This window comes from Panthera leo, chromosome C1 (genome assembly GCF_018350215.1).
Source record: "Panthera leo isolate Ple1 chromosome C1, P.leo_Ple1_pat1.1, whole genome shotgun sequence".
In the NCBI taxonomy this organism is placed as follows: Eukaryota; Metazoa; Chordata; class Mammalia; order Carnivora; family Felidae; genus Panthera; species Panthera leo.
In genome coordinates, this window is record NC_056686.1 from 181,991,301 (window position 1) to 182,549,194 (window position 557,894).

The 557,894-nt window shown below is 38.8% G+C and overlaps 4 protein-coding genes, 2 non-coding genes and 1 pseudogene across 15 annotated transcripts; 2 read left to right on the forward strand and 5 right to left on the reverse strand.

Moving 5' to 3' along the window:
- Positions 1 to 709: 709 nt before the first annotated feature.
- Positions 710 to 42,197, reverse strand: GTF3C3 (general transcription factor IIIC subunit 3). Of its 2 annotated transcripts, XM_042949553.1 has the most exons (18): positions 42,024 to 42,197; positions 41,060 to 41,171; positions 38,485 to 38,675; positions 37,219 to 37,342; positions 29,020 to 29,211; positions 28,329 to 28,494; positions 25,618 to 25,765; positions 24,997 to 25,069; positions 20,058 to 20,161; positions 18,555 to 18,726; positions 16,645 to 16,847; positions 15,966 to 16,067; positions 14,756 to 14,891; positions 12,136 to 12,373; positions 11,338 to 11,528; positions 9,400 to 9,524; positions 5,827 to 5,979; positions 710 to 3,980 (listed from the first exon to the last, which is right to left on the reverse strand). In XM_042949553.1, the coding sequence occupies exons 1-18, from the start codon at positions 42,123 to 42,125 to the stop codon at positions 3,858 to 3,860; spliced, it is 2,655 nt and encodes an 884-aa protein (XP_042805487.1). In that variant the 5' UTR covers positions 42,126 to 42,197; the 3' UTR covers positions 710 to 3,857. The 2 variants fall into 2 exon arrangements, with proteins under 2 accessions (XP_042805487.1, XP_042805488.1); XM_042949554.1 differs by lacking the exon at positions 5,827 to 5,979.
- A 5,763-nt stretch (positions 42,198 to 47,960) lies between these two features.
- CC1H2orf66 (chromosome C1 C2orf66 homolog) lies at positions 47,961 to 85,721 on the reverse strand. 3 transcript variants are annotated; one of them, XM_042949557.1, is made up of 4 exons: positions 85,651 to 85,721; positions 52,229 to 52,360; positions 50,542 to 50,740; positions 47,961 to 48,361 (listed from the first exon to the last, which is right to left on the reverse strand). In XM_042949557.1, exons 2-3 carry the CDS (start codon positions 52,346 to 52,348, stop codon positions 50,561 to 50,563), a joined length of 300 nt encoding a protein of 99 aa, XP_042805491.1. In that variant the 5' UTR covers positions 52,349 to 52,360; positions 85,651 to 85,721; the 3' UTR covers positions 47,961 to 48,361; positions 50,542 to 50,560. The 3 variants fall into 3 exon arrangements, with proteins under 3 accessions (XP_042805491.1, XP_042805492.1, XP_042805490.1); XM_042949558.1 differs by lacking the exon at positions 85,651 to 85,721 and adding an exon at positions 52,907 to 53,862; XM_042949556.1 differs by lacking the exon at positions 85,651 to 85,721 and adding an exon at positions 52,907 to 53,862 and having other exon boundaries at positions 52,229 to 52,395.
- Positions 81,626 to 160,232, reverse strand: PGAP1 (post-GPI attachment to proteins inositol deacylase 1). Its single transcript, XM_042949555.1, has 27 exons — positions 160,002 to 160,232; positions 153,206 to 153,359; positions 151,618 to 151,793; positions 132,128 to 132,299; positions 128,725 to 128,882; positions 125,512 to 125,564; positions 124,639 to 124,705; positions 121,035 to 121,140; positions 120,299 to 120,354; positions 118,812 to 118,895; positions 114,691 to 114,737; positions 114,251 to 114,302; positions 109,616 to 109,693; positions 105,133 to 105,208; positions 102,253 to 102,326; positions 102,098 to 102,149; positions 101,544 to 101,610; positions 101,023 to 101,131; positions 99,255 to 99,293; positions 93,747 to 93,840; positions 91,841 to 91,931; positions 90,856 to 91,053; positions 89,650 to 89,785; positions 88,367 to 88,417; positions 87,702 to 87,889; positions 85,651 to 85,755; positions 81,626 to 84,393 (listed from the first exon to the last, which is right to left on the reverse strand). Exons 1-27 carry the CDS (start codon positions 160,146 to 160,148, stop codon positions 84,255 to 84,257), a joined length of 2,769 nt encoding a protein of 922 aa, XP_042805489.1. The 5' UTR covers positions 160,149 to 160,232; the 3' UTR covers positions 81,626 to 84,254.
- Positions 160,233 to 176,619: 16,387 nt separating this feature from the next.
- LOC122229099 lies at positions 176,620 to 176,780 on the reverse strand. Its single transcript, XR_006206955.1, has one exon. It is a non-coding gene; the product is annotated as a U1 spliceosomal RNA (small nuclear RNA).
- Positions 176,781 to 177,598: 818 nt separating this feature from the next.
- On the forward strand, positions 177,599 to 178,199 carry LOC122226057 (annotated as a pseudogene).
- A 15,781-nt stretch (positions 178,200 to 193,980) lies between these two features.
- ANKRD44 (ankyrin repeat domain 44) lies at positions 193,981 to 423,392 on the reverse strand. 7 transcript variants are annotated; one of them, XM_042949565.1, is made up of 28 exons: positions 423,088 to 423,392; positions 419,697 to 419,780; positions 377,412 to 377,490; positions 365,792 to 365,862; positions 351,965 to 352,165; positions 351,555 to 351,642; positions 349,008 to 349,150; positions 347,718 to 347,930; positions 339,370 to 339,448; positions 331,709 to 331,823; positions 322,000 to 322,082; positions 320,791 to 320,854; positions 318,719 to 318,787; positions 316,950 to 317,090; positions 315,207 to 315,290; positions 311,277 to 311,388; positions 253,919 to 253,990; positions 243,434 to 243,635; positions 238,811 to 238,898; positions 237,650 to 237,767; positions 235,770 to 235,986; positions 231,869 to 231,956; positions 222,069 to 222,152; positions 220,426 to 220,571; positions 219,890 to 219,972; positions 217,673 to 217,755; positions 216,601 to 216,692; positions 193,981 to 195,113 (listed from the first exon to the last, which is right to left on the reverse strand). In XM_042949565.1, exons 1-28 carry the CDS (start codon positions 423,178 to 423,180, stop codon positions 194,839 to 194,841), a joined length of 3,267 nt encoding a protein of 1,088 aa, XP_042805499.1. In that variant the 5' UTR covers positions 423,181 to 423,392; the 3' UTR covers positions 193,981 to 194,838. The 7 variants fall into 7 exon arrangements, with proteins under 7 accessions (XP_042805499.1, XP_042805500.1, XP_042805506.1 ...); XM_042949566.1 differs by having other exon boundaries at positions 193,985 to 195,113; positions 315,207 to 315,287; positions 423,088 to 423,390; XM_042949572.1 differs by lacking the exon at positions 193,981 to 195,113 and adding an exon at positions 198,160 to 198,450 and having other exon boundaries at positions 423,088 to 423,388.
- Positions 423,393 to 503,971: 80,579 nt separating this feature from the next.
- TRNAK-CUU lies at positions 503,972 to 504,044 on the forward strand. The gene has a single exon. It is a non-coding gene; the product is annotated as a tRNA-Lys (tRNA).
- The last annotated feature ends 53,850 nt before the right edge of the window (positions 504,045 to 557,894 follow it).

Sequence of the window (557,894 nt, forward strand, 5' to 3'; positions counted from 1 at the left end):
TTTTTTTTTTTTAACGCTGGCATGCTTTTTTGTTTTTCTTTTTTTAATGTTTATTTTGAGAGAGAGAAAGAGCAGAGGAGGGGCACGTAGGGAGAATCCCAAGCAGGCTCCACACTGTCAACACAGAACCCAACCCGGAGTTCGAACTCACCAATCTTGAGATCGTGACCTGAGCCAAAATCTGAGTCAGACGCTTCACTGCCTGAGCCACCCAGGCACCTCCTGCCTGCTTCAACAGACTTTCAACTGCTTCATCTGTTTTTAGTCCCACCTCAGCTGCCTTTGGAGATACCGAATGTATCTCTTATGCATGAGCCTCTCTGAGCTTGAATCAGCTTGCTTCTGGCTGCATACTGCCACCACCTGTGGGCACTTAGCTTTCATTCTTCCCTGGTTTATTTAGTTGCTAATTGCCCCTTTGCTTTTTAGCTTCTAAAAACTTTTTTTTTTTTTTTTAATACTTAAGTAAACCCTACACCCAACATGGAGCTCGAACTCACGAACCCAAGATCAAGAGTCACACGATCTCCTGACTGAGCCAGTCACGTGCCCCAACTTCTAAAATTGTTTTGTCATTTGCCTGTTTTTGGGTTTTGGGCAGTTTTTTGGTCTTGAAACTTCTGGGTAGCTCTGTAAACAGGGATGTGGTTAGTTGACTGCCTTCCATTAGCAGTATAGCAGTATAGCAGTATAGCAGTATAGTATTAGCAACTATAAACTATGCCTTAGCTTCTGAGCAAGTCTGGAATACAAGGGCCTGGCCATGCCTGCCATCATGGGACTCCTCCAGTAGGTAGTCTTTGGTCCATTGCAGATCAATAAGTCACATTTCTCCATTCAACCCACAAGCATAGCCCAAGAGACGTCCTCAAAAACTCTGCTGAAATCCAGATACATTCAAACTGTAGTAGTCCTCTGGGCTACCAAGTCCCCTTCCAAGGAGACAGAGTAGGTCTCCTAAGGAATAGAACTTCTATGTGCACTTGAGTCAGCTAGAATCATGTCAGGAACATCATACTTATGTGGTTCCCAGGATCCACCTTTTCCCCACTTCAAATATTGTTTATTTATCATTTCCTTCTTTAAAAGGCCTCAAAATTATAATTTTCAGTTTCATAACCTAACAGCAACTGGATTTGGGACTATGGACTTGGAAATGAAACATTTATAGGTCTCTCTTATCACAGCCTCAGATTTACCGCTTCTTTTCCATACTTTTCTACCTCATCCTGTTTGAGTATTGTGCTTTTATAGTGTTAACTACCCCAAGCACAGAAATTGAACAATTCTATGGCCTTACTGTTGACTTTACACCACCAGACCATAGACACATTCCTACTGTTCTTGCCTAAAGTTTTTAAAAGCCTCTTTATTGTGGATTAGACTTCATGACACTACTTATAACTCTGGGACATTGTCTCTGGTTGCTATATGCCCTTCCTTCTTGTGAAAATAGCTAGAACACATGAATGCTCAATGAAAACAAAGAAGGAATGATAGCTTATCAGGACTATTTTTGGTGCAAATAACAGAACTCCAGCTAGTATAAAGTGGAATTATACAACTGGATATATTTATAGAAAGAACCCAAGGGTTGGAACACAATTTCAGAAAGCATGGGAATGGAAAACTGGAAAATCTCTAGGAACACACAGCATTCTCTCCATCTCTCATCTCTGCTTCTCTTAATGCATAGGCTCTATTTTTCTTTCTCAACATAAGGGTTTAACTGCTGGTTGGCTCACAGGGAAAGCAGAAAATGTCCTCATAGCTTTCATGTTCCAACCCTACAGCAAGACTTCATCTCAATTCTAAAATTCCCAGAGAAGGAGCGAGGAAACTCGATTGGCCCAACTTGGTATAGGAGCAGACTCCCAGCTGAATCAACAGTGACCAGTAGAAAACAATCTCATTGTATTAAAGTGGCTGTCAGAATTCCAAGGCTGGAATGAGGATGGTAGATAAGAAAGTGAGTATCAGCTTTTAAAAAGACCCCCAAAGATGTTTACTACAGGGCTTTTAATAAGCTGAAGTCCTGGAGGATAGAAAATATAACTGCCATTCTCCTTTTTTTTTCTAAAATAAATTTATGCTCAATTTTTATGTTGTAAATCTGAAGTGGAATTGTGTTCCCATGAAGGAATGTCTCTGAGCAAGGAGCTTGCTAGTGATCTTCAACATGCTACTTAATTTCTCATCTATAAGATGGAGATGATAATAGTAAGACCAACCATAACACCTACCTTGCAGGTGATTCTCTGAGAGGACCAGAGATCATGTATCTAGAGTATCCAGCACTGTACTTGGCACAGAGTAGCATAGTAAACACTCAGCAATGGTAGCTATGATTTTAAATGCTAAACAAATTCATGCAATATCAACTTTTTTTTAGAAGACTGCTAGAGAGATTTATTATTTCCTCCAAGGCTGTTCAGGAGATCAACTGGAGTCACAGCCAGTTGAGTTTAATTCAAGAGAAAAACTCAGAACACAGAATACTCAATTCCCTAAGATTCCAAGATGCAAATCTAATTTATACTCTATCAGTTAACTTCATCATTACCTGCAAATGGCATGAAATAAAATATATAAGCATGTAAAACAATTATAAAAATACAATTTATTTAAATTATATACACATTTAAATACACACACACACACAGAATACATGATACATTCACTTATTATATACAAATTTTGCTTTTCAACTACTTTGTAGTGGTAAGAATTCCTAAAAAGCCCTCATACTATTTCTTTGATCCTAAGTCTCATACGTGTTTCCCTCTCACAATTAGAATACGTCATATAATCCAAACACACACTTATTACAGCATTTTTTCCCCTAAAAAGAAACTCTCAAAAACTGTTAGTAAACCAAAAGTATATCTTAAAACTATTGTTATCTTAGATTCAAGAACATAACGTATTTAAGTAAAAAATTTTCATCTATTTTTTTAACTTTATCACAGCAATACTTTACTCCATACATAGAATTCTCTAATCTTCCTACATTCCTAGTGATCTTGAAATGCAAATTAGGTCATATTATTAAATGTGGTCCTCTCTATTCTACATTTTTTTTTTTGTCAGAAAGCCACCAACAGATGTAATGCATTCTTTAATTTGTCTTGGAACAGGATGTTCTGAATTATGCCCAGCAATCTATACAACTAAGACACATGGAGGTGAAAAGTAAAAGATTAACTCAATTATGTGTCTTCCTACTATACAACCATTTCAAATAATTTTCTTAGGAGCTAAGTCAATTACATAATTGTGCTGATATGAGAAAGAGTCCCAACTTGTCTTTCCTTCAATAACATCCTTTTCTATGTACCTGATAAACTGCCCATGCAATAGTAACAGGGCACTAAGAAATGGAAAGGTCAATGATAATGTAGGTAGAAATGTAGCAAACATTTCTTTCAAATGAATATATTGCTCAAGTTCTCTATTTAGAGAACTGTATTGAGAGGTCACATCTGTCTTACTATATTCCAAGGTACACAGGTGTTTAATACATAGTAATGAATGCACAGATGAATAAATGGTATGAGTAAAAAATGAGCACTTTTAGCTCAAAGCTGGCTTAAAGGCTAACATTCTCCATTTCACCTTTGGGGACAATTTTACTAAAAATAATGCTAAAAGAAAATGATAGAACAATGTACAAACTCTTGGAATGATACTTTTGCATATCTATCAAAAGATCATTATCACATATTAAAAATTAAATACAATGATAATTCTCAAACTGTCATTTCTATTTCAGGTTAATACTAAGTTAATACTTAGCCCTTAGACAGAAAATATTGGTCCACACACAGCACCAATGCTTCTTTCTCAGCTGAGGTACTTTATATACAGCAATAGGTATACAAAAGCTTTTGAGCCATTCCAATATTCCCACTGCTCTGATAAATTAGAGACAAGTTGTAGGCAATATCTCTTCGTAAGTCTAACTGGTCAACTTCTATACCCTAGGAGGAAAAATACATGAATGAATTATATACTGTTATAAACAGTTATATATACTGTTTCATTAAGTAGAAGTATTCAAAAAGCTTAACATTCATGATACTAAAAAAAAAGTATACAACTAGGCATATATACCTTGGTTCTAAATTTTTATTAGGTAATACTGATTCAGTTAATCACTGTAACAACTATAGAATTAAATTATTTTAAATGTCTAACCAATAAGTTAAAGAAATAGTCTCATCCACAAGCCACAGCAGAATAAAATTCCAAATGAATTAAGCATTTAAGAATAAACAAATGAAACCATAAAAGAAAAAAATATATAGTGGAATAATAATATAATCTTGGGTAGGAAAGGCCCTTCTAAGTACAATGGCAAAAGTAGAAACTATAAAGGAAAAAATATGATTTCATTAAAAAATGTAAAACTTATGCATCTAAAAAAGAAATCATAACACAAATGACCAGATGGGAAATACCTGTACTACATAATAGAAAGCCATATAAAGAATAAGTCTAGGAAGGCATACAGCAAATTAATAATAATAATTACCCTAGGGGTGTTATTACCTTTTTTTCTACTTAATAGCAAAGCAATGAACTCAATGAAGTAGGTTAGATCTATACTAATCTTCCCCAATACAAAGTTTTGGAGTCAACTGTAAAAATATCTGCAACAATTAAAAATGATACCTATAAAGCTTAAGGAGCAATACTTAAAGGCATTTATGAAATAAAAAATACAAAAGTGTATGCATTTCATCAGCATAACTATAAAAGTATGTATTTATTTGTTTAATGACTAACAATGGACAAGGGTAATAGAAAACAGTTATGAGGGCATGTGAGGATTATGAATGCAACTTAAAAATGTTAGCAACTAGGGGTGCCTGGGTGGTGCAGTCAGCTAAGTGTCAGACTTCGGCTCAGGTCATGATCTCACAGTTCGTGGGCTCAGGCCCCGCGTTGGGCTCTGTGCCGACAGCTTGGAGCCTGAAGCCTGCTTCAGATTCTGTGTCTCACTCACTCTCTGCCCCTCCCCCACTCGCACTCTGTGTCTCTTTCTCTCAAAAATAAATTCTTCAGAAATTAAAATAAGAATTAGACTTTAAACACAGATTGTCATAGTATTGGCAACACTTTACCCTATACAGTATCTTAAAATTAAATTCATACTGGCCTTTCATCTTTATAAAGAAATATGTTAGTTACACTTGAACTTTGAAATGAACAATGGCTATATTACTCAATATTCAGGCTTTCTGTCTCCCAGCTCATACCGATAACCACAGAGGCTACCTTAGGGTAACTGAAATGGTCACCACAAGTCATATGTGTCCACATGGTTGCTGATCAGGTCATAAGGTAAGAATGCCAAAGATCTACTTGTTGCTAAATAAACACATTCAATATGGACAAAATGCATTCTTTTTTTTTCTTTTTTAATGTTTATTTGAGAGTGAGCATGTGCATGCATGAGCAGGGGAGGGGCAGAGAGAGAGGGAGAGAGAGAGGGAGAGGGGGGGGGGGGGGGGGGGGGGGGGAGAGAGAGAGAGAGAGAGAGAGAGAGAGAGAGAGAGAGAGAGAGAGAATACCAAGCAGTCTCCACACTGTCAATGCAAAGCCCAACACAGGGCTTGATCTCACGACCACGAGATCATGACCCGAGCCAAAATCAAGAGTCGGACGCTTAGCCAACTGAGCTACCCAGGTGCCCCTGGAAAAAATCCATTCTAGTATGTAATTTATTTCACTATCTGGACCACAACATAAGCTAACTGCACTTCTCTCTAGATGAAATGAAATGAAATGACTCCTCAGTTTTTAAAGCAAATCATACAATACCTCTACCACAAGTGGAGGGAGATCCAAGGCCTTCTGATAATAGTGGATTGCAAGATGAATCAGCCCCAGCTGGTGAAGGCCACGGCCCAAATTGTAGAATGATTCCTGGCAAGGCCCACGTATGCTGAGGTATCGATTAAGAAAGGAAAAGCCCTACCCAAAAGAAAAAGATAATTCATTATTATTCTCATTTGACTGGTATATATTTGAACAACTATATGTGCCAGGTATATTCTGTACAGAATACAAGTATTTAAAAAAGGGCGCCTGGATGGCTTAGTCAGTTAAGTGTCCAACTCTTGATTTCAGCTCAGGTCATGATCCCTGGGTCATGAGACCAAGTCCTATGTAGGGCTCTGTACTGGGCATAGAACCTGCTTGCTTCTCTCTCTCCCTCTCCCACTGCCCCTCCCGCTTGTACTCTCTCTAAAAGAGACACAATCTCATCCTGAAAGAACATATGTCTGTGGCATAGTGCTATATCACAATTTAGTCTAGAGCTCTTCCGAAGATATAAAGGAAAGATTTATTTTTTTTAAGGACAAAAATATTTACAGAAAACAAAGTCCAATGTTAAAACTGTCAAAGATCCATAATCTTTAAGAACACAGGATTGTTTTTAAGGTTCCAAGTTGGCTTTTGTGACATTAGAGGCCAATAAACTTTTTCTTTTTTTGGGGGGGGAGGGTGAGAGAGCACGCATGCATGAGTGGGGGAGGGGCACAGAGAGAGAGAGGGAGAGAGAGAGAATCCCAAGCAGGCTCTGCACCATCACTGCAAGATCATGACCTGAGCTGAAGTCAGATGTTTAACCAACTGAGCCACCCAGGTGCCCTGAGGCCAATAAACTTCTTGATTCAAGATGTCTAAAAGCTTGAGCAAAATATAAAATCTAAGCTCTTAAAATGGTAATTTTAGAAAGGTTTCTTCTCAGGGACAAACTCACTTAAGTATACCTAAACTTTCTGGGTCAATGGTACCTTTTTTGTAAGTTACCTCTCAGGACCTTAATAACCTCTTAACCCAAAAAACTTGATTATTCTTCCCCTGAAAGCTTCTGACTCAAAGACTTTATGGAAAAAACATCAGAACACAGATAGAATACTGCAGGCTCCACGTGTGTCACGGTGTCCAAAAAGCACCTGCTTCATCTCTTACTGTATTCATTTTCCCCTTTAATGCATCTTCAAGTTACCAGCTGCAGAAAGTTACCGACTGCAAAAGTGCAAGTGTCCTATGTTAAGTAATTAAATAAATATAATCTCCAGCTGTGAGTATAGACTATAAAATGCAACTATTTCCTGGGTGATCTGCTTTCTGATAAATGGTCACAAATTTTTCTCAATAAAAAACAATAAAAATTAATGAATTCTTTAGAATTAATGCATTTTAGGAATAAAAATAATTATGTTCACTAAACTCATACTTTCTGCATAATAAAATAACCCATATTTATAGGTGACTACAACTTCTACTCCACTGAAAATCATGGTTCTGTTAAGTAAAGCAGACAAACTATTAGTCTCAGAGAAATAGCAAATCTTCCTATTTTAAGATGACAAATTTAAAGATAAAAATTTGAGAAAGAATAATAAGCCCAGATGAATTACTGCAACCCAAATAAACTTGTAGGTCTTCTGATACAGTAACAGGATTTGAATTACCTGCTGCATTTTAAGAAATTTTTAACAAACTTAGGAGACCACTGAAACACTATTCAAATATTTAGTGATTTAAAAGCTAGGTAATAGAGACAGCCACTTTATCTTTTAGGGGATAAGAGTTTTGACAAAAAATTTAATGGAATAGAAGTAAAAGAGTCCTTTTTACATTAACTGTGTTACTTTCAAACATTTTTGTCACATTATTCACTAAAGTGTCCAAGTAATATACACTGTACATAAAATATTAAATACGGGCAGAATTATAAGATTTACTTTCACAGTATAAGAAGAAGGTAGGAAAGATAGTAAAACATATGAAATTAGTTTGTTTTTAACTACTCCAAAGGAAAATTAATTATGATCATGTAGCATAAGGAAATAGATTCACAAGAAATTAAAACAATTTAAGAATCACGGTATTTACAATGAAACTTGTTTTTAGAAACTTTTTTTAATGGAAAATGTTTAACATACACAAAAGTAGACAGATTAGGACAACAAACCCCCATATACCCATCACTTCTTGTTTTATCTCAATCTCCAACCAATTAAACACTGCTGTTTAAATATACCAGTGATTTGAAAGTTAGCTTCTAAATTACTGTGCAGTACATAAATTTTTTCCCTATCAGGCAAAAACTACATACTTTATTTTTTTTATTTACTTATTTAGAGACAGAAAGAGAGCATAAGTGGGAGAGAAGGGCAGAGTAAGAGAAACAATCTTAAACAGGCTCCATACTCAGCATGGAGCCTGATGTGGGGCTCGATCTCACAACCCTGGGATCATGACCTGAGCTGAAATAAGAGTCAGACACTCAACCAACTGAGCCCAGGCACCCCTATTTTAACTATTTAGTAATGAGTCAATCCATAAAAATTTCCTATTAATGTTTACCAGAATATAAGCGTCATGAGGGTAAGGAATTCTGCCTGTATACTCATTCACTACTATATCCCCACTCCTAGCACAGTGGGTGCTCATTATATATTTAATTTATAAACAATCCTACATTACCTAAAACAGCAAAAGTATCCATTAAGAGAGAAAAAAACTTAGAGCAAGAGGTGGATAAATATCACAATTGTTTTTTGGTTTTGGTTTTACTTTTTATTATGAAAAATTTCAAACATACAAAAGTAAAGAGAACATTATAATGAATCCCAACACCTAGCTTTAACAATTATCATCATTTGAATTTAGGCTTTCTTTTAACCATTTTACTTTAAAAACCAAACCCACATGAAAAATTCCTTTACTAAATCCTGCTATTCCATTCAAGTCAACATTTTTTTCCTTCCATAACTACTTAAAAAACATGTCTTTACATGAGTCAAACATATAAAAACAACACAAAAGTACTAAAGATACAGTGGTAAACAAGACAGACAGAATCCCTGATCTCTTGGAGTTTACATTCTTATTAGAGAAGACAAACTATATAAAAAAGTAAACAAGAAAATAAAAAGACTACAACCATGAAAACTTTAAAAGAGCAATTTGTTGGTGGTGATGTAAAGAAACAGTCAACACAGTCACATATTCATACATTACTAGATATATATATTATGTATTTTTAAAACTGATTTACAATAAATCAGTCATCAGGACCTAGAAGACTGGAGGTCTTAGGGGCTCCAAAGTCTTAAGGAAGCCTCCAGACTCTTCTGTGTCCTCTTTGTGATCTGGCTGTGTACCCTTTCTACATGGCTACCTAAGTCTTAGCCAGGAGCACCACCACTAGATGTTGAGTCCATGCTGAGTGCTAAACAGAGGGATAGGTGTTGGAACTCCCAACATGTATGTATACTAAGCAGGTATTCCTTCTAAAGCAGGACAACAAAAGCATTAAGTATATTCATTTTTAAAGAACATAAAACCAAGTAATGAGAAATCTAAATGAATTACCTGCACAGTAAGAGCATGTCTCCTTAATACATACTTCTGAGAGGCCATGTGAATAAACGTTAGGCCTATACAGAGGCTATAGAGAGGTTCATGGGGATGGGTGCGAAAGGCTTGCACATATTGTCCTGAAAAAAGAACAGTGGTATCAGATGGGTGTGACAAGAGCATAGTTCCCTATTTCTTCACTTATTCAAATATACTTTATTGCTAAATAGTACTGATTTTTAACATATGCAAGGTGTACATTTTAAAATATCAATCAGATGCACATTAATTTGAATTTTAAAACAATGTACAAAATATAACAAAATTAGGAGGATTTACCTATAAATATATCCTGATCACCCAGATTAAATATGAGCAACTAAAACCTTCTTTTAGGCACAGCTAGACATTTCCATGTAGAGTAATACTTCCAAAATAATTTATCAATTGTGATCGTAACTCTATTTTAAGATCTTAAATCTATTTTAAAAGAAACAAGGGAATGTGTCTTTGGTGAATTCTTTTGGTATAAATGCAAATGTGATAGATCATGGAGATGAAAAAAAGAAAAATAGCTCTGTTTTGTTTTTTAGGATTATGGATGTTGTTTCCCAAATGGAGCACTACTTCGTTTTTCCTGAGAAAAACATGTTTTCCTTGTTTCCATGTATTTACATATGTAACTGCTTCATGTCAAAAGTTTATCCATATGAGACAGGGGAATTTAAGCAAAATTTTTATTTTTTTGATAAGCAAATTTTTTTATAAAGGGATGATCAATAATTTATCATACATAGGTAAAAACTTCTGTTCTTTCCAGCTCTGTGCCAGAAGACATGGCACCACAGAATCTCTTTAGCAGCACAGATGGTAGACTGCCATTTGCACTTTCTATTTTTACCTTCTGCAAAAGGTCCTAAATATAGGAAAATAATATAAATCTGTTTTATATTTTCTTACCATTAAGCAAACAATTCCAAAACACACACACCAGAGCTAAGTTTCAACATCTGATGTTCAAGGTTACTGGCAAGTGAGTTGGGCAACACTAGCTCTTAGGCAGCAAGAGATACATGCCTCATTTTAAATTTAAACATTTGGCCAGGTATTTTTCTAATTTGCTTCTGATTCCCTATTATAGAAAATTTCAAGTGATTAATTTTCCCTGAGTTTAATTAGAATTAGCAAGCACAATGTAAATAAATCTTGGTATAAAGACTTGTCTCCTTAAGGAACAAACTATCAGCAAATCTTAAATCCATTTTTGTACTATAGCAAATTAAAATCAGGTAGCAATCCACACACACACACACACACACACACACACACACACACACACACACACACATATATTTTTTTTTTTTTAGACAGAGACTGCATGAACCGGGGAGAGGGGCAGAGGGAGAGAGAGAGAAAGTCTCAAGCAGGCTTCACGCTCCACACAAAGCCTGACACAGAGTTCAATCCCATGACCTTGGGATAATGACCTGAGCAGAAATCAAGAGTCAGATGCTCAATCGACTGAGGCACCCAGGCACCCTGCAAAGTATCCATAATTAATGAAAATTATTTAGAAAACAAACAAGTCTACGCAGGAGGATTATTGACCTTTAGAATGAATTATAAAACTTCAGCCTTTTGAACCAAAGCTTTGTAAAAAAAATAAATACTAATATTCATTATTATCATTACTGCCAACACTTACAGCTACTTACTGTATGTGCCAGGCATTTTTTTTAATGCTTTACATTAACTCATTTAATTTTCACAATAATTTGTAAGGCAGGTCCAATTATTCCCTCCATTTCAGAGATAAACAAACTGAAGCACTGGGAGGTAGAATAACTTGCCATGAGGGAGCTGCTATTTAAACACAGGTAGTTTTCTGCTCCAGGCCCGGCTGTTAACCATCATACCATCCACACTTGACAAAGTCACATACAGGACACTTACCAAGCGCGTGCTTAAAACTACCAGATACAAATGCATTGTGTCCATTTAAGACACACAGGGCATGATTATCTGGGTTTTTCAGCATTAGGCGAAGACAGAAGCGATGATGTCGTACCTCTTGGGAGTGCATGGTAACCTGATTGAAAATGTTCCAGAGCTGAGGTTTATTGACATTTTCCATTACCATCACCCTAAAATTGCAGACAGAGAGGGAGGGTAAAAAATAATGTAAAAAGAAAAACCTCTGATTCTAAGAATGAAATACTTCATTCAGCGCAGCAACATTTTCCTACAATGAAAAGCAGACTATGTCAACATATTTAAGCATAAACACTCACACAGTGATTTTTCCCAGAAGATGCTACTTAAGTTAGTATTTCTACATCTTGTTTGTTCTTTTTAACAAAACTTTTAAACCAAAAAAAAAGAATCAAGTAGTTTAAGTTTCACCCATTCTCCCCCAGCCCACTACAGCTCCAGTACAATGAACAGTGAGTAACAGCTAATAAGTGTGTGCCAGACATTGTTAAAAGGCCATATCTATAATAATTCACTTAACTCTCACAATAATCCTACAAGGAGGTAATATTATAATATCCATTTTATATATGGGGAGACTGATGTACAAGAGGTTAAATATATGAGAGGGCATGCCTCTGAGAATCATCAATGATTTGAATTTACCTGTAAGCCACAAGAGAGTTAAAACAATTTATTAATTCTTGAGTATGAGAGACTAAATCAAAGTAAATACACATCCTCTTTCAAAGAATCTAAAATAAGTTATTGGAAAATTACCTGATATAGTTGTATGCCTTTCTGAAATTTTTGTCCAGTATTGCAGCAGACAGACCAAAGTATTCTAATTCTTTGCGTTTTTGCCTGTCATCATAAAATGAATAATATTCCAGTGAAGAATCCACAAGTAACTCAGCCTCTTGAAATCGGGATAGGTCGCATAAGGAGTATATGGCCTTCAACAGAAGGTTCCACCAGTCATCTTTTGTCAAGACACTTGTGAGTACAGCAAATATTGCTAAAATGATACCAGTGAAAATCAGTTAGGACACTGTATTTTCAGAAATAACAATATTAGAAAAATCCCTATGATCAATTTTAAGGCTAAATTTAATACCCACATTCCTATGGGCCTGAATTCTTGCCAACACTCTTTAGACAATGATGAAGTGGATAGTTTTCTGTTTACACTACTTCAACACCAGCCCTCTGCTCTGCCTAACAATCCACAACCCCAGGTAATTCTTACTTCTGGTTTGTCCTCTACAAAGTCCAGCTATGTCATCTGTATCTGTCAGTGCTAGCTAGGATATATGGTCCTCCAGAGCAGAACAAGTAAGTGAGTATTCCATGACTGAAGTCAGATACAGGATTCTGCACATACAAGGAATTCAAAAGTTTGCTTAGCAAAGGACTTCAAGATTTAGATTGTTCTTGATCTTTTTATAATCTTAATATTTTCTCTGCCTCAAAATTTCTTTTCCTTCAAAATCTTGTCTTGTCTGTTAGAACGTCCTTTTTTATAAATTTATAACTCGAGAAATATCAAAAGCCATAAAAATTTTTTAGTCTTTGACCCAGTAATTCTCCTGAGAATATATCCTATACAAATAGTCAAAAATATGGATAAATGCATAGTATTATTTATAAAAGAAAATTATCAGAAACAACCATATATCAAAAAATAAGGGAATAATTAAATTATGGGATTGCTATCCAATGGAGTATTAAATATTCCTTAATGATAATAGCTATAAAGAGACCAGCATGAGAAAACATATGTGAGAAAATGTTGAGTGAAAAAATCAGAGTACAGGCATGCCTGGGTAGCTCCGTCAGTTAAGCATCTGACTCTTGATTTCAGCTCACAGTTTGAGTTCAAACCCGCACTGGGCTCCGTGCTGACAGCGCAGAGACTGCTTGGAATTCTCTCTTTCCCTCTCTCTCTGCCTCTCCCTCACTTGTGCTCTCTCCCTCACTCAAGCTTTCTCCAAAAAAATAAATAAACTTAAAAAAAAAAAAAAGTACAAAGATGCATGTAACATAAAGAGACCTTGTTCATCCTATCCTGGTACACAAATGTAACATGATCCCTACCATGATGAAATTAACAAAAAAACCCCTTTATGAACCTAAGAAAAACCCACAATGGACCTGAAATGAGAAAATACTGAAAGAGAAAACTTGACAGAATCACATATAGAGAAAAATATAAGAAAATATAGTCTTAAACACATGAAGCAGAGTCTGCCTTTGAGATGGGCCCAGAACCATGAGCTGTAGAGATAGGCTTCTGAGGCATTTATATCTAGATTATGAGCAGCTGATCCTCATTCCTTTCCTGACTCTCCTCCCCTGCAAAACCTACTTATGTTAGGTCCTCATAATGTGCTTACAGAGATTCAGCTCTTCTGGATTTTAAAACCCTTTTCCATTGCACACTGCACACATTGACAGACTGATACCTCCAGTTTAGACTCTTTTCAAGTTTCTCTTTTCAACCTCACCCAAACATACTTGAGGCATACTTGAGGCATTACTAAATATAAGACGCCTTTTAAAATCAAATTACTCGAGACTACGTCAAAGCAATTTATTTTAGAGTTTCTACGACTATTGCTACATTTATCAAAAATGAATTTAACAGAGAATGAAATACATGTAATTGAAGTGACTAGACAAATATAGTAATTTATATTGCCATCTAATCTTCACAAATTTCTTAAAATAACATATTTTCTTCTTAAAAGGTCAAAAGTTCTGTTTAGTTTTTTCATAGGGAGATCCAAGCAGATGATTTCCTTCTAATTTTTAAAAAGTAAAGTATTTACATGTAGCCTTCCTTTTCTTCTTTTAACATCAAATGAGTTTATTATACTTGAAGGATCTGGATTAGAAATTTCATTTTATTTAAAAACGGTGTATTTTCTTTTTTTTCTATGAGAGAGAGAGAGAGCAGAGGAGAGGGGCAGAGGGAGAGAGGGAGAGGGGGAGGGAGGGAGACGGAGAGAGAGAGAGAGAGAGGGAGAGAGAGAGAGAGAGGGAGAGAGAGAGAGAGATTGAGAGAGAGAGAGAGAGATTGAGAGAGAGAGAGAGAGATTGAGAGAGAGAGAGAGAGATTGAGAGAGAGAGAGAGAGATTGAGAGAGAGAGAGAGAGAGAGAGAGAGAGAGAATCTTAAGTAGGATCTATGCTGAGCGGGGAGCCGGACGTGGGGCTCCATCCCACAATGCTAAATCATGACGTGAGCCAAAATTAAGAGTCAGATACTCAACTGACTGAGCCACCCAGGTGCCCCAGAAAAGGGTATATTTTCAATTAAGTTACTATCAGGTATTATTTCATGAATATTTTTTGAATTCAGTCACATTTTATGCAATAAAGCAAATGAAAGTAATTACCTTTTGCATCACAATTTGCGGTCTCTTGGTCACTGTTGTCTGATATTTTGTCTCTTGACACTTTTATAAGGTAGAGATGCCTCTCTCCAGATTTGGAGCTAGATATCAAACAAACTTGAGCTCTATTCATTGCTACCTGAATTTAAAATAACAATTTGAGATTTTTTTAGTCATATACCTTTTTTTAATATTTTATTTTTAAGTAATCTCCATACCCAACATGGGGCTCAAACTCACAACCACAAGATAAAGAGTCTTGTGCCCCTCCAAATGAGCCCGTCAGGCACTCCAGTCATATAATTTTTTAAAGAAAATCTATGGGTCACAAGTACCACAGGTATACCTGAAATCTTCTTTAGTAGGGAAAAAAAAAGGCCAAATTACTGTGTATTTAAACACCTAAAAGAGAACAGACTTATTTTTTTTCTTCCCAAGGGAATTTAGATCACACTGCTTACCTTAGCAGGGAAAAAGAAGGCAATTCACATTAACTCATAACATATGTACATGCACACATAACCACTTCCCTGAAAAAAAGCTAGACTTGGAAATGATGTCACACATGGAAAACATTTTTGCAAAGTGAACAATTTTGGCACGTGGTACTGTCTACAAAGCCAGTAACTGATCACACTATGGTTCTCACTTTTCTGAGTTTGTACTAGCAAAGACTTTATTTCACTTACTCTACCTACAGTCAAGTTTACACTTTCATGTAGAACTTTCAGTTACAGTCAACCCTTGAACAATACAGGTTTGAACTGCACAGGTTCACTTATACATGGGTTTTTATAGTACAGTACTATAAATGTATTTTCTCTTCCTTATAATTTTCTTAACAACATTTTCTTTTCTCTAGCTTCCTTTAAGAATACAGTATACAATACCTTTAACACACAAAATATGTGTTAATCACCTGTTCATGTTATCAGTAAGGCTTCCAGTCAACAGTCGGCTAGTAGTAGTTATGTTTTGGGGAAGTTAAAAGTTATATGCGAATTTCAACTGTGTTAGGGTTGATGGTCCTAACTCCCATGTTGTTGAAAGGTCATACATACCAGTAACCTCTAAGTCTTTTGTCTATATCTGACTTTCATTTTCAAAAGTTTGAGAGTAGAACAGTTATAAAATAGCTGTAATCTATGTTTCAATCAAATTCTAAACATTTAAACAGTCAACAGCACTAACATAAGGAAAGACCATTACCCACCTTTAAAAGCATGGCTAACATGGTAAGTAAGGTATCCACATAACCATACGTTTTGCCTTGGGAAAACAATAGAGTAGAACGATGAAGCAATAACTTCAGTTCCTAAATAAATAAGCACATGATAATGAATGTGACAAGATTCCTTTGCTGTAAGTTGTTTTGTCTGCATGGAAGAGTTTTTTTTTTTTTTATTTTTTTTTTTTTTTATTTTTACATTTATTTATTTTTGAGAGACAGAGACAGAACACAAGTGGGGGGAGGGACAGAGAGAGAGAAGGAGACACAGAATCTGAAGCAGGCTCCAGGCTCCGAGCTGTCAGCACAGACCCTGACATGGGGCTCAAACTCACAAACTGTGAGATCATGACCTGAGCCGAAGTCAGACACTTAACCAACTGAACCACCCAGGCGCCCCAGAAGAGTTTTGTTTTAGAAACCAAACCTTAACAACATTTGCTTTATGATCTTTCACAACTTAAGATCCAACATTTTAGACACATAACTTACAGAGTTTAACAAGAGGCTGAAACTTAAATTCAAAATTACTTTTCAAAAACGGTGAGTTTAATACACTAAAATAAATCTTTTGGATACAAACCGTATACACATCCTTAACGGAGGAAAAAGTTCAAAAACACAATCCACCAAGGAAAACTTCCTTTCACATGACATGGCCTACCTGCTGTGCAGCATTTGCATCCTGTGCTAAAGTATCTGGGTCATACATTGGTTCCAGAGCTTCCAGAGCTTTCTCAGGACGGCCCAGCTGCTGCTGAAGGGTGGAAAGTGAAATTCTTGCATCCAAATGAAGGGGGGCCAGATCAACCACTTTGCCATAGCTTTCCGCAGCGCGTTCCATATAGCCTAAGGCCTTTAAACATTCTAAGATGATGTTAAAATAAAGCATAATAAATATGATCTACAGATTTGTAAGCTTGCCAAAATTATTTTTCCACTTTAAAGAAATATTAAATATTTCTTATATTAAATATAAAATTAATATAAAATATAATATTAAATATAAAATATTCCACTTTAAAGAATTATAACAAAAATGAAATGTCTGCAGATTTCTAATACTTTAAAACAGCCATTCCTTCTAATCTCCATCTACTGATTGATCCATCTATTGATTTCTCTAACTAAATCCAAACTGCTACAAGGATGTAATCAGCACATACATACACTTTGAGGTTCTGCTTTATTTACTTATTAGCATTATACTTTCAACATTTCCCACATCTTCCTTAGCATTTTGAATGGTTATAACATTCAACTATTTATTTAACCATATTATCTGATATTTAGGTTATTTCTGAATTTATACTCTAATACATAGCAATGCAGTAAACATTTTCATGTATATAAGCCATGTCTAAAAATTGGCAAACCTATTTAACCCACAGAGGTGTTTTGTTAGGCCACAGTGCTGTTAAAAACAATACATGGCCTCCATTTTTTAAATTTCGGATTTTTATGAACTCTAAGTTACCGGATTCTTTTGACAAATCTGAATTGGCAACACTCTCCTGTTCCCACATGGCACATCAGCCTATGCTGAGAAACAGCAGCATCCTCTGGAGAGGGCTCTCCAGTTCTCCCCCAAGCCCTGCGCCTCTTCACTTGCCCACTTCACTCATTTTCGTTATTTGCCAGGCTCCTGAGTTTTGTGATACCCAATATAAACTACCTCCCCTCATCTCACTCAATTATTTCCTCGGGGTAAGTTCTCAGAAGGGAAGTTACTGGGCTCTATTCCTCAAACTTTATGCCAATCAGTCATTAAATCCTACCAGTTGAACTCTCCAGCGACAACACTAATCTAGGCCTTTTCCATCTCATTCCCTTTTCATTACAATTACCTCCTAAAATGGTTCTTTCGCTTTCAATTGCTTTCTCAAATCTAAAATTTCTCAACTCTCTCCCGAGTATCATCTTTAGGTTAAACTTTGATAGTAAGCAATAAAAACTCCATCTCCCTGCTCATGTCTTTTAAATTCAAATATCACAAATAATGTTTTTATGATGGTTATTACATTTGTATTCATGTTCACTCATCCAAACAGTAAAGAGTTATCTTTAAGTGCTCTTAGCAATTTCATATTGTGATAGGTCTCAAAATAACCCAAATTGTCAATCAATGCTTCTCTAGTTATAGAAAACTTCTATACTTCTATTACTAGAAGTCAGAGCCTATGGTTAAGACAGGTAAATGACTTGTATAAAGTATTTTTACCAGGGACATGGTTAGTCTTACTTCATTCCAGTAGCATTAAGTAAATCTTTCTTCCAAAGCATTAATGTGGGGGAAATCATATAGTGGCATACCATGACAATTTAAAATACTAACATTCATAGGGTTGCAGAATCACTATGTTGTACACCTAAAACTAATGTAACACTGTGTGTCAACTATACGCAAAAAACAAGCAAACAAAAGAAACTGATATTCAAAAAACTGCCCTGAAACTAGAAATACTTTCACTTTTACCAAGACATTAATATTTTAAATAATTATTACCATTTTGGAAAGTAAGTTCTTGCCTGTTTATATGATTAAAACTTCTCCCTCCCACAAAGAAGTATTACCTGCATGCCGAAGCCAAACTACTGCGAGGTTGTATCTTTCAGAGCAGACTAATGCACTAAGGAGGGGAAGTGCAGAATTATATTCACCAACATCCAGAAAAGCTTCAGCAACATCTAGATAGAGGTCTCCCATATCTTCAGGATTCTGTTCCACTAGTGTTGTCAAGAGAGGCTAGACCCCAAAATAAAAGTCTGAAGTCAAACAATCATTACAAATATGGACATGTAGGTATATTTCTCTTTTCACATGTCTATCAGTTATTTGAAGCAAGCCGAAAAGGAGCAAGGTTTAATGAAAACAGCTTTAAATAACCATTTTTCTATTCATTTCTGAATCTCTATTTCTCTATTAGAAAGAACTCATACTACCATCACTCATTCAACATACTACTTTTAAAGTATTTTTTTTTAATGTTTATTTATTTTTGAGAGAGATCAAGCATAAGTGGGAAAGGGGCAGAGAGAGAGGGGGACAGAGGATCCGAAGCAGGCTCTGCATTGACAGCGGAGAGCCCAACGTGGGGTTTGAATTCACAAACTGTGAGATCATGACTTGAGCTGAAGTCAGATGCTCAACCGACTGAGCCACACATTACTTTTGAAGGGCTGGTGTAAGCAGACATGGCAGGAGCTAAGATAACACTGACTTGCTGTGCTCTTTCTGTGCTAAGACAAACATACCCAAGCTTCAGGGCCTCTGTGTTTGCTGATATTTCTGTCATTATTCAAAGGTCACCTTTTCAGAGAGGGCTTTCCTGACCACCCTCCTACTCCCAATATTCTCTGTTCTTCACTGTTTGATTTTTTCCAGAGTATGTACCACCAACTAACATCCTATATTTTGCATATTTATTTTGTTATCCATTTACTCCCATTAGAATAAAAGATCCATGAGGGCAGGGTTTGTGTATTATATTCAATACCTTATCCTAAGGTCTGCAAAGCAGATGCCCAATAAATTTTTTTATTCAACGAAATACTCCAAAGCTGGCAAAAGGGAAGAACTTTCAGAATTTACCAACTGTCTAAAAAGCCCAATCTCAAATTCTGATCTCTGGATTGTTCTCATTTAAAAAGGAAAACAAGGGGCACCTGGGTGGCTCAGTTGGCTAAGCATCCAACTCTTGGTTTTGGCTCAGGTCATGATTTCACAGTTCGTGGGTCCGAGCCCCCCACTGGGCTCTACAATGACGTTGCAGAGACTGCTTAGGATTGTCTCTCTCCCTTATCTCTTTCTGCCCCTCCTGAGCTCACATGCGCACTCTCTCCTTCTCTCTCAAAATAAATAAATAAACTTAAAAAAAGAAAAGAAAAGAGAAACAAATCATTACAAGCCCAGTTCAGCTTTTGTAAGATATTCACACACAAATAATTTGATGCTTATGGTGACTTCCTGGGTTACTGAAAAATGTGAAATCTAGGGTAAACTTAAAATTACTTGTCATCTAAAGAAAATGTGATTTTATCTGAAGTATCTCAAGTGCAGATCTTAATGTTACTTACATTAAGTGGTTCAAGAATGTTGAGATGTACAAGGCAGACCATCAACTTCACTGTGATATCTATTGGCACACCATCAGGTATAGTGCAGGTAACATTTTCACCAGCTATGGATTAGAAAGACAGGCAAAAAGCAGTTCCTATATGCAAGCTTAGAATGTAGGGCAAATGAAGCAAGCTCTGTATCTTCTACATAAGATCTCATTTACTTCATTCAGAGCAAATGATTCTGTAGTCAATTCTAAGTTGGACCAACTCTTATTACTAGGTTTTTATATTCTCTTCAGTCTGTCCTTTGGTAGCAATTATCCTTCCAATTCTTTTCCTAATACTTTATCCACTTATCTGAAACCTACAGAAACTCCCACACCTATCAAATCTACAGAGAAAAAAAAAGAGAAAGACAAAAATGACCAACAAGAATATATACACTCTTTCTTTTTTGAATTCAAAAGTCTCTTTTCAGTCTTTATGATAAAGAGGCTAAGAAAGGAATAAATTAAATGTTGTGTTATTTTCTAAAACTTCATTAAGGTAAAACAGTTAAAAAAATTTTAACGTTTATTCATTTTTGAGCAGGGGAAGGGCAGAAAGAGGGGGAGACAGAGACTCTGAAGCAGGCTCCAGGCTCTGAGCTGTCAGCACAGACAGAGCCTGATGTGGGGCTCAAACCTACAAACTGCGAGATCATGACCTGAGCCAAAGTCGGACACTCAACCAACTGAGCCACCCAGGTGCCCCAAGGTAAAACAATTTTTAAAGCCCTGAGAAATCAGTCAAAGGAATTTTTATCCACATTTAAAATATTTTGTATTTTGTAAAGTCTAGTAAGTTCCAAGTAAGTTTCCATTTCAGAAAAAAAAAAACAACACTGAAGCATAGAGAAACATCAGAGATTGATCTTAAGTGATAGAATAAAACCTACAATTATATTAAAATGAAATAACTCATGTTTTATAGAATTTGCCATATAAATTATAGAATTCCCTAAAATTATGAAGTCATGGAAGGATTTAGACAAGTTTAATTGATAGATTATTTTTATCTCTAAGCTCCAATATAATAACTGTTACAGGAAACCAACTTAAGACATTTATTTTCCTCAAACAGAGTCCTAAAATTTAAATTTACCTAGACCATAAGCTCCATGAGGATAAGGACTAATCTGACTCACAACTATATCCACAGCCTATTTCTTCTGTAGACAGTGGCTATGGCATACCTATTAAAGATATAGTGTGTACAGATGTGTAAATCAAAAATTTGATTTCAAGAATAATCACAAAGTAAAACTCAATGTTATGTTGAAAATAAGACACATGCCTGAAATCATATAACTCAGGAAGGTTGAAAACAAAATGGCAAACCAAAGATACAATAGGCAAATGAAAACAAAAAGAAAGCAGGGGTTACAATCTCATCAGACAAAGTAGAATTTGGATGAACTATATTTTAATAGAAATAAGAGGGTCACTTTATAATGCTATAGGACAGGGGTGCCTGGGTGGCTCAGTCAGTTGAGCATCTGACTTCAGCTCTGGTCATGATCTCATGGTTCATGAGTTCGAGCCCCGCGTTGGGCTGTGTGTTGACAGCTTGGAGCCTGGAGCCTGTTTCAGATTCTGTGTCTGTCTCTCTCTCTCTCTGCCCATCCCCACTTGCGTGCGCTCTCTCTCTCTCTCAAAATAAACAAATATTATAATGCTATAGGACAGTGCCACTCAAAGGGAAGTCTGAAGCCTGTAGTGGTCCACAAGCGGTTACCAGTTCTATCAGGTAAGTACAGAGATTGAGAATAATTATTTAGACACTTTAGTGGCAATTTGACAATGCTAAAGAAGGCAGTAGATATTATTTACAGCCCCTACGGTTTAAATAATAGTTTATCAACTAACATATAGCAGCGGTATCTTTTTATTTATTTATTTATTTTGAGGGAGAGAGAGAGAGAGAGAGAGAGTGTGTGCATGAGTAGGGGAGGAGCAGAGAGAGAGGGAGAAAGAAAATCCCAAGCAGGCTCCGTGCTAAGAGCAGTATCTTTTAAACCTCATTTTATTGTGAACCTCAATGGAAATGCTTATTAATCCACCAATAAATGTTCTCATTTTCAAAAATGCATATGAAAAACAAATTTTGCTTACATTGAAAGTGTTTTAATGTCCTAGTTGTCTGGATTATCTCTTTCTTTAAAGTTATTTTATCAACTCTAAGATGCCCGATTTCAGATACACCATTATTTTATATACTAAGAGAGACAAACACCACTACTTTAACTGTGACATGTTGTTGATTTATGTTAAGATGTTTCCTGAATTCAGATATGTTAAATCATTAAGAAAGGAAGGGAGGGAGGGAGGGAGGGAGGGAGGGAGGGAGGAAGGAAGGAAGGAAGGAGGAATGGCCAATGAAACTCAGCAAAATATATTAAACAAAATGACTAACAAACATATCTACAATTAAAAGTTGAACATAATTCTATTTTTCCTTAACATTTTTTTTTAAATTTTTTTTAATGTTTATTTATTTTTGAGACAGAGAGAGACAGAGCATGAATGGGGGAGGGGCAGAGAGAGAGGGAGACACAGAATCGGAAGCAGGCTCCAGGCTCTGAGCCATCAGCCCAGAGCCTGACGTGGGGCTCGAACTCACGAACCGTGAGATCGTGACCTGAGCTGAAGTCGGACGCTCAACCGACTGAGCCACCCAGGCGCCCCTTTCCTTAATATTTTCAAAACAATAGCAGTATATTTCAACATGAATTAATTTTTTAGAAGAAAGATCTCAAACAGCAAGTACAGAGGCACCTGGGTGGCTCAGTCAGTTGAGCATCTGACTCTTGATTTTGGCTCAGGTTATGATCTCTCGGTTCATGGGCTCGAGCCCCGTGTTGAGCTCTGTACAGATAGCACGGAGCCTTGGAATTCTTTCTCCCTCTCTCTTTCTGCCCCTCCGCCACTCATGCCTTCTCTCAAAATAAATAAACTTAAAAAAAAAGAAAAATTATGGCTGCAAAACAACTTAACTGAGACTCAACTCTAGTTTAGGCCAGGTCCAAGAAAACTATCAAAATTGACAGAGTCCTTCAGAGACCCTAATGCATGCTCTCATGGTATTATAATTCCTACTCTTTACTACTCATTCACTACTCATTCATTATCCAGGATCCTCAACCAAAGCACCTTATCTAATCCTGTCCATACCAAGTAGTGCTCCCACACCCTGGGACCTCAGTCTGATATGTACCTCCTCTTGGGTGTTCGCTTAAATTATACTTCTAGAAACATCCTCTGATCTTAGTATATTGCTTTTCTCTATTTTCCCATAATGTCAGGTTTACTAAAGAGATGATCACACTGTTCCTATTAAAATTAAATTGTATAGGGGCGCCTGGGTGGCGCAGTCGGTTAAGCGTCCGACTTCAGCCAGGTCACGATCTCACGGTCCGTGAGTTCGAGCCCCGCGTCAGGCTCTGGGCTGATGGCTCGGAGCCTGGAGCCTGTTTCCGATTCTGTGTCTCCCTCTCTCTCTGCCCCTCCCCCGTTCATGCTCTGTCTCTCTCTGTCCCAAAAATAAATTAAAAAAAAAAAAAAAAACAAAACGTTGAAAAAAAAAAATAAAATTAAATTGTATACATTTCATTTGAATCCCACTCCCCCATGTCCTTAAGGGCAGGAAATATACTCATCCTCTGTATATTCCCCACACACCCAGCATAGAATCTTTTTTTTTTTTTTTTTAATTTTTTTTTCCCAACGTTTTTTATTTATTTTTGGGACAGAGAGAGACAGAGCATGAACGGGGGAGGGGCAGAGAGAGAGGGAGACACAGAATCGGAAACAGGCTCCAGGCTCCGAGCCGTCAGCCCAGAGCCTGACGCGGGGCTCGAACTCACGGACCGCGAGATCGTGACCTGGCTGAAGTCGGACGCTTAACCGACTGCGCCACCCAGGCGCCCCCCAGCATAGAATCTTATAAGAAACTCTTATTGAACTGGGCTCTTCATTCCCCAAAAACTTTTCACTTCAATATTTATCTTTCCCATGTCTTATTGGTGCCTTGTTCTCTATGAATTAGCACACAAATTGACTGTAAAAATGAATTACTACTTTACATTAGGATAGATCCTTTAAAAAAAAAAAGGCTTTTGTTTTTGAATAATTATGCCTTAACCCAAAGGATTATATAATGATGGAATTTTTAGGCTTCATGACTGCCAGGGAGAGAAGTATTTTGAAGCAGGCAGTACTCAGGTAACAAGTGTCTTCCCACTTCCCCACCACCACCAAAAGCCTCATGGGGTAGAGGTGGAAGGTACTACATAGGAATTTCCTCACAAGAAAAGGGACATCTATTTTGCCCAGAGTTCAATTTTATTACAACCTCAGACAGGGTCTTGCATGCTAATATTTGCACAGAACAGGTTAATGGGTGTGATACAAAGGAAAAAGCTGAAAGGGATACTGCAAGCCATACTTCAGGTATGACTTTCTAGCCAGATCCCTAACTACATATTTTAAGCTTTCAAAGATAGTAATCATATCAGTTTCTACTTTTTATGTGAATGCTTAAGTTTGAAGTAGATTTTTTTCAAGGAGAGTATTTTAAGTCCTTCCTAAAAATTAAACTGCTTTATATCCAAATGTTTTTGATAGCTGTTCAGTAATCCATTCTTTGTTCACGTATCACTAAAAAGACCTGGATCAATGAGAAATGCCATGTTCAAATGGATGTACTGAGAAGTAAAAAGGGACCGAAAACAATTTTTTAAAAAGATGTCTTGTGAGTAAATATCCATAAGAAAAAGATATGAAATCTCTATAAAGAAAAAAATGCTTCTGGGACAACTTGTTACGAGAACATTTAACTATCAATTTCTAAATGCCACATTATAAAAAAGAGAGGATTATGTATACTATCCACTCTATGCAGAAGGAACTACAACCTTTATTCTCTTCTGAAGTGCCTTCTTCTGTAGTTTTTTTTTCCAGCACAATTCCAGAAAAATCTGTTATTACCTAAAAGAATGGAAGAAAAAAAGGAAATGATATAATAGATACATATGAAAAACCTTTTCACAATGCAAAGATTTGTACAGTTAATTCAAATAATATATAGTTCATCCTAAATGAACTATAAAAAGCATCAACAAATCTCTTTAAAATAAGGAACCACTGTGATATATTAACGTTTTTATATCATATTAACTAAATGTTTAACAGAAGATACATAATTCCCCTATATCAAACCAAACTACTGTTCCCAACAGCTTAGGAACGGAATCACAGCAATTGGTCTGGCTGCTCAGTCCTGCTACCCTGAAGTACAGACTATCTGGCACCTGTGATAATGGCGAGAGCTTTTATCATATAACTATACTTTACCTTTCATATGGAATTACTATAGAATCTAGAAATCTGTTTCCATATAGACTTTAAAAATATAACTTAGTATATAAATAATTTAATTTTTTATAACTCAAGTGAGGAATTGTCAATTTGTAAGAATTTCTAAAATGCAGAAATGTGTCCTAAATCTAAGAGAGAAACACATTACATGTTCCTACCTCCAAAGCTCTGTCATACTGTTTGTTAGAAATATATAGTTCAGCTGCTACATTAACATCTTCCATGGAAACAAGACCCTGATGTTTTGAAAAAGCTTCTTCAATTATGTTAATAGCTGAAGTAACATCATTGGCTTCATAGTAACTCCTGAAAAAATAAATGACAAAATGGATGAATACTTATTTAATTCAGATTATAAAACTCACATCCTTGCTCAGACCATCCATTACCTATGATTTCCATTTTATTAAAATCAGAGAGGAGAAAAAACTTTTCCTTAAAATCATAATCATAGCTGATCCAGAGAAAAATGGGCAATGCCCATTTGACAATGCCATCATGTCAAGCCCCTCACTCTACAAAAGCTACCTCATACCATTCCAGCTCATCCTCCCTATCACCCAATTCCAACAACTGTTCCACCTCAGTGGGGTCTACAAAGCATCGATCTACCTGTTTCACTGTCCTGCAGCCTCTTGTCTTCACTTTCCTCCTTCTCCATAGACCAACATTGTAATTACTCCCTTGTGCATCTCCTTACTTCTCCTGTCCTTCTGTCCCTTCTGATAAAGTCATGTGATAAAATCCCAACCCTTGTTAATCCAAATATGCCTACACTTCACAACCACCTGTCAAGCTGACCATGCTGACTGGACTCACTCTAAATTAATGATCACTAGCCTCAAGTGGGCCCATGGTGCTGTCAGCAGTCTTTCTACAGTTACCTTGTCCAGTACTTTTCAAACCTGAATGTGCATACAAAGCAACTGGGCATCTTGTAAAAAGGCATATTCTGATTCAGTAGAGCTGGGGCAGGACTGAGATTCTAATTTATGACAGGCTCCTAGGTGATACAAATGCTGCAGCAAGGCCCCAAAGACCTAGACAACCGCTTCTCATCTCTCCCTTCAAACCTCCAAAACTCTCTGATCCTGTCAGCTGATGACCTTGCTTCTTAGTTTGCAGAGAACCAGATCATGACATCCCACACACTCCCAATACATCTTCCTACTTACACACACCCATGGCCATATATTCCACATTCTCCACCTATAAGGCAAACCCCCAACTAGATCCCATTCTCTCCAACCTACTCAAGGATATCACTCAAGCAACTGTCCCTTCTCTCATGAATCTTCAGTGTGTTCCTCAATTGTGGATTACACCAGCTGAATACAAATCCATTGTAATTTTTCCCAACTTAAAAATTATCTCTTACCCCTACAACCCATTCTAATTATCTTCTCATTCCTCTGCTCCCCTTATAAATTTCTCCAGAGCTGCCAATACTCCAGGAACCCTCACCCCATCTCCAATGTCAATACTCAGTCCTCATTTTACATGCTCTATCTGGACTATTCCATCCCTCCTCCTTGCAGTGCTTTCTTCAATACATTTCTAGTATATCATGTTCTCTTAGTTTCTTCCTACTTCACTGCCCATTTCCTTTCAGTCTCCCTGCTGCTTCCTCCTGATTTTCCTGATTTCTAAACACTGGAGTGCCTCAGGGTTTAGTCCTAAGAACCCTTCCCTTGTCTGTCTGTGTGTGTGTGTGTCTCCCTCTCTCTTTCATACACACACACCCACCCATCTCCTATTAGAACATCGTTGAGTTCAGCCTTAAAATACACCCAGAATCTGATTACTTCTCACCACCTGCACTTTTATCCTGGTCCAGACTACTATTATCCCTTCCACAGATTACTGCACTAACCAGATCAAGATGGTTGATCCCAGATTGAAATACCATTTACAGATACCTCTAGAAAAGAGAGCTTACAAGACATTATTTAGCCAAAATGTTTCCTGCTTTGCTTTGATGTACAGCATGTCAGAGAAGTATAGTAGCATATAATATTTTATTTTTTATTTTTATTTTCAATTTTTTATTTAAACCTAATTAGTTAACATATAGTGTAATATTGGTTTCAGGAGAATTTAGTGATTCTTCACTTATATATAACACCCAGTGCTCAACACAAGTGCCTCCTTAATACCCATCACCCATCTAATCCATCCCCCACTCACCTCCCTCCATCAACCCTCAGTTTGTTCTATAACGTTAAGTCTCTTGTGGTTTGCTTCCCTCTCTTTTTATTCCCTTCTCTTTTGTTAAGCTGTTTTGTTTCTTACATTCCACATGAATGAAATCATGGTATTTGCCTTTCCCTGACTGACTTATTTCACGTACCATAATACACTCTAGTTCCATCCATGTCATTGAAAATGGGATATTTTAAAATAAAATATATACCACAGTCAGTGCTGTGTCAACCATAAAGAAAAATTTTTGTCTTAAGATGTTATTCTAGTACTAACTAAAGATACAATTATAGAAAACCCCAGACCACAAACATTTCAATAGCATATTTACAACAACTAATCTAATATTATTGCAAATGTACATCAACTAAGTTATGGAAACCTAGGAACCTAATCATCCTTTTAGAACATGCCCCATTTTTAAACTTCAGAACACTTGAAGGTAATTGTATATATAAATTTTTCTAAGTAATCACACAGTTGACTTGGAAACAGAAAATTACTGGAAAAAAAACCCACCTCTATATTTAAGCACAATATAAAATATAGGAAATAAAACACTTCTTTGAACCTCAATAAAAAATATATTCTACTTCAAATATGTGCTTTGACGTGTAAAATAAGATGATTATTAGGAGCATCTATATATACTTCACTCCAAACTTACTTTGCCATATCTCTAGTCAACTGCATAAAACGTTCTCCATCAGATGGAGATAAAAGGTTTAAAATACGCCTATAACCATCCATTGCCATTTTATGATCCCCCATTTGTTCATAAAGGCTTGATCGCTCCCACAGGTAACGGACATTAGTAGGTTCGTATTTAAGAGCTAAAAAGAAAAAAGAGAATACAAATTATGGATTTATCACAAAAAGGTGTTCATGATACTTGGGTATGACCAATTCTCTTTTCAGAAAATTAAATGAACACTCTAAACTAATTGTCTAATAGAATTAAGTGGGTTACTCTAGAACAAATCTATCTTCACAGGAACCCTCAGTTAGGTTTACTCTAAGACCAGACAGAACCTGAATCTCTACATTAATCTTCATTTGGTAACTTAGTGTGATGTTAACCCTCAAGGAACAGCTTAGAACCAACAATGATCTCAGTAGGAAATTGAAGGTAGTGTTCTACCAACTTTTGTGCCATATATTAGCTCACACTATAAAGTTGCTGATAAACATGAAAGCAGACTGGCTCCAAATACTTAACCCTGGGATGACAGAATATAGGGACAGAATATAAGGAATAAATACATTTCAGCTAACATCACCCCAGAGTAGCAAGTACAATTATCAAAAAATATATTATGTAACATTTTTATCAAACAAAATAAAAACATTTTAATTACCTTTTGTGTAGCAAAAAATAGCCTGCTTAATATTATCTTGTTCCAGAGACATTTCTGCCAATCTAACCCATTCTTCAGTGTCACTGGGATTTAAATGCGCAGCAATCAACTCAAACTGCAGAGACTTCTCCATATCACCTTGGTCCTCATATATCATGGCCAGAGTAGAGAATGGCTCATAAGCCAGAGGAGCTATAATGAATTAAAAAAAAAACAAATTCCACTGACTGAGGAAAGAAGCATGAGATGATACAATCCTATGGCTCAAATTATGATCTTGTAATAATTAAACTCTTTTAAACACCCTAGCAGAATTATACGAACTACTTGATGGAATTTAGAAGGTATCATTTCATGAAAAACTCTATTCTCCACCATGTGCTCCTTATGAAAATCCCCCTTTGCTAAGGCTCAACATGGCTTAATAACTGAGTGAATTCATCCCAATGAGCATCAGCACATCAGTGTTGAATCTTCATGATCCAACAACCACAGGCATATGGAATGAATGGACTGAGGATATCTAAACTGCACCTAAATCCAGGATATCAAAATGAATAGTTAATCTGCATTTCTGAAATGAAGTTCTAAAATCACAAGGGATTAAAGTCAAAGTTATTGTCAAAAATAAACAACTATAAACTAATATAAAGGAAAAGATAATATTGCAATGTAGGAACCAAACAAAATATTCTCAAGAAAAAAGTGTGGTTAATCTTGTTTCTCAGATAGAAAAGAAAAAGCAGTGACCTCAAGTTATCCTAATAAGCAATGCAGGAAATTTTTAAAGTAAACTGTACATCCAATGTGGGGCTTAAACTCACAACTCCAAGATCAAGAGTTACATGCTCTACCAACTGAACCAGCCAGGTGCTCCAATCCAGGAAATGTTTAACAAGACTTCAGGAGGGTTGGCTGGGAAGACGGTAGAGTAGGCGGACCCTAACCCCACTTCATCCCATGGATGCAACTAGATAACACTGATATCAGCATAAATAATCCAGAAAACGATCTGAAGACCGGCAGAACAAAAACCACAATAAAAGGTATAGAAGAGGTCACAATGAAGAAGGTATGAAGTGTGAAGACACAGTCTGGGAGACAAAGAGGGCCGTCTGCAACAGGAAGGAAGCCAGTGGTGCAAAGAAGGAAACTTCACACTGGAGAGTCCACAAATGGTGAGGTGAATCCCCATAATATTTGCCTTTGAAAGCGAGAGTAGCCGAGTTTCGTTGAGTTCTTATAACCAATGGGACTTAAAGTCTGCAATTTAAAAAATCCACCAGCATGGCTCTAGGAGACCCAAGAGGATATTAGCAAGCAAAGTCCCTACCCTTAGATAGCACAAAAAACAGGCCATGCAGATACCATGCAGAACCAGCAGCCTGAAAGACACCAGGGGCAGATGGGAGGGAGAGTGATTTGTTCATCTCAGAGCACGTCCCAGAGAGACAGGGATCACGGGGAGACCCCTCCAGGAACAAAGGAGCTAGCAGGCGTCATCTCCCTACCCATCTACCCCCAGCATAAACAACAACCACCTGCAGGAACCAACACTCGCTACCTAACTTGTTTAAAGCAAGCCCTGCCCCCTTGCACTTTGGCAGATCCACCCTTCCTAGCCAAGCTGGCCTTAGTCCCCGTTACAGGCCCTTCCCCCAGAAGATCAGTGCAAACCACAGACACCACATCTCCCAACCTGCAAGTTGTGTGGGACTTCAAACGCGGCAGCTGCAAGTGGTGGCAGGTCTCATTTTGCAAGCAGACCACTGCACACCTTGTTAAAATGCAATCCACTTCTGCTGGGGACCAAACAATGCCCACAATAGGCAAAGAGAGCCTCTGCAGACAACTGAACTGAAAGAAAAAGAGGCCAAGACTCAACAGCAGAGCACACAAGACACATATAGGAGACACTCCCTGAAGCACGAGGCCCTGGGGAACAGGGGACACTGGACTACAGTGCACTACAGGACCTCTTCTTCATAAGGATATTATCGTTAACAGCAAGAGAAGTAGCTGATTTTCCTAACATAAAGAAACAGACACAGAAAGTCAGACAAAATGAAGAGACAGAGAAGTATCTCCCAAATGAAAGTATAGAACCAAACCACAGCAAGAGACCAAAGCAAAATGGATACAAATATGCTTGATACAGAATTTAAAGTAATGATCATAAAGATACTCACTGGACTTGAGAAAAGAATGGAAGACATCAGTGAGACCCTTAACACAGAGCTAAAAAAGAATCAATCACAGATGAAGAACACAATAAATGAAATTAAAATACACTTAATGGAATATCAGGCTGGATAAAGCAGGAGAACAAATTAATGACTTAGAAGACACAGTAATGGTAAGTAACCCAGCTGAGCAAAGGAGAGGAAAGAAAATTATGCAAATTGGGAAGTATTAGGAAACTCAATGACTCCATCAACCATAACATAGTAACATAATAACATGTGTATTATAAGGATCTCAGAAGAAGAGAGAGAAGGGGGCAGAAATTTTATTTGAAGATATAACAGCTGAAGACTTCCCCAATCTGGGGAAGGAAACAGATCCAGCTCCTGGAGGCACAGAGATACCTCCAAAAATTCAATAAGGAGGTTCACACCAAGACACATAGTAATTAAAATAGCAAAGTGCACTAATAAGGAAAAAATATAAAAACAGCAAGAGAAAAGAAGACAGTTACACACAAGGGAAACCCTATGAGGCTATCAGCAGATTTTTTAGCAGAAATTTTACAGGCTGTAAGAGAGTGGCATGATATATTCAAAGTGCTAAAAGGGGAAAATCTGTAGACAAGAATACTCTATCCAACAAGGCTATCATTCAGAATAGAAGAAGAGATAAAAAGTTTCTCAGACAAAAAATAAAGGAGTTCATCACCACTAAGACCAGCCCTACAAGAAAATTAAAGGGGACTCTTTGAATGCAAATGAAAGACCCTACGTGAAAGTATGAAAAGTAAAAAACACAAAAGTAAAAGTATTTCTGCAAAAATAAGTCAAAGCATTCATAAAATAAAAGGATGTGAAATATGACACTATGTATCTAAAACATGGAGGGGAGATAAGAATGGGCTTAAGCGACCATCAACTTAATATAGACTGCTATTTGCAAAAGATTTTATATGTGAACCTAATGCCAAACACATAAAAAACCAGTAATACATATGCAAAAAAATAAAGAGACAGGAATCAAAGTATATCATTAAAAAAAGCCAACAAACCATGAAAGAGCAAGAGAAGAAAGGATCAGAGAAAATATGCAGAAACAACCACAAAACAAGTAACAAAATAGTAATACATATCTATCAATAATTACTTTGATGTAAATGGACTAAATGCCACTATCAAAAGACAGTGTGACAGAATGGATAAAAAATTAACACCCATGTATATGCTGCCTACAAAAGACTCATTTCAGATTGAAAGACACCTGCAGATTCAAAGTGAAAGTACAGAGAAACATTTATCGTGCAAATGGATGTTAAAAGAAAGCCAGGGTAGCAAGACAACAGACTTTAAAACAAAGAGTTTGGGGTACCTGTCTGGTTCAGTCACTAGAGCATGCAACTCTTGACCTCGGGGTTGTATGAGCCCTACGTTTGGTGTAAAGATTACTTAAAAAAAATAAAATCTACAAAAAATATATATAATTAAATTAAATTAAATTTAATTTAATTTAATTAAAAAAAAAGACTGTAACAAGAGACAAAAGCTTGAGTGGCTCAGTTGGTTAAGGATTCAACTCTTGAATTTCAACTTATGTCATGATCTCATGGTTTGTAGGTTTGCGTCCCACATTGGGCTCTGCACTGACAGTGCAGAGCCTGCTTGAGATTTGGTCTCCCTCTCTCTCTGCCCTTTCCCTACTCACTCTCTATCTCTGTCTCAGAATAAATAAAAACATTTTAAAAAATTTTAAAAAGAGACAAAGAAGGATATTATATAATAATAAGGGGGCCAATCCAACAAGAGGATATAACAATTGTAAATATTTATGCACTCACCATGGAAGCACCCAAATACATAAAAAGTTAATAACAAATATAAAGGAAATAACCAGTAATAATACAATAGTAGTAGAGGATGTAAGTGATGTCCACTTATAACAATGGACAGATAATCCAAACAGAAAATCAACAAACAGTGGTTCTGAATGACACACTGGACCAGATGGATTTAACACACACATTCATAATAAAACAGCAGAATACACATTCTTTTCAAGTGCACATGGAACATTCTCTAGAACAGATCACATTTTAGGCCACAGAAAAAGTCTCAACAAATTAAAAAAAAATTGAAGTCATACCACGCATCTTTACTGACCACAAAACTATGAAACTAGAAATCAACTGTAAGAAAAAATCTGGAAAGAGCACAAATACATGGAAGCTAAATAAGATGCTACTACACAATAAGTGGGTCAACCAAGAAATCAAAGAAGAAATCAAAAACTACACAGGAACAAATGAAAACACAATGATCCAAAATCTTTCGGACACAGCAAAACTGGTTCTAAGAGTGAGTTTATAGCAATACAGGACATCAAGAAGCAAGACAATTTTCAAATAAACAACCTAACCTTATATCTAAAGAAGCTAGAAAAAGAAGAATAAAACCCAAACCCGGCAAAAGGAAGGAAATAATAAAGATCAGAGTGGAGGGGCACCTGGCTGGCTCAGTGGGTATACAATACTCTAGATCTCAGATTGTGATTTCACGCCCCACACTGGGTACAGAGACTACTTAAAAATAAAACCTTAAAAAAAAAATTAGAGCAGAAACAAATGATAAACTAAAAAAAAAAATAGAACAGAACAATGAAACCAGGAGCTAAGTTCTTTGAAAAGATCAACAAAATTGATAAACCTCTAGTAAAATTATCAAAAAAAGGAAAAGGAAAAAAAAAAAAGTGAGAGGACCCAAATAAACAAAGTCACAGATGAAAGGAGAGAAATAACAACCAACACCACAAAAATACAAAAACTGTAACAGAAGATTATGCAAACCTTTATGTCAAAAAATTAGACAACTTAGAAGAAATGGATAAATTCCTAGAAACATACAACCTACCAAGACTGAAGCAGGAAGAAATAGAAATTTTGAACAGACCAATAGCAGTAATGAGACTGAAGCAGTAATCAAAAAACCAAAAGTCCAGGATTAGACAGCTTCAGAGGTAAATTCTACCAAACATTTATTTTTTTTATGTTTATTTATTTTGAGAGCAAGTGTGCATGCACACACATCAGCAGGGGAGGGGCAGAGAGAGAGGGAGATAAAGAATCCCAAGCAGGTTCCATGCTGTCAGCACAGAGCCTGATGCAGGGCTGGATCTCACAAACTGTGAGATCATGACCTAAGTCGAAACCAAGAGTTGGACACTTAACCGACTGAGCCACCCATGTGCCCCCTAGCAAACATTTAAAGAAGAGTTAATACCTATTCTCCTCAAACCATTCCAAAAACATAAGAGGAAGGAAAACTTCCAAATTCACTCTATGTGGCCAATATTACCCTGATACCAAAACAAGATAAAGACACTACAAAAAGAACTACAGGCTTGTATCTCTCATGAATACAGATGCAAAAATCCTCAACATATTAGCAAACCAAATCCAACAATACATTAAAAAATCATACAATACAATCAAATGGGATATTCCCAGGATGTAAGGGTGGCTCAGTTTTCACAAAAAATCAACACTATACATCACATCAATAAGAGAAAGGATGAAAACTACATGGTCATTTCAACAGATGCAGAAAAAGCATTTGAAAAAGTACAACATCCACTCATGATAAAAATCCTCTGCAAAGCAGATCTAGAGGGAACATACCTCAACATAATAAGGGCCTTATATGAAAAACCCACAACCAATATCACACTCAATGGTAAAAAACTGAGAGCTTTTACCCTAAGATCACAAACAAGACAAGGATGTCCACTCTCATCACTTTTATTCGACATAGTACTGGAAGTCCAAGCCACAGTAATTATACAATATAAAGAAATAAAAAGCATCCAAACTGGTAAGGAAGAAATAAAACTCTATTTGTAGATGACTTGATACTATATACAGAAAGCCCTGAAGACTCCACCAAAAAACTATTACAACTGATAAATGAATTCAGTAAAGTCACAGGATACAAATCAATGTACATCAATCTGTTGCATTCCGGGGCACCTGGGTGGCTCAGTCGGTTAAGCGGCCGACTTCGGTTCAGGTCATGATCTCGGGGTCTGCGAGTTCAAGCCCCGCGTCGGGCTCTGTGCTGACAGCTCAGAGCCTGGAGCCTGTTTCCGATTCTGTGTCTCCCTCTCTCTGACCCTCCCCCGTTCATGCTCTGTCTCTCTCTGTCTCAAAAAAAATTAAAAAAAAAATCTGTTGCATTCCTATATACTAATAATGAAGCAGCAGAAAGTGAAATCAAGAAAACAATCCCAAGGGCACCTGGCTGGCTCAGCTGGTAAAGCATGTGGCTCCAGATCTCGGAGTCATGAGTCCAATGTAGGGTGTAGAGCTTATTAAAAAAAAAGGGGGAGGGGGGCAGACACCTGGGTGGCTCAGTGAGGTGGGCAACCAACTCTTTGATATTGGCTGAGGTCATGATCTTGCAGTTGTAGGATCAAACCCCACATCAGGCTCTGCACTAGGCATGGAGCCTGCTTGCAATTCTCTCTCCCTCTCTCTCTGCCCCTCCCCCACTCACTTGCTCTCTCAAAATAAATAAATAAACTTTAAAAATAAAATAAAAACAGAACTACCCTATGACTCAGTAATTGTATTACTATTAACCCAAAAAATACAAAAACACTAATTTGAAGGGATACATACACCTCAATGTTTATAGCAGCATTATTTATAACGGCCAAACCATGGAAACAGCCCAAATGTCCATCAATAGATGAATGGATAAAGAAGATGGTGTGTGTGTGTGTGTGTGTGTGTGTGTGCGCGCGCGTGTGTGTGTGTGAGTATTATTTGGCCATAAAAAAAAATGAAATCTTGCCATTTGCAATACGGATAGAGCTAGGGAGTATAAAGCTAAGTGAAATAAGTCAGTCAGAGAAAGACAAATACCATATGATTTCACTCATATGTGGAATTTAAGAAACAAAACAAATGAGCAAAGAAAAAAAGAGGGAGAGAGAGAAACCAAAAAACAGATTCTTAATAGAGAACAAACTGATGGTTACCAGAAAGGAGGTGGGTCAGGGGATAGGGGTGAGTAAGAGGGTATAGGGATTAAAGAGTACATTTATCATGATGAAAAAAATAAAATTAACAAAGAAAAAACCAAAGACCTCTAAAAGGACCCTTGCCCAGATAAAATGAAATGCCAAAATACTGAAAAGATAAATGAACAGTTTACTGTATTACAATAACCCAAGCCACTACGCAGGTCACCATTTGGCAACACATCAGGAAAACAAAATGACAAATATAAGTGATTAATCAAAGAGTCACTTCTGAAGATATCCTCCAATGAGCCCAAGATTTGCAGTTTAATGAAAAATGATATATGTAAATTGTGTCTTTTACCAAAAAGTAGATTAAAATAATCTAGCTCTGCCTAATCTGGAAAATGAAAGAAAAAAAAGAACACTTTTTAAGTGGTTTCAACACGTGTCATATTTAAAAAACACTAATGCGGGGCGCCTGGGTGGCTCAGTCGGTTAAGCGGCCGACTTCAGCTCAGGTCACCATCTCGCGGTCCGTGAGTTCGAGCCCCGCGTCGGGCTCTGGGCTGATGGCTCAGAGCCTGGAGCCTGCTTCCGATTCTGTGTCTCCCTCTCTCTCTGCCCCTCCCCCGTTCATGCTCTGTCTCTCTCTGTCTCAAAAATAAATAAACGTTAAAAAAAAAAAAAAAATTTAATAAAAAACACTAATGCTCCAAAAGTCTAAAAACCCCAAAATGAAACATTAAAAAACAAACAAAAATAAAAAAAGGCTATAAGAGTTCAATAAATATTAATATTTCATTAAGTCATACTCTATGATTTTCATTTTCTTGGTAATGATTTCTACTGAATATGAAAAATGGCAAATCACTATTATCATAATCATTTCCAAGCTTCTGAATATTTTTTCCAAATAGTACAGTGAAGTGCTCCTCCACTTGTTTTAAGACACACTATTAAACTGCTATTGTCAATAATCCCCCCTACAGAAAACACCTTGTCTTATGATTTCCATGCACATCAATATCGCCTCCTCCCGTTCTCCTCGAGCAAAGCGAATGTTGGCTTCACCCATGAGACCCCTCAGAGCTCTGGGAAGTTTACTTCGAGGTCTTTTCTCCTGTATAGAAAAAAAATGACATTTAGACTAAAATACAGTAGTGTCTTAGATTTCAATTCCAACCAAATTAATAAATGCAGAACATAATGAAACTGAAATTTCCCTTTAAAATTTCTCAATATTCTAAATTGAGAAATAAGGACTAAATGACTATAATTCTAACCCATTAATATTAAAGTCTATATTTCAGGAAAAAGTCTAAAACTAATCTCAACAAGAAAAAGAAATATTCTATAACATTCTCCAAAAAGGAACACCTCAGAAAACTAAAACAAACTTCCTAAGTAGAAAGTTCAAACCACAGTGAAGTATATAAAGAAAGTAAAAATCAAAGTGGTCAAGAATTATTAATTACTAACTAGAATAATAACAAATGTAGAACCTGATGTTGCAAAATGGATTTATGTGCCACTAATAACCTACTGAAGATCCTCCTTCCTTCTAATTTATCTACTCAGAAGAAAGTTGGTTAAAAAGTTATAATATGGAACTTTTAATAGCAAAACTATAGCATATTTTGACACACGCAATAATTAAGGTTTTACATTTTAAAAAATCTCTAAGGTGAAACATAAGAAAGTAGGTGGCTCAGGGGCGCCTGGGTGGCGCAGTCGGTTAAGCGTCCGACTTCAGCCAGGTCACGATCTCGCGGTCCATGAGTTCGAGCCCCGCGTCAGGCTCTGGGCTGATGGCTCGGAGCCTGGAGCCTGTTTCTGATTCTGTGTCTCCCTCTCTCTCTGCCCCTCCCCCGTTCATGCTCTGTCTCTCTCTGTCCCAAAAATAAATAAAAAACGTTGAAAAAAAAAATTTTTTTTAAATAAAAAATAAAAAAAAAAAGAAAGTAGGTGGCTCAGTCAGTTAAGCGTCTGACTCTTGGTTTCAGCTCAGGTCATGATCTCTCTGGCCTGTTTCGGATCCTCTGTTTCTGTCCCTTCCCTGCTCATGTTTACAGGCTCTCTCTCTCTCTCTCAAAATAAATAAAAAGAAAAAAAAAAAAAAAGAAACGTAACAGTTGTCTCATGATATTTCCTTTTTTACAGTTTGAATTCTTTCCAGATATACGTATAATTTAAAGATTTCTTTTTCGATTACTATGTCACATTTTTACATTATGTTTATAAAGACTAAAATAAATTATTTACTTTCATCATCTTCTTGGTTTCACGATTGAGAACCATCTCCAATACAAACACATCTCCTGCAGTGGGTTGCTCAGGTGTTTCTTCTTCCTCTTCTTCTTCTTCTTCCTCTTCCTCCTCATCATCTTCATTCTCTCCAAGCATGGAAGCAAAGACCTTGTGAACTGATTTACTGACTCCATCTGATGTTTCTCCTGAAGAAAGACACATGGAGATTGCCAAGAAACAAACAAAAACCCATTAGAACACTCGGTAGTCAAAAGGGAAAAAAAAGAATCCAGTATTTTCTGAAAGTAAAAGTAGAGAACAAACATTCCAAAACACAACCCAAAGAAGAAATCTGTTGCAAAGTCATATATTTTACTCTGTAGGAACTGCTGACTCAACCTTTAGGCCTCATTAAGATGTACAGGAGAATTAAGTGGGAAATCAGAAGGGTACATAGTTACCACTTAAAAGCAGAGAGGAAAAAAAAATAAAAGAACTGTAAGACACAGACCTGAAAACTAAACAAGTCTGATGGTACACACCAGGTGGCATAGCATAGTGATTAAAAATAAGGCCTCCAGAGTCAAGCTGTCTGATTTCAAACTTCATCTCCAATTATCACTAACTGTATAACCTTGGGTAAATTACTGAAGCTCTCTGAACCTCAGTTTCCTCATTTGTAAAAGAGGTTAATAATAATGTCTGACAGGGGCATTTGGGTGGCTCAGTCAGTTAAGCGTCTGACTTTGGCTCAGGTCATGATCTCATGGTTCGTGAGTTCGAGCCTCACATCGGACTCTGTGCTGACACCTCAGAGCCCGGAGCCTACTTCAGATTCTGTGTCTCCCTAATCTGTTCCTCCCCCACTTGTACTCTCTCTCTCTCTCAAAAATAAATAAAAATTTAAAAAAAATTTTTTTTTAAATAATAATGTCAGAAAGACCAAAGAACTCTTGATCTTGGGGTTGGGAGTTCAAGCCCCATGCTGAGCACAGAGCTTATATACATACATACATACACACAAACATACATAAATAGTGGTTGTACCATTTAAATAAATAGGTAGATAAATAAATACAGTACCATAATAATAATGTCTGCTTTAGGCTCACTCTAAGGATGAGGTGAGTTTTTATATATATGCACTTAGAATAATGCCCAGGATACAGTAAAAGCTTAATAGATGCTATTATTAAAACAGTATTATCATTTCAGGAACAAAATAATATGACATAATTCATTTGTATCTGAGGATGCCACTATAGTACAATAATTTTTGCAAGTTCATAATGATAACCTTAAATGATCATGTAATGCTTAAGTTTGAGGCCAATTTTCTGTTAAAGCAGAGGCATGTAACATATTTTAGAAAAACTCCAATGAAACAGTTAAAATTTTACATACATTTTATATAATTTTACATAATTGTATTAAAAAACTTGCAAGCTTATTCACTTACATGAAATACGTCAAATCCCAAAGATGCTGGATAGACAAGATAGTTAATATGTTTGAGGAAGGACAAAAATTTTTAAAAACCCACATATTCTGAACAACAAATAAGTAATCATTCTTAAAAAGTCATAATGACCAGCTTCAAGAATTGTGAACATCCTAAATAAATGTAAGAATATGTACACAGAAGATCCAAAAGAATATACATACATACTGCCAGAATACATGAATTAAGCAAGGTTCCTGGATACAAGGTTAATATACAAAAATTACTTGTAGTTTTCGATCAGCAATAGAAACCTCCACTTGGTCCAAGGAGGCAGGAATAAAGCTGGTTTTCTGCATGTAAACTCTGTGTAAAAAGAGTTATTCACAGGGAAAAGAACCAGCTTCTACTTCTACCCCCTAGAACTAGAAAGTTTAATTTAGTTCTCATTCAGATACTCTACACAAAGCTACATTCTAATTGACATTTCAGTATTCCACATAACTTGTCACGGGTAAATGGATACTATGAACTATTATCAGTATTCTGTTCACGAGGAAGGTATGTCAATCACTGGAAATTAATGAATTTACAAACTAGTTCATCAATTAGACTCTGATGGCTGTAATTAGATGGGACTAACCAAATCTGGTATCTGCACTTGCAGAGCTGAGGACTGGATTCTCGAAAGAGGCAGCATACCAAGAAATCTATACTGTGTGTAAAGACCCATCTGGGGCAGCCAACTGGACTTCCACACTGGCATTTTTTATCTTATCTCCTATGACTAATGCAGTGGTTTGGAAGCTACTTTGTTTAGAAGCATAAATCATTACCATTGGGGGAGTATAGTCTGGAAATATTAGTAACCAAAAGGGCCAGTTTAAAAAACAGTGACTCTACAAAGGCTCCCAAATACTGATGTCAATTTGAAATACTTTTCCACAAAAATAACCCATAAAACTAACCATCACCATATTCAAAACCTCATCAAATATTTATTGAGCACCTATTATATGCCACGCACTATAATTATGCTACTGACAAACTAGATAATCCAGAATACCACTGCAATGAAAAAACAATGTTTTCATTAAATTATTAGGTAGTCGTAACATTTAATGCAAGTAGCAAATGATTTTAACATACCTTCATTGACCTCATTGTCCTGCGATTTGCTGGAGTCAATTCCTGATGATGATGGAACTTCAGAGTCATGTGGATTTTCTTCAACTGATAACTTTCCTTTTTCCTGAACACTCTGTGATTGAAAATTAATGATTCCAAAAAATAATGCAGATTTAGTTCTCTCCAGATGGGAATAGGGCATTTGCCTCATTTTCTATTTCTATAAAACTTGAGCTTTACATAAGTCTGAATACTGTCAAAGCATTTCATAGTCTCATCCCTCACGACTGTCTGAATCAGTCACTTGTAAAAAATAATTTACTACATCTGGATTATTTCATGAATCTACACATTATATCCTAGCTTTTTAAATGAAAAGAGATGGGTCTTTATTAGGTGCATGAATTAGGAACGAATCCACCAATTAATTTCAAAGAGTGCAATATTTGTTTTCCCTCGGACTTCTTATAAGTGAGAGGATATGTAAAGTTCAGATATTCTAAGTATCAAAAAATATGAATGAAGATTTTATCGGAAAAGAAAACTCGCTTTCTTGTGGAAGATTACATCACACCACTGGGAGACTCCTCAGAAATGGGAGCTCGAACCCCTCGGTTTAAAAATAAACTGAGGCCTAAAGAAGAGAGGTGAGTTGCTCACCCGAACACAAAAAGAATCGGTGGCAAAACTACTACTAGAATCAGAAACACTGACGGGGTGGGGGAGGAGGGGGGTGGGGGAGGAGGGAAGAGAGACAGAGAAGAGGTTACCACAAAGACAAGCTTTTTGGTGGGAGATATTTCTTAAGAGGAGATTAACACATGGATGAGAGGTGAGAACCCGCATTTGGGTAAGAAGGGGAAGAAGCTGCTAGGAAGTCCCGGCCCGCTCCATCACAGCGAATGGGGTCATCTGGGTCCCCCACATCTAGCTGCATTAGGGCGACACGACAGTGAGGGGCATCCTGGCCTGGCCATCGCCTCACTTTCTTCTCGCGGGTTTTTCTCTCTTCTCTCCGCCTTTCGAACTCCTCAAAGGAGATCTTCCCTTCCAGGTAGTCGATGAGCTCTGGGCTGAAACCCGACATTCCTGCTTCGGGGTGCGAATACGCAGCAACAAGAACCAGGACAGAGAACCGGAAAAAGCGAGACTTCCTAGATTTTACCTAACCCCCCGGCGCGAGAAAAGCGACGCGGCGTCCTCCTGAGAAACGGGCCCGGCCTGCGCCGCAGCCGCTGCGCTCAGGTTCCGCAGGCGCATATGGTCCGGCAGCCTTCGAGGCGAGAGAGGGGCGGAGCCGGCCGCTCGGGTCTTGGCCTGCTGCCCTGGCTCAAATTTATTGTTTAAGAGGATTAGGGAGTTAAAAAAAAAAAAAAAAAGTGCTTTAAAGACATTTTCCTTAATCTAGATCGTTTCCCTCAATTCTTCATTCTCCTAATCCACTTCATTTTCTGAATGTTTGTTCTTTAAATTAATTTGATCTTTTCTTTGGTGCATTATTTTCTTGATTTAACCAACTGCACTGCCACGTGCATGTTTCATTTTCCATTTTTCTCCTGCCACAGAAAGCTAAAGTCCTCTCCCAATTTGTGCTCTAAGTCTCATCTCCTCCACCATTAGTTTTCCCGTCTTCCACAAATTCTCAAACTCTCCCTTTCCTCAGGGCTCCTCAGTCCTTAAGTAAGTTTATCGGAACTTCACGTTCCACCTATCACTCCCACCCAAGTTTTCTTTTCTTAACAGTCAAACTTTTAGAATCAAATGCTTGATGTGGTTACCATACACTCTTGCCCATTTACTATAGGTCATGTACTGGCTTATGCATATTACATACATAGCTCAAAATAACCCTTAAAAATGGATGTTGCTTTCATTTTATTTTTATCTATCTATCTATCTATCTATCTATTTTGAGAGAGAGCGAGCAAACTCGTGCTTGTGCCGGGGTGGGGATGAGGGAGTGGCAGAGAGAAAGGAAGAGAGAATTCCAAGCAGACTCCCCCTGCTGCCGGTGGGGGCGGTGGGGGGGGGGGGTTGATCCCACAAACTGTGAGATCATTACCTGAGCTGAGATCAAGAGCTGGGCTTAATAGCTGACCACCCAGGCACCAGAGGATGTTGCTATTATTAATGCCAAAGTCCTATATCTAATAAGTAGCAGAGCCAGGATGTGAACCCTGATCTATCTGACCCCAAATCCCATGCATTGGAATTAATATGACATATGGCCTCCCCTCAATGGAACTATTCTTCACTTGCTGAACACTCCCGTGGTTTATATTTTACCTTGTGTTATAAATATTTCTCTGCTGTCCTATTCTAGACACACTGTCTGTCAACATCTTGAGAATAGTACTACCTAATGCATCTTTGTGAATTCTAGTAATCTGTGCTTAAAACACGTTTATGAATTAAACTGGGTGGAATTGAGAGTACCTTAGAAATGAGCAATAGTGTTTAGGTACAGAGAATGAAGCTCCATATAAAGCTAAGGTTAGATATAGGTTACATGGAGCCTATCACTTAGCCATTGGTACCTCTTTGTTACAATCTAGATGAGGATAAGAACAGAAGAATGTCAGAATGACAGCTGTGACCCCAAGACTTCTAGATAAGAGGGGAAAAAATCTCACAGCTAGAAATCATCACTTTCTCATAATGAAGGATCCTCGGGACTCTACCTGGGTGTAAAATATGGGGGCTAGTAGGAAAGGTTGGATTAAGGAACTCAACAAAAATCACTTGTAGGGAAATTCTCCCTGCCTTCTCCAGGCAAGCAGGGAACTGCATCTAAGAAGTCAAAACTCTGGTCCTAACTCTCCTAGGGGAAAAGAAGGGAGTCAAAGGCAAGAAAGATGGTACCTCATAAGGAGAATTCTCTACTAAGACCCAGATGGCTTAGACTAGGTTGTTTCACTATCACCTGACTGGAATATGGAATAACAGTTGTGCAGCTATCCATTCATGTTGGGGGAGAATAGGGAACAAGGAGAAAGAGATAAAAGGATAGTTTTTATGCCATTATTAAAGAGACAACAGACCCAAAATCACTTGTGCTAAAAACCACATCAGGAACCAAGACTTAATATATAATTTAGTTGCAGTTTCAACCTCTCTTAGGAGTGGTCAATCTGGAATTACATGGTCAGCGCTAGTGAGGTAATAGACCTCACTGCATGATAGACCTCTGCTGTCCCCTAAAGGGAAGTGACCTTGCCACAAACAATCCACTCTCTGCTTGGTGACTTCCTTGTCCCACCTTCTTCTAGCTACAAAGTCTTTCATTTTGTACAGCTCTTTGGGGCTCCTTTCTATTTGTTAGATGATGCCCAATTCATGGTTCATTGAATAAATCCAATAAAATCTTTAAAATCTACTTTAAAATTTGAATTTGGTTTTTAACACTGCTATGGAACACCTTGTTGACATGAAAGTTGTTTTACAGGTCACATTGTAGCAATATATCTTAAAATTGTAATCTTTCTGTTTTTCTTTTATCCACTTCCTTGAAAGTGATTTGTACCCTGGTGAGTCAGAGGCATCTGCATTACTTTGAGAAGAAGTGAAATTGTTACAGCGGTAATAAAAATAGCAAGAAGAAACTTTTCAGACTTTCTGACTGATTTTTGAGGAATCAAAATGGAATGTCTAAAGGAAGCAGAACATTGAATGGGTGCCATGACAGTAGAATTAAGAGTACACAGGGAGGATATGACTCCATCCTTTCTCCTTTTCAAGGGGTCGAACCACAATGGGATGTGACCCTTTTGGGGAGACAATTTTTCCATAGTTCTCTCACTTTTCTGCAAAAGTTTTTGGCAACTTTCAATCTGGGCTATATTTCCAAAGATGTCTGTAGAACAAACAACCTTGAAAGACAGACCTACTGTCTTTCTCTGTGATAGAGGACAGATTTGTTTTCTGGCCAGTACAATAGATATAATGCTTCCATCTGGGGCAAAGATTGGGCATGTTTGCTAGTAGCCCCATATAAAAGTGGGGATATCCTAAGTTTGGGGTTCCTCAGCACAAACCCACTCATGTGCAGCAGGTGCTTGGATTCACCTCCATGTGGCTCCCATGATACTTCGGGTATAAGGAGAACCAATGTGGATGTACAACTCATGCTGCCTGCAGTGCCATGAGTAATAAAATATGCTGCCTCAGACCCAGGGGTCTCATGTGTCTATTAGAATCTGTGAAACTGTAGTAGGATAGTGTGCGGCTTACAAGTCACACTTGTAAGTGTGACTTAGAAGTCACACTCTTAACAGTCCTTTTTTTTTTTTTTTTTAATTTTTTTAATGTTTATTTTTGAGACAGAGAGACAGAGCATGAACAGGGGAGGGTCAGAGAGAGAGGGAGACACAGAATCTGAAGCAGGCTCCAGGCTCTGAGCTGTCAGCACAGAGCCCGATGCGGGGCTCGAAGTCACAGACCGTGAGGTCATGACCTGAGCCGAAGTCGGACGCTTAACCGACTGAGCCACCCAGGCACCCCTCTTAACAGTTCTTGACTACCCTAGTTCTGGGATAGGGGACAATAGGTCATGGCCTGGGAATGTGGGCCTCATCAAAGAGGAGCAGAGTCAGTGTTGAAAGGCTGTCAGAGGACTATGTAGAGAATTACCATGGGCCCCGGGGAGCCTGGATCACTTGCAAAGCATTGAATTTCACTGGAAGAAACATGACATTTCTGCTGTTTACCTAGCAATGGTTCTCAGCCAAGAAAAAAATCACTTCCCAAGTGGGCTTTTTAGAAATGTGTGTAGGGAAGTTTTGGTTGTCAAAATAATAGGGTAGGGGTGGGGAAATGACTGACATACAATGTCTGAGGACCAGGTGTGCTAAATGGTCATACAAGTGGAGACTTGTCCTTCCCCAATGGCATCACCACCAAGAAACTCCAGTCAGTATGGAGTGTAGGCCATCCATCAACAGCTATCTCCCAATGTGAGTTTTCCAGCAGAAGGATGCATGCTCCTGCCTTGAGACTTTGCAGGCTCATAGTTAAAAGTCCGTGTGGATGCTCTTCCTTTTCAAGGCCCTGAAATTAATAAGAATTCCCTTTGTGGCAGTACTGACACCCAGAACAGGGCTGGTAAAAGGAAAGGAAAACCAGTCAATGCTACTTGAGTGGAACTAGAGGGTGGTACAACACTCCTAACTACTCTACCCTTTATTTGAATATTTTTTATGAGGAATAGCTCATTGTCAGTAATTACTTATATCTTTTATTTTTACTTATTTTTTTTAGTGAGTGAGACAAAGAGTGAATGTGAATGGGGGGGGGGGGGCAGTGGGAGAGGTATAGGGAGAGAGAGAGAACCTTCAGCAGGCTCCAAACCTAGCGCGCAGCCCAACACAGGGCTTGTTCTCACCACCCTGAGATCATGACCTGAGTCTAAATCAAGAGTTAGATGCTTAACTGACTGAGCCACCCAGGTGCCCCTAGTTCTATCTTTTAAATGGTTAAACACAGGGGCAGCTGGCTGGCTCAGTCAGTTAAGCACCCAACTCTTGCTTTGGGCTCAGGTCATAATCTCATGGTTCGTGAGATCAAGCCCCGCATTGGGTTCTGCTCTGACAGCACAGAACTTGCTTGGGATTCTCTCTCACACTCTCTCTCTGCCCCTCCTCTGCTCACATTCTCTCTCTCTCAAAATAAAGAAATAAACTTTAAAAAGTTTAAATGCTAAAAAAAAACCCATAATCTTGATATAAACTAGAAGCAGCTTCTATTACCATATAATAGCACAATAGCACACCTTCAGTTCGACACATATTAAACACTCGCTACATGTAGAGCATTGTGCTAGGTGCTGGAGAAATAAAAATCACTTAGATATGATCTCTGCTCCCAAAGACCTCACAACCCTCCAGAGAAAAGACACACACACACACACACACACACACACACACACACACACACATTACTAGTTAAAACAGGACAAATTAAACCAGATGAAGAAATCTATTTTTCCATAAGTATTTTATTATTGATATTCAGTATCAATCATCCACAAGAAAGCCACAGAAGACTATCATGAAAGGTACAGGCTAATGTTCCTAGGATGCCAATGTTTTTGCATTCTAGTATAATGTTCGTTTTTCAAGAATCCCAGAGAAAATGATGTGGCTCTCCATAATGATACAGGAAAAGCAGCTATCCCAAATGAAAATATGAGAGTCAGAATATTTCAACCTGAGCTGGTGGAGAGAGGAGAAGGTCAGTTGGTTGTAAAAAAAGGACCTGTTTCTACTCCACCTGTTTCCACTCGCCCTTCTTAAGAAGCTGTGTGTGCAGAAGAACCAGAGCCGAGTGCAGCTGGGATATTTGGTGTAACACAGTGTCCACCTCTGAACGATGGCAGGGAACATCTCCTAAAGACTCTAGCAACTCCTAGAATCCCCAGTGCCTTTGCTTTCCATTTCAACTTAACTGTGGATATTTATCACTTCCTCTCCCTTGGTGTGAAACAAACATTGTGAGGTCTTTCAGTGGCATATGCTGAATGTGGGAATGCAGCTTCTTTTCAGGAAAAAGAGCAATTTTAAGCCCAAATCTCTATTATATATAATGAACGATACTAAAAATGAGCAGAGTCCCTTTCCAGTAAAAAATGTTTATTGATAGGGGCACCTGGGTGGCTCAGTCGGTTAAAGGTCTGACTTTGGTTCAGGTCATAGTCTCATGGTCTGTGGGGTCCGTGAGTTCGAGCCCCGAGTCGCGCTCCATACTGACAGCTCAGAGCCTGGAGCCTGGAGTAGAAACAGGTCCCTTTTTTTACAACCAACTGACATTCTCCTCTCTCCACCAGCTTAGGCTGAAATATTCTGACTCTCATATTTTCATTTGGAATAGCTGCTTTTCCTGTATCATTGTTCTGTGTCTCTCTCTCTCCTCCCCTCCCTCGCTCATACTCTGTATCTCTCTCCTTCAAAAATAAATAAACATTAAAAAAATTTTTTTTTTAATGTTTATTGATAAAAGGTAATAAGCACACAAGCTTGAAAGACAAGCTTAAAGGAAAGGTAATTTGAATCATCATCTCTTTGGACTCTACAGTATTTTTGTAACTCTTAGAAATATGTCCAGTGCTCTACATTGATGTTTATGGTTTATAGAATGGAAAAAAGACTCCTAAAATATGCACATAAGTCACATATGTCCCAAAGCTCGACCCATTTATATGTAAATCTGGAAATGTAGAATAAAACCATGATAAATTGACAAAAGTGGAGGGGGAAAAGGTTTAGCCATGACCATGATTGAATTTTTCTGATGAGAAGCTTGATCTGTAGTTTTAAAATAGCCAGACACCTGAAAGAACAAGAAAATGTTATCATGAAATAGAAAGTGAAGACTCTTCAAGCAACACAATGACCCAAAGAGCAACATATTTCAACAAAGACTCTTTTTGTTTTTCTTTTCTAATCAGAGATGTTAGGAAAGGAGCGCATGTAATTATGAAATATTCTCCTGGGGCGCCTGGCTGGCTCAGTCAGTTGAGAGGCCGACTTCGGCTCAGGTCGCTCAGGTCATGATCTCACGGTCCGTGGGTTCAAGCCCCGCGTCGGGCTCTGTGCTGACAGCTCAGAGCCTGGAGCCTGTTTCAGATTCTGTGTCTCCCTCTCTCTGACCCTCACCCGTTCATGCTCTGTCTCTCTCTGTCTCAAAAATAAATAAACGTTAAAAAAAAATGGAAATATTCTCCTAATAGAAGCTTAACTTCTCTCACAAAGTTGAAAAACTCCCATCACATTACAATACTACCAACTTGGTGTTTTCTCCGTTTCCTGCCCTTAAACATTACCTCAGTCCATGCTCACATGACACTATTTATTTGATATTTTCTCTATAGTATCTGTGAGTTAGAGATCAGTGTCTGCAATTTATAAATGAAGAAACTAAGGCTCACAACCAGATTGCATGCAATTCTGTCTCATACTAAAGCAGATACTGTGATATTAATAACTATTCTTTACTTTAGTGTTTAATAGCCTAGGGCCCAAGAGTGAATATTAGTCAAGGTAACCCTTCCATAATGTCTTCCCGTTCATTCTATTTCATTTTCTCATTGTAAGAGCTTTCAAGCACATATGCCACATAGTAAATTGCATCTTCCATTTAGAATAACAATCATTATTTTAAAAAATCATCACATTTAAAGGAACTAATAATCAAAATGCTTTCCCATACACAATAAAGTACAGCAATAGTATGTATGTTCCTCACAATTTCATCCCTACCCATTGGAAGAATGGGAGTGGATTTTAATCATGATTCAGTTCCCTTTATTATTTAGCCAAACAAAAAGTTAATAGACTAGAATCACATTGTGTTTTCTTGGAGTACACCATACCTGTTTGTTGTTTCTTTTTCCTAAATGGTAAATATTTATTTGATAGGAATGCTCAAGTAATAAGAATAGGGGCACCTGGGGGGCTCAGTTGGTTAAGTGACCAACTCTTGATTTCGGCTCAGCTCATGATCTCACTGTCATGCTCCACACTGGGCGTGAGCCTGCTTGAGGTCCTCTCTCTCTCACTCTCTCTCTCTCTCTTCTCCTTTCCTGCTTGCTTGCGCATGTGTGCTCTCTCTCTCACTCTCTCTCTCTCAAAAAAAAAAAAAAAAAAGGAATAATAAAACACAAATTTTAAACATAAATAAATTTCTAATTTTTTTCCATGAGGAAAGTGCCATCTTTACAATATTTTACTTTTTTTTTTCTTTAGGTGAGGAAGTTCAAACTCAAATATATGTTTATTACTTTTTTCCAAGAAGACAATTTTTTTAAACTTTTCTATTAAATCCAACTGCACAATTTGACATTTTTAAAGTTTATTTATTTATTTTGAGAGGGTAGGGGAGGGGCAGAGAGAGAGAGGGAGAGAGAGAAAATCTAAGCAGACAGCTCAGAGCTTGAATCCAGGCTCGATCTCATGAACTGTGAGATCAAGACCTGAGCCGAAATCAAGAGTTAGATGTTTTTAACCAACTGAGACACCCAGATGCCCCACCTTATTTCTTTGTATATGATTTCCACATAACTAGCTATATGACCTGGTATTCAAAAAACATAGGTAAAAGTGTGTGATATTCCACTATATTTACTAATCCTATTAAGAGTGATAATTCTAGGGGCACCTGGAAGGTTCAGTTCATACAGCAGGTGACTTTTAACCTCGGAGTTGTGAGTTAAACCCCATGTTGGGCATACAGACTACTTTAAATTAAAAAAAAAAGAGTGATCATTCTATTTTAATATATCTCTTCCCAGAAAACTATGCTTATAAAATTATAAACTTTCATTTCTTTTTAAAACCAGACAGCAAAATACATGAACCAAATCCAAATATTAACGGTGATGAGTATCATCAGAACTGAGCACATATTTCTATGAGGAAATAAAATCATTTTTTCAAATAAATACTTTCAAAATCTCTTCATGACTGAGTTGTTATAATTGGACAGATCCTGGGAATAAAGGGATAACTTACCTGTGTTCAGAGGAAACATTCAGCCTTTGACGTAATTAGGAAAGGAGTTTTTCTGCTCTTCATAATCTGCAAATGCAGAAGCAAGAAGTTCTGATTGGAAAGAGAGGGGTCTGGGATTCTCATTCATGGAGAAAGTGTTCGGAAATCTCCCAAGATCAAGACCTCTTCCCTTAAGATATGCCTGAAGGGTTCTGAAAAACTGAAGAGAGAAAGAAAGTGTTCAATGCGGTATGTAAATTAAATATAAAAAATACTCAGAGATGGATATTTTCCCCCTCTTTTTTCCTCCGTGAATTGACTTTAGGGCTAATCTAGGAGGCAGGAGGTAGAAAATCCAGAAATACAAGTACAAACTTTGGCTACTTCTCCTACTTCCCCTCCACTGTCCTTTACCCTGCCTTGTTTTTGTTTTTGTTTTTTTTTTAATTTTTTTAAATGTTTCTATGTATTTTTGAGACAGAGACAGAGCATGAGCAGGGGAGGGGCAGAGAGAGAGGGAGACACAGAATCCGAAGCAGGCTCCAGTCCCTGAGCTGTCAGCACAGAGCGCGACGCGGGGCTCGAACTCACGGAGTGTGAGATCATGACCTGAGCTGAAGTTGGACGCTCAACTGACTGAGCCACCCAGGTGCCCCTACCCTGCCTTGTTTTTGACATTTCAACCCTAAACAAGATAATTCAACATTCTTGGTGGAGATTGAGAGAGGAACATCAATTATTTAATAGCATCACGGTCAGAGGGTCCTTTGTAAACCATCTCTGAACCACTTAGGTCGGAGATTAAATGGAACTTTACAGTGGTCAAGCTCTGGGCCTCCTCTCTGAAGGTGAGATCCTGGCCATTGTCTTCTGCACCAATTCTTTCAGGCATGCGTTTTTCAAAAAGCTTTCCTTTATAAAATGGATACATAGAAGCTTGCAAAGGGCTGCTTGGTTGTTTTAACCCTATACTGTCATATTTCACATCATTTTCTTTAGGGAAACTAGTTTTTGAAATAGTAATGCCAGCATGTTTATTGTTTTGGCATATTTTCAAAAGAGAATTTTCACTGATGTTTTGAATTATATTTCCTAGATAGATTTATCTTGAAAATAATGCTTGGGGAGCACCTGGCTGACTCAGTTGGTAGAGCGTGCAACTCTTGGTCTCAGGGATGTGGTATTGAGCCCCACAATGGGTGTAGAGATTACTTAAAAATAAATCTTAAAAAAAAAATAAAGAAAAGAATGCTTGGTAAATTGAAAAGAATGCAGGTCAACTTTCAGTTTTTGTAATTGAGCTTTGCATTGTTGGTCATATGAGAATTGATTTTATTATCAGTTCAGTCTGAGCTATGCAAAAATCAATTCCCCACGATACTCTTGATTTTGTATATGTGTGAGAAATACAGGCTATAAAGTCAATGTGTATGTACGATCATTTACAAATGTAAGGTGTCGTGTGTACATAAAATCATTTCTATATATAAATTTGCTTCTCCTTACAGGACAGATATAAATTGGGCAGAAGAACAATAGGATACCAGCTACTAGGCTAGCAAAGCCCTTGACCAGATTTCTCGGCAGGAATTGCCTTGGCACTTGGTAGCCTCCTCACCACCGTGCTCCAACAGAGTGCAGTGTGCATAAATCCAGAGAGGTGCCAATTTCACCCTGCAGCCCAGCATGCCCCAGGGTATGCTCTTACCAGCTCTCTGTTCCGGGGATTGTTGAGCGGCTTCCATTTCTCTCCGTTTCTCACTGTGTCTCCAGGCACAAGCCCAAGTAGCACCAGGACAACACACAGCAGCAGGAGTGCTTTGGGCATGGTGGAACGAAGCTGAGTGGAAGGCAGGATCGGGAGATATCAATGGTCTGAGAGAAAAGAGGGAAAGAAAAGAAGAAGGAGGAGTTGGAGGGGTAGGAGGAAGGTGAAGGAAGAGGGAGGAGGAGAGAAGGGAGGGCAAAAGTAAAAAGAGAAAGAGGAAACATTTTTAAAGAGAGACAGGGAGGAAAAAATAGTATATTGGTGCACCTGAATTTTGCAGCCCTCTTTTTCCCCATGTTTATTTGCAAATGAAGACCCCCAAATCCAGTTTATTAGCTTAAAGGAGTCTATGATGATAACATTATACAGTGATGAGCAAACCAATTATGAATACAACCCAGAAAGTCTGAGTATGCTTTTTCATCTTCGAAAAAAATGCACTTTGTTGTCTCCAAAGAAAGTGCAAGTCTTAAAAAAAAAAAAAGCATACATATGTATTAAGATAGCAGTCTCAATAAACAAAGGAGGAGGAGGAGGAGGAGGAGGAGGAGGAGGAGGAGGAGGAGGAGGAGGAGGAGGAGAAAAAAGAAAAGATATACCAAAAACTGAGAAATGCACCTTATATACACATCTGAGACAGACTCACACCACATCAGCATAAGTATGGATTGTCTCTGACTCCAAAATGTGAAATGGAAATGAAATACACAGAAAGGGCTAATAAAGCTTACCAGGAGTTTGGCTTTGCTGGTCCTGGTTGGCTACCCTGCTTACAATCTGCAAGGCCATTTATGGCTACTTATAACCAATGGACCGGCTGCAGGTGGGAGTCAATGACGTGAGCAGGGGAAGTTGAAAAATAATGATTCCATTTTCATCCAAGGCACCAAACTCCCCTGAGAATCATATCTTCAAGTTTCTTCAGGGGTGACAGTGAACTTATTTGTCTTATAAATACAGGAGCCTCTCCTCCAACCACTGACCATTTTATGTGGATTTTATAAAACACGCAAGGCACTTGTACACAACAAAGTGGATTTTTACTTTTTCATTCTTAAGAGAAGGGTATACACAGCAGCTGGCAATATGATGATGATTACCCACCTAATAGAATGCTCTTTTGGAGGTATCAGCTTTTCAAATTAACATCATTTTTTGAACAGGAAATCCTATTGCAAGAGATAAAACTGTTCTTTGTGATCTATGCCTTATATTTCTTCTGAGAATCTCAAAAAGCTTTACACGTTTTAAATAGCGGCATGGTTTATCATAAAAAAAAAACCCTTCGAAACAGAGCAAAAAGATAGCATGTATTTCTTGGAAAAAAATTGCTATACATATCGCATCTCCTTGCTGCATAAATTCCATCCTTAGAAAATGGTAGGGTCGAGAAATTGGACATGAGTTGTGAAGTTGCTTTGGTTGCAATAATTCAGAAAAATTGAGGACAAGGTCTTTGTGAGAAGGCTAGTAACATGGACTGAAATTTAGAATACCTGGCCATGGTCTGTCTTGCTATATCGATCCTGGGCAAGTCACTAATGACCTTCATTTATTCATTCCTTTGTTAATTAATTCAACAAACTTAAAAAAAAATTTTAATGTTTATTTATTTTGAGAGAGAGAGAAAGAGACACAGCACAAGCAGGGGAGGGGCAGAGAGAGAGGGAGACACAGAATCTGAAACAGGCTCCAGGCTCTAAGCTGTCAGCACAGAGCCCGACACGGGCCTCAAACCCATGAACTGTGAGATCACGACCTGAGCCAAAGTTGGATGCTTAACTGGCTGAGCCTCTCAGGTGCCCCAATTCAACAAACTTATTGAGTGCCTACTATGTGCCAGGCACTCTAATAGGCCTTTTTTTTAATGTAATGACCTTATGTATTTAAAAAATTTTTAATTAAGGTATAGTTGACATACATTATATTAGTTGCAGGTGTATCACATAGTGATTTGACAATTACATTATGAAAAGCTTACCACGATGAGTGTGGTCACCATCTGTTCAAATAGGCTTTGAGGATCAAATGGTAAGAATAATAAATATTGGCTCTGCCTTTATTAAACTAATACATTAGAGGGCAAGACAGATTAATCAAATCATTAAACAATAAAATGCATAAATACGAATGATGATAATACCTATGAAGAGAAACTGGGTGCTGTGAGACTGTAGCAGAGGGGGATATGATTCAGTTTCAGGGGTCAGGGAAGGCCTCTGTGAAGAAGTGACCTTACATCTAGTAGGTGAGTAGGAGTTACCTAGGCAACCTAGCAAGGACAGAAGGACTAGAGCTTCAAACAAGACTCTGGCTGAAAGCAACATGGCACATCGGAGCAACTGAAGATAAATTACAATGCCAGAAGGAGAGGGGGGACTGTGCTGTGAGATGGGGTTGGAGAGGTAGTCAGATCACGATCTTTCTGCCACAAGCAATGCTGATTGAAGGGTTTTAAGTATCCAAACAGCTTGCTCAGATTTGCAGTTTTAAAAGATTTTTCTGCTTGCAGTGAGGGCAGATAGAGCTAGAAAAGAGGGATGTGAGAGAACAGTTGGGTGCCTATTGCAGTAATCCAGGCAGGAAGATGTTAAATTGGATTAGGATGGCATCACAGATATAGAGATGTGGCTGGATCTGAGAGATATTTTAGAAGGTACTGGCAATGTCCTGAATACTATGGAAGGCAGAACTCAGGGGAAGAGAATTTCAAGAACAATCAGGATTGTATAGCTGAATGGATGACAGGGCCATTCACTGAGATGTCGAACATTGGCATAGAGGGACAAAGATCATGAGTTCCATTTGGGACATGTTGTGTTTGAGGAGACTTTAAGATCTCCAAGGGGTGGAGGGACACCTTGGGTGGCTCAGTCAGTTAAGCATCTGGCTCTTTTTTGTTTGTGTGTGAGAGAGAAAGAGAGTATGTGTGCACATGCAGACAAGTGCGAGCTAGGGAGGGGAGAGGTAGAGGGAGAGAGAGAATCTCGGGCAGGCGGCACACCCAGCTCAGAGTCCATGGAGGTGCTCGATCTCATGACCATGACATCATGACCCGAACCAAAATCAAGAGTCACTGGCTTAATTAACAGCTTTAGCCATCTAGGAGCCCCAAGTGTCCAACTCCTGATCTCAGCTCAGGTCTTTTTTTTTTTCTTTTTTCTTTCTTTAAATTTTATTTGAAAGTATATTTTGCACTATTTTGTTTTAAATTTTATTTTTTATTTTTTTAAATTTACATCCAAATTAGTTAGCATATAGTGCAACGATGATTTCAGGAGTAGATTCCTTAGTGACCCTTACCCATTTAGCCCATCTTTCCTTCCACAACCCTTCCAGTAACCCTCTGTTTGTTCTCCATATTTATGAGTCTCTATGTTTTGTCCCCCTCCCTGTTTTTATATTATTTTTTATTTCCCTTCCCTTATGTTCATCTGTTTTGTCTCCTAAAGTCCTCATATGAGTGAAGTCATATGACATTTGTCTTTCTCTGCCTAATTTCACTTAGCATAATACCCTCCAGTTCCATCCACGTAGTTGCAAATGGCAAGATTTCATTCTTTTTGGTTGCTGAGTAATACCCCATTGTATATATATACCACATCTTCTTTATCCATTCATCCATCGATGGACGTTTGGGCTCTTTCCATACTTTGGCTATTGTTGATAGTGCTGCTATAAACATGGGGGTGCATGTGTCCCTTCGAAACAGCACACCTGTATCCCTTGGATAAATGCCTACTAGTGCAATTGCTGGGTCCTAGGGGAGTTCTATTTTTAGTTCTTTGAGGAAACTCCATACTGTTTTCCAGAGTGGCTGCACCAGCTTGCATTCCCACCAACAACGCAAAAGAGATCCTCTTTCTCCGCATCCTTGCCAACATCTGTTGTTGCCTGAGTTGTTAATGTTAGCCATTCTGACAGGCATAAGGTGGTATCTCATTGTGGTTTTGATTTGTATTTCCCTGATGATGAGTGAAGTTGAGCATGTTTTCATGTGTCAGTTGGCTATCTGGATGTCTTCCTTGGAGAAGTGTCTATTCATGTCTTTCACCCATTTCTTCACTGGATTATTTGCTTTTGGGTGTTGAGTTTGATAAGTTCTTTATAGATTTTGGATACTAACCCTTTATCTGATATGTCGTTTGCAAATATCTTCTCCCATTCTGTCGGTTGCCTTTTAGTTTTGCTGATTGTTTCCTTCGCTGTGCAGAAGATTTTTATTTTGATGAGGTCCCAGTAGTTCATTTTTGCTTTTGTTTCCCTTGCCTCCAGAGATGCATTGAGTAAGAAGTTGCTGCGGCCAAGATCAAAGAGGTTTTTGCCTGCTTTCTCCTCGAGGATTTTGATGGTTTCCTGTCTTACATTGAGGTCTTTCATCCATTTTGAGTTTATTTTTGTGTATGGTGTAAGAAAGTGGTCCAAGTTCATTCTTCTGCATGTCGCTGTCCAGTTTTCCCAGCACCACTTGCTGAAGAGACTGTCTTTATTCCATTGGATATTCTTTCCTGCTTTGTCCAAGATTAGTTGGCCATACGTTTGTGGGTCCATTTCTGGGTTCTCTATTCTGTTCCATTGATCTGAGTGTCTGTCCTTGTGCCAGTGCCATACTGTCTTGATGATTACAGCTTTGTAGTATAGCTTGAAGTCTGGGATTGTGAGGTCTCCTGCTTTGGTTTTCTTTTTCAAGATTGCTTTGGCTAGCCGGGGTCTTTTGGTTCCATACAAATTTTAGGATTATTTGTTCTAGCTCTGTGAAGAATGCTGGTGTTACTTTGATAGGGATTGCATTGAATATGTAGATTGTTTTGGATAGTATCAACATTTTAACAATATTTGTTCTTCCTACCCAGGAGCATGGAATCTTTTTCCATTTTTTTGTGTCTTCGATTTCTTTCAAGGATGCGGAGAAAGAGGATCTCTTTTGCGTTGTTGGTGGGAATGCAAGCTGGTGCAGCCACTCTGGAAAACAGTATGGAGTTTCCTCAAAGAACTAAAAATAGAACTCCCCTAGGACCCAGCAATTGCACTAGTAGGCATTTATCCAAGGGATACAGGTGTGCTGTTTCGAAGGGACACATGCACCCCCATGTTTATAGCAGCACTATCAACAATAGCCAAAGTATGGAAAGAGCCCAAACGTCCATCGATGGATGAATGGATAAAGAAGATGTGGTATATATATACAATGGGGTATTACTCAGCAACCAAAAAGAATGAAATCTTGCCATTTGCAACTACGTGGATGGAACTGGAGGGTATTATGCTAAGTGAAATTAGGCAGAGAAAGACAAATGTCATATGACTTCACTCATATGAGGACTTTAGGAGACAAAACAGATGAACATAAGGGAAGGGAAATAAAAATAATATAAAAACAGGGAGGGGGACAAAACATAGAGACTCATAAATATGGAGAACAAATTGAGGGTTGCTGGAGGGGTTGTGGGAGGGGGGATGGGCTAAATGGGTAAGGGTCACTAAGGAATCTACTCCTGAAATCATTGTTGCACTATATGTTAACTAATTTGGATGTAAATTAAAAAAAAAAAATTAAAAGAAAAGAAAAAAAAGAGCCCATCAAAAAAACCCTAGTGTTTTAAATTCTTTTAATTGTTTATTAATTTTAAATTTGTTCTATTTTTATAGCTATTGAAAGTTTATTTACTTTGAGAGAGAGCATGGGCAGGGAAGGGGCAGAGAGAGAGGGAGAGAGAGAATCCCAAGGAGACTCGGGGCTGTTGGCGCCGAGCCTGATGGGGGGCTCAATCTCATGAAGCATGTCATCATGACCTGAGCTGAAATCAAGAGTTGGATGCTTAACCGACTGAGCCACTCAGGTGCCCCTAAATCTCTGCTTTAAGAGCAGAATGTATTATTGATTAAGCTAATGATGACATTTTCTCCAGAATGTATTAGCATAGCACTAAGTAGATATTTTGCAAGTATTTGTTCAATGAATTCAGTTGGGAGAGGAGAAAAAACCCTGGGTAGTTTAAAGAAGAAAAAAGACCTTCCTCTGTTTGTAACATGTTACTGCTGTTTTTACTTCTTCTTCCTTTTTTTTTTTTTTTTCCAATAAGCTATTTATTTATTTTGAGAGAGAAAGAGAGAGTTAGAGAGAGGGACGTTAGGTTCCCAAACTATTAGTTTCAGGTCTAAATGATCCCATTTGGACTCGTCAATAAACAGGGCATTTATTAAAGTTGGCAGTTGGAATATTCTAGGCAAAAGACTCTTCCACACCCAGAGGCATCTGAATGCAGGCCTTTACTGGCATTTCTCTATCAGAAATTGAGGAGAAAATAGCGTACTCAGCACAGGGCTACACACATAAAAGAAACCCAATAAACATGTGCTGAATAAATTGTAAACTTAGATTATAAATTCAACGTGACAGGAAGGGTAAGGAAAGGATGCTAAACAAAGAGGATATTGCAGGAGGCACGGGAGGTTTTAAGATGATCTCTGTTGGACTATACAACCCTTTCAAGTCCTTCTGGTCTCTAATAGGTAGAAAAAGACAGAGCTGACATAGCTCTTTAGCTGTATAATGAACAGGGACAAGAATTTAATCTCCTTTTTCTTTTCCCCACTCTGAATCAGGAAAAGGGAAAATTATTGTCTATTGACTGCTTCCTCACTAATGATGAGAACTTCAAAGATAGTGAAAAGGTTGCTCATGTGATTAATAGAGTAAACCAGGCAGCTTCTGCTCATAGCAATCATGACTATTTTTTCTGGCAGTGGGCAGATTTCAGTTTGAAGGAAGACCAAAGAGAAGAGGGGAGAAGAAGCACAGGCCTCTTGCCAGACACAGAACAGAAGCGAAGAAGCATGCTCAGGTGAGCCACGGTGCCCATGCTGTATGGGACAAGAAAGCCTCACCTCTCATCCTAGAGGCCTGTGAGATCGTTTCCAGATCCTGTGAGACCTTGGAGAGGTGTAGGAAGGCCCAGAAACCAATAAAATTGGACTCCTTCCCTCCTCCATTCAGATAGGGGTGACAAAATTAGTTTTTTAAAATCCGTGACATTCTCCACACTCCAACACCTCCACAATACGATTAACCCTTTCTCTCGTTCTGGCATTGGTGACATTGTATAAAATATCTCTGATTCTATCAAGTTGACCTTCAGAATTCTCTAGTCATTCACCATGCAGAAATCTCTTTAATTCTTTGCTATCCTCTGCTTTGTTTTTAAATGCTTTTAGAATGTCAAAGGGGTGGGGTGTCTGGGTGTCTCAGTCAGTTAAGCATCTGACTTCAGCTCAGGTCACGATCTCGCAGTTGGTGAGTTCGAGCCCTGTGTCAGGCTCTCTGCTGACAGCTCAGAGCCTGGAGCCTGCTTCAGATTCTGTGTCTCCCTCTCTCTCTGCCCCTCCCCTGCTTGCACTCTGCTTGTCTCTCTCTTTCTCAAAGATTAAAAAAAATGTTAAATGCATATGTTTAAGAAGACAAAAAATCTTCCTCTGTTTGAAATAAGTTACAGTTGTTTTTACTTCCTTTTTTTTTAAGTTTATTTATTTTGAGAGAGCACAAGAGCACAAGTATGTCAGCGCAGAGCCCAGCTTGGGGCTCAAACTTGCAAACAATGAGATATGACCTGAGCTGAAATCAAGAGCCAGACGCTTAACGAACAGCCACCTAAGCACCCCTGCTTTTATCTCTGAAAGACCAGAGTATGAGCCAATTCTAGGAGCTTGGATCAATAAAGGAAGGGGACAAAGGCCAAGTGGGGTGGCAATCCTTCCTTAAGAGCATTGCTCTTGCTGCCTGGCCTCAGGAACTCTGCTTTCATCAGGTGTTTCTTGTCACCTGCTGGGGCTTCAGCAGCAGCCTTCCCTTCTGCCATGGTCCCTCCTCTGGCCATCTTCCTCCCTGGCACCAGCCTTCCTGAGAAACAAATGCTAGTCACAAAGGGCCAGCCAGCACATACTTTTCAATCCTACCCTAAGTTCAAGCTAGTTCTCCTTTAAGATGAAGGAATGGAGGCAACAAAAGGTAAAAATCATGATAATGATGCTTGATCTGAAGCCAACTTGGAGAAACAGCAGGAAAGCAGATATCTAGATTCACACAGTGCCTGTGATATAAACCAAATTCTCTCAATCTGGATTTCCCTGTCATTCCAGGCCAGTATCTCCAAGGTCATAATAAAGGAGTAAAGGAATTTTCCTAAAATATAGAAAGCTAAACAATTCCTTAGGACTTTGCAAATAGCTTTTCTGTAGTCAGTCTGCTTTTGCAGCAGAGAGTCTGAAGTTGCTGGCAGTATCTTTGGCTTTGCAACTGACCCTGGAGCAGAGGCAACAGAAAAACAAGGTCACACTGATAAGTAAAAGCTTACAAGATCACAGCCGCCTTTAGTGGCTTCTTGATGCTCATAAGATAAACTCTAAGCTTTTGACCATTATGCAAAGGCCCTCAACATATCCCAATCCTACCATTCCAGCCATGTGATCTTTCCAGGGAACATCATCCATGCTTCTATTTCAGTGCCTTTGAACTTGGCTTTTGGTTCTGCTTGGAATGCCTTCTCTAAACCCTTGCATACCTATCCCTGACCTTCAAGATTCACCTCAAATGTTACTTCTTCTCAGAAAAAGAAACCACTTAGTCACTTCAACAGCTCTTACTTTGTTGAATTAGAATGAATAGATTTGCTTCCACATGTTTTACTGTTCCCAAGGCTAAGCTCCTTGAAGGAGGCACCAAGTCTTTTTTATCATAGCTTCTTCAGTCTTTATCACTGGCATAATGCCTGATATACAGTAGGCAAACATATCACAGATATTTATGGAATTAATAATTCTTTAGGTAAAACTGAAGCTTAGCTTATTATAATGTTCTTTTGAAATTTAAGCTTTGTTACATTTCTATTTGTATTGTTAATCTAAAGTGTATAACTTGTCATATTTTAATGAAAAGAGAAGAGATAACTATAGCTGACCAATAGATATTTATTGATTTGACTTGAATATTCAAAGGACCAGTAAAGAAAGTATAACTTAATATTCAACCTACCTGTTGCAAAAAAAAAAAAGGAAATATTGTTCTGGAGTTGAGACCACAATCCAAGGATGCATGCAACCACCAGAAGCTCAAAGAAGAAAGTAACTGATTCTTCCCTACAGTCTCCAGAGGAAGACTCCTCTGGAGGTGGAGGGCCTCCTCCAGGGCCTCCAGAGGTGTGGCCCTGTCCACACCTTGATTTTGGTTCACTGATACTGATTTCAGACTTCTTGCCTCCAGAACTGTGACAGCATAAATTTTTGTTGTTTTAGGCTACCTACGTCTAGCAGTCTGTGGCAGTAGCCACGGGAAAACTAATACAAGAGGTGTTAGGATGTCGGGCCAATCATGAAGGAGGAAGACCCAATAACTCACTATAACTGTGTTAGCTTCTCCTGAATACATTGAACATGGACAGACATAGAAGTTGGATCTAAATTCTTTATTCCCTTTTGAGAAAGGTGGAGCTTCTTGTCATCCAATTCACAATACAAAATAGATTTGGATTGAAAGGTCTATCAGGAACCTGAGTTTTATGTGAATAAAACTAGATGTTGTGGGTTGTTTTTTTTTTTTTTTTTTTTTTTTGATACAGAAGGAATGAAAATAAGGATCCATCTTAGACCATTAAATTAGATAAGACCCTATCCATGAGTCACATGATTTTGTAATGGACCACATATTTTAACCCATTAATAAAATTAGGTAAGTATTTGGAAGAAAAGCCATTCTTAAAATATTACCTAAATTTCCAGGCATATATTTCACATGATAAAGAGAGTAGTTTCAGAGAAGGGAAAAATAGAGGACAATTTAGATGAGCATATCTTTGGATGTTTTGGGGCATAATGGGCAAATGATTCTCTTCTTGGTGCTATTCATCAATTGTGAGCTCTGAAATAGAACCAGTGAACTGTTGTTCTATTTTTTAAAAATCAACAAACTCTCTTCCCTCCAAAAAAAACCCCCAAACAGCTCCCCACCCCCCAAATGTTTAGTTCCTAGTATTCTGGGAGCTTTTTATTAGTACTCTAGATGCATAAGATATCATCCAGTTATTTTAAGCAAAATTGAATAGCAAAACTTTTCCTCCTCCCTTCAAACGTGCATTCATTGGGTAAGTCTGGCCCTGAGATAATCTACCCGAAATCTTGGCATCAGAGATGATTTCACCTTAATCCTCCCACAGTAATGTGTTCCCAAGTGGCAGTGAGGACATTCTAAGTTTCTGCTAAAATATTTCCTGATGACTTTAAAAAAAATTCCACTTGTAAAAATTGGGTTATTTGAGGTTCTATGAAAGAGTTACATAAGTATTTTACATATTCTGAGAACAATCCCATTATCAGAAGTATGTTTCTCTGTCTGTGGTTTGCCTGTATATTTTCTTTCTTTTTCTGCTTCTTTTTTAAAGTTTATTTTTATTTATTTTGAGAGAGAGATAGAGAGCGAGCAGGGAGGGGAGGGACAGAGAGAGAGGGAGACACAGTCCTAAGCAGGCTCCACACTGTCAGCACAGAGCCTGATACGGGGTTCGAACTCACCAACTGTGAGACCATGACCCAAGCCGAAATCAAGAGTCAGACACTTAACTGACTGAATCATCCAGGTGGTTCAGTATATTTTCTTAATGATATCTTTTGATGAGAAGACTTTAATTGTGATGAAGTATAATTTGCCAAATTTTAAATCATGTTGCTTTCTTTACTGTCTAAGCACCTTTGCTTTCTATCATGTCACGAACTATTCTTATATTTTCTTCTAGAAGCTTTTAAGTTTAGTTTTTACATTTATATTTATGATTCACCTCAGATTACTTTTGTGTGTGATGTGAGGAAGGATCCACATTTATTTTTTCCTCCCAGGTAACTGTCCATTTATTCTAGCACTATATGTTGAAAAGACTCTTTCCCCCCATTAGTGTTTTGGCACCTTCGCCAAAATCAATTGACAATAAAAATGTTCTGTTCCACTGTTGTATTCATCCTCTCCCCGACACCAAACTGCCTTGATTTGTGTAGATTTACAGTAAGTCTTGAAATCAAGTAGTGTGATTCTTTTTTAAAATTGTGGTGACTATTCAAAATTGTTTTTCCTTATAAATTTTAGAATCAGCTTGTAGATTAAAAAAAAAAAAGCCTGCTGGTATTTTGATTGAGAATGCATTTAATCTACATATCATTTTGGAGGAAAATGACATCTTAAAAATAGCAAGTCTTCCAATCATTGAATACTATATTTCTCTTTATATTAGTGTTTTAAATTTTTCTCTAAGCAATATTTTGTAGCTGTTGGTGTAGAGGTCTCATACATATTTTAATTTATTCCTCTGTATCTTATTTTTGTGATATATAAATGGCATTTTATTAAAATTATTTTATAATTGCTTGATCCTTTTTTTTTTTTAAGATTTTATTTTTTTTAAGTAATCTCTACACCCAACATGGGGCTTGAACTCACAACTCTGAGATCAAGAGTCACATGCTCTATTGACTGAGCCAGCCAGGTATCCCCAATGCTTTTAATGTATACAAATTTTTTTTTTTTTTTGTATATTGATTGACCTTGTATTCTGTGGTCTTGCTATATTAAGTTATTAGTCTTAGTAGTCCATTTGTACATTCCTGAGAACTTTTTATATATTGCTGGATTTGATTTGCTAGCATTTTGTTGAGGATGCTCACATCCATGTTAAAAAGGAATGCTGGTCGGTAATTTCTGTGTCATGCTTTGCTTTTAGGCTACAGTTGCCTCATAAAATGATTTGGAAAGTGGCATCTTCTCTTTCACTATCTGCAAGAGCTGTACAACATTGGTGTTACTCAAAGTTCAATAGAATTGAAAGTTCAATATAATTTACCACTGAAATAATCTAGTCCTGGAGTATTCTTTGTGGGAAGTTTTAATTTCTTTAGTCAGGCTTATTAATATGCAACTTACATATTATTCTTAATAAACAGTTCCCTGAATTTTAACAAATGCTTATAGTTATGTAACCATCATCACAATCAAGATTTAGAACATCTCCCTCACTTCCTCAAATCCCCTCAAGCCCTTTTGGAGTCCCTGTAAGTTTTAATTTCTTTAGTCAGGCTTATTAATATGCAACTTACATATTATTCTTAATGAACAGTTCCCTGAATTTTAACAAATGCTTATAGTTTTGTAACCATCATCACAATCAAGATTTAGAACATCTCCCTCACTTCCTCAAATTCCCTCAAGCCCTTTTGGAGTCCCTGTAACCACTCATCTGCTTTGTTTGTAGTTTTCCTTTTTACTGACTGTCATAAAAGTAGAATCATCCAGTATGGGATCTTTCACTTACCATAATGTGTTTGACATTCGTCAATATTATTTCATGTATCAGCTGTTCACTTTCCCGTTTTTTGTGGGGGTGAAGTAATGGTCCATTTTAATGGGTGTGCCACAATTTTTCTACCCATGTCCCAGGTGACAGATAACCTTGCTTGCTTCCCATCTGGGGAAATTATTAACAAAGCTGGTATAAATATCTACTTACAGGTCTTCATATGGACATAGGTTTTCATTTCTTTTGAGCAAATATAGGAATGGTATTTCTGGTTCATATGGTAAATGCATGTTTAACTTTATCAGAAATTGCCAAACTTTGTACAAAATGACATAACATTTTGCATTCCCACCAGCAGTGCGTAAGAATTCTAGCTATTTCAAATCCTCACTAGCACTTGGTATTGCCAGTTTTTGAAACTTTCTATTTTAGGTATTGTAGTTATCATTTGCATTTACTCCATGACTATGTTGAGCATCTTTTCTTTCTTTAATTTTTATTTTTTATTTTATGTATTTTTTTTAGAGAGGGGGGACAGGCAGAGGGAGAGAGAGAGACTCTTAGGCAAGCTCCACACCCAGTGCAAAGCCTGACATGGAGCTAGATCCCACAAATCTTGAGATTATGACCTGAGCCAAAATCAAGAGTTGGACAATTAACCGAATGAGCCACCCAGGTGCCCCATCTTTTCATGTGCTTACTTTGCCATCCATATATCTTCTCTGTGAGATCTACTTACGTATTTTGCTAATTTTACAAGACCAATGCTCTGACCCCTGAGCGATGCAGTCTTGTATTTTGTTAATTATAAATTGGTTTATTTTCTTATTGCTATACTTTGAGAGTTCCTTATACATTTTGGATGCGAGTTGTTTATCAGGTATGTGTTTGTTTTCTTCGCACTTGTGAATTATCTTCTCATTTTCTTAACATGATATTTTGAAGAACAGAAGTTGTTATTTTTGGTGAAGTCCAATTTATCAAGTTTTTCTTTATGCTTTGGGCTTTTAAAATATTTTTAAATTTCTATTTTAACTTCTCCACTAGCATCTTAGCTGTACCTATTTGGATTATTATTTCAGTGGTTGCTTTTGGGATTAAAATGTATAATCTTACACATATGGATAGCCACAGATAATAATCCATTAGAATTAGCTAGGGTAATTGATAAAAGAAAAACTGTTTTCAATTATTTCTATTTTTTTAAAACTAAATTTATTTTTTTAAGTTTTTATTTAAATCCCACTTAATAAACAGTGTTGTATGTTTCAGGTGTACAATATAGTGATTCATCACTTCTATACAACACTCAGTGATCATCACAAGGCCACTCCTTAATCCCCATCACCTATTTCACCCATCTCCCCACCCAATTCTCCTCTGGTAACTGTCAGTTTTTTTCCAGTTAAGAGTCTGTTTTGTGGTTTGCCTCTCGCGCTCTCTTTTTCCCTTTTGCTCGTTTGTTTTGTTTCTTAAATTCCACATAAGCAAAAAGACAGTATTTGCCTTTCTCTGGCTGACTTACTTCACATAGCATAATGCACCCTAGCTCCAAACACGTTGCAAATGGCAAGATTTCATTTTTTCATGGCTGAGTAATATTCCATTGTGTATATATACCTAAATAAATTACTCAGAAATAAATTTAAAAAATAACTTCTGAGTTTTTCTAAATATATTAATCTACTAGTGAATATAATATTTAGACCATAATTATTTTTTATTATATTAAACGCCAACATATACAAAGGTAAAGAGAATAGAATAATGCAAACCCATGTTACTTATCACTCAGCTTCAACACTTATCAACACATAGGCAATTTGTTATGAACATAATTGTTTTTTATTAAATTAGGTTTTTGAGGTATCTTGGGTCATTGTTACTATTGTTTATTAAAAAACATTGAGCAGGGGTGCCTGGGTGGCTCAGCTGGTTAAGCGACCGACTTTGGCTCAGGTCATGATCTCACAGTCCGTAAATTCAAGCCCCACATCAGGCTCTGTGCTGACAGCGCAGAGCCTGGAGCCTGCTTCAGATTCTGTGTCTCCCTCTCTCTCTGCCCCTCCCCCACTCATGCTCTGTCTCTCTCTCAGAAATAAACATTAAAAAAAAACTTAAAAAAATATTCAGCAAATTTCCACGATGTGAAATATGCATTGCTAAGTGTGGGAATACAAAGAGGTGGCATATGGAACGAGATAAAATTCCTGCCTTCTAGGATCAGACAATCTACTTGGAGAAATACTATGGTGTGGTAGAAAGGGTTTCAGAACCAAATTTAACATGCTCAAAACTGAGCTCTGCCATTCCCTGGCAAATTATCTCATCACTCTGCACCTCAATTTCCTCATTTTTTTAGTAATCTTACTTTGCAGCTGTCATAAAAATTAGAAATGATACATATAAAGTTGGGAGCACAGCACCTGACATGTAGACATGTCAAATAAATGTCACTATCAAGAGCTGCACAGAAAAAGCACACAACACCTAATGTGATGACTCTCACAGGGTATGGAACTATGACAATAAGAGCTGGAAGTAGGGACAAGTAGATTATTTCTGACTGTAGCAGTTGATGATTTTTGTGAAGAAAAATTTGACAACAGAGTTGTGGGAAGGTATAAAATTTTTTTAGTGTTTATTTTTGAGAGAGAGAGAGCACGAGCAGGGGAGGGGCAGAGAGAGGGAGACACAGAATCCGAAGCAGGCTCCAGGCTCTGTAGCACAGAGCCTGACATGGGGCTTGAACTCATGAATTGCAAAATCATGACCTGAGCCAAAGTCTGGCACTTAACTGACTGAGCCACCCAGGGTCCCCGTGGGAAGGAAGTTCTTAAGCAAAGGCAGAAAAGTAGCAAAAGGCAGCAGATACTTAAAGAAGATACAGTAGCCCACTTTGCTTGTGTGGCAGATCCTACTTGTTGCTTCCTTTTATCCCTTTTGCTACGGACTGAATTGTGTTCCCCCGAAATTCATATGTTGAATCCCTAATCTCCAATACGCCAGCACATTGATTTTGGACTTTCCAGCCTCCATAACTTGTTTTAGGCACCCAGTCTGTGGTATTCAGTCATCGTAGCCAAACAGACTAACACATCTTTCTTCTTAGACGTATTTGTTTGGGGAGGCAACATAGCCAACTTAAAACTTGTTTCCAGTCTCCCTTGTATTCCTTGGTGGCCATGTGATATCATTCTGGCCAGTGAGCTGTAGACAGAAGTCTCTGAGGTGGAAAAGGGATGAGAGAGAGAGAATCTTTTATAAATAAAAGCAGAGCTCCTTTTGTTCTTTTCCCCTCCTTCCTCTTCAAATGGAAATATCATGTAGCCACCATTTTGTCAAGAAAGCCACACATTAAGGATGGAGAACTGATGGGCTACAAGGAGCTTTAGCTCTTGATGACTTCAGGGAGACTTATCCTCAACTTTCTACTTGAAGCAACTGTTTGTCAGATTTTCTGTTTCTTGCAAACTAATCCTAACTCAAACAGTTTGTGTGGGGAGGAGATGGGTGTCTGGAAAATGGTAGAAGGACTGGAAATGTAGATTGGTCAAGCGGTCAAAAGAAGGAGTTTGTACTGTATCTTAAAGAACATAGCGGGAAGAATAAAAGGTTTTACACAAGAGTGATAATACTAATTTGCTGTTTAATAAAAGATGAATGGCAAAATAACATGCAGGTTAGAAGTAAAGTGTATGAGACAAGGAGAGAGATCATTTATGAACCTGCTGTAAAATGTGGAATGCTGGTAATGACAGTCGGAACGACAGTGGGAGCCACAAAGGAGTGTACCAATATAAGAGTGACCCTAAAGTGGTGGATTGATTAGGGCTTAGTAACTGATTGCACGTGGTAAGCAATGGAGAAATTATTGCACATAGTAAACAAGAAATCAAAATAAGTGGGTTTTCAATTTGTGTAAATTGGGAAGATTTAACAGAAATTTGGAAACTAAAGAGTTGCTAATTAGGGAGGGAAAGAAGTTGTAAGGCTAAATTTCAACAGTGAGTTGAAACGCATTTGTTTAGTTTAGAGAAGCTAGAGATTGGAGAACTAGGAAGAAATCACTGATCATTTCTCTAGCACCCACTAGGTGTCAGGTACATTTGCCTATTATCTCACTTAGTCCTCACGCCAGGTTTGTAAAATATTACTAGCCATAATTTAGGGATGAATATTTAGTCTCAGGTAGGCTAAATATACTGCCATTGACTCAGAGTTACTTAGATATGGAGTTGAGGGGGAAAGTGTCTGACTTGGTGAATCATCCATCAAAAAAATAATGTCAGACTCACAGAGTTAGAGGAAATCTCTAAGGAAAAGTATAGGAAGAGTAACAAAGAAGGCTGGGGAAGGCACTTGGGTGGCTCAAACAGTTCAGTGTCCGATTCTTGGTTTTGGCTTAGGTCATGATCTTAACAGGTGTGAGATTGAGCCCAGAATCAGGTTCCACATTGGGCACGAAGCCTGCTTGGGATTCTCTCTCTCCCTCTCTCTCTGACCCCTCCCCTTCACTTGCGCTCTCTTTCTCTCAAAATAAATCGGTAAACTTAAAAAAAGAAAAAAAGGCTGGGGTAAGATCAATGGAAACTTTTGTCTCCAAGGCAAGAGGAATCACTAGTAAGGTCAGGAAAGATTCTGAGAGTAGGAAGTGAGGATTAATACGCATTGCACGTCTTCAGTGGAAAGAACTCTATTTCTTAGATAGACAATCTGCTTTGAATTCTATGATGGGTAAATGGTTTCCTCTGATACTAGATCCTTCCCTGTAATGTGGGGATAATCATCTTCCCTCTAAGGGAATGAAATGAGAAGCTAAATGTGAATGTGTCTGGCATGGATTCTGGTACAACAGGTACTCAATGAGTATCTGCTAAAAGGATAAATTATAGGTGACAAAGCAGTCTGTAACAAACCCCACAATACAGTGTGGAATGTTTTTAGTAAAAAAAAAATCACTTATTTCCTTTAATTTTCCTATAATTTCTTCTCTTTTAAAGTTCAATTACATCATATATTTCTGATTAAGGATTCCAGTTAGTTGTATTCTGGCACCTGAAGAACTTACTGCCTTATAGTCTCACTGGGACAATGGGCTTCTTTCTTTAAAAAGTTAATTTAAAACTGTATGGTACTGGAACAAGATGAAGAAAGAACAAAATGGCAATTCAAAAAATCCACTCTCCACTCCCTCCCTTGTAGTTATGGTACCTAAGATCTTGTAGATAATGAAAATTAAGATAGGCCGCTGGCTGGCAGCATCTTACATTTTAATTGTTAGTGGTTCTTCGCATCATGGGAGTCTGGCAAGGTCCCAGGTTAAACGTAACACAAAGAGAAGCTTGCCTACCACATCTAATTCGTTGCTAACCCCTAAAAAGTCCACCACTTTATGATCATCCTACACTGGTGCACTCTCCTTTCTGGCTACTACCCCAGTTTAGACCACTATTAGTAGCATTCCAGAAGTTTTTAACTTTAATATTTTTTATTATGTAATTTCTACGTCCAACGTGGGGCTTCAGCTCACGACCCCAATATCAAGAGCCGTATGCTCTACCCACTGAGCCAGCCGGGTGCCCCGCTAGCATTCCAAATTTTATAGTGGCCTCATAAACGATCTCCCTCTCCTTGCCTCATCCATTTCCCTTCTATCCTGCATACTATATTTACCATGAATCTTTTTTTTAAAATAAAGATTCTTATAAGCTTCAGTATTAGAAGACCTCCTCAATGCTGGCTCCACCAGTTTCCTTCCTGCCTACTGTACCCAACAGAGCACCACTGGAGGATTATATGTCATGACACTTAAGTTGTCCTGCTCAATTCATCTGGACATTAAGTGTGCCTAAAAGTAATGCCAGGAGTGAGTGAGGCATTATTTCCATACCCCGCTAAGACTATTAAGGCAACAATGCTTCATGAATATTTCCATGTCTCAACATAATTTGGCTTCCTGAGCAAAAGAAACAGACACGCTATAAAGATAATGTCTCCTTTCCCCAGAAATATCTACTCTTCAGTGCTCCATTTCTCCTTGCCTCCTGTTTGGTATAGCCACATGTTTACATTTTATGGGGGGATAAAACCTGAAGCAATTTGTTTACATTCCAGAATTGTAAAACATTTGGAAGCAAAGACTTTTCTTCTCTCAGGAGGGGAAAGGAGGCAGTGTGTAGCTTATATAAACTTCCAGATTCCTAATTTCAGGGTTCATCTCCCTGGTTCAAAACAAAACAAAACAAAAAACAAAACAAAAAAACCCTTTTGCACGTACAGCGTTAACCTGGCTCTCCTCACATTGCCCTGAAGGAGAAAGAATGGGGCAAGGGGAACCAATGTGTATACTGCTTTAAGTAAGAATAGTCTGTTCCTGATCCAGAAATCTCATTTTTGCTTTCATGAGAACATAAGACAACCTCAAAGGGTTACGAAATATATTCTAAACTAAGTTTCTCTAAAGGGGGTTGTGTGCATTAAGTGGTGTGCAAGACAACCCAGTGGAATGTGAGAGGAAAACCAAATTCATTTTCAGGTTTTTAATCTAACAGATTAATATAGGGACACTTTATACAAGGATTGCTAACAATGGCTTCACAAACTTTATCAGAGCAAATTATAGAAAGTGTGTGGGATATGTGCTGGGAGAAGACGAGGAATTCTACAGCACGGATGAAGGTGACAGGGCACATTACTAGTTGTTTAATTTCTTCATTCACTTCAAACATTTTATAACATTGCAGTATATGTGAGCCAGTTAAAGGATTCATGGATTATGTTATTAAATACTTATCATGGTATCTGCTTTTAACTATCACAAATAAGGAGCTTAAAAACACTCCTTATAAGAGATTACTACTTACAACAAAAAGTTGAAGATGATACTAGAGTGTGAACACAAACCAACAAAAGAAAATATCAGTGCTAACATTTCTACCCTCTTTTCAGGCTTATTAGGAATTAAAAACAATAATAAGACTTGACAAAAAGTTACTCCTTTCTACAAAAGACACCGTACAGTCAATCTTGAGAAAGAACAAAGCTGGAGTTATCACATGCCTGGATTTCAAACTCTACTATAAAGCTATAGTAATCAAAACAGTATGGTACTGGCACAAAAACAGACATGATAGATTAATGAACAGAATACAAAGCCCCCAAATAAACCCATGCTTATATGGTTAATCTATGACAAAGAGGGCAAGAACATACGATAGGGAAAACCAGACAGCTCCACGCAAAAGAATGAAATCTGACCACTTTCTTATACCACATACAATAATAAGCTCAAATGAATTGAAGACTTAAATGTGAGATCTGAAACCATGAAATTCCTTGAAGAAAATAGAGTAGTAAACTCTCTGACATCAGTCTTAAAAATATTTTCTTGGATTTGTCTCCTCAGGCAAGGACCACAAAGACAAAAACAAACAAATGGAACTACCTTTTGCACAGTGAAGTAAACTATCAACAAAATGAAAAGGCAACCTACTGAATGGGAGGAGATGCTTGCAAATGACATATTCAATAAGGAGTTAACATCCAAAATATTTAAAGACCTCATACAACTCAGTATCAAAAAACAATCCAACTAAAAAGTGGGAAGTGGACCTGAATAGACATTTTTTCCAAAGAAGACATACAGATTGCCAACAGGTACATAAAGATGGTCAATACCACTAACCATCAGGAAAATGTAAATTAAAACCACAATGAGATATCACCTCATACCTGTCAGACTGGTTATTATCAAAAGACAAGAAGTATTGGTAAGGATATGGAGTAAATGGAACCTTTCTGCATTTTTGGTGGGAATGCAAATTGGTTCATTCATTATATAAGATAGTATGGAGATTCCTAAAAAAAAATTAAAAATAGAACTGCCATATGATCCAGCAATTCCACTTCTAGATATTAAAAAAAAAAAAACCCACTAATTTGAAAAAAAGTATGCACCCCTATGTTCATTACTTACAATAGCCAGGATATGGAAGCAGCCTAAATGTACATTGATAGATGAATGCATAAAGGAGATGTGATATATACACATATGCATATATGAGAATATTAGCCATAAAAAAGAATGGTATCTTGCTATTTGTGACAATATGGATGGAACTGAAGGATATCATGTTAAATAAGTCAGAAAAAGACAAACGCACATACACACAAGGGAATATTACTCAGCCATAAAAAGAATGAAGTCTTGCCATTTGTGACAACATGGAAGGACCTAGAGGGCATTATGTTGAATAAAGTAAGTCAGAGAAAGCCAAATACCCTATGATTTCATTTACATATGGAATCTAAAAACAAACAAACAAACACACACAAAAAAACCCCAAAAACCCAAATGAACAAAACAGAAAGAGATTCATATACAGAGAACAAACTGATGGTTGCCAGTGGGGAGAGGGGTGGGAGGATGGCCGAAATAGGTGAAGATTAAGAGATATAACCTTACTGTTGTAAAATAAGATATAAGGATGTAATATACAACACAGTGGATATAGTCAATAATATTGTAAAAAATTTGTATGGTGACAGATGGTAATTAGACTTACTGTGGTGACCATTTCATAATGCACAGAAGTATTAAATCATGACTTTGTACATCTGATACTAATATCATGTACAACAAAAAATTACTCTTTTCATTTAAAATTATCAAGGTTTAGGAGCACTTGGGTGGCTCAGCTGGTTAAACGTCCGGCTTAGACTCAGGTCATGGTCTTGTAGTTCATGGGTTCGAGCCCTGCATCGGGCTCTTTGTTGAAGTGTGGGGCTTAGAGCCTGCTTCGGATTCTGTCTCCTTCTCTCTCTGCCCCTCCTCCTGCTCGCCCTCTGTCTCTCTCTCTCAAAAATAAATTAAAAAATTAAAAAATTACTTTAATCAAGGTTTGAAAAAATCAACTTATATTGACTGTTGCCATGAATATATTTTCTGCCTTGAGATATTAGCTATTGATATTATAAAGCTTTAAGTAGCAATACATTAAAAAATGTCATTCTAAATTTTCTATTTACATATTAGTATAGTAGTATTTTGGCGGGGGAAGTTCAAAAATTTTTAATATCAGTGTTTAATCAAAGTTTGGAGATCACCGTCTAAAACAACCACATTTCCTTTTACAGTACTCTGTGGATCTGTGATTTATAACTAATTTTTTTTATTAATTCCACTTAAATATTTGTTAGAACAAAGATTTTTTTAAAGTGTTTATTTTGAGAGCGAGCATGTGTGCAGGAGGGAGGGGCAAAGAGAGGGGGAGAGAGAATTCTGAGCAGGCTCTGCACAGCCCAATGTGGGTCTCAATCTCACCAACTGTGAGATCACGACCTGAGCCAAAATCAAGAGTCCAATGCCCAGCCAGCTGAGCCACTCAGGTGCCCCAGTTACAACAAAGATTTTTAAATGCAGTGAATGCTACACATTCCTATTTTAAAATTCAATTAGATTGTATAGTTTTTTTTTCTAAAAGGCGTAAACCAAGTTTCTTTCTTTTCAAACGTATGTTTGTTTATTTATTTTGAAAGAGAGAGAGAAAGAGAGTGAGCATGTGAGCACAGGAGGGGCTGAAAGAGGAGAGAGAGCTTGGAGCCTGCTTTGGATTCTGTCTCCCTCTCTCTGCCCCTCCCCCACGCACTCTCTCAAGAATGAATAAACAAACAAAAAGAACTATGGGGCATCTGGGTGGCTCAGTCTGTTGAATGTCTGACTTCGGCTCAGGTCATGGTCTCCTGGTTCATGAGTTCGAGCCCTGCCTCAGGCTCTGTGCAGACAGCTTGGAGCCTGGAGCCTTTTTTGGATTCTGTGTCTCCCTCTCTTCTCTGCCCCTCCCCTGCTCATACACTGTCTATCTCTCAAAAATGAACATTGAACTTATTTATTTACATTTATTTATTGTTGAGAGACAGAGCATGAGCAAGGGAGGAGCAGAGAGAGAAGGAGACAGAATCTGAAGCAGGCTTCAGGCTCTGAGCTGTCAGCAGAGCCAGACGCAGGGCTCGAATCCATGAATCACGAGATCATGACCTGACCCAAACTCAGACACTTAACCGACTGAGCCACCCAGGTGCCCCTGAACTTTTCTTTTTAAATAAAAAAAAGAACTATGGAATCAAATATTACTTAAGTATAGCAATTATGAAAAAGACTTTTGTTCCTTGATATGCATGCTAGGCAGACTTCTAAAATGGCCCCAAGATTCTCATCTATTAGTGCACCCGTCTTCTATCATCCATGCCCCTTGAGTGTGGATGGAACTTGTTGAGTATGATGGGAATAGGAGTATGTTATCTTATGTGGCAAATGGGATTCTGCAGATGTAAGGTTGGCCTCTAGTGAATCAAAAGGGAAATTACCGCAATGGATCTGAGCTACTCACATGAGCCCTCTCCATCTGGGTCTAAAGGTCAGAGAGAAAGTTGAAGACACTCAAAATGTTAAAGTAATTCTACTCATCTTGAAGGTGCAAATTGCCATTTTGTGAAGGGCCACATAGCAGGCAGACTGGGGAGCTCAGAAAACAGCACTCTGTCAACAGCCAGCAAAAAAAGAGGAACCTTAGCCCTAACAACCTGAATATACCAGATAGGATAACTTGGATAGTCCCAGCTGATACCATGGTTTCAGAAGTTTGATTCTGAGCAGAAAACCCAGGTAGTCTGTACTCAGACTTCTGACCTAGATAATTGTGTGCAAACAGGTGTTGTTGAAAGCCATTAAATTTTTCACTGCTATGCAGCAGTGAAAGGGAGTGACGATGAAGTGGTTATTCAAAAAAGGGAGAAAAACTAGTGGGAATGATTTATGAAGCTTTCATTTTGTATACTCCAGTGGCCTCTACATTTGGTGGTTTAAAGATAATCCTTTAAAGGCCCAAGGGAAACTATTAAAACTTCTAGCTGTATATTTCTCATTTTTAAAAATTTACTTTTCAGGGTTTATTTAGTAATAACATATACAACGTTAATACATGCAGATGATTTGTAAATGTTGATATATGCAGAGATGCTGATTATAAGAGTTTAGAAAACACTCTTCTCATCAGAGGGAGAGTGTACCACTTGTCCCTCAAAAGATGTCCTGCCTCATTTTTAACTCCTCTCATCCATTCTTAGTGAAGTTTAAATCTATACTAAACTCTCAAATTATGTAGTGTCTCTTTTGGCATCTTATAATCCTAAGGACAGTCTTTCTAGATGCTTCTAGGAGCCCTAGCAAGTTAATTTTATTGACTAGAGCAAAGTTTAAGAATTACTATTTGGGACACAAAACAGAACCCCAGGTTTCTTCCCTACAGATCAAATTTAGTAGTGTTAGGGTGACCTGGGAATCTGTTTACAAACTGTTTAGATCATTCTCATTTTCATGTAATTTGAGAAAATGGTCACTTAAGAACATATATCAAGTTAGCATTAAGAAAAGCTGAAAGCATGATCTTTGTGAGAAACCTGTATTTGGGAGAGATTGTAACTGTTCAATTCCTTAAAAATGGAACATGAACCATGAGATGTCCATACAAATGCTACAAAATACCAACATGGGAAATCTTAGAATTTATCTGGCTTCCAATATTTACCTGTAATGTGTCATTATGTGCCATGCATAGGCCTTCAAATTTCTGAAATCAAGATGTGCTGTAAAGAAGTAATCTTGAAGGATTTTCTCCTGAAATGGTATTGTGGAGTATGTGAACTGGCAAACAATCTCTGCACCACATGCCCTTGTTCACCAAATTTATTGTTGAACATTCAGAACACCAGATTATGACAGATTTAAAAAGAAAGCACCAAAAATTGCTACACATTAATACCTGAGGAAAGACTGAAGGCAAATATTCATTAAACTCCACACCATAATGCCAAAACACACATGAAAACATACACAACACTCTACAGAGTATAATAAATAGCACTTTTTGTGAATTACAACCAGTTAAATGTAATAATGTTACTTATTATCATTTAAAAAATACACACAAAATCACATTTGTGTATTTCATACACCATATATTATACAAAGCACTGGAGAAGATCAGGCATGCTTAAAAGGAAAAATCTGCAAGGTAACAATCATTTTCCAGTAAATGCCATGGGACAAATTCCTTTGCACTAAGTATTGTTACTATACACTGCATTTTCTGGACAAAAGTATCAATTTGCAAATAAAATATTACTGAGTCTATCTCAGTATAATACATAGTTTGTCCTTTATAAATTTTTAACTATACTATAAACACAGATGCAGGTTGACAGCCATGTATTTTATTACATTTCCTTGGCAAACTACTTTCACCTCAATTTTACCATGTTCTAAGGAAAGACATGTTTTCTTTCTACCTATTTTTAGAGAATCCTAGATTTTTGTCTCTGGGTGCAGGTAGTGAAGGCGAAATGGGAAGAAGAAATGTGTTGAGTTTACATTCAAAATTGAAACTGAAAAATACACAACAAATTCTGAGTACACAGAGATGGGGGTATCTTTTAGCAGAGACCATGATATCCTCTGAATGGAATAATTTGTCTTAATAGAAATTATTTTAAATTATTTTAAATAAGCACAGTAAAAATCCAAGTTTTTACATTAAAAAATAAAAACAAAAACAACTAGAGCCAGTTCTTTCTTGAGATCTTAAAAATAATTATTAGGAAGGAAAAAGAAAAAGAGAAAAGGGGGAAAATAATATTTAAAAATATACTGCATGAATCTGAGTTTAAGTACTAAAAAATTGTTATTGGGTAAACTAACTCTAATATTCAAGTATGAGCCTCAATAATCTGAGGAAAAATAAGTACAGGTCTTCATGTCTTTGATAGATTATTCATTAAAAAGACAAAGAAATATACTTGAAGATTAATTTTTCCATGTGTAAATAAATACAAAACAGAAGTGCCACCACATTTTCCTAAAATAAATTTATTTTCAGAAACTTTAGCCAAGCTTACTTTCTACACCTATGAAATGTAAGTCAATTTTAATTCAAAATGAGAACTCTGGAAATTAAAGGTTTCTAGAGCAAAACAGGAAATGCTAGTCAACTTTAACAATTTTACTTAACCAACTTCAAAGAAAAAAATTTGGTGCCAGGTTGAGAAGATGACCCATAATAAAATATAGTTATAAAACTGCAGGGCATCCTTTCATCATTTTAAGGCACAGTCTGTTTTATCCCAAACAACTAAAAGTTCAAGGTCACAGTGATAATACGCATCCAGTTTTGGTCTATTTTCTCGTGGGTACGTTGCTACATTTATGTAAGCATGTATGTAAGCAAGTTAGTCACGTAAGTTTAAGAAACTGTAATACAACTACTTCAAAATAATACGTTTAAAGTCATTTATATATTTTTAAAAATATAAATACACAATACAATTTCATAAATTATATACACTAAAAATTGAAAGTTTTTTCCCCCTCTATAGTGGAGGAAGAGTTTATTTCTACCAATATTCCAACAAACACATATTTAATTCTGTAGACAGCATAGTTATATTAAAATACAGGTATTTCCTACTTAGGATAAAATTATTTAACACAGAGGAAAAATTCATTCCAAAAAACAACGTTAACTGAAATTTTAGGTCTTGTACATCATCTTTTTACTAATATCCAGTCACTACCAGATAATTGGATAAACTGTCAGCACAGTCAAACATTTTAATATTTGGTTTTCTCTTGCCTCTTTACTTCCAAGGCTACTTTTGCAAACTGCATCAGCATTACTGGGCAGAGAAACAATAAATGATTAAATCAATTACATGATTCAATGGGAAAAACTATAATATGAAGGAATGAAATTCCTTTTGAGAATTTCCAGAGGGAAGAAATTAAAGATTTCGAATCAGATAAAAATGTTTTTGAGTCTATCATTTTTCTACTTTTCTCTCATGAATATAACACCCATCAATGTTAACACTTCAGCATTAACACCATTGATTGTTTATATTTTCTGTTAAAATGTGTGATTTGAAATGTTTATCTCATTGGACTAAGTTAGGATCTAGTAGATAATTTTCCCCTTTGAAACATGTGATTTAAAAAGGGAATGGAAATACACAGAAGACAAAACAAATTTCACAGTAAACAGTTACATAAATAAGAGACACCTGTACCAAAAAATGATCTGTACAACAAAACTTGAAGTTTTACAACACAGAATGAATCTGTGATAAATAAAGCAAGATTACTTCAAATGCTTACTTCAATTAATTAATAAAAGATCATTACTGGGTAAAATAACTTTTAAACCCACTAAAACCAGAGAACATTATCCCAGAAATCAGATAAAATAGAATACACTATGGCACATTACATGTTTTCAAAGAAATATTAGAGTATGGAATATAAGTTTTGAAGATTTACATATTTAATATAAGTCCTAGATGTAAAATACTGAAAATAATATTTCTGCTTTAACCCCAATATGTTAAGAAAAATTCATTGGCACAAATATCTGGAGGTATTTTACAGTTTCATTTAGCCTTTGGTGGCAAAGCATGTTTTGCTAACCATACGAATATAGTTATATTTTTCAATGTAGTGTTTTACGCTCAAAAAAATTCAAATGTGTTTTTTCCTGTAAAAGGGATGTAAAAAGTCCAATATGAAACAAGTACAACATGAAATACAAAATATGCCTATAATTTAGGCTTTTGAATAGTTGATAGTTCTATGCTTTGTCTATAAATCTTTTACTAGTGCTAGTAATATTACTACTATACAAATACTAAAAGCAAAAATAACATTAAAAAATAGCACACGAACTTTACAAAAATGGCTAATTTTTAGACTTCCTAAATTAAGATTAAATTCAAATATGCAAACAAATTTACACTAACTGTTTTTTACGAGTGTTCAAAGTTACAAGGTACAGAATCATTACAGAATAATTCTGACTCATACATATCAAGTTCTATACAAAATCGTCAGAAATTGGTTACTTGGCATTTCAAACCATACTCATTTTTGACAGCATAACATGCCAAAACAAACACTTTTAGGAAGTCCTGTACTTGACTCAGAATCTTCAACTACAGACAATGTAATCAAGATGTACGTTAGAATATCATCTAACTTTTGAAAGACATTATTGATTCAGGTATACTGTTACGTTTATACTATTAATATAACAAGTTAGTCTATTCTCACTATTTCCAAACTTCATTCTGTTCTAAAACTGTTATTAATATACAAAATCCATTCTTCTATATTCATAATATAACTTATCACAAAATTGTGAATTCTTGAGCATTTACAGTACACATATTCAGATTTGGATTACTGGCCTGACTTTTCTTTCCTATCATCATTATTAAACGTAAAGGACACAAATAGCCTCCCAGACTTCCTATTTCCTCAGGCTGTTGAAACTTACTGTGAAAAAATGCATGAGTAATATGTAAAAAAAGAAGTCCATTACAGACTTGGTAATGTTGTCCCCTCTGTTCAACAAGAGTGAGATGAAATTTCAGCTCCCAATCATCTGTTTTATAAAAGTACCTTCTACATTTACATTGGGAGGCAAGGAAGCTTTCTGTCAGGGTCTAATTTAGTAATATAAAGATATCCTTTTTTTTTTTTTTAAAGATTTTATTTTTAAGTAATCTCCACACCCAATGTGGGGCTCAAACTCACAACCCTGAGATCAAGAGTTGCACGCTCCACTATCTGAGACCGCGAGGTGCCCTGCATAACACAAAGATACTTTTATTACTTCCTGGAAGTGTGTCATGCTCTCCAAATACTTCCCCCTGAAAAACTGCACAAGGTATCTAGTTTCCTATGATAGTAACACTGAAAAAAAAATGATGAAAAATAATCAACAGATGCCTCATCATAAAAAGTTGCAACACACTAAAAATTTTTTTCCCAACTGATTTTAATAATAGGTTACTAAAATTGCAAATGCAGCAATGTAAAGTTTTGCACTAAACCTCCTAATAAGCAAGCTGTTACACTCAGACCTAATGCCCAAGATGAAAATACAGGTGAAATTAATCATCCTGGGATTCAGGAATCAATTCCTCCCATTTTCCCTACAGCTTTCTAGAACTAAACTGAAAATCAGTTTTATCTCCTTTTATTTCCCCTGGCCACTAGTGTAAGAGGTGCTAATGAGCAGTGAGGTGATATAAATATACTGTGTTATGAATGACAAGTCTGAAGCATTAAGAAAAGTGTAGAACTAGAGAATGAACAAATTAGATAATCTGTCTTTATTGTGTGTGTGTGTGTGTGTGTGTGTGTGTGTGTGTGTGTGTGTGGTGGAAACGTGTACCATCTGTACGAGTGATAGGAAAATCAACAACAAACAAATTTACTAGGCCTAGTATATAGCTCTTTATCTTTCTCTACTGTATAATCATGTAGATTGTAGTGTAGTTCAATCAAGAAAAGGTATTCATTATATACATGTGAATTTATCTGACCGAAATATGAAAAAAAAATTAACGACTAATCAATACATGATCTATATATACTGAAGAGACTCAAAATCAATGTGAACGAGGCACACATGGTTTTTGAGGACCACTGTTCTAAATATTTTCATTCTGGTGACAACCAAGAAGAGTTAGCAGAACCTGTTTAATTTCTGGCAAAAGATCCAGAAAAAAGAGGTTAATGTTTTCTATTGTATTATCAGTTCCAAGTTATAATAGTAGTAACTCCAACTGAGGCTTTAGAAACACTGAAATTACTCAGTATTTTTACTGTTCGGTCTATATGTTTGATGCAGTTATCAATGATAGGGTCCAAGAGTAATTTTTATAAGCACAAAACTTACTCAAAACTCAAATTCTAAATAAAAATGTTATAGGGGCGCCTGGGTGGCTCAGTCGGTTGAGCGTCCGACTTCAGCTCAGGTCACGATCTCACGGACCGTGAGTTCGAGCCCCGCGTCAGGCTCTGGGCTGATGGCTCAGAGCCTGGAGCCTGCTTCCAGTTCTGTGTCTCCCTCTCTCTCTGCCCCTCCCTCGTTCATGCTCTGTCTCTCTCTGTCTCAAAAATAAATAAACGTTAAAAAAAAAAAAATTAAAAAATAAAAATAAAAATAAAAATGTTATAGTACTAGAGCTGAGAAGTTTGCTAAATTGGACACACTGTAACTGCCAATAAACAATTTCATTTTTAGTAAAAGTGCTAATAAAGCTGTGCTGTTTTACTAGCTAATAAAATAAGCTGCAAGCATGATAGAAGCAATGTATAATTGAGAGGCAAAAGGACCTTCATTTTCTCAAGTGACAGAAACATCAATTTCCCTAATCTTCAGACAGAGCCTACCTTCTCATCTCTGGTAGTTATTTGAGTTTAAAGTGCATCAGGATTTGATAAAGACTCTGTCAAAATGTGTGTGTGTGTGTGTGTGTGTGTGTGTGTGTGTGTGCGCGCGCACGTGCGCGCGCATGCATGTGTGTATCTGTATATATATGTACCCATAATGGCTAAAGACCCAACCTGTTGTTTATAAAATGTTTAATTAGAATCCTTTTTATAGCCCTAAAATGAAATATTCTGTTGGAATAAACAAGACTTTAGGACTTGATAACTACACTTACGTGGAAATCGTCTAGTGAGATATAATATGCCTAGTCTGCTGCTTTAAAAAGCTAATCTCCTACTCACAAATGAGAAATTTAAGCTTGTTATATTTTAGTCATGAATGGTCCTGACTGAACAAGAAGACTTTATATCATATAAACACCATGGTTATGGCTGTCAATAGAAGATCCAAATTAATGAATTTTCTAAAGTTCTTTCTGTATATAAACATGTTTAAATTCAGAAATAAATGACACAATTAACCTATAACTTGAAATACATCAGTGAAAAAAACAAAGATACAATGTACATAAACTTATGGGTATATGAACAGAAAAACATAGGCAGATGTGTCCTTATTTAAATATACATGTGGTATGCCATGGGACATCTTTCCTTTCAGGTACTGAACAAACAAGCATTTTGCATTTTATCCCTTTGCTACCTCTCTCAAATCAACAAGAACCTGAAATATTTGCCATGTCTTACTATGAGATTATCACTTCCCTTCAATGATCTTCGTAAGTGAAAATATAAATACTGAACAACAGGCATGAGGCTGGGAGAAACAACGGAATCAAACAAATTTACAAACCCTCACAGACAACACTGAAACCCTCAAATGATGCCAAAACAGCAAGGACCTGAGGAATAACTGAGAAGAGAAGTGAGGTAACCCTCCACAGGCAGTAACAGCTAAGAGACTGTAATGGAATCCAGATGCAATAGCCGATAAAAAGAATCTGGTACTCTAGGACATTCCTGGGTACTAACAAAGACACAAGTTCACAGGTACTGCTGGGAGTTAAGGGCTTTACTTAAAAAGGTTTTGGGTTATGTAGAGCATATGCATCTAAAGGAAAGGCTCCATGAGCCAAGTACACCTCAGCCTGAGTTTATTCTATCTTAAGGCAAAATACTTAGCTCTATTACCTACTCTTTTGTAGTTAAAAGTGAGCTGAAGTCTGAAATGAAAGAAATATTACTTTCTTTTCTGTGAAACAGTAATCATCTTGGCAAATTAAGATTCCATTGTTAAAACTAGTGGCTAAAACCTCCAATCTATTTAAGTATATTGTTTATACATTACGCTATTAATGGAGTAGTGGTTATTCCATTAATAGTATAATTTTATTTATCAAATGTGGTACAGCACTTAATCGTGCTTTTTCTCTACAGTAGACAAAACTTGTGCAAACCTGGAGTTTTTTCTGACCACTGGAATTTAGTTATGTTAACAATCCACCATGATCTGAGGCACTTTTGGCAACCATGGGGTCGATGAATTAAATAAAATGGTATATGCTGGACAACTGTACTGCTCCAATGCTAGTAAGTAAATATTTGGGAGGATTCTCTTTAAATTTAACAACAGATTTCTTTAATAGTCTCCTGATGTTTACCAAGAGTACAAAATAAGATCTGCATTTGAAAAGCAGCAAGAAAATTTCATTGAATTTTGAGTTTAAATTATGTTAATTAATCTTGCATTGGTTACCAAGAAAACATGTCTCCTTAAAAGTTGTATTTTCATAGATGTAAGAAAACAAAAGATATGCCTTGATCACTGTGGCTGCCAAAAACTGACCAAAGACTTTTGTGGTTATTTCATTTTTGGGAAACCAAACAGTTGTGAATTTCATCAATCTTTTAAGACTGATTTCTCAATATGCATACTGTAGCAAATACAAAGCAATCTACTTTTCAGAAGAAAGTTTGATGAAATGAGCAGAATGCTTGAGTTGAGATTACAAGCAATGCTACATTTACTCAATGTTTAGAAGATCCCCAGTATGGCCAATCAACCAGAATAGCTGTTATGCAGAGAAGTCCTCAAAAACAGTGGCCACCATATCCTTTTACTAATTTTTCAAAAAATGACTAGTACTTAGATGCCATACCACAAAACTAAACCATGCTTCAACGATTTTCCTCAAGCATTATAAAACTAATTTCCTATTTTCAATATTGTAAAAATAGACCTATCTTCTCCAAAGGATCTTGTCATCCACATTCATGGATGTGTGCATTCCCTCTTAACACTGACTCTAATGATATAAATTATTTTTATCATTCCTTAAATCCAGTCTTACATAAAGTTACATAACGCATGGAGTAAAAGAGGAATGAAAACAAAGCATGGAACCCTGTATAAGTGTGCTGACCCAAAAGCAATTACACCAACAGCCAGAGGAAGTGGAAATTGTGAAGTAGTCTTCAACAATTTACTGTAAAGAGACAGAGAAATATATATTATGCAAACTACATTGTAGGCAAAACCAGAATATGCTGATATTTTATACAGTTCTGAGAAAGTATTCTAAATGGTGTTAGATGGAGTAATTTTTCATATAATGAATTTAACCATACATAATTTTTAAAAAGATCAATACAAGCTATATTTTAGCCAGAGAAAAATACTAGCCGAACTTTTATTCACCAATTCTACCTCTAAAAATTTACCCTTACAAAAATAATATTTACTAAGACATACCTATAGAAATATTTATTTTAACCCTACTTGTAATAGCAAACAAAACAAAAAGCCTCAACCAAATAAAAAGGGAATGATCCTTAATTACTAACAGGAACAGTATTAAAATGACACCAAATCTTATTAAAAGAAAAATACAGAAAAGACTATTAATTTTATTCTGAAAACAAAAAACTGGGATAGGAGGGGTTAAAGAAATTTGTCTAAGGACATAGGGCTATTAAATGGCAGGCCAAGATTTAAACCCCAGGTCTGCCTTATTCTACAATGTCTACAAACATCTGCCAGGATCAACTGAAAACAGGCTCGTAGAGCAAACAACCAGGCAATGAAAACTCAAATTTTATTATGGAGAACTTTAAACATATGTATTAGTGAACTACTAATAGTATAATGAACCTCATGTACCCATCACCCAACTTCAAAAAGTATCAAGTGATGGCCAATCTTACTTCACCTATAATCCTATCCACTTCACTCCTTCTGTACTTTTTTTAAGTTTGTTTGTTTGTTTGTTTATTTATTTATTTTAAGAGAGAGAGTGAGCATAGGAGGAGTAAAGAGAGAAGGAACAAGGGAGAATCCCAAGCCGTCTCCATGCTGTCAGTGCGGAGCCTGACGTGGGGCTTGAACCCGTGAGATCATGATTGTGCCAAAATCAAGACTAAGTCACTCAACTGACTGAGCCACCCAGGTGGCCCTCCTTCCGTACTTTTTGGAAACAAATCTTATTAGACATCATATATTTTAAGGGCTAAATTAAAAAAAAAAATCATTATATCCTAACAAGTAAACCTGATAATTAAGAAAACAAATATAGTACTTGCATATAAACTACATCTGCATACAAACCATAATTACTCTACAGTTATAGCTTTAACTTTAGGAACAGTCAAAATAATTAGAAATAAAGAACATGTGTCAGGCATCAAAGAAAGAGTGATAAAGACTAGGAAGAGATGTAAGAAAAAGGAAGATTGAACTACTATACCTGGATTTTATTGAAACGGTGTGAGTATTTCCAAGAATTGCCATAGTTGGAATAAGGATAAATGCCAAAGGTTTACACGGATCAGGACTAAGTTTAAAGTAATACCTACATCAAAGAGAAAAAACAAAAACAAATCAACAAAGTATACTCAATCATTTTATTTTTTTAATTTTTTTTTTTTTAACGTTTATTTATTTTTGAGAGAGAGACAGACCATGAACGGGGGAGGGGCAGAGAGAGAGGGAGACACAGAATCGGAAGCAGGCTCCAGGCTCTGAGCCATCAGCCCAGAGCCCGACGCGAGGCTCAAACTCACAGACCGCGAGATCGTGACCTGAGCTGTAGTTGGGACGCTTAACCGACTGAGCCACCCAGGCACCCCACGACCTGAGCCGAAGTCGGCCGCTTAACCGACTGAGCCAATCATTTTAAATTATCAGAATCAAACAAATTAATTAAATTTCAGAATACTGCATTGATATGAGAGCTCTAAACAGCTCATGAAATTTTTGATAATTTTTGCTATAGATCATCTTTATACCTAAGGTTTTATATTGAGAATTATGTTCAGAAACTACTAAGGGAAATGAAAATATCCAATATGGGAGCACTGCCTTTTATTTTTATAAAGTTTATTTATTTTGAGAGTGTGTACATGTGAGGGGGAGGGGCAGAGAGACAGAGAGAGAGAGAGAGAGAGAGAGAGAGAGAGAGAGACAGAGCCCGTCCCAAGCAGGCTCTACACTGGCAGCATGGAGCCCAATACAGGGCTTGATCCCACGAGCAGTGAGATCATGACCTGAGCTGAAATCAACCGACTGAGCCACCCACGCACCTCAGCACTTTTTTAATAATAGGTATAGGGGCACCTGGGTGATTCAGTAGGTTGAGCGTTGACTTGGTTTCAGTCAGATCATGATCTTGCAGTTCCTAAGTTTGAGCCCCACTCTGGGCTCTGCACTGACAGTGTGAAGCCTGCTTGGGATCTCTCTCTCCCTCTCTCTCTGCCCCTCCCCTGCTCACTCACTCCGTCTCTCTCAAAATAAATGAACTTAAAAAAATTTAATAATAGGTACATGTATATCTGAAAGGTCATACAGAAATAATGTTTTTATAAAACAAGTTATTCAAAATATATTAAGGCTGCTCTAGTTTATAAAAAAGATGAAAAAAATGAAGATTTATATAAATTGTCTCTTATTTTCTTTTAAATCTAAATTCTCATTTCTGGCATTTACTGACAGTGAGACATCTATAGCCTTTTAGAATCATAAATTTATGCTCCTCAAATAATTTTCTCCCCAAACCTTTGAACAAAAAACTCTGGATCTTGACTAAAATTAGGGACAAAGGAAGAATATTAACATCTGGTAACCTGTTGATTTATCAAACTTTGACTTTTCAAAAAATATACTTTCAGTATTTAGATAATTTGAAATGTTTATATTGTTTCTAAAAACTATATTGAGTAGAAGTTCAATTATTGGATGATGTGGCCTATTTTTCAAAAACAAATTATAACTAAATATTCTAGAAACAATCTTAGAAGGCATCTCAGACTCTGATTTAACCTAGAATAGTTACCATGTGGCAAGGCAAACAATGGTCATTTATTTTAGTTTAATGTTTGGTGCTCATTAGAAAAGTACACTTTTTTTCATTATTTCCAATATTTTTAAATGTAAGCATTTTCTTCTTCCCCAATTTAAGGAAACATAAAACTGATCATGAATTGAAAAATACTTAAAGCACTAGCATTATGAATACCTTGGGTCAGCAAAGCAAAGCACATTTTCACATATGTCTAGACTCACAGAAGGTTAAAGGTAAAATAAATAAAACACAATTCCCTCTTTTGGGCAGATTTTGAGGAAGTTTATATTCTCACAGTAAGGGAAAAAAACGTGATTGTATTGAAAATAAATTTCAGGTGATATATAGCTTCCTGTTCTTGAGGACGTTTGATGGATCGTTAGGAATCTGGCAAGTCTCTACTTACAGACATTTATTGTTTTAACCACATAAATTATAATTATATAAATAAAACGCACCTGAGATTCTTTAACCAGTAAATTAAAGATGGCATGCTGAGTAATACAATCCATGTTAATAAGTTAATCACAGTATTGTGCATACGAAGACTATCTTCAGCATCATTGGCAGATAAATGAAGATAGTGTACTGTAGAGTCTTTATGGTGATTTGATTTTTTTTCATTTCTTCTAGAGTGTTTGAGATTCTACAAAGCAATAAAGTAAAAATACTAAGGTATTACATAAAATTTAAGTTTATTATTTTACTTAGAATCACTCCATTATTTAACAGCTAAATAAACACATCTATTACCAAACTGATATAAAATACTTTGCTCAAAGTATAAATTACCTTGCTCAAAAGTAATCTAAAGTGGTTATCATTATAAAACTTTTGTTCCTTTGACTTGCTATTTCCACTGCTGAGAATGTATCTTCTAAGTAATTACTTAAAATTTAAAAGATAATTTGTAACAATAAAAATGACATTTACTGACAAAGATCAATTTAAAATTAGACAATCTAATTTCTAGGTTCACTTATCTTAAAATTATTTAAATTCATGACATCTTTTTTTAAACACTGTAAAATCCTAACTTAAAAAAAAAAGCACAAAACAATTTTTTTATTCCCTCATGTTCTTTTATATTAAAGTGATGTAGAGCTTTGAAAATAAAACTTACCACAGTCTGGCTATTTTTAAAAGTTGCTAGGCTGGCTTGCAGATGAACAATCTAAGAAAAAGAAAAAACTGTTTAATTTCACTTTTATTTTGAAACAAAAAACAACCATTTTTATTACAATTGAGAAGTATTATAGTCTGAAATTTAAAGAAATCTAGAAAACTAAAAACACACTTAAACATTTACAAACAGTCTTTCAGAAAAGGTAAATAATAACTACACATACTTGCTATCATGGATTAAAAAAGAGAAAAAAAAATAAGAACAAACTTTCAGAGTATGATAGGGCCAGGATATATTGTTATACCTCCTATATTCTGTGAGACTATATTTGAATAATGCTTTGCTCTAGAAGCTTCATGTCCTGTGAGTAAAATATTTGATTATCTTCATTATAGCATAAGGAATTTAACATGTTTCACACATTCCACATCACTGAAAATCTGAACTTGGTGAAATGTTTATAAGAACCTGAGAAAATCTTTTAATTTGCTATGTTTGCTTAAGCTAAGTATTTGAGAAAATTTTGCTTACTGGATCAATTATTTGCAACATCCAATTTGAAAAGCTAAAAATATCATATTTATAAATCAAAGCAGTAAACAGATTTTTCTGATAGACAAAATTCCTTTGGAAAACTGAAAATAAATTGTATTAGTGTTAAAAACAGACATAAGTCAACATTGTTTAAAAAAGGAAAAAAAAGATGATCCATTCTGTTATCAACCGTCTCTACATAAGCCTCATGTGGAGAGTATGCAGTTGTATAACCTAGATTTTCCTGCAAAGCTGTCAGCCTTCTTGGAAGTGTTTTTTGGTTTCCCAGTAAAATTATCAGACTATTTTATCCTTGCCTTCTGATTCTCCAGCAACATCTGTTAACATTCTACATTATCTCAGTACATTTGAAAGCTTGATCCCACTGACATAATTTTTTGTTTACTACCCGTGTTTAAAGAGGTGTGAATAAAAACTGCTCTAGTAAAATATTTTTTAAAAAGCTAACATTACTTGTAAGAGCAAGAAGCAATGTGAAACAGGTTACATCTTCTTCCCCTTTTTTTTAAATACACTAACCAAACTCAGATTAATAATTTCAGCTTTACAGTGAACTACGTATTTTAAATAACTAAGATATTTAAAAAAGCCTTTTACACTTAAGCCTGTTAGAGAATAGAAGGTTACTACAGCTGTAATTAAAATTTTTGTTAACAACACCAAAGGAAACTCTATGCCTGCCTGACCCAAAGCCCAGCCATTGTGACTTCAGTGATGTGACATACCTTAAACACATAATAAAGATAAGTAAGAAGTATGGCAAATGCTCCACAAGTTGTCCAACTAACTATGATCAAAACAATGGTCAAAAAGGGCAAGTCTAGTGATATCATCTTGATATCTTTAGGAAGTTCAGGGGGCCTGGAAAAAAATAAGAATAAAGCTTTTACAAGTATATTAACAGTTACCTACATGGTCACATATAAGAAAACAATTCAGTACTCTGCCAGGCTCTCCTGCTTATTAATATGCAAGTACCATAAGGTAAGCAGTAAAATGTTTTTTCATAAAGGCAAGGGATGACACATATTTGATTGTAAATTCTGTAATACACTGTGATAGCTCCTCTTTCACTTAGATACACTATGGCTGATACTAAGAAAAAAACGTTGCTACAAATAATCATTAATAATAGGCTCTCTGCCATGTATTTCTGATCTTGATTAAGAGGAAAAACAGTTTTCTATTTCTTAAAGTCTTGAGATCACTCAGACAATGTGATGCTAGTAGTGTCTGAAGCATCTCAGAAGGGTGAAGGAAGAAGGCAGACCATAATCCCCTCTGTGACAGTAAATCATATAATATGTCTGGTGAGGAGCAGTGGCAATGGAAACTAGGTCAGTGGTTTATCAGAAAAGCCTACCAGTAACTTCAAACTTTGTCTATGGGCCTGTAATAAAACTCTAGGCAATGTTTTTGGAATTTTTATGCATTTCACCTAATCTGATCTTAAGTATCTTGACTGGAATCTATTGCCCCCAGGTTTGACTGAAAGTTAGCATATAAAAGCACTGCCAGAGAAACACTTCTTCCTTGGAAAGATTTACAGCCATAAACATTAAAACTACTTCTGTAATCTGTCAATATTTTTTTTAAGTAATGTCAACCCACAATATGTGGCTCTAACTCGTGACCCCAAGCTGAAGAGTTACACACTCTACCAATTGAGCCAGCACAACATCCCTCTGTCAAACTTTTTTGATTAACTCTTGGCATTAAGGTCTAACTCAAATATAGCATTTATCTTGCGATAATATATTTTTAACAAAAGTTTTATTTAGATATAGCTTTGAACATTAATCCATGTCTTTCTAGTCATACATCTTTCCTTAGAAATTACAGTTTAGTGAAAGCAAATTAATATTGAAGATCCTTATCAAAATATAATTTTTTCCTTAAGAGCAATGAGAAAGCTTTTGGTCATTCTTTACCTTTTCAAAGCTAGCCACAATGAAGAAAGGAGTCTCACAGATGTAGAAGAAAGTAGACCACCCCAGTAGGCAGTACATGTTCCAAACAGAAAGAGAACCAAGGATACAAGGGGGAAACACATACTCTGACTAGTTAAAACGATGGCATCTAATTCTGGCAACAATAACACATCCCATAATTCCTTAAACCATTTATATCTGTGGATAGAAGAAAACATACAATAAAAGCAAAAAAAAAAAAAAAAAAAAACAACAACTTTCAAATATTTAATATCTGAGGTGTTTGACCATTTACTACAGTCCCCAAAGTTCAATGATACTCAATTCATAATTATACTGAAAAACACATTTCAATTCCTTGTAGAGAAAAAGTCATTTATCTTCCAAGTAAGTCTACTGATCTTCAAGGATCTGAATCCTGAGTCTCAATATAACTCCACTGCTCTCTATTGATCATTGTAATGAAGTAACAAGTGATCTTTTTTTTAGGTTAGAAAACCAACAATTGTCATGACAGAAGAAAAGAGATCTAAGTATATTGGTTCTTAACCAAAAACCCACAAAATGTGAATAAATTAAAAAAGGAATGTTATGTGTGGTAGAGAGATCCAAAATATACTTGTATGGGAAGAAAAAGTGATCCGAGACATCATTTCATCAATACTCTATAATGGTTTGTGTTCATGAATCTGGGATACTCAGAGATCATGGACCATGTACATCCATTTGCAAATGTTAAAAGTCTGGTATATTTACAGACTAAGTTTCTACAATTGATTATATATATATATATATATAATTTTAAAACCTTTGAATTGGTTATAGTATTAAAGTAAATGTTGATATACCAATTAGGCCTCTGCCTAAGAGAAAAACCTCATTTAATAAAACATATTTTTATGAAAATTTATATTATGTTATGGGGCCAAACATGTTTTATATATATAAAACAATTAAAATCATTTTCACAGATAATAAAACTTACCCCAACAGAAACTTAATCATAAGTACAAAAGGATCAACTTTATATGGCTTGGCTTGTTTATCCAACATAGTAGCATATTCTAAGCAATGACCTGGTGATTAAAAAAAAAAATTATATGTAGTAAAGAATTCATAGTGATTAAGTATAGACTTATCATACACTGACTGCATTACCTGTAAGAGCAATATATTTCTTGTTACAAAGCAAGGGTCATTACTATCAAAGACACTATCTTCAAAAGATTAAAAATCACTGTAATTCAACAGATCTCATACAAGAGGACACAATCACTTGTTAAACAGCTTCAGGAAGCCAAAGCTGGGGTTTCACCATTTGTATTTTCACAAAGCTCCAAAGGTGATTTAAAAAAAACAACAACTCTATAGAGATATGATTCTTATACTACACAATTCATTCAAAATATATGCAATTCAGTGGTTTTAAGCATTCACAGATATGCCTTCCTCACCACAATCAGTCTTAGAATATTTTCATTACTCCCAAAACAAACTTTGTTCCCTTAACTGTCACCTCCAATGTCTCCTTATTCCCAGGCAACAACTAATATCTTTTCTGTCTTTATAGACTGGCCTATTCTGAACATTTCATATAAATGAAACCATGTAATATGTGGTCCTTTATGATGGGATTTCACTTGGCATGTTTCCAAGATTCATCCATGTTGTAGCATCTATCAGCACATTTTATTTATCCATTTATCAGCTGATAGATATTTGGGTTGTTTCCACTTTTTGGATATTATTAACAGTGCTCCTGTGAACATGTATGTACAAGTTTAGTATGGGTGTATGTTTATATTTTTCGTGTAACTAGGAGTACAGTTCCTGAGTCATACTGTAACTGCCAGACTACTCTCCAAAGCACCTATACCATTTTACATTCCCAACAACAGTGTATGAAGGTTAAAATGAATACTAAAGGTAGACTTGAAATTGTAAGTTGCTGAAAGGGAATGAGTAGCTGGAGAAGGATTTGGCAAGATGGAAATGGTAACGGTTATTTCTGGACAGCTTTTACGTATTTTGGTCCTACTCTCTTCCTATCTCTTACTATCCAAGCCCAACAAGTGTGTGAGGGCCTTACAAAGTAGGCTCCTGGGAAACTATTCTAATTGCAATAGACTAGGGAAGGTTTTGTGCAATGTAGTGTCTATTCTGTATTTGCCTCTCCAGATCCATTCCATCGCCACCCTTTACTTTGCTCTGAATTCTGGGAGGCTGACTTCGGTTCAGTGAATGATAGGCACAGGAAGATAAGAGGAAATAAGGTTAGTGTATTTACTTCCCCATCTTTCTCCCTGCTGACAGTGGCTGGAGCTGCAGTAATGCTGCCCTCTCGTATAGCTCTCTCTAGGCTTGCTCCCTCTTTTGCCCTAGTCCTGAGGAGTATCAGATGGATCTGCTGCTAATCGGGCATTTTATCATTTCTTGTTGGTTTCCCCTAACCCATCACATACCTTTCAAATAGTCCCTTTATTAAGATTAACTCTCAATTATTCCATTCAGTGTGCCAGAACCTAACTGATACAGCTGATAACAGCCCAAATAATATGCTGAATGCCTACTATGTGCTTGACACTATGTTAGGCACCAGGAATGGAATGAAGAACAAAATCCCCATCAGTGAGACTCCACCTGTTAAGACCTCCTCAGAAGAGAGGAAAAAACTTCAGACACAAAAGTATCTTTTCCTTACTGGAAAAGCCCAGTAAGGAATCTTCTTGGGTATTTCCTAAAACTAGAGGATCTCAAACCCTTGTAAACTTAAGAGATAGGTCATAAATTTTCAAGAAATTGAGGTATTCCTTAACCACATGACAGATAAATTAAGTAGAAATGAAGCACTAAAGAAGAAAGGGAGAGAGGAGGAATAGAAACATTCTTACCTGTTGAGAAAAGAGAGTATAACTGTCCTCCATAAGCAAGAAGGATACTAGATGTAACATAAGCAGGAAGAGCTCCACCATGAAATCTAACTACCTAGAAAACAGGCAAATCAAAAGGCAACTTTTGAATATTCGTGTTAATGAAATAAATGTACTTTCACATGAAATAAAAATGTCTTTCTTCACTTTTTATCTTTCCTGACATTGCCACAGAGGTATACTTCCAGTAATGGATACCAAAACTCTTAAGTAAAATAAATGTTAAGAATATACAGCATGCTAGAAACATGTTATCAGATTTTTTCATAAAGGTGTAACAAAAAATATATATAATTAAGCAGCATATGTATGTTACAAAGTTTTCTTACAAGGTACATTTGGTGAGCATGTATTTAATGTTTCAGGTTTGATACTAAACATTTTATATGCATTATCTCATGTTCTCCTCCCAAAAATCCTTTGAGGTAATTCTTATCCCTGTTTTACAAATGAAGAAATTCAGGCACAGGGAGCCCAAGTAACTTGCACAATTAAAAACATAAAAGACAAGCAAATTACTTGTTAACTCAATGTTCTCATCAGTAAAATGGAGGCAACAGCAGTACTTACCTTATAGGTGTTTTCAGGTTTAAAGATGTTCATTTGTGTAAAGCATTTAGAATATTAACTTAAACATGAAAAGCTATCAAAAAATATTAGCTATTATAGGCATACCTCATTTTATTGTTTTGCTTCATTGTACTTTGCAGATAATTGTGTTTGTGTTTTGTTTTTTTTCTTACAAATTGGAGGTTTGTGGCAACTGACACTGAGGAAGTTTACTGGTACCATTTTTCCAACAGAATTTGCTCACTTGGTGTCTGTCACTTTTGATAATTCTCACAATATCTCAAACTTTTTCATTATTATGCTTGTTATAATGATCTATGATGATTAATGACGACTCATGGAAAGCTCAAATAATGGTTAGCACTTTTTAGCAGCAATAAAGATTTAAAAATTAAGGTATGCATAGTTTTTTTAGACATAATACCATTACACACTTAATGGGCTGCAGTATAGTGTAACCATAACTTTTATATGTACCTTTATGTCATTTGACTTGCTTTATTATAATATTTGCATTATTGTGGTGGAACTTAACTCACAACTCCAAGTATAAGCCTATTAATATTTCTTAAATAGGGAGCTGTTTAAGGGGGGAAGGGAGGGATGAGCTGTTTTTATGTAAATGGAACTAAAGTCAAAAATTATTCATAGATAAATGACTATGAAAATCTAATGTATTTGGTCTTTCCCAATTTAGAAAGTGTTCCATCAATGTACGGCGCTCAATGTGCTTGGCACTGGGAATATAAGGGTGAGCACTAAGGAGTTTACAATGTAGTGACTTTGCTGTAATCTCATTAACAATTTAACACTTCAGTATCATTAGGTGCTTTAACTTCAAAGTCCTGGAGTTTTAAGGACAGATGAGGCAAGGGAATTCCAGGGTATTCATTTACTCACTTAGCCACTGACATTTAAACAAATTCAAATCTCACCCTCAGAACAGTGACAACACCTTGCCTTCACTCTACTCCCCTTCTCTCTCTAGTTACTGCCTTTTTCTTCCCTCTCGTTGCTAAACTTCTCAAGCAACTTCTCGTTGCTTTAACTTCAAAGTCCTGGAGTTTTAAGGACAGATGAGGCAAGGGAATTCCAGGGTATTCATTTACTCACTTAGCCACTGACATTTAAACAAATTCAAATCTCACCCTCAGAACAGTGACAACACCTTGCCTTCACTCTACTCCCCTTCTCTCTCTAGTTACTGCCTTTTTCTTCCCTCTCGTTGCTAAACTTCTCAAGAGCTTGATGTGCTATCTCTCCTCTTTATCTGCTCAGTCCTAATCTTTTGCTTGCATATACCAAAATAACACTAATGCTCCATGGACCCTTTTTCTGAGGTATGCCTGTATAAGGCTTTTAGGTCCTTTAGTGTCTTTGGAAATTGTGTGGAATGGGATTTAACTCAGAGACTAAATTCATAACCATTATGTTAGTGCCTCAAGACATTCTATCAGCTAATCTAATTTCTATAAAAATATATAAATACAACAAAAAGAAAGTGTTAAATTCTTTTAATGTTAAAGTTTTATTTTTTCAGCATAAAAAAGATTTATTATTCTCTGTAAGCACCTTTTAATGTTGAAGTTTTAAAAGAAATTTACCTTAAAGCATGTTCTCCAACCACCGTATTAAAAAAAAAAAATGTACAGACTCTCCTGGCAATCTGATGAAAGCCATGGAAATGCATGTTTACACAAAATGGCATGTAAAATTTCAAGAAGCTCAAGGTCTCCCTGAATCTCCTTCATGGATTTCCAGGTTAAGATTAGAAAGACTCAAAAATAAAACCCCACTTACTGCCTATACTCATAATTTACAATTATAGCTTTGAGTGGAAGGAGAGGAGTTGAGCAAAGGGGAAAAGGTCATTTTTCTATTACTAAGTGATACTCAATGCCTGCTAATGACATGCTAGGAAATATATAGCATTCTTTAATTATCAATAGCATAGAAGGAAAGTTAAGCAGCATTCAGCCTTAGAGTCAGACTCCTGGGTTTAGACTATAGCTCTGCCTCTCACTAGCGCTGTGTCCTTGGGCAAGTTACTTTACCCCTCTTTTTCTCTGTCTTTATTAGTAAAATGGAGATAAACAGCACTTATCTCACAGGGCGTTTGAGGCTTAAATGTGTTCATCTGTATGAAGTATTTGGAATAGTAACTGGCACACATAGGTGGATCAGAAAATATTAGCTGTTATTATTAACCTTTAATGCTCTTCACTATCTTTGGAAATCTTCTAAGACTTCTTATATAGTATTCTGAATATAACAGTTCTTTGTAGTGACTGTCATTGTTGAGTATTAAGTATTATACTGGGCCACAGATATAGCTCATATAAAATATAATCCAACAATCCTAAATTGGCTTTCATGGATCATATTTAAATTGTAGACATGGTTCATTTGGTTTAGTATTTGGCACAGTATTTCTTTACATTTCAAATTAGAGGCCAACATTAAAAAAATTTTTAAAAAGGGGCACCCTGGGTGGCTCAGTCAGTTAAGCATCTGACTTCCGCTAGGTCATGATTTCTCTGTGAGTTCAAGCCCCATGTTGGGCTCTGTGCTGACAGCTCAGAGTTTGAAGTCTCCTTTGGATTCTGTGTCTCCCTCTCTTTCTCTGTTCCTCCCCCACTTGCACTCTGTCTCTCTCTCTCTCTCAAAAATAAATAAAGATTATGGGGCACCTGGGTGGCTCAGTCAGTTAAGAGTCCGACTTCAACCTGGGTCATGATCTCACGGTCCGTGAGCTCAAGCCCCACGTCAGATTCTGTGTTGACTCAGATTCTATGTCTCCCACTCTCTCTGCCCCTCCCCTGCTCATGCTCTGTCTCTTTCAGTCTCAAAAATGAATAAATGTTAAAAAATAAATAAAGATTAAAAAATTAAAAATTTTTTTAATCTAAAAATCCAGACTTCCAGCTTCTCTTAAAACCTAAAGATTTGGCAACATTAGACTTTATTCCTACACCAAAATGATTTACTAATTTATATAATTCTGTTGAGAAAGTAACTTCTGGTTTATTTTTTGTCCTCTCTTTCATTAGAGTAGACTAAAGAGTATGTAAATAATTTTCCTTTTTCTGGAAAAAAAATTAATTTTATGGAAAACTGTCTAATCAGAAGCTAAAGATTCTCTCAAGCAAGCTTTCTCTTTATTCTTCTTCTCAGTCTTCTTTGAATCAGCAACACTGAAAATATGTATGAATGACATATACAACTTCAATTCATTCTCCTGTTCTCAAGCTAAATTTTTAAACAAACATGAAGAAAGAGCATCTGGTATCTTTCCAGTAATCTGAGGACTTAATTACCACAAATTCTTTGACATTTAAAAAAAGTATCCACCATTGATTCTGTAACACCTACATATCTTGTTTTTTTAGATAAATTTCCATGCCTAAGCAAGAATACTAGCATATTCTTCTTTGGTGGACAGATAATTATGCTTTGCTATCAAGTATCAAGCTAACTTGACTTTTTTGGTCACTAATGTGAATTATGAGCCATGGGGATGATATGGGTAAGAGAGTATGTTGTATCCTCAGCCTATATCACTGTATACACTAACATGCCTTCTGGACATACTAAATATACAACAGCATCAATTCTTCCCCTATATTCCTTAATTTTTCTTAATAAAGGTCCCTTAACAATCTAGAGTATTTCTTAGAACTATCATCCATGATGCTATTTTCCAATTTATACCAACATTTAATCTTCTCTTCCTAATGTAGCACATTTTACACATTAACTTACAATTTTCTAATGATCACAAATTTAAAAATAATTACAATCTAGCTCTCACCAGGTTGCTGTGAGAATCAGATGAGATAATGCATGTAAAAAATTTTTGAATTTAATTTTGGTTTGTAAATTTTATAAATATAGAATGAGTTAAGTCTTAAAAATTCTGCTCTGCCCGAATTACAAAACACAAGAGACCAAAAAATAAAGTAAAATTAATAGAGGGCACAAAAAAATTTTAGTCAATTTTAAAACCACTATATAATTTTTCTGACTAATCAATACTATTATTTATGTTATACATAAATATAACAGGTTATACAATTCTGCAAATTATAATGATGCTGAATAATTTAGTAGCTCTGTTACTTGATAAGTTATTTCTGTAACACTATTTGCTTATGAATTATACTCACCAAAAGAATTTAAAATATTTCAACATGTTTCTATTTATTTATTTATTAAAGATTATTTATTTTGAGAGAGTGAGCACATGTGTGAGTCGGGGAGGAGCAGAGAATGAGGGAGAGAATCCCAAGCAGGCTGTGCACTGTCAGTGCAGAGCCTGACATGAAGTTCACTCTCACGAACCAGGAGATCAAGACCTGAGCTGAAATCAAGAGCTGGGCACAACCCGACTGAGCCACCCAGGCACTCCAACATATTTATTTTTAATATAATTTACTTTTTATTTTTTACAAACTAAGCACACACAACATAAAAAGTCATTTGAAAATGTTTGTTTATATGAGAGCCTAAAATTTTATTGGATTATGACTTATAGCACAGTATGAGCAACATAAAATCTTTATAAGACATTCATTTAGCCAAAAATATTAGTTTGTTTGCAAATCAAGAATCAGCTCTCAATTCTTAGGAATGAAACCATCACCTTAAAGCCAGGGGTGGCCAACTATGACCTATCTGTGAAGAATGGTTTTTGGATTTTATTAAAGCAGGAGAAAGAAGGAAAAGGAAAAAGACTGGGGGTGGGGGGAGGAAGAAGCAACTGTAGCAGTAGCAGCAGCAAAAGACCATATTTGGTATGTTAAAATATTTCATTATCTGGCCCTTTTATAGAAAAAGTTTGTAACCTATGCCTCATAGTATCTATTTACAAGGCAATCAATAATCAACAAGGAATCTTACCTGTCCAAGAATTTGTGAAAAGGAAGTCTTAACTGTGACCTAGTTTAAAATAATCATAAAAAAAAGAGGTTATTTCTCCTAAACTCTTCTAGTTCACATTTTATTAAATTGAACACTTCTGCACATCTCTAAACACAATTGTTAATTTTTTTATAATAACCAACCTAAAGGCACTTACAGTCTTAAAAGGATCCTCTGAACCAGAAATTTTAATTTGCAATAAGTATAGTTTTATTATTCAATATATTTTCCTTCTAATTCTTTGATAATTGGATGAATGCTATGGTACATGTGATAGGTAACCCTTTACTAACTAGAATTTTTGATTAACCAGAATCTTAGTATTGGGTCATATAATCTAAAGGAATTTACTGATTGAGTCCAGAAGCTATACATATGTCTGAACAATTAAACACAAATTAACCTACTACATAACTGATATTTTAAAAACCTCAAACCTACAACTGTACAGCACTAAGTATAGTTAAGCTAAGCCAATTCTGAGTAAATTTCATAAAAACAAGTTTCACATGATATAAGACCAGGAACAAATGGAGTGTATTTGGTAAAATTTAAGCCAAAACAATGTATTAAAAAGAAATTCATCATTAATTACCTCTATTATAAATATACCCTTTTTGATATTAGCAAGTCTGGGAAAAGGAAACCAGTAATAGCAAGGTAAATAGCAAGGTAAATAGCAAGGTAAAATTTAAGCCAAAACAATGTATTAAAAAGAAATTCATCATTAATTACCTCTATTATAAATATACCCTTTTTGATATTAGCAAGTCTGGGAAAAGGAAACCAGTAATAGCAAGGTAAATAGCAAGGTAAATAGCAAGGTAAATAGCAAGGTAAAATTTAAGCCAAAACAATGTATTAAAAAGAAATTCATCATTAATTACCTCTATTATAAATATACCCTTTTTGATATTAGCAAGTCTGGGAAAACAAACCAGTAATAAATTCCATGAAATCTAAAATAACTCATAATTTAGGTTCAACTGAAACTTGTTGCTACGAACAGATTCTATTCATGTAACCTACCAATTCTAGTTTACCCCAAGAAAGTCAATTCCAATGAAGAATCCAAATAAGGTTGATTGAAAGGAATTGCATGGAAAGAAGTTATTTCACATAAACTGGAAACCACCATTAAATGTATATATACTTCAATCCCTTAAACCTGGAATCCTTAGAACCTGGCATATTTGGATACATAGGGACTCTTGTAGTTCATGAATCCATAAGGGTAAATGTTGCTCAAGTCTATTTCCCTTCTCTTATAGCAGAGATCTGTTGGTTGTTAAAACAAACACAATAGGCACTACATTGCACATTAATGACTAACAGATTTAAAAAGCTAATGAAAAGGAAAGAAGATTCTTAACCTTATCCAATAGAGCTGGAAACCAATACACATCATGTCAATTATTGCAGAAAAGCCGTGTCAGCTGATTTCATGATATTCTTCAATTTACAGAGGATTCTGGACTTTGGGTTTCTAAATTTAGAAGGTTAGTCTACAGTCTCAATTTTTTGCTTATTTTCTACTATTTATTAAGATGTATACTTTTAATAGTCCACCTAGGAAAATACTAGGGTGGTGCTAACAGGCAAAATGCAGAATATTTAAAGCATCATAAATGTCTATTTTGTATATTTACTGGTTTCCACATTGCCATATATCTGAGACTAATATAAAAATATATTTCCTATTTATTCTATAAATAAATCTTAAAAATTAAGTAAACATACAACTTACTTCATACTGACAGTCTGAAGATGTGTACATTTTTAATAATGCTACCTGGCTCTCATTTTCTGGTTGAGCAATATGGAGTTTCAGAGAAATTTCTGTGGAAGATGGTACCCTGAAAAGATAATTCAAGTATCATTTCTCAAATACAAAATACTGTTAAATAACCATGGCTAAGTCAATCCTTGCACAACACAATGACAGAATGGAGAGGAAGACACATGTCAGACATGTTATTAAAAATGGGACACTTTTCCAATCCTATCACAGTCGTTAGCTCATTCAACTAGAAGAGAAGTTGGAGGATGGTCTAGGAAGGGGTTGATGTTCCAAGCAAGTAAGGTTTAAATTCTAGATCATTTAGGTAAGAATACTATGTTATCTTATGAGCGCAATGCTACATAAAGGATAGTTACATTTTATTAAGAGGCACTTAGTTTCACTAAAATTTCACTATGATTTAAATAAACAGAATATGTATTATTCAAAAACACCAAAGTTTAAGATAAATTCTTTAATATACTTACTGTGCAATAGTTAGTGAATCCTCATAAGACCAAGGAATATGAAGTTTATAGATACTAGTTATTTCTTCTGTGAAAACGTAAAGGAAATACATGTTACTAACCTTATGTTACATTAAATGTTACATAAACTACTATAGTACCTAACTAACTACAGTTACCCATTTCATAAAAAATAACCAGTAAGAATTATATCACATAAGAAATTATGGAGAATTATTAACTAATAATGTTTAATTAGACTTACAAAAGATATTAAAGCATATGGGAAATACTAAGAAACTGAAAAAAAGCTAAACCTGAATTACTATAGTGAGACAGAAAGATATACAGTATTTTTAAAAAATGTGGATATTTAAACTGATACAGTTGAAGATGCTTAGTGTTAACAAAGGCTCTGTGTTAAATCTGTTGGAAACATAAACAGTTTTTCTACTATCATTTATTTAATTTTAATTCACATAAATACACAAAATAATAAGCACTACAGAAAATTCAAGTAAAGACCTACTGATTCTTCAAATGACAATACTATTCTTCTCAGAAAATACACTTACCTTTTACTCCTGAGCACTTGCTCACTACGTTGATTTTAAAAGCTTGGTATATCTAATAAGCGTATGACCACAAAAACAAAAAAGTAAAAGTTTATTTGTTTGCTTAATTACATACTAAAGTAAAATCAAATCCTTGTTATAATCAGGATAATTACCTGTCCAAAGTTTAGAAGTTCTATATTATAAAACAGGCCACTTGTATTTAATAACACTTTCCTTGAAGAGAGTCCTGTTGAATTGAAAGCATTGTGTTACTTAGAACACCAAAGAATTTTTTTAAAAAGTACTGATTGCTTAATAATGCTAGCACATTTTTAATCTTAAAAAAGAGTTTAAAGATTTTCATTTCTGGTATGGAGGAGTGAACTAAAAATCCTATCCTCCTTCAATAAACTCTAGATAACATTTATAATGTATGTATTTTAAAAAGTCAAGTATAAATTTCCAATTTCAAAAAGGTATGCTTTCTTGGTAGATCTCTTAGAAGTTTGTTATCTTTAATGAGATGAGTGATTCAGAGTTTCCTTTTTACCAAAAATAAACAAACAAATAAATAAGGTGGGTGAGGGATAAAAATCTAAAGGAAAAGAAGTTTCCTCTCTCAGGTAACAGATTCTTTAAACAAATGGAATACTAAAAAAATATATTTTAAGAATGGGTCATGCCAAAAGGGTAAGGAGCCAATCTAAAATGAGCTCTTAATATCCAATACTGGAACAACTTAAAAAAAAAAAATGTAATGACAGTATTAAATTATAATTCAATGAGCCTGGGTGGCTCAGTCGGTTAAGCAGCCGACTTCAGGTCATGACCTTGTGGTTCACGATTTCTAGTGCCATGTCTGAGGCCTGCTTTGGATTCTGTGTCTCCCTCTCTCTCTCTCTGCCCCTCCCCCACTTGTGCTCTTTCTCTCTCTCAAAAATAAATAAAAACATTTAAATATAATAGAATGAATAAAGTAAATATCCATGAGTCATACTGACATAAATAAAAACTGAGTAAGTAAATAAATAGAGAAGGGACAACTTTACTTTCACAAAAATTATAATACAGAATACCAGTAATAATTGCCTCAGACTAGAAGAACCAGGGGTGCCTGATGGCTCAGTCGGTTAAGCATCTGACTTCGGCTCAGGTCATGATCTCGTGGTTCCTGAGTTTGAGCCACACATGGGACTCTCTGCTGACAATGCGGAGCCTGCTTGGGATTCTCCCTCTCCCTCTGTTTCTGCCCTTCTCTCTCTCTCTCTCTCTCTCTCAAAATAAATAAACTTAAAAAAAAAAAAAGGATGCTAAAATTAGTGGGTTATTTTGAAGATAAACAGGGTACTTAAATATTCTCAAAGTAGTCCCCCCAAGATATTTATTAAGTACAAAAAGGAAACGAGTAAATTTACAGTGGAGAAACCTGGCAGACACTACCTTAACCAAGTAATCAAGGTTAACGTTGCTAGTTATGTGTGCAATGATATGATACACTGAGATGTACACATCACTTTGGTGATATGCTTGTTAAAAAAGCACAGTCTTAATCTAATCATAAGAAAGCATCAGACAAATACAAATATTTGATATTCGATATTCTATAAAACAACTGACAAGTACTCTTCAAAAGGTGTCAAAGTTATGAAAGACAAGGAAAACCTGAGGCACTATCAAGACTAGAAGAGATGATGGGGTGCCTGGGTGGCTCAGTCGGTTGAGCATCTGACTTTGGCTCAGGTCATTATGTCATGATTTGTGAGTTTAAGCCCCACATTGGGCTCTCCGCTTTGGACCCTCTGTCTCCCTCTCTGTCTCTGTACCTCTCCCATTCATGCTCTCCCTCTTAAAAATAAATAAACATTAAAAAAAAACAACAAAGACTAGGGGTGCCTGGGTGGCTCAGTCAGTTAAGCGTCTGACTCTTGGTTTCAGTTCAGGTCATGATCTCATGGTTCATCATTTAGAGCCCTGTGTCAGGCTCTGTGCTGACAGCTCAGAGCCTGGAGCCTGCTTCAGATCCTGTGTCTCCCTCTCTCTCTCTGCCCGTCTCCCTTTCACACTCTCTTTCTCTCTCTCAAAAATGGATAAACATTTAAAAAAAAAAAAAGACTAGAGAAGATGAATAGGACATGACAACTGAATGCAGTGTGGGAACCTAGAGAACAGTGGTGGAAAAACTGATGAAAACCAAATAAAGCCTGTAATTGGTCAATACTATTGTACTAATTTCTTAGTTTTGAAAATTGTATTATTTATGTTAAGGTGAATGAAGGATATATAAAAATTTTATGCTCTTTCTATAACTGTCCTGAGTGTTCAAAATTATTTCAAAATAAAATTAAAAAAAATATTTAGTTATGTGTATTTTACCACAGTAAAAAAAAAAAACAGAAAAGAAAAGAAAAGAAAAGAAAAGAAAAGAAAAGAAAAGAAAAGAAAGGAAAAGAAAAGAAAAAGAAACCATAAAAGAATTAGAGAAATCTTAAAACTTCCATACGGCAGGCAGTTATTTATACCTTACAATAAACATTAAAAATTTTTTTAAATTTATTTTGAGAGAGAAAGAGCATGCGCACAAGGGAGAGGCAGAGAGAATCCCAAGCAGGTCCATGCTGTCAGGGGCAGAGCCCACCATGGCGCTTGAACCCATGAACCATGAAGTAATGACCTGAGCTAAAACCAAGAGTTGGGGGCTTAACCGACTGAGCCACCCAGATGCCCTAACTTATAAATAAACATTTTATTAAAAAGGCCAATATGTAGTATAAATTCATGGAAGAACACACATACACACACACACACGATTACCAACAAATGTACATGATTAGGGAGAAAATTAAAGTTTCCATTTTCAAAAGATGCCTGCTGGCCCAGTATTAAATAAGAATCAGAACACTGAACCACATCATATATTTATTCTAAGAACTATACTTCAAACGCACAACATTTAATGTTACAGTCTCTCCATTACTGCAACTGACTGGCATAAAATAAATCACTCTGTTAAAAATAAAAGCAATTCTTAAGATTTCCAAAATCAAAGTACTTACCAAAGGAAAAAAGATGAGTTACAGGAAGCTGAATGGTTCTTGTCTCTTTTTTAAAGAATTCACAATCCACAACAAACTAAAATACAAAATATTGATTTATTAGAAAAAAATAGAATTAAATTTATAGTAAAATATCTTCACTTGATGTTTGAGTGGAAAATAAAAGTCTATAAACTAGCTTTGCAGAAGTTATTACCTATCACATTCTAACTCTGGCTATACTTAGATGGCCAACAATTACTCAAGGAGGGATACTAAACTAACAAAATCTGATGCACTATCTTAATTTCATAGACAAATTATTGGAGGATCATTTGTGTAACAGCTGATGTATAGCAGTTTTCTTCAGGTTACTTTTAGGTGTTCGTAGAAGGACTTTAAAGGATGGATCAAAGCATTAAGAACCAAGGTTAACTCAAGATTAATTAGAGATTTAAATAAAAATCTCTGAATACTTTCAAAGTCAAAAAGAAATGATTTTGTTACATTTACTTTTGTAAAAATCCCATATTTATTATGTATCTACAACACTTTAATTAGACTACAAAAGACTTGGAGACAGACATACTACCATTCATCTACCAATCATTAACGCTATTTGTATGATTATTTCAGGTTAAACAGTGATTGGAATAAATGGAAAAAAAGGTTTAGTATGTATAAAGCAAGAAAAAGAAATGCTATCTTGGGGCACCTGGGTGGTTCAGTTGGTTCAAAGTGTCTGGCTCTTGATTTCAGCTCTGGTATGATCTCATGGTTCAGTTCATGGGATGGAGCCCCGTGTAGGGCTGTGCACTGACAGCATGGTGCCTGCTTGGGATTCTCTCTCTCCCTCTCTCTGCCCCTCCCCTGCTTGTACACTCTCTCTGTCTCAAAATAAATAAACTTTTTTTTTTTAAGTTTAAAAACTTGAGAGAATCCCAAGTAGGCTCTGTGTGCTATTAGCAAAAAGCCCAATGTGGGGTTTGAGCCCATGAACCATGCATGAGATCATGATCCAAGTCAAAATCAAGAGTCAGACACTCAACCAACTGAGCCAGAGGTGCCCCTAAATATACCAAAAAAGATGCCATCTCAAAAAAAGTAAAATTAAAATGTTACATTGGCATGATTACAAATTTTTGTAATGGCATTTCTTTTGTAATAACATTTCTACAACAGCATAAAGGAACTTTGCCCTAAGCTGTCTGCAATTAGAATGTTATCATTAAAATAATTTCCAAAAGGAAACCAAATTTCTTTGGTCTATAGGAGCCAAAGAAAAAAATTAATCTGATGCTTAATTGTAGTGAGCAAGTAGTTTGCTGTTGATAGGAAGTAGAAAGCCAGTGAGGTTTATCCTAGGGTTTTCCAGTAAGTGTACCTTGGATTGTGCTTGAAGCTCAATAGATTGTTATTTTGTTTGCCTCTTAGGTGGATTTTTTGCTTCTGAAAGTGAAAAGCAGATGTGGGAAAATGCTATTTGACTACAGTGCACACAAGGGAATAAAAGGAAATACTTGTCAAGGGGCTTTGCTTTATTCCCTGCTTCTATACTTACATGGCCAAGAATACCATCAGACACTTTCCTTATAGAAAACCACCATTACAAGGTTAGGGCAATCATTTACTGAATAGGATTATTCATCTTATTTTTAACAAAGCATTTTTAGTGAGACATTGCCTCAGAGAACCATTTTAACTTTATTATTTTTTTAAGTTCATTTATTTTGAGCAAGAGCGCATGCGAGAGAGGGAGGGGCAGAGACAAATGGAGAGGGAGAGAATCCCAAACAGGCTCTGAGCTGACAGTCCAGAGCCTGATGTGGGGCTTGATCTCACTAACTGTGAGATTATGACCGGAGTCAAAATCAAGAATCTGACATTCAACCAACTGAGCCACCCAGGGACTCCAACAGAGAATTTTAAATCACTTTGTACGGGTATTTAAAATAATATAATTTTTATTGTTGCTTTAAAAATTTGGCTATGCCCTTTAAAATGGAATAAACCCATACCCAAGAAAAGAATTCAAGGTTCTCTTTCTAATGAACTTAATTATTTGTTTTCTGTCATCAAAAAAATGTAATTCCATATTTGTATATTGAAAATTGTATTATCAGTTGATTGAAAAATAAATTCAAACTATTTAAATATTTTTTTTTTGTTTGTTTGTTTGTTTGTTTTGGTTTTTTTTCAACGTTTTTTATTTATTTTTGGGACAGAGAGAGACAGAGCATGAACGGGGGAGGGGCAGAGAGAGAGGAAGACACAGAATCGGAAACAGGCTCCAGGCTCCGAGCCATCAGCCCAGAGCCTGACGCGGGGCTCGAACTCACGGACTGCGAGATCGTGACCTGGCTGAAGTCGGACGCTTAACCGACTGCGCCACCCAGGCGCCCCTCAAACTATTTAAATATATGTATCCTTCTGATGATGGGTTAGAACAGATATAGAGAAATTACGAAAGGCCTAAATTAACATTTTATAAGACTGGGTGTGTAACAGTACAGTCAGCAAGTGGTACTTTCCAAAGAGCATTAAGACATATTAAATATTCATTAGGCTGCTAAGGCTGCCTATTTGTGAAAGGCTCATTCATTTCTTGGAATAACCAGAGACGGCCTTTCCAAGTTTGGGAAAGATGTTTAATTCATTCAAAACCAACTTACCTGACAGAAAACCCCCTAAAGAGAGCTTTTAGAATTGAAGATGTTGAATTATCTCTCACTTGAGCTAAGCAAAACAAAACAATCAATCTATTATAAGGTACTTCTAGATTCAGTCTTTGAGTTAATCTCTGACTACATCCCCTTTTTCCTTTATCTTTAAAATTTTCCTAATGATTTTGGCCTCAAATCTTACAATTTTCTCATTCAAAAAACATTTTTTGAGCATTTATATGGTAGTGAGTTGCTAAAGGTTGAGGATGCTGAGTAGAATAAAATCTATCTGGTCTTAGTCTCAAAGAATTCACAATATGGTGGTGGGAATAGAGACATAAATTATAATTCAGTGTAATAAATCCCTCAAAGTTAAAGTGGCATGGAAGCAAGAGGTTGCCTAAAGGAGTCATGAAATGGAAAACAGGGGACACTTAAGCTAGATTTTGAAGGATAAATTTGTTGGGTGAAATATGGAAAGGGGAATAGAGGGTCTTTTACCTCCATTTTCTTGCTTCTCCCTCCCCCAACTTCCCTTAAAAATCACCATCTCTACCAAGTGGGAGTATTTCTATTCCCACTTCCATATTTCAAGTCCTCATAACCCCTTATGAAGTATCTTGTCTGTTTCTAATCCATGCACACTATAGATTCATCTTCCAAAACAGCTGATTCCATTTCTGAAAATCTTTCAGCTGTCTACTAACTCGTGAATTCTATAAAGTCCCGAATCTTCCAATCAAAGTCCTCCACAATATGGCCATGGACTACTTTCCCAGACTTTTCTTCCACCACTATTCTACCCATGGTGGCCATCTTTTTAAAATTACTGTTTACTTATCCATTGTTTTCCAAACATATCCTACACTTTCACACTTGCATACTTGGATCTATTTCTTTGACCCAGCAGTGCTGTTCATTATAACTTTCTGCAATGATGTTACTATTGAGCACCTGGAATGTGGCTAGTACAACCAAGGAAATTAATTTTTTATTTTATTTAGTTTTGTTTTTGAATTAAATAGCCACATGTGCTCATAACACCCATATTGGATAGCACAGGTCTACAATGTTCATTCTACCCATAAAAATCTTAACTATCCTTTAAGGCATTTTACTTTATTATCTAAAAATCTTTTTTTCATTTTTATTTATTTGAGGGGGAGAGAGAGAGAGAGAGAGAGAGAGCGAGCGCACACAAGCAGGGGAGAGGTGCAGAGGAAGAGAGAGAAAGAAAATCCCAAGCAGGCTCCATATTCAGCCCAGAGCCTGAGGCAGTGCTCGATCCCACGATCTGAGACAAAATCAAGAGTCGGATGGTCAACTGACCGAGACACCCAGGCACCCCAAGGCAATTTTAAATATCACTTCATAATAAAGCGTTTCTTCATTCCATCATTCAGAGATAGCTCCCCTTCTTATACTTATTTACTTACTATATTCTGATTTGTATTATATTTTTGGGTATCTCACTGTTCCCTCTGCTTCCAAATGTTTCTCTCCCCTACCCAACAGTACGTAGCTTTTTGAGAATAAGATTGATTTGTGGGCCTCCTATAATTCCTGGCAGAGTCTTAACATAAAAGGGTACTCAATAATGAAGAGATTTTGAAAGAATAATATATAAATTAAGTTCCCACTTTGAACACAGAGACTCAGGTTTATTCTACTTAGTTCATGTTAGAATAGATGATCCTATGATTTAACAGTCTTAGGTGGATCACTGAACTAGCCACTGTTTTAGATAAGCATTATACTAATGAAGTCATCAAAAAATAACTTAAATATTTAGCATGAGTATCCATAAAACATTCTGATAATAACCTTAATCCATTTGTTACCTTACTTCCATGAACAGATGGTACATAAACCACAAGATGAGACAAAGAAGGATAGTCTTGAAGTCTTAATGTCAGAGACTGAAAAAAAAAAACAAAAAAACCCCACAATATAAACAGCTGATTTCTGATGGTACACAGAGCTTAAAGCATGTTAAAAGATAAATTACAAACACTAATTTCTTATTATTTTGTTATTAAAGAAACTGATTTCAAACTTCACATTTAGGACTTTGTAAAATTCCCATATTTACATTTTCAGGTTAATAATCCTGCTGAAGTCAAATTCCTGATAATTTTGTAAGTACAGACTACCAAAAATATTCCTTGAACTATATCCCTTCTTGTAAAACAAATGACACTTAATACTAAATTTAGTGGTTTTACATAATTATTTCCAGATATGGTATCTTTTATAACTTATCCATTTGTTTTTTTTATAACACATGATTTCTACATTTATTTTGGTGGTATATGACAAAGAGCATTCAATGAATGAATAAATGAATACTAAAAATAATGGAAGAGTTGCAACTTAACCTCAAATGATTGATCTAGCCCAAGCAGTAAAGACTTGCCATCTCATGATGTATATAAACATCACCTCCTGGAAATTATTCAGCAAATGACATGAAGACACAATACGACTAATAATGTACGTTATCAAATGAACATCTCTATTTTCAAAATTAAGACCAGATCCTTTAGTCCATATTTTGAGGAATGATTAGATAGGAGACTGGTCGATTTAATGAAAAACGAAGCCACCATATACAGGGATTTTTTTTTTTTAAGTTTATTTATTTTGAGAGAGACCACGAGCAGGAGAGGAGCAGAGAGAAAAGAAAAGAGAATCCCAAGCAGGCTCCACGCTGTCAGTGCAGAGATCACTGGGGAGCTCAATCCTATGAACCATGAGATCATGAGCAAAAATCAAGAGTTGGACGCTTGATCGACTGAGCCACCCAGGTGCCCCCAAATATAGTTTTTAAATCCAGTTTTTTTTTCCTGGAAGTAGGAGTGGGGATAGAAGTAGTTATATGTGGTAACAATTTGTATGCATTAAGAAATTTCTGCAGTTAACTTTCTCCCGTGTTTTTCAGAAGCACATATGTGGGCAAGTAGAACAAAGGTGCTGAAGCTACAGAACTGTTAACAAGTGGCCCTCTAACAACCTGACCAGATTCACCTGTGAGTGTTTTTAAACTCCTAGGCTTCACCTCTACTTGGCAGTCTCAACAAGACTTAATACATTCTACTGTAAATGAAAAGGCCTTAAAGAGGTCTCAAAAATCACAGTGACAGGCAATTGAGACTACCCAGACAAATGGTAGATTAATTATAAAAGAATAATTAGAAAGAACCATGGTTACTTTGTGTAGTTATCCAATAGCTTTTGTTATTTATTTGCAAGAATAATTTTTTCTCAAGAATTATTTTTAGGATCAGAATACTCTGAAAAGGTAACAGTGCCAAAAAATTTCCTTATAAAATTCTCATATAGTTATAATGTTAGTAGGTATGAACAATATAATAATTCATGCAATTGTTATATTGACAAATAAGATTAACATGAAGTTTGGAAATTTTTCAGTGTTTTAAGGGATTTTAAAATGCCCTTAATGCTGGGACAATACACACTGGAAATCAAACACCAAGTTTTGGGGAGCCTGGGCAGCTTAGTCAGTGAAGTGTCCAATTCCTGATCTCAGCTCAGGTCTTGATCTCAGGGTCATGAGTTCAAGTCCCACGTTGGGCTCCAGGTTTCGATGTCAGAAACCCTCTAAGTTCTGCTGCTGTTTGCAGAGCAAGGCTATGATGCTAAAGTATGATTAAGGCAAAATGGTGACAAGATAGTTTTCTCATATAAGGTAGGTATCTTTAGAAAGTTAATTTTTGTGTTTGTTTTCAACAATAAATCCATTTTGGCTTACCAAATTCTTGGCCTGCTGTGTTGTGTTTTGAAGAAACTTCTTCATTGTACCCACGGAAGAAAAATTCCATGGGATTGGCATTTAAAAACTGAATTTACAAGTGCTATGCTGGACTCTTCTATTTATTACAGTTCAGTCAGCAGCAATGCTAAAAGTGGTATGATTCTATGAACCTAACATTGCTTTCATTGAGATGATATAAATAAAATCCACAAAATCTTATTAATCTTTTCCCTTCAACTTGATGACAAAATAATTGTGTTCTTTTTACAAATGGCTAACACATACATAATTTTGATTTTCATGAAAATGGAAAAATTTATGTTTAATAATTATAATCTTCTTCAGATGAGGACACCAAAGATTGAAGAATATTATAATCCTTGTTTTCTAAACTTCCTTCTTCCATTTTCCCCCTTCTAAATTTCAGTAGGCTTTTAACATTGTCTGACAACCTCTTTCAGCATTCACTATAAAAAGCAGCTGGAATAGCTTGTTCTCCTGCTGTTCAGCCAGCTATTTCTTACATTTAGAAGAAACACATAGGGGTCCAGAACTAGATGAATACATTGTTTAATCTTTGAGATCAAACATATATTATAAGGATTTTATTATTTAAAAACTAACTTTTTAAAAATAGGAGCAAAGTAATATCCTATCAGGGTTTTCTTTTTTTTTTAAGTTTACTTAGAGAGAGAGCCATGAGTGGGGCAGGCGTGGAGAGAGAGAATCCCAAGCAGGCTCTGCAGTGACAGTGGGCTTGAAGTCATGAACTGTGAAATCATGACCTGAGCCAAAAATCAAGAGTCAGACGCTTAACTGAGTTACCCAGGTGCTCCTCTATCAGATTTTAATCATTTATTTCCTCCGAACTCTTAAATAACAGATTGGTTAGGATATCCAAATTGGAAATTCAAGGAAAGATTTATGAATGATTATGAGTTATACCCTAATACTTTTGTTTGTTTTGCTCCTGCCTACATTAAAGTAGAATCCGTGAGAGACATTAAATGTTCATGTGAATGTAATCACTTTCCTATAATACTTGTCTCTTAAATACAAAGCCACATGACTGAATATGCACAAAGTAAGGATGACCAAGGTGACAGAAAAAATTGCAACCATTTCAAAGTCAAGTGTGAAGTAACTAGCAATTATTCATTCTGTCATTCCTCTCTGTTAGTAAAGTTGACTATACATAAAAATATAAACATTCATGAACACAAATTAACTAAACGAGTGGGAGATGACTGGGACCAACCAGATGGCTTCACTTTCTTTTTTAAAATTTATTTATTATTTTTCAAAATTTATTGATTTATTTTGAGAGAGAGAGAGAGAGCAGAGGAGGGGCAGAGAGGGAAGAAGAGAAATTCCAAGCAGCCTCCACACCATCACCCCAGAGCCTGTTGTCAGGCTTGAACTCAAGAACCATGAGACCATGATGTGAGCTGAAATCAAGAATCAGAAGCCTAACCAAATGAGCCACCCAGGTGCCCCAGATGGCTTCACTTTCAAGTTTATGAGGCTAGGATTCATTATGAAAATACATTAAAAAAAAATTTTTTTTGGTGTTCATTTTTGACAGAAAGCTCAAGGAGGGGAGGGACAGAGAGAGAGGGAAACACAGAATCCAAAGCAGGCTCTAGGTTCTGAGCTATCAGCACAGGGCCTGATGTGGGGTTGGGACCCAAGAACTGTGAGATCATGACCTGAGCCAAAGTCAGAAGCTTAACAGACTGAGCCACCCAGGCGCCCCTGAAAATACATTTTTAAAGTATAAATTTACTTGAAGACTAAAAATTACCAATCCTGATATAATATTATGGGTTATAATAAATACAATTTGGAAATTACAATGGATATTTTCATCAAATTTTAGAACTGTTTTATTTTCCCAACAATATTAACCTTTTGTAAAAAGACTTGCTGACCTGTCAGAGTTAAGGAAATCACTAACAATTAAATAAATCCCATGGAGTACTAGATAAAGTAGAGTTATCCAAGTGCTTGACCACAAAGTGATGTTGAAGTTGATGTGGAAAATTACTTTGCACCTCTTTAAGATGCTCACTTCCCTACTGTAAGTCCTCTCCAAAACTCAAACTACTACTCAGCTTCTATTTTAAGATAGACCATTCCAAACATACTCTCAAATTCAATTTTAAAAATTTATCTAGCTCTTGGTATGATGCTATAATATACAAATTTAATTTTATTAATTTTTATTATTTATTTTTGAGGGGGAGAGACAGAGAGAGAGAGAGAGAGACAGAGTGCAAGTGGGGGAGGGGCAGACACAGAATCTGAAGCAGGCTCCAGGCTCTGAGCTGTCAGCACAGAGCCAGGCGAGGGGCTAAAACCCACAAACCGTGAGATCATGACCTAAGCCGAAGTCAGATGCTTAACCCAGACGCTTAACTGACTGAGCAACCCAGGCATCCCTAAATTTTATTTAGAAAAGTGTTAACTTACAGTTTTTACCTCTGAAAGTAAAAAAAAAAAAAAAAAAAAAAAAAATTCATGTTATTCTCCATTAAATATATTACCAGAGAAAATATTTCTAAAATTTATGTTAGCAAATCTCAAGTTTACTTAATACTTAGATGAATTCATAGAAGACCATACTCTAAAATGCCTATAGATGCAAGTCTTTTTAGTATTTTTTTCCACTGGATATTAAAATTCTAAAGCCATAATTTACCTTAATTGTTGGCAGCAGTTCAGCTTTCCATGATAAATCAATCCCTTGTCGGCTTTGAAATGAATATGAAAATATAATTAAAGAACAAATATATTAAAATACTATAATTTATAAATAAGCTTCAGAGGAAAAAGAAACCAGCTACAGACCTATCAGTGAAAGTTCTAACGAAGTTAAGTCCAGTAAATCTAATCCAATATACTCTTATCTATAAAGACTTTAGTATACAAAAAAAAATGTTTTTCCTAGCAACTAACTATTTCAATGTTTGCAAATATTATTGGTGTTAATTTCCTTTCTTTTTCATTTTAAAATCAATACTACAATTTAGTATAGCAGCAAAATGAGTTTAATAATGTATGAAGCTATTCTAAAAAGTGCGGTATGATTTGTATTATTTATATTGAGAAAAATGAACAATCAAAGTTCAAAAGACTTACCACATAGAAGTGCTGTTTATGCAGCCAAATATCCAACTATTTGTATCCTGTTGATTAATAACACAAAGCACATAAAATATTATAGAAAATAATTATATAAAATAGTCAGCTTTAACATTTTACTGTTATGTTATAGGGTTAGTAGGCACAATGGAAACATAAAATAGCAACTTGTTATTGAGAAACATTTCTAAGCAGTTGTCAAAAGTCATATAGGTCAAGGGTAGGCAAAGACGTCTGATGTCAACATAGATAGGTAAGCAAATAACCTAGAACAGCAGTAAGAGAAAGAGTGACCTCTGAACAGCATATTGCCTAAGTAATTCTAATTTTTGAACCAACACTTCCAGAGTTCAGAAACGTCCATACTTTAATTAGGTAGTTACATAGTAAGTAACCTACATTTTAAGTAAAAACAGAAGAATGATCACCTAGAGGTGGACTTTTTTTTTTTTTAATTTTTTTTAATGTTTATTTTTGAGAGAGACAGTGACAGAATGCAAGTGGGATAGGGACAGAGAGAGAGGGAGACAGAATCCGAAGCAGGCTCCAGGCTCTGAGCTGTCAGCACAGAGCCCAACACGGGGCTTGAACTCACGAGCTGTGAGATCATGATCTGAGCCGAAGTCGGACGCTCAACCGACTGAGCCACCCAGGCGCCCCCAAGGTGGACTTTTATAAAAATAGAAAAAAAAAAAAAAAAAATCCAGAGCCAAGTAATTAAAAATAGCAATTATTCTAAGTATAGCTTGTTAGTTTATTGTTGGGTACTTATTTGATTATCATGCAAAACTTCTATGTAATTGAGAATGTGTTTGGGTTGAAGCACAACTGCAAGGGCTCAAAACAAAAGCTAGTTATTACTTTATCCGGGTAGCAGGGGAATGCTGCAGAGATGGTAGTGATAGTTTAACAATATTACGTTATTTATCTTCAGTAGTTTAAAAGCAGTAGGACTAAAAGACCAAAGGAAGTAGTAAGAGCAATGTTCCAAGATGTGATGATCCAACTACTGAAATCCTACACCAAGGTGTAAGAGGATAAAAAACACTGCTCAGATAGCTACATAAAATTTGCTTTAGTAAAAACAGAGAGGACAATGAAAAAGAAATTAATCCCTTCATTCAACCAGTATTTACAAAGTCCATTCTAGAACCATGGAATCATGCTAAGCCTCTAAGGAAAATGATAAATGAGACAGACACCATCTCTGCTCTCATGGGGCTTAAATACAATTTCAAGACATTTTCCAAGAATACAGAAAAGAAAGCTGAAAGGAAACAAAAAACAATGTGGTATTTGTCTGCTCTCCACTGCAGGCAAAATACTTACCAAACTTCTGTATCAGGTGCCTGTGTTTCCCAGAATAACGTAATATTAAAAAGGCAAAAAAAAAAAAAAAAAAAAAAAAAAATCTGCATAGCTTAGACAAGAAAAGTCCAGCAAGCTCTAAAGATCCAACCCACTTTTGTAATGGGTTTTTGCAGGGAGCCTATCCTAAGATAACCCTTAATATGAAAGTTGCTAATATTCCACACTATTTACACTTCAGTGTATAGTGAATTCTGACTTATTTATTAACAAATTGAAAAAGTATTATTCAAGCGCATCCTAAAACACCATGTTGATATAATCTATAAGGTGTCAAAAGAACAATTTCAGGTCATCTAGTAAGCATCCCTAACTCAACTAATTATAAAAATTATATTAAAAATCTTAGAAAAAGTCACTCAAAAAATGCCAACTAATTCCTAAGGTATACAGAAAATGCTACTTGATCATAAAATTTATAGATCTAAAAAGAAATACATCTACAGTAAAAAACAATGCTCTCAATGGCTGCTAAAACTGTTAGGTAAAAAATTGATTAGGAACTTTATAAAAGATATATCATGCTGATACCACCCTAGTCCACTGATAAGTCTTTAGGTCACTAAAGTGGGACAACCAGATATTATAGATCTTCTAATAAGTACACAGTTCTACTTATAAAACATTCTTGCCACAAAAAATGATAATTAATCAAAAATCAAAGCTCTCACACAGAGCCTGCTTTGGATCCTCTGTCTCCCTCTCTCTACCATGCTCACGCTCTCTCTCTCTCTCAAAAATAAATACACATTGAAAAAAAAATGATACCATAAGAATACAGTCAGCTAGGGGTACCTGGGTGGCTTAGTTGGTTGAGTATCAGACTCCTGATTTCAGCTCATGATCTCATGGTTCTGGAGACTGAGCCCTTGTGTTGGGGGGGGGGGGTGGTGGAGTCTCTCTCTTTCCCTCTCTCTCTGCCCCACCCCCACTTGGCTCTCTCAAAATAAATAAATAAACTTAAAAAAAAAGAATACAATCAGCTAAACCCAGAATATGGGAATTCTGTAGAACATATAACCCACTTTCTTAAATAAATGGTGGGGGGGGGGGGTAGTAAAGAGGAGCTGTTATAAAAGAGACTTAGGATCCATGAATCAAATGCAACATGTGTACTTTTTAGATTCTGATTCAAATAAACCGATGTAGAATTAATTGAATGAGAAGAAAATTCAACATGGACTGGGTATCACATGATATTAAGGCATTAATAATTAATTTTATTGGATGAAAATGGTATTATAGTAACATGCACAATTCTTATCTGTTAGAAAAACATATTGAAGTATTTAACGATGAAATGATAAAATGCCTAGAATTTGCTTTAAACATGGTTCAGTCAAAAAAAAAGTGAGGAAAGTATAAACAAGAATGGCAGTGTTGTTAAAGCTATGTGATGATTATGTGAGATTTCATTATCATATTCTACTTTTATATGATTGAAAGAAAACTTCTATAATACAAATTGAAAATATTTTAAAAATTCACTACTATCCTAATTAATACCCATGGACCTTAATTACAGAAAAGAAATCCTCCAATATGTCAAATGGATAATTTGAACTTTGGCAAGGATTTTTCTCAATGTAATACTAACACTGTAATTTGGAATTTAAGTATTAAGTGAGTTTGGATATTTTAAGACAGCAGTCTAAGGGCTAGATTCTCCTAAGATAAACTGCCCATACAGATTTTAGGCTAAGAGATGCTAGTCTCTGTGAGAGACACAAAACTCTGGTCATCCCACTAAAATTAGTTTTCATTAGCATCTACCCCATAATGCTTGCCTATAATCTTTTCTAAAGATTTTACAAAATATCAAATGGCAGTATTTACCAAGAAAGTGACACGTGAGATTCTAGTTCCAAATAATACAAACAATCCAACAAAAGGGTGAAGAGGAAATAAATTATGAAAAATGCATAGACAAAGTGAAGAATCCTGGGAAATGAAAAAAAAAAAAAACTTTTTTCAAAAAAAGAGGGAAAAGAACCCAAATTGGGAAACAAGTTCCCGAAAGTATGCTGATAATTACTTAAATATTCCTAATATAACAAAGGCATGCTATAGCATTTAACATATTTTTTATAATGTCTAACATAGTAGGTACTCATTAAAAATAAGAAAAATAATCATTTTGTTAACTCTTTGTCTAGGTAACACTGTAACAAAGTTATTATTTTAGAAAATGTTTGGTATAAAAAACCCTGCAATTTTAGTGTGGTAGCCAATGGAAAAACAGTATTTACTTCATACAGAACAGCTTTGCTTAAATATATCTGTGAATTTTAAAATTAAAGGAGATTGGGGGGGTGGGAGGGAGGGGAGGGTGGGTGATGGGTATTGAGGAGGGCACCTTTTGGGATGAGCACTGGGTGTTGTATGGAAACCATTTTGACAATAAATTTCATATATTAAAAAAATAAAATAAAATAAAATATTTTATTCAATTCAAAAAAAAAAAATTAAAGGAGATTGAACTGAATTCCTTCATCCTAAATACAGTGAAAGTAAGGCAGAAAAACAATGTGAAAGACTTAAACTAGAACCAAGAGTATAATTTCGTAGTAAATTATCAGTCAAAGGAACAATGATTAATATTTTTTAATCAAAACTCCGTTCCAGACAAATATTTTTCAACTTATTAGATTTGATTAATAGCTCATAGCTAGAGGATATCTATTAGATATTAGTCAAATCTTTAAAAACCTAACTTTTTAAATTTACATAAGATGTGCCAATCATCTTACCAGCATGGTGCTCTGACAATATACATGAGTGTAGATTTTTCTATGATTTGCAAGAGGAAATGTAAAATATATCTTATCAGATTCCTAAAAAACAAAAAAGGGAAAACATAATAAAACTATTAAGAGAGTAGATAAATTCATCATTCAAATATCCAGATAAAGCAATGAGTAATTATTCTAGTTTTATCATTCTTGGTATTGTTAAGAACCAATATTCTAGGAGTGGGAAGATGTAAGACAGATATAAGACAGGGGTATCAAGTACCCTGTAGTCCCGAATTTTTCCTGGAAATATTGTTTGGGTTGAGGTTTTGGCCTTATGATCAAGATAAAATACATTTCTTAACTCTGTCCACTGAAAAGGCCTAGAAATGCTAACCCACTAGCCATAAACATCTCTAGTGCCCAAATTATGGTTTTTAGACACCAAATAATATTAAGAGCTCCTTAGAGAAAAAGCTGATTCAAAGTACGCGGCAGGAAATGTGCAAAATGAGCTCAAATATCTTCTCATACTAGATAGGGAATAAACTATCAAAGACAACTAAAGAAAAGCTTTACCAAAAAGATTCAGAAGCCTAACTTGAAATGCCTTCCACTGGTCAAAGACAGAACTACTTTAATAGTTTAGATGGAAGTGCAAACATGTTTGAAGTATGAGTTCATAATAATACTAGAAGAAAAAGTCCCCCAAACCATTTACGATTACTGATGGAGGAGGCTTGTGAGCCAACTAGCTATTCTGAAAACCAGTAAATATAAGACCCAAAGATACCGGCAATTTTAATTTTTTCCTTTTGTGATTATGTTCCACTTCTGATAAATTTAGATGAGAAATTTCCCAATACAGTGCTCCACTTAATAAAGAAAAAATAATCAAATTAGAGTGCCACCATTTTTGCATCCCCCTAAATGAATTAATGACTCTAGGCATTCTTCATCAATAGCTGCTAACATCACAAAATAAGAGTAGCCAAAACAAAAGCTGACTCTGATCAAGCAATTGAATCTGATCCACAAACTAAGTCACCAGAAGAGTAGACAAAGGAATATATAAATGGCATGCAATGAGGAATATAAGGGAATGCATATAAGGGAATGCAATCAGCAAAATCAAGACTGTGAAACTCCAGAGGACGAATGACTTGTTTTTTCAACAAATAAGCTGCAAGGAAAGAATGGGGTAGAGGAAGTATGAGAGATTAAAAGAGGAATAAGAGACATATCAACAAATGACAATATGTGGATACTTGTACTCTAATTTAAACAAACTGAGAAACAAAAAATTTGACAATTAGATAAAAGTGGATAACTGTGGATATGGATAGTGGATAACACTAACTAGATATTAAGGAATTTTCATTAAATTGTTTTAATGTGGGAAAATGATATATAGTTATCTTTTTAAAAGAGTCTTTAACTTTTAAAGATAAATAGTAAAATGTTTTTGAGAAAAAGTAAAAAAAATCCATTGATGGTATACTTACATTATAAGCCACATAGGTCCATTTGGACACTTTTACTGGAACCCACATAGATGTCCCTAAGGTAAAGGAAATTAATTTTGAAACATTAAACAATTTCTTTTACTGAATGCTCATGAAATATACTTCTTTTTTTGAACTACTTCTCAATTACAGCAGGATTTGAAAAACAGGGTTTCCTGAACAATGGCTATTTTAAAATAAAAAATCCAGTAAGATGTTATCTATATGCTCATTAGCAACTAGCATTCACATCAAGGAAAGCATCTTAAATTTATCTGGTGTCTTTAACTCTAAGAAAGTATCAATAAAAAGGAAATAAATTATTTCATTTTCCAAACTGAGTATGACAGGTAATATGTTAACAGCAAAAGATACGCTGTTACACTAAAAGAAGACTGAAAAATGACTGATACTGAAAACCTAAGTAAAGATTAATTATTTTATGGGACTGTCAGGAGAATAGAGACATTTAACTCTATCTTTAAGTTTTTTCTACTTGTCATGTTATTTTGAGGACAAAATTTTTATCAGCCACATCTTATAAATTGTTTTTCTACTCTTCCCTTCCTTAACCAAGAACCTCATCAGAAACTATCACAGAAAAATTAATAAGATATAACAGAATTACAGTACCTGAAATACCAAAGTTTCAAAGACTTTGTCTGCTAATAATAAATTTACCTAAAAATAATAATCAAAACTTGATTTAAAATAAAAACATGTTATTACCACCAACCTGTTAAGTCAGAAATTATTGCTGGATTTTCCTCAAAGTGTTTTGCTGGATGTCTTATAAAGTGGTGATTCAAAACTGACAATTTCTTCTTGGGATTTTGAGTTATCTAGAAAGAAGGATACATTCTGCATCTTTTTGTATCCATTGTGATAGTTCAATAAAACTTTGCTTCAAATAATAACAATAAGAACCAAGAGTTATTTACTCTGGGTCAGGCACTGTTCTAAGTACTTAATATGTTATTAACTCATTTAAGCGTCGCAAGAGCTCTAGGAGATAATAACCTTTACATTTTCATTTTTACAAAGAAACCAAAAGCAGGCAGAAATTAAGGAACTTGCCCAAGGTCACATTCCTATTCAGAGTCTGGGTCAGGATTCAAACCCAGGCAGTCTGGCTCCAGAACCCATGACATTAATCATTACGCAACAGTACCTCTTAAGTAACAGTTAAGAATAAAATATACAAAGGTGTATAGGGTCAGATGAGAACTTAAGAGATCCACCCTACTAGTGATTCCAACACACTGATTCCAAACTCAGGCCAGTGCCAATCCCACAACAAATAATTCACTGGTCATTAGAGAAAATATGAATTGCCAACTGCACTTCCTTAGAAACTACTTTCCTCTACTTTGTCCTACTTACTTTCATTGTGTCTAAATGTCCTTTCTTTCATGAAATGAAAATGAGAGAAAATAGGATTTTTTTTTATTGCCTGTTTTAAAATACCATAGCACAGTAAATACCTACAACTTTATACCAGTTTCTCCCTTAAAGAAAAAAAAAGTACTGGGTATAAAATCCATTTAGAATCTACCACTATTTAATTCTCTAATTTAAGCGCTGAGGCTCTGACAGGTAAGCGATTTTCTCAGTAACATAGTGAGAGGATGAAAAAGAAACGACAGTGAGGACCCATGTCTAGTAAATCTTTTCAATCCCTTAGGAAGTCACCTTTTGCTTGAACATTTATTTCTAACTTGCTCTTGTGGAAGCTAGTACAACCCGATTTCAACAATTCTTATGGAGAATGGTCTGCCAAATCTGACTCCTTGTTACTTTGCTATATGAAGTTAGAGGCCAGCCCTTCAAGAAACTGAAGACCAATAAAACATTTTACAGATTAAACAATTTCAAAAAAAAAAAAAAACAAACAAAAACACATCAACTATTTTTCACAGAATTATTTCAAACCCTCACCACCCTGACTGCCTTCCCTGGATAAACTCAAGTTTGTTAATGTCCTCCTTATGATACAATATATAAAATAGAATATAGTTCTTCAGATATCATATAACTACAATAGAGGACACTGAAATTTTATCTTCATTAATGCAAACTCAAGACTTTAATCAACTCAATCTAATATAAAACTAATTCTGACTTTTTTTTTTTAAGCAGCCACATCTGTTTGCAAACATTAAAAGTAATAGGTCTTTCTGCCAAAAATTTTAGTTAAGACAGGACTCTCCCATCCTTACTCACTCTGGGGAATCCATCCATTCATAAGTTTTTAGCTATGTCTTTTATTTTTTTAAATTTTTTTAATGTTTATTTCTTTTTGAGAGAGAGACAGAGAGAGACAGGGCGTGAGTCGAGGAGGGGCAGAGACAGAGGGAGACACAGAATACAAAGCAAGCTCCAGGCTCTGAGCTGTCAGCACAGAGCCCAACATGGGGCTCGAACTCCCAGACTGTGAGATCATGGCTTGAGCTGAATTAGGATGCTTAACCGACTGAGCCATCCAAGCGCACCTGAGCTAGGTCTTTTATGATAACCATCAGAAATTATTCTCTAATTCTGATTTCTTCGTACTACATGTTTGGAACTAAAGAAAGGTAGCAATCATATCCTAACTTTTTAATTGTCTAATATTTAGTCCAGTCTATTATATATAGTGAGTTTGTGAAATAGAACTCAGTTTCAAATTTTGATTCTTAGCAATATTAGTTATCAAAAATTTCTCATTTGTCTCTTAAAAATGTGTCTGTAAAATACTTATCTATCCAGAATTATAACATATTACATACTAGTATTAAAATTTTCTCATCTCAGGACTTAATGGAAAACAAGATTTATTAAATTTAGTTTTATGCAGTGTGTCAACTATACTTCAATTAAAAAATAGATCTATGCACAATTTTTAAGAATTAAACCTGTCTATTATTGTCCTTCATGGGCTGAAATGGTTTTTTTTCCCTAAGACTACCAAATGTCATTCCAAATACAACCTGGTCTTGCAATTTCAAGGGATTCTATTATTATATCTAGTTGCACTCTCTCAAACAAACTAAAAGACACTGACCATAGTTAAGACTCACAATTAAAACAAGGTTGAAAACTAAAAAATGTTTACATTCCATGACCAATTCAGTGTTAATACTATAAAGCTGATTTACTTTAATAAATATACTAACTTGAATATGGTATTTTGTGGCTTAAAATGTAGTAAAACACAACAATCTGGGTCTCCCTTTTTGGGGGGGTCCCTCTTTTATTGCATTCTTCAGGAGAGAGGTAAGCATCTAATCTACTAGTAGTTCTGCAGCTTTCTGAAGGGTTAAGGAAAAAACACAAACGCTACCCCCCCACTTCCAACAGAGAAAGCAAAAGAGCAAAGTTCTAAACACAATAAGGAAAGCATTACCTAGAGATCTACTGATAAAGAGCCACACATACTAGTCTCTCAAAGAATTGGAGCCTTCAAGAGAAAGAATCCAAAAATATCTGAGCTGAATACTTTGTCATAATTAAGAAAACTACCTAATACACAAGGAACTTCTTCTCCAAAAGGAGAAGCCACAACCATAGTTCTCAAAACATGTTTCTATAAAACAGTGAAAGACTCCAAGATGACCTGAGGTTAAAAAAAGAGCTGCTTAAGATGAAAAACAGCAGTATGTTCCCAATTCACAGAAAAATATGTAAGTTCATTCCCTGAATTTTGCTGGAATCCTTGGTGCCCACTACTATATATCTGCTGGCAGACAAGAAAGAGATGAAAGAGCAATACTATAAAGGGCACTAGGACTTCCAGGTGTCCTGCTAATTGAACAACTTGGCAAATCACTAGCCTAGAGAGTTTATAAGTGAAATCTCATTACAGAAAAGATTCAACTTCTAGAAGTACATAATTTAAGTTTTGGCCAGAGTGGGTTATTCAATGAATTCAATGATAGGAATAACTTCTCTTATCAGAAAGGTAAAGATGCTTTTTAAAAAAAATTTAAACAAAAATGTCTAGTAAGATAGATCATGAAGTCTACAACATATTACTAAGAAAAAAAAAGATAACCTTGTAGTAAGTATTTTCCTTAAAGTTAAAAGGATATATATCAAATTTTAAATGAGTAAAGGTGAAGAATTAGGGGGAAGATTTAAAGTATCCTTTCACTTTTTCATTTTCACTGCATTCAATTAATTATTCATAGTGATCAAAGTATTATCAGATACAAATAAAGATATTTCTATTTTGAAACTAATTAGTTATATAACATAAGGCATCTACTTTTATGAAAGTAAAAAAAATGTATTAAATCCTTCCCTGCTGTTACAAAAGCTTTTACTTTACTGAAGTAATATTTAATTTTAAAAATACATACTTGTTTAGTATCAGCATCAATAAGATCAAAGAATGCTCGAACTGTAGTCAATTGCAATTGCTTACACCTAAAGAATAAAGTTACAAATGAAATGTTCTTTAAAAGTATACTTTTGATACAAACATGCACAATTCTATTATTTAATGAAATATCTGGGTTTCCTTTACTGCTCTAAACTCTAAAAGTATTTAACAAATCATTATTATTAAGTATATATCTTAAAGTTGAAACATAAAAATAAAGCAAATTAAATCTTCCTGGATGTTTGACAGTGGAACTATCAGGGTCCTTCTGTTTTCCCCGAGTCTCCTTGTCTACCCCAGCTATAGACAATATCTGCCCCATCTTTCTATGCCTAAACTGTTGTGCTTCTTTCAGACACCATAGACTACACAGCCAGAGGAAAGTGAAAAAAGAATCTTTAAGCCAAATCATATAGAGAGAAGATAACTAGGGTCTACATATTTCTTACTCATAATCTATTTATATAAAGGATAAATCTAACTCCTACTTGGCTTTCCATGTACTATTCTAGAATAGTCAATCCTACATTAATCAAGTTCCTGAGTTTGGTGACTGGCCAAGAGCTCAGTGGTCTTATCGCAAATACCTTTAATTTTGCTGAACTATGACAAACTCGAAAATTTTGATATTTGAGTCTAGCTTGAGACTGATGCTATTGGTTCTTCAAGAAATGATTTTACAGGCTGCCAAAGGAACCTTGGTCATACTGAGACAAAAACCAAGGTTAGAGTTCTAGGTACTTTAGTCAATCTTTCTCCCATATCATTATTTGTGAATAAAGTTCTAATCAATGCACTGAAGAGAAAAAAGGAGCACCACAAATCACCAAAATAAGTTATATTAACTTACCACACAATGGAGAGGTGGTCTGTTGAGACCCAGGTCTTAGGCACTGCTGAACTCTAAAAGGACAGGAAAAAAAAATCCAACTTAAGAAAAGCACATTTGTTATTCTCCAAAAGGTTTGAAATTCCCAGAAGCTAATATTTAGAAACACGTAACATTAGTTTCACTACTTTATGATGCATAGACATATTTAAATGATGCATTATTATAAAAGGTGATCCAAAAATATTAAGGTAGTCCCTGCATAAAATCATTGTCATTACTCCTTAGTCAAGCTTAAATTACCCTTTAAAAATTATTTAAGTATCCACAGATTCCTTACTGAAGTTTAATGTCTAACTCTATTACTCTATTAAGAGGCTGTTTATGATTCTTTAATAAATCACAATTATTTTAGTAGTTGTAGTTCTGACTATCCTTTGATAAAATCTAAGATGTTACTTTTTAATCAGGTGTGCTTAAGAAATACCCAGACCTGGGGAGATTTTTCAAAATTAACATGCCTGACCACAATTCCAAAACTATTAAATCAGACTCTTACAAGTAGGGCCCAAGGTTACTTATTTTGAAAAAAATCCCTAGATTAGGATATGTATTACTAGTTAGAGACAGAATAGCAAAAGGCTCCTAAAAAATATAACTATTTGAAGAAAACTTCCTGACAATGGCACAGTACCCCCTTCAAGAACTAGACTCCTTTTCATACCAGGTAATGACTTCCTTCCCTGTGAATAGCATCTTACATACAATGGGGAAACATTAAGTAAATCTGATTATTATTTTTCACAGTGTCTCTCTGCATTCAAGAAAGGGTTGTTTACTGTTAGCCTGGGTCCCTTAATGGGACTCCTTCAAAAACCATCCACCAACTTAAATACATATTTAGGGCAGTTATAGGAGTAAAATGTAAACTTGTATAGTGTTTAAGTGCTAGTTCTGTGTGAGTGTATATCACAGCATTTCAGCCTACTTTACTAATACAATCGAGGTCTCTAACTTAATTTTTCTAGTTCCAATGGATGTAAATGTCAATTAACTATTCTTGAGATAATCATTAAAAAATTGTTACTTCTTAAGAATTGTTTTTTAAAGTAAACATACATGCAGATATATAAAAGACTATAAACTATTTAGGGGCTAAAATACTAAATAAAATTCTGACAATAACCAGCTTTGAGAAAATTCCATTTAGAGACAAAATATTTTCATCAGAGATACAGAATTACAAGCTCCTCAAACAACAAATTATCAATGCATCAGAAAAGAGGGACACGGACACACACACACACACTTAAAGAAACCAAATTTCTTTAAAAGATAAGCTGGAGGAAAGGACACCAATAGAGCATCATGCCCCAACCAAGTCTAGGAAATAAGACATCCAAATATATATATATTTGTGTTTTACTAAAGAGTTGATATTTCATGTTTTGAGGACTTCAAGCAAATATCTGCCCAAAATATTCAACACCAAATAACAAGGTTCATACTAATAATGAGGTCTGAGAGATTTTCCAATTTAGTTGCAAAGCTATTACATGGTTATATCACAACTCCTCCAGTAATAAGAAAATGGTGGGTAATTGCAGAATGGCTTAATAATTTTTGTTTTATGTGTGGCAAGTATTCAGTAATACTTGTTCAATAAATGAACAGTAACCTAAGGTGGGGCAATAGATGAACTGAGCAAGGGAGTTATGTATGAAGAGAACAACCATGAAACAAAGCACCATCTCTTAAAAAGCAAAAAGAACTCTATGGATTTTTTTTAGAAATTAAGTTATATGGGGCACCTAGGTGGCTCAGTCGATTAGGTGTCTGACTCTTGATTTTAGCTCAGATCATGAATTCAAGGTTCATGAGTTTGAGCCCTGCATTGGGCTCTACACTAACAGCACTGAGGCTACTTGGGATTCTCTCTCCCTCTCTCTGCCCCAACCCCGAGTGCACTCTCTCACTCTCTCAAAATAAATAAACTTAAAAAAATTATTTAAAAAAAAAAATTTTTTTTTAATGTTTATTTATTTTTGAGACAGAGAGAGACAGAGCATGAATGGGGGAGGGTCAGAGAGAGGGAGACACAGAATCCGAAACAGGCTCCAGGCTCCGAGCTGTCAGCACAGAGCCTGACGCGGGGCTTGAACTCACGGACCGTGAGATCATGACCTGAGCCGAAGTCGGCTGCTCAACCGACTGAGCCACCCAGGCGCCCCAAAAAAATTATTTAAAAAAAGAAATTAAGTTATATTTGGAAATGATGTGTAGTATACACATGTATACATACTACATACAATATCTACACACTGTGTAGAGTTAAAAAGTTAAGATGATAACTGAAGACTTCAAGGTAAAAAAAATAAGAAATAATATAAATCCTAAAAGAAAACTTGAACTCACTTTACAGAGGCTATGTATCCCAGTTAAAGACCAAATACTTGATGTCCTAGCAGGGGAGAATAATTAGCAAATTAATCAATCAGGGTTCTGTTATACTATCAAAGCTACTTTTTTAATTTTAAAATTGGTAAACCTTAGAGCGCCTGAGTGGCTCAGTCAGTTATGCATCTGACTTCAGCTCAGGTCATGATCTCACAGTTCATGGGTTCAGGCCCCGCATAAGGCTCTGTGCTGACAGCTCAGAGCCTGGATCCTGTTTCAGATTCTGTGTTTCCCTCTCTCTTTGCCCCTCCCCTACTCACACTGTCTCTCTCTCTCAAAAATAAACGTTAAAAAAAAATAATAAAAATAATAAAATTGGTAAACCTTTATTCAAGTTCAACACTCGTAAGTATGTGATATGCTTGATATTCGACTTCCATTATAAATAGCACACCACTCAGATGTAACAAGGGGCCCTTGGACTTCAGTCCATAAATTCTTATGGTTAAAACTCATCAATGAGTAGATACTTATTTTGAACAAGAAACAATTATTCTTACAAGTCACCTTCATAAATAAGTCATTTTCACAAGCTTTCTAAGGTCCTTTTCACTTTCTGTGGACATAAGCACTATGCCTCTGCCTTCCCAACATATTCATTTTTTCATATTCTGTCTCTCACACACAAACGTGCACACACACACACACACACACACACACACACACACAGAACTACACCAACTCAGTAGTCATTTTCAAGCAAGTACATATTTTTCCTTTCATACCCCATTGTATCCATCCTGTTACTATTTCAGTAGAATCTTAAAAAAAGATTACCACAACAGATAAGGCACTGGTATGATGGCTTAATTTTGGAAGAAAAGTCAGTCCTGAACGAACTTGGTAATCCCGGAATCCTCCAGCTACAGAAAGTGTGGTTAAATTTATGTGTCTAGCATTTAGAATCCAATAGTTGTTTACAGTCATATAAAAATCTGGTAGGAAATAAAGACACATATTAAAAATTAGTAGTCATTCCCTGCAACAATAAAGTATCTATGATACTAATACTAAACTGAATTTCTGTTTAAGCCATACTGAATTGCCTACAAACAATGTTATTCACATTTCTCATTTTTGAGTAGTCAGTATCTTTATACATGGTCTATTTTCCCATTAAATCAGAGTACAAATACTAAGAGTTACTAAAGGTCTCAGTAAAGAAAAAAGATACTCAAACTTCATTAGTTTTGTCAAGTCCATACACAAACAGGTCTCTACATCCCACAAAGATGCTGCTAGACCATAAGCCACACAGTGTAATAAGGAGAAACCCCTAAAATTCTACCAAAGATAAAGTTCACTCTGCTAAAAAAATTGTAGATCTTCCTAATCATGGCAGTATGAGAGCTTAGCAGCTCTCTACTGTGGCCAGTTACCACTATACAAAGTACTATTTAAGTGATTAAAATACAATCAGGAAAACAACAATCATTTTAGTCTTGAGACTTGATGCTGCTATGGAAAACTCTAAGGGTTAAGAAGGTTCTACTCAGGGTGCTCCTGGGTGGCTCAGTTGGTTGAGTGTGTGACTCTTAATTTTGGCTCAGGTCATGATCTCACGGTTTGTGAGACTGAAGCTCACATCGGGGTCCGTGCTGGCAAGGTGGAGCCTGCTTGGGATTCTCTCTCCCTCTCTCTCTCTCTCTCTCTCTGCCCCTCCCCTACTCCCTACTTGTGTGTCCTCTTTCCCTCTCCTCTCTCTCAAAATAAATAAATAAACTTAAAACAAAAAAAAAGTAAGTAACTCATTTAGTGTAAGTAACAAGTAGCTCAAAGGGAAGAATCTGCAATTTTTCCACTTTATCTATGGAAGATGAAAACAATACAGTGTCAAAGATTTGAGGCCAGGGCAGGGGAGTTCTCCTTTCCTTTCTGATTATCAGAACTTAATGTGTTTTTACCCTGGCATTTGATCCTATTGAGGGCTTCAAACATTTTGGAACAGCAAACTTCTCCCATTAAAGATCTCAGCAATATTTAATTAGAATATGACTAAGCAGACCCATTCCTAACATCTGCAGGTCCTAGGACAAGAGGACCAAGGAACACATGCTATATGTTTATATATGTCTAAATATTTAACAGTAAAAATTCCAGCTAACAAACTGTTAAATCAATTATCTCTGCCTATCTTGACAAATATACATCTTCCAAATAACCTGGAAGACCAAGTTCAAATAACAAGTTCTAGGACATCTCAGAGATGGACACTAGATGATGACAGCATAGGAAGAGCAGATCTCTAACCCATCACTGTACTATCCTGTCTTCCCATCTCAATTTCATCCTGCATTACAAGGATGAAGGATACCCAAGCTCTATTTGTACCTCATGCAGAGCCATCCCTTAGCCACAACTCAAGTTTATATACCTGCCCTCAGAACAGATCCAGGTAAGAGGCCCACACAGGCCATGGAAAAGCCTGGAGGCGGGGTTACCTGGATCATGGTCCAAAAGTAAAGGCACAGCTGCAAACAGGGAAGCTGCTTGGCCTATATACTCCTCGCCTTGTGGTGAATGGCAGTGCCAGGGCAGGGACCCCTAAAGTGCAGAGCCCAGTGCACAGCTTCCATTCCCCTATTGAAGGGCAGTATTTCCATCAAGTATAAACAGGGAATGCACTTCTGGAGGTCATATGGGTCTCCTAAAAACCTCCTAAAAAATCCGCCACCCCTAGAACTTCTGTTTTTTCATTCTAATTTTGGCTTAATGAAATATGAAATAAATACAGAATAAATAAGAAAGAGGGTTGCTAATTACTGGAAAGGCACCTAACATTAAGAATTACTTTCAGCCTGAACCTTTCAGAGACAGATCATCAGTAGCCTTCCAAAACAGTAAAATTGGACTCTTTTGAAAGCTCTTTCCTCAAAGAGTTTTTTAAGATGTATTCTAATTCTAACTTAACATACATGGCTCATCAACATAAAATGTAATAAAAAAGTTCTCAATTGTGATGACAAGTATTATGACTAGTCTATGCCTTTGAATCTTTTTCTAAACCTATAGGTCATTTGTCATTATTAGAATTAATAAAGCAAATTTAAGCAACTTCATTAAAACTAAAAATTTATACTGAAAGATTTCTATAAGCAAAGTTTTAAATGTAATAAGGGAAAAAATTAAACTTCACTGTAGGTACTGTTGCACCAGATATTCCAGCAAATAAATTACCCCTTGGCAATATTATGTTAAAATGGGTACTTTGGTTTGGGGTCACTAAGGTATATTTCTCATTTTTATCACAATTAAGATAATGCAAATTTCGATAAGGTAAGAAGTGGTATAAATTTACTGCTCAGGAAAAAGAATTCTTTTTCAAAGACTTTCTTCTGTCATATAACATTTAAATAAACAGTGAAGATAACACTTTTTTAAAAAAAATTTATTTATTTACCTTGAGAGAGAAAGCATGAGTGGGGGAGAGGTAGAGAAAGAGAGAGAATCCTAAGCAGGCCCCATGCCCAGCACAGAGCTGGACACAGGGCTCGATCTCCTGACTGTGAGATCATAACCTTAGCCGAAATCAAGAGTCAGATTCTCAACCAACTGAGCCACCCAGGCACCCCAATACTAGACTATTCTTTGAACATGCAGATAATAATGGTACCTATCTCACAGGACTGCTCTAAGTCTCAAGTGAAATAATAATACATCATGTAAAGTCCTTAATACAACACCCAAAATATAGCAAAGTATAGTAATAAGTATTAGGAATTCTATCGCAAATTCTAAATTTGTTTAAAAATTTATTTAAAATTTACATGGTGACCTATTTATTTTAAAACAAGGCATTTCTACTGTTTTACTTAAAATATAAGCTTATTTTGAATAGAATACTTTAAGAGTTAACAAAACACAGGAAGTTTAACAAACATACTTTAAGAGACAGAGTCATCTCCAAGAGTAACTAAACTGAAGCCCAAGTGTCTAGGGATTATAAGATACGTGTTCTCCACAGTAAGATGCTACTGACAGAGAAAACAAAAATTCCAATTATTAGCCTAAGCTGAAAGTCACAAAGAAAGATGCTCAGAAATGGAGGTGTTAATTTGAAACTGAGCTGCTTCACACATGGATAAATCTACAGCACACTCTAAAGAAAGTAAGAGCAAGGATTTGTTTAATCCTAAACAATAATGAGGAGGTCAGTTAGTGTTTATCTAATAGTACTTACCTGTTATGAAACGATCCAATGGCAACACAGGAGCAACATGAGGTGTAGCTTGTGTAATAAGAAGATTTATCAGATCTTGTTTAAAATTTTTCAATGTAAGCAATGCTCTTGCAACAAGGCCACCCATAGAGTGACCAATTATTGCCACACTTTTTGGAGCAAATTCTTGACCCTATTAAAAAAAAAAAAAAAAATCACCAAGGCATAATGAAGGCTTATCATAACAAAAATTCCAAATACTTACCTCTCTATATGAGCAATTTTATAGAAAAAAAGAAAATTAAACTACTTACACTTGCATAAGATACAGAAATATATTTTCATTTACTTATAACTGGTATATGCTACCATTTTGTATCCTGCCTAATATTTTTAACGGCTATGCTTTGGTTTTCTGAACCAAAATCAGAACTCTTCGTCTACCATATCATGTCTTACCATTTGTTACATTGGATGTAAAAGGTGTAATTATATTTGGTTTATTCCAAAATATTAGATTTTATAGCATAGAAGTCAGATCATTTATTTGAAACTGAAAACATCACAAAAATTCAGAACAATTATGGTTGCCATAACAATATGATACCTCATCATATTGATATATCTTATCAAGTTACTTCTCTATTGTGCACCTGGGTTGAAAAAGAAACCAGCATTCCAAAATATTTATTCACTGACAATTACATATTTTATTTTTAAAATAAGCATTGCTTTTACAAAAATCTTTTGTCTCCATATAGTATCCTTAGTTTCACTGCCAAACTTTTGCTTATCACTCTCCACACTAATCCTTCATCTATGCCTTCTCTCATAACTATGAATAAATTGGGCTTTTTACAGAAAAGAATTAACACAGTAAGCCTGAGACTGTTATCTTTATAATGGACTGCATATAAGTTGATTCTGGGATACGGTCTGGAACCTTAGATTCCTGGATTTTCCCATAATTTCCTAAATGGAAGAATGGCTCACTATGCTGAAACTGTTTTGCAAATAATACAGTTTATACTGCACACCTGCTGTCCTTCTGGTTGCGATTTTAGTACACGCTAGACACAGGGTCTTTACATGACCAGCCCCCAGTAAATACTATGGGCACTGAACTTCTCATGAGCTTCTCTCACAGACAACACTTCACACATCACAATTCATTGCTGTATGAATTAAATGGATCCAGTGTTACTCCCCTTTAAGGACATTTGGAGGCTTGTACCTGGCTTCCTCTGGACTTCACCCCATGCACCTTTTCTTTATTGATTTTGCTTTGTATCCTTTCATTGTAATAAATCATAACCATGAGTACAAGTACATGCTGAATCCTATGAATCCTTCTGGACAATTATCAAGCCTGGGGATGGTCTTGGTGATGCCCAACACAGAGCTGATCTTAAAAAAAAGCCAAACTCTCCATTTGTGCTCTGAAACCCATCCCCTTCTGCCTTCTCAAGTACATCACTCCAGCAATTCTACTCACTTTTTTCTTGCATTGTTGTTTCTCGCTACCAGATCATTCTTGCTAGTATAAAAATATATTATTCTCCCTTAAAAAATAAAAACTACTCTTTTGACACCAACTTTACCCTTAGTGAGCACATCTTTCTCCACATCTCTATAGTGTAACTCACTAAAATCAACTGCCTATACAGTACTTGCTGTCTCCAATTTCTCAACTTCCATACACTCTTACACCCACTCCAATCACACTTTCACTTCAACACTCCTCCAAAATTATCAAGTCACCAAGGAATCTAATGGCCAATTCTCAATCCTCACCTTATATGAACTATCAACAGGATTTGACATAGATCACTTCTTCCTCTTTGAAATGATTTGTTCGGATTCCTTGACAACATATTATCTTGGTTCTCCTCTTACCTCACTGGCTACTTCTTTTTAGTCTCCTGCTGTTTCCTTCTCATCTCCCTCATGTTTGTTTTTTTTTTTTAATGTTTACTTATTTTTGACAGAGAGACAGAGACAGAGTGTGAGCAGGAAAGGGGCAGAGAGAGGGAGACACAGAATCCAAAGCAGGCTCCAGGCTCCTAGCTGTCAGCACAGAGCCCAGAACAGGACTTGAACTCATGAACAGATCATTACCTGAGCTAAAGTCAGATGCTTAACCAACCCAGGCACCCCACCCCCCATCTCAATAAGGTAGTGACTCAGGCCTCAGTCCTTAGGTCTCTTCTTTCATATCTTGACTCCATAGTGATCTCATCCAATCTCATGGCTTTAAATACATCCATATACTGGCAAGCTTCAAGTTATTATCTCCAGACTGGACCTCTTTCTCTTGAACTCTAAACTTAAAATCCAATCGCATCCTAACTATACTTGGGATATCTAACATGCATCTTAAATCAAACCTGTCTGAAACTAAATTATTAATCTCCTCCAAATATATTCTTCTTACATTTTCCCCCATCTTAGATAACAGCATTTCAATCCTTCTAGTTGTTCAGCCAAAAACTCTGGGTCATTCTCAACTCTTTTTGTTTCACACTGCCCCTCCATATCTGATCTGCCAGCAAATCTTGTTTCCTTCAAGATTTACACCAATCTATTTCTTATCACCTCCAATGTTACCAACTTGATTTAAGCCACCATTATTCATGCCTGAATTACTGCAATGAGCCCCTAACTGGTCTCTTTACTTCTCTCACATCCCTTCATTTATCCTTGAAACCATCCACAGAATAATATCATTAAAACCTAAATCAGGACATGTCACTCCTTTGCTCAAAAATCTCAGCAGTGTCTTTCCCTATCATTTCAAATAAAAGGTAATATTCTTAAAATTGCCTACAAGGCTCTATCATTTGTCTCCCCCTGCCAAATTTTCCTTTATTAACTTATTCTATCTACTCCAGCCATACCAGTCTCCCTGTTTTTCTTCTAATACAGCTCACATGTGATGGCCTCATATATTTTACTTGTTTCCTCTATCTGAAATACTTTCCTCCTAAATACCCTCATGCCCTCTAATTTATAATAAACTGTCTGCTTCTCAATAGAGATCTTTGCTGGGGACCCTTATTTGTAATTGTAGTCCTCTACCCTTTGCTCCTTATGTCCCTTTCCTGTTTTATTTTACTTTTTGGCATTTATCACTCTGTAAGATAGTGTATATTTTTATTATTTATGTTTATTATCTGCCTCTCCTGACTAGAACATAAGGTCCATGAGGGCTTGGATTTCTGTTTTATTCACTGCTATAACTGCATGTAGATTCAGGTGCTGAATAAATGAGGTGTCCTCCATGTGTAATGTCCTCTCACTTTCTCACACTCAAATCCTGTCCATTCAACAAAATTCAGTTGTCTCGAACTCCTACAGTACCTGGTTGTAAAACGAATCTTATGTTCTAAAAGCCTCAATTTAAAAGCGAGTTTATTAGCTCTATTATAAATTTAATGTGTAGTCATTAGGGAAAATATGAAAACAAAAATACAGAAGGGAAAAACTACCTAGCATAGCACATTAAAGATACACTTATTTATTGTGAATGACATTTATGGAGATAAATCTCATTCTGTAAAAACATATTTATCTTACCCAATATATATCAAATACTTAAAAGGTCCTGCACCTAATTTCGCTTGTCTCCTCCTACATTATCCAGTACAGATTTAAGTTTAAAAAAACACTTGCTATTGAAGTAACTTTAAAATGCTGGCTAATGCAAAGAACCATGAAGTCTAAATTTCATTCTCAAGATGCATAAGAATATCATACTGCTTGAATTTTACTATAGCTATATAGTTAAGTCTTCAAATTAGGCAGTGCAAGTTCTCCAACATTGTTCTTTTTCAAGACAGTTTGGCTTTTTTGGGTACTTTGCATTTCCACATAAGTTTGTAAATTTTTACAAAAACACCTCCTGGTATTTTCATTTGTATTGCATTAACTCTACTGCTTAATTTGGAGAGAATTTATCTCTTAATTTTAAGTCTTCTAATCCTTAAAGTTGGTTCATTTATTTGGATTCCTTTCCCTCAGCAAGTTTTACAGTTTGCAGTGTACAGATATTGTATATCTCTCATTAAATTTATCCATAAGAATTGTAATTTTATATTATTGAAAATGCACTTCAAAATTTCCCCTTCCATTTGTTGTGATTTTTGAATACTGACCATTTGCCCTGAGAAATTGTTAAATTCACTCATGAATTATAATTCTCTGTAAATTCCTTTAAATGTTTCTGTATATTTGTATCATCTTTAAATGTTTCTGTATATTTGTATCATCTTGTGATCACATCTTATTTATCTCATCCAATAAACACCTTTATCAGATACAGAAATAATTCTTAACCTAATAGCTTGTTTCCTCCTGTAATGCATAATACTTAATTTCCTTGGGTTGAGAAAGTTTGCATCTGTTCCTAATGCACTGAATTTTGTGGGTTTTCCTTAAATCATGAATGGGTACTGAATGTAACCAAATGATTTTCTTCATCTATTAAGATGATCCTATGGTGAATTACACTGATTGATACTTAAATATTAAACCAACTTTGCATTCTTGGGATAAATCCTATCTAGTCATATTATAGTTTAAAATATTGCTGGATTTGATAGCCTAATTTTTTGTTGAGAATCTTACATCTATGTTAATGAGGAATACTCTCTATTTTTTTTCCAAACAATATTAATGTCTGATTTTGATAAGGTTTGCATGTTTCTTAAAATGAACTATAAGTATTATCTCTTCCTCTATTTTCTCAGCTTGTATGAGATGGGATTATTTCTTTCTTAAATGTGTCATGGATTTTACCACTGAAGTCATTTAACTCTAGGGTTTTCTTGGCAGTAAGATTGTTAGTTACAAATATAAAAAATGTTAAACATATAGGGCTAGTCAGAGATTCTTTCTCTTGTGTCTGTTTTGTAATTTGTTTCAAGAGATTTGAGAATTTCAACCAAGTTGTCAAATTTATTGGTGTAATGTTGTTCATAATAATCCTTTAATAGCTTCTTACTATCTGTAGGCTATGTAGAGATGTCCCTTCTTTCATTCCCAGTATTGTTAATTTGTACTCTTTTTTTTCATCAGTCTAGATAAGGGTTTACCAATTCTTAGATCTCTTAGAAGAATGAGCCATTGGTATAATTTTTCCCCCTTTGTCTATTTTCTGTTTCCTTGATTTCTACTCCCTATTGTTTCCTTCCTTTTACTTTGAGTTTTACTTTGTTCTTTCTATAGTTTAAGTTGAAAGGTTGGATCACTGTTTTTAAACCTTGTTCTTTTCTAACATAAGCATTTAAGACTACAGTATTTCTTCTAACCACTACTTTAATTTTATAAATTCTGATGTGTTTTCATTTTAATTAGGTTCAAAACATCTTCAAATTTCACCTGTTAGTTTCTTTTTGACCTGAGTTGTCTAGAAGTAATCTCTAAATATTTGCTGACTTTCCAGATATGTTTTTGTTAATTTTAAATTTAATTCTGCTATGTTCAGAAAATATACCCTGTATGATTTGAATCCTTTGAAATTTACGTTGACTTATTTCATGGCCTAGCATATGAAATTTTTTGTAAATGTTCCTTTTGCATTTAAAGAGAACATAGCTAGTGGGGGAGCTAAGATGACAGCATAGTAGGAGGACCTTAAGCTTGTCTCGTCCCTCGAATACAACTAGATAACTATCAAATCATTCCGAATACCCAAGAAATCGACCTGAGGACTGACAGAACAAACTGCACAATAGAGGGAGAAATGAAGCCACATTGAGGAAGGAAGAAAGATGGGAAGTACAGAAACATGGTTTGGGGGAGAAAGCAATTGCTGGTGCTACAGAGAGAAGGGAGCCCTGGTCCTAGAGCAAGGCAAGAGAGGGTGGAGCATACAGGGATACACACAAGGAGAACACTGGAGCCACTGGCTGAGAAAACGAGAGGGGCTGATTTTCATGAGTTTTGCAAGTTAGCAGGGCTCAAAGACCAGAGTTTTAAAGGTCTGCAGGCTTGGCTGGGAGAGACCCCTGAAAGCACTGCCATAAACCTGGAAAGAAGGTAAACAACCCCAGGGTAGAAGACACGATCTACAGATCACTTAAGGCACAGGGGGAGAAACTATTCGTTCTTCTAGGAGTGCATCTGTGGGAGGGGGCATTCAGAGAGATGCCTCTCTGGGGACAAAACAGCTGGCAGGTGCCATTTCCTTCCCCTGCCCCTCATATAGGCACAGAGACACCTGCTAAGGGCAGCTAAATCAGACACTGGCTGTTTAGCCTACTTTGCTCCTAATCCCATATCCCTGTGCTCTGTGCACAACTGCCCTTCTAAGTCAAACCTGTACCTATCCCAGCACAGTGAAACTCTACCTCAAAAGACCAGCACAGGCCCCTGCCACAGCACATCCCTGAAGTCTGATGTTTCAAAAGTCAGCAGGCTTGGCTGGGATAGATCCCAAAGTGCACTGCACTTGTCTAGGCAGGCAAGCAACCCGAGACAGACAGCATGAAAAACATCTGGGAAAAACAAGGGGAAATTGTTTGTCCTTGAGAGTGCTTCCCTGAGAGCACAGCAAGTGCAGGAGAGGGGTCTCCAGGGACAAAGGAGCTGGCTGGTACCATTTCCCTTTCCCTCCCCCCACTTAGCATAAGCACAGAACAACCTATAGTAAACAGCACAGCACCAACTCTGGCTGCCTAACCTGCTTACACCAACACCCGCCCGGTACCAGCAGAGTGGGCCCATTCCCCAAAGATCAGCACAAACCCGACACATATGAGGTCTACCAACCAGAGAGTTCTGCAAGGCTTCAGTACTTGTGGAAGTAGTATCAGGTCTGATTCAATAAACAGATCAGAACACACCTAGTTAAAACTTACCACACTCTGGCCAAGGTCCAAAAACTGCTCACTGCAAGCAAGGAGAGCCTCTGTAGACCACTGGCCTGAAGGATAGAGCAGCCAAAACACAGCAGCAGTATGCAGGCAGCATACACCAGAAACATTCCCTGAAGCGCCAGGCCCTGCACACTAAATGACCTCTCCCCCATAAAGCCATTACTCTCACAAGCAGGAAAAACAACAGGCTTTTCCAACACAGAGAAGACCGAGACTTAGACAAAATGCCAAGATGGAGGAAATCATACCAAAGGAAAGAACAAGAAAAGATCGCATGGTCAGAGATCTAATCAAAACAGACATAAGTAGTATGCCTAATGGAGACCTTAAAGTAATGATCATAAGGACATTCACTGGCTTAAGAAAAGCATAGAAGACATCAGAGTGACCCTGGCTGCTAAGATAAAAGAATTAAAAAAACAATCAGAAGTGAAAACGGCAATAACTGAAATTTGAAACAGACTGGATAATACTAATCCACAAGAATAGAAGCAGAGGAATGAATAAGTGATATAGAAGACAGAATAACAGAAAATAATGAAGCTGAACAAAAGAGAGAAAGAATTATGGATCACAAGAATAGACTTCGGGAACTCCATTACTCCATTAAATGTAGTAACATTTGTATCATAGGAGTTCCAGAAGGAGAGGGAGAGAGGGAGAGAGAGAGAGAGAGAGAGAGAGAGAGGAAGAGAGAGAGAGAGAGAGAAAGGAGAAGATTTATTTAAGGAAATATAGCTGAAAACTTCCCTAATCTGGGGAAGGAAACACACATCCAAATCCAGGAGGCACAGGGAACTCCCATTAAAATCAGGCAAACATCAAGACATACTGTAGTTAAATTTGCAAAAATAGTGATAAAGAAAAAGTCCTAAAAGCAGCAAGACAGAAGTCCCTAACTTTACACGGGAAAAGCCATAAAGCTAGCTGCAGACCTCTCCACAGAAACTTGGCAGGCCAGATGGGAGTGGTATAATTTATTCAATGTGCTGAATGGGAAAAATCCGTAGCCAAGAATACTCTACCCAGCGAGGCTATCATTCACAACAGAAGGAGAGACAAAGGATTGCCCAAATAAAAACTAAAGGAGTCCATGACCACTAACTCAGCGCTGCAAGAAATTTAATTAAAAGGGATTCTTTGAGTGGGAAGGAAAGAACAAGAGTGACAAAGGAAGAGAAAATCTCCAGAAATCACAACAAAACAAGTAATAAAATGGCACTAAATACGTATCTATCAATAGTTACTCTGAATGTAAGTGGATTGAACACTTCAATCAAAAGATAGAGGGTGTCAGAATGGATAAAAACCTAAGACCCAGCTATATGCTGCCTACAAGAGACTCATTTTAGACCAAAAGACACCCACAGATTGAAAGTGAGGGGATGCAGAAATATTTATCATGCAAAGGAAGTCAAAAGAAAGACACTGTAGCAATACTTACATCAGACAAGCTAGATTTTATTATATTTTTAATTTAAATTTTAGTTAACATACAGTACAATATTGGATTCAGGAGCAGAATTCAGTGATTCATTACTTATATACAACACTTAGTCCTCATCAAAACAAGTGACCTTCTTAGTACCCATCACTCATCTAGCCCATCTCCCACCGACCTCCCTCCACCAACCCAGTTTGTTCTCTATCATTAAGAGTCTCTTGTAGTTTGTTACCCTTTCTTCTCTTTTTCCACCCCCCTACCCATATGTTCATCTGTTTTGTTTCTTAAATTCCACATATGAATGAAATCATATGGAATTTGTCTTTCTCTGACTGACTTATTTCCCTCAGCATAATACATTCTAACTCCACCCACGTCACTGCAAATGGCAAGATTTCATTCCTGTTGATGGCTTAGTAATATTCCAGGGTGTGTGTATGTGTGTCTGTGTGTATACACCATATCTTCTTTATCCATTTATCAGTTGATGGACATTTAGGCTCTCTCCATAGTTTGGCCATTGCTGATAATGCTTCTATAAACATTGGGGTGAACGTACCCCTTCAAATCTGTATTTTTGTAACCTTTGGGTAAATACCTAACAGTGCAATTGCTGGATCATACGGTAGTTCTATTTTTACTTGTTTTGAGGAACTTCCATACTGTTCCCGAGAGTGGCTGCACAGTTTCACACAAGCCAGATTTTAAACCAAAGACTGTAATAAGAGATGAAGAAGGATACTATATCATAATAAAGGAGATTATCCAACAAAAAGATCTAATAACTATAAATATTTATGCCTTCAATACTGGAGTACCCAAATATATAAAACAATCAATAACAAACATAAAAGAACTCAAGATAATAATACAATAATACCAGGGGACTTTAACACCCCACTTACATCAACGGACAGATCATCTAGGCAGAAAAGCAACAAGGAAACAATGATTTTGAATGACACACGGATATAAAGAACTCACCAAACTTCACATCCGAAAAACAAATAATCCAATGAAGAAATGGGCAGAAGACATGAATAGACACTTTTCTAAAGAAGACATCCAGATGGCCAACAGACACATGAAAAGATGCTCAACATCACTCATCATCCAGGAAATACAAATCAAAGCCACACTGAGATACCACCTCACACTGGTCAGAGTGGCTAAAATGAACAAATCAGGAGACTATAGATGCTGGAGAGGATGTGGAGAGATGGGAACCCTCTTGCACCATTGGTGGGAATGCAAACTGGTGCAGCAACTCTGGAAAACAGTGTGGAGGTTCCTCAAAAAATTAAAAATAGATCTGCCCTATGACCCAGCAATAGCACTGCTAAGAATTTACCCAAGGGATACAGGAGTGCTGATGCATAGGGGCACTTGCACCCCAATGTTTATAGCAGCACTTTCAACAATAGCCAAATTGTGGAAAGAGCCTAAATGTCCATCAACTGATGAATGAATAAAGAAGATGTGGTTTATATATACAATGGAATACTACCTGGCAATGAGAAAGAATGAAATCTGGCCATTTGTAGCAATGTGCATGGAAATGGAGAGTATGATGCTAAGTGAAATAAGTCAGGCAGAAAAAGACAGATATCATATGTTTTCACTCATATGTGGATCCTGAGAAACTTAACAGAAGTCCATGGGGGAGAGGAAGGGGGGGGAAATGTTAAAGAGAGGGAAGGGGGCAAGCCATAAGAGACTCTTAAATACTGAGAACAAACAGGGTTGATGGGGGGTGGGGAGAGGGGAAAGTGGGTGATGGGCATTGAGGAGGGCATCTGTTGGGATGAGCCCTGGGTGTTGTATGGAAACCAATTTGACAATAAATTATATTTAATATAAAAAAAGGCAAAAAATAAAATATTTACTGAGTCAAAAAAATAAATAAAATAAAATTAGGTTTAGTAAACATAAAAAAAAATGAATGACACACTGAACCAGATGAACTTAACAGATATATTCAGAATATTTCATCCTAACACAGCAGAATAAACATTCTTTTCAAGTGCACATGGGACACTCTCCAGAATAGATCATATATTAGGTCACTAATCAGGCCTCAACAAGCACAAAAAGACAAATCATACCATGCATATTTTCTGACCACAATGCTATGAAACTGGAAGTAAACCACAACAAAAAATTTGGAAAGACCACAAATACATGGAGGTTAAACAACATGCTACTAAAGAATGAATGGGTCAAACAGGAAATCAAAGAAGAAATTTTAAAAATAGAAACAAATGAAAATGAGAACATAACGGTCTGAAACCTTTGTGATGAAGCAAAAGCATCACAAAGAGGAAAGTATATATCAACACAGGCCTACCTCAAGTTGCAAGAAAAATCTCAAATAAACAACCTAACTTTATACCTAAAGGAGGTTGAAAGAGATAAACAAACGAAGGCTAAAGAGAGAAGGGAAATAGTAAAGATGAGAGCAGAAATAAATGACACAGGAACTAAAAAATGGTAGAACAGATTAATGAAACTGGGAGCTGGTTCTGTGAAAAAATTAGTAAAATTGATAAATCTCTAGCAGACTTATCAAAAAGAAAAGAAAAAGGACCCCAATAAATAAAATCACGACTGAGAGAGATCACAAACAACACTACAAAAATACAACAATTATAAGAGAATATTATGGAAAAGTATATCCTAACAAATTGGACAACCTAGAAAAAATGGATAAACTCCTAGAAAATATAAATTACCAAAACTGAAAAAGTAATAAAAAACTTGAACAGTCTGATAACCAGTAAAGAAAGTGAATCAGTAATCAAAAAACTCCCAACAAACAAAAGTTCAGGAATAGATGGCTTCACAGGCAAATTCTATCAAACATTTAAAGAAGAGGTAATACCCATTTTTCTCAAACAGTTCCAAAAAAAAAAAGAAATGGAAGGAAATCTTCCAAACTCATTCCAAAACCAGAAAGACTCCACTAAAAAAGAGAAAACTACAGGCCAATATCCCTGATGAACATGGATGCAAAAATTCTCAACAAAATACTAGGAAATTGAATCCAACAGTACATTAAAAGAATCATTCACCATGATCAAGTAGGATTTATTCCTGGGCTGCAAGGGTGGTTCAATAGTCACAAATCAGTAAATATGAAACACCACATAATAAAATGAGACAAACCATATGATCCTTTCACTAGATTCAGAAAAAGCATTTGACAAAGTACAACATCCATTCATGTAAAACCCCTCAACATAATAAAAGCCATATACAAAAAACCCACAACTAGTATCATCCTCAATGGGGGAAAACTGAGAGCTTTTTCTCTTCAGTCAGAAACAAGACAGGGATGTCCACACTCACCACTGTTATTTAACATAGTACTGAAAGTCCTAGCCTCAGCATTCAGACAACAAAAAGAAATAAAAGGCATCCAAATCAGCAAGAAAGAAGTCAAATTTTCACTATTTGCAGACAACATGATACTTTATGTAGAAAACCCAAAGATTCCAGCAAAAAACTGCTAGAGCTGATACACAAACTCAGTAAAGTTGCAGGATACAAAAACAACATACAGAAATCTGTTGCATTTCTATACATCAATAATGAAGCAGCAGAAAGAAAAATCAAGGAATCAGTCCCATTTACAACTGCACCAAAAACCGTAAGATAACCAGGAATAAACCTAACTAAAGGATAATATACTCTGAAAACTATAAAACACTGATGAAAAGAATTGAAGATGAACAAAAAAACATAAAATATTCCATGCTCATGGATTGGAAGAACAAATATTGTTAAAATGTCTATACTACCCAAAGCAATCTACACATTTAATACAATCCCTATCAACATACCCCCAGCATTTTTGACAGCTAGAACAATCCTAAAATTTGTATGGAACCACAAAACACTCGAACAGCCAAAGCCAACTTCAAAAAGAAAAGAAAAACTGGAGGCATCATAATTCCAGACTTCAAGCTATATCACAAACTGTAGTCATTAAGACAGTACTGGCACAAAAACAGACATATAGATCAAAGCAACAGAATAGATAACCCAGAAATGGACCTACAACTATATGGCCAACTAATCTTCAAGAAGGCAGAAAAAGGGGCGCCTGGGTGGCTCAGTTGGTTAAGCGTCTGACTTCAGCTCAGGTCATGATGTCACAGTTCGTGAGTTCGAGCCCCGTGTCGGGTTCTGACAGCTTGTGCTCTGTCTCTCTCTCTCTCTCTCTCTCTCTCTCTCAAAAATAAATAAACATTAAAAAAAATTTTTTTTAAGGCAGAAAAAGTATCTAATGTAAAAAAGATAGTCTCTTCAACAAATAGTGTTCGGAAACCTGGATAGCAACACGCAAAAGAGTGATACTGGACCTCTTTCTTTCTTTCTAAATTTTTTCAATGTTTATTTACTTCTGAGAGAGAGACAGACAGACAGAATGTGAGCAGGGGAGGTACAGAGAGAGAGGGAGACACAGAATCTGAAGCAGGCTCCAGGCTCTGAGCTGTCAGCACAGAGCCTGATGCAGGGCTTGAACTCACAGACTGCGAGTCATGACCTGAGCCAAAGTCAGACACTTAACTAACTGAGCCACCCAGGTGCCCCTGGACCACTGTTTTATACCATACACAAAAATAAATTCAAAATGGATAAAAGACCTAACATAAGACAGGAAGCCATCAAAATCCTAGAGGAAAACATAGATAGTAACCTCTTGGACATCAGCCATAACAACTTCATACTAGATACATCTCCTGAGGCAAGGGAACAAAAGCAAAAATAAACTAGGTATCACTTCACAGCAATCAGAATGGCTAAAATTAACAACACAGGAAACAGTGTTAGCCAGGATGTGGAGAAAGGGGAATCCATTTCCACTGTTGCTGGGAATGCAAACTGGTGCAAGCCACTCTGGAAAACAGTATGGAGACTCCTCGAAAAGTTAAAAATATGGCCGCAGCAACTTCTTACTCAACACATCTCCAGAGGCAAGGGAAACAAAAGCAAAAATGAACTATTGGGACCTCATCAAAATAAAAAGCTTCTGCACGGCGAAGGAAACAATCAGCAAAACTAAAAGGCAACTGACGGAATGGGAGAAGATATTTGCAAACGACATATCAGATTAAGGGTTAGTATCCAAAATCTATAAAGAACTTATCAAACTCAACACCCAAAAAACAAATAATCCAGTGAAGAAATGGGCAAAAGACATGAATAGACACTTGTCCAAAGAAGACATCCAGATGGCCAACCGACACATGAAAACATGGTCAACATCACTCATCATCAGGGAAATACAAATCAAAACCACAATGAGATACCACCTTACACCTGTCAGAATGGCTAACAACTCAGGCAACAACAGATGTTGGCAAGGATGCGGAGAAAGAAGATCTCTTTTGCATTGTTGGTGGGAATGCAAGCTGGTTCAGCCACTCTGGGAAACAGTATGGAGGTTCCTTAAAAAATTAAAAATAGAACTACCCTATGACCCAGCAATTGCACTACTAGGTATTTATCCAAGGGATACAGGTGTGCTGTTTCGAAGGGACACGTGCACCCCAACGTTTATAGCAGCACTATCAACAATAGCCAAAGTATGGAAAGAGCCCAAATGTCCATCGATGGATGAATGGATAAAGAAGATGTGGTATATATATACACAATGGAGTATTACTCGACAATCAAAAAGAATGAAATCTTGCTATTTGCAACTATGTGGATAGAACTAGAGGGTATTATGCTAAGCAAAATTAGTCAGAGAAAGGCAAATATCATATGACTTCCTTCACTCATGTGCAGATTTTAAGACACAGAACAGATGAACACAAGGGAAGGGAAGCAAAAATAATATAAAAACAGGGAGGGGGACAAAACATAAGAGACCCTTAAATAAGGAGAACAAACACAGGGTTACTGGAGGGGTTGTGGGAGGGGGATGGGCTAAATGAGTAAAAAAGGTGTCAAGGAATCTATCCCTGAAATCACTGTTGCACTATATGCTAACTAACTTGGATGTAAATTAAAAAAATAAAATTAAAAAAAAATTTTTTTAAATAGACATATTATGGTGGATATCCAGGTAGTTGAAGACTGTGTAGTAATCAACTCCAAATTCCACCTCCCTCAAATGATATAAAATAAATTCACAACTACAGTGGACTGTTTAAATGGAAAAAAAAAAGTTAAAAATAGAACTACCCTACAATATAACAATTGCACTACTAGGTATTTACCCAAGGGATAAAAAATACTGACTCTAAGGGGCACATGCACCCCAATGTTTATAGCAGCATTATAAATAACAAAATTATAGAAAGAGCCCAAATGTCCACTGACTGATAAGCGAATAGAGAACATGTGGTATATATATGTGTATGTACACACACACACACACACACACACCACAGTGGAGTATTATTTAGCCATTAAAAAAGAACAAAATCTTTCCATTTTGGGGCACCTGGTGGCTCAGTCAGTCGGGCATCCAACTTCAGCTCAGGTCATGATCTCACGGTCCATGGGTTCAAGCTCCATGTCGGGCTCTGTGCTGACAGCTCGGAGCCTGGAGCCTGCTTTGGATTCTGTGTCTCCCTCTCTCTCTGCCTCTCCCCTGCTTGCACTGTCTCTTTCTCTCAAAAATAAATAAATGTTAAAAAAAAAATTTTTTTTTAAATCTTTCCATTTGAAACAACATGGACGGAGCTAGAAAGTTATTATGCTAAGTGAAGTAAGTCAGAGAAAGACTAATGCCATATGATTTCACTCATACATGGAATTTAAGAAACAAAACAAATGGGGGTGCCTGTGTGGCTCAGTTGGTTAAACATCGGCTCGATTTTTGGCCATAGTCATGATCTCGCAGTTCTGTGAGACTGAACCTCAAGTCGGGCTCCGCACCGTCATCTTGGGATTCTCTCTCTCCCTCCCACTGCTCACATGAACATGAGCTTTCTTTCTCAAAATAAATAAACATTAAAAAAAAAAAAAAAAGAAAAAACAAATAAACATAAGGGAGGTGAATAGGTCGAATAGGTGATGGATACTAAGGAGGGCACTTGCTGTGGATGAGAACTCGTGTTGTATGTAAGTGATGAATTGTCAAATTCTACACCTGAAATTACTATTACACTGTATGTTAGCTAACTTGAATTTAAATACAAATGCGAGGAAGAAAATTTTAAAAGCAAAAAAACAAATTAAAAAAATAAAGGTAACAAGTTTCTATAGTCGTTGGATGTAGTATACTATAAATTTCAACAGGTTAAGCTGGTTAATACTGTTCAAATCTTCCATACCTTACTGATTTTGTCTATTTTATGAATTATGGAGATAAAATTGCTGAAATTACCAAATCTAATAATGGATTTACCTATTTCTTTCTCTGTGTTGTTAGTTTCTGCTTCATCAATTTAGAAACTTTGTTATTAGGTACATACTCACTTGAGATTGTTTTGCCTTCTTGATGAACTCTATCATTGTAAAATGTCCTTTAACTCTAATATCTTTTGTCCTAGAATCTATTTAATTGATATTAAGACAGGCATGCCAGCTTTCCAATGATCTGTGTACGTATATTTTTTCCCATTCTTTTAAAAGTAATCTATCAGGATCTTTCCATTTAAAGTGGCTTTTACTTTCTGGTAGATAGATTAGCATATAATTGGGTTGGTCTTGCCTTTCTTATACAGTCTGACAATGTCTTCCTTTTAACTGGAGTGATTAATCCATCTGTAATTAATGTAATTATTGATATAGTTGGGTTTAACTCTATCATTTTGTCATTCGTTTCTTGTCTCCTATTTGTCCCAGCTTATTTCTTTCTTCTTTCCTTCTATTTCTTCTCCATTTACTCTTTTTCTTCTGCATTTACTCTTTACTCTTTTGCTGTATCTCCCTTTTGTTGCTGGTATTCTAGAAATTACAATATGCAACCATATTGGTCTACTCTGAATTAATATTATACCACTTACTTAATGCAAAGGAATAATTCTATACATTCCTCTCCCCATCCTTTTCACCATTATTATATATTTTTCTTCTAAATAAGTTATAAACCTCATACTATGGGTTTTTTTTTTTTTTTGCTATAAACAAATTGTTAACCTTTTTATTTTGAACAAATTAAAGAAATGTTGCAAAAATAGCACAAGAGAGTTTTCCTATGCCTCTCATCCAACTTCATTTATTATTAACATTTACATAGCCATAGGACAATTATCAAAACAAAGAAATTAACGTTGGTGGGATGCCTGGATGGCTCAGTCAGGTAAGCGTCCTACTATTGGTTTCAGCTCAGGTTTTGATGTCACAGTTAATGAGTTCTATCCTCACATCAGGCTCTGCACTGATGGTGTAGAACCTGCTTGAAATTGTCTCTCTTGTCTCTGACCCTCCCCTGCCATGCATGCTTTCTCTCTCTCACAATAAATAAAACTTAAAAAAAATTAACATTTTAACTTCAGCTCAACTGTTATTAGCTAAATTGTAGACCTAATATAAATTTCATCCATTTTCTCACAAATGTACTTTTTTCTATTTCAGGATTTCATCCAACATCCTACCTCGCATTGTTATTTCTCCTTAGTTTCCTCTAACCTGTGATAGTTCTTCAGTGTTCACTTTTTTATGATCGTGATACTTTTAAACAGTACTGATTATTTTGTAGTATGACTCTCAATTTGGGTTTTCCTGACGTTTTCTCATGATTAACGTGAGGTTGACAATGCCACAGAAATTATGCTGCAGCCTTCTCAATGCATCATGTCAAGGAGATTTATATCAATATGTCTTATTACACATGTCAAGGAGGTTTCTATCAATATGTGTTATTACTGGTGATGTTAATCTTGGTTAAGATGGTATCTGCCAGGTTTCTCCACTGTGAAGTTATTCTTCCCCTTTGTAGTTAATGAATATTTCAGAAAAGATTCTTTGAGATCATGTAAATATCCTTTTTCTCCTCAAACTTTCACCCATTAATTAGCATTCATCTTGTCTACAGCAAGTATTACTGTACTGTTCACCTAATGCTAATCTTTTATTTCCCTTTGTCTACTAATGACAAACTGCCAGTTTTTATAACTCTGAAGATATCTTTATTTTGCCCTCACTTTTGAATGATATTTTTGCTGGGTTTGCAATTTTAGGTTGAAGAGTACCCTTCCTAACCTCATCTCCAAGATCTTTAAGATGTTATCCTGTTGTTTTTTGGCTTTCACTATTTCTTATGTAAAAGCACTGGTAATTTTTACTCTGTATGTTTACTCTGTATGTTAGGTAAAGGATCTTTTTCTTTTGGCTGCTTTTAAGATTTTTTTCTTTACTTTAGTTTTCAACAATTTGACTATGATACATATAAGTGTGATTTTGTATTTCTCCTGCTTAACACTCACTGATCTTCTTGGACCTGTGGGTTGAAATTTTTTAATCAAAATTGACCAACTGGGGACCATTAGTTCTTTAAATATTTTTTCCTTTCCAATTTCTTTCTCTTCTAGAGTTCCAATTATATCAATCTTAGATTACTTAGTATTGCCCCACAGGTTCCTGAGGCTCTTTCTTTTTCATTCTTTTGTCCAGTGTTTCATTTTGGGATAGTTTCTATTGTTGTACCTTCAAATTCAATGATCTCTTATTCTGTAGTATTCAATCAGCTTAAAGCCTATGTACTGAATTTTTCATTTCTGGTATGTATTGCTTCAGTTCTATATTTTCCTTTTTGTTCTTCTTTTTTAATAGTTTCCATGTCTTTGCTGAGACTCCTCATCTGTTCTCTTGTTATACATACTTACCTTACCTTACTTAACCCCTTACCCTTGAGTATTTTTGAGGCTTCTATTTAAGCATTAAGGTGGATCCTAGAATAGCTCTTATTTTAGACCTAGAATATAGAATAGTCTTATGCCTAAATAGCATCCTTTCTGGGATCTCAACAATGCCCAGAGTGTTCAAATAGGTCTTCCTGCTCCAGCTGATCAGAACTCCTATTTCCTAGCACCATGTGACCTCTGGAATCTCAATTCAGGTCATAATTCCTCCAGTAGCTTTTTTTTTTTTTTTTGCCAGGAGTTTCAATGTGGCATACTATGGGAGGCAGTGGCTCCACCTCAGTAGGCAGTAGTATTTTATCCCTAACATTGTTTAGAAGTGTTGGCACAGAATGATTTTTAGACTGTTTTACCACTCTTTCAAATTTCTCTAAAAATACCTATTGCTCCTTATTCCTTGAACTTGAGGTAGATACATCCCATCACTTCCTCCTCGGTATGCCATTGCCCTGTAGCTTCTTGCCCTGTGCATATTCAGCACTGCATTCAAAGTTGAAAAATGCAAATTTCTAGAGCTTCTATTTCTGCCTGACTCTCTTCTTTCTAATACCATGCCCACAGATTTCACCACTCCAGTAGCCCCAAATTCCAATCTCTGCCTTCTTCAGTTCAATTATATAAATGTGCTCTGCTTGATCTTTACCCACTTGTCACATGGTCTGGGAAATGCTTTCAGGCAGAAAATCAGGGCAATCATGAAGCTCACCTCACATGTTTTTCCTTCTTTCAGGGATCAAGGTCCTTGGCCAACACTTAAAAACATGTATTTCAATATTTTGGCTAGCTTTATAAGTTGCTTACATACGGAAGTGGTCTACCCTAGTACAAGTTATTCATAACTAGAAGCAGAAATCCATACTAATGATCTTTAGGAAACTCAATGCACTTCTGATTTATAAAGTTAAAAAAAATTTTTTTTCCCTTAAATTCACAAGAGACATTTCTTATAAATTCAATTTATTTTTTTCTCTTATTTTTTTTTTTAAGTTTATTTATTTATTTTGAGAGAGACAGAGAGCCCAAGCGGGGAAGGGACAGAGAGAGAGAGGGGGACAGAGGATCCGAAGCTGGCTCTGTGCTAACAGCAGAGAACCTGATGTGGGGCTCGAACTCAAAGACCGTGAGATCATGACCTGAGCCAAAGTCGGACGCTCAACTGACTGAGCCACCCAGGCGCCCCTTATAAATCCAATTCAAGTTTCAAAACCGCGGAGTTCAAAATAAGACTCCCACCAAAGCAAAAAACAAACCTTTGTGCCATCTGTAACTTCCATATAAACAAATACATGATTTAAAATATGCTGAATGTCTTAAAAAAAAGATGTTAATAGGTGATCACTATTGATTTGCATGCTTATCTCCTACCTTATAGAGTTTGAGAATTGTTTTAATGCATTCATGTACAAACTTGGTCTGTTTCTGAAGACTTCCACCATACAGTGCCACCAGTTCTTCATTGAAATTCACACTAAAGAAGTCAAAGTGGTATTTGAAGTCAATGTCTTCTGCTTTTCTAAGTGCAATAGAGCCAACAGAGCGGACTGCAGAGGAAAATACAATGCGCACATTAAACAAAATTTTTAACGTTTTATTTATTTCTGAGAGAGACAGCACGAGTGGGGGAAGGACAGAGAGAGAGGGAGACACAGAATCTGAAGCAGGCTCCAGGCTCTGAGTTGTCAGCACAGAGCCCAACGTGAAGCTTGAACCAATGAACCATGAGATCATGACCTGAGCCAAAGTTGGACACTTAGCTGACTGAGCCACCCAGGTGCCCCAAACAAAATTTTCAAAAGTTGCTTCAAAGGCTCTTAACAAATAACTTTATCCCACACTCCCAAGTATAAACAACCTACTTCAGGGTGACATCCTTCAACAGTATCAATTCAGAGGAACAAACCATTGTTTGTGCCCTGTATGTCTTGTGCCCTAAATGTTTTTTAAATTTAAGTTAAATAGAAAGTAAACAGGTCATTCATTCTGTACCTGCTTCCACTTCAATAGGGACAACGGCTAAAAGGGAGGGGAAGAATTCTTTGAAGAGTAAGAAATGTTAGTCATCTGTATGAGTCATGCTTGAGGATTTTAAGAATGAGAAAATCCCTACAAGAAATAATATGCTCCTCACTTGGTTCAGATACCTATGCTTGATTTGTCTTTTTCTTACACATGACATCCAATCCATCAGTAAATCTTATCATACTCTACTTTCCAAACATATCCCCCAATCAACAATTCTCATCATTTCCACTACTGTCTTCCTAATGTAAGCACCATCATCTCTTGCCTTTACTACTCTAATAGTTTCCTCATTGGTCTACCTGCTTCCATCACTGTTTCAGGTTTTGTTCTGTTAACTCCACAGAATTTGTGAACTGACTGCCTTAACTGGCATTAAAAATTGCAGTGTATGGTTTAGCAAACAAAATACCTATGTGCCATTCCATTTTTTTAACATACGTAATTCACATACTATTCAACTCATTATGTAAAGTGTACAATTCAATGACTTTTAGTATATTCATTGAGTTCTAAAATCATTTCTCTAATCTAACATTAGACATTTTTAATTACCCCAAAAAGAAAACCCTGTACTCATTAGTAGTCACTTCTCTTTCCTCTTCTCCTTTCAATTTCTGGAAACTACTAATTTACTTTCTGTCCCATGGACTTGCTTATTCTGGACATTTCTATAAGTGGGATCACATACGTGTTTTTTTTATGACTGGCTTCTTTCACTTATGTTTTTAAGATTTATCCACATTGCACCATGTAATTCATGTTATCAGTTAATTCATTCCTTTTTTATTATATAAGCTTCAGGTGTACAGTTTTATAATTCAACATCGGTATATACTACAAAGTGATCATCACCACAAACTTATTTACTATCCATCAACATACAGGTGGCTCCCTTCACTCATTTGACGCACTCCCAAACCCCAAGACTTACCTTGCTTATAACTTCCAGCATTACCAGGAAGAAAGAGAACTGGAATACCCGTCAAAGGGAGAATTTTGTGTTCTTCAGCATAGGATCCTTCTCCATAAAGATATAATTCATATGCAGGATAGCGTTTTGCCAGTTTCTTTGGAAGTTGTATTTTCTACAGCATAAAGAAAAAAAAAGCAATTTCACTTTAATTAGTTGTATTAATACAATTCAGCCTATTGTGTACATTTCTGTATTACACACATTTGAAACAACATAGCATAAAAATACTACTAATGATAAAACTGCACTTAATGTTCCAAACAAATTTCACTTTTAGCTTATTCATACGTAGAATGCAGAATTAGTCTTGAATTATGTGAGTTTTGAACCATGCAGTTTTCAAGAACGCATAAAATGGAACCACCTGAAATTCTAATGAATGCAAATTACTCAAAGTAGCCACTGACTAAAGAAAAACACTGAGGTATGTCAGCAAGTTACATGTTAATATAATTGGAAATGCTCTTAATATAGTATCAGTATCAATTATACTTAGAAATGATAAAGGCTTTCCATTATCAAATCAATTCTTTTTTGCTATTTTAAACTATTTTGTCATGTCTCTCCTTTTTTTCAGGCCCAACTATATATTCCAGCTATTATATCATTCAAAACAAAGTAAGCTTGTTTTGTAATACAGCTTTCTGACCTCTCAACTTAATATGCTTTGATCTGCAATGTGCTTAACACATTAATCTGAACCTTACAGCCATGTCTTGGTCAAGACATGTACACTTTTCTCACCATAAACATGCCAATGAATTAGCATCTGTTTCAGTTTTCATGGACCAGGTGTATGGTTTGTCAGCAAGCCTTAAACTACTCTGCAATTCATACTTTGTATAACAAATGAGCCAGTAATTCACGTAATTTTTTTTTTCCAACAAAACAGAAGTTAGGTCTTAATGTCATCCCCAAAACATAAGCATCTATAAATGTGATGGTAAAGTATAAGCTCTTCTTCTCTTCTTCTGCCCCTTTTTTGAGTATAGAACCATTAAAAATGAAATCAGTTACACTGAATAGATTTTAAGTAGACATCAATAGATTTAATGATCTAGCAGTGCTGTACATGTGCTTGATAAAAATTTTAACTACTGAATGAATTTTAAAGCCTATAAATGGTAATGACACTGAAAAACCTCACTGTTCTAAGAAGCAGAATTGTGATTATTCATGCACATTCAAGATTCTTTTAAAAATATTACCATAAACAATCTGTGTTAATAACACCTGAAAACATCTTTAGAGACTGTGCATTTATTGCTTAAAATATTAGCAATTTTATCTCTTCCAATACCCAAAATGCAGAAATACTAATCCCGCAATTCACTTTATATATATATGGGCTTCAACTCAAATTAGCCCCAATACTGACTATGCACAATGTATAATAAACTAAAATGATGCAATATTTTGATTAAGTATACATTAAGCAAAAAGGCAACATGAGAGAACAAGAAAACGTTAATCTAAACTTCTCCCAATTTAGTACATCTTTTGATATGACAGTACATGAATATTAGATCATTCTTTTTATTTTCTTTTTTCTTTTTTAATTTTTTTTTTTTTTTTAACATTTATTTTTGAGACAGAGAGAGACAGAGCATGAACGGGGGAGGGTCAGAGAGAGAGAGAGAGAGACACACAGAATCTGAAACAGGCTCCAGGCTCTGAGCTGTCAGCACAGAGACCGACGTGGGGCTTGAAATCACGGACCGCGAGATCATGACCTGAGCCGAAGTTGGACGCTTAACCCACGGAGCCACCCAGGTGCCCCTAGATCATTCTTTTTAGTACATTAAGTTTTGAACTAGCTGAAACTTAACTCAGAAGAATAGGAAACTATCAATATATTGAAAAAGAAATATTTAATTCTCTAGAGATAGAAAAACAAGCAAAAGAATATATTTGATATATTTTATAATATGCTATTATGAAAGCAATTCTGTAATGAGAAAGCATACATTTAAAAAAATATGAATGCATACCAGATGAAGTAGAATAATTTATAAAGATGGAAAAAACAGGTAGAACAACAAAAAAAAAAGTGGTAGTTGTAGGCAAATGGCAAAATTCCATTTCCAGAGTTCAAGTTGGGAGTGGCAGGAAGAGAAAGAAAGGGTTCTGACCAGATTGAAGACAGAAAATTATAGGCCTATGAAAAGGATGCTGATGAAGAAAAAGATGAGGGTCAAGGGATTTAAAAGAAAACTTCTATAGTAACAAGAGTCCCATATATTTTGAATTATTTTGCATATATTATTTTAAATGAGCACCCCTTCCCAAAAACAGACCTTCAATCAAAATAAATTACACTTATACTTAAATAACATGTCCACAATCCTGCCCCTGCTGTCCATCCCTTCTTGACTCTGCCTTAGTACAGGTCCTTCTAATCTCTAACCCCAAACTCTTTCAAAAGACAAAAATTCTAATAAGTTCGCAAGTACTAGAAAAATACCAATTCAAGAAACAAGTGTCTTTTTTTATGACACATATCTCTTACTTGTAAATCAAAACTGGAAAATTCAAATTTGAGCTCCATAATTAAGAAAAAAAGGAGAAAAAAGAGATTTTGATCAAAATGCAGTTTAAAAGATCTTACAAAGAGTTCTTGGCTCTTTGTTCATCCCACCCCTAAAAACTCCAGTTTAATAAAAACACCTAGGGACAACTGAATCTTTTAGACTGGTTGGTCTTTCTCCCTGTCATAACCTCCCTGCTACAATCCAGAGTCCATAGTGGTGTCAAGAAATACCTTGTTAAAACATACAACTTGTGTTTCCTGACTGCATTTATAAAGGCTTAAGACAGTGGTCCTCTAATATTTGGCTCCAATTATTCTTACCTTTCTTACAATTTACATATGCCATGTTTTAAAATTTATTTTTAATATGCTTCAAAATTCAAGATTCAATAGAATGTACATTGAAAAGGCTCTCTTCCACCACTAGTCCTTTAGCCAGCTAGTAGTTTGCACCCAGAAGGCAATCAGTGTTAGCAGTTTATATACATACATACTGCTTATAGAATGTGTCCTGGTGCCTTCCCACTTTCACAAATGCTATTCTTTATTCCTGCAATTTTCTTTAAAAAAAATTTTTTTTAACATTTATTCATTTTTTGAGAGACAGAGTATAAGCGGAGGAAGGACAGAGAGAGAGGGAGACACAGAATACAAGAGCCCAACATGGGGCTCAAACTCACGAACAGTTAGATCATGACCTAAGCCAAAGTTGGATGCTTAACCGACTGAGCTACCCAGGCACCCCTATTCCTGCAATGTGAACTATATATGTATATATATATATATATATACATATATATATATATATCCTCTAATTCACTACAACTTGGCTACAGCCTTTGACTACTGAAGATGAACTTGGACACTGTCTTCTGTGAAGAACCTCATATGCGCTCTTACAGTGAAACTATAACATTTAGCACATTTTAACTATCCATTACATTCCTGTCTCCCCCACTGTACTATAAACACATAAAGGCAAAGTCTGATTCATCTCTAATTCCTTCTTACCCATACCTTGTATCTAGAATATACTGGACACAGAGTAGTTATTCAATAAATTATTTGCCAAACGAACATCACACTTAATAACAAAATGCTATCATTCGTATTTTCCAATATCAACATTTTCTTCAGATAGCAACTGCTAGGTCACTTATCTGAAGACGGTCAAATAAATTACTATATGGGAGAAAAACAACACAGATGTTTCTTCTTGAATTCTACAATTTGCCTAAAACTGTTTGCTACCAAATAAAAGCTGTGCCTTGCTATCATAATAAAGCAAGAAGCTTTAAGGGATAATGTGTATTTTGCCTGGTAGGTCTGTGAGATGTCCACTTAACTCTGAGTAAGTGAATCTATGAAAACCAAAGGTAGAAAATGAATGCTCAATTTTAAATTCAAAACTTCATTCTTACAAATAGGCTCAAATTCCTGTCCCACCTTTTATTTTTTAAATGAAGAATAAAATAGAGTGTGTTTCAACTATCTTTCATTTTTTCTAAAATTCAGCTAACAAATATGCAAACTAACAGTAAAAAAGAAGAAAAGTGTCAAGAAGCTGAAAAGCCAATGAATATGTCAACTTATATGCAGGTATCAACCTGTGAACAATTAGAAAGCTTACTATGAGATATAACTAGAAGTAAACAATACATATGATGGACGTATTTAGAATACTTTTATTCATTAAAAACCACTGGTTGTTTTTTTTTTTTTAATATGTGATGTATAATGTCTTCTTTTTTTTCTTTCTTTTTTTTTTTAATTTTTTTAACATTTATTTATCATTGAGAGAGAGACACAGAGCATGAGCGGGGGGGCAGAGAGACAGACGGGGAGACGGGGAGACACAGAATCTGAAGCAGGCTCCAGGCTCCGAGCTGTCAGCGCAGAGCCTGATGTGGGGCTCGAACTCACAAACCATGAGATCATGACCTGAGCCAAAGTCAGTCGCCTAACCAACTGAGCCACCCAGGCGCCCCAAAAACCACTGGTTCTTAATAGAACGATCTCAGTTATCCAGAAATCTCACTATATTCAAGATGACTCAATTCTATAGACAGGCTTTAACTACATTTCTAAAATAACATGACCTGGTGTACACAATGTAAGGTACAAGAATCGAATATAATACTGTAGTGAATTGACACAGCCTCTTTTTACATCATAAAAATAAATATCTACTGAAAATGTGAATCAGAAACTCCTGCCACTGTAATTATTACTGTACTGACAAATAATATTAACAGTAACGGAATAGTAAAACCACAAAAAAGTAATTTGAATCAAAATAGCTAAATAGACTACTCAACAACAAAAAAACCCAAACAGCTCTTTTGCATTAGCTAATTTGCTGTCTTTCCAGTTAATTTTATGAGGCAAGAAATGCATCTGTGAGGTCCATATGCTTTGTTCCCAACACTAAGCAATTTCCACTACTGCAGATATTAAAGTAGCTTCAATAATTGTGGGCAATCTCAGAATAAATGGGAATTAGTTCTGTATTGTTACAGATAATTTTGTTTTAATCAAACTCTTCAGTGAAGTAGAAAACTAAAGTGACTATTGAGTTTCTCAATTATTACACCATAGAAAAATGAAAGATTATAAGGGCTCTATTTTCGGTTTTAAAAAAAAACCTTAAAAGCCCACGTATTTAACTATGTATAGACTCTGATAAACATAAATCGGCATATGTGCTTAGAAACTGAGACAACAGTAACACATTAATATCTTCTCCTTCAATAGCATCTGATATCAAGTTCTTCCACTCCTTTATAAGCACTGATGCAAAACCAAGATAAGGATCTCAAAGCAAATGAAATCTAAATTAGAATTTTGCCCACGGGAAAAGATGTTCTTCAACAATTTAAACCTTAGGTATTTTTACGATCTAAATAATAGCAGCATTAATCAAATAATATGCTAATCCACAATGCCCTGGGCAGAGGCAATCACGATCTGCATTCTACACCTTAAAAAGAAAAAAACTGCTATGGTTTTAAAAAATATACGAAGAATGCGTTTTATCAGTAATGTATTATAGTACACATACTTTCTATGATGGGTTACCATTATAACATGTATTGCATAATTAGGAGATGCGTTTAGAAATAAAACAATCATTCGAGAGAAATTTTTTTGGACAGTTGTGTAATTTGTCACCACAGCTGGTCATGAATGAAATTCCAAATTCTCCTAAGCTGAACTGATGAAGCAGTTGTGATAGAAAAATCTCAAAATGGAACGGAAGAGGTAGGGGACGGCGCGCGCGCTCTCGAGACATAAGGGCCGGGTCTCTCCTAAATTGCAAACACAGCGAGAAAACAAAAACAACACTATGAAATAGATTTTGTATACAACTGCTAAGAGGCGACAAGCATAAACACAGGCTTGCATGCACACGCACGGGCCGGTAACCTACAAAACCGGAAGTTGCGCAAAACTTTACAGGACGGAACCTCAACAGTTTTCCATTTAATTCCTCCCCAGGTTAGCCTTTCACACAGAGGTAAGACCCTGGAGTCTCAAAGGCAGTCTTGGGATCTAGCCAACACAAACTCTGCAGAAGCTCAGTCCCTTTCCAGAAAAGCGAAAGCTGACGTGCAAATCACTGCGCGGGATGGTTAAGAATTAGGTGCGTGGAAAGCCAAGGAGGGTCCAGGGGCACCTGTTAAGGCAGGAACGCAGGGAAAATGGGGTTTAGGTTTAGGGAGAGGCGCTGAGTTTGCGTCTCTGGGAATGAGGCGGGGTGAGTCCGGGCAGTCAAAACAACCAGTGCCTGGGATTTGGGACCGGGATGGGGGCGGAAGACAGGGGAGCAACTATGGGGGGGGCGGGGAGGATGCTCAAGGAACCGTCTACCTAACACCCCACTTTAAGGGAGGACACAAAGGCGGGGTGCCCGGCTGGCTCGTGGGAGGAGCATAGACTCTTGATGTTGGGGTTATAAGTTCCAGACCCATATCGTGTGTAGAGATCCCCCAAAAGTAAAAATCTTAAAAAAAAGAAAAAGAAAAAAAGACGACACAAAGGGTAGGTGAGGTGAGCAGGAAGGGCGGGTGGTCGGCAGAGTCTTCTGGGAGGAAAAAAACAAAAACAAAAACAGACGAGGTTGGCATACGGGTGCCACAGAGGCGCGGGGAGCCAAAGCAGGAGAAACCCACAGGAGGGGCCCGAGTCTCAGAGCGCCCAGGTGAGGAGAGAGCCGAACCTCACCTGATACTCCGGGTACTCAAACATATAGCTCATACTGCACTTGTTCTCCTCGAAGCCGAAGAAGACGTCCCACAGCCCCAGGGTCGCCATGAAGACCATAAGGGCATAAAACGCCACGTTCCAGAGATTGAGTGAATGAAGAAACATGGTGCCGCCGCCGGCGCGCGGCCCCAAACCCCGACCAAGAGACGCGAAGAACGCCTAGCAGCCAGCGCCTGAGCGAAGCCCGGACAGCGAGCGCCTGCGCGGACGCCCAGCCTGCCCGCGCGCCCGCCCCACAGTGCGCCTGCGCGAAGTCGGCCTGCTGCGTCTCCCGCCGGGCTGCTTCTGGTAGAGAGAGGAGGCGGCGTTTGCGGCGCGAGCGCGAATCCAAGGGAAAAAAAGAAGGGATGAAAGCGGGGTGGGCAGGGCGAGAGACCGAAGGGAAAAAAGGGAGGGAACAATGAGAGGGAAAAGGAGGAAGGGGGAGCGAAAGGCTATGAGAGGCTGGCTGAGGGAATGAAGAGGAGGGCGCGGGAACCTAGGAGGCGAGGAGGGGGAAGGGCTGGCGGGGGCGGGGGGCGGGGGGTGGGAGGGCGTGGGTGTGTGGTGAGTTAACCTGGAGAGGGAGAGACGCTTACTGGTAGGGAGCTGACCCCGCGAGGGGAAGGGGACCGTCAGCTGTCACGTCGCAAACCTCTCTAGCCCTGCGCAATTTAAAAACCACATTCGCTTTTGAAATGCCTCAGGCCTCCGCAATTTCGGTTCTCCCAGTGGTGGTGGGGCACGTTCACAGCTCCCAGGACCAGTTAGCTAGAGAAGGGAACAAATGGTTTTTTCCCGCTCTTTGACCAGAGACCTTGGCCCAGTAGGGAACAGCACTTAAAAGCACCAGCACATAAATAACAGCCAGCAGGTCGACAAGATTCAGTTCTTGGTGTAAGATGAAAGCCTGAATCACAAAAAGCATTGCGAGTCTTTAGAAAACGGTATTAAAATTTCCATGAACACTGACGCTTCCAACAGTTGTCAGCGTGACCAGTTGGACGCTGTCTTGCCTTGCTCCCCAGGATCTTCACCTCTTCGGAATTCGGTTCCAAATTAATGTGAAGAGACAATTTCGCTCGAGCTTCCACTCAGACTCTCAAGTGACTTACTTCAAATTTAGAAGAATTTCAGTTTGGTTTTGCACAAAGAAGGGGGTGAAAAGCAGTTCAAAAACCATTCGTAATCATGAATAGTGACTTCATTACACTGGAATGTTATGCGAAGACACAGTATCACTCTTTAAAGTAGACCGAAGAACAGATGCGTGCGTGTGTGTGTGTGTGTGTGTGGCTAACTGCAAATTTTTCCCTAGAATTAATTTTGACACTAAATTTCATTTCACTTCATTTCAGTTTTGTGGGATGGAATTAGGGAGGAGTTAGTGTACAGGATGACAAATCATTTGGAAAACGATTTAAGTTATACATAAAATAGGTAATACGTACAAAATACAATATAAATAATAAATACAAAATAGGTAATAAAGTCTGGGAGCTCAAGAGCATCACAGAATGTCCGCCCCTTGTTTCTTCTAGCATATCATGACCAGTACATACAAACCGAGGGTGAATCTGCACTCTCTTTCTACCCCAGTGCCTCTTAAATTTAATGTGGTATGAATCACTTGGAGATTCTGTTAAGCAGATTCTGCTTCAGTATTTCTGGAGTGGGGCTTAAGATTCTGCATTTCTTTCCTTTTTTTTTTTTAATGTTTATTTTTGAAAGGGAGAGTGAGTGGGGGAAGGGGCAGAGACAGGGAGACAGAGGACCCTGTGCTGACAGTGCAGAACCCAATGCGGGGCTCAAACTCACTGACTGTGACATGATGACCTGAGCTGAAGTCAGACACTTAACCAACTGAGCCCCCCAGGTGCCCCAAGATTCTGCATTTCTAACAAGCTCCTTGGTTGAGCTCCACGCTGGTCAGTGGACTATAATGCTACATGGAGAAAACCCTGAACTTGAAGATGACGTAGCATACTCTTCTGGTGGCCTTCATGGCTTGTGGCAACCTGATGCCTCAGAAAGGAGTCGTCGGATAGAGAGTTAATGGACTTTTTACGTTTGTAATCTTTCTGTTTCAACTCTTTTACTTTCTTTTTTCCTATCCATTATTACCCCCCTCCTGGCCTCACCTCCTTTCCTATCTAACTTAACCCCAGTGAGCCTCAATTAACCACCCTCTGCCAGTGCTGTCAACTTCCTGAACTCTGTCTCGCCATCCTAGGCTGCTTACAGACTTCCAGCCATGGGTCATCACAGTCTGTGTCTGAGCTCTGACACTAGTATATCTGAGCACTATAGGAGAAAATGACACAATCATTTGCATTACTATTCTGAAATACTTTTATGTTTCTGGTCAACTTCCTCTCCTGTTCATCAAACCACCACTTTTTAAGCTCCCTTCACTAATTCTTCTTCCTTCTCTTTTAGAAATTATTAGTACACAGTTTTATCTTCGTATTTCTAAAGATCATTTTGATTTTCGGGGCGCCTGGGTGGCTCAGTCGGTTAAGTGTCCGACTTCGGCTCAGGTCATGATCTTGCAGTTCGTGAGTTCAAGCCCTGCGTCAGGCTCTGTGCTGATGGCTTAGAGCCTGGAGCCTGTTTCAGATTCTGTGTGTCCCTCTCTCTCTGACCCTCCCCCGTTCATGCTCTGTCTCTCTCTGTCTCAAAAATAAATAAACGTTAAAAAAATAATTTAAAAAAATTTAAAAAAAAGATCATTTGGATTTTCAGATAAACATTCATTTTTCACTCTCAAGTTCATCATTTCCATCCAGTTCAGTTAAGATATCTAAAATGCTTGGAACAATACCTGGCATGAAGTAAGCATTATTATGGTACTTTGCTGTTCCTCAGAGGACATCAAAAGCAAATCCCTTTACTTGTGTTTTAGTTTCATCCCCTCCTCCTTTCTCTTTGGGAAATTAGTTCTATCAAGTTAAAGTCTCTGTCAATCACTTGCCATCTATCTTCCCTCCCCCAAAGCATATTAATATGCTTAAATCTTATTCATTTCAAAAGAGAATAATCCTCCCTGCAATTATCACCTGTAGCTCTTGCCTTCTTATTTCAGTCAAGGTTCCTAAAGGTGTGCCAATACTTACCTCCAATTCCTCACCTCCCATCCATCACTCAACACACCATAATTTTTGTCTCCCCCACTATCACTCCAAGGAAACTGTTCTGGTAAAGGTACCCACTGACCAAATTACCAAATCCAAATGACACTTTTCAGTCAAACTTGATCTTTCTGCCACTTCCTTAAAACATTGTCCTCTGTTGTCTTAATACCATTTTCCACTGAGTTTTCTCCTACTCCTTTGGGTTCTCAGTCTTTATCCCATGTGATCTAGTTCACCCAATTCATGGTCTTAAATGTTTATTATTTATCCTATATGCTGAGAAGTTGTCCTATTTCAATGACTATTTTTTTATGTCTAAAATTTCTCTTTTTTTATTCAAATTCATCTGTCCTTGGTCTCTCATAAGATTCTATTCTTACCTTATGGAGTTCATTGGTATTTTAAAAATCTCTTTGGGGCCCTTGTGTGGCTCAGTCGGTTAAATGCCCCACTCTTGATTTCAGCTCAGGTCATGATCTCACAGTTTGTGGTTTCAAGACCCGCATCAGGCTCTGTATTGATGGTGTGGAGCCTGCTTGGGATTCTGTCTCCTTCTCTCTCTGCCTCTCCCCTGCTTGCTCTCTATCTCTTTCTCTCAAAATAAATAAAAAACAACCATTAAAAATTTCTTTTTAAATCTCTTTAAAAATATTTTAAATACCTTCATTCTAAAGATCATTTATGTGTTATCTAGAATTCCTCATTGTTATTTCTCCCATACGTATCTCTCATGATGCTATCCATGCTATCTCTCATGATGTCAGATTTCCTCAACTGCTTTGTAATTTTGGTTTGTAAACTCATCTTCAAGATGAATTACATACATCAGGGTCCTGCACCTCTCTTAGGTTGTAGAGATTTTCTTTGGCTGGGCCCACTTATATTAATTTCTTGGCTTTTTTTTTTTTTTTTTAGTTTCTGCATAATGAAAGCAGTATGAATAATTGGGATCACCTCCACAAATTATGTGGTCTGGGATGCTGTTTTTTTATTTTCAATCCTAGTCAATGATCACTATGAGCAACAGAGATTCCATACTGTTATGGAATTCTCTCTATGGAACTTAAAGATTTTTATTTCTTTCTATAGCATTCAGTAATGAAGTAAAAAAAAAAGTCTAGAAGTTCTGTGTGTTTAGAATGAGAACAGATAAAGGATGTATGTGAAAAGTTTCTTTTAAGTTAGTTTTTTGAGGGGAGGGGCTGGGTGGCTCAGTCAGTTGAGCATCTGACTCTTGATTTCAGCTCAGGTTGTGATCTCACAGTTTGTGCCTTCAAGCCCCACATCGGAGGGGCTTGAGGTTCTGCCCCTCTCTGCCCATCCCCCCCCCTCAAAAATTAATAAATAACATTTTAAAAATAAATTAGTTTTTTTGGTAGTATCTAGCACTTCTTGCACAAATTTTAAATCATAAAGGAAAAGTCACTTCAAGGATGTTATTTCAGGGGCACCTGTGTGGCTCCGTTGGTTGAGCCTCTGACTTTTGATTTTGGCTCAGGTAATGATCCCAGCATCATAGGACTGAGCCCTGTGTTGGGCTCTGCTCTGAGCGGGGAGCCTGCTTAAGATTCTCTTTCTCTCTCCCTAATAGGTACCTCTCCCCCTTTGGCCACACTCTCTCTAAAATAATAATGATAATAATAATAATAATAATAAAGAATGTTATTTCATTTGAGCAGTGAGGAGAAAATGCAGATTAAAGTGTTTTAAGAAACAAATAAGAATAAGAAAATGGAAGCTGTAAATATAGGCAGTTCTACCCTCCTTTTCATGAATATATGAAAGCAGTTTAAGTAGTAGGTTCACTAAACTTTTTCTAGTTAAAAGTTCACCAAAATACATTTTTAAGGGGCGCCTGGGTGGCGCAGTCGGTTAAGCGTCCGACTTCAGCCAGGTCACGATCTCGCGGTCCGTGAGTTCGAGCCCCGCGTCAGGCTCTGGGCTGATGGCTCGGAGCCTGGAGCCTGTTTACGATTCTGTGTCTCCCTCTCTCTCTGCCCCTCCCCCGTTCATGCTCTGTCTCTCTCTGTCCCAAAAATAAAAAAAAAAAAAAAAAAAAAAACGTTGAAAAAAAAAATACATTTTTAAGCAGATAAATAGGAGCTAGTAAAGAACGATCTTAAATGAAAAGGAGAAGGAGGAGAAATACATCTTTTTCAGAAACCTGAGAAGAAAGAAAATATTGAGATGGAGAAGATTAAGATGAGGAAAATTTCACTGGATAAACTTAATATTTATGTAGGAATAAAACCCATTGGGTGGAAATAAGGGATTGAAGGAAGGGTTAATGCTCAAAGAGAGTGGAAATACTTGGGAATTACCATTTTAAGAAATGAACTTGGCAGTCAGCCAGAGGTGATCAATAGTGAGGACCTAGTCAACAGTGTTCCATACTCTTGCTCTGCAATTTTCCTGGTCTTCTCAGCTAACATAGATCTCTTGCTTTCCTGTAGCTCTCTCATCAAGGGAAAACCAAAAATAGGTATTATGTAGTGATGAGACATTTAATTGACTATTATGTGCCAAGCTCCATAACAGAGATTAGGAAAAAGAGAAATGAGACCACTGAGTCTGATTTATAAGAGATAAATGAGTCATTGATGTCAAGGAATCTAAGGTAAGTACATAACATAACTGCACTATAGTATGGTAAGTGTTAGAATAGAGATATGAACAAGGGGTATTGGAGCACAAGAGAGGAAGTATTTAACTGGTTAGGGGGAAAGGGATCCCAGAGAAAAATGATTTATATACAAAATGTAACAGGGGTTCAAAGAGTGCTCCTTGAATTACTGAGTGATTGAGTTGATAGATAGATGCTACTATTGGAAGAATTAAGAAGGTGAGCTTCCCACAATTCACAGTAATGAGAGGCTTTTTGATCATTCTGATGTTTACTTCTGACACTTTCTGAAAAGCATACAGCTTCATAGTTCACTCAGAACTTAAATGTGCCTATTAAAGCTACATTTGTTGGTTCTTTCATTTGGATACATGTTCATAAAGTATTTTTATTTCTTATTGTATCTTGTTTTTAAACAATAGAAGAGTTGCCAAGAATTGTGTAAAATTAAAATATTTGCAAAATGAAACCTCAATGAACTTTATTACTAATAGAGCACTAAAGAACACTGGTAATCAAGAAATCTCAGTTCTTGCACTTCTAGTTCTGCCACCCAGGTATGATTTAGGGAGAGCGTCTCCATCTCCTTAGGCCTCAGTTTTTTCGTAGGTAAAATGAAGATATTTGACAAATGATTTCTGAAAGTTTATGATATTTTAATTGAATTAAGTCTCTTAAAACAAATGAATGCAAGTTTTCATAAAGGAAAAGATTATATTATAATCATTTGACAGTAACCTCTCAACTGAAATATTTAGCAAATTCATTAATATATCAGTTTCTCAGAAAACATTTTAGGTTTAAACTATTTAAGCTCGCTTTAGTTTTTGTTTTATTTCTTGGAAGCAAAAACTGTTTCCTCAACACATAGTAACGACCCACATATTCCCCAGTTTTTGCATACAGGAAGATGGAATCATGCTGTCTTGTGTAGGAATCTAGTTGTTTTCTAAAATTAATTTCACTAAGTCATACAGAGAAAGACAGATACCATATGTTTTCACTCTTATGTGGATCCTGAGAAACTTAACAGAAGACCATGGGGGAGGGGAAGGAAAAAAAAAAGAGGTTAGAGAGGGAGAGAGCCAAAGCATAAGAGACTCTTAAAAACTGAGAACAGAGGGTTGATGGGGGGTGGGAGGGAGGGGGGGGTGATGGGTATTGAGGAGGACACCTGTTGGGATGAGCACTGGTGTTGTATGCAAACCAATTTGACCATAAATTTCATATTTAAAAATAAATAAATTAATTAAATTAAATTAATTTCACTAAACTACACTAGTTTCAATGTACTATGCTCACACTATAGGTTTTTTTTTTTTTTAGATAAAGCCTATTTCCTCTCTCCTTTTCTTAACAAAACAAAATAAAACCCAAAAATATAATAGATTGGCACTTAGAAACTAAAATTTATTCCACTTAGTTGGTTTAAAGCCCTCTCTCATACTTGTTAATTTTACCTCATAGTACCTTATATGTAATAGGTATTCAATAAATACTTGTTTTTAATTTGTTTGAAAATAAGTCAGAGTCTACAGATTATAGCCATAAAACCTTGCCTTCACTTGGGTGCTTTAAAGCTTAAAAAGAAAAGAAAACATAATGCCAGCAATTCTGTGGCTGTCAGTTCTGTTTCCAAGGAAACTGAGAGTAGATCATCAAAAACAAAAATATGGATTTTCAGCCTGATTATCCTTTTTTCACCACTTCATTCTCCGTTACTGCAAAATGAAAGACAACAGAACCTCAGCCTTGCAATCCATATTTTTAATTACATTTGTGCTCTCACCATTAAAATCAGACAAAAAATTTTAACATTTTGGGTTATATTGGTTTTCTTATAGAGAAAATTTAAAAAGTTCATTCAGAAGAATAAAGAAAATGTTTTGAATATAAAGCACTATGTACATTTGCTGAATATTCTAGTATGTTATTGACCTACTAGGTCAAGTGTTTAAATTACTGAATCTCAGATTTAACATTTCTTGGGAATAATATAATAATGGGATATTATAATAAAAAGACTTCTAGAATGAAATGTTTTAGGGGCACCTGGGTGTCTCAGTCGGTTAAGCATCCAACTTTGGCTCCACTCATGATCTCACAGTTGATGAGTTTGAGCCCTGTGTCAGGCTCTGTGCTGACAGCTCAGAGTCTGGATCCTGCTTCAGATCCTGTGTTTCCCTCTCTCTCTGCTCCTCCCCCACTCATGCTCTGTCTCTCTCAAAAATAAATAAACATTTTTTTTTTAATTTTTAAAAATTTTAGAAGGAAATGTTTTATTTAAAGAAATAAGGAGAGAGGGGACAGGATGAAAAAATAGAAGTCAAGGAGAAAATAATTGGATTTCTTTCTATTCAATAGAGAAAAATGCCATTTTTAATATAGTTGTTTTTTCCTACAGATTGTTGTCTAAAATAAATAAAATCATGATCCTGATAATAACTACAGATAACAAAAGCTTGCTTTAGCATTATTATATTACTTAGTGATACTATGTGTTTTATAAAAGCAGTATTTCTCTCAAATCAACACACTATATACCATAAACTTACAAAATGTTATGGGTCAATTATATTTCAATAAAGCTGGAAAAAAAACCCAGTATTCCTGTATTTTAAAAATGTAGTTAAAGCCAGAGGATCCTCTTCAGGGTGAAGTGTGCAATAGAAATTTGCTTTAATGGAAGTACAGTTTAAGAAGCTTTAGATGGCATATTAATATGTTCAGTTAATGAATACCGAAACTCGGGTAACACTAATGGGAAGAATGATCAAGGTAATCATTATTTGGGATATTCCTTATATCAGTTTTTCTGCTTGTATGTCTATTTTCCTCCAAAGGACTTTAGCTTTTCAAAGGCATGACCTGTAAGAGGGTCTTGGTCATTTTTAATACCTGGGCTCAGTACAGGACCTTGTAATTAGAGGTATTTGAAAAGTGTTTTTGAATAATGTTTTTTATTTATTTAATACTGGCATACATGTTTTATTATGCTTCACTTTATCTCACTTCACATACACTCTGTTTACAAATTCAAGGTTTGTGGCAACCCTGGATCACGCATGACTATTACTACCATTTTTCCAAATATTTGCTAACTTCATGTCTCTGGGTCACATTTTGGTAATTCTCGTAATATTTCAAACTTTTCCATTATTATATTTGTTACAGTGATCTGTGATTAGTGATCTTTGATGTTACTATTCTAATTGTTTTGGGGCACCACAAACCACACCCATATAAGATGGCAAACCTAACTGATAAATGTGCATGTTCTGACTGCTTTACAAATCAGCCATTCCTGTCCATTTCCCCCTCAGGCCTTCCTATTCCCTGAGACACAACAATATTTAAATTAGGCCTGTTAATAACCCTAAAATGGCCTCTAAGTGTTTAACTGAAAGGAAGAGTCACATGTCTTTTGTCTTTCACTTTAGGTCAAAAGTTAGAAATGATTAAGCTTCCTAAAGAAGGCCTGTCAAAAGTGAGGTAGGCTAAAAGTTAAACCTCTTGCACTGGTTAACCAAATTGTGAACCCAAAGGAAAAGTTCTTGAAGGAAATTAAAAGTACTACTCCAGTGAACACACAAATGATAAGAAAGAAAAATAGACCTACTGCTGATATAGACAAAGTTTTAGTGGTCTGGGCAGAAGATCAAACCAGCTACAAACTAATCTAGAACATGGTTTAAGCCAAAGCCTAATCTAGAACAAAGCCCTAACTCTCTTCAATGCTAAGAAGTCTGAGAGAGGTAAGGAAGCTGAACAAGAAGTTTGAAGCTAGCAGAGTTTACTTCACGAGGTTTTAGGGAAAAAGCCATCTATAGTACATAAAAATGCAAGGTGAAGCAGCAGGAGCTAATGTAGAAACTGTGCAAATTTTCCAGATCTAGCTAAGATAATTGATCAAGGTGGCTACACTAAATAACAGATTTTCCATGTAGACCAAACAGCATGCTATAGAAAGAAGATACCATCTGGGACTTTCATAGCTATATAGTAGAAGTCAATGCCTGGCTTTAAATCTTTGGAGGACAGGCTAACTCTCTTGTTAGAGGCTAATGCAACTGGTGACTTTAAGTTGAAGTCAAAGCTCATTGAACATTTTGAAAATCTGAGGATCTTTAAGAATTAATCAGATATACTCTGCCTGTGCTCTATAAAAGGAACAAAAAGGCCTGGATGACAGTACATCTGTTCACAACATGGCTTACTGAATATTTTAAGCCCACTGTTGAAATCTACTGCTCAGAAAAAAATACTCCTTTCAAAATACTACTGCTCATTGACAATGCACCTCGTCACCCAAGAGCTCTGGTAGAGACGTACAATAAGATTAATGTTGTTTTCATGCCTGCTAACACATCCATTCTGCAGCCCACAGGTCAAGGAAATACATTTCATAAGGCTATAGCTGCCATAGATAGTGATTTCTCTGATGGAGCTGGGCAAAGTAAATTGAAAACCTCTGGAAAGGATGCACCATTCGAGATGCCATTAAGAATATTTGTGATTCATGAGAACAGGTCAAAATATCATCATTCACAGGAAGTTGGAAGAAGTTGATTCCATCCCTCATGGATGACATTGAGGAGTTCAAGACTTCAGTAGAGGAAGTTACTGCCAATATGGTAGATATAGCAAGAGAACTAGAATTAGAAGTGGAGTCTGAAGATGTGACTGAGTTGCTGCAATCTCATGATAAAACTTGAGAAGTGGGTAAAATGCTATCAAATAGCATCACATGCTGTAGAGAAATCGTTCATGAATAGAAGAGTCAATTGATGTGATAAAGTTCATTTTTGTCTTATTTTAAGAAACTGCCACAGCCACCCAACCTGCAGCAACTACCACCCTGATCGGTCAGCAGCCATCAACATCAGGGCAAGGCCTTCCACCAGCAAAGACATTATGACTTGCTGAAAGCTCAGATGATGCCTAGCATTTTTTAGCAATATTTTAAAATTAGGGTATGCATATATTTAGATGTAATGCTATTGCACACTTAATATACCACAGTATGGTGTAAACATAACTTTTATATGCACCAGGAAGCCAAAAAATTCATGTGACTTGCTTAACTGCAATATTTGCTTTATTGTGGTGGTCTGGAACCGTTAAAAAAGAATACAATATGTGAGACAAATATGTACTTGTCTTGAGAATGGTAAGACATGTGGGAAAAGATAGTGAGTTTTGGCTAAAGAACATGTTCATATATTTAGGCAGAGCATGATGTTTATTGAGATCTATGAAAATATTATCAAAGGATCTAGATATATGTCCTTATCTACATATTGGGAAGATTGAACTAAATGAGGAGTTAGCAAACTTTCTGTAAAGGACCAGATAATAAATATTTCAGCTTTGTGGGGCATACGGTCTCTATTACAACTACTCACCTCTGCTGTTGTAATGTGAAAGGCACTATAGACAATGGGTAAACAAGGTAAACAATAAAACATTATTTATGAAAATAGACAACAGGCCAGATTCGACCTGTTATCTATTGTTTGCTTACCCCTGGAATAGGAGATCCCTTATTCAATATTCCACATTCAAATTCTGTACCTATGAATGTTAACATTAGCCAACATGGATTCTCTGATTTTCCAAACTTATTAGACATTGGTCAATAAGTGTGATTAATGGTGAGATAGCAGAAAACTTGGGCTTTTAGTGTAATGTAAACTTTAGCTAAATGTGTGTCACTTTAACTAGAATTCTGTCACTGTACATACATATGAAATATTGTGACATCGTCTGATGTAGTATTATGGCTAATTTTATTAACAGATCCATTTTAAATAACTAATATATTTTATTAAGCATATTCAAACATATAGAGATATAGAAAATATCTCTAAGAACTTTAAGGCAAAATAAATTTCATTAATTTTTGTTTGATGTTTGTTTGGGGGAATTTTGTTAAGTTTTAAGAATCTTTAGTTTCCTCTTAAAGGGCTACAGGACCAAAGTAATAGTTACTCATATGTTAGGACATTTATAGAGTGGTACCAGAAAGCCAAGTCTGCACAACATTCCACAGTTGCCTTTATTATCATATGAGTGTCTCATCTACAAACTTATTAATGTATATCTTCCCTAATCCTGGTGCTAGGCCACTAAAGAAAAACACATTAGGTTTAAACTTTTTTAATGCTAAAAACAGGGTTAGCAGAAGGTTTCTATCATAATTGAGGGACAAATGTCTATTTGAGACACAATCTCAGTAAAAGAGGGATGATGGTAGAAGCAAATTGACATATCTAGAAAGAATTGTAGACATCTTATTTCCATTGATTAATTAACCTTTTAATGTTGAATTACTTATGACTTGGTGAAAAGCAGAGTTTCCAAGGAGTTCCAACTCCAAACCGAACTTTTCTCAACTAATAGTATAATATAAGAAGACCTGTTTCAGTTTTACCTTTATTTTTATGATTTGGGGAATTACTTAATTTCTTTGAGTCTCTGTTTCCTTAACTTCAAAGTAGGAAGAATAATTCTACCCTGGCGATTGCTGGGAAGATTACAGATATCTGTGTAAAGTGCCTAGTATGTAATAGGCACTCAAGAAAAAAAAAAAAAGCTATTATTACTATGAGCTTGGCTATTTAGAAAAACAGTACTTGCCCCCAGTTAAGTTAAAGGGGATTTTCCGGTACCAGAAGGAAAAGAAAAATGAAAGACTAACAGTTTATTGAACGAAAAGATCATCATCTTTCTGTCAGAGGGTAACATGATTTATGACACAAAGTTGACATTCAGAAAAACTGACTTAATGAAAGAAGGTGGGAAGTTCTTAAAAGGAGAAATTAGTGCACTCATAGCCAGCAGAACGATGGTGGAATTTTTTTGTTTGTTTTTGTTTTTAGGGGCTAGGAATTCCTCCAAGGAAAGCCCATTTCAGTGAAGGCAGAGAGTTTCTGTGGACAGCTGATTTTGAACCCCTGTCACACCTATGGTCTGATGCAGCTGTTCAGCATGTTCAGTGGCTCTTCCTAAAGCTGTGTGACCCTTTTTTCCCTCTGCTGCTACAGGGGCTACTGCAAACTTACACTTGCTGTCAGGTGTCTCCAGGCCTCTCTTCTGGACAATCACCTGCTGCCAAAGTCCTGCTCCAAAGCCCCTAAGAAATGAAACACATGGGAAGGTTTCACGCTCCTTTACTGGATGTTTCAGGCTGCTTTACTGGACTGCAGAGGCCAATGCCGAGAGGGGTACACTGAAAAGTCCCCGGCTCTGTCTCAAAACCCTCAATCCGATGAGTCACATTATAAAGGCTCTAGAGACTCTCCAGTGAGAGTATCCGCATGACAATACTCATTTGTTCTTTGAGAAGAAGTTCTTTGAGAGAAACAGAGCCAGCAGAGTCTGTCGGGAGGTGTTAGCCTGATTTTCAAGCTGTTATTTTTTTTCCAGTGTTTTGTGGGTGGGTCACATGTCATGGGTATATGCTGGTGCCAGGTCCATTTAGTCTAACCCAATAGCTCCCACTCCAGTGCACCTGACTTACTCTGATGCCTAGCGGGATGGAGGATGCTGGATCTTCCTTCTTTCTGATAACTGGTGCTGAGATGGGTCTCCTCAAACAATCAGTGAAAAGAATCCAAAATGTAGTTGCTAGATTGAGGTCAGAAACTGAGGAGATGACAAATTGCCAAAGGTTAGTCAATAAAAGCAGAGTGAGGAGAATAAAAGTAGGAACTAAGACAACAACCAGAGACTCTAAGTCTAGACAGAAGAAAAAGAGAACAAAAGTCCAAGGAACAGAATGAAAATGATTGTTGGTGGGTGCTGGCAGAGAGATAAGAACAAGGAAACTGAAATATGCTTGTAGTTAAATCTGCTATAGAGCATTCCACTTTGTTAGATGCCAGCATGTCTCAGAGGCCCTAGATACGCTCCTACACGCCCACCTGTTACTCTTCCTCCTCCACATATACCTCTCTATCCTAAACATAGGAAGCACTTATGGGTTAATAGTGCTGCTACGTGTAAAAGTGGGTGATGGTCCTCAGATATGTGTACACCCGTGTTCATAGCGGCATTATTCACTACAGCCAAAAGGCAGAAACAACCCATGTGTTGAATATCATTTAGACTTCAAAAGGAAGGAAATTCCGACACATGCTATAGCACAGGTAAAACTTAGGGACATTGAGTGAAATAACCCAGCCACAAAAAGATAAATGCTGTATGATTCCATGTATATGAGGTACCTAGAGTAGTCAAATTCACAGAGACAGAAAGTAGAATGGTGGTTGCCTGGGGCTGAGTACTGAGTTTCAGTTTTGCAAGGTAAAGAATTCTGGAGATGGACGGTCATGATGATTGCACAACAATATGAATGTACTGAGTACCACTGAACTCTACACCAAAATAAATGGTTAAAATGGTAAATTTTATATTACGTATCTTACCACAATTTTTTTTCTATTACGTATTTTTACCAAAATTGTAGGGGCACCTGGGTGGCTCAGTCAGTTGAGTGTCCGACTTCAGCTCAGGTCATGATCTCACGGTTCGTGGGTTCAAGCCCTGCCTTGGGCTCTGTGCTGACAGCTCAGAGCCTGGAGCCTGCTTTGGATTCTGTGTCTCCCTCTCTCTCTGCCCCTCCCCCACTCACAGTTTGTCTCTCTTTCTCTCTCAAATAAACATTAAAAAAAAAAAGGAGGTGATTACCTTGGAGGACTGTTCTTTTTCATGGCACAAGTCCTGTCCTCAAAACATTTTCAGCTTAGTGAGAAATCAAATGATTCTTCTCAGGAAAGAGAAAGTATACAAAGATATTTTTTAGGGAATTGCCTACAAATAGAAGTGTTTTCCTTTTGGCACCACCAAGAAGCCAGTACTCTTGTGCCCAAATCACAGTTTCCTGAAGCGTAATTAATAGTCCATCCTGCTATGAGAGAAAAAGGAGGTAGGTTAGGACAATGTGTCACACACAGCACAGTATACTCAGGAAAAATATGGAGAGAAAAATAGACAAAAGGAGGACATGGAGATAACAGAAGTGAAAAGTAGAAAGCAACATAAAACCAGAGGAAAAAGAAGAAAATGTAGCAACAGTTCTCTGCAAAGATCTGCGATCCCCCAGCAGTAAGCATAGCAGTGAGGACTCTGAGACTTTTAAGACACAATAATCTGTCAGCTAAAGAGCTCAGTGAAGACATAGTGGAACAATGCAGGACAAGAGAGAAAAACTGAGCACGGATCTCAGTCACCCCTGACCTATGAGCTTAGGCAACCCTCTGTAGGAGGAAGGAAGCCTAACCAACATGTATCCGTTCTTCCTAGAACAGTACTCCTTTAGCTTGGGTATGCATCAGAATCTGGAAAGGTTGTTAGAGAGTATGTGCCCACACACCAGAGATTCTTCCTCAGCAGATCTCCACTGAGGACTGAACATTTGCATTTCTTTTCTTTTTTTCTTTAATGCTATTAATGTTTATTTTTGAGAGAGAGAGTGAGACAGAGACAGAGTGCGAGCCAGGAAGGGTCAGAGATAGACAGAATCTGAAACAAGCTCCAGGCTCTGAGCTGTCAGCACAGAGCCCGACACAGGGCTCGAACTCACGGACCGCGAGATCATGACCTGAGCCGAAGTCATTCGCTTAACCGACTGAGCCGCCCAGGCGTCCCTGAACGTTTGCATTTCTAACAAGTTCACAGGTGATGCCAGATGCTATTGGTTTGGGGACCACACTATGAGAATCAGAGCTCTAGAATTAAAAAGGTACAGGATATTAGTGATTGGTTGCATTTTTTTTTTTTTTATTAATTGCTTAAAAAGGAAGGCCTAAGTCAAGTACTGTGGTAAGGGACTGTATTGAAAATATTTAAATCCAGGTAGACCTGTCTACCATTTGGTCCCTCAGTGCAGTGGTTAACAGCATGAACTCTTGACTCCGACAGACATGACTACACTTTCTAGTAGTATGCCTTTGGGTAAGTTACTTGACCTTTCCATACCCTATTTTCTTCATCTGTAAAACTAGGATAATATAGCACCAACCTAATGGGGTTGTGAGAAGATTAAATGATTGATGCATGTACAACGACTTAGCACAATACCACGACACACACTAAATGTAGCAGCAACATTCTTCTCTGCTACTTTTGTACCAGTCCCAATTATCTTTCCACCGATGTTAATAGCCCTTTGAAACCTGAATCTTAGGAACAAAGCCAAGATAATAATCTGCTGAACTGATCCTCTCAATTTACCATGGAAACCACTTCATCCTGTGGCAGGTAATTTACAGGCAAAAGAATAAAAATATATATTGCCTTTACAGAAATGTTTAATCCTGGAATATTCCCTTCCGTGGTTGCTAGAGAGGGAGATAGTTCCAGAGGTTTCCTAGGTAAATTAATTAGTTTGCAACTGTAATGTTATTCAGCATCTTGTATTCATAGGCCTGTGCAAAAAAATGTTGCAAGGGAAACAAAGGGTTTGTGTCCTTAAATTTGTGATGAAAATCTGGAGGTAGCTGCTAGGATGAAATGCAATTTTTTGTTATCTGTAAACTCAATAAAATTTATTATTTGGGAAGAGAATTTTAATTTTAATAAAACAAATAAATGACCAATTTCACTTCTCTTCTGTTAGAAGATGTACTTACAGTAGTTGAGGAATGATTGGATTAATCATTTCTCTTAAATCTATCACAAAGGAACATTCTGGGCCATAGCTTCAAGACTAGTTTCTATGCTATAACCTCTTAGGGGGATACAACCCCTTGCCCCCTGCATCTGCCCCTTAATCCAAGAAGATAAGCTCTTATATGGCACACCTTAATCTAAGAAGATAAGCTCTTATATGTTTATAGGGGAGAGTGAGAATGCAGACTTCCACTACTGCAAATTATCAGTGGAGTTTCCCACATTTGGGGAAATCACAGGGGTCAGCGTATCTGGAGTGCAATGGATAAGCCTCTCTCTGAGAAAACCACCTTCATGATCATGGTATCTTCCCTGCCAGGTAAGTATGGAATTTGTTGTTTTTTAAATGGCTTTTTTTTATTGTGTCTTTTGGATAGTTTCATAGAGCGAGCACCTTTAACTGATATCTGTAATCCTTTCCTTTTTTCTTGTGAACTGTCCTTTCTTTTGCACATAGCCATATGTGTCAGGGAGGCCAGTCCAGTTCTAGTTCTGTGAAGCAAGGGGCAGGGGCAGTATTTATCCTAGACTGGCATATAACAAGAGCTTATGACAAAATTCTTGCTATGATGAAGTGAGGGGGAAGTCTACTGGGGACATACAGGAAGCCCTTCCTCACATACAAGAGGGGTGCCTAGGTGGCTCAGTTGGTTAAGCCTCCAACTCTTGGTTTTGGCTCGGGTCACAATCTCATGGCTATGTGGGTTGGGCCTTGCATGGGGCTCTGCTCCCACAGTGCTGGGCCTGCTTGGGATTCTCTTTCTCCCTCTCTCTTCCCCCATCTCTGTCTCTCTCAAAATAAATAAACTTAAAAAAAATGGCACACAAGAATGAGGTGAGCTCATTTATGTCTGCATCTTGTTTATGTCTGCATCTGATCTGGGATAAGGGGCAACCATCTTGTAACTAGGAAGGGAGCTATCCTAAAAGATGGCAGGATAGAAGGTGGAAGGGTAAAAATCCTGAGAGCTTGGTGATATCACTGAGCTGCTGAATTCAGTAACCCTAGAGGCACCCTTCCTCTAGGATAGTAAATAAGATAGTAAAATTTTTTAAATAAGAGAGTAAAATTTTCCTATTGTTTTACATATTTTAAGTTAGATTTTCTGTTACTTGCCAACAACATTATCCTAGCAGTCATTTATATGAAACCAGTCCTTGACCTGGTACTCAAAGAGACTGGTGTTCTCAGACCCAGCGGTTGGGCATCTTTGCTCCAGTCAGTGCTACAACTGAAGTAAAGTCTGTTGAAATGCACCATAAAGCTTTGAGTGAAGCTCTTCCGGGGGACAACAGTGGACTTCAATGTCAAGAATGTGTCTGTCAAAGATGTTTGTGGCTGCAATGCAGCTGACAGCAAAAATGACCCACCAAAGGAAGCAGCTGGCTTCATGGCTCAGGTGGTTATCCCGGCCAGGCCAAATCAGTGTGAGATATGCACCTGTTGTGGACTGTCACACAGCTCATATTGCGTGCAAGTTTGCCGAGTTGAAGGAGAAAATTAATTGTCATTCTGGGAACCAGCTGGAAGATGGCCCCCAAATTCTTGAAATCTGGTGATTCTGCCATCATTAATATGACTCCTGGCAAGCCATGTGTGTTAGAAGCCTTTCTGATAATTCTCTTCTGGGTCATTTTGCTGCTTGTGACATGAGACAAAGGGTTGTTGTGGGTGTCATCCAGAAGGTGGACAAGAAGTCTGCTGAAGCTGGCAAGGTCGTCAAGTCTACCCAGAAGGCTAAATGAATAGTATTTGCCACTCCAGTCTTAATCAGTGGTGGAAGAATGGTCTCAGAACTGTTTGTCTCCATTGGGCATTTAAGTTTACTGGTAAAAGACTGGTTTGATGATACAATGCACTGTAAAACCTTCAGAAGGAAAGGAGGACATTTTGTGGACCATTTGTTTTTGTGTATGTGTGGCAATTTAAAAAATATCAGTACTTTTTAATGGAAACATTTTTTATTTTTATTTTTAGCTATCTCTACACCCAATGTGAGGCTCAAATGCACAACCCCAAGATCAAGAATGGCACACTCTTCTGACTGAGCCAGCCAGGCACCCCTTTAATGGAAACAACTTGACTAAAAATCTTTTACAGAATTTTGCAATTCATTAAAACAAAGTTTAATAAGAAAAAAATTCTGTTATTCAGCCTGATCTATTTGAAGCCTGCTCAAAGAGACTATGAATGAACATCAGGAATCTTCTAGTGATGGATAAATTAATTATCTTGATTGTGGTAATGGTGTCATGGGTACTTACATATGCTACAACTTGCCAAATTATACACTTTATTTTTTAATAAAGTTTATTTATTTATTTTGAGAAAGAGAAAGCACACACACACGTGAGGAGGGGAAGGGCAGAGAGAGAGGGAGAGAGAGAGAAGAGAATACCAGTGCAGAACCTGATGTGGGGCTTGAACCCACAAACAGATCTGCATCACACAAGCGCCCCTTAAATTATGCACTTTACATATGTACAGCATATTGCCTAACAACTATATCTCACAGATAAATTTCTCTGACTACAATGCAATTAAGTTAGAAATTAATAAAAAAGGAAAAATCCATTAAAACACTTTTAAAAATTCATCAAAGAATAAAATGATAGATTTATAAAATTCTTTAGAATTGAACAATGAAAACAGCGTAGAACAAACTTTGAGATGCAGCTAAAGTGTTACCAAGTTGTAGATTTGTCTTCAGTGCTTACAAAAAAGCCCAAGGATTTGATATTATAATCTAAGTTAGACAAAACAGAATGAAGAAGTGGAAGAAAATGTAAATAAGAATTGAATGAAATTGAAAATAAATATATGAAAGGAACAATCAGGAAGCAAGAGTTGTTTCCTTAAAATGACTAATTAGACAAACCTCTGGCAAATTTAATCCAGGAGAAAAAGAAGAGAAATAAAAGAACTGAAAGAGGAAACAAGATACTGTAGATACTAAAAACATAAAGGATATTATGATCCACTTTTGGCCAAGATGGAGTAACAGAGACCAGATTTATCATCCTTCCTAAAACAAGCGAAAAAACACACAAAACGTAAGAAAAGATAGTTTTCAAGAGACTGGACATCAGAGAACAAAGAGCAATAGTTCCCAAGAGGAGGAAAACAGGAGAGAGGCAAAACAGACGACAAACGACAGAAATGAGAGTCCTGTGATAGCCCCAACTTACCATGTTTCCAGGTTTCCAGGCTAGAGTTTCCAGGCTGGGGTTCAGAGAAGGGGAGTCAAGGTGGAGTCCAGCAGATTCCCCAAGGTGCTGAGGAGTTGATTGTTCAAGAATACGGAGCTGAGAGTCCAGGGAGCTCAAAGAAGCTAGGGTTTGCAGGACAGAGTGTCTGCGTTGAGACAGAGCTTCACACGAAGAGAACCTAGGATATCTGCACATGCGTGGGAGGAAACCACCTGAGGTCAGAGAAAGGAACACCTGAAGGCATTTAAGGAAAGAATGCCTGGAACTCACAAAGGAGTGGTGTCTACTACCACTAGCCAGTTGGGAAATAATCTTATAAATCACAGGCATTGGGGGGAGTACTCTGAAAGGATTACAAAGGGCAGGAGAAAACTTTTTGGGGATAAGGGATAATGTTCACTATTTTGATTGTGCTGATGGTCTCTGGGATGTTTGCAAATGTTAAAACTTATCAAATTGAAAACAAAAAAAAGCTTATCAAATCATATACTTTTATATGTACAGTTTATTGTCTATAATTATGTCTCAAAAAGGCTATTAAAAAACTTTAAAAAATAGACTCTAGAACACAAAAGTACAGTACGTATAATAGTGCATAAGACATCCTCAATAGATACTTATTAGTTTTCTCATATAAATAACTTTATCCAATAGAGTTGAAACTTACATGAGGTAGATGAATTCCTAGAGAAATGTAAATTACAAAATTGAAAAGAAAAAGGAAAAGGAAAAAAGGAGGAAAACTGAATTATCTATATCCTTTAAAGAAATTAAAACAATTTAAGAACTACTTCAAAAAAAAAAAAAAAAAGCACTGTGCCGCCCAAATTTTTACAGGCATATTTTAGCAAATAGTAAAGTGGAATAAATAAAAACACAATATAACAAGCTAAGAGTAGAGACACATGTTCAATACTCACTGTATATATAAAGCACATTCAACTCAACAATTGAGAAAAAAATCCAATCTTAGTGAAAGAGTATCATAATTACCTCAACGAGTGATAGATAAAGCAGAAAAAAATCAAGAAGGATAATGCTGACTTAGAATAATTTCAATCCTTAGATAACTATTTCCAGAGAACAGAAATAAAACTTCTTAGCTTATTTTATGATGTTAAAATACCTTGATATGAAATCCAGCACAATCTTAATCTTGAACAATAATCACAAACCTATCAATGTATAAAAAGATAAGTTATTAGGTTTTTTTTCAGAAATAAAATATTGATTTAACATCATGTTATATGTATAATAATATATTGTTTAGAGATACGTACATATGCTATAATTAATGCCAAAATGTTGAACACATTCCCTGTAAGATCAGGAACAAGGATATCCAGTATCACAACTTTTATTATATTTTTCCATTTTATGAAAAATATATTTACTATCATGACTATTCAATATTGAACCAGAGATCTTAGCCAGTGTGGTAAGATTAAAAAAAAAAAAAAAAGATATTTGCAACAACATGGTTGGAGCTAGGGAGTATCATGCAAAGCAAAATAAGTCAGTCAGAGAAAGACAGATACCATAGGATTTCACTCACATGTGGAATTTAAGAAATAAAACAAATGAACATAGTGGGGGGATAAAGAGAGGAAAACCGAGAGACTCTTAACTATAGAGAACAAACCGGTGATTACTAGAGAGGAGGTGGGTGGGACAGATTGGCTAAATAGGTGATGGGGATTAAGGAGGGCACTTGCGTGTATATAAGTGTTGATTCACTCAATTCTACACCTGAAACTAGCGTTACACCGTATGTTAATAACTGGAATTTAAATAAAAACTTGGGGGCACCTGGGTGGTTCAGTTAGTTAAGTGTCCAACTTAAGTTTCTGCTCAGGTCACGATCTTGAGGTTCATGGGATGGAGCCCGCATTGGGCTCTGCCCTGACAGTGCAGAGACTGGTTGGGATTCTCTGTCTCCCTTTCTTGCTATCTGCTCCTCCCCTGCTTGTGCACGCATGCTCTCTCAAAATAAATAAATAAACATTTAATAAATAAATAAAGACTTGGAGGAAAACACACACACACACACACACACACACACACACACACCTGAAAAAGAAGCAAATGGAAAAAAGAAAGAAATGGCACAAGAGTCAAAAGGAAAAAAACAAAATTCTCATTTGTAGATAATAAAATTTCCTGTATGGAAGAACTTAAAAGATTTCTAGATAAACAATTGGACTTAATTAATTTAATAAGTTTTCTGGATTAAAAAATCAACAAATGAGAGTGAATTGCAATTCTAAATAACAGAAACAAATTAGAAAAAAAATTACTTTTAAAGTACTATTTACAATAGCAACAAGACAAAATGCCTAAATACCTAGGAGTAAGTCTTGACAACAGATGTGCAAGTCCTTTATGGGAAAATTAAGAAATTTTATCGAAAGACCTTAAATAACATCTAAATAAAATGGAATGATATATATGATGCTCATGGATTAAAAAATAAAAAACCTCAATATGAAAAGTGAGCACACAAATAGAATGCAAATATATCTAAAAATACTCAACTTTTTAGTAATCTAGGAAATGTAAAATAAAATCACAATGAAATACCATTAAACCTCTACCACATTGACAAACATATGGCTTACTTATGTCTGCGAGCAATATTGAACTCCAGAATTAGGCTGACACACCCACTTGGGCATGGACCACCACTGGTGGCCTATGTGACAATTAGTTATGCCCTGTGGCTTGGAGATATGGGTGCTTCCTGTGGCCCTCTGGCCCTTAAGAGGAAGAAAGGAGGAAGGTGGGGCTCTGACTGCCCAGTTTCTGCTCCTAAAATCATGCTCAGGTCCTTCCTAGGGTAGAGTAGGGGGATAGAGAGGAGTTAGGAGGATTATGTTAATTGACCTCCCTTCAACTAGAAGGAAACTCCAGGAGAGGGAATCAATGTTCCTACTAAAGATAGTTATTTTGTAGTTAAGGCAAAACAAGTTACTCCCACAATGGTATAGTTATTTTTACAGGGATGGGTAGCCAGCATGTAGAGTAATTTTACAGCAATTGTAGCTTACTTGAGGTCTTACTTGAGGTTTATCAGCACCATAACCAACCACCACCAAGTTTAATAGAACAAAAGCACCAGACTTTAAAGAATATTCACTTTGCACTTTATATTCACTTGCACTTTAGAGAAATGTTCTAAATATATAATTTGGCAGTTACTTTTAACAATTTTTAAGTTAAAAAAAATCTTACTGGGGGGAATAATTATCACAATACATGTGGTATAAAATTCAGAGGGAATAAAGTATGTAAGGTGAAGTCTTTCCTCTGCCTTGGCAATTATTTTTTGAGTTGTTTTTCTAATTACATATCATCAGAAATGTGTTTTGTTTCAATTGCTCTTCCTCTTGATTTGATGAACACAATTTATTTTTGTAGCACAATTAGCAACAAATTTTTGAGCATAATTTGCTTTTAAGCCTTTTGGAATTCAGACTACATAGTAAATTTCTGTTTCTAGTGTCTTTAAGGAGGCTCACCAACTTATAATTACACCTCAAAAATACACATGAAATAGTCTAACACCTAATGCATTCAATCACATAGTTTCTATACTAAATTGTATTCCAAGTTCTAACTGAGAGTATCAGAAATATATCTAATTATCTGCCATTTTACTTCAAAATCCCAGCAGAAACCATCCCTCTTCTCCTCCAATATCTATACTGGAACTTTCAAGCTAATTCTCAGGGAAGAGGGAAGTAAAACATGTGTCTATGGTGGTAGACAGGGTAGTAATGGAACTTCTGGGAGAGTAACAACATTTACTATGGGAACCCCCTGCCAGTTGGGGATTGAGTAATTGGACCACAGGTCACTGAGAGCACCCCAAGCACTGGAAGACACAGCACTCATGAATCCCACAAGCTGTAATTTTGCTCTGGAGTATATAGTCAGAAGTGGCAATGACTGATACACATATAAGTATCTTTAACTTGTAGAGACCATAGAAGATATTGACAACCAGTTAATCATATACAAATGGTTTATTTCCTACCTCTTAATTTTAATGGACACAACTCGAAAAGGAAGTATTTTTCATAGTCACTTTTTTTACTTTACTTCAAAGAAATATGAACATTTCTTTTAGACATTTGCTCTTTGAAATAGTGTTGCTCTTCCATTATTTCTTCTATCTGCTTATTATTTGTTTACATGAAGCTATTGACTTACTTATATTCATTTTATATGCTACTTCTTTACTAAATTCTCTTATAATTTCTATTAATTTTTCCATTCATTTTTTTTGTCTACCAGATATATAATCAAGTTACCTATAAAGAGAGGTAGATTTTTGGTCTTCTTTCTAACTCTTGTATGAGTAAATCCTTTCTCTTGTCTAACTGTATCGGCTAATATCTCTGTTTCCAATGATAAGTAGTAATGGATGTGATGGTCATCTATGTCTTCGTTCTACTTTCAGTAATGTTTTCCCATTAAGTAAGAAGCTGGCTTATGGGCTGAAGTATCCCTCAATTCCTATTTAATTAAATATCTTCAACATGAATGAATGTTAAATTTTATTAAATGCCTTTTTTGGCATTTATGAAGGCAATGAGCTGATTTTTCTCCCTAGCTGTATTAACACGACGAGTCATATTAACCGATGACCTACTATGGAAAAACTCCTATATCCTTGGAAATAGACTTTGTAAACATACATTATTTTTTATATTTTAAATATAATTAAATACATTATTATATTTTAAATATGTTGTTGGTTCTCTTTGTGAACATTTAAGATTTTTTTTATCTTTCACAAGTGGGATTGGTTTTCTTTCTTTTCCTGTAATCTGGATTGGATTAAATAGCATTGGGATGATCTTATCTTCTATGGTTTGATAGAATTCAAACCATCTTTTTTTTTTTTTTTAATCAGATTCTTCAGCTCTACCCTAGTTCCACAGCATGTGGGACCCAGAAAAAAAATTTCAAGCCCTCCTCTCCTATACCTACTGCCAGTGATACTCACCCATGGATTTTGCATTTTGGAACCACCATAGGATATGGGGATGCTAAATCTTCTAAGAAAGGAGTATAATATTAATACCAAACCTGACAAAGATCACACACACAAAAAATTATAGACCAATCTCACTTATTCTGTGAATATACTAAAAAAAAAAACCACCACGTTGCACACTTTAAATAGATGAATTTTATGTTATGTGAATTATATCTCAATAAAGCTTTCTTTCTTTGTTTGTTTTTAAGAAAAAAGATTACTATAGCATGATTCCTAGATATCTGACTTAGGGGACTGAGTGGTTAGAGGTGCCAGATACTAATACTAGGAGTAGAGAAAGACAAGTAGGCTTGGAAGGAAAGCTACTGAATTCAGCTTCAGACAGGCTGTAAATTGTAAATGAAGCTATAGAAAGGGATAGAGATGGAGACAAGCCCATAAAATTGTAGAATCAAGGACATATTCACTCTCTTGCATATAATACTGAAATTCTATATGAAAATAAATTGAGTTTCCAAGTTGTTTAAAACTAGCTGAAATTCCCCTTTGCTTTCCATTTTATTGTTAAAAAGATACATGGTTTATCACAAGCCATATTTGATGGAATGTTAATTTGAACTCAGTATAATAGTCATTACCAGATACTAAGAGAATGACAAAGTTTAACTATTTCTAACCTTTACCTGGAAATTAATATTAAAAGAGTCACCTTCTGACATCAGTGAGAGAAAAAAACATCTCTATGAACGGCTTCCCTCTGAAGGCTTATGAAGGTTTGACCTATTTGTAGAAGAATGGTTGTGATTGAATAAGGTGTACATTAATTAAGATGAATGAATTTAAAATTAAGTCAGTTTAAAATTTCAACTCACAATGAGTCTGGCAAACAATGGAGTATAACTTGTTTCATGGAGATGAAGGTTTTGTTGTTTTTGTTGGCTAAGACTTTAAATTGACTTCTCACAAGGAGGCTGCAAACAGATTCTCTAGCAAATTGGCATCCTGGGGAGAGCAGGTACTTTGAATGTTTCCAATTAGGAGAAGTTAAAGGTTATATAAGCCCAGCTGCCAAATTGACTGCCTAACCTTAACAGCCAGACAGATTTACCTTTGTTTCCTTCCTTCTCCTTATTTGAAACCTGGTCTGGAAATAAAACTCAAAATGCAAACACAAAGTTCTGTGATAGATCAGGTCTGAAAACTAGAAGGGAGCTTGTTATAGTTTAACAGAGGCTGTGGCTCATCCGAGACTTTATATCTAAGCACTCATAATCACAGGTAGTCCCGCATTTGGCTTTGGTGTGAACTAATCCAGAGAGAGGGCAAAACCACATAGTATGCTATACTGTGTCCACAGAACTTTTGTCCGTTATGCTTATTTACATTTCTGAAAGCAGGATTATTTCAGTCTGGAGTTACAGACCCTATTGCCTGTGTAAAATCTAATCAGAACCACTGCCATAGATACTGACCAATTTTAGAAATGATGTTATTCCTGGGGGGGAAAAAGCCTATAATCATCTATTTAATAAGAGTTATTTCTGGGGCACTTGGGTGGGTCAGTCGGTTAAGCGTCCCACCGGCTCAGGTCGTGATCACACGGTATGTGGGTTTGAGCCGCGCGTCAGGCTCTGTGCTGACAGCTCAGAGCCTGGAGCCTGCTTCAGATTCTGTATCTCACTCTCTCCCGCCCCTCCCCCACTCAGGCTCACACGCTTGCGCTCTCTCTCTCTCTCTCTCTCTCAAACACAAATAAACATTAAGAAAAAAAAGAGTTATTTCAGCATTTGGGTTCAGAAAAGATTCCTAATTCAATTTTCACCTATCTTTACCAGCCTGTTGATCATACTACAGCTATTCATAAATTACAATAGATCCAAATTGTATCCTTTTTAAACAGGAGCTATTTTTTCCAAAAATGATCCTGGTTATTTCTAGGAGTCCCCAAACAAGTTTCTTCCCCATATTTATGAACCAATATTTCAGCTTTCATCACTATATGGCACTCTCCATTCATTCATTCACTCATTCATTGGTTAATCTGTACTGAGTGCTTACTTACTGTGTGAGGGGATAGTGCATAGTCTTACAGACATCTCCATCCTGGCCCTCTTGGGCATCCAAAGTATTTTTCCTGGAAAGCTCCAGTTATCATTTGTCAACATTCATTGCTGGCAAGCAGCTGGATGAAATTTTTATCGCTGTCTCTGCTGAGGAAGTCCACTGTGTAACACTTGAATCAGAATATACCAAGAATGCTGTCTCTCAGTGTTCCCAAAGCCTCCAATCTTATATGCCAGAACAATGCTGGATTCCATGAGGAGATGGAGAAAATGGCCCTTCTCAATTCTGTGATACTCTTTGACACCTGGACTCTAAATCAGAGCTGCTTCTTGAAAAAAAATTTCCATAAGTCTTGGGGCTCAAAACCAGTCCTAGAGGCTGGAGGTCATGTTTTCATCTTCATGGTTTTCATCATCCCTCTTGCCCACCCCAAACCTAGTTATTGAACTGACACGCACCCACGCATGTCAAATGACAGCGAATACTTCCTAGGTGTTGGTGGTTGTGTTTATATTAGAAGTGCCTGGATCCCAGCTGAAATGGCTTGTTACATTATGTAGCATAATTCAAACGCTTGGCCAGCAATCTAGCAACCACTTAAAGATTTTGCCCAGAGCTACAGCAAAAAAAGAACATGGCAGTTTAGTGAGCTTAGTCCATTCTTCAGCATGCCCAAAGTGCAGGAAGATATGGCCAGATGCTGGTATGGATTGCTTTAATTATTTGGAGGTATATATGAATAGTAGGGACCTACTAGTCTAAAGCTGGGTGTCTAGAGCTAGATGTGTCACTAGGTTGAGAGTGGCAACCAATTCTTGTGGGAATTGATAAAAGTTTGGTACTGTTACTGCTAGAAGATCCCAAGCAAAGTGGGAAATGTGGTCAGAAAAAGAATTCAGTCCTGAAATATCGAGAAATCATGTTGTCAGGGAGAATGCATGCATGGCAACCTATAAGGACAACAAAAGCAAAATAAATAAAACCAACCAACCAAAAAACAGACACCAGTCAGAACTGTTACTGAGGGATTTGTTCTGGGAACCTAAGAATAAATCAAATAAAATTCAATCCACACCAAGTCTGACTTGTTTCATGGGCCAGTATCCACTGTCACCTTGCATATTTTATGAATGGTCTTATTCACAAGTTTCTAAACTGAAAAAGAATCCAACACAGGGCTATGATGTAGCATGTATAACACCTGACACCAGATATTATTTATTACTCGAGTGTGGATCAGGTAGCTCAGATTTTGAAATTTCTAGTATTTTTCGGTGTTGTTCCTTCCACCATTTAATTACCACAGAGGGAAATATTTAAAATTATTAAAGTTTTCTACAACTCAAGAACAGGTAAATTTTCAGCCTAGGACTTGAGAAAGCAGCAATCAATAATTGTTTTTACTTTGGGGCACCTGGGAGGCTCAGTCAGTTGAGCATCCAGCTTTGGTCAGGTCATAATCTCATGGTTCGTGGATTTGAGCCCTACATCGGGCTCTCTGCTGTCTCTCAAAAATGAATCAATGTTTAAAAAAAACTTCCACTTACCAGAGGTAGGTAATTTCCACTTACCAGAGGTAGGCATTGATAAATTTGCCCTGTATCCTTCTTGTCTTTCCCCTATGCATGTACATCTTCTTTCTAGACTATGGAATCATACTACATAAACTGCTCCACAGTTTGTCTTTCATCACTAAATAATTTAAATTGGATATCTCTGCATGTCAGTAAATAAAGGGCTGTATCCATTTTTAAAGGATAAAAATATATCATATTCCACTATTTTGATGTAACATTATTTATCCAATCCCCATTGATGGACATTTGGATTATTTCCAATCTTTGATTATTACAAATAGTGCTACAGTTAACATCCTTATACATTCTATGTACTTATACAAGCTTTTTAGGAGATAAATTCCTAGAAATGGAATTGCTTGGTCAGATGGTATATGCATTTACATTTTTTATAAATATCTCCCAAATTACCTCTAAAATGTTTACATCAATTTACACTCCCACCAATGATGACTAAGAGTGCCTGTTTCCCTGCCTGCTCTCCAAACTGTGTATTCAGGCATTGCCTGGTGAAACTAGAGAATGTGTCTCTTGCTTCCAAGATACATGGTGATAAAGGCCTTTCCTTGTGCTCTTATTTTCTTTTCTCTTTACTTTTCATAACTGAGGTTTAGTCCTAAGATAGGAAAAAAAGAACATGCCTCTTTGGTTTTCAGGATGTTCCTCAAAGATCCATGAATTCTCCAAGTTGTGAACACCTAGCTTATAAGCATTTACATCTTACAGATAAACCACTCATCTGGATACAAAAGGTAACCACCCTGAGGCAGGAAGATGCTCCTTTTCAGATTCTAGAGATGGAAAAACACTTTCTGCATGTCTCCTTAGAACTTCTCATTCATGCAGGCATGCAAGAATCTATGCATTAGTTCCTATTTGTATGCATGCATTCACCCAATATTTACTCTAAGTCTGCTCTGTTCTGGGTACTGTGCTAATGACTGTAGCTATGGGAATGAAATACAGTCTGTGCCTTGGAGAAGACCACAATCTAGCTTCATGACAAGACAAAAGGAAACTATCAGTTGTAATTGAGAGGGGAAATACTGCTTTCATGTTAGTGCAGGGCGCAGCAGGAGCGATGAGTGGGGTGACTCCACAACTGAAGGTGGGGGCTGCGGAGAAGACCAGGAATATGGTTCTGGGAGGGCCCAGGCAACTATCACATCTAACCCGGTCAGGGAGGAAGTGAGGGAGAGGCTGGGGACTGGGCACCCTGATGGGTAATCTTTGACTAGCAGTTTCATTAACAGCAGAAAGTTACATTTTGTAAATATGGTTTTGCTCTACTCTTAGTTTTTTTAATGAATATTCTTGAATGAAAAAAAATTTCCACCTTGTCATTGCTGAACAGAGGGAAGCTGGAAAAGATAAGGAGATTATGATCTCATCTATCAAAACGTGCAAGCGACTCAGTGCCTCTATCCCTGTGGGTTGGCAGCTGCACTGTTTCACCTTGTTGACCTACATGAACCCTGTGGAGATGGGGGGGGTGGTATAGGAAGCCAGGAGGGTGAGAGTCAGTCAGCTCTAGAATGAACAGTAATCCCATTTTATGGTATTTATCCTAATTAGGTATGACCTTTATCATAGGTCAGAGGTGTGGACAAATACACTTATTGATAATTTACAAGAACGAAACTTGGAAACAACCTAAATGTCCACACACAGGAGATACATGATGGTAAGTCCATGAAATGGAATGAGACAGGGCCATTACTGTATTAAATCATAATGTATCATCTTGCATTAAAATCTTAGTTCCAAAAACTATCTGGTAAGGTGGGAAAATATTTATAATAATGTATTAAGTCAAAAAAGGAACATACAAAATAGAGTAACATACAAAATACAGAGTAAACCCACCTTCATAGTGACAATGAATTTTTTATATTGTGTATGTTTTTCTCTTTGTGCACACACACACATACATACAGTTGTATTTACATAATACACACAGATATGTGTTTATCTTTTCTATCAGTCAGGGTAAGCTAATTTATGTTTCATTAACAACATGAAAATCTCCAGAGCTTACAATAACAAAGTTTATTTCTTCTGATGCTGCCTGTCCATCTCAGGTCACCAAGAAACCCATAAAGATGACAGAGGCTCCATCTTGAGACAAGCTTCTATGATTGCAAAAGCATGAGTGGACTTTTAAAACTTCTGCCCAGAAGTGACTCACATCATTTCTATTCCTGTTTCATTGGCTGAAGGAATATGGCCTCATTGGACTTCAACTAGACAGGGAAGGGCACCAAGTATTTTTGAATAATATTATAGCATACCACATCCATATATCTAAGCATTAAGAGGATGGGGTAGGGATGGGGAAAGAAATTCACTTAAACAAATGGTTATCACAGTGTGATGAGAATATAATTTAAAATAGTCTCCATATGCTTTTCAGTATTTCCTAATTTTGTAAACGAACATATATTACTTCTACTTTTTGTTTTCTTTATTTACCTAGGTATACATTACCATATTTTGTAAATAATTGAAACACTATGGAAGTATAGAGTCAGTGAAACTCCACCATCATATCACCTCACTCTAATCCCCAGCCTTTCCAGATGTAATTATTCCCAGAAGTAATCACTGTTTATGGTTTGGTATATATGCTCCAGACTGTCTTTGTATATGCATTCACAAACATGAATATAAATACACATGATTTGATTTTATGAGAGAAAAAAATTAAAACAGCATGTAAACTGAGCAATATGCATACTATTGTAATAAACCACTTTCTTAAAGAAAATGCATAATTCAACCATACCAGTTCAGGGTCCTTAATAGCTCCATCCCAACTCATGAGTTCATCTATAGGCAATCCATGCTCTGCACTTCTCTGTATTTCTTACCTTCTGGTGGTTTTTTCAGTTGCCTCTGTCTTCCACTGCTGACTTCACTTTGGAACTTCTGTGCTTTCCACATTTTACTTCCTTACTTCCTAACCCTGACTAAGGGCACAGTTCTCATTGTGCCTATTTTCTTGTGATCCTACTGCTGCTAACTAGCACTGCCTGCTCACAGCCCAGGCTCCAGCATCACCAGCCCAGCTGCTCCCCTACTGGGAGAAGTATGTGGGGGGATGTGGGACTTAATTGCTAAGATCATGAATCTCAGCGAGCTATGCTCAAGAAAATGTGGAATAATGACTCTCATGGTGGGGTGTTGGAGTTTGGTGGTTTGGAAAAGCCACCATCATGATTTTAATTTGGAAAATAATATGGAAACCTATTGTTTTTACACTAGAAACTTTAAAACTAAAGCTTGCAGTTGAGAGTACTATAGTAATGTCAACAATAAGGAACAATAGTCAACAATAGTCAACAACAGGGAAAATTGGGTATATGGTATATAGGAACACTCTGTAACTCTTGGAATTTCCTGTCAATTTAAATTTAAATTAAATTCTGTGAATTTAAAACTATTCTAAAACCAAAAGTTTTTTAAAACAAAAAACTAAAGCTTACAAAAATCTTATTGACTGGTGGAGAGACTCAGAAGTCACAGAGACTCCCAATCAGGGATAGTCTCTGAAATTCTGTAGGAAATCCAGATGTATAACCTCAATGCAAATATTACATAGACTAAAAATTCAGAAATAATCAGAAAAGTAATCTATCCTGAAATACACCCCCAAAGACAGAAATTCCAGTTGTGAACTAGCAAAGGAGTGGAATTTAGATTTAGATGATAGGTTTTATAATTTATTATTTATATCCACTTACTTCCAAAAGATGTATAAAAATTGCTTGCAACGAAACCTCATATCAGCGGAACGGTTAAAATAAAAATATCGGAGAAAGGCAGAACAGCATTTTTCAAAGTGTGTTTTATAGAATGGGAATAGGTATCACGTGAAAAATAAAGTTCATGTTCAAATAAGCTTGAGACATGTTTTAACAAAATGAAACAATAGTTCCTCTTTTCAGAACTTTGCAGAGCCTTTTATGCTAACGAACATGGTGAATGAACAAAAGGAGTAAGGTATATGCAAGGCTCCCTGATTAGAGCATGCTTTCTGTGATGATGAAAATGTTCTATAATCTGCTAGCCACATTTAACTGTTGAGTACTTAAAAGGTAGCTAGTACAGCTGAGGAACTGAATTTTTTATTTTATTTAATGTAAATTTAAGTAAGCACAAGTGTCTACTAGCTACCATATTGGCCAGCACAGAGTTAGAGCATCCCAAAGTCAACCTTCCAAATAATGCACTCTGGGAAGCATATATAAAGAGCAACCATTTTCAAACTTCTTTTGGTCTCAGGATCTCTTGACACTCTTTTTTTTTTTTTTTTTTTTTTTTTTTAAGATTTAATTTTAAGTAATCTCTACACTCAACGTGGGGCTCGAATTTACAACCCCGAGATCAAGAATCACAGTCCCCACTGGCTGAGCCAACCAGGTGCTCCAGGATGTCTTTTAACACTCTTAAAAATCAATGAGGACCCCCAGGAGCTTTTGTTCATGGAAATTAACACTGAAAGATTTAAAAAATATATATGCACTAATTCACTGAAAAATAGCATCCGTCGTTTTCCTTGAAGTGACATTCATCTTCAGGAAAATCACTGCCAAATACCCAAGTCTGAGTAATCACAGTCATCTCATCAGCTGTATATTTGAGTAAAAATGGTTTTCGGTGAAAAAGTCGCTGATTCAGATAGCAGCTCAATGCAACAGTGCTCTGGCCATACTTGAACATGCAGCACAAGTGCTCCAAGCCTATTTTCATACCTTTAAGGACTGAAGTTCAATAAAATTGATAACTTTTACTTCATCATTTTTTTTTTTTTAGTGCCAGTATATGTATAGCGACAGCCAGTATAGTTCCATCACACTGACATTGGTGCTAAGACAATGGCAGTTTTACCTGCTATAAAACTTGTTTTGCACCATTAGTGAAATAGGCAGGTAATCTTAGAATTATTATGAAAAACTTTTTAACTCAGGAAGTCCTTCAAAGGGTCACTGGGATGTCAAGGGTCTGCAAGTCATGTTTTGAGAAAAGCTGGTATAGAAAGAGAATAAGGTGGGGAAGGATGGGCAGGAGAGGATATAATCCAGGAAACTGGGTCTTTCGTTGAGATTGATGATGATATGGAAATGTTGCAGTTCAGAGCAAACAGTCAAGAAAGGATTCTTGAGATACCTTAGATGCAAAAAAAGTGGTTTTAGGGACAGGACCCGTGGGCAGAAAGAGTTGCACTGAGGTTGTGATGGGTGACTGATAATGTACTTTAAGTTGGGAGGGGGCTAGGCCTAGTGTAAGTCTCTAGGAATTTGGAAGCAAGGTTTCCAGGACCTTGAGAGGCTAGCTGTTGTTAGGAAAAGGTCATTTATTACTGTTTAATAAACTTTAATCATGAGACCCTTCAGATGTATATCAGGGGGCCCTATGCTTGGAGGCTGATTGTTAACATATATCTTCGGGGTTAGAAATAAAGGAAGTTTCTAAAGGAATTTTTATATGTTAAAAGAGACTTAAAGATTCAGGAGGTCAGGATCATGTTAAGCTAAGATTGCCTTTTGCCCTTAGCAAAGTATTAACATGGAGGCAGTTGAGTTCCTAGAGTTGCTCTGCCTGTCTCAAGGACTTGTCAGTGGGATGTACGTTGTAAGGAAGTTTAATTTAATTTTTTCTTTTGTCTTTGTTCTCCACATCAATGAGAAAATTGGTGAGTGTCCAAACTGTTTGTTATGCATGCTTAGGTTAGAGGTACATGGAGACATCCAAATAGAATCCATCTTTGGAAGCAGGTAGTTGTAGCAAATAAAAGGAGGTACCAATCATTATATCCCCACAACTGGATTGTCATTAGCTATTCATTTAAGAATAACTAAATAGTATAAATTAGTCAACATAGGGTTCCTAGAGCTAATTCTTCACAGATGACATAAACTGGATAATGAAACAAGTTAGAACACTATTTCCTTAGTGTTGGTCTGCAAAGCAGGGTACTTTAATTTTGTACAGCCCAGAGCTCATTTCAAAATATGACCAAATTCTTTTCACATTCATTCCCGAGTTTCCACTTCTTTACTTCCTCTTTGTCTTATAACTCAGAACAGGATTTATTTTTCCTTCCCACATTAGTAGACTTCCCTTCCATCAGGAATGTCTCTTTGTCTCCACACCACACATGGTTTCTCCCTTCCCTTTCAATGAGAACTTTGGGGCTTACATTTTGAATTATTTCTCCTACTTTTACATCCACCCTCTCCCCTCTCACTTTTGTCCAACAGGCAGACCATAACATGTGATGGGAAATGGGGGACAGAGGTAATTTATTCAGAGGCTGATTTTGCATGCTTTTGACTCTTCCTTCTTTGCACAGCAAAGTTCTCTTGTTAGTGATTCACAGCATTGTTACTTCCAATTAAAAAAAAAATAAGCTCCCCTTGGAGAGTTATTGATGATAGGAACTTAATTTAACAATAAAAGAAATAATTTGTGTTCTTACAACATTTTTCCTGAAAATTCCAAAGAGCTCTGGAAATACTACCTAGTTCTAATTCCCACAGAAAACACCCTTGTTTTCTGTTTTTAGGTGGAAGGGGAGTTTCCAATACCTTGCTCCCAGTAAGAAGACAGAGTGTAATTCCCAAGGGGGGAGGGCGAAGAAAACCTCTCCCATCCCCCACCACAGGCCTTGCAGCTTCCAGCCGAGTAAACCCCTTTGCATTGGGTGGCTGGTGTAAGGCACCTTCCGATTCCTAACTGCTCCTTCAGGGCTTCTGTTATGCAGCTGACCCATGGATCTTGAAGGGTTAACAGCCTGGGTTGCTGTTTAAAAAAAGAGAAAGAAAAGACAAAGAAAATGTGCAATTCTGTTAATTTTTTCAAAGTGGGGATTGGAGAGTGTTCAAGAATAAAAAATATTTGCTGAAACAAGATACTAGTGCCTGCTTTAAATCATCAAAAATTAGATCTTTAAAAAACTACGCAAATAATTATATGCAATAAACAACATAGGACTCAATTTTATACAATGGCAATAAAAGCTGATCCTACAAACAGAATTATCTATATTAAAAAAATTAATAGATAAAAAGTGTTGAGATTAAGAATCTGTTAAATAATTCTCACAGTCTTATGTTGTTTCCTAGATTAAGTCAATGGCAACTTAAAAGACTTATCCCAAGAGGAAAAGTAACTATGAAAGGATAGAAAAGACCAAATGTGGAAATGGAGCTCATTGATTGAGAACACTGAATTTTCTTCAAGGTTCCTACTGAAATTGTCCCAGGAATTGGTTCCACAGAAGGCCATTGGTTGTGTCATAAATATGCCATGAAGATGCACAAATGAATTGTGTCTTTTCACAACGTCAGCTTTATCCAGTCATAAAGCAAAGTTGACCACCATTATAAAGCAGGTTCAGGATTCCAAACTCCATGACATTTCACCATGTGATTAAACTTGGCTTCTTACACAGCACACAGAACAGACCATAAGACAAACCACATAACAAACAAGATAACACAAGGGTGTGGGAAGTAATGAACCAAAAGCAAAATCAGTCTGTGGGTGTGCAGTAGAGATAAGGCCTCAGTCTGGTCCAGGTCAGCTCTTGGCACCTACTGCTTATTAAATGCAAGCAGTGGAGGATCTCAATCCTATTCGGGAATCCATTGGGCAGAGCCTTTGGTCGTGTCTGAAGAGTCTGACAGATTGCTGCAAAAATCCTCCCCTTTTTAAAGGGATTTCATTGGTCTTGGGCCCCTGCAGACCTCCACTGCTTCTGCTTGTTATCAGTTCTGGGTGCCAGCTGATGCTGGTCCTGGTGATATCTCTCACCTTTACTTGTGTCATTGCTTGACACAGGCTCCTGCTTGACATGAGAGACTCCATTTTGCTCCCTACGGGCTGGAAAAGTGGGAAACCAGGGAGATTGTGTCTTACTTCAGAGATAACTTTTACTGCATCATTATTTTTCCCTGCAAGTATGTGACAGTGTAGAGTACTGTGACTACCAGTACAGCACCAGGATATAAACATGATTTATGGTAGGGCACCAGCAGTTTTTGCCACTATAAAGCTTGCCTTGGATACTCTGGACTGGCCTGTTCAGTGGGAGAGGAGTATGAAAGAGGGGATACGCAGGGTGTTCCAGTGTCTTTCAATAGCTGCACCTGCCTCATTCAAAGACACATTCTGAAGAATATCCCTTTCTCAGATCTCTGAACATATTTCCTTCATTTGGCACCTTGAACTGGGACATCATCCTTGGATGTCTCCTGGCCACTGATCTCACAGCTTGTGTTCATCTTAAGCCTTTGGCTTGCCTTTCTCTTGGCATCGCGTTAATAACTATTCTCTCATTGCCACACTTGTCTCACTTCGATTTGGCCTTCCATCCAGAGCACAGGCCCCTCTGCTTATGTTCCAGCCTGTGGGCACTCCTCTCAGCTGTTGGCCTGGCCTTGAGGACCTCTAGTGTTTGAGCATAAGCAAAGTGACACCATCTGGAAATGTTCATTAATGCTGATTTGGAAAACTGGGACATTTTGTTGGAAGGAGCCAAATACGACATACTCATGCACATTCATACATTCACTTATTAAGTAATTCAGGCACTGTCTTAGGTACTGGAGAAATAGACATGACCTAGAAAAGGAAGCAACAGATACATGCATGACATAAATAATCCCAGGGCTCAATGTGGCTTATCTCTGTGTGAGAGGCACAATATTCCGATATTTATTTATGTTTCTCAAAGAATATTAAAGGAGTCCCGATTCAATTCCCCATATTTAGAGATTTTGATTATTACCCAGAGGCTTTCATATGCTAATCCTCCCAAGCCCTTTCCATGCCTGTTTTTAAAGCACCAGAAAACACCTAGAATTAGGCCAACCCAAACTGTTCTTTGGCACGTGGCAGGGAGGAGATGGGGAGTGAGGAGCATTGACACAAGAATATTTCATCTTCATCATACGTATAATCACATCATTACAATGGTAAGTGATATGATCAACCACTGCTACTGGCGTATGCGCAGTGCCTCAGAAACAGGGAAAGAAACAATTATTTCTGCCTTTTGTCTTTCAGGTAAAACTTTAGGAGACATTTGAGAAGTGACATTTGACTGAGGTTTGGAAAGTTGAATCCAACAGGCATAAAAGGGGAGGTAAGAGGACTAACACATATGAAGGCAGCAATATATGCAAAGGGGAGGACTTCAGTTCTTTCCAAAATGCCTATAGTGTAGGGTGGCTGAGCTGTACGAGTGATGGAAAAGGAAGATGAAGAGATGGGCAGGTGGTTCAGGCTAAAGAGCTTGACTTTTAAAAAGTATAGATTTTGGCAGCAATTTTGAAAAAAGATTGAAGAAGGGAAAGACTGCAGGCAAGGAGCTTATTAGGATGTTATTTCAGTAATCTAAGTGTCCTTTGATGAGGTTCTGAAACAGGAGTACTGGATAAGGAAATGAGGTAATTGGTCCAAAAGACATTTAAAAGGCACAGAAGTATTAAAAAAATTAAAAAAAAAATTTTTAGAAGGCACAGAAGGAACAGAACTTCATAACCCATTGTATAATTATAGCAAAGGAGAGGGAAGAGTCAAGGATGTCTGTCTGGTTTTCAGCCTGGGGACGCAGGATGAATTTTGATGCTATTGAATATCATAGCTACAATAGATTGTTCAAGGGTGAGAGGAAATAAATGTGTTTGAGCACCCATGAAACAACAAGCTGGTGGAGATGGCTGTATATGTAGTGCTTGAAAGACTTCTGGGCTATGGAGCGTATTGGCCAACTGACATCTCTCTAACACTATCCTGTCGTGATGAGTGACAGCCTTAATTCTGAAAGTCTCCAGTAAAGGGACTTTACAATCGGTCTTGTATCCACCACTTCTTTATTAGCTCTATATTTTCCCCAGTCATTCTTCATGACCCTAAATTTGTCATGCAGCAGTTAAAACCCACGTATTTTCTTGCTCAGAAGAAGAAGAGCACATCTTAATCTCTTCTGTCTGGAAGAAATTCTTTTGGTGGAACGACTAATGGTGCAGTCAGCCTCCAATCATGTTTATTTCCCAGCGTATGCAAATTCCTAGTTTTCTGCTTCAGATGTTACAGGCAGTTGGCAGTTACTCTGTTGACCAACAGATCTAGTCTAAAAACAAAAAATTGTTAGAACTGAAAGGATATGAGAAATTACTGACTCAAATCTCCATAGTTTACAGTTCAAGGTAACCTTAATCTATTTAGGTTGTCTTTTACTCTTACAAAAAGGATGTGTTTCTCAATTCTTAACGTATCTGTGGTTTTACTGGAACATCTCCAAGTTTTCTTCATTCCTCTCTAACTTTGAAACTTGGAGCTTGTGCTAATGAGCGGTATTAACCTACCACAAAATAGAATGACTAAAATTTACCTCCTAGTTCCTGTTGTGCATTCAAGCATCTTTTCTTTTTAAAAACTTTATCGCAAAAACAATAAACATAAATGTAAACATAAATTCAGAACAGAAGTCGCCCACAATTCTGGCACATAGTTAAATCAATGTTTTAATTTGTCTATATTATATTTCAGTCCTTTTTCATATATACGTTAAATTTTTATCTATTTTTGTGATATAAAACAATTTTATATTCTACATTTTATATTTTCACTTAACATTATGCCATGCACATCTTCCCATTTAACTGCAATTTCACCACTATCTTATACCCTCCTCCTCTAACATTATAGGGTAAGTCCTGCCATCATGCAGCAGATAGATGCCAATAAACATATATATGGATTTTTTGTTGATGTCGGGATTATAGCTATAAACATTTCACTGAAACTTGCTTGTTTTAAACCACACTTAGTACTGCTTAACCACACTTATTATTTTTAATAGCTTAATATCATTCCATAGTAGGGATATAGCAGAATGAATTCAAATTGTCTCCCATTTTTTCTTTCCCACTAACAATAAATGCAACAGACAGGGGTGCCTGGCTGGCTCAGTTGGTAGAGCATGGGACTCTTGATCTCTGGATTGTAAGTTTGAGTCCCACATTGGATGTAGTGATTACTTAAAAATAAAAGCTTTAAAAAATGCAATAAATATTTTGGCATATATTTCACTGCTTTTCTGAGGGACTAATAGTCAACTTGTAGTTGCTAGAAAAGTATACTGGCCAGCAGTATTGGCTTTAGACTGGTGTCCCATACTAGACGGCAATGCTCTGGTCCTTCTCCAGTTGTGTTCCTCCCTGTGTGGCAAGGAGTCTGTGGCTGAAAGATGTGCCCGATTGTAATCTGTGACCTTCTATTAGACTATTTTGATATCTAAGATGCTGCAATTCCCTACCCAAAAGTATTGACTCTAATAACAGAGCTACATGGCTCATTTTCCTATGTCCATCCACTTGAGGGTAACTTATGCCACCATTGCATGCCACCCCATAGGCCTGAGGGGTAACCAAGGGGCTGAAGGTATAAACAGAGCTTGGTTGTGCCAGCAAGGTATCCATATACATATGTAAGACTCCTCTTGGTGAAGGATCAGGCTGTAGGTAGGAAGAAAATGGAGTCACGAGCCACAGGTTGAAGGTGGGAGGCTACCTTCCCTATGCTACAATGGTCTGACTTAGAACTCCAACGAAGGCAACATTTTTATATCTAAACTGGTTCTTCTAGGTTGTCATGAAGGCATATTTGTCAAAGTATGGTGAGAGAACATATTTTATTTAATGATTTTTTTTAGCTTGTTTTTTTTTTTCACTTTTAAGTATTTCAACATCTGGTATAAAAGCTTCCACTTATACTGTTGCTCAGGACCTGAGAATGTTAGAGGCAGGCCTATTGGTTTCTGTTTTGATTGTTGTCTTGTTCTGATTGGTAGGAATTTGTACCATATTGGCTGTTAAATATTTTAAATATCACCCTTGCTTAGCTGCAATTTTATTTCTGCAGCATAGATTCCACAGGGTAGGACTGATTGGTAAAAGGGTTTGTTTAATTCTAATTTTAATTAGTATTATCATATGCCATATTTTATCATTCACATTTAATGTCTTTAAGATCAGGATGCATCTAATAATCAAAGAGAAGAAAGTATTGTATCATTGTTCAATTGGCAGTATTCTCTTCCTTTGATAAAATAATGGTACATCTTTGCTATAGACTGAGTGTTTGTGTCCATTCAAAATTCATATGTTGAAATATAATTTCCATCATGATAGTATTAGGAAGTGGTGCCTTCGGGAGGTTATTAGGTCATGAGGCTGGAGCCTTCATGAATGGGACTTGTGCCCTTGTAAAGAGACCCCAGAGAGTTTTCCTATCCCTCCTATCATGTGAGGGTACAGAAACAGGGAACAGGCTCTTACCAGACACCTCATCTACAGCACCTAGTCTTGGAATTCCCAGTTCCCAAGCAGAGAAATGAATGTTGTTCAAGCCACCCAGTCTTTGGGATTTTTGTTATAGCAGCCTAAATTGACTAGACAGTCTTACAATTGCTATCTTAGATTTGATGAAATACAGTATTGTCCTACTGTAGCAGTTCCCATACCCACTATCACTGTAGGAGAGTTCCTGTCTTTTGGCCTGCAGCAGGTGGTATCACTCTTTTTAAAACTTTTTGTCAATCTTTTGACTAAAAAATAATATAACTCTTGCTTTAACTTGGATTTCCCTACTTACTAGTGATGTTGAGATTTTTAAAAACATACTTATTAAATATTTATCTTTTTGTAAATTAGTTATATACTTTTTCAATTTTTAAATTGTGTTTTCTGTGTTTGTTACCAATTTATAGATATTATATTATAGACATTAAACTTTGATCTGTCATTCTATTGTAAACAGAAATTATATAGGGGAGAAATGCGATGCAAGGGAATGGTTGGTGAGTCACCCCACAGTGCTGGGAGCCTTGATGTTCAAACCAGTCATTCTTTGACATCTTCCCTCCTGGCTTCCCATGACAAATCAGGAATTCTACATGAACTGTGCGAGATGTGATCCAGTGACTAATGAAATCAGAGGCCTTGGTTCCCCGACCCCTGCTAAGGTTAGATGGGGAGAAACAGAATCCAACAATGTATAAAACATTATACACCCTTACTAGATGGGATTTATCCCATATATCCAAGTTGATTCAATATAAAAAATTAATGTAATACTCACATTAATAAAGGACGAAGGATGAAACCACATGATCAATCATCTCAAAAGCTTCAGTGAAGCATTTGGCAAAATCCAACCCCCTTTAATAATTTAAAAAACTCAACAAACTAGAAATAGAAGGAAACTTCCACAAACTGATAAGGGGCATCTGTAAAAACCCACAACTAACCTCATATGTAATAGTGAAAGGCAGGATTCTTTCCCCCCAAGATCAAGAACAAAATAATGATGTCCATTCTCACCGGTTCTATTCAACATCATACCTGAGCTTCTCATTAGGGCAATTAGGCAAGAAAAAGTAATAAAAAGTATCCAGATTGAAAATGAGGAAGTGAAACTATCTCCATTTTCAGATGACATGATGTTATATATAGAAAATCCTAAGGAAACACTAAAAAACTATTAGAAATAATAAACAAGTTTAGCAAGTTTGCAAGATACAAGATAAATTTTTATAAATCAATTGTATTTCTATACATTAGCAATGAAAAATCTGAAAGTGAAATTAAGAAAACCATTCCTTTAACAGTTGCATCAAAAGGAATAAAATACTTAGGAATAAATTGAACAAAAGAAGTGTAAAACTTGCACAGTAAAAACTACCAAACACTGTCAAAAGAAAGACCTAAATAAATACAAAGACATTCCATGTTCATGGACCAGAAAACTTAATATAGTAAATAGGGCAATACTCCTCAAATTGACTTACAGATTCTAAATGTAAGAGCTATACCTATAAAACCCTTAAAACAAAACATAAGAGTAAATCTTTATAACTTTGAATTAGGAAGTGGTTTTTTTTACATATGATACTAAAAGTACAATTTTTGTGCCTCAAAGGACACAATCAAGAAAAAAAAATAGAATGGGAGAAAAAATGTGCAAATCCTATATTGATAAGGGACTTGTACCTAGGATATATAACAAGTTTTTACAACTCAACAATATAAAAGTAAATAACTCTACTTTAAAATGGGCAAAGGATTGAGGGGGGCCTGGGTGACTCAGCCAGTTAAGCCTTAGACTCTTGATTTTGGCTCAGGTCGTGATCTCACAATTCGTGAGATCAAGCTCTGCATTGGGCTCTGTGCTAACAGTGAAGAGTCTGCTCGGGATTCTTTCTCTCCCTCTCTCTTTCTCTGCCCCTCCCCCACTCGTGCTTGCGAGCTCTCTTTCTCTCAAAATAAATAAACTCTAAAAGAGAACATTAAAAAAATAAATAAAATGGGCAAAGGACTGAATACACATTTCTTCAAAGAAGATTTAAGAATAACCAATAAGCACACAAAGCAATGCTCAACGTCATTAGTCATGAACCAGAAATGCAAATCAAAACCACAATAAGATATCACTTCACACCCACTAGGGTGGCTGTAATAAAAATAAATGGGAAGTAAGATAAGGATGTGGAGAAATTGAAACTCATATATTGCTGATGGAATGTTTGGCAGTTCCTCAAAAAATAAATCTAGAGTTACCCAGAAATTTCAGCAATTCCACTTGTACGTATAAACATAAGAAAACTGAAACACAAGTCCATACAAATATCTGTACACAGTGTTCATAGCAGCATTATTCATAACAGCTCAAAAGTAGAAACAACTCAAATGTCATCAACTGATGAATGGATAAATAAAATGTGGTATATCCATACAATCAAGTTGTTATTTGGCTATAAAAAGGAATGAAGTAATGACACATGAAAAAACATGGAAAAACCTTGAACAATTTATGCTGAGAAGCCTGTCACAAAGGACATACATTGAATTATTTCATTTATACGGAATGTCCAAAATAGACAAACTCATAATGATAGGAAGTAGGTAAGTGGTTGCCAGGGAAGGCGAGAAGGAGCGGATGGAGAATGACTGTTAATGTATATGGGGTTTCTTGTTCGGGTGATGCAAATTTACCAGAATTAGATAGTGGTGCTTGTTACAGAACTTTTTGAAATCACTAACAATGATTGAATTTTATACCTTAAAAGAGTGAATTTTATGGTATATCAATTATATTTCAATAGATCTGTTATTGAAAAAAAAGTGGCTGCTGGTTTTGGACCACAGACCATAGTTTACCAACCCCCTGTTGCATACAAATATTTACTGTCATAGAAGACATTACCATGCTATGGTAATTAAGATTATGAACTCTAGAGTCACCTAAATTTGAATCCCAGATCTGCCACTAGTTATTGTGTATTGCTGGGGGGTTATAATAACCTCTGTCTTCTAGGTAGGGTGAAATGGGTTGATACATGGGAAGCACTCACAGCAGTGCCTGGCACAGAAGAAGTATTCAGTGGGTATGGACTATTTTTATTATTCACTCTGATTGAAAAAGTAGCTCGACTAATTCGATAAGATGATTTTTATTTGGTGCTCTGGTCAGAACCAGCAGCTTAATAAGAATGTCCTCTGTTCCCCATCCAAGTCACTATCAGATCATGAGGCTGGCAGCCGGAAAAATGAGGATGGATCATTAATATACACTAGAAAATATGTTCTTATCTCTAGGAAATATTGTTAGCACCCTGAAGGGCTTTTCTTTTTCCACATCTAAAATATATTGTGGGAAATTAATTAGTTTTCTCAATCTAATTTCTAGTGTCAGCTGTGACATCACAAAGCAAACTCCCAGATGGTACCAGCTGAACCCTTTATCAGCTTTGTTAGCACTGATGCCAAAATGAAACTGGCCCAGCAGCCCCATCAAAATTTACATGCTAATGGGTAGACCCTTGTGAATGAAGTTAAGCAGAAAATGAATCATTAGGTAACATTCCTCTAGCAAAATCATCCTAGATTTTAAGTAATAATGAAACAGCAAGGAGTAAACTCAAGACTGAAAAAGAATGTAAAATAGAAACATGGCACGCACTTAGAAATGGAGAAATCATTTCTAAAAAAACAAGAAGTTCAAAGGGAAATTATAAACACAAATTAGCTTTCTCTCCTTTTAGTTGAAAATTGAGATTTTCAGGAACAGTTAACATTTTAAGGCAAATTTCGTTTTCACTTAAAGAGCAAGACAGAATTCCAGTGGTTTTAGTCTTTTGTCTTCTGTGGAAAGCCTACTGCTAAGTACTCAGTTTGTCATTGCTATTACTAAGATGTTTGATCCATACACTCCTTTTGTTCATTCTGTGGCTCTTAACCATCTGTCATGTTTTCTGGAGAGCATCATAAACACATTTAGGTTAAACCATATGGTCATGAAACCTGTCATCCTATTATAATGAAAGTCTGGTTGGTTCTTTTTCTTGTGTTTGTTTTTAACAGAAATGCACTTGACCATTCTTCTTTAAAAGCATCATCCTAATCCTGGAACCAAACTTCAGCCTGATAATAAATCAACTCTGAGTCTACAGCAACTTAAAGTAAACAACCTGAATAACAGATGTTTTGAAATGGCCAAATTTTCTCATCAATTTTACTCAAATACTATGTGAAATGGCTTTGGGGCCTTCATTATATTGGCCTCCTCAGTTTTTACTTCTGCACCTCCAATGCTTTTTCCTTCAATCATCCTAAACTACCCACTCTTTAGGTTTGTCATCATCAAAACTGTGCCACCTCTGAAAGCCTTACCTCAGGCATCCCATGTTTAGCTCATCACCTCTGATGCTACAACTCAGCAATTCTTCCATCTTGCCAAGACCTTCAGTTCAGTGACTCTACCCCTTGTTCATTCTCCATAACCTCCCTCATGACTTCACTTCCTTCCTTACCCAGTTTAGAATCCATGATCCATATAACCATATCTATTGAAATCACCATAGTTCCATAGCTCCCTTGACTCGCCTCGCAAAGCTCTATCCCTTTTTAAATCCTACTATGTACTTATTCTATGCCTGTACCCAGACATCTGATGAAAAACCCATCAGGATGACTGGTATCATTTAAATTAATGGTCATAAATCTCAAATGTACTAAGCCCTAATCAGCAATCTTCCTTTGCTGCTCCAAAATGTTCCTTCCAAAATTACTTTCCATCGCTTCCCAGACCTTCTTCCTGCTCTCTTCCAGACACTCCCTCAGCATCAGTATGATAAAACATGTCCTATCTTAAAAAAACAATACCCTCTCCAGTCTCCAGAGCTTCCTTCAACTACTGCCTTGCTTTTCTTTTTCCCTTCAGCTTCTCTGCTTTCTTTATCTCCTCATCCTATCCTCTGGATTGTTGCCCCCACCACTCTGATGCATCTGTTCTTACAAAGATCACTAATAAATTTTATGTTGCCAAACCCAACGCCACTCTGTCATGTCTTATTTGAGTTCCCAGAAGTGATTGACACCATAGATACAACTGAAGCTCCTTTTTCCATGACATTCTTTTCCAGGTTTTAGAGATACCTTGTTCTCTTGCATTTCCTCCTTCCTCACTGGCCATTCCTTTTTGATGTTCTCTGCTAGGTTCTCTCCTCTTTCTGACCTCTAAATGTTGGTGTGCCCATGGTTCAGTGTCCTTCTCTCTCCCTATTACTCCCAAGGCAATCTCCCATGGTCATCTATAATTTCACATGACCCAAGCCCCAGCCTCTCTGCCAAACTCTAGACTATTTACTTGACATCAAACCATCAGTAAGGTCAGCCAACTCTACTTTCAAGAATACTCCAAAATTTCCTCATTCTCTCCATTTCCCTTGTTGCCACACCATTCCAAGCCACCATGTTTACTTGTCTATTCTATTGCAGTGGCCACTGAACTGATCACTAGGGTTCCTCTCTTTCTTCCTTATAGCAGCTAGAATGATCTTTTAAAAACAAAATAGGACCATAGCCATTTTTCTCCTTAAATTTCTTCAGTGGATTTTTATCACATTCAGAATAAAATAGAAACTACTTCTTCTGGCTCATAAAATTTAATAAGATCTGGCTCCAGATTGCTGTTGAGCTCATCTCCTACCCTACAAGTCTGTAGCCACACTGGCCCCATTTCTGTTCCTGGAACATACCACATTCACTCCTGCCTTTGGGTGTTGGCACTGACTGTTCTCTTTCCTCTGGTCTTTATATGGTTGGCAACTTGTCATTAAGATCTGAGCTTAGATGTTTGTAAATCTTAGGAATCCCGACTATAAGAAAATGAGTTATTCAAGTTCTCAAACTTGCTGGGTGCTTTCAACTGAATATAAACATGGGTAAGTTTTTTTTACTCCAAGTACCACTTCACTTCACTATTTTTTCCTTGAAAATTATAAAATCCTTCTAGAATTTAAGTTTGCTTCATTAAATCGTCATTTATCTTTGTGGTGGTAGCCACAAAGATTAAAAAAAAAAAAAAGTATCCTAGAAATTGTGTCTACCAACGCCTAGAGAACATGAGAGAACATGAGACAATAGTGCTTTGTTGCCAAATCTTGCTATGTGACTGTGGGCCAAGTGCCCCATCGTTGTGAACAGGATTCCCCCACCTGGACGTAGATACGATCATACCCTGCTGAAGACAAGGAAAGTATATCTGCATACATGCATTCGTGTATTTAATAACAAAAGAATTAAGTGTCTCAATTCTGCACAGTAGTTTCTCCTCTCCACTCACTTGCATGTGCTCTTTTCTGGAAAAACACACAATCAGGGACCATGTTGTCAACATTGCTTCTGAAATTCTTTTTCTTTTTTTTACAATTTATTTTAATAGTTTATTTTTGAGAGAGAGAGAGAAAGGGCATGAGAGAGGACAGGGGAGAGGCAGAGAGAGAGGGAGACACAGAATCCGAAGCAGGCTCCAGGCTCTGAGCTGTCAGCACAGAGCCTGACGCGGGGCTGGAACTCATGGACCGTGAGATCATGACCTGAGCCGAAGTCGGACACTTAACCGACTGAGCCACCCAGGCACCCCTGAAATTCTTTTTCTTAAACTTGTAAGTGCTCTTTAACAGGTATACATATTTGAGCCTGTTTATGCAATTCCTGTGAAAAAAGAGTTAAAAATATGGCTGGCTTCACAAATAACAAATCGATGAAGAAATGATTCAGCAAAAATGGTGAGGAGGCGGATGAGTTGTGAGGTGGCAGAGCACCAGCACTGAGGACAGGGTGGTCGCACGCTGGGCTTGGTGGGACGTTTGGTGGTACCCCTGGCCTAGTAAATGCTAATACGGTAAATGCTAGTAGCAGTTTACTCACACCCACAGTTACTGTGCCAGCCCCAGAGCTCATGTTTCCAATCACCCCCTGGAGTGCTTGAAAATTAATGAATGGCACAGCCATTACCTTTGCTGCTTTATATTTTACAGCAAATGTATCTTCAGTATGAAATTTGCCAGAGACAATGCATAGAGCACTTTGACCCACAACATTTTTTATGTTATGTTAATAGCTTTTTAGTTGAATGCCTTTGTGCCTTGCAAGCTAATTCTGGAACACATGAAATGTGTTCAGTGAGGGGCGGATGTACCAGGATCTAAACCTGCTGAATGGAATTAGAAGGATCCTTTGACAAGCGGTTTGGAGACAAAGTGCACCAGCAACGTTCAACAATACAGCTACTGTAGCAGAAGCCATCGGCTCCTTTCTGCTTGCTTATGACAGCACAGGTGAAATTAGGGGATCCCTATGTTTTTCTTGAATTTAGGAAGTCAAGTAAACAATTTCCTTAGCAAGACTGGGAAGAAGTTATTCTAGGAGGATGCTATGCTCTGGAAGGACATTGTGATAGATCCAGTGAGATAAATAGCTTCCCAAATAGTTCCCAGTGATTACTGCCTCTTGGTAGTCAGACCCTTTGGTCCCTTGAACATGGAACAAACTTAGTGATTTGCTTCTTATGAATAAAATATTATGGAAAAAATAACGAAATTTCACTTCAATATTCAGTTTAAAAGCTGTCACTTCTGGGGCACCTGGGTGGCTCAGTCGTTAAGCGTCTGACTGTTGATTTAGGCTCAGGTCATGATCCCGCGGTTCGTGAGTGCCAACAGTGCAGAGCCTGCTTGGGATTCTCTCTCTCTCTCCTTCTCTCCCTGTCCCTCCCCATCTTGTTCTCTCTCCCTCTCAAAAAAGAAAAAAATAAATAAAACTTAAAAAAGCCATCACTTCTGTCTTACACTTTCTCCTTCTGGCTTTTTTTCAGCTTGCTAGCTCTAGTGAGGTAAGCTACCAGGTTGGGACCTGGCCCTGTTGGGAATGGAAAAATTTGGCATGGAATTGAAGGCAGTGAAGAGCCATCAAGAAACAAAAGCCCTCAGTCCAACAACCCATGAAGAATCTACCAACAACCATATGAGTGAGTTAGAAATGAATCTTTCCCCGGCTAACGCCAAGATTACAACCCATGAGGGGCCTTGCGACAGAAGACCCAACTAAACCGTGCCTGGACTCCTGACTCTCAGACACTGTGAGATAATACACATTTGTTGTTTTAAGTCACTAAGTTTTGGGGTAATTTGTTTCACGGCATTAGGTAACTAATATAGACACTCAGCTCTCAACTACATGAAGTACCTACCTGTGGTATGACTCACGCTTCACAGTCGTCCAGAATGAAAAGCACCAACATTTGTATATTTGAATAAGGAGTGAGACATTGCAAAGTACAAAACCTCCCTAAACATCTCTAAGCAGGAACAACCCCAACAATCACAAAGCATTATTGCCAGGATGGCATAAAAGAAAGAACATCTATAGGCACAGGTTGTACATTCAGATCATCAATTATACAAATTTGAGCAAATTATGTAATTTCTCTGGAATCCAGTTTCTTCATGATGGGATTGGGCTAGACCGTGCTAGCACTCCAGAACACTGTGCTTTGAGGAACTCCAGAGGGCCCCACCCCAGAGTCTCTTTCTCTTCAGCTGGAAATGGCGTCCCTGGGAATTTGTTCCTTAATGCTTCTAAGGACTGTCCCTGAAATTATTACTTAATGGGAGGAATTCTGAATGAGAAAGAGAGAAAATTCTATTGAAACCTCTGAGATAGTGCAGCGAGGTGGGGCCTTGTATTGCAATGAAGCAGTTGAAGGGTAATGGTGGCAGCCACAAAGATAAGTGTGGTTGATTTCACAATTTTGAGGACCTAGTAGACTTCCCCCTTTCTGAGATATGTGATTTACACAGTCACATTGCCCCTCTCACCGTGAGTGCCTTAGGAATCTAGAGCAAGCTCCCATTCAGTCAGAGCCACTGTATTAAATCTTATGGTTCCCATATTTGTACTCTTTTTCTGTCCTAATTTTTCTACTTCCAGTTTATCACGTATCCTTTGTTGCAGGCCAGCTCAGATCCTTTGCCAAAAAAATTGGAAGCACAAATAAATATAATAAACACGATTATACATATTTAACTTTTCCCCCTCTAACTGAGTTGGTATAAACAGACATAGCAAGTCTGGAAATACACTTCTATCTTGATTGTTAATTTTCAAAATTCAAGGACAATTTGGCTTCGGTGGCGACCAAGATTTAAGTTAGCGGAATAATTGGTAAAATGAGCATAAACTGGAAAAATTAAAGACCAACACAAATTGTAACAATATTTGTACCGTTTTTATTTGTAAAAATAACCATCTGAATGCATTTCCATAGTATATTACAGTTAAGTACTTCATTACATTATTAGCATTCAGTAGTTGAAAAAGTATTAAACTGTGCTTGAAAAGATTCAGATTGGTTCAAAGTCATTCACTGAACTAAAAGTCATTGTCTTCATTTTTACAGTCATGACATTTACCAGAGTCATTCAACTCCAATTTACATAAGAAAACATTACAGACAAAATCCCACTGAAATCATCAAACAGTATTTTATGCGATTACAAATATGTTATGCAAAATATAACACTGGCACCAGATTTGTATCATCGTGCTTTGCAAAGATATATTGCACATGCTAAAGCATAAAATATGTAGACGAAACTACCAAACAAAAGATATTTGCATTGAATTTTTAGATCACTGCATAAGAAACGCATAAAATTACATTTTTACACACACTCAGATTGTCACTATCTTAAAACGCTTTTCCCCTAGAACATTGACCTATGGTTTACAGTTTTGTAAGAAGAAAGCATTTTAGCACTGCAAAATTCAACATAATTCCCATAGAAAACTTCGGCATTTTCATTTCAAAGCAGGTAAAGGGGAAATAGGAAAAAAAGACACTTTATACATTCAAAGAAAGGCTGAAATGAAAACTCACTGGTATTATATTGCTCCGATAACACTCAAACGAAAAAAATACAAAACATTTCACAGAACATTTTCAGAATATACAAATATAAAAAGGCACTCTAACTTCATATTACAAGACAAAAAAGGGGGTGAGTTCTTCAACCAATGCAACAGATACGCAAACCAAGTTGCTCAACAGTACAAAGAATAACGAGTGCAGCAAATCCATTTGATGTTCTTATTCTAATCTTATAATAAAATAAAAAATCAAGCAGCTGTTTACTGCCTAAAGTACCAAAACATACTATGGTGCCCTTTTAGTAGTGATAAATAGAAATCCCCTGAGCTTTTTACTGTAGAATCATAGCAGATTTTAGGCAATTTGGAGATAGTAATGTATTTACCAAGGATAGGCAGACACGGCGAATAGGTTAAGTGCAATGAAACACGATCCCTGTGGCTGTGGTTAAAATACAGTCCCAAAACAACACATTTAGGTAAAAGCGCTAAACAGCTAAGACTCAGTTAAAAGCATAATTTTTTTTTTCTTAGAAAGCTATGCTGCAAATCTAGTTTTATTTCTACGAGATGTACTTGAAACACACAGAACTCAGAGTTTTAAAAGTCATTTCCTAAAGAAAAAAATTTGGGCTTGGGGAATGGAGAAACAGAGAGAGTGTGGGAGAGAGATCTGATTCAATGAACAATTCAGAGCGAGCATGATTTCATTTTGTTCCTTTGTCCTCCCTCTAGCAGTGAGAGAGGGGAAAAGTCAAAATGCAGCTACATGGAGAGAAATGTCCATGGCCGCCACCGCTTTGCTGCAATCTTCCTTGTATCTCTAGGCTACTCTGCAGGAAAAATGTGAACGCTGCTTCACCCACTAAAAGCAGGCATTTCCTTTCCTGCTTTAAATGCCAATGGAGCAAGATTTCCATTCACTTCTAGAAAAGACACCACAGTATATCGTGCTTTTTTTTTTTAGCATTGGATCTCCCTTACTTTCAGTGTTTTGGTAAAGACAAGGTCATTATTGCTCATTAGCAATTTATCTACTTTTTAAAAATTCATCTTCCCTAAACAAACAAAAAGGACAGAGGAAGGAGGGGAGCACAACACCAAGAATTTAAAAAACAATGTTGGTGGTGTCAAAAATTGTCAGTGGAATTAATATCAATTCTAGAAGTCCTTTGAACAAGTTCTCATCTGTGAAGAACCCAACGTGAGTTTTTAATTAAATCCAGAATATTAAAAGAGTAAGAGTAAAGTCTTTTACAGTTAGATGAAAAATATAATACGGTATGTGTATTTGATCCAGATATGATAGAACACTGTTTTAAAAATATCTCACACACGCTATAAAAGAGAAATTTCCAGGGTGAAAATGGAACTGATTATAAAACGTCAGAGTCCCACCCGAATGCAACACGTTTCTCTCCTGTTTCTTCCTCAAGCGGAAAATAGCACTTGAGCTGGTGATTTGTATTTCTTCTCTTGGTACATGGACTCACACACTGATATCATTTCCCATTCCGTTTGGGGGACCACGTGAGATTTTCAGCGTGTTCAGAATAGTTCCTGCATCTTTCTTTGGGCCACCTTTGTGCATATGATCCACCACCCACCTGAGTTTTCATCTCGCAGAAGAGCTTTAAGGACGGCAGTGTCTCCTAGGCTCTCAAGGCTGGCTACAGACTGGGGCTGAGCACTGGATGTCGCACCCCTCTCCAACCGACGCGGAAGAGCCTGAGGGTCGGCTGGCAACCTTAGCAGGGGAAAGGCTGGGCTTGGCCCACGACTGCTGGCTAGCCCAGCGAGGGTCCGGAGGGTGTTTCTGCTTTTTTGTTACTCCCAAGTCACGCACACAGCAATTAACACAGAGAACAAACAACGGATGTTCCTCGACATTTGTTTCATTTCAAATAAATACAAACACATTTACATCAAAAGTATATGAACATTTTCTCTAGTTTGGCAAAAAAAAAAAAAAAAAAAAAAGCCTTGGTCAACACATCCTCAGTTACAAATGTTAAGCCATCAACTAGAAATCTGTGTCTTAAGAAATATAAAATACAACAAAGACTGTTACACAAAAAGATTACAGTTGAACTCCATAGAAAAGCTACTTCAGTTCTCATTTCCATTTTGAAGGAAAACAATTAAATTCTTCCATTTTAGACTGAAGCATTTTGGTCCTCACGTATAGCTGGTTGATGAACTACAGACATATATATATATATATGTATATATATATATATATATACACATATACATATATGTGTGCATGTGTAGGTGCATAATGTTTAAAGAGTTTCATTCTTCTTTTTGTACTGCTATTCCAGGTGCAGAACGGGGTCCATTTGACCTAGAAGCTTTGGCAGAGGGAGCAGACGCAGTATTCACTATGTTGATTTGATCATCAAGTAACTATCAGTTGGCTTTAATTTCCACATCACCCATTTCTACTTTCTGCTTTCACCTCCTTTGCTTCCTTCTGTAGTCACACTTCCACTCACTTGGCATGACCTTGACTGAGAAGCTCATTTAACGTTTTACTACTGATAAACAAGGTCGATGGTTCTGATGTTTTTTAAAAAGTTAGCATTCTGGTTTAAGGATGAATTAACAAATAAATAAAGGGTAGTTTCATATTAAATTTGCATATGTCTCAAAGTTTTGGTGCAATACAACTTTTCACCTGAACTTTTATTACATAGATTTGGATTCAATCAGTCGGGTGAAAACTACTCACAGACATGTTACAGGGAGTATTCGGTGCCATATTTGTGTTAAGTGAAAAAAGCAACTTCAATTTTCAGTGAATTTTTCCATTCATCTGGCAACTTTGACAAAATCCTTGGAAAGAAGTTCTGGATATTTAAGTGCGTATTATAGAGAAGATATATGAATAATTGGACTCCCTCAAAAAGATTATTACAGGCATCATTTCTGAAGATGAACACCTTTACCTTTGGCTTCTAGTAAGGAAGTAAACATCAAAGTGAGAAGAGATTTGAGGCAATTCCTATCCATACCTTCCATCCCCTTCCAGGGGACATGAATGTCATACTGATATGCTTCTTAGAACTCACAACTGGGTGAGTATATGAAAAAAAAATTCTTTATAGAGAACCGCTCCCTCTCAATTGCATTATGCCAAAAGAAAAAGAATTAAATGCATTTTTTACTTCTTACTTAAAATGAGAGGTAGACTTTCACAGAAGTATCTTAGATCTAAGGAAAACATAAAGACAAATAAAAATTGGCGCCCATCTGTGTGAGTGCTTTGTCCTACAGCCTAGCTGCCCTCTCTGGGTTTGATTAATTCCTTCTCTACAGGCTTCTGGAAGCCCAGGCCCATGATAACACTTGAACACAACATAAACCTGGAAGTCAAATTTCTTTCCCTTCTTCCATTATGGGTGATGAGGGAAAAGCTTCTACAGTCCAAAGTCAAAACGTTTCTGAATCAGAATCATTTTCATTGTACCCGTCCTCTGAGCCTACGTTGTTACTGCACAGGCTAACCATGCTACCCAGATTGGAGAGGGTCGTCCTGCTCAAATTGTCTTTTTTAAAACAAACGAAGTTGACAGCCGTCATTGTACTGGGAGGAGAAAAAGGCATCATGGTAGCCAAAATGAGGGCCAGGCAGTCAGCCACGTCTTTGTTAGGAGCGCAAGCCAGGGCCGGGGTATGACCTGGGCGTAAATGCAGACAAGGCAGTGGTTAGTCCAGGAAATCCAAAGGCGCCGTGAGCATTCCACAGTACATCTCAAACGACCTCACACGTGGAGATGTATGTTGAGTTAGAAATCATGCCAGGCAAAAAGAGGAGTTACTTCCCATGAGTCATGCTAGGGGTGAGGCTAGAGGGAACTGGGAGGGGGAGACACTTCATGAAGGGTTTTGGGGTTTGTTTTTGTTTTTTCAGTTTACATGACAACAAGCACTATGTTATCCGAAGTTAGGCAGAATTCTAGTCTTCATCTAGTGAACAGAAACACAAGGGGGCAGGGATGGGACACAATTCCACACAAAAAAACCAGCAACAGGACAACCACAAAGGTGTTTCCACTTGAGAGCACACGCACACCATGCGCCTCAGGCCTGGGCCAGAGCACTCTCATTCTGAGAACAATGACTTTCCATCGTAGGTAATCGTGTGTCAGGTTAGGAGAGATACTGAAAATCAGATGTCCGTAAAAGTGACTAATGCAGATTTGTTGCTCTGTATATATTTATATAAAGTCTATACCAGTTAACTAGTTCTAGGAAAATGGAATCATTTGAGCAGATCAGACACAGGAAAGCACTGGTTGTTTGTGATTTGAAATTTACTATCAATTAGCGGAAATTTAATAGAATTAAAAAAAATACCAATACCACCAATCAAAGTCCCAAATCCCAACTGTGGGAAAATGACTGTCGAGTCATGTCATTCTCTACCATTTAGACTTGATGTGTCCTATCCAGAAGAGAAAACTATCTCAATACGTGCAACAGGTGCACGGGGAGGTAGATAAATTCTTTGATTTAATTACTATCCCTACCCAGCCTTTATTCTATTGACCTGAAAGGGCTAGCCTATCTTCTCTGTTGGCAAAGTTCCTACCACCTCTCCCTCATTCATTCAGAGGAACTGGCTTAATAAAACCCAACCTTTTGTTGTTTTATCAACGCTTGACCTAATTTCTGCTCCTGCCCTCCTTCCCCCAACAGATTATTCCTCTCTCTAGTAAGAAAACCAATAAAAATAGACAGGTATGATTTATGATTGTGCTGCTGTACAAAACTGCCCCAAATTGTTCCCAGGCCTTTGGGATACAGCTAAGCTCTAAGAAAGGCCTCAGTTCCACTAACCCAGGCCTCCCATTCCCGAGGTTACTATTGGCAGGACAAGCCTCAAATGCAGCAGGCTTACCCTGGAGAAAGACAAAACTAATTTATTTTGATCTCTTTTGGTCACTTTGGAGAAAAACTGCATGCCAACCCTAAGATACATAATAGGGATAAGAAGGTGAGGGGGAAGGGGGGGGGTGGGACAACCAAGGACATGGAGAAATAGAGAACTTTCTGCGCCTCCTAGATGAGTCAGGTTGGGGAAAGAGCGGGGGGTACATGCTAGGATAAATGGGGCTGCAAAACAAAAACTAATAGGAATTAGCTAATGTCATATGGCTAATGCTTACTTCTGAGAAATAGGCATGGGCTGCTAGTTCCAATACCTGTAATAAGCAGTTAATTGAGTTATATTAATTATAATACTTTATAAATAATAATGCCACAATTAATGCCACATTAAAAATTACATCGTTCATAAATATCCAGAAGTTCGTCTTTTGTTCCCCGCGGTTTATAGGCCTTGTGCTTAAAATGGTAGTTTAACACAATTCTGGTATTCATAAGCTTTCCAAATTTCTTAGGAAGCAGAGTAGAAAGCTTCTGCTAAGAGTTAAGAGTTAGTTCATTTAGAAAAGGAATGTTACATAGATCAGGAGAAGCTTTCAAGCCTAGAAATTAATTAAACAATATACTCATGTTCCCCAAATAGCCATACTGAGAATATGAGTTTTGATCTGTTCTTTAAAAAAAAAAAAAAAAAAAAAAAAAGTTTGATCTCAGAATGAACTGAAATACAAAGACCTGGGTTTTTCTTTGAGCCCCTGAGCATGCACTAATGACATGGATAGTCTCTAACTCTTCAGCGTATGCAGTTAGAAGTTTGAATGCCTATTTGAAAGCTTTTCAGTGTGTCTAAAACAGTTTAACCACCACGCTGAGGAGTCAGAGACCAGCTGCTGGCATTACATGCAAAATGGAAGGCACTGGTGGGCTACAGGTAGACTACGTATTTTACAAAGACAGACAGGACAAATTATCCTTGTTTGATTTCTCACACACAGAAACTTCCAAGGGTAGAGAATTCTCACTGCCCTTTTAATGAGCTTCTATCTTTCTCATCTTCCTCTAGCTTCACAGCATAGGTAAGGTACCTGTGGTGATTGCTTACTTTTTCCACTTACCATTTTCATCTATAGCGAGTACACAGGCCCCTTTGGCCAACAACTCCTCAACTACCACCTTCAAGCCATTTCGTGCAGCCACGTGGAGGGGTCTGAAACAAGACAACACCTAACGTCACCTGTGATGCATATTTGTATGAGAATGTGTCGTTTTGGGTAGCTGAATTGCTAAAAGGAAAAAAAAATACTTAAGAATCTATAAATAGTACACGAATATTTTTATTTTTTAAAATAAAAATATTTGCCAACTAAATCTTTTCCAGGTGCTAATGATCCAACTGTTCTTCCATGTTGGTCCAGATTTCTCTGCAGATACTACAAATACTCTGCATCTTAAACAACCCTAATAACAGTACATAGGGAGTCAGAAAAAGAACGCAAGCTCTGGCATGTTTTCTAGAAGGTTCTTTACCCCTTGCTTTCTACTCTAGCATTTGAATGACTGTTTCACACTGTCCATCAACATGATTGGTATTAATATCACTCATATATATTTATCTCAAACCTCCTTATTATTACTAGATGCACTAAACAATATTTGGTTGAATTTCGAATACCTTAAAGAATAATGTCAAACCCAGTATACTCATCTCTGCTATATACATCTTAAGAAACTTAATGGAAAAAAAATCCTAATACTCCTTTGCCCTAAAATGCATAAGGAATTTGGAAAACAAATCAGCCTTTAGGTCTTCCATGCTGAGGAGTACACTGAATTGTATTAAATGTAATTAGGCCAAATTGCTTAGAAACCCTTCAAATGTATTCGAGGAACCTGATTTATAAAACTGTCACTTTCCAGTAAGAATACATAATGGTAGTGTATTATACTATATAATTCTCTGAAGGCATATCAAAATAAAGATTCTAACTAAAAATGTCTAGCTTGGTCAGCATTTGTCAGTATGTGACTGTCAACTTCCTGAAGGAGAAGCCAGGACTATGTCTTTCACCGCTGTGTTCCTCAGTGCTAGACTGGCACACAGCACACTCTTAGTATCTGTTGAATAAACGACTATGAAATGAGTATGAATAAACTATGTCCAAATCCAACTGTAGTAGTCACACTTACGTCTGCAGTGCGTTATTTCTTGCATTAATAAGGCTCTCGTCCTGTATCTTGTCAAGTATTAACAAGGCACATTTTTCATGACCCTAATCAAGAAAAAAAAAAAAATAAGAAACACAAGACAGAAACACAGAAAAGTTCCTGCAAAATTACTTGATTTTGCTTTAAATTTAAAACAAACATTCTTTGCTTCAAAACATTTTATTAAGGCTATTTTCTGAGTAATTCCTTTTTTTTTCTAAAAAGCAAATGGTTAAAGGATGCTAGATTCTCAAAGATTCTGGATAAGGTCTATTAGGACTTGATTAATGGAACTCTAATCTAAAATATTAATATTTCTAAGGTAACAGCAGAATTAATGTTCAGAGAACTGAAGGAGATGCTAGTTCAGCAAGGTCAGCTGGTAAACATATAAGTCTGTCAACGTTACTTTTGAAACATATGTCAAGTCCCATCTCCTTCCTCAAGCCCTCAGTGACACTCAGTGACCCATCTACTCCTGAAATTTCCATCACATCTATTACCAGTATCACTTATCATTATGTTGTGAAGGAACTCTTTCAGGAAAGTTCATTCTTTTCTTCCTCAACCAGGGGAAGATATCTTTATATCTTATAAGAGATGGTTGATAATTTAAAAAAATTAATTTTTAAGTCAGAGACACTTTCATGACTTCAGGCCTATGCCCTGTTAAGGGGTCATAGTTTCTTAAACGCTTGCTATTCAAAGTGCGTCCCACAGACAAGCAACATCAGCTTAACTTGGGAGTTAGAAATGTTGAATCTCAGGCCTCACTTCAGACCTGCATTGTTTTAAACACTTATTTATTTATTTACTTTTTTTTGGGGGGGGGGGAGGGAGAAAGAATGAGTTGGGGAGGGGTAGAGAAAGAGAGGGAGCCCAATGCAGGGCTTGATCTCATGAACTGTGACCTGCATTTTAACAAGATCCTCTAGTGATTCATTTGCACAACAAAGGTTGAAGATCATTGTACTTCTATTCATGAAAACATTACACTTTGAAACAAACTTTATGAAACTGAGTGTTTTTTTGTGGTTTCCATGGGCTTCCCAGAGCATGAAGTGAGAAAATGCAACCACTGAAATGAAAAACCAAGACTTCTGGTACCAATGGGTATAAACAACACCTTTAACTGTCACTATATTCAAATAAACCACCATCACCGGTGTCCATTGGCATCACATTATAATGCCTTATAAGGGAGCCCCTGAAATGTAATTTCAGAAGTGTCCCTGGAGTTTTCATTCTAATGCACTCTGATAGAGTGTAAATAGTTGTGATCTTATTAGAGGCCCATCTGGGCTTAAAAATATTCATAGCCGTAAGCTTAGTAAGTTCACATTTGGAATTTATCTTAAAGGAATGAGTAAGAATTCTTTAAAAAAATATTTCTCTACAATGACAACATCTATAGTAGCACATATTTTAAAACATGCAAACGTCTAACAGTTGGGGACGGGTTGAATAAAGGATGACACATTTCTAAGGTAGAATACCATGCATCTTCTAAAACACTATAAAAATTTGATATCTAAAAGAAAGATATTCATAAGAGATGATTCAGTAACAAAAGCAGGGTTTAAAATAGTATGATCTCCCTTTTGTAAAATTATATATGTATTTATATGTCATTTATCTTTTACAGAATCAGGAATCTTGGGCTACATGCGAACATCATACTATTAAAAAAAAAACAAAAAAACTCAAACACATTCCTTGTGGTGAACTACGTATGCATCAGAAAAAAGGACAGAAGGTAGAAATGCACATGAATGCACTAATTTGCCTCCTAGGAGAGTAATTTTTGGCTGTGTTATTACAATGTTTTCAAATGGAACAAAATGAAAACAAGTGGACCTTTTTATACTTTAGAAGCCATGTAACTACAGCCCCAGCCTGTGTTTCAAACCAAAATGATATAGTCATGCAACCATGGAGACAGACACAGTGGCAGCATGAAGATAGACCACACAAGAATGCAAGTGTCACATGCCATGAAAGTCATATCCTCATCAACCCCTGCGTGGGTCTGCCTTTTTGCCTCTTCCCCTTCCATTATGCTTAGAGTTGACAACACCTTGGGGAAATGTACATCTTAATTAAGAGACATGATACACGCTTCTGAGATAGCATTCAAGTGGTATTATTTTTCCTATTATTACAACACTAAGTAACACTGTTTCAAATTCATTTACATACTTTGCTACTAGCCAAATGTAAGGATGTGTTCAAGTCTTTATCCTTTACAGTCAGATCAGCCTGGGCACTGTTCACCAAGATATCTATAGAAAAAGCCAAGAGAGAATTACTCAGACTACATGCCAATTATAATCACACATTCAAATCAGTATGGTCACGTAATCATATTTAATGCTTTTAAAGAAAAAAAAGAGGAATACTTTATTGCCACATTTGTTCCATCCAAATCCAAGGTCTACAGGCATCAAGTTTAATTCTCTGTACACAGTTCTGTTATTTCCAGGTCAAATAAATCTGTTGCTATATTTGGTCTCTAAATGTTGAGATGTTTCACTGCAGAGATGAGTTCACTTTGAAAAGGTCCACCAATAATCAAATAACAGGGGACTGAGGATGATTAGCAAGTAGAGTCAAGTGGCTTAAATAAAATGCTGGCCTTTTTTACATGCATATACCAAGAGAATAACTGATTCTCGGTTTTATGCTACTCTGGTTTTGGTTGGGCGTGGATGTGAAGCCCACTAGTCAGCACATACCCACAGCGCCTGCCTGCCCATTCTCAGCAGCCATCATCAGTGCTGTTTTCCCTGAATTATCTGCTGCGTTCACTTCGGCACTGTGTCTCAGAAGAAGCTGCAAGCACTCCACGTGATCAGCAAATGCTGCCGCATGAAGCGGTGTCCTAATGATTTAAAACAAACAGGATGTTAGTTTCCTTTATTATTTATTTTTTACTTTTATCACTTTTGAGAGAAAGAGAGAGAGAGAGAGAGAGAGAGAGAAAGAGAACAGGCAGGGGAGGGGAGAGAGAGAGGTAGACACAGAATCCGAAGCAGACTCCAGGCTCTGAGCTGTCAGCACAGAGCCCGATGTGGGGCTCGAACCCATGAACCACGAGATCATGACCCGAGCCAAACTTGGATGCTCAACCGACTGAGCCACCCAGGTGCCCCAATTTTAGTTTCCTTTAAACTCAACACACTCTTTCTGTATATGCCTGAGAAACATGTGCACAGTGTCATCTTAGGGATTTAAACCTTCTCAGTTTACAGAGATGACAATCAGGCCCTCTCCAAGGTCCATTCAGTCACCTAGGTGAATGGCACCCCCTAGATTTGGAGGGTGTAAGTGGTGGCCTTGATAATAAAATGAGCATCTGCACTGACCCTTTGATGTTGAGTTCCAGTGACTTCTTTCTTATCTTTGATAAAGATACTTTCAAAATTAGGCCTTAATTTTATAGATAATTGGCTATTTAAATAATAAAAAAGCCCACATTATCTACTGTGGACAGATTTCTCTAGGAGTACAATTTGGTATTATTTATCAAAAATAAAAACCACTGACCTTCTAACCAAGTAAATCCATGTTTAAAATTTTATTTCCTAGATGTACTTGGTCATGTGAACACACACATATACTAGACTGCTCACTGCACCACTCTGCGAAACAGCAAAATACTGGAAACAAATTAAATGTTCTTCACTAGAAGGCAGGCTGATTAAATGAGTATAGCGATTCAGTGAAGTAATATGCAGCTTCAAAAATAATCTGGTAAATCTACATATTCTGGTATGAAAAGATTTCCAAGATACCCTAAAAGCAGAGCATTGCAACAGAATTCTCCCATTTGCATAAGAGCATAAGCATATATTTTTTTACATATGTTTGTGGTTATTGTGTAGAAATTACTTGGTAGAATATAAAAATGTGAAAAGATCAATTTAAGGTGATGGAAGAGGCTGGGGCTTCTGGGATAAGAGAGTAATTTCTCCTAATTACATATTCATTATATTTAATTTTTAAAAGCCATGCTTTTACATTACTTTTTGTGACTTTTATTGTTTGTTCTTTTTTTTTTTTTTGAGAGAGAGAGAGAGAGAGAAAGAGTATGAGTGGGGAAGAGGGGTAGAGGAAGAGAGAAAGAGAGACAGAGAGAGAGAATCCCAGGCAGGTTCCACACTCAGCACAGAGTCTGATGTGGGGCTCAATCCCAAGACCCTGGGATCATGACCTAAGCCAAAATCGAGAATCATATGCTCAACTGACTGAGCCACCAAGGTGCCCCTATATTACTTTTTAAACTAAACAAAAAAATAAATGTTTGGCTACTTTACAACCACAAAGCAGAGACTAAGATTGATCAAGACAAGAGGCATGCCATCTCAGTATCACTTACCTGCCTTTGTCATCTCTGCAATTGACAATGCTGGAATCTATGGCCCCAAGTAGCAATGACGCACAATTCTCATGATCGTTTATTCTAAAATGAAAATAAGGTTTACATTTTAAGGTATCACTCTTTAAAAAATTACATGTTTCCTCCTACTCCATCTTCCTATGCACTATATATTTTAACAATCTGACACATTAAAAAAAATCTGATTCAAATATCTGGGGTTTATGATCTGTTCACATGATTGCAGAAGACAATTTAGATCACACCAACAAACTTCATTTAATGCTTCATGAAGCAGGCAGTCTCCATTCTCAAGAGTTTGGAGAACTGCTTGCTTCAGGAAGCGTTAAATAAGATGTATATCACCTAAATTGTCTTCTTTAATCAGTTTAACAGGTGACGAGGGTGGGATTCTAAGCTGACTACTAACAGCCTGCAAGAGGAAAAGACAAACAAGGCACCTGCCTAACCCTGAGTTCACTCTCCTCTGGTTACCAAGGGCCGGGGGTGAGTCACTCTTGGATTTGAGGTCCGCTCCCTTGTCTGAAACGGTCCAGGCCAAACGCACTTTATCCAAAACTTTTTAAGGGAAAAGTGTTCATTAAAGTTCCCAGAGAGGTTCTATGATTCAGAAAAGGCTCAGGGACAGTTAGGTGACAGCAGTTGTGGGACTAACAGGGACCATGACGTAAGTCTACAGCATAAACCACTGGGAGACTTGGGGAAATAAATTAAAAGTCTGCAAAAATGCAGACTGTTTTGACCAACGGCACATCAAAATCTAAGTAGGCACAAGTTGGACTATTAGAAGCCCTTAGGGCATCCACCATTGTAAAGAATGCTTGTGATGAGTAGTAGATCTTTTGTTAATGAGAATCTCAGAAATCAAAGCCACAAAATTGATGGGCATAGGTTGGGCACTTAAAAGCTGTTACAGTGCTCACCACATACTTCTGTGATAAGTTGGTCATGGAACAGATTAGATTCATACTAGGTCACCCAACAACTTCACGAAAATTTCATGCAACAAGGTACACTGTAAAACACCACACAAATCCCAAACTCAATGGTACATCTCTCTCAGGTATTAATTTGGTTCCAAGAGACTCTAGGCTTAGCTAAAGAAATGAGATCCTCAAGTTTCAAAGAATTGAGCACTCTGCCTTCGAGCACAGTTGCTTATTTTATGTCTAAGAACTGTGGTCCCAGATGCGACGGATACCTACAAAAATGGCAAACTCTTACTAAGACAACCCAGAATTAAAATGGCCATCATGGGGAATGTTCCAATTAGGTAAGATTGTTCCTTTGAGAAGAAGACTTGAGAGCAAGGGTTCCCAAATCAACAAAGAGAATGGGATGCCTATTTTTATTGGTCTGCAGAAGCTTCCAAAAGGTTTCAAGATTCCAAGGTAGCTTCATTGAAAGATCCATTGCAAAAGGTTAATGAAAAATTAAAGACACAAGAGGTACCTAAAATAAAGACTGTAAGACTGATATGACTCCTACTACTGCCCTCTATCCTCCCTTACCTGAGTACTTACAGTCTACTAATTCACTTCTGAATTGCCTTTCCACTGTTAAGAGGCTACAAGAGCGTAAACAAGTCTTTTCAGAGTTACTGGCCCTATAGTACAACTGCTCCAAGGCCAGAAACTTAAAACAACACCTCAGTGCACCATCATCAAAACACTGGCTCAGAAATTGGTGTCTCATTTGCAATCCACCAGGACACTGGAGAAAAGATTGTCCTAGAAGGTTTTGTGCAAATCCTCTGATACCAACTCAAATGTCCCCATATATACCCTCAAAGGAGGGCCCCTATTATATGGGCCCCCTCCAGTGTTGATAAGATGCCAAGGAATTCTCTGGTAAACTGCTATAAGTTATTCCTTTTAACAGCCAAGTTGAAATAAAATTAAAATTAATGGAAAAATCTTGCCAAATTCCGGTAGACACATACCAGAGCAATATTCTCTACTTTAAACTCCACTCACTCTGGAGCCTGCAGATGGGATCCTGGGAAAACTGGCAAGAGCGGGCAAAGAGTGAGAATTCTTACCAGATTCAGCTTTTCTGGTCTCTGTGGTGCCTGGTCAAGAGGGGAAGGTATAATTTTGTGTTTTCCCTTCCTTTCCAAATTCACTCTTATGAATTTGGTTTATTGATCTTTTTCTCTTCCAGGGACTGCTATTGCCTTCTTGCTTGTCCTAAATCCTTCTTTCTTTTGGCAATCTTTAGGAGGTAGCTGTGGATCTTGGGAGAGTAGTATCTTTTGCACCATCTTTGGGGGCACCTCTTGCATTCCATGGGTTGTTCAGTATTGTCAGGGATATTTACTGTTTGCCCAGGCTGAAACTTGACAAGATATTGGAAATGCCTTTTTCTTTCTTTCTTTTCTTTTCTTTCTTTCTTTCTTTCTTTCTTTCTTTCTTTCTTTCTCTCTTTCTTTCTCTTTCCTTCCTTCCTTCCTTCCTTCCTTCCTTCCTTCCTTCCTTCTTTTTTTAAAAGTTGCTTCATGGTCAGAAGTTGGCCAAATAGGAAGTTGGTATTCAGAGCCTGATAGTAACTTTTTTTTTAGGCCTTTCCACTAAGTTAAATGAAACTATGTACCTGGTGTTGGGAGTGGGGGACCAGGGGCATTCCAAAGACAAACAGCTCTAAATCTAGAACAAAGGAAGCCTTTGATTTCTATCTTAGTTGAAGGAAGATTTTCTCCTTGATGTAAAAAAGCAAATTAAAGATAATGTAGTTGGATGAGTAGGTCAGCCCCCTTTTTGGGGGGAATTAAAACCAACCTTCCTTGCCTTACAAATTCGGTTTTTAAAGAACAGAAAAAGCTCACCTATCCTTTTTATCAATCCCCAAATATCCTCTATTCATCTCAAAAGGCTTGTAGGTATTGTAAAATCCTAGATTTAGGAAACAGAAGTCCTTCTTGGAAGAAAGAATTACTGCATTCTTTCCCTGTGCCTTTGAGATGTAAATGTTATAAAGGTCTTCTCTAGGAACTTGTTTGTAGGCCATCTGTTGGAAATGCACATTTCAGGGAAATAATTCTTGTCAGAAAAAAGAAGAAAAAAAGAAAGGCTATTTGGAAACTAGGAAATAAAAAATCCTAAGTGTTGATGAGCACTGGGTGATGTACGGAATCTCTAAATCTCTATATTGTACACCTGAAACTAATATAACACTGTATATTAACTATACTGGAATTAAAAAAAATGTTTAGGGGTGCCTAGGTGGCTGAGTCAGTTAAGTCTCAGACTCTTGATTTCAGCTCAGTTCATGATCTCATGGTTGGTGAGTTTGAGCCCTACATTGGGCTCTGCACTGACAGCACAGAGCCTACTTGGGATTCTCTCTTCCTCTCTCTCTGCTCCTACCCCACTTGTGCTCTTTCTCTCTCAAGATAAATAAATAACTTAAATTTTTTTTTTTTAATCTTAAGTTTTCTCCTCAAATATTAGTAAAGAGGTTTAAGCCATCTGAGCAGATAACCTTAACTAATTCCATTTGTCAAAAACAAAATTTAGATCTATGTATTTGTTTTGTTAAAAATTTTTTTTCAGGGGCGCCTGGGTGGCTCAGTCGGTTAGGCAGCCGACTTCGGCTCAGGTCATGATCTCACGGTCCGTGGGTTCGAGCCCCGCGTCGGGCTCTGTGCTGACAGCTCAGAGCCTGGAGCCTGTTTCCGATTCTGTGTCTCCCTCTCTCTGTGACCCTCCCCCGTTCATGCTCTGTCTCTCTCTGTCTCAAAAATAAATAAACGTTAAAAAAAAAAATTTTTAAAAAAAAAAAATTTTTTTTTCAAATGTTTATTTCTTTTTGAGAGAGAGAGTATGAGTGGAAGAGTAAGTATGATGTTTCATCTCCAATTTTTGAAGAATTTTGTTATTGATTTGTAAATTGATTTCCTTGTTGTTTCAATTTCTTTTTTAAAATTTTTTTGTGTTTATTAATTTTGAGAGAGAGACAGAGACAGAGAGCACCAGTGAGGGAGGGACAGAGAGAGAGGGAGACACAGAATGTGAAGCAGGCTCCAGGCTCTGAGGTGTTGGCACAGAACCCCATGTGGGGCTCAACCTCAAAAACTATGAGATCATGACCTGAGCCAGATGCTTAACCAGTTGAACCACCCACACACTCTGTTGTTTTTTTTTTTAAATAAACTAGCGAGCTTTGCATTATCATACCTGTTTAAAGGCTAAAATTCGAAAACAAAAGCTGTAAGATTTCTGTTTGTATCCATCTATATGTGTATGTATGTCTATGTATGTATGTTATGTTTTTTTCTACTTCCTGATAATATTACCAAAATTAATTTGTAAAGAGCTCTATTTAATTGGCTTAAAGAATATTAAGCACGTACAGAAGTCAAGTATATTCTCTGAAATATAGAAACTAACCTAAATGTTTTTCAGGTTCACACGATCTAGGTTATCTTTGGTAAACAAAGAATAATTTTAGGATGGTTGGTTTAATTTAAAGCAGGCATGTCTTCAGAATTATCAGGATGTATAATGTAGACATAAAACTTTCATTCTACTTATGTGTACTAAAAATCAAATAAGCTCATGTCATCACTGTTACAGAATTTGTCAGCAAGAAAGGTAATTTAAGATGATTGTTAGCTGTTTACTATCTCATGAAACTTTCATGAGTGATCTAAACAATTGTTAAGCACAAGTAAATTAAATAGATGTAAGAAAAAATATAGATGTAAGTAAGATAAAAGTTTGTAAATAAACTTTTCAACAATAATTATGCTTTATGGTGTGTATACTTAAGAAAAGTTTCCAAAATGTTTTTGGTAACCTGAAGCTTTAAAGTTATACGAGATAAATTAAATGATGGATATTCATTGACTATATAGATCATTTCCAATTAACATAAAATTCTGAAACATTAATTACTGAACATAGATTTATCTACTTTTGGCTTCCTTTGACCAAGGTGCTAGAGATGTTTTGCTCTGTTTGTAAACATGTTTTATACCACATTGAAAAATGTACTATGTGGGAGAAATATACTTCTCAAAATTATGAAATTTATTTATAAATTTGCCAATCCACCGAATGCTAATGTAATAGACAATCCACTATTGCTTACTTCTTAGTTTTCACTAGGAGTTAGGGCTCTAGAGGTTAAGAAGTTTAATCAATTAAAATTATTGAGACATAATAAGGGTGAAAGAAAACAACTGTGTAAGAAAGGTAGGTAATAAAAGTAGAATGTATTTTTTTGGATAAGGAAAGGTATGAAAGATACGGGTTTTTTTTTTTGTTTATTCGATTATTTTGATAAGAAAAAAGAGAAAGTAATTTTTTACTAAAGTAAAATGACTTTTTTTCTGGAACAAGAGAGAGAGAGGAAAATTAGTATAAAATCTGAATGGATATAAAAGTTGTAAAAGACCTGCAGAAAAGGAATCTTGGAAAAGGAATTCTATGTGTGGTCAAGCTGGCTAAGATTGGAATGGATGTATTTAAGTTTAAAAAAATGAGTTTTAGCATCAAAAGTACACTAGTGCAAAATCAGAATTTGGTTTTCTCTCTGTTAAATAAAAGAACAACGGGTTTTTTTTGTTTTTGTTTTTTTGTTTTTTTAGATTATTGGTCTGCACTCAATAAGAAATTACAAGCAAAGGTGTTTTTTTTTTAACCTTTTAAGAAATCCTCCTGAAAAGCAAAAGATTTATTTCTTACCAAAATAGTTTAATGTGTTTTATGCTATCTTTATCATGTCTTTGTTTTATCTTACTTTTTTTAAAAGTTTATTTATTTGAGAGAGATAGAGAGTGTGTGTGCATGCCTGCACACAAGCCCAGGGGAGGGGCAGAGAGAGAGAGGAGAGAGAATCCTAAGCAGGCTCTGTGCTGTCAGCACAGAGCCTGATGTGAGGCTTGAACTCATGAACCACGAGATCATGACCTTAGCCAAAATCAAGAGTCAGACACCCAGGTGTCCCCAATGGGTCTTTAATTACTTAAGAAAAAGAGCTAAGGTGTTTTTTGTTTGTTTGTTTTTTTAGCCAGTATGAAGTTTTCTGTATTTGAAAGTAAAGACTTAAAGTCTTTAACTATCACTTTGGTTAAATGGATAACTAAATATTGTTGCACAGTGACCTATGATCCTATTTGACCGAGTGTTTTAAAATCTTTTGATATTTTTGATAAACTTCTTCCATAACAAATTCTTTTTTTTAATGTTTATTGTGCTGTCAGTGCATAGCCTGATGTGGGGCTAGAACTCATGAACCATGAGATCATGATCTGAGCCAAAGTTGGATGGTCAACCAACTGAGCCATCCAGGCACCCCACCCGCAAATAAAATTCTAAATGAAGTCTTTTTGACCTTGAACGAAGTTGGGTATTTTTCAAAGGTACCTGAAACATCTCAAAAGATTCTTTCTCTTTCCTTATGAAAGGATAAATATTAAACTAATCAGGCTTATTTGGTATGTTAAATTATATAGGAAGCATTGTCAGATAAGAAATGATGTTTTCAGGTTATATGGTGAGCATACATACGTTATCATAAGTGTTCCAGAAATTGTATAAAATTCCTAAAATTCTGATGCATTCTGGTATAATTTTATCTGTCCATAATTCCACTTATCATGTTAAATGTTATGTGTAACAAAAATTACCAAATTTCCTTGTCAATTCCTTGCAATTGTTATCGGATCTTCCACAATAGACCTATTTAAGTCCTTTGTCATATACAGGCAGTTATTGTTTTACTCTGATGCTTTTGCAAAATGAAATTCCTGGAAAGGACCCTAAGAAGTACCCTTGATCACTGACACTGCTGCCAAATTACAAGGTGTACAAATCTCATGACTGTAGAAGGCTCATCTGACATCTGGTCCTGGGCCAATGCCAGAGACTTCAAAATCAAATTGACTGTGAAGATTAGTAGCTGACACTGAAGTACACTGTTTCCTCCGAAGATGTTGGATCAAGAACATTTCTCTCCATTCCTCTTTCCCTCTCTGGCCATTTTTTCCCTAATTATTATACCATGAAGGTCTTTATGATTCGTGTGTCCACCTCTCACCTTGAGCTGGCCTAGAAAGAGAATGTCATCACTCACATATGTCAGGCCACTGCAAAGGAGGGTAATCAAACTCTCAACTTACTGTTGGATTTGCTATAATACTGGTGACCCTGTGGTTCTGTCCATCAAAAACTTTCTCCTGATTTCTAATGTCTCGGTTTCTCTAGAACAAGCTTGCTGGATAACACTTCTAGGGAAGTGGAAACACGGTTATACAAGACACACTAACAGGCCAACTGGCTTAAAGAAGTATCCCCTCTTTGGGACCATTTCTTGGTTTGATTCTAGTTGGTTTGGTTCATGGGGACCCTGTTTCAGGAATGTCCTGCAAATCTTAGGAATACTTTTTTCTTATTTTTATTTTTAATTTAATTTTTTATTTTTTAAAATTTACATCCAAATTAGTTAGCATATAGTGCAACAATGATTTCAGGAGTAGACTCCTTAGTGCCCCTTACCCATTTAGCCCATCCCCCCCCCCACAACCCTCCAGTAACCCTCAGTTTACTCTTCATATTTATGAGTCTCTTATGCTTTGTCCCCCTCCCTGTTTTTATATTATTTTTGTTTCCCTTCCCTTATGTTCATTTGTTTTGTCTCTTAAAGTCCTCATATGAGTGAAGTCATATGATATTTGTCTTTCTCTGACTAATTTCACTTAGCATAATACCCTCCAGTTCCATCCACATAGTTGCAAATGGCCAGACTTCATTCTTTTAGATTGCCGAGTAATACTCCGTTGTATATATATATATATCACATCTTCTTTATCCATTCATCCATCAATGGCCATTTGGGCTCTTTCCATACTTTGGCTATTGTTGATAGTGCTGCTATAAACATGGGGGTGCATGTGTCCCTTCAAAACAGCACACCTGTGTCTCTTGGATAAATGCCTAGTAGTGCAATTGCTGGGTCGTAGGGTAGTTCTATTTTTAGTTTTTTGAGGAACCTCCATACTGTGTTCCAGAGTGGCTGCACCAGCTTGCATTCCCAAGGAATACTTTTACTATTAATAATTATCTTCCTGGTCTATTGCTCCTGGTATGTTGTTCTCTCAAGGTTTTTAGATGCGTGTGTGCAACCATAAGCTAACAAATAGTCTCCCTCCAACTAGACTGTAAGCCTGACATCAGTTCCTCCTGTGAAATATATACTGACACCCAAAGAGACAATGGTAACTGAGAATAGCTTTCAACATCACCTTTGCTCAGACCTCTTGGTTGGCCAGAGGTTGATCAAAGGGAGGAGGAAGAACTGTCAAATTGATCTCACATTAACCTTTCCTTAGTAGACGAGGCACCACTGGTCCTGGGAAACAACATCAGCAAAACAAAACTTTTACATTTCATGTTCTTATAAATGTTCCATCTTCCCAGAGAAAAGACCATCTAGTTAACCAATTAATAATCACCAAGGTATATGGGTGATTGCTCCATTCCTATGATACCTCAGATTTGTAACCCTAGGTAATCAGGTTTTTTTTTTTAATGTTAATTTATTTTTGAGAGCGGGGGAGCATGAATGGGGGAGGGGCAGAGAGACAGAGGATCACTGTGCTGATAGCAGTGAGCCCTATGTGGAGCTCGAACCCACAAACCGTGAGATCACAACCTGAGCCAAAGTTGGACGCTCAACTGACTGAGCCACCCAGGTGCCCCACTAATCAGGCATTTTTATTCCTTCTCTTCCTTGTTCCCGATTTTTTATTCTGTAAAAGCTTCCTGTTTTCCGCCCCATTTTGCAGTTCTCTGAACTGCAGTTCTCTGAACTTCAAAGTGCAGACAGTCTGCTTCATGAAGTGCAAAATAAAGATTGTTTGTATCACTTCAAATGTCTTCTTTAATCATTTTAATCATTTGAATGGCACACGTTCTGTATTCCCAGCATGTCTTCAGAACCCCTACATCCAGGAAGGTGTTTACTGCATACCACTTATACAAGGCATCATGTTAGGTTTTGGGGGGATACCAAAGTGACAAAGAAATGCTTCCTTCAAATTTAAAATCACCCCTACTCTTTATTCCTTGCCCTTTCTTTATGGAGTCATTTTATGCCTCCAATATCTTTCAATCAAATGACCCAGCTGCATGTGAAGCACACAGAAATGCATAGACAAAGCACTCCCAAGTCTTGGGTCCCTAGGCTGACCATCATTTCCCAGGTGAATACGAACCCCTGGGTAAACACAGGCCCCAGGTGACCATGATCCTCCAGGCTGACTGTGGAAGTTGGACTTACAGTCACTGTATTCTCTAAACATTCATACTATGACATGGCAGAAAAAATTACATTCATCAAAAAAGAATTTACAACCTATGAAGAATGGAGAATTACAATATATAAAAAGTCTTCCTGCTATAAAATGTCTTTCCATTCATCCATAGGTACATTGTTTCTAACCCCAACTTATTTTTAGAGTTTGGTACATCTAAAGAACTCTTCACCTGGTGTGTGTGTAACGTGCCTGTTAGCAGTCACCCATTACCTTTCAGGTAGTTTCCCTCTGGTGATATGTGAGCCCCCTGGAAACCTGGGCACTCTACAAAAAGCTCCTGGAAAATCATTAACACTAGGGACCACACTTTGCTATCAGACCTATTTGCCATGAGCAGCAAAATGGAATATATTGGTCTTATCTCTAGTCTAAAAGCCCATCTCTTCCCTAAAAGGCAATTTCTTTGCATGTAGTTAAAAGGATTAAAGGAACACCATTAACTTCCAGCATTTCTACTTACATTGCACAGTGCAGTGGAGTAAAGGGATTACCGATAAATGTTCGAAAACATTTTTGCTCCAAAAGTACCTCTATACAGTTTTCATTACCTGCAAGGAATCAAAAGAATTTAGGGAGTTTCCCAGAAAGAAATTTTGTTCAACGCAATCTATTTTTTTTTTTCATTAAGTATTGAATTCGACTGAATTCTCCTGAATTGGCTGCATGTTCATTCTCCATGGAATAAAATTCACAAAATGCCAAAATGTTATGAACTATGCTCACAGGTGTTCTGAGACATAATGAAACAGTGAAGGCCATATGTTCTGGTGGAGAGAAAGAGATAAAGAAGAGACCTCATTTGCAAGCGGAATGGATTCTATATCATCCTCAGCTCTTGTCAGATGTCTGACATAGCTGTTGACCATATTTACCATAGGAAATTATCCTTTCACCCTCACGAATAGGTTCACTTACAATTATGCAACCTAATTCAGGAAAGAAGATGTGATTGATAGAATTTAGTATTTGAGATAATGCAGGTGAAAAAGGGCTTTGACTATAAAATACTACACATGTGCTTAATACAGCACCAAGATCAGTTCCCAGCAAATAGTATGTACCCAATAAGTATTTTTTTTAATAAGTAGAGGAATGAATATGAGGAATTATTTTCAGCAAAATGACAAGTAGTTTCTTTTTTTTAAAAATTTTTTTAACGTTTTTATTTATTTTTGAGACAGAGAGAGACAAAGCATGAACGGGGGACGGTCAGAGAGAGGGAGACACAGAATCTGAAACAGGCTCCAGGCTCTGAGCTGTCAGCACAGAGCCTGATGCGGGGCTTGAACTCACAGACTGCGAGATCATGACCTGAGCCGAAGTCAGCCGCTTGGAACCGACTGAGCCACCCAGGCACCCCAACAAGTAGTTTCTAAATCAACTGAATTTGAGTTGAGTAAGGCCCTAGTTCTGTCAGCTTACTTGTTACCTGACTTAGGCAACTCACTTGGGATTTGTAAGCCTCAGTTTCCCATATATAAAATATCAGACTAGTAATGCCTGTCCTACCTAGGTCACAGGATGATGGAGTTTTCAGCTGATAAAGGACCTATATGTGTTTTGTGAGACCAGGTACAATTGTTGAAGGCAAAGTTATTTGGCTTTGGAATATAGATTGTTCTCCTGAACCTCTTCTTGGTTAAACTTAGTGCTAAATTAGAGTTCTTTTATGGTCCACCTCAGAATTATATAGATGTGTCTAATTTTAAGTGTTAAAATGCAAGCCAAACCTTTCTTGCACCTCTAGAGAGAAAAGGTGAAACAGTTTTTAGGATGAAGAAGCATATGAAGTGATGAATATAAAATCGCCTAACTTTATTCAAGTTATACTGTTTAGCTTTCCAACTATATCCAACCCTCACTCAAACCACCCTAGATACTGTTGAAGTGCTGGGAAGAGGGGCTTCCCTCTGTTAGTATGACTCCCCCCAGAGGACCTAGCTTCATGCAGCACCTACATCTACCATTCCTTGAAGACTATGTGAATCCCAATTTCAGATCTGTGTGGGGAGGACTGAGGACCCCTGTACAACTTTCAATATTCTAAGTGCTCAGTGGAGGGGATTCTAGGAAAATGAGAGCTTGAATCTCAGATTTGAAAGGCTGCACTGGCAAGGTGATTGCTCAGGAGAGGGTCTCCCCCTTCCCTCCTTGCACCTGGATGGGCCCAAGAACAGAGGCACCTGCCATTCCCACACTATCCCACTCCAGTCTAAATTATGCGGTCTATAATCAGCACTCTTATGTCTTCCCCCTTCCTGTAGGTTTTCCAGTGCCAGAGAGATCTCACAGCTTGATTCAGATGGGGGTTAGGGAGCTCTCATCCATTAGTAGAGAGAAAAAAATCACAATCCACCAATGGCAGGGAAGGAGCAAAATCAAGTCGAACAAGCAGCAAAATGTGGCTCTCACCAAAGTCGGAACCACTGAAAAAAGGAGGACTCTAATGAAACCATAATGAAAGGTCTTACGTTGATATATCAGGGCACCCAAAAACCTTTCTGGACCTAATAATCATAGTTTTTGAGTGAAAAATTTAATAGAAGAATTAAAAATGGAAAAATAAAATTATAGGAGTTGAGTAAGAAACACATGGGGAAATATCCACATACACTTAGGGGTGAAAGACCTGCTTAAGCAAGACTGGAAACTTAGATGCAATAAAAGAAAAAAATTTGATAGATTCAACCATTTAAAGTTCAAAATCTCTGCATCAAAAAGATATCATAAACAAGGAACAAAGACAAATGCAACACACATAACAAATGGAGAATTCATATTTCTAACACAAGGTACTTCCGCAAACACTATGAGAAATGATAAACAACTCAGTAGGGAAAAATGAGCAACAGATGAAAAAGGTAATGTCCAGAAGAGGACACTTTCTTCGTCTGGAAAAGGAAATACAAATACATAAATAAATTCACTATCAGAGAAACACAAATTGAAAAATATCTGTTTCTTGCCCTTCAAACTGACAAAAATTAAAAAAAAGACATACTATCTTGGACTGGCAGAGGCTTAAGAAGATAGTAAGTTTTATATACACGTTTGATGGAGTAATAAATCTTTATACTCTTGTTGCCAAGTAATATGGTATAATTTACTAAAATTAAAAAATTTTAGGGCATGTATGCCCTCTTATCAACAATTTCACTTTTGGGGACATCTGACAGAACTCGAGTTACCATAATATGAACATACACACTGCAGCATTGTTTGTAATAGGAAAAAACCTGAAAACAATTTGAATGTTCGTCAACAAGGATATGGTATGAATAAATAATAGATTCTGGTATACACACTCACACATGCCTGTATCTATCCAGCTATGTGGTACAAAATATACAACTATTAAAAAGATCAATGTATAGTGATACATATTGACTCGTCAGAGTATCTGCAATGGAAAGTTAAGTAAATAGTGACAAAAAAGTTACATAATATTTGCTCTATGATTCTAGTTTTTAAAAATAGGTGCATATATAATTGTATTTATTTATTATTCTCAAGGGAAAATTATGAAATATATATACACCAAATTACATCAGAAAGTAAATTTGGAAATGGAGACAATTTTACTTAGGCACTTCAGTATTTTTGATATGTTACAGTTAGTATGCATTTTCCTTTTTTACTCAAATAAGTGAAATAAAATTTTAAAAATCTCCCAAATAACAAGTGCTACTAAATAAATAGGGGATATAAGACATAAAAAGAAATGCCAAAAAAATAAATCACGCATCTACTAGTGGTCAATTGTGACAGATTATTACAATCATATTTTTTTGTTTGCTTTTTTAGCTTTATTATTTTAATTCCTTGTAGGATCTCTGGTTATCTCATGTAAACCAGAAACCCTGATTAAAACTAGTTCTTTCAGTTCATCCAAAGCTCTGAATAGGAGTTACATGTTACAGGTTAACAAAAAGGAGGAAAGTGGATGTGCCTGGGTGGCTCAGTTGGTTAAATATCTGACTTTGGCTCAGGGCACGATCTCACAGTTGGTGAGTTCAAGTCCTGCATTGGTCTCTGGGCTGACAGCTTGGAGCCTGGAGCCTGCTTCAGATTCTGTGTCTCCCTCTCTCTCTAACCCTCACCACTTGTGCTCTCTCTCTCTTTCTCAAAAATAAATAATATACATCAAGAAAAATTTTTTAATTAAAAAAAAAGAGGAAAGTGAATTTTTACTGCATTAGGGCATCATGGTAGTCATGAAGGGGGAAGAGGGTATCTTAGATATAGAAAGATTGGAAACCATGGTTTACAATGTTACACTATGTTCTCACTTCCACTGAGACCACAGTGGTACCGGGCAGGCAGGAAGTCTACTGGAAACAGTCCAAGGACAATCAACTCACCATTGTAACAAGCCCAGTGCAGTGGCGTGTAGCCTTGGTTATCTTTGAAAGAACAGTCCTCCTCGGAAAGTGCCATCTGGAGCAGCTCGCTCAGCCATGTGGCATGGCCACGAGCTGCCGCGTAGTGCAGGGGTGTCCTCCCTCTGGAATCTTTACAGAGAATCGAAACTTCTTGTTCCAGCAGCATTTGCACACATTCCTCGTGGCCTGTCATAATCTGAGGCATTGCAATTAAAAACACAAAACACATCTCAGAAGGGCAGAGATGCAGGAAGCAAAGCAGGCAGAGATGCAGGAAGCAAAGCAAAGTGAGGCTAGGCTCAGAGTAAGTGGACATACACTTGGGCCTTAAGGCAAGCAGACTCTGCCCTACTGCGGAGGGAAGAGGCAGCACAACCCCAGCAAGATTCCTAACGGAGAAGTCTGTGAGCACCAGTGCTTCAGAAACATCTCTTGACTCTCCAGACATAAACTTGAAAGGTAGCGTGATATAGTGGAAAATACCAGCTTCAGATTCAGGAAGGTGCAAGTTAAATCCTGGCTCCCACTTACGACACTTGGACAAATCAATCTGCCTTTCTGTGCCTCACTTTATCCACCTATAAGCAGGAATAGTCATAATGACTCGGAGGTTGTTGTGAGGCCTCGTGAGGTATGTAAAGGCTCCCAGCCTGTGACACGGACCACAGGAAGTATTCAAAAAATAAGAACTACGATTATGATATTAACCACTTAGAGTTCTTATTCTTTTCATTTATCATAGTGTTTAGCACCATCCCCAAATAGCAATTTCATAATTTGTTTTTGTTTCATTTAGTTTATTTGACACGCATTAAAAAAATTTTAGCAGATATGTATGAAGAATCATCCAAGGATACATATTTCAGCAGGATACGTATTTCAGGTGGGAAATTGTCACAGAATACATGTTTTAGGTGGAGAATGGGCCCACATTTGTAAAAAAGAACAATTAGAAATAGCATGGCTACTGAAAACTAGGTAATCACTACAATAAATTATACCTCCTAAGCAAAATGGAGGATTAAAATAATGCGGCAGAAAAATACTTAGTGACATGGAGGGGTGCCTGGATGGCTTAGTCAGTTAAGCGTCTGACTCTTGATTTCAGCTCAAGTCATGATCTCATGGTACGTGAGTTCAAGCCCCGTGTCTCTCAGCATGAAGCCTGCTTAGGAGTCTGTCTCTCCCTCTCTGTCCCCCTCCCTAAATAAAAACATTTAAACAAAGAAAAAGAAAAAAATATTTAGTGACATGGAAAAAAAGTCCTTGATCTACTTAGAAAAAAAAAGCAGGTTCCAAATAACATCATCAGTATTCTCTCTTTTTAAAATTCAAAACAAATGCACATTACAGCAAAAAAGAATGGGGATATATTTACTAAAAAGTGGTTATCTCCAGGAGGTAGAATTGCTGGTGATTGTGATTTTCTTCCTTAAGGTTTACTTTTTTCTTTTTTTGCAAATTTTGTATGATTTGCATATAATCATAAAACAGAATCAATTCTATCAACAGCAGGTGTTCATGTATCTATTATCATAATCTAACATGAAATCTGAAGAGCAGGATCTAAGAGTACCTGCCATTATTTTACCTTTGCAAAAGATTTTGTAATTTCTTCTCTCTTTTTTTTTTTTTGTAATCTCTACACTCGACGTGGGGCTCCAATTCATGACCCTGCGATCAAGAGTCGCATGGTGTACTGACTGAGCCAGCCAGGCACCCCTGTAATTTCCTTTTCACTGACTTTTATTAGTTATCTTCGAAAATAATGTTTTTACTAAAAATTCATATGGGGGCAAAGAAGAGGAAACAAGCTCACTACAAAATTGCTTTACTAAAGCTGAGGAAGATGTGCATACCCCTCTGTGTAAAGCTGTGCAGCCCATGATGTCAACAGCATCTACATTTGCTTCCTTTTCAAGCAACAATGAAACAGCATCAATGTGGCCATATGCTACTGCAAGCATCAGTGGGGTTCTAGGGAGAGAAATAAATTAGGCTTTTGAAAAGAAGATTGGGGGAAAAAAAACCCAAACCACATCATTTCCTGAGGGAAAACACCTCTCTCTTCCTTCTCTCTCCCCCCCTCCCCTCTCCCCTTAACAACTGCTTAATATTTTCTGAGGGTCCCCAGTTTGCCGTAGGTCCATGGAACAAGCTATATGCTCTACCTCTGGTCTCTAAAGGCCATGTGGAATGGTGTCAGTGGAATGATCAATAGAGGGCGGACAGGGTTGCTTCTCACAAGGTTCATGTTAATCCCATCATTTTCAAACCCATGTAGCATTCGCCAAATACTGAGGAGGGAGTGTGTCTATGGAGGAGACCCTCTTACTTCTAGCATTGCAGTTCCACTTTCATAGTTTCCTATGTTGGATGTCTGCTCAAGATTTTATTTGATCAAAACTTCACTGCCTTAAAGAAAATTCTGACAAATCTAGAGTTAAAAACAAAGTGTTGGGGCCCAGGAAGTGAGGTTCTGGTTTGAACTCTGACACTAATTCATTGGTCTGGAGTGAGTCACTAGTGCTTTGTTTTTGGCTTTGCATTTCCTACCTGTAAGAGAAGATTAGGTGGGGGAATAGGCTAACAGACGGAAAATATTTTGGGAAAACAAACTCCGAAAGGACAAAATTATGAAGGATTTTTTTTAATGATAGCGATAACCTCTTGAGGTCTGTCCTGTTCTCATTATTAATTAAAAAAATGGGAATGCAGCAGCTTCAGACGAGGGTAAAAATGGATACAAAGAAGAAACAAATTAAAGAAAGCCCAGGACACATGGCCACAAAAGTTGGCTCTTTTTCATCAAGGTACACAGCCCCCACCCCATACTTTTCTTGGATATATACTTTAGCACAAAGGCCCTTCATTATTCTTGGGCTTTCAACTATTAATTTCACCCAAATATATACCTCAAACTAGAACTCGGCAGGCAGCCCTCCTAACTGTTTAAAGAATTAACCAGTTACCTATTGTGATTGAAATGTCAACCCCAGGCCAGATTTAAAAAGACTTACTGTCCTTTGGCATCTTTCACGTCAATTGCTTCTGGGTTGTCTGCAATTTCTAGTAATAGCCGCAAACACAGTGTATGACCATTAATTACTGAAAAGGAAAATAAGGGACATTTTTTTAGCAGACCAGCACTACACGTATCCTTCCAAAGTGAAATTTATTTAGACTTCAAATCAATGGTTTTCAACTGCTGCTGACAGATACCCCAGGTTTCCAGCTGGTGCTAGCTGCTGGGCACATCATGCTCCAATGTTTGTTACTAGTCGATTCAGCTTCCCTTTCTTTCCATTAGGGTACTTTGGTCCTCACCTACCATTTTCCTGGTCTTGCATTGAGAGTGTGTTCCTTAAAAATGATGTCCTTTCTTCCCTCCTTGTATGGGACTGATATCCTCTCCTCAATTTTCAGCTAACTATCTTTTGTGTTCCTTGAAGAGAGTTACCCAATTCTATATAATCCCATGTCCAGCCTGCCTCTAGCGCTTTTTAAAAAGAAGGAAGAAGGGAGAGGACGGAAAACAGGAGAGTAGAACAGGATGGGAGGGGAGGAGGGCAAAGGGGAGCAGAGGAAGGGAGGAAAGGAGATGCAAACAGGTCCTGCCTGTTTTCTCCTAGACTTCACATTTATAGGTAGACAAGAACAATCATTCAGTTGATTTGTGGTGACTTAAAGCCTCAAACTGGAAAGGTACCCAGCCCTGGGGTCACTGCTCCTTGATTGACTAGAGGCTCCCAGGGGATTCAGGGATGCGCCTTCTGTGGCCGGAAGACAGCTCTGTCCCAGAGTTCCTCAAACTTCTGCCCTAGGTTTATAAGTCTTCCAAGGTCTCTTACACTGGCTTCCATGGCTGCCACCTGCCTGTCCCCTTGGCCCCTCAGTTCCTTCCCTGGCTGAGCTGTGACTCTAGCAACCGCCTTGCCCCTTCTTCTTCTCTCCCAGCTGACCAAAGGTGGGCTGTCCACTGGGCCTTGACCCGCTGGGCCCAAATAACCAGATCTCACCCCTGTGTGCACCAGGCAAGATTCTACTCTGGGGAGTGGTGGTGCCCCCCTGGGGCTGGGAAGCAAGCCTCCTGGAAGGATAATCTACTGGGCTAAGGTACTTTCCTCCAGGTTGTTGAGTGGAACCCACAGCCTTACAAAAGACATGGGTTTCCACTGAAGGGAGTATGATGAGAACAAATATGTTTAAAATTCTAAACGTGACCTCCTCTCTTCTCTGAACAATGAGAACACTATAAGACACATTGCATTTACCGCATTATGGCTGTGGAGAGAGAAGGGAATAGATGCAGCTATGTTAGGTTGATAAAGGCTCTTCTAAGAGCTGCATTTCACAGTTCTTTTTATTGCATGCCAGTCGTGAGAGAATGCTAACTTAACGACATATTTTTCAGGGACAATGCATATTAGAATTAGCTTCCATTCGTTGACACAACACAAATTAACTACAGGAATAATGCCCACATTTTGTAGACCACTGCATTCAGCTCATTCAGCAATGTTCCATTTATGTATCTCAGGAGGAAATTTTGGGGATTGGATGTACAGGCAATCTACTGCTGTTGCTGTTGTTTTGTTTTTTGTTTTAAAAATTACATTAAACCTATTACCACTGGTAAAATAGGCAAGAATTTAATGTATGCTTAAAAGGAAATGATCAGCAGAGAAATGATTGCTACACACTATAGACAATGGGTTCATGAAGGTACAGGTATATTTTGATGGATTCCTCTTTCTATATCAATTTGCTATTCATTAAATACTCATAATCATAATAGTTCCAAAGACATCTGATTTTTGGCCAAAGAGAAAAAGACAATAAAATTATCTAAGTTCACATCACTCGCCCAGTATGCTGGAGAACAAACCAATTTCTACAGTGGTGTGCTTTTTTTGGCAGAGGGTAGGGTGGTATACTTTTGAACTTAGCTAATAGCCCTCAGGTAATTATAATTCCCCTCTAGTGTAAAAGTGTCGCCAAACCAGAATTCTTATTGGCTTCCCATACACTATGTTTTCCCCAGTTGCCTTCTAGCAAAAAGATGCTAACATCTCCTTCAGTTGTGCCTGCCAACTCCAGCTTTGTCCCAGACTAGCTCAGCCTCTCCCTAGCTGTGAGTGACAGCCATTTTTCATACTGCTCAAAGGCCACAACTGTCAATGCAACGATCTGTGCCAAAACCTCTAATATCCATCCTGGCTCCCGCCTCTCACAGTACTCCCAGGATTTGAAACAAAAAACAATTGGCCTCTCAAATGAGTTGGAAAAGATTCTGGAAGCACAAGCGAAAGCTTCTGCACAGCAGACATTTTGTGGAGAATAGAGTCAAATGACGGCCTGTATCTTTTTAATGAATGACCTGAGGGAAATCCAAAAGGATTGAGTGGTCTCGACCACAAGGGGGCTCCATTGGACCACAACCTATGTCACAGTGGCAAATGAGTGACAATGATTATCCTTCACTGTTTACCTGTTAACAAGGACAATTTTCCACAATAAAAATAGGCCTTTTGTAATTGTCAGGAAGTACTGTACATGGTAACTAAAGCATGATGTTTGCCGTGAATAATAGACAACTAATCTTTAAAAAGGAGAGCTACCATTTGCAACTATGTGGATAGAACTAGAGGGTATTCTGCTAAGCTAAATTAGTCAGAGAAACACAAATATCATATGACTTCACTCATATGAGGACTTTAAGATACAAAACAGATGAGCATAGGGGAAAAGAAGCAAAAATAATATAAAAGCAGGGAGGGGGACAAAACAGAAGAGACTCTTAAATATGGAGAACAAACAGAGAGTTACTGGAGGGGTTGTAGGAGGGAGGATGGGCTAAATGGGTAAGGGGCATTAAGGAATCTACTCCTGAAATCATTGTTGCACTATATGCTAACTTGGATATAAATTTAAAAATATAAAATTAAACTAAAAAAAAAGAGATCTAAATATGAACTTTGTAATAATACCAAGAATGCCTAGAATACCAAACTTTGTAATGATACTTTACAATATTACCAAAAATACCAAAAAGACTAAATGTGATGGGAAATTAGAATGTATAATTTATAACCGTACCATCCATTACTGATCTCATGGCTAAAAATTCTTCCAGGAGCAATCATTTCCAGATAATTAGGTAACACCATAATTTTTCAATCTCCATATTGATTTTCTTCAGTGGTTTGGAAATTCAGGGATATATATAGAAATAGTGCCACAAGATCTAACATTTTTCCAAATAACAAGAATTATAAAGTCTTTTGAAAAACTGTCTTTACTCTTTTATTTTTCAATCAACCCATTATTTCATGGTCTGAGTACGATAGTTATTTCTCTTCATAAGACAATATCGGGGTGCCTGGTGGCTCAGTTGGTTAAGCATCCGACTCTTGATTTTGGTTCAGGTCATGATCTCATGGTTTGTGAAGTCAAGCCCCGCATCAGTCTCTGTGCTGACAGTGCAAAGCCTGCTTGGGATTCTCTCTCTCCCTTTCTCTCTCTCTCTGTCCCCCCACTGCTTGCTCATGTGTGCATGCATGTGGACATGTGTAGACTCTCTCTCTCTTTCTCAAAATAAATGAATTAAAAAAAAAAGACAATATCTACTATTCTGATCAAAGGCTGATATCCTTGAATTCCTGACTTCAAAGGAATTTATGTCTTAGCGGAGCTAGAGATTCTTCCACATTACCTTTCTATCTGTGTATGTAGCCAGAAATGTCTTGGCAGAGTTTTATTTTATGTATATTGGAGAAAAATCTCCAATAGAAAGGCAAATTACTTACTTTTTTATATATATGCATATACTTTTTAAGAGTCTTTATTGTTACCTGATGTAAAGTCTTTATTTATTTTACCTGATGCATCAAGAATTAGAGCAGAAGCTAAGAAGCATCGTTTAGACTGGCAGACTGATGCTGTCTGATGACACCTTTTATGAAACAGCCCAGAAATATCATTAATTTTATGCTTTAAAATGCTGTGTGATTTTGTCTATGTAACTCATTTGAAGATCACATTACACCTTGCCTCCCGTTTAGAAATTTTTGTGATAGCCATTGGCCAAGGTTCTGAACTCCCTTCTGAGTTAAGAAGGCCAAAAAGAGTGCAGAGGGTTTTTAGGGCAGTATTTACAATATCATACTTTATATGATACTATAATGCTGGATGCATGCCATCATACATTTGTCCAAATTCATAGAATGTATAACGCGTGGACCCTAATGTAAACTATGGACTCTGGATGATTATGATGGGTCAATGTAGGTTTATCAACTGTAATAAGTGTATGACTCTGGTAAGGGATACTGATAATGGGGAAGGCTATGTGGGGGGAGACAGGAAGTACATAGACAATCTCTGTAGCTTCCTCTCAATTTTGCTGTGAACCTAAAACTGTTCTCTAAAAGAAGAAGGCCAGAGCCTACCTGGCCATAAAACACTAATCATCTCCAAGTGGGTAGTAGACCAAAAGCGTTTTGGAAGACTGGAGGCATATTTGATGTAGAAAGAAAACTGATACTTTTAAAGTTGGGATGCAAGAAGATGCTGCCATCCTTTTACTTGGACTTATAAGTGGGCCGTAAAACTACAGTAACCAGACTCATGGCAAGACCCACCTGAGGCATGAAGTGGGGTTCTTTTGGTTACATTGTCTTTCACAAAGATGGATGCGCCCTGATTGATAAGTGCTTCCACGCATTCTGTGTGTCCCTTAAAGGCAGCCAGGTCCAGAGCGGTGCGGCCTTTCTCATCCCTGATGTCCAGGTCCACCAGCGACTGCAGAAGGACTTCCAAGGCTTGGTGGTGCCCGTTGTAGGCCTGCAAAGAAGAGACCAATGACACAAATGCTCACTCACTTCCAATCCCACAACAACCCACATGAGGGGCTAAGCCTCCAAGGTCACAGTTGAAGACCCCTGCAAAGAGCACATATGAAAGATGCTTGGGATAATTATTGAAACAGGCAAACCAGAGAGACTGAAAAATGATAATGCACAAGCCTCACTGGTACATATGAATTTCTTCATGTTCTTTCTTGTTTGTCAAATAATTTGTTCCAAACGTACTAAATGTATTAATGTATTCTTATATTCATATCTATCAATCTAATAATATAATATAGACAAGCAGCTGAATGAATTAATACATTAATTCTATCAGTTCAGTCCTAAACATAATAACACAATTAGAATATTTTTTCAGGATACTTTTCTGTTAAACCTGGGGGAAAAAAAATCACTGAAAACAATGCAGACTTGGTAATTCAACAGAAGCATACTGACCTGTTGCAGTCCAACATTTTAATTTCTGTTTTGTTAAGTTTATTTTTGAGAGAGAGAGAGAGAGAGAGAGAGAGTGCAAGATGGGGGGAGGGGAAGAAAGAGAGGGAGATACAGAATCTGAAGCAAGCTCCAGGCTCTGAGTTGTCAGCAGAGTCTGATGAGGGGCTCAAACTCCTGAGCTGTGAGATCATGACCTGAGCTGAAGGTGGACGCTTAACCGACTCAGTCACCCAGGCACCCCACTGGCATTTTAATTTCTAAGCAGGGGACCCTTGGCAAGTTTCTGAATTTCACTTAGGGTTTGTTTTCTCATTTATAAAAATGAGAGCAATAAAAGTCACCTCCCATGGAAGATAGAAAGAATAAAATCACACAGGCTTCCCCATCCTATCTTGTACCCAGTCGATGCTTCCTCCTATCTCCTTTACTTCTCCCATTGATTATAATGAAAACACAGACACAATTATGGAAATGTATTTCATGTACCAGCACCAAGTTCAGACCTATTATGAGGTCCTATGCCATGTTAGGTTAAGAAGCTTCACATTACTAAAACACAAAATTAAAAGACTGAGGGATAATTTTCATTAAGTCTACAAGGTAAAAAATTGTATATGCACACACAAGGCTGAGGACATTGGAAGTAAAAGAGAGAAGAGGGATAAGGATAGGAAGGGGAAAGACGGGGGACAAGGAAGTAAAGAAGGAGATACAGGAATAATCTGCCTCCAGGGGTTTTCAGCAGCCAGAGTCCCCTCTTATGTCAGCAGCACTTTTTGTTTTCCCACTACAGCAATTGCTCAAGGCACAATGAATTTGAAAAAGGGCTTAGCACAGACAAAAGATCAATATCTCTAATACATAAAAAGCTCTTACAAACCATTAAAAAATTTTTTTTTGCATTTATTTATTTTTGAGAGACAGAGATGAGCAGTGGAGGGGCAGAGATAGAATGAGACAAAATCCGAAGCAGGCTCCAGGCTGTGAGCTGTCAACACAGAGCCTGACGTGGGGCTCGAACCCACAAACTGGGAAATCATGACCTGAGCCGACGTCACACACTCAACCAACTGAGCCACCCAGGCGCCCCTCTTACAAACCATTTTAAAACTTAGGAAAATGTACAAAGGGCATGAAAAGACAGCTCCCAGAAAAAGAAATATGAAAGGCCAGTGAATATATGGAGAAAATATATAATTTTTTTCAGGTATTATTTTTCAACTACCAGCTTGACAATGATTAAGTTTGGTCATGTCCAGGGGCACCTGGGTGGCTCAGTCAGTTAAGCATCAGACTCTTGATTTTGGCTTAGGTTGTAATCTCACAAACCGTGAGATCAAGCCCCACGCTAGTTCTGTGCTGACAGTGCGGCATCTTGGAATTCGCTCTCTCTCCCTCTCTCTCTCTGCTCCTCCCTTGCTTTCTCTCTCTCTCTCAAAATAAATAAACTTGAAAAAAAAAAAAAAAGGTTGGTTATGTCCAGTATTTGTTAAGACCTGGTGAAAAAAGCAATCTATGCTCTGTTGCTGGGAGTATATATAGTACGACATTTGAGGAGACTTGACAAAATCTATCAAAAACTTTTTTAAAAACTGTAAGCTGCAGATAGCACATATAACATGACCTCATTCATATAAAAAGCAAACATATCCAAATATACACATATCTATATCTATGTATATTTCTATATTCATAGAAAATCTTAGAAAAACACAAAAGTAACTGTTAATGCTGGCTACCTCTAGAAAAGGGAGGTAAAGCAAGGAGAATATGGATTTACTTCATCTTACCTTTTTAAGAGTCACTTGAGTTGTTTTCCTAAGTATATGTTCATAACAATACCAAAAACTGAACATAAAAGGACCCACAGAATTTAAGAGTACTTAATTTCTAAGTTTTAATACTTTTTCTTTATATTACTTTTGTGAATGATTGTGGCTATTATGTTATGTATTAGACATATCTTACCTATAATATGCAGTATAATAATTCATATGCTAATGAATTTCAAATTTATATCCACTTCTAACTTCTTTTACTTCCAAACTTGTGTTTTTTTAAGTTTATGTATGCATTTTTGTGAGAGAGAGAGAGAGAGAGCATGAGTAGGAGAAAAGTAGAGAGGGAGAAAGAGAGAATCCCAAGCAGGCTCTGCACAATGGACACAGAGCCCCACGCGGGGTTTGAACTTATGACCCGTGAGATCATGACCTGAGCCTAAATCAAGATCAGAGGCCAAATGAGCCACTCAGGCACCCCTCACTTCTAAACTTATATATTCAACTGCCTATTGATCTTTCCACTTGAATATATGCCTCTCATGCTCCTCCATTGCAGCAAATGGCAACTCTATACTTCTAATTGCTCAGGCCCAAAACTTTGGGGTCATCTTTGTCTTCCCTCTTAAGACCAGGGTTGTAGCCCTATACAAGGGCCCTGGGACGCTGGCGCCAGTGTGTGTTGAAGGATAGCCTCTTCCTCCTGATCCCAGCTTTGCCATGCCCGGGAACGGGGATGCATCTGCTGAGAGGAAGGGACACCTTTTGCTCAACAAACAGAGTTGTCCTCAGGTTCTCAGGCACCTGGCAGGAAAACATCTATCCCCAACCCCCTACACCTCTGTTCTAATTCACAAACAGGTGTCATGTGGCAACCCTCAATCCATGATCATCTCTAAAATTATATCCAGAATTAACCCAGTTCTCACCATAGGGCCATTCTCTTTGGCCAGGATGATGGCAAACACTTTCTTTCCATCTTTGCCCCACTGCAATCTATTCTTGACATGGTCTCCAGATGAAATCTCTTAAAACCCAAGTTGGACATATCACTCCTTGATGAAAACTAGTCAATGGCTTCTTCCCTCCTTGATCATAAAATCCAAAACTTTCCATGACCATTCAGGCCCCTTAGGATTAGTCCACCTTCTTCTTCTTCTTCTTTGTTTTTAAGTAACAACCAGTCTTTTTTGTTTTTAAATATTTACTTTTGAGAGAGAGAGCACATGTGCATGTGAACGCACACAGGTGGGGCAGGGGCAGAGACAGAGAGGGAAACATAGAATCCGAAGCAGGCTCCAGGCTCTGAGCTGTCAGCACAGAGCCCGATGTGGGGCTCAAACCCACTAATGGTGAGATCATGAGCTGAAGCTGAAGTCTGACACTTAATCGACTGAGCTACCCAGGCACCCCAGGATTAGGGCTCCTTCTACCCTGATTATCAGCATGCCCCCTCACTCACTCTGTTCAACCACACTAACCCCACCTCCTACCCCATGGTTAAATACATGCATTTCCTCCTCTGGGCTATTGCATTTGTACTCTTAAAATTTTTTTAAATTCATGTATTTATTATTTTTTAAGTTTATTTATCTATTTTGAGAGACAGAGAGAGAACATGTCCATAAATGGGGGACAGGTAGAGAGAGGGAGAGAGAGGATCCCATGCAGGCTTTGGGCTGACAGCAGTGGGGCCTGATGCAGGGCTTGAACCCACAAAATGTGAGATCATGACTTGAGCTGAAACCGAGAGTCAGACGCTCAACCCACTGAGAGACCCAGGTGCCCGTGTACTTTTTTTTTTTAAGTTTTTTTTTTTTCTCTAGTAATCTCTCCACACAACGTGGGGCTTGAACTCACAACCTGGAGATCAAGAGTTGCATGCTCCTCTGACTGAGCCAGCCAGGCACCCTTGCATCTGTACTTTCTATTTCCTCTATCTGGAAAGCTCTTCCTCCAGAGGGCCACATGGTTCTCCTGGTACTTCTCCTTCAAATATCACCTTACCTGGATGCTTTCCAGAGCCAAAGCACAGCCCTCCACCCTCCACCTCAGCATACTACCGGACATTCTCCATCCCACTTATCCTGCTTTATTTTATCTTTATAGCACTTATTACCATTTGATATCTATTACTTATCCATTGGTTTATTACCTGTGATTGAAGGCACTTCATGCGTATTGCTCACTGTTCTATCCTAAATCATGCCTAGTGCATAGTACACACTCCACAATTATTTGATGAATAAATGAATTAATTTAATGGATGTTATTTTCATTTATTGGTATTAGTGGTAGGAATATATTTTTAAAATAGCAGCTATTTGCCTATGCAAACGTTCTTTTCATTGATGAAAAAACAAAACAAGCAACGTAAATTAATTCATCCAAGGTCACTTAGCTATTAAGTGACAAAGCTAGAATTTGAAACCCAGAGCTGTGACCACTAAAATCTATGCTGTTCAGCAATGTCTTATAATTTTTCCCAGTAATTCCACTGAATTGGCTTTTAAACAAAATACTTTTGTCTCTACGTGTAACGGCACAAAGAGGTGAAGAACAAATATTGGATCAGAAACCTTGACCCCCTCTCTAGAAGGCTTAACACAGAGGTAAAGTGACTTGCACAGAACTATGAGGCAAGAAAGCACACCCTGGGGCTAACTTCTAGACTATTGTTCTTTTACTACACATACTGCCTTTCTTGAGACAGGGAAATAATTTCCTATATGTCCATGTTTGTAATCTGTGCTTGCTGTGCAAACCATAACTGCATAGGATTGTAAACCGTTTAGTCTAATCTGAATTGTGAAGCAATAGCTAACTTCTACTGAGCTCTTGTTGTGTGTCAGGCCGTGCTGGACATGTAGCACCTCATTTAATTGTCAAAACAACTGCTGATTTGGATACTACCGTTATCCCCATTTTACTGACAGGGGCACAGAAGGGCAGAAGGTAACAATCCAGCCTTTCCATGGTCACTCAGCCTTACATGGGACAGCTGAGATTCAAAGACAGGCCAATTGGACCCCAGAGCCTGAGCTGTGGGCTTTTCATGAGCTCCTATGGAAAGGGTGCAACAAGGCCAAAAGGTGTATGTTTCCTTACTTCTTTATTATAGGAAGTTTGAAACTTAGACAAAGAGAGGATAGTTTATGAATTCTTATATACCCACAACCCAGTTTCAACTCAGCCATTATCGACTCAGGCCACGGGTGATTTTAAGCCAACTTGGGAAGACCTATCCTGTAAAATCTGTGGTACTAGCAACATCTACATCAGGGTATAAATCAGTCTATCTCATTTTACTCTAGACTTACCTGTGACTTATTTGAAAACAAATTTTGCATAACACTTCTTATTTTAAACTGTAATAGTAGCAACTGATTCAGCTTATGTGGAAATCCTGACTTCACACCAAAGGGAAATGAATCCCTATAGATCACAGCAGGGCCTAGATGTCATTTGCAAATGCTGGTCCCTTCAGTGCCAATTATTATTATGACAAAGACAGTAAACATTTTAATTTCCATCAACATGACTTAGCCTAGGAAATAGAATCGGCAACTTATAAATTGCAGGCGTATCTGCAAAACATGATGGCTAACGTATTTCGATTTAATAGAGAGAAGACATAGGGGAAAGAGAAAAGTAGTAGGAAGGAAGCCAGTGTGAAGGAATCGATGCTGTTCAGTACAGTAGAGTCACCCTGCAAGGCGCTTGGGTTAGGTGCTAAACTTATCCCCACGCTTTCTTCTTTAATCCTCACAACAAAAAATAAATCCATCAGTCTGTGTTAAATTTAGAGGCTTAATATTTTTAAAAAAAGATGAAGTGGCCCTGTTGGTAATTAGGAAAGCTTCAGAATCCCAACCCATACTTTGTTCTGTATCAGGCATTTCAAATTCTCTTACGGAATGGTTGAAAGGCCAGATTTACCTATAAAATTCCTTTCATTTCTTCACCTAGTCTAGCTGGCAGCTTTTGAATTTTAGCATGCAAAAACATTACCCCACAGAACTGAAGACATAAAACTACGTATACTAAACTTAAATGGCAATTTAAAAGGAATAATAAAGTGACTTTGATTATACAAGAACTTTCACTTACTTCCACACTCTAGAGTTTAACCCTAGAAACAAACTACCATGTAACATGGAATTCTGTTTTATGGTTAAATGCATGATTATGTCTTTGGGCAGGTATATGGTTCTTGGAGTACACACACACAAAAGTATATAATAAAGCTTTAAACTGTTTTAAGGAGGCTCAAGTAGGCAGGAAAGGAAACCTTTCTCATGTCAGCAGTACATGATGAAAATTGCCCTCTTTCTTTCTATTTCCATCCTAATCCAGGTATTTAGTAGGCAGTTTCACCAATAATTTCTGAAATAAATGAGGAAGGAATCACATAAAAGAACAAATATGTCGGTTCAAAAAGCATGTAATATTTTGGCTTTCAATAGATAACTCAGTTAAAGTCTTCACTAGAGGTAGCAATCAAACATTTTAAGTTTGTTTTATGAAATGTCTTTATTAAAAAATGCATTAGGTAACTTTAAATATGTCTTAAATATGATTAATTTCTTTGAACTTTTTAGATAGGAACTGAGGGCAATGAGGAGAAAGAATCTGGCATCTCAACAGAATCCACGAAACAATGGGTCCATCTGGAAATCTTGACAGCTGGAGGCTTTCATTTGCATAGCCTTGTTTCTTGATTTAATTTTTTCAAGTGGATGAAATGTTTATGAAATTCACTGGGTTGGTAACCCTGGAGACTTGAGTCATTCAGCCAGGAAATAGTAACTCAACGCAGGTCAGGTTTCTTGTGACAGTCAAGGTTTGGGGGCATCTGGTGTGATTTCACTGCTAGAATGCATCCCCAGAAGAAATAATGTGCCTTGGATTTTTATCAAGTTAATTGCCACCGAGGCCCCTGGAGAGGGTGATGGGCATACTTATAGGATTCTTGAAGCATATAATAATTTTTAAAAAGGTGTTAGCAGGCAAGAATAACAGAGTTTTAGAATTAATCCACTGCTATCACCCTGGTCAAAGACATCATCACCCTCATTACATCCTGGTTGTCTAGCTTCTGTTTTTCTTCCCTTACAATGTATACCCCACACAGAAGCTGAAATAATCCTTTTCAAACAAAAGTCGTATCATATCATCTATCTCTTCAAATCCCTCCAAATGGTTTTCTAACTTGCTCAGAGTAACAGTTGAAGTTCTTACCAGGGAGTACAAGGCCCTCCCCTGATTCCTCACCTCCTCCACGACATGTCGGACACCATCGCCTACACCACTCCCTTTCTACTCTGCTCCAGCCATGTCGCCTCCCTGCTGTTCTGGGACCATGCCGAGCATGCTCTTAACCCAAGGACTCTGTACTTCTGCCCAGAACACTCTTCTGTCACATGATATCAACATGGGTAGCTCTTAAGGTCTCTTGTCCAAATGTGAGATTCTATGCTATGCAAAGTAGAGCTTCGCCTGTCGCCTCAGTGTTGTCTCACTGATCCCATTGGTAGCACTTCACACCATGTGTCATGTTAAATATTTACTTGCCTATTTCTCTCCTAGACTAGAAACTCTACAGAGGCTGGGCTTTGTTTATTGCAACCTCCCCAGCTCCCAGAACAGGTGCTTAGCATACACACAGTGAGTGTATGTCAAATGAAATAATGATATGTTAGCGTTAATGAGGATGAAGCTTAGCTGAAAGCACATATGTGCCAGGCACTGTTCTAACCGCTTTAACGCATTAACACACGTCATCCCCACAATGGCCTTACGACAGAGGTACTGCTATTGTCCGCTTATTTAATTTTTTATTTTTTTTAATGTTTATTTTTGAGAGAGAGAGAGAGAGAGAGAGCAGGAGAGAGGCAGAGAGAGAGCGCAACACAGAATCTGAAACAGGCTCCAGGCTCCGAGCTGTCAGCACAGAGCCCGACCCAGGGCTCAAACTCACGGACCATGAGATCATGAACTGAGCCAAAGTTGGACGCTTAACCGAATGAGCCAGTCAGGCGCCCCTGTTATTGTCGCATATTATGGGTGAGGAAATTGAGACACAGGAAGTTCAGTTCTTGGCCAAGATCATACAACAAACAATTAAATAAATCTACAAATTAGAAAGGGTGTGGGGGTCCTTAACTTACTCCTTTGAATTTACAGGTGGGAAAACCATGACCAGGCGAATTGCTAAAGGGAAGACTGGTGGCTGGGACCTCCTCTCTGGGTGTACTTCCGAGGCCCCTCCAAGTACAGAGCTGCCAGATGCCCCGTTCTCTCCAGGGATAACACAGCACCCTGACTTTACAGGACCCAGAAACTCACAGACCTTAGCAGAGCAACTGGCACACTGTAAGCACTCAACAATAATTCTTTGGGGGGAGAAAAAGAGAATGACAGCTGGCAGAATTTGGGAGAGCTAAGAAAGTCTCTTCTCAGATTACCGGCAGGTGTGGCAATGCAACCAGCCCCACTTACAAAGGGCATGAGAATTCTATCTGAGATAACCTCAGATAGTCCTCTCTAGGGTCAGCTAATTCAGCTGTGAACCCTCAGCTTTGGGGTAACTTCTCCAGGTGCACCAGGTGGTTGGGCAGAGATTCTAGGGAGCAGCCTTTAGGGCAACGTATACTAAGAGCCACATGGCATAAAGTTTTATACATACAAATATCCCACTGTCCATCTAACTTTTCTGCTCTAAGTCCACCTCCAGAACAAAGATTGATGCATATTTTAGCCTGATTTCAGGACTCAAAACGTGTGTGTGTGTGTGTATGCAGTGGATGCGTTGGTGGGTGTGGCAGAGGGTGGTGAGTGGGATCAATAGATGTGCTGGTGGATATGTGGGGAGACTAGCAAGGAAGCGGGGGCTCCATGCAGTGTGATCAGTTCATCCCAATCCTTATGGGATGGTCTCATCCCCTCACCTTGCCTGATTACTTATGCATGCCCATCAACAAAGCCACTCCCCTTTGCTCTCCAAAACCTCCCTCTCAATTTTTCATCAGAATGACATCGAGAAAGTGCTTGTACATGGATGGTACTAAGTGAATGTCATAACAGTTAAACTCAGAGACCCAACTCCTTCCCAACCTTCTCAGCATTCAGCCTCCAGGTGCCTCCAACCATCATCATTGTGGCCATGGACTGAGGGCTCACAATGTGGTGACACCTTCTGTAGCTGAGCCTCTATTGCTGGGTGTGGCTGCCGGTTGGAGAGAGGCTCCTAAGGGAATAGCTGTTGATTACCAACTGCTGGCAGGAGACCATGGTAGGGTGGTGGGTGAGTTTCCTGGCTCGGTCATCCCTATGGAGAATCTGGGGATCCTCACTCTGGGATGCTGCATTTCCCTTCAATTGTTGGGATGTGGAGAGGAAGGTTTATGGGTGACAGAATAACTCTTCCTCCCTGCTCACAGATCTTAGCCAGTACAAGAATCAGAGCTCATACCTCCTCTGAGACCCTGACTTCAAGCCCAGGCAGAAAGAGCAGAACTGCAATAATGCACGTGCTTACCTTGCTCTCATGTTTGTGTTTAAATATCTCACACGTTTTTAATTGGGGTTTTTGGTTTATTTTTTGGTAGGCTGTATACTCATGCATTGTCGGCTACAATCAAATCTTTAAGCCACAATGTTTTCAAATTTCCTCAATGTTTTAAAATTTAACTACTAGATAGCAATGATTTTAAAGATTTAAAAAACGTATAACAATCATTTATTAAGTATACTGTGGTAGAGGCTTTATGAATATTATCTCTTTTCCTTTGTCTTCATTTTACAGATGGGGAAACTGAGGCCCAGACAGGGTAAGTAATGTGTCTGAAGTCACCAGTGAGTGAAGCTGGGACTGGAATTTGAGGCAGTCTTTCTCTCTGCAGCCTGTGCCTTTACCCATGTACTGTTTTCAATATTTGTTATTATTGCGTTATTATGCTCTCATTTTAAGAGAAGCCTAGTTCTAGGACACTTAGGTTCTTTTTGTAACAGTGGAAGCCACTCACAGCATCTCACTTACAGCTAAGTGGAGCGGACTCTTGGTAGCACCGGAATCTGATTCTTCAAAACCATTGTTGGTTCTTTCCAAAAGCTGTGGAGACAAAAAGAAAACAATAGTACATGAGTGAACTTTGCAGGAGGAATCCTCCTTTATGGATACCAACGTTGACATAAATGCAAAAGAGGTTTCAGAAATGTAAAAAAATCACACAACTTAGCAATATAAGAAACCTGGTGCAGCATATCTGAAACAAATAAGAAATCAGATGCAGCATATCTAACACAGATACTCTAAATATTTCAACTTCTAGATCATCTTAGCATTTGCTAATGAAAAAAGGCTTTCATACTTGAAAGATGCTCAGCCTCATGAATCCAGGAAAATAATTCATGTTTAATCCTCTTTTCACCCAGCAGATGGTAATAATGAAAAATTATAATAGCCGGTGTTCAACTATCAAACACACGTTTACCAGAGATAAGTGTTAGAAAACACGTATAAAGTTCCCGTTCTCATGAAGCTTACATTCTAGAGAGGGGAAACATAGACAAACAAATAAATATAGAAATAAATATCTGGTAATGACATATGCTATAATGAAAATAAAATAGGGTGATGTGATACGGAATGACTGGGAAGTTACTTGACAGCTGATGATCAGGGAAGTCCTCTCTAAGGAGGTGACAATTAAAGTAAGGCCTGAATAATAAGGAGAATTAAACCAAGTAAAGGTGTGGCAGGAGAGTATTCTGGAGGAGGAAGTCATGGAGGAGGGAATGTAAATGTGTCAAGGGGAGATGGACATGGTGAGTTGAAGGAACAGAAAGGATAGTGTGACCAGGGAATCAGGAAAAAGACATTCTCAGGGATTCATGGTGGGAACAAATTGTTAAAACCTTTCTGGGCAATTTGTGCATACTTTTAACCCAAGGAATTAATTCCCAATAAATAATTAGACAAGTGCATAATGATGCATTTATAAAGAAAATTATTCAACAAATATTTGATGAATGATTACCAATGTGCCTAGACACTGAAGATTCAAAAATAAAATTAATAATGTATTAAAATATTCACTTCCCCAGGGCAGGGGGTAGGGTGGATAACAATAGAAAAAAGTTACACAGTTAATTAGAAAATGGTATGTGCCAAGGAGATAAATCAAACAGAGAGGGAGGGTTCAGAGAGCTGGAGGGGAGATCAGTTTGCAACTTAAATAGGGTGATCAGGGAGCGTCGTACTGGCTGAGCAAAGTCTTAAGGGTGATGAGACAGCCTTGTGGATATCTAGGGGAGGAGAGTTCCACTCAGAGGGGCCAGCAACTGCCAAGTCCCTCAGGGTTAAGTGTGCTTAAGAATATCCAGGATGCTGGAGCAGAGTGACCAAGGGTGAAAATGACAGGAAAGGAAATCAGAGAGATAGTGGCAGTGGGGGTGGGAGTGTCATCAAGAACCTTCCGGGTTGTTGTAAGAATTTTGACTTTTCATCCTGAGATGGAATTTCACTGGAGTGTTTTGAGCAGAGTGATGACATGTTCTAACTTTTAGACTCTAGGGAGGGCACAGAGAGAGAGTGGGGCAATAGTTCAAGAGAGAAATAACAGTGGCTTAAACTAGTGGAGAGCAGTGGTGATGGAGAGAAATAGCTGGATTGTGGATATTTTTGGAGGTAGAATCAACAGGATTTCCTGATGGGATGACTGAATGGGAATGTAAAAGAAAAAGAGAAGTTAAAGATGACCCCCAGGATTTTGTCCTATTAAAATGGAAGGATGGCAGTTCCATGAACTAAGATGGAAAAGACATTGGTGGAATATATGTAGTGGGAAAGAACAGAAGTTTGGTTTCATAACAGAAATGTTATGTTTGAGATGTTTTTAAAGCATCCAAAAGTTCATGCTAACAAAGCAGCTGTTGGGTACATGGGTGTGGAGTTCAGGTATTTAAAGACATTAGACTGGATGAGATGTGAAAGACAGTAAAGTAAACAGAGATGACAGATAAGGAGAGAGTTGGAGAGATGGGGGGGAGCCAGCAGGGTGACAGACTGAGCAGGTGAACTAGAAGGAACACGAGGAAGTGTGAGGTCTGGAAACTGAGTGAAGAAAAAGTTTCAACAAGAGAGTGAGTAACCGTGCCAGAAGTCCTGATAGGTCAAATAAAATGAGTTGTGAGAATTGACCACTGGGTTTGGCAACACAAGGCTATTAGTGACTCTGTGAAGAGCAGTTTAGCAAAACACTGTTTATATGAAAAAACTAGAAAAACAGATAGCAATAGAGATGGGTTAAATAAATTGAAGTGTTACAGGGACTTCTGGGGAAAATGGCAGAATAGGAAATTTCAAAGCTCACCTCATTCCATGAATACAACTAGAGAATATGCACATCGATGTAAAAAACCCAGAAAACGACCCTAAGATTGGCAGAACAGACTCTCCCCAGCTAAAGGTAGACAAGAGGCCACGTCAAAGAGGGTAGGAAGGGCAGAGATGTGGTTGGGAGCTAAGCAGACCCATGCGACTTTCTAAGGAGGGACACCTAGGGCACAGAGAGGGGAGGGAAACGGACCCTCAGACCAAGCACCCCAGGCATGGGGAACTCACACAGGTTAGACAAATTCCCATAACATTTGGCTTTGAAAATTGGAGGGGCTTAATTTTGTGAGTTCTTACAATCAGTAGGGCTTAATAACTGGAACTTTATTATTGTTTTTAATGTTTTTTTATTTTGAGAGAGCGAGCGAGCATGTGCATGTGAGCAGGGAGGGGGCAGAGAGAGAGAGAGAATCCCAAGCAGGCTCTGTGTTGTCAGCACAGAGACTGAAGTGGGGCTTGATCTCACAAATTGCGGGATCATGACCTGAGTCAAAATCAGGAGTCAGATGCTCAAACGACCAAGCCACCCCAGTGCCCTCCAATGCCTGGAACTTTAAAAATCAGTGTGCTCAGTTCTGGGAAAGCCAGAAGAATGATAGAAACTGAGTCTCTGCCCTTAAAGAGACAGTACAAGAAACAGCCCAGCAGAGATACAGCATAGAAACAGCAGTTTGAAAAATGCCTGGGGTATATAGGAAGAAGATCAAAGTGTGCACTGGAGGGGCAGGGAGTCTTAGGAGACTTTTCCAAGAACAAAAGAGTTGGCAGGTACCGTTTTCCCTCCCCTGTCCCCTAGTTTAGACACATTGACCAACACCCCACCAACAGTTTCCACCTAACTTCCTAACAGTGCCCCTGCCCCCGCATTCTTCTGTGGACTTGCCCCCTTGAATACATCCTTGGCCAGAGTCCATCCAAAGTGGTGCCACAAGGCTGGCAGTGTGCAAGGATTCCTAATAGGAGGCAGCACCACCCCAAAGTGACTCCTGTCTTGGAGAAAGAGGAAGATAACCACCCACACCAGTCTGACTATGGCTCCAGCAATGGGACAGGAGCAGATAACGGGTTTGGCTGCCCTTCTCACCAACAAAAGGTAGCTTCTCAGGGCACCAAAAAGAGAAAGTACCCTGCAGTTTGGTGCTATTGTACCTCTGACAAATGCCTGTTCTGACTCAACTCAAGCCCAAGGCAGCCCCAGACTGACCCACTAACAACACAAAGACCAAACCCTGCCCCAAACAGGCAAATAGAGCCATTGGAGATGACTGGACAGAAGGCAAAAGTGGCCCAACCACAACAGTTGGGTGCATATAACATACCCAGGAGATACCCCAAGGCACTAGGTTCTGGTGAAGAGGGGACATTGCACTGCAGGGCACTATAGGACCTGTTCTTCATCTACATCTTCTGCAGCTGACTTTTTTTAACACATAGAAACATACACAGAGAGCTAGACAAAATGAGGAGATAGAAGAGTATGTCCTAAATGAAGGAACAGGACCAAATCAGAGCAAGAGAGCTAAATGAAATGGAGATAAGTAATATGCCTGATAGAGAATTTAAAATAATAGTTATAAAAATTCTCACTGGACTTGAGAAAAGAGTGGAGGACCTCAGTAAGGCCCTCAACAAAGAGAAATAAAACATAAAAAAAAGAATGAATCAGAGATAAACTTAATAACTGAAATAAAAAATACATTAGATGAAATAAAAACTAGACAAGAGGAAGCAGAAGAATGAATCAGTGACCTGGAGGACAGAGTAATGGTAAGCCAGCAAGATGAATAGGAGAGAGAAAAAATAATAAAAAATGAAAACAGACTTAGGGAATTCAGTGACACCATGAATGAAGCATAACAGCATTTACATCATATGGCTCCCAGAAGAAAAGACAGGAAAGGGGGAAGAAAATTTATCTGAAGAAAGAGTAGCTGAAAACTTCCCTATTCCCTATTCCCTATTCCCTATTCTGGAAGAAACAAAAATCTAGATGCAGGAGGCACAGGGATTCCCCCAACAAAATATACCCAAGAAGGCCCATGGCAAAACACATAAAACCGTAAAGGGGCACCTGGGTGGCTCAGTCAGTTAAGCGTCTGATTTCATCAGGTTATGATTTCACAGTTTGTGAGTTCGAGCCCCATGTTGGGCTCTGTTCTGACAGCTCAGAGCCTGAAGCTTGCTTCTGATTCTGTGTCTTTCTCTCTCTCTGCGCTTCCCCTGCTCTCACTCTGTCTCTCTGTCTCTCAAAAATAAAAAACATTAAAAACTTAAAAAAAAAAAAAACAGTAAAAAGCAGTGACAAAGAGAGAATTTTAAAAGCAACAAGAGAAACGAAAACAGTTACATAAAAGGGAAGTCCCATTAGGCTATCAGCAGATTTTTCAGTCGAAACTTTGTAGGCCAGAAGGGAATGGCATGATATATTCAAAGTGCTGAAAAAAACCTACAACCAAGAAACTGTCCAGCAAGGCTATCATTCAGAATAGAAGGACAAATAAAGAATTTCCCAGACAAACAAAGTTAAAGAAATTCATCACCACTAAACTGGCCCTGCAAGAAATGTTAAAGGGGACTTTTTCAATGGAAAGGAAAGACCATAAATAGAAGTAAGAAAAGTAGGAAAGCACAAAAGCAGTAAAATTAGCTATATTTATAAAAATAAGTCCAGGGATTCACAAAATAAAAGGATGTAAAGTATGATGCCATATACCTAAAACATGGGGTTGGGAAGAGGAATAAAGAATGCGTCCAAACTTAAGCAACCATCAACCTAATACAGAATGCTATATGCAGAAGGTTTTATATATAAAAACCACAAATCAAAAACCAGTAATAGATATGCAAAAAAATAAAGAGAAAGGAATCCGAGTATATCACTAAAGAAATCCAGTAAACCGTGAGAGAAAAAAGCAAGAGAATAAAGGCACAGAGAAGAATTACAAAAACAACCATAAAACAAGTAACAAAATGGCAATAAGTGCATACCTATCAATAACCACTTTGAATGTAGATGGACTAAATGCTCCAATCAAACAACACAGGGTGACATAGTGGATAAAGAAGCAAGACCCACCTATATGCTGCTTAAAATACTCATTTCAGATCTAAAGACAGATGCAGATTGAAAGTGAAGGGATAGAAAGCCATTTATCATGCAAATGGAAGTGGAAAGAAAACCAGGGTAGCAATACTTATATCAAACAAAATAGACTTTAAAACAAAGACTGTAACAAAAGACAAAGAAAGAAACTACATAATCAATCATATAGGGAATGATCCAACAGGAAGATATAACAACTATAAATAATTATGCACCCAACATGGAAGAACCCAAATACATAAAGCAGCTAATAACAAACATAAAGGAAGCAATAGATAGTAACACAATAACAGTAGGGGACTTTAACACCCCACTTACATTAATGCATAGAATATCCAACAGAAAATCAACAAGGAAACAGCGGCTTTGACACATTGGAGCAGATGGATCTAACAGACATATTCAGAACATTCCATCCTAAAACAAAAGGATATATATTCTTTTCAAGTGCATATAGAATATTCTCCAGAACAGATCACATATTAGGCCACAAAACAAGTCTCAACAAATTAAAAAAGATTGAAGTCACATTATGCATCTTTTCTGACCACGAAGTCATGAAATGAGAAAACCATAAGAAAAAATTTCTGGAAAGGACACAAATACATGGAAGTTAAATAACATGCTACTAAACAATGAATGGGTCAACCATGAAATCAAAGAGGAAATAAAAAAATACATGGAGGCAAACGAAAATGAAAATGGTCCAAAACCTTTGGGATGCAGCAAAAGCTGTCCTAAGAGGGAAGGTTACAGCAATATAGGTCTACTTCAAGATGCAAGAAAAATCTCAAATAAACAACCTAACTTTACACCTAAAGGAGTAAGGAAAAGAAGAATAAACTAAGCCCAAAACCAGTAGAAAGAAGGAAATTATAAAGATTAGAGCAGAAATAAATGAAATAGAAACAAAACAAAACAAAAACACTATAGAACAGATTAATGAAACCTGGAGCTGATTCTTTGAAAAGGTCAACAAAAAAACCTTTAACAAGAACCGCCCCCTCCCCCCAAAAAAAGGGAGACAGAGAGAGAGAGAGAGAATCAGAAATGAAGGAGTAGAAATAATAACTGGCACCACAGATACAATGAATTCTAAGAGAATATTATGAAAAATTATATGCTAACAAACTAGACAACCTAGAAAAAATGGATAAATTTCTAGAAACATATAACCTTCTAAAAACTGAATCAGGAAGAAATAGAAAATTTGAACAGACCAATTATCAGCAATGAAAATGAAGTGGTAATCAAAAAACTCCCAACAAACAAAAGTCCAGGACCAGATGGTTTAACAAGTGAATTCTAACAAACATTTTAAGAAGAGTTAATACCTATTCTTCTCAAACTATCCTAAAAAACAAAAGAGGAAGAAAAGCTTCCAAATTCATTCTATGGGGCCAGCATTACCCTGATACAAAAACTAGACAAATACAATACAAAAAAAAAAAAAAAAAAAAAAAAAAAAGAACTACAAGCCAATATCTCTGATGAACATAGATGCAAAACTCCTCAACAAAACATTAGTAACTGAATTCAACAATGCATTTAAAAAAAAATCATTCAGTGCAATCAAGTGGGATTTATTCCTGGGGTGTAAATGTGCTTCAATATTCACAAATCAATCAATGAGATACATCACATCAACAAGAGAAAGGATAAACCAATATGATCGTTTCAATGGATGCAAAAAAAGCACTTGAAAAGTACAGCATCTCTTCATGATAAAACCCTCAAAAAAGTAGGTTCAGAGGGAATATACCTCAATATAATAAAGACCACAAATGAAAAACCTATAGTTAATATCATACTCAATGGTGAAAAACTGATAGATTTTCCCCTAAGATCGGGAACAAGGCAAGGATGTCCACACTCAACCACTTTTATTCAACATAGTACTGGAAGTCCTAGCCACAGCAATCAGGAAAGAAAAAGAAATAAAAGACATCCAAACTGGTAAGGAAGAAATAAAACTTTTAAGCATTTGCAGATGACATGACACTATATGTAGAAAACCTTAAAGACTCCACCAAAAAACTGCTAGAACTGATAAATGAATTCAGTAAGGTTGAAGGATAAAAATCAATACACAGAAATCCACTGCATTTCTTTACACTAATAATAAGGTAGCAGAAACAGAAATTAAGATAAGAATCCCATTTACAATTGTACCAAAAAGGATATAATACCTGGGAATAAACTTAGCCAAGGAGGTAAAAGACCTATACTATGAAAACTACAAAACACTGATGAAAGAAATTGATGACAACACAGGGGTGTTTTGGTGACTCGGTTGAGCATTTGACTCTTGATTTTGGCTGAGGTCATGATCCCAGGTGTGGGATTGAGCCCTGTGTCAGGCTCTGCACTGAACATTGAGTCTACTTAAGATTCTTTCTCTCTCCCTCTGCTCCTCTCCCCTGCTTTCTCGCTCTCTCTCCAAAACAAAAATTAAAAAAGAAATTGAAGATGACACAAACAAATGGAAAGATATTCCGTGCTCATGGACTGGAAAAACAAATATTGTTAAAATGTCCATACCACTTAAAGCAATCTACACATTTATGCAATCTCTATCATTAAACCAATAGCATTTTTCACATAACTAGAACAAATAATCCTAAACTTTGTGTGGAACCATGAAAGACTCCAAATAACCAAAGCGATCTTGAAAAAGAACAAAACTGGAAGTATCACAATCCCAGATTTCAAGATATACTATGAAGTTGTAGTTATCAAAATGGTACGATGCTGACACAAAAACACATAGATCAATGGAACAGAATGGACATCCAAGAAGGAAACCCATGATTCTATGGTCAATTAATCTCCAAAAAAGGAGGCAAGAATACGCAATGGGAAAAAGACAGTCTCTTCAACAAATGGTATTGGTAAAACTGGACAGCTACATGAGAAAGAATGAAACTGGACCACTTTCTTACACCATACACAAAATATAAACTCAAAATGGATTAAGGACCTACATGAGAGACCTGAAACCATAAAAATCCTAGAAGACAGCACAGGCAGGAATTGTTCTGACACTAGTCGTAGAAACAATTTCCTAGATATGTCTCCCGAGATAAGAGAAACAAAAGCAAAAAATACACTGTTGGGACAGTATCAAAATAAACGGTTTCTGGGGCACCTGGGTGGCTTAGTTGGTTAAGTGTCTGATTCTAGATTTCAGCTCAGGTCATGATCTCATGGTTTGTGAGTTCAAGCCCCGTATCTGGCTCCCCATTGCCAGTGTGGGATTTTCTCTCTCTCTCCCTTTCTGCCCCCCGCCGGCCAGGTAAATAATCTTTAAAAAGCCTCTGCACAGCAAAGGAAACAACCAATAAAACAAAAAGACAACCTACCGAATGGGAGAAAATATTTGCAAATGACATATCTTATAAAGGGTTAGTTTCCAAAATACGTAAAGAACTTATATAACTCAACACCAAAAAAACAAATAATCCAACTGAGAAATAGGCAGAAGACATGAACAGGCATTTCATCAAAGAGGACATTCAGATGGCCAACACATGAAACAATGCTCAACATCACTCATCATCAGTGAAATGCAAATCAAAGCCCCAATAAGATACCACTTCACACTTGTTAGAATGGCTAAAATTGAAAACACAAGAAAAAAGAAGTGTTTTTCTGGACAACAATATGGAGGCTCCTCAAAGAATTAAAAACAGAATTACCATATGATCCAGTAATTCCACTACTGGATATTTACTCAAAGGATAGGAAAAACACTATTTTAAAAGGTTTGTGCATCACAGTGTTCACTGTAACATTATTTACAATAGATAAGATATGGAAACAGCCCAAGTGTCCATCGATAGATGAAGGGATAAAGAAGATGTGGTGTATATATACAATAGAATATTACTCAGTCATAAACAAGAATGAAATCTTGGGATTTGCAAAAACATGGATCTAGAGAGTATTATGCGAAGTGAAATAACTTAGAGAAAGACAAATACCATATGATTTCACTCATATGTGGAATTTAAAAAACAAAACAAATGAGCAAAAGGGAAAAAAAAGAGGGAGGCAAACCAAGAAACAGACTCTTAACTATAGGCAACAAACTGATGGTAACCAGAGGGGAGGTGGGAGCAGGGGAATGAATGAAACTGGTGAAGAGAATTAAGAGTACACCTATCTTGATGAATACTGAGTAATGTATAGAATTATTGTACACCTGAAACTAATATAACACTATATGTTAACTATGCTGGAATTAAATTTTTAAAAGTTTAAATAAATAAATAAACAAATCACGTAAGCAAGTAAATAGAGTGGTATAATCATCCCTCAAGACAAATTATTCCTCTTTATGTTGCCTTTAAGTTCTTCTTTGTATAGTGATGCATCCAAAAGGAAAAAAATCCAACACCCAAAGCAGTGATGTGTGGTGAATATGGTGGTACAGAACATCCACTCCAGCCTCCTAACTGATGGGCTTGGGCTGTGTAAGCTAGACACTTAAAAACTATGTCCCTAGACTCCCTTGAACTAGGATTCCAGATATGATGTAAGTTCTGCCAATTAGATGCACTAACCTGAAATACTGAAGACAGAAATGAGCTGAGAACATTTCTGATGACGGGCACAGTTGTAGAGACTTTGTCTTTCAGCTTCCTGTGTACGGGCTCCTAGCTTAGTGAGGGTGGAGTAGCCAGACAGGGATACAGGACATCCACTTTTTAGCAGTGTGGATCAAGGGGGTGCTGTGGGGGCTCTAGGGCCAACAGTGGTACCACTAACAAGTGTGTCCCTGTATGTCGCCTAGGGTGACGTGTCTGGGAGCAGCCATTCTGGTGGCTACTTTCCAATTCCCTGTCACCCTGATCATGGGGAAGAAGCAGCCACCGCAGTCCAAGTTCATAGTTCAGGCTTATTTTTCCTCTTCTAGACAGCCCCACAGTCTTGTAAATACCTATTTTTAAAAGTCAAATCCTTCTCTGTTTAAAATAGCTAGCATTGTTTCTATTTCTTTCAAATGAACCCTGATCGATTCAAAGACTAATAGAGTTTATGACAGAAGTTGTCTTAATGATAGAAATTATAGCACTCAATATACCAGAAAGCACAGCTTCCTAAAATCCACTATATCCATTTTTCTCCCTAACAGTCACAAACTTGTTAAGTGGAAAATCACATTTTAAAGCCATGTATGTGGAATAGTACTATTTCATTTACAAAAAATCTGTATTGACATGATGATATATGCAGGCAAAAAGCCTAGAAATACATACTCTATTTATACAATAAGCTAAAAGTGGGATTTTGGATGATTTTTATTTTCTTCTTTCTCTTTCCAGATTTTTTGGGCAATAACTATGTATTGTTTTTGTAATCATCAAAACACAGAAGCTATTTCCTAGTTGGGAAAAAAGCTATTAACCTTCTTTTTCATTCAATGGAATGATGTCCACAGACTCCCCCCCCAGATAGGTCCTAAATTCCTTTCTGGCCAATGCACATGGAACAAAATGTTTGCATTCACTGGTAGATCAAATAGCAGCATAAAATTTATCATCTAAGAGCACACAGTTTTAAGTTTGTGAAGACTACAATATAAATAATGATATAAGAAGTAAGGTATTTTATGTTTGTTTTTATTAGTATAAGAATAGAATTTGGAACTTAATCTAGGATACATTAGACTAATGAGACTAAATTTAATTTGAACTTCAAAGCAAATCACTTTAAAACCAATCTGCCTTGCATAGTTGAAATACAAGTAGCCTTAACTGCTTGCAAGGGCTAGAAAACAGCTGTTCTTTGCTTTGTTTTGCAACATTATCACCTGCAAGACTTCCTGGAATTGACAGTGTGTACCAATGCCAAATCCTGTCCTAGAATGAACTTTTAATCAAAGGAACACAGAATCATTTCCACCATTACCACAAACATGATGAACAGAGACAAGAAGACAATATACTGTTTATAGCCACAAAGTAGGCATGTTCCCAGAAGATTTATCACGGAGTAAGATTTTTCCACACACATTCTTTGATCATTCAAGTAGCATGTGCTATTTTACTTCTATCATTTACCAAATATTAGTGGAGTGTTATCTCTGTACCGGACCCAGGGTAAGGCACCAGGATTCAACTTTGCAGCGAGCAGATGTTGCTGGTGACCTGGGTGAGCATGGACGCTAGTGGGGAACCCACAGAAATTAACGGTATTGAAAACAATGAGAGCTAGGCTGCAAGATGCCATGGGAACATGAAGAGGTACCTGACATAGCCTGGGGGGGGGGCGGTCAGAGAAGACTTCTCTATAAAGGAAGGTCTAGCCTGACACCTGGATGGTAGGAGTCAGCCAGGCACAGAGAGAGGAATTTCCAGGCAGAAGGAAGAGCCTGAGAGAGCAGTGAGTACAACAAATTTGAAAAACTTTCAGTTCAATAAGGCTAGAGTAGTAGGTAAGGGTGAGGAAAGGATTAGGAGCAGAATGGGAGGCTGGAAACACAAGCAGGAAACAGATTAGATGCATAGTGATTATATCATTATTGTCCAATCCAGGGCACTTTTGAGAATGAAAATAGTGCCAGGACAATAACTGTAAACCAGGACATTTAATCAGGGTGATTATTCTGGGTCACTGAAGTGCCAAGCAGAGAAGAGGCACAATCATGGTTAAGATTCTTGGGGATCACTCTGGCTGCAGTGTGGAGAATGAGCTGCTGTGGTGTTGGGGTGGGGATTACAATCCTAGAAGCAGGGACATCAGTTAGAATAGTTCACCTCTGAGATTTCTAAATTGTGAATTATTAAGCTGGTGAGACCTAATGGTGGCCTGAACCGCAGAAATGGAAGGAAGCAGGTGCATTCAGGAGTTTCATTCACTACTGTATTCATTCATTCCACAATTATTTTTCTGGTGCTGTCCCTACCCACATGAAACTGATAGTTTAGAAGGTGTAGTGGACACCATTCATTGATTGAGCAGTAGAGGAAGGGGAAAGGGTGGAGTCAAGGGTGATCCCCAGTTTTCTAGCTTTGGTGATCCTTTCTTTAAGAAATACAGAGAATATGCAAGATCTGGGGAGAGAAAGGTATGTTGAGTTTTGGTTTGAAGAGCTGCTGGGACATTCAAGGGGAGATATCTGGAGGACAGGTGGATATCATGTCTGAAGCTTAGAAGAAAGATCTGGGCCAGATCAATGGATCTGTGAATCATAAGCAAAGGCTAAGACATGAAGCCCCCTGTGGATGAAATTGCCCAGGGAGAGCATGTAATGAGAGAAGGGAAAAGAGCATAGGGCATAAGCCTCAGGAACCCCAGGCTTTAAAGGTTTGGAAGAGGAACAGAGTCTGCAATGGAAGCTAAGGAATGGACAGAGGTAGAAAAAAAAAAAACCCAGGAGTGTGAGATGATGATGTTGATGGTGGTGGTGGTAGTGATGGCAATGATTACCAGGACATGAAAGTGGTCGTGGTGATAAATGATGATGAAGATTCTCATGGACAACAGCCAAAAGTTGTAAAGCATTTACTAGGAGCCAAGTATTCTACTAAGGGCCTTACATGGATCATCTCAATCTATCCTCAAGTAATCCCTTATGGCCTTCTCAAGTTCACACAGCCTGTAAAGGATAGATCACAGGACTAAATCTTGGTCTAACTCAAAACCCATGTTATTTACCCTACACAACAATGCCTTCACCATCAACTTAAAAGCTGAAACTCTCCCCTGATATTTCACAAAGGAAAAAAAAAAGCAGCAGGGATGAGTGTAGGAGACAAGGAAAGGTTGTTTTGTGTGGTTTTTTTTCAAGTATGTGAGTCTTCTGAGGTGTCTAACTTCATATATGTACTTAACCTTCTTTTAATTTAGAATTTCGTCCTAAGTATATCAAGTCCAAGGGATGAGGCAGGTACACAGCTCTGCTCATACTGTCTCCTGAGCATAAATGTCTCAGGGGAGGGACACGGCAGCCAGAGAGAGACAGAGAGCTCATACCATGACTCATTATACAAACTTATAAGTCAGTCCCTGGTCTGCAATATTCTTGGAAGAAAACATTGCTCTGCAGAGATCAACCTCTACATACTCTGTCAAAATCAGAAATGGAATAGCTCTTTTGAAACATAGTTATAGCTAAGAATGCATACCAAAGAAGCGGCATCATAAAAAGCAATGAGTTCTGCACATAAAGCTTGTAGTTATAAATCAATCTTAGAATACAATCTTACATGTATAATATAAAAGCAAACTAGTTATAACTTTCTCTCTTTTAAGGCCATTTCCAATTAATATATCCTCATGCTTGTCATCAACATTTACACAACCTATGCATTTATGTGCTAGTTTTCCCACTGAATCACCTCCATAAATTCAGCATACACACTTCATATATTGCCATAGGCTTCTGTTGGAAAAATAAACATTTTGCACACATTCCAAGGATCCACTTGGTTCTCTGTTTAAATAATATTAAAATGGCTGCTTTAATAAAGCCTTATCTGGGCTACTTAATTTTATTTTTGTCATCTCCAAAATCCCAGAAATACTTCTTTTCTCAATTAATTAGTCATTTATGAAGCCTGTAGGTACAGTCTCACACTATTTGATCTCACTTCTTCCCCCAGTCTCCTCCAGTCACCTTGCATTTGCTAAGACTCTCTTGGCTAAAAACAAAACAAAACAAAAAACCAAACAAACAAAAAACAGAAGGTTTGAGATTAAAGCTACTTCTAATTCCCACTGACAAGTAAAGACAGGTGTCTAAAGTGGGAATTGAGAGAAAGAACCTAGGAGGAGAGCAAGCAAACTTTTCAACTGTCTAATCTGTAAAGAAAAACTCCCTGTTTCAAGTGGAAAGCAAGTAGGATGCTCTATGATTTTGTGGGCCCCAAGAAGATTACTGTATTTGACATTATAGCAACTTATAGGACATTTTTTGAATCTGGATGGTGTTTGCACAGGATTGGAAGGCTCACATAAAAAGCAGCTTCATGTCTTGGATTTAAAAGCAGCAAAGGTAATAGAAGGCCAAGTTTAAGCCTCTTTCTCTACAAAGTGAATCTATGATAACAAAATCAAGAATAAATATGAACTTAATGGTAAGCCAACTGGCCGCTGGGTTAACAAAACAGTAATCTTATCATTCAAAATTGTGAGGACACACATAAATATTACACTTGAGCTGGAAACCCATGCTTTATAAATAGTTTAGGTTATCACTGGCTATTTGAAAGCATGGCAGGGAAAACTTCAGGGATCCCAAGAGACCTCAAGCTGATCTAAACCAGTTTTTAAATGTGCTTTTTAAGCAGAAATATGCGAGGCAAATATGGCTCAGACTGTAAAAACAGAAATGTGTGGCCAGGGGGTCCGTGGGGTAACCCTTTCTCTTGTTGGTTCTGGTTAGATTCTGACTACACAACTAGTTTCCAAAAGTTAGGAGGGATAGGAGGAGCTAGAAAACCAATCAGAAAATATCCGTGGAGGGTGGCGCCTGGGTGGCTCACTTGGTTAAGTGTCAATTCTTGATTTTGGCTCAGGTCATGGTCTCATGGTTCATGGGTTTGAGCTCCACACTGGATTCTTCCGCACACACAGCACAGAGCCTGCTTGAGATTCTCCCTCTTTCTTCTCTCTCTGCCCCTCTCCTGCTCGCTCTCTCTCACTCAAAATAAACAAACAAACAAACAAACAAACTTAAAAAAAAAAAAAAAGGAAATATCCATGGGGACCATGTAAAGGAGGTGCTCTGAGGAAAAGCTTAAAAATGGATCTATTTATCTTTCAGCAGTGAGGGCTGAGAGGACATTATGAGTCTTCGAGTCTGTGAAGGGTTGGAAGCAGGCCAAGAGCCCAGGAAAGTTGGCACCTCTGTCAGAAATTCTATTTCACATTCCACTCGTCTGTGCTTGAGAATGAAGTGCTTTTTGGGCAACCTCAGGGCTACTCCTGAGTTAACTGTGGTGGGACTGGCTCTGGCTCAGTCCAGAATGGGGGTTGGGTCTGCAGAAGTTCCAGACCACCCAGCCTGTGTCAATACACTCTATTCAGAGGATCCCAGGGGCCCAGGACAGAGCTCAGGGATACCATAGGTCTTTAGGCCTCAGAATAAATATGATATTTCAGGCCACAATGGACCTCAGGGAACCCCAGGTCTTTGGGCCTAGCCCCAAATAAACTAGCTCCCCATGATGGCACATCAGTAACGGCTGTGACTATCTATTTCTCATGATTCTGCTCACATCCCTTCACAGCTATTAGAAAGAGCTGTGTTGCTTGAAATTATTATTTGCAACAATTATCAGAAAGTCAGTGGTTTCTAGAAATGTATGAATCTAATCTAATTTCTGCCTCCCCCAATTCCACAAGTGAGGAACCATTAACCTTCTACACTTGTGTAAGCCAAGGTCTATGCAACTTTAAAAGGAGATAACACGAATTAAGGAGGGTGCTACTGTAAGCTTAGCTAGATTAAGTTTCCATTTTTTCTTTGGAGCCGATTTTGATTACTCTGCTTATCTCCTCCCTCCAGTGTGTATTCAGTTCCTGGTGATTTCCTTGCCAATTAAAAGGCAGAAGAGTCTGGAGTATGTGTAAGGAAGGCTAATGAAACCCACTGTGAAGATAAAGTCAAATGCAAGATGTAAAAGGTATGGTGTTCAAAGTCATCTTGCAAGAGCCTTAAAAATGTTCACATATGTTGACCCATAAATCTACTTCAGAGATTTTATTCTGAGAAAGTTTCAAGCCCAAAGCCATTCAATAGTGAATAGTGTAAGCAACCTAAATAGTTGAAGAATGTCAAAGTTATGGTTTATCCAATAATTGAATATTATTTAGATTAAAACATGTTTACTGAATTTTTAATAGTATTGAGAAAGGCTTATATCAGTTATTTTACAAAAAAGAAATCAATGTACAAAGTTGTATATTTAATATTATCTCATATGTAAAAATAAAATGTGAAGAGACTAAAATGAAATACAAGTGATCCTTGAACAACATGGGTTTGAACCACATGGGTCCACTTATGAGCGGATCTTTTACAATATTGTAAATATGTTTTCCTTATGACTCTCTTCATAACCTTTTCTTTTCTCACACTTTATTGTAAGAATACAGTATCTATTTCATATAACACACAAAATATGTATTGATTGACTATGTTACTGGTAAGTCTTCTGATCAACAGTGGTAGTCAAGTTTTGGAGGAGTCCAAAGTTATACTCAGATTTTCACAAAACAACGAGCAAAGGGAAAGAAAAAGAGAGAATGACACAAATCAAGAAACAGACTCTCAGCTATAGAGAACAAACTGATGGTTACCAGAGGGGAGGTGGGTGGGGGGATGGGTGAAATAGGTGATGGGGATTAAGCAATGTACTTGTGATGAGCATCAGGTAATATATGTTGAATTACTATATTGTACACTTGAAACTAATATAACACTCTATGTTAACTAACTGGAGTTAAAATTAAAACTTAAAAAAAAAAGTTATACTCAGATTTTCAACTGTGCAGAGGGTTGGTGTCCCTAATCCTCACATAGTTCAAGGGTCAACTATGTACCAAAAGGTTACTAATGATTGTTATGGGGTGACGGAACTTTGGGTATTTGATTTCTTGTTTCCACTTTTCTACATATTCTAAAATTTCTACAACAAACATATATTACTCTAATAAATAAAAAGATAATTTTTTATTCACAAGTAAGATGGTTGAGTGTGATGATTTCCAAAGTCCCTTCAGCTATCCTCTGCATGGTATCTGGTCAAAATTTAAGGAGTTAATGTTTTCATGACCATAACAATATATCTTCATGTTAAAGAAATAGTACCATTCTGGCCAGTATCAATGTTGGTTGAGTGCATTCCTTTGTGGCCATTAAATTGCAAATTCCTTAGGGGCAGGGGCCATCAATACCATGTTAGGCATTAAACAAATGTTTGCTGAATTTAATTTAAATCGGATAAGTGAGTGAAAGCATTTGTGGAATTAATTACAGGGTGATAACACATTTCCTTGCCTGTTTGGAAACTGCAGAAGCATCAAAAATGATACTGGTATCTTAAATTTTGGATGGATTTTTGCCTTTATAGAAACAAGTTAAATAACATTCATTGCTACATTTATAAAACCAATGAACTGATCAGCAAAACAAAGAAACAAATTTGACCTTTCACAGAATATGGTTTTGTAAATGAAAAATGCTCCAGGATAAGTGTATCTTTCTATACCATAGTCACAGTTTACTGTTACCAGGTGGTGGTATAATTCATCATGAGGTGACCCTCTGTTCTTCTGTCATAAGGAACTAAAGAAAATTAGTAGCAAATGAAATTTTGATATGATGGATGGACCAATAGTATGAAGAAGATGAGATACCAGAGAAAGAATTCCAAACACATTTTCTGGTTGTTAATATCTAAATCAGTCCAGAAAAAGCCAATTAGTATGTTTTCGAAGTAGCAAAACAGTATGACTCTTTTAATCTTGCCATAGGCATTCCAGATGAAGAAGAATATTGAGATTAACTCATAAAAAAAAAGTCAGTATCTTTAGGGATAAGGCACCCTGGTTACTGAAATAACAAGGACTGATCCAAGCCTAGAAGGAGCCAAAACTGATAACGGATGGGACAAGGGTTTAACTAACTGAAGGAGTTGCAAAGAATCACTGCGGAAGCCATCCCAAAGGTAAAAAAAATCATCAAAAGTGCTCCAGTATTATTTTGAAGTTCCATGGCAGCTTTGTTTTTAAATTGTTTAACTAAATCTCAGAACTCTTAAATTCAATTTTTCCCCAGCAGAATAAAAAATATATAATTACTATATCTGGGTTAAACAGAATCAGAAGACCTATCAGCTTAATAAGGAAATCATTCTCTTTGGCGCCATAGTTTCCTATAACTGAATTTGGTTTGATTTTTTGTGTGTGTGTGAGCAAAAGAAGGAAGGAATGTTTATGTCTTGGAGACAGAAAAGAGAACTGAAAATGGTCTCTATGAAAACCTCTGAGGGAACACAAAGAAGCTGCAGGCACCAGCCAATTTCAGAAGCACCAACCTCAGATACAAATTCAATGCCTTGGTTGTGGCTGCCTTGGGAGCACCCTTAATATATCTACAAGGGCTGTGGTTGTAAGTCCTGAAAGTCCTCTTGGATCTAGCAATAGTTGTTGCAAGGAAACTTCTGTACAACAATAATTTTGGCTCTTCCCTTGGTATTCATGATAAAGGAAAATCTAGACCACACCTGTTCACCTCCTGAGTTTTGTAAAGTAATTCAAAAGTTAAGTTCACCCTTCTATATTAGCAATGTGTTCAACACACTGGTATATTCTATCAGTGGAAGAAATCAACTGAATCTCTTTTGTTCTCTTTTCCTTTTTGGATCCCTGTATCACACGTGTGTGCTGTAGTGATGGTGGTGTGTTTGGGGGGGGGGGGTAAGAGAGAGGAAGACAAAAGCAAAAGGTCTGTGTTAATCAAACATGGATGTTGTCATATGTTAGTAACAGGAGTTTAGGCAAAAGAGTAAGATGGGTAAATATCAAGAGGTACTTGATAGATCCCCTATTGTTAAGAAAAATGATCCAAAACTTATAAACAAGGCAAAGAGGCTAATTCCATGTCCTTTTAAAATCATACTGAGGCACTGTTTTAACAAGCCAACACAACGATTAATTTTTTAGTATAATGTTAGTTAAGAGCCCAGTCTTTATGAAGTCACATGTTAACTCATAGATCAGTTTCCAGCAGAAATATACATTATCTCTGTGTGGTAGAAAAGAACTCCAGAGGTTATAACTTATTGCCCTTTATGACATTAACCAGTTTTGTATCTAACCTAGTAATCTTATTCTAATATTATTTTATTAAACTGCCTATAAATGCTCTGTTCTTCAAATGATCCTTGAATAAACTTTAGCATCTTTACTTAATGAGATTTAAAAAATCTTTAACACATATTCCTCCTCCTTTTTTATGAGAGTCTTGTTTTAAGTTTATTAAGAAGCAGACTTTGACACCACTCATCAGCTCCAATCTTAATGCAAGACCTCAAAAGTATTAATACCCTTTGGAAATGCCTGTAACATTCTCCTCCCCTCAATGCTGTTCCACAACAGACTATTCAGGCGAACCCTGAGAGAATATGAGAAGGTGCCTTCCTCTCTTTCTAAAGGAACCTGTGGGCAGACAGAGCTATGTTGTTCCAGGATCAGAAAATCAATTCTAGTGGATTTCCAATGAACTCTTTTCAGGCTCTGAGACTGAGGAATCACGTGCTCCTTTCCCTGCTTCAAGTGTCTACTGTATCCAGAGAATCATGGTAATGGCCAAGCACTTTTCACATGGGCTGAAGGCCTTATGGCCTACACTTGCCCATTTTCCTCCTAGGAACCAACAAGAGTTGCCAGAGGTCTCTTGCACAGCCCTTCTTCTTGCTCCCATTCTAAGAGAGGAGGTCTACCTTAGTGTACTAAGCTCATTTGGCACACTTCGGGGGAGTGGTAGGGGGACTCACAGTGCACCACCTTTTCTCTTCCTGGCCTCCTTCCCTGCTTAGACTCCTCAGCAGAACTGCACAGAACCTCACCATGGTCAGATGCCTGTGGGACTTAAATCTCAGAACACCCACTGCCCAAGAGGCAGACCTCTCTTCCCTCCTTCACCTCACCTCTCTTCAGAAATAAATCTCACTGCAGAAGAAAATTAAATGCAAAAGAATGCATAGAGCATCTATGACTAAAAGCAAGAGCACGCTCATTTCACATTAAGCTAAATAAGATAATTCAAAGAATTGTTTCTCTCAAAGCTCAGTTTCATTTCATAAAACCGTCTTTTCATTTATGTAAAATGAATTTATGCCATAGTTATCTTGGTGGTATAAAAATTAAGAAAATATGGCTGTAGATTTATATAAGATAAAACATACATAAAAATCATAACAGAGTTCTTTTCTCTTTAGTATAATGAAACTATGATGCTCCAAAGCTTGATTTATTTGTGTCAGTTTAAAAAATGGTTTCTTCTATGGGTTTTTCTACTGTGGACCCACCTTAGTCTCACACCCTATCCTGGATACTTAGCCTCTCCTACCTGCTCCTATTACTACCTCGTCCGTACTAAATGAAGAAAACTATCATGGATACTTAGCCTCTCCTTAAGTGAAGGGCTTGTTGGGAGCCAGCTTGCAGGATGTCATTTTGGCAAATATAACCCTCTTAGACTCTCCTTCTGTGGGATGTTAGGCCATCCACCCACCCGAGTCTGACTCCTGCTATATTGTCCTTTGGCAATTAGTGACCACAAAATATGGCCCCCATTCCCCCCAGGGCCACCAGTATTCTGGGGAGAGAAGGAAGGTCACTGTCTGTAGGATCTAATTAACTCCTGTTCCTTCCAGCCTCATCCTCCCACTCCAAGGCTTCCTGCTCCATCACCAAATTCAAACTGAAACCCAAAACCCTTGCCAGCCCCCAGGACATATATGTAAATAACTACCAGTCTCTTGGGGAAAATGTGCACCTTGTTTCACTCACCACCGCAATATAAAATATAATCTGCTGTCACAAACCCAGACAGTCCATGGATAATTCATGAATTTTAATGAGTTCTGAATTCAGCTCCTAAACTATTTTATCTCCCATTAAGGCTCACAAAACGAACAATTCTAAAAGTTAGTTATGTTCAACCAATGGCAAGAATGAAGCATCTTCAGCAAATGGTGTCCATCATTTAATGGGGTGCCTGGGTGGTTAAGTTGGTTGAGCATCCAACTTTGGCTCAGGTCATGATCTCACAGCTTGTGAGTCTGAGTCCTGAATCGGGCTCTGTGCTGACAGCTCAGAGCCTGGAGCCTGTCTTGGAGTCTGTGTCTCCCTCTCTCTCTGCCCCTCCCCCGTTCTCTCTCTCTTTCTCTCTCTCTCTCTCTCTCAAAAATAAACATTAAAAAAAATTTAAGACACATTAAAGGGGCACCTGGGTGGCTCAGTTGGTTGAGTGTCCAGCTCTTGATTTCAGCTTAGGTCATGATCTCATGTTTCGTGAGGTCAAGCCCTACATCAGGCTCTGCACTCACAATGCAGAGCCTGCTTGGGATTCTCCCTCTCTCTCTCTGATCCTCCCTCCCTCTCTCTCTCAAAATAAATAAATAAACTTAAAAAACCCTACATTATAATGTACGAATTTGGGCCACCAAATAGGATGCAAATGGAGCGATTTCACTCATGGAATTCAGAGACTCTTTTACCAAGTTGGGAGTGTCCATGCTTCCTTTCCCATCTGTTATCTTTTCTTTTTAGCTGTTAATTAGCTCTTTGAACAGAAGGTGTGAGAGTATTTAATGTGGTAAAGTAGATCACAAAGGTTCCCCCAATTCTCAGAGTGACCACTCTCACTGCTTGCTAATGCCTTCAATAAAAAATTTAAGAAGACATATGAAATTATTGACCAAAATTGGGCTTTTGCATTACCCATGCACCTCCCCTACTACCTCGTCCCTACTAAATGAAGAAAACCTTAAAAAGGTATGTAACTTTATGTCACTCATAACAGCAATTTAAAAGAAATCTATACTCTTGTAAAGTTCTTTTCCTTGTTGCTCTTGACTATTGATCAGAATGACTTTACTCTGATTTTAACAAGGCTTTATTCAAAAAGAGTCACATTTATTTTTTCTATATATTTTTAATGTTTATTTTATTTTGAGAGAGAGAGAGAGAGCAGGGGAGGGGCAGAAAGAGGGAGACAGAGGATCCAAAGTGGGCTCTGTGCGCTGACTGCTGAGTGCCTGATGTGGGGCTCGAACTCATGAACCATGAGATCATGACCTGAGCTGAAGTTGGATGTTTAACCGAGCCACCCAGGAGACCCCAAAAGAGTCACATTTAAAAGGTACTTTATATGCATTCTCTAAAAAGTATGGAAAACTGTAATTTGGATGCAGCCCTGTTTTAATATTGTAATTACTTTGTATGGTGACAGATGGTAACTAGACTTATCATGGCGATCATTTTGTAATGTATATAAATGTTGAATTACTATGTTGTGTACTTGAAACTAATACAATATTGTACATTAACTATATACTTCAATTTAAAAAATTGGAAAATAAGATAAAATGGTGAACATCACATATGTCAGTATGCAGCTGAAAGGGACCTGAAAAAATTCAGAGCTCCATTTAAAAAATGGGTACGAACTGATGCTTTTAGCTCGACACATTTGAAACTAAGCCACCTTCATTTGTTGTACAAGAATGCAGTTGTCAAATTTGGATCCTGTATTTTTCCCCTTGAGGACACACATGATATCATGAATTCTTTAACTTAGAGTGTGGATTAATTAGGAACACATTTGAAACTAAAAGCACTAACTTCACTTCTAGTTAGAAGTTCACAAATTCATAAATTTCAGTTCCAATTTCAGTTTCCAAGTTCAGGTCCAAGCTCATAAATTAGATTGCTGAAATTTAGATAACAATGATCCATTTATAAAATCTAGTGCCAAAAATAAAAGAAATTGTAATATTAATGTGATTTCAGTGTTTAACAGTAGAGATAGGTGATCAAAAGATAAAAATCATGAAAACATCTTAAACAAATCACAACTTATAGCATATTTTTCTTTTTTGTTCACTCACTGTATCTCTTGGAATTTTACTTATCAACTAATAAAAATGGCAATGAACATAATTGCATAAAAACTCTTGGGAGACTTCTCTGTATGTTATCACAGTAGAAAGATGTTTTTTTCCCCCCAAATTTCTCTTAACTACCAAGTTATTCTGAAATTGCCTGAATGGTTAATAAACACTGGAAGTGATAATTGCATACTAACTCCTGCAGCTTCCAATTGCATATTCCAGTTTTAAAGTCAGGCCCATTATGAATGTTTTCCTCAGGAGGGTGTTTTGCGTTTATTTATGATCAATTTTTAAGTATATGCCTGAAAAGTGACATGATCTTGAGAAATGCCCAAACATACCAAAGCACAGTCTGTGATTTCACCTGGTTCTAAAATATTAAATCAAGACATCAATCCATAAATAGTTTATACAAATTCCTAGCTATGCCATAAAGGAGGTAAAAAGGAAGTTTTACGTCTAAGTAAAAAAAAAAAAATTAAATATAGCTTAATTTCAGCATTTATTTGCTGAAACAGATTTTTTTTTATTTTTTTATTTTTTTTTTATTTTTTTTTATTTTTTAATATATGAAATTTACTGTCAAATTGGTTTCCATACAACACCCAGTGCTCATCCCAAAAGGTGCCCTCCTCAATACCCATCACCCACCCTGCCCTCCCTCCCACCCCCCATCAACCCTCAGTTTGTTCTCAGTTTTTAACAGTCTCTTATGCTTTGGCTCTCTCCCACTCTAACCTCTTTTTTTTTTTTTTTTTTTTTTCCTTCCCCTCCCCCATGAGTTTCTGTTATGTTTCTCAGGATCCACATAAGAGTGAAACCATATGGTATCTGTCTTTCTCTGTATGGCTTATTTCACTTAGCATCACACTCTCCAGTTCCATCCATGTTGCTACAAAAGGCCATATTTCATTTTTTCTCATTGCCACGTAGTATTCCATTGTATATATAAACCACAATTTCTTTATCCATTCATCAGTTGATGGACATTTAGGCTCTTTCCATAATTTGGCTATTGTTGAGAGTGCCGCTATAAACATTGGGGTACAGGTGCCCCTATGCATCAGTACTCCTGTATCCCTTGGATAAATTCCTAGCAGTGCTATTGCTGGGTCATAGGGTAGGTCTATTTTGAATTTTCTGAGGAACCTCCACACTGCTTTCCAGAGCGGCTGCACCAATTTGCATTCCCACCAACAGTGCAAGAGGGTTCCTGTTTCTCCACATCCTCTCCAGCATCTATAGTCTCCTGATTTCTTCATTTTGGCCACTCTGACTGGCGTGAGGTGGTATCTGAGTGTGGTTTTGATTTGTATTTCCCTGATAAGGAGCGACGTTGAACATCTTTTCATGTGCCTGTTGGCCATCCGGATGTCTTCTTTAGAGAAGTGTCTATTCATGTTTTCTGCCCATTTCTTCACTGGGTTATTTGTTTTTCGGGTGTGGAGTTTGGTGAGCTCTTTATAGATTTTGGATACTAGCCCTTTGTCCGATGTGTCATTTGCAAATATCTTTTCCCATTCCGTTGGTTGCCTTTTAGTTTTGTTGGTTGTTTCCTTTGCTGTGCAGAAGCTTTTTATCTTCATAAGGTCCCAGTAATTCACTTTTGCTTTTAATTCCCTTGCCTTTGGGGATGTGCCGAGTAAGAGATTGCTACGGCTGAGGTCAGAGAGGTCTTTTCCTGCTTTCTCCTCTAAGGTTTTGATGGTTTCCTGTCTCACATTCAGGTCCTTTATCCATTTTGAGTTTATTTTTGTGAATGGTGTGAGAAAGTGGTCTAGTTTCAACCTTCTGCATGTTGCTGTCCAGTTCTCCCAGCACCATTTGTTAAAGAGACTCTCTTTTTTCCATTGGATGTTCTTTCCTGCTTTGTCAAAGATGAGTTGGCCATACGTTTGTGGGTCTAGTTCTGGGGTTTCTATTCTATTCCATTGGTCTATGTGTCTGTTTTTATGCCAATACCATGCTGTCTTGATGATGACAGCTTTGTAGTAGAGGCTAAAGTCTGGGATTGTGATGCCTCCTGCTTTGGTCTTCTTCTTCAAAATTACTTTGGCTATTCGGGGCCTTTTGTGGTTCCATATGAATTTTAGGATTGCTTGTTCTAGTTTCGAGAAGAATGCTGGTGCAATTTTGATTGGGATTGCATTGAATGTGTAGATAGCTTTGGGTAGTATTGACATTTTGACAATATTTATTCTTCCAATCCATGAGCAGGGAATGTCTTTCCATTTCTTTATATCTTCTTCAATTACCTGCATAAGCTTTCTATAGTTTTCAGCATACAGATCTTTTACATCTTTGGTTAGATTTATTCCTAGGTATTTTATGCTTCTTGGTGCAATTGTGAATGGGATCAGTTTCTTCATTTGTCTTTCTGTTGCTTCATTGTTAGTGTATAAGAATGCAACTGATTTCTGCACATTGATTTTGTATCCTGCAACTTTGCTGAATTCATGTATCAGTTCTAGCAGACTTTTGGTGGAGTCTATCGGGTTTTCCATGTATAATATCATGTCATCTGCAAAAAGCGAAAGCTTGACTTCATCTTTGCCAATTTTGATGCCTTTGATTTCCTTTTGTTGTCTGATTGCTGATGCTAGAACTTCCAGCACTATATTAAACAACAGTGGTGACAGTGGGCATCCCTGTCGTGTTCCTGATCTCAGGGAAAAAGCTCTCAGTTCTTCCCCGTTGAGGATGATGTTAGCTGTGGGCTTTTCATAAATGGCCTTTATGATCTTTAAGTATGTTCCTTCTATCCCGACTTTCTCAAGGGTTTTTATTAAGAAAGGGTGCTGGATTTTGTCAAAGGCCTTTTCTGCATCGATTGACAGGATCATATGGTTCTTCTCTTTTTTTTTGTTAATGTGATGTATCACGTTGATCGATTTGCGAATGTTGAACCAGCCCTGCATCCCAGGAATGAATCCCACTTGATCATGGTGAATAATTCTTTTTATATGCTGTTGAATTCGATTTGCTAGTATCTTATTAAGAATTTTTGCATCCATATTCATCAGGGATATTGGCCTGTAGTTCTCTTTTTTTACTGGCTCTCTGTCTGGTTTAGGAATCAAAGTAATACTGGCTTCATAGAATGAGTCTGGAAGTTTTCCTTCCCTTTCTATTTCTTGGAATAGCTTGAGAAGGATAGGTATTATCTCTGCTTTAAATGTCTGGTAGAACTCCCCTGGGAAGCCATCTGGTCCTGGACTCTTATTTGTTGGGAGATTTTTGATAACCGATTCAATTTCTTCGCTGGTTATGGGTCTGTTCAAGCTTTCTATGCTGAAACAGCTTTTGAAAAAAGTTTCCAAGTTTGTGCTCAGGGAGAATGCTGGATTAGAAAGACTACCTCAAAGTTATTAAAATTAAATATTAATGGTGAATCTTATTAAAATGCCAAAAGAATTGTCAAAGGTTCTGATAATTTCATAAATAGTCACACAGCTTGAACCATAACTTGGGTTTTTCTTTTTCTTTCCTGCTTTGCCATGTAGGCAGTAGGAAGGCTGAGCCACCTTGTCAGTGGGCTGTACAAATTTGTCTTATGTTGCTTGAATACTAATCTTCTCTTAGCGGAATAGACAGGAGCTCTTCTTTTTTTTTCCTTTCTAAAGGCTGATAATTCTGTCTTCATTTTACTTTCCTTCCTCAGTTTCAGTAAAGAAGTTGTTTGTTCTTTTTCTGCTATCATAATGAGGTCAGGTTACTGCAATCTAAACTACTTTGAAGGCATTTTATTTTTAACAGGATGGAACCACTAACAGAGACTTTAAGGTCCTCCTCCATCACTCTGAGCTACCACCTGCCTGCAGCGCTGTGTTGATCCCCACCCCTGAGTCAGTTTTCCCTGGCAAGCAGTCTAAAAGCATCATCAGTAGGAGGAAGCAGAACTGGAACTTCAGGTCCTTGTCTTCCTCCTCTAACAACAGGCTTGGAAAGTCACTCTTCTTTTTTTTTTTTCTTTTTAGTGTTTATTTATTTTTGAGACAGAGAGAGACAGAGCATGAGCAGAGAAGGGGCAGAGAGAGAGGGAGACACAGAATGTGAAGCAGGCTCCAGGCTCTGAGCTGTCAGCACAGAGCCCGATGCGGGGCTTGAACTCACGAACTGTGAGATCATGACCTGAGCTGAAGTCAGACGCTTAACCGACTGAGCCACCCAGGTGCCCCAGAAACTCACTCTTCTAAACACTGCTGGTCACTGAGAAGCTTAATTTTCCTTTAAAACAAACTTTGATGACTTTTCTTCCCATTGACTTTTAAAATTATGTTTTTAAATTTTTATTTATTTTAATATAGTTTATTGTCAAATTGGCTTACATACAACACCCAGTGCTCCAGTACTCGTCCCAACAAGTGCCCTCCTCAATGTCCATCACCTATTTTCCCCTCTCCCCCACCCCCCATCCACCCTCAGTTTGTTCTCTGTATTGAAGAGTCTCTTGTGGTATGCTTCCCTCCCTCTCTGTCTGTAACTATTTTCCCCCTTTTCTTCCCCCGTGGACTTCTGTTAAGTTTCTCAAGATCCACATATGGGTGAAAACATATGATATCTGTCTTTCTCTGACTGACTTATTTCACTCAGCATAATACCTTCCAGTTCCATCCACGTTGCTGTAAATGGCATGATTTCATTCTTTCTCATTGCTGAATAGTATCCCATTGTATACATAAATCACATCTTCTTTATCCATTCACTAGTTGATGGACATTTAGGCTCTTTCCATAATTTGACTATTGTTGAAAGCACTGCTATAAACATTTGGGTACATGTGCCCCTTTGCATCAGCATTCCTATATCCCTTAGGTTAATTTCTAGTAGTGCTGTTGCTGGGTCATTGGGTAGTTCTATTTTTAATTTTTTGAGGAACCTCCACACTGTTTTCCAGAGCGGCTATAATAGTTCGCATTTCCAATAACAGCGCAAGAGGGTTCCCATTTCTCCACATACTCACCAACATCTGTTGTTTCCTGAGTTGTTCATTTTAGGCACTCTGACCAGCATAAGTTGGTATCTCAGTGTGGTTTTGATTTGTATTTCCCTGATGAGGAGTGTTGTTGAGCATCTTTTCATGTGTCTGTTGGCCATTTGGATGTCTTCTTTGGAAAAGTGTCTATTCATGTCTTCTGCCCATTTCTTCACTGGATTATTTGTTTTTCAGGTGTTGAGTTTGGTGAGTTCTTTATAGATTTTGGATACTAGCCCTTTATCTGATATGTCATTTGCAAATATCTTTTCCCATTCTGTCAGTTGCCTTTTAGTTTTGTTGATTGTTTCCTTTGCAGTGCAGAAGTTTATCTTGATGAGGCCCCAATAGTTGCTTTTAATTCCCTTGCCTTGGGAGATGTGTTGAGTCAAAGAGGTTGTTGCCTGCTTTCTCCTCTTGGGTTTTGATGGTTTCCTGTCTCACATTTAGGTCTTTCATCCATTTTGAGTTCATCTTTTGTGTATGGTGTAAAATTATATTTCTTTTAAAAATCGAAGGATATTTGACATCCACTGACTTTAAAGTATGATTTTTAAATAAGATACACCTAGGCAAGCACACATTATCTACCATGGTGCCTGACTCTAGGGCAGTATCTAGCCCAGAGAAGATATTCAATATATTTGCTTTAATCCATGAGTTAGAAAAAAAAGAAAGAAAATGAAAGAACTGTAAACTAATCTTTAAACCAGGCCAAAAAAAAAAAAAAAAAAAAAAAAAAAGAAAAGAAAAGAAAAAAGAAAAAAGAAAAGAAAAAGGAAAAAATTAAAGAAAAAAAGAAAGAACATAATAATGTGGTCCCTAATCCATAATGGCAATGACCAGAGGTAACCAGTGAACATTTTACTATGTGCCCTCCCAGTCATATAACAGCCCGTAGCACACATAAATCATGATGCATGCATTATTTCTTAACTTTTCTTTTTGTGCTATTTAGTATGTAGTGAATATTTTCACATACATTAAATATTCTTCTACAATGTCATTTTAATGGCTATACTGCATTCCAATAATCAGTGTAATAATGTCTCAATAATTTAACTTTCTCCCCTATTGTTAAACTTTTAGGTTGTTCCCTTCTTGGCTTTATTATTATTGATATTAACAGCTATGGACACTTGTGTGGCTAAATCTTTATGAATATTCATGAGGATTCCTTGATGATAAATTGTAAAAAGCATAATACTAATATTGTGATTCGCAATTGGAAAAATATTTTTGGTAATTTATTATTTAAAAAAAATTTTTAATGTTTATTTTTGAAAGAGAGAGACAGAGCACAAGTGAGGGAGGGGCAGAGAGAGAGGGAGACACAGAATCCGAAGCAGGTTCCAGGCTCTGAGCTGTCAGCACAGAGCACGACATGGGGCTTGAACTCATGAACTGCAAGATCATGACCTGAGGTGAAGTCGGATACTTAACTAACTGAGCCACCCAGGTGCCCCTTTGGTATTTTAAATCCATTTCGGGGGTAGCTTGAGGAATATACCTGCAGATATAGTGTCTGGATCTTTTTTTTTTTTAACAAACTCTTTAAAAAAAATTTTTTTTTAAGTTTATTTATTTTTGAGAGAAAGAGAGAGAGAGACAGAGAGAGCACTAGCGGGGAGGGCCAGAGAGAGCCGGAGGAGACACAGAATTTGAAGCAGGCTCCAGGTTCTGAGCTGTCAGCACAGAGCCCAACGCAGGGTTAGAACTCACAGATGACAAGATCATGACGTGACCTGAAGTTGAATGCCTAACCACTGAGCCACCTAGGCACCCCAGTGCCTGAATCTTAGTTCATCATTTCCAACTCTATTCACCCTTATCTCTGACTTTTTATTTTCAAGGCTCAACAAAGCAGTTATTCTCCAAGGAGCTGGTGACTGAACCCTCAAAGAGAGCAGGAAACTTGTTTCTCCTTTATTAAAAATAGCTCCATGGGTATTGCCAGCTGTTCTTTCATGCCCAGCTGGAGCAGTCTACATATCTTTTGATTCTTTTTCTAGTAGCAAGCACATTTTCTAAAATGAATCTTGTACTCTTACAACTTCTCAAATCTTTATGTGTTCATTCTTAAGTGAAGTGAAATATGAATTGATTCGTATTTAAACTAAAAGAAACAAAACCTAATCTTTTCCACTAGTTAAAAAAAAGGAATTTCAAGTTGCAAGAAAGAAATGAATAAAAAGATAGTCTTTATTTATGATTTTAAAAAGGGCTTATAGCTATCTATGAATAACTATCTCTAGAAGACTTAAAATTTTCTTCAAATATTTATCTCCAGTTGGTAAATAAAATATCTAGAATTGCTATTTTAAGATGATAACCAAAATGCAATCCTTTACAAATGTGAGTGGACACAAAATAATATAGCATTTATCTACTTGGATTTTAAAATTTATCTTTAGAAAACATACACATTGAACTCTGAGTGGTGACTTGAGTAATTAAATGGTTTGTTCATTTTACTTATAACCACCACTACAAATTAATGAAGAAAAAATTTCTCTTCTTATAGGACTAGGGCCACAGTGTTTCTAGTAATGACAGAGATACTCAGCATGTTTTATAGGAATTTAGCAGAGAAGGATTTACAACCTTTTCCAAAAGGGTCCCTGAGGATGGGGTAAGAGGATAAGAGGTAAAAATCCGAGCATGACTTCAGTGAATTTTTTGAATGCTTATAACAAATGCCCTCTGGAACTAAAAAATACCCAATTCTAAGAGAAAACACACACACACACACACACACACACACACAATTTCTTTGTTAAAATGCTTTTTGCTATTCCTTTAAAAACTCAAATCTTAAATCTTACTTGTCGCTGTATGAATAAATATTTTATATGGATTTACTGCAAATTATGAAATAATTTATTTTGTATATTGTACTTTTCTAAACACACCTATTCTCGTGTATCCAATCATTAAAGATTTTTCATCTTCTAAAAATTTATGTGCAAAGGATTTTTCCATAACCTTCACAAGTTCACAGGATACCACTATGGAGGGTAACTGAGGACTTCTAAATATGTGCATGATTACAAGAAACCCTTGTTTTACCCCCCTTTAATAGCCACACAACCACATGCTAATATTTAAGTTCTATGCTATTAAGGGAACATTCTCATTGTTTATTTAACTTTTTAATTTTTTTTCAAATATGCCTTAAATTTTCATGCTTTATATACACCTTAGGATAACCAGATGCTTTTCTGAATTCTCACCTTAATATTTCACCTTAACAGTGATTTTAATCAAAGAAAGAAAGAAGATTCTTGGGGTGCTTTTTCTATTACAACATAAACTACTCTTCCTCCTAATCTAATCCAGAAGCCTCTCTCTGTATCTTGGCCAGGACACTCCTTGACCACCAATAATAAAGCATTATACTTCTCCCTCATTCCAAATTCACAATATTATTTATTGAAATTAAAAACTTTCTCCCCAGAAATTTAGGCTAATTAAATTTGAGCCTTTTTCTGCTGGTAAGCCACCAGGTTAGTTTTTGAAATTTCTTGCCTACTGAAAGTCGTACAAATAAGCTTTGGTTATTCCTAGCTGTGTTTGGGCTCTGTGAGAACACAGCACTCTCAGAGGCAGAGCTGAGCCTGGGGATGAGCCCCTCCATGTGTGAAATTATTCAAATGCCTCCCTTTCTTATCTTTGAAGTATTGATAACTCATAAACAGTAGGACTCAACCTTTTCAAAACCATGCGCTTCTACCAAATCAAGCTACTAGGAGGTACCAGTTTGGTTAAATCAGATTATCTGGTCAAATTATTATGCACCATATGTGCCTTCTGAATTATTTACTAGTAACTTTGTTGAAGAGAAGAATTAACAGTACGAGCTTGGACTCCCAGCTAAATCTCACCAATAAATAATTATCTACTTTATCTTACTGTCACCACTGAGATGTGAATACTATTCTGTAGGCCAGAGGTTCTTGACAAGGATGACTGTAAGACACTTGGAAAGGATTGGAGATATATTTGATTGTCAAAACTTAGAGGGGATGTTGGTTGCTATTGGCACCTAATGAGTAGAGGCCCAAGGATGCTACTAAACACCCTACAATGCACAGGACAGCCCCCCACAACAAAAAATTATCTTGTTCAAAATGGAGGTTGAGGAATCCTGCTTTAAGAAAATGAAATACGGGAATGCAAGCGGGTGCAGCCACTCTGGAACACAGTATGGAGGTTCCTCCAAAAACTAAAAATCGAACTACCCTACGACCTAGCAGTTGCACTACTAGGCATTTATCCAAGGGATACAGGTGTGCTGTTTCGAAGGGACATATGCACCCCCATGTTTATAGCAGCACTATCAACAATAGCCAAAGTATGGAAAGAGCCCAAATGTCCCTCGATGGATGAATGGATAAAGAAGATGTGGTATATATATACAATGGGGTATTACTCGGCAATCAAAAAGAATGAAATCTTGCCATTTGCAACTATGTGGATGGAACTGGAGGGTATTATGCTAAGTGAAATTAGTCAGAGAAAGTAAAAAATCATACGACTTGGCTCATATGAGGACTTTAAGAGACAAAACAGATGAACATAAGGGAAGGGAAATAAAAGTAATATAAAAACAGGGAGGGGGACAAAACAGAAGAGACATAAATATGGAGAACAAACTGAGGGTTATGGGAGGGGTTGTGGGAGGGGGCATGGGCTAAATGGGTAGGGGGCATTAAGGAATCTACTCCTGAAATCATTGTTGCACTATATGCTAACTAATTTGGATGTAAATTTAAAAAAAATTAAAAAGAAAATTAAAAAAAATAATAAAATGAAATAAAAGTAGATAAAAGAAAAGTATTCCCTTTGAACCTTTGGAAAGGGTTACCACCCAGGTAGTATAGAGCTCCTGGAGCTTTATGATAGGAAGACAAATTGCCAAACAGAAGCCCCAGGATGGCAGCACCCCAGTATATTCTTAAAAAGGAGTTTAGTAAATGTGAATCCATGGTACAAAGACCAAATTCCAGAAAAAATATAATCATCAACTTGATAGTGTTCATAGCTAGTGAGAAACCCATCCTTCACATTTAATTTGACTGCATAGAAAATTTATGGAGTGAATGAAGAATAAAATAGAAAATAGATGTTAACCAAGCCATCCTAATTAGGTATAGCCTTTTTGATCCATTTAAAATCTTCTCTTGTTTGGAGAAGCGTGGCGCTTGGGGGATGGGGTACAAATAAGTATCTGTAGTGTTCTGTCAGTGTTGTGACACATGAGCAAACCTCCAGCCATTTTCAGATTTTAATCATCTTACCCACATTACAGATGCAGGCTATTTGGCAGATGCTCAGAGGAAAAGAGCCTTATCAGTCCTCAGCATCTAATTACTTATCTTAGAGAAAATTAGGCAAGATTCCAAGTCTACAGAAGACTCATGTTCTGTTGGGAGTTATTAATTACAAGCAGACTTAAGAAGCATTAATTTGTTTTAGTAATCATGCCAGGGTGTGTACAACTCTGCCAAAAAGCACAGGAAGTAGAGATTGGGGAGAAGGTGAGCTACTCGGCTCAGCTGGTAAAGGGGGATTAAAACCAGACGGCCCCAATTTGTCTTTTAGCCAAGTTCCAAATAAAATATTCCTTGTGAAGTTTAAATTAAATTGATGCCTGATTGTCTCACTCCTGAGTAAGAATCTAAATTAATTCCTTCTTTGTGATTTCCAGTTTCATTGTTATGGTTGAAGACCTTAAGATAGTTAAAACTTAGTCTGACATACAAACACACATCCACATACATTTGCATACATGTGGGAAGAAAGACTGGAAGAAAACAGACCAAAATTTAAACAATTATTATATTTGGATGGTGGAATTATACAAGATTTCAATTTTCTTTCCTTTTTAAAAAAATTTTATTTTAGAGAGAGCGTGTGAGCAGGGGAGTGGGGCAGAGGGAGAGAGAATCCCAAGCAGGTTCCACGCTCAGTGCAGAGCCCAGTGTGGGGCTGGATCCCATGGCCCTGGGATCATGACCTGAGGTGAAATCAAGAGTCAGCCACTCAGGGGTGCCGGGGTGGTTCAGTGGGGTAAGCGTCCAACTTCAACTCAGGTCATGATCTCGTGGTTCATGAGTTCGAGCCCCGCATCAGGCTCTGTGCTGACAGCCCAGAGCCTGTAGCCTGCTTCAGATTCTGTGTCTCCCTCTCCCTCTACCCCTCTCCTGATCACGCTCTGTCTCTGTCTCTCAAAAATAAATAAACATTAAAAAAATTTTTTAAAAAGTCAGCTGCTCATCCAACTGAACCACCCAGGTGCCCCTCGATTTTCTTTTTATATTTCTATGATGTTTCCAAAATTTTTACGATGAAGCACATATTATTTTTATAATCGGGAAATCTATAATAGGTTTGTTAATTATACTCCTCTCAGCTTTCTATTCCATTCCCTAATTATGATCTAGTTCTACTGATAGTGTCATACTTTAAAGGTTGACATGAGTACTTATGCTGAAAAGGGGTGAATAACCAGTCATAGATGCTAATCAGATCAAAATCTCACCCAGTATTACCTACTTACATAGCTGTCTGTATAACATATTGCTAACGGGTAACATGTTACTCAAGAAATAATTTAGCAAGGACTTCTCAAATTCTATCTTTCACTATTTACATATCTTTATATTCCAGCAATGTATAGAGGGAAAGAAAAAAAGGTGGAGAATGGATATATCAGGTCACAACCAGGCCAGTTGTGGGACATATTGAAGAGATAAGGCTCAAACCTTGAAACGAATTTGAAATGAATTATGTTTAAGCTCAATGTCTAAAGTTACATGCAATCTATACATTTAGTGAAATCCCTTGACAATCTGGTAATATAAGGTACCTGATGTTGGCCTAAGTGAAACACAAAAAAATTCCTACAATACATGAAGTAACACAGGTTTACCTCAATTTCATGGTCAACAAAGAATTAAGACAAAGTGTTTGTCCTGCTGTGATGCTAAGAAAACTCAAATGATGGGGGCGCCTGGGTGGCTCAGTCGATTAAGCATCTGACTTCGGCTCATGTCACGATCTCACGGTTCGTGGGTTCGAGCCCCGCATCAGGCTCTGTGCTGACAGCTCAGAGCCTGGAGCCTGTTTCGGATTCTGTGTCTCCCTCTCTCTCTGCCCCTCCCCCACTCGTGCTCTGTCTCCCTCTGTCTCAAAAATAAATAAACATTAAAAAAAAATAAAAAAAAAAGAAAACTCAAATGATGAACTTAGGTATATCAAAGCAAGTGCTGACAACTCTACCTCAAAAAAAAACCTCATCAACATCAAACATTAATAGCTATTATCATTGAAAAGAAACATATCCTTTCTTTGTGAGAGAGAGAGAGAGAGAGACAGCAAGTGAGTGAGGGGAAGAGAGAGAGAGAATCCCAGGAAGGGCAGAGGGAGAGAGAGAGAGAGAAGCAGGGCTCACCCAATGTGGGGCTCGTGTTTTACCCAAAGTGGGGCTTGTGCTCACCCAAAGTGAAGGTTCAAGCTCACCCAAAGTGGGGCTCAAGCTCACCCAATGTGGGACTCGAACTCATGAACCGTGAGATTATGACCTGAGCTAAAGTCAGATGCCTAACAACTGAGTGACTCAGGTACCTGAAACACATCCTTTAAAATTAAAGTCTAGATAGTTAGGCAAAAAAAATAATGAAAGTCTTATATAAGTACAAAATGAAGAAAATCCTTGTACCTACCACTCAGGTAATGAGACTGTCTTGATAGAAGTCAATAAGCAAGAAATAAATTATGCCTATAGTGATCCTGGAAGCAGGTAAGTGATCTCTCGTCCACTAGCTATTTTCAGTTCCTCATTGTTAAGCACTGGGGAATTTCTCTTTGACTCATGACAGTTTCCTGATGCGTACAGGACCATATAGATATTCTCACGGCTCTTTTAAAATAATACTTCTAGTAACTCTATGGTTAAAGCCACACATACAGAATACCTTCTGTATGGATGATATAGTGATAGATGTTTTGAGGCCACAGAATATGGAAAAGATACAGTCCCAGGAGGCATCAGCCTGGGGTAGACCTGGGAAAACAGAAAGTTATTTGGACCAAGAATCCTTCATCCACTCAATAGTCTTATGATGGCCCTAGGCAGCTCAAGTCTCTCTCACAAAGAATTTATCAGTCCTATTTCTCATTCTTTCAAGTTTTTGCTCTTTCTGAGCTAAGATGCCAGCAGACGTGTTTCCTTCTAGGAAAGGAATTTTCAGTTTAACAGAAACATGATACCTTGACTCGGAGGAATCACCTAGCAGAAAGAATTTTATGTGACCAGCACACAAGTCAGGAAATACAACATTAGGGGCGCCTGGGTGGCTCAGTTAAGCGTCTGATTTCAGTTCAGGTCATGATCTCGCAGTCTGTGAGTTCGAGCCCCACATCGGGTTCTGTGCCTACAGCTAAGAGCCTACATCCTGCTTTGGATTCTGTGTCTCCCTCTCTCTCTGCCCCTCCCCCTACTCTCTCTCTCTCTCAAAAAAAGTTAAAATTAAAAAAAAAAAAGATGAAATACAACATTACTAGGAATTAAAAAGTCCTTCTCATGCCCCCTAAACATTAACCCCTTCCAAGATTAACCACTATTCCGACTTCTAACACCAGAGGTTAATTTTGCTCACTTTTGAGCTCTTTTGAAGTGGTATCATAAAGAATGTATTCTTTTGTATCTGGTTCTTCTGATCAACATTATGTATGTGAGATTAACCCATGTTCGTATGTGTAGTGTAAACTATGTGTTCGTATGTGTAGTTGTATGGGCTACTCATTTCCAGTTATAAATATTATTTACTTCAGTCTTCACTGTTTTTCCACACATAACTTCAATTATTCATTCCAAAATTATGAGAGACATAAAAAAAGCAAGAAAAAAACCCACAACCTACTTTTAAGAGATAAAGCAATATAGTATAGGATTCTAAGATGAATGATCCAGATAGTGGAACTAGAGTCATAAACTATAAAATACCTAAGAAAAACATGTGAAATGATTCAGTAAAGAAAGTACAAAAATAAGCATGAACAAATGGGGAAAGCAGCAGAGAGATAAAAACTATACAAAGAGTTAAATGGAAATATGAGGGAAAAATCATATCAGAGATGAAGAATTCCTTTGAAGGATTCACCCTCAGACTAAAAACCATGGAAGCAAAAACCAGTGGACTTGAAAACAGGTCAACAGAAGTGATCCAAATGGAAACACAGAGGATAAAACAAGTAGTGAAAGAAAAAATAATAAAGTATCAAGAACTACAGGACTATATCAAACAGTATAATATATATGTATTTGGAGTCCCAGAAAATGAAGAAAGAGCTAGCAAAAATCTGAATTTTCCAAAATTAAAAAGATATCAAATCACACGTCCAAGAAATCCAGGGAACTTCAAGCAGGATAAATGCCAAAGGGGAGGAAATACACCTACATACATGTTAGCCAAACAGCTGAAGCCCATAGATAAAGAGAAAATCTTTAAGATAGCCAGAGAAAAAACTGAAATATTACATTCAGAGAAACAAAGAATTACAGCAGATTTCTCATGAGAAATTATATAAATCAGAAGACCATGGAATGACATTAAAGTACTGAAATAAAAAAGTTGTCAATACAACATCATATAACCAGTGAAACATCTTTCAAAATGAAGGCCAAAATAATAGTAATAATAATAATAATAATAATAATAATAATAATAATAATAAGCAGGAAGAGAAGAAGAAGAAGAGGAAGAAGACAATGACGAAGGCAACAATGACAAAGTGGTTCTACTTTCAGCAGCAGTGTAGGGGAGTTATACTTGTTCCACATCCTTATCAATACTTGGTTTTTTTTTTCACTGGCAATTTTGGTGGCTGTGAAGTTGAGGCATAATGTGGTAGACAGAATAGCTCCCCAAAACATCTATGTTTTAATTCCTAGAACCTATGAATATATTACCTTATATGGCAAAAGAGAATTTACTGATGTGACCTTAAGATGGAGGAATTAAAAAAAAGGGGGGGGGGGGCGCCTGAGTGGCTCAGTGGATTGAGCGTCTGACTTCAGTTCAGAGCATGATCTCATAATCCATGAGTTCAAGCCCCGCATCTGGCTCTATGCTGACAGCTTGTAGCCTGGAGCCTGCTTCAGATTCTGTGTCTCCCTCTCTCTCTGCCCCTCCCCTGCTTGCACTCTGTCTCTCTCACTGTCAAAAATAAATAAACATGAAAAAAAAAGATGGGTGAATTACTGTGGATTATCTGGGTAGAAGTAATCTAATCACACAAGTCATAAAAGTGGAGAATCTTTCCCAGTGGTGGTCCCAGATGTACACAGTGGAAGAAGTGTCAGAGAGATGCAACATTGCTGGCTTTGAAAACAGAGAAGAGGAGAAAATCAGAGAGTGAGGGTGGTGCATAGAAGCTAAAAAGAAAGGGAAATAGATTCTTTCCTAGAGCGTCCAGAAAGTAATGAATGCTATCAACATCTTCATTTCAGGGCAATGAGACCTTTGTTAGACTTCTAACCTATAGAACTGTAAAATAATAAATTTGCATTGCTGTAAACCACCAAATTTGTGGTAATTTGTTATAGCAGCAATAGAACATGAATACATACATTGTGGTTCTAATCTGCATTTCCTTGATGGCTAATAGGGTTGAACTACTTTTCATGTTTATTGGATATCCTTTTTTATGAAGTGCCTGTTCAGATTTTTTATCGATTTTTCTATTGATTGCTTATCTTTTTCTTATTGGTTTTTAAAGTTTCTTTATATATTCTTTAAGAGTTATTTATATATTCTGTTTTTTCATATGAATATATTGCATGCTGAAGCTTGCCTTTACACTCTTTTTTAAACATTTATTTTATTTTATTTTGTATTTTAGAAAAAGAAAGAGCATGAGTGGGGGAGAGGGGCAGAGGGAAATAGAGAGAGAATCCCAAGCAGGCTCCACACTCAGCACAGAGCCCAATGCAGGGCTCGATCCCACAACCCTGCGATCATGACCTGAGCTGAAATCAAGGGTCAGCCGCTCAATCGACAGAGCCACTCAGGTGTACCTCATGCCCATACATTCTCTTAATGGTGTCTTTTAATGAAGAAAACTTTTAAAGTTAATATATTCCAGTATATCCAATTTTTTTTTGGTTTATTATTTTTACATCTTATTTAAGAAATCTTTTCCTCTAAGTCATGAAGATGTTCTCCAATGCTTTTTCTAAAAGCTTTATTGTTGTAACTTTCACGTATATATCTACATGTATAGATTTAATCCATCTTGAATTATAGATTTAATCCATCTTGAATTAAATCTTGTATATAAAGAAAAGGTTTATTTTTACCATGTGCACATTCAATTAACTGTTAGTGAAAAGACTCTCCCTCCCCCCACTGAACTGCTCTGCCACCTTTACCATGAGCCAGGATACCATACATGTGTGGATATTTTTTCCAACTCCCCATTCTGTTACATTGGCTAGTTCATCTGCCTTTGCTCTAATATCATATTGTTTTCGTTACTAAGATTTTGATATGTGGAAGTGTAAGACCCCACGTTGTTCTTTTTCAAGATTGCCTTGTATACTCTTTGCCCTTTGTATTTCCATATGAAACTGTAAATCAGCTTTCCAGTTTACACACATATACAAAGCCCCACAGGGATTTGGATGAGTTGAAGAGAGTTATTATTTTTACAGTATTGAGTCTTTTTAACTAGTGGAAATAATATGTTTTTCTGTGTATTGAATCAGAGTTAATTGTTCTCCATAATATATTGTAGCTTTAAGGTAAGGGCACTTAATATTTTTTATGTTATTGAAAATTAGAATTTTTTAAGTGGTATCTCTTTAAAATTTCATTTCCTAGTTGTGGTTAATGAGATATAGAAAAACAACGGATTTTTAACATATTAACCTTGTATATGGTAAAAATAAGGGCGTTTACTAGGTCATCTCTAATTTTTCTCAATACTCTTGTAGTTTTTATGGAAAGAACATTTTATATAATATTTTAGATGCTAATAGAAATATCTATCTTTTATAAATGGTATGTTTAAAAATTTTTATTTCTTACTTGTTTTTGTTAGTGATATATAGAAATATAATTGCCTTTTGTATGTTGACCTTATACTCTTACCAATCCATCTTGAATTGAACTTTGTATATGGTATGAGGTAGAAAAAAATTCATTTCTCTCTATATGCATATTCAATTAACCCATCACTGATCTTATTGTCTGTAGCTTATTAGCACCTGCAAAGTGTCATTTGCCATATAAAGAAACATATTCACAGGTTCCAGGAATTAGGGTGTGAACATCTTTGGAGGGCCATTTGTCTACTACACTTTTATTTCCTTTTTTCCCCTTATTTTACCAACTAGAACTCCCCATCCAATGTTGTACAAAAGGGGAGATAGCAAGTATATTTGTCTTGTTCTTACTGTAAGGAAAAAAGCTGTCAATATTTCACTATTAAGTATGATGTTTGCCATGGATATTTTGCAGATAATCTTTATCAGATTAATGGAGTTGTTGTCTTTTCCTATGCTGCTAGGATTTTTTTTGTTTTTACAAATGAGCATTGAGTTTTACCACATACTTTTACTATATCGATGGAGACGTTCATCTGATGTTTTTCTGCTTTTTCTGTTAATGTGGTAAATTACCCTCATTAATTTTCTAGTGTTAAACTATTTTGTATTTCTGGAATACTCCCATTCATTTGTGATATATTATCTTTTTTAGCATATTGTTACACTTAATATGCCAATATTTTGTTTAGAATTATCACATTTTGGATGGACACTTTCAGTCTAAAAACTATTTTTTTTTGTTCTACCTTGAGCAAAAGAAAAACTGTAGATAATATTGAAGTAAGATTAAATCCTTATTCTCAAGCATTTTATAATCTTCTGTAACTTGTCCACATTGGTCCGACCACATAACAGTTCTTTTTGCTCCTGTCAAAATTTTTTTGTGATTTCTCTAAATGAAATGAAACATGTCTGGGAATTGGGATCAGAAAAAGAATCTTATAGGAACCACATATTTCCAACAGAGCAGTCCATTCATTTATTTTCAGCACTTTTGCCAGTTGGCAATATATGCCGAATCCATCAAGATGAAGCCGGGTCCACTTTATAGAGTGGACACCTGGCACATTATATGTTCTTAATAAATATGCAGCGACATTAACAGTGAAACCACCAGATGGTGCCACTGTAGGTAACAGCCTGCTTTTTCATTCCAACAGTAAAGAATTCTTTCTCTCTAAGTACTATCTGGAAAAATCTCTTGGGACTGCAGTTACTGCACATACTAGTAATTATCTACTCCGTCATCCCACCCCTGACATTGCAGGTCCCCAAAGTCACCAAATATTTAAATCGGTTTGGGCTCAAAGTTATCGGGAAAAAAGCACTAGAGTTGAATTGGGGGATTCAGAGGGTGTTCTCTCTACATTTAGCCTGTGAATCTTTATAGCATTTTTCAGCATTGAATGGTTATTGCGCTGTCTTGTGCAAATTAAAGCCTTGTAAACAGAGAAAGGATGCCATAGAAGATGAGAAGAAATCATGATTAATTTTAATGAAGGTCAGAAGCCTAGATTTGATGTCAGTTGTTTAATTTTTCACTTCCTGGGGTAATATTAATTCATTGATAAAATGTGAATGATATCAACAAAGACTTTCATTATAAGAGAGTATTCGTAAGTATGAGGCCTAATCACCACTCTAAGTGGATATCTAAGACAAAAAGGCAGCAGGTGTCCTGGATCTCATACTATGTAAAATGCATTCAAGCCCCCTGTCCATTATCCACATATCTATCAACAAAAGTACTCAACTGAGAGCTAATTCAGTTGAAGTTCTGCACTGCAAAACACTTGATTGCATTAAGTGACAGACATATTGAAATGGTGACAAGTAGTCAACCCTGTAAAATATTCAGGGTCATGGGTATTATATTTGCTCAATTCCACTTGCTAAGCATATACAGTTCTTTGTGTATTACCAGGAAAAACAATAATACTAGCCTCATGTTTCCATGGTGACTTCTGAGAGCAATTCTTAAATTTAAAAGTTACCTCTTTTAATCAATGATAATTTTCATCTAGATGATATTCCCATGTTACCCTGACTTATATTACCGTGTTAATTTACTTTCTGCCTCAGCGCAAGGTGAAATTTATTTGCCTAGGGCAAGAGAGGTTTTATTTAGGGGGTAGGTAGTTTGGAGAGGGATGTGGAAGCTGAGGGACATGGTAATCATATGGTAATATGATTAAAAATTGCAGAAAAAGAGAACAAAGAACATAATAGATTTGAATACAAAAATTATTAATTTTTTAATATTTAAAAATTGTGCAATGGAAAAGGTATTCTGTTTCAGACTTTGCTTACCTCAAGGCTGTACAAACCAATGTAATGTCCCTTTGTACACCATATTTATGTTAAGTTACAGTATAAATTTCCCACTCTAAGCATTGATGAAGATTTTAGTGATTCTAGCCCAGTCAATAAAATATACAGCTTTACAGAAAATTTCTAATGATTCAATTAAAGCTCATCTTGGTAGGATTCTGAAACACTAGCTAACCACCACAGACTACTTCTACCTAATGAACATTAAAAGAATTAGCAGAGTCAAGTAAGTGGGTAAAGAAAGCTGTTATTATTTTAAGCAAAATTAAAACAGATGGGAGAGACTGACACACATGTATTCAGATATGTGCCTGCCTCGCATTTAATCTTTTATGAATGGCTGATCCCAGATGGTGGTGGGATTCAGGAGCACAATTTGAGACCCAGCATCCACTTTCCTACTCCAAGGTATGTGTCATTTATGTCTTTTCTATCTAGTGGATGATGCAAATACCATCAAAAGCAAAGAAACTTTTTGAAAGCAGGTTCTCTGGTATTTTGAAAATGAGGTATTGGTCAATTTATCAACCAAGTCCGAACATCTGCCCGCATTCTCCATCACTCAATTCATTTCAGGTTTGGTCTGCTATTCCATATTGACACAAACGGTGGGGTGATGAAACAAGAAATCTAGAGACAAGCTCAGCAAACACATTATGCTGACAAGTGTCAGTGGATCTCTCATTAACCACTGAACCCAGAAAGAGATGTGCCCTCCTCTGAACTCTCACAGCATGTCACCAGTACTTCTTGGACATCATATTTTATCTTGGATGATGGTAAGAATATCAGAAACACAGAATTCTAAAAGAGCAATTATAGTACTTTACCACATTGATTTACATGCTGATTCCCATTACTGGACAATAAACTCCCAGGTACAGTGGCTTCTTCATCTTTCAGACCTGGCAACACAGCCCAGTGCCTAGCAGACGGGGGAATTAGGATACACTAAACAAAGATACAATGATAGCTGCTACTGATACCCATCACATGGCAGGCACAGTGCTAGGCACTTTGCTTACATTATTCCATTAAATCCTCAGAGCAACCTAACCCCTATTTGACAGATTAGGCAAGATACAGAGACTCACAGAAGTGAAGTAAAATGCTTAAAGACCTTGCAGGTAGGTAAGGACACAGCTGGCATTCCAACTCAGGCCTGTGTGATGCAGACGTCCTTAAACTTGCAACGATACCAACGCCCCCGCCTCTGGCACAGCTCCCATAGGCGCAGGCACAAGTCGTAGAGTGGGAGGTCTAAGGAAATGATCAGTGGCACCACAGGAAGTGGTTGAGTGAAGACCCCACACGTTGGGCACAGCACTGGCAGCCTCTGCATTGACACCGGTGGACAGCAATGGGAGCAGTGTCTTTCCTGCACATCGGCGACCAAATGGCTTTTTGGATGTTAATGGCAGATACCACCTTAGCAGGCATGGACAGGAGAGAAGGAAAATAGTGGGTGTTCTGTAGTAGCCAAGAGAAATGCATAGAGCACATGGGAAACATGCCAAAAGCTTTTCAGAATGAATTGGAGCCAAAGCTTAGGCAGAATGAGAGGGGACAGGGCCAGAGAAATAATTTGGGGATAGTTATGTTAGTCCTATTATTACCATACGGGGAGCTAGGAAATGTGAGTGACATTTTGAGCCAATATCTATATAGTATATATCTTACCTCCCATATTCCATACTTGCATAGATTACAATCTCCTTGAAAGTAATATTCATGCCTAATATATATCAGCCATGGTTCCTAGCATATTGCCCTGTAATTTACTCTATACCTCCAGAAAGCAACCATCCTAAAGGTAGCTAATGTAAAAGAAGCCACCCCTTGGAAGTTGTCCCAGGGGACTGCTAGATCCGTTTTCCTGGAATCTGGGAAAAGTAGTACCAGTAGTAAGGGCTTCTTTAACTCCTGGATAGGTTACCAAGGATATTCTGATTGACAAGGCACCGGGTCTCAAGTACAGGAGAATACATGAGGTTACCAGAGTTTGAGCTCATTGACTTGTACTCAACTCCTTGATTTTAATTTTATAGACAGGAAGAAGACTTCTGATCTTTATTCAGTTTATAAAACTGGATCCCCTCTTTGGAAGGGAGCGTAGCTATAGCAAATGACATGAATACTTCGGTCCTCTTAGCAGTTGGACTTTTCACTGTAAGTTAATAAAGAATGGTCTTGCTTATCAGTCTCATATGACTAATAAGGAGGACTAATAACATTTATGAACTTGTAAAAGCTGATATGTTGACCCTGATCTCCAACCTCACCAACTGCTGGTAGTAATAGAGCCTTAAAAAGACCAGTACACAGGAAATCCTAATTATGTACCATATTTATTGTAATATTCCTTACACTTTAAACAATATTTTTAGAGACAGAATGACACTGAAAATATGCTGCTTGTCTGAAAGGATTGCTTCGGATTATTTCTTTTTTATATGCTGCTGAAGCAAGCACTGGATTATTTTTTACACAGTTTGTCTCACATCATTGTGGGGATTTGAGATGCAAAGAAGATTGCTATTAACTGAAAAATCTTTATGGAATAAGAGGAATTTTTGTGTGAAATAAATCATGTGTTTGGAAAACTACAAATTTTTCCTAGAAAAAAATTCTATGAAGTCCCGACTGTATTAAATTGCCTTCCCAGTGACCCAGTGAATTTTATCATTTAATGTTAACAAAACTACTTTCCAAGTCTGAATGGCACAGAATTTAAATCCCATGATGTTACCACTTAGCTTATAGGTATCTGCTCATATGAGAAAATAAATCTGTTATTACTCAGTGATTTGGTTTTTCCAAATATCCTTTTCAGCTGTTACAGATGGCTGAGCCTCTACCCTCCTTTGGAATCTTAGAAAGGCTCTTTGTTCTTTGTGACTATCATAACCCCATGACCTGAAGGCACAGGTGTCTATGTCAGCTCTTATTCTGATAATGCTCAAGCTTCTATATCTTCTGTTACTGAATGAGGATCAAGGGAAGATGTGATTATTATAGGGACCTGATCTAGGCTTCAAAAATGTCAAGTCCTTGGCAGCTGTTAAGGATAAGGCATCTTTGGAGAAACAATCTTGCTGGGAAGTCATTCTTCCTCTGGCCCTTCCCTACCCACCCCCCACCCCCCCAGGCTGGAAGGGGTCATCCCTGGCAGCTGTTCTTATAAGGAGAGTGAGGCCAGGCTGACAGCAGCTGTTTCAAAGATACTGAACAGAGATTCCAGGACAAGGGCTAGGTCCAAGTAAGAGTACTTTTATGAAAATATGTGCCACAGTCCAGGGCTCAGGGCTGCAGTGGGATGTACTTGGGAGCTGTATCGGGGGTCATTTTACTTCTCACTCGGTGGATAACGCTGTAAGGTAGTTCTGCTCTCCTGACTGAAAAAAGAAAATGCAGACCTCTAGACAAGGTGTCCAAAGATGACACAGACATAACCGTTATTGATATTATCCATCAATAATTTCCGTTATTGATATTTCCTTTGACAATGCCTAATGACTGCACATCTCGGCACTATCTTGGTTGGATGTCATTGTCTTGGTTGATGTGGAATTTAGATGCTCTGAGACAGCTTTATCTTTCAGAGTGTGGAATTTGCCAGTCTTCCAGGCAGTACCACATAATGGTTAAAAGCCTGAAATACCAAATCCGATAAACATGGGTTTGAGTCCTGGTTCTACATCACACCAGCTGTATGACCCAGAACAAATTAATTTTTCTTTGTACGTTAGGGTACTCACATGTGAAACACAGATAAAAATAGGAGCTCCTTCAGTGTTGTTGTGAGAATTAAATGAGACGATGCAGGCACAGAGCCCAGCCCAACATGCCTGTAATAAATGCTCATTATTGCGACTTTACTAAAAATAGGCAGAGCTGTTAAACTTCTCTACCAGAACAGACTTTCAAAGAGAAGTAGGGTTTTGTTTTGTTTGAGGGATTGATTCTTTCAGGAAATGAAGGTCTGATGACTTTTTATCATTGATCAAAGTTCCGTGAACTCTGGTGCCATAAAGTTCAAAATGTCTCCCCGTTTTTAGATCTTCCTTGATTTCTTTCATCAGCATTTAGTACTTTTCAGCATACAAGTCCCATATTTCATTTTTTGTGGCAGTCATAAATGACACTGTATTTTTGATATCTACATGTTCATTCTTAGTATGTAACAGTGCAACTAATTTTTGCATGTTTATTTTGTATCCTGTAACCCTGCTACATTTGCCTACAAGTTTCTTTTGTTGTTGTTGGTTCCCTGGGATTCCCTCTGTAGACAATCATGTTATTCACAAACAGGGGGTTTTACTTTTCCCTTTCTGTTCTTTATACCTTTTATTTCCTTTTCTGACTTTTTTGCTCTGGCTGGAGCTTCCAGCACAATGTTAGAGAAGAGCTGTGAAAGCAGACATCTTTGCCTCGTTCCACATTTTAGGCGGAAGTGTTCAGCCCTTCGCATAATGTTACTTGTTCTTTATGAAGTCGTTAGGTGCTTTTTTATCAAATTGAGAAACTTCCTCTCTATTCCTATCTTTTCCGAGAGTTTTTAAAAAATCTATTCAAGGTGTTGAGTTCTGTCACAATTTTTTCTGCATTGTTTGACGTAATCATGTGATGTTTCTTCTTTAGCCTATTCATATGGTGAATTGCATTGATTTTCAATTATTAAAATAGGCTTTCCCTATACTAATCTCACTTGGTTATGATATATAATTTCTTGTATATGTTACTGAATTCTATTTTTTAATATTCTAAGGATGTTTGCTTCTATATTCTTGAGATATATTGGTCTATATTTCTCTGTTTTTGCTTGGTTTTGGTGTCAGGGTATTAGCTTCATAAATGAATCAGATGGTGTTCCTTCCTATTCCATTTTTTCAGAAGATATTGTACAGAATTGTTAACTCTTTAAATATTTGGCATAATTCTCCAGTGAAATCATCTCGATCTGGATATTTCTTTGGGGAGAATTTTAAAATCCAATTTTCTAAATAGTTACAGGGCTATTCAAATGATCCACTTTACATTGGGTAAGTTGCAGTAATTTGTGTTTTTTAATTTTTTAAAAATTTTAAAAATTTAAACTTTAAAAATTTTTTAATTTTTTTAATGTTTATTTATTTTTGAGACAGAGGGAGACAGAGCACGAGTGGGGGAGGGGCAGAGAAAGAGGGAGACACTCTCTCTGAGAATCTGAAACAGGCTCCAGGCTCTGAGCTGTCAGCACAGAGCCCTATGCGGGGCTCGAACCCATGAACCGTGAAATCGTGACCTGAGCCGAAGTTGGACGCTTAACTGACTGAGCCACCCAGGCGCCCCCCCTTTTTTTTTTTTTAATTTTTTCCTAATGTTTACGTCATTTGTGTTTTATGATTAATTGATCCATTTCACCTAAATTGTCAAATGTATGTATGTACAGCTATTCACAATATTATCCTTCCGATGTCTGAAAGGTTTGTAGTAATATTTCATTTCATTCCTGATACTGGGAATTTCTATCTTCTCTCTCTCTCTCTCTCTCTCTCTCTCTCTCTCTCCCCTCTCTTTGGGTCACAGTCTCAGTAGAGGTTTGCCAACTTATTAATCTTTTCAAAGAATCCAATTTTTAAAAATTAATTTTCTCCATTATTTTTCTGTTTTCAATTTTATTTATTTTTGCTCCCATTTCTATTATTTCCTTTTTATGCTTATTTGGGGCTTACTCTGCTCTTTCTTTTTTTTATTCTTGAGGTAGAAACTTAGATTATTGACTTGAGACTTTTTCTCTTTTCTAATGTAAGCATTCAATGCCATAATTTTTTTCTGCATTAATTTAACTATGTCCCCCAAATTCTGATTTTTTATATTTTCCCTTTCATTCAATCCAATGTATTTTTTTGGTATTCCCTTGAGGTGACTTTCTTTGACCCATGGATTATTTAGATGTCTGTTATTTGATTACCAAGCCCTGGAATTCTTCCTGGTAACTTTCTGTTACTGATTTCCAGTTTCATTCCATTGTAGTAGGAGAATATCCTCTATGATTTCAATTCTTTTACATTTGTTGAGGTTTGTTCTATGGTTCAGGATATCCTGGTGAATGTTTCATGGGCACTTAAAAAATACGCATTGTTTTTGTTGGGTGGAGTGTTGTATAAACGTCAATTAGATCCTCTTGTTGATGGTATTATTGAAGCTTTTCTATATGCGTGATGATTTTCTGTCTAGTCGTTCTATCCATTATCGAGAGAGAAGTGTTAAAGTCAGTAACCGTTAATTGTGGATTTCTTGATCTTTTCAGTTCAATTGGTTTTGGTTTTGTATACATTGCAGTTCTACTGATTGATGCATACACATTAAAAAAAAAAATAGGACACTCTCCTTCAGTGGGTTCTAATCTTTTCTGGGCTGCCTTCTGGCATCTCCTCCTTGGGCTCCAGCCCAAACTGGACTACTCTCCTGCCCTACAGGTTTTTAAATGAGTAGGAAGGAAGGAAAAGGGAGGAAAGAAGGAAGGAAAAAAAGAGGGAGGGAAGAAAGGCCAGATTATTATTATTTTTGCTTTTAAACTATATTCTCTTGGGGCACCTGGGTGGCTCAGTCAGGTAAGTGTCTGACTTCAGCTCAGGTCATGATCTCACGGTTTGTGAGTTTGAGCCCCGCGTTGGACTCTGTGCTGACAGCTCAGAGCCTGGAGCCTGCTTTGGATTCTGTGCCTCCCCCTCTCTCTCTGCTCCTCCCAACTGTGCTCTGTCTCTACTCTCTCAAAAATAAATAAACACTTAAAAAAACAAGCTATATTCTCTTTGAGAAATCTTCCTTTCTCCTACATCACTGAGTCCTTAGAAGCTCCCATACCAGGAGCAATAATCCCCCTTCTTTGAGTCCCTTAGTGCTCATGATCTATCTGGAAGAAACGACAGAAAATGTGTATGTGGGCATGTATGCATGTGAGTGTGGGTGTGTGTAATTTTAACTTGGTGGATGTCTTCCTATTGGTTTGATACATTAGTATAGGTTTTCAGATCTTGAGGAGGAAAAAAGTGGAGGGGATATTGCAATAAAATGAGTTGGTGCTAGGAAATAATCAAATCTAAAGAAAAGGCCAAACCACAGAAAAGTAAATTTTCATTTCTTCTCTCACCTGTGTCTCTTCTATGAAATACCTTCCTAACAGGACAGTTATCACAATAGTTATAAAATAGCATTTAAGTTTTATCACTAAGTCAAGCTTAATCATTCATAAGTGTTTTTAATTTGTTCCACAATTTTGGGCACCTGATAAGTGTGTGGGATTACTAAAACCTCTGTCTTACCCAGTTGGTATTTAGATCCACATACATTTAAAGGATAATTGTTTATTCTACCTTACAGCTGGGCATTCATCTTTCCTAAAACAATGATTCTAAGTGTGTGACTTTGTACTGAACCAGTAAGCCATGGGGTATAATCAAACACGAACTTAATTCTCCTTCTCCCCACACCAGGTCTAATCTCCTTTATGGAGCTACTTCTTTTCCTGCTTCCTTTTCCTGCTACCAGATAAAATCTCTAGCCAATAACAAAAAGTTCCTCAGGCACTTTAGTTACAAGTATAAGTTCATATCAGTAAGTAGTACACCTACTCTAGTGTAGTAATCACAAACTGAATGCTGTTTAATGTTGAAGCTTCTCTATGCCTCCTGCATAGGCTGCAGGGGGGAAGGAAGGAGACAAGACTGACTTTTCTGTTCCCCAGCCTCAGGCTCCTCCTCCTCCTTTACCCTCATTGTCTGCCTCTGCCTCCTCCAGGACTAGAAGAGTTGGGGAAAGGAGGACACAGAAGGGGACACGGACCATGGTCTGACTGACTGGCACCCTTCTGGCAGTGACATTCTCTGTCCAGGTCAGATGTTTAAAACTGTCTCTCTGGGATGCTTATGTAGGTTCTCCAGCAACACCCCCATCCCTGGGACCTCTCACCTGCAGTTTCCTCTCCCCGTATGAATGCACCTCTCTGCTGATAGCTCACGTTCCTCTCCAGGCAGCCTGGGTCTCCTCACTCTTGAATAGGATCTAGGAGAATGCCAACCCGGCTCTGGCCCTTGGCTCACATTTGGACACTAGGAAATGTACGCTTCTGACCCATCATTGGTGGGGATGGAGTATTTCTCAAACACAGACCTCTGGTTTGTTGGCAAGCAACCTCTGGTCAGAGCTATTTAGTCTTCAGATTTATCATATGCCAGTCTACCGGCCCCTAAATTTCATGGAACACATATCAGGGATCCAAGAAATCTCCTTGAAGCTTCTGTCACTGGGCTTGGGGTCAGGTGAAATCATCCTTAGCCTCTGCTATGGTGGGAGGGGAGCAGCAGTGGGATTCATAGCAGACCTGTCTCCAAAGAAATCTGCTCTTGGATCTCCAACTTCTTAAATGGGGAAGGAGGCCATGGGTTGGAACACTTGTATTTCACTTTGAAATGTGAAATGTCATGTGCCCCATGAAATGAAATGAAATGCCCCACTTTCCTGGGGCATACACCTGGTTGAATGATTCCTTCATCGATTGCCAAATTCATTCACAGTAAAGACACACACAAAAATTCTGCTGTATTACAAAAAAATAAATGAAACATTGTGTCATAAAATATTGTCTATTCCAGTCTTCTGAATACAGATTCATGTCACATTCTGATTCAAATTTTGTGAGTTTTTACATTTATATTGCGAGCCCAGTAGGCTGCCAGTGGCATCAAAAGATCTGTGCCCACCCCTCCATTCCCTCCCTGAGAGTTCCTCATAAGATTTTATGTTTCTCTTCAACTAAATTAGGAGAAAAAAACAAGACCAGCATTGTTGAGGTCTCCTCTGCCCATTGGAAGTCTTCTTGCTGGGAGGTCATATACACCTCCAGGTACATCTCTGACATGCACCTCTGGGGACAGAAAAACATCATCGGGGACTTGTTTGGGGCTGGGGTTCATGTTTGCTGGTTTTTCATCTTCTCATATTTAGATGACTGCTTGTAACCCTCCTCTTTTTCACTGCTTTCTCAGCCTTCAGAAGCTTAATTAGACATTGCCAATGTAAGAACATCTTATACAGAGCCATGTAGTAATGGTTTCCTAAGGTCCTGTGATAAACGCAAGAACCAACCAAAACATTAAGTAGTTTATCTCAAAGCAGCATAATTTCAGAGTTCAGTTGCCCAAGTTATACTTATCTTCAGAGAATCCCAGAAACTCCTTGGAGAGACATGTAGGGGCGTCTGTCATCCCCACAGACTCTCACAGTTGAAGTTCAAGTTAGCTTGTAACAGTGAAAGGAGGCGAAGGTCCCAGGGAAGGAGCCAAATTCCAAGTAATTTGGCATGGTATAATCTCGGACTGAATTTAATCACAGGCCTGGAGTTTTCAAACAATCTTTCTAAATTTCTGCAGGCAATTTACGTAATTATATTGGCACATACATTTTTCCATTTCAATAACAAAGCCACAAAGATCTTTATGTTCACAGACAAATCTTTAATACTATAAAAGAAAAGCAGCACACCAATATAAACTCACAAATTCCAAATAGGGGCATGATTCTGTAATTTTTCCCTTCAGAGCTAGTAAGATGCATTCCAAGAAAGGGGAGGCACAGGGCTCTCCTTTGCCAACTCCATTCCTCCGCTCAGACATAAGTTGTATTCAGACATGAGATGCTTTATTAGCCAAGTCTCTTTCATTCTGCTTTGATATTTTGAGCTCAATTGATTATGACTTATCACAGCTCTCAGTATGTATTTGTGGGGAGATTTTTGCTTGTACCCATAGTACATACATTTTTGATCACAACCAGCTGAGAACACTGGCCTAAGTAGGCAAACTTGGCAGAATCCCGAGCCTTGGCTATTCTACCAAGGCTAAGGAGTTCATACTACTTTCTAGAAGTTGTTTGCTCAAGGAATGAATTCCATATAACTTTATATAAGGGAAGTAGAATGAAAATGACTAAAATAATTTCTGTTCCCTTTTGATTACAGCAAAATAGGCTGAACACAAAGTATGGTTTATAAATTCTAAGCTTATGATCACAGACAGGAGCCATGAAGCATGAATGCCAAGTAAGCCCATACCAAGTTAAATGTCAGAGTCAAGTAAAATCTGCATCAAAATTAATGATACATATTTAATGATATGCATAATCACAATAATTGCTCAACTAGATGAGAAGAGAAGTGAAAGACAAATGTTACCAACCTTACTAATCAGCTGGCTCCGAAGGCCACCCACCCTCTTCAATGCTACACAGGCTCCCAAAGGACTAAGGCCCTGGTCTCACAGGAGAGGTTCAGGGGCTATGAATACTGATTTGCTCCACTCCCTCCACAGGCCAGAAACATAGGCTAGGCAATGAGACATAAAGAAATGATTCCCTGCATACTTCCTGCTGTGAGGCTCAAGTAAGCCATTCAGGGCTACTAGAAACATGTCTTTCACTGGCGTAATTCTAGCACCTGGCACAGAGTCAGGATCGATTTGTTAAAAGGATCCCCCACCCCCCTGAAGGACAGGGGTGTTTGTGTGGTGAGATGAGGGAGCAGACTGGCATGGCAGTGGTGAGTATGAGGAATGAACTACCTAGCATACTGGTGAGGTGGTTTACTTTCTAGCACCCAAAGTGCTAGAAACCACCCAAAGTGAGGTGGTTTAATATCTAGCACCCAAAGAAATGGGGCTTTTAAGGAATTTGAGGGTATTGTGGTCCTAGAGAAAGAGACAGGGAGTATAAATTAGAAAAGCCGCCCTTCAAAAACCCTACTTCTTGTATCAAGAACAAACCTGGGGTGCCTGGGTGGCTCAGTTGGTTGAGCATCCGACTTTGGGTCAGGTCATGATCTCACAGTTTGTGAGTTTGAGCCCTGTATCAGGCTTACTGCTGTCAGTGCAGAGCCTGCTTTGGATCTTCTGTGCCCCCTTTCTCTGACCCTCCCCCACCCTCTCTCTCTTTCAAAAATAAATAAACATTAAAAAAAATTTTTTTAAAAGAACAAGCCTTATTCTCATCACAAGGGAAAAAAACACTTCCTTTTCTTTTTCTTTTCTTTTGTGTGTGTGTGTGTGTGTGTGTGTGTGTGTGTGTGTGTGTGTGTGTGTCTATATGAGGTAATAGATGTTAACTAAACTTATTGTGGTAATTATTTCACGATACATGTAAGTCAAGTCATTATGCTGTATACCTTAACCTAATATGTTGTTGTCAAATATATCTCAATAAAACTGAAAGAAAAAATAATTAAATGGCATCCCTGGCATGTGACGAACATGTAGTAAATGCCATTAGTGGTGGTCTCAGCCACTCCCAAATCTGTTCACAGTGCTGCGAGCCAGCAGTATGGCTAAGATGCCTGCAGTGGTCTGGCTCTATGATGCTGGTCCTAGGGGAGAGCTCAGAACTGTGTGTTGAGTGGGAGGGAGCAGGTACAAGAATGTTGATAGCTTGCTTAGGATCTCTGCTTAGTTGAACCACACCCCAAGAGGAATTGGAGGATGCATTCCAAAATGGAAATATACAGAACGTTCCATACAACCACAATCATTCAGGGTTATGAGGAGAATTTTCATCCTGTCTGTGTTATAAATAACCCACTGAGGTCCTTTCCTGAAAGCAAACAATGATGACCTTTCTACCAATTTATATTGATAGTCTGGCTTTCTCAGCTGACAGTACAAATTAAGACCACTGAATACTTTCCCTACCCACTTTTGAATGTCTTAAAATTGCCAAGAATAATCATTTCTTTGTAAATCACATAGGGCAAGTTTTGATATAATCAAGGGGTAATTTCATTATTAGACAGAACTTCCAAAACCTTCTTAGGGACAGAAAATGTTTTCGTTGGATAACAGAAATAGTGGCCCTGAAATGGCTTTCCTGAAAAATGAAAATAATATGCAATATATTATTTACATAGAAAGAAAATGTTACAGAACAATCATTCTCAGAGTTACTCATGCTATGGGATTAAAGATAACTCCTCAAAGTACTTTAAAACAGCAAAGTTATTAAGACTATAATAACTTTGTAATAAAAGTTTGTATGTCCAGTTATGACATGTGGTTTTCATAGAGAAGACCAATTAAAGACAGCTGTGTCTTAAGTACATTTTGGAATGCAGGCTTATGACGGGTAGTAACAATAGTAAGCCTTCACTCTCTGCCACTGATTACTAAACACACAGACACACACACGTACAAACTTTGGGAGGAGCCTTTCTTATATGGGACCTAAACATAGAGTCCTATATGGTGATAGGTCTAGATCAACTTCCACAGCAATGCTGGTGTTGGGAGGCAGAAGTGACCCTGTCTTACATCTTAACCAGTTCCTTCCAAGCTTTTGCTCTATGCTGAAAAGGCTTGGGTGGTGGTAGAGCTTTGCCCTGCAATGGAAAGCAGCATGGTATAGAAAATATTTTTTGTTTTTTAAATCAGGAATCCTGATTCATGAGACTGCTTCTTCCACTGACCAGGGCTATGTCTTTGGCACAAACCAGTTAATGCCCTGTGGTTTGGTTTGCCCATCTATAAGATAAAGGATTGCCCCTTGGCCACTTGTGGTTCTCCATTAAAGTCCATCTTACAGAAGGCTATGAAATCATTGGCTTTCTACATCTTCCTAGGAAACTGGATGGTTTTAAAATATGTCTATAAATCCTTTGACACTCTTCCCTTTGAAAGGTGGAGTCTACTTCTCCTCTCTAGGGTAACCCTGTGTGACCTTCAAGGCTAGATCATTAAGACTGATACTGTCTTTCTCTCATTCATTCTCACACTGGCTGTCTCCCACTCTCTTCTGGATCCCTGAAGTGATCTTCCGGATCACTCCTTTTGATCCCTGAGCCACCACGTAAGATATCCAGCTATTCTGAAACCACCATGCTAGAGAAAACCACAGACAGAAGCCCCACAGAAGCTATTTAAATCTTACAAGCCAGGTAACTGACATGAGTGAAGAAGTGTTTGAGATTATCCCAGCCTCAGACATTGTCTGTAATCTCACAGGATATCTTTAACAATAACTACTCAGCTCAGCCACTCCTGAATTCCTGATCAATAAGAGATATTAAATAATTGCTGTTGTTTTAAGCCACTAATTTTGGGGTAATTCGTTTGCAGCCTCTGTAACTGGAAGGGGAACTATAACAGAATCAGGAGTAGGGGGAAAATGACACCTTCAAGGTCAAACAAGGAAGTCTTCAGCAACCACGAGAACCTCAGGAAAGGAGACTTAGAAGTCTTCAAGAATGATGATGGTAGATATAATTCACCAATAAATGCCACACCTAGCAACACCAGAATAATCACCTCTCTATTTTCAAATGTTTATGAACATTTCCCCACATTCACGGTTAAGAGAAATATAGTAAGAATGACCCTAAGTGGAACCACTTAAATCTGGCAGCAAGGTCAAAGGTAAAGGAACCAGCTAGAACATCATTCAGTCATTTCTATGGAGGCACTGACACAACTGCTTGCTGGCTTTCCGCCTCAGGCCTTCCTTAATAGATTGTGCAGTTGATAAAGTGCAAGTGTTTTCTCAAACATATCTCCTCAATAACTCTGAAAAGTAGGACTACTCCATTTATTTATGTATTTCTTAAATTAAAAAAATGTTTATTTGTTTTTGAAGGAGAGAGAGAGACAGAACATGAGCAGGGAGGGGCAGAGAGAGGGAGGAAGACACAGAATCCAAAGCAGGCTCCAGGTTCCAAGCTGTCAGCCCAGAGCCCGATGTAGGGCTCGAACTCACAAACTGGGAGATCATGACCTGAGCTGAAGTTGGTTGCTTAACCGACTGAGCCACCCAGTCTCCCCAGGACTACTCCTTTTAAAAAGACAAGGAAAAGAGTTGGAGTCCACTGAGGAAGGTGGCACCTACCAATGGACCAAAGATAGTGAGTTTGGGATGCCCCATGCGTCCTAGTGAAGCTGACCCATGGGCGATGCTCAGGAGATGACAAATGGGGGCCAGCAGCCAGGATTTAACCACAAATCTGTAGTTTTTCTTCCTGGTCCACCCAGTGTTTTTGAAATAGGAAATTTCACATAAAAAGTCTACATTTCTAGCTTTCCTTGAAACACTGGAGTTCATCCCTGAGTATGAATTACCACCTGATCTCACTCACTGGAGCTGACTGGCTGTTTCTCCCTTTAGACATAACATGTCCTACTGGCCACAGTCCCCACTGCTCCCTATTGCTCTACACCTGGGCTCACTTCACTGGCTTACTTTCCATTTCTGTCCCTGTGGTCATTTAAGTTTGTGTCTGATGACCTATACCAGTAGAAGAATTTCTGACTCCAAAACCCCAGGTGTTTTTCGATAGCTGCAGGTTTGAAATTTGGGGCAGTTTGGAAATTCCAATAAATTTTGCTGTTGAGCCCTTGTCAATTTCTCTCTCTAGACTACAAATGTGGGACCATGACAAACCCATATGCCTAGCAGCTATGTAAGTCATCTTACAACACATAGGGTGATAAGTGTGACTGGAAATATATACTGAACCTATTTGATACATCCAAATTATCTTTAAAATACAAACTGTCCATACAGAGGTCTAACATTCCTAGTCCAAGTTAATATGAAAAGCAGTAGCTGTGAGATTAGGATGCACAGAAATGAAACATTGAGATCTACCTGTTGTAAAGTAAACATATAATCATTTACCACAGAATATCTTCAAGGTGATTTCTAGTGGGGACTTAATCAGGCAGTGAGGGCATCTGTGAGAGATTAAGACCGGCATTTTCAGGGTTGGGTCTGTGTGTGGTGTGGTGTGTGTGTGTGTGTTAGAGGAAACAAAACAAGACAGTACAGCTTACCAATTCCAGACATTGTCTGTGGCCATAGGCAGCAGCATAATGTATGCTATTGTAACCTTCCTTGTCCCGGATAGATGGGTTTGCATCATTTTGAAGCAGAAACTCTAGACATCTGCAAGTATAAAAATGGGGTGTTATTTTAGAAAACATCTCTAGAGTAAAAGTTATAATTAATGTAAATATTCTCCTATTATAAATGTTCCACAAAGCACTTTGTGAATTTAAGTGTTTCTTTAAAAGTCCTACAGCAATGGGGTGCCTGGGTGGCTCAGTCGGTTATGCTTCTAACTCTTGATCTTGACTCAGGCCATGATCTCACAGTTCATGAGTTTGAGCCCTGTACTGTCAGTGCAGAGCCTGCTTGGGATTCCGTCTCTCCCCCTCTCTGTTCCCCCCTCTCTCTCTCTCAAAATAAATAAACTTTAAAAAATATCCTACAGCAATGAAGGTTTATGTATTAAAAGTTTTACATGTTTGTGTTTTCTGTATCCATCTTTACTTCAGCTTAAAATAGCCATTCTAGAATTCAGGAAAAGCTTTAGGAACAAGAGGGTAGTTAAGTACCGTCCCCCACCTCAATTTATTGAAAGTACTATCCCCTTTTCACTGAGTTGTTTTAATGTCATTATCAATTATTGCATGTTTATCCATACATGGGCTCATTTCTGGACTCTGTTCTGTTACAATAATCCATTTGTCTCTTCCTGCATTGATTGGTTTTGTTTTTATAGTTTGCATACAATTGTATATTAGTTTCAGGTGTACAACATTGTGATTCAGCAATTCTATACATTATGCTGTGCTCACCACAGCAAGTGTAGCTGCCGTCTGTCACCAATGTTACTACAATATTATTGATTCCCTGTGCTGTGCTTTTCATCTCCATGACTTATTTATTTTACAACTGGAAATTTGTATCTCTAATCCCCTTTACCTATTTTGCCCATTCTTCCGCCCCTATCCTCTGGCAACCACCAGTTTGTTCTCTGTACTTATGAGTCTGTGTCTGGTTATGTTTGTTTGTTCACCTGTTTTGTTGTTTCGATTCCACACATAAGTGAGATTATATGATATCTGTCTTTCTCTGACTTACTTCACTTAGCATAATAAAGAATAATTCTCTTTTTCCTTTTCACCTTAAAGTACAGAAACTGTCTGTCGTCAGGATTACTGAGTAATGAGATTTTGAGTTCCACGTTCAAAAGATGAGCTCTCAAATGTAACAAAGAAGTGGTCAGGCCATTACAGCAAGAGAGAGGGATCTACTTTTAACCTTGCTATTGGAGACTACCATCAATCCAAAGGTTAGAAAATGAAAATTAGGAAGAATAAGAAAATAACAACAGCAAAAGAACTTAAGAATAGCCCAAATAATAAAAAGATTAAAGGAACGGGCGAACACTTAAAAAATATAAAAGATTAACTCAGTAACCACATCTGAAGACAGACGCTTAAATTGCATCATTATGTATAGACTAGAACAAAATAATTAATAATAAACTTAGAAAGCCTTTTCAGAAAGAATTATAATTTTTCTAAAAGAGCCACAATCTTTACAATGGGTTGGAGGTAGGGGTGTGATGTGGCTCCAACTTGGCTGAAATGCCCCAAAGCCCAGGACACAAGTGCCGGGGGATGTAGGAATTCTGTTCAAGGTCTTCTGGTCAAAGAGAGAATAAGTAGTCAGGAAGCACCACTCCATAATTTCAGTTTTATATCCATGGCAGTGGGACAAATGTGTCCTCTACAAGGTCAAGCTGATTCAATTTCATACTCAAATCAAAATTCTCAAATGCTCGAATTATACTTACATCAAAATATGCAATGGAAGCATGTACATTAAATAAGACCATCCAAGGGAAAATGCCTATTGTTTCCTCAAACACTTTATTTTTGGTTCTATTTTTTTAAAAGTTTTTACTTTAATTCCAGTTAGTTCACATACCGTGTTATATTAATTTCAGGTGTACAATACAATAATTCAACACTTCCATACATCATCCTGTGACTCAAACACTTACCTATCTTTTGGCATAAGGCAAAAGGAGTAAATAAGTCACACATAGAGACGATTAACACAGATATTTTAATTTCTAGAAAAACTGATAAAAGACACAAATTTTTTACACTAAATATCTACAAGTTACCTGATTTATCCATCAAATGCTCCATAATAAATCAAACTATTATTGGAGTTCTGATATCATTCTGTCTTTGGTGATTTGTACCTTAAAAGGAAGTCTTTTTTTATTTTGGCAATTAAATGTCCATGGACGGGATCCCAGGTATGACTCATTTTAAATAGAATTTGGCTCTTGAAATAAAATCATTCAATAGGAAAAGGGTTCTAGTGGATTCACAACCCCCAGCTCCTGAAAGAGTCACATTGTAAAAAGCCAGTTGGCGGATTTAATACGTAATTCGGAAAAAACTTGGAATTGCTCCCAAAGTGTCATTTACCCCAGGATATAGCTGAACTATACTACCAGCAGTGTGATTTGAAAAAACAACAGCACTGTAGAATTTGAATATTCTCCATATCGTTTCCAAGGGAAAATACATTCCAGTTTTAACTGGGGATGCTTATCTCTTCTCCTCCCAGGGCTGTGGCTACCACTTTGGGCACCTGCGCTGCAAAATCAAGACCTGCACGTTAAGTCAGAGATGTATCTGGATGAGAGATGTAGCCTCTCTGCTTGGAAGAGCTCTCAGGAAGCCTGGTTCCCTGCCTCCCTTGCCTGTCCTGCTTTTTCCCTCTCCATCAGCCGTAAGAGGGTAAGAGGGCTGTTCTTGGCACGATTTCACTGGAGAAGGGGGTGCTGGCTGATGTGGCTTAAAATTCTACAGTCTTTGAATATCATTAAGTTTGGAATATTAGGGCAAAACCTTGGTCATTCTGCTTTACTCATGGCCATGTTTCCTGTCCCCACCCCAGTAACAGCCCAAGTTACGTCCCACAAACTGTATCAGGGCCACACTTTCTAACTTCTCTTCCACAATGGTCTGGACCTGGGAGGACAGCCCAGTGGACAGTGGGAAGACCCTAGAGGGGACACAAGCCTTCAGGTCACAAAGAAATTGGTTCTTCTGACAACTGGAGAAGAGAATAAACAAGTTAGGAACTGTGTGGGTGCAGACTCTTAAGAGAACTGTATCCACTAGTTTCAAGGAGGCAGGACACAAAGTGTGGGCAGTAATCATTCCTTTGTTCATTTGTTTAACAGTCACTGAACACCAGCGACACGCTGGCTACTGCACTGAGCAGAGCACAACCTTCACACTCTGCTTTGTTGCACAAGGACTCTCAGAGGATGAGGCATTACAGCTTCCTGTGCATCAACCCCCCTGGGTGATGGCAGGGACTCTGGCCCTTGTCACAGTACTAGCTAAGTCTCTGCCAGAAGCCAGAGAGAGAGGTGGGATGAGGTGGGGCAGGAGAAGTTGTGGGAAAGAGTGAAGGACTGTTTGTGAGCTGATGTTTGTGGGTTGGGGAGGGGAGGGAGAACACAACCACAGTATTGCACGCTGAAATTTCAAAACATTTATTTATAGGACCTGGTAAATAGTTACCCCCAGGTCATTAAAGGAGAGCTGATGGCCTGAGAGGAGGCTTAATGTGTCCCCTGAGGCATATGATGCATGGCAGTCAAAAATGATATTTAAGACACCTGTTCCTAAAAACTGCTGACCAATCACAGTGATGGTCTTGGCAAAGGGTTCAATTTTAGGAAGAGTTCCTTGTGTAAAAATAGCATAATTAAGGGATATATTAAAAGAACCATTTCCTCTTCACTAAAGGCAAGCCCATATCGCTTCCTCAATATCCCAAATCAAACCCTAGAATAGCAAGGGCTGCCCTACGTGACAACCCAGAAAAGCAGACAAGCATCAGTAATTACAACTTGTGCTTTAAGCTGAGAAGAAACTTACAATGTGGCTTCCTTTTCCTTCAGCTCTCTGGCTCTTTCAAGTTCTTCTGAATTTTCATGGGCATTTCCTAAGATAGTCTTACTTCTCAACATAAGGGAAAGAAAAAAAATTACAATTATTTGTTTTAATGGCAAAGCTGCTAGTGATTTTGGTACAACTTCTATCTCAACAACTTTTCCCCCAACCCAAAAGAAATAAGCACTCCTGATTTTCATTGAGGATCTACGTGGTTCTCTTAAAGGCCATCCAGTAAATCTATTCTCTCCCAAGAAACCCAACTGAGAACATGACTTTCCTAGAATTTCCACCCTGGTTTCAGTAAGGAAGACAACAATTAAGTCGTCCTCCCCTCTATAAATATCCTAAACTCCCCAAGTAAATAGGAGGCAATTTAGCTTAGACCTCCCTGACTCCTACCACATTCCTTGTTGCCTCCTTGTCAGTTCAGCATCTCACTTATCCAGGAATGGGGTTCTAGTCACTCTTCAACTGACAGAGAAATTCTTCATCACATAGGATTCCTTTCTCAGCTTTAACATTGAAGTGTACTTGCTCCCACATTCTTTTCTAAGTGAGCAGCATAGAGCCTGCTATGTAGTAAGGTCTCAATAAATGTTTGTCGAATTAATAACCTATGGGTCTACGGGATCCAGAGTGTAGGAACATCAGATTTGCCAATATTATGTAAACATAAAAAGAAAAATAGTGTTTCCCAAACTGGAAATATGGATTATAATCCATTATGGAATTATGAAATTAATTTAGTAGACTGCAGTAATTAGGGTTTTTTTTTAACAAGATAAAAGAGAAAATATCAGAATGATCACACATAGTAAAAGTAAATATGGTTTTATGAAATTCTGCCTCCTTTTTACACACACACACACATCTATATAGACATATAGGTATTTAAAACCTATATATTTGAGTACATATACTGGGTCATGACATCAAATGTATTTCTTACCGTGGGTCACTGTGTAAAATATTTAAAAGCCACTGCTGTATACGAATAGAATTTAGCACTGACCCAGAATCAATTCCGTAACACAGAGTGGCAAGTAAGTCAATAGTTCTCCAAACAGGGTCACCAAAAGCATTCCTCTGAAGGAGGCCCTGGTCCTCAAGTCTTTGAGAACAATCTCATAAGCTGTGGGCACCTCTCACACCATTTCCACCTGACCTGGTTCACTTCTGCTTTTCATCCCTGGACACCTAGAATCCAAACATGTCCAGGACATCCAGCTTCCTCTCTCCAGCTCCTGATAGAGCATTCTTGCCCAGGTTTGGAAAGAGTGCCAATTTTACACATACCAACGCTGGATTTGAAGGCTATTGGGATTATACATGGATGGATATTTTCGACATGTGACGTATTTATTAGCGAATGTAAGTTTGAGAGCCAATGAAGCATTTAAGTGGTGATGATGGCAACTGCAGTATATGACAAAATAAATCACAGCTGATCTCGAATGAACTGAAAACATGGGCTTGACAGCTCCACTTGGCATTCAACCCAAAGACGAGAGAAGAGAAATAATTGGGCAGTGACACGTAATAATCAAACATAAAGAGAGCAGAATGGGAAAACTGGGGTTAGGGATGAGGCAATTCTAACTCCTCTGGCCCTGGATGAGGGAGATTCTTCACTCACAGTTTCCATGAGGCAGTATGAAGAAAACTGAGTAAACCCTCCCCCTGTAGCCATACCCCCAAAGTAAACTTGAGCAAGGCTGTTTTTACTTTCTATCCATGTCTGATGCAGCAGCATAGTGCAAAGCTGTCCGTCCCCAGTCATCTGTTTCATTAACGTTGGCCCCTGTGGTCACTAATGTCTCAATACAATGGAAATGACAATTTGCAGCTGCATAGTGCAAAGGCGTCCTGAAAAACAAAGAGCAATTTCTTACTTCATTCAGTCTGAAAAACAGACCTCCCCCCACCCATCATCAGCATTAGCACTGACAGCCTTATTCCTGGGAGTGGGGAAAGCTCTTCAGCTCTCAGAGTGTGGATGCCAAGGGACATGCCTTCATTTGAATTTATACATTGGAGCTGAGGATACAAAGACAGTGGCTTCAGACACGGCCACCTACCTGAGGATCTACCCTTTCTTTCCATTCCTAGTGCCTATCCTGGTTCCGATCTACATTACTGCTCTTTCAGACTATTGCAATACCATCCCTATTGGCCTCCTTAGCTCTAATCAAATTTCTATCTATTTCTAATTGGTATGAATGAAGAACTGGATTTTCTAAGGTCCAATACCCACATACGACATCCTGTTCTAAAGCCATCGGTCCTCTCCACTGAGCAAAGCCTTGATTCCTTAGTCTGGAATGGAAGACCTCCCCAAGCTGGGCCCAAACTACCTTTATAAAGTATCTGTCTCTCCCCTGGATGCACCCATTACTACAAGCCCTGTGGGGGTAGGGATGTAGGTTAATGGGAAGAACAATGCCCATGAGCTATACCAAACCACATCCCCTCTCTGGGCCTGGGCTTGCTCACCCTTGCTTCAATAAGGACCTGTGAGCAGCTGTCCCCTAACATCTATTCTAGGTCTAAAATTCCTAGAATTTTACATGCACATGTAAATTTATTACATGTATAACTCATTTAGTTTCTCCAAGCCACTTTTATTCATCTATTAGAAAAGGATAATAAGCATCCCCATATATCTCATAGAGAGACCATGAAAAACCAAATGGGTAATATATAAGAAACACATGCACCTTATAAAGAGTAAGGCATTGCAGAAACATGAAGCAATTTATTTTATATTACTTACTTTTAGTCCCCAATTATTTAACAGTTTATCTGGTGTGCCTAGCCAATATTTAGGGTATAATAATCAAATGAATTACTTTATATCAAAGTGAATAACTTTACTTCAAGAACTATTGATTAATTTTCAAGTACCACTCTTTTATATTTTAAAGTCAATGTATGGGCTCTTTTACTAGTTGACTTTCTCCTCTTTCATCCCCCCAAAAGTAAATTATAAGTATTTTACAAGATCCAGTCCTGTTCCTCAGGAGAGCCATGGACAGGTAAGAGGAGAGACAAAACAGAGAGTCCACTAGAACAGTGTGATATGTGCTTCAGTTGTGAAGTATGGAGGGTGCCAGGGGAAGGGGAGGGAGGTGTTACTTAACCTAAGTCTGGAAGGGTGGTAGGAGTACCATAGGTAGGTTGGTAAGAGAAGACATCTGTAGCATCTCCAAGAGCCAGGGTGCATGTGGAGAGGAGGGGTAGAGAGATGCATGGAAAAAAAAAAAAACTGGAAGAAGACACACTGACATTTCTAAACAGAGCTGTGAGAGGAGATGCCTTCCTTGGGGCTTGTGCCTGCTTTGTTGTGTTTCACTACAAAAAGGGATTTCCTTCTGAGGACAGAATCTCCCCAGCTAGCTTCCCTGTTTACCATTTCAGTATAACATGATTTCCAGATGGATTGCTCCCCACTCCTTTTACTTAGGCACTTGAAGCAGAGTTCCCTGTTTACATACCTCCCACACTTGTCCTTTTTATGGAAATCTGCTCCGCTGCTCTGCAAGAGTTTTATACATTCCACGTTACTAGAAAGACAGGGAAAACATTATTAAGATGGCAGACGTCAATTGCTGGGCTACCTTCAGAAAGAGCTGTTTTTGGTGAAGTGTGGGCCAAGATGGAATGATAGTTCCAGCTTTAAATTCTGCTAACACAAAAACAACGTGAACATATGAGGAAGGTAATATTGCAAGGATCTAAAGTTCCTGGAATTCCTTTTTCCATAAATCAATGCATTAAAGAGCCTGATGGAACATTTTCAATTCCATGACCAAGGTATTTAATTATTTTTACATGGTTATTATTACATGATTAAACCTTTAAGTGATGGTTTCATCATTTATCCTGAAATTCTCTTTCAAAAGCATCAAGGGTTTGGGAAATAACCCCTTAAACATATGATGATTTTGCATCACCTTTAAACAATGAGCCAGAATGGAGAAGCATTACCTTTTATCACAGCAGAATGAATTCACTGTGATAACCGTTTTCAACCCAGACTCTCCATAATGGAAAATAAAACAGCTGCATTTCCCTGCCTTTGTAATATAGGTAAATAAATGTGCAAAAAATAAAAGGCCAAAAGTGATGTAATGGAGCATAGTGATCTTCCAAAGCTTCTTTGTCATTTGCAGAAGCAATAAATCATATTTAGTAAAGAAAAAAGGACCCACTGAAGTGAATTTTCCTATTGAAGGGCATGTAGCTAAATATTAATTCTACTAGGAATTTCAGATATGTATCCAGAATGGTGTGTTTCCACTTTCCGTGTAGGTCTGATATTTTTTTCAAATGTCGGCATAAAAAGAGACAATCATCCATTATTGTTTTAAACTTGGAATGCTGAGAAGTAGTCTCAGATTTACTATTTTATTATCATTTAAATATGAAAAATGATCTCATTAATGATGAACCTGAGCAGGGTCCCCCCCCATCCACCCTTTATAGTCACCTCTCTCAGAGAACTAGCTGTTTCTGTCATAAAATATAAGAACTTTCTGAGACCATTATGTGTCTGTGTAGCGTGCCCATTGATAGGCACCTGTCTCTTACTGAATGAACCCAAAGGATCAAGGGCAGAGGCAGATCTAGTTGTGTGGCTCATGAGACTCATTTGGGGAGAGGGGTTGGGTAGAGGGAGATTCATTTAAAAAATAATACATAACTATGAATATAAAACTAAATACAAGATTTTGGAAGGGACCCATGCAAATAAAGGCCCTGAGGTTTCACAGTCAACCCACCTCTGATAAAGAGGTAATGCCTTTGATAATGTACAGATGACAAATGGAGAGGTATTGCTTCTCCTTAAGGACTAGAAACTTGATTAAGAACTAACACCTTACCCAAACAAGGTCATCTGAGAGAGGCCATGTTTGGTCAATATATGGTCATATATCAATAACATATTGATCAGAGGCTTAATTTCACCACTGATATGAAGAAGAGTACCTGATTAAAACATGCTTTCTACAACTTAAAAAAAAAAAAAAGGCAAGGATTAAATCATTTCTTGCCTATCCTTTGGGTTTTCTTGACCTTTGTTCACATTTAACCATTTAAGTACTTAAAAATCAGCTTTGAAATAAGGACAAAAATATCTGCAAATAAACATGAACTAATTCAATCTTGGATTCCCTTGCGCATCATCCATCTACTAGCAACAACAAAAGAAGAAAAACTTAGGAACAAATCTCAAATTATTTTCTTTTGGTAGCGTATCAGCTAGATACACATTCTATAAGGCTTGAAGACCTACAATTTAAAAAAAATAAGGAAAAGGAAGAGAAGAGAAAACACAAGAAAAATGATTTTCTATATGAGATGGGCCAACAATTTTTCTTTGGAAGAACAAACGTACAATTAATCTGCAAGTGGAATAGTGATAGTGATATTTGGTGTTGGTAGAAATGATTCTTTACCCATCTTACTACAGAAATTGACTTTGATTCACAGACAACTTGAGTCAATGAAGATAAATTAGAGGAGTTAAGTCATGAAATAACAACTGAAATTGCTAACTACTCACCCTCCTGCAGCGGCAGCATGAAGGCACGTTCTTCCAAATTTATCTGGGGTGTCTATTTCAAAGCCTGCAGACAGCACGTGCTCATTACTAAACAAGGATACTATGCTATACTTTTGTCCTAGTTAAACCACAAGAAACATTGCAGAGACAGAAAAATCAGTTAGTAGAAAAACCAGAATGCAAGCAATTGTAGTCAGAAAGAGGTTGTCATGGAAACGAATGGTAACTGCTCAAGCTTGGCAATTTTATAGGAAGAACCGTGAAGTCTAGAAGAATTTATTTTCACATTCAGCCCTGGGTGAACCACAGCCCCATATTTCAATCCCAGGGTAGAAATTTATGAAACCAATTTGAGATAAGTAGGGCAATAGACAGGCAGACAGAACACATGGAGAAAACATGGACAGCAAAGGAGTAATCTTAACATGCTGGAGTAGATATTTTCTTATGTGTATTATTAGCTTCCAGTTGGTTTAAGATCTGGGAAACATGCTTTCATGCAGGGATTATTTTTAAACATGCCAAAAGCAGTGAAAGCAGAATCAACCATAGGTAAAGCACTTAAAAGGAAAAAAATGCCTCTGGGATGTCTGTTGAATTAATTCATAAACAATCTTTGCCTTGCAGACCTCTATCACCTTTGAAAGCCAGGAACTTCTTAATACATGGAGGTTGGCAGAAGCAGTGATAAGAAAGATTAGCAAAGCTCCAAACCAGAAGGAATTTCTTGGTTCTAAACAGTCCCATATTTAAAAAAATAAAAATTAAACATAGGTGGAGGGGGATCGAACTGTAGTGATTTTTCAGAGGCCACAGAATGGGGAGGTAACATGACATTTCTACTGTCAAAATGTGGGGAATTGCCCTTTTTCCTTTGTTGAAAAGATTAACTGTTAAATCCGCCATTTTCAGCCTCGAAGGTGTTTTTTCTGATTACAACAAACTTCCGGTAAGCTACGGCCATCCCTTCCTGCCTCTCACTCTGGATCACCCAAGCTTTAACGTGAAAAACAGACAAGGCTCTCATTCTGGGGCAGGAATACGGACACTCAAACAGTAACAACACCAAGTACTGCTGGGAGCTGTCCCCAGACCAGGTCAGGAATATCATGAAGTGCAGGCAGCCACTTACTCTAATCGGACACCTAGAGCCGTCTGGCTCATTTACAGGACACATTAAGCCTCATCTGTGGTAATGGGGTTACTTACCCGATGATAGCAGCTTTCTGCAGCAGTCAGAGTGAGCATTTAGGGCAGCTAAATGTAAGGGGAACATGCTATGGATTCCACACCTGAGGAGGAAAAGAACGGAGCAGCTCAATGGTAACAGATCTCAAGATACATGCAGAAGAACAACAACCTTTCTAGAAGTTCTCTGATGAAAATGAAATCCACAACACCTCGCTTAGGGACTCTTGCCTGAAATAATTTTATAATTCTTTCACTCAGACAGGAATTGTGGAATCATTTTCTTAAAAAAATAAAATCCTAAACCCAGAACAGAATTAAAAACCCCTAACAACACGGAATGTATAACTTCTTTTCTTTTTAACTAAAAAAATTTTTTTAATGTTTATTTATTTTTGAGAGCAAGAGAGACAGAGCATGAGGGGTGGAGGGGCAGAGACGGAGAGAGGGAGACACAGAATCTGAAGCAGCTCCAGGCTCTGAGCTGTCAGCACAGAGCCCAAAGCAGAGCTTGAACCGTGAGTAGATCTCACGAACTGTGAGATCATGATCTACTGAGCCACGCAGGTGCCCCGAGGAATGTATATCTTCAAGAGAATATTCCCTATAAATGGTGACTCTACACTGAGAATTAATTTACCTTTTTTTTTCAGCTTAGCAATTTTATGTCAGCAACCTGTTTTACTCAGCAACCTGTTTTATTCCTTGAATTGATGAATAAATACTATTGACTCATTATGTGCTAAGCACTTTGCTAAGAATTAATAATGACTGTATTATTGAAAATAAAACTTTGGATGAGAATAAAAACTAGTGTTTACCTTTTGCAGGTGCAATGTCATCTTCCTAATAAACTTTTATATTGCACATTAACCCACATCAGGACACGAGTCATGAAAATGTGCTGAAGCAGTAAACATTATCTTGCATACATTTCATCAATCTAGCATATTTTCCCTAACAGTATTACAGAAAGAATCTAGAAAAGGACTTTTTGGACTGATACCCCACCATAAAACAGTCCCCAGGATGATCCCTTAAGGGATCGGCAGCCTTCTGATGGCAGTGCTTTTTGCTTTCAGAATCAAATCCTCCTCTTGCCCATCACCTCTCCTCGAACAAGGACCCAAAGCCGTGTGCGGAACTGTAGTTCCTAACAAACAGCATCATCAGGAGTTTCCTGTGTACTTATAAGCATTTATAATGTTAGTGTTCATTTCTCAGAGCATCTTGTTATATTCAAACACTGTATTTCAGATTTTGTAAATCCTCTGCATAACACTAGTATATATACTTACACCTGCAGTATTAATGACCTAAGTTTCTTCTCTGCCATAAAGTTGCCGTTTTCAGATTCTACACTGCATTAAAAACCACATACAGTTTGAATTTGTTAGGTTTCAGATACATGAATTTTATTTGCTCTCCTAAAAGCTATTATGATGTGTGTGAATGTGTGAAAGTATCTACATATTCACAGATATTTCATGGTATGCAGTGTTTTGCCAAATCTGAGTCTGCCAGCAATTAACCACCTCTCTCTTTCCGTCAAAACTTCTCTCTGCATATCGGTGTTTTTGTTCAGTCTTCCCTCTGTTCGTTTCTCTTTCCCTATATGGAGATTTCCAACCCAGTGTATATAATAGCTGGCATCCATCAAGAGATGCAATTTGCTTGTCTTCTGGGCAGTGTCATGTGGAGGAGAACTGCTTGTAATTGCCTCTCTCATCATTTACAAAAAAAATTCTGAAAAGCAATTGCACCAGTGACAACCTTGATGCTCATGGAAGGAAGAGTGAGTTGGGGGATGGGAGAGAAGCCTTTCTATCTATGCTGCTGTTTAAATTGTTCCCTCTTGATTCCAGTGAAACATAGTAATTTTGTAAAATGTCTAACATGCTTTAAAAACACCTTACTAAATGGAATTTTAAGCCAACGAGACTTTACCTAACCATTTTTGTTTGTTTAGCGCAAGTAAGGCAAAAATATATGATTATATGAATATCTCTGGATATTTTCAAGAGAACAACAATATTTTCTAGGATGGTTTCAAGTTCCTGAAAGAATGTGCCTGAAATTAGATTGGATCTCTCAAGATTTCTTTGATCCTTTCCTCATTCGTTAAAAATAATTTTAAGAGGCACCTGGGTGGCTCAGTTGGTTAAGCACCTGACTTCTGCTCAGGTCATGATCTCACAGTTCGTGAGTTCAAGCCCCATGTCGGGCTCTATGCTGACAGCTCAGAGCCTGGAGCCTGCTTCAGATTCTGTGCCTCCCTCTCTCTCTGTCCCTCCCCTGCTCACAATCTGTCTCTCTCTCTCTCAAAAATAAATAAAAAGTAAAAAATAATTTTAATAAAAATATATAAACGTGTGTACAAATATATGTAAAATATAAATATATGAAAATTTTATATATTAAACACATATATATACATACATATGCACACACATATGTATATATGCAATAAAATATATATTTTTAAGGATACAAAAAGTATATATCTTTATATACAATAATACAAGCAAATGAACTGGAGAAAATAGCATCAATATCTATAAGAAACCAATTAGGAAAAACATAAAAAGTGTAAATGATAGTATAACAGCAATAGTATTGTAACATATTCCATACACTTCATCATTGTTTTCAGATAATTCATCATACTCTACATTAGCTAATTCTTTTTTTCCTGCTACTTGTAAACTTGAGAAGATAAAGGAGGTAGAACCATTCTAAAAGATCTAGCAAAAATTCTATTTGGTATATGTTTTTTATTCCATAGTTAATAAAAAATCACTACCTCAATTAAGTTTTGAAAACATATTAATTTAGACTCAAGTATTATTGGCAAATATTAGGCCAAGATTGGAAAGAGAATAAAAATTAAATTCAGAATTTTTGAATCACTTTAGAAATGATTCATGCATTTCAAAATAAAATTATTCCTTTACTGTTATAAAGTAAGACTACTTATAAGGAAAGGCCATAAAACCTTTGGCAGGAAAATTAGGGTTTGGCTGCCTTAGTCAAATAAGAAGCATCATCTTACTTCATCAGGTATACATCGAAGAAGATCAAGAAATAAAGATGTCAGGTAACCGTAAACTTAACAATGCATAAATTGCAGGAGAGAGGAGACCAATTCTACCTAAAATGCTACATTTATTTGACCAGTCATAAAATTAATGAGATACATTTGTATTAGCTATTTCTTTTCTTTTTTTTCATGTTTTTATTTATTTTTGAGAGAGAGAGAGAGCAGGGGAGGGACAGAGAGAGAGCAGGGGTAGGGACAGAGAGAGAGGAGACAAAGAACCCAAAGCAACCAGCAGGCTCTGAGCTGTCAGCACAAAGCCCAATGCGGGGCTCGAACTTGTGAACTGTTGAGATCGTGCTTTGAGCTGAAATCGGATACTTAACCAACTGAGCCACCCAGGTACCCCTGTATTAGCTATTTCTAATTTAGCTGTTACCTGTGTCTCCTACCCAGTTACTTTAGAACAAATAAGGTCAGCATAAACTGTAGGGACCTATCAGAAGTAAGGAGAGGGTTTGTGCAGGATTAGAATAAAAGTTCTTTTAAGCTTTTCCCTTGGCATCAGAGAGCTACGGCGGTCACTTCCCACCTCCAGTGCTTTCTAGAACTTTCCCTTTGGCTGTATGCTAAAAAAACCACTGCGGTTAAGGTGATGGGATCAGAAACCTTGGGTTTGAGTCCTAGTTTTGACACTTGCTAGCTATTGGATCTTTGGGAAGTACACAATGGTTTCCTCATCCAGAAAATAAATAAGATTCCTTCATCCAGAAAATAAATATAACAATAGTGTCAATCTCACAGAACAATTGTAAGGGCTAATTAATAATGTACACCAAGTGCTAAATAAGGGGTCTGGCCATGATAAGCCTTTACCATACAAGTATTGTATTATTGCCCTTGAAATTATTATTAGCTTAGTTGGAAAATTGGCAGTCTATGAGTTTTAAAGTTGTAATCAGGCAATGATTCCTTAAAATCAGGTTTGTGATTCTTTCTTTCTTAAAATCAGGTTTGTGATTCTTTCTCCCTTCCTTCCCTCCTTCCTTCCTTCCTTCCTTCCTTCCTTCCTTCCTTCCTTCCTTCCTTCCTTTCTTTCTGTTTGTAATTCTTTAAAAGCCGAGAATAGGGGCGCCTGGGTGGCTTGGTCGGTTGAGCGTCCGACTTCGGCTCAGGTCATGATCTCACGGTCCGTGAGTTCAAGCCCTGCATCAGGCTCTGTGCTGACAGCTCAGAGCCTGGAGCCTGTTTCAGATTCTGTGTCTCCCTCTCTCTCTGCCCCTCGCCTGTTCATGCTCTGTCTCTGTCTCAAAAATTAATAAATGTTAAAAAAAAATTAAAAAAAAAATAAATAAAAGCCAAGAATAACTTGTGATCTGCTAGCATTTCTGCTATCTTCCTACATTTCAAAATTCTTTATGATAATTATCTCACAAGTCCCCTAGGGAAGGTGGATTGATTTAGTTTTGCCCACTGAGCAGGTGAGATAAAAACATGTGATGGTTTTTGATCCTCAAATGATTTTATGATTCTTACTCAGCTGATCAACCCAAATCAAAAAATCAGTTTCCTATTAATTTTATCTATGTCATTCCAAGTATTATCACGCACCCCTAAGCTATAGGCATTTGGGTATAACTCGCAACAGTGAGGCCTGGTTCTTGCTGTTTGCAACCTACTGACACTTTTAGCGGTTTCTTTTGAATTAAGACCAAACACTCTAATGTGGCTTACAAGGTCCCTTCGGGGTCAAGGTGTTGCTTAACCAGCCAGTATTCTAGAATCTCAGTGGACTTCTATCCCTTTGTCCTGGAGGAACCAAGGCTCATTCCTGCCCAGGCTTTGTTTGGTACATGCAGGTCCCCTCTTGAAATTCATCCTTCTGCCTTGGCTCCTTGTAGCCTTTCTCAAACCAGTTAGTGCATCTCTGGAGGCCACTGGAAATACCTTTGGGCTTTCAAGAGTTCTCCGTGGGAATTGTTAAACTCTCTTTTCCTTTTGATGATAACCTAAAGCAAGTGGTATAAAAGCATATTTTGGCTTCCCTCAACAACCACCTTCTTACCACAGACCTCCGCCAGATGTCAGCGCCCGAGTCTGTATTCAGGGTCACAGTGCTGCCATGTGGAACTACTGTGATTGGCAGGGGCCAATAAGAACAGAAGAAAGGTGGACTTAATAGACAAATGATGTCTGGACCTGGGAAGGGCCAGTGATAATGCAGTATGCTGAGCCTTCTATATGTACCGAATTTGGCAGTAGTTGGCCTTTGTGTTGTGTGACGAGCCCACGGTCCCTCTATTGCGTTTGAAGCCACTGCAAAACCTCTACTCCCACAGCATGTACTGACCTCTAAAGAGTCAGCACCTTGGCCACCAGGGCAACTCCATGGAAATGGTGATTGAATTTTGGCAAATTGTGCACTATCACATCGTCCACTACATAGAGAGGGAGCAAGCTTCTTGCTGAGGAGCCTCACCTCCAGATCCAGATGCACAGTCTCATTTCCAGCCCCTCACAAGCTCTGTGACCGTGGGCAAGTAACTGAACCTCTCTGTGCCTCATTCACTTCACCTATAAGATGGCAATAATATATCACTTACTCCATGGAGTTGTTGTGGTAATTGAAGGTAATTCCTCCTCAGAGTGGCTCTTAGCATGAGTAAGCACTCATGAATGTTTGCTACTACTGTAAGCCTGTTAAAGTTGAGTGCTGTTTGCATGTGTTTTGTAATTTTTTTTTGGATTTATTGATAAAATAGAGTCAAAAGCTTAAGGAGTTTCTATCTAGTCTTACGTTTATACATATTCAAGTAACACTATAATAAAAACAATTTGTCTACACTTAAGATCTGCAGACTCCCATGACCTAACTCATCACTATACACCTTGCAATCTTCAGTAACCATTGCTCCTTCCGGAAACCCCACCCCCAGCCCTGCCATGTCCCACATATGTTCTGTATCCAGCAGCACCCAGCGATTATTCTGGCATCACACTTTGCATGCATGATTGTAACTGCTTGTTTATTTCTTGCCCCCAGTGGAATTATAAATTCCTTGAGGGCAGGGAATTCTGTAACCCCAGAAACGGACACAGGGGGTTATACTTCACAGACCTTCAACAAACATTTAGTGAATGAACAGATGTTGGAACCAGTTACCTGTGTAACTGTAATACCCCTAATTTTGCTGCGGTTGAGGCAGAAAAACACGTGAGAGCATAATCAGTAAGGTGGAAGACAAATTAAAATCCCAGAGAAAAGTGCCCCAAACCTAAAAAACTTAAAGAAGAAAAACCAAAGGGCTTTGACACCACATAAAGTTGCGTGAGCACTGAGTCAAGTTGCAGAAGTGCTCTGACTTGACGTTCAGACAAGGAAAAAGAATACCAAAAACATTCATTTGGCCCTAGAATGAGGTTCCAATAAATTCATAAGAAAGTAAGGACCATAGCATTTGTCATATGGAGATCTTTTAAAATACATTTGGTCATATTGTTTGTGAGTGAGGATAGGTTAATTTTCATAAATACGATTTGTTTGTTTTCTTATTTATAGAAGCAAAGTCCTACTTTCCTCCTCTTTAATAAGCTACTCTACATAGATCTACAAGGAGCCCAGAGATCATGCAATGATTTTCCGGAGGCCTTTAGCAAAGTTAATCTTCTCCAACACTACCCCCACCTCACACCTCATTTTGATATTCCCCCTCAAGTGATTTCTCTCCCCATGCACTACACACACACACACACACACACACACACACACACACACACAAACACACACACCACAACACACATGATTGCAGCCTAATGAACCACAGTGCTGCAGGAGGCCTTCTGGTTTTGTTTTGTTGTTTTTTTAAGTTTATTTCTTTTGAGAGAGGCAGAGACAGCCCAAGTGGGGCTGGGGCAGACAGAGAGGGAGAGAGAGAGAATCTCAAGCAGGCTCTGCACTGTTAGCACAGAGCCCGATGCAGCGCTTGAACTTAGGAACCGTGAGATCATGACCTGAGCTGAAGCCAAGAGTCAGATGCTTAACCAACTGAGCCACCCAGGCCCCCCCACTGCAGGGAGCATTCTTATCCCCAGATATTCTGTGACAAAAGCAGATGTGGCTCTTTGAAGCTGGGACAATGTTTGCCTCAGTGGCATCCCCAGGACACAGCACAGTCAATGGAAGGAAAGGCTACTTGAACAACAATGCCATCTCTAAGGCACTTTAGCCACATGGTGTGTGTTTGCATAAAGTGAAGTCAAAATCATTACCCAGAAATGAACTTTGTGCTTATTGAGTAAATGTATTTTGGGAAATTTTAAATAAGTAGTGGGCCCCGTTTATCCCTCATGTGGATCCAAATCTGAAAGAAAATCAGAAAATCATGGTTGTTTGGTTAAAACTCCCCAAGTAACCCTAAGTTGAAATAAAAGTACCACTGAAAATATTAACATATCACAGGTGAAGTGCATGTGTCTAGATAGTCTACTTCTGCTTAATGAACACTGAGCATTTACAGTCTCTGGCTTTGGGGAGCCATGATCTGGTTCAGGACTCAGAATCTGGTAAGAGCACTCTTTCCACAAGACTGAACTGTTTCTTTCAGCTTGCAATATCCCAGTCAAAAAGGTCCTTTATTCTGAAAGGAGACAGCCCACTGCTCTTACTATTTGTCAGCATGCCCCTCTCTTTCCACCCCCCGCAGCCTCGTCCTGAGCCCAAGCCCTCGTCTTTTCCTCCCTGGACATTTGCAAGAGACTGCCACATGTTTCCGGTCTGGACCACCTCTTGCACGTCCGGGCTATTGTCAGAGTGATCTTCCTCACATACAAATGGGATCATTAGACACAAACGTCCCTACATCTACTTAGACTTCTTTAACAGTTTCCGAATGCCTCAGAACAGAATCCAACTCCTTAGTGGGACATGCAAGGTCCTTCAAGATGTGGCTCTTCCTGCCTTTGCACCTAATTTCTTTCCATTCCTCCACACACCTCAGATAAGCCAAGCATGGAATCTGCTTTCAACACATGCACATGCTTGTGCTTTTGTAAATACTGTTCCCTCTCCCTGGAATGGCCTTTCTTGCTTTCCCTCTATCTTTTAACCTCACACAGTTTTGTTCTCCTGGCAAACACCTATCCATCCTTCCTTTTGCTGAAATGCCCCCTCTTTTGTGAAACCCACAGAGTCAGCGTCTCCCTGCCTATTCCCATAGCATGGTGCAAACCTCACAATACCGTAGTCATCTGCTCTGGACCTTATTCCCACCACTGGACTGGGGTCCCAGAAGGTCTCTGGAACCCACTGATGCCTTCCATGGACTATTTAAATTTCAGCTCATCCTCAAGCAAGATTTTCAATTCTGTTGCACAACACTTGGCAGATAAAATGGAATTCCTTACGTTACACTGTCCTTATATCGTTTTCCTGAACATCTAGTTTTTCTTTCCCACAGTCTCTGTGATCAAAGCTATACTCTTCATTCAGTCATTTAAAACTCTCTTTAATTTGGTTCTACTACATATCATTAAGTAATAAAACAAAAAACAGTTACTGATAGCTTCCTATGTGCTAGGCACTCTTCAAAGAGCTTTTAACATGGATTATCTTGTTTGATAATGTTAGCAGATATATTTATGTAACTCATACAGATATTAACCTATAGCAGAGAGATTTACTAATAATTATGTCCTTTAATCCTCATAACAAGCCCATGGGCAAGTACTATTATTACTTCTATTTTTGAAACGAGGAAACCAAAGCACAGAGACTTAAGACATTGCCTTAAGCAATGGCTCAAGGTCACACAGTTCATACGCAAGGTAGCTTGGATTGGAGCTAGGTAGTGCCCGTGAAAACCTGGGCTCCCTTGCAACATGATACAACTTCAGGTCAGAGAATCGTGGAACTGTACTCTTGTGACTCTCGTTCCTGCTTTCCTCCCTGCTCAGGATGTCTGCTGCCTTCTGCTCTACCCAAATCATTGTCATCCTTCAAAGCCTACCTAAAACTCACCTTCTGCTTAAAGGCTTTTCTGAAAACTTGGGCCACCTTTGAACTCTCTCCTTCATGGCTACATTCTATGGTATATATTGTCTGCACCAAACATTTTGCCACTTACGTCCTGCTTCATATAACTTTATTATATACTATCTTGCATGGTTCTTTGTCTTAAGAGGCCCTTGGGCCTCCAACAAAATTATGAGCTCCTTGAAGGTACCAACCAGGTGACTTATTTCTGAAATTTCCCATCACACCCCACATTGTGACAGACTTATACAGCTGCTTTGTATATTCTTGTTGAATTGAAATGTAAAATGAAGTCAGGTCCCCCTTCCCAATGTAGCAGATTGACTCAACTGTACCCCATAATTATATCATTAAAACCAAGCAATCAGCCTGAATAAAATTTGAATTTGTCCAATTATGTTTTAGCTTTCTGCTTAACTAACAATAAACATTGGAAAGAACAGAATATTAGAAAGTAGAGTTAGGAATAGAGTTCAAGTCCTCTTGGTTAAAACCACTGATGTAGCTGAAAATAAAATTGGCTCTTCCTTGCATCCATCATTTAAAGTCCCTTAATTCAGTTTAAATTTAATTTGTATTTAGCACAATGGTACAGATCCGTCTTAACCTAGATAAATGGAAATGATCTACTGCATGGCAGAATCCCTTTTGCAGTAACCTACTTGGCTGTGTCAGCTCCGCTGGTTATTAAGGTGTTAATCAAAAGCTCGTGACCGTATCTTGCAGCCACATGGAGAGGAGTGTTGCCATCCTTATCCACACAGTCAATTTCACCTCCTGAAAGAGATGTTTTAAAACAGGATAACATAAGGATTCAGGTTGATTCAGACACTACATTCTGTGCTAGTCACTCCTGTTGTCCAAATGTTGATTTCTTTTCCCCTCTGTATACATCTCTATTCTGAAGTATAAGAATGTCTTTACAGGGATCAGGTCACCATCTAAAGTAGTAGTGTTATTAAATCTACGTAGAGGGAAGTCTATTAGAAATGCTCTGGAAGAGTCTTTCCATATTGTCTTATTTAAAGATCTAAAATCCAGGGGCACCTGGGTGGCTCAGTCAGTTGAGCGTCCGACTTCGGCTCAGGTCATGATCTCACAGTTCATGGGTTCAAGCCCTGTGTCGGGCTCTGTGCTGACAGCTTGGAGCCTGGAGCCTGCTTTAGATTCTGTGTCTCCCTCTTTCTCTGTCCCTCCCCCACTTATGCTCTGTCTCTCTGACTTTCAAAAATAAACAAAAAAAAATTTAAAGATCTAAAAACTTAACAACTGAATTCCTGCTTTGAAGGAACAGTGTAATCAAATTCCATAAAATGTAATTCTGAAGATACATTCCATTTTACTTTTACCTGCTGGATTAAAAACTTTACATTAAAACTTTATAAAACTTTTATAAAAACTTTATATTAAAGCATATGAACCAAAGAGAATAGAAAGTTCAGGAAAATATTTTATGTAGTTTGAGTATTCGGTTTAAAACATGATGAGTAAAATGAATAAATGCATAAACTATGGAATGAAAATGTCTACATTTATAAAAACTATCACATTAATCACCAATAGTCCCTTTAATAATACAGTATTTTCATTTATTTTATTTTGTCTTCTTTTCCCCCAGCTTTTTGTTTTACTACATTTCTTTCTTTCTCTCCCCTTTTCATAAATATATATGTAAATACAGTCAGTCTATCTATTCATTTATTTGAGGAACCATTTTAAAATAAGTTAGACATCGTAACATTTCACTCCTGAGAACAAAGACATTCTCCTACACAACTACAATTCTGTTAGTACACTTAAGAAATTTAATGTTGATATCACAATCTTATGTAACATACAACATATTCCAATTTCTCCAGTTATCCTCAAAATGTATATTATAGCTGTTATTTTTTTTAAGTCCAGGATCCAATAAAAGATTCTGCTACCATTTTGTCATCCTGTCCCTCTAGTTTCCTTTAATCTAAAACAATCCTCCTGCCATTCATTCATTCACTCATCTCCTATGTCATTGATATCTTTGGAGGCCAAGCCAGGAATTGTGTGGAATATCCTGCATTCTGGAGTTGTCTGATTATTTCCTCGATTAGATTCAGGCTGAATTTTTGGCAAGAACACCCCAGAGTTGATGTGCACTTCCCATTGCATCTCCACAGCACACATATAAGGTCAGGATATTCAACTAGATGATGCAAATTTTGATTATGCGATGCGCACAGTTTCAGTTTGGAAAGATGAAAAAGTTCTAGAAATGGACAGTGGTGTTGGTTACACAAAATGTGAATGTAGTTAGCACCACTGAACTGTACAGTTAACAATAGTTAAAATGGTAGATTTTTATGTTATATATATTTTAACACAATAAAAAAAGGGGGGCTTGGTTACTTGGTTAAGGTGACACCCACCAGAACTCTCCACCGCAAAATGTCTTTTCCCCTTTGTAATTAACAAGCAATTTGTGGGTGGTACTTCAAGACTGTGCAAATATCCTATTTCCCAACAAAGTTTCCTGCGAGGATTTTAACATAAACAGGGAGTACTTTGTTCAAAAGTTACCTGAATTCTTTATTGTGGATGCTTATATTATCAACTTGATACATAGTTCATTGGATTCTGTCTGTTTTTAAAAATTTTACCAGCTTTTGATTTAATTTTACCAACATGTAAAACATTCAAAGGTCAAAATTATATTCTTTAAAAGCCTCACTCTGATTTCCATCCCTTCCACTTCATTCTCAACCACATCCTGCACTAATCATTTCCATTAGTTTTGGTTTATGCTTTCTTTATTTCTCTTGGCAAAAATAAACACACAGATTCTTTATACCTTGCTTTTTTAAAACTTAACAATATGCCCTGAAAACCTCCTAAATATACTTTTACAAATCACTTCTTGGAGGTCTTCCTCATTTTTATACAGCCTTATTGTTTTCTTATCCTGGTAGGGTGGGCATTTAGGTAGTAAATATCATTTTGCTATTATCAGGAATGCTGCAGTGAATAAACTCATGCATATGTTGTTTCCTATTTGTGGGGTGAATCTTCAGGGTAAATTCCTAGAAAGGGAGTTTCTCGGTCAAAGAAAGAACTGTGTAGTTTTGTTCAATTTTGCCATATTTCTTCCTTCAGGTGCTGTGCCATTTTACTGTTCACATGAACCATGTATGAGAGTGCCTTTTCCCCACAGCCTAATCAAGCCTTTGAATACCTGCCATGTGATGGAGGGAAGTACTATCTCAGTGTAGTCTTCATTTGCATTTCTCATAATAAGAAAGTTGAGCATCTTTTCCTATACTGAAGACTATTTATCTTTTTCCATGAACTATTTATTCATGGCTTTTGACCATTTTTCTAAGTGTGTGTGTGTACGTGTATAGTTTTTTTTATTCCTTGATTTTCAAGGACTCTTAAAATATGTAGGAGATTCACCATTTACCAGTAATACGTATTACAAATATTTTCACCCTAGATTTTCATTTTTCTTTGTTTTTTAGTCTGAATTTTTGGAATTCATGACTTTTCTATTATACTATTTAGATTTTGCATTGAGGTTAGAAAGGTTTTCCCCATATCCTGACAATAAACTGACACACGTGAAACTATTTGCAATACTGTCTCCACAGATACCTCAGAGCAATCCAGGGCCCATGTATCTAAGAACTGCCTGCAGTGGTTGCCTGAAAGACCCCCCCCCCCCACCAGCCCCCAGAGCTGATCCAGGGAGATGAGAGAGGCAGATTCCCAGACTCCAGAGAAACCTTTGCTCTGGACAAATACTGCATCACTCCATGTCCTTCCCAGCCAAGAGGCACCAAACCTTTCTTAAGAAGTGTTACAGCCTCCGTGTTTATTAGCCCCAAATATGTCCAATATTGGGTAGGGAAAGAAAAGAGTGAAAAATATTGGAAAAGGTAAGGGGCTGAGTTGATAAATTTCTTCCTGTTGTTACTACCATTTTATAAGTCAATTTAAAACTATAAACATATATTTAATTACTTTCCACATATGCATTTGTTGTCATTTAAAATATATTTCAGAAAAACATCTTAACTAGTGGAAAAATAAAGATTGTATTTGTTATTCAGAAATATGTTTTATATTAAAGTAGGACCTCTAGATGAATGAATTTCTATTTTTTTTTTAATTTTTTTTTAACGTTTATTTATTTTTGAGACAGAGAGAGACAGAGCATGAACGGGGGAGGGTCAGAGAGAGGGAGACACAGAATCCGAAACAGGCTCCAGGCTCCGAGCTGTCAGCACAGAGCCCGACGCGGGGCTTGAACTCACGGACCGCGAGATCGTGACCTGAGCCGAAGTCGGCCGCTCAACCGACTGAGCCACCCAGGTGCCCCGTGAATTTCTATTTTATAGTTATTCCCCAAACCTTTCCATTTTCACCTGAAAATCTTTAAGATTTTCCTGGATTGTAAATTAAATACCTTTATAATTCATTTGATGGTTGCAAGTTAAATGCTGGTAATTGATTACTGATAATTAGTGAGGAAAATAAACATCCGTGAATTTAGAAGTATGCCAAGCATGTCAGAAAGGATAATTTATGCAGCATTATCTAAACTTTCCTCTGAAGTTAGTTTTTCCTGCATAAATAAAAAGAATGGTCATCTTATTAAATTGCCTCAAAAGTATTGTGAGCCAAAAGGTCAAAAATCTCACAATGAATCATCCTAACCTATCACTTGACTCTTCCTTTTTAAACTCTATTTTTAAAGCTTCCATGAAGCAAACATCACATTTGAACTCTTATAACCTGCTGCACAGCGTCTGAGGCAGCTGCCTAGTGCAAATGGCTGGATCACATGCGTCCCGGTATCACACAGTGTCACACAGTGGCTGGGGCAACATACCTTCAGACAACAAACAACGTGATTGAACCTCAGAGGTAGTCCGCTACCACCTATAAAAATAAAAGAGGGGTGTGTGTGTGTGTGCGTGTGCATGTGTGTGTGTGTGTGTTTTCTGTTTGTTTCTCTTTTTGTTCTTTTTTCACAACTGTCTCACCAATGCTGAATGATCCTGGAAAAACAAAGTTATGAAGAACTAATAACTCTTGACTAGAGAATAGTCAGGGAAGTAGAGAAATGCCGTACAAAGTCCAAACACCAGGGTGATGTAACAAAACAAATAAATAAACACAAAGAATGTTCCTCAGGAGTATGCTCAGTTGGTTTAGGGAGCCAACTGATGTCCCCACGTGGGACCAGCATTCCGAGTCCGGTTGTGCAGTGACCCATTCTGGAGGACAGACACCAGGTCCGGGGGTGTGAGCCTCTGGATTCTTCCCAGAAGGAAGCCAGCAAACAGAAGGAAAGAAAAGAGCGTCCTATTCTTCTCCCTAAGGGCATTTTTGAAAATGTCAGATGGAAGAACTCACAGTTCTCAGATGTGTAATGAATGCAAAGAATTGTCAGCTGACAGAAGAGAATGGCAAATCATCCTTCCACAGGGACGACTCTACTCCAGATATGTGACTCTTAGAATAAATAATTCAAGTTAAAAAAAATTTTTTTAAATATGCCACTGTGCGGGGCACCTGGGTGGCTCAGTCGGTTAAGCGACCAACTTCAGCTCAGGTCATGACCTCATGGTTTGTGAGTTCGAGCCCTGCGTCGGGCTCTGCCGCTGACAGCTCAAAGCCTGGAGCCCATTTCAGATTCTGTGTCTCCCTCTCTCTCTGCCCCTCCCCCACTCATGCTCTGTCTCTCTTTCCTTCAAAAATAAATAAACATTAAAAAATTTGGGGCACCTGGGTGGCTCAGTCGGTTGGGCGTCCGACTTCGGCTCAGGTCACGATCTCGCGGTCCATGAGTTAGAGCCCCGCGTCGGGCTCTGGGCTGATGGCTCAGAGCCTGGAGCCTGCTTCTGATTCTGTGTCTCCCTCTCTCTCTGCCCCTCCCCCATTCATGCTCTGTCTCTCTCTGTCTCAAAAATAAATAAAACGTTAAAAAAAATTAAAAAAAAAATTAAAAAAATATATGCCACCGTGCATCCAGAGATGCATTTGTAAGTGTAGTGCTTGAGAGTTCGGTCTCTGATGTTAGACTGGCTGTGTTCCAATCCCTGTTCCTCAACAAACCTGCCATGTATCCGGACAGAAGTGACAACCTCCATGCCTCAGTTTCCCCATCTTTGAAATGTGGATGACAACAGCACCTCTTTCTCATGGGGTGGTTGAAAGGATTTATGTGGAGTGCTTACTCAAGCACCTGGCAGTGTGAACACTTAATGAACATTAGCTGTATCATTATATATAATGGGCTATGTATTATTGCCACCATATCTTCATCATTTCAGGCCCCTGGACCCCACCCAACTCACAAGTAAGATTCCAGGCCAGCCAAGAATGAGGCTCTGAACAAGCTCCTTGATCATAGAGGACAAGAGATGGGTTCTCTTTCAGGTCTCATCGCAACTCAAAAATCTAGCAACAATGTCTGGAGAGGGCATGGAAGTCTTTCAAGTCCACTGGAATGGCTTTTGGAGAGGTCAAAACAGCCAGAAACACCCCCAGACTGCTGTCAGCACACTAACGTTACACGGGGAGATGCGTCATGGGCTTGATATAAAGGAGATGGTCAGTATGGTCTGGCCACAGGGAAGGACCTGTAGGAAGGCAGTACGCACAAAGAGAAAACTTACTCTCTCTTTGTGCTTTACTCTTTCAAGAATATTCATATTCTTGAATATGCTTTAACAGGAAGCAAAGCTTTTTATACCAAAGAAGTAAGGCCTATTGATTAAATTCAGACTACATTTTATTTTTTAAGTTTATTTATTTATTTTGAGAGGTGGGATCAGAAACAGAGAGAGGGAGAAAGAGAATCCCAAGCAGTCTCTGTACTGTCAGCACAGAGCTCAATGTGGGCTCAATCTCATGAACTGCAGGATCATGACCTGAGCCAAAATCATGAGTTGGACGCTTAACCGATTGAGCCACCCAGGCACCCCAAATTCACACTAAATTTTAAAAAATGGATTCAAAAATCACCCTAGTCTCATTTATTTTTAAGGCAGTGGACACTATTTCTGAAAAAACAGTTGAGAAACATGTGTGATGAGGAAAGTGTGAGAAAGAGAGTTTCGAGGGTCACTCCCCACCTCCCCTTGTTTACTTCAAGCAAAACAAAACAACTAATGTGGCCCTTTCAATCAACTGAATGTCAAAGACATACCTCATATTTCAAATTAGAATTAATGGGTGTTATGCAACTAATTTTCATTTTATCTTCCTTTGTTCACTGGAAACCTGTCAGGGTTTATTTTTCCCTATAGTTACACTGAAATGCTTATAAATTTCCTTCGCTCTGCTGCAGATATTTTGCTTCCTAAGCGTAATTTTCCTGGCTGATCTTCCATCCAAATGTCAAATGACTTTTTGGTTTTATGACTTCGGTATCTAAGATATAACATAGTACCACTAACAATTCATCCAAAGTTCATAAAGATGAGAAAAAGACGGGTCCAAGAAGTTGACTAATGCCAAAACTTTAAAAAGTACAAACGTGGGTCAACTAAAGATAGTTTAGGAACTGCTGAACTTACCTGGAATGTCAGCACAAATTTTGCACTAAACCTGTTTTTTTTTTTTATTGTGTCTAAGATTTGCTAAGAAAGCAGTAGTTCTACTGTGGTCAAGGTCAATCCACTCACAGATGCTGGCCACAACCCATAATAGTATTATAAACCATAATGTGAAGTGATACTCCCTAGTACTTTGGCTACAGAGACAACCCCGTGGTTCAAGTACACCTTTCCAAGTGAGCCTGGAAAATTACTAGGTTACGTGACTTTCCAAGGTTTCTATCAAGCCTGTGACTTTATCATCCTTTATATCAGGCACTTAATTGCTTTTCCTCTGAATCATCTCATTTTTCCTACCTTTGTCTAAATAACTTAAAGAGGTTTAACTTAGCAAACTATGGTGAATTCTAAAACTTAAAAATAATACGATTTGCTGCTAGAAAATGTATGATAGTTATTTGTATTAGTTTCTGAGTGAAGAATGCAGGACCTTGAGCCCATACAAGGACATCATTTCCAGTTTCGAAACTCATATGTTCTTTGACTGACTGGGAATTAACTGAGAAATAGTGGCTTTATGTTCTTGCTCCTAAGCTGGATGGTGATGATATGTCTGATAAAGAGCTTTTAGCAAAGTGCATCAAAGGACGGTGTAAATCTAAGCTTCATAAAATAGACCATTATCTAAAACAGAGCATCATCTTTCATGTCCAGATAACTGACAGACAAGCTCAGATCAGGACACTGTTCAAAAAACAACACTGCGGAAGAATCTCTCTTACCATTCTGAATGAGAGTTTGTGACCGTGTGAACCTTCCATGGACAGCTGTCATGTGCAGTGGACTTTTGCCATCTTTACTCTAAAAAATGAGGGAGAGAGAAACAGTTGATCAGTGACACCAATCTGAAACATTCCTATGAATACTACTGCCAATGCCTTGAAAAAACCAATTTAATTTTTTAAAAATATGATAAAAAATTATAAGCCAATGATAATTTTGAAAGCAAAAGGTAAAATATATATGAAGCCTCAAGTGACTGCATAACATTGCATTTTATTTATTTTCTTAAAGTTTTATTTATTTTTTGAGAGAGAGAGAGAGAGAGAGAGAGCGTAAGCACATGCCTACAAGTGGGGGAGGGACCTAGAGGGAGGGAGGGGACAGAGGATCTGAAGTAGGCTCTGCACGTACAGCCCAATGTGGGGCTTGCACTCACAAACTGTGAGATCGTGACCTGAGCTGAAGGCAGATGCTTAATGGACTGAGCCACCCAGGCGCCCCAAGAAGTGAAAATTATTTTAGAGAGGAAATGTGAAATGTCTAGTTACACTGATAATTTTTAAACTATCCTGTTTCAAACTGAAACAGTCATCCAAAATGTTTTTTTCCTCTCCTGTGATTTACTGATGAAGACAGTTTCCTCAAAGGTGGTTTTTTTTTTTTTCAACTTTTGTCAAAAGTACATGAGAAAAGACAAATGATGTGTTAACTGGCTTGGCCCTGTTTGACCTAACATTGACTATGCTGCTATAAATGACTGTAACTCTCAAAACAGACTTGGAACCCTCCACCATTTCCTATACTCGAATTCCATAGCACAACTTTTTATTGTTCCAAAACAGAAATGCATGCTTCATTTAACTCATTAGAAATCACAGGATTACAACATGCAATGGTTAAACAAATTGCCATTTTAATGATCACCTGGAAAGGTGCTGAATTTACATGTCTTTATTATTCAAGATATAAATGATAGAACTCCTGGACGGAGATTAAGCAAAAACATGAAAAATGTACAAAATCTATATAGTGATCATTATTATGCCAAATACTAACGTCCTACATATTCATTAAGAAATAGCCATTTATAGGAATTCATCTGAAAATAATAATACCAAAAAGAAAATATTAAGTATCCCCAAAGGACAGAATGTATCCTTTCATTCAGGTATTGTTAACAAAAAAAAGAAGAAGAGAAAGAAATACATGCACTTTATTTTTCTAAGTCTCAGGAGGAACATTTTCCAAAGTCTGAGGTTAAATATGAGATGTCAAAAATGCAAATTCATTTTTGAAATGAAACCCATATACCTGTGCTTTAAAATGCACTGTTGGTAGGAATGCAAATTGGTGCAGTCACTGTGGAAAACAGTATGGAGGTTCCTCAAAAACTTAAAAACAGAAATACCACATGATCTAGTAATTCCACTATGGGGTATCTACCTAAAGAAAATGAAAACACTAATTTAAAAAGATATATGCACCCCTACTTTTACTACAGCATTATTTACAATAGCCAAGATATGGAGACAACATAATTGTCCATCAACAGATGAATGGATAAAGAAAATGTGGTACATAAACACACACACACACACACACACACACACACACACACACACACACACATAGGAATATTATGCAGCCATAAAAAGGCTTTAGACTGTGGGCTGGAATAGCTTATAAAAACCACAAGGGTTTAACAGAAGAATTTTTATTATATCCTAAAAGTCCATCCCTTAGGAAGTAAGAAAGGAGTTATGCACGCTCTGTGCCAAGGAAAGAGTTAATCAGAGCAGTAAGTGCATCAGTTGAAAAATAATCTTTATAGTGAAAAGTCAACAGGAAGATGGGAGAAAATAGGATCCTTATATGATTATAAGCTGAGTCAGAAAAGATTAAGAAAGGAAGATGGAAGTAAGCTTGAGGCTTTACTGAAATGATATTTTTAGAGGAAAAGGATCAGCAACCAAGAGAATAAGGATACAATTGCAGAAATGGCAGAGTTGACATTAACTTGTCTCTAGGTGGTGCTATTTCTTTAAATTTTGCTCCAATATTTTCTCTTAAATTTAATTGAAACATAACTAACTAGCATTTAGTTAAATATATATAAAACCATAAATATTTCAGTGTTTAGATAATATCTTTATAAATATTTAGCTAAGAACTTTTCTGTGTCTAGAAAATAGCTTAAAGGCTGTTAACTACCTAAACTGCAGCCAGAGAACCAAAGCAGAAATAACTGGTTTCTGTATCTTGCCATTGACAATGCTGGTTCCATTTCAGGGACAGAAAACACTGCACCCTTTTCTCCCATGGAGTGGTTGTGCATTTGGTAAGGGGACAAATAAATAGGACAACCAAATTTTCATAAAATACAAACGACAGCTATATCAGATCAATCTTTGCCTGGGTTCATCAACCACTGAGTCCAGTCCTTAGCTGATTTTTCCCCCTTAGGGATATGGTGGCCGGAGGTGGGGCCAGGAAGCATTGAGAGAATCATGGCAGCCATTGGGGAACAATTATGTTTATATGGCATGGATGTAAAGGGAACTTGCTATTTCAAAAGCCATTGGAAACTAATGAAGGTCCAATCGATGGTACTTTTTATTTAGTCTTTACAAGTTAGAACTCAGGATACTCAGGTTGAGACTAGGGATCCTACTGAGTTTCATTATCTGCCTGAGAAATCTGTCACACTGGGTGTTTGTTGTTACTGCTGCTGTTTTAAGAACTTCAGAGAAGGATAAAACATTCTTTGCATTCTCAAAAGAGAGGATATGTTCAGTTCTTCCATTTATTCAAATCTCTGCTTTTATAAGATTTTTTTCTTAATTCCTAGTCTCTTTCCTATTTCTAGACTCATTTCCCCATTGTAGTTAGTGCTTGGAAAATTCTGTTATTTTGAGAATTTTTTAAAATTAAGCCAGAAGCCCTTCTATTGATGTAGGCATGGTTCAGCCACGCTCATGAAGAAAAACTAATAAAGATAAAGAATATTTTATAAACATTAGTACTCTTCCAGGACAGAATGAAATACCCTTCACTAAATGGGGTATCTCAATTTCCTTGACCACCATTCTCCTGAGAAATCCTTTCATTTCTTCCACTTTGAATGCCTTCTTTCCTCATCCTCCAACATCCCCCAAATCCTCCCTAAACCCAGACATATCTTACTACCCAGGAACTTGAAGGCATTGTGTTGTCTGTGGCACATGTCTCCTGGAGTCACACAGCTCAATGGTCCTACTGGAAGGCAATAGAGCATCTAGAAGATAACATTAAGGTCAGCCTGCAAGGGTTAGGGGGAATGTGTCAGAAGTGCAAAAGGGCTTCCTAATTCAATGGAAGAGCAATATAAAACCCTAATTTGCAAAAAGCCGTACGTAGTCCAATTTTTTAAATGGTTCTAAAAGCCAGAGATGGTACATGGTTAGTCCTCATCCATTTCTCTCTTTTTTCCTCACATCCTCTCCAAAGTCGTCATGTCCTTATCACTGCTTTCTTTCTCTCGCCTGTCCCATTTCACCTTTAACCTCTGCTGTGCAACTCATTCTATAATTCAGACCTGGTACATATACAGAAGGGAGCTGGTTCACTTCAATAGATGTGTGATGGGCTTCAGCTCCAGTGTCTGAGGGCTAAAAAGACTAAGGGCCCACGGATGGAAAAGAATTCAGACCATGGGCAGGCTGAATACTAGTGACCTGGAGGCAGGAAACCTGGCAATGGTAATTTCTGAATCTATCTAAGTAGTATTTGGAATAGCTATGTATTTAGTGCCTTCTTTAACATTTTGAATGCTTCCAAAAAGAGCTTTGAGATGTTACAGAATTACAATGTAATGTGCAATGGAGAAGAAAAATTATTTTGTATCTTCTTGGGCTCTTCCTATTTGCAAAATACAAGTGAACCTTCAATGGATTATTGTATAAAGTATTGTGTCTTTATTATTTTATCATAATTAAACCAACACTACAAAGTCAGAGGTAGGGCCATGGTCAATTGAAGCAAAACGAGGGATTGTAAAATGTGTGCAGGACACACGTCCTCCTTCCCCTCTCCATCATCTTGTACTTGCTCATGAAGACGTCACTCTTAGTACTTTGTAATGATAGAGGAAAACAACGTGAACATGTGCATGGGTATTGGCCGCATTTCAATATGCTATTTCTGTCAAACTCTGGAAGATCTAAACAAATACAAATTGTCTTGGAATCTACAAACACTTTCAAAATCCAAGGAGCACTGTGGTACACAGAGATAACAACTTCCATTAGAAAGCTACCTCCAGAGTCAGACAGAATGGCTCTACGGAAATGGGCGACAGATTATGGCTCCAGGGTGAATCCGGAATCATGAAGGAGGATTCAAGAGAAGGAAATCCGATGTAAACAGAGTAGATTGAAGGAGACCGAAGGAGAAGGCTAGATTTGAACCAAAGTCCCACTTACATAGATCAGCTATTACATAAACCTAAGTCTCAGATTTAAAAAAAAAAAAAAAGGTATTTCCATATTGTATTGATGATTAGCAGTGTACAGGAAAAATTAATTCTTTAAATTAAGTGGTCATGCTTTCCAGGCACATTTTATGGGAGAGAAGGCTGCCATAAACTGAGACAGCATAGTTAACTGGGAGAAGTAGGGAGGTGTCCCAGAAAGTGGCCCTCTAGCCTTGTTCTCAGGCACACTGAGAGCACCAGTTGGCATGGTTTGAAGAGGGAATAGAGAACATCAGACAGCTCTTTGAATTAATTAACTGAAGGTTGGTGAAGCGAGCTATTTTATTTAACTTCAATAATTTTCCTTTCTTTGGAGAATTCAAGGATTTCCTTCAGATACCAGTATGGCAATACAAGTGTCACAAGTTTTGGGGACAAGAAGTTTGGCCACCTGTAAACCTCCTGCCTTCTCACCACTGTCCTCTGTGACTTCAACGCCATATGATGACTCTTCCCACCTTCGGTTACAGGTCCTCAGTCTCTTTGATGCCCCTTTGTCTCTTACCCCCACCTAGCACCCTGGATTGACTCCACTCAACACTCTCTTCTTCATTTCTGCCTGTTTTCCACCTTCATGAAGACATTATACTCCCCTCCACTTCCTTTCTATCTTATCCAACTCTTCTTTTTTCATCCCTTTCTCTGGCTCTTCCTCCTCTTCCTGATCCTAAGACCAAAGGGTTACTGGCATCCTTCCTTCATCCTTCCTCTCCTCATGCACTCTCTCCTTGGGTGACCTCAACCTTTTCTCTGAGCCTCCACTATCGATCACCTCTGTGTGAATGAGGCAGCCTAATTTTTTTTCTTCTATTTTCTACTGCTCTCCCATGCTGGAGGATCACATTTTCCATTGTTGGTTTTCTCAGACTGTACCAAAGGCTCAAAATTACCTTCTCAAAAACTAAACTTCCCAGTTTTACCTCCTAAGCCTACTCTTTCTCCTAACATCCCCCTTAATAATGATAATTGTTTACTGAGTGCTTGACATGTGGAAGACAATGTTCTAAGTAATTTATGTGAGGTAACTTGTTTGGTCCTCACAGCAGTTCCATGAAGAAGATGCTACTGTTTCCCCAACTTTACAGATAAACGGACACACAGAGAGGTTGTTTATGATTACATAATTACTGAAAGTCAAGGCTAGGATTGGAATATAGGCAGTCCAGCCTCAGAACTGAACACTTAACTACTATTCTGTATTATCTCTTAACCAGATTTCATTTCTTACATTTGTCTTCAATTCCTCTATCTCCTATCCATCCAAATTTCATTGATTTTCTTTCTGCGAAGCCTCTCTCTTCTGTTGGTTGTCCCAACTCTCCTGGGCTCATTGCTTCTTATCTAGACCAGTTTTATTGACTTTCATTTATTCTCTAATTGTCCTCTCTCTAGGTCCACTACACCTGAATTTTCTTTTTATAAAAATGAAAATAGTTTTTTCTCACCTGGATATAAAAATAACACATGCTCATGTATTACAATCAGAAGATTAAAACAAGTATATAAAAAAGAAACTAAAAACCCAAATCATAATTTTGCCTCTCTGCAGTGATATTATATTGGTATATATTCCAAATATTTTTCTCTTTTTATTCATATACCCAGACACATACTTTTTTAAATTAAAAAATTAGATATTTAGTTACTGCATATTAATTTTTTCACTGATAACACTAGGTATTACAAGTCTTGTTCACATTTGCCAATCTTTTTTTCTTTTCCTTTTTTCCTTTTTTTTCATATTTGCCAATCTTAAAGGCAGATATACCTGTGTGTTAGTTTGCATTTTTCTAGTTACTAATGATACTGAATATTTTTCATAGGTTTAATGGATATTGTATTATCAGTCTTGTGATTGGCCTTTGCCCAGATTTTATAGAAGATTTTCAGACTTTTTTTTTTTTTTAATGTTTATTTTTGAGGGAGAGACAGAGCGCAAGCAGGTAAGGGGCAGAGAGAGAGGGAGACACAGAATCTGAAGCAGGCTCCAATCTCTGAGCTGTCAGCACAGAGCCTGATGTGGGGCTCGAAACCACAAACTGTGTGATCGTGACCTGAGCCAAAGTCAGATGCTTAACCGACTGAGCCACCCAGGCACCCCATCAGACTTTTTCTTATTGATTTTTATGAGCTCCTTATATATTAAATGTATTAACATTTTGTTTATCATGTGTATTGCAGAAAAAATTCTTCTGAGTTGTTCCTCTTTCAATTTAGTTTATGTCCGCGTTTTTTTGTTGTGTTTTGTTTTGTTTTTGGGGGTTTGTTTTGTTTTGCCATATAAACATTAAAAAAATTTATGTAGTCATATATACAATTTTTTCTCTGGTGTTGTGTGGCCAGATTACTATTTCTAATTGTCAGTTTAGATCACATGACCTCTATAATGAGTATTGGTCCCCACAACTTATAGAAGCCCAAACTCCTCAGCTAGTTGATAAGCCCTTTCATTGGTCAGGTCACATCTCAGCTTGCTCCTGGGTACTTTCTTTCATACATTTCATTCAGGCACAATAAATCACCATTCTGAAAATTCGTCTCATATTTCCTCACTATTAAAAATTGTAACAAAAAAAGTAAAAAGATTTTAATAGTGAATGGGAAAGGTCATTAAAATAGATTGATCCACGGGCACCTGGCCGGCTCAGTTGGTAGAGCGTATGACACTTGATCTTGGGGTTGTGAGTTTGAACTGCAAGTTGGGTAGAGAGATTACTTCAGTAAGTAAATAAATCTTAAAAAAATAAAACAGATTGATCCAATATTCTTAAAATTGAATTTCAGGAATGGTAATTTTTCAAAAGCAGAGGCAGAACACATTGGGACCTTGCTTTAAGATTCCTGTGTGCTTGGGATAAGGGAAGCTGAGGATGAGTACAAGGTCACTTGGTACAGGTCAGGATATTCTGCTACAACCTAAATGCATTCAAATGGTGTAACCTGGATGGCGAGGGCTGCACGCATAAGTTCCTCTTGGTTACCTGTTATAGTGAGCTAACTACTAACCTAGAGTCTACCCAGAGCTTTTCCTATCCAGAATTCCCAAACCCTTTCATGTGGTTCTCTTTACCTGGAGTGCTCTCTCTCAGATTCTCTCTATCCCTCCTCACATCAACTGATATCAATCTTCTGAGTCTCAGCTCAAAAGCAGGCTCCATTTTTGATCCTCGAGAAATAAGCACTGCTTCTTACAGTTTGCAGCACTCTATTATTGTCTCGTGCCACTCAGCACATTCCTCTCTTGCCTCATGAACACTTGAGCACACTATCTCCTTACCGTACTGTAAATTCCTTGAAGGCAGAGCTCACATCTCATCTTGGAGTACTCCTTCCGAACTAAACAGAGGGCACGAGATGATCTTCAGTAAGTGTGCTGAATAAAGACTATCAGGTCCAGGTCAATGTTACATTACTAAAGCCACTACCTAGGGTTTACTATTGGACAGTGCCTGAGAAACTTTTTGGAGGGCCATGCCAGGGTTAGGAACAGACCTGAGATCATTGGCTTAGGCTTTCCTTTTGATTCTCAAGCAGTTCTGCCATGTTAGCTCAACATTCACCTCAGTGTTAGAAACCAAGCCAAGCCAACATCCCTGAGACCAGTATTTGCTCTAGAACATTCACTAAGCTACCAAAAGCATGTGGCTAGACCCTCAGTGTCTTCCAGCTGGTCCTACCATTTCTGTGGTAACAACACAGCTAAGTTTCTGTAACACATCCACACAGGGCAAGGCTGTCGTTTACTAAAACAGGGCATAATTTACAACAGTTGATTTTGCTCACACAGAGGCTCAACGCAAAGGTATTTAGCCCAGAGAGAGACTGAGAATGTCGTACCTGGATGTTAACATCCGCCCCGTTGTTTACCAATAGTTCAAGACACAAAGCACCGTGTGTGGAGGCAGCAGCGAAATGCAAAGGGGTGAACCCGCTGTTGTTGGGCTGGTTCACGTTAGCACCGTAGTCAGTCAGCTCATTAACTACAGCATCCTGCCCGTTGTAGCAGGCGAGGTGAAGGGCCGTGTTTCCATAGATGTTGATTTCATCAATCTGCAAATGAGACCAACACAGGATGGGTAAAATCACCAGAGCCACTTTATTGCATTTTCCACAAAAAAGCTTAATGGCTACACTAAGGGAAGTAAACTTCCATCTGCCAACATAATTATTCAGAGCTTTCTCTTGTCCCGGTGTGGTCATCCTGGGAATGCCTGTCATCCCAAGATAAAGACAGCAAAAAGTGAATGTGACAAAAAGTGAACTGGGAGGAAGAGTTGGGAGTTTCAAGTCGTGGGGAGAGATTTTTCAGCAAGGGAAGGGATAAAGAGTGAAAGGCAAAACTGCCTCAGAATGGCAGAGGAGAACTGAATCAGGGAAGAAAAGAGCCAAAACTCAACAGAGAATGGGAAGCAAAGGGTTGGGAGATATGCAGGGAGGTGCTGCAGATTCTAAACTAGGAGTTGGGCTCAGAAGCCACTTGGTTTGGCTCTGCCGTCTGACACCTCCCACGGCCACGTCCCAGCTGCAGAGCCAAGAGCTGTCTTAGGGGTTTAGCTCAGGGCTCTCTCCTGCTGTCCCAGAACTGCTGCACTGCTGGGTTTCACTATCTCAGTCTCAGCATTGCAACTTGGTTTTCCTTTCCTCCAGGGACAGGGATGTTCCAAAGCCCCACACTGCCCCTGTTCTGCTAGTTGAGGGAGGCTGGGATGGGGCTGACTTCTCCAGCTCAGCATTGGACATTTCTGCTGTTTGTCCCTGCCACTCACTCCTTGATTTCTGCATGTACACCACAACTTAGAAGGCTGAATTCTGAAGGTGGGATGAAGAACCGTAGCCTATTTAAAAAACAACAGGTTAATAATATGTACTGCAGGCAACATATATGTTTATAATTCTCTATGTTGATACAGAAAGTTAGCCTGTTTCTGGTTTTTCATTACTTGCTATATGCCCCCATTGCCCTTCATTGATTGCCCCTGTAAACTCAAAAAGACAGGACGCTAGAAAAGAAGGTGGGGTTTTTGTTTTTTTTTTACCCTCTGGAATTAAAAATCAAACAGGATTCAATTTCAGAACAACAGAAAACCCACAAATACACCATGGGTTGATGCATTAAACATAGCTCACCTCCACCCCTAGATTCAGGAGATGTTTGACAACGTTGATCTGTCCGTTGGAGGCTGCAGCGTGCAGGGGGGTATAACCCTTCTTATCCTTACAAGTCACTTCTGCGCCGTGGTTAATGAGCAATGCCACGACATCCAGGTGGCCTTTACAAACAAAACAACATAAGACATGGTGAACCTTTTAGGATAATTTGATAATTTATTCTGCCTAAATCACCACTATTAGCTTCTACTGTCACCAATATTGCAAATCCTGCTAAATATGTTAGTACCACAACCTAAAATATGTTAAAATAAAACCGGTGCTTTTGAAAGCAATTGCCATTCCTCACTGAAAAGTCCAACAATGACAATTTGGTTTGGAAAAACTAATGGAAGAAAAAAAATCAATCGGAATAACTCCAGATTATTGTTAAATTATATTGCTGCTGCTTGACCATAGTTGTGGATCACAGAAGTGGCAATTCATATGGTTCAACTTAAAAGTATTCTTGTGAATTACTGGCTAAATAGAAACCCTTCTAGTTTCAACTCCTGTTGACATATTTTCTAGAATAGTTTCCTTTATACCCTATCTCACTATATAAATAGTATGATAAATGTGTTTGGCCTTTATATTGTGACTGAAGATTATTTGATGCTTTGGGTCATTGCTGTAAACATGGTTCATAATTGAAGGGTAGAAGGTAAGTACTAACTCCAAGGGTCTAAGATGCATGTGGGATTGTGTGTGCATATGTGTGAGAAAGAGAGAGATGGAGGGAGGGGTGTATTGGGGGGGGGAGGGAGAGAAGTGTGTGTGTGTGTGTGTGTGTGTGTGTGTGTGTATGTGTGTGAGACACAGAGAGAGCATTTGGCCATGGCTTGTTGTATTAAAATTTGACTCTTTTCCCCCAAGACTTGTATATGGAAAAATTACTTTCAGTTACTAGTGGTACTATCTTAAGCTTAAGTGGTGTTATCTTTTGTCCTGGTTTTGTCCTTTATTCCCTAAAGATAGTCATCTATATATTTTTTTCCTATTTGTATACTGATGACACACAAAAAGCAATTCCATACAAATGCTGAAAGCAATTCTACACAAATGTTTTAACTACATGTTAGCAAAGAACAAACTTGAAACCCCAGGTTCTTTGAGTCCCATCTCACTAGCCTAGTGTGTGCTCTACACAAACACCAGTCTGGCAAATGGCCTCCTGACTCCAGTCCTGCAGGTACCATGCAGACATCCAATCTGCTTCAGTCGGCACAAAAGTCCCTGCTGTCTTTAAAAAAAAAAATGATAATGCTTGCAAGATCTTAAGATTCTGATGTTTTAAGCACAAATGTCCATGCAGACTCATCTACAGCCACATAATTTATTTCATCCCTACCCAATCCACTCTTTTTTCTCCCCACAATTAATGTTATTATTTTTATGATAATAAAAGGCCTGTATGCCTACTAAAAAGAATTCGGAAAAGGCAAAATGGTGTTAAAAGGAAACCAAAATCATCCATAATCACCAATCCCTTCAGATGGTCAGCCAACATTTCAGTGTGTAATACTGAAAAGACATTTCAGTGTATACTGAATAGACAGCCGAATAGATAGTTTAGATTGCATGGATTTTTTTTTTTTTTTTTACAAAAATGAGGATCATAATATCCATACTGTGTATTGATCTGTTTTTACTTAACACATCACAGAATCTTTGTATGTTAATAAATACTAATGACATCATCACTATAGTTACAGGATAGTGTCCCATTGTGCTTATCTTTATAATTCACCAACACAATCTCCTGTGGATGGGCATTCAGGTTGTTTATAACTTGGGGCTGACAGAATCCTATCAGCTTTTCAAATTGCAAGACATTCTCCAGTTAGAAACACAAAGGAAGGATCTTAGCTCTTCATTTCCCACAAGTCTACACTGAGAATAAATTCCATGAGGTCTGTCATTTGTGAGTGGTATTCGTGCCAACAGAAGTGAAAAGGAAAAACACGGAAATGTCACGGCTCCCTTCATCTCTCCCCAGCAAGCTGGCAGAAGCGGGAGTGGCAAGCCCCAGCCTCGCGGTGGTACAGAAGCAGGATACTCCATGGTTACTCTCGTCACTTCAACCTCCATAACAGCCAGGGGGCTGCCCTTCCTTCCTTTTTATTTCAAAAATATTTATAAATAAAAGGACAAATGGAATTTATGTCCTTGCTTTGCTAGCCAGCCCTCTTTCTTTTTGAACACTTCATTTTGCTGCCATGACAAGCTCAAAAGCAGCTCAATTCACGCCACTCTCCAGTCCCGACTGAAACCCATTCAATGAGGTCTGGGCCATGATTCATCCCTCTTCCTCTCTGTGGGGTGAATGAATCTCTGAGAAAGCAACTGTGTAACTAGAGTGCTCTATGTATGCCAGTAAAATGGACCAAATCTTAACTCAGGTGAATTCCAACCTTGGAAAGAAGTCAGGCCTGCCCAAGAGAAGGCCTACATGGTTAATGGCAGGGCTGTGGCTTCTTTAGGTACAGGTATCTGCACTTTCCCTTCCATTCATGGAATCCTTACCCATATATGCTGCCCAGTGCAGAGCACGCCGGTCCTTTTTGTCAAATGCGTTGATGTTTGCTCCTTTGGCCAAGAGTAAGTTGACCATCTGGAAGAAAACCAACATGCAGATACTCTGAGTCAAATTAACATCAAATCTCAAGGCGGGTCAGAAACCTGGAGTTCACACAAAGTATGAAGATGATGTCACAGACAACCGTGAGGCATGTGTATCAGAGGAAAAGACTGAGGTGATGGCTACTTTTTTAACCCACTGGCTGTGAATTTAAAAATTGCTATGGTTGCCTAAGGTTTGGTGTACAGATGTAAGCATCACACTCTCTAAAACCCTCAGCACTAAGATTAGGTCCCACCTGGGGCTAAGGGAGTCTGTAGTAAGAATTCTTGCTCCCAGTGATGAGGGCACTCACCTCCACATGGCCATTCAGGGCAGCATGGTGCAAGGCTGTGCGCCCCCCTCGATCGGAGACGTTGACGCTGCTCAGCAGGGGAATGATCACTTCTGCACACTTGACAGCCTTATTGGCAGCTGCTACGTGGAGGGGGGTCTGCCAGTTCTTGTCCCTCGCATTGACGTCAGCCGAGTGCTTAATCAATACTTGTACTGCTTCCTGCAACCAAAGCGGAGTTTGCAGGGGTCACTGACAAATGCTCAGTCAATACTTATTGAATAGAAGACGCTTTACCAGACCCCAGAACTACAGGAAGGGAAGGCTCCATGCCCTCAGAGGCTGGCTCATGATGTATATTCTTCTGAGAAAAGCTAGGTAATATACGATAAAGATCAAAAGAGTGGCACAGATGAAAACAGATCCACTTTATTTGCTAGACCAGGAGTCTTGGCACATCTTCAAAACCAAATAAACCTTCTAAATGTAAGGTTTCTTAATGAGGTATAAGCAGCCTTAGGTTAAATGTGAGCAGTCATGCGTAGGTATGCATGCCAGGGTAAAAATATCCATAGGTCAAAAAGCCCCCAAAGATAATGTAAAGTTGGAAGTGTTTGTCCGCAAGCCTCCATCATCCAAAGCCAAAGACCTCAAAGTCCTTCAGACATTCTTGGATCAATTCATAAATCTTTGGTTTTCTCTGCCAACATCTTAACTACTTCACTGTGTGATCCATAGCAATCAAGGGAAGATGTCTATTACTACCTCAACTTGAAGCTACAAAATTGTTCCATCTTTTCCCAACTTTTTTCCATGTTATGGTGAGGTAACTTTTTTTCTACTGTTGAGTTCCTTCACCTTTATTGAGACTTACACTTTTAATTTTCCTTCTATTGATCTAATCAGCTTATTAGCCTCTTGAAACCTCAACCTTGGCTGTGCAATGGAATCACCTGGGGAACTCTTAAAAATACGGATGGCTGGTCCCACACCGGAGATTCTAACTGGCCTCAGAATTTCTGTAAAGCCATCTGGGGATTTTGTTATACAGCTAAGATTTAGGACACTCTTCTGTTACAGCAAGAAAATGATATAGCTTCTCTCAAGGTGGGAATGACTGTTGACTGCTTCTCTTTACTTCTAGAGACAACCCTAGAGCCAATGAGTGGGATGCCTTTATGAACATCTTGTCAATGTGGCATTAATAAACCAATTAAACACAATGAAAGGTACCACGCTCCTGCCACCCTTCATAGACCAAGAACTTACCCTGTCCACCTTATTCCTCACAGGCCTGGACTGTCTGATCTACTTTATTGTGCAGGTACATAAAAGTGCCCAGAGAGTAAATTATTTGAACTCTTGAAATTAACATTTTTATCAGGGACATAAATAATGAAGAAGAATGTTCTAGGAATCAGTAGCAGCAACACATTAAGATGAATGGCTAACCTGGACAGTAGAATGAGAGCAAAAACATTTAATTTTGCAAATTAGAGAATACAGTTTAAATATGCGGTGTGACTCCATTTAGATGCTATAAACAATAAACTGAGAGGGCCCAAGCAAGTAATTTGTTAAAATTACCAAAAAGGAAAAAAAAAAAGGATATATGCCACACCTCCTCAGCAAGGCAATAATATATTACCCTTGTATATGTGTATTCTTAATGCTCAACCATGACATGTGAAACACTGCAGAAGATTGAAAGAAACATTAGTCATTCTTTTTTTTTAGAAAGAGAGCGAGACAGACAGACTGTATGTGCAAGAAACATTCCTGGAGCTCATGTTAGAGTGAAACATGTCTACGTGTATTCTTCTCTCTCTCTCTTTTTTTAAGTTTACTTATTTTAAAGAGAGAGAGAGAGAGAGAGAGAGAGAGAGAGAGAGAGAGAGAGAAAGTGGGGGGAGGGGCAGAGAGAGAGGGAGAAAGAGAAAGAATCCTAAGCAGACCCCACACTGTCAGTGCAGAGCTTGATGTGGGGCTTGAACTCAAACCATGAGATCATGACCTGAGCTGAAGTCGTCCACTTAACCGACTGAGCCACCCAGGGGCCCTTGTATATGTGTATTCTTAATGCTCAACCATGACATGTGAAACACTGCAGAAGATTGAAAGAAACATTAATCACATTCTTTTTTTTTAGAAAGAGAGCGAGACAGACAGACTGCATGTGCAAGAGGAGGGGGAGGGTGCCCAAGGAGACAGAGAGAGAGAGAGGGAGAGAGAGAAAGATTTCCCAAGCAGGCTCCACACTGTCAGCGCAGAGCTCCACATGGGGCTTGATCCCACCAACCTGAGATTATGCCCTGAGCTGAAATCAAGAGTCAAATGCTCAACCAAGTGAGCCACCCAGATGCCTCCAGACTCTGTTTTAAAAGCTAGCTGGGTGAAAAAAAAACAAACAAAGGAAGAGCTAAGCCACAATATAAGGATTAAGATTTACATAAGAAAAAGATGGTATTTTTTATCAACTTTGGTCTCAAAAGTTGTGAGATTTATGCAGATGCACATACAATTTATTGTGATGTGGGAAGAAAATATTGGAACCTCCACTCATGTTTGTTTTCTTTAAAAAGGAAAGCATTTTAGCCAGTATTTAACTTCTGGGTTGGCATTGTGCCCTCAGCTCCACAGAAGATCTTGCCTCGCAGGAAATGAGATGCCCTCCAGGAACAGAGGGGCCTCCAGGCACAGAGGGGGTGAGCCTTGCCCTCTCCATTCATTTGCTCCGAATGCACTGAAATGCACAGTGATGGGCCTGCCAAATCAATCTACAGATTGTAATATGTACCCTTAAACTAAAAAGATGTATGCAAGGAACCTGCAGATTAAAGATGATAATACAAATGCAAGTGTAAATAATGTGCAGTCACAGCTGACAGTTCTACTCTGAGTAAAAGGTTTCTATCATCCACATTACAGGGTAAAAATAATGACAAATTTAATCAGATCTGACAAGAGCTTGGCCAAAACAGAAGAAAATCATCAGAAGTCTATTAGCTACATGGTTATGTAAGACTATGATAAATGAAAAGCCTCACCCTAAGTATATTGTGATATACTTGAAATATTAGCTAATAATAGTCATTCCTATATATAATTTATAAGTAAATAAGATGCATATCTTGAAGATGCATGCTGAAAAAGTTTTGCAGAGATACAGCCAAAAAGGTTGGAGATAACCATCATAAAGCAATAATATAAAAGTGGTATTGTACATATTCACAGCAAATAAGAATATACACTATATTTTTAATTCCTTTGTCTTGCGTGTTATTTTACTGTATTTATACAGATTATTGCTTTGCACTAAATATTATTTAAATTCAGAATAGACTAACAAAATAGAAACTATACATGAACATTTCACAAATTTATACTGTTCGGACATAAGACCAATGAATTCATGAAAAAATTTTATTTTAATTACTTAATATATTTATTTATTTATTTTATTTTGAGAGAGAGGGGTGGGGCGGAGCAAGAGAGAGAGAATCCCAAGAAGACTCCACGCTTGGTGCAGAGGTCAACACAGGGCTCAACTCCATGACCTTGTGATCATGACCTTAGCTGAAATCAAGAGTCAGACGTTAAACCAACTGAGCCACCTTGGTGCCCCAAAAACCTTTTTTTTAAGATAACAAAATATGATTACTTTGAGAGTAACTCAGACTAGGTGAATAAGATGTTACCTAGGAGAGGCCCTACTTTTAAATGATTAAGAATGATTTACATTTCATTCAAAGTAACAGGTTAAGCCAAGAAAATATATATTTACATACCAGTTACAGTTTATATATAAATAAGTAGTATTAGAGTTTGTCGGGAAGAAAATCTGTATTGTTAAATAGGCAATACTTCTAAAAATAGTTTAAACACAGAAAAATTTTGGTCTGCTTTTGTAAATAAAGCTTTCTTAAAACACAGTGTCATTCGTTTCTTTACATATTATCTATGGCTTGTTTGAATTGTAATAGAGTATGCAGCCATCAAAACTCAACATATTTACTATCTGGCTTTTGCTGGAAAAAGTTTGCAGATGCCCTGGTCCATCTTGCTCCTTGTTTGAATTACCACAAATTGCAAATGATCAAATCCGGTTAAAATAAAATTTTGTTATTTACCAACATGAAAAAATACTGTTTTGAGTCCAAACAGTCTTCTAAGGAGGGCAGAAGCCTCTGTGTTCAGTCCTTGCTATGCAGTGGTGGGTCTATAGTGAATTTGGGAGGGGGATGTACCAAGATGCATTTTGGGGCATAATACAACAAGCAGCATTTGGAGCTTGGTAGGAAGGAAGGGGTGAGGACAGAGAGAAAGGAGAGAGGACTTGGGCCCTGTACCCCAGGGCAGAGGTGTACATCTGGGCAGGAACAGAGTCAGCAGGCTATGAAGAAGAGAAAGCTGATACATAAACCAAACAAACATCAGGAGCAGGTTGGTGGAGCCAGGCAACCAAACGCTCAGATCTCCAGGAATTCTTTGGGATCACTGGAAGAATGCTAGACTTTGCACAAGATATGGCACATCGTTTCCAGCCAGTTATATCCATTTAGAAGGCAAGGTGCCCTAACCAGCATCAGAGTTGCACCCCCAAAATTAGACAAGTTAAAGGTTCAAGTTCATTGACTGGATGGGGAAAAAAATAGAAGCAGGTAGGCTTTCTAATAAGTCTCCTTTCACTTGAACTTTAAGCAAGTACCATGTGAGTGCCAACTTCGTCACATTTGTCTCTCATACCAACACTCAACTGTCATAGCTCAAGGATGCCTAGAATAACCATTACTTTTATTTATCTACTTTTATAAAATGTTTTAGCTTTGCCATTCTTCATTTTTATTTCTCTATCTGCTTATGCAATGGATTGCATTGTTTTCATCTTACTTGACAAGAAAGGACTCTATCTAGAAATACTTAGCATACAAAGGAGAGTATCTTACTTATTTTCCAAAAATTAACACTTGTTTTAATGTTTATTTACTTATTTTGAGAGAGAGTGAGCAGGGGAGGAGCAGAGACAGAGGGAGAGAGAATCCCAAACAGGCTCCATGCTGTCAGTGCAGAGCCTGTCACGGGGCTTGATCCTACAACCCATGAGATCGTGGCCTAAGCCGAAATCAAGAGTCAGGTGCTTAACTGATTGAGCCACCCAGGGGCCCCCCAAAGTTAACTATTTTTTCTTAATGAAAATACAAGTATTCTAAAATTATTATGGAATTAACTTCATAGACATGGGATATTAGAAGTAGAGAAGGCTGGAGCCCCTCGGTGGCTCAGTCCGTTGAGCATCTGACTTCGGCTCAGGTCCTCATCTCACCGTTCGTGATTTCGAGCCCTGCATGGGGCTCTGTGTTGACAGCTCAGAGCCTGGAGCCTGCTTCAGAATCTGTGTCTCTCTCTTTCTCGCAGTCCCTCCCTTGCTCACACTCTCTTTCTCTCTCAAAAATAAATAAACATAAAAAAAAAAAAGAAGTAGTAGAAGGCTTCAGGGGTCATCTGGCCTGACCTCTTCATTTGATAGGCAGCTTCATGTGATAGGCAGGGTGACTGACTCAAGGGGAGTGATCTGTCAGCCTGGCTGATTAAGAGCCTGGCTTATGCATTTTCTACCAGGCCAGAGCTTACTCACTGGACAGTTTCAGCCAAACATGCTGACATAAGTACTTTTAAATGTTAATTCTCCTTAGTTATTTAAAATTTTTAACTCTGTTTTAGCCGGCCAAACCTGCTTAAACATTAATAGAAATTTAATATAATACTTCAGTAAAAAACAAAGCTTTGATTTAGAAAGACAGTAATTTCCTTCTTTAAAATTACATTTCTCTTTCAAAAATTTTAATCTTGGAAGCACTTTAATTTGGTTTTAAGAGAGAGTAATTTTATGGCTATTTAGGAAGTTAATAATTTTTGTAATCAAAAGAAGCCTTTCTCTCCTAGTATCACCCACTAGCTAAAATCTAGGAGTCCACCCTGACAGAAATTTACAAGATAAAAGAAAACTAGGGGCAGCCGGGTAGCTCAGTCAGTTCAGTGGCCAACTTCGCTCAGATCAAGATTTCATGGTTCGTGAGTTTGAGCACCACGGTCGAACTCTCTGCTGTCAGCACAGAGCCCACTTCGGATCCTCTGTCCCCCCTCTCTCTCTGCCCCTCCCCTGCTCACGTGTGTGTGCTCTCTCTCTCTCAAAAAAAAAAATAAATCAGCATTAAGAAAAGAAGAAAACTAATGTGGGGCAAGGGACACTGAACACTTTCTGAATCAAGAAAAGATACTTAGGGGCGCCTGGGCGCCTCAGTCAGTTAAGCCTCCAACTTCAGCTAAGGTCATGATCTCACAATTTGTGGGTTTGAGCCTAGCGTTGGGCTCTGTGCTGACAGCTCAGAACCTGGAGCCTGCTTCGAATTCTGTGTCTCCCTCTCTGCCCCTCCCCCGCTCATGCTCTGTCTCTCTCTGTCTCTCAAAAATAAGCATTAAAAAAAAAAAATACCTAAACAGTGTTTCTCAAACTATCTGTGGTGAAGGACCAGTTTTTAAAAAAATATTATTTCAAATCAATCATGAGTCAATGCTTTTGTGAAATACAATAAAAAGTATTTAGTAGGATAATAAAATTTAAAAAGACAAAGACAAATTTTGAACTTGATTCTTTCATTATTAAATTTAGCAGGTGTGAAATGAAAAATTGCTCTAAAAAAAATTGCTCCATTAAATTGCTCTAAAAGTTTCTGAATGCTTACTCTTATCATTTTGTCTTAAGACAAAAGCTCACGGGCTTAGATGGGTATACAACCCACACTGTGAGTAGGGCTCCCGTAAAGACTGTTTCTTTACAATGAACAAGCACATGTGAGGAGTCCGGCATTTTTCCTGAATGGAGGCATCAGCCCAGTTAGCATTCAGTGTTAGGACTGTAGACCTAGTTGGATTACACTCCACAGTAGGCTGCTCTGTATCAATCATGGAAATAATAGAGTGAGCAACTGTCATGGGATGCCACGCAGAAGGGAATTGGAGACGGCATTTGCAGTCACTTTATTGCTACTTTTTATGACTTTCTCTCTTTACAAAAGGCCACCCGAACCCTGTAATAAGAAGTAGAAACATACACAGCAGCACATGGAAAAGATGAAAAGAAATAGGAAGCATGTGTCTTAAAAACTGTCACCCTTAATGTTTGTTTTTTCACTTCCAAATGTGCATTGCATTTAAGTGGTCATAAATTACTCATGGAAAAGTAATTGTTTGTGACTATAGAGAGTCCATGCAGGCATAAGCAATGTCAAATGTTATAAACTGTAAGTTGGTTTAGACCGGGGTCTGAGTCTCACCCAGTTTTCTGTAGAAACTCTCCCCAAAGCCTGGCAGATGCCTTGTGCATACTGTATACACTCAGTATATTTGGGTAGAATAAATGCATTGGTATAATCATTAGAAACTCTCTAAGTAAAAATATGCCAGTATTAACAAGACATTTCCCGCAGTCCTGATGGCATTTACTCTATTACTGAAATCATTTGGGGCTTTCACCCTCTATTGATTACAGCAATTTCATATTCTGAAAGAATTGCATAAATCGGTACCCAACTAATTTGTTCAATTAATTGAATATTTCTCCAAAAGCCCTCCTTATTAAATTAAACTTGACCTTTATTATTATAATTATTATTGGAGTTCAATTATTCCAAGAACTAGCAGTACAAAGGGGGCTCCCTGGAGACTCTGGGGTATGGAGGAACTCAAAGGCAACTGTTGAAGAAGTGCTGCCTTTCGACACAGGGAAGGCCAGATACTAAAGTATTCCCGGTGTTAGACCTCAGCTCTCAGAGTGTGGTGTGGAGACCACATGCGTCACAATCTTCTTTTTAAAATGCAGATTTCTGGGCGCGACCACAGGCTATATCAGAATCTCTGGAGATGAGGTTCTAGAACAGGTACTTGTGACAAGCACCCCAGATAATATGAATGCGCAGTAAATCTGAGTATCACTCACCTACATTCTAAGTAATAGGTCATAGAGTGCTTACTTTCTTTCATTCCCGGTACTACGTCCTCTACGTGATCATCTTTTTATAATCATGGAATAACTTAAGGAAAGCAATAACATTCCCGTCTCCCATATAATTCTTGCAATCCTCCTGTCTACTAGCATTTAGCTCACAATAATGACAATGCTTTTTAGAGAAAGGGGGAAAGCATGAGTATTAAAATTTGAGCTATATGATAAAATGCTTATCCTGCTCGGCTCTGGGAAACATTTTTATACTTGTCAGGACTTCTGTCTGCACAGACACAAAAGCACACCCATTTTATGGGTAGGAGCAGTATGCATCAGGGGGCTCGGCTGATCTGAGGGAAGCAGCAGATCATGGTGGTTAAGAGAGCAGATTCGCGAGTTATACGCTCCTCCACTTACTGGCTGTGGCATGTTAGGCTCGTTACCTAACTTCACTGAGATTACCTTTCCTACATTAGGATTAATAGCATTATCAGTCTCAAAGAGTGGCCCGGAGGTTAAAACGGGATCGTGCACAGAAAGTGCCTAGCATTCTGCCTAGCACACACTAAGGTTTCAATAAACGTTCACTGTAACAATATATATTTGGACTCAACATCCTCACTTCTACAGCCTAAAGACAGGACACAATCATTTTTAACGCTGTTAACCAAAAGACAGCCGCTAGAACAGGAAAGTGAAAGTTCAGCCATTCTCCTTTGGTGCTACCTTCAGTTCATTCTAGAAGAAAAGGCATGTGTGAAAAGCCGGCTGCATTTGGATGCAGGCCACAGTAGGCTGGGTGCCTGGGTGTCTGCCCTAAATACCATGTCCTGGAAGACACACTCTGTGACCCTTCAAGGCCTCTGTAGCACACTTAACAGTGTCCTCACTAGGTGGCCTCTAATAAACAAGGTATTAAACTGTCCAGGTTCATATGCATTTAATTCCTGTCCCCTATGGCCGCTCTTTTCTAAGAAAAACAAAAAAGCATTAAGAATAAGTTAAACAGGAGGAACAATCAGAAATAATTCACACCTCAGAAAACTCTTCCTGGAAGCCCCAAATCTTGCTCATCTGTGTTATATAGAATCTCAAAATATGTTTCCCTAACACTTTGGCAAGAGATATCTTCATTTCTTCTCAGCAGTGGGAGTAGTCAGAGAAAGGGGAGGTGGTGGTGAAGGAAGCCTTTGGGGAGTCACGCAGAAGACAGTGCTATGGCTCCAATTATTGGTTTGGCTGTCTCCTCCCTGGGAATCCCAGGTGTGAGGAGGTGGGGAGGAAGGAGGGGGATGCGGGGAAGCATCAGAAGGAAGCACACAACACAGCCTGGTCAGTAGCAAGAAAGTCTTGAAGGTTTATCTCCAGATCCCAGTCTATGCTGGACAGTCTTCGGAGGGTATGACCACGTTCTGATCTACTCTCCTGTGTGTGTAGGAGCTTTTCTGTCAGGCATGGGTTGATGTTTAAGCAATATTATAATCTATACTCCTATTGCTATTACAGGCTCAGGAAATACATTTAGCAACGAATATGATTTTTCCAGGCATAGAAACCTGAACATAAAACTTGCCTGGATGGAAAGAAAGCTCAGAAAATTTGGCTGATATCGATATCTTTGACTTCTACTGATATCTGTGCTGCATACAATTTTGAAACTCATCCTGATCTCGCGGGTTCCAGTGGCTTAAACAGCTTCCTGTGCCATACTTCCATAAACAAGCTTCAAGTCAGTTTACCTTGCATGCACGAAGGATGATTACCATCGGCATTCTCTGTGGTGCACACTAGTTCTATGTTAGCAGTTGTACAGAGAATCACATTAACATAGCTTAAGTTAGAAATCTAGTCTTTAGGGCGCCTGGGTGGCGCAGTCAGTTAAGCGTCCGACTTCAGCCAGGTCACAATCTCGCGGTCCGTGAGTTCGAGGCTCTGGGCTGATGGCTCGGAGCCTGGAGCCTGTTTCCAATTCTGTGTCTCCCTCTCTCTCTGGCCCTCCCCCGTTCATGCTCTGTCTCTCTCTGTCCCAAAAATCAATAAAAAACGTTGAAAAAAAAATTATAAAAAAAAAAAAAAAAGAAATCTAGTCTTTAATGAATCACTCAAAAAACAGTTGTTTACTGAGCAGGCTAGATGCTGGAAACACAATGACAAGCAACAGGCATGACACTCATTTCAAGGAACTTACTATCCAGAATGTCATTTAAAAAGTTTTTTTTAAAATATTTATTTACTTTTGAGAGAGAGACAGAGAGACAGAGGCATGAGTGGGGGAGGGGCAGAGAAAGAGAGAGACACAGAATCTGAAGCAGGCTCCAGGCTCTGAGTTGTCAGCACAGAGCCTGACGCGGGGCTCGAACTCATGGACTGCAAGATCATGACCTGAGCTGCAGTCGGGCACTTAACCAACTGAGACACCCAGGTGCCCTGAGAATGTCTTTTTAATTAGAACAGAATAATAATTTCAGTGATAGTTTTATGTTGTGTCAACATAGCCAAGCTGAACCATATTTCCCAGAATCCCCTCCCCAGCCCTGTTTGCCACAAGGGAAATCTGCCTGGATTTTGGGAGGCATAGATGAAACCACAGCCTGATTGGTGTGTTGGGTGCCAGGTGCCGCTGCAGCTTGCACACACTGTCACTAACCAGCTGGACCCTGTGTTGGCACAGGACATGGTTGGTGCTTCTTCAGAACTTACAGTATCTCCCTCGGGTTCTCCTATTCTTGGGTCAGGTGCCCACAAGCTCTAAGGTGAAGCACACAGCTCCTTCTGCAAGTCTCCCAAGTCTGCAATGTTGAGGCAGTGAGAGTCAGGGGTTCCAGTTTGTTCTTGTTCTCCCCCATTTCACGTCCAGCTTTTCTTTGCAACTGCAGACCCTGCCCGCCAGCAGTGACTTCAGAACCACACAGAAACCAAGGTGATGGCCTTACACAAACTTCTCCAGTAGCTCACACAATTGTGTGAGGCTTAATTACTACAATAAATATCTTATTCTGTATCTCTCATGGTGGTTCTGGGTCCCTGATTGAACCCTGAGCCCGGAGACATCAATTGCCTACATTTTAGAGGCAAAGGGCTTTGAGGACAGAAGAGAGTTCATAAGCCTTTCAATGCAGAAACGGTTTTTAATTCACATTCGCGTAAGTCATACACCAGTGTTTGCCAATCTAAGCAACAGACAGATGTGCCAACTCTCAAGCTGAGCACACACATCTCCTTTGGCAAATGCTAACAGACAAGTTCCAAAACACAATCCAAACCTTCTCTGTTGTTTTCTCCTCAAGCCTGCTTCTCTTTTCTCAGCTATTATTTAGGGGAGATATAATGGAATGTAATAATCACATAATAAGATCAAATTCAGAGGAAGAAGAAAATCTGAATTTAGGACTTCCACAGCCAAGTGCTGTGTTGGAGTTCAGATGTCCACAGTCTGTTCCAACGACAGTCACAGAGACTTCAATTTTCATAAGAATCTTTTTGACTTGTTGTGACAGATATTAATATGAAGATATGACCCTGACTACAACTCAGGGTCGGCTTGCATTTAATTCCTTCCTAACAAGAGACACCTGCATGGGATATTTTTCCCTCGGCAAACCTGTAGAGGGAGCTGGTTCCTTAGGGAAGCAACAAACGCCTGTCTCAGACATAAAGGTTGAATCATCATCATTGGGTTGACTGAACTCAATCAAATACACTAAAGACATGTAAGGAAGGCAAGCTGATGGTTGCTGGCAAATGGGTGTTTTGAAGATTTAAAGCAAGTAGCTGAGCTCACAAAGGGGGAGATCACTTGGGAAAGATCACATAATACTGAAATCATCTGGTTTTACATCTTTCTGTGCCACTAGACTACAAGCCTCCTAAGCACAGTTCCTGGCATGTTGGAAGTGCTTGGTGAATTTTTTTTTTAACTAAAAAGACCTGGTTCATGTTAAAAGAGGAATAAAACTCATAATTTTCGAAGAATACTTAAAAAAAGAAATTTACTGAAGATCATACAGTCTTCAAAGACCAAGGAATACTCTGTGAAGGAGCTAGTCTCATGACACATGACACTGGTCATACAAACTCAAGCAGCCCACTGTACCTGCTTTCCCAGGTAAAACAGAAATGAAACGTGAGACCATAAGGAGATTCTGGATTCCCCAGGATCTGAGTCAGGCAACTTAGGATCATTTGTTTCCCTCATTCCATGGGCTATTGGGAAAGAGAACAGACCGCATCTTATAAAAACTACTCAAATCACACAGCACAGCAAGGAAGATTATGAGCACTAACTTAACTGTCATCTACGAAGCATATTGTGAAATGTCCAGATAGTTTGCCAAAGAGGAAAAGCTGACGCTGATGATAGCCATCAACACGTCAGCAACACCACTTGCTCCTAGCTGTACCTGGAGAACAGCACCTTCTCCAGCAGCAGAGAAGCCTCATTTCGTAAAAAATCAGCTACAAAAACTAGTCATCCAATGACAAGTGCCCCCTAGGTGACAGCCTCTTGTATCCCTGGATGGTGGGCATCCCCTCTGACTAGGTTGCAAGGTTCATATTCACCAGCATTCCTGGCCACCCCTCCCCCACACTGGTTCTCTCTTTGCATCTGTTATACTTTCCCTGAACCAGCTGAGCCATTTGCTGTAGTTTCTTTTTAAAATTTTTTTTAATGTTTATTTATTTTGAGAAAGAGACAGAGAGTGAGCAGTGGAGGGACAGAGAGAAAGGGAGACACAGAATCCAAAGCAGGCTGCAGGCTCTGAGCTGTTAGCACAGAGCTCAACGTGGGGCTCGAACCCATGAACTGTGAGATCATGACCTGAGCGGAAGTCGGACGCTTAACTGACTGAGACACCCAGGCGCCCCTCCCCCCCCCTTTTTTTTTTAAGATTTGCTATAGCTTCAATGACCATCCTCTCAGTTCCTCAGTGCTAGACGTGTATAAAAAATGATCATCTATTAACCATCTTCACCTGCATTTTTGGAATTTAAAATAAATTCTTTCTTGAGCACCTACAATGTCCCAGGCTTGGGACACATCAAGGAACAAAACAACAACAACAACAACAACAACAACAACAACAACAAACAGGTCTGTGCCCTTATGGAGCTTACATTCTGGTAATATGTTTGCCAAATGTGACATGTTCATACAGAACTGATTAACTTCCCTTCCCTGCTCCTCTGCCTCTGCCTTCTCAATCGATGGCATCACCATTCACCCAGTGACCTCTCTTCTACCTCACCCTCACAAGGTCCCAAGTCCTGTCAGGTTCATTCTTATCTTGCCGTGACTGTACCCTACTGCTCAGAGGACCCCCGGCCTCTGCCATCAGACTTATCTTCCACCACATCCCTTGTTCCACCTATAGCCATCTGAACCTGCCGTTCATTCATGTCCATGGCCCTTGTCCTCTAGCACTTCTACTGTCCTGCCTCCACCCTCCCCCCTCCTTCTGGCCTGGTAAGTCCCTACTCATCCTCTAAGCACCAGCTCAACCAACCTCTCTTCTTGGAAGACTTCTCTACTCAGGCAGTTATCTTCTTCCTCCTCCAATTAAGTTATGATATTGTACTGATCTGCTTACATGTTTAGCACCCCCTTCAGACTGAGAACTCACTGAAGTCAAGTATCACACTGTCTACCTGGGACTACTCCAGTCACCACCCCCAGCACCATGCCTGGCATGAAGGAGGTGCTCAAAAGAACAAACTGTTTCTTGGTAACCCTCTTGTATTAGAAGTAAAAGCCTTCTGTTCACAAGCAACAATACCGAATTCAACAGAAAGCATTTTTTCTCTTTCTGTGGCCTGGAGGTGCTAGATTATATAAGATAATCACTCACTTCACTTCTGGAGGCGACAGCCCGGTGCAGTGGGGTCAGCCACATGTTGTCCTTGGCATTTACACGAGCTCCTGGAACCAAAAGCACAAGTTAGAGGCATAATGCAGTCAGGGAAATTCTATTGATGTTAAATCAATAATAATAATTGTGATATCTTGTGCTCTCATTTGCCTGGTACAACCACCATATTTTCTTTTGTTTTCTCTTTGTACCGGTCATGCATTTGCTAGCCACCAGACAGGAAGAGAGACCTAGTATAGTAGAAAAAGTGAAACCAGGAGCTGAAAATGTCACCAGAATTGCATAAAGACTGTGTGAGAAGTGCAGTGCCTCATTGGATAGGACACACAAATATAAGAAGGTGGAGATTCTCCAGGAGCAGGGATATGTCGATTCTGAAGAATGAAGAACTTCGCAGGTATGTGTGTATGTATATAAACATATATGTATATAAAATGTATAAATATAAAATGTTTTATAGACAATATACAATATATAATCACATATATTAGTTTTAGTCTTCAAGTATACTTACCACACAGGACACACAATACCCTTCTTGGCAAACTGCTTAGGATGAGCAGCCTTCCAATAAAAGTATACTAGAGGCCAGTGGGATTTCAAACAAGTCTTGTAAAGTTGAGTTCTCATGAGACTTGATCTGGGCTGAGGGGATTAGCAGAAATCTGTTCTATCCAGGAATCCCAATTATTTCTCTGAGACTAGCCAGGTATCTTGATAGGAAGAAGCCAGCTTCCAAAGCATTTGGACAGATACAACATGAAGTCTATACAGGTTGATCATGGCCCTCCCTCCCCTGCCACTATGGGGTGTGGGCAGACAGGCTCACACATGGGCCAGAACAAGTGCACACTCAGGGATGTGCCCCCCATGCTCAACTTTCTGGGAGCCACGTCGCCATCACGGAACAGAAGCTCTATGTGAATGGATTTCCAGAGAGTAGAGCATGCCCTCCTTCCACGATACCCTCACCATATCTATGAGTGCAAGTTCACTGAGTCTACAACTGAACTGTGGAAACACCCAATATGAGCTTCCCTTTTTTGGGTCCCGGGTTTTGATCAGTGTTTTGCCCAGATGGAAAATTTCTTTAAAGGGCTATAAAAGAGGAGGATAAGATAAATATGTGTGATATCTTTGTAGCTGCAACCTGAGGAGCCTATGTTAGCCTCAGGACAACAAGGAAGGAAGCTCGTGAGGACGAAGAGTGGAGACATGAATCAAAGAAACTAGAAAGTAAGGCAGAGGAGGGGAAGTGTGGAGGGGGTGCCTCTGGGACAAGGGCCGAGAAAGTGAGTCAAGTGGAATCAGGGAGTGACTAATCTCAGTGAGGCCAAGGCCAGCTGAGAGCTGAAAAATAGAAACCTTGTTTTAAAAAGAAAAGAAAAAAAAGGCGACAGGAGACTTTCATGGGTAAAAGTGAGCTAGCCATTTAGTTTAAGCCACCAGCTAAAAGGAAATAACAAATCATAGAAATTACCCTATTTTTTCTCCTTAACTGAAGAACAAATACCATCAACAATATTAATTACAGAGAGCAAGAACATAATAATCCCTAAAACAAGAGAGAGAGGTCTCTCCTCCCCTCCCCTCCTTCTGACTTCATTGGCTTGAGATAGAGCCAAGTGCAGGTATTTTTTAAAAGCTCCCCAAGACCCAAGGTTATTTTAATATGCTGTCAAGGTTGAAAGCCACTGATAAATTGTTGCTTAGTTCATCAAGCTTAAAATTACTTGAATCCTAATTCTACTAACTCTGTCCAGGCAGTTTACCTGAAAAGGCTGAAGCCCCTTACATCAATAAGGATGAAATAAAATCAGTTTGGGCATGCTAAGAATCAACAGCAGCAGGTCATCTCCTTGTCCTGCAGCAAGAAGTCCTGAGCTAAACGCTCTGGAGTGAACGTCCTATAGGGGTGGATGCCTGGTGGGGATGCCTGCATCAGGGTATCCCTTTCGCTTGCCCTGTCCAGTTTTAACTTCATGTCACAAAGTCAAACCAGTCGTCTGAGAGGGACAACACCTGGTCGCATCACACCCTGTGTCTGAGTCTGAGGTGTCACTGAACTGTCTGCACGCTGTCCCATTAACCACTGTAGTCACCCCCTCCTTTAGTACGTTCGTAGGAAGAAACACTATGTGTGTCAGATGTGGTACCTGCTGTGGGTACCGCATCCCTTCAGACTCGGAGCCTCAGGGTCAGTGCAGTCCAGTGGAAATGTCATGGGAGCCAAGGATGCAATTTTAAATTTTCTGGTAGCCACATTTAAAAGGGGGATAAAAAAAGAAGCAAAATTAATTTTAGTAATATATTTTATTTAACTCAATATACCCAAACTATTATCATGTAATTGAGTTTAAAAATTATTCAGGTAATTTATTCTTTTTCTCATGCAAAAGCCTCAAAATCCAGAGTGTATTTTACCCTTACAGCACATCCACACTGGAACTGGCCACACTTCAAGGGCTCAGTAGCCACCGCAGGTTTGTGACTACCGTGTTGGACAGTGCAGTTCTAAATGCTAAGTGGTAAAGCCCAACTTGTCTACTCATTTGCTTAAAAGCTCCCTTTAGTTCAGAAGAGCTAAAATTGTATTATTACAGCTGTGCAATTGCTAACAGCCTTGTTAGAAACTGCTAATATAATCTGAGCTCTTGCTTGGTATACTAACAAATGTGTAGTCCATTTAATAGGGAGATGCTATTAAGATGCTAATTTTGTAGATGAAGGAACTAAGGCCACGAGAAGTAATAAGCTCCAGGTACCCAGCTAGGAAATGGTAGATTTGAACCCAGGCAGTCTGACTTCAAAGCCCAAGCTCTTAGGCAGTGTGCCTCACTTCACAACTAACCTTTCCACTAAACATTGATTAAATTTCCCTTCTACTTTCTCCAATCTTTCTCTGCCTTCCTTAGATTCATTCCTCTCTCCCTCTATCTTTCCATCTTTCTCTATCTTTTTCCATTTTCATACATATATATATATATATATATATATGTATATATATATATATATATTGCAAGTATTTATACATGTACATTCCCCCTTGATTTCATTTCCTTTTCCCCTACATTTCTCCTTTTAGCTCCAAACACTGGTTATAATAATATGAAACAAAAATACATACTTCATTATTCATAGTCTTTGACAGAGCAAATTTTGCACTGCCTGTGTGTAAGCTTAAAAAGCTAATGCAAGAAGAATCCCAAATGGCAAGATACATATGAAAATATACTTCTCAAAATTTATCAGGGAGAAGCAAATGAAAGCAACATTAACCTACCATTTCACACCCATCAAATTGGTGAAAATTCTAAAGTATGACAATCCCAAGAGTTAGTAAGGGTAGGGAGTAATATTAACACTTATATTGGGGCGCCTGGGTGGCTCCGTCGGTTAAGCGTCTGAATTCGGCTCAGGTCATGATCTCGCGGTTTGTGAGTTCGAGCCCTGCGTCGGGCTCTGGGCTGACAGCTCAGAGCCTGGAGCCTGCTCCAGATTCTGTGTCCCCCTCTCTCTCCGCCCCACCCCTTCTCGTGCTCTGTCTCTCTCTGTCTCTCAATAATAAATGTTAAAAAAAAAAAAAAGATTTACATACAGCTGGTGGGAGTATGAACTGGTACAACCACCTCTGGGAAGCAATTTGCTGCTACCCAGTAAAACTGACATTGCATGTGCCCTCCTACCCAGCGACCCATCCCAAACATATACCCTGGACAAACTTTCACACATGTGGAAAAATGTTTACCGCAGCATGTTTGTAACAGCAAGAAACTGAAATCCTAAATGCTGGTCAAAAGGAAAATGGATAAATACATTGTGGTATATGTGTACAATGGAATGTCATACTGTCATGGAAATGAACAGACTGAAGTTTTTGATGTATATATATATATATATATATATACAGATGCACTTCAGACACATAGCGTGAATGAACAAATGAAGTTACCAATAATACCTATTACATAATGTCAGTTATATAAAGTTTTTAAATTTACAAAAACAATTCTACATGATGTTTGTGGATGCATGCATAGGTGTGAAACAAAAGTAACAAATATGGCTAAAGAAAACAAACAGCAATTCTAGATAGTGGTTGCTTCTAGGAAGGGATGGTAGAGAAAAAAGGATGAAGTATGCCAAATGGGCTGGAAATGTGTCTTCAATATTTTCTTTAGAAAACAGATATGATACAAACATGGAAAACGTCAGGATATCTTAAAGCTTGGTGTACATGGGTATTACTTATATTTTTCTCCATATTTTCTGTATGTTTGAAATATTTACTATTAAACATTTCTAAGAAAGCAGTGCATTTGGAGTTTTATGTTTCTTAATAAAAATAGGGAAGTTTGGGACACTTGGGTGGTTCAGACTCTTGATTTTGGCTCAGGTCATGATCTTGCGGTTTGTGAGCTTACGCCCCAAGTCAGGCTCCATGCTGATTGTGCAGAGCCTGCTTGGGTCTCTCTCTCTCTCTCTCTCTCTCTCTCTCTCTCTCTCTCTCTCTCTGCCCCTCCCCAGCTCGTGCTCTCTCTCGCTCTCTTTTTAAAAAAATAAGTAAGCTTAAAAAAATGGGGAGGATTATGATGCTTTTTCTTACGCTATTTTTTCTTGGTCAGTGGCCCTTCTCACGGATAAAAAAAAAAAATGACATTTTCATATAAAGTGGCCCGGGCACAGTCTCTTCCAGGATTTTCCGAAGGCTCACTCCAGGTATATAATTGATTATAATTGATTAGGAACCACAACTGCTGTTGGATTTGTAGATAACCTCAGTGGCACAGTCCAATTTGAAAAGACATTTTCAAGTTAACAATGTGTTCTCATGCTCTCTTCCCTCCTCAATCACTGTAGCTGATCCCACAGATAGATCCCCAGCTGTAGAACAGAAGCAAGGTCAGCACACCCAGAAAAAGTGGGACCATAGAAGTTCATGACTACCCAGAGGTGAGAGAGCTCGAGAATCTCAGGGAATCTTTTGCTGTCTTCCCAAATTTTATCACCACATTTTGAATCTAAAAATCTCACCCCAGTAGCTCCTCACCAGGCAGATCACCAGGATACCAACGAGGGGCAGAGGGCACGTGCACGGTACCTGTGTTCACCAGCTTTTGCCATGGCATGTCCAAATCTTACCTTCAGTCTCCCTCTGTGTTCTGCCTCCCCCTTTTTCCTCCCTCTCTCTCCCCTTCTCTCTTCTCCCTTTCTCTCTCTCTCTTACCCACAACCTATTTCTGTCTTTGTGTAAGTGTATTAGGATGCTCTATAACATGTTTCTAAAGGAAATAACTATGGGCTAATGTTAAGACTAATCTTCAAGAATGTGTTAAAAAAAGGTTAGCCAAAAAAGTAATATACAGGAAACAATCTTGGTGTTAGACAGAGAAGAGTTGGTTAAATAAATTAGTATATAGCCATACGCGGTGGCTGTGGTGCTTTATAAGAATTCTTAATAATGTGGAGAGATGTTCACAAACCATTGTCATGTGGAAAAAGTACCAAAATATTATATGAGCCTGCTTTTGTAAAAATATTGAACAGTCTAGAAGGATAAACCACAAAAGACCTGAGATCACTTTCTGACACATGGTAAGCACTACATAATTGCTTGTTAACTATTATCAGAGCAGAATCAGGGACTAAGGAATAGAAACTGGGGGCATCTGTCTTTGGCACGATGTGCCAATTTAGGTCCAAGCCCAGGGCAGTCCTAAATTAACAGTTGCTAATTGAAGGAAGCTTTCTGGTTAAAAGAGAGATTCCTTAATGTCTCCTTCACTGAGCTAGTTTATACAGCAGCTATGAAAATCTGCCTAACATAATGAAAATCAGCAGACCTATTTTACTTCATGGTTTCATCATACAAATAATGCATTCTTCTTTAAAAGATGAATTGGTTTTTTTTAATGTTTTTATTTATTTTTGAGACAGAGAGAGACAGAGCATGAGCAGCAGAGGGGCAGAGAGAGGGGGAGACACAGAATCAGAAGCAGGCTCCAGGTTCTGGGCTGTCAGCACAGAGCCCAATGCGGGGCTCAAACTCACGGACTGTGAGATCATGACCTGAGCTGAAGTCGGACATTGAACCGACTGAGCCACCCAGGTGTCCCTAAAACATGAATTATTAAAGATTTGAGTAAAGGCCTCTGGAGAATCATTCTCAATGCTGGACTCTCCCCACTTACTGAAGGAAAAAAAAAAAATCACTGCCCTGAGCCTGGTATATAAGCCTCCAGTTTCTTTTACCCCTACGCAGGCCAATATGTGTACCAAGGAAAACTGAGAGAATTAAGCTGAGTGGTCAGTACAATATTCTTTTTTGCATATTTAAAACATTACACAGTAATTTTTAAAAATCTATAGTGTTTTATAAGTATGCTTTTACATAGATTATATCATATTGTAATAACCCTCTGAATATTGTATCCTACTATAATACTCTGAGTTTCTGAATTGTTTCTGAATTGACATTCTGCATTGTTTCACACGATATATTTTTCATACCTATCTCTGTTGATACTTATGATGCCACTTTTTAATTACCACATGTATTCCAACATATAAACAGTACATTTTTTAGACATTCTGTCCATTGATGGGTATTTCAGTTGTTTCCAGCATTTCATTATTCAAAAAATGCTGCTGTGAACACCCATAAAATGATTCCTCCTACAAACGTGCAAGTATTTGTCTAGGATAGATAATTAGAAATGGACTTTCTGTGTCATGGGTCACACACACTTTCGGTTTTAATCCTTAGTCTCAATCCTCCAAAGAGTGCTAACGTGTGAGATTGCCTAGTTCCCCACATCCTCATCAATACTTGATATTATCAGCCAATAAAATATTGCAAATCTGATTGGAAGGAAGCAGTATCACATTTTTCTGTTTTCCTGTTTAATAGTGAGGTTGGGCATCTTCTAATATGTTTGTTTACTGGACATTTGCAATTTATTCTCTGAGAACTGTGTGTTCATATTTTTTGCCTGTTTCCTCTATTTTTCTATGACTGTTTTTTCTTGTTATTTATATTTATACATTTACATTATATTGTTATTACTATTATTATTTATATAGTCTGCAAACTTTCAGTTTTATGTAGTGCTCAATGTGGCTTTTAATATTAACATTCTTTCAAGGAGAAAGATGACCCCGAGCTTGCTGATATCAGAAAACAACCCACACCCGGCGTGTAACAACCAACAAATGCCAACATTGTTTCCTTGCAGCTTTAGCGTCACTTGAGGAATTGAAAAATAATTAGAAATCTAGGAAGTAGCTTCCTTCAGTTTCTATCCCTCCACTTCTCCTCCTCCAGAAGGTTAAACGGGCAGCTGCCAGGAAAATCTCCTCTCCCTGAACAACAAAATTATTATGACAAAAGCAGAGTTATCTGAATGGGGACCAAGCAGTATTTCATCAGTGTCATCCCCTGCCACTGGTTTCCTCATCCTCTTCCGCTGAACACGTCCAAGAGTCTTGTTTACATGTCAGAGGGAGACGTCAGATGGTTTTGAGTTGAATATTTATAACTGATTTTTCTAAAGGAAGCTTCATGTTATTTACCTGCCTGTCAGGCGCCATTGTGCACTGAAGGACACAGAGTCTGCATGTCTAATGATTTAAAGGCAAATGCTTTTTACCCAAGGACATTTTCAACCTTAAACATAAAAAAAAAAAAAAAAAAAAAAAAAACAAAAGGTGCTAGGCTATACTGATTCTTCAGAAACAAAGACCCAACTAAAAGTTGTCAGGCATAAACTCTGATTATAAATTAAGTATGTTTTCATCTTATCCCTATTACTGCTTGATTTTTTTTTTTTTTTATGGAGATCAAGAGTAAAGGAAACTAAGTATCTTTCCCAGAGGCAATATTCCTGTTCTCTCAGCCTTGTCATCTAGGAAGAAGTAAAACAAAGGAAAAAGGTAGACTAAGTGACTGAAAAACCTTACAGGCCCAGAAAGGATAATTGATTCTTAAGTCTGGTTTATCCAAAGTTTGACTTTTAATTGTAGAAATAAATACATACGAAAGATCATATGAAATATGACTTCAATGTAATGAGATCAGCTTGCTATTGATTTTGCTTTTAAGCAAACAGACCAAATGTTATTACAGCCCAGGAGCACTGTCCTTCAAAGCAATAACCTTGGAAGAGTGTATGATAATTCAGTGTATGTGACAATTGCTTAAAACATTTTTCAGACTCCCTTTGGACCTGCCTTTAGAACCAGTTTGCACACCCACCAGAAAATGGCTCATTACTTTGTAATCACACCACACTGAGGGTGCCTGGTTTAATCACCCCTCTTTCACCAGAACAAACAAACAAACACCAATCAAATCCAACCTCAAAGGATGAATAATGAATATTTGTTATGCATAAAAGAATCAAAAGAATGACCTGCCCCTGGCACTGGTGGCAATTTGCATTGACCGTGGTAATCACATTTTGACAAATCACAGGAAATGATTTTACAAGAATACACTTGTTTGGTGGCCTATGTCTAATAAACATATCATTTTTAGTTAGCAGTTGCACCTCACTAACACTCCCACGTTAGCAGGTGGGTACCTCCAGTTTTCTTCCTTCAGCCCAGGACCTGAACCTCGAGCATCCCAGTTTCTCTACAGGGAATTGTGACAGTGCTCGGTTTCCTGTGTGCTCTGCTTCCTCTAGCTCAACCCCAATCTCTTACCTCTTAGCCACGGATCCACTGATTGGTTCACGCTGATCTCATTCATGCATCTCCAGCAAATGATTTAGCATGCTCTTCACCTTCTCTTTGCCTTAAATCCTGACTCGGCTAGTTCCCAAACAGAAGCCAGAGGCCAGACTGGGGGTGGGGTGGGGAGAATAAAGCCAGAATCTGAACTGGCAGTTATAAGAAGAGGAAAGTTTCAAGGCCTGAATTCCTCCCTTTCTACTCAGAGGCATTCAGGGTTCCATCCGCCTGGCTAATAGGAGATAATGTCAGTGGGAATTTAGTGGGCTTGGGTTACACTACACTCTGTAAGTTAATACAACAATGGAGTACACAGCTGTAATGGGCTATTCTGGCAAGGCCAAATCATTTGTCCAACATGGGAATCATTAGCACCTCATCCATTATTAAACTGGAAAGCAGTTTGGTTGGATTCCCTAAAGGGTCAGCTGCCAGATGTAAACTCAGAAATAAAATCATCGTGCTCTTACAAGGATATTTCTTTAGGAATTTAATATACAAATTGAATAAAGGACCTTTCAAGGAAATTAAAGCCATGTGAATTCCAAGAGTTTGTCTAAGCTTCCACAGTTGAGTAAAATTTCGAAAGAACTTTCCCAGTGCTCTCCTGTACCCTACGTCTTCCTAATTGGATATGAGGAGGAGGAAAAATTCCATTGCATGTGCCATCCAAAATTATACCAGAGACTAAACAGGTGTGCAGATCAGGATCTATGGAAAAATTTCTCCAGGCTCTACTAGATGAGCCCCATGTAAGTGAGGTTGATGGACCCCATCCCACGTGAAGGTGATACGAAACCAAGTTTCTCAAACAGTCACCAGCCCACAGATGCCCGAGGAACATAGAGGGGTCAACTTCATGCTGCAGAATTAAAATCTTCCTTCAGATGTAGAAAAACAAACAAACAAAAAACCAAAGTTGGGGGTCTAAGACAAAGTTTTGAATTTGCACCTTCATGAACTAAACATTCCTCTGAGACACTGAGATGTCTCTTAATACAACACTTGGTTGGTTGGGACCCCTTAGCTGTCGTGCCACAAAATTCTTATTTTACACCCCCACTGGTTTTCCTACAATTTTCCATGGCCCAAGTTTCTACAGCTATAGGGCAACCAGCCAGGTATGTACTGGCTCTCAGCCATAGTGTGTGTCACACCAAACAATACATGTTTGTTTGGAACACAGCCCTGGAACATCTTTAAAACTGTCAGAAGGAAGGCCTGTTCTTTATTTTTTTTTTTTTTTCAGTAAATATAACCTTTAATCCAGCAGAAAAAAAAAATCAGTCTATCAAACGGAAAGTGAAAAAAAGGAGGAAACAATGTACATTAAACATAAAATAAGAAATGACTTGCAAAAATAAATCTCAATATATTAGCAGTTAGGCCTGTTCTTTAAAGCACAAGGAATGTCACACAGAATCTAACCTAAGCTCCGTGCAATTGTCAGGAGCACAGAGCACACACACGTCGTAAGGCACTGAATACTTGCTTCCTGGGAAAATCCACCTCAAGAACACGAACACAACAAAAGTAAGGGCAATGTGAACCTTCCTGGTGTATCACAGCACAATTCTTGTTAGTTTCTTCTACAGTGTTCCCCATGTCTGTTTGAATACATGCATTAGCTCCTACCTTTGCATAGCGTACTTTGGATTTCTACAGTTTCCCTTTACTATTGCAAACAAAGGCAAAATCTTAATATAGGCCTTTTGCATAGTCTGCGGGCAGAGGTATTTCTTCCAGATTTTAATCTTCCCAAACAAAAAGGAGGAGGGGAAAAAGCCAGCCGATCTGCAATCCACACCAAGACACGTGCATGTACTCAGATTCATTCTAGGGATTTGTCTAGCAAATACTCAAGGGAGAAAGCACATATTGGTTTTGGAAACCAGTTTGGTGAGATGTACCAAGCATACAGGTTTTCAAAAATGAAAACATTGGTATTTCTAGATCCAATGAGATCTTTAAAATACATAAAATATAAAATATAAAGAGAATAATAGCCCCCAAACCAGGTTTCCCATGTTTGCTTCCGTTTTTTTTTTTTTTAATTTTTTTCCTAACGTTTTTATTTATTTTTGAGACAGAGAGAGACAGAGCATGAATGGGGGAGGGGCAGAGAGAGAGGGAGACACAGAATCGGAAGCAGGCTCCAGGCTCTGAGCCATCAGCCCAGAGCCCGACGCAGGGCTCGAACTCACAGACTGTGAGATCATGACCTGAGCCGAAGTCGGATGCTTAACCGACTGACCCACCCAAGCGCCCCTCCAATTTTTTTTAAACAAAATATTTTACAGAGTTGTAGTCTCTTCTTTACCCTTCCCTGAAAATATCTCTCACTCAACCAGCCTCTTCAGAGGTAACCACCATCTGGAAATTGGTATATTTCCTTTCCTTCCATTTTTTATTACATAGTCAGTCATGTATCCATAAACAAAACATAGTATTATTTTGCCACACAATTTAAATGTATGTAAATACACAGATACATTTGTGCTTTTCATGCAGGCTTTAAGGAGTCAGTTTTGTTTGTTCATTTTTTTAATGACAAAAAAATGAAAAGATATCCAAATCTACTGAATTCATCTATAATACTGGGCCTGATTAGTCAAATCAGACTTTCAAAGTAATAAAATGTTTTAATGGCTACGCCATTTTTCATATAAGAATAACTTCTTGCATTGTTGTTTGTTTTGTTTTGTTTTGTTTTTTTGTTTTTGTCTACTGATAAAATCACTGATCAAATAAACTTCCATGAGCACAATAAAGAAATTTCGTTTGGGTTCACTGTCATAGTCAATCTAGTGAGTTGGTCATTTAAATTTTTATCTGCAATTGACTTTTAAGTAGATCTGGTATTTACCTGACAGAATCAGGAGTTCAATGATCTCTGCATCTCCCAGAAACGCAGCCACATGAAGCGGGGTTCGCTTCTCAGAATCCTGAAACAGCGGCAAAGATAAACAAGTCAGTGGAGGCCGGAGGTGCCTTTTGTAGACACAGTCAGACATGTCACTTACTCTGAGGTTAATGTTTGTGGGGAGAATGAAGGCCAAAACCTACTCAGGTGAGCTCTGGTTCCACATTTCTCTCAGCGTCTCCCGCAGTCACACATACAAAAGATCCCGTTCTGGGTCTGTGTGTTGCATTTGTGTCCCTGCTCCTTTTATTGGAGCCCAGCTCAGGTCAGGGATGGACTATCGTGCAATGGATGATGACATTCAATTTATTTTCAGACCTTCGTTATGGCAAAAGAGAAAAAATTCAAACCCTTCTACCTACTGTAATAGCAGTGTTCAAAGCATACAACGATTTCTTTCCAAGTGAACATAGAATTGTTCACAAGGACATTAAATATAAGTACAGTCACTTTCTCCTTTCCATCTCTATTAACTGTTGCCTGGTTCACTGCCCATTCATGTAACACATAATGAGTGCCTACTGTGTGGCAGGAACCAGATTTTGGGTTCAGTCCCTGTCCTTGTGAAATTTACATTCAAATGGGGAGGCTGCCAATAGTCCTGGAAACCAGTTACAAGACAACACTTCAGATGGTGATAAAGGCTGTAACAAAACTAAAACAGGGTAATGGGATCCCGTGACTGGCGTGATGGGAACAAGATTCCTCAGAATGATGGAATAAGGCCTTTCTGAAAATATTGACATTGAAGCCGAGAGCTGAGGTAGATACCATTATCTCTACTTTACGGATGAGAAAACTGTGGCTCAAATAAATTAAGAAATTTCCTCCAGACCCCACAGGTATATAGCAGAGCCAAGACTGGACTTTTGCCTGTCAGACTCCATTCTAAGTCCATGGCAAAGCATTTAACATATTGTGTTGTTAAGATGATAAAATGCAGCGGAAAAAAATATTGCTTCTCCATCTGTAAACTGGAGGATGTGATGAGAGAATTCAAGACAATGTAAGTAAATAGAGCCCTAGGCAGGCACGAAGCTTGGCCTGTGCATGCCATGAGTTCCAGGCAAAGCTGACTTCGTCATGAGCATAGATGGTTGTGTGATATCTCCCCTCCAAGACCAAGAATTCCACAAGGTAAAGAACTTGCTCCCTTTATCCCCACAGTAGCGGCCAACTAGACGCTCAGCGTAAATTGGCCAAATTGAGCCAGTCTACGAGCGTTGCATCTTCTACAAACTTCCGTTGATTGCTCCATGACAGTAATCAAAGTTTGTATGCTGTGTATTAGAGGTTTCCCCTAAAACCAGCATGCATTTTAGTTTCAAGATTTGTGAAGTTGCTGTTGGTTTTAATCATCGTTCCTATTATCACTTGATGATACAACCTACCCAACCACCCTTGGATTTGCCCAAGGACACGATTCTGTTTTCTGACAATTCAGGCCCTCTGCTCCTTCTCAGTCTCTTTCAGACTACTGCTTTTAGGCATTTTGTGACTCACTAATATCTAAAACAGATGGCAGGCAGGGGACATGACAAGAACTGATGTTCAAACCAGTCTATATGTTAGGAGGTTTGGGAAATAGGTTTTATGAAGGGTTGGACTAACTCTTAAGTGGGTAAAAAGAGGGGTCTGAATTACCTGGGAATTTATGTTTCCTATGTATGTTGCAGGCAATTATTACTGATAAGTGGAAATAGGACAGTCATGAAACTATTCCATATAAAGTAAAGGTATGCTGTAGAAAATTCAGAAAGCTATATAACCATGGTTAACCCTCTCATAGTTATACCATCCTTTCCATGAAAATAGAGATTCAGTATTTGAAACCTGAAAAATATCTCAAGTGTATTAATTTGTGCAAAGAGCTACACTAAGAACTGAGACTAGACTTTCACAAATGCTTTCCATTTCTTTTTCTTCTACTGTTATCTCTACAAGCATTTTCCATCTTAGCCTCACCTCTTTGAATCCCTGCTGTGACTATAAAACATTTTTCTTGAGTCTTGTGACAAAAGTTACATAATTATATGTTCTTCTGTGAACTGAACGGGTTCCAGGGTTTGGTTCAACAAATTAAACCTTACCTAAGTGACTTAAACAAGGACTAACCCGGTCTAAACTATGACTTCATTTGACCTGAAGCAAAGTCAATGCTCTGTGTGAAAGCTTGGCCTCAAATAAAAAATCAAGAAAACCCCAATATCTAAAACTGTTTGGCCTGTCATTATAAGACTGGCTTTGCTGATTCTGTGGCCCCTTTTATGACATGGCTTGTTCAAACTGAAGTTTTTAGAATATAAAATGGATGTGTTACATGAGATCATATTGTAAAAATGCTGGATTGCAAATACCAGTGTTCCTGTTGAAATGTATTTAAAGGTTTCCTGTAGCTTCCAGAACAATTATACCAATTGATACTCTCCTTCAGTGACATGCCACAGACAGGTAACTGCAGAGAAGACCTGTATTCTGGCAGCAGGTCTTTGGTTCTCTAAAGCATCAGAACTAGATAAACAATTTCATGTGCTATTAAGATCTTAACTAAAATAACAAATCATGTCCACTATTGACCAAGGGTCACCAACACCAGCTCTCTGGCAGGAACCTGAATGATATACAGGGTCCTGAGCTGAGAGGTAAATAAGAGAGCCACAGTACTCACCAAACTCAATCAGGTAAAATCAGCTCAGAGGCTGCAGCTCATCCTCTGCCTAAGTATAAGGCCGCTCTACTTTGCCACAAGCTAGACAAATGGACAAGAAGATGTGATGGTAGGAGAAGGAAGGAAAAGGGTCTGGGGAAAACAGCAGACTAGCAATAATACTAAAAAAACATGTTCTAGGCCAATGACACTCCTAGAGTATCTAGAAACAAAACCTAATTACAGAGTGCTTTAATTTTTTTTTTTTTTTTTTTCAAAATGCCTTTTAATCTATTCTACTACTTGAATCTCATAACATCCCTATCGGGGAGACATGCCTTTCAGAATCATGTTGTTAAGTCTTATTATTGTCATTTGAAAGCTATGATGTTTTAGATTGAAAAGCTAGGGACTCTGAGCATTCTGTATGACTTGCCCAACACTTGGGGATGGGAGATGAGGTGAAGAATTAGAACTGACCCTCACAGAGAGAGACACCCTTGCAGTGGTCTTGAAGAAAGATTCTTGAAATAAATTGATGTTGAAAAAAGGCCAAACATTCTCACAGGTAGATGGAAGAGCAATGCCTTGGCCTAGACTCTTGGTGGGGGAATAAAAGTATCTCCACTGAGCATTCCCACAATTTACCCTGATGTGGTTTGGAGTTTTGAATTCACAATACTTGCGTATTCCAGGAAATTTCAAGCTGAAAAACAGGCATAAAATTGGTTCTAGGCTTAGGACATCCTTAGGGTGACAAGAAGAAGAAACAAGACCTCTCTGGAGGGATGTGTCCTCAATAAAAGCAACAACGGACACCCACAGTTAAGCCACCACCGAAGATGAGCTCACAAGCCTAAGCCACAAGACCCATGTGGAAGCAATTACATATAACCAAGAATCAGCAGGCACAACAACCAGAGAGAACTTGAGATAACAGAAGAATCAGATAAACATATGAATAGTGTTTAAAATCATTTAAAATGTAAAAGGCAAGGCCCAAGAAGAAAAAAAAAACATTTTTTTTTTTTTTTAATGAACAAAATTTGGGGGAGAAGTGTGCAGGAAGAGTTTCAGGAAGTAGTATAAACACATGATGCTGCCAATCATCTAAAGCTCTGGATTAAGACCGATGAAAACAAGAAGAGTAAACAAGAAGGAAAGGAGAAGAAAAAATAAGGACAGTGACTTTGGGGTATGTTTTACAATCATTTTTCAGCCATATTTTCTAGACATAGACCTTTAGTTGAGAAGTTATTATACCCCAGATATTGTGGTGGATATTAAGAATGCAAATGAAAAACATCCAGGCCTTGCCCTAAAGAAACTTACAACCCAGTTACCAGTTTCCGAATCTAGGACATTAGAATAAAAATAAGAAGCAAGTGGCAATTAGTGACACTTGTGATGTTCAATGATTTGTGAAAATTACCATAAGTGATGAGAGTAATGTCTTAGTGAATACTGCCCTGAAACCCACCCCATTCTGAACTGCCCTGGGCAGCAAATCTAAACCGACAAGAGAAAAATCACTTCTGAATTGGGAAATAAGCACATTTTGCCTGGGGCTCTCTAGAAACCGTACTGGCTCCAGTTTACCTAGGAACTTCAGAAACCCAGGGAGAGACTTTCACTTTAGCCACAGAGCCCAGCCTATATCTTACAGGGCTGACTTAGGGATCTTTTCTGGATCAAAGTTAGAATCGAGGACCAGGTCAGGACCAGAGAGGAACGTTCAGATATAGTGGCTGAGCTAAGTGTTCTGCTTCATTTGCATTCACTGACACCTGGTCCTCAAGTGGATGTTCCACAATGACCAAGAGTTGATGGATGATCATGGTGGTCTTTCCAACACTAATCATACAAAAGGAGAAAATAATGCAAAAGCAACCACAGTAAATTCAACACACATTGGAAATGACTCATCGGTGACTTATCCACACTGACAGCACAGAGCCCGATATGGGGCTCAAACTCACGAACAGTGAGCTTGCAACCTGAGCCAAAGTTGGACACTTAACTGACTGAGCCACCCAGGTGCCCCACATCAGTGTATTTTTTAAAAGATTGTTCAAGTATCACACAAAAAAGACCTTTTCCCATTAACCAGTAGCTCCGATTCCAAATAGCCCTTTGAAAACAGATTCGTAGCCATGAAAAGACGGTTTCTCCAGAAGGAAGGAAGGTAAACCCTTCCTTTCTATGAATAGCCAGAGACACACACAGCCAGCTGGCGTCTGAGCTAAATTTGCAGTATGTCATAGAGAGATCAGGCAGAGGAAGTTTCTGTCGTCTGTTTACCAAAGAGGCAGATGAAAGAAAATAGGGAACTTGAAGTATATACACATAAAGTGAGTTTGACATGGGCAGAGAAGCCATTGTGGCAGCCAAAAATACGGTGTAGGCAGGCAGACTGAGGGGGCACCCCAAGCCTCTGCTCTGAAGATTAAGAATTGTTTATTATATGCTTTAGAAATTCTAGGCTAGAAGTGCATGATCTAATCTTCATTATAAGTATCTATCATACACTAAAACAAATATCCCTCCCTACATATAAATATCTTACGTACCAAGACAGGCGGATGGACCAGTATTAAGAAAAGAAGCCCTGCAAAGCCTTGCTGTCATGAAACACAGCAGTTGAGTTTCGATTGTCAATCCAAACTCCCATGAATAGCAAAGAAGCAAGGAAATAACGGACAACTTAGGCCCAATAAGTTTAATGCAATATTGAACAGAGATCGCTAGAAGGAAGGAGATGTCTAAAAAAAACCTCTGAACACAAAACAGTTACCTTGGAGATACTTCAAATCATGTGAAGAAAAGAGCTCAAGACATGTTATGTTATAGGTTGACATCAAACAAGACGCAAAATGGGAAAGATGGGTCTTAAGGTGAGGAATTAAAAGAAATTTGCAAAGAATTAAAGCAGAGAAACAAACGTCATGTTTCTTTTTAAAATTTTCATGTTTACTTTCAAGTTTTAACATCTCACAAATACGAGAGGTACAGAAAATAACAGATTTGTATGTTGCCACCAGCAAAATCAAACATGTTGACATTTTTCTATATCTGCCTCAGAACTCTGTTTTAAAAAATAGCTTTAGGGGTAAAGTGCCAGGAGTATTGTGACTTGCAATGGTTTTGAAAATAACTTGAAGTGTGTGGCAGGGAGGAAAGAGAGAAAGAGAGAAAGAGGAGGTCGGGGGAAGAGACTGTTTTGAATTCTTCGCTATCACAAATGGCGTTGCAATGCACATCTTTGTGCGTGTCCCTCTGCACATACGGGTGAAAATTTCCCTACAGCAGATACCAAGAAAAAGAAGTGCTGGATCTCAGTGTTTATACATTCTCAACTTTATTAGGTATTTTCCATAGCTTTCAAAAGTAGTTTTACAATTTATACTCTCTAGCCATCAATTTGCTCCTTTCTCCAACATCCTTGCCAATATTTGATGCTACTGACCATATTACTTTTTGCCAATATGATGTGCCTGACACGATATTTCATTGTTGCTTTGATTTACATTTCACTACATACAAGTGAAATTAAGATTTTTTCATATGTTGTTTTCTTTTTAAGTTTTGGCTTCTTCAACTGCATATCGCCTGTACATATCCTTTACTCACTTCTAAGTTCAGTTGTCAGTCTTCTTCTTATGATATGTAGAGTTTTTATGTAGTTCAACTTTCAATGGAAACTCAACTTATGCCTTCAGCTAGACACAGCAGAGATGAATTGATGTCTACCCCAAGTTATCATAGGAGAAAAATTTAGATTGATAGTCAGTATTCATCTATCCTATGGAGCTGGATTTTCCTCAGCTGGAATTTTCTACATCTCAAATGTGACAGCAAATCTCTGCCCCTACATACCTCCAGCATCAAACAACTTTATTTAGTCATCATTCTGTTGGTATTTTAACCCATCCATTTGAATTTAAATGAGTGTATGAGAAACACCAGTACATTTTGTGATATCTAAACATGTTCAAATGACAAGTCCAAACCTGAAAATGATACCCAATTCTTAAAATGAAACAAGAATCATTCAAAAATCACATGAAACGAAGGTAAAATAAGGGAAATAAGAATGCCAAAAGTGTTCTGATTGTATCTGCCTTAGGTAACTAAATATTGGATATTTTTACATTATGCTAATTTTTAAAACTAAGATGCATACTAAATAAAAATTGTATCAGAGATTATATATTTCCTAATTTGATCCTTGAAACACTGTGGTAAGGTACATATTGTCATTCCCATTTTGCAGTAGAAGAGCATGAGATTTTGAGATGATGAGTAATGTGGCCAGAGTCACACAGCTAGTCATGGCAGAACCAGGACTCCGAACCAGATCCGATTCCATTGTTCATGCTCTTGCTGACTCTCTGAATAGTTACCAAGCCTGGGTAAACAAAATGCAAGTTATTTTTCATTACAATTAACACTCTTGACCTAGTACTCTAGACTTGAGGACAAAATTCTCATAAGTAAAAAGTGCAAGCAGGCAAGTAGAATAGAGTTGGAGAATTAACATTACCTGACTTTTAATGCTTATCATAAAGCTACAGTACTCAAGACAATTGAGTACTGGTGCAAAGACGCATATATGCACAACGTACCGGATTTTCAAAAAAGGGAAAATGGCAATTCACTGGTGAAAGGATAGCATTGTCAACAAACAGCATTGACACAATTAGATATTCATATGCAAATAAAATGAACTTTGATCTGTACCTTGCACCCTAGACAAAAATTAAATCAAGATCACAGAACTAAATGTAAAATGTAAAACTATAAAATATCTGAAAGAAACACAAGAGAAATCCCTTGCGACCTTGGGTTGGACACAAATTTCTTAGATGTAACACCAAAGCATAACCCAGAAAAGAACAAACTGATAAACTGTATTCCACCAACATTAGTAACGTCTGCTCTTTGAAATACACCATTAGGTGAATGCAAAGATGAGCCACAGACTAGAAGAAAATATTTTTAAAGCATATCTATTGAATAGAAGATTTCTATCCAGACTATACAAAAACTCAAAATTCACTAACATGAAAGCAAACAATCCATTTAAAAACTAGAGAAAATATCTGAACAGATATTTCACCAAGGAAAGTATACAGATAGCAAATAAGCATATGAAATGAAGCTCAATATCATTAACCATTAGGGAAATGTAAATCAAAATTATATACTCATTAAATTGGCTAACATTAAAAGGACTGGTGATATCAGGTGTTGAGGATGTGGAGAAACCGGAACATGCGGACATGCTGGTAGGAACATAAACTGGTACAACCACTTGAGAAAACAGTTTGACAATTTTTTAAAAAGTCAAACACAGATGTGCTTTACGATCCGGAATCCTAGGAATTTGCCCTAGAGAAGTGAAAGTATATGTCCATACAAGGATTTGCACATAAACGTTCACAAGTTTTATGTGTAATAGCCAAAAACTGGAAACAATCCAAAATCTCCATCAGCAGATGAACGGTGTTATTTCCACACAATGGAACACTATTCAGTAATTAAAAGGAATAACTATTGCTGTATGTCACAACATGGATGAATCAAAATAATTACGTTGAGTGAAAGAAGCTAGCATAAAAAAGAGTACACACTGTATGAATTCATTTACATAAAATGCTAGGAAATGCAAACTAATGTACAACAATGGAAAGCAGATCAGTGGTTCCCTGAGGTGGCTGGAGCAGAGATTGGAAGGGGCGGGGGTTAAGGATTACCAAGGGGCACAAGGAAGCTTTTGGGAATGATAGATAGGTTCATTATCTCGATTGTGGTAATGGTTTCATGGATATAAATATGTCAAAACTTTGCAAATTGTACACTTTAGGCATGTCTGGTATATCATATGCCAATTATATCTCAATTAAGCTGTTGTGAAAATACACAAGTGGGCAAATAAAACTTTCTGTCGCTTGTGTAACATAAAGAAGGGGATATTTATGAGTTAAAAAAATACACCTAGGCAATAATATAAATTCAGTTCATAGGAGAAAAGAAATAGAATCTGATCAACCAATAATGTATTAATTTTAGAGGCAACTCATGTTATGTCCCACTCATGTAGAGACATAAAAGTGAAGCCCTTGCAAAAGAATAGGGTGTTGGATTTACGTCTATGTGCTTTAAACAGAGGCACAAGAAAGAGTTCTCTTCAAAATCCCTTGGAACATTTACATTTCCTAAAAGAAACCCGTGACAAGTGTGTATTGAGTAAGGATGTAGAAAATAAATCCAGAAAATCAAGTACGAGTGGGAAGATGGATGTTCTATGCCTAACCTGTGGGTACATTGCAGCATGTCAGCGGATTACCAAGGGACTTATGGGAGCTTGCCACAGTACCCCGAGATTCCCAAATGACAGAAGCCCTTTTACATCGATTTCTGCCTAGGAAAGTTGATGGAGTGCCAACTATTTGTTCTGTCGCTCTGATATCATTTGGCCAGCAAAATTTCTTGACAGTGCAAACAGGATATAGAAAAGGATTCTAGTCCTCAACTGCTACAGAATGGAAAACTGGCCAAGATGCTTGTGCTTTGTTGCCAGTGAAACAGTAATATACATCCAGCCACTGCAAAGACATCATCAGGAGTGTCTGATGAAAACCAAAGCAGGTCTTCAAAGCACTACCTCCCCTCGCATCCTACAAACTAATAAAGTTCACAGCTGTTCTGTGCAGTATCTCAAGCATATTAAGGAGCAGTACCTTTTAATGCATTTGTTAAATAGTTTTTATGAGGAAACCCTAATTCTTGTACAAGTGGGAATGTTTTACTACTAAGGGTATTTAAGGAAACTCATAGATTGGAACTGCTCTTGGTTCCAATGAACTAACCAATGAAGTGAGAAGTCTAGTTTCAGTTGGGGCCCCACCCCCCGGCTCACTGTCTCTTTTAATTACGTCATTAACCAGCTTATTCAAGAAAACATTGGTGCCTAATAGGAAAGGCACATAACTAAGAAAATAAATTAATTGGAAAATTATCTTCTATTGATGAAAGAGTAAAAAGAAAGCAGTTGCTAGCTTTTCACACCTATCAGGGGCTAGCAAGGGAAAATTTGACATCAGGTAAATGGCCACACAGTGTCAGAATCAAAATCTCAGAAGAAGAAACCTAAATTTATAAAATATTAGAACTGGAAAGCATTAGAGACATCCAGAGAGTTTAACTGATTGGCCCAAGGTCACATGGCTATTAATGGCAGTGGTAGAACCCTTCACTAATGCAAATGACAAAATATTTACTAGGGTCTTTTATGTGCCAGACAGCATGCTCAGTTCTAGAATGCAGCTGCGTTCAAGATACAAGTCTCTCCCCTCACAGGAGCCTCAAAGGATCTTGCTCTCTTGACTATGGTGATGGGCTCTTTACTACAGTAGACTAATATTAGATTAATCACACCAGTCAGCAAAGAGCAAACACACATAACACAGTGTAGAAAATGCCAAAGAGAGAAAGAAAGAGTGTGGTATAAAAGGAGACAATGCTCAAAGGCGTCCACTCTGGATACAAGAATAACTTAGTTCTTGGGTCTGTTTTTGTCTCTCACGTGTGCATTTGGTTGGGGGAGGGGAATTAAAACTAAATCTTAGAAAAACTGTTTCTGCAGTCATAGAAAATCCTCCTAACTGAAAAGATTTAGTAGCTCGTCACAAGTTTTTTTTCCAGCCTCCAGGTGGATATTTTAGAAACAGTGTGTATGTAATACTAATAATAAAAACCACCAGTGCAGTTGTGGACATATCAGATGGGCTCAATGTACTAAGATGGTTACAGTGATTACCTCTGGGTGAACAATTTTATGAGTGTTCTTTACTTTCTTCTTTCTTTGCCTGTCTTTCAAGACTTTGTACATAATGCAGTTTAGAAACAAGAAAACACAATTCCTTTTGTAAATAAGAAAAGACTTTCCTACAAAAAAATACTCTAACAAGAGTCAGTTTTAACTAACTGCATATAAATGTAATGCACTGGACATTATTTATTGTCCAAAGCCTTAATCATCTTGTAGTAGGTTATAATATGCAAATGTGTTTCTGTGCAAATGACAAAACATTATGTTTATGACTAAACATGGGAAGATTCTAATGCTCCATAGCCTTGCTACTGTCCTACACAGTGCATCATCGAATTCTTGAGAAAACTCAAGGGAACTAATCAAGTTGTATTGTTATCCCCATTTTGCAAGACAGGAATCAAGGCTGATTGGGAGAGTTAAATGACTTGTCCAGAGTCCTCTGTGTTCTCTCTCAATACCATATAAAGTCTTACTAATCAGTAACATTCCTCTCCAAAGAAAAACCTGTTTCCACCCTTTTCACGGCCTTTGGTCCTAATGGGACCTTTTCTGTCAAGTGTCCTTCAGGATAGGGACACACACACACACACGCACACACACCTTCATTAGAGGCATCTTCTTATGGCTAAAAGAGCATAGACTCTGGAGTAAGAGTGACATAACTTTGAACCCCCCTCCTCTGCCACTTACGAGCTGTGTGACCTTGAGCAAATAAATCAACCTCTGAGACTCATTTTCCTTTTCTGTAAAATGAAAATGGATTATCTCTCTTACAGGTACAAAGTGGATGTTAGATAAATATTAGCCATCCTATTATCATTATTACTATAGACATCTTTGCAGCTTATCCTGATTTTTTTCAGTTCCTCTTGGCTTAGAGAAAATAAGAAGGAGATTCAGAGCAACAACTTTACTGGAGAAACAATTTTACTGTCAAGTAATGATATTTGTTGGGGCACCTAGGTGGCTCAGTGAGTAGAGCATGTGACTCTTGATCTTGGGGTTGTAAGCTGGGCCCCTCATTGGGTGTAGAGATTACTTAAAAAAATAAAATCTTAAAAAGAAGTAAAGACATGATATTTGTTTACCAGTAGAAGGGCTGAGGCTGCCTACTCAAAGCTGGCCAATAGCAGTGTTTTGCCTGTCTCCTTTCCTGCCTAAAGCAGTCACCCCCCAAAAGGTTTGGCCATTGTATCCTGTCCAACCTCAACCAAAGGTAACCAAAGCCTTTCCCAGACTCTAGAGTTGGCCTTGCATAATTCATCCTTTATCTCATGTAACTCACAGTGGAGTCTTTTCCTCTCACAGAATGACCTAAAAGACCCACACCTCAGCAGTTCTAAATCCTTGTTCAGAAAATATCCCTGCTGTACTGAAGGCCTTTTTTGTCACTTATTCTTGGTAGCTCAGCAGAGTCAGATCTGGTTGCAACCTGGACAGATGGGAGTTGCCCCAAGGGTTTGGATGCTGTGCTTTCTTTCCTTCCCCAAAGCTGAAAACCTTTGAACCAGGCATCCCCAAGCTAGAACACCCTTGCCAAACCTTTCTAACACTTAATAAGACGGTTTTGACACTCACGACACCTATGCTATCAATGATAGTTCCCCTCATTAACTTATTAGAAATCCACCACAGAATTGTTAAAGGTCCTCAGGAAGATAACCTGGGGGTCACCTTCCAAATCAACAAGGAAGGAAATATTCATTTATGCCCTTACCAAATTCAAACAATTGGATAGAAAGCTAACCACACTGTAAAGATTCCATATAGAAGAGTCAGCTTAGAGAAGGTAGATTGCAAAATGGCAGGCTTAGCAAGCCCCTCAATTACAGACTGATAGTAGCAGTCCCAGAACCTGAAGAAGGTTACATAACATGCTTCTTGGAGACAAGGGATATGGGAGATGTACCTCTCCACCTCCAGGCAACCTCTAATAAACCTATAGCACTTGAGAACAACCATCAGAGAAAATGGTCACTGAGATGCACTTGGCCTTCATAAACTTGGGCTGTAAGGGAAATTTTTTTCCCCGTATCAACTTTAAATTACTGTATTTCCCAACTAACTAGACTTTTTCATGTGGGTTAAGACCCCCTTAAGATCCTCATTCAACAATCTGGCTTCTGGCAGCATAGAGAAAACAAGAATGGGTCTTCTTTTAGAAGACATCAAATACCCATGTACTCAACACCAGAGAAGACACAGGGATATGGCATTTCATTGATGGATAAAATGCTAATGCATATTTGGATGCTTTGCTTGCTTGTAATTATCATCCTTTCTCTATTGAACTTACGTATTCATGGGAGGGAATGATCTTCAATTTAAATGTATCTTGTTCTGCATACCATATGTATTTATGAAAGTGGTTTAAACATTAAGTTGTGAAGAATTGATTAGTTTACCTGCTGAATTATAAAATAATGACTAGAATATAAAAGAAGACATGACATTCAATCAGACGAGTGTCCTGGGGTATTACTTTTGGCTGCTCTAGACTTGAAGTCTTTGTGCCCTCTCTGGGCAATTTGACCTCAAGATGGAGTAGAGCCAGACATATCTTATTAGCACATCAGCCTTCTATTTCCTATAGACATGGAAACTTTTACCAGCTCACACATTGCCATGATCTTACAACTTGGAGGGACTACTCCTCCATTACCCACCTCCTATCTATTAGTTCCATACTCATAGATGTGCTTCATGCTCAGCCTTGAAATCCCCCATAAGACCCCATCATCATTAGTGATCCACCTGGCCAAATGGCTTAGCCCACAGTATGTTCTGGTATGTGATACTTTCCTCCTTATCATCTCTAGATCAATGCTAATCTTAGATCACTCCCCAACTTCAACCTTAAGGAGATATGCTTGGGTTTTCAGTATAACTATCCTGATATGTTCTCTTCCCATCCTAAATGCGACAAGATGTTTAGGTTTCCACTCTCTGAACACCACTGGAGAAAGCACAGAGCTCTATGACCACTGGCCTACTTGTTACACACCATTTTATGTCTAAGAATCTGTATTTCCTGCTTCTATGAGCCTGATGAGTTTCTTCTACCTTTTCCTCACCAAAGCAAAGACTACCAACTGGGGTAACCTGATGGAAAGCCAAGTTTCAGGGAGATGTAAATGTCAAAGTGTGATGCTCTGAGACCCTCAACAGAAAACAGTTCCCTCTTGAAAAGAAGCAGGAACATTTGACAAAAGGATGTTTTTAATTAATTTTTTTGAATTCAAGTATAATTAAGGACATTTTATTTTAAAGTCACAAAACAGGGGACACCTGAGTAGCTCAGTCAGTTAAGTGTCCAACTCTTGATTTCAGCTCAGGTCATGATCTCACTATTGGTCATGGGATTGGGACCTGTGTCAGGCTCCACACTGGGCATGGGGCCTGTTTATGATTCTGTCTCTCTCTCCCTCTGCCCCTCCCCTGCTTGTGCACTGGTGCTCTCTCTCAAAAAAATGTAAATAAATAAATAAATAAAGTCATAAAACAGGGAGCCACTGATTTAGGGTTTTGGAGTTACCTGGAAGAGTGTCACCTCACTCAAGTGTCTGCCCAAATGTCCATTCCTCTGAAACCTTGTCTGATCCTCTATCCCATTCCCCTTCCTCTACTCTACAGTCTCTATTATAGCACCATCACATCCAATTGTCTACTCTTCTTTTCTCCATGCCTCCCACTAACCAGGTTGAGGGCTCAGAGGGCAGAAATAGTCTTATTCATCTCTGTATCAACCCAGCACTACATCTGGCATACAGTAGGTGCTCAACATATGTGTCTTGAAGGAATAAAAAGGAGTAATGTCTTGATTTATCTTAGATTCTTTATCAAAACATACACCCCCCAATAAGAACAGGGTCTATATAAAGATGGCCTGAAGGTTTCTGTGGTGAGACAGAGAAGTGGTTGTCTACAAGGGGTTAGGGATGCCATAGAGTCTGGGTGGGTGGGTGTCATGGTTGTGTGTGGTTCTCATCCACCTCTAACCTTGACTGAAGATAGCAACCCCCTCAGTCCATTACAGGTAGGCTTGGCCTTGTTTCAAAGCTGTTTGTGATGAAAAGTACAGCCCCCAAGTAGTCAATGATATTTTAATAATGTTGTATGGTGACAGATGACAACTACACTTACCGTGGTGAGCACTGTGTAATGTACAGAATTGTTGAACCACTATGTTGTGCACCTGAAGCTAATATAACATGTATGCCAATCTTACTTCAATAATAAAAACAAAATTTTTAAGCTGTTTGACCATCCTAGAACCTTCAGCCCTTCAGACTTCCTATCGATTCTATTGCTCTCAACTGGGGCCTTGGTCTTGCACCTTACTTACCCAGTATGTAGGAAGGCTTGCTAAGAAGCTTGTAACAAGCAACTATGAGGCTCAGCTAACATCCCTTCTCAGTTGAGCTCACTCACCTGTGCTCTCTCTTAACGAGGGCTGCCTGCTGCAGGGATATGGTTTGTGAGACCTCGCCTACAAGAAGATATTAATGTCCGTGGCCAGGCCACAAATACCAGTTCCCAGAAACCTAGTGACTTGTGGAACTAGGGAAAAAACACTGAATTTTTTTTTTAATTGTGGCACATTTATTTCCTTGTCTCTGCTAGCCCAAACCTGTGTATGAAATGATCAGAGGCTCCTATTAAAATCAAACTGCTGGTATGGAATAGTTCCAGGCAGAGGAAATCTGGATGTTGGAACAGAGTCATGGAAAGTAGAAGGCGTGGGTTTGTAACTTTATTAACAGGCTGGTGCAGGCCCAGTGCTGAGGAAGGGTGCTGGGGATAAAAGGAGAGGGTTGATGAGATTACAGGGGAGTGGTTCCACCAATGTGCTTTATAAAGCACAAGAAATAGGGGCACCTGGGTGGCTCAGTCGGTTAAGCAAGCGTCCGACTTCAGCTCAGGTCATGATCTCACAGTCTGTGAGTTCGGGCCCGCATCGGGCTCTGTGCTGACAGCTCAGAGCCTGGAGCCTATTTCAGATTCTGTGTCTCCCTCTCTTCCCCTCCCCCACTCATACTCTGTCTCTGTCTCTCTCAAAAATAAATTAAAAAACATATAAAGGACAAGAAATAGAAGCAGGGTCACAGGTGGTGTCTAACTTTTTTATTTAAAAAAAATTTTTTTTAATGTTTGTTTTTGAGAGAGACAGAGCCTGAGTTGGGGAGGGACAGAGAGAGAAAGAGAGAGAGAGAGAGAGAGAGAGAGAGAGAGAAATCTGAAGCAGGCTCCAGGCTCTGAGCTGTCAGCACAGAGCCTGATGTGGGGCTTGAACTCACAAACTATGAGATCATGACCTGAGCCAAAGTCCAATGCTTAACCAACTGAGCCACCTAGGTGCCCCACCTAACTCTTTTAAATTTTTAAGAATTTCCCAGAAGGATGAATTTCCCAGAGGCTGAGGTGCGCTGGGAGACCCACAAGCCAGACTAGCCATGTCATTTGGCTAGGACCAGAGTTACTGGAGAAATTTTATTCAGAGGGTGAGAAAGAACTTTATTTCCAACCTGCTTGAGTGAGGGCTTTGTACATTCCTCAGGTCCCCGGAGGTCTGGCCTCAGACACTACCAGCTGTGCCTGGGTAGCAGGACCCTCTCTCGCAGCACAAGGTCGAGAGTGTGGGGAAGACGGGGCTGAAGTAGGAGGGAGGGAAGTGCAGCTGCGTGTTCCTGGAGTTCCCAGAAGGGGCTGACACAGGAAGCCTTTTTCCTCTGTTCTCCAGGGCCACACTGTGGGGTCAGGCAGGTCATGCACTGCCCCCAGCTGAAGAGCAGCTCTCAGGAGAGCCCTTTCCCACAGCACTGTCTGTGGAAGAAGGGCGGGCTTTGCCTCCACACTGAGTATGTGCAATGTTGAGCCCATCCTCCTACACACACACACACACACACACGCACACGCACACACACACACAGTCTATTTTCTATGGGAGGAGAGGGTTATCCTGCAACGGGATTCTCACACCTCCCATGGCTCCCCTCCCTGCAGCTGCCCCCACCCCATTGTCTCTCATCCCCACCACTGCCAAAGGCCCCCTTGGAGCCACAGAGCACTGGCTTTCCTGGCCCCAGACCTCTGCTCAATAGACCTGCCTCTTCCTCATTTTCTCCACCCCTAAGATTTCTTACTTTTTCAGGTGGCCCAGCCCTCAGCCTCCCCCAGGGCCTCCTAGCAATGCTTTCCAAGCAGTATCTCTCAGAAGTAGTAGTCCCTCCCTCTGTGGTCCCCAGGCTTTGTTTACACTTAGTTGATTCTGCCTTGGATTTTAGCAACCTCTGAGGATGGCAGTACAACCTAGTGGGTTCTGGAGGCAGAATGACCATGTTCAAGGACTGAACCTGCTTTGTAGACCTATATGACCTCAGGTAACATACTGGACCCTCCTCTGAGCCTCCACTTCTTTGTCTGTAAAGTGGGAATAAGATTAGACCTGCGTCCTGGGGATTTGTGAGATGGAACAAAATGATGCTAATGAAGCCCTTGTCACAGTTCCTAGTATATAGTTAGCAATGCACAAATGTTGCCCAGTGTTATTTAATCCGTGTGTTCACTCTTTCCCCAGCATGCCTTTCTGGCTGGCTGATGGAAGGAGGGAGAGAAGGCAGGGTAGGGACGGAGGTGGGGAGGTCAAGGTGTCCAACCCATTCTCAACTGAATTCCAGAGTAATCAAGATGGCATTATCCCAAAGGAGGAGGGAAAATATGTCCAAGGGCCAGATAAACATCCTCTCTAGCAGGTCTCGTGGCTAGAGATGCATAAGATTAGATGAACAAAATCAAAACATGCTCAGTATCGTGGGAGGAACACCTGACAGAAGAGCTGACCAGACAAGCCTTTCATCTTCATCTTTGGTGAACAAATTCTAATTGCTGTCACAGTCATTTATAATTATTGTGGTGACAGAAAGGTGGAGTGAGCACCAACCATAGTGAGTGGTTCACGCGATATGTCTCATTTCCTGTGGGCAAGCCCCTGTGAGCAGCCAGGACTAGAGATTGTACGAAGAGTCTCTGAACACCAGAGAAGCTCAGAAAATGCAGTTCTGTGTCTAAAAGACAATGGACAAATTAGCCAAATGCTTGCGTTTTCCCAGGAGTAAGCCACCATTAAATACAATTTGTGGAAGCATTACTGATGAGAAAAGGTGCTGGCATCAGGAAACATCCACCCTAAAACTTACCCAATGAAGGAAATGCTTAGTAGTAACTATGAGCACTTATTTATATGTAATGGCATTTAAACTTGGACTTATTTTAGATAATGCACTTGATATGACATATTGACTATATAAATGATCTGACTCATTTTAGGAAATGAGAAGGATTTTCTAATAATTTTTACACTGGGCCAGGAGAGAGGGGTTTCAAACAAAGAGAAATGGCACTGTGCTAGCCCTTAAATTCATACTTTAGTAGAGGCAACAAAACATATGTTTGTAAGGTTTTATCTATACCTATTTTAATCTATACCAGAGCTCAAAACCCAGACCCTAAATCTACCTGCATATCTTGTCTGGCCAGCACAGAGGTTTTTAAAATCTAAATTTGAATGTCTTTATTGGGGTACAAATGTTTCTAGTTCAGCACAGTTCTCCCCCGACCACCACCGCCTTCCTCACACACTGGACCTGCAACTAGACTCTGAAAGCTTTTAAGGTGGCAACCGGGTTCTATACCTTTCTTTCTAAGTATGCCCATGCCTTTGGCTTAAAGCAATACAATTTGGACCCAATGAACTGCAATCCAAAGACACGCTCTGAGGCACATGTAATGCCATAAACTGTTAAGGGCAGTTTTTCAGAGCTAGGCACTGGGATAGGTTCTGGGGATACCCAAAGATTCCCTGTACCATAAGGGATTAAGATACTGAAATAACCAAGGCACCAAATGAAATTGAAGAATACTGAAAAGAGGATGTTATGTGATAAGAACATGCCTAGAGAGGTGGGAGTTGCTGATTCCAGACAAAAATTAAATTCTTTAGAAAGAAACATGCTTAGAATAGAGAAGAAGCACTAACGTTGATTGGGTTCTTAACATATGTCAGGCCCTGATCTAAGTATTTTCCATGGATGTAGCTCAGAGTGAGTAGGAACTACAGGTATCCCCATTTTACAGATGGAGAAGCAGGCACAGAGAGGTTAATTACTTAGCCAAGGTCACATTGCAGCTGGTAGGCAGCAGATTCACAGTTGGAACACAGGCAGTCTGGCCACTAGAGCACTCACTCTTAGCCACCATTCTATGCTGCATCCCAAGAATAACCCACCGTTATGCTGCATCGGTTTCTTGCAAATATCCTTTAGGAATCCAAAGTTTCTCTCTAGTTTAAGGTTCATCAAGCCTCTTGTCTGATATTTTGGAGTTTTTTAATTATTATTTTGAGAGAGACAGAGAGAGCATGAGCGGGGGAAGGGCAGAAAGGGGGAGACCTCCAGCAGGCTGTGTGCTGTCCGTGCAGAGCCCGATGTGGGGCTTGAACTCATGAAACTGTGAGATCATGACCTGAGCCAAAATCAAGAGTTGGATGCTCAACAGACCGAGCCACCCAGGAGGCCCTGATATTTCGTATTCTGAGAGAAATTACTCTGTCAAAGAAAAATAGTATAACACGTATAAATGATAAGCCTAGTTTTCAAGCTATCAGAAAATGATAAATTTGGCATTTTGGTTTATAAGTCAGTCTCTTGTAGCTTAGATAGTGTGAATCAATTCATCAAATTCTAATCACTCTTGCACTGAGCTGAGAAAAATCAAGCTTCTCCAGGTGATTTGTATGCATAAAATTTCAAAACCATTAGCTATAAGGTGTAAATGCTCCATCAATGAAAAAAGCAACTTTTTAAGCAGAAACAAAGTTAGTTATTTACTTAACTAGTCATTTATAAATTTCATAAACTCATTACTATATTATCATATTTAATATTCTAAGATGCACACAAAAATATATGTTAAAATAATTTCCAAGGAATAGAAGTAGGTACTCCACTGCCCGCAGTGAATCATCTTGCATGCTTCTTGGCATATTTATACTTCCCTTTTTGGAATCTGATGCCTTAGATCAAGGATCTTATAGCTAGAGCATCAAACTTAGACTAGTGTTAAAAATCCTTGAAGGCTACTCAAAACCCAAATTAAGAATAATTTCTAAACTTGAAGCATTGTGCATTGCTACCTGAGGTGAAACCCACCAGAATGGATCTTAGAGGTCTTGGCAAATCTGTGTCTCTGTAATGTTTAAATAATTCCAACCTGTTCTTAGATATCCTAGTTTATAAACATCCTTTTATTATCCGGTAAAATAGCCTTGGTTGCTTCACCTCTCAGGGTTAGGCAAGTGGAAGAGAATGGAAAAATACTTGTTTACCACATGACTGGCTCACAGCCAACGTAAGAATATCCTTGTCATCTGGTTTAATGCAAAACATCCAGTTCCTCCCTTTTACCAGACTCTTCTTCCCCGAGTCAGGTTATCCCCAAGACAGCACACTGAGCATGTTGCAATCCCTTTCTTATCTAGCATTCTATTGGGCAGAACATGAATTCAGCTACCTGTCCTGTAGAATTTAGAGATTCAAGATCTTTGCAGTGATGACCCGCCCTTGGAGCCCAGAGCTGCCATGTCAGAAGTTCAAGTGCCCTGTAGGCACCCTGCTGTGAGGAAGCCTGGGCCCCGCAGAGAGGCCATGTGTAGGTGTTCAGGCTGACAGCCAGCATCACCTGCCAGGCATGTAAGTGAAGACATCTCCAGATGACTCCAGCCCCCATCTGTCAAGTCCCCCAGCTGACAAGTCTCTCCAGCTGAGCCCAGACATCATGGAACACAGAAGAGCTATCCTGTTATGCCCTCTCTTAGTTCCTAACCCACAAAATCCATGAGCACAATAAAATGGCTGTTTTCGCCACTAAATCGTGATGTGGTTTGTTACACAGTAACAGTAAAGGTCTCTGTGAGATTCTGAAGTGCTCTCTGAATTATTACAGAAAGACAACATTATGTTCAGTGTTAAATGGCCTTATTTGTTTTCTAATTCAGGGCAACCGGGCAGCCATTGATTTGTGATATATAGGGCAACTCTCTAATAAGAATGTTTATTAAACCCCAACATCATTTCTTTTGTGTACCAGCATAAAGCCAATTACTACATTTGCAGAATAACTGTGGCTATGGTCACTTCACTGTCCCCTGAAAAGCAGCTCTTTTGTTCTGTCCCCTCTCTCAGAAATGAACTGGCACCCCCTCCTTCTCCTCCAGCTCTTCCTCTTTTCTTCTCTCCCCTGTTGCTCAAGCCAGGACCCCAGGAGTCGTTCTTGGCACCTCTCTCTTTTGTTGAGCCCCACATTTAATCCATCGTCAAATCCTGTTATGATCCACTTCCATAATATGCCTGGAAGCAATCCAGGTCTCTCCACCTCCAGTAGATACAAACAATCCATGTGAGTGGCGCCCCCTAGAGCTCATGGGTACACAGCAACCCTGACCAGAGCTGCAGCCCCACTGCAGGTTTATCCTTTCTACCCTGACTCTAGCCTCCCGGTCTTCCTGCTGTTCTCTCACAGTGTCTGCTCTTCTCCTCACACTCCTTCCTTCACACAACACAACTTTAAACCACCACGAGAGCCTTTTGCACTTAGAATGAAACCCACACTCCTTCACTGAGCTCTGATGACCCGGCCCTTCCTTGGCTCCTCTCCAACCTCCTTTTCTTCCATTTTCTCTCTTGCTGACTGGCTTCCAGCCACACTGGCCTTCTTCCTGTTCCCAGAATTTGCCACTCTCCCTCACCCCATCAGGGCCTTCACACATATCTTTATCCCAACTAAAACATTAAGCTTGGGGCACCTGAGTGGCTCAGTTGGTCAAGTGTCCGACTTGGGCTCAGGTCATGATGTCGCAGTTGGAGCCCCACATCAGGCTCTACAACGACAGTGCAGAGTCTGCTTGGGATTCTCTCTCTCTCTCTCTCTCTCTCTCTCTCTCTCACTCTCTCTCTCTCCCCCCCCCCCCCCGTCCCTGCCCCACTGGCATGTGTGCATGCTCTCTCTCTTTCTCTCAAAATAAATAAATAAACTTAAAAAAAAAAAACCATTAACCTCATATTCTCAGGGCCTCCAGTTTTTCATGGCCTATCTCAGCTTGAATGTCACTGCCACCTCCCAGAGATCTTTCCAGACCACCTTTTGTTCAGGATCATAGCACACTGTGGGCTTCCTTCACCGGGGCCTTCCCAATTTGTATGGACCAATTGACTCATTTCTTGTGCCTGTTTACTGCCTGCCTTTCCATGACACTGTAAGCTCCTGAAGGCAAAGACCAGGCCTGCTTTCACCACCCACGTATGCAACCCCAGCGCCCAGCACAGTGCCTGGAATACAGCAGGCTCAATCTGTATACTCGAAGTGAGTACATTAACTTGCACACTGTAGAGAGGCACACCTGTGGTACCACCACTACCCCCTGGAACTTTTGTTTTCCTTCCAGTTTGACCACAGACTAGTGGTTCTCAAAGTATGGTCCCAACCAGCAATCAGCATCACCTGGGAACTTATGAGAAATGTAGATTCCCAGCCCACCCTGGACCTCCCAAATCAGAAACTCTGGGGGTCGGGCCCAGCAACCTATATTTTAACAAACCTCCTGGGATTCTGATGCATACTCAAGTTCAAGAACCACTGCCCTAGACGATTCCAGAGACTCTCATTCTCCAACAAAGTAAAGCATGTTCTACTGGCTCTGAGGGTCAGTTCTAGGTGATAGGTTAAAATTAAGAGAAAAAACAAAAGAAGTCGGAATTTGAAGCCAAATGACTTTGGAAAATACTGTGTTCAAGAAAGTTAAACACATTTCCTCATGGCAGAAATTCTCATAGCCTTTAATATGGCAATATGCACTGTAAATCAATAACACAAGGAATTTTGCAGGAGTGCTTCCCAATTTTATTTAGCCACAAAACCTCTTTCTTCCCCTTCTAAACACATATCAGATTTGTTTGAGACTCTGAGAAACACACTCTGGAAAATGGTATCCAATGTATTCTTCCCCCCTGCCCAAATCTTTCCACCATCATTCCAATTCACCGTGCCTACAACAATATTAATAATGTCTGAGTCATTGGCAACAACTGTTTTCAGCTTTGTGCAGCTTTATCTCTTTTGCTCTCACTCAGGTTTGAAAATAAATGCTTAATATTAAGTACATATTCATACACATATGTTTAATGCCAATAAGAAGAAATCCGATCTTTGTTAAAGCCAAAAATGTCTATAAAGACAAGTGTGGAAGAATGGAAAATGGTGGCAATTTCAAGTTGAATTAGAAAAAGAGGCAGAGTTTAGGCTCTTGCTCTGTATTGGAGCAGGCAGTAATGAGATTCACTTTTTAGACTGTGAGAGAAGAGTCCTCTGAAGAGCATTAGAGGACCAACTTCATGTCTGGGGCTCTGGGAAAGCCTTGGTTTTCTTCCTCAGTTGAATGGGGATGGGGAGGGCATTCCCCAATGACAGAGTCGGGGAGGGGGGTGGTAAACTGCACAGGTGAATGAAGAATTATTGGTCCCAGCTGACAATCAGTAACCTAGAGAAGGCCGAGCCAGCTTGGAAATAGGAAGTTAAAATATTCATGCCAAACATCCAGTGTTTACTTAATCAGGGCTAATGATTAGCTTCTTAATGAAATTTTACAAGCTCAGTTGAACACAGAAAACATTGGCTTCTCTAAAAGCAAATAGGTCTGTTTGTATTGTAATCAAACATCTGGAGCACAGAAACCCCCTAACCCTCAGTAGTACAGAGGTGGCTCCATCTGGGGGCTTCCAACCTTTCTGGAAAGATGAATGCGGTCAACCTGTGAGGACGGAGGGAGAATGGTGACCAACAAGTCAGCTATGAGCACATCCACCACATTCCTTGGTTTTAAAACTGCAGGATTTAGCGCCACAGATCCTGACATAAACTTTGGGCCTTTGTGCAGCTGTTAGGTAGAGGCCTGGATGGCCAAAGGAGCTAACACAGTCAGCGCTAATTCCAGAATGTGTTCGGAGGGCTTTGCAGAAGCAATCTGACTGGAGTTGTTTCTGTACTTCCGGCAAACTCTTCCTGCTTAAATTATAGGTAAAATTCAGTAAAACAGGGGAGGGAGGGATGAACAGGCAGAACACAGTGGTGAAACTATTCTGTGTGATACCATAATGGTGGTTACATGTCCTTGTACATTTGCCAAAACCCATACAGGGTACAACACCAAGAGTAAATCCTAATGTAAACTATGGACTTCGGGTGGAAATAATGTGTAGATGTGAAAATGTAGGTTTATGGAGTGTAACAAATGTACCCTTCTGTTGGGATATGTTGACAATGGGGGAGGCTAGGCATGTGCGGCGACAGGGGATATAAGGGTACCTTCCTTCCTCTCAATTTTGCTGTGAACCTAAAACTGCTCTAAAAAATAAAGTCTATTTTTTAATTCAATAAAATTAAAAGTTTCTAGGGGTGCGTGGGTGGCTCCATTGGTTGAGTGTCTGACTTTGGCTCAGGTCATGATCTCACAGGTTGTGGGTTCGAGCCCCGCGTCAGGCTCTGTGCAGACAGCTCAGAGGCTGGACCCTGCTTTGGATTCTGAGTCTCCTTCTCTCTCTGCCCCTCCTCCACTTGCATTCTATCTCTCTCTGTCTCTCTCTCTTTCTCAAAATAAATAAACATTAAAAATTTTTTGGAAAAAAAATTAAATTTCTAAACATCTTTTTATTCATACTTTATGTAAGATTGAGAGAACATCATTCACCCAAATAATAAATCACCATCATTACTTGGAGAAGGAAGTTAATAAAGATGGTGGGTGGGCTTAAAAGTTCTCCCACCACCCCCACTCTAACACCTACCCAGGCCCTTCCTGACACTGTTGCTGAGGGAGGAGACTGCTGCACTAAGAGTCCTGGCCACACGGGGAGTGTGCAGGGGCAGAGCATTTCTACTTCTACTGCGGAACTGACCATCTCCTTTGACAACTTGATTAAATATCTGTCTCAACCACCTGATTATATAACCCAGGAGGACAAGAACCCTGCCCTGTTCATCTTAAATTCCCAGCCCCTGGCACAATGCCAGGAATGTGGTAGGTGATGCTCGATGTCTGCTGATTGAATAGAAGTGAAAACACCACACTCAAATAGTTCTTTAACTGTCACTTGTGTGTTAAATATTTTCTTTAAATATTCAAGTTTAATAGGGCCCAAGGAAATTACCAATCAAATTTAGGAAATACATAACAAGACCCATTTTGAAATTGCTAAATAGCTAACTAAAGTTTGACTACATCTCTAGAAACAAGATATCCATTCATAGCCCCTATGGATTTTTATGAGCAAAATGCAAAACAGGGTCAATCATGTGATCTTTCTAGAACAATTTCACATTGACCCAAGGACTACTGAGTCATTATTCAAAATTAAAGATGGTAAAATCTTCCTTAACTTTTCAATTATACCTACAAAATCTACAAAATGCTTTTAAAATAAAACCTTGTTCCCTAACAAGTATTCTTTCAATAGGAAGCTCAGAAGAAGGATATTTAAATGTGTACTAAAGAAAACCCAGGCACTGGAGTTATTCTGTACCTATGTCTGAAGTCAAATTGTCATATTATAGCAAAAACAGACTTCTCTGACATTTACAATCTTATCAAAAACCAAGAATTCTAAATATTACTATAAAGCACCTCAACATATTTGTCCCTAGTTTTTCCCTTCTTGAAGGAAAAGCCATTAAAGCTTTACTAATATGGGGGAACTATATATTGAAATATGTGATTTACCTCTGGAGGAATTCTATTTTCTTTTCTCCTCCAGCTTTATTGAGGTATAATTGACAAATTGTTAAGATATTTAGAGTGTATAACATGATGATTTGATAGATACATACATTATAAAAAGATTCCCCGCATGGACTTAACACATCTCTCACCTCGCATACTTAACCTTCATTCATTCATTCATTCATTCATTCATTCAGTTTTAGATTCCAAACACAAGTGACACCATGCAGAGTTTGTCTATTTTTTTTTTTTCATTTAGAATATAATATCCTGCAGGCTCATCCATGTTGTTGCAAATAACAGGGCTTTCCTCTTTTTTAACTTAATATTTAGCTGAACAATACTCCAGTGTGTGTGTGTGTGTGTGTGTGTGTGTGTGTGTGTGTGTGTGTGAGACGTTTTCTTTATCCATTCATCCATCCACAGATACCTAGTTTGTTTCCACACGTTGGCTACTGTTAATAATGCATATGCTATGAACACAGGAATGAAGATATTTCTTTTTTTTTTTTTAATTTTTTTAATGTTTATTCTTGAGAGAGAGACAGAGAGCAGAAGGCAGGGGAGGGACAGAGAGAGGGAGACACAGAATCATAAGCAGGCTCCAGGCTCTGAGCTGTCAGCGCAGAGCCCAATACGGAGCTCAAATTCACGAGCCATGAGATGGTGACCTGAGCTGAAGTCGGACACTTAACCAACTGAGCCACCCAGGCGCCCCTGAATGCAGATATTTCTTCAAGATAATGATTTCATTTCTTTTAGAAATATACCCAAAAGTGGAATTGATGGATTGTAGTTCTATATTTAACTTTTTGAGGAGTCTCCATACTGTTTCCAGAGTGGCTGCACCAGTTTGCATTCCCACCAATAGTGCATGAGGGTTCCTTTTCTCCACATCCTCACTAACATTTGTTGTTCCTTGTGTAAAAATTTTAACCATTCTGACAGGTGCGAGGTAGTTAGTGTCTCATTGTGGTTTTGATTTGCATTTTCCTGATGATTAGTGATGTTGAGCACTTTTTCATGTACCTGTTGGCTATCTGTGTCTTCTTTGAGGGAAATCTATTCTTGCAGTACCAAGAACAAAATCACAATTCCTTGAAAAAGAGAATTTTATAAATAAATGTTTTCAGTGGTGTTGCGTAAAAATCGCTGTCTAAAAATACCATTTATAATGATTTTATTTTTACAAAGAGGATAATTGTTATTGAACAAACTTACATGGTTCCCCTTCTAACTTATTTTTTTCCAAGTATACAATTGGTAAGTTTTTAAATATTTTAATTGTGGTAAAATACACATAACAAAATTTGCCGCATTAACTTTTTTTTTTTTTTTTTTTTTTGGAGAGAGAGAGAGAGAATGAGCAGGGGAGGGGCAGGAAGAGAATCTTTTTTTTTTTTAAGTTTACTTATTTATTTTGAGAGACAGTGAGCATGAACAGGGGAGGCGCAGAGAGAGATAGAGACAGAATCCCAAACAGGCCCTGTGCTGCCAGCCCAGAGCCCAACGCCAGGCTTGAACCCAAGAACCCTGAGATCATGATCTGAGTTGAGGTCAAGAGTCAGACGCTCAACCCACTGAGCCACGCAGGTGCCCCAAAAGAGAGAGAATCTTAAGCAGGCTTTACACCCAGCATGGAGCCCAACAAGGGGCTTGATCCCACAAGCCTGGGATCATGACCTGAGCTGAAATCAAGAGTTGGATGCTCAACCGACTGAGCCACCAACAGTTTCACAAATGTGAAACCCCATTAACTGTTTTCTAACCCATTTCTAGAATTGGTACAATCGTTACCACAGGTTAAACTCAGAGAGTCCCTCACAAAAGAAAGGTAACATATAGCTGCTATTAAAAAGCTATGGCCAAAAATAGATCCACTGGGATAAAATTTTAGAAGGAATATTGTAGGAATATGAAATATATGAAGTAAATGTTTCTGTATTCACATAGATAAATCTCAAGCACATAATGTTTGAAGAAGTAAGTTACAGAGAATATATATATAGTTTGCATATGTAATTTTTTTTTAGAGAGAGAGTGAGTGCACATGTGCGTGTGGAGAAGGGAGAGGCAGAGGGAGAGGAAGAGAGAGAGACTCTTAAGCAGGCTCCACACTCAGCTCAGAGCCTGATGTGGGGCTCCATCTCACAACCGGGAAATCAAGACCTGAGCAGAAATCAAGAGTCAGATGCTTAAGTGGCTGAACCACCCAAGCACCCCTCTAATATTTTTTGCCCCCCCACTGTCATATTTCTAAAGGTACACACGACCATCTATTGTTCTAGAGTATGTGTACACAATGCTCACACAGAGATACAAAGGTATAAATAAAATTGGATTGCATAAAGACAAGGATGGGGAAGATATATAAAACTTCAGGACAGTAGTTCCCCCTGAGAAGAGAAGCAGGGAGAGAGGTGATGCGTGAGGAAGCCTAAAAGAGGCTTCAGCTCTGTTCACCGGTTCCTAGCTGGTGCCAGCCCCACTGAAGGAGAAAGGGATTCATCAGGAACAAAGCCACATCCAGCTCTCACAGAGCTGACATGCTAGTGGAAGGAGATGGACAGAAGACAAGCAAATAAATACACTATATATGTCAGGTAGTGAAAACTGCTAGCAAGAAAAGGTTAGAGGGGAGGTTTTACATGGAAGATTGGGGACGGTGTCCCAGATGCGGTAGTATTTATGCAAAGACATGAATGACCCAAGAACCACGTATTTATATGGGAGAAAACCTCGACATCTATAAAATTTCATTTTGTGTTTTTTCTTAAATATGGCAAAGAGTTAACATTTTTTTCCATCTCAGTCATGAGCTTGTGGTTGTTTTCTGTTTGAACGTTTTCATAATAAAACGAGATTAAAAAAAAAGAAAGCGCACTACCATCAATTCCTGAAAGATTAGGATGAAGGACATTAGACATCTCTGAATTCCTTCCAAATGGAGTATCTTAAGCCTGTGACTGTAGATCCTATTTCCTACAGGGTCCTGCAAGTATTCAGGCCCCCCCTGAGAAACAGCCAGTAATTGACAATGCTGCCTGATGACTAGGTTATGCTTGCTTGCTTATGTATACTTATCCATCCATCCATCCATCCATCCATCCATCCATCCAACCACCCACCCACCTACCCACTGATTGATCGATCGATCTATTTTTCTATCTATCTATCTATCTATCTATCTATCTATCTATCTATCTAATCTATCTTTGCTTCCCAAGTAAATTGCATGTCTATTCAAACACAGTGTTCCCTATTTCAAAGGAAGAGGGAAGAAGATGAAAAGTCAATCCTGCGCATATGCCTTAAATAGGGAAAAGGGCATATATCCAAGTAAGTGAGGATGCAAGACGTAAATCAACATGAGGAACTGATGACAAAAGACAGGACCTCTGTGAGCAGGAGGGAAAAACATGCACAGTCTGTACTGATGAGCTAGAGAGCTGTCATTTATTACATGCTCCAATGTCACCCTTCCCCTTCCCTCCTTCCAAAGAAAGGGATTAGTATCTTAGTGATGTTCTATGCCCACATGCACAGCAAAGTAGGGGAGACTCACAGCTATGTGAATCCCTCAACCCTTTTTCTTGGAGATAACGTAAATTGACTAAGAAATATATGAGGAAGTATATGGGCACAAGTTCTAGTGCTACACCCCCAGTAAGTACCTAACAAACACTTGGTGAATGGATGAATGTACATCAGGTTGCTCCTGGCAATATTACATAAATACTTTTCGTACTAGAAGCATTTCCTAGGTCACAAAAGTCTTTCATGAACTGTGGCAAAGACTGCCGGTTTGCCCCCACATCTTTCTTTCATCATAAATGTAATAAACATAATAAATAATAAGCTGCCTTTTAACTGAGTACACAGCCACCTGATGTGGTTCTGTACAATATGTGAGCAATCCTTAGTGGAAGCATCCTTAAAGAGAACGGGTACACCCTTTTTCACCTTCCTCCTTTCTCTTAGCTGGAATTTGGATATAATGATTGGAACTCAAGTGCTCATTCTGGGCTATGAGATTGAAGCCACCTGCTAAGAACAGCAGTGCAAAAGGAAACAAAGACTGGGTCCCACACCACAAAGTATCATGCTAGTCCTGGGCAGCCTGGCTCTAGACTCATATACAGGAAACAAAACTTCTATTTCCTACGAAAATAAAGTTCTATTTTATTAAAAGCTACTATTTTACTATTATCGCTGTGTTTTTTTTTGTTTTTTTTTTTTTTTTTTTTGGTCAAAAGCAGTCAAATCTAACGCTAACAGATACACATTTCATCTCCCTAGCCATAACCTTATAAAAAGTTTGTTATAGTGGCCATTTTATAGACAGGGAAGTGAGGCCAGAGTATATCAAGAGGCTTCTGCCTCTGAGGTTAGCCCAGTACTCTTCTCCCTCCATCATAGTTGCATTTTGGTGGGACTGATATAGATTATGTAGCCAACCAATAAAATATATCAAGCATGGATATACCAGGTTTGTTGTGAAGGGGCTATACCAGAAAGTGAATGTGTGCATGTGTGGGTAGGGAAAGCCAGGGAGGAGCTCAGGAAGGGAGACTAGAGGAGAAGGAGAAGGTAGCCTGTATTACTTCAGGATGACTTTAGAAAGTACACAGCAAGTACCCATAACTGTCCTGTACTAACTGCCAGGAACGGCCTGTTAAGCAGAAAGTTGGCAAGTGATGTGACTATAACCAGCTATGCAACCTCCCGGAGAAAAATCCCACCCCTCCCCCAGGCTTCTACCCTAATTGAATAACATATCCACTTAGCCCTTTGTATTCCTTTCTTTTCTTTCAAAGTCAGTGGCAATAATAATATGTCTATAAAACTACAATTGGAAAGTCCTCTGGCTGTCATAATACAGTTATTTAACATTTGAAACAGAAAGTAATATATCCTTGGTAAAAATCAGGGCCAGCACAACTAATCAAACTAAAATATACCTTATATCCTTTTAATTTAAGCATGTCTTTTAAGAATAATCTGAATGTGATCATATCTGCCTAATCCATTTTTAAAATATGAGTTATCTCTTTTCCACAAAGATTTAAATTTTTTTTCTGATTACAAGTATATTCTCAGTGTAAAAGAAATTGCAAAATGAAGGAAACCATGAAGTGTCTGGAAACTTGTACTAAATTTATCCTAATTGAAACTAACGACCAAAACCTGAATAGCCAAAGCAATCTTGAGAAAGAAGACCAAAGCTGGAAGTTTCACACGCCCTGATTTCAAACTACAGAGCTATAGTATTTAAAACAGGACAATATTGGTATAAAACAGGCAGAAAGATCAATGGAACAGAACAGAGAGCCCAGAAATAAACCTACGTGTATATGGTCAATTAATTTACAACAAAGAAGCCAAGCACATACAACGGGGAAAGGACAGTATCTTCAATAAATGTGTTGGGAAACCTGGACAGGCACATGTGAAAGAATGAAACTAGACCACTGCTTGCATCATACCCAAAAATTAACTCAAAACAGTTAAATGTTAGACCTGAGTCACACAGATCCTAGAAGGAAAAATAAGAAGTGGTAAGCTCCTTGACGTTGGTCCTTGGCAATGATGTTTTGAACCTGACACCAAAGGCAAAGGCAACAAAAGCAAAAATAAACAAGTGGGTCTACATCAAAGTAAAGAGCTTCTACACGACAAAAGAAATTATCATCAAAAAGCAAACAAACGAAGAATCTAACTCAAAAAAGAGGTATTTTTCCAAAAGACTACATATGGCCAACAGGCACTTGAAGAGATGTTCAAAATCACTAATCAGGGAAATGCAAATCAAAACCACATTGAGATATCACCTCACACCTGTCAGAATGGCTATTATTGAAAAGATAAGAAATAACAAGAGTTGTGGAGGATGCCGAGAAAGGAAACCCTTGTGATTGCTGGTGAGAATGTAAACTGGTGCAGCCACTATGGAAAACAATTCGTAGGTTCCTCAAAAAAACAAAAAACAAAAATAGAACTACCATATGATTCAGCAATTTTACTTCTGGTATTTATCCAAAAAAAAAAAAAAAAAAAAAAAAACAAACCAAAAACTTGAACTCAAAGAGATATATGCACCCCATGTTCACTGCAGTATTACTTACAATAGCCAAGATATGGAAACAACCTAAGTGTCCACTGATGTATGAGTGAATATAGAAAATGTGGTGTGTGTGTGTGTGTGTGTGTGTGTGTGTGTGTGTGTGTGACACACACAATGGGAAATTATTCATCCATAAAAAAATGAAAACCTGCCATTTGCAACAACATGGGTGGCCCTTAAAAGCATGATGCTAAGTGAAATAAGTCAGAGAAAGACAAATACTGTTTGATCTCACTTATGTGTGGAATCAAAAACAAAACAAAACCAAGCTCATAGATAAAGAGAACACATTGGTGGTTGCGAGGTAGAAGATGGGGAGGGGGTAGGCAAAATATGTGAAGGGGGTCATAGGATACAAACTTCCAGTTATAAAATAAATAAATCATGGAGATATACAGCATGGTGACTATAACTAATCATACTGTATTGCATACTTGAAAGTTGCTAAGAGAGTAGATCTTAAAAGTTCTCCTTAGGGGGAAAAATATTTTGTTATTATGTATGGTAACAGATCTTTACCAGACTTATTGTGGCAATCATTTTGCAATGTATACAAATATTGAATCATTATGTTGTACACTTTAAACTATACAATGTTACATGTCAATTATATTTAAATTTTTAAAATTATCTTTCCATAATTTATGATATGAAATGTTCATATAGCTAAGTAAAAAGAAATGCAATTTTATGATATTGCCATCTAGAATCTTATACATTTTCAGTCTTCAATATCAAAAAAAGGGAGTCCTCTCTGAAATTCCTGTAAAAGGGGAAACATGATGGTAGAAAAAAAGAACTCTACTGAGGTGTCAACAGCTCCCACCACCATTCCTCAGACTCCTGCTAATACCGTAGAAAAGACCCTAGTGACATAATACAAAATGGGAATACCTCCCTGCCTGTCATTGTAGGTAATAAGCACCATGTCACTGAAGTATGCTCTACACTTATTCAAACAGACAAATACAACAAGTGTATTTTAAAAGTCATGGGGCGCCTGGGTGGCTCAGTCAGTTAAGCATCTGACTTCGGCTCCGGTCATGATCTCAAGGTTCATGAGTTCTCCCTGCATCCAGCTCTGTGCTGACAGCTTGGATTCTGTGTCTCCCTCTCTCTCTGCTCCTCCCCAGCTCGCACTGTTTGTCTCTCTCTCTCTCTCTCTCTCAAAAATCAATAGAACATTAAAAACAATTTTAAAAAATAAACAAATAAATAATAAAAGTCATATCCTGGGGTGCCAGGGTGGCTTAGTTGGTTAAGCATCCAACTCTTGATTTCAGCTCAAGTCATGATCTCACAGTTTGATTCGTGAGATTGAGCCCTGTGTCGGGCTCCCCACTGTGGAGCCTGCTTGGGATTCTCTCTCTCCCCCTCTCTCTGTCTCTCTGTCTCTCTCTCCCTCCCTCCCTCAAAAATAAAAAAAATTTAAAGTCATATCCTTATACTAAATATGAACAACTCTGGAAGCTAGTTTGTTGGCTTGTGTGTGTGTGTGTTATAGAAATGCATTTGTTTTTACCTCTTACCAACATAATACATGGTGAGTGCAAAAAATACTAATAATATATAAAGGAACAAACAAAAAAGCAAAATTCCACTAACCAATTTCAACTATAATTAAACTTTTGAAGAATATTCTCTTAGACCTCTTCTTCTATTTGTATATATACATGATATACTTTAACAACTGATTGTTTCTTTCATAAACATATCTTGAAGAACCTATCTATCAATAAATATATGATATAAATAAAAACTGACATAAGCTATCCTTTTTAAAGCTAGTATGATGGGGCACCTGGGTGGCTCAGTCAGGTGAGCAACCAACTCTTGATTTTAGCTCAGATCATGATCTCACAGTTCAAAGGTTCAAGCCCCACATCAGTGTGCAGCCTGCTTGGGATTCATATTCTCTCTCTCTCTCTCTCTCTCTCTCTCTCTCTCTCTCTCTCTTCTCTCAAAATAAATAAATAAGCCACATATGATAGTATGATATTACCACATATATATGTACTGTAATATATTTAAGAAATAAAGTACCGGTAATTCCCAGTTTCTTGTTATTATAAACCACCCAGAAACAGATACATTTATACAAATTGCTGTCTGGTGATTTCCTTTAGGGGATTTTCCCAGGAGTTGTGTTGCTGTGTCAATGGGTGTACACAATTGAATGCTGATACAGACTGCCAAACCCTTCAAAGGTGAGCACAAATTAAACTTTCCCCAAAAAGGCATCAGAGTGTCCCTTCAACTACACCATCCCTGAGATCTTATTTTCACCTCTGCTGATCCAACTGGCAAAGCGTGGCTGCTTTATATGAACTCTTCGATTTCAGGTGAAGTTGAGCCTGGGCACCCTTTCGTATGTTTTGGTTATCTGCATTTTTTCTTTGGTGAGTGCCCTCTGTATGTCCTGGGCCCATTTCTCTATTTGGAGGTTTTTCTTTTTCTAAATAATCTACAAGAGTTTTTTATGTATTAGGAATCTCAATGCTTTTTCACATATAGCATACATATCTTTGATTTATCTTTTAATCTTGCTTTTGGTAATGATTTAATATACAGAAGTGCATAGTTTTTATATATTCAAAAGTATCCACATTTTCCGTCTTGGTTTTTATCTTTGTTATTATGCTTAGGAAGTTCTTTCCCACACCAAGACTGAAAAAAATATTTCCCCCTTCTTATATTTCACTACTTTATCTTTTTATTTTCTACCTCTAGATTTATCTTCATATAGGAACTTGGGAGGGGGAAGAAAAAAGGAAATTAGGGAAGAGTTCAGCTTTTTACTAGCCAGTTGTCTCAACATTCTTTATTGATTAACCCATCTCATCCCAGTGGTTTGAAACACGTTCTTTATTTTATACCAAATGTCCATATACACCTGGGTCTAATTCTGGATTCCTTGTTCCACTAATTTGGTTGCCTATTCCTGTGCCAATAACACACTGTTTTATTTTTTTTGTCATTTGTTTTAATAGATTTTATGAAACTCCCCCTTTGTTGATTTTCTTTTAAGTTTTATTTATTTTGGAAGAGAGAAACGGGGGGGGGGGGGGAGAGTGGGAGGGAGAGAGAGAATCCCAAGCAGGCTCCAGGCTCAGCACAGAGCCTGATGCAGGGTTCAATCCCACAACTGACTCCAAGATCACTACCTGAGCCAATATCAAAAGTCAGACAGACGCTCAATCGACTGGGCCGCCCAAGCAGCCCTGATATTCTTTTTTAAGAGTCTTCTCACATGTTTATTCCTCTAAATACTAAAGTTTAGAATGATCTTGACAAGTTTCCCCAACCGAAGTCCTGTCCCCAAATTCAACTGTGTGTATATATATACATATATATACACACATATATGTATAACTGAATTTATACATTCAGTTCAAACAATTGAGGTTTATTAATATAAGAAAAATATAGCTCACTTATTCATATTTGCATCCTCCCCTCAAACGTAATATCTAATGTGAGAAAAAGAGCCATAACCTTTTATCTAGAGATGTCCATATTCTCATGCTATTTACAATATACATCTTTTAATTGAAAGATTTTTCTTTGTGCTATAAAAATGCCTAGCAATTGCAAAGTAATACTAATGCCATTACATTTGGAGTGTTTCTATAGTTCCAAACAACGATCTCTATTATTTGGAGGGTGCACAGTGTATATACCCTTGTAAGATTTCTCACTCACAGCGGACGGCTCTTCTACCTCCAAGGTCAGTGCTGGAGAAATGGGGCCACGAGCTGCTGGGCATCCCCTAGAGGATCGTTAGGAATGATGCTAATCAGACCTGCCTTCACACATTTTAAATGGCCAAGAAGCCACATCACTGCAGCCTGCCCAGTGCCGTCTGGAGGTCATGAATCATTCTCTACAAGACACAGGTCGCGGCTTCCAAACCACAGCCCCACATCCTGGGCACTGGTCCAACAAGGAGCAGGAGATGGGACAGTATTGCCAGGCACATGCTGAGAGACAGGCACCCACCCTCAGCACAAAAAGCACCCCTCCCAGAGCTATGAAGGGATCACCAGCCTCCCTACAGGCTAATGAGCCAGAAGTGCTGTCAATGTTTGAAGAACACAGGCCACCGCTCTCTCCAGAACACTGAGCCACTGGCTTCACACTTTAGATTTCCAGATACAGGTGGCCAGAGAAACCTTTACTGCTGAATATTTGCTGATCTCATCCACGGTTAGTAAAACGGTGGCCTGCAGGCCAGATTTGGCCCACAGACATGTTTTCTTTGGCTTCAACAATGTTGGATCACTTTTTGGAACCAATATTTAACAATTTAGAGATTTCCTGTATTTTCTCTTAAAAACGTAGGAAGTCTGGGCCACACTGGGCCCACGTTCCTGCATACCAACACTCAGAGCTGAGTGGGTCAGCGTGCTTCTATTAGTTATGAGACTGGAGTTTGCCATCCCAGCCTCCTTGTTCCCAGCAGTTTCTGATTTAGGTCTAATTTAGGAAGTGCTCAGATCTCTAAGCCAACAAAACATCTCAGGTTTTTATCCCCATATCAATTCTTCATTTAAAAAAAAAAAAAGAAAAAAGTCAAGCAACATATATGTAAGTGACGGAAAACACAAAAATCTAGAAGCTTAAAAGGCTGGGCTATATAGTCTGTATTCCTTTTTTTTTTTTTTTTTTCAACATTTTTTATTTATTTTTGGGACAGAGAGAGACAGAGCATGAACGGGGGAGGGGCAGAGAGAGAGGGAGACACAGAATCGGAAACAGGCTCCAGGCTCCGAGCCATCAGCCCAGAGCCTGACGCGGGGCTCGAACTCACGGACCGCGAGATCGTGACCTGGCTGAAGTCGGACGCTTAACCGACTGCGCCACCCAGGCGCCCCTATAGTCTGTATTCCTAATGTTCTAGGGAATCTGACATGATAGAATCAAGCTGAGAAAAACTTAACGTATTAAATTTATCACTCAAGGCTGTTTACACTTTTTTTAATGTTTATTTTTTGAGAGACAGAGACAGAGCATGACTGGGAGAGTAGCAGAGAGGGAGGGAGACACAGAATCGGAAGCAGGCTGCAGGCTCTGAGCTGTCAGCACAGAGCGTGACACGGGGCTCAAACTTACAGACCGTGAAATCACGACCTGAGCCGAAGTCGGATACTTAACCAACTGAGCCACCCAGGTACCCCTGACTCAAGGCTCTTTAGGTAGAGCCATATTGCACCCTTCCAGGTGGATTCAAAACATATGTTCTATTTTTAAAAGAAATAGTGCAAACTTCCAGTTATAAAACAAATAAGTCATGGGGATGTAACTATAGTTAATAATACCGTATTGCAGATTTGAAAGTTGCTAAGACAACAGATCTTAAAAATTCTTATGACAAGAAAAAAAACTTTGTAACTATGTGAGGTGATGGATGTTAACTAGACTTGCAGTGATCATTTTAACAGAAAGAAACATTGCAGGGAGCCTGGGTGTCTCAGTGGGTTGAGCGTCTGACTCTGTCATGATCCCAGGGTCGTGGGATGGAGCCCGGCTTAAGATTCTCTCTCTCTCTCCCTCTGCACCCCCACCCCAGCTTGCACTCACTTGTGTACTCTCTCTCTTAAAAAATAAATAGTGCAACACCCCTACACAAATGGACACTGAGTGCATATTACAAGCTTACTATTGGTAATTCGTCTTATTTCTTTTTAGAAAATTCATCATACGTTGTTGGTACAACAACCAACTTAACGCTTATAGTTAAAAACAAAAGCTTTAATGCTTGTCTCCCCTTTTTTCACTGTAAGTCCCCTACCAACGTAAGCTTAACGTTTACCTCGCGATTTATTCTATTATATTCACATATCATCCCTTCCTATGTTGGAATTGGAGAGGACAAGCAAAACATGCCAATATTCTTGGGCTAAATCCTATTAGAGAAAATAATAAACATTAATAGCTTGACAAAACCATTTTGTTGTAGAAAATAGATGGATTAAAATAATCAACTTGGGAACAACCCAACTATAAAAAAAAACACTTTTGAAACTACTGGAACAAAATAAAATTGAAAATGCACTGGGTATTAGAAGATAAGGAATTATTGTTGATTTTGTTTGGTATGATCATGGTTGTGGGTGCATGAGTGCACATGTGTGTATTCATAACTGTTACCGATACTTTAAAAAAGAAATAAACACCATGGGTTTGCTATCAGGTGGGACTTAAAAATCTTGGAATTATAGTCCTTCACAGTTGTAAGAGACTTTAAACATCACCTAGTCCAGGCATGGGAAGGAGGTTTCAATGCTGTCCTGAGAAGAAATTTTGGTCTTTAAGACTCAAAGAAAAAGAAATGCCACAAACTATGAGCAAGGTCAGCTCAGGGCACATGAGAGGAGACTGGGGCCATGTGCTACAATTAGTCTCCTTTAGAACCACTTAGAACCACCAGTCTAGTGGTCTTTCAGGGAGCTTACTACTTATTATTAAGTCAGCTCATTATTTCTTTAGACAGCTCTGTTCATTAAGTTATTTCTTCTATTTCGAGCTGTATATCCATTCGGTAGCTTACAACCACCAACATAATGGTAAGTCTAGTTCCATTTTAACTTGACAGCATTTGAACTATTTGAGGCCTCAAATTCTCCTGTTCTTCCCAGGTCTAAAACATCACCAGCTTCTTCGGCCCCTCCTCGCATGGCATGGTTCCCTCCTGGTCTTTACCACTCACCAATGACAGGCACTAATTATCTCTGTACCCATTCCAGCATGGCACAGTGGCACTGTTGGTGTCACATTGTCATAGCATAATCCTAAAAATGACTGTATTACGTTCAAATTTGGTTTTCAGGCTCTATGCATTCATTTTGAATTCAGATGCTCCACTTTGAATTCTAGCTCAATTTGTTAGTCTGATAAAGCCTTCTAAAATCTTTCTAGTTATCGACTACATGTGGGTCAATTTAAATGAATTTCTCAGAGTGTACAACTTGCCTTCCCACATTTCCTGACCCTGGCATGCCACCAGCCAGAGAATCCACAAAAAGGACTTCCTGGTCCTTCAGTGGCTCCTCAAATCCATCTACAGATTTGCAATCTTACAAAGAAAACTTTTAATCTTACAACTGAGACCTGAGGGACACTAACCAAGCCAGACACTATTTGACAATGTATCCCCTCATTGGCAGATAGGAAAAACAGGCCACCACAAATTGGCTTAACATAACTAATAAAGCAAGGTTTAGTCATTCACTCAACATGTGCTCCAAGGACTGAAGTAGGAAATTGAGGAAAAGAGAATGAATGACATAGCAACCATGTCATCAAGCTCATAGTCTCTCAAAACTAAATAGCTCAAGTAAAGTGATCAGTGAGGGACAAGGAGCTATGGGAGGTGAGAGAAGAGGTAGGTTTCTTTGACTGGGTTGGGAGGTGGCAGAAAAGGCAGCAAAAAGGAAACGAGAATTAGGACAACTCAATGGAAGAAGCAATAGGTCTGGAAAGGCAGATGGGATGGGAACAGTGGAGAAATGAGAAAATAAATACCAATGGGTTGAATAACTTTGTTCAGTTCACACATAGGGTCCATGAATACTGCCAGTGGGAAATCAAGATAGGAAAAACACAGAGAGGCAAAGCTGAATGAGACTGCTTCCCATATCAGGAGCCCCTAATCAAGGGATATTCATACCAAAGAACAGGTGACCAATCAAAAGACACAGGAAGGTGGGAAAGAAAAAAGAAGGCAAAAAAAAAAAAAAAATCAGAACCTAGGACAAAAAAGAAAATTTAAGTGAATAAATACGGTAAAGAGAGAAAAGCAAAGGGTGAGAAGACAAGAAGACAAATATTGTCCTCCCACTAACAGGAGGCTCCTCCGTTATTTATTTCCCTTCCTTGCCATTTAAATGTACTGGTTAGTGGCCTCTTTTCCCTCCTGAAGTAAAGCTGCAGACTTAGATCCCTAATCCTTATTTGTCTTCCATCTCCATATGCCCTTCATTAACAATCACTCTCCCTAAACTGCCTAATCCACCCCTAGCAAAACAGTCAACACGACTGATCCCCAAGCAGTGTTGGCCAAAGAAAAGCATGGCATTAAGAGAACAACTCACTGTCTTCAACGTACCTGAAAAGAGAGCAGGGAATCAAGTGAGGTTCTTTACACTCACCCGAGGGAAGGGAAAGGGGGATATGAAGAGAGGGTCTACAGAAGTGAGAATGGAGGAAAGGGACCAGGACCCAAGGAGCCACACCATCACTGGAAGGAGGTCAGGCATTCATTCATTTATTGCTCTTCCTCCCTCTACCCTACCCTTCCCTGCTGCAGGGCATCCAAAAGCCCACACACACAACCTCTGCAACAGCATCCCTTAGGTGTCAATTTGCCACATCACTTCATCAGTCCCTCATGATTAACCCAGACCCCTAACAGTGTCCTGCATTTTCCCTTTCAAAATATATGTCAATAAGATTCCACATTTGTTGGCTTCTCTGCCATGTCACAAGCCCATGAGGGAGAGAGCAATCTCACTGCTATATCCCTAGCACTCAGCACTGGGTCCGAACTCAGTCAGTTACTGTTGAATGAGTAAGGCACCGCAAAGACAAGTAAGTGTTATCCCTTGAGTTCCCTAAAATTCTGTAGTACCAAAAATTGATGTGGCCAAGATTGCTAACTATTCATGTTCTCCAACCTTTTGGGACACAGCTATACTAATTTCCCAACCTCCCTTGTGGTTCAGTGTGGCATGGGACTGAGTTCTGGTCAATGGGCTGTGTGCTCAAGTGATTATGCCACTTCCAAGATCACCCATAAGAATCGTCCTGTGCTTTGCCTCCATGCTCTTTTTTCCCTTCTGACTGGCTGGACTGAAGATGGATCCCTTGGGTGACCTTGGAAGCTACGTGTTGATACCTAGGACCCTCTGTGGAAAAGAGCCACCTCTCTGATCTGTTCATAAGAGAACTAAACTTCTCTTATATCTGAGCAATTATATATTTAGAAGTCTATGTGTTACAGCAGTTAACCTATCTAATTCAATAACACAATTGGGTTACAACTGAAGTTAAGCCTTCTTAACCTTTAACAGCCAGCAAGTGTTTGCCACTTTCCGAAGGAGAAATAAAGGCCATTCAGAGGGCAGTGCAATCTTTCTTGATATGAACAGAAGCTTGGTTTGCTCATAATCATCAGGAAAAGATAGTAACTAACCTTGCCTTGGGCTTGCCTGGGCTTGGGCCAGAGCCACAAAATAAGCTAGGCAAATTCCGGTGATGTCAGAACACTGGACAGTCAGCTTGCTGGCCTCGGCTCCTCTCAGAAGGATGGGTCACGCCCCATAGGCTCTGGACAAATGCCTGACTGCCTTCTCAAGTAGTTCGGCCCTGGCCTCATCGGTGCTTACCTTGCAAAATGTCATAAAACATTGCCCTGTTGTTTTCAGTGCCAGCTGGGGAGAAGCTGCCAGAAGCTTTTTCAGAAAGCCACACCAATCTGCACTGCCACAGAACAAGGGCTGTACCAAATGACTCTCCCAAATGAAGCATTCAGCCGGCCGGACAGAGATTCGACCTCAGACATAATTCATTTCCCTGTGGCAAAGCTCTTCTGCAGATGTGTTTGACTCTTTCTGTCATTTCCACCTAACGCTAGAGACTTCAAAGAGAGCCCCTCTCCCTGATAGACTACAGCACTGAGGTAATTGACTTACATTAAGAGAATTAGTGGCATGGACTGCATGTAATTGCTTGTTCAATCTAGGTCTAGGAAACTATTACAAGGGTAAATCATTGACTAACTCTTTTCACTTTTCTTCATTGAAGCTTTGTTTATTTCAGGAACTTCCAGATCCAATCGTTCTGAACCTTCTGGGGGCCACAGACCCCTTTACAAATACTATGAAATGTCTTCACTCTTTCACAGAAAAAAATACACGTCCATAAGCACACACATGTATTACATGTGATTTCAGAGTACCCGATTTACGCACTGGTCCCAGGTTCATGGACCCTTTAGTGCAGAGGTCAGCATACTTCCCCTCTAAAGAGCCAGATAGTAAATATCTTTGACCTTCTGGGCCATGTACAGTCTCTGTCATCAATTACTACCCAACTCTGCTGCTACAGGGTGAAAGCCGTCATGGCTGTGCCCCAAGAGAACTTTATTTATAGACATGGAAATCTGATTATCATATAATCTTCATGTGTCACAAATAATTGTTCTTCTTTTCATTTCTTCCCCCAGCCATTTAAAAAATGAAAACCATTCTTAGCTGGTAGCCTGTACAAAAATAGGTGATGAACCATAGTTTGTCAATCCTTGTGGCAGAGCATGGGTTCTGGATGTAAAAATATGTCTTTATTTTCACTAACTTCCGATGGAAATTTCACATTTCCTTCCATTGTGAATGTAGGAAGCAATTCTCAGTAGTGTCAACAGTAACTGTGACTTGGTCACCAGCAGAAACCACAGGTATGTTCCTACCACATTAGAGTGGTCACAGACAACACAAAATATTGATCACGCTCCTCACTATTCTTCAGTTATGCTCATTATTAGATCTTCCATTGTATCTTGCTATTTAAATGTACTGACAGAGAAGCACATATATTATTCTATCACAGATTTGATATTGAATATTTTGATAACTGTATTTGCATATGACTGACTTCCATTCTAACCATATATATTTTATTTTGTGGATTTAAAAAGAGAATTCTGAGCAGCAGCCCAGAGCTCTCACCAGATACCAAAGAGGTCCATAGTACAGAAAGGTTAAGAGGGCCTGAGCAGGCAAAACCATAGCATCTCCTACCAGAGCATTCACGTCTTCGGTTTTGTGGATGAGCATCCGTATCTCCTCTGGATCACCACTGAAGATTGCTTGGACCAGGGGTGGCTGTAAACACAGGAGAATTTGAATTAGAACTATACTTAAACATATTTAACTGCATTCAGATGCAGATGGCTATAAGAGGCGTTCCCCGAAAGTTTATTCAACAATAATCAATTGGCAGACAAAGATGAATATGGCTCGGACTCACCCACACTAGAAGTCTGGTGGGGGAGATAGCTGCATAGAGAAATAACTATAATGCAATTTGAAAGCCGTAACAGATAGTCACATCCAACCTGGGGCTATGAGTATGACATGAAAATCACCCATAATTGAAGACATCCTTGAAACACACTTAAATTTCCCAGCAAGGAAATTACCAAATCTGCAGTTTTGAGCATACAGTCCCCTATAGTTCCCGACCTCTCATTAGACAATGTACCCTGGTTACCCTCAGACAATTCCATTTCTAGAGGATGTTAATGGCCATGTTTCTGGCCTCGTGAACACTTCTTTTCAATGTTTGGAAAGCCTTTGAAATCATTCTCAAACGCTTCCCAGAGCTTAGCCAACACTAAAGGCACTGAGTGTTTCAGATGTGATTATATCCCTACTACCTGTTCAAAGTAAGTGGTATAATGGTGGGGTGGGGATCATGAAGGGGGATATTACTGAGCACTTATTATTGAACTCACCCACATTAAACAAGACCTGACACAGAGAAAAAGGATTCATAAAGAGTGATGGAAACAGAACTGAAAGAGAAACTTGCTCTGCTTGGAGGGCAAGTAGGGTGAAGAGAAGAGTATATCTAGAAAAGCTTCATGGAAGGCACTATAATGAATGAGGATGAGTTTGCAAACCAGGAAGGAAAGACATTCCAGGCACAGGGACCAGGGTGTGCAAAGGTGTGCACATGCAAAGAACCTGATATCTTAGAAATGCTGCCATCAATCTGGTGACCAGAGAGTGGGTAAAAGAAGAAAAGTGGTGTGCTCTGGGGTTGATGTTGGGCTCGCCCCACGTGAAAAAGAATCCTGTTCAAAGCCAGCTCCACCACTTGCCAGCCATGTGCTGAGCCCACATCCCGTGTGTAACCTGGGGGTGAGCATGATCTTTGCTGTCCAAGCCCTCATAGGATTGCTATTAGGAACAAATGAGATAATACATGGAAAACCCTCTGTAACCATACTACCCTACACGAATAACAGATGTTCTTACTAATAAATGCTTGGGGCACCTGGGTAGCTCAGTTGGTTAAGCATGTGACTCTTGATTTAGGCTCAGTGATGATCTCACAGTTCGTGAGATCAAGCCTCTCATTGGATCCTGCGATGACAGCATGAAGCCTGCTTGGGATTCTCTCTCTCTCTCTCTCTCTCTCTCTCTCTCTCTGCTTCTCCCTTTCTCTCTCTCAAAATAAATAAATATTTTTAAACAAGAAATGCTTAACAACGCTACTGTAGAATATCTGACCATTATTTTTAAACTTTAAAAACTTTGGCAATTACATATTCTCTCTCTCTCTCTCTCTCTCTCTCTCTCTCTCTCTCTCTCTCACACACACACACACACACACACACACACACACACACACCTTTTGGAAATACTTTACAGTAGTTCATGTCAGCAATAAGATGACAGCAGTTCCCCAGATGTGTCTGGCCATAAGAGTTATCTGAGATGCTTGTTAAAACAATATTCCAAGATCCCTTCCTTGGAGATTCTGACTTAGTCTATCTGGGGTGGAAACATGTGAATCTACTTTTAATAAAATGCTCACTTAACTCTTAGAACACTGGCCTAAGGTAAAATCATAAGCATCATCTGCCTCAACGTCTCCCTGTGCTATCTAAATGAGAATCCCAGTCCTCATTACCCCTATAAATTTTCTTTTCTCTTTTGCTACCCTCCTGTTGCCTTTCTTACAGGTTCTGGTGGTGTTTTGTGTTATTGGGGGGAGGCAATAATATAAGTATTATCAGTAGAATATAGTAAGACTCCTTGAGGAAACACTATATTTAAAAAAAATTTTTTAACGTTTATTTTTTGAGAGAGAGACAGAGACAGAGTGTGAGCGGGGGAGGAGCAGACAGAGAGGGAGACACAGAATCTGAAGCAGGCTCCAAGCGCTGAGCTGTCAGCACAAAGCCCGATGTGGGACTCTAACCCACGAACCTTAAAGTCATGACCTGAGCCAAAGTCTGATGCTTAACTAACTGAGCCACCCAGGCTCCCCAAAAGAAACACTATATTTAAAATGTCAAGTTACAGATAAGTATTTCAGTATGCCAGGAATTTTTCCACAGTTTTCCCCTGCTATAAAAGTTTCCAGCAAGTGGACAGATAGATGTATCCTTCTTTTGTCTCAAATACCCTCAATTCCACCTTCTTGCTAAGGTAAATGATTCAAAGATAGTTTCTTAAATTGCCGACAAGTAACTGGAAAGAAGTCTTGAAAAGAAAGCAAGTTTTCTATCAGTTTGGTGTTAGCTGGTTGATCTGCCCAAAGACGAGGAGATCCATCCACTTGCTGACCACTGCTAACCAAGTCTCCAGCTCAGTTGCCCCACGGCAAGGACCCTATTTCATATAAAACAGTCAGACACAAACTCAGGATTTCAACAACAATGCTAAATCTTGTTTATCTGTTCTATAATTCTCTGCTGTGCTCATAGTCAAATGCTTGTGTGCACTTTTCTATCTTTTTGAACCTGAAGAGAAAACAAATAAGAAACCTAACAGCCATATGACTTAGATGACAAGCAGGGGCAGAGTCTGACAAGACTTTAGTGTTAAATCAACAGTGATCAATTAACAGGTTAGAACAAACCCATCCCCATAAACTATGTATCACTGGTCACTTCAAGGAAACAGCTAGTTAAGCAAAGCCTCAGGTCACTCATGAGAGTCAGGAATGCACATAGGTTTTGTGTTGTTTCAGTGCTCACACTTCTCAAGAAAGACAAGAGCTCCAAGCTATGGCGGGAATCCCAAGGAAAGCCTCCCTGACAAAGCTGCCAGACAAGGATGCCAGCACAGTCCTTCAGCAGGGAGCTCCCCAAACACCTCCAGGACCAGTCACTGAGGCTGTTTTGAAGGGAGTCATCAATGCACAGAATTCCCAGCGGAGAATGGCATGTACACCTGCCCTACACCTCTGGGCCTGGCTCTGCTAAAAGCTGCTTTACAGAGTATTGTCAATGCACAGAATTTCTAGCATCCATTCGAAAGAAGCAACTCTTCCAGTGCTGCAGTCACATGTATACATACATACACACACATGTACATGCATACATTCGCACATATCCATACATAACATATCTACACTGATGCATGTATATACAGAGATACGTGCTGATTCACATACAAATCCCTCACACTCCCTGTGGAAGGGAAAAGTTCCTGTTCCCCAAAGCCCAGAGTCTTGCTGGATGGACATCTCTAGCCCCAGTGAGGCCATATCCACTGTGACATCACTGTCTTCACAACTGGGAATCTGAGCATCATGTGATTCCAAATCAGAACTTCATAGGTACATGCTGTGTTAGTCAGAAGCTGTGTGTTTGCTTAGATGTAATTCTTGAACTAAATTACTGTGGTTCTTGAGCAAATAGCATTGAAAAAAACCCAAAAACATTATGAGCGTGTGTGTGTGTGTGTGTGTGTGTGTGTGTGTGTGTGTGTTTCTCCAGCCTCTCAAATAAGGTATGCCCGGAGAGCACTCTGGCATTCCTTTTTGTTGGGATTTTTAATCCAATCCTGCTGTTTTATTTTTCCCTAGGTAAACACTTACCCTGAGAATATTTGAAAAAAAAATACACATCTAAATACTATCTCCATTACATGATCTTAAGAAAGGGGGAATATCCTAAATATTTTTGCTCATAAGTATCAAGTATTTATACTCTATTGACCAGTAATTTGGCAATCACTATATCTATTGTAGTGTTACCCTTGACCTGGATAAGACTTAAGCAAAGTCTCACCTGCAAAAGGACAGAGTCCTAAGCCTTGGTATGTATTAGCATTTCTTTCGGACAATTCATACACTTCAACACTAGCATATACAAAATATTAGTGCTCTGTGTGCATTAGGGTGTGAAGTTGAATAAATATAAACTCATAACAAGGGTCAAACTTGTTCAGTGTCAATTACTAAAATTTCCTTAGCATGTGTAGCAAGTGTATACTGAAGGTGATTTGTCATATGCTGTGGATACTGGCACAGTACCATACATAGATTCAGAAGGCAGAAGCATACTTCCTGGGCCTACTTTACCCATGGCGCCAGTGGGATTCAATATTCAGATGGGACCTGTCCTTGTCTTCTAACATCCCCAACTATCAGCACCCTACCACTACGACCAGAAGTGTAGACAGCTGCCATCTAGAAATGACCATCTGCCAGGCTGATGACATTGGACCCCTCTAAGACAGAAGTCAGAGCAGAAAGATCCCTTGGATTTAGCAGCCATTTAAAATCATGCAGCTTGCCTTGCCAACATTCATCATAAAAAGCTACTTTCTCTACCCACATCCCCTATCAGCCCATCCAATGCAATATTTTTTATTTTATTGTCAGCCTTCAAAAATAAATTGGGAAAATATTTGATTTCCAAAAATAAGACGCTACATCAAAAGTGTATTGATAACAGTATTTCCAAACTTTGAAGTAGAGTTACAATTCCACTAGGGGGAGCAAGATGGTAATTTGTTACCTGGGAGATAACAGTAACTGTTCAGGTTGTGCAATTAAGACAAGGTAGCTGGAAGATCCACTTTGTCAAGACCTAAGAGAACTCAAGCTTCCGAGAGAGAGAGAGAGAGAGAGAGAGAGAGAGAGAGAGAGAGAGAGAGCGCTCAGTAAAGAGTAAACACATATGCTACGCACATACCAAAACAAAAAACAAAAAAAGCTTTCCTATTGATCCCTGAGGGTCCAGGTTTAGGAAATCATAATGCAATCTAAAACTCAGGAGTTAAAGTATCATTTTCATCACTTAAAAACTCAATTCAACTATTCTTCAATTCCACTTTTAAAAAGTACTACTAGAAGTATCAGACAAGCAATTAGTTTGAGAGTAAAGCCCATCGTGGGTTTTATGAAGAGAGTGTAGCTGCTTTTGAGTACCTGCTCCATCTTGCAACGAGATTGTAGGCACCCCCTCCCAAATCCCTAATGAAACCACCAATTGGAGTTTTGCTAAAACCCTGTATAGTGTACTTCACATTCCCTTTGTTGGAGCCGCATGTTCTTTACTAATGAATTGGCTTTGGAAGATATGCAGGGTGATAGAAGCCATCACGTAGCATCTGTGTAACTACTGTCAATGGTAAGAAGTCTAAGAAGATGCTCCAGCACTTTGATTCAAATTCCTGGCATACTGCTTGTCTTTTTTTGGTTAGACTGGGTAATGAACGATTCCACATCTGAAAGAAAACATCTTGCATTCTAATCAGGAGTGGATGTGGGGAATTAATCAATAGCCAAGAAGAAAAACAATGATATTCTTAAACATCTGTCCATACTTGAGTATTCTGAGTACAGTATGTCATTAAAGCAAGATAGGAGCATGTTATTAGTGGCTATTAGCTGATGCAGCAATAATCTAGCCATATGAAACCATCAACTTATATGAACATGCTGAAACACTTCATTAGGTAACAACTGGTTTTTCTATGAGGCAGTGCTTGCATTTTTACAAAAGGATAATAAAAATTTGTTCGAGTCACTAGATTTAATGGACAAAACTTGTTAGCTCTATTCATGTGGGTCCTGCTGTGTGATCTGCTGAAAGGATGCCATTAAGTGCTTCCTGAATATAGATCACTCCTTATTTGGGAAGAAGTTCACTCTATCACAGAAAAATAATGATGATCATAAAGTCAAAATCTGTTTCCCTTAAGAACTGTACAAAACATACTGAGTCTCCATAAACATTTTTTTAAAAGCAGGACTTCATATCTGAAAACGTCTCCTACAGGCTATGCTACAGAGTAAATGCCTATAATATTTCCAATTACCTATAATTATTATTAAAAACAAAAAGGTCAAAATTCTAAGTATCAGTAATACCCTCTATGTAGCTATTTATTTACTCTATACTTACCAGAGAAGAACAATTACATTTAGTCAGAAAATGAAGAAATTATCTAATCTCTTCCAAAGTGAAAACAGTAATAGGTATGGACTATGGGGTAGCTATTCAAGGGCCAATTACTCAGTCTTTAAAACATTCATCCTTTGTTGTACCTTCCTTTCCTGACATCCTCCATGGCTATTTCTCTACCCTTTAATACTGCTGATTAGCACCTTCACCAGAGGATAGTTCACCCAAGGAAAAAAGAAACCCAGGCATGTGAACTTTGCTACTAGTTAGTCGCAAAAGATTAAGTAAAAGGAAGTGATGAAACAACGTACCAGTTAAATTGAAATCTGGAGGCGATGTTGATTTTACAGACCTGAGATCTCACTCTCTTTTTCTTCCACAGTAGGGAGATTAACATATGATATCATATTGACTTGGAATTAAATCCTAGCCATAATTTCCTCATTTATAAAATGGGGATACCGTAGCCATTTCATAAGACGTGTTTGAGAAATGGCCTGATATATGTAGACACGTAGTGTGCAGTCAGTTAAAATAGTGATTAGTGTTGCCATTGAATTGACAAGCTCAAAAACATTCATAGACAAGTATATTTATGTTCATCCTACGAAAGGAAAAATAAGGGATCTAAAGAGATTTCCCAAAAAATACAGAGCAAGTAAATCAAGTTAGGATCATAAGCCATTCATACTACCTCTAGAGTAGATAGGCCCATCATACTGGGAGAGAAGCTTTTACAAGCCGGAGAGCAAAAATCAAGTTGAGCCTGACTTGGTCTTTGTTACACTGGGCAACCTCAAAAAATGTTGCACAACTTCTCTGTACTCCAAGGTCTGACCTGTTGTGCCAAAATAATAGCAACTCACCTTAAAAAAACATCATCCCCCTTTGACTAATCAAAGGGTGCCAAATAATCAATGTTCATACCCATTGGATGGGACATGAAATCATAATTTCACTATTTAAGGTTACCATTAATGTGTACAGTTATACTTTTCCTTTACGATCTCCTGATGATCATAAAGAGACTGATCCCCTGGTTGGAGCTCTCAGCGGGGGGCGGGGGGTGGAATGATTTACCTGGTAGTCGCAAAGTTGAGACTAGAATTTAGTTTTCCTGATTCTCCAGGATCATCACTTTCTCTCACATGTCATTTTAATAGAATACAATAGAATACAATATAGTATAATGAATATATAATAAATATATGTAATTCAGGATTCAAAATTCAGCCTTAGTTTCAGGGTACTTCCCATGGAGAATTATTATATACTTCATGGCTCACTAAGGAAAGATGTCACTATATATATATATATATATATATATATATATATATATATATGTATATATATACATATATACACACACACACATATATCGTTTCTATATATGTGTGTATATCTATACTCTGTATGCATGTACATAGTGACTATATATGTGTATATATTTCTAGATATAGTTACTCTCAACAAACTAACAATAAAACAATCTTGCCAAAAGATGCAAAACAAAGAGGTACAATATATTTTAAAGCAGGGGCTCAGTGCAAGTTTGAGTTAGGAACACAGAAAAGGTAGGTGTTAACCTAGATTTTGAAGAATTAACAAAGGAGTAATCCCTCTTCGTGTTGAGGAATAGCCAATGAAGAGGTTAGAAAAGTAAATAACTGGGGTGCCTGGGTGGCTCAGTCGGTTGGGTGTCCGACTTCAGCTCAGGTCATAATCTCACAGCTAGTGAGTTCGAGCCCCACCTCGGGCTCTGTGCTGACAGCTCAGATCCCGGAGCCTGCTTCAGATTCTGTGTCTCCCTCTCTCTCTCTCTAACCTCCTCCACTCATGCTCTGTCTCTCTCTGTCTCAAAAATAAATAAACATTTAAAAAAATGTTTAAAAAGTTAAGTAAATAACTGGGTGGGGGGAGCGTCGTGCTAGCAGAAGGAGTTTTAACCCAACCTTGAGGGGAAACAGGAACTAGGGTCTTGAGCAAGAGAACAGCAGAGAGTTTTTGCAAACATTTAATCTATCCATTACATGCGCCAGGCATGGCAGAAAAGAAGGGAGCCAGAGAACCCAGTCAGACTATTGCCACAATCTAAGGCATCACAGGAAAGAACTTTCCAATCTTCCTATGTCTCCCTCTCTGCTACTTACAGGGCCGTAGTGGAAACAACAGATACTGTTGTCAGTTCTTTGATGCCGCTCTATTCCTGGATGCAGGTTTGGCTCAGCATCTTGGCCACTTTCCTTCACTCTTTATATATAGCCCAAATCTGCTGCCCCTGAGACACTAATGTTTCCAGGTGAAATTGAGGTTACTTCCTTCAGTTCCTGGAACACTTCCATTTTTCCCCACAGAACCTCTGCTGAAGTCAGTTCTGTTTTGTCAGACTTGTCACTTGATCCCTGAATTTAAATCACAGCATTTCAAAAATAGGCCACTTCCATAAAGAGAAAAGCAAAACAAAACAAGGCAGGCATATTTTGCCAAATGCCATATTTTTATTGGGATTTGCTGCCAACCACCCACATCTTTTTTCAGTCTGTCTAACTTTCAAACAACTTGAGATCAAATCAAAACTTTAGCTAAGTTAATTTAATTAGTGTTCGGGAGTTAACTTTTAAAGAAAGTTAATTTAAACAAGAGCACAATGGATCCGAGAGGTTAGTTAATAGAAAATACTTAGATGAGTGTAATTTTAGTAAAATAAAAAGAACAGCAATATCTTTCTACAACAGTTTCCTGTTTTGAAAAATTGTTACAGAGGTTTTGTTTCCTATCTTAGTTTTGGTTACATTCTTTGTATAACTCTATTTTCTAGCATATTGAATTCAGACGGTTTCAAAAATGAAGGGTGATTTGATAACGTTAATCAGTATAAGCTGTTTTAGTGATCTCTGTGGAAAAAAAATGATACAGCCAGATGATTTTCAGGGTAATAAGTGTATTGAGTATAATTTCTTTGTTCAGATACAGAAAGTGGTTCTCTGTTTAGAATGGATCATACAACATTACTTTTTATTAATATCTGGTATGCATCTCCCTTATCATAATTAGGGCAATGATAAAATAGGATTCCCAAAGAAAAAATATGATAGAAGATGACTTATAACTACAGTAATATTTTCTCATGATCTAGAGTAATAATTTTTGAGGAGTATTAGAAATTGGGAAGCTAAGCAAAGCAACTTAAAAGTAACAACAACAAGCAGTGCCTGGGTGGCTCCGCTGGTTACGTGTCAGCCTCTTGAACTCTGCTCAGGTTGTGATCTCGTGGTTCGTGAGATCAAGCCCCGTGTCAGGCTCTGCACTGAGTGTGGAGCCTGCTTGGGATTCTCTCTCTCTGCCCCTTCCCCCGCTCATGCTCTCTCTCTCTCAAAATAAATAAATAAAAGCTTAAAAAAAATAACAGCAAAATCAATGCAGAGAAATAAAAGGCACTCACCAGGAAGGTGGCAATTTCTTGAGAAATTAAGAGGGATAGAATGACCATATATGAGATATAGAGATTAACTCAATCACATGAAGTCATTCATGATTCAGGCAAACTCCAAATTGGGTTTGTCTAAAATTTGTTAGAACCGGGATTCTTTCAAAGGCCACTTTTTGCCCAGTTAAGTCATTCTAAAGTTCATAAGAACTTCCCCTTAAGGATTCCCCTTAAACTTTCTCCTTCCTCTCCTTAGTTTTTTGTCTTTGAATTCCTTATGCGTTCCTTAGAAAGGGAGAAAACTCTCATACTCCACTGCCTCTCCCCAGGGAGCCAGGTGAGAAATTAGGGAAATGTGTGAAACTGGGTCACCTTCCTGGCCCTGCCTATTCAAACCACTTGCAAATCTAAGGCACAGTGTTGACCAGCACCTCTATTAGTCTCTGCCTGAGATGACTGGAGGGTTCCCTTCTGCCCAGGAAAGTCTCACAAGGAATGCAAATCTATTAGGTATTCTGCCCATTTCCCCATCCAATGTCCTGGCAAGGGAAGGGCATTCAGTAACAGATATCAAAGGGAAATGATAAGGCAGCAGGAAGAGAGGAGTCCAAAAGGCTGAAAAACATTAGATAATATAAAATGGGAAATTTTGCAAAAAAAAAAAAAAAGGACAGTCACATCACACTTCCTTACAGAAACACCAACCCAGTTCATTTTCCCTTTATTTCTCTACACAGCACCCTGCCATCAAGACATAAAAGTTATGGGGTTTTTTTTAATTAATCTGGTATATTTCAGGCAACAACCACATTCAACTCAATCCAATAAATATAGATTAAACCAAGGGCCTGCATGGCTCAGTCAGTTAAGTGTCTGACTCTTGGTTTTGGCTCAGGTCATGATCTCATGATCTGTGGGATCAAGTCCCATATGGGGCTCTGCATAGCTTGCTTGGGATTCTCTCCCTCCCTCCCTCTCTGTCTCCCACCCCCACTTATGCTATCTCTGTCTCTCTCAGAATAAACTTTTTAAATTTGTTTTAATGTTTTGATTTATTTTTGAGACAGAGAGAGACAGAGCATGAGCAGGGGAGGGGCAGAGACAGAGGGATACACAGAATCCGAAGCAAGCTCCAGGCTCTGAGCTGTCAGCACAGAGCCCAACGTGGGGCTTGAACTCATGGACTGTGAGATCATGACCTAAGCCGAAGTCAGATGCTTAACTGACTGAACCACCCAGGAGCCCCATAAATAAACTTTTTTAAAAAAGATTGATTAAACCTCAGAAATCTACTGAGCTTAAGAAATTTAGACACTGAGATGTTGTAGTCAGTCTTCCCTTGAAAGAGTTACCGAGGTGTAGAATGAAATATATGAGTATATAACTTGGATGTAAGGGAAACAGCATAGAAGTACATGAAGAAGGGAGAGTGATCACATCTGGTGTCCTGAAAGATGCAGCCTTTGAAATGAATATTGAACCTTATAAAGGATTTAAATAGGAAGAAATAGAACAGGAAGTGAGTGCTCCTACCTCAGAAGAATGTGAGCAGATGCGGGAAGACCAAACATGCACAGGGACAGTTTCATTTGGCTGCAGCATGAGAGAAGGGAGGTGAGCTGAGCAGTAGACAATGATCATATTACAGAAGGCTTTGAATGCCAGGCTAAGAAATTGAGACTCCCTTCTCTAGCACTGGGGAGCCATGCATGGTTTTTGAGCAGGAGAGTGACCTAAATGGTACGCTTCAGAACAATCTGTGGAAATAATGGCCTGCATGATGAACTGGAATTAAAAACTAGAGTGATACAATAAGTTAGGTGACTTTAACAACAGTCTAGATGGGAGGTCCTGGGGATGGAGTGCCCCTCCATTGTGAGAGAAGCATTCTGCTGGTGGCCAAGATGCGGATCTAGAAAGTCAATGAACTATGCCCACCCTGAATGCAGCAAGAGCTACCCCACTCAGGCATGGCTGTCTATATTCAGAAAGACTCTCACCAGCTTCCTCTGTGGGAGGCAGGGAGCCGCCCCAACCACCAGCCAAGGAGCACCGGAAGTTCTGCAGCATTTACTTTTTTTTTACTTTTCCACTTGTGCAAGGCCCTCCCATTGCTTACTCGGTTCAGTTCTGCCCTGGGACAGGAAGCTCCCAGGGAGCAAACATCAGTTAGCATCCTGCATCTGAACAACCTGCTACTTCTCTCCCCACCCCACCACAGAAACTAGAACATCAGGGCTTTCGGTTTGGGTGCTACCTTTATAGTCTAGGTTTTGGTAAAAAGAAAACTTATCTTCATGTCATGAGCTGAAAACAGACAAAACTTAATCCACGTTATCTTTATTTCCCAATTCTAAAATTTAGTCAAGAAGATAAAACTCTTTTCTTTTTTCAATCATACAAAGTTTGAAAAACAGGAAGAAGTATTAGGGAAAGGGACTTTCTAATGCACGAAAACCTCTACCCATTTTCTCTTTCTCTTATGTTTGCAGGGTTTTAATCTTAGAAGTTGTCCTATTGCAACAAGACAAAAACAAGGTAAAGAAAAAACTTAATAACCTCTCCTAATGTTAGCAGCCTAATGTGTATCCTTCCACATCTTATGTTCCTGCTGATATATAAAAATACAAGTATAGATGTAGGAGGTTACAATGTTATCACAAAAGTACGATTTACTCTTTCTTGCTATTTGTAAAATAATAATATATTGAGGCCATCCCCCAGGTCAGTAGTTACAGGATTAACACATTTCTTTCAATAGCTATATCATATTCCATATCATGGATATGTCACAATGTATTTTATTATTCCCCTTTGGATGAACATTCAGGTTGTTTCTAGTTTGTGCTGCAACAAACCAGCTTCTGTCAGCGTCTATCCTTGCCAGGGCATTTCACAGAAAAGTGCTACCAGAGCTAAGGTGTTTTCTGAATACCTACTATATGCTGTTTTTATAAAATATACAATAGAAATGTGTGACATAGTCCCTTCCTCAGAGCATGCCAAATATAGCTGGGGACATAAGCCTAACCCACACAAAACAATTAAACTGTGCAAGACAGGACTGAACCGTGTTCCATACACTTTACGCAAATGGATGCCAAGTTTTCCTTCCACACGGTGACAGACTGGAGAGATAGCTCGGAGGACCTTTTAGCCTTAACATTTTAGGGGCTTTCTTGGATTCAGGAAAGGGGGAAACAAGAAGAGCTAAGAAGTCAGTGGTCTGTGTGTGTTCAAGTCTGGCAGGACTTGAACAAGGCCAGAAAATGGTTTAGATCCATGGAGAAAAAAAAAATTGTATTTTGGAGTGACAAATGAGCCATCTTTACAACTTTAGACACATATATGCTTGGAGAATGACAATAAGCAGTTCCTTCTCCAAGTCATTGCAATTCCAAACAGCCTCTCTTATATTCTTCCCACCCCCACCCAGCCTCCACTTAAAGACATAGAAGAATCCAAAGCTTAACTGCCACAAAGCATTATACTAATGCAGATTTAAAATGCATTACTTCAAAAAAAAATAAAATAAAATAAAATAAAATGCATTACTTCCAGCCAGCAAAAACTTAAAAATACTCCCCAAATTTCTTCCACGCACCCCCCGTCCTTCCCATGCCCAACCTACCCCTGCTAACACACACACACACACACACACACACACACACACACACACACACACACCCCATACTTTTTCTGTGCCCTTTAAACAACAGCAGTCATTTATAGTGTTCCTGTCCATCTGGAAAATAACACGAATAACATGGAATAAAGTAATAATAAAGTCTGAGTGATTTAATTCAACCAAAACCTGAGTTTTTCTGAGAATCAAAAACTCTGTTAAAAAGGTTGGTATTGATAAACTAGCCACTACAGCATTGGTCTTTCACTCTACCTTGCAATGCTATGTTTGCAACTTACCAAGTCCATTTAAATATAAACCATGTTTAATGACATGTTTTACATTTCATCATACTGGAAATAGGATTTGAGAGCTCACTGTTTATGCCAGATATGTGTTATGCCTCAATAATGTATATAAGTAGCTCTATGAGAAAGTTCTGAAAATGAATTACGCATAAGAAATTAGGCATGTGTTTTTTATCTCAAAGATTTGAGATTTAAAAGTTGTATGTAATTTTTAGGGGTGCCTGGGTGACTCAGTTGGTTGAGCATTGGGCTCTTGATTTCGGCTCAGGTCATGATTTCACAGTCCAGGCTGGAGCTTGCTTGAGATTCTGTCTCTTTGTCTCTGTCTCTGTCTCCTTCTTCCTCTGCTCCTCCCTGCTCATGCTCACTCGCACGCTGCCTCAAAAGAAAAAATTATTTTAAAAAAAAGTTGTAGGTAATTTTCAATCAAAGTTGGCACCACAAGGAAGTCTATGATTCTCTTTTTTTTCCCACCAAACTTTATTCAGAAAAAAGCCACTGATGGGTCCAGGTGATGGTAAGCTCACTCGGAGAGAAAAGCAAGGCCATCAAGCATGGTCATGTCTAAAATTAGCTTTCAGTGTATTTTCTAAACTTTAGGAAAACAAGATTTATTCCCAGGATGTTAACTTGAATGCCAAGTTCAAAGACATAATCTTGACAGTCATATTGCAGAAAATAAGGGCTTTTAAGAAGGAGAAGGAATTACTGACTTTCAGTAAAACCTAATTTACTATGTGTTTTTATTTAGCAGTAGGAAAAAAAACAAAAGATAAAAGCCCTTGACCTCTGCTGTACCATTCCAACCACAAAGGTGACTGAGGTCTGAGATTGGGTCCAGAGTCGTGAGGCCTCCTTGTGACCTGACTGAGCATAATTGATGTGCCTCCTTTCTCGATGTCTCCATGCTCCATTCTCCGCACCAGCCTCCTCACGACATCAGCTCTAAATGGTATGGAGACTCCACTAGTGTCTTTGCAGGTCAAGGTCTAGATTTGGGAACTGGCAACACGCACCTAACATCAAAGCACTTAGCAACTGTTACCCAGTCAACACACAACATTCCAGCAGTTTAAAATGCACAATAAGATCATGGTTCCTTTGAGATCATAGTCCCATTGTCCTAAATAAGGGGGATTTTTGGCTGCCTTTCCTCCTCCCAGGGCTAGAATTGGGGGCTCAGCCAAAGGCAGTAAAACCAGGGTCTCGTGGGACAGAAGCAGCCTGCCTGGACGTGTTGAGACCTGTTCTCTCTTCTAGAGTGCTCTAAGTACAGTTGGCATGTGCAACCACATTTCTCCTCTTGAATCATGAACAATCAAAAATGTCAAAAGGAGGCCAATGGGGGAAGTGGAGAGATATTATCTGAGGAGTCAAGAGACCTGGGTTTACACTAGCCTTGGCGAGTTGGTATTAGATAGCTATGGCAAATAACAAAGTTAGCAGAAACCCGTTGCCTCACCAGAAAAGATGAGTTCAAAACTACCAACTCCCTGAGGACAAGAAGGGGAAGACCAGATTTTTTGAGGAAAAAAGCCCACCGATGATTCTGACGCAATAAGTTAGAGATGGCAATCCCAGCACAAGCACATGTATGCTCCTCAAACATGCCATACTGAATGTGGTCCTGCATATCAACACTAGAAATATTACACTTTGACCCTATAATCCCACTTCAAGGAAGCTATCCTACAGAAATAACTAGGTATACGGACAACTCTTATAGAGAGGTATTCATAGCAACAATATTTATGATAGTACAAATCAGAAAGGAACCAATGTCAAAGTTAAGTACATTATTAAATAAGTTATAATACACGAATCCACAAAAGCTATGAAAGGGCTGACAGGTACATGAAAGATGCTTAATATCATTAGTCATTAGAGAAATGCAAATCAAAACCATGAAGATATTTCATGTTCATGGATTAGAAGAAGTCATACTGTCAAAATGTCCACATTACAAAGCAGTCTATAGTTTCGATGCAACCCCTATCAAAATACCAAAACCACAATGAGATGCCGCTTCAGACACACTAGGATGGCTAACATGAAACAAAACAAAGACTAGGTGTTGGCGAGAACACGGAGAAATTAGAACATTACTGATGACAGCGTCAAGTGGTGTAGCCACTGCGGAAACGGTTTGGCATTTCCTCCCTTAGTCAAACATGGAATGACCCAAGATTCCAGTCCTAGGTAAACACTCAGAAGAATCGAAAATGAGTGTTCAAACGTAGTACACAAATCTTCATAGCAGCATTATTCCAGCAGCCAAAAGGTACAAGTAACCCAAATGTCCATCAGCTGATGGATAAATAAATGTGGCATAAACATGCAAGGAACACTATTCAGCCAAGAAAAGGACTGACGTCTGGTGGCACACGTGACAACACAGATGAAACTTAAAAACATTATGCTACATGAAAGGAGCCACCGAAGTCACAAAGAGGCCATGCATCATATGGCTCCATTTATGTGCAATATTCAGGTTAAGCAAATTCATCAAGACAGTAAAAAGATTAGTGGTTACCGGGGATTGAAAGGGGGGGAGGGAATGGGGAGTGAGTGGGGTTTCCCTTTGGGGTGATGAAAATGTTCTGGAAGTTAGGTTGTGGTGACGGCTGTACAACCTCAGAAATGTACTAAACGCCACCAAACTATGCACTTTACAATGGTTAAAATGGTAAATTTCATGTTGATTTTACCAAAATTTTTTAAAGTTACAATCATAAAGTGGAATATTTTAGTTATTAAAATTGATCTTTTGAGGGAGTTTAATAAGATGTAGAAAATGTGGGAAAAGCAGTGTGTGAAACTACTTATAGTGTGACCCCAGCTTTACAGTATATAAATACACACAGAAAAACAAGGAGTGAAAAGGAAATTTCTAAAAATGCTGAATTGGGTTATCAATAGATACATTTTTCGTCTTATATTTTTCTGAATTTTCCCAAATTTTCTATATTATTTTTATTGTTAAAATATTAAATTATAATTCAATATTGTTTTATAATTATAAAAATAAACCATTTTTTTTTTAAAGGTGAGACCAGGGCGGGTGGGGGGGGGGGGCGCGGACCTTGGTGGCTCAGTCGGTTAAGCATCCGACTCTTGGTTTCAGCTCAGGTCATGATCTCACGGTTTTGTGGGTTCAAGCCCAGCGTCCAGTTCTTTGCTGGCAGCTCAGAGCCTGCTTGGGATTCTCTCTCTTCCTCTCTCTCTCCCTGCCCCTCCTCCACTCACGCTCTCTCTCTCTCTCTCTCTCTCTCTCTCTCAAAATAAATAAATAAACTTAAAAAAAATAATAATACAAAAATAAAAGAGGAGATCAGATGACACTTTGGGACACAGATGGGAAAAAGATAACAAGAATAATGGAAGGTCTAAAAAACATATGATGTCATGATGTAAACAGCAGGAGCTAGACAGCATTATGGAATGGTTAAGACTGCAACACTGGGGAGAATTTATGTCCCATCCAAAGCTGGAATTGTGGCTCCAGATTCTTTGGAGTTTTCAAGAAATGCCGCAGCTCCGGACGGTTCAGTGAAATGCCCTGGGTTTTAAACCTTGGCAACTTATTCAATACTTTTCAAACCACAGGCCAAACAAAACACATCTGTGGACTGGATGTAGCCCACAGGCGCCAGTTAGCAAACTCAAGTTTATAGGAACAGGAATGTTTAGCCTGGAAAAGAAAAACCTTTGAACAGAGATAGTAACTTCAAATATCTACGGAAAGGCTATGTGCAAGATGGTGTGGACTTAATCCATTTGTCTCTAGAAGGCAGAACCAACCTAAAGGCTAGGTGTGGGCGAGAAGCAGAATAATGCCTAGTAAACAAGGGAGTGGTTTCTATTAGAGCAGCCGTCAAATAAACAGGGACTTCAAAAATGCATGGAGGTGCCCATCCTTGAGGTGTTCCAGCGAAGACTACAGAGACTTCTGCTTAAGTCAGAAGTTGGACTAGGTCAAAGGCTCCCCATCATGGGGGAGTATCAGAAACTTGAAAAAAAAAACCACAGATTTTTGGACCCTATTCCAGAACCATGGGGTGAGGCCTAGGAGTATGTATTTTTCAGAAGAGTCTCAGCTGCCTGGCAGGTGGCTCAGAAACACTGCATTGAACCTCTGAATCTGTACTGGAATTCTATTATTCTAATCCACAGTTCTACCTAGCTGGCAGACTAGGGAAGGAAAGACTGAAGAAAGAAAGAACAATTTACTGGAACTCATTATGGCTCTGTGCTAAATGTCTTCTTTATGTCATCTCCCTGAATTTTCACAACAACCACATGAGGTCAGAAGCAATGTCCTCCATCCCACTTCCCAGAAAGAGAAACTGAGGCTTGTAGATTTGAGTATGGCCCAAGGTCATTGCCACCACTGAGAAGATCTTTCTGGCTCCAAATCACACGCTAGTTCAACTATTCTGCATCGCCCTCCTCTGACCCATATGACAAATATCTCAAGTGGCCCTGATGACCCTGATGAGATACACTAGGTGGAGGGGATTCAACAATGATTAAGATACAGTCCCTGGCCTCGAGAGGCTTTGGAATCTAGTGAGGAGAGCAGAAAAGTAAGCAATTACATCACAGTGAAAACTAGGGGGTCACACAGGAGGAGCATCCAATCTAGCCTTGCGTTATCAGGGAAGGTTTCTGGGAGGAAAGAATGTCAAAGCCAGGACTCTAAGGTGACAAGGGAAAAGAACTTCAGGCTGAGGGTGCAACATCTACAGGCCCGGAGGCCAGAGGGAGCCTAATGTGTAAGGAAATGTGAGAAATTCAGGGTGGCTGGAGAATGGGAAGCAAGACATGGGCCTGGCAAGGTAGGCAGGACAGAGCCCCAAGCACTCATGTGCCACACTAAGACTGCCATTTATCCTAAGAGAAACAGGAAGGGTTGAGGCTTAACACAAAGGAGTACCTCTTCAGAATCACATTTTATGAGGATCAGACTGGCTATAGTGTGGAAATGGATTGGCAAGGCAGGGTCCACGTGGAAGGTTGGGGCAGAGAATTTCAGTGAAAAGGTGATGGTCACCCACACAAAAATGGTGGCAGGGAAGATGTTGTGAAGCAAAGATGATGTGTCTTCCATCCTCCCTTCCTTCGTTTCTCCCTCCCTCCCTCCCTTCCTTACTTCTCACGGTAAATAATACTACAGAGCCCTGGCTATCTACTGGCCATTCTGCTTGGGCAAAAAGAAACCTAGTCCTTGCCATCATGGAGTCTGTCCTCTGCTAGGCAATAGATGTTTGTGGAAAGTACTTTCAAAAGTATTAAATAATAGACAAAAAGCACACTGGTTGGTTAGATTGCCAAGAATAACACAGATGGTAAAGGATGTTAGAGGGCTGGCTTCTCCCTCCTCCAGCATCAATTCTCAAAGAATCATTAAGTATAAGAGCCCCATAAAATAAATCTGAAAAGTTACATCCTAACAAAGCAAGTACTCCTCAGAGTTGTATTCTTAAAATTCATATATGAGAAGGTAAACCAGACTGTCTGCTTTTGGTGTATTTCATTCATGGAAAGTAAGAAGAATTTACCTACATTTTAATTCCTCATTCCTCAAACAGAAATGACTGCCTGACTAAAAAAGAAATGGGGATGGAGTACTAAATTAATAAACAGAAGAATTATTAAAACCTTACTAAATGTGGCCTCACACTAAATTAAATGAAAACCCTTCTTGCTGTACTCGGGATGTTTGCTAGGTGCATTGGCAACGAGTTTGGATTCACCCAAAAACTGACCACAGAACAAGCAACAAGAGCATCATGACTTGGAGGGAAGGCAGCAGGTGTCTGAAGGGGCTTTCTGCTCAGAGCCTTACCAGACGTCAGGAGGGGGCTTCCGGTGCTCTGACCTTCCCCAAGTCTGCACTATTCCATTTCCTGAATTACTCCAACCAGTCCCTGGTCACCAGTGAGGCCAGGACATTCTTACCAGAGGCCTACTTGTTTAAGTCCTGGTTACAACATTCTTCTCACTCCTCGGTCCCAGCATAAGAATCACCCTCAGTTAAACAGCTGTGTCTGTGGATGGCACATTAAGATGCTTTTCTTCTACAGGTGATTTTCATGATTTTTTTAAATTTGTTTTAATGTTTTATTTATTCTTGAGAAAGAGAGAGACAGAGCACAGGCAGGGGAGGGGCAGAGTGAGAGAGGGACACAGGATTGGAAGCAGGCTCCAGCCACTGAGCTGTCAGCACAGAACCCAATGTGGGGCTCGAACTCACAAACTGTGAGATCACGACCTGAGCCGAAGTTGGACACTTTACCCACTTAGCCACCCAGGTGCCCGAGGTGGTTTTTATTTTTTGTGACCTCTCAGATGACTTCTGATCTTTGTCATTCCAGCATCTCAATGGCCAGCAAGGAGAAAAAGTACATTAGAAAACGAACTTGTTGGGGTGCGTGGGTGGCTCAGTCAGTTAAGCATCCAACTTTGGGTCAGGTCATGATCTCGTAGTTTGTGAGTTCAAGCCCCACGTCGAGCTCTGTGCTGACAGCTCAGAGCCTGGAGCCTGCTCCCGATTCTGTGCCTCCCTTTCTCTCTGCCCCTCCCCTGCTCATGCTCTGTCTCTGTGTCAAAAATAAGTAAACGTTAAAAAAAATTTTTTTTAATGAACTTGCTCCTGCTCCTTTCCATTTTTCACTCGGCTCTTACAACACTAGCTCAGGTAATCACACCGCTGATCACTGATTGTGATCTTTCATGGGTGTGTTATATAGCTTTCCCTGGTCTACCAGCAAAGGGGAGCATACCCCATGGGTTGGTAGTATGGAGTCAAAATCTGCTTCCCCAGAAATGTTCTAGATGGAAAGAAATTGGATCCCACACAGTCAAATAATCCTAACCTTGGTAGATTAGAGAAGAACAAATGACTTAGAGGCATACATGCCCTGGCTCCTTTGAGCCAGCTTCCAAACACGATCAACTTACAAAAAAATGTATTAGATTCCTAAAAGTAAAGTTTGAAGACACCCCTTCCCACCTTTATAAATTGTACCACAAGGAAAGAAGAGAAGATGCCAAATGGTGATGGGCGCTTTTGTTGCCATTATTAGCTTACGGTTTTATGGTATTCTTGGGACAGTATTGAAAAACTCTAAAAAACTGATTTCCTCAGACTTTCTAAATAATCTGTTTTCCTCTGGATACTCAAAGAGATGCTTAAGATCTGTTAAGCATTTTAGATATTTTCTCTCCAGCTCCAAACCAAAGTGTGATCTAAAGCTGTCTACAGGGGCCCTCGTGGAGAACGCTCAGTGCTGATAACCACCCCCATACATGCCAACAGTGCCAGGACCAAAGGGAGGTCAGAGAGAGCGCTTGCGGTCTTTCTTTGGCTCTAGGCAAAACTCATCTGATTATCGACTCCACTTCCCCTTCCCTGGCTCCCCAGGGGAAGAGTGCAGGGAAGCAAATCTTCAGGAAAAGAGCTATCAGTTCTTTCAACTTTCCCATGGAGAGGCCCAAAGGCCAAGCCACGTCATGCCACACCCCGGTTGATTGTGTCAACAATCGCTTTCATTTTAATGCTTTCAGATGGGTTCTAATGTAACCTTGGAGAAGAATAACCCCAAACTCTGTATAAACGACCCATTTTCTCCAGGCTGTTTGTGCCCCTCTCTCAGAATATAGTATGATTCATCCATTAGGCTATCTGAAAAACAAGCATGGACCATAAAGGCAAAGCGGATACAGCAGCCAGTACTATCGGAGGCAGCTCTTTGCTTTGTGTTGCTCAAGTGATTCATGAACGTAATTCATTGCCTTGCCTACGGTTCACATGATCACAGCTCTTCAGAGATGAAAAGGCAAGACATTCTGAGCAGTTTCTCCAAATGAACCAAATCTTGATGCTGTTTATTGGACCTCAGGATCCCAAACCCTGACTTCATAACCATGTGAATGGACACCAATAACAGGATAAATATGAAATCTATAGAAAACTGAAGAAAACAACTTTTAGTTGGCATCATGCTTTCAACCTGTTAAATCATTTACCAGAGTAAACCTGAAACCACATTCTTTGATCCCCAACTGCTCTCAAGTGGGAAAGCAAACGAAGAGAGAAATGATGGAATGGGTAGTGGCTGGGTAGTTGGAGAAAGGCATGACAAAGACACAGAGGGGCCCTGGGTGGCTCCGTCGGTTAAGTATCCAACTTCGGCTCAGGTCAGGATCTCACGGTTTGTGGGTTCGAGCCCCGCGTTGGGCTTTGTGCTGACAGCTCAGAGCCTGGAGCCTGCTTCGGATTCTGTATCTCCCTCTCTCTGTGCCCCTCCCCCGCTCGTGCTCTGTCTGTATCAAAAAATGAATAAACGTTAAAAAAAAATACGCAGTCAGAGCTGCTACTTCCATTCCCGTGTCTCTAGCAGACATCACTAATCAAGCATGACACTCTTTTTGGTCTCACAGATACAACCTCAGAAGCTTTCTCAACACATCTCAATCCATCGGTTGCATACAAATGATAAAATGTTGACCGGTCTTTTATTTAACAATTTTATTTTATTTTCCTCTAAGAACAGGAATCACTTATGTAAATCACGATGAAAAGCTCGAAAGGGTGAAGTGCTAAAACAACAGCTTCTGATTTCTGTAAGATGGACAGATAAGGGTGCTGCCTCAGCACACGGCACAAGGTTGCCTTATGAGCCAGGAGAACAAAGAATCAGAGCACGGGTCTGGTCTCAGAGGCAGTAAGAACAGGACTGCAGCTAGGTGAGGGCTGCCAGGGAGAGAGGGTACTTTGGGGCCTCTCTTGAAGGCACAGGGACAAAGCACAAGCTGCTCAGAAACCACGGGAACTGACTCCCACCACCTAAAAGACTTAGTAACAAAAACTCCTTTGAGTTAAAGTTCCCCTTTTAAGGCTTTAGTCACATGAGTGAGTTAGAAGATTATCATTCAGTCACATCACACCGAGAAGTCGTTTATTTAATAAATGAGGTTTTTTGGGTTTTGTTGGTTTTTTTTTTTTTATTGACTCCTAAATAGAGATAAGCAGGAAGGGGGAGGATAGTGTTTTCACCTGGGCTCAGGGATGCAGAACAGCCATGAGAAGCATTTATTGAGTTGTTACTACATGCCAAGCACTTCTCTTACATTATTTTGCATCCTCTTCACTACTAACAGTGAGTTCTTAACATCATCCTCTTACAGATGAGGAAAATGAGGCTTGGTAATGTAAGTAACCCAACCAACGTTATAATGCTAGTGAAGGACCAGGGTTGGATCCAAATTAAGACCCATCTGATTTGGGACGCCTGGGTGGCTCATTTAGTTAAGCGTCCTGACTCTTGATCTCAGTTCAGGTCATAATCTCACAGTTTGTGATATCGAACCCTGAGTCGGGCTCCGCACTGATAGCATGGAGCCTGCTTGGGATTCTCTCTCCCACTCTCTCTCTGCTGCTACCCCTGCCCATGCATGCTTGCATGTGCACACACACACACTCTCTCTCAAAATAATTAAAGAAATACGAAAAAAAAAAAAAAGATCTGTCTGGTCCTAAAGCTTGTGCCTCTCCCATTCCACTGAGCTGGCTCTGCTGGGAAGGCATCAAACACACACTTGGCATACTCAGAAATTTTCCATAAGGCAGATGCCTCTCTTATTCTGTAGCTTTCTTCCAGAGATTAGGAAGGAAGCAAATTCTCCTCTTACAAGGGAGGCCTTAAAAGAGAAGGATCACCCCACCTGTTGGAACTTCTTGCCTTGGACAGATTAGGGGGTCAGGGGCTATGAACTGGAATGACAAGCGTCAGCTTCCTTGGACTCAGATACCATTCCTCCTTTATGGAGAGATGCAACTTCAAAGGAGGTCAGAAACAGAAGCTGAGCATGGCCTCAGCTCCACACAGAGGAAAGTGAAAGTTTAGAGGGACAAATGTCCTTACAGCCTTTGATGGAGTTTGATGGAGCAGAAAGTGTCCAGGGCAAACTCTGTTCTGGTCAGTGTTACAGCCGATAAGCTAATCCTGTCCTGCTTCCTCAGTAGGGTTTACCTAGGGACTACAGACACCCTCTCATGTTATGTAGCCTCCATTGTGCACCTGTGTGCCAAGGGAGGGTAATGGGCCAGGTGGCCCCTGTGTCCATTCTCTAAGTACACATCTCTCACTCTGATGTCCTGAAGCCAGGCTGCTGCCATTCCACTCACTGCTTGATCCTGCGCTATTTACCTTCAATACTGAGGAACCACAGGGCCTATCCTTTCAGCAGGTTCAGGGAAACCCAGGAGCAATGTCAGCAGCATTTGTGGAACAGGCAGGCATACAGAAGGGTGATGCGCAGAGCTGAGCACATTCAGTGTGAGCGATAACACAGGGGATAACTTAGGGAAGTGGGAAGCAGGGAGGGAAAGCAACCAGTATACCTTGATTGCTTCCTACATATCTCAGATAAATGAACCAAGGAGCCATGACCCAACCAGGCCTGTTCAAACTCTTCCTCCAAAGCACTTGTGACAGGAGACAAGAGGGAATGTACTCCTTGGATGTCTGACTCAAAAATAATCTTTTAACTTAAAATTCATGTAAATTTTACAGTTTATGCCTTAAGATAACCACGTTTGTTTCAGTGTAAGAATAATGTTTTTTAGTTGACAAATGAAAAAAAACCCTAACCATCTGGGAAGATAAACTGTGTTAATCCTGTGAATTTGGCAGACCCTGCCATACCTCCAATGCACCATCTTGAAGGGCACAAGATTCTTGGACCAAGTCAGGGTCATTCAGTCCTGCTGCCCCATCCCACCAGGAGGTTCTCCTTCTTTTACCACTTGGGAGGTTCTAAGTGTTCATTAAGAAAGGCAGATTATAAACCATAGCTCAGATAAGGGGTAGAAGCACAAGGAGACCCCATGAAAGGTCAATAGATCAAGACCAAAATAGCCAAAGGAACATATGCAACTGGGGACCCAATCACCTTGGCCTCTTCTCTAGTTTTGTGACCAGCGCTCTAGTGATGAAGGATTAGTAATCAAAAGAAAACTCTCCTGCACAGGAATTTACTCTGTTGAAACTCTATCTCTCTCATACACACACACACCCTGCCACCACTACTTCAGGGGAAGGAGGGGAGCAAGGGCAGGCATACAGACCCCAAGAACGAGGAACTAGAGCGAGGAGGTGCTGATGATGGTGGAAACAGAAGATGCCAGACATGAGGCAGTACTAGGGCCAAGAGTTTGGAAACAGGTAGAGAGTGATACGGTGAGAGTATGCTGACATGAGATAGGAAGGTCATCTGGCCTCTGAGGCTGGGTTTTACATGCTGGTAGGTATGTGAGTTTAGATAATGGGTAGTTCTCAAAGAAACTATTTTCACCATACAGTTCCAAGTCACAAACCCAAAACAAGCATTTTCTGCACCAAACATTTGAATGTCTATAGATTTAATGACTATCCGGTCAGTCCATTGTTGCCTAGGCAACAGCACGTTCCCAGGAACCTACCAAGACCATAATTTCCAGAAGGGCAGGTATTGAGTCTACAGAGTCACCACTGTGTCCCTAACTCCTAGCACATAGTAGGTCCTCAACAATTCTATGCTCACTGAATGTAGAGAAGGGAACACTATAATATTATTACAGGATAATTTCAAAATAACACATTCATTCACCCTGCCTCATCCACTCTGTTTTTATAATGTGTGTTAACCAATGAGGTCACCGTAGGGTCTCACAGAGGAACTTCAACATGGGTAAAAATCCTGCATCACAGCAACTGCTGTGGTGTCACATAACAACACCTGCTTTCACTCAAAAGAATCCAATAACAGCCACTACAGGGGAGGGAGGCAGGGAAATACATATACGCATGCATACCAGCAATCCCACTAGGTGACCTCATGCCCTAGAATGAAAGAGAGAGAAGAGAAAGAAACTATTCCAGAGCTCCCTTGGACTCCTTCCAGAGAGCTTCTCACAGTGTGAACACCTCACAGAGGTGAGCGGGACTCTGGTGTTTAAAGAGACATATTTTTCATACACGTTGGCCCCTAAACACAAGCCAACTGCTTATCTGCTGCTCAGAGAAACAGCAATCCGTTACAGCTTTGTAGGCAAAACTGGCTGTCGGACTCCATCCAGGACATCGTGTTGGACTCTAAGGTGGAGCTTTCCAAAGGTATCCTAAAGGATCATTTTGACTCTACAGACCTTTACTTCAAATACAGACTTAAAACTAGTCACTCAGAAAGCTGTACCCCCTGGAACATAGTCTGTACATCACCCCAAACAAGATGAGGTTGAATAAGGAGTATCTTCCAAAGGAGAACACTCTATGTCTACTTCCACGAGTGGTCTATAAAAGAAGTATATATAACATAGATATTATTTTTGGCAGTGTATCTTCCAGCCAGCTTTCTGGTTTTTCTAAGATGAACCCAAACAATATCTGCATGGTGATTATTCCACAGAAAGCCTGCTTGAAATTTTTCTGCATTTTGTCTCATTGATTTCAACACATCTTATTTCAAGACCTCTATGAAATATATTAAACACATTTAACCTCAGCTAGAATAAATCCAGCTAATTAAATGATATAAAGAACAGCTCATTAGCAGAGCACGGGTAAATATTTCTCTATTCCAGCTAATAAGCAAGGTTTATTATACCCTTGAGCACTGTGCAGTCTCATCATGCCTCAATTATCAGCCTTATAAGCTAAGCCTAAGCAGAAAGTTGTTATTGAGCAAATAATGGCATTGGACATGTGCATTGCCAAGCTCTTGGCAACTGATTCATACGATCTTTAAACAGCCAATTTAAACCAACGGCAAGTTTTCATAAACAAGATGATTCTAACACTTTTAATGATCTGGTTTATCAGACTTCTTGAGTAAACAAACTTAGAACTCTTCTGTTCATTGTTAGAAAGATAATATCTCAACCACAGTTACCTTAAGCGATCAAACGTTGGTATCTTTAGGAGTATAGAATCTTTTCTAAAATATAATTTGGGTTTCTTTATTGCTATGTAAATTTTAGGATCATTTTAAGCCGATCGAGTCACTTTAAAGGATAAAGAATCAAAGAATAAGATGGAGTCTGCAGCTAAAGGTACATTCAGATGAGCTACACCTATATTCACATTCCTTTTGTTTGTTTGTTTTTTTGAGAAAGTGCACAAGCACACTTGAGCACAAGCAGGGGAGAGACAGAGACAGAAAGAATCTCAAGCAGGCTCCACGCACAGCACAAAGCCTGACTCAGGGCTCAGTCTCACCTCCCTGAGATCATGACCTGAGCCGAAATCAAGAGTCGGATGCTTAACCAACTAAGCCACCCAGGCACCCCTATATTACCATTCTTTACCTCTATAAGTGTTGTGGGAAGTTACCCTAAGGAAACAATCAGGGATGAGCACAAAGATTCATGTTTAAGATGTTTATTAGGATGTTATTTATAGAAAATATTGCAAACTTCCTAATTATCTAATCTTAGGGATATAATGAAATAAAATATAGCACATCCATATGGTAGAATATTATGCAGCTGTTAAGAAATGATATTTCAAAGAAGTTTTAAGGACTTGGAGAAATACTTGTTTGTAACATAGTAGGAAAACAAGTAAACAAAAGCATATCCAAGATCGCCAAGGCTGGCATACAAACAGACATGCAAACGTGCAAAAAGAATTCGGTTGCATAAAGACAAATATACAACAAGCTAGCAAGTCTATATTTTGAAGCACATATACACATACATTAAATAAGGAAGCGTTGAGAGAAAAATGGGAGGAAAAATATCAACAAGTCAGTAGTATTTATCTTAGTGATTACATCACAGGTGAGTTGCTTTCTCATTTTTTTATTTTTTTCATGCACGTATTCCAAATTTTGGATCTCTGATATCATTGGGAAAGAAAAAGAAACATTATAAAAACGAAATGCGAAAACAGGTGTCTAAATGAAATAAAAACTAGAACACAGAAGGCAGATGGTATCAATGGCTATAGCAGAAGCAAAGCCTCAGAGACCAGAAGGTCACGAATGTTCCTTCCCAGACGGATGCTCAAAGTTAGGCCAAACCAGAGCTCAGGCACTAGAACAACCAATAGCTGCATGCATGCGACTGCATCTATTTATTGGTTATTTTTAATAGCTGCATTTAAAAAGCAAGTATGTAGTTCATCTAAAGTTCCCCATCAGAATTTTCCATGTTGGGTTGATACAGTAAATCTAAGCAAAATGTGCTAGTACATTTTACTCTGTTTGCTGAAAAACACTAAGAAGTAACTAGCCAGCCCCAATTTTTCACCTGAAGCTCTTTCTTGTTTCTGGTTTAAAAAAAAAAAAAAAAGGCTATTTTGTGAGGTACTGACTGGGATACAGAAACCCAAGAGTTTGGCAGCATGAGTTTCTCTTAGTGTAGGGGGTCAGCCGGTATAGCGAGTCAGTGTAACACTCAAAACGCGAAAGTGTGAAGCAGTAAATCCATAGCCTCCAACTTACTCCATCCCTAAAATCATGAATGAGAGAACAATCTCCAATTTTTAATAGCTTCAATTAACTGAAATAAACATCTCTATGTATTGTTAGTAAGGAAGATACGCATTCTTGGTTGACCAAGTATCTGGTACTTTAAAAGATCTATGTTAAGCCTGTCACTAAGTAGCCATTTAATTAAAGTAAATGTCTCCACATAAATCCTACTGGCACAGGGACATGCAGTTTTGGAAATCAACCTGCAATTAAGACTCTGGGCCTAATTGTGTGGCACCAACTGAGAGATCCTAAGAGCCATGACATATTGAAGGCCTTTAAGAGACTTAAACTTTTGTGTCAGGATTTATGATGCTGTTTCCTCCTCATTTCCTTCTCAATTTGTATTCAACGTCACAACCTCGGTCAACAGCACATCCGCCAGTTGTCTCCTAAGCAGCTGGGGCATCGAAGAAAGAACACAAAAATCACACAGACCTGGGTTCGAGGATTTGCTCTGCCTTTCACTGGCTCTGAAACTTTGCCCCATGGTTTCTGTCCTCTCATCTGTAAAATGGAAAGGAAATTGCCTACCTCTTCTGGCTGCTGGGAAGATTTAAGAGAGCAACTCATGTGAAGGTTCAGAGTACAAAACTGTCATTTAAAATACAGCATATGCAGTATGGTTTTCAAAAATTTTTGTCCCAATCTGTAAGTAATATACAAGAATGGTACTTTTATTCAAACGAGGAAATGAATGGATATTTCACCCTAAAAATCTCTCACTTAGGAAGAATATTTCCTCCAGGGCTTCTCCTATCAGTGATCCAGCAAATCTCTTTGGAGCACCTACTGTGAACTAACCCATGTACTCCAAAGGATCAATGTTGCTGGAGGAAAAATCTTAGCTTTTTAGTTGGTCCTACCTCCCTCCATTTTAGGAACTCACTCTCTTAAATCCCGTGATTCAGAAGAAACTATTAATTAGAAAACTTTCTGCAGCTTTGCTCACCACCAAGGCAGGCACATGACCCAGGCTGACCAGTCAGAGTTCTCTTGTAGGAACTGATTTGGCTCTTGGGAGGGGAGCAAGGGTGACCTCTCTCCAAGACCCTGAGTAAAGTTGCATTCACCATCTTCCTCTTCGTGGCCTATGACTGGAAAAGACTAGACTTTCCATTCTGCACTAACATCATACCATACATAACTACCTTTTCTGCAGCAGAAAAACATTTTTGTCCTCACAAGCATCAACTTCCGGGAAATACTATCTTACCGCCCTGAAATAGCATGAAACCTAAGGCAGCCAGTGGCTGGCTTCTAAGCAAGCACACAAATAGAAAAACAAACAACCAAAATCACTCCTTTGGAAAAAAAAAAAAAAAAGGCTCAACCACCATCACAAATAAGAAGGCAGAGCCAGCTGGTCTATAAAATCACCAGCCCATAAAAGGAGCGGGAAGATGAAGAAGGAGATTTAACTATTCTTCTCATCACTGTTTGCCAAGTGAGCTTGGTGTTGCTGATGAGCAGAAATCATTTCATTTACTTTTCACTTTTTTCATGACCCAATTATCTTCCATGTTACTAGGTTATCTAAATAGCCACAATTACCTCCTGTTTCCTGACTGATTCATGTGTTTTTCAGTCAGAACCCATAAAGAAACAAAGAAAGATCCAGGGTGTCAGGTATGATGTAAACACCATGAGGGTTTTTATCAAAGGCTCTAAAACCATCCAGAGAATCAGACTCTCAGTAAGGCTGGAATGCTCCCAAAATGGATTTCAATGGGGGAACATATTAGTGCTCTTCAACAGAGAAAATGTTGGTGTCATCATAGCCCACCAAAACCCAAGTGACTCAACCAGAGTAAGACTAGTATGTGCTTGAAAGATATAATAGACTCTCTTGGAGGGAGACAGCAAAAATAGCATACTCTACTCTGTATCTGAAAGACACTTAAAATTGTTGTGTAAAACAATTGAGAAATTAAGCAACAGGAAAATGGCTGGGTAACAAATCCAGAAGAGGCTATTTTCCACTTCTGAGCAAAGAGATAATGGTTCTGAATCACTCGTTTGCTCTTCCTCAAGGTGCACCCTTGAGATGTTTATCCTTCGAGGTAATAAAGTATGATAGGGTTATATTGCAACTGTGGGATCTAGTTTTCTCATCTGTTAAATGAGTGGGTTGAATGGCATGTTTTTTGTTGGTTTTTATTTATTTATTTTTTTAGGTCCTTTCCAGATCTAAAAAGTCTGCAGTTCCGCTCAGAATACACAACTCCCACAGAATTTCCAGAAAAACATTTGTGTAATTGGCCCCAGAGGAAAAGATATTTAGCAACAAAGCCTTTCACTCCTGGATGAAAACATTCCCTCTGCTTCCTATTGACAGAATAAGTTTGGCAATAGCATGAGGGCTTAGGTTATAAATAAGAAAATTCATAGGCAGCATTAAAACACTAGAATGAGATAGAAGAAAAGAATAATTCTTGAGATCAAGACACCAGAACAGAATGGATTCTTATTTGCTTGGGATACTTTAGAAGAGGACCTGTAACATGACAGAAAGGATAAAAGGAGTGGAAAATGTTTACTGAGATGATCCTTCTCCAACACTCCTTCTACATTGGACTCCCCAGAGCAGGAGCCTCTGCCTTCTTTATGAGGTGCCACTGTCCTCACGTACCCACTTCAGTCTCCAGGGATGTATAAAACGCCCGTGGAACTCCCACTGTTCCCAACCACCTTTGTTGAACTTAGCTATGCCATTCTGCTTGCTGTGCACACATCATACAGGGCATTCGAGAGCCAAAGTCAACTATTTACCCAGGTTTTCCCATCTTCACACCTTTGCTCAAGCCGATCACTTTATTTTGACGGCTCTTTTTGCAACAGCTCCCAAGCCAATAACCATAGTTCAAGGGCCAGCTTCTCCATGAAGCCACCTGTGACCCATGCCACAGTCCACTCCCTGCCTCCCACATTTCTCTGTTACATACTGAAGGCAAGGGATGATGAGTCAAATATTGGATCTCTAAGAGACAGTGAAGAAAACAGAGTTTCCTGAAGCCCTTTTATACTTCTCAGAATTGGGGGTAGGGGGTGGGGCTCATAAAGTCACTTTTTTTAAGTGTACATTTCTGTCGCATGAAGGCCATCCACATTGTTGTGTGACCAGCACTACCATCCATCTCCAGAATATAATGTCACTTTTGCTTAAACTAGTTTGAGTGGGATTTCCAGCACTTGGATCCAATAACATCCTGACTGATAAATAAATGTATAGTTAGGTAATTACAAAAAATTCAAGAAGGATCTGAGGGCTGTTTTAAAAACAGTGAATAAAGTAAATTTTTATGATACTATGAAAACAAATGAGACCTTGATTTGAGGATCTTGAGAATAATCAATGTCTGAGAAACCCAGACGAGAATTAACCAAATGGACTGTATAGTGCAAATCACTGGAAAAGGATTCTTTGCTTTTATATTTGTAATAGGAGAAAGCTCTAATACACAAGAGAAGCTTGCGTCTCATCTCCCAAGGGAAGAAGACATCCTACAGAGGAAATTAAAATCAGGCTAAACAGACAAATCTCCTAAGGCTGGGAGAGGCCTCAGAGAATACAGAAGGAAGTAATGAAAGAGAGTAAAAGCCTTAGCAGAAAAGATGCCCTTTGTTTTATCAAGATTCAGAAAGCTGCTCTTCATATTTTCCTTACATATGCAAATAATTTATTAAAGTGTAGTAGAGGAATATTCTAGGATCACCTCTTTTTTGGGTCAGAAAAGTCTGTGTAATATAAATTACTTTGAAATCAATCTAGAAAAGTTACATAAGAATGAAAGTATACAATACTAAATGTAGAAAAAAATAAAGAAACAAAACAGTCACAACGTAATCCTTTTTTATAGCAGGCCTTCATTACGCGACAGCTTTTGTTTCTTCTTTACCATATATTTATATTTAAATTTGAAGAACATTTATTCCCATTTTCTCCAGAAACAAAATTTGCCGTCATTAATATGCCTGAAGATTTTATTATAAGTCCTACAGGGTTATGATCCAACAAGGAATTAGATGAGGCACTACGATATTCTTGGTATCATGTTTGTTAGCCTAGAAAATGGGTTGTCTGTATAATGGGTTTTTCTTATTTCTCTGCCTTTTTCTCCACTCGTTAAGTACCGTCAGCAAGTATTTTGAGACAAGGAATATGCCCTAGAGAAAGAAATGTGATGAAGAATTATTATGGGTGGACACTGGCAATTTGCTTGGTGGCCAGACTCAATCACAAATACCCTTCACTTGGCGCAGAGGCTCCGCAGCTGGAAGATGGATGCTGCTTCAATTCACTGCTGTGTGAAGCTGATATTTCTGGGGGGACAAGTAAAAAAGGATCACAAGTACAGCTCCCAGCTGAAGCAGTTAGTTTGCCCCCAGCAACCAGTCTCAGAGAATCTTGCCTTAGAAATTTACCTGTTAATATAAATCAGTGTTAAAACCTCTGAGACATTTAAAAGCCCTCATTAAATGGACATTCAGGAGCCTACTTCATTTAGATTCACAGGTAGGCTTACAATTGATCGTTTGCTTTTGAGATATATTATGTGATGTGAAAGTTACTTTTACAGAAAACAGCTGGGAGAACGTATCCATCTCCTAAATTTGTATACTTTGAATTATTTTAAAACATAACTGCTAGATAAGGAAGGAAACCTTTTTAATGTCATAGTTTGGTTGTTCTTTGACTAGCAGCCCTGACCTCAAACTCCTGCTTTAACCTTGACTACAAAGGAAAGTCATTCCTAAGGAGGAAAGCATAGCTCAGAGTGGCTCAACCTCTCATCTCTTTCAGGGGGGGGGAAAAATTCCCTAAGGATCTGAAGCGCAGTGTGAGGGGCTCAGGATTAATGCATTTATCTTCACCTCCCTCGGTGTCCTCTTTCACTCCTTTTGAAAGTCGTTGGCAAAAGGACAACATAATATGTCTCTTTTCACTGGAGATAACCCGGAAAGGTCTTGGAATTAGAGATGGAACACAGGGGAAACGTTCAGATAGTTCAGCCAAAGGTAAGAACTGGAAACAAGATGGGCTCTGAAGAGATGGCCGGCGGAGCAGGAAGCCCCTCACGTGAGGGCAGGAATGGCAGCTCCAATCTGGCTCTCCCACCTCCTGGGTCAGGCTACTTACATATACTGGAATCTTACTCTTGCTATCTGTAAAATGAGAACACTGTACTGCATGTCGAGGATCCCTTCCTATACTACAATCCCAATATTAAAACAACTTCCCGGACTCAAATCTTTTATTTTATGGTTCTGCTCTAGCTATGAATGGCACACAGAGGAAGACAGAATAAAGGTTTCTAGAATATGAGATCGTCTTCTAAGGTGGACAATGTTAGGCTGGCAATCCTAATACCGTGTGCTGCAACTGCCTACTAGAATCTGCTTGGTACTTTCCTTTCTCTTTATTCCCGGAAAGCACCGGCCACTGCCCTGAGAGCAGACACAGGAAGAAGAGGAAGATGGTAGGAAATCAGCCTCCTGAACTTCTGCCATAGCTGAAAGCTCTAAAACGGGAGACAAAACACCCTACCAAGAATGGTGAGGAACAAGAACTAAATATTTGCATTAGGATCAGAAACTTTCATGAAGATGAAGTTTTATTTAAGCCTTGAGATGCCCATCACCTGTGGGTTGTGTGTGTCTCTTCAAAAGGCACTTCATGCTCCTATTCTGAAAGACTTAGACCCCTCTTCTGGACCAAGGACACATCCTCTTCCCTTCACTTTCTCCTCCTTGGTCTTTCACTGGGCTAGGGACATCTTGAAATAAGGGGTCAGGAGAAGTTTGAGGAAAGGTCATCATCCCTCCGATCTAGTGTTCCTAGTGCTGTGCTCATTTTGTCTGTGCTTTCAACAGGTTTCCTTAAGCAAAGCAGTCATTTCATGTTACTTCATCAGATTTCCTTCCCTTCTTCCTGATTCTATTTGGTGTTGTTATTTTGATAAAATTACAACGGGGTTTCAAGACAGTTGCATTCTTTTCTAGTACTGAACTATGAAATACTGGAAACATATACACAGCAGCTCAGACAAGAGTAGAGACATGCATATACCTACCATCCAGTTTAAGAAATGAAACATTACAGATGTAAGGAAAGCCCCAGATCTATTGTTCATCCTTCTGCTCCACAGTAAACCACCATCCTGAGACCAGTAGTTATCAATTCCACGCATGTTTTTAGATATTTCCTAAGTATGTTTATAACCATAAACAATGTAGTGTTTTAAAGGCTTGTATAAATGGAATCATGGTGTATAAAGCTCCTTCTGGAACTTGCCTTTCTCATTCAACATTATGTTTTGGGGATTTCTTTATGTTGGTGCATGTAACTGTAGTTCATTCATTTTCATATCTATATAATATTCCATCACATGAAAAAGACCGCTCTGTATTTCTCTGTTTCAGTTAGATTTGCTTCCAGTTTGTCTGTTTTTTCATTATTGACATGTTGCAATGAACCCTCTTGTACTTGTTTTCTTACACTCTGACACAAGAGCTTCCCAAGGGTGCAAACCCACTGGGTTGTGGGGGGTGCACAGCTTCAACCTCACTCTCTCCAAATTACCCTCCAGATAGCTGTAATAATTTACGCTCCCAGGAGCCGTGTGGGAGAGTTCCTGGGTACCTACATTTTCTCCACCATTTGTTACTTACAGATTTGAATTCCTATAAATCCGATGGTTATATCTACTTGTGTACTTTCACTTATTACTTGTGCAACAAATAAATTCTTAAATGGCAAAAAGAAAAAAGAAAAAATTAAAGAAAAAGGTTTGACGAATGAATAAAATACAAGATTCCACCAAGGTGTGAGCCAGCATGTACAACAGAATGCATTTAGGAAAATAATTTTCTATCTGCATATATGAAATGTTGGCTTCTAAGGTGTTAATTACAACCAGAGAAGGATCTTGGTCCCTTAAACTGTTCCCTGAAGTCATCCTCCATTCTAGAAGGCAAATCAAGTCCTAGGCCTCATCTGACAGGGTACAAGATGCATTACCACCATTATCATTGCTCTGATGAAAGCAGCACTCCATGGTTTAGATCTTGACCATATTTTGAAGATCCTCAGAAAGAAAAAAAATTAAATAATTGAAAAATAAAGAAGAGCAAGCAGGGAAATCAATTTCAAACTGTAGCCACAATTGGCACTTTCCACCCTGTAAACATAATGTTAATCTAATACAGCATGTGAAACTGCATAATCTTTCAGGTATTGTTAAACCAAATTCTGCTTTTCTGAGCTGATCTCAAAGGGTAGGTCTGAATAAGGAGATGGTCTTCAGAAGTGTTCTTCAACAACCTAAGATGATAGTTTTTGGTTTCCACAGCAAACTAATTTACTTAGCAAGAGTAGTTATAACTTTCTATAGTTTAACTCCCAAGAATTCTGTAATAAGTGGCGTAAGAAATGGTTTATGAGCTGGGCTTTGGAAGCCAGGCTGTCTGAGTTCAAATCCCAGCTGTCCTGCATATTAACCATGACCGTAGGCAAATAAATCACTTAGCATCTTTTCTCATCTGCAAAGTGAGGACAATAATAATCTACTTTATAATAGTTGTTGGAGGATTAAAAGTTAGAACAGGAATTGTCACATAATAAGGGGCCAAAATATTAGTTATTATATTCTAGTCTCATTTTATTTTTTTCAATATTTTTTAATGTTTATTTTATTTTTGAGAGAGAGAGAGAGAGAGAGAGAGAGAGAGAGAGAAAGTGGGGGAGGGGCAGAGAGAGAGGGAGACACAGCCTGCCAAAGCAGGCTCCAGGATCCAATGTGAGCATAGAGCCTGACGCAGAGCTTGAACTCACAAAACATGAGATCATGACCTGAGCCGAAGTTGGACGCTTAACCGACTGAGCCACCCAGGCACCCCACCTCATTTTAGAAATTAAAACAAAAAAAAGTTCTGTATTAAAAACAGATATTTAGGGAGTAGTTCTTCTGTGTCCTTTTTTGCACATGTGAGTTTCGGAGGCTTACTGGATTACCTAGGTGATGAATTTGGGTCATTTTTGTTTTCTTCACCATACTTTTCTGTACTTAAAAACTAACACCCAGTATTTTTTTAAAGCCTCATAGAATTTTTGAATACAAACTCCATTTTCTTTCCCTTTTCAGGAAAAAGAGTCAGTAGAAACATTGTTTCAAAAACACCTCTTATCTAATTATACACGCTCCTACCGGCTGCAGCGTGAGCTGCAGTCCACTCTCCTGGTGCATAATTGTTATAGAGCATAGGATCTCAATTCAAAATAAATGTGAAGTTTATCATAGAAATGGATGGTGGCTTCCTGTATGGAAGAAACAGCAGTTCAGCATCTTGGAGAGATTCTTCAGACACAAAAGGAGATTACATAGTCAAAGCTTTTTATGTTTGTGGTAGGGAGGGAGGGAGGGATGGGGGATGACCTTGGGCTTTGGATTTACTCTGACCTGCTTATGTGTTGGATGATAACCATCTCTGGGGATCCAATGAACCTCAGACATGAACAGGAAGTACTTGTGAGGAAAGCTTTGCTATCAAATTTTATGTCACACATCTCAATTTTTCTTCTGATACCCAAGTAAAAACTATTAAAAAAATTCAGCCCAATTCTTATATGGTTAATAATTTGAAACTAAATAAATGAAAAGACATTTGATTAATCTTATGTTTTCTAGTGTATTACATTTAAAGACAAATCTGGTTTGGAGAAATCTGATTCTCAAGGAAGGGTAATTTGCTTTAATGAGGACTGGTTTGACTCAAAAACAGACCTAATAATTTGGCCTTTAAAAAATATTGTTTTATCCCTTTGGACTTAAATATTAGTATGAGCTAAAAAGGGGGTACCTGGGTGGGTTAGTTGGTTGAGTGTCTGACTCTTGATTTCGGCTTAGGTCATGATCCCAGTGTTGTGGGACTGAGTCCTGCGTCGGGCTCCATGCTGAGCATGGAGACTGCTTGAGATTCTCTCTCTCTCTCCCCCTTTCTGTCTCTCTTTCTCTGCCCCTCCCCCCACTTGCACACACTCTCGCTCTCTCTAAAATAAGAATTAAAAAAAAAAAAAAAGCTGTGTGGTCTAAAAATTACTGTGCTTACCTTTAAAATAGTTTGCAACCCAAACATTCTCTTCTAGGACTATGAACATATTTTTCTAGCATAAACTTCTGAGGAAAAAAAGCTTTCTGTAACCCAAAAATGAACAATTCTTCCTTCCTGGCTGTATTAAACTCTGTGACTCTCTCCTATGTTCAATGTCTCATAGAAGAAATCTACAGATTCCTCTAGAGAATTATCTTACAAATCAATAACATAGCTTCTATAACTCTTCGATAACTTTTCTGTATTTTCCAAGACAAAAATAATCCAGTGTTCATTACAGTAAGCACATTTCTAAGCTGTTTTGTGGTTCAGAAATCCTTTGGTAAGAGACCAACCAGATAATAGACTCTTAGAGCTAGAGGGGATTATTTTTTTAATGTTTGTTTGTTTGTTTGTTTGTTTGTTTGTTTGTTTGTTTTGGGAAAGAGTGTGAACAGGAGAGGGGCAGAGAGAGGGGGAGACAGAGACAGAATCTCAAGACGGCTCAGTGCTGTCAGCACAGAGCCCGATATGGGGCTCAAACCCACGAACCATGAGATCATGACCTGAAACAAAATCAAGAGATGCTCAATTGACTGAGCCACACAGGCACCCCTAGAGCCTAGGGGATCTTAGAGTCTATTTAACCAGGCTACACATTTGAATCCCCTAGAGAGCCTTTAAAAATACTGATGTCGGGTACACCCCACACCAATTAAATCAGAATCTCTATGGATGGGGCCCAGGCACCTGTATTTTTAGAAGTTCCCCTTGGTGATTCTGATACACAGTGAGGGTCAGATCCCACAGATCTGGCCCAACCACTTCTTTCTACGGTAAGGAAGCCAAGGCCCAGAGCTGTTAAGGGACATTCCTAAAGTCACATAGGCAATTATGTCACATGGCCAGGCCTAGAACCCATGCCTTCCAGATTCTTTCTTCTCTATAATATTACCTTCTCTCACAACTCCATTTCTCATAACAAAATTAGATCTCAGAATCTGAGTCCAAAAGGGACCACAATTTGGACCTTCCAGGGACCAGCCACACAATAAACAGCCTTTCTGTTGTCTTTCCACCCAGCAGTTTGCTGCTGTTATGACAACCATGTCACCCTGTAACATGGAAAACACCCCTCCTTGCCATCTCCACCAGAAAGCAGCATCTAATTCTCAATCTGTATTAATGGTTTCCTTTATTGCTTCCACTAACTCCTGTCTTCTGATATTTCTCTTTAAAAGGAAAAAGTAACTTCTTCTAAAAAAAGAAAAAGCCTCATTTGGTGACAAAAATTGAGTATCTAGCATAGGGACGAACTAAAAGCTTTCACATAAAGAAATGGCTTCGGGACAACTTTTTTAAAAAGGAATCATTTGTAGACGGGTGGTCTTTGCTTTCAGGGAGAGCTAAACACGGGACTGAAGAAACAGTGCACGGGCTGGCAAGGGGCCAAGCTCCTCAAGTACTGGGTGTCCCACTGCATCAGTGGCCCTTTTCCAAGACTCTGCAGGGGTGAGCACAATTACCCCACCCAGGGGTTAGCGAACACCTCCTGATGCACAGGACTCAAGGTATGAAAACTCCTGGTGGACCATGTTCTCTGCTTGTCCCGCCTGATCCCATATGCACGTCCTAATCCTGCTAACCTATTAAAACTAACCAAGAAATTGTTTTTGTTCTAACAAAAAGCAGTCCTCTTGGGGCAGGAAGAAGAAGATGGCTAACCTGTGAGAAAGAGGTGTCAGAACCAAGCAGAGATGAACAAGAACTGGACCAGCAGCCAGAAGATCTCAGGGTCAGCCCCACTCCTGCCACTTACTGGGTGCATACATTGAAGTAAGTCCATTTTTCGGGGTTCCATTTTCCTCATAGGCAAAGCTGAGATAACACCTGTCCTGACTGCCCCATGGGTTGATTATGAAGAGCAAAAAAAAGATAATTAATAGACATAAATCTAGATTAAAACATCTGTATAAAAATATACATAAATGTGGGGTACCTGGGTGGCTCAGTCGGTTAAGTGTCCGACTTCGGCTCAGGTCATGATCTCACGGTTCGTGAGTTCCAGCCCCGCGTCAGGCTCTGTGCTGACAGCTCAGAGCCTGGAGCCTGCTTCGGATTCTGTGTCTCCCTCTCTCTCTGCCCCTCCCCCGTTCATGCTCTGTCTCTCTCTGTCTCAAAAATAAATAAACATTAAAAATAAATAAAGTTTACTTAAAAAAACACGTAAGTGTAGGTATTATTAGGAAGAAAAAGGAGATGAAAAGAAATTTATTATCACCAGATTAAACACTTAAGACATTCGGAAGTGCTAAAATCCTGAAAAAAGATTTGACCATTTAGCAATATAATGTCATGGTGAACTGTGCCTGTGGAGTCACACAGACTTAGAGTCAAACTTAGCCTTGTCAAGTAACCTCTCCGAGCCTCACTGTTCTCATCTATGCAGTGGGGATCACAGAGACAAGTCCCCTTGGAGGTTTGACGATGTTGACTGATAATCATGTAAAGAGCTTAGCTTGGTGGCGGGCACATGGCAAGTGCTTCACAAACGTTAGCTCTTGGTTACTATTGTCAAGGAACTATTGTTATTGTCACCGTCTCCCCTACCTCTCAGGATTGTGGCGATTAGTAGGGATCATATGTGTCAAGTAGGAAGCTGTCAATAGATGGTCACCATCATTCTACTTGAATCATCAGCTCCCCCTCTCAACAGAACAAGGGGTATTGCTAAGGACCACATTTTCCCTTTCTCACCAAGAGATTTCTTTTTTTCCCCAGTCCAATTCTTTATGGGCTTTGTGTAAGAGCAGGTGGACTGTGAGGCATCTGGTCAACCCCCTTCCCATGTCAGACACTGGTATGATCCCATTCATCTCTAGGGGTTGAATCGTAAGTACATTTTTTCAAGGTCAAAGCAGAAGCAGTCCCCTTAGTATGAGCTCCATGTCCTATAGCTATTTGACCCCGTACCTGAATCAGGGTGGCTGGCAGGAACCCAGCTAATTACCAGGACTATCAGACATGAGGCGCAAAAGAAACAAAGGAAGAAAAGCTACTTATAGAGAAGTTACATAGAATGTGCAACTATGTTTTAGAAGTCTTTGTGAGTGGCAATTTGTGTCACTGATCTTACCAATGCTTTTATTCGAATGGAGAAAACAGGGGGAAATCACAAAAAGTTAAGGCAAAAAATATTCACTTCATGTGAAATTTCATATAAATCACATGTAAATACAGTACAAATAACATTCTCTTTGGAAATGTCAAAAATATGAAGTTCTTTGGTCTGCTAAAACAAAATTCTATAAGCAATATAGGCAAATATGGAAAGACATGGAAAACGGAAATGAGAAAGTTTTAAATGAGTTAAGATCATCCATATTCAAACCTCCCAAAGATGATGCTATTAACACTTTGATATATATTATTTCATACTTTTTTCTATTTTTGTACATATAAAAATAGAAAATTTCCCCCAAAACAAGTTTTAAAACTCTAGCTAATTAAGTCCTTAAAAAGCACAGAGGGGACTTAAAGATCTAATGAATTAAATAATGATAGCTACTTTCTCCTTTTGATCCCCATGTAATTAAAGCCTATGAAAACACAGAGATTGGCATTCAGTGAATACTGATGGGTAATATTTATGAAGTACTTACATCATGCCAAGCATGCACCTAATGTCCATAGGCAAATTAACCCCTCTGGCTCACAATGGTTCTATGAAGTGGGAAAAATCATTGTTCCTGAAAACAAGGCACAGTGAAGTGAAGTAACTTGCCCCAAGTCACACAACAGGCAAAATGCTAACCTGGTGTTAGAACTCAGGCAGTAGGGTTCCAGAGGCCAAGATCTTGACTACCTTGCTATGCTGCCTCCCAAACAGAGATGCAAGATTATCACTAGAAAAGGAAAAGAGAAAATCCCTTCTGCTTACCCATAACTTGGCAGCAAAAGTTATATAGTACAGTGATTGCTGAGTTAACCATAAAACTGCCTAATATGCTGAAAAATCACAACACACCCAAAAAATCTAGGAAACAGATACTGATTAAAATAAACAGAACTTGCATTTCACAAACAAAGTTGGAAGGAACAGTCTTGGAAGGTGGGATATCGGTGTCAAATGTAGCCAGCCAACAACCTTTTTTGAGGATGTGCTGTCTGTGTTTAGGTTTATGACTTAAAGGTTAGACTGCCAAGAATTTTTTAAAAGGTTGATACATCTGTGGCTGCATTTCCCCAGAGCACCATAACCCGCAGTCTTGCCAAAATTAAATAAAAGGATTGACTGTCCTCTTTCTTCCTCTGCCTTAAGAAATGTCACCATTTGAACTCTGTGGGGAATAAAGCTACTATGAACTCAGCATTCAGGAGGAATTTTCTGCTTGGATTGCAATCAAAACTCCTTATGCCATGACTGGTTCCTAGTAGTCTCAAAGGATAGTTAGAGGAGGATCTACACACTCATCCCTTCCAAAGAAGATTTTGAAAAGGAAAACCGTGTGAGCTAGAAAAGTATATAATTAATTGTAACATTGGTACTGCAAAGAGAGGGGTACATCCTAGGTTATGACATGTGCAAGTCACTGGAGTAACCAAAGAGAAGAGGTAACATTAAGTAAAGACAGGTGAGAGGTTTCCAATAGAGGAGGGAGTATATTAACCAGGGAAGGGAACTACTATACCAAACATTCCCTACATCTTGGTGGACTTACACAGGGAGAGTATTTCTTGCTCATGTTACAGTCCAGAACAGATCAGGAGAGGGCTGGACTCCACGCAGCTATTCAGGGTCTTGGGCCTCTTCCTCCAGTGGCTTCATTATCTTCCAGGGCCTCAGGGCCCTCTTCCAAATCCCGTGCTTATAGTCAACAAACCAGGAGAGAGGACAGGCTACTTTCTGGTCTCATCCCTATAAAACCCCACACATAATCCTTTACTTTGTGTCTCCTCATTTGTTAACTATAAGCACAGGATCCAGAAGAGGATGCCAGGGCCCCAGAAGATGTCTCCAGCCAACTGAAAGAAAGGCTGGAAAATGGGCCCAAAAGAAAAAGAATACATAGTTTGATAACATATAGCATTCTGTCTGCCATGAGGAGGAAGGAAATCAATCCAGATTTTGACAAAAAATTGATGTGCCTTTACCTAAGTCATTGGCAGCATTCTTCTTGGGAATGAATTTGTCTGAGCCTGAATTATCAATTTGGTTCTCAAGTCTTCCCATTATGAAAACTGAACGAAACAACAAGAAGTAATGATAATCCAGTCTGTCCTTAAGAAACCCAATGCTTGGGGCGCCTGGGTGGCTCAGTCGGTTGAGCGTCCGACTTCAGCTCAGGTCACGATCTCGTGGTCCGCGAGTTCGAGCCCCGCGTCGGGCTCTGGGCTGATGGCTCAGAGCCTGGAGCTTGCTTCCGATTCTGTGTCTCCCTCTCTCTCTGCCCCTCCCCCGTTCATGCTGTGTCTCTCTCTGTCTCAAAAATAAATAAACGTTTAAAAAAAAAAAAAAAAAGAAACCCAATGCTCAAAGGGGCACATGACCTTACAGGCCGGTAATGAAGCATAAAGCCTTGCCTTTATAACCTCATCCGGATCCAAAGATATAGGATGGGGTACCCTTGTGGCAGCCGCACGGTGAATTCCATTTGATCTGAGCCCCCAAAAGCACCTACGGTCCCAGCTCCAATGATATGGTGCAGGGGCTGAGCACAATCCTAAAAAATGTCATTCAAAATCTGTCCACACAGGAGAACAGGAGCCCCTTGGCGTCTGCAGTAGGCCCACCTCCTCTTAGAAAGAAGCTTCTCTTAATGGCAACAAGTCCATTTGATCCCAATGGAGGTCAGTTCATGAGATTCCTTTCCTGGCTCTGTTCCCTTCTCACCTCTCCCCTTCCTCCGCATCAGCTTTCCCATCTAAATGAGAGCAGAGTGCCCAGGCACTTCTCAAAGCATACCAAGGAGAGATGCAATGTGTTGTTACACCAGTGACAACCAAAACACTACATCACATTTGTAAAATGTTTTTCAAGAAAGTCCTTTCGTATTTGGTATTTTATTTGACCCTCATCTTTTCCCTTCAAGCCAAATACTCTTTCACAACACTTTGCAATGGTTTGAGGCTTTACTGACACAAAACACGGTCCCAGTACATTCTACCCTGAGCAACTCTGCTACAGTGCACACCCTCCTGCTGGGAAGAAAGAGAACAAAATCTGAAATTGAACAGCCTGGCTCCATCCAAGTCTGGACCCTGTCACTTACTACACCATGACTCGATTTATGTCACTCATTTTCTCTGAGACTGTTTCCTCCTGTGTTAAGCAGATCCAGTGCTGCCTGACTTTAGCCATTGCTCTTAACAGGATCCAACAGGAAAAAATATGCAAGAGCATTTTGTAAATGTGGCGTCATAGCTTCCTTCTGGAAATTAGCACTATGCCTCTCACGCACGGAATGCCTCTAACCGAGATAGAATTGCTAGAAAATATAAGTTTGATTACATAAATGATATTATTAAACTAATTGTTGCACTTTATTGTTCAACCAATATCTGATGACTTCTAAATTGACTCAACAAAGGGAATAAAAAGAAACTGCTTATATTCTATTTCATATCACAGTTTCTCATTGTTTAGCAATACTCAAGTTTAACCACACTCGCCTTTGGCCAAAAATAATAATAATAATGCAATGAATTCAAAACTACACACTGTTCAATTGTTCTTCCAGTTTTCTCTCATAGGACGCCACAAAGGGGAAACCACAGGGGAATATCTATGGACCACTGGCTGTATGTTTTTCTTTCTATGTTTTCATAACCAAATAAGATATAAATATGTTCTCAATTTAAAAGTTTCAAACAATACAAAAATATACAGAGTAAACTAGAAAATCCCACCTGTCTTTACTTCCCAGAGGTAATCACCCATTAATCTGTCTGCTGTCAATCCTGCCAGACTTCTTTCTGCAAATTGACTTTATGTGCCTATATGCAAAAATCTCTTGTTATGTTTTGTTATGTAATTGGGATCATACTTTACAAATTGCTCTATAACTTGCTTTCTTGACTTTTCGTAGATTATTCCCATATTGTGCATGCCTATCAACTTCATTCTTTTTAATAGCATCTGGTTTCTGTTAGGTAAATACCCCAAACTTTACTTGACCCTATTGATAGAAATTTGGTGGTTCCCAATTTTCAAAATTACAAAGCTTTGCTAAACTTTTAAGGTTAAATTGCTCATGGACTCCGTTTTATTGCCTCTCTCCAAATTTCACTTGAAACCCGTGTGCAGTAAAGTTCCTCTTAACACCCTCTTCCTCCCAGGGATAAGTAGAAGGCTCTTTATGGAAAGTAGAGTGAACTCTACTCTGAGCCCTTTAAAGAAAAGACTAATGAGAGTGTTAGCACTTCAGACTTGAGACTCTATCTTTCACACTGCATTCCTTATTCATTGTGAAGAGCGTTTGGTTCAATCCGTCCTGTGTTTTACCTGCAGAGAGAATGGACTTCTACCTATGGGCTTTCTGTGTGAAGCATTACAAACTTCAACCTCAGCACACACACATGTGCACACACACTCTCACTAACAATGCTAAGACCAAAGAAAGAGGCATGTGTGTAAATATCTTAGCACACTCTAAGGAATTATCTACCCAGGTAAACATGGTCTTGGGTTCTATAAAAGAACTAAATAAAATGATATTGCCAGAATCTTCTACAAGAGCAAAACTATCTTCACTTGAAATTTCCAGATTTTAATATTTGTTGGTTGCCTACTGTGTGCTGAGAGGGGATCAAAAGTAGTATAAGATCCAGAAGCTAGAAACCAGTTGGGGGAATGAGGATTGTACACAGAAAACAATTAGCTAACAATGTAAAGTGGACGGGCAATGCAAAATGATGGCTGAGCAAATGAATGGTACAGGCAGTAAGTGCTCTAGGAGGGGCTCTCAGGGGCCAGAAAAGCAAACAAGTCGTTCTGAACAGGGGCCTCAGCACTGCAGTGTAGGCTCAAAACACAGAGTCAACTGATGGGGCTATTTATCCTATGACCATAAAATGATAAATTCTGTCTGTAAGAGAAATCTGAGTGTAATGGCACACTTGATGTGCAGAGGATATAATGCTCCAGGAGGTAAACACCTGACAGATGCCACAAAGAGGCTCAATGCAGACCCTAAATGATGTCCAGAATCCCCCAACCTTTGTCCCTTCTGCAGGCTCTCTTGGAAGGATTAGAATTTAAGTTTTAGGCACTTTTCCCTCTCCTGATGACTGACTGTGTCAATACATTAAAAAGCCATCAGTGGGGCACCTGGGTGGCTCAGTGGGTTAAGCATCTGACTTTGGCTCAGGTCATGATCTCATGGTTAGTGAGTTCGAGCCCTGCATCGAGCTCTGCACTGACAGTGTGGAACCTGCTTGGGATTCTCTCTCTCTCTCTCTCTCTCTCTCTCTCTCTCTCTCTCTCTCAAAAAAAAAAAAAAAAAAAAAAAGCCATCACTAAGCATCTACTGTGTGCCCATTGCCTAAATTAAGACAAGATTAAGAAGATGTGTGATCTTATCTGGAAAGCATTCACAAGTGTCTGAACTATCTACTCTACCTCAACAGTGTCCTGAACCCACCTCCCTGGCTAGTCAATGGTAGAGCCTGAACTCATAAAAAAAGAAGCAACAGGAGACCACATGAAAGGTATGTTTCTTTGGGCCAATAAAACAGAGGATATCATAGAACATTTCTCGTTTTAACTTCTTCCTAAAATGTCGAGGCTTGGTTGGGTCTACAGAGCCTAGTAGTTTCTCTTACCTCCACGGTTAGAGGTGTTACCCATGTATTCCTTTTATGGAGCTTCTAAAAAAGTTTCCCTTTTCTTTCTCCATTTATCCCAAAGAGACTCTCAATCCAAGCCCCAAACTGCCAATCTCTCCCCTCAACAAACTACTGAAAAAAGAAAGGAGGGAAGGAAGGAGGGTTGGAAGGGGAAGACAGAAAGAAAATTTACAGTAGCTACTGAGAAAAAGCGAGTCACTGTACCACACCAGGCCCAAGTTGGTACAGAGTACACAGTGAAGGGGAAGACCTGAATACTATGCTGCCTTTGACTCTCCCAGAAGTAGCAAAGGCACATCAGCATTCAGAAATATTAGAGGGGAAATGGGGAGAAGCAAGACATTGCTGTCTGTCTCTCACCAGAAGGCAAGAAAATGGATGGAACAAAGCGTTCTTTGAAGCCGGGGCAGCAGCAGGGATGGCAATAGTGTAAGAGGCAGCATAGACTCGTCTTTAGAGCAAACGTGACTCCTTAAAGTCGCTTGCCATCGATTGTGGGTCTTGAATAATAGCTGACTGTATTATTTTTTTTCCCCAAGAATAGACCTTTGTTCTCCTACAGTACTGCACTCTTGAATGTTTCAGTACTAGTTACTATGCTTAAAAGAAAGGCACAAAATACCGTACTTGTTCAAAACAAAGAAGGAATCAATTATTAAATCATCTTTTCTAAGAACTCACCAATCTATAAATAAAACACGTTTGGAAAATAAATATTTTCCTGCCTCTGCTGTTTTTCCTTTCACTAGCATTAACTTAAAAGGTGCCATTTCAGCAATACCTTTCTCAAAAAAGGAGACTCACTAACTCACGTGTGTTCAAGCTACTCTGCTAAAATCATTTTTTTCTTTTAGGAATGGGGCTCTACTCAAGGAAACATGTGCTCATTAAAAACATTTCACGGCACTAGCGTTCTCACTAGGAGCTTCAGTTTGTGTGATGTCTTTAATGCTGGTTCCATTTGTGCCCACTGTCCACCTGCACAAATGCGCAAATGACAGCTGATATACAAGAATTGCACGAAAAGGAACCTGGAGCTTAGTTACACATCCTAGAGCATCATTCCCAAGGATATTAAAGGTCTGATTGTGTTATCTATTGTGTGACAGATTAGGAATTAAGCGCTCAGATTCTTGGGCCACCTGGGTGGCTTGGTCAGTTAAGACTCTGAGTCTTGATTTTGGCTCAGGTCATGATCTCACGGTTCTTAAGTTCAAGCCCCGCAATGGACTCTGTGGAGCTGACAGTGTGGAGCCTGCTTGAGATCCTCTCTCTCCCTCTCCCTCTGACCCTCCTGCACGTGCTCTCTCTCTCTCTCTCAGAAATAAACTAAAAATAAATATAGGGGCGCCTGGGTGGCTCAGTCGGTTGGGCGTCCGACTTCGGCTCAGGTCACGATCTCACGGTCTGTGAGTTCGAGCCCTGCGTCGGGCTCTGGGCTGATGGCTCAGAGCCTGGAGCCTGCTTCGGATTCTGTGTCTCCCTCTCTCTCTGCCCCTCCCCCGTTCATGCTCTGTCTCTCTCTGTCTCAAAAATAAATAAATAAAACGTTAAAAAAAATTTTTTTTTAAATAAAATAAATAAATATAAAATGAACAATCGGACTCTAAAATAATTTCATAATAAAAGGCCCTAACAAAGAACTGGTTCAGCCCTAAAGATAGCAGAATATGATAGGTTCCTCAGAATAGTACAGAATACTCCAAACAACAATGGCTTAAACAAGGTAGATGCCTATTTTCCCTCATAAACAAGGGTCTGTCTAAAGGAAGTTACCCAGGACTGTACAGTAATAAAGACCCAGGTTCCATTTACCTTCCTGCAAAGCTCTCCTCAGCATCTGCTTCATGCTTCTACTTGATCCATAATGGTTGCTCGTGTACAGCCATCTCATCCAATCCCAGGCATCAGGAAAAAAGAATGGATTAAAGAAGGGGGGATGTATCCCCTTTCTGAAAATTTCATGCTTAAGTCCTTTAGCCAGAATGTAGTCACACAGCCATACCTAGTGGCAAGGGAAGTTTAGAAAGATAGTCCTTACTCCAGGAAAAGCTTATATTACTTTTAAAGAAAGGAAGACTGGATACTGGAATGCAAAAATACTTGAGGGGACCCAGTTTGCTGTTCCCGGTAACAGCAAGTCTCTCCCCAAGTGGACATTACCTAAGCAGTCAAGGCTGACCAAAAGGGAAGAGGAAACCTGTCTGTTCAGTAACAACAAGTAATTCCAGCCCTGATGTGAGGAAACAAGTTAGTATCCATGTAAGATAACGAAGTGATCAATCTCACATGAGTTGTGAAATGCTTTTCATTCTGCTTTGACTTTATTTTCTAACTTCATAAAAACTTTTGCAACATTTACACTGTCCCAGAAAGCAAAGTTTCACATTTTATATACCTGCCAATTCTACTTCATACCTTCCTTGAGGTCAGTAACCTGTCTTTGGAAGTTTTAATATCTAGATGGATTTCAGACCCTGAACAAGAGGGCAAAATGTGACCAGGTGAACACTTGTATAAAAACCAAATGCAACCAGTCTGATTTTTCTCAAATGGTTTCAATGTGGGTTTTCAGTCAGATGAAGGGCTTTTCATTTTTCTGTGAATCTCTCAAATATACCCCCTTATATGCATTTTTGGTTATATGATTTCTACACTTCCTAAAATACCAGTGGTTGAATTGTTGGTTATAAAATAAAATTCACATAGAAATATACATTCAAGAGGCAGGTCAAACCAGGTTGATACCTTCTTTTTAAAAAAGGTTGTTCAGGGTCACCTGGGTGGCTCAGTCATTTAAACATCCAACTCATGGTTTTGGCTGAGGTCATGATTTCATGGTTCATGAGTTTGAGCCCCGTGTTGGGCTCTGTGCTGACAGTGTACAGCCTGCTTGGGATTCTCTCTCTCTCTCTCTCTCTCTCTCTCTCTCTCTCTCTCCCTCTCCCTCTCCCTCTCCCTCTCCCCCACTCATGTTCTCTCTTTCTCTCAAAATAAATAAATATTAAAAAGAGTTGTTCAGGGGTGCCTGGGTGGCTCAGTCAGTTAGGCGCCCAACTTCACTCAGGTCATGATCTCGCAGTCTGTGAGTTCAAGCCCCGTGTGGGACTCTGTGCTGACAAGCTCGGAACCTGGAGCCTGCTTCGGATTCTGTGTCTCCCTCTCTCTGCCCCTCCCCTGCTCACGCTTCTCTCTCTCTCTCTCTCTCTCTCTCTCTCTCTCTCTCCTCTCTCTCAAAAGTAAATAAACTTTTAAAAATTTTTAAAAGAAAGAGTTGTTCAAACTGCAACCACTAAGTTGGCATTTTAGGAATCAAGAGGAAAAGCTGGGTAAGAAGCAAGGTGGAAATCCCTAACACTGTTCTATACACAGCAATCTAGTGACACTAATGACAGTTGATAGAAGCCCAAAGGAAACCTCCACAAAACTGCTGGAGATGCTACCTCACTTGTTTCTAGCAAGACTTTATCTGAAGGTGACACTGCTTTATGCCCAGTTTAGATTTAGTGTGGCTACAGCAGTCCTGAAGTAAGTTTTTTGATTAACCACAGCAGCATGTGGTAATGTTTTATTGTGGGTAGGAGTCATCTCAGAAAGACAGATCCAAGGACATGGTATACTATATAATAACCATATCTCACAATTTTATGGTCTGTGCCCCACCCGCCCTACCCCCACTGGAACACACCCATCCTCTCTGAAAAGTAAGTGTCTGCTCTTTGGAGACAGGAAATTCTACAAGCTAAACCGTGATCAAAGGCCTCCCCATCAGCTTCCCTAGATACACAATCCACAGCTGGCAAAAACTCAGAAGCATCCTATTAATCATGAATATATTTAATTTTTGGACTGGAGGTACATAAAATCGTACTATGCAGCCCACAATGATCAGGCATTTGAAGATTATTCCTACTTTCCAGGGCAAATTTTCTCCTTCTGAATCTTGGTCCTCTTTCTGAAGTCTACCAAGAAGAGATCAGGCCTAGAAAATTAAAAGGGAATTTTCCATAGCAAGAGCAGACATTCAGAAAAGCTTACATCTTCAAAGAAGGAAAAGGAAAAAGAAATTTGTCAAAATAAGAGGATGCTAATAGGCATTACACACACACATACAGGCACACACATACACACACACACAGGGCTTACTAGTCAAATAAGCTTGGGAAACACGGATTAAAAAATGAAAAAGATCTCTTTCTTGCAAACCTTCTCAGAGCCTTTATTATTGTCAATATGCATTATGGGTGTAGAAGAGAGCCACAGGAGACAGGTTTTCTACTTGAACTCTTGTTTATCAGAGCATTTTCTATGGCAAGTCCTCTGTAGAGTACACATAACAAAATGCTGGACTGGAAAGAAATATATCAAAATTAAATAGAGCTATCTCTGGGTACTGAAGTTTACAAGTAATTTTAATTCTCTGTATTTCCAAATTCTCTGTAATAAATTCATATTGCTTTTATAATTTGAAAAACTTACAGATGATAAGAGAAAAATAATATTTGGATCTATATTATTTTAATATTTTTAAGAATCAGAAGCAACGAAGGTGAGAATTTTCTTTCTCACAAAAAATAGAGGTATTCATTGTTTTTTAATACTTTTTGAAAGATTTTTAATTTTATTTTAGAGGTATTCATTGTTTTTTAATAATTTTTGAAAGATTTTTAATTTTATTTTAGAGGTATTCATTGTTTTTTAATAATTTTTTAAAGATTTTATTTTTTTTAATTTTATTTTAGAGAGAGAGAGAAAATCTTTTTTTTAAATGTTTATTTATTTATTTTGGGAGAGAGAGAGACACAGAGAGACAGAGAGGGAAAGAAAGAATCCCAAGCAGGCTGCATGCTGTCAACAGCACAGAGCCTGATACGGGGATCACGACCTGAGCTGAAATCAAGAGTCAGACACTCAACCAACTGAGCCACCCAGGCACCCTTGTTTTTTTGCTTCTTTTTTTTTTTTTTTTAAGATTTTATTTTTAAATAATCTTTACATCCAACATGGGGCCTGAACTCACAACCCCAAGATCAAGAGTCACACACTCCACCTACTGAGCCAGCCAGGCACCCTGAGGTGTTTATTGTTTTTAAAGATTTATTGTATGCCTCCAGTATGCCAGGTTCTGGTATTAATGTGAGTAATAAAAAGGAAGATTTTGATGATTTACCACAAAGTGCCGGTGACCCAAAAGAGGAAAAAGAAACTCTTTAGACTACTAATTATAAACTAAAGCCTGCAAACATTATAAAAATACTTGTACAGTATTAATCTCAAAAAATATATTTATCAATTGTGTTTTTCCCCTTAATCATTTAAAATGTCTCTTTTTCGGTTTAACTTCTTGATTTATCTTTTAATAGTGCCCTATATATAAAAACTTGCTGGGGTGCATTGCAAACAAAACTTATGAATAGATCTTTAAACTCCATCATTCATTCTTCTACCAATTTATTGCATGCCTATTATACTCCAGGTAATGTGTGATTATTCTTGGAGAATTCCATAAAAGCAGATCTTCATGACCGGTTATTTTCATAGCTAATTACCTAACTATGTTTAATACTCTTTATAAAATAATAAAGAAAACAATCAGCATAGAAAAACAAAAGTTGTAACTGACCTATGTAGCCAATATTTTATGATATGTTGGGTTGCTTTGTCTTACTGGATTTTAGTTTATCATCCTAACTTGGACTCTCTAGAGAAGTAAAAGCAATTTAATTCTGGCCAAAAGAAAAAAATTGTTCAGTGATGCTTGATCCTGAGGCGTCCTACGTTTCCAGTTACACCAGGTTTCTCAAAGGAGACAGGAGAAGCCAGGCATCAAAGCCTATCTTTAGCAATCCTATAAACCACTTTCTTGCTTAGGTGTTTGTGTCCCCAGTTAGAACCACAGTGATGAGACTGAACTGGCAAGGTCACCTCTCTGGATTCACCATGAACAAAAGAACTCTTCTTCTCACCCTATCAGTCCGTTCTCCCCACTGAATATGCTCCCATGCTTCTGGGAATGGCCCCCTTCCTTTTGGCATGGGGAGAAGGTCAAGAATGGTCAACAGGATACACTAATTCAGGCAGAGTTTGGGATTTGATTCCCTTATCAAGAGAGGCAAAGGAAGCTTCTATTTGCCTCATTGCCCAAGATGAGACCAGAATATCTCAGAGTACTCTCTGCAGCTCAAAGGGGAGAAACCCAGGAAAATTACGTCAGCCCAAAGCCCCCTCTGTCAGACTTCTCAACCCACCAGGCTAACCACAGCCAGATGTAAGGGCCACAAATAGGTACAAGTTTCTTTGCTTCCAGACCTGAGTAAAGAGTCCTAAATTCTGTGACTAGCCAAATAAGCAGCAAACGTATTTGGTTAGGAAATTACATTGCCCTGCTCTAATTACAGCTCTACTAGGACTGAGTTTCTAGAAAGTGTTGAGATTTCCACTGGTTTCATTGAGCTAGTGTTCTAATGACTAAAGTGGATCCACAAAACTGTATTAGAAAAGTTCTTCATTTAGAGGAATAAATTTCCACGGATCAAACCAAAACAAAACAAAAATAAACTAAGTCTACTGGTTTTTTTTAGTATTTACTCTACCCATATGTTCACCAAATATACAATATGTTTTTAGTTCACACTGCTGAATTTGTCTTAAGATGTCACTGTTCCAGCCAATAGGAGCAAGGAAGATTGTAAGCCTATCTCAAAAGAACTCCTAGAGAGCCTAAGAAACAAGAAATCCAGCCCCACAGAAGTACAGCTTCAAGATAAAAATAATAATGTTTTATAAGTAAGAGAAATTTGGGCCTAAACTCTAAGCTTCGTGAATCAGTGTTAACACGTGAATCAGTGTTAATAAGTTCAAGTTAGTTGGGCCTCCCTAAAACTAACATATTGAAACATAAGTGAAGGCCAAGGAAACACACAAAGGAAGTACAAGAGAAAGTTGTGGGTCCAAAACAAGGGAGTTAAGAAATCAACAGCATTACTAATAAACACAGAAGTGTTATGTCGCCCATGAACACGGACATGAAATGACCTAGGTATAAAAGTTAGCAAATGTCATTGTCATCATATTCCAGGACAGAAATGCCAAAACAGCCAAATACTCCTCACACATGGACCACACCTCAAAAGTGCAAAGAAATTCAAAACAACTTAGTTGGCTGTAAATGACAGAGGAAGTAACTGCTTTTAAATGTTCAAGTTTCCTAATAGCTCATGTCAGCAGCCATACAACAAGGAGAATAATTTTTGAAAAGCTTGGACAAGACTCTCTTAAGCAACTACCCATGGTGTGATCGGAAAACAGATAAATGTATACATCACAGAATACAATGGCATTAGAGGAAAATTGCTTCCCACTCTCTTATCAGCTTAGCAAATAGGAAGGCTATCAGCTGCAAGATTGGTCACCACCTAAGCAGCAGGCAATAGTTTTTGTTTATTCTCGTTCGGAAGGATCTAGTAATGTTTCTAATGTCTTTTTGCTGGGAATCATCTCCCTCTTTTTTTTTTTTTTAATGTTTTATTTATTTTTGAGAAAGAGAGAGCTTGCAAGCAAGGGAGGGGCAGAAAGAGAGGGAGAGAGATAATCCCAGGCAGGCTCCGCGATGTCAGCACAGAGCCCCACATGGGGCTAGAACTCAGGAACCATGAGATCATGACCTGAGCCCAAGTCAGACACTTAACCAACTGAGCCACCCAGGCGACCCTGCTAGTAATCATTTCTATTCACTGTCACCAAGTATATGTAAAGACAGAGTTGGGACAGAATACTACATGTACCTCATATGTCAGTTGAAACTGTTGCTGGAGAGAGAAGGAAATGCAAGATGGGGAAAAGTACAACATTTACAAAAATGATTTATTATTCACTTTCTACCCTCAACAAATCTAACTAATGCCAAGCTTTGACTTGATGATTTTTTTAATCTTAAAAAAAAATTTTTTTAATTCCAATTCAAGTTAGTTAACATACAGTACAGCCTTGGCTTCAGGAGTATAACCCAATGATTCATCTCTTACATATGACACCCAGTACCCATCCCATCCCCAAAGCATTTTTTTAACATATTTAAAAAATTTTTTTAATCTTTATTTATTTTTGAGAGCAAGACAGAGACAGAGATAGAGCATGAGTGGGGGAGGGACAGAGAGAGAAGGAGACACAGACTCCAAAGCAGGCTCCAGGCTCTGAGCTGTCAGCACAGAGCTCGACGTGGGGCTCGAACTCATGAACTGTGAGATCATGACCTGAGCCGAAGTCGGATGCTTAACCAACTAAGCCACCCAAGCTCCCCTTTAATATTTTTAAACTTTATTTTAGAGAGAGAGAGAGAAAGAGAGAGAGAGTGGGCAAGCAGGGGAGAGGGGCAGAGAGAGGGAAACACGGGGCTCAATCCCACAACCCTGGAATCATGACCTGAGCCGAAATCAAGAGTCGGGTGCTCAACCAACTGAGCCATACAGGCACCCCTGATTTGATGATTTTTTAAAAGAGAGCCAACTATACATCTCAAGCAGTGATGCTAATCATCTCTTTAGCTATCCCCTTGCTCCATCAAGATGATCTACCACTCCATTCATGGTAGAAATACGTGGATAAATGCATGGCTCTGTGGGCAGCCAATCTTGCAGGTATACATACACTGCTTGTTTTAAGAAAATACATGAATTAAAAAATAAAAAAAAAATTAAAAAAAAAATTAAAAAAAAATAAAAAAAAAAGAAAATACATGAAAATTTCAATTTACAAATCAGATTAACTTGAGGGTGCTTATTTACCTAATAAAATAAAAAAGGTCATTGGGTATAGTTTGTCTCAGGTCAGGGGGAAGGGGGGAACTTGAGGGTAAAGTTGTTTGTGGGTTATTTTTCCCCAAAGTGGTAGAAACTGCCAGAGAGTCACATGAGAATCACCCTGAGACTGCAACTCCTTATCTGTATGGATCACTCCAGGTGAGCCAGCAGCTGGAGCCACCACAGCTGACGCCATTCCGCACCACTGGAATACCTTTACATTCTGGGAAACTGAATACGGGGGAAGCAAATCAACGTTGGACCTACATTCCTCCAGAAACACTTCAAAAACAAAGAAGGCAGGTGAAATAAAATATATTCTCTAATACAGTACCCAGATATCATGTAACCTCTTTCATCTCACTAAAATGAAAGGAGAGGGGAGCCTGGGTGGCTCAGTCGGTTAAGTGTCCGACTTCTGCTCAGGTCGTGATCTCGCGGTCCTCATTCGAGCCCCACATCAGGCTCTGTACTGACAGCTCAGAGCCTGGAGCCTGCTTCAGATTCTGTGTCTCCCTCTCTCTCTGCCCCTCCCCCGCTCACACTCTATCTCTCTGTCTCTCAAAAATGAATAAATGTTAAAAAAAATTTAAATGAGAGTAGAAAACAGATAAGGAAGAAAGTGGGGGAAGGTAAGGGTGAGTAGTTTGGATTTCCCCGCCATGTTCCATTCCTAATGTTTCATTCTGTCCCCAAACCACAAAATGACATCAGGAACGCGGGCACAGTATGGCCACATGAGCTCTGATAAGGCCAGGCTTTAATGAAGGAGCTGGAAGAGATGGGGCAAAAGATGAGAGTCCATCTATAATCTCACAAATAACTATGCCCTGCCACACAAAACCCCTACATTTGCAAACTATTCCGCCCAGTCATCCCTACAAAGCAGGCTTCAATTCCCAGGCCCCGGGTGCCACCAACAACCATGCTTATATTGCAACAGTGTCCCCAGCCACCACCCTTTCAGCCCTCCCCCCTTGTACCACCTCACTCTCATATTCCTGCCAGATCCGTTTCCTGACCTGCATGTGTTCTACAGCTCAAACACCTACAGCAGCTTGCCAGGGTCAGGTCTTATTCTAAGTGATGTTCATGCATTCTCCCATTTCATCCTGACCACCATGTTATAACTTATATGCAATATTGTCATTCTTTCCATTTCACAGATGAAGAAGCAGAGACACCGAGTTGTCTAGTAATTTACCCAAGATTGCACAGCTAGGAAGTAGTGGGGCCAGAATTGGAACCTAGGCGGTCCAACTGCAAACCCAATGCTTGCAATCCCCATGCTTTACATCAAAAGAATGAAATCCAAACTCTCCAGCCCAGCCATCGGGTATCTCTGCATCTTTTCGGTCTTCTTTCCCTCTCTCCCCCTTTGCTCCTTCCTTACTGCCTGCCCAGCACCGTTCACGATGTGGTCCCCGTGATGAATATGCGTTGATTGAATGAGTGTCCAAGCTAATGAATAAATAGTTTTTATTCCATTCAAGCATGGTCCTTATTTTCAGTGCCATGGAGGGAAAAATGGTTTCAGCTTCTGCTCAGGAAGTCTCATCTCTGAAGATGACACCAGGCAACAAAGAAATCATACAAGAACTTGTTAGGTTAATTATTCATCTCACTGTCAGCAAGGGCTTCCAACCAAGGCAGCAGGGACATGCCTGTATCCTGGATGTGTTACAAGTCACGTGGCTGAGGAAGGGGGGGCGGGTGTGCGGGACGCTGAAATACAGCTCCCCAATCCAGGAAACCAATTCCCTACAATACACCATTTTGTACCTTGAGAGCAAATTCGGCAAATCTATCAGAGGGCAATCATATTGGCAAAATTCCTGCATACCTAGAGTAAAATTAATTTCCTTATATAAATTAGGTTTTATCTGGTGGTAACAAGTGACACAAAGTAAAAACCCTAACTAGATTCATTAGTACATTATAAGGTACCAGTCACTTACACACAACCTCTGACAGAATCCCCACAGCAATGTTCTGAGATCTTATTACTATCCCCATTTGGCTGATGAGGAAACTGACACACAAAGATGACGATTAACTTACCTAAAACCACACAAAAGAGGGAAGACAAGAACCCAGGATTCCTCTCAAGTCTGGTGCAAGGGTCCTAGCTGTGAAGAGCAATTATTTTCTCTCAAACACAGCCTCTCCCATGGTAAAGAAAGTTCTGCCTGACTCAGTCCAAAAGTCCCAGCTGAGGAATGGAGGTGCCCAAGGAAAACTGGAAAGTGGCTAGCCACAGAGCCCCATGTTGCAGTTTCTGTGAGCTTAAGACATTCACTTTGTCAACTGTGCACAATAAATAATGGTTCTGGTGCTTATCATCCTCCTTTCCACTTCCCTGCTCCCCAATTACTGGAACAACCCAGAAGTAGAGGAGAAAAAAAGTAGTTGTATCCATACTTGTCCCTCTTGACTTCCCGCCCAATGATGCCAGAAGGACAGAAAGCAGAGCTCAATTGCCTTGAATCTGGAGGGAACTATAAGGATTAATTTCAAGTGTCAACTTGTAGGGTGTTTTTGGTGTCACTAACATTTAAATGGGTGAACTTTGGGGTAAGGCAGTATCCCCCATAACATGGGTGGACCTCATCCAAACAGTCAAAGGCCTGAATAGAACCAAAAGGCCAGGCTCCAGAGCAAAGAGGAATTCTCCAGCAGACTACCTTGGGACTGGAACTGTACCTGTTCCAGTGAGAGCTGCATCTGCTCTCCTGGGTCTCCAGTCTGTCAGATTTTGGACTGCAGATTTTGGACTTCCCAGCTTCTAACATCATGTGAACCAATTCTGTATAATAATTATTTTATGTATGTATGTATGTATGTATGTATGTATGTATGTATATCTCCTACTGGTTCTGTTTCTCTGGAGAACGCTGACTAATAATACAAAGACCAATTTGCAATGGTGCAAGACTGTAGGAGAAAGTCTTTTCCTACAGATGAAGAAGGATCTCTGGGAAGATGAAAAGAAGGGATTCGGAGCAGAGGTAGCCTGCAGCGTCCATGTGGAGGGATGCACTGAAGTATATGTACTTTGAGGAGTGATGGCAAGGCTGCTGCAGACAAGTGAAAATTTTGCTTAGGGAGAACTAACATTTCTAGCTAGACCAAGAAGAAGAGTTTCCTGTTCTTGAAAATTCTGTAATATGTAAGAAAAATGTGCTATACAGCTTGCTTTGACTATGAAAATCCCACTAGAAAATACATCTTTATGTAAGCCAATTTGACAATCAATTGTACTTTTAAAAAAAAGAAAATACATTTAACAAGTACCTCTATCAATTTAACCTTGAAATAGGGCAAGATTCACATAAAGAACAAGAACTTCCCAATTTTGCTCTGTGTGTGGGAGAATCTGGTGACCACCAGCATGCTTTTATTGAAACAGTACTCTGGGGGAAGAAAAAGTTTCTATGAAAATGCAAAGAAAAATAACAACTTCCTGCTTATTTTAGATATGCAATTTCAACAAACACATCCACTACAACACATAATCTCTTCATCAGCTGTGCTAAAGTTTATTTTAATTTTTTTAATGTTTATTTATTGTTGAGACAGAGAGAGAGAGAGAGAGAGAGAGAGAGAGACAGCGTGAATGGGGGAGGGGCAGAGAGAGAGGGAGACACAAAATCTGAAGTAGGCTCCAGGCCCTGAGCTGTCAGCACAGAGCCCAACACGGTGCTCGAACCCATGAACCGTGAGATCATGACCTGAGTCACCCAGGCGCCCCATTAAAATTTATTTTTAAACAGATATTCAAAACATTAAGCCATAATCCTACCACAGCTGCAGCTAGAGCATCAATTGTAGAGTTACAAGTTTATATTCACTCTCACCAAAATGTCTACATCGTTACAGTATTTATTTGGGGAATATTTTTCATATTGATAATTAAAAACATACAAGTCCATCTACATTTCACTTTTATGATCAATACACTTTTAACATTTTATTTATTTATTTTTGAAAGAGAGCATGAGCAGGGGAGGGGCAGAAAGAGAGGGAAACAGAGAATCCCAAGAAGGCTCCATGCTGCCAGTGCAGAGCCCAATGCAGGGCTTGAACTCATGAACCCTGAGATCATGACCTGAACCAAAATAGTCAGACGCCTAACCGACTGAGCCACCCAGGCACCCTTGATCAAAGCATTTTTCAAAGACATTCCTGGGCTCAAAATATACAAGACAGTTATTAACTAAGGTTAAATTTTAAAAGTATTATTTCTATAATGAAAATCTTATATCTAAGGTGAAAGACTAATAGGAGAATGCTTATTCCAGAAATTTTAATCAGGGGCACCTGGATGGCTCAGTCGGTTGAGCGTCCGACTTCAGTTCAGGTCATGATCTCATGGTTTGTGAGTTTGAGCCCCACTTCGGGCTCTGTGCTGACAGCTCGGAGTCTGGAGCTTGCTTCAGATTCTATGTCTCCCTTTCTCTCTGCCTCTCCCGCACTCGCACTCACTCACTCTCTCTCTCTCAAAAATAAATAAACATTTAAAAATTTTTTTAAACGGGGCACCTGGGTGGCTCAGTTGGTTAGGCGACTGACTTCGGCTCAGGTCATGATCTCGCAGTTTGTGAGTTTGAGCCCCACGTTGGGCTCTGTGCTGGGAGACAGCTGGGAGCCTGGAGCCTGCTTCGGATTCTGTGTCTCCCCCTCTCTCTGCCCCTCCCCTGCTCATGCTCTGTGTCTCTCTGTCTCTCAATAATAAATAAACACTAAAATTTTATTTTTTTTAAAGAAATTTTAATCCACTCATGAGAAACAGTATCTTTGGGTGACATAATTTTAAAATCAGCACATCAGACAATGACAATTAACCTGAGTTTATCTATCAGTTCGGATGTTTTCAGCTGCAAATATCAGAATATACAATTACGATTTGTCTACGCAATTTGGACATTTTCTCTCTTAAAATCTTGTGAGGTAGGTGATTCTAGGCTGAGTTGTTAAGCAACTAGGTCGTTTAGTGGCTCGTTGCTGTCATTCAGAACCAGGCTTTTTCCATCTTTTTGCTCTGTCACCCTGATTACTGGCAACCACCCCATTATGGTTGCAAAATGGCCACACCAGTTCCTAAGAACATATCATCACACAAGAATGTCCAAAGCAAGAAAGGTAGAGCAAGGAGACAGTGAGGTGTAAGTATTTCTCTGTACCTCTCTTTTTTTTATAAAGGAAGAATAAGGAAGAATATCTTTACCAGAAGCCCCTTTCTGACTTTCCAACAAGTCTCATGCACCAGAACCAAGTCACATGACCACTTCTAGACCAATTTGTGCCAAATGGGAATAAGATTTTCCTGATTAGCAAAGAAGTCTTCCTTCGCTCCCTAAGGCTGAGCATATTGCACCTGGATGCCTGAACAAAATTGGGTTCTGTTAACAAGAAAGATAGTCAGGTGGGCAATCATGAGTGCCTCCCAAATATGGGTAAAGAATAATAGCTTATACTGTTGAGTACTTTTAGTATCAGGCACCTCATTCTGCACTTAAAAAATTTGTTTTTATTCGACTCTAGTTGATACTCAATGTTACATTAGTTTCAGGTGTACAACATAGTGACTCGACCATTTTAAACGTTATGCTATGCTCACCACAAGTGTAGCTGAGATGGCAGGTGACCATCTGTCACCATACAACACTACTCCATTATCATTGACTATATTTCTTATACATTGCCTTTTATTCCCACGACTTATTCACTCCATACTGGAAGCCTGTATCTCCCACTCCCCTTCACCCATTTTGCCTGCCCCCCCTACTCCTCTACCCTTTGGCAACCATCAGTTCTTTCTCTGTGTTTACCAGTCCGATTCTGTTTTTTGTTTGTTTATTCATTTGGGTTTTTTTAAGATTCCACTTATAAGTGAAATCATATGGTATTAGTCTTTCTCAGTCTGACTTCACTTAGCATAATATTCTCTAGGTCCATCCATATTGTTGCAACATGGTATGATCTCATCCCTTTTTATGGCTATGTAATATTCCATTTTATACATGCAGACACACACACACACACACACACACACACACACACACACACACACACCTATCTTCCTTATCCATTCATCTATCAATGTACTCTTAGGTTGCTTCCATATCATAGATATTGTAAATAATGTTGCCATAAACATAGGGGTGCACAGATCCTTTCAAATTAATGTTTTCATTTTCTTTGGGTAAATAAATGGAATTACTGGATCATATGGTATTTTTAAGTTTTTGAGGAACCTCCATACTGTTTGCCACATGCATTATATCATTTAGTTCACATCAGATAGAGGCCATTATCATCTCCATTTTCCAGGTTAGGAAACTGCAACCCAGAGAGGTCAGATAGTTTCTCCAGCATCTACACCTGGTTAGTGGTAGAAATAGGATTTAAATCCAGTTTGACCCCAAAGTCAGCAAAGACTTGGTTTGGATGTCTACAAAATTTTAAAAGCAGAAAAGACAAATAAGGTGGCTAGAAAATTCATTTTGGGAAGTAAGCTAGTAAAAGGAGAAAAGTTGTAAAGCCCTTCAAATTTCAAATGAAAAACATTTTATTTCACTCAGTATTATTCTAAGAAGGAAGGAAATTTATTCCATGTATAAACTTTATAATGCTCCTTTTAAAATATCTCTTATTTATTTATTGCTAAAGTGTTTTTAATGTTTTAAAATATACATATATTGCCAGTACCATAATAAAATCATTTATTGATGATATTTTCACATATTTCATTATAATATATGTATAAACATTTCACTATGCTTTCTTCCAAACCTTTTTCTTTGTTTCTGCAGACTTCCTGAGTATCATTTGGGATATCTAAAAAATATTCCAACTGTATTTGGCCCTTGTTGGCCAACTACATTCTTTCTAATTTTTCACTATCAGAAATAACAACATGGGCACCTGGGTGGCTCAGTCAGTTAAGCTTCCAACCCTTGATTTTGGCTCAAGTCATGATCTTAGTTTGTGAAATGAAGCCCCAGGTTGGGCTCTGTACTGACAGCATGGAGGCTGCTTGGGATTCTCTCTCTCCCTCTCTGCTCTCCCACCCTAAAAATAAATAAATAAACGTAGAAAGAAAGAAAGAAAGAAAGAAAGAAAGAAAGAAAGAAAGAAAGAAAGAAAGAAAGAAAGAAAGAAAGAAAGAAAGAACAACACAATAAATGCCTTTTTTTCTTATAGCCTTTATTCTTTCTTCAGAAGAAATTCCACGGAGCTGGGTGCCTGGGTCAAAGGGTGTGATTTTCAGCACTCACTGCCAATGTGCTTTCCAAAGAACTGAGCTATTAACGTTGCTGCCAGAAATGTAAGAATATACCCATTTTCTGAGGTCACATCAGCTCTGGTTTGCTTATATTTATATCAATTTAATAGCCATAAAATGATTTCTCATTATTTTCTTGAACTCCATTTCTTTGATTTGGAGCAAAATATCTCTCTACTGGCATGTTTGCAAGTATATCCTCCTGCGAAAAATCTGTTCCTATTCTTTGCCCATTAATCTTTCTGGGTCTTAGTGCTCTTGTGATTCACATATTTCAAAACAAAGTTGGCTTAATTTCATTTCTGAAAACTGTGTGCAAACTAAATGACTGGTCCGTCTAGACTTACACTTGGGTGGACCCAAATTCCAGCTCGTTTCCCAAACCTCCCAGATTTCAACAACTGGGGCATAAATGTCAATGTTAGCTATAAAAATGTGAACAAGAATGTTCTCACTGCTTAATTTTTTCCCCAAAATACACCTTATGATCACTATACTCCACATTCTAAGAGTAATATTAACATTTACACATCAGTCCTTGTTTTCACAGTCAACTACACTCTGAAGACAAAGGATTATCCTTTCACTATGGGATAATAGCTATTATAAGATCTCTTTTTTGTTTTTATCCTGAAATTGCTAGGTAGGTACAAAATCAGAGGGGGAAAAAAAATAATTCTTTAGATTTTGTTTTCCTTAAGTTCTACTTAAGAAAGCTCCTCAAAACACTATGCACAATAAAACTCTTCAATCTTTCAGCGAGAAAGAAAAGGCATTAGATACATTGTTATACGCACTTTTTTTAGATTTCTGCCACTCTGCCTCTCATCTCCTCTATTACCCAAATGTTTAGTCACAAACCAGAATCCCTAGGAGGGCCTTTTTAAAATATAGACCCCTGCCGCCCTCCACTCTAGGTCCAGCAAATCAAAATCTTTAGGGTTACAGCCTGATATCTATACTTTTAAAATAGTCCCCAAATTTTCAAGCATTTTAGCTGCAAAATTCTCATTTTAAACTAAATCTTAACAAGAGGCTTAAGGTTTTATATTGATTTTTTAACCCTGATTAGCAAAAGATCTGTATTTACTACCGTAGTGGTTTGAAAAGAGTTGTTCTAAAAGACAACACCAGAGCCAAGTCACGTGACCACTTCACTCTTACTGAATCTTTTACCTAAGAAAGAGCAGAGGCCAGAGACAAACAGTTTTGGCTCTTTGCAGAGGTGAGGTCAGACATGATCATGGGCATCCACGATCAGTGTCCACATCCCTCTCTTATCCTCTGGGTGCTCCCTGAAGGGGAGGATTCGGGACTCCTCAGTCCTATTACAAAGAGGTTTTTTTGTATTGTTCTTGTTCCCTTGCTCAGAAATGACCAAAAGCCTTTGTATGAGGGTGGCGTAACCATGAGTAATTTCATTTTTTCAAACTGCTGCTTAATGTTCTGGAGAAGTTATTTTTATCTTTCAAGAAACACTGAAAGGAGATTCGTAAAAAGCCCAGGTAGCATTCCCAATTTATACACTGGTTGCTTTTAAATTCTCATTAGTGTCAGGTATGATAAGAATCCTATTCTAAGATGCCAATAAGCACAATGAAGAGTTTATTTAACGTATCCAATAATGTCGATATACACAGTATTCTATTGCTATTTATTATCCACATACACATCCACACACATTCTATACATGTCAATAGACACAGTGAGTAGTGTAATAATGTCTTCAATAATGCTGATTTTTGCATTATTCTATTAATGAGTTATTCTATATAAATATATATAGATAGATATTTATCCCACACATGTGGAATATTGATTTATTTATTCATTCATTCATTCACTCATTCATTCCACACATGTGTGGAATATATATATATATATATATATATATATATATATATATATATATAAAGACACCTGGATAACCTTGAAAATCAGAAAGATATTAACAGAAGTCCTAAAAAGCAATTCTTTACTATCTCTCCAGGTATTTCCATGTAGGCATTTAAATCACAGAAAAGCACTTTAGTTGCGGCCTCAGCTCGGTGGAGAGAAGGCCCTGTGGTTAGAGTTTTATCTTCTCTCTGTAGCCCAGAAAAACAAAGTCATGCTATGTGAAGTGGGCTATGAGGAGACATGGGTGGCTCTGTGTGGTCTCACAGTCTACAAGAAAAGAGTTAAGTGTTTTACAAGCACACCGTGGCCTCCAGAATTAGCTAAATCTTGTTATTCGGCCTCATTCTAGAAACAACATCAATAATCAGTCCAAGGTTCCTTGGAAGAGTACATTAATGTTTCTTAGCTCAGCCACCACCAGTGGGAGTATTCCGTGCCCACTTCTACCATATGCAGACAGCGAATCTTCTGGCCTCGTTGAAATGAAATAGGAGAAAGCACTCGCTAGCTTACTAGATGGTTTCATGTTAATCTTCCAACTCCAGCCTGCAATTGGCCAGAAATGTTGGTGTTTCCTCAACTACCTGACCAAAGTATCTCAACAGCAGAGGAGTATGTCCCAAATACAAAATTAAACTATTTTCCCCTCATGGTTACCTTAAAAATTCTTACCTATATTCCACCTCGGTTCCTATTTCAACTATGCACTTGCTTTAATATCAAAATAATATTTCTCCTAAAACTACAGGACGAATGGGATACTCCAGGAGGCGGTATTAAGTGTATTATAATATTTAATGTACCCAATAGGGTGCACTCCTATCAGATTGACTGCCTTATTAAAAATGCTCCCCTGCCCAAATGCAAAACACATCCACAAAGCAAGTTCCTAAGAGCCGTTTGTGCAATGTTCTGCCCCCAGGCCCTCACCATCCAGGGAAGGCCCTGGCCACTTCAGGGGGACCAAAGAGATTCTCTCTCCAGGGAATGTGAGGAGATGAAGGGTGAAATGTAATCTCTCTCTTTGGATGGACCTATAGCTACTATGTATGTGGTCCAAGGAGTCAAGAAAGGTGGTCTTCAGAAAGGGAAGGAATGAGCAAGAACCTCAGAGAGAAGCAGATGCAAGAGGTAGAATGAAATGCTGCCTGGGTCCCTGCAAGACATCCAGTCTGGAGGCTGTCCTCCCCGGGCTGGGCTCCAGCATTCTGGAGGCTCAGCTCCTCAAGTAGTCCACCCAGGCATGCCACAGAGAACTCCAATTTGAGAACCATGAGCAAAATGATGCAAAGCCATAATACAGCAATGCAGGGTCCCATTCTTTGTAAGGTAAATCACTTTTGCTGTGGGCACGAGAACTCTGAGATTAAAAAAAAAAAAATACAAGGGACAGCAAAATCAAATTAACAACTGTGCAGGCTCCTACTTGGATATAAACTAAGTATTACTTCTTACATAGCAAGAAGGACCCATTCTAACTTGCCTTCCCTTAAACCGACAGAGTTCTAGAATAGAGAATCTGTGAATTATAAGTTATGCCCCCTGCCCCCAAGAGAAGAACTGTAAGGCCTGTCTTCAGTAGGACTGTGAACTTTCTTTTTCTCCAGGTTGTCACATGCTTTGCTGTTATCACCACTTCCGGTGTGGGAAGAGGCAGCACCCCCGAGTTTGCCCAGGCGGCTGTCCCACCACAGGCAACCACACATTGACCAGGACAAGAAAGCCAGAGAAAGTAGTGCTGGAATCCTGACAAAAGGTAACAACACACCTCTGTCACATAATGAAAACCAGAGCAGAACACTGTGCTGACTGTAAGGATTTCCACCAAATAAAGAAACGTTTAATAATCGTGCATCTGTGCTATACTTTGCACCAGATCTTTTAAAAGGTAATTACTGAGTGCAGTTTAAAAATAATAAGGAATCTTGATTGATCTGATCTAAATCTAGAAAAATGATTGAGGGGACTCAGATAATATTCTGAATGTATATTTTCCTAAGGGAAGCTGTCTTTTGTATAGGAGGTTTGAAAGAAAATGTATGGATGACCTATAATTTGAACCCATTTTCAAAGCTAAGATATTGTATCATTGAATTCATACCATGTTCACTTATTGCTCTGGATGGCAGAAAGTAAGACAAATGGGGAAAGAAATTTTAAAAGGGAGAGACTTCAGATGAAGAATGAGTTTCTAGCAAATGTCCAACAATAGACCAGGCTGGCTTCTAAATCACTAGCCGTATGAACTTGACCACAGTCAGGGATAGACCCCCAACTGTCAGAAGCAGTGGTAAAAAAGATTCCTGCCTTTCTATTATGTGTCTTTGACTCAGTGCCTTTAAAAGATCTTTTTTTTTAAGGCTCCAAAATTTAGATACTCTCCATATACTGACACACGAACAGCTTTACAAAAAGCACCTGTAGGCCAGTAGAGCAAAAAGATATGACAATTTGAACACAAATATCTACATCAAAGTAACAAAACCAAAGGGCATTATAGTCATCACATTAGGAAATCAATCAACCTGGGGAAGATGAAGAGGAAATATATAAATATATATTCTGAAGTTAAATATCTATTTTCAGGCTCAAGTTTTTTAAAAAAATACACTTTAAGATCCCTTCTGGAGAAGACATCACATATATATATGCAACTACATTAATCTCCTGTAGAAAAGACCTAAAACAAAGGCATAGGTGTTTCAGAAAATGGCACAGGAGAAGAAGCAGGTGTAAGGGTCTATATACATAATGCAAGTCAAGAAGCCTGTATTCTAAGCAATTACCTCCTATGAAATTTGAACCAGACACATGACCCTAGTCCAAGGCTTTCCATGTATCCCCAATAAACAGTAAACTGTGCTGTGAGTGGCTTCAACTTTCTCATAGATCACAGGTTGAAGACAGTCTGTACAAAGGAAGGAAGGAGGAAACACTAGATTCATGCTGTGGGTGCCTCAGTAGATTCGCCAAACCTCTCAAAGCAACCCATCTTCGTAAAAATGGAGGAATCGATGAAAACACGAATTCAGCCTCTAAGAAGAGAGCAGACTGTTGGCACAGGTTTGGGATTTAAAATGCAGGTGCCTGAGCTTAAGCAGATTCTAGGACTCCCTGGAGGCTGCCACCATAACTGTAAGGGTTTTCTTTACAGTCCAAGTGATTAGCTCTCTTTTAGGTTGTTTTGCAAAGGAAGTCAAATGGGGCTGAATGTGCGTAGGAAAGCAGTATGTTTGCCAGTTCAGTACGATTTGACCATAGTTTTAAGAAGTAGTCTTTAAAAAACAAATTAGAGGGGTGCCTGGGTGGCTCAGTCAGTTGAGCATCTGACTTCGGCTCAGGTCATGATCTCACAGTCCGTGAGTTCGAGCCCCGCGTCGGGCTCTGTGCTGACAGCTCGGAGCCTGGAACCTGTTTCAGATTCTGTGTCTCCCTTGCTCTCTGCCCCTCCTCCGCTCATGCTCTGTCTGTCTGTCTGTCTGTCTCTCTCTCTTTCAAAAATAAACATTCAAAAATAATTTTTTTAATAAAAAAAATAAAAAAATAAAAAAAAATTAGGAGTACCTAGGAGGTTCAGTCAGTTGAGCATCTGACTCTTAATTTTGGCTCAGGTCATGATCCCAGGGAGTATGGAGCCTACTGGGGTTCTCTCTCTCTCTCTCTCTCTCTCTCTCTCTCTCTTTCTCTCTGCCCCCTTCCCTGGCTCATGCTCTCTCTCGAAAAAAATAATAATAATAATAATAATTTAAAAATACATAAAGAATAAATTGAAGGCACACAGAGACTTTTTACTTGATAAAACTTAGAATCCACACACAATACTGGTCAGCTTTTTACTAATCATTATATATCTTTGGGAAAAAAACAGCCCTGACTTTCTTCAGTTCCATTTACCTTCTTTTTTTTTTTAGTATACAATATTTTTTGCACAGATGTTTTTTTTTATTGTGGTAAAATATTCATAATATAAAATTTGCCATTTTAACCATTTTCAAGTGTATGATTTAGTGGCATCAAATACATTCGCATTATTATGCAAACATCACCACTGTCAATCTCCAGAACTTTTTCACCATCTTATATGGAAAAGCTGCACATGTTAAAGAATAACTCTCTCTTGCCTCCTCTCCCTAGCCCCTAGTAACCACCATTTTACTTTCTGTTTCTATTAATTTGACTACCCCCAATACCTCATATGAGCGGGGCCTCACAATATTTGTCCTTTTATGTCTGGCTTATTTCACTTAACAATATCTTCAGGATTCTTCCGTGTTGTGGCATGTATCAGAAATTCATTCCTTTTTAAGGCTGAATAATAGTCCATAGTATGCATGTGCCATGTTTTGTTAATCCATTCATCTGAACTATTTCCATCTTTGGCTACTGTGAATAATACTGCCACAATCGTTGGTTGGCAACTACCTGTTCAAGTCTCTGCCTGCAGTTTCTTTGGATACATACCCAGAAGCGGAACTGTTGCATCAAATAATAATTTTATGTCTGATTTCTGAGGAACTGCCACACTGTTTTCCACAGAAGCTGCACCATTTTACTTTTCCACCATAAATTTCTAAACTCCTACAAATAATCTCTCTTGACCTTTTCCATCTAAGCTAACCCAATCCTCCTTAGGCTGCCTGAGGAAATTTTGCTTTCAAATCTTGTCCTTTTTCTTTGTTCAACTGTCCTCCAATTCATCGTTATTAATTCAAGAGGTAACCAGCATATGCAGCAGACCCCTTTGTGCCGGGAGCTGAGCCTGGTGCTGGAGACACCACAATGTCATTGGGAAGGACTCACCATGGATGAAGTCTGCCTTCTCTGAGTTCTTACTTTATCTAAAGTCCTGAACTATCTCCTGAGGTTTATAACTATGCTTTGCTCATCTATAAGCAGAGGGTCACATGCTATAATTCATTAAAAATAATGTGGTGCTGGGGCGCCTGGGTGGCTGAGTCAGTCAAGCATCCAACTTCAGCTCCGGTCATGATCTTACGGTTTGTGGGTTTGAGCCCCGCATCGGGCTCTGCAGACAGCTCAGAGCCTGGAGCCTGCTTTGGATTTCTGTATCTCCATCTCTCTCTCTCCCCCTCCCCGACTTGTGCTCTCTCTGTCCCTCTCCAAAATAAATAAACATTAAAAAAATTTAATAAAGGGAAACCCAAATGAGGTTTTCTTGATAAAAACAACAACAAAATTGACAATCTCTTCTAAAAACTTTCACCCTAAGTCTCTATGCCAAAGGCAAAGCTTTGACTACAGTTGACCCCTATGTCTTCTATACCAGCTGTCAGCACTGCTGCGTCTCCTGAAGAATGTTTCAGATGGAGTGACAAGCCACTCCAGAGAATCTGAGACTTTTCGTTGCCAAGAAAAGGACCAGAACAATGCTGGAGATACCACTAAGTCGACAAGAATGCTGCCTCATACTACATGAGAGATAGGGCCTCCTTAACTCTTCAGAGATGGTCGGAAAAGAGCCTGTAAATCTAGTTCACCTTTTGAAGAAAAGAGGATCTGAAAAGGCTCAAATGTCAAAGTCACCTTTGCCATGTGTAATGAAATAAGAGGAGAACTGAGGGTGAAATGTAAACACACTTAATTAGATATCTCAACCAAAATTCCACAATGTCTGGCATACGCTAGTCTTTACAACAAGAATCTGAGTTTCAGGGTCAGCTCACTTCCTACCAATCAGAACAGAATAGCCACATACTTTGAAACAAACAAACCTTCTGGGCTATACAGTAGTTCCCTCTGATAGAGCGCTCTGGGAAGAGGGCAATAAACAAAATCCAGACAGGAAGCAGTCAGAAAGAATAAATGGCAGAGCTTTCTGGCACTATCTCCTTGTAAGGAAACATGAGACACTGCTCTATTTTAATGAAATTATTGTAGAACCCAGACCCTGAAATTACTTATTAATATAGTTACTCATACGGGGTAAGGAGAGTTCTAAATGGGTTTGTAATGTTTGGCTCCATTCCTAGAATCAACATCATAAAGTCAACCCTAATTACCAACCACTGACAACTCCAGAATCAAATTCCCATCCAGAATGACATATTTTTACCTACTCCCTGGAGGTTGCCCCTTCTCAATCCCTTTCTCCTTTCAATGCATATGGATTTGTACTTATGGAAATTCTGTGTGAAAATTCCAACTTGCCAAAACAAGTCCCTTCTTCCCACAAAAGAATATTTAAAAGTACAATCCCTTTTAACTATAGAATGACAATACATTCAAAATGAACTTCCCTCATCTGAGCAATACACTAAGTGTAAGACATATACATTGTGTGTTATGTTCTGGTCCTGCTCGTGAATTGTAACTATGCCTCATTACGAGGGGTAGTGTCAGGTCTGAATTTGCCTCCAACCCACAGTGGTACAGCAACACTGAGGAACATGTTCTTGCTCCTTTTTTGTGTCGCAGAGGCAGTGCCCATTCTCCCTTTCCTCTGTGAAAATAGAAGGCTTAGCTGGGCACATGGCTGCCTACCTAAAGATTACATTCCCTAACTTCCCTTGCAGGTAAGTTGTCATGTGATTGGTTCCGGGCAATGGAGATAAACCACATGATATTTACAATTTCTAGGTCATGGGTTTTTTGTTTGTTTTTTGTTTTTAGTGTTTATTTCTTTTGAGAGAGAGAGAGACAGAGAGAGAGCGCATGTGCAGGGGAGGGGCAGAGAGGGAGGGAGAGAGAGAATCACAAGCAGGCTCCACGAGTCAGCACAGAGCCTGATACAGGGTTTGATCCCACAAACTGTGCAATCATGACCTGAGCTGAAATCAAGAGTCAGACGCCCAACCAACTGAGCCACCCAGGTGTCCCTAGGTCATGCTTTTAAAAGGAAAGGAGGTTTCCCTCCCTTTTCTAACTCCCACAATAGTAGAAAGTAGAGCAACCATGTTAGCTGTTAGATGGAAGATGTGTGGTAGGAGAGGGCACAGTAATGAGAGAGGAAGAAACTTTATCCCCAACATCATGGAACTATCTTCTCAGCCTGGGTCTGCTTATGCTCAAGCCAGTATAGATGAGAGTAAAATAAACTTCTGTGTTGTTATTTTGACCAAAGCAGGATCCTTATTAATATATCTCTTGAAGTACTTTCAATTCAACAACTATCTTTTGATATGTGCTCCTTATTAAACAGAAAGCACCCTGTATCTCTTGAAGGAAATTTTCCACCATGTTTTTTTGTATCCATTGTGTTTAATGTTACTTTGATGTTAAAATCAATCTTTGTGTATTGTTAGTATCACTCTTCATAATCCCCCAAATCAAGATAAGTAACCCAGAACAAGAAGTGGCTTTCCTACCCATTACTTGGGCATCTTTCAGAAGAGGAAAGTCTTTTCCTCTGGCCTAGCATCCACCTCACCCACCTAACAAAGATCTCATTCTGCCCTTATCATGCCTCCATCAAAAGGCAGGACATATCTGGGCAGTGGAATACTTCACATCATCTATAAAATGGGAACCTTATCTTAACCTCTTGCAGACCCCTGAGAGTAAAGAGAAAAATCACATCTTTACAGCTCAGGAAACTGAAATCTGTGACTGCAGGTAACTGGACAAAATACTTAGGATAAAGTTACTAGGTCAGATTTCATAGATTCTTTAAAAAAAATTAAAACATAATGTGTCAGTGTCAGAGCATCTGGCTGGTTCAGTCAGGAGAGCATGTAACTCTTGATCTTGGGGTCATGAGTTCGAGCTTCATGTTGGGTGTAGAAATTACTTAAATAAATAAAACTTAAAAGAAAATAATGTGTCAGTGTGGATTCATCAACTGCAACAAATGTACAACCCCATCAGGGATGCTGATAATGGGGGAGGCTATGCCCATATGGGAACAGGTGGTATATGGGAAATCTCTGTATCTTCCTCTTAATTTTTGCTGTGAATTTACAACTGCTCTTTAAAAAAGAAAGTATTTTTAAAAATAGAATTATACAATATGTTTAAAAGATACGAGGGGTGCCTGGGTGGCTCAGTTGGTTAAGCGTCCAACTTCAGCTCAGGTCATGATCTCACAGTCCACGAGTTCAAGCCCCGCATCGGGCTCTGTGCAGACAGCTCAGAGCCTGGAGCCTGCTTCGGATTCTGTGTCTCCCTCTCTCTCTGCCCCTCCCCTGCTCATGCTCTGTCTCCCTCTGTCTCAAAAATAAATAAAAACATTAAAAAAAATTTTTTTTAAAGATACGAAACTTTCCCAATTTTTTAATAGTCATTACCGCTTACAGAACGAAAATGATGGTTGGCTAGAGGACAAAAATGGTTCAAGAGTCAGCAGCCAAAAACACTGAGAAAATCCAGGGAGCCTCCTGCAGAGCAGAGTCCTCACAGAGCTACTCTGGCCAATATCAACCCCAAGCTTCACTCTAGCCAAAACCCCAAGTAAGAGTAAACACATCATTAACCCATTCCACATGCCAGGTAGCTTTTCCTTATTTTAGTCACAGAAACACTAATGCACTTTCTTAAGTAAAAGCTGTCTTAAAATGAATGCTTGGGTGCTCTCTCTCTCTCTCCCTCTCTCTCTTTTACTGCCTCTGCTTTATCTAATGAAAAATGACTGAGTGTTCTGTTTTGTGATTCAACTCCTGAGTGCAGATTTCTCATACGCAGAAAGTGTTATAATTGAGACCATTTATGAACAGAGTATATTAAATTCTGCCATGAAGATACTGCAAACCGATGGATGTCACTTCCCTTTAATACTTGGAGTACTTAATTCCGTGATATTAAAAACAGGAACAAAAGAAAAATTTTTGATAATAGTTCAACCTTGTGGCTTTATTTGCAGTATAACCTAAGAGTTCTAATCCAAACCACCTATGTTTTCACAACCTGAACTCCAGTAGCAAAAGCATTTTATCACATCTTCCAAAGGCTAACATTTAAAGCGTATTTGATTTGAGAGAATTAAAAATCAGTCCAGAATGCCAAGCATATGACACATCCCCTCACAAAAATTACCTTTGGTAAAAAATAATAAATCAAATGCTCACTCTCCAAGCAGAAAGTCAGAAGCTGGATACAGGTAAGGGGAAAGCTGTATGTAAGTAAGACTTTGTGCTTGGACGGCAAAGTGACTGCTTGGGTGAGTAGAACCTATCTGAGGGATGGTAGCTCTTGGCCAATGAACTCACAGTCTTTCAGAGAACCAACCAGAGGTTAGTCTAAAGAATTCTCCACCATGGGGTGCCTGGGTGGCTCCGTGGGTTGAGTGTCTGGCTCTTGGTTTCAGCTCAGGTCACGGTCTCACAGTTTGTGGGATCAAGCCCCGTGTCAAGCTCCACACTGACAGTGCAGGACCTGCTTGGAATATTCCCTCTCTCTTTCTCTCTCTCTCTCTCTCTCTCTGTCAAATAAATAAATAACCCTAAAAAAAAAATAAAGAATTCTCCACCAAACACCACTATTTTCAGTCTTTTCTGATTAGGGACCAAAATAAAAGCTGCAGTAGCTGTTTCATTTTGATAATTTAGAAAGCCTCAGATAACAGCTAAGAGCATTCTATAAGCATGCTGGAGAGAAGGGGGGGGGGGGGAGAAAATTACAGTTGAAATTACATCTTTAAGAGAGACAGTTAAGCCACTAAAATACAAGGAAGTCTCAAGTCTGCTACCTGACCCAGAGGCCATGGGTGAAGAATTCATTTTAGGACTGATTACACAAACAAATCACTCCATTTTTTTCATCTTTCATATTTAAAATGTGGACTTTCTCTTTATGCAAACTGAATGATGGCTCCAACCCTGGGACTTGAACTTGGGAGTGGGAAATCTTCCACTACAGGAAATGAAGTGTGCTACTAACCTCTGTACAACCTCAGGCAAGTCTACACTTCTCCATTCTACCATTTCCCCACCTGCAGAAAAACAAGCCACACCTCCTACTTCCTGTTGTGATGAAAAATGAAATAACTAGGGTAATCAAGCTGCAAAGAAATTTTCTTTTTTTTTTAATTTTTTTTCCATTTATTTATTTTTGCACAAGTGGGGGAGGGGCAGAGAGAGAATGAGACACAGAATCTAAAGTAGGCTCCAGGCTCTGAGCTGTCAGCACCAGAGCCCAACACGGGGCTGGAACTCACAAACTGTGAGTTCATGACCTGAGTCGAAGTTGGCACGCTTAACCAACTGAGCCACCCAGGAGCCCCTGCAAAGAGATTTTCAGCGTGGTATGTGACATTCATAGAGCCAATTTTGAAAGTCCGAGAAATAATCTCTTTCATTTAATCTATTCACAACATAGAAAAACTGCCTACATATAATCTATTAAAAATAGTAAAAAGAAAAAAAAAAAACTTTGACCCTCTCAGGTCATGGAGAATTACTTGCTCTGGATAGCCTAGTCTTCTAGATCAGTCTTTGAGAGGGCAGGGATTTTGCATTTTGCTTTGTAATACAGCTTCAGGACCTAGAATAGTACCTGGGATATAATAGGTGCTCAATAAATATTAGATGGAGGAAAGAATACAGATTTAGCCCTCATAAATGTGGGAATGCTTCTTATTTTAGCCATTTCAGGTGGAGATTTTCTTAAAATGTATAGTAGTATCATTTCTTACCTTCTTGAGAAGATTATAAGGGCTGTATTAGCATATTTTGCCAATAGCAAAGGGTACTACTATGTATAGCCTGTATTTCAAAGATGTTCTTAGTATGCTTTAAAATACTAAATCACTCCAGAATATTTTACATAATTTTTCAGCTCTTTCGTACTTTTGTCATTTTTCCTACCCTTCTCTTTCTGTTGCATTGTCATTTCTCCCTATTATTAACACCTATAATTGGCTATTTCTAATTTACTGTGCGCTTAAAAGCCAGAGAACCACGGCAGTTTGTCTAAGATATGAGTATAAAACTCTGAGGGTCTGAGGTCTTCTCCTAGGAGTAAAGAATGTCATCCTTAGATCTTGTGACATCTAAGACTGGCTGATTACAAGCTCTGTTTTTCAGACTTCTTCCTGATTCTCCACCTAGTTCTGGATAGGTAATAGGTCAGACAGCTAAGATCCAAACATGAGGTACTAAAGGAACTCACACTATCTCAGTGTGGCATCTCCAGTGGCTAACAGACAATCGTTCCATTAGGCAGGGTAGTTGAAATTATGGCCCCGGATAACTGGTGGCTGTCTAAGTAAGCAGCTGGTCTAGGGCTAGAGTAGGGATGCCTAAAACAAAACACCAGGAGTATGGAGAAGTTTGTAGGGAGTGCAAACCCTATTCTCAACACTGGGGTTCCAAGGGAGGAAGCCATTCTAGAGGAGCTATAGTAAAGTCACCAGGGGAGGAACTGAGAAAGAGTCAACAGATTAGGTACAAGGTAGAAATTATAACTTAGGAACAAAAAACCAAAGCCCCATTTTCCAACATGGAACACAAAGGCAGAATTAGACTTGACTTCACACAGAGTCCCAGAGTTAAAAGTAGAGCCCCTCGAATCCTCAAAGCCAAAATGGTACAGGACCTCCAGGTGTCATTTATCTCAAGTTGGAATAAGGCTCAGAAACCCAGCAGATTATGACAGGAAAAGAGGGCCTTAGGGCTGCCAACTGTCTCCTTCTCTATGGCCCAAGGGCATTACCTTCTCCATGGCCAAAGGGCAAAGTGTGTCTGAAATGCCCAAACTGCTGATCAATGAGAGGACATTGCCACTGGTTGAGTCCAGTGGAAAGAAACCCTAAGGCTCACCAAAGAGACAAGAGACTGGGCTGGAGAAAGCTATGTATGTCTCTCAAACACTTCTCTACATGTGTTACAGTGTGGTCAACACACTCATTCCCTGAAGTAACACAGTTCTCCAGGTGGCAGTTATAGGTGATAAGCCAGAGGCTCTGGAGACCACCTCTGAAGTCCTCCTACCCCAGGCTTTAACATACATGCCTTGAAAATCTATTTGTCTTTTTGAGAAAGGAATAGTAAATATAGCAATAATGGTTCAGGAAGACAGACCTGGAGAGACAAGCATTGGAGATAAATCGGGTCAGGGGAAGGAGGAGGCAACTAGATCATGGAGTGATAACAGTTATCCAGGAAGGCTCTGACAATTTTCAACCTTGGGTAAGAAAAGAGAAGACACTATCATGCATTGACTTTCTGTGAACCAAGCACAGAAATGCTGGTATTTCTCACATTCATTATCTCATTTATTCCTCAATTTAAGCCTGTAAAAGAAATATATTATCTCCATTTTACAGGTGAGGAAATTGAGACCCCGAAGGGTAAAAGCAATACATTGTTGCACAGCATGGATGACAGACGGGATTCACTTTGGAATGATCTGACTCCAAAATCCCACTTGCACCAACTTACACACAAGGTACTATGATCTTAAATTTAAAAAAAAAATTTTTTTTTTAATTAAAAATTTAAAAATGGGAAAATGCATGAGGAGAAGCAGCTATATGGCAGACCTTAGATTAAGATCGGTTTGGGAAAGAAATGCGATTCTTAATTAAAATAAGAAATGCACATTAGAAAAAATATTCAACATTTCCACGAAAAACCACTAAATGTGGGGTGCTGTTTCTTGATCTGGGTACTATTTACATGGGTGTGTTCACAGAGATGCATACTTATTATATGTGCTCTATCCTACATGTATAGTATGCTTCAATAAAAAGTTTCAGAATTGCCAGAGCAGAGTAATATCTTGCCCTGCTCAATTCTCCATGTAAACTTGCCTTTGATGAGCAATAAAGCAGGGAGAGTTTGCATACGGAGATACAAGCCCTAAAATTCCTCTCTGCTAATGCAGATCCACTAAGAAAAGCACTCTACTCATAACCAGAAGGCTGTTGCCTTGGAAACAGGAGCTGTGACTCCTGCCATCACACCTCCAGAGCAAAGATGGCCAAGATCTATTTCAATTCTTAGATGCCTCGAGGAACCACAGATGACTGTAACTATGGAAGATAGCCAATCTGTAGTAATGAAGAAGCGCATGCCAGAGTTAGAAAGGCTGCAATTGAGAAAGGGGGGAAAAAAAAGGAGAAGTGGGGGAGGAAGGAGAAGACAGAATTCAAGTGTAACAAGTAAAGCCCAATCCAAGAACTGTGTGGCTGCAAAGCTATGGTTTCATTTACCTCAGCCGTTCCACTCTCTTTACCTAATTGCACACCCACTACCTGCTGGCATCATGCTAGCTGCAGAGAGTACAAAGTGGAAGAAGACCAGCCCTTCTGCAAGGAAAGACACACTCAAAGAAGTGCTCCACTGGAGGTCCAAGCACCCTGGAACAAAGTGTGGGGACTGATTAACTTCGGTGTGAAAAGGGGCACAGGAGGCTTCAGAAAGTAGGTGGCATGATTCAACTGGAACTCAAAAACTATGCAGGAGTTCTGCAGGCAGAGGTCGAAGAGGAGCATCTCAGGCCAAGGGAATGGCAGGTACAAAGGGCTGAAGCATGAAACAGCACCATTCTGTTTCTCAACAGGGTGGCCTCCCGCAGTTCTGGGTGGGACAATTTCCCATTTCAGAGACTGCCTCACACACTGCAGGGTATTTGCCATCTCTGACCTCACCCACTAATTGCTGGTAGCAACCTCCAATCATCATGATAACTAATGTAATGCCCCACACATTTTCAAATGTACCGGGGAATGAAGGGTGTGCTGTTGCTCACAGCTGAGAAGCCCAAGAACTTAGGGGAACAGATCTGTGGCTAGAGCAGGGGTTGTTGGGGTAGAGTAAGAGCTGAGGATGGAATGCAGGTGAGGACCAAGGTGAAGGGCCTTGTATGCCCTGCCCAGGAGTCAGACTCTCTGTCAGACTTGGAGAAGAGAAAACAGACTCAAAGCATTTATGTAGGAGGCCAAGCCGACAAGACTTGGCAGCTGATGGATATGAGGAGGTGGAAAACAAGGAAGAATAGAAGAATAAAGAATGACCTCTACAGTTTTAAGCTTGGCCAACTGAGTAAACAGTAGTGACACTAACCAAAGCCATGAATAAAAAAGTCAGAGCAGGTCTGGAGGTAGATGGAAAGGTGAGGTGGAAAATGAGTCAGAAGGACATAAGGGACATCCAGGTATAATTTCTAAGAAGTAACAAATAGACTAACACTGAGAAGAGACATCTGGGTTGGAAGTAAGAGAAACCTTAGTATTTTGTTGTAGGCAGTGTCCAAGCCATTCCCCCAGGGGCCCACGGGAAGGGTGTTTCCCCAGACTCGATACACAATGCAGGGGGACAGACAACTAAAGATGACCAAGCTGAGATCCGGGAGCCAGACATAATCAGCTGGGCACCAACACAGCAGAAACTGGGCCCACGGAGGCAGGAACAAAGAAAGCTGCAAGGTGGAGGTGAGCAGATGAGAGGAGTGCCTGAACACAAACAGCTGGAACCAACTACTCCACACTTGGAGTCCATAGAGACCCTTTTTTATTTTTAATTTTTTTTTTTAATTAACGTTTATTTATTTTTGAGACAGAGAGAGACAGAGCATGAACAGGGGAGGGGCAGAGAGAGAGGGAGACACAGAATCTGAAACGGGCTCCAGGCTCTGAGCTGTCAGCACAGAGCCCGACGCGGGGCTTGAACTCACGGACTGTGAGATCATGACCTGAGCCGAAGTTGGACACTTAACCGACTGAGCCACCCGGGCGCCCCCATGGAGACCCTTTTGCACAAATCTTGGCACACATTAGAACCAGTGGCTTTCAAACTTATATTTGCCTGTGACCCACAGTAAGAAAATAATTTACCTTTGAACCTAGTTCATAAACACCATGGCTTCATGGGTGTGCAGCTGCACTGGGTCCCATGCTCAGAATGGCCCCACTTACGGTGAAGGTCTCTGTGGTCGCCATCTTGAAATTCCTAATTTTTTTTTTTTTTACAAGGCTCAGTTATGAGACCAGTCCTGACACACACAAATACACATTGTTAACAAAAATTCACAAAATAATATCTTACTACACATGATATAAAATTATATTTTCTGTTCTATTTTATTTCCTAGAAACGCAATCACAGCCCCTTACATTCACAACCTAGTAATGAACTGCAAATCACAGTTTTCAAGTACTCTCTTGGGTTAAGGCAATATCTTTTAAGGTTTGCTTTGTTTAGTTTGTGGTGGTGGGAGGGATGTGCAGATTCTTTTGAAAATTTATATTCTTTTTTCTCTACAAAGGATTAGAAGCAGTGTGCAGCAAATAGGGTAGTTGAAGACAAAGGAATTGCTGAAATTAGCCAAGGAAGAAGAGTCAGGTAAGGATCTGTAAGGAACCAACATTGAGTTGGTGAAGGACTGAGGAGAAAGGATCAGAAAAGTACAAGGAAAACTACGAGAAAATGGGCAAAATCAAGGAAGTAGATGCACTTAGATGGCTCAGTCAGTTAAGCGGTGACTCTTGATTTTGGCTCAGACCATGATCTCACGGTTAGTGAGATCAAGCCCCAAGTAGGGCTGGTGGCACAGAGCCTGTTTGTATTCTCTCTCTCCCTCTTTCTCTGCCCCTCTCCCTGCTTGCGTGCACTCGCTCGCTCTCTCACTCTCTCTCAAAATAAATAAACATTAAAAAAAAAAATCAAGAAAGCCAAAGAGCTTCCAAAAGGGAGTAATCAGCAAGGTCAACAGCCCAAAAGAATTCCAAACTAAGGTGAGGACTAGATCATGGGGCCATCAGAGACTGAGCTAGGTCAGTCCAGTGGCAGGGTGGGAGGGCGCAGAACCCGAGTGAAGACTTCCAAGTGACCAGGAGGTAATAACACAGAGAAACTAAAGACAGAACAAGAAAAGGAGAAATCAAGGAACCTGAGAGATAAATACAAGAAAGAATGCTGTCTTTTTAAGAATTCTGGGAGATATGAGGGTGGCTTAAATCTCTGAAGCCACAGACCATTTTTTCATTTAGAAATCCTATCCCACACCATATTAAAAATGTAAAAATATACCCACCTCCCACACCCAGTATACATTACTTTTATTTGAGTTACGAATAACTATATATTGAGTTGAGTTGTGGCTGGTTGACATGTTATATGTTTTATAGGCATTTGTTTAAATATATACCACCTTCATTTTACAGTTTTCTTTTAGATTTCAAGAAGCCAATAAAAACTGATTTTTTCTTGATTTGCAGACATGTTTTTAGGTCTCTGAAAAGCCTTAGGTTCATAATCCCTAGGGATTAACAAGGACTGAATCTCTCTGATGTTGAAGGAAAAGAAGTCTCAGAAGCAGTAAGATGAAGAGGAAATAACTCAGGACACACGAGGCTCTGGTAAACCAAGAGCATCTACACACTGGTCAGAAGAGGCTAGATAACCCAATTTCTTTTAATGGCAAAGTCACTGAATAAGCAATGAAGAAGTCAATGAATAAGCAATCGAAGGAAGAGAAAGGTGGAAAGGTCAATGAACACAGAAAAAGCTGTCTAACTTTTAGCACTTAGGGAAATGTACATTTTTCATGTGTAGGATTGGCAAAATCTTGAAAAACTAAAAGCACCTAAAGCTGAGGAAGGTGTAGGAAAACTGGCCTGTGATATACTGCTGGGTGGAGTGTGAACCGCTACAACGACTGCATAAGGTTGTCTGGCAAACTGCATTGATAAGTGACCGGAGCACAAGAAAATAACCTCCCTTACCTGGAGCACTCTTACTGCAGGTGTCCAAAGAGCTGTGTCTTCGATCCCATGGTCTCCGCTTCAACCTACCTCCTGAAAGGCACCCTTCTTCTAATAAAGCATCTTACTTTATTTTTCTCGGGGCCCTTACTTCTAACTGCTATTTCCTATTTTATGCATTGCTTTACCTGTTTATACACAGCTTCCCCCACTACAAACCTCTAGAAAGCAGGGAGCGTCTCTGTCTTGTTCATCTCCCTATTCCCAGCTTCACAGTGCCCGCAGAAGCACTATTAAAACTGATGATGTTCAGGGACGCCTGGGTGGCTCAGTCGGTTAAGCGTCCAACTCTTGATCCCAGTTCAGGTCATGATTTCATCGTTCGTGAGTTTGAGCCCTGCATCAGGCTCCACACTGCCGGAGCAGAACCTGCTTGGGATTCTCTCTCTCTCCCTCTCTTTCCACCCCTGCTGTGTGTGCACTCTCTCTTTCTAAATAAATACATAAAATAAACTTTAAAAAATTATAAAAAACTGAAAATTTAAAAAATTTAAAAAACCAATGGTGTTCGTTGCAGCATTGTTTTTAATAATGAAAACTGAAAACAACCTGAATGCCCATTAATAGAGAAAACGGTTGAATAAATCACGACACATCGACCCAATGAAATATTATGAAACTATGTACTGACCTGGGGAAGGGGTGTCCATAATATACTGTTTTGTGGATAAAGACGTTTATGAAATGTTTAGAATATTTTTATTGAAAAAGAAGGGGAAAAATATGTGGGTGAATATATTGGTACATATTTGAATAAGCACAGGGAAAGGTAAGGAAGGAAATGCCTACAACCGTTGATACCGATGTCTTTAACGGTATGACAGCAATGGAGGGGACAGGAGATTTCATTGTTACAGTGGGTATATCTTTTGTAAATTTCTTTTAATTTTTTAAAAATCTTTATTTATTTTTGAGAGAGACAGAGTGTGAGTGGGGGAGCGGCAGAGAGAGAGGAAGACACAGAATCCAAAGCAGGCTCCAGGCTCCAAGCTGGCAGCAAAGAGCCTGACACAGGGCTTGAATTCACCAACCAGTGAGATCACGACCTAAGCTGAAGTTGGACACTTAACCGAGTGAGCCACCAGGCACCCCTATCTTTTGTGATTTTTAAAAATTAAATTATTTTAAAAGAATTCTAGCCTCAAAAACATTAAACTATCCTACTAACAGCTGTGCTCCTGTTGTGTTTATTTCATGTGTTGGAGTTAATAATGCTTACGATCTACTGGACTTGCCTATGACCAACCTCAAACCTAGCAGTCATCTTCATTTGATTTGTTAAAAAGCCAGTTATTCCAACACACAGTAGCAGAAATGGCTTGCCTTTGATTAAAGACAGTAGTTCTCCCTGGGAGACCTGGAAATTATTTGAAAGCCTTTCCAATGGGTCACTGACAGCCCAGGGCTAAAGCTGCCTGGCAAGAGAGAGGAAGAGGGAGTGGGGCGGGGAACCAGGCCTGTGTGCCTGGAGGGCCCGGGCTTCCTGGAGTACACCTCAAATTCCTAAGGCACCTGCCAGGCAGAGAGAGGTTCACCCGCTAACTCCAGTTTGCTGGGGCCTGGGAAGTGATATCTTGAAGGCCCAAGGCACTCTTTTTCAAAAGCCCCTAAATGTCCTTGTCTATGCCAGAAACAACCCGGAAGGAAAATCTTATCACAAAACAAGCAGCAATCAGGCATGTCAAGGATTTTTTTTTAATTAATTCCTTAAGCTGATCAAGCGATAAAATCTGGGAATTTAAAAGAACTCAGATATTTCTACCTCACTGTGCCAATCAACCTGTAAGCTATTCATCCAACTACAAAAAAAAAAAAAAAAAAAAATGAATGAGACAGGCTTAGCAGTTCAGGTGTCCTACTCCAGCAAGGACCACAGCACTTCACACCAGCCACAGGAAAGGGGAGGGAGGGAGGGAAAACTGTCAACCCCATGTGAACCCACTGAGGGAAGCTGGCATTTGGAAGGCCCGGAATCCAGTCCTCACTGAGACACCAGTTAGGTACTTATACCAGGAAAGTCAGTGAAAATTCCCCAAGCCTGTTTCCTCATCTATGAAGTGGGAATGATAACGGCGCCTATCTCCTAGGGTTACTGTGAGGCACGAGTGAGGATGTACACAAACCTTGTAGTAGCCCGGAGGTGAGCCGCCCACATCCCTCTTTGTCTGCGGACTGCCACCCAAAGCCGCTGGGGGTGCAGGCAGTGCACCACCTCCGGCTACCAGCTCCCTCAGGGTCTGCCTCAGCTGCCAAGAGCAGCTTTCTCCAGGCCACCCCTTCCTGCCTTTCTGCATGTGAGGATCCCCGTCTGGTGACAGAGGCCTGCAATTCTGGCACAAAGCAGGGCACCGAGACTGCAAATAGTCACCGCAGGGCTTCCCACCAGGTTGGCTGAGACCTTTACAACCTCTTCCTCTACCCAGTCGTGCTTCCTTCCCTTCTTAGATGTTGCTCCCCAGTGAGCATCTCACACCCCAAATTCCACGTCAGAATCTGCTTCCAGAGAACCAAACATGCAACAGAGCTTTTTTAAGTACCCCAGGGTTTCTGTAATGTGACTAAGAGCAGAGGCCAATTCTGGTTTAGAAAAAAGAAACTTTACACCCATAAATTTTGTTGTTTTTTTTTTTTTTTGCTTTTGCTGGGTTTGTTGTTGTTGTTGTTTTGCATACATGCCATTTATTTCAGGTATTCAAAGTCTGGTGACTCATTCATATTCACTAAATACGTACAGAACACAATGTCCTGTGGGCAACCTGCTGGAGGTCACAGGAGTCCTGTGCACTGATTATAGTTTAGGTTCTTCTATCGCTGTAGCTGTGATTCTACATGGTGGCACTGCTGCTCGGGGCTTTGGAACTGGGTGAGGAGCTTTTGATTGTTACATTGGTTGCAGGGCTCTGTTGAAATCTGGGGAGGGGAGAGTAGGAAAGCTAGACTCCTCCAATGCTCTAGAAGGTCCCTCTTGATCATGTCCCATACAACTTTCATAAAGGTGAAGAAACAAAGTTTATATAATTGAGTCTAGATCTTAACTATGCATTTCATAGAAAATGTTGTCCAGTTCTAAATACACTAAATTTGTCAGGAATTTGATTACCCTATAAATCAAGAGAGGATGTATTTATTCTATTCAGAACTTTACCAAGAATTTTTTGTCATCTCCAAAAATGATGATAGTTTCAGGAATGTCACTCATGATTATTGAGTCACCTCTGTAACAAACCTATATTGGTCTACATTTATAGTTGTCTTATTCTTAGTGATAAACATAAAAAGATTTATTTAGCCCTTATTTCTAAGGCTTTATACATAAAATTATTGATAATACCCAGTTGAATATTTCTTAAACCTAATTTATCTGATTATTTCATTATGTCTTCTAATGTAGCTGTATACATATTAAAATATAAGCTATAAATTATTTTCATTTTTTCCTTCTTTATATATAGTTGGAGTCTTGTGATTTTTTTTAAAATATTGCGTGTAAGTGAGGTCTATTATCTATGAGTTTCATTTCAGGAAGTAAAGAGGATGTTGCAAAACATATACAAGGGGATGTTGAATGTGACAGAGTTGGAAACTACTGCCTCACAGAATTGGTTCTAAAACTGGGGTCTGAGGCCCACCTGCCACAGAAACATCTGTGGCAATCATTAAAAAATCTAGGTTCTTACGGAGAGCCTGATTGGCTCAGTCAGTAGAGCATGTGACTCTTGATCTCAGGGTTGTGAGTTCAAGCCCCACATTGGGCAATGAGATTACTTAAAATCTAAATATACTGCGTTTTTTAAAAATCTATGTTCCTAAATTCCAACTCACCAAAATGTTCTCTGAGGCTAGAACCCAGGAATCTGGATTTTTTCCAAAGCTCCCCAGGTGAATGTGATGCTCACCCAGGCTTGGTAGCCACAGCTACAGAGGAGAGAGGGTGCACCAAGCCATCACCTAGCCTGGGGTGCTCACGGTCTAAAAGGGAAGGGCAAAATTTTAAGTATAACATCAGGAGCATAATTGTCAAGTGCCATGAAAAGAAACCAACTAAGTGCCTATTCTCACCCTAGAGAATTCAAGAAAGGGAGACACTAGCCTACAAGGGGTGTCTAGAAGAGGGTTTACTGGAGTGAGGGTCTGAGAAACAGTAAGAGAGGGAGCCTCATCTCTGGGGAGCATTACTGCAGAAGCCCTTTGCATATATTATCTCCATCAAAACACCACGCTACTCCCTCTGGAGTAAATACCCTTCCTGCCCAGGTCTTTCAACAGAAAATACTGATGCCTAGAGAAGTCAAGTAACTTAACTCAAGGTTTCAAACTCAGGCCGCACAGCCCAAAGGACAGGGCTTAACCATCCAGCTAATAATACTCAGGACCTGGTCCAAAGGATGGGAGAGGAGGTGAGTATGGGAAAAGGCCCAAGGAGTTTCAACAAGTATGATTTCTATCCAAAAGCTGCATTTTCATCTTGCTTTTTACCTGTCACCAGCATTCAGGACAACAACAAGAAACTATCATTATTAGGGACTCCTAATATTATTACTGTATTAGTCACATACGGCTGGAAAGGCTCTAGGAGGAAAATGGGCATGCAGGAGTCACCAATGCTAATAAGCCACGAATCACAGAAAAGCAACCTAATTGAGGCAATAGCAAAATGGAAGGCGGCTTGGAAGGAGACCTTTCTCGTTGCTTCCACTGACCTAGCAACAGAATAAAGCAGCTTCTGCTTAATCAATTCCCACCTAATCAGAGAGCCACCTTAACACTGTCTCCAGAGCAGCAAATTAGCCTAATAGTGAGTGACTGCACAAATCAGGAGGGTATTGGTGGGAAGGTGGGGATGGAAACAGGCTTGGAGGAAAAGCAATTGGCTAGTGCTAAGGGGTTAAGTGGTGTTTAACTAGCTGTTAAATTGCCAAGTGCTAAGCTTCCCCATTCTAATACAGAAATTGTCAACAATGAATAGAATGAAAATGAAATGCATCAGATTCTGTTTTTATTCTACAACTTGGATGTACATCCAGGTAGACACAAAACTTATTTTTATCACTGAAAAGGGAAAGATCAAGGCTCTTCATAAGCCATTGGTTGTTAACTGTTTTTTAAACACCTAGAATGTAGGGGTGCCTGGGTGGCTCAGTTGGTTAAGCGTCCGACTTTGGCTCAGGTCAGGTCTGATCTCACTGCTCGTGAGTTTGAGCCCGACATTGGGCTCTGTGCTGATAGCTCAGAGCCTGGAGCCCACTTCAGATTCTGTGTCTCCCTCTCTCTCTGACCCTCTCTCTCTCTCTCTCTCTCTCTCTCTCTCTCTCTCTCTCTTCTCTCTCTCTCTCTCTCTCTCTCTCTCTCTCTCTCTCTCAAGAATAAACATTAAAAATAAGCTTTAAAAAAACACACACACCTAGAATGTTGTCTGCGTCACAATCACCTAAGAGGCTTGTTAAAACACCGAAGGCTGGGCCTGCCCCCAGAGTTTCAAAAGCCCTAGATTCTGGGTGGGGCCCTAAAATTTACATTTCAAACAATTTGCAGTGGTGCTGTTTCCGCTGACCTGGGGACCACACCACCTAGAATATCTCCAGAGCCTTTTGGAAAGGCGGGGTAGGAGGGGTGGGAAGATGAGAGCAGCTGAGGGTGACCTGGGAGTGGGGCAATCACAGTAAGCAATGGAGGGGCCCCCAATAACACAGGTAAGTTCCATGTATGCTTTAAATCGGTGATTTGTCATATCACTTAAGAATAAAGAGTCTATATGGGGCGCCTGGGTGGTTCAGTCGGTTAAGCGTCCAACTTCGGCCCAGGTCACTATCTCACGGTTCGTGAGTTCGAGCCCCACATCAGGCTCTGTGCCGACAGCTCAGAGCGTGGAGCCTGCTTCGGATTCTGTGTCTCCCTCTCTCTCTCTGTCCCTCCCCTGCTCATGTGCTCTTGCTCTCTCTCTCAAAAATAAACATATATATAAAAAAAAAAAAAAGAATAAAGAGTCTATAACTATAAGCCAACGTGTAATGGCCACTACATATCCGTGGAAAAAGAGACTGAAATGAAAACAGAGAAGACTTTCACTTTTCATGAGTGTGAAATGAGATTGGTGAACCAAAGGGGAAGTCAGAATATGTCACAAGGGATACGAGGTCCCAGGTCAGAGACAGATGAATGGCTACTCCTCCGTCTGCAGGACCCTAAGGAAAATTCACTGGCTCCACATTGCTCCTTCCCTCTGTTGATTTATGGTCTTGCCATGATGAAAACCCCAGATCCACAGTCTGAAGAAGACCTGGCTTCTGCAATGAATAAAACTGTGGTTTGGCCAGCCACATTCAGCAGGGTTACCCAGTGGTAACCAGTCAAAATCAGACTTCAGGCTTCTTTTGGATCAGCCTTACGCTGACCTGGCAAAGATAATGCAGGTAAGGCAGGACCAAACTACTTTGTGCATTATCATGGGCAATGCGAATTTCTTCTGCTAAGCTGGAGCACGACTAACACCAACGTGTCATACCTTTTTCCCATGGCCCCTCCAACTTCCAGGTACATTGCCAGGAGACCAGACGTTTCTGGATGAAGATTTCCAATCAAGGCACTGCTTTGTGGCCCTAACTTTTATTAACCAAAAAGACTAAAAGTCCCTTCTGCCCATCTTCTCTTCATCCTTTTCCTTTCCCTCAGGGATGAAATGCGGGTCAGCAGCAAGCAAGTGTCTCAAATCTCTGAGCAGAGACCTTTGGCCTTGGAAACATTTGGAGCAGAAACAGGTGGTGTGGTCTGGAGCAAACACTCAAGAGAAGAAAATACCAAAAACTCGGAGAGGAGAATGTCTCCACATGGAATTCTCATTTGCATTTCATGCAGTCTCCAATTTTTCCATGTCCCTTCGAAGGTTAGGTTCTCATATGGTGTGCTGTGAGCAGGTCAGGCTGCTCGAGGGTGTTTTCTTCTGGTTTCAGGCTGGGTAATATTTCATAACCACATGATTGCAGGGCTGAGCTTAGCAGTGCTGTATTTAAGAGACGATTGCATATCCATCATTCAGACCACATTTCAAAGACTGATAAAATATTGCTTCTGTGGATTTAAGAGAAGGTGATAAAGCATTTCCCTCTCCTAACTAACAAGACTGTGAGGGTCACTTCCTAATACAATGCCAGGGGCCCTGCCTGTACACAATGAAAATGCATTTCTAACTGGAAGATGGCTGAGAAACCGTATCGCACAGTCTAGGCAGTAAATAAGTCATTGCTTCTCTACTGTATATCATGGTTAGATTATTTGTCCCAAAACACAACTTTGCACAACCCACACACCTGATCAAGTCTTCCGTGGCTCTGCTCAGAATCCACACCTCCTAGACGTCTTCCAGGGGCCTGCACACCGCAGTCCATTCTCTCCAATCCACCTCCCGCAGCTCCTGTGCAAACCCTCTGCTCCAGTCAAACCAGTCCTGGAAATCCTGCACAGAGACCCCCACCTCTTCTCTCTTGCATTGCTGAGCTCCACCCCAAATGCCCCCACCCTCTTTCTTCCCAGTTTGTCAATCTTCTACCATGAGGCATTTAAAAACCAGGTGGGGACACCTGGGTGGCTCAGTCGGTTAAGCGTCTGACTTCGGCTGAGGCCACGATCCCATGGTTTGTGGGTTCAAGCCCCGCATCGGGCTCCATGCTGACAGCTAAGAGCCTGGCACCTGCTTCAGATTCTGTCTCTCTCTCTCTCTTAAAAATAAACACTGAGAAAATTTAAAAAACAACAACAACAACAACAACAACAACAACAGCTCAAATCACATATCCTCCACAAAGCTGCTCTTCAGGAAACATCCCTCCCTGGACACTCTCCTCACCCCCATATCCCGACTGCCATGAGAGTGACAGGCCCGCCCTGTACACGGGCTGTCCTGCACTGTGGCTTCTCTGCTTCCACATGCTCCCACCTTGCCGCAGCTGGACTGTGAACCCCGGGAACACTGCCTCCTCCCCAGCATCTCCCCTGGTCCCCTCTCATGGTGCCATGAGGTTTGTTGCCATCACTTCAGCAATCACCACCCTAAGAATTTGGTCCTCCCTAGGACTTAGGGTTTATGCTATACTTCTGTCTCTAAACGATCTTATTTCTCTTCCTTGGTGTCCAATCACTGCCCTCTCTTTTAACCCCGGGCATGTGACAGGTCTGCCAATTCACTCTGTCCCTAGGGCTGTTGAACAGCTTAATGAGTGTTTAACAGAAGAATCATAAGAGGCGATTGCTAGGTTGGAAAAAATCACCCTGGGTCCCAGGAGGCTATGTGCAGTTTACAGACAGGAAACCGGCAACAGGGAAAAAAAAGATTAGTGTGAAGAATAAGGGGGCTAGGCTCCCCTCCACCTCAGCAGCAGTGCCTCCAAGAAACAAAAAGGAAAGCATCTGGCTAGAATGTGGACGGAGACCGCTGAGATGGGAAAACTGCACACACAACAAAAGCACAAAGGTTTGCAAAAGGCACAGTTCGCTCCCCATCCCCCATCACCAAGAACTCAACAGGAACGCTAGCCATTTGCACTCAGCACATCTGTTTTCAGTTACCTGTGCCTGAACCACAAACTCAACAGAGAAATGGAGAGATTTTGAGCTGACTCCACGGTTTAAGGTCGGATGGGGCAGATTATGCGGAGGCAGAGACAGAGTGAGGAAGCCTTCAGCCACTGCTGTGCCATGTTCACGGTCCTGACAGGCCACACCGATGACATTTCAGTGGGCCAGGAACTGTTCTTTCATTGCCTGGACTGCTGAAAAAGTTAAGAGCTGCCAAGGAGTATCACTATCGCTTGATAAACACAGCTACCCATGTTAGTCAACCACTAATTAATAGGTTAACTTACAATTAACAGTTGCATGTTACCAATCCATTCCCAACATATTTATCCTTTCTGCTTCCATTGTTCTATCTTGCTACTATCTTCCTAAACCTCTCCAGCTAAGATTATGTTTTTCCTTATTGAAAAAGTCTTTGACTACTAGAATCTTCTCTACATTAATTCCTAAGCCCTGGTTCTGTTCACAACATGGGCTCTCCAGGCTCATAAAAATACTTCCAGGAATAACATTCCTTTCCTTTCAATGAATTGGGGATACAGCATATTGTCCACAGATAGATGCGGCCAAGTGGGAAAGACAGTCATTAACGGTGTTTTCCCTTCCATAAAACCCACCACATTTGGTGCTGGAGTTAAGTAAATACAATCTTGTTATCACTGAGCTACTTTTTGGAATAGCACAATATTGGAAATCTCTCCATACCAAGATCCACACCCCTCCCTTTTCAGACATTGCCCTGGCCTACATAAGACTGGTACAGTTGCCAAGCTTTACCTTCCCCCGACCCTTACTGCCCCTTTATTGCTGTAAACACAGCTGCAAGAGAGAAATGTAATTTTAAATATCCACTTTGGTAATAGGGATCCCAATGACTTCATTGGTACTTTAAGCTTTTTTTGAGAAATTGTTACCAATTATTAAAATATATATTTTCTTGACAAGTATTGTCATCCAAGTACTTAATTTGTTGGGCTTTCAATAGTTGAGTTTCCGTTAAGAACACATTTCTTTTGTAGGGAAACATTAAATATTTACTATAATTAAAAAGGCACATCATGCTAGTCATTGTTTCACTATTAGTTCTTACTTGAATTGCTTTACATGGAAACACAAAGATTAATACTGAAATTTCAATACAGATTATATCTAGGGGCTCTGCCCAGAGATGACATGAAATATACAGGACTCAATAAATATTTATTGAGTGGAAAAATGAATTGTATGCCATTCTGTTTGTTCCTAAGGGAATTCATCATAATGGGCTTTTTAAATTGATTAGGTCTTACTGTAAGGAAATTTAAACAGTATAGTTTGGTGTCACCTGGGCTGTGTCAGAGAAGGGTAACCAAGTTCTGAGACAGGGGTCGCCAAACTCTCCCACCAGTCTCCACGTGGGAGAAATGAACCTGGGTGAGGGGGAATCTGAGTGACACTTAGAAACTTACACAAAAGATACTCTTCCATAGAAGTATTCCAATGATGTTTCCCTCTCTTAAAAAAAAAAAAAAAAAAACCTACCAAGAGAATTATAAAAATAATTCAGATATAAAACAGATATAGAGCACCACTAGTTAACTTGCCAAGTAATCATCTGAAAGCTGCTATGTTTTTAATTCATAAAAGCAGAGGCCCTAGTGTGTTCTCTGCATAGAAAAGTAGGGGCTTCTCTCACTGATCATCCATCTGGCTTCTCCTCTTGCTCAGAGAACTTACCCACTTCCACCATTTTACCCACCATCTATTTTAATTACTGCTCATTCCACTCCAACTGTTTCATCTTCATTCTCCCCAGATGTAAAAGGAAAACTCTCCCTGGATGTAAAAGGAAAGTAAAAAGCTGGGCTCAATCCCTCTCCTGCAAACCTGCTAAAATTCCCAACGTCATGCCTTTCGTCTTCCCGGGTGGTCCTTGGATCTGCCCCACACACTCAGGATTCATCGTGCTCCATCAAAACCCCTCCAACATCCCCGCCTGGAACTCTCTGAACTGAACTACCTTTATCCAATCTTCATATATGACTGAGCTCAGTTTAGCATTCAAAATACACACACACACACACACACACACGCACGCACGCACACACACACACACACACACACTAGCAGTAACTGTCCCTCCCCATGCTCCTTCAGCCTTTCTCCAATGCCTCCAAGTAAAAACATTCCACTGGAAAACATGGTAGACGTTTTAGTGTCTACAATTGTATCAGAATCATTTTATATGGTTTTAGACAGAACACTGATTGAGAATTAACACTGACCAACAAGTCCCATGCTGTAGAAAGTTTACCACAGATTGAAACAAGATTTAAACTTTCCTTCCACTGCTGGGAACAAGATGAGGGAAAGTTATAAGCAAGCAAGTAGCAGTTTCAAATTCCCAGAAGGCTTTTAGAGTAATATATACATTTTAAATTCCAAGGAAAAAGTTTGCCTGCATTTCTTTAAAAGAGGAAATACCAGTCAAACTACACCCCATCACATTATCCCTCAAAATACAGTTAGCAAGTTAGCAACATCATTTCCTCACTTTCCAAACACATCTGCTGCTAGATTCAGCAAAAGACTTACTTTACATCCTATTGCTGGCTTTGAAAATTACCAGCCTCAAAAGAAATTTGATGTGATTTACCTAGGGGTTGGTGCCTTATACAAGGGCTGACAATGGTTTTCCGGTTTTAATTAAGCAAAGTAACTCCCATTTCGCCAAGAGGAAGAAAATGAATTGACTGCAAGACAGTTATCTCCAAAAAAATGTCCAGGATGTTGTCTCCTTGCTGGATTGAGGGGTACAGGCAAACTAAAGCTAAGATGCTTTCATATAATTTATAATATTAAAATATCTACATTTCTCTGGAGAAAATAAAGTAACCTCACATGAACAAATGTGTAACATGTTCATTTCATATAAGATCAACTCCCAAAGTACCTCCAAACATGGACAGACATTAAGAGATCCAACTCACTTTAGTGAAATGCATTTACAAACAACATCAAAGAACTGCATGAAGAGAATGAATGAAAGTCCCTTGGGCCTCTGGCAGGCTATCAGGATTTCTCTGAGCTTTCCCTGCAATTTGGTCTAGAGGTTTCCAACTATCATTCCCCCAGAATATCCATATCCTACGACCAGGTCCGAATTGCCTTACCACGAAAACTGAACAATGGAGTCCTTTTCTTAATTCTCAAAATAATAAAAATAATAATAATATCATCATCATCATCATAAAATGATATATGGCATTTACTCTTTTGTATTTTGTAACTTTCCCATTAATTTCTCTACAACCTTAGCAACCTACCACCACAAGATCTCACAAGAAATTAAGGCAACATGTGGTCAAAAACCACATGTGTATTTAAATGAAATCCTAGAAATGATTCCTTACACAATTTTAAGTTGTTAAATTTTAAGATATAAAGACCAGCAACACCCACAATAGAAATCTATTTTCTGCTAGTGAAGCAGGGCCTTTTTCATAAGACAGAAGTGGTGAAATTTCAGTTTTGTGGCACTCCAAGAAATGTGCATCTCAAAGCCCACCCAGGAACTTCACATCCTGAGTGAGTTTGAGTATCACCCACCAGCCTCTAGCCAAATCCCTCAATCCTTCTACAACACATTCTGCAGGAAGTGATGAAAAGTTAGAGTTTGAGTTACATAAGGCCTATGGCCCCTGGTGAGTCACATTGCAAAATGTCCACCAACAAGTTCCACAAACCCTCCTCCTGTGAGAATGTGGCTGGGACCATGGAGGCTAAGAGTTAGTCAATGGAGCAGGTCCAATGCCATAAAATGCTACCTGTGGCATGGAGCTCCAACCTGTTCCTCTTCTGGGTCATGATCCATACACAGCAGGCCTGCCTGTGATAGAGCAACTGGAGAAAATGGTGCAAAGTGTGGGAAGCCATGGGTTAAAGTGATTTGCTAAACTATGGGAAATATTCTAGCTGGATGTTGGAGCTTTAATGCTTGCTTGGCTCTAATGGAGCAATGACTCCCGCTCCTCTCTCATAAACATGCTAAGTAGATTTTTACTTTCACAAGAACCTACACCCTTCTGTGGCTTTATGACTTACTTCCACCACCAAGAGTCTCTTACGCTATTAACAGCCTAGTGTCACAGCCCTAAAGACTTGGACTGTTTGTGAGTCTCGGGCATGCCCCCTTCACAAGTTCCTGCAAAATAAACCCTGGTTAAATGGATTATAGAAAAACAAAAAGAAGAGAAAACACAAAAACCCATGTATGGCTGATAGAGAACCTGTACAGAGCTTTTAAAAAATCAATAAAATGATGGGGCGCCTTAGTGGCTCAGTCAGTTAAGCGCCGGCTCAGCTCTGGTCACTATCTCATGGTTTGGTTCCTGGATTCAAGCCCCGAGTCGGGCTCTGTGCTGACAGCTCAGAGCCTGGAACCTGCTTCGGATGCTGTGTCTCCCTCTCTCTCGCTGAGCCTCCCCTGCTCGTGTTCTGCTCCTCTCTGTCTCTCAAAATTAAATAAACGTTAAAAAAATGTTTTCAGTCAATAAAATGACACAGTATCAGATTCTGATAAAAAGAAGAGATTTCAGTGTAGTCACTTCTGGGAACCCTCTGCCAGCTTCATCACTGAGTACCAGTGCAAGCAATTCAACCATTCCATCTCCCACATGAAAAGCCTGATCCACAGCTAGCTCTGGGAGAGTCTGAGAGTACTACCCCCTTAATTTACAAAGTAAAATGGTAAGCTGACCTGTTCTGCACAAGGGAGAGAACACTTCCATTTGACCACTGCACCTGGTCTACATTTGCTGCTCCACAAGAGTTCCCCAATGGCACCATTAAAGCACATTATCCTTTCTAAACATCTTTGCCTCAATAGATTCCAGTTCCACCTTCCACCTGAGCCTGTTTCTATTTAATACCAGTTCTCTCAATTTGAAAGCAATCCCTTTTTATTTAATCCAGGATCTCCCAAAATGCTATCAAAATGGCAACCAAAGTTGACTTAAAGAATTCTTTAAGGAATTTCTAAGGACAGAAAAAAATGTCCTTCTACTTCCTCCACCTTGAATTTTTTTTTTAATGCTTCTCTTTGCTTCTCCCAGAGATATCTAAGCTGACTTTAAACAATGCAAAGTACTTTTTTGTTTGTGAAGCTGAACAAGTTGGTTTCCATTCAAACTGTTGGAAAATACCAAATTTTGATAAGCATGAAAAGGCCACATAATAGAAACTCTCTGAGATTCATTGAAGTTCCCAAATTTTCTTATCCTATTATATCCTTTTTAAAAAGAATCTATCCAACTACATGACATTGTGGAAAAAGCAGAACTATGGAGACAATGGAAAGATCAGTGGCTGCCAGGAGCTAGGGGGGACAGAGGGTGAACAGGCAGAACACAAAGGATTTTCAGGGCAGTGGAATTACTCTGTATGATACGATAATGGCGGATATATGTCATTAAATATTTGTCAAAACCCACAGAATGTACGAGACCAAGAGGGAACCCTAACGTATACTATGGACTTTGGATAATAATGATGTGTCAGCGCAGGTGCGTGGATGTAACAAACGCACCCCTCTGGCACTGGGTGTAAATAGTGGGGGATGGAAGGGGTGAGGTGGGGCAGTGAGTATAAGGGAACTCTGCACCTTCTGCTCAATTTTGCTGTGAACCTAAAACTGCTCTAAAAATAAAATCTATTTTTTTAAAAAGGATTTTATACTACTGGATGCCCTATATACTCTAATAGCTACCCCTTAACTGAAAAAAGGGGGCAGAAGAGTCAAGAAAGAGGTTAAATCTCCCGCAGCCCAAAAAGGAAAAGTGTAAGAAAAAGCCACGGTGCTGTAGGGCCTGCCTTGTGACGTCACAGAATACTTGGCAGAGGATGCATGTTTCTGTTTGGTCTGGAGCTGAGCAAGAGAGGAACCAGCAATGCTAGTCATCAGATCCCAGCATTCTCTTCGAAGAACCATTTTCAACGCTGGTGAAGCACTGTGGCACTGCACGGAAAAGCCAGACAGATCCATTCAACATACACGTGCAAACGTACATCACTCTGAATTTTATATCCAAATAGTTCACCTCGTTTTTTGTAAAGTAACTGCCCAGTAGAATATAAATTCTCAATTTACAAAATCAGGGGACGTGTTAGCCAATTCAGGAATTAAACAAACCAAAGTTGCTGTCAGATGTACTCCTGCAAGCAATTGGTTTGTCAAAGATCAGATATAAAGCAGGATCTGGGTCTTCAAATATAAGAAATTAGCTTTCTGAGGCGCCTGGGTGGCTCAGTAGGTTAAGCATCCGACTTCGGCTCAGGTCATAATCTCACGGTCTGTGAGTTTTGGAGCCCTGTGTCAGGCTCTGTGCTGACAGCTCAGAGCCTAGACCCTGCTTCAGATTCTGTTTCCCTCTCTCTTTCTGTCCCTCCCCTGCTCATGCTCTGTCTCTCTCTCAAAAATAAAAACAATAAACATTAAAAATTTTTTTAAAAAAGAAGAAATTAGCTTTCCAATACATCAAATTCTAATTAAATTTTAAAATCTAACGAGGAACACCATTACTGACATCCTACTATTACTCAATCAGTTGCACAGAGTGAAACATAAGGAGGGCACGTAGAGACCTGATTCAACACGCCCAAGAGGAAGTCTTCATGAACACCAAATAAAGCTTCAAATGTTGCAGAGATAAGCTGCCCAAATATTCAAACACACAAAACCAACTTATCATCAAGTATTGACATACTATAATTGTCCTGCAGAAACACAGAGATCATGATGGGGCTCCTGGGTGGCTCAGTCAGTTAAGCATCCGACTTCGGCTCAGGTCATGATCTCGTGGTTCATGGGTTCAAGTCCTGTGTCAGGCTCTGTGCTGACAGCTCAGAGCCTGGAGCCTCCTTCGGATTCTGTGTCTCCCTCTCACTCTGCCCCTCCCCAACTCATGCTCTGTCTCTCTCTCTCCCTGTCTCTCTCTCTCTCTCAAAAATAAGCATAAAAAAAAAGAAACACAGAGATCATGAAAGAAATGTTAATGAATTAGTTAATTAAAGGCTAGTTAATTTACAACATGTTTATAAAGACCTCTACATATCCCTCCACCTTACCTTCAAAAGTTAAAGTTTTAACACATATTAGTCTAGTTTTTCAAAAATGCAAGCACAGCCTTCAAAAGCAATCTGTATTGCCTATGACACTTGACTAGTGTGTCTGTCATTCACACTTGAGGTGACCCAGTGACCCATATTTGGCCAACTGATGGGGCTACAGGGGCAGGGGAATGCAGGCCACCAGCTGTGATGACATCAGCCCATCCAAGGTTGCCTCTCTAGAGTAGTGAGCTTTACCCAGGCGGCCTTGGACCCCTGGAGCCCATGAAGACTTTGCGAGAGGTTTGCAGGCATGGGTTATTTTGTGGGTATCACATTCCAGACCTCTACTTCCATATGTCCACATTGCTAAAAGTCATGTGTTTGTGGCTGAGGCATCACTCTGCTGTTGTTTCCCATTTTCCTCTTCACGATCTTCCCTCAAAAAGTAGACTTACTTCTCACCCGTTCTGATTCGGACCAAGGGAATTGTCCCTACGGTGTAAAAATGTCTGGTAGAGAAAGGGCACGTTCAAGATACGTGAGTCAGGAGAACTTCCTTTAATTCACACCTCCTTTCCTTCCATTAACTTCCTTTAACAGCATTCCAGCAATAAGTTAGGGTATGCTATCATGAACTAATTTAAACCAGGAAACAAAGCCTCATCAAACAATTAAGAAACACACCTCAAATAAGAATGTTTAACTTGTGCATGTTTTACTAATAATTTATCAATCTTTGTGATATATTTATGTTTTGATAAATAGTAGTATAATAATTATTACAAAGAGAAACTCAATCCAGGAATTTATATAACTCTTAGCACCTTAGGATCATATTTTTATTGCAAAGTACCAAAGGATAATTGGGGCTTTTTAAATGTACTATATTTGGATAAAATTCTGTGTGAGGAAGTGGAATGGAAGTATTGAATTCAAGGAGAAAAGGGAACAATGTAAAATTTCCAACTATTAAGGAAGAGCTTGCTCGTGTGTTTTGTAAGTGATGATGGGGCACATCAAATCACAACAGCGTTTAAATTCCATTCAATACAATCCAAACAGTGATATCACCTTTTCATTTTAAAAGTCAATATTTACGTTATGCCAGGAGTGATACATATCCTTTGTACCTTTCTAACTTTATGATGGAAAACTTCAGATGTCAACCTAAAAAATGTGCAAGGGGATACATTGTTTGCAAAAACCTTTTGGGAGTGGAAGTTGGGGGTAAAAACATTGCAGAGGTGCTCATAAGCATCAGTAGATGGCCTGGGGTGGCCCTCCCTTCTGTCTACCCAGGATCAGTGGTGGGAAGCATATTCTGCTTCCCTTGGGCTCAACTAAACTAGAGACTTAAACGAAGAACCCACATTAACAGTCACTTCCTGGAGCTCCTGGGTGGCTCTGTAGGTTAAGCATCTGACTCTTGACTTCAGCTAAGCTCATGATATCGCAGTTTGTGAGTTTGAGCCCTGCATTGCGCTCCATGCTGACAATGCAGAGCCTGCTTGTGATTTTCTCTCTCCCTCTCTCTCTGCCTGTCTCTCTCTCTCTCTTTCAAAATAAATAAACTTAAAAAAAAAAGTCACTTCCTATGTAAGTGACTGTCCCAGTTAAAGCCAGTCTAACCTCTTGCAATTACAAAAAAATAAGATAAAATAATAAGCAAACATTTCTTTCTATTTTCTTGACTGGAGAGGGAGGGAGCTGTTTCAGGTCTGTTCATGTCATGACACACTGAACTATTAGTCATACAATTCTTTCATTTTTTTTTAAGTTTATTTATTTATTTTGAGAAAGAAAGTGCAAGTGTGGTAGGGCCAGAGAGAGAGAGGGAGAGAGAGAATCCCAAGCAGGCTTCGTGCTGTCAGCGTGGAGCCCGATGTGGGACTTGAACCCACAAACAGTGAGATCATGACCTTAGCCGAAATCAAGAGTCAGACACTTAACCAACTGAACCACCCAGGTACTGCTCAGCCACATAATTCTTGATTGTATACATTTAACAAGGTACTAAGAAAAAAATCCACTAAAAACTCGGCAATATTTTCTACCTTCAATCCTTACGTTCAGGCTATTTACATAACAAAAAATTAATCATGTTCTATCCTTCCTGTCTTTGTGGTAAACTTTGCAGGATGAGGAAAGAAGGTAAACAGTAAGGAACTGAGAGTGAAGGCAGGGAAGAAGGAAACACAGCAGCAGAAACTGGCACTAGATCATTCATTCATTCAATAGTCCTTGCTAACCTAAACTCGAGTGAACCACAGCCTTGCATACTAAAAAGTAGGGGTGCAAACATTTTCCCCCAGAAGTGAACAGCAAATAAATGGCTTAGCTCCAGCCTTCCCAAGCCACACATTAATCAAGGAGCTAAAAACGGATTAAAACCAGAAGTGAGAGGCTCAACGGAGAAACTTGCCTCCTTCCATGTAAGAAGGAAAATGAAAGTGCTCTTTAGATACATCTGCATTTAGACACATCTAAAGATTAGGCAATTCTGTGACAAACATTCCCTTCAGACGGCAATTTCACATACTTCTCATAAAATTCTAAATAAGAAAACAGAGTACATCGTAGAGGTACTTTGGGGGTGAGAGTGTGGGAAAACCCTAGTGTTTCAACACAACTACCAGCTACAAGTGTTTTCAAACAAGAACGAAGTTCCATGGCCTTCTGCATATCAAAAAGTTTTTCACCCAGAGGGCAACCATGAAGCAAAACCCTTTTGGCCCTGTACACAATGGGCTCTCTCTTCTAGACCAACTTTGAAGTGTGTGATACATTCTCATCTAGATAATGGAAATGATATGATACTAGACCCACATAATAATTACCTAGGCAGCAGACTTCAGTATTCTATCACAGGGTGTTTATGCAGTGTTTCAGGCTACATCCTAAATATAACTATAGAAATGACATGTGATTTTACAAGTGCTGTTTAAGAAGAGGATAGGCAAATGAAATGCATCTCAGACTGAGCAGAGAAAAACAAGATCTCTACCCCCACTAACAGCCGGGCAAACCAAATAATAACCACTGATCTGTTTTTCCCTCTGAAAAATGGGAATTTTACCATTCTGTTCACCTCCTGTCTCTTCCAGATTTTTATGATATTGTTCAGAAAACACTGGAGGTCTTTAGCTGGCTTAGGTACTGAGTCACTGTCAATGTTTTCTGAAGTTATACACTACATGAATTTCTTCACAAATCTTCTTTATCAACAAGTATCTCCATTAATTCCTTCTCTCTGGAGAATCAAGAGAAAAATGAAGCTAACTTTTAGATGAAATATCACATGTGCTGACTGACCTCCCTTCTGCCCTTTACTAACCAGTTCAAGGTGCCCGTCTTCTTCTAAGTTCAAAAGAATCTCCAGGCCTAGAAGGAGTTTTAGAATAACTCAAATGACTTTGGAAGTATAAGAGTGGGAGACAAATTCTCTTTTAAATTATAATGATGTGAACACTGGACACCACACACACACACACACACACACACACACACACACACTCACTCACTCAAACCCATAACTCACACAGAAATTAGCAGACTTCAAAGAGAACTTTGAAGAGAACTTCTAGACTTCAAAGAGAACTTTCTAGAATAGTGGGAAATGTTAGATAAGTGGATATTATTGATATTTATTTTTTAATTTTATAATTTCCATTTGTAATAATTGAGTGTATCTTCAAAATGCATTCATTCAGTTGCTATAGTTGGTTCTCCATGAGATTAAAGCCATTACCATCCCCATATTGATCTAGAGTGTCTCCTCAAAGAAACTAAAAATAGTATTTTTAGCATACAATGGGAAATAGAAAATATTAAGATTTGTTTCACTCTCAAATATAAGAAGTAAAGTTCTCCTCCCCCATCATGGCTCTTTGAGAGCATCAAAAGTACATTTTAACTGTTCCTGAATCCACATCTGGAGTTTAAAAATCCAGTTTAAAAGGCAAATGATTTAAAATACAAACATATGGCTTCTTTCTCTACAGTGATTCCTAAAGGGAGAAAAAAAAGTCTGAGTACAAACAAACTATTGTTTTAAAGGGGATTTTTCCTTTTAATTAAAAACATACCAAGTAAGCTAACTAAGCCTCTACTTTCTCCTGGATAAAATAATAAAAGCAAGAATTATCATATTAATCTAATTAAATCTAGATCAAAGTACAGTATAGGAAATACGAAGATAACAAGAGTGGAGTGTTTGATATCTGAAGAGTGTGGTCCTAAATCTGTGCTTGGGGTACAGCAGGGGTTGGCAAATTTTTTCTGTAAAGGGCCAGACAGTAAAGTTTTCGGTTTTGCCAGCCATGCAGACTCTGTGGTAACTACCTAATTCCACTCTCGGGGTCCCAAAGCAACCACAGACAATACATAAACAAATGAGGGAGGATTTGCTCTTATACAATTTTATTATGGACACTGAAATTTGAATTTCAAATAATTTTCATGTGTCTCAAAATATTATTCTTTTGATCTTTTTCAACCATTTAAAAACATAAAAACTATTCTTAGCTAACAGGCTGTAAGACAGGCCTCGAGCTGGATTCAGTGTGTAGGCAGTAGTTTGCCAGCCTCTGGGTGAGAGCCATCAAAGACTGGAACAGCTGTCAGCTCATCTAACCAACATCCTCATTCCTTAGAGGAAACTGAGGTCCAGAGAGAGTGTAATGACTGCCAGGGTCTCACAGCCAGTTCTGGCAGAATCGGAGGTAAGAATTAGATCTCTGGAAAAGCTCACTGAAATGATAAAGCAGTGATAAGGAAATGTCCTTCTTGAGTTCCGTTCACAAAGACAAGCAGGAGGCACTTAAAACCAGAGATGTCACAGGAACCTCATTACTAGTCCCATGAGCCCCCAATACCTGCCTTCCCACTGTGTAAAATAATTTCTTATCTGCCAGTCACTACACTGATTCAGAAGGTTCGATATCAGCAGCAAGAACCTGCAGAATGGGTCAAATAACCATCAGCCTGATTCTTTCCAGCCTTCTGGGTACATAGCTTTGGTCATTTCTTTTGTAGCTTAAATAACAACCTCCACTTTGGTTACTCCAATCCTAGAATTCCAAGAAATAAGTGTCAGTGTTGCTGAAGAGCAATGTTAAAAACTAGTTTAGAAGCAGAGTATAACAGGTGATGACCACTTTAGCTTAAAGCTCAAGAGCATCTCTAACATTCACCTTGGAAAGTAACATGGTCAGCTATGGTCAGCCTCCCTCCATTCTCAGTTCCTCCCCCCCCCCCCTTTTTTTTTTTTTTTTTTTTTTTTTTTTTGAAAGAGAGAGAGAAAGCAAGGGAGAGGGCAGAAGGAGAAGAGACAGAATCTCCAGCAGGCTCCACACTGAGTGTGGAGCCCCACTCAGGCCAATCCCATGACCCTGAGATCACAACCTCAGCTGAAATCAAGAATTGGATGCTCAATCTACTGAGCCACCCAGGCAACCCCTCCCCTTTTTTTTTAAATATATTTCTCTCTGGGGCACCTGAGTGGCTCAGTAGGTTAAGCAGTCAACTCTTGATTTCAGCTCAGGTCATGATCTCACATTTTGTTGGTTCCAGTCCCATGTTGGACTCCGTGCTGACACCCAGGAGCCTGCTTAGGATTCTCTCTCCCTCTCCCTCTGCCCCTCCTCTGCTTGCGTGCTCGCTCGCTCTCCCTCTCCCCCCACCTCTCTTGAAATAAATAAATAAACTTTAAAAAAAATACATGGGGCACGTGGCTGGCTCAGTTAGTAAAGCATGAGACTCTTGATCTCAGGGTTGTGAGTTCAAGCCCCACATTGGGTATAGAGATTACTTTAAAAAAATGAATCTTAAAAAAAAAAAAAAAAAGAATTAAAACATACACATGTATCCAATGATGTTTCACTTACCATCTTTTCAAATAGCATTCTACGGTTTTAAAAGGAAAAAAGACTCCAAATTAAAGTGACTTTTTACAAGGAATCCTTTTTCTGACTTTTTTAATCACACTTTTTTTCAGAGAAATGTATGGCTTTCTATCCTGTTGTACATTCATTCTAAACTTGAAATTTTATACCAATGTTTCTCAGAAATTCTCCCATGATGATTTTTTATGAAGACTGCTCTATCAACTATCAACGATTCTGTTCTTACACACTTCCTCAAAAAGACATGGTTTTATACTTCTGTGAAGAGGAAGTGGCATTCTTAAAAGTAATTTTCAGTTCTTTTTGACAACTTAAATCAAGAATGATTGCAAACTCCTCAGAATTTTCCAACACACATTTATTCTCCTAGATCTATCTTAAACATAAAATTCTTCTATCAAATAAACTAAATCAGTTCATTCATTAAAACCAAAAGGAAAGAAAAATGCACTTCCTAAAGTTGTAGGAACGAAAATGCTACAACTCAAACCTAAGTATGGAGATTTCACACAAGAATAAAACAAACAAAAAATTTTCTACATTTTCAATGTTGTTTAAGTTACTGATAAAAAAAAAAAAAGACCAGATAAATGGTCACAAATTTAAAACAAAAAAAATAATAAAATCAGATTCCCATCGAGCTGAAATTGACCCTAGAGAACTAATCTTTAATTTGACAAATGAACCAACCAGAAATTCAAGGACTATGTACTGAGTGTCTATAGACCAGTTGCTATACAAAGACTTTTCCCGCTGGATTGTCATAACTTCCGTGTAAAGTAAGTATTATTATACCCATTTTACATTCAAGAAAAGTTTTGTGACAATTGTGTATGAGACACTGTCAGGAGAAGAGATGTGCCTATAGCCTAGATCTGCAGACAGCAACTTAGTTATTCTCTGAACTGTGCCACTCCCATGTAATATTTTTTGGAAACTGTTCAGTGAGATGTCATAACATTTTAAAACATTGTATACACAGTAATAGAGTGCCGTGGGACTTTGATATAAGACTCTTTGGTAAAGAGCAAAGCCCCTCAAAAAAAAATGGTTTCTTCTTGGCTGCTAAGAAAAGTAGCATTAGCAACTAAATGTTACACTCACCTCATGGGCCCCAAGACTTAATTATACTGAGGCTCCAGAGCATCCCAAACTCAAGTCATCTGGCTTCTAAATTACACATGACAATATCATTTACTCAAGTTGCAACTGGCCATTTCTCAAGCCTCCGGTCTATTCTTAAATCTGCGCTCCATCAAGAAGGCTAGGGAAGGGTTTTCACACTTGTAGAAATAAACACAGATATCTCAGCATGCCTAAAGCAACACTGAAATCCTTGGGGGCCATAACCAACATTCGCTTCCTGTTCAGGTAAGAAAAGGGGCGTGGCAACTCAGTCATTAAAACTGAGACCTTATAACTGCTTGCTGTTTTTTAAACCTACTCAGTTTAAATGGAAACATGGTTTTAAAGTAATGTAACATCGTGATAAGCACCGGGTGACCTACAGAAATGTTAAATCACTATATTGTATACCTGCAACTAATATATTACTGTATGTTAACTGGAATTTAAAAAGGAAAAAGTAATATAACAAAGTGATTTGGGACAACTCTAATAACTAAATTCCCCTGGACATACCTCACACTGACATAACTGTACAAGGATAGCCAAATCTAGATCTTCAAAAAGGCACCAGAGATGTGATTTTAAGGCAGATACTCAAATATCTAACATGAGTTATGAAGGCCACTTAAACTAAGTCAATAGATGGGTAAGTTTCACAACTAATTCAGAGTTAGTTGCCTATTTAGGCAACAAAACTGGCAGAACTGTGTACTTTCTAACAATCAAGGATTCTAACAACTCTACTGAAGACATTCTCTGAGGTGAGAGGGGAAAGCTTAGAAGGGGCACAAAGAGAACAGGAAGAAGTAAACTGAAAGAAAAAAAAAAAAAAAGCTTCCCAAAAGAGTGAGTCACTAAAATATTTAGGTGCCCTGGACAAATGCTAAGGTTTTGTGGTTTTGTTTTCTTGTTTTGTAAGATAAAGACTTTCTTTTTAAACATAACCACAATACCGTATTCGCACTTTAAATCTTCAAATAACCAGGCAATATTCAAATTTCCCCAATTGTCTAACAGAAATGTGTTTTTTAGGTTTGTCTGAATCAGAATCTAAATCTATTCACTGCAGTTAGTTTATACGGGACTTCATTCTCAGTGATGTATATATTTCCCCCACCCCCTCCTTTTCTTTTTTTCTCACAATTGATTTTTTTTAAGAATGAAATAATTTTTTTCTATAGATTCCCAATAGCCTGGATTTTTAAAGTAATTTTTAATAAAAACTTAAAGGTTAAAAACAGGCCTTCTCCAGACCTACTACATTAATCTGTCAGTGTCTTGTACCATGAAGACCATCCATCCAGCCTCTTTCAATGAAGTTCAATACTCCAAGATACATGTTTATCCACAAAATGTTGCCATAACAAGAATGTATACAATATTCCCTTCAAGTAGGAGGTACGGTAGAGACAGAAAGACCCATAAGGTAACACCTCACCTTATGCATCAATACTTTTTAGCACAAGATAGCAATACAAATTCATCATTCAAATATCATGCCTACATGACACGTGGAAATAATGAGTTTTGCCCAGACACAATTTATGCCTCCAGGAGAGGACACGTAGCACCTATCAGAAGCCAAGTAAGAAAGATTTGTTAATACACAAATACCATTTCTATCCAGGATGCATGTTGACTATTTCCTTCCTTTCCTCTTATGCTTTCCTAGTATGAACCTCCCGCTTCAGTAAAGCCAGTCTTCAGGTTACCTGACAGGTACATGGCACATCACTCACCTGGGATGCCTTTCACCCTCATACGCTGTCTAAAATCGTTCCCTTCCTCAAGGATCACTGGACTCCCTCCAGCTTCCTGATGCCTTTCTTAGTAACTATGCCCATCTCTGGACTTCTGTAGTTCCTAAGAAGTACCCCCACAATGTTGTCTAAACCTGCACTATACCTACTTTGAGAGCTGTTTCATATGCCACGTTGTATTCAGTAAATATCTGATGTGGGCCTTCCATGCACAAGGCATGCAATACCATCTGTAACCACCACAAGCTCCATGAAGAAAAGGGCCTCTTGTGATACTACACCTGTCTCAAGAGGCCAGAAGCATGACAGCTAAGAATGTGCACTGTGGAGACAACCTTGCCCAGATGTGAACCCCAGAGTCATGAGGCCCTAAAGAGACTACTTCAAATCTCAGTTCTCATGTTCCCCATCTGTAAAGTGGAATGGTAATAGCCACTCTTTTGTAGAGACATTGTCGGGATTAAATAACATGAAGCACGATTATTGTCTTAGCTCCTTCCCAATTTGCTGTCTGGTTTCTAACTCTTTTGTTGTACCTGTTCTTATCCTTTGTGGAAAGAGGGGGAGCAGAGGACTCTATCAGAGTCACTACCTTGGAGATGGGGTTCATTAAACTGACCTTGATTGCTGGAATACATAAAAGAGGTCCACTTAGCAATGGGTCTGAGCATCCTTTCCCATGATATTTAGGGTCCACATTTCCCTTTCCCTAAGTGTCACTCTGTACCTTCCCTATAAAGAAACGGAACCCCTGAGAACCAAGTACAGTGCTAACCCATCCCCACCACTGAAAGTTCAATTTAGAAAGAGGAGACATATAACCAGAAAAGAAGACAATATGTGATCTTTTATCTTTCGATGGGGAAGAAAAATTTCTCTGAATGCTGTCTGAATGGAAATCCAATACCCCAGTGTACAGATGGGAGCTCTGTTTACAATAGTATTTTTGTTTGTTTATTTGAGCACCTTATGAGTAAAAACATTTGAACATGTAGATATACACACAGACACACATACATATTTATATCAGCCATTTAACAAATATTCATTGAACATTTACTTATGTGCCTTATACTGTTTCTATAGAAGTGCCAAAGTTACACTAGTGAATGAACCAAGCTAACAAAACAACAAAAAGCTTTGCCCTGTTATTTTTATCTCCTCTACACATAAGTTTTTATTTATTTATTTATTTATTTATTTATTTATTTATTTTTAACGTTTATTTATTTTTGAGACAGAGAGAGACAGAGCATGAACAGGGGAGGGTCAGAGAGAGGGAGACACAGAATCCGAAACAGGCTCCAGGCTCTGAGCTGTCAGCACAGAGCCCAACGCGAGGCTCAAACTCACGGACCGCGAGATCATGACCTGAACCGAAGTCGGACGCTTAACCGACTGAGCCACCCAGGCGCCCCAACTTTTAATTTTTATAAAAAGATAAAATATATGGTATAAGGGATATGTACCATGGAGAGGAAATAAAGAAAGGAGACCAGAAATATGGCATAGGCAGTTTATACAGCATGGTCAGGAAAGGACTCACTGAAAAGGTAACATTTGAGTAAAGATCTGAAAGGGGTGGGCATGTGGATCTCTAGGGGAGATGCTCACAGGCAGCAGGAACGTCAAGGGAGGACAGGAGGAGACATGGCCGGATAGGTGAGTGGAGGAGACTTGGAGGATGCCACTCTGTGACTTCAGCTTTTCCTCGGTGTGACGTGGGAGGATTTGAGGAGAGAAATGACACGATCTGAGCATCAGAATTCCCTCACTCTGATGGCTATGTTGAGAGTCAGGTGTCAAGGCTGGATGAGTGCGTCCAGTCAGAAGGCTGCTGGAATAGTCTACGTGGTGGTTTGGCCAGGTGGTAAAAAGTAGCAGACAGAGCTAAGAGGATTTTTATTGTACTGGAGTATAATATAGATTTTAAAAACACAAAAATAAAAATTTTAAAGGGTTTTAAAAGAAATACGAATTCTGACATTTTCTTTCCCAAACTCAATAAGCCATCTTGCTCAGCCCTGGGGCAAAAGCACGCCTGGCTTTGGGAGGCTACTGTTTAACAATAACGGGTTAGTTGACAGGTCCCAGTTTATCTGAATCTCTACCTGGCTTTCTGTTATGACACTTCTCCTGTGCTCACTTCCTATCTTTCTCTTCATCTTGCCAGGCTTACATCGTAAAACAAGCTTCCTCCATCGACTGGGTTCATCTACACATACAGAGTTGTTGACTGCACGTAGGAATTCCCTCCCTGAGAAATTCTGTGGTCACTGTGTCAACCGAATCCATTATCTGGGTCCAACAGTTGGGAAATGGACTTGTTAGACCCAAATGTTATTATGGAGTTCAATAAAACAGGATTACGGGAGAACCCAGGCCATCTGCTAAAGCAAATGAGAAAGGCTAAAGTAGGCATGAGCTCAGCACAGCTCACAATAGACAAACACGGGGTTGTGCGCCCCTCCCTGAAACCTTATACTACTTCTAGAAGTATGCTAGAAGATGCCATTCTTGGGGAAAGGACCCCTGACCTGTAGGCAGAACATGGGGTATATTTCTCAGACCTGGTCAACTCTACTGGCCACCACCACCCTGGGAGGGTAAGGGAAAAGGTAGGGGAGAGAACAGAAGTTCATGGAAGGCAGATACGTTTCAAACCAGATTCCCAAAGTTGAGAAGAGGTATCTGGGGCATTCTCTTAGAATGTTAGAGCTTGAAAGAATGCAGAGGATTCTTCACCCATGAAATCCCATTTTACAAAGAAACTAAGGCCAGGATTTGCCCAAAGCCATGTAAGTATTAGAAAAAGAACCATGAGGAGGTGCCAGGGTGGCTCAGTCAGTTAAGCGTCAGACTTCAGCTCAGGTCATGATCTCACGGTTGGTGAGTTCAAGCCCCACAGCAGGCTCTGTGCTGACAGCTCAGAGCCTGGAGCCTGCTTCAGATTCTGTGCCTCCCTCTCTCTCTCTCTGCCCCGCCTCTGCTCACGCTATCTCTCTCTTTCTCAAAAATAAATAAACATAAAAAAAAAAAAAAAGAAAAGAACCATGAGGAAAATCCAGGTCTTCTGATTCCCAATCTAGTGTTAAATAAACAAAAGCAATTTAATACAAAACGCTTTTTTCTTTTTTAACATTGAAACCTTTGAGACAGATTGAAACTGTGAGGAAATTTTGTATATCTAGGCCTCAGATGTTCCTACAAATCTCTTTAGTTTTACCAAGAGCTCTGGAGGCTCCCCTGGGGCAAAATGGTCTCCTGGTATTAAAGATCTCTTAGAAAGTTCCACTGGGGTGCTTATGACTCACAAGGGTGAGAGTGGGGGAATTACAGATACATGAAGACCAAGAAATACAAGCAAGCATTGACTTAGCAAAGCCTGAAGTAACCCAAAAGTGGACTATATATTTCTTACTTACTTGGTCCAATTAACAGGGTGCTAGATAAATTTTCAGTTTCAAAGGGGGAGACAATAAAAAGATTCTTAAAAATTATGAATATCATAATGAAAGACTAGAGTCATGATCATTAATTTCAACCTCTTGGGCTACCAACTCTTTTACAGACTTGAACACTGATGAGAGAAAATACCTCTGAAATTAAGTAGAAGGTAAATATGTTGGTAAGAGGGTGCTAATGGAGTAATCAATAAAAGTGATGCTCTATAAAATAAACAATCTTGGATTATCTATCAAATAGGGGGAAGGGGGAAGGTGGAAGGTGGCCACAGGGCAGGAATCAGTTCCTAAACCACTGACATCGGTTACAACCTTCTTTTGGAATCTAACTTAACTTTCTGACTTTATTGCCTAGAAAGCTAAATTGGAGCTCATCTGCGAATACACCCTCCATGGCCACATCTGTGAAGAAGACTACAGCACAAACTGTGTGCAACAAAGGGACTGAGTCACAGAGAGAGAGGGAGGAGCCAAGACACCTGAAAGACATCCAGTCCAACCTCTTCATTTTACAAATAAGAACTGGAGGCCCACAGAGGTTAATCTGACCTGCCATGGTTTGGCTAACAACATAGGCCACCTCTCCCTTATCTTATACTCATAGCAAACACTGACAGTCAGTTGTTACATTTCCCCCCATCCCTTGCTGCAAGAGCCAGAGCGCTTCTGCAACCCCTCAACCAACTGGTCAGAACTGATGTATGAAATGGAAGCCATTTTCCAATTCTGGACTTGCATAAGGTTAAAAAACAATGTTTGTAATACCTGCTCCAGTGTAAACGCGACTCGAAAGAGAGCAACTGGTCTACTAGTCACTAATTCACCTACTGTCAAGCCTGAGGTGAACAAACACAGTCTATGTAGTGTGACCATGTGTCCAGATTTACTTGGGACAGTCCTGGTTCACACCTATTTTCCCAGCTTAATATTTAATAATACACCCATCATTCTCAAAGCTGCCTCAGAATGAATAAAAATGACATGATCATCCAAATTCTATGTAACACTTAATCATCTACAATAATTATAAACATTTGTTTTCTGAGAACATGATGTCAGGAAAAGAACACTGAATCAGTTACCAATAGGTTTCTCATACAAAAGGGCTTTCAAATAATATTAAATGCAAATAATCTTTGAAAGGGCTTTAGGGATCGCTACTGCCACCAATCTCTTATATATTAAGTTTCAGTATGGAATCTTCTTTGAGGAAAACAAAAAGGAGAGCCAGAGGGGGCGCCTGGCTGGCTCAGTGGGTAGAGCATGTGACTCTTGATCTCAGGGTAGGGAGTTCAAAGAGTCTACTTTAGTATTTTTAATTAAAAAAAAAATTTTTTTTAAATCTTTATTCATTTTTGAGAGAGAGACAGAGTGTGAGCAGGGGAGGGGCAGAGAGAGAGGGAGACACAGAATCCGAAGCAGGCTCCAGGTTCTGAGCTATCAGCACACAGCCCAATGTGTGGCTCGAACCCACGAATCGTGAGATCATGACCTGAGCCGAAGTCGGATGCTCAACCGACTGAGCCACCGAGGTACCCCTTTTTAATTTTTTTTTAATGTTTATTTATTTTTGAGACAGAAAGAGAGAAACAGAGTGCAGGCGGGGGAGGGGCTGAGAGAGAAGGAGACCGAATCCTAAGCAGGCTCCAGGCTGTGAGCTTTCAGCACAGAGCCTGATTGAGGGCTCAGACTCACAAACTGTGAGATCATGACCTGAGCTGAAGTCGATGCTTAACCAACCGAGACACCCAGGCACCCTGAAAGAGCTTACTTAAAAAAAAAAAAAAAAAGGAGAGCCATAGCTTTACAAAGTTTTAAAACCACAGGACTATCAGATCTCTCTAGTTCCTCCCTATTTTTTAAAAATTATTTCATGTTGTACTTCAGCCTATAAAAAAAAATCATATTATATTGTTGAAATAGAAGTCTTTTTAAAGAATAGCTCAGTCCTGTTTCTGGCACAAACAATTGTGCTTTTTGGAGTTTATATTTACTCTCTGTTTAGAGAAAAAGAGGAAGTAAAAGCTGAAATCTTTAAAAAAAAAAAAAAAAAAGTACGTGCTGCTGGGTTTACACTAGAGCAGCCAGTCATTTATTTAAGAGAAGCATAAATTCAGTTTATTTGGAAAAGTCACTGGTCTAGAGAGCAGAATTGTTAGCTTGGTGCTCAAGAGAAAGATACTGATATTATCATGCAGAAAGTTAAAATTTTTATCTGGCTACTTAGAAGACTAGAAGTTTCCTTCTATATCAAGATGTCAGGAGGACTTCTGAGTACAGAGAATGCAGATGGTTTTAACTGTTTCTTTTTGCTAATCTAGCTTTCTGATTTTCCTACAATGATCACAGTTTATTTATTAATGACCAAGAAAAAATTCCCCAAGCTACCAATCAACAGGTCATTCACCAGGGTGGAGAGGTGGAGAAGCTAACAGGGTAAGCCAGGTCCAAGGCTGCTGGGAGGAGAGGCCTCAGAGGAGCTCCTAACTCTGACAGAACTAGGTCTGGCCCCAAGAGCTAGGTGGAGTGCAGGGAGTAGGGCTAGCCCAGTGGCTTCCTGCTAAATAAGAGCAGGCATCCAGAAGTCCTACTACCGCATAGACCTTCTGACTATTAAAAGTATAGCCTTGCGGTTAAAGCCCCACCTGTGCAATCAGTGTGCCAGGGTAGGACACAGCGCTCAATCACTTAGTGGGTGTATGACCTTGAACAAGTCAATTAGCCTATTTCTGTTTTCTCATCTATAAAATAGGAATCACACTGCCACCTACCTCCTAGCATGGCATGAGGATTAAGAGGCGTGATTCATGGCAGGGCTCAGCATACAAGAAGATCACAATAAATGTAAGCCATTATTAGGTCTCTGCCAGGAAACACCAGTCCTCAAGTGCACTCCCCAAATCATGTGACTGGATCCCAAAACAACTAAAGAAGGGTCCAAAGAATAAAGCCTTTCTTTTCCTTTCATCTTTGCTGAGGGCAGGGCTGCAGCATAGTGCCTGCTATAGACCCAGTGCCCTAGGGAGCGACGGAAGGATGGGAGCAGCCTATAAAATACACGTGTCCCAAGGCCCCACACTACGAGCTAGAAATCAAAGTTACAGGATTTCTAGTTTCTTGCCACTGCCACGGCTGCCAGCCACTGCCTTTGGCAAGGACATGGGTGACTCAAGTGTGAGCTAGGACTTGGCAAGGGGACACCTAGCCAGAAGGCCTCCAGGCAGGAAGCTCCATAAAGGGCCACCTGCTGAAACAGTTTGTCTACAGGCAGCCCTCGAGATGGAGGTGACATTCTGCTGTCACCAGCAAATTCAGGTAAGAATAGTGAACATTTCAAAGGTCCAAAACAACTTACCATTCTGGCTTCATAACTTTGAAAAACGTTGGTTTTTTTTTTTTTTTTGGGGGGGGGGGGTGGTGAGGAGGGAATCGGAGGCAGGCTGAAGATATGACCAGACACTTAAAATCACGAGAGTACCTTAACTAGACATAAAGAGCAGCCCCCAAAAGCTCAATAGCAAATAAAATTTCAAGGAGTTTCATGGCTCTCTTGAGCTAAAAGGCACTACATTTGTATGAAATAGAACTTTCTTTCCCAAACTTAAAATTACCTCACTTTATCAAAGATATAAAGAAACCTTCTAATGTCCTTCTAGGAGGAAACAATTACATTAGTATATTAATTACATAGGTGAGTGTGTTCTATGCTGCTGATCCTGGTTTGCCTAGAATTTTCCCAGTGTTAGTACTGAAAGTCCCACATCCTGGGAAACCCCTCCATTGGCAAACCAGGATCCTTGGTCCCCCGAACACTGCAAGAAAAATGGTATGTGTTGTGTGAAGAGGAAAACAGAAGAGACACGGTTACAAATGCAGAAGTGCTAAATGTTAAGTTTGTTTGTAGCAACAGCTCTCAGTTCCTTCTCATAGTAAAAAAAAAAAAAAAAAAAAAAAAGAAAGAAAGAAAAAAAAGTAATTTAAATTAAAAAAACAAAAACAAAACTAAAAATCACACTTGCCTGTCCCCTTTTAAAACTCTCCCAAAACAGAGTTCAGAAAAGATGTCTCCTCCTGGTGCATGACTGAGGTGCCAGTGTGGGCTGACTGTAGAGGTGGGGACTCCCATCAACCCAATAAGCTCCTCCACCCCACTCCAGCAGGACAGGAAATGTCATCTTACATTCTTTCTTTTAGGCACATTTGAAAACAAACCAAGACAGCTTGTGATTCAGGTTATCAACAACAAGACTGTGTCAGGGAAATCAGGATATCAAGCTAAAAATCCAAAAGCTATGGCAAAAATCAAGAATCACCTCACAAATAGGGCATTAAAAGGTGAGGGAGGGGGGCACCTAGGTGGCTCAGTCGGTTAAGCATCCGACTTCGGCTCAGGTCATGATCTCGCGGTCCGTGAGTTCAAGCCCCGTGTCAGGCTCTGTGCTGACAGCTCAGAGCCTGGAGCCTGTTTCAGATTCTGTGTCTCCCTCTCTCTCTGACCTGCCCCCGTTCATGCTGTCTCTCCCTGTCTCAAAAATAAATAAACATTAAAAAAAAAAAAAAAAAGGTGAGGGAGGAATTGAGAAGTGATTGTTTTACCAGCAGCAAAATGGAGAGTTAGGTGCTCTTCTACAAACTCTAAGGCAGAGACTCAGAGCAGGCAGCCCCCTACCCAAACGATGGAGCAAAACTCTTGCTAAGTACGGATTTAAGCAAAGGGTTTTTAAGCCTTGATGAGGTTAGGAACCAGCGTCTAAGAATTTAGTTTCAAACTGAAAGGTAAGACTATATAAGGCAAGAAAGATCACACACTTCCTGGACTTGAAGCCACGCAGAAACCTTTATTGCTCACGACTCCACCCAGCCCAGACCACCTCCTCACCCGGCCTTCTTTTGGCCTTGTCCCAAAATGGGCTGGCAATTCTTAGATGCTCCTGAATCTTAAAACTCCCTAGACCCCTTTGATGCATTTGGAGATGGAATCAAATGCAGGTTACATGACTTTTTTCCTCCATAACGATACTAGTTTCTTTGGGGAAGGGAGGAGATGTATTCCAAAACATTTTAAAAGACAAACATCTTTGAAAGTCCTACTCTGATAAGTCCTGAAGAATAACTTCCTTTCTAAGACCAAGAAATACACTTTCCCCTACTGTCGATCTTGATTTAGGAGCGGATAACTTCTTGTAACCCTTTTAACACACCCAATGAAAAGACGGAGGTGTCTTACAACCACTAGCAAAAAGCACAGAAGCCTGGAAGGCAGGAGACAGGAGTTAGTTTCAGCAATACAGGCCAACAGCTGTGGTCCTTCAAGATCCCACGCTTCACTTCTTCAGATCTCAGTTTCTTCATTGAAAAAAATGAAGGACTGTCTTTAGCATCTCTTCCAACTCTAAAGTTCTCTGTGAAATTCTGTTGCGTATGTGATAATAATAATGTCCATTAGATTCATTTTTTGTACTTGAAGACTTAGGAATTAAGAGACAAGTATAGTAACTTGGACCAGCAAAGATGACACGACCAAAACAGACTAAAACTGGAAGATTCAAAAAAAAACAAATGTCTAACAGTTGTCAAAGTATGTGACTAAAAGGTGGAGAGAATCCTAATATCAACTTACACTTTTAAATGCTCTGGAACCAAAGGGAACAAGTAGATTCATCACAATTGCCAGCTGTTCTTCCTGCTAAATTTAAGGCTAACATGAGTTTTAACTCAGTGATCTCTCCTCCACAGAAAGAAAAAAAAAAATGCCTGTAAATACTTAAGGAAAACAAACCAGAAATGTGACTCTCAAAGATATGAAAGCAAATCATTCTGGTGATTGATTGCATCTAAATGTCCTGGCTGGATTCTAACTGGGGACAGCAAAGCAACAAATGCAACCCTTTCAAGATGTATGAGATGTTAAATATCAAGAAATGGCATGTTTGATAGGGTGTCAAGGTCAAGATTGACTCTGTGCCAACCAGGACCCCAAGCAGTGTTCATTTCACTATCCATAAATAAATGGCAGAAGGAAAAAAAAAAAAACAAGCTGTCTCCTTTTTTCGTGAAAGGAGCTGCAGAGTTCTATCATGCAACTTGGCTGTGCGCCTATGAGTGTCAATATCCTAAGAGCAGCAAAGTCTGCAAAGGTGGGGTGTTTCCATTCCCCAGACCTGCAGCAAGGACTGTCAACCGAGTCAGCAAATAACCTCACTTCTCCAAACCAGCACTCCAGAGCTGCCCTGTGCGGTGTCTGAGCCAGGAAAGCAACAAAACTGACACACACAGGCACAGAGAGGGTGGTTCACCGCTGTGAGTGGAGCCCCGGGACTTCTCCTCCTGGGACAGACCGGCCAGAACCAAAAGCGCCGTCTCCAAGGGACCCCATCGCGCACCACGCACACACAACCTCTGGTCTACAAAAGAGGAAGTCAGGCTGTCATGTCAAACGGATAAAGACAGCTCGACCACACAAGAGCCGCGGTCTGGGCCGGTCTCTGGCTTGGCTCGGCGAGGGTCCCAGGCTGCGATCCTTTCTCCCTCTCCATACACCTCCCTCCTTCCCGCGGCGCGGACGAGCCTCCCGGCCGCCGGCACCGGCTGCCGGAGCCCACGCTGCGCAGCACGGTAGGAGCCGGAGGAGCACCTCGAGCCTCCCCTCCCCCTGCCCAGCCCGGGCCCGCGGACAGCGCACACCCGCGCTCATCTACGCACACCAGTGCACACCCGCGGAGCAGCACCCCGGCTGCGCCTGGCGCCCGCCGGCCCCTTCCCCAGCCCCCCGGCGCGCCGCGGGCACCGAGCGGGGCGCGCAGTTCCGACGGCCCAGGGCGGGGACGGCGCAGGGCAGGAGAGCCGCAGCCGCCGGCTTTCGGAGCAGCCGGCGGCCGCACACACTCCTCCCCTTCGCCGCGAGTAAACAGCTCGCGGGCGCGCTCCGCGCCGCGCCCCCATCCCCCCGCCGGGGCTCCGCGCCGCCCCGCGCCCGCGCGTCCCGCCCGCCCGCGCCGCCGCCCCCTACCTGGTCGGTGAGTTTGAGCACTGCCATTCTTCCGCTCCTTCGCGCGCACACACATACAGGTCCCGGGTCCGCAGATGTCACGCCAGGAGCCGGGGAAGCGGAAGGGATTGCCAGGGGAAGGGAAAAAAATCTGGCTCCCGAATTTGACAGCCCTCCCCCTGCTCCTCCTCCGCCGCCTCCTCCTCCCGCCGAGAGGCTGACACTGGCTAGTGGGGTTTGCAGCCGAGCCCGCCCGCCTTTATACAGGAAGTACCGGCTGCTGCCAGCCGGGCCGCCACTGACATCACCGCGCGCTGCCTCGCCGCCTGGGCCGACGCTGCCTCCTGCCGCCCGCAGCCGGGCCTCGCAGCCCGCGGCCCCCAGAGCTCGCCTGCGCCAGCGCCCGGCGCGCCGTGGGGCCAGACTGCCGCCTGCTTTCCGCGCCTGCACACTGCGCCCCGGCGTGCCGGCCCCACTGCCCTGCGGCGCCAAGGGCGTGCGCGGTTACAGAAGCCCCCCCCTCCCGCCCTGGGGCTGAGCGTGGCCCTGCCTAGCCGCATCTCATACCCACGTACATTCACGGACACAACCTGATGAGCGAGCCCGGTGGACACACCCGGAGGCGCAAGAAAGGCTGCTACTCACAGGCCACCAACTTTAACTTGAGAGACTGGGGCAGTCTCACTTCTCCTAAACCTCTCCCTCTAATTCGGAACCAGAATACCCAACACTCCAAATTATCCCACCTCGGTCCGGGGTTGTGGTTCTGGGGCTTTCTTTGTTTAATGGGGGGAGGCCTTGGTCACATTGTCATTCCTTAGCGAGTGTTCGTCACTTAGGAGGTGGGGGACAGGGTCTCTAGCCCTTCCACCTTGTTCTCCAGTTACCTTCCAGCTGGACACACACAAAACCCCCACGGTTAAGTTCAAACACTGGGTTTTGACTTGGGGAGATGGAGGGTAGAGCAGAGTTACTGGAAAAGAAAAGAAAATTAATGGAGCTTTTGAGTGTTTTCACCAGTCCTGACTCATTCATTTCTACAAAATCCAGTTACCATGCTCTTCCACAAATAGAAGATTCGGCTGTCAAAAGCATGGGATACAAATACAATGGTAATATACATAAATCATGGTAAGTGTTGATACTTCTGGAATTTGTAGCAAATATTTTTTCATTCAACAACTATGTACTGTCTACTTTGTACCACATACCAGCTAGGCACAATATGAAAGGCAGGGAGCATAAACAGGGAAGATACTTAGTCTTAGTAGGTGTCCTACATAAACCACATAGTCACAGCTAAGGAGTCTAATCATATACTGATAAGGGATCACGGGGGGGGGGGGGGGGGGGGGGGGGGGGGGCAATGCTTCTAAAGGAATCCAGGACAAAGGAATCAGACCAGACTGGTGGGTGAGGGCAAGCTTCCCTGAGAAAGTGACAAGAGTTGAGATTCTGAAGGAGGGAGGTAAGTAGGCAAGTGGGTGGGGTACTGCTCCCAGGTGGCCCTATGTGCCCCTGGCATACCATAGAGCAAACCTGCATTGAACAGCAAACCAGTGCTTGAGTTCTGGGTTAAGACCAAATAACCACCCTTCATTCATTCATAAAGCAAATACGGATTCTTCCTCCTACTTTTAGAGCCTCTCCAAAGATTCCATGTGGGAGAGGAGAGAAGGGAGGGGTAGCATTTGCTTAGCATCCTCATCTAACCATGAAGTTGTGACTCAGATCATACAGGCTAAGGAACTAAGAAAACACGCCCCTGGCTCCCACTCCTCCATCTTCAGGAATGCTCAGAGACAGAATGCTTTTCTCAAGTCCTCCTTCAAACACAAAATAAATTGCATTTGTTATATCTGTGGGGCAATTCTTCACCACTGTTGTTGGTATTTGTATTTCCTAATATCATCCTGCATGGCTTTGTAAGTAAACTGATTAGGACACAGAATTCTCTACTTAAAAACACAGGGTGCCTGGGTGGCTCAGTTGGTTAAGCGTCCAACTCTTGGTTTCAGCTCAGGTCATGATCTCCCGGTTTCATGAGTTTGAGCCTTGCATGGAGCGTGCTTGGGATTCTCTCTCCCTCTCTCTCCTCCCCTCACCCTGCTTATACTGTCTCTGTCTCTCTCAAAACTAAATTAAAAAAAAATTTTTTTTAAAAACATAGCCATCTTTCAGAAAAGGGATAACAAATGATTTTATTTAGCAAATACACGCAATATCCACTTTGGTTCATCATGGCCATGCCTATACATAATTTCTTTGGGCCCCATTTGAAAGGAGAAGGGAGCTCTTCTCAACCCTATCAGACCCATCACCTCCTTTTGCAACTATTATTTTTAGTACTCCCTTTACTATCCTGAAGTGAAATTCATAGACACTATTCACTGCCTGTGCACATTTCCCAAGAAGTCAATATAATGCTCTAATTATATAGTAGAGGAAAAATAAAAGGAAAATAATTTATAATTAATTTTGTATTAGAAGACAAAAAATAGTAAGATGCTTATACTTTTATGTATAACCATTGTGAATGAGAAAACTGTAAGTGCAGACCAATATGAATGTGTTGTAGTAACAACTCAAATATTAAAATTGATGTTATCAGAAGTGACATGATTTTGTGAAAGGCTGAACAGTTTTTGGTCCAGTTCCAAACAAAATAAAGAGAAAAGCGTTGGGCTAAATTTATTGATATGGGTGCATTTACCATAAAGCCTGGATTTGATGTGTTAGTTCATACACTGAAAGTGACTCTAATGATTTAATTGGTTAGCTAAAAGATAGACCCATTGGTAGTCTATATTCAATGAGATTGAGATGCCAAAATGTCCCTGGTATAATGTAGAGGAAAAAATCCAAAGGTTCATGGAGATGGCAATGTTGGAGTGATTTTATGTGTAATGTATATACCCAACCCTCAACTATATACCCCTAGAGACCCAGATGATGGTGTTTATAGTAAGGCACTGAAAAATATATTAGAAAGGGGAGCACCAGCAAAGCTCTGCAGTACTGGATTTGATGGTGGAAGATGCTTCTATTGAAATTGCTCCCTGATTTCCAGGACAGTGGGATCCTGGGATTGCAATAACCAGGTGACAGCACTTAACTGGCAGGGACAGGGTGAACATATTTACCGCAATGGGCAGCAGGGGCAACATCAAGGGTCAAAGGTCGTGACCTACAGGGATATTTACTAATGCCCTGGATGGCCCTAGGAATGAAAGAGATGGAGAGACTTCTGAAATATTCCTTGATCTCTGTACCAGACAAAACTAGGTCTGCTGCCTGAAACCTGACTTGAGCCATCAAAATGAAAATTCATCCTTTTCAACCAGTTTTCATACCTCAGTCAGTTCACAGAGCCCCTTGATTGAAAGGGAGGCTGATTTCCTTAAGGAGGACCTTGCAGCATTGCCAGAAATATATATGACAAATCTTCATCCAGGCCTTTCCCAAAGGAACCTGATGTCATTTGTCAGAGTGAGTGTGCACTGGGAAAAAGGAAATACCCAGATATCTCAGGGACTACTTGATACTGTTTCTGAATAAATGCTAATTCCTGAGGATCTAAAATATCACTGGGTCCCCCAATTATCGTGGAGATTTATGGTAATCGGGTGATAAATGGAGTTTTCACCCAAGCACAAATCACCATGGATCCAGTAGGTTTGCAGACCCAGCCTGTGGTTGTTGCCTCAGTTCTTGAATATATAATTAGAATAGATATACTAAATAAGCGGCAGAATCCTCATATTACTTGTCTGACCCACAGAGCGAAGGCTATTGTGGTAGCAAGGGCTAAGTGGAAGCCTCTGGACATTCCTCTTGCTATCAGGATAGGAAACCAAATCCCTGGAGAGCTGTAGAAATTAGTACCAGCATAAAAGATAGGGATGATGCAGCAGTAGTGATACTATCACTTCCCTCATTCAATTCGCCTGTTTGCCCTGCAGAGGCAGATGAATCTTAGAGAAGTCCTATGAATTGCTGTGAACTTAATCATATGGTAAAGGCAGTGGCAACTGCATTCTATCCGTGCTATCTTTACTGCAGCAAATCAACATAATCCCGGGGACCTGGTATACATCTATGGATATGGCAAATGCTTTTTTATCTATTCCAATTTGCACCAAAAGCTGTTTTCTGTGACAAGGCCAACGGTCCACAGTCTTTATGGGATGGAAACTTCTGCTCTCTGACATGATCTAGTCTGCAGAGAATTTGATCACTATAGTAAGACATCAAGGGGTGATCCTGAGAACCGCTGTTACTGCAGTGATAATAGCCTATGATTTCAATAAATCTGCCCAATTTACTATATCACATTTCACAGGGTTTTAATTACTTCTTCCTTTTGAATTTTCATAAGTATAAATACACACAAAATGTATATATATGTCTATATATTTATGGGTGTGTGTATATAAATATATGAATACATATGCATATTTACATATGTGTCTATATGTACATTAACATGTAAACATATGATGCTGTGGTGTCCCACCCAGTTTCCACCTTGGGGACCAAAGCCCATATCCCCCAGCTGCTGGGAGTGTTGTCTGCTGACAGCTTAACGTTAAGCCTTCCCCAAGGCATTGACCTCAGCCAAAAATAACTGCCTCAACAAAGGCTACAACCCCTCCCTGGAGGCTATACACATCAAATGACTGCAAGAATGTAAAGCCAAGGCTCCCTTGCCTCAATTCAGGACATCTCTGAAAGGACATCTTAGCTCCAGAGCGCCCCCCGACCAGGGATCAGCTGAGGCCTATGCTGCAACAGCATTGCAGATCAACTCCTTCTGGCCAGTCCAGTGCCCCTCAGTTCCCACAGGTGGTGCTCCTAATAGCATTGCAAATCTCCACTTCAGACACCGTTTCCTGAGGAACCCCACCCAATATAATCATGTATTTTGACTTTACTCTGGTGGTTTAGATAGTTCATCTCATTTGTAAATAAATCAGAACCACCTTCCTGGCCCAGCTGAAAACCACAAGCAGAGCTATGTAAATGACTGCTGAATGAGATTAAATTTTGGATGAGGTTACCTCACTATCTCAACATGCAGACTCTTCTGTCTTTTGCAGCCTTTGACCGAATGGTTAAGATATAGGGGGTCCAAGGGTATCTTGGAGCTAGCAAGTGATCCTCACAAGGCATAACCAAAGGCCCGGCAATCTAGGCTAAGGAGATAAGAACATTTCATCAATGTAATTTATATATATATACATATGTATATATATATATATATATATATACATATGTATATATATATATACATATGTGTATATATATATATATATATATATATATATATATGCACTATTTATCTGCACACGTACCATACTTCCTGGACCCTAAATAGCCATGGAATTTCAGTTTGTACCAATTGTTCAGTAGAGCCTAGTGGGGAGAAGATGAAATATTTCTACCCTATCAAATGATCCATATTTAACATGTCAACATATTTAAAGCACTTTATAACAGTACCTCATACAAATTGCAACATGAAGGTTAGCTATTCTATCTGTTGTATTCAAATGTGAAAAGATGCCACCTTAGAAACAAAGAAATACGGTAGGTTTTTTAAAACTAAATATCATAGGGGCACCTGGATGGCTCAGGTGGTTAAGTATCCAAGTTCGGCTCAGGTCATGATCTCACAGTTCATGAGTTTTAGCCCCATTATCAGGCTGTCTGCTGTCAGCACAGGGCCCATTTTGGTTCCTTTGTCTCCCTGTCTCTCTGCCCCTCCCCCTCTTGTGCACACTCTCTCTATTTCACAAAAATAAGCATTTGAAAGAAAAGCTTTAAAAAAATAAAATAAATATTATAAAGTTATTTTTGGTGGTGATTTGTTGAAAGTTATGTTCTTTATTTAAAACAGAAAATGACTTCTTTGACTGTTGGTCTTCACTGTCCTTGACCACACATGTATAATCAATAGCATTCAGTTAAGGATTTCATACTTTATTTGCTATTATTTGTTTACTGTATTTAAATGTCTTATGAGTATTAGTCTTCTATAATCTATTATATTTTATTCTTCATATGTGTTGTTTCCCTCATTATATTAGAAACTCCTAGTGGTCACTAGGCATGCCTTATACTTCTTTGGTGTCCCATATAATGCTGGATGTTAAGTATAAATTCAATAAGTAATGGCAAACTCTCTGACTTTAAGAGCATGCAAGTGGAGGAAGTATTAGCTGGGAACACAGTAATTCTACTCAATATATACTGATTTTTTTTTTCTTTAACTAGGTACTGAAAATCCCACTTTCCTACCCAAAGTGTAAAATTCAACAACACAAAATAATTCCAGAAGTAGAACAGAGCCAAGTAGAAAGAGCTAAGTTACTACAATAATGTGGCAATAAAGTATTTAAATTTTGCCTGTGAGTGATTGCTAAAATGAATATGGAATTTGCTCTGGGTTAAACCTTCCATTGTTTACTGTGTTTTTTTAAATTCTATCTCATTCACTTTCAACTTAAAAAAAATTTTTTTTTAATGTTTATTTATTTTTGAGAGAGAGGGAGAGACAGAGTGTGAGCAGGGGAGGGGCAGAGAGAGAGGGAGACACAGAATCCGAAGCAGGCTCCAGGCTCTGAGCTGTCAGCACAGAGCCCAATGCGGGGCTCAAACTCATGGACTGTGAGATCATGACCTGAGCCAAAGTCAGTCACTCAACTGACTGAGCCATCCAGGTGCCCCTGCTTTCAACTTTTTAAGACAGCTTTCTAGCAAAAACAAATCAAAAACAGTAGAGGGTGAGAAAGTAATATTCCTGTTAGAAGATGAAGTGAGGAGGGATAAAAGAACTGAAGAGGTGAAGTCAATGGAAGCCTGAGGCTCCAGGAAGAGAGGAAAAACCCCAGCAGGCGCACTTTGATATGCAATGGTGGTCCTTCAACCTCATTGGGACACTAGAATCTGAGGCACTCTCAACCTTCTGCTAGAAAAATGATCATGCTAAGTCACAAAATTTGCTAACTCTTCTGCTTCACTTGTCAAAAAAATATATATGGCTTTTCTTTATTTCCACTTTATTACCCCCTCTGCCCTCTCTAACTCCTCTGAGCCCACTCCCCTGAAAACACAGCCACTTGGAGCAACTCCATTCCGGTACGACGTGACAACATTCTAGTTTTGGCCCAAAATGCATTTCTGTGTCTTAGCCCAACCCTATATCTCCTGATCTCCAGACTCACCCAACTGACTATTTCTCATTCAAATGCTTCAAAATCACCTCACACCCAGCATGTCCAAAAAGGAATTAATAATATTCTCCTAGGGGCACATGGGTGGCTCTGTCATTAAGCATCTGACTTCAGCTCGGGTCAAGCTGAAGCTCTGCCTCAGGTAAGCATGAACCCCACTTTGGGTTAGCCCCGCTTCTCTCTCTCTTTCTCCCTCCCTCTCTCTCTCTCCCTTTGCCCATCCTGGGATGATTCTTTCTCTCTCTGTCCCTCACTCATTTGCGCCCTCTCTCTCTCAATAATAATAATAATAATCTTCCCCTAAACTCAGTCCTCCTCTTGTATTCCCCATTTCAGTAAATGACATGCTGTGGACCTAGTTTGGTCTAAGAACAAAAGCTGCAGCTTATCCAAGTCTGATCAATTCTGATTTCATCATCTCTCTTAAATCTATTGCTTATTCTGATCCCAATTTCCAGGACTTCATTTCAGACTGTTTTTAATATTCGCCTGCCTTATTGGAACCAGCCTCCTAGCTGGTTTCTCTGGATCCATTCCCCACCCCAGTGGCTGTATAGTCTTTCTAAAATGCAAGTCTGATCAAGTCACTCCCCTTCAATGGTTTTCCATTGCCTTCAGGCTATTTACAAACGTTTTAGCATACAGTAAAACCTTGGATTGCAAGTAACGTGTTCTGTGAGTGTTCTGCAAGATGAGCAAACATTTCTAATAAATTTTAACTTGATAAACAAGCAATGTCTTGCCATAGGAGTAGTACATGACACTGAACATCACATGATCACAACTGAGCAAACGGTTCTTGAAATTTACTTTGATATACAAGTGCTTTGGATTACAAGCATGTTTCCAGAATGAATTATGCTCACAAACCAAGGTTTTACTGTACTCGGTTTTCAAGATCCTTCTCGCTCCCCACCCATCATTTTTCTTACAGGGAAGCCACATTGCTCAACTCTGGAAGGTGCCATTTATCCTAGCCTATGTGAGTGGTGACTGCTGGGTAGTGCAGAACACAACCTGTGAGATTAAACATGGCAGCTTTGCCTCTTTCTCACACTTTATACACGGCTAACAACAGCTTTTCTGATGCATCATATTTCTTCTCACTCTGAGCATTTGCTTATTTCTGTTTTCTGCCTATAATTTACATCCACCCCAATCTTCATCTAGCTAATCCTACCTGTCCTTCAGATCTCAGGTTAGATATCACTTATCCCATGAAGCCTGTCCTTACTCCACCTCCTAGGTCTGGGTAAAGAGTTTCCCTAAAGTTTATGTTTGGTGCCCTGTACTTAACCTCAATTATTGTACTTATCCCTTGATCCTATAATTGCCTGTTTACTTTCCTGACTCCTCCTTTAGACTGTTGTTTTAATCACCCTTGTGTATCTAGTTCTGGTGCATGGTAGATGCAAAGTGACTACTTTTCAATGAATGCAACTTCAAGGAAATCATTTAACCTAACTAAGTTTTAGTTATCACTAGTCAAATAAGGCTAAGGATTTGTAGGACTGGCCTCAGTAATTTACGGAATGATATGACGAAATGTATATACAAATGCACTGAGGGGCAACTGGCTGGCTCAGTCAGTAAAGCATGCAACTCTTGATCTCAAGTTTGTGAGTTCACACCCCATGTTGGGCATGGAGCCTATTAAAGAAATAAGTAAATGAATATGCATTAAAAAGTGGGGAAAAAATAAAAGATGAGAAAGAGAACAATTGGTATGGCGTTATCATAAAGAAAAAGTCACAAGTAATGGGAGGATTCTAAGGAAAGGCATGAGAGATACCTTTCTACTCTGTCATGTATAAGGTCTTAATGCTTGTGCTATTGAAGTGAGCACAGATTCCATGGTTCTTTTGTGAATGAGCAACTAGGACAAGTTAGAAATGATAAATGTAGTAATGAACCATGTTTTCAATTCATTAACTGGCCATACAATCTATGATTTAAGATATATATATTATATATAGATAGATACATATAATTTCTCTCTTGGAGACCAGGTTCTTCAAAATGGTGTAGCAAGGGCTCAGGAATTCACAGGATAAACAGCTTTTCTTCCTGGAGCATCAATTTCACTTGGTGATTGAGGGAGTTAAATCATTTAACTTGATAAGCAACTTGAAGCAGTATTTTCATAATTACATAAACAGATATAGTTTGGACTGTAGCATTTGCATTCAAACATTTTGTGGTTGCCATGGACTACTCCACACTATCTCCCTCCACAACGCCTACCAAACCTTCACACTCCCAAGCCCTAGGAGTAAGTTTTTACCCACCTATGCTCTTGGGGTGCCTAGCAAAAGTTGAATAAGTACTACTTTTAGAAGTCTGATAGGCTTCCATGCTGCTGAAATGAAACAAAGACAGAAGAACCTTCAGCAAATGTGGCTGATACCCTTACATCAGGGGCCAAGCTGAGTATTGATTTGTCGGTCTGTTCTTTGTTCTTAGCTTGCCCACTGCATTGGTATACACAGTACTCTTTTTAATAATATATTAACTAATCTATGAAATATATATTAAAAATGAATCACTAAGTGTAAATGTCCCCATTTCAGTGGCTTTAACAGGTGACAAAAAAAGAGGACCAAAGTCACACTGCTCAAAGAGGGTTAAATATGCATTCTGAATTTCCAAGTCTGTAGTCTCAGGATTGTTTTTCTTCCTTCCTCACATGCAATGTAATCAAAATATAGAAATTTCTAGGGCACCTGGGTGGCTCAGTCGGTTAAACATCCAACTCTTGATTTTGGCTCAGGCCATGATCTCACAGTTCATGAGATTGAGCCCCATGTCAGCCTCTGAACTGATAGCAGGGAGCCTGCTTGGGATCCTCTCTCTTCCTCTCTCTGCCCCTCCCTACCCTCTCTCTCTCAAAATAAATTTTTAAAAATATATAGAAATTTCTTCTTCTTATCTTTTCACTTTAAAATGCATACAAAGCTGGGGCACCTGGGTGTCTCAGTTGGTTAAGCATCTGACTTCAGCTCAGGTCATGATCTCATGGTTCATGGGTTTCAAGCCCCACATCGGGCTCTGTGCTGAGAGCTTGGAGCCTGGAGGCTGCTTCAGATTCTGTGTCTCCCTCTCTCTCTGCCTCTTCCCTGCTCACACTCTGTCTCTCTCTCACTCAAAAATAACTAAACATTAAAAAAATGTTTTAATAAAATAAAATAAAATAAAATGCATACAAAGTAGGTGCTGTACAAACACACACACACACACACACACACACACACACACGTGTGCTCACACATGCATTAAAGAGGAAAAATAGATACTAGGGGACTCACCAATGCCCTGATTTAGAACCAGCTCAAATATATGAATTCAAAAGTTTTAAACCTAATGAAACTTCTCTCAAGTTCAAATTCACTCGACATTTATTATATTGTGACTTCCTGTTTTTGTAGAAGAGCAGTTTCAAAAATGGTTCAATGAGCTCTTTGGGCAACATCTAACTCCCACAATGCAAGCTTTGGAACATTTAGTGGTAAATGGATAAAGAACATATGCAATACATTTCTTAAGATGTGAATATTTTCAAAAACTCAGGGGAAAAAGTGGTTGGCTAAGTCTATCTGTGGTTTCATTGAATACTTGAAAATTAGTTAATGACATTCAGAGACACAAAGATACAGTTGGGTTTTCCCGTTCAGTCTGCAGAACACATAGCTGTTAACCAGTGATGATAAAACCCATAGGAAAGTACTCTCAATTTTTGTAGAAACAGGAAAGAATTAAGATTTTGTTCTGGAACTGTGGTGGTTGGATGCATCATTAACAAGAAAATAAAGAACAAAGCAAAAGAATCTAAAAATATGCTTGTGTGTTTTACTTTGGCTATTTCTTTGCTGTGTAATTGCTAGTGCGTGGCCTATGGTGGAAAAATATGCTGGCAAATATCAAATCCACCAAATAGTTCACTGGCAAGTCTTTTTTAAAAATTTGTTTGTTGTCGTTTGTTTGTTTGTTTGTTTGTTTTGAGAGAGAGAGAGAGAGAGAGAGAGAGAGAATGGGGGACAGGCAGAGAGAGAGGGAGAGAGAAAATCCCAAGCAGGCTCCACACTGTCAGTACAGAGCCTGATGTGGGGCTTGACCTCAGAACGTGAGACCATGACCTGAGCCAAAATCAAGAGTTGGATGCTTAACCGACTGAACCACCCAGGTGCCCCAAAATTTATTTATTTTTTAAGTAAGCTCTGTGTCCAGTGTGGGGTTTGAACTCCTGAACCTGAGGCCAACAGTTACATGCTCTACCAACTGAGCCAGCCAGGTACCCCTCACTGGTAAGTATGTACCAGCCTTGGTGAAAATCTACAGTAGCTCTATTGACATACACAAAATTTTATCCTTTACTTCCACTCCAGACCCTAAATGACTCTGGGAAGTCACCAGGGTGTCTCAGAAGTGTTCAGGAGTAAATCAACACACTATTCTCTCTTGGGGGTGCTGGGTACCTACTAAATCTGCCGAGCTTCTACAATTTTCTGCCAACCTTATGGCTTTGCTAATGTTCTGCTGAAGCTCAGACAGAAAATATCCTGCCCAATTCTACCCTCTTTTCCTATAAACCTTCGATGTGACAAATGTCATTGCTTCCTCTTCAGGCCACACTGTGCCAAGCACCATGCTCCTTGCCATGCAGAAATGCAGATACCATGCCTCTTTCCAGAAAGTTCACATTTACTGCATAGGCCAGGCGGGAAGAAGGAGTGGAGGACAAGCAGTGTGCTGTCCTCTCCCTCCCCTTACCATTACCTTCCTATCCAGCTTTGGAAACCACTAACAGAATTTCCTGTAGTGGAATGTGAATTGACACCCACATTCACTCAATCTCAGCTCAGATACAGCCAGACTCATCCACTATGGTTGTTGCTAAGAGGTTCATTTTAATTTTATAATTTTGTGTGGTTGAACAGAATCGAGGTCTTATTGTGGAAGAATATAAGGAAAATAAAATCAGAAAAATACCAATAAATTGTATCTGTTCTAATGATTCCTCATACTATACTACACAATGGTCAAATAATCAAAAGAAAAGCACACAATCAACAGGTACTCAATAGATATAGAAAAAGCTTTTGATAAGCTTAGCACTCATTGATGATTACAAAACAACTCTTAATGCTAAAAATAGAAAAGTAGAAAAGAACTTCCTTAATGTGATATTTGGTATTTACCAAAAAATTGAAAGCAAACCTGTTAATGGTAAAAGATTATAAGCATCTTCGTTAGAGTCAGGAACAAAGCCAGGAGGCCAGCTATCACTGCTTCTATTCAACATTTTTCAAAAGAACCTAAAGGAGGGGCACCTGGCTGGCTCAGTTGAGGCACCTGGGTGGCTCAGTCAGTTGAGCATTGGACTCTTGATTTCAGTGGAGGTCATGATCCTAAGACCATGGAATCAAGCCCTGATTGGGCTCCATGCTGAGTGTGGAGCCTGCTTAAGATTCTCTCTCTTTCTCCCTCTGCCCCTCTACCCCACTTGCATGCTCTCTCTCTAAAAATAAAAAAATAAAAAGAACTTAAAAAATAAAAAAGATGTATTGTAACAGTAACTAAGGCAAGATAGTATTGGTAAAGAGACAGATAAATTAATAAAAAGAATAAAATAGGGACCCCAGACATAGACCTACTCATATATGGAACATGATATTTGACAGAGACAGCATTGCAGATCAGTAAATATTGAGCATCCAATAAATGGTGCTGTAATAAACATTTATTGCATGGTAAAAACCTGAAGTCATATCCTAACCTCACATTATACACAAAAATCAATTCCAGGTTGATAAAATATCTAAGTAGAAGTCATCAGAGTCATTGATCTCAGTAGTCATCAGAGAAATGAACTTTAATCCCAACGAGTCAGTCATCAGATGTACAAATAATTTAAAAGTCTGACAATGCCTCCCAAAGTAGACAAATGGATAAGGAAGATATGATACACACACACACACACACACACACACACACACACAAGAATATCACACAGTCATAAAAAAGGATGCAATCATACCATGTGGACAATATGGATGGACCTAGAGGGTATTATACCAAGTGAAATAAAGTCAGATTGAGAAAGACAAATACCATATAATGCACTCAAAAAAATGAAGAAACAAAAAGCAGAATCAGACCTATAAATATAGAAAATAAACTGGTGGTTGCCAGAGGGCAGGGAGCTTGAGGGATGGGCAAAATGGGTGAAAGGGAGAGGGAGATACAGGCTTCCACTTATGAAATAAAGTCATGGGAGTAAAAGGCACAGCATAAGGAATATAGTCAATGATACGGTATCCAAACAGATGTTCATTTGTGCCATTGTTTCTTGGCCTTTTGGCTAAGATCAAGTGCAGATGTTCATTTGTGGTAAATGCAGCATAATGTATAAACTTGTCAGATCACTAAGTTGTACACCTGAAACATACTGTAACATTGTATGTCAACCATAGTCAAATATAAATATAAATAAACAAACAAATAAATAAAGTCTGACAATGCTTAATGTTGGTAAGCATGTAAAGCAACAAGAATTGTCCTATTTGTGCCTGGGATTATAAGCATTATAATTTGGTAACATTTAGAAAAGTCACCAGCAATTCCACTTCCACATGTGAACAAGGAGAAATACTCATTGCAGCATGTTTATAATAGTGAAAACAAATGAATACAATCTAAATGTTCACCAAGAAGAGAGCAGATTAATAAACAACAATTAAATACTATACAACAGGGGTGCCTGGCTTAGTCAGAAGAGCATACAACTCTTGATCTTGGGATTGTGAGCTTAAGCCCCACATTAGGTTTAGAGGTTACATACATACATACATACATACTTTTAAAAAACCTTTAAAAAACTTTAAATACTGTACAACAGTGACAATGAACTAGTCTCATCCATGAACATGGATAAAAGGATACAACAATATATTTCATATGAAGTTTGAAATAGTTAAAAGAATACTTCATAGTAGAAATATAAATATATTCATTAGAGTGGTAAATATCAAATTGAGGGCAATGATTGCCTTTGGGAAAGGAAGGGAGAGTGATGGAGTCATGGAGGGTATACAGAATCTTGAATTTATCTCTAAAAACTTCTTAAGCTGCGTGGTTGGCACACATATCATTATTCATTCTTTAATCTTTTTTTTCTTGTGTGCTTGAAATAGTTCATTAATTAAAAAAGACGAATTATCCAACAAGAGATCTTTGAGAGTTAATTCTATGCTGACACTGTGCTAGGCAAAGAGACATAGAATTCCAAGATAATAGAATGCCCAGTGACAGGCACTCAAGAAACATTCAATTCATTCATTAAGTGAATGAGTATAAGACACAGTCAATCCCTAATTGCAGAACTAGAATAATAGGCATGAGCCAAACAGGGAAATGTGCATGATTCTCAGTGGTCTCTAAGAGAAGGATTTGTCAAAAGAGGCAGGTTTTGAGAATAGAGATGATGAACTTAGTTGAGACTGGGTGACTCAGTCCATTAAGTATCAGACTTCAGCTCAGGTGATGATATCACAGTCCATGAGTTGGAGCCCCACATCAGACTCTGCTGTCAGCACAGAGCCTGCTCTGGATCCTCTGTCTCCCTGTCTCTCTGTCCCTCCCCCACTGGCACTCTCCCTCTCTCTCAAAAATAAATAAACATTTTAAAACTTTTTAATAAATAAGCTATAATTTTAAAGTCCAGTTGAAACAAGTCAGGACAATAAAGAAGTCACCCCCATATTCCCTGGAGAGCCATTTTTGTGGAAGATGTTTGAGTGGTGTGGCCAACTCATTTTTGAGCTGAGATTGGAACTCAGACTGTGGTTGTGCAGAGCACCATCTTGCATTAAATCAAAAGCTTTAATTTTGTTAGACTATCATAAAAAATCCAGAAGTTCTGTAGGATAATTCATACCACTACAGTTATTTCTTCTGACAAATTAAGGACCATTCATTAAACCCTTCTTTAAAGAACAGAAGAGACTGGATTTTGAGGTATTCCTTTTATACTGGCAGATTTCCTGAGGGTTTATGTCTCCTATATGAAGCAACCACAAATCAATTTGACTTTAATGTAGACAGTTGTCCTCAGTAAAAACCACTAGCCTAACAATAAACTCAGAATCATTTTGAATTATTCACTAAAACTGTGAATAGGGGGCGCCTGGGTGGCTCACTCAGTTAAACATCAGACTTCAGCTCAGGACATGATCTCTAGGTCGGCAGGTTCAAGCCTCGTGTCAGGCTCTGTGCTGACAGCTCAGAGCCTGAAGCCTGATTCAGATTCTGTGTATCCCTCTCTCTCTGCTCCTCCCCTGCTCATGTTCGCTCTCTCTCTCTCTCTCTCTCTCTGTCTGTCTCTCAAAAATAAATAAACATTAAAACTGTGGATAGTAATCCAGCTCCACATAGTAGTTCTTAACACCCACTTGATAGTTTTGGATATTAAGGCAACAATGGAATTTTACTTTTAGTATTTTGTAGTTTTTTTTTTTAAGATGCTTAAACATATGTTCACTTTAGCAAGTTTCCATGAATCCTTAGAAATGCTTACCACACAACTACCGTGGGGTTCCTTACTGATTCTGAATTCTGGTTTTCCATATAAGAAGTCAGTATCTTTGAAATTCTTATTGTTTACAATTGAATTTCTGAGGCTTCTGGGTGGCTCAGTCGGTTAAGTGTCCAACTCTTGATTTCAGCTTAGGTCATGATCTTACAGTTCATGAGTCCTCGCTGATAGCACAGAGCCTGCTTGTATTCTCTCTCTCCCTCTCTCTCTGTGCTTCCTCACTCATTCTCTCTCTCTCTCTAAAAATAAATAAACTTAAAAAAATTAAAAAAAATAAAATAAAATAAAAAATAAACTTAAAATAATTTTTTTAATTAAAAAAACTGAGTTTCTATGTAACGCACTGTTTTGGTAATAAATTATGAACTTTTTCTTCTTGTGACTGTGAGAGTTTTCAGTGCTGCTACACTGAACCCATTTCACCTTCTCATCCATGGAGCTGCTCTGTGTTTATAATGGTATCTAAACTGAGACAATACAACAGAGTGGTCAGTCTTCGTGCAGGGCCCTGGCAGCTCGCACAGTGGTAACTGATGAGCAGAAGACATCACCTAGAGACTGGAGCTGAAGAATATGCGGGGCTTTGTGAGGCACTGACACCCCCTATACATGAGGCACTGAGAAAAAACACTGAGAGGCCCTGAGATGGGGACACAGATGGAGCCAAGTTCCTACGATTATGAGAAGGGTGTAATAAGCTATCAGTACCTAAAGGTACTGCACCTTGAATTTACAGGTGCTCTAGTGATCAGAACTTCCCTGGTTGCAAGCCCAAGTGACAAGAACCAAACTCAAAATGGCCTAAGCAGAAAGAAAAGGAAATCATTAGGTCACTTGATGGAAAAGTCCAGGGGCTCAAACAGTGTCATCAGGCCTGTTTTCTCTCTCTCTCTCTCTCTCTCTCTCTCTCTCTCTCTCTCTCTCTCTCTCTCCATTTCCTGTTCGGTATTTTTCTGTTTTGATTGACTTCTCCTTAGCCCAACTTTCTACAGGCCCCAGAAGCTCCAGCCTCACATCAGCCTGACTTTGGCAATATCAGCAAAAAGCATAAATTTCTTTCCACTTCGTTAAAATAAAGGCCCCAAGATTGGAGCTCATTGACTCAAACTGTATCCCTGTTCGTGTATGCACCGATGATGGTTAGAAAAAATGGAAGAGCAGCAGGGCCAGGAACACAAAGGATGGCATCTACCCTATTCAAATGCATGAACTGAACGTAAAGGAGAGGCAGATCCTCCTAGGAAATCAAGTCACATCTGCCAGGAAGAGGGGAGGGTAAACAATGAGTGGACAAAACAACACAGGTACACAATAGCCAAGATGTGTAAAATTTGTGATGATTTTAAGCTCTTGACAAGTGGTCAGGTAGGGTATAGAGTGAGAGTGTAAGCCGGTATCTCCCCAGGAGCAGATGAGGCTGGTGTAATTATGGTTCCTCATGTAACAGGGAGGGGTTGTATGGAGAAGGAGGAATGTACGGGAGAGCAAAGAGCTGGAAATGGTGAGATCTGGAAGTATTAACTAGGCTGTCTGGACATTCTAACTGGAAGGATTGTCAACTAGAAATGGGATGCATGACACTGGGCTGAAAGAGGTGAAGCAGATTCAGAAAATGTATCCGTTACTATGCTTTTGGTTACACGTGCCAGGATACACAAGCGAAAACATCCCATTATTCCATTAGATGATTCCGGAGTTGATTGGTGCAGTCGCATGACGATGTCCAGGTCTCTGGATGGCTTTTGTGGGATTCTCCTGGCTTTACCCTCAAGGTTGCAAGACGACCGCCACAGCTCCAAGCACCACATTCTCACACATCAGCGTTCAAGGACAGGAAGGAAGTGAGGCCATAGGCTCTCTTCTTGCTTGTCTCTCTTTCAACAAACACACACACACAAATCTCTTCTAGCTACTCAGCAGGTTTCCTTTTATATTTTAATAGCTAGTTTGAGAAGTATGTCCAGGTTCTGATGGCAAGGGAGGCTGAAAAGTAAAATAGTACTTAGCCTTTTTGGTGGGAAGGAAGGCTCTGCCAACAAGGAGATCAACGGAACAAAAATGGGGGTCAGGGCCCAGGGATCAGCTGGGAACATGCTGCTCAGTACAGGAGGTGGGACTCCATCGGACCAGGAGATATTGCCACAACTGCCCTTTACATCCTTCCATCTTCCATGGTCCTCACATCCTGGATCATTCATGAGGGCAATGAGCTCTGTTGTTCTAAGTTGCCACGTAATTGCTTGTAACTGGTATATACATTCTCACAAACTATGAAACACCTTGGAATAGGAATATCTTTATTAAAGTTTTATATGGTATAATTTTTGAAAATTTTTAAAGTTTATTTTTGAGAGACAGAGAGACAGAGACAGAGACAGAGCGCAAGCGGGGGAGGGGCAGAGAGGAAGAGACAGAATCCGAAACAGACTCCAGGCTCTGAGCTGTCACCACAGAGCTTAACACGGGGCTCCAACTCACAAACCGTGAGATCATGACCTGAGCTGAAATCGCACGCTTAACCAACTGAGCTACCCAGGAGCCCTGCATGGTATAATTTTTAATGCAAATCCAAGTTAAAGAGATACATCTATTTGCATAATTGCAGAAACATATTAAATTTAAACATTTTTAAATTTAATGCAGAAACATTTTTAGATTTAAAAATGAATACTGTAGATATGTCTCTTAAGGCAAGGGAAATAAAAGCAAAAATAAACTGTTGAGACTACATCAAAATAAAAAGCTTCTGGGGTGCCTGGGTGACTCAGTCGGTTAAGCAGCCGACTTCGGCTCAGGTCATGATCTCGCGGTCCGTGAGTTCAAGCCCTGCGTCGGGCTCTGTGCTGACAGCTCAGAGCCTGGAGCCTGTTTCAGATTCTGTGTCTCTCTCTCTCTGACCCTGCCCTGTTCATGCTCTGTCTCTCCCTGTCTCAAAAATAAATAAAATGTTAAAAAAAAATTTTTTTAAATAAAAAGCTTCTGCACAGCAAAGAAACGACCAACAAAACTAAAAGACAATCCTGAATGGGAGAAGATATTTGCAAATGACATATCCAATAAAGGGTTAGCATCCAAAATATATAAAGAACTTCTACAACTCAACACCAAAAAACCCCCAAATAATCCAATTTAAAAATGAGCAGAAGACATGAATAGACATTTCTTCAAAGAATCCATACAGATGGCCAACAGACACATGAAGAGATGCCATCATCACTCATCATCAGAGAAAAAAATGAAAACCACAATGAGATATCACCTTACACCTGTCAGAATGGCTATAAACAAAAACTGAAGGGGTTCCTGGGCCGCTCAGTTGGTTAAGCATCTGACTCTTGATTTCAGCTCAGGTCATGATCTCATGTTTGTGGGATCAAGGCCTGCATCAGGCTCAGGGCTGAGCATGGTATGTGCTTGGAATTCTCTCTCTCCCTGTCTCTCTGCCCCTCCCCCACTTGTGTGTGTGTGCGCTCTCTCTCTCTCTTTCTCTCTCTCTCTTTCAAAACAAACAAACAAAAACTCAAGAAACAACAAGTGCTGGTGAGGATGTGGAGAAAAAGGACCGCTCATGCACTGTTGGTGGGAATGCAAACTGATACAGCTACCGTGGAAGACAGTATGTAGGTTCCTCAAAAAATTAAAATTAGAATTGTGCTATGATCCAGTAATCTCACTACTAGGTACTTATACAAACAAAAAACCCCATTAATTAAAAAATATATATGCACCCCTATGTTTATTGCAGCACTATTTACAATAGCCGAACTATGGAAGTAGCCTAAGTGTCTATCGATAGATGAATGGATAAAGAAGATGTAGTATACGTATACAATGGAATATTATTCAGCCATAAAAAAATGAAACCTTACCATTTGCAACAACATGATAAACCTAGAGAATATAATTCTAAGCAAAATAAACCAGTCAGAGAAAGACAGATACCATATGATTTTACTCATATATGGAATTTAAGAAAGAAAACCAGTGAACAAAGGAAGAAAATGAGGAAGAGACAAACCAAAAAAAGGACTCTTAATTATAGAGAACAAACTGATGGTTACCAGAGGGGAGGTGGGTGGGGGGATGGGTGAAATAGGTGATGGGGATTAAGGAGTACAGTTGTCATGATGAGCACTGAGTCACGTGCGGGACTATTGGATCACTATATTGTACACGTGAAACTGATAAAGCACTGTATTTAAAAAAATTAAAATAAATAAAAATGAATAGTGTATGGACATCAATTTACCACAAATTTACAGGGTTAACATATTTCCATTTTTTAAAGCTCATGGAACTTTTGAGGGGATAATGACAGGAGTCACAGGGGCACCTGGGTGGCTCAGTCAGTTAAGTGTCCAACTTTGGCTCAGGTCATGATCTTACAGCTCATGGGTTTGAGCCCCGCGTCGGCCTCTGTGCTGACAGCTCAGAGCCTGGAGCCTGCTTCAGATTCTGTGTCTCCCTCTCTTTCTCTGCCCCCCCCCCACCCCCACTCACGCTCTGTCTCTCTCTGTCTCTCAAAAGTGAATAAACATTAAAACAAAATTTTTTAATTCATCTAGAAAAATGAAAATGTTAAAGAAAATTCACTGAGTAATTTTTCAAAAACTTTTAAATCTTAGAGTAGCCTACTAGAAACCTTTGGTGGTTAAGACATTTTTTATGTGGTTCAGAAATCTCTTGGGTTTTACTAAATCATTTCCTTTTGATCAATTCAGGCAAAATTAAACTCAATATTAGTTTTGTTTAATGGGAAAATATATACTTCCATCCCATTTTTAGGAAACTATTTGATTTGTCCATTCATTAAACAAGCGTCAGTGCCCTGCTATATGCTGGACACTGTTCTAGATGTGGAGATAAGCAATGAACAGAACAAACGTAAATCCCGGCCCCATCTCTCTGTCCAGCCAGCTACTCCACTATTTTATGTCTACTTATGTCGTAATGGATGTGTTCAAATGGTACAACTTAGTTTTGATTTGTTCTTTTCCCTGTTGCATCACTGAACTGGTTTATTATTTAATAATAATTGTCATCTGTGTCCTCCAGGAAGCAGATGTCAAAATGAAGAGTTTTGTGGGTAATGCCTGTGAAAAGCAAAGGGGAGAGGGAGCAGGAATAGGCAGGGAAACCTTCAGACCTCAACGTCAGTCTGACACTTGTGTGTCAGACAAAAAACAAACAGAATTGAAATGTTTTCAACATCACCGGTAATTAGAAATAACTAATTTACACAAGGTTTTTTTAACCTGAGAAATTAACAAGAGTTCAAAAAATTGTATTACTCAGTAATACCTATTAAAAAAAATTTGTCTTAAGTACAAAAAAATCTTTAGACACACACAAAGATGTTATTTTAGTGAGGACTCTTGTGAGAAACTCAAGTTTTCTAAGCCAAAGAGAGGAAATTACATGTTAATATAAACAAACCATAAAGCCATGGAAAGTAGGTTTAGAACAGGCCTCAGAGTAGACTAGAAACAGGGATTCCACAGCATTAAGTCATTCCCTTTCTAACACACACACACACATACACACCATACCCCTTGTTCCCGAAGCTCTGAGAGAAAAACAAAATGCAAACAACCGTGTATGTTAACTGCAAGGTATTGAAAGACTGTCTTTCCCAGCAATAATCAAAGTGTTTAAAGGAGCCCATGTACGGTTTCTCCACATGGCGGGGAATAAGGTAAGCACTGGCTCTGGGAACACATCTTAACAGCTTCTGGTCATAGAGAATGAGACTCTGCTCTACTCAGCCTGGATCACAAGCCAGTTCATGGCCACGTTTCTTTGTTCCATCTCTCTTTCAATAACCCCTGCTTGCCATAGTCTCTTTTACATCTTCATATTCCCTCACCTAGACTGTCTGAATGATCTCCTAAGAGGTCTCACAATTTCTGTAACAATTTCCATAACAACCACCACCCTCCTCCTCATATGCTACACACACCCCATTAATCCACCCTGTGCACTGTGACTCGTGTTGTTTGCTTTTTTCCTTAAACACAAATCTCATTGGGTCACTCTTTTGTGTTAGCTTTTCACTGGCTCCCTATTGCTTTCGAGATGAAGTCTGTAAGCCTGCACAATCTCAATCAACATTCTCCTCTCCATCTGTTCTCCTTGACGTACACAGTCCAGGCAGACACACTACCATTTCTCAAGAGTCTCTGCTCTTCTACAGGCTGCTTCACATGCCACTGTTAGGACAACCTGTTCCGAGCAAGTACAGCCCAAGGCCATCTTGTTTCTGTTCCGCACCAAGAGCCTTTTGCTTTATGCCTTGTGGCCTCTCTAACCTCACGAGACAGGATGTCCATGAGAACCTGCTGTTAAGTTAATTAAACAAGGAGGCCATTAGACTGAGACAGCTCTAAGGCCATGGCAGCCTGGTAAGCAAACCAAAATCTAAACCTATAAATGCTCAAGGTTAAGAAATGGAAACCTAAGGGCAACCAATCATAGCCAAGTAGGTTTTAAGCTATATTCAAACAAATACTTTCCTTGCTTTGCCTCCACATCTTCTCTATACACATCATTCCCCTAGCTCCAAATGGCAGAATGTTCCTAACCACTTCTGGTTTGGTGCTGCCTAACTGGAATCAATTTTTGCCAAAATAAACTCTTAGGAGTTTTTTTTTTAATTTTTAAATGATTATTTATTTTTGAAAGAGAGAGAGAGAGAGAGACAAAGAATTCAAACTAGGCTCCAGGCTCTGAGCCATCAGCACAGAGCTCGATGCAGGGCTTGAACTCACAAACCACGAGATCATGCCCTGACCCTGAGGCTTAACCAACTGAGCCACCCAGGCACTCCAAATTCTTACAACTTTTAATATCACTCAGGGTGCTTGGGTGGCTTAGTTGGTTA

What these genes read in the sequence shown, in the direction of transcription:
- GTF3C3 (XM_042949553.1), bottom strand. Translation starts at nt 42,125, where the DNA reads ATGTCGGGTTTCAGCCCAGAGCTCATCGACTACCTGGAAGGGAAGATC. An exon ending in GGACAATGAGGTCAATGAAG is followed by an intron (nt 38,676 to 41,059) that starts GTATGTTAAAAT and finishes GTCTTTCTTCAG; the next exon opens with GAGAAACATCAGATGGAGTC. An exon ending in TGTTAGCCATGCTTTTAAAG is followed by an intron (nt 14,892 to 15,965) that starts GTGGGTAATGGT and finishes TTTTAAATTCAG; the next exon opens with GTAGCAATGAATAGAGCTCA.
- PGAP1 (XM_042949555.1), bottom strand. Translation starts at nt 160,148, where the DNA reads ATGTTTCTTCATTCACTCAATCTCTGGAACGTGGCGTTTTATGCCCTT. An exon ending in CAATTCTCAAACTCTATAAG is followed by an intron (nt 132,300 to 151,617) that starts GTAGGAGATAAG and finishes TTTTTTTAATAG; the next exon opens with GGTCAAGAATTTGCTCCAAA. An exon ending in AATAATTTCTGACTTAACAG is followed by an intron (nt 120,355 to 121,034) that starts GTTGGTGGTAAT and finishes CCTTTACCTTAG; the next exon opens with GGACATCTATGTGGGTTCCA.
- CC1H2orf66 (XM_042949557.1), bottom strand. Translation starts at nt 52,348, where the DNA reads ATGCCCAAAGCACTCCTGCTGCTGTGTGTTGTCCTGGTGCTACTTGGG. An exon ending in ATCCCCGGAACAGAGAGCTG is followed by an intron (nt 50,741 to 52,228) that starts GTAAGAGCATAC and finishes TTCTCTCTTCAG; the next exon opens with TTTTTCAGAACCCTTCAGGC.
- ANKRD44 (XM_042949565.1), bottom strand. Translation starts at nt 423,180, where the DNA reads ATGGCCTCACTGGGGCTAGAGATGTCCATCCAGCAAGACTCTGGGCTT. An exon ending in AAAAAGGACAAGTGTGGGAG is followed by an intron (nt 317,091 to 318,718) that starts GTATGTAAACAG and finishes TTTGTTTTTCAG; the next exon opens with GACGCCTTTGCACTATGCAG. An exon ending in GCACAGCTTTACACAGAGGG is followed by an intron (nt 235,987 to 237,649) that starts GTATGCACATCT and finishes GCAATGCCTCAG; the next exon opens with ATTATGACAGGCCACGAGGA.